Source organism: Colius striatus, chromosome 5 (genome assembly GCF_028858725.1).
Source record: "Colius striatus isolate bColStr4 chromosome 5, bColStr4.1.hap1, whole genome shotgun sequence".
Taxonomy (NCBI): Eukaryota; Metazoa; Chordata; class Aves; order Coliiformes; family Coliidae; genus Colius; species Colius striatus.
Window position 1 is genome coordinate 8,143,780 of NC_084763.1, and position 474,467 is coordinate 8,618,246.

At 42.0% G+C, this 474,467-nt stretch overlaps 3 protein-coding genes across 8 annotated transcripts; 2 read left to right on the forward strand and 1 right to left on the reverse strand.

The window, feature by feature from the left end:
• The first annotated feature begins 15,669 nt into the window (after positions 1–15,669).
• Positions 15,670–325,046, forward strand: ELMO1 (engulfment and cell motility 1). Of its 5 annotated transcripts, XM_061996716.1 has the most exons (25): positions 15,853–16,079; positions 17,089–17,168; positions 40,588–40,682; positions 41,160–42,612; positions 64,643–64,792; positions 78,565–78,605; positions 79,694–79,766; positions 92,549–92,599; positions 101,604–101,773; positions 113,443–113,478; positions 120,888–120,987; positions 127,256–127,407; positions 128,224–128,302; positions 132,743–132,793; positions 134,342–134,464; positions 135,772–135,903; positions 155,401–155,505; positions 170,774–170,882; positions 214,884–215,020; positions 294,751–294,914; positions 300,480–300,592; positions 308,437–308,544; positions 312,881–312,963; positions 319,062–319,139; positions 323,657–325,046. In XM_061996716.1, the coding sequence occupies exons 5-25, from the start codon at positions 64,715–64,717 to the stop codon at positions 323,855–323,857; spliced, it is 2,184 nt and encodes a 727-aa protein (XP_061852700.1). In that variant the 5' UTR covers positions 15,853–16,079; positions 17,089–17,168; positions 40,588–40,682; positions 41,160–42,612; positions 64,643–64,714; the 3' UTR covers positions 323,858–325,046. The 5 variants fall into 5 exon arrangements, with proteins under 5 accessions (XP_061852701.1, XP_061852700.1, XP_061852698.1 ...); XM_061996714.1 differs by lacking the exon at positions 41,160–42,612; XM_061996717.1 differs by lacking the exons at positions 15,853–16,079; positions 40,588–40,682; positions 41,160–42,612 and adding an exon at positions 15,670–15,771.
• A 21,124-nt stretch (positions 325,047–346,170) lies between these two features.
• Positions 346,171–430,832, forward strand: AOAH (acyloxyacyl hydrolase). Of its 2 annotated transcripts, XM_061996578.1 has the most exons (21): positions 346,171–346,228; positions 346,671–346,825; positions 361,657–361,752; positions 366,085–366,145; positions 367,248–367,347; positions 375,289–375,348; positions 380,822–380,892; positions 383,681–383,741; positions 384,250–384,320; positions 385,529–385,577; positions 386,000–386,048; positions 387,761–387,855; positions 395,474–395,565; positions 398,106–398,188; positions 404,658–404,694; positions 405,596–405,670; positions 412,403–412,575; positions 416,443–416,501; positions 418,277–418,373; positions 422,379–422,455; positions 429,916–430,832. In XM_061996578.1, the coding sequence occupies exons 2-21, from the start codon at positions 346,672–346,674 to the stop codon at positions 430,042–430,044; spliced, it is 1,689 nt and encodes a 562-aa protein (XP_061852562.1). In that variant the 5' UTR covers positions 346,171–346,228; position 346,671; the 3' UTR covers positions 430,045–430,832. The 2 variants fall into 2 exon arrangements, with proteins under 2 accessions (XP_061852562.1, XP_061852563.1); XM_061996579.1 differs by lacking the exons at positions 416,443–416,501; positions 418,277–418,373.
• A 3,974-nt stretch (positions 430,833–434,806) lies between these two features.
• Positions 434,807–463,993, reverse strand: ANLN (anillin, actin binding protein). The gene is made up of 25 exons (XM_061996731.1): positions 463,910–463,993; positions 458,775–458,928; positions 458,133–458,411; positions 457,415–457,761; positions 456,514–456,733; positions 455,386–455,579; positions 455,141–455,248; positions 454,548–454,668; positions 454,282–454,398; positions 453,531–453,757; positions 452,860–453,011; positions 451,913–452,060; positions 451,094–451,229; positions 450,607–450,789; positions 448,627–448,753; positions 447,801–447,849; positions 447,667–447,723; positions 445,448–445,486; positions 445,066–445,087; positions 443,985–444,094; positions 442,316–442,369; positions 438,967–439,053; positions 437,494–437,601; positions 435,317–435,489; positions 434,807–434,930 (listed from the first exon to the last, which is right to left on the reverse strand). Exons 1-25 carry the CDS (start codon positions 463,925–463,927, stop codon positions 434,807–434,809), a joined length of 3,354 nt encoding a protein of 1,117 aa, XP_061852715.1. The 5' UTR covers positions 463,928–463,993.
• Between the last annotated feature and the right edge of the window lie 10,474 nt (positions 463,994–474,467).

A 474,467-nucleotide genomic window follows, 5' to 3' on the forward strand; every position in this document is an offset into this window, starting at 1 on the left:
ATTCCAGTGTTGAATAGTTGTTACTATTTCAGCTGCCCTGCAATAGGAACACCAAGTTCTCAGATAAACAGAAGGAAAGTTGTCTAATTTCACTCAATCACTGCTACTCACCACTACATATTTCTTGCTCCTCTTACTACAGTCAAATAACTCTAAGTATGCTCCATACCCCTATGACAGACAAGGGATGCTGCTGAGCTGAATGTACAGTGCTGCAGTGATGAAAAATTCCAGGAATGAATTAATGTGACCAAAAATGGACTTTTAGAGGTACAGGATCAGTAGCAGGTGTAACAAACTTTACTGTGGTAAAGTACTACTTCTTGCTACTCCAATGTGTTATGTAGTTTTCCTAAACTTTTTCTTCTAAAGCATCTTTCCTGGTCAGTGGTAATGGGAAAATGCTGGATACAGGGATGGTATAATCTCTTATGTAGTATTTGCTGAAATATCAAAATCAAAGTGTCTCTCCTGTGCTCCAGCTCCCCTATGCTATTTTTTGTAATGGGACCCCAAATTGACAAACAGTACACATTCAGAATTGCAGTGAGGCTGGAGGACACTGCCTTAGCTGTTTTATTGATGTGCTGCTGATTTGCAGTTGTTTCTCCCCATGAAGAAAGTAAACAAAATACAGTCTGCTTTGTTTTCTTCCTTTTGCAGACAGCTGCATTTTTCCAGGGTTAGGGTTTCTTCCCAAAACCATCCTGGAGATTGTAACTGGCATAATATGAGACTTGGGCAAGCTGCTGCTATAATCATTAATAACAGCACTCCTTAAACTGGGACACAGACAAATAACCTTTGTTATTTGTTGACTATTAGTGCTTAGATATAAAGGAAGCTCTGAAAACACTGTAGATCAAAAGATACAGATGATCTTTTAGGAAGAAATAGGGATTAGTCTCTCCCAGTCTATCAGCTCTGTGTAATATGAAACCTGCTATTTCTCTGTGGATTTTTTTTGTTTAGGGAAGAGATATCATGCTAATCCTTTCAGGATCAAATAAGCAAGGAAAATTTCATACAATTTCCCCAAGCAAGACCTGAAAATAGATGTTAGGAAAGTGCATTTCTTTCTGTTCCACCCAGCAAGGTGATGGATGAGTAATGCCAGTTTGTGCTTTGCTAGTGCATGTACCTGTGTTAGTTCATTAAAAAAAACCCCAAACGATCCAAACTTAGCATTTTATTGTAAAATAAGTTATAGGGGGCTGAATGGAAAAGCAGATAACCCTCTGGCTTCATGCCCAGTACAAACTTCTCCTAACTCATGTTGAGGACAAACCTCTCCCGTTCAGCAGACAGAAAGTTATTATTCTAACAGGTTTATTATTGCTCTGGATCTACAGTGAAAAATGGTATGACAACAAGAGTTGCCCAGGGACTTTGTGTTGTGCTGGAACAAAACAAAAGATTTCTCAGGGAGAGCTTCTCACTGTGCAATCCAGCACATGGGTTATGCACTGTGCACTCATCCAAGCATGAACAAAAGGAACAATTCCAGTAATCAGAAAGCTGCCACAGCTCATGTGAAAAGTGTAATGACATCAGACCAAAATCTGCTCCTGCCTGAAGATGACAGAAATCCAGATAAATACCTTTCTCTCCCAGTGGTGTGACTCTGGATTCACATGAAAGCAAACCAAATTCAGCCCCCTTGTGTTCTGGTTTGTCCTTGTTCGTTAGACACAGAAGATAATTGCATGAAGTTCGGTCTGAGCAGCAGCCCCCAACTGAGCTATTGTCAAGGGCTGCCCCACTCTCAGGACCAGTGACTGGCACTTGGAGTTTTCTCCAGACATCAAAAATGACAAGCAGCTTTTACAAAAGGCAGGCCTCCAACAGATATTACCGAAGTCTTGTTGAGATTGTTAAATGACGTGACATCTTCATTAAGATGGAAATTCTGGTCCTGCTGAAATCAACAGCAAGATTTCTGCTGGCTTGGTTGGAGCCTGGGGTCCCTCATCCGTATTTTAACAGTATCACTGATCATTCTCCAAGGGGGTAAAAAGAAAGGAAACTGCATGGTAAGATGAAATTTGCCTTTCCAAGTGATTCTTGTCCCCTCTAGCTAACAAAAAAAAAAAAGAGTGGAAATTCCATTTGCAGGTTATGCTCTTACCTAAGGAAATACACGGGGAAAAGAAGGACAGGGCAGAACTGCTTAATAAGCAGTTATGCTTTCAGAGCCAGCAAAGCCAGTCATCTTAATTGAATGAATAATGTTTTTCCACTATTCTTGATCTCCCATAAATGAATTACTAATTGTTTTCAGTAGCACCCATCTGTGACAAGCATGATTAGGAGACTGAGTCAATTATGAGATCATTTTAAATTTACACCAAATGCAACAAAAGTGGGAACAGCTGCCTCAAATGTGAGGTGAAGAGGTTTTGAAGCTACTTCACGTCCCCAGGTAAGCAGACATACAGTGTGAATCCTTCTCCTATGAATAGCATTGTGCTTTTCAATTAGGGTGGGTTTTTTTGTGATTTGCTTTGCAGAATAAATGGAGCTTGCTTAGGCTCTTTTATCTCCAGTAACCTTGCTAAAACTATGCACTTCTGGCTTTCAGGTCCCTTGCTTTCAGATCCTGATTTTTGTTTCCTCCCCCCACCACCACCTTTTCCAGAACTCTCCTCAAGGGTATTCTTTCATTTAAGGTCTCCTTTCTGTCTCACACAAAGAGGTGACTAAATGCAACACCTCAAAAGGAACTAGTTCTGAACTGCTCATCACCTAAGGAAAGCATACTAATAGGCTCTTGAGAACAAACTGTAGAGAGAATTTGGTAACTATAGAACCAACAGAATTGTGCAGGTACTTTGAGAATCCTGCTTTGGGGAAAACACACCACTTTCAGAAATTCCAGAAATGAGTTGCTGCAAACAATGTTATACTTTTGATTACATATTGTATGGTTTAAGTCAATAATGTGCTCTGTAATTCTTTTGTCCTAAGACTCTAGAGATCGTTCAGTCAATAGGCTTGGTTGGGAGCAATACAGCTTCTCTGATCCTGGGGAAGTGTACTGGTGTTGTGTTTTTCTTGCAAGCATATCCAACATCCCACATCAGACAGGTCTGTTTAAAGACCATGGTTGCAGCAGGCATTCAAAGACCAGACCCCCAGCTGGAGAAAACCACTTGAGGCATCTTGATTTTAATGGGTGGCTGCTGAACCACACCACTCCAGCATCTGGCCCCCTCATCTTGGGATGCAATTAACTACAGCTAATAATTAGGTTTCCTCATCCTTAAAAGATCCATTCTGTAAGCTATTTTTAGTACTCCTTTAACAGTAGGTTGTCTGCACCCTCAAAAACTATCCAGAAGCCCCTTCCCCATAATGTTCCTATCAAGCAATGGTAATTCCTAATTTCAGTTTCACCATCTGGTTAAAAAAAAAAGCAGGAAAAAATACCCTCCTCGTGGTCTTATTTGTAAATTATTTAAAGAGGGAGAAAATAGATCTTTCAACACCTTCATATTTCACAAAAAGCCTTCAGGGTCCCTCTTTTTATTTATGAAGGTCCACCTTGCATGGAGTGGAAAACCTGGAACAAAGCCTGCTACTAATGGTACTTGACAAAAGAACAAAAGCTCACTAACTGTTTGCTTAGTCCATCTCTAGGGGGCAAAAAAAACCCCATCCCCAATGATTTCCAAGAGCAAGTGACCGTGTTAATTACAGTACAGCTGGCACCGTTGGGCTTCACAAGCGCTCTGCAGCACACAGGACATCAAATTGTGGCATAAAAATCCAGCTTCTATGCTTTTCTTCCCGCCTCTCTCGAGAGACTTGTGTTTTTTAACATACCTCAGGAGCTCTTAGTTTTTATGTTGTGATTATAGAAGGCAAGAAGAGTCTGAAAGCTGTTCCACAGGAAAACATTTTCTTAAGTGCCTCAGCAACTTGTTTCCAAGCTACAACTCGTAATGGGCTTTAGTGACAGCTTTAAAAAAGACCATTTTGAGAGCACTGGACTCAGGGCTGGGCTTCAGACTTGTCTGCTGGTGCTGGGAAGCATAGACATGGTCTTTTTTTTTGGTGTGTTTAAGCTTAAAAGACACGCTGGGGAGAGAGGGGTTGCAATATAAAGCCTCTTCTGTTCTGCAAATGTATTTCTGGTTTCTTCAGCTCATGTGTCTGGGACCTTATTCTGAACTCTATGTGGGGTGGATGCCCCTGAGGGGATTGTTAGGGTTTTCTGGAAACAAAGCAGCAGATTTTTGTTTATTCCCAGTTGAGAATAGTGGGGAATGTGGGGGTGAAGCTGTGTGTCTGTATAGATGACAGATATGCTCCAGTGTGAGTGGCTTCTCTGTTTTGGTTAGAGCAGCTGATTCTCCCAGAGCTGACATAGGCAGGATGTCAAGGTAAGGTGGTGGGAGGAGATGGTGCAAGCAGGCAGGGAGCAAAGTGAGCAAGCACTTACAGAAGCTGACATAACTGCCTGTGCTTCCCTCTGCCTGGAGCCCTGCTCCCTCCCTGGGCCTCTGGGCACAGCAAGGAATTGATGCTCAAGGGAGCTGCATCCCCAGAAAGCTCCAGATAGCAGAGCTGCAGTGACACAGTGCGGGCTTTGGGCTGCCAGGGCAATTCCCTCCACCACAGGCAGCTCACATTCTTTTTTGACACTGGTTGTGGGAATAGCTCAAGAATAGATACAAGGTGGCCTAGGATCTGATCAATTCTGACCCAGTGTGTGTCACAGGAGTTGACCTTGGGTAGGAAAGTCCTATGTGCAAACAACGAAACGCAGGTTGTTCCACAACTGCCAGGAAGCAATGTTTGCAGCGCTAGATGGTACAGAGAAGCTCTCCAAAGGGTATAATCTACTATTCTAGGTAGACACAGCAGTCCTCTGTGTCTAGGTCAGAAGGGCAAACAAGCCATGATTTTTCATACAGCACCAAGTGCCAGGAAGCATCGCTGACTGGGGCAACTGGTTTGATCTCTGATGGAAAAACCGTCCAGAGCACTGAAAAACCAAGCAGCTGCCAGTCAGGATGGCTGAATTCCCATATAAGAAACACTTTGCAGTGCAATATCCAAATGGCAGCGTGGAGATCTCATAGTCACAGGGCGCAGAGCTCCTACTGATGCAAAAGACAAGCACAAAGATGCATTTCCTCAGCTGTGTTAAAGGACTTTGTTGGATTTTGTGTTGTGATGTCTGCATCTTGCCGTTTTCTTGATGAGTGTCAACGTTGGAATCCATGAGCTGATGTAATGGGATGTTAGCAAGTCATGGGAAGGAAGAGTCTGGGAGGAAAACAAAGAAAGAAAATGGCCTGGCTCTTGTGAAAACAACTCTTTGATGATGAGATAGGGGGGAAAAAAATCTCAGATAAAATAAGTCCCCTCACTATCATTCTAAGAATATAAAGTCTTGAACAAACATGGGTCCCAAGGAAGAGAGTGAGATGACCTGATGGCTGTGAAAGCAGTGAGATACACAGTTCAGACAAACATGGAGAACAAAACAGTGAGAGGAACAGTATTCAGGGATGTATGCAAGAGCAAAGGGAAAACTGCCACTGGCACAACTGGGAATAACATCCCCAAGGCAGTGGGTGTTTGAATCATCTCAGTGATTAAGCAGATCTTTACAATACCGACAACCAGTTACGGGACAGTTAAGCCATAACTAGTGAACACCAAATATTGTTGCACTAGGCCAAATTTAAACAGGCTGACTTCACTCTGTCCATCTCTCCCATCTGAGGAGGTTTCCAAGGGTAAACAATGGAAGAAGAAGAGGGAATGGCATTGAGGCATTCACTGGAGGAGAGATTAAGTGTATGAAAAGTAGGACACATCAGAGAAGTAGTGATAGAAAAGCCCAAGCAACACAGTATCCAGCTGCCTGGTGAAGTAAAGCATGGAGTCTCTGCAGCTGCACTGAGACCAACCACCTCTCCAAATAAGTGACACAGCACCTTAGGGTTGCTTGCTTCATGTTTCTCACAGAAAGCTCCTCATCCTTTCTCTGTTAAAATCCTCACTAGCTCTTTAGGCCCAGTTTCCCCATATATGAAAAAGGAGTCAAGGTCAGCTGCCACCCTTCAAATGCTGGGGAGTGCATCTAACCCAACAGCACAGTATAATAGTAATGACTGAGAGCTGTTCTCAACATGCATGTACCTAATGTGCATGTATAAACACTAAAACTGTGAGGAGAAAAAGGAAGAAAACCAAACCCTAAATCATGCATAGCACGATTAGCCTCTTTGTAAGTTAGCCAACTTGTAAGTCTGGGAGAGAGGAAATTTCCCAGAAAACAGCACCATCAAGAACATGTTTGAGGGAGGAGGGTGAGTTATCTTATTTATGAGCTTTAATGTAAAATAAAAACAACAACAACAAAAAGATATTCATCTCTGTGGGTAGAAAACATCTTCATTGCTTCCTTTAGGAGGTTTATCTTACTCTTTGTCAATGAGTACTGCTGTCTGTAGGAAGAATCTGGACTCTACAATATTTCCCCTTTTCAAGTGCTGTTGTTCTGAGCAGTTCTGGTGGGCAAGGCTCGATACAGTTAGCAACATCAGCCTGCAAAATCTTGCTGCTATTTGTTGTATTCTCTCCCTCCGGGTTCTTCCATAAATCACACACAGTGTATAAGCATGAGACTCTTGTTTCCTGAGGAATAGATCAGAACTGATAAGCCAATTAACAAAAGCCTGAGAGCTGCCTTCTTGCTCTTTTTACACCCCACCAATTTTTGCAGCAGAGGGTTGCAGTGCTGATTTTATCATAAATCATTAGTCATTATTTCTTTCAGCAGAGCCTTTGACAGCTTGATTTTTGTAGTGTGGTGGAATATTCCACAGGATGACAAAGCAAACATATGTCTGACGGTCCGTGCAAGATGCTAAGTGCAACAGGCCATGAGGACAGGTGTGGGAACACGGTGTAGATACACCACTTTCAGTGCCACGTAGACCATTCAATTCCCCACAGGTCTTACACTTCATTTATCTTTGGGAAGATATTCTGTAATACTATCATAGACAGGAAGGAGAATAGAAAGCAGAATTGGCAGCAGTTGATGATATTCTGCACTACTACAAGACAGTGGGGGACTCTGATTCATAAAGTTAATCAATATTAAAGTTTATTCTCTTTGAATGCTCACAGCCGGAGCAGAGGTTTTGCCATCTTGTTCCTCCATCTGTACACCGGTTCAAAAGGAGTCATCTGCACTAGAGGACAGTGAAGAGAGCTAAGTGCTTTCTTTAAAGAAAACCTTTAAAATTAAACCATAGCCATCTGTCATGGTAAAGCACAGAGACACTTTTCACCTTCAGAGAGCTTTACAGCCATTGACTAATTGGTCCGTGGGACTTAAGAGGACCGATGTTTTTCACCAATTTAGATTAGGAAGTCAGCAGGGGCACCTTGTATCCTGGGGCAGGAATTTAGGCTCCCTGTGAGGCAGGAGAATCACAATCTTATTGCAGCAGTCAACGTTTTTCAAGTGGGAGGGTGTAAAGTTGAGCACTTCTACCCCTACTTCTGCACTTGTGAGAAATTAAAGGCTTGCTTTTTGTTTTCCTTTTTCACAACTGCTGAACATCCAGATGCTCCTATCGACTTATAACTACTAAGTGTCCAATTTGAATAGGAGCTGCAGGTGCTCAATCCTTTGACTATGAAGCCATTAGAAAGGGTGTGAATTAGACCTACACAAATAAAATGTCAATTGATTTGTTACCTGAACTGGAAAATATTTCCTGTGCTCTGAGTGTTTTTTGAGCTGATCTCAAGAAGTGTTTTCTTTTTAACCAAAATGACTGTCTGCTGCCACAATTTGTTTTTTCATTTCATTGTCTGGGTTTTTCTAAATTTGTGCTGAATAAAATGGTTTATTTAATTTTCTGCATTTGTTTAAAGAATAATAACTTTCAGTAGCCTAAGCCTTGAAAGGTTGTGAGCTTTGCTCTGTTCTGTCAGTTAGAAATGCCAAATTAACAACATTTGTTTTTTTGACCTGAAGTGTTCATCAAGTTGGATATGAACACATGAACAGTTTTTGTTGACTCAGAACTTCACATTTCATCAAATAAATCATTCTCCTATCTCTAACTTCAGGCTTGGGAGCTGAACTTAATGACATTTACATGGTAGCTCTCTAAACAAAAAAATTGGCTTTGAATTCTGCTGGTTCAGACTAAAGCATTTGAGGGGCCACCGCCTCCAGCCATCTGCCTTGCCCATTTGCCAGAAGTTACAAGCACCACAGCAAAGACTAGAAGCAAAGCTGTGCCAGCCTACAAGTTACTGTGAGTACTAGTTTGCAGTTTACCTTTAAATGCCAGGCTGTGGGATGAGGTTGCTTCTTCATGGTCTGTACCAGTCTGACCAACCAAGCTCTACCCAACCCTTGTATTCCTCCTTTATGACTGTCATAGAATCACAGAATGGTGGAGGTTAGAGGATCCTCTAGAGATCATCCAGTCCAACTCCCTGCTGAAGCAGGTTCACCTAGATCAGGTCACACAGGAACATATCCAAGTGGGTTTGGAAACCTCCAGAGAAAGAGATTCCTCAGCCTCTCTGTGCAGCCTGTGCCAGGGCTCCCTCACCCTCACAGGAAAGAAGTTTGTCCTTGTGTTTAAGTGGAACATTTTGTGTTCCAGCTTGTGTCCATTCCCCCTTGTCCTGTTGCTGGACACTACAGAAAAAAGTGTTGCCCCATCCTCCTGACACCCACCCTTTAGGTACTTATAAGCATTGGTGAGTTCCCCCCTTAATCTTCTTATCTCCAAGCTAACCAGCCCAAGGTCTCATAGCCTTTTCTCGTAAAAGAGATATTCCAGTTCCCTGATCATCTTGGTAGCCTTCTGGATTCTCTCCAGATGTTCCCTGTCCCTCTTGAGCTGGGGAGCCCAGAACTGGACACAGGACTCCAGATGAGGCTTTACCAGGGTAGCATGGGGGGGGAGCAGAACCTCCCTTGACCTGCTGCCCACACTCTTCTTGATGCATCCCAGGCTACCTTCTTGGCCACGAGGGCACATTGCTGGCTCATGCTCAGTTTATTATCAATCAGGACTCCCAGGTCTCTCTGCAGAGCTGCTCTTCAGCAGTTCGACCCCCAGCCTGTGCTGGTGCATGGGGTTGTTCCTTCCTAGATGTAGGATTCTGCACTTGTACTTGTTGAACCTCATGAGGTTCCTCTCTGCCCAACTCTCAAGCTGGCTGAGATCCTGCTGAATGGCAGCTCAGCCTCTGGGGAATCAGCCAGTGCTCCCAGTTTGGTGCCATCAGGGAACTTGCTGAGGGTACACTCTGTCCCTTCATCCAGGTCATTGATGAAGATATTGAATAAGACTGTCATCTAAGAAGGAAAGCTGCCCCAAAGCCTTGCCAAAGGATGGCCCAACTTAGAGTAGGAAAAGCAAGGGGAAAAGTATGGTTGAAAACAGGTGAGAGGTATTATAAATGATAAGTAGGAGAAATGTGATGCAGTGATCACAACATGTTAGCAATGAAAAACATATACAAAGGCTATAACTTCAAGGCCTTGACATAAAGAACCAGAGACTACTTTGAGCTATTTTAATAAAGGGAGATGGCAAAAGGGAAAAATCAAAAGGAGGCATGAAAAAAAGGATGATGTAAGTTGGTAAGAGAAACACATTCAAACACAGGGGTGTGAGAATGGTGAACCACCTCCATTGTGTTATAATAGGACAGAATGTTACCTACAAGACCTTTGCCTCAGCTTTTTGGGGTTCCCATAAACTAATACATATTCCAGCAATGATGGGACTAAAACACAGTATTTAAGGCCTTTCAGCTCCTCAGAAGAGTTACATATACTGAAGTGGGTAATTTTGAAGATGTTTGTGCATGTTTCCTCTAAATTAAAATGATGTAGGTTACCATGCTATCTGAGGAATGTGTGTGCAAAGGTTAGGATGTTTTGAAAACTTCTTTATAACCAGCTCTGAAGCCTCATGAATTTTTTCATCATGCACAGTCGTTTTCAGCCATGAGCATTACAGTCCTCCAAAAATGTGCAAAATAAAATGTGACAGCAGGGCAAAATAGTTTATAGGCAAAGTGACTTTCCATGAGAATGGAATAATAAATGCAGAAGGGGGAAAGGCCAAGTACAAACGCATTTGTGCTGCTTCTGCAGCTGCTGGAGTGCCACTTGCTCGCGTGGATTCATTCAGTGAAGCATTTGAAGCTAATTACCTCATTAGGAAAGTGGGCATTCAGTACACCTCTGAGCAGCAAGCTTCTACTCTTTATTGTTACTTTACTGCCAGCAGTTACTGTTGATCGATTAATATTATGAAAGGATTAAAATGGATGATAGACAGAACAGTCTGTTATTTCTAGCAAGAAAGCCACAAATCTGTCAAAAGGCTTGTAAGTCCTAGGGAGGGTTTGCTAGTGCAGCAATATGTGTCATGCTGTGATTTGGGACAGGAGGATTTGGCCTTGATTGGTAGCAAATTGTGCTGTGACATTGCTGGAGACAGATGTTGCGCTCCTTCTGTGACTGTCTCTGTACCTGCTTGTTTTCCCCACATGTTAAACTCTGAGTTTTGCAAAAAGGATGGCATTTAGCATGAGTTTGGGAAGTTTTTACCTGTTTTTGCTAGTTGAAGTCTCCGTAGCCTATTGCAATATAAATATTATTGCTGTTGCCCAGAAAGGATGGAAAGGAATCACTCTTGAATATCAAAAAGATGTAGTGGTACCTGACATGGCTTAGCCCCCTCAAACCTCATCCACACATACAACACAACTGCTAAAAACAAGCTTTTTTTATAAAATATTAATCTGTATAGTACACAGGGTGACTAGAAAACAGTGGAATGTTAAAGGTTTGCAGTCTGTTGAAGGATCAAGCAGCCCCTAGGTTTTGGGGCTCTTCTTGTTTAAGTTCTCTGTGGTTTATGCACTGGCCAATAGTGCTACTACCTACAAATCAAATGGGAGAGCAGATTGAGTAAAGATATAGAAGTCTCAATCAAAATGCAGTTTCTTTACAAGGCTAGGATTATTAATAATAACTGTGCCATGGTTGTATCAGGAGAGCCCAAACAAAACTGTAGCTGGAATATAATGGTTATTCACAAATAGAGAGTGGAAAAAGTCTGTCTTGAGGACTTACAGATTATAATGGCATGGTTAAAACCAAACAGACAAATAAACAAGCAAACAAACAAGGAAACATATTAAAAAAAAACCCAAACAAAAAGCAACAGGAGGAGAGGAGAGGAGAGGAGGAGGAGAGGAGAGGAGAGGAGAGGAGAGGAGAGGAGAGGAGAGGAGAGGAGAGGAGAGGAGAGGAGAGGAGAGGAGAGGAGAGGAGAAAATTAATTCTCCAAAGTGATACGATTTCCCCACAGTCATATGGGGGATTAAGGACTCACAGATAAATCAAAACTCTGAAGTCCCAATTCCCTGACTGCCTGTCTCTATCCTTTCAAGAGAAGGGAAACAAAACAAAGGTTAAAATGAGTAGAAAAGATATTGATCCTTAAATGTGGTTAAAACAAGTAAAAGGTTTTATCATAAAATGTTACTCTGACAACAGATACAAGGATATATCCCCTCTACTGTACCTGTATACAGATACATCCCCTCTACTCTGCCCTGGTGAGGGCTCATCTGGAGTCCTGTGTCCAGTTCTGGGCTCCTCAGCTCAAGAGGGACAGGGAAGTGCTGGAGAGAGTCCAGTGCAGGGCCACCAAGATGATCAGGGGACTGGAACATCTTTCATACGAGGAAAGGCTGTGGGAACTGGGGCTGTTTAGTCTGGAGAAGAGGAGATTGAGGGGAGATCTTATTAACATTTATAGATATCTAGAGGGTGGATATCAGGAGGTTGGGACATTCCTTTTTTCTATAGTAGCTAGCAACAGGACAAAGGGTAATGGGATGAAGCTGGAACACAAAAAGTTCCACTTAAACATAAGAAAAAACTATTTCCCTGTTGAGGTGAGGGAGCCCTGGCACAGGCTGCCCAGAGGGGGTGTGGAGGCTCCTTCCTTGGAGGTCTTCAAGACCTGCCTGGACGTGTCCCTGTGTGACCTGGTGTCGGTGAATCTGCTTCTGCAGGGGGGTTGGACTAGATGATCTCTAAAGGTCCCTTCCAACCCCTACCATTCTATGATTCTACGATTCTATGAATGTCACTGTGTGGTGGAGAAGAAAGCATGACATGCAGCAACCATCTCTATTATGTCTTGTAAAGGTGATTAAGATTCCTTTAGTGTCTTCTCCAAGGATTTTTTTTAGTGTCTCTTTTTTCAACTGGGCATCTGAACTTAGGGCTGTGAAGAAACAAAGTTCTCTTCTTGACTCTGCTAAACTCTATTCATAGTTGTCATTGATAAACTGCTGATGTTAACATCGAGTGAGGAGAAAAAACCCTGCCAGCAATCACACAGCCAGCTGCCAGCTGGGGCTGGGAGCCTGCCCTTTTTCATGTTAGAGTTGGCCATCTCTTGCCAAGGTGCACAGTTGCACACCACAATCTGTAACATGAGATCATTGACAATCAACGTCCCATTCCCTAGGTTGAGCACCAACCACTTCATTATTTAAGGGTGATTCAATGTTGTTTCTACCAAAATAGCAATTTCTTCTTATTTCCATGAGGGGCGAATTAAGCCCTGGGACCAGAGACTGAAAACCACACTTACTGAGCCATTCCTTCTATTGGTGGCAATGCCTTCCTCTCTGGTGAATCCTGCCACAGATTCAAGAGTCAACATGGTGAGAGCTGCCCAAGTTCCTTCTTATTTAAATAGATGTGCAGAACTTCCTATTCAAGTCAGTGAGAGTTACTAGGGTTTACATGAAAGCTAGGAAATAGCATTGCATTTGCTACATATTGAAGGTCATAGGACTCCCTTGAATTCCTGCTGGAAGTTATAAATATGAGATTTAGCTTGCACCAATGTCTCAGCAAAATGCCTGATTTGCTTTAAACCTTTCTGGTCATGACCAGCCTATGGATAAATGGGCAGCTCCAGGGGTTAATTGTTTTCACTGCAACAGAAGCGAGAGAGAAGGAGAGACCTCCTCCAGAGCTTGCTGAACTCCAGCATCAAATCAGAGGGGTTTTTGGGGGCTGTTTGGGGGTTTTTAAAAGACTTTTCTAGCTCTTCACAAGTTTTTCTCTATCAAATAGCAGCAAACTGTGATGAAATCTCTTCCAGATCTTATTGTTCCCAAACTGCTGAAGAGGTTCTTCATCGCAATCTAAAATATGGAAGAGTCAAGTAAGTGGCAGTAAAAACGTTTTGTAGAGGTTTGTTTTTCTTTGTAGAAACACAATAGGTTAATGGCATGAAAACTTTGAGAGGCATCCCTGACATCTTCATTTTCCTGCTTGTTCATGCTTGGATTTTATAACCAGTGTGATGATCCTAAGTACTATAATTTCACAACCTTAAATTTAACAATTTATTTCACTGTAAAACTACATCCAGGCAAAGTGGAAATGAGTCCATAAACAGATCAAACCTACCTCTTAGAATGAGGTTGTTGGTAGGTTAATTCAAACATGTCTTAGGTGAGATTGATTTAATTCTTCGTTATGCTGGCTATTCTGCAAAGGTCATCATCTTCTCGACATGTTATTTACAGATGAATACACAGCAGCAGATTTACAGTCTGAATAGGTATACTAAAACTGAGCCATAGCAACCTCTGCATCACACTGACCTTGTTTAATCATCCAGCACCAAATGTTCATATATATGTATGTATGAATATAAAATTCATACATATATAAAGCTAGAAAAAGCAAACTGTCAGCTGTAATTTAGGGACCGAGTACAGAGATCCACAAGCAATACTGCAACTTAGAAAAATGAGCTTGAAGTTTCTGATACAGTTCATTTCTTATCGATGTCATTGTTAGTGAATTTAGGTCAGATCTTCAGGACCTGTTTAAAAATATCTAAGAGACTGTATGTGCACAAGCATATATATACACAGACTATATGTTTCCATTCAAGCATGATACCCAGCATTGTCAAAATAGACATTTACCTGCTACTTTGAAAATGTGAAAAAGCGGTAATAATCCTGTGTTTTCTTTCTACAGGCCAGACAGCACCCCTGTATGCTTTAATGGATATGAACAAGATTCTGTAGGTGATTACTTATGATTAAAATAGTGATATTCTCAAAGGTCATTCATAAAGTCCATCAGCACCATAAGGTCCAGCTACTTTTTTTTTTGCTATTGGGCATCACAGAGGCTACCCTGGATAATTTGTGTTTCAGGAAGGTTTTGGCCACAATTACTACGACAAAACTCAACCTCTTAAAAAATTGGCAGGACTTTCTTCACCTCAGAATTTAAGGTTTTCACTATCAAATGTGATGAATGCCTTTGATGCTTTCTACACTTTCTGGACAGCCAAGTTTTCTCCAGGCCAGGTTTCAACAGGTGGGCTACCCTGAAACATCCTTGTTAGCAGAGCCAGGCAGTGCTCCCTCCTTGCTCTATGTGGTTATTTATTTTTTAGGGTTGGAACTAAAATAACTACACAAATTAAAATCCTTAATTCTTGGTGTTTTCCGTTCCTGTGCTCCCTCTTCTGGCTTTCTGGAATTATTTAGCAAACACTTTATGCCCACATGGTAAGAACAACTCCGGTATCCTTTGTACAGGTATCAGTTGTAATGATAACACGAGCCCGGGTGGCTACGGTTTTGAGGTGCACTCTGAGCCTGTGTCATTCGGTAGAACCCATGCTGCAGTCCAGTAAATAGCTAGGTGTGATTCAGGTGAGTCATGCCATTTATTGCCTCACACCAGAGTATTTGCTCCGATCTAGCAGATCGCTGACACGGTGCATTGCAGCCTAAGGGGAGAATCAAATCTCTCTTCCTCTTCTGGAAAGCCCCCAGCAATTCTGCTGGGTATAAAACCCTTAGCAAGTGTATGTGGTGCTCTCAGGGCAACGAGCCTTATAAATATCAGCTGATGCATATCAGTGTTATTGTGGCCTGAGGGAGTGGGTGTTGCAGGAGGGTGGTTTTATAGGAAATCCCTGGGATTGTTAGGCTTCATAAAGACACTCTTATACCTAATTCTTTGTAAGATTAGAGACAGTAATTTTGTGAGTTTTGGTCTTTATGGTAGTTTATAGAGAGTGAATTTTGTTATACCAGCCAATAAAAACTGCTGTAGCACATCAAGGCTTTATGGCTATGCGATCAGTTTTTAATCACAGTGAGATATACAGGACTTTGAAGGGGGGAAAAAAAAACTTCACTATCTGTGGTATTAGAGATGTAATTGCATGGCTTTTAGTGCCACATGTTGCATGCAGTCCGCATGGTAGCTGTGACTGCTTTTCTTTTAGGGAGGCTGAGCGCAAAGAGCAGAGATCCGTTATATTTACTTTCCGAGCGAGCGAAAGCCACGAGTTGGACGCACATCACAGCGGCTTTAACGGGCCTCGGGGGTGCTCGAAAGGCTCGGGAGTGGGGAGCCGGTGCCCGCCAGTCGGGGGCGGCGGCGGTGCTGCAGGGCCGGTGCGGAGCGCGGGCGCTGCCGCCCCCTCCCGGCCGGGCGCCGGGGCGCGCACCGTCCCGCGCCGCGCTGGGCTGCCCCGGGGACCGAACGCCGCAGCGCGCCGCCGGGGAGGCTGCTCAGCGCCCGCGGCGCTCTGGGGAGAAGAACAAGAAGAAATAGTTATTTCGAAGGCGCTGAGGAAGCCCCAAATCCCCGCAGGAGGAGGGACATCAGAGGCGGCGCAGGAGCAGGTAGAGGCGGAGCGGCCGCCCCCCCACCCCCTTCTCCGCCCTCAGGTGCTGCTGAGCCCGGGACCCCTTCGGCGGTGGCCGGCGCGGGGCTGCACGTCGCGGCCCCGGCCAGCAGGAGGAAGGAAGAGGAAGTGAGAGCGGCGGCGGAGAGCCGCCGAGTGCCTTTGCCCGCCCCAGGATGGGATAGCACCGGGGCAGCGCAGCGAGGCGGCAGCGGTGGCAGCGCGGAGCCTGGCTCCCGCGGTGGTGGGCGGCCAGGCGGCTCCGCCGGCCCCGCGGGGCGGACACGGCTCTGCCCTCTCCGGGAGGTACGCGAGCCTCGGGGCTGGAAGGGGGAAGCGGCGGCGGGGCGGGATGCGGGAGCGTGGGGAGACGCGGAGGAGGGACGGGACGGGTGCAGGAGGCTGGCGAGCCCCGCACCTGCCCGCGGCGGGTGCCAGTGCAGCGGGAGGTGCGGAGCGGGGAGCGGCCGGAGCGAGCGGCCGCTGGGGCAGTGGGGAAGAGGAAACACAGCCTCGTGCTAGTCGGTGCGGCCTCGGCCGGCGGCTGCCGGCAGCGGGGAGGGGGGGAGGCAGCCCGGCCCGCCTCGCGTAGCGGCTCCTCCCGTCGCCCTGCCCGCTCCGCCGGCCCGCGGCCGCTCTTTCCGCAGCCACCCGGCTCTCCCTTGGCGCGACTTCGCCGGCGTCTCCTCCTCCGCGGGCGCCTCCTTCCCCTTCCATCCCCTGCCGTGCCCCGGGCGGCCCTGCCCGCCCCCCCGCCGCGCCCGGTGGTCGGAGGCCGCTGGTGAGCGGCGGCGGAGCCTCGCCTGACCCGGCGGGACCGGCGCGGCGGGGGCGGGAGGCCGGGCGGGCAGCTTTCGGGACGTCGCTCTCGGCAGGTCCCGCGGGGGTTAAGGCGGCGGGTCAGGCCGGGGCGGAGGCTCCGACCGCAGCAAGTGTCTGTACGGCCGCGGGCGCCGCTCGGGAGGAGACACCGCGACTTGCCTCCCCGCAGGCGGGCGGGCTCAGGGCTCGGCGCGGGTACCCAGCCGCCTCCCCCGAGAGCATCCTCCCCTCCCGGCCTGGGCCTTCAAGAGTTTTTTTTGAGGGGGTGGATATGTGTGTGCGCCTTTTCCAAAGTTTGTGCTCGTACAAGTGATCAAGCCGCTGATGGGTTTCAGCCAAAAATGACTGTTCTGAAATGCGGGTGGTGATGATGCAAAGCCCCGGTGTGAAGCCTGGTAAAGCGAGCGGGTATTGGGTCTAATAACGTTCACTTTTTAAAGTTTCTTGACTCGAAGACTTCGCAAAGTTAATTTTGAATATATTTTCCTTGCAGAACTAATACAGCTGTCCAGCTGTCCCCTGAGAATGGTGTAAAGTAAACATAAGAGTTCCTGAAAAAAAACCCCCAACACAGTGAGTACATTTCAATCAGCAACGTTTTGTTGTTAACTTCGTAAGAATACCTCTTAACTTGCCAAGGCTCAAGATGTGCAACAAACACATTGAGAGTGCCAATGATAATAATAGGGCAGGAAATGTACCGTGTGTTAATTGCTTTATTATAAACATGGTTGCCTCTGAGCTCTATTTCATGATACAGCACTTAGGGTGCAATCTCAGCAAGGATTGTTTTGAAGTATATTCATGAGCAAATGGGTTTTCTTTTGCTTTTGTCGCTCAGCTGCCTAATTGCCTCCGGTTCAAATATTTATACTTTGCAAAGAGGGGGAAATTGAGTAAGAACTGTGCAGAGTCCTCTTGTCTGAGACTGAGAACGTTGTTTCCTCCTCTTCCCCTGAGCTCTTTCTCTTCCTTCCCCCCAAATGCATGCACACGCACACACACACACACACATGCTGTCTCATCCTCGGTTATGTAATCTTGTAGACATTTATGGATCATTCATTGTTCACGTTAGTCCCATTCTTTGCATGTCATTCCTGCTTGATTGACTTATGCAGAATATTACACAGTAAAGAAAAAATATAGTTGAATTTTCATAAAGTTCTTCCAGCTTGAGTTTCAGATTTGCTTTCTTTGAAGATTTTCCTTTCCCTGATTTCCACCCCCCCCCCTTTTTTTTTTTCTCTTGGAGCTAAGTAGGTGGTAGAGATCTAATCTGATGGCCAGTAACTAGATAAGAAAGAGGAAGAATAGTGGTAACAGTTTGCTGGTAGAAGTCTCTCTTGTATACTGTTATGAAGACATCCATTAACACACATGCCATTAAAAGTACTGCAGTAACTTTTAAAAACTCACCAGTCAGGGAAAATAAAGATGAATGTGACTTAAACATCAGCATGGTGTTAAATGGGTGTTATTGAACAATTACAGCCAGTGTAGTCTGTGGATTTGAGTGTGCGATTTGACCAGTCTAGAGGTCTACCTGATGCTCAGTTTATTGATGCTGGGAAGGTTGTGTTAGGGGTAGTTGTCTTTCTTTTGTCTCTGTTTGTAAACTGTTTGAAACTCTGCTGTGCAGTACAACACACTTGTCCTCCCTGTAGTTGGCAGCTCTGCCAGGACTGTCATTGTCTGAGAATCTTTTTATTTTAATAAAGAATAGGGAGAAGAGGGCTGAGAACCTGTTTCTATACTTACCATTTTGATATTTTTCCTTATGTTCCATACCCGGGATAAACTTAAGAAGTGGACAATTCGGATGGATTTTGATGAGGGGATATGAAAATTTCTTACCTGCTTACTCTTTAGCAGTCTTACATGGTCACTGAAAGTATCTGCAGTTCACTAGTCATTATTATATAACCTGACTATGTGTGTTCTTAAGAGCAAGTACATCTGTTTCCTTACCTTCTTCAGGTGTAACATACTACACGTTGTCCTAACAAGTGGGATTTTTTTTTATGCCTCTTCACCCTTGTATTTGCAAAAAAACCCAACCCTTATTATGCTACATAAAGGTGTAACTGTTGCTGAAACACTGCTTTGTGCATTGTGCTTCCTGACAGCAATGCTTTCTGCAGCTTACTGCAGGTCAAGAGTAACGTGGTGTTCCACCCTTCCTTCCGTTCTTTGTTTTTTCTACCTAGTAGAAGTCTCTTTGATTTTAAGGTTTGGGCTCACAGGCGTGTTTTTTTCACAATGTCCAGCCTACAAAGTGGTGTTGGTCTATGATCTCATGTTTTCCATGTTGATACAAAGGGAGCAGAGCTCCTGTGTTAACACATAAGATGCGTGGCTTTCTGCTTTTGATACTCGCAAAGGGTTCAGTATGTGATAGAGGGAGAGGCTAATGTCTGTAGATTTAACTGTAACTAGGAAAAGGTTTTCATAGATCTCTGCCAGTGCACAGGCACACTAACATTCAATGTCTTCCTATTCCAAAGAGAGTAATCTTTTTCAGATGTATTGCCAATCACAATGTTTCTAATTCTGTAATTCTCAGATAAAGATTTGCTTGGGACTTAAATAAGGCCATCAAGTACAATTTGCCTCTCGAGCTCTGACTCTTTTATCACTTGATTTTCAGTTTCCAGGAAGTAAATGATCTCTCTAAGAGCTCTCTTTGTCGAGCTAGGATGTGAATGTGGAGTATATCCTTCTATTAAAAAAAAAAAAAAGAGTATTTGTAGAAGGTGATGGGATTTTGGGACCCCTAGAGACTAGAAAACATTGTACACCCTTGGAGCAAATAAAAGTGCTGTTTTCTCTTCTGGTTTATTACTCTGCACAGTTATGCCTGGGTCTAGTAGACTTTCTCCTCTGCTGTATCTCTGCACTGTCCTGAATTTTGAGGAATGATGAGTTGGTCAGGTTTGCACCCCTATTCAGTCATTATCCTCTTAAAAAGGAGGTTTCCAAAAGAGGTTTTATGCTGATTAAGTCTTTGTGATTTGAGCACTAGTGACTCGAAAGGGCTTTGTAACATGCCACCATTCAGTAAGGTCTGTGCTGTATCTTTAAAAGATTTCCTTGCTTTGAATGAGGGTTTTTTTTCCTTGTATTCGTGGCAAGAGGAAAGTGCCAAGTACACGTTGTTAAACTTGTGTCAGTTTAACAGAGCAACTGTTTAAAGAATTTCAGATAATTTTCCTTTTACTTGTCACCTTTTTTTTCCCCCTTTTCTTCCCCCCCCCCCCCCCAAATATAACACTGGAAAAAGAGAGAAAGAGAAACTAAAAGCAATTTGGCAAAAGACAGTATGTTGGCAGGCATTTGTTAGTAAGGATCTTAAGAGGTGATAATATCTGTGTGACACTTAACATAAAATAAACTGCATGCATATGGTGTTAGAGAGATGAATGGGAGAATAATCACCAAATTGTGAAGCTGTCTTTCAGTCAGCGTTTTTGCATCAAGCTATTTGCAAGGATCTGGTTTGGTGGTGTGATCTTTCATTATTGCCAGTGTTGTGAGACAGGAAAGAGATTGAAGGATAATGTCACAACCTTTCTGCTAGTTTCCTCAGTTTTCTGATCACTGTTAACGTTTAAGAGGAATATTAATGAGAAGTCTGTGCCACAGGGGATAGCTAATGTTTCCTCTTCTCTCCCTTTCAGATCTGATAGAGGTAAACTTCTGTGTTAGGGGCAGACACTTGAGTGCCACATAGGTGGTACCCATCAGCAAGCTACTCATTTCTCATGCTGCTGAGCAGATCGGTTTGTAAAGAGCATCCTTGCACTTAAGAGCAAGGTCAGCAGCGAATCACTTGGTGCCTGTGAAAATGCTTCTCCTCTTGCAAACACCTGAAAATGTTTCCATACATTTCTGGTCTTGTTTGTAAACACCTGAAAATGCTTTGATACGTTTCCCCTCTTGTTTGTAAACACCTGAAAATTCTTTGATACATTTCCTCTCTTGTTTGTAAACACCTGAAAATTCTTTGATACATTTCACCTCTTGTTTGTAAACACCTGAAAATTCTTTGATACATTTCCTCTCTTGTTTGTAAACACCTGAAAATTCTTTGATACATTTCCTCTCTTGTTTGTAAGCACCTGAAAATGCTTTTATACATTCTCCTGATGGCAGATTCTCGTTGTAAATATTTGATTTGACTGTAGTAGGCTTGGTTTCGATGGCTGCTAGAAGGGTGAAGTTGAGAGAGTGCAAGTGATGGCCAAGGCATTTTTCTATTCAGCGGTGAATTGCACTGTGAAGAGAACTTGAAGCTGATGCTGGTAGGGATGCCTTAGAAAAGTAGTTTATGTACCAATGAGCTCACTTTGGTACATTTCTAGTGAGTGTTTCTAGTTCTTTAGAAAGCTGAACATACTACCTGGAGATCTTATGCAAATATGATAAGCAACCTATTCTTACTGCTTTTGAGGATATAACTGTACTTACAGATTCTTCTGCTGTGTTCCATTTACAGTCAAGTAACACTTCAAAACTCCCCAGGAGCTAACAGTAGTGCAAGGCAGGGAGTGGGAACTACCAGTCAATGCTAGGGGAAAAGATTTCCTCTTTCAGATGGAAGTTGGTTGCTTTAAAGTGTTTGTGAAACATCATCTTCAGTAAAGAGGCTGGGAAAGGGGGGTGGGGGTGGGTGGGATAAGAAAACAAATTGTTCCCAAACAGATCTGTTACAAAATAATTGCTGTGTCCTAGCTGTATGTGTTTGCTTGTCTTTTGCTTCTGCTTTCCTTCTGTTTTTTATTTCTCAAAGTTAAACTGGCTTCATCATTTCTTCTTGCCTTGGTACCTCTACCTTGGTACCTTATTCTTGGTCTTTGACATATTTATTTGGCCTGACTCTCATCATTTCATCAACTTTGTCCAGTCCTTAAATAATTTCCTGAGCATCCCTTAGATTGTCACTCAAATGGATTTATTTAACATTTGAAAGAAAAGCTGTGGACTGAAATATGGCCTGAAATGTGTGTCATCTCCTGTATTCTTTCAAAGTCTCTAATTAACAGTGTTTATTGTACAATCCTAATTTATTTGGGGCACATGAAGTGTAAAATGGCATTGCTGCATCATCAGGGACTGAATTACTCTTTTTATTAGCTACATAAATATGTATATGATAATGTAGCTTTTTTTCTTGTTGGGTTTGCTTCAGCTGAAAGGGACCACGGGTCACTGTTTCTAAGACAACCTCAGATTCTGGAGATGAGATACCTTTAAACTCACATTCTTTAATACAGCAGAGGACGCTTGCTTGAAGATGATCTGATTTCACAGAGCTTTTTGCAAATCAGAGTGTATATGGGAACATGGGCAAAAGGTTCCACGTGGACTTTTTTGCTCCGTGATGTATGAAGCTGACAACCTGTAGATCACACAGAACCAGCATTCTACTGTTAGGCAAAAGCAAGGATATACAGAGTATGATCAGCCTCTTTCAGTTGAAATCCTATGTATGGTTCCTGGGATGAGATGACAGGTGCTATTCAGAGATTTTTTTATTCTAGTTCACTCTGTTTGATAGTAGCAACAGTAAGAGTCAGGGCTCCCGATTTAGTCTGTCAGAACCTTCCATAAAATTAAACATATAGTTGTCTTTTCCTATGACCTTTCAAATACTTTAAGTACAGAATATACTTTGTGTTTTTGTTGGCTGACTGGAAACCTGTGTCTGTGTTTTCTGATGCTCACTTGATCTTTTATGAAGTAACAGGAGCTGCATAAATGTTGTGAAAAGAGGGAGAATAATTTTTAATTTTATAAGAAAAGTAGTTGAAATATTTTTTAGTGTTTTGGAGTGATGGAAAGAGTTTAGCAAAAGCAGCATTTCCATAAACTTCTACAAAATGCAGTTGTTTTAACTTTTTTTTTTCCATAGATCTAGAACTGTTGTAGTTATTCATATATTCTTAGTACATGGATGAATTCTGCTGCTTGAGCATGTAGCTGAAGTGACAATATTACTTGCCTCTGTCTTTTTCTCTTCATCCGATGCACATGTATTTTATGGTCCAGAACTTTAGAGGATATGAGAGTCTTGGCAAAGACACCTAAGGTGAGCAGTCCAGGTGTGCATCTGGCTAGAATGGCAGTCTGCTGTATACTTTGTGGAATCTTGATGGAGTGACCATAGTGGGAGTGACTCTTTAAATTGCTGCCTTATATTTGAAGAGAGATTTTATTGTGGTAGGGCAATGAGGAATTCATAAATATTCACAGAATACCTTCAGACCAGACAATAAAGTTGATTTACATGTTTCTTCTCTAATAAGAAGAGAAAAATATCTATGGCAAGTTGGCATAATACAGTTTTTACTCTTGGTGCCAATACATGTATTTGTTCCATTCCAATACAGTATTTTCCCTTGATTTCCTCTCTGGAATACAATTGTACATTAGTTATCATAGTAATGGTTGTGGCTTCAGCTGGAAAATTGAAACCTGATAAGTGTTGGCTCAGCACGGGGACTTTTGGACAAACTTTTTTAATAGCACCGAGCCAAACCAACTTAAAAAAAAGTGATTCTTCCATTCTGGAAAGGATATCTGGTTATGCCCTTTGGTCACTAGGCTTTTAAAAAGCTGGAGTATTGGTGTTTGTATTTTTCTTCCTTTTTTTCATGGTTTTTGCTCACAAGTTTTTCTTTTTTCCCCCCTCCCTTCAAACCAGGGCACTCATCTGTCCAAACTCTACCCCCTGTGGTTCAAGTACATTCCTCCTATCAACCTTTTCACCCTACCTCCTGCTGTCCCTCCTCACACATACTCTGACATCTCTTCTGCTTACCACACTCACAAAATTCAGGTCTAGATGTAGGATCTAATTCTGAGCTATATTTTGTGGAAGTCTACAGTCTCTTCTCCTTATAGATACACTTGCAAGGTTCCTGTTGTGCTTAATCTTCATTTCTTACAAGAAAGCAGAAAATTTGAACATCCATTGGAGAGCAAAAGACAGAACATTTGGTGTGGTGGTGGTGAACTACCCAGGAGAAGATTGTAAAGGGGGGAAAAAAGATGCAACCAACCAAAAAAGCCTACAAAGCTGAAAGAAAATATATAAGGCATTTTCTACTTTGTACCACTTAATGCAGTCTTAACAATATCTTTAGCAAATAAGTAAAGATTTGACAGCTAATGTCAATTCCAAAAAAAGGAAGAAAGGGACATGAAAAATAGCTCACATCTTGAACAAAATAATATCAGATTGGGGGTTTTTATTGAAATTGTAACTAATGTTGGAAATAGATGAGTTTGTGCTGTCGTTTTGTTACTAATTTCCATATATTGTAGCCAAAAGTGAAGCTGCAGAAGTGCAATTGTGGAAAGCAATGTATAACATTTCAAAGGGGAAAATCATCTCTTCTGCCCCATGCTGCTCTGGGGCTTTCTCTGCCCTGGCTTTCTCCTCTTGACAGATTTGGACTTGACCTGTTGAAACTTCTGTGTACATTCTTCACCCTGTATAAAATGCAGGTGATTTCACTCTGTATTTCTTGGGTTAATCTTAGGATGTATCATGTGCAGTACTTTCCATAAACTCTTCTAATGGGAAACTAGCTTGTTGGAAGATGATATGTGAGTGTGTGTAACAAGAAGAGTCAGTAGCAATTGTGCTCTATGGGTTTCTGGAAGGTAGAGGTTTCAAAAACTTCATCCACTGGAGCTGCTAATGAGTCAGAAGACATCTTAAGATAAAGGAGAGATGTGTGCAGAGGGAGAAGGGAAGAAAGCAATCTCCATAATTTAAAATCCAAGTTGGAAGTCGAGTTCTAGTTTAAAGCAAACACATAAATAAAATGGTCTTGGGCTATTTGCACAGAAATTTTAAGTAGTTTTCTAGACTCATAAGCCAGAGGGTTCAGAACATCCACAATTTGGTGATGGGGGTTTGTTAATTCTAATTAAAACAGTTACATTTTAAGATTTTTTGTTTATGTTCCAAATTTATTAAGTTTTATAAAATTATTCACATCATGCTAGAGATGGTTTTCAGCTTTGAATTCATTTTGTATAATTGAAATTGTGGTTGACTGTATAATTGTGTTTGAAAAAGCAACTGTGTGCTGGCCTGTGGGCTACATTTTTGTAATTAAAGGAATGACAGCAGTCAGACTTACCCTAAATTGGTAAATAGAGAACCACCAAACTAGACTAGAAAATCAAACCTAAGTCAACCTGCAGATCCTTTGTTTCCAACTAATTGTTCTTGCTGTGTTCACTGGTCCCCATAAGCTTGACTAAGGGGATAAACCTTGCCTTCCTGTCTTGAGGCTTTTCTCTCTTGATCTATTGAAATTCAGAGTGGAGGGCCCCCTTTAGAAAACGACCTGTGGGTAACTGTCTTCTCTCTAACAAAGAGGCTCCAGCTGTGGCTATGGATCGAAGTGAGAGGTAGCCTCTCAGGCAAGCAAGTTGGAGTTGTAGTAATTCAGTAGTTTTAATTTAATTTGGCAATGGTAAACCTGAGTCAAGGCAGTTTCCTGACCTCTGATATCCTATGCTTCAATTCAGACAGTACCTGGGCTGGCCCAGTGTGTTTCTGAGATAGGTATTTGTAGTGGAATTACATTGTGCAGCTATGTAGTTTTAATGTGATGGGAGAGGTGTTCTAACTAAGTGGTTTGACATGGGAAGGATGTAGTTTCAGTCTTTGCATGAGGAAAAGACTGGTGTCTTTAACTGAGTGTGTCCTCAGGACAGCTGCTCTCCAGCACTTCAACGCTCTCCATGTTCCCACAGATAGGAGAGGAGAATTCAGGTGTGCCACATAGTGGTAAGAAGGACCAGGCATAGCCCTGGTTAGAAGGGCTCATAAAATGTGATCTACATCTTCCAGCTTCTTCATCCCAGTCTTTTTTTTCCAGCAGCCCCATCTGTGTTCACATACATGTGTAACTAATGCCTGGATGTAATGACAACTATCCTGTAATTAACTGCAGTATCAGTATTAGCCAAAGGGAGAGAGAGTTGTGTATTTCAAGTATGGTAGTCCATGTGTGTTGCCCTTTGGTGTGCATACTAAATGAGACAAGAGTCACTACTTAAAGAGAAGCTTTGGAATAAAAGTATCTTTTCAATTAAATAATCTGGATCTATTGTTTTGACAAAAATAGTACCAGTTACTGGTACAACTGGATACTTGGTCTTCACCTATTCTATGGAGAAGTTACAAGTGACAGCAAGGTGTGGGTATGTTAGGCATTGATAAGGATAAGCTGAAGCACTTAAACTTCAAGGTTGTTCCGAGCATCTTCTCAGTGTTAGCTTAAAAATACAAGGGTGGATAGTAAACCAAATGTGAACATAAAGGAATATATTTGCAAGCTATTTTCTGAATGAAAGGTGGAGAATTGCCTTCCTAGGGAGAGCATAGACATGCAGTGGGAACTCTTGTCTTTTACAGTTTTGCAGATTGGAATATGAAGTTTCTGCTGTAGGTGTAGTGCCTTGGTGAGCTGGTTTAGCTTAACTGGTCAGAGAAGATGCATGATCGATTCTTTTCAGATACAGGCAGAATTAAACTGCTCCATCTACTGAGTAAGGCTAGAGGATCTCCCACCAAACCCTGGGAGGAGCTCAGGACAACTGCATTTAAGTCTAACTGTTCAGCATTTGTAGTGAATAAATCTACACATCAGCTGTAGGTGGAAATTCTGGAACTCTTTTGGGGTATACTGAAGACAAAAAGAGTATTTGATGGTTGGATTCAGTTTTAGATATCTGCTATTGTTTGCTTTAATTTCTTAATCTGATGATGGGACAAAACCTCATGAATGCAAAGTCAAAGAGAAGGGAGCAAGTGGCTCTCTGGGTCTCATACAATGAAAGCTGGTAATTTGCCATAGTATTTCCAATAAAGATGTTAACTAATTAATCCTGCACTGCTGGCATAACTCAGCTCTGCCTGCTAACATAATGCTATTCAGTGCAGCAGTGTTAAACCACTAGAGAGTTTGGCCTTTTGAAGAGGAGGAAAGAGAATAATCTTGGATACACAGTGCTGTAGATGTTGACTCTGCTTGTGACCACTGTGTAACCTCTTTATGCAGGGAATCAGTCCATGGGTTCACAGTTCAGCACTTCACAGTGCTGAGTGAAAAATGAGTTCAAAGAAAGGAAGGTACCTTCCTTGAATTGTGTGAGAAGTTGATGCAGACTGCTAAAATATTCAGAGTTACTTTTTCCTTTCTAAGGTCTAACACTGATCTTCAGCTACTTCTGGTTGCATTGAGGAATTTGGGAAATTGGTGAAAGCACAGTGATACATGTGATAATTGCAAAGGCTTTTGCTGTTAGCAGAACAATTTGGATGCCATAAGGGAAGAAATTGTCTGCTGCTTTCTCACAGGTATGCTACTAAAGCAGAAGAGAAGGACCTGCTCTGATTTTGTGTTAGTAGAGCAGCTGTATCTTGGGAGCAGCAATTCTCCCATTGTTACCCTTGTACCCAGTGAGATTGGATTGCTGAAACATTTGCATAAATTAATATGTGTTTCTGCAGTAATTATTTAAAACTATTCCTGACAGAAAATAGTGTCTTCCTGCTGTTATCAGTGCCTTGCCTTGTACCATTGTCAAAAGAAGAGCAAGACTGTATTGGGAAGAACCAGCAGAAATTTATGATGACATTAGCCTCACTATTTGCTTCTGCAGAAATAGGGGAGAATTACTGGACAGTTATTTAAGTCTGTGGTATATAAGATCCACGATGAAATGTCTTTTCCTTCTTTTCTACAGAGCATTTTTATGTAGGTAGGAGGAGCAGGTGCTCATTGCTGATGAAAGCCATTGTATGCTACCTGCCCCTATAGAAGGGAAAATTTGTGTGTGTGTTTACTTTAAAACTGCCAATGCCAGTGGCATTTTTGTGGTGGGTTTTTTTTTCATTCTGCTTTTAAAAACCATGTCTTGGACTTCCTTATCTCCTCTCACAAAAGAGATTGTTCAGTTTTGAGCTCTTTGTTGGAACTGTACTGCCAGAAGCCTTCCTGGCCTCTGGCGCTATCAACAGAAAATGCTGTTCTTTAAAGAATGGAGTATAGTTTAGGAAGGAGAGTAGTGGGGAAATACCAAGACTGGTAGCAAAAAGACAGAACTTGGTGTTGCAAAGAAATGTCTGCAAAAATGTTCATGTTCCTGAAAACTTTAGTCAGTGGTAGAATGAGGTTAAGTGAAGGAGGAAAAGAGAGAAATAAAGCAAGAAGAGGAGGAAAGCAGACCTAAAAATGGAGAGGTCAGGGAATTAAGTTTGTTTAGGCATTATCTTTTTTTACAAGGTAAGACTGGAACAGGGAATCAGTGATCCTTAGCATTTTAGTTTATCCATTTAAATGTGTGAGACATAATTATGTACTTTGGAGGTTTACCCCTGTGCCACACAAGCTAAGTCTGTCAAAGATATGAAAATTGACTTTGAATATTGTTGGGCTGTTGTGTAACTGGTAACTGACTCTCAAGATGGGAAATTGATATATATAATGGCATATTCATTGGGTAAATGTTCCTAAGGAACACTTCACCCCCTCCCCCCCACCCCTAGCTTTAATACAAGCTTATTTTTGTACAGTATGTTGCTCAACTGGGCACAGATTCTCTAGCTGATGTCAAAGTAGGACCATAATGTGTTGGTAAAAAACCTTTGTATCCTCTGGTGTGACAGAGGCGTGTTGCCACTTGGATTGTCCTGAAAGTTAGGAGCCATACAAACTGGCTGCTCTTTCAGAACCCTCACTCTGGGCTTCCTCTATTTTCTTTTTTCCTCTCCATTCTTTCTGTTTGCTGTCACAGGGCCTTTTTGAGTCTTCAGTAGACAGCATTATGGGTTGTCTACCATAAGGCTGCAGTGGGAGTAAGGAAGCTCTTGAGCTTTTAAGGCCAATCCTAGATTATTCTGGGTCTTTTAAGGTGATATATGTGTGTGTGTGTGACGGAAGGATGGATTCTTATTCTCATTAAATTACAATGAAATATGCACTTAAGTTTTGTGGGTTTGCAAGTTATCCTGTTGATTCTTCACAAACTAAGGCAGATATGGGACATACTCTTTTATTTATTCAGTAGGGGCATGAATAATGATGGATAAAATAAATACATGGGTCAGGTCAGCTAAGTGGGAAGCACCTGTCTTATGCAGCTACGCTTCTGCCATTAGCTACTTTCTAAACAGCTTGGAAAGTCTTCCTATGAAGATTTTTACTGTTTAGGAGACAGGGGAATATAATTTCATTCAGGAAGCATTTTTTAAAATCAAAATACTTTGCTTTTTTTATCCAGGCACGTGTGCATGAGTGCAAACACACAGTGTGACAGCGCAGTAGGGTTTTTGCTTGTTATTTTTAATGGTCATGAATCTTAAGAAACTAGCCATTAAACTGTAGATGGAAACTGAGTAGCTGCAAACCTAATGGGAACTGTGATTGGATGAAGAACACAGGCACATGGCTGTGTTTCTTATCAAGAGAGTCTGAAGTCTGCTGGATTAATGGTTTTCATCTCATTTCACCGACCTGTGACCCTGAGAATTTGGTATAGCTAATAAGTTAAGCCACTAGTGGATTCTTTGCTGTTGGTTTCAGAGATCCACTGTGCCACAAAAATTGTAATATCTGTCTTGTAAGGATGGGTGTCCTGCTACTCAGGTGTGTAGTGAGGCCAGACTGCTCCACGGAGCTGTGAGCACACCAGTGGCTTGCAGTTATTGGAGCATAATTGTTTGGATTGTGTTGTTGCTCTTAAAGAGTGTTTGGTTTCGTTTCTGAAGTATCTGTTGGAGATTCCCCTTTGAAGGACTGAACATCATTTGTAGCTAAATACTTCATAGCTGTTTTTTTTCTTTCTTGAAAGCTGAAAATGAGTGAAACTGAACAGTCCTTCACGCTGTTCTGACTTCTGTATTAGGAAGGAATGATGGGTATCAGTGTAACAGGCAACACATTTGAAAGAATTCTCAAAATGTTTTTGCAAGACCTGTGGAAATGAGTGGATCTCCAGAGTGTTAAAAGGGAATAAAGTTTTATTGCTCACTGTAAAGCTACTAGTAGCAGGAGTAGTTATACTAAAGCAAGACAAAGTAAAGTTTAAATTTAAACCAGCCTGTCTGTGCTGGTCCATGTAGATAGATCCATATAGATAGACTTCTGAAATAAGCACCTTTTTAGAAGGTCTTGGAAAGGAAAGGCAGTGAGTTACTGTTCAGATTAGTTTAGAGGCTTTTGGTTTGAAGAGAAGCTACATTGAGTTAAGCATCTAGCATTTTGCTTTAACTACAAATTTTACCACGAAGACAGACAAAACAAGGAGAGAGAAAGGTTTGCAGATATAATTTGTTGTCTTGACTGTTTTGGCATTTCTAAATATCAGCAGTGAGTGGAGAGTTACTGGCAGGCCTGTTATGTAGTGTACAGCTTTAGCAGCGTGGCTGCCAGTGAAGCCAGGAGCTTACTAATAACTGACTAATTGTTTCTGTCACACCTGCACAGGCCTCTCTATCTCTGCGGAACACGTTAGGATTCACGAGAAGATATTGAACCACGATGAATCACAAACACATTTTAAGTAATTCTTTTGTCATTCTGCTTGGACCAAGTACACTTTTCCTCAACAATACTTTACTTTTCTACCCCATCAGATCTTTTTTGGTTTTTAGTAAGAGAAGTGAAAATCAGAGTAATTAAACCCTCTCTGGTTATTCAAGCTTACCTTTTACTGGGCACTTTGTATCCCAACGTCTCACTTTTTACCTCTGAGCTCCATTGTGTGATTAGATGAAAAAGCCACAGTCTGTGCTGGATTCATTAATGCAGTAATATGGCTAAATCTTAATGTGACACATTAGTTGTGAAGCTCTGACTGCCAATTCTGTCACCTCCCTGGGTGTTCACCCAGCTAACAGCTGGTTTCCAACGGAAGACTGTGTCCCTCTAAGTATTGCTCATTGGGTCAGATGATGGTTACTGAAACTGCACGGGAACTCCACGAGCCTTTTCCATATGAGAGGGCCTGTGCTATTCCAGGATTTTGCTGTGATCTCACCAATACATGCCTGCCAAGTTCTTAGTTTGATTTACTGTTCTCATTTGCTGTGTAGACTTAGGCAATCATGAAAGGAAGGACTAAATCAGAGTGGGAATGACTATGCAAGTAACTGATGTAAATATAAGAATGAACAGCAACAGCTATAGAGTTATTTAACTTCAGATATTTATTTGAAAAGCTCAGTAATGAGATTGATCAAAAATGCTGTATTTTGCTGGGACTGGAAGGAGATCTCACACAATGTTTAACTGAAATCATGTACAGAAGAGAACCTCAGATGTCATTGTCTTTTATTTGATGTTTCCAGCATTTCTAAGCTAAAACTTCAAGCTGGATTTCTGCTGGAAAACTATTGTATTAGGTGTGGAGAGCAAGAAGGGCTCCTATCTCAAAAGTTGGATCATCCCCACCACTATCTCAATCTTTTAGCTTGGTACCCTTAGAAACAGCAACAGATTGTGTTGCTTGTATGTATGGGATCTGTGTCGGTTTTCTCTTTTCCCCTCTACAGTAACATTTAAAGTGTCAAGTGACTCAAGCCAAGTCAGCAGATCAATGAGAGATCCAAAAGATGCAAAGCTCAGACAGGTTTTGTGAAAGTAGGAAACTGAATGGAGCAGAAACTGTAAGGTAAAGATTCTGGTGTGTGAGCCTTATTACGCAGCTGGAAACCTGCACCAGGAATTCAAGATGGGTTTGGCCTCCTGCTCACAGAGAATCTCTTTGCTTTCCTTTGATAGACAAGTGGATGAGAAAAGGAACCTCACTGTCCTTAGTAAAGAAAACATAAGGAAAGGCCTGAAAGCCAACTTTTTCTAAAACCAGATTGCCATCTCATACCTTACCTGACTTCTACTCTGAAATGTGTAGTGTGATGTCAGATGTGTGATGCCTCCCTGTCAGATTAGTTATAAAGGGCCTTCAAGGTAACAGATTGAGGCTGCTCAAAGTTCTTTGAAATGTTTAAGTAAAAAATATTTGGAAGCATTTGCTTTAAATGTTAAAAAACTTCAATGAAACACTGTCTTTTATACACTTTGAGGCAGTCCTGTGCTGATCATACAATGAAAGAGCAGAACTGAAGGGGTAATGCTGCTGGTGAATGAGACAACAAACATGTAAAATAAATGTACTGTGTGTCCATATGGGATAGTGCTGTGCAGATGGTGGGGAAATGCAGATGAAGATTTATAGAATTTCATTTTACTAGGAGCTCAAATCAAAGAAACTTTTTATTGGCCAGTAAAGGTAGATTACAAATTAATTTTGTGTTTGATAAGGGAGTCTTTTGGAGCTCAAAGCATGAACACACGCTGAATAGTTTTGCTGTAACTGGAAAATCCACAGTCTTATTTTTTGTCTCTTTATAAATTTTTACAATCCACTGCTGCCTTGCTTCACAGGTAGAATTTAGTGCTCATCTCCAATTGGAGGAGCCATAAAATGCAGATGGCTGGTGTCTAATGAGGCACCAGGTCTAGTGAAGTTATCTCAGAGCTGACCTGATAGTAGCTTCTACGATGGCTTTCTTCAGACCTCAGTTGGTAGCTTAGTTCTTCCTTTTGACCTGCAGTTAGTCCCAAGGGCCTGACCAGGCTGTTTTTTTTCCATCTGAAACTGAGAGAATGAACTTAAGGGTTTTGTTACTCCTCATTCCCAGCAGTACCATTGCTTACTTCTGGTACCTGTTCATAGATTAAATGAATAGGTGCTGTAACTCAGCATCTTTCTTTCTTTCTTTTAATAATAATTGTTTCCCCTCCTCAAGCTTAGCACAAATTCTCTCTTCACTTTGAGGAAAGCATGCTCCTTGAGTTTGTCATACCCTTCTCCATTCTAACAGTTAAATTTATCAAGTAGTACCTTTTTTTTGATGACACTGTTCTTTTCTAAGCCCTTGTGACTTGAGGACTGTTGTAAAGTACATCTGCTGACTGAATTACAGCTGTCACTGCTGTGTTTTGGTCCACTCCAGTTCCACTTGCCTTTTTTTTTCTCTACTCTCTAAGGTTTTAGTCTTTTTTTTTTACTTAAGTGTTTAAATTTGTACATGTCTATTTCATTTACAGTTCTTAAAATCAGATTTATTTTCAAAGTCCTTTTTGAGAAGGAATGTGTGGGAATGTGTGTATAAACCATAAAAAGTGTTAGTCCATTGGGAACCACATCATTTTACAGTTTGTTTTCCTACCTACTGGTATTTTTAACTAGGCCATGCTTTCCTTTCTTCCCCCCACACCCCTCTTTGGGGAACACTATTTGAGGTGAACGTTTTTCCTTTAGGATTATGCATCCCAGTCAGACCAGGATTACACATCTTTTACACACCTTAATTCTGAGTTAATGCTTCTGTAGCAGTCCTGAATATTATATGCTGCTTCTGGGTTTGTGGGTTAATGTGAATTTAATGCAATTATTTTCAGCAGCTGTCTTTTCCCTTTAAATCCTGTAACTCTGCTACGCTAAGCTAATGAAACACAGCTATTGTGGCATACTCGGCTGCTCTGCTCTGCTTACTAAAGCCACTCATAAAGTAGAAGAGGTTTTCCTGTCTGAAGCACATGACAGTTCATGAGGGGCAGCAAGATTTTTTTTTTCTCTTTTAAATAGGTGGAGGTATTTTGTTTAGTATAACATATTTTGGTATTTTGCAACTTCTTTCCATTTGGAATCTCTTCCTTCCTTATATGCTGTGTTTTGTTAAAGAGAATAAAAGAAATATATGATATAAAATATAAAGTCAGTTGTTGAGGGTACAGAAGGAAGGATGGTAAAAGCCTCTAGTCTGCTGCTTCACCTTTCATACTAAAGCAGATGCATCCCAAGTATCTCTTACACGTTTTTAAGTACGACATGCCCAGGGTGGTGGAAGTTATGCTGGTTCTTGAACAACTAGCACCTGGATGGTATGTTTCAGGATATTTGTGGTGGTGAAGCTCCTGGTAGCTTACTGCAACAAGAATCACTGTGGTTGCAAGGCTGGACTGCTTTCCAGATGAACTAAAAGTGCCCACCTACTTGAGAGGGTGCAGGATTCGGCTTGAAGTCAGCAAGATGACTTCACTGCTGTATCATGTAGGAGGAGAGGATTCACTGCAAGGGAGGCAACATATGTTTAAACTTAAATATCATATAATTAGCCAAACTGGCAAAGGAAACTGTGAACAACATAAGGAATATGTATTAAGTCCATTTTATGATGTTTAAAGAGTTCCCCAGTGTGAGAACCCCTACTCCAATATTAATCTTTTAAAAGCATTCCTAGCCTACTAATGGATGCATCTGTCTCTGTCAGCAATAGTTGCAGCTTGATTTGCTCTGGTTCTTCCTCAGGTGTGTTGATACACCTGTTGTGGTGGAAGGATAAGCTCAGTCAGGGAACCCATCCAGGTTAAAAATAAATGGATTGTTTTTCTTTGGATTATTTCTCTGCTCACTTGAGGTTTGGATCAGTTTCCCGTGTCAGACCACAAATAGTCTGTGACATGTGACTGAGGGGCTCTGCTAGAGGAGGGGGTAAAGCAGGAGAGAGAGGGAAGGAAAGGACACAAACAGAAAACTTGGACTCTGGGAGAAGTGTCTCTGTAAATAGACCCTTAGGGGAGATGGTAGGCGTCAGTAAGGATACAGCAAACTTGTGAATGAGAGCAACATGCCACTCTTCCAGCTGTATATATTTTTGAAGAATATTAACAGGTTTAACTGTGTGGGTATTCTTCATTATTTAAGTGAGAAGATGGTTTTATTTTTGGTATAGCAGATCCTAGTAAAATCAGCCCCCTTTTTTACTAAGGTGTTATTCAAGCCTATGGGCTGTTCTGTTTCTCACCAAAATTAGTGAGAGACAGTCACTGCCTTAAAGATACTGGCCTAATTGCATAAGATCATACAATCTCTGGTAGAGGAGCAGCGGCACCAAGAAGCAGTTTGACCGAGTTAATAAAGTGAGTTGGGACCTGAGGTATTCGCTGAAGGCAACTCTCCCATGTATGGCCCTGTCACACTGCCAACTTCTTCATCTTTCTGCAGTAATCCCCTTCATCCCCTAGGGCTGGACCTGGAGATGCTGACATGGAGGGGAGAAGGGTGAAGAAAGAAGAGGTTTTACTTATAAATACTGCTCCACGTAGCATATGGTGTCTTGAAACTCATTCTGGACGTGTGACATCCGTTTGTCATAAAATTACAGGCATGTGTTGTTTCTGGCTGATGATGCAAGCAACAGCTACTTGCTTTGAGTGCATGTCTGTGAGGTCTTGGGATGAAAACCCTTTAGCAGGTTGATCCTTTACCTTCACTGACTGAGTGCAGTTCTGTTGCCTAGCTTAAACCCTTTGCTATACTAGTGTTTGAACCAGGCCAGCCATCAAATCCTTCTGTCCTTAGTGCAAACTATACCACGTGTGTGCATGTTATCAACATTTTGTACTGTAGCCAGACTTAGGCAGTAACTGTGATTTGTACATCTTAGAGTGAAAGTGTTGCTACCATAAGAGATTTTTATCCTTGTTTGCATCTTCTGTTTTTCTAAATGCAAACAAGCCAATTAGTTATCTGAAACTTTTCAAACGTTCTGCTTTCATAGTATTTCAGTGAGGCCATCTGGGATTGTTTAGCCTGGAGAAGAGGAGGCTCTCGGGTCCAGTACCTAATGAGGGCCTACAAGAAAGTCAGAGAGGGACTTTGTACAAGGGCATGTAGTGACAGGTCAAGGAGTAGTGGCTCCAAACCGTAAGAGGAAGAGGATAGACTTAGATAAGATATTAGGAAGAAGCTCTTCACTGTGAGGGGGTTGAGGCACTGGCACAGGTTGCGCAGACAGATGGGGATGCCCCATCTCTGTAAGTGTTTAAAGAAAGGTTGGATGAAGTTTTGAACAGACTCTGTGGAAGGTGTCCAGGGCAGGAGGATTGGAGCTAGAGGATCTTTAAGGTCCCTTCCAACCCAAACCATGCTGTTATTCTGTACCTCATTGTGTGTGAGGTGCTGTGAGCAGAAAGCTCTGTTTGACTAGCTTCATGCTGGACTCTTCCAGCAGAAAAGGAATTCTTCTGTTGCTAGAAGCTGCACAGGAACTGTTAAGTGCTGAAGAGATGGAAAAAGAGCTTTGAAAAAGTCTGGAAAAGGATTTTCATTTGAAAGCTTATGTATAGAGATGGCCTTTTTGGTAGCCACGTACCACCTTGTTCTTTGGAATAACAACGTTGCATATGAATCACATTTTCATATGGGACTAATTTGTTTATTAACTACACTCTGCTGTCATCTGTCAGGAAAAAAAAAAAGTATATTATTTCTGAGGTTACTCAGAAAGCTGGCACAGTATAGTGTTTTATGGAAAAACAAGAAACCACCCTGTACAGTTGCCAAGAGCATATCTGCTGTCCTTTTTACTTGGAGTACCACCAAACTGGAGGAAAACTAGTCTCCTATCAAGTAAAGAAAACAAACAAACAATGTCTTATTCTGTTATGTTTCTAAGTGATGAGAAAGGGGAAGAGAAATTTGAAGGCTGGTATAGGTTGAGGGTTTTGTGGGCTTTTCTGGGAAAAAAGAAAAAAAAGGATATATGAATAAACCAAACCCTCATTAGTATGAAGCCCATCTGTGACAGCAGTGTTTTCACACTGCTAAAGGAACTCTTGGCTAGTTCACTCACAAATTTCATAAAGAAATGTGACATGTTGGACCTATAGTAATGAATGTGCTCTAAAGGCTGAGAGGTTGGCCATAAAAATTACTCATCTTTTTTCCCCTAACTGCATAACTGTTTGTATCAGACTAAACAGATGAGACTGAATTCCTTCATTACCTGCCTTCATCAGATCAGTCATCTGAATAGCCACTTTGGTTTTCCTAACAGTTCTGTAAAGCAGGGTTGCTCTCCTCTCTCTCTCTCTCACCAATTGCATCAGCTTCAGCTGTGATTTCTTAAAGCAGCTCTGCCTTAAGTTCATGTTTTTTAAGTACCAGGCTCCTGCAGATTTCTTTCCTCAAGCTCTTCTTAAAGCATCCTTCATGCTTCTCCTCCCTGTGCTAATAACGATTCCAAACTTGTCTTTTTTTTGTCTCATCTTTGACTTCCTCAGTGCTACTTCTATGCCTGAAATGCCTTAGCAATACTCTGCTCTGCCACACTTGCCTATGTGTCAGCAAATTTGTAGCAAGAACTCTAGCTCAGAGGTGCTGACAGGAAGCAATCGAGTTCAAAACACAATCAAAATATTCCTCATTCATCACTGGCTTCTTGCTGCACCTTGTCTATTCCCTTTTGTCGCTTAGATTGTCAGTTTCTTAAAGCAGAAGACAGTTTTCTTTGCAATTTGGATAACACTGAGCACTTTATAGGTACTTCATAAATAGCAAACCAAATATTTTGTATCTATGTAATAGCCTGTTTTTACACAAATCACATCCACTTGTCTTTTATATTTCCTATCTCTATGTTTTATCCATCTTGCAAAGCAGCATTTATACAGTATAGTCTAGCACTGGAAAACTGTGCTTTGTGTCAGACTTACAGGTAGATTTTCTTGTAGTACTATGTTTTGGTGCATTTTTTGTCATACTTGTTTTTTTGGACTGGTTATTCCATTGAAGTTGAAGATATGTTGTCATTCCAGTGCTGCTTGGATGACACCTTGCATTATATAGCTCGTTAAAGCTGTGAAGCCATCTGGTCAGTGTGGATAAATTTGGCCCTTTCAGGATAGTTGCTGTTGGGGAACTAACTGATCTCCCTGCCCTTATCTTCCATACTGTTCTGAATCCAGGCAGTGCTAAGCATTTCTGCTGCTGTCCAATTGATTGGCTATTGCTGTCTACTCGTCTTCTTCTGCTGGGGCCTGGGTCAGCAGCATTCATTGTAAAAAGCCTGTGGGGAGGAAGGTCAATGCACAGTGAACTGGGAACTTATTAAGATTCTACAGCTACATCCCAGTTGTGTGACAAGTGTATATCATGGTCATGTTGTGCTTGGCCTGTGGAGGGATGGCCTCATCTGGCCTCCACATGGGAGTTTTCTTCTAGTAGTTTAGTGTGGTGTCTGTTTCTCACATACTGAAGGTGAAATCACAATGTGACAAAGACCGTATTTATCGCTAGGCAAAGATCTAGCCAAAAGTTTTAAGAGGCGTCTGTGGCTTGTCAGGCCAGCAGTGTTAATGGCTGTTCCATCCATGTGAACTTTCTGAGATTCCCCACCACATAGACCATTTGTACTCTGGAGGACTGGTTCGAGTGCTGTCTCACTTGGTCAGAAAGTGAATGTGCTCCAAGTTTAATCTCAAAGCATTGGGTCAAGAAAGAGGAGCTGGTCCATTATTGCAGTGGGATTGTATTTCATCGGGCTCAGAAGCTGTTCTTGCACCTCTCCATGTGTGAAGTGTTTGCATTTTGTGTTCTATGCAGTGAACAGTTGTGGTTACATCTGTTACACATTGTATTGTATACACCCCCTTAGCTGAGTGAGTTGCTCATCTCCATTTCACTGCAGTTTAAGTAGCTGAGTAGTAGGCCCATGATGGGGGGGGGAAGTCAGTAATCAGTTTCTCTGTGTTATCACCTTTCATGTGTTCGGTAAAGTTTCATATGTTTGTCTTCATTTCACCCCAGATTTTGTTCCTGGTTATCTTTCAATGGCACGGGGAGAATGTGCTTCATGTCACATTTATATTTCTTGCATGTTTTATGGGGAATTGTATCTTTCTGACCTTTCCAACACAAAGTTATCCTCACAAGAACAATTGAGGCTCAGCCTCGTGTGCCACAGATCCAGAGTTTTGTTTGTTGTTCCTAAAGTTGAGTAAATTTATATCACGGTTCTAATCAAAAGCTGCTTTTGCCCCCTATGTTATCTGCTTTTTGTGTGCTTCTGGGTTACATGGTTACCTAGTCATTTTTTATTGATTTAGTGGCTAATGCTGTCTGCTAAGGCTGTCTGAGAGGGGCACTGTGAGAATAAACGCATGAAGAGTTACGAGGCATTTAGTTCTGTAATAATGACCCACTTAAGAACTTGGAAGGGAAAAAGATTATTTGCATGCACACAATTAAAATATTCAGGAATTCTGTGACTTGTGATCAGTGGAGAATACTTGGCTAATGAGCTGTAGCAAAAAAGCAGCAACATAGCTACAGAACATTATAGTGGTATTCAGAATAAATTTACAATTTCTAAGTCATTGTTTGACTGAATACCGTAGATCTACGATTAGACTTTTCTGTCTGTGGAAGATGCATCCCAGTGTTTATGAGATCTAGTGTGAAGTATCAAATACATAACAAAGCAGTGGTGATGTGTTTTAAAATGCCTTTAAGATTGTGAGAGAGATTTATTTAAATTAGGTGATACTTCACAGAATACTGCTCTTTGTTCTAGATTACAAATCTCTGCTATTTAAATATTTTTCTGTGGGGGTTGGTGATAGGAGTGGGAAGGAGTGCATTTCTAGTTTCATCTGTATCCTTGAATTAACTATGAAAAAGGGTGGGTTCTTAATTTAACTAACTTAAGCAAAAATCTTACTGAAAACACAGTTTCCAGTCTTCTACACAAGCTTCCACAACTTGTTTTAGTTTTTTAAGTATTTCACTTTCATTAGTGGACCATACTGGGAGTGCAGGGTTTTTACAGCAAGATCAAGACTTGAAATACAAAGCTGCTGTACATTAGTTCCTGCCACTTTAATAGCTGAACCTCAGTACCTTCCCCTCCAAGTTGGGCTGCTGACGCACTTTTCCCCCTTGGCTAAGGCAGGGCGGCTCTTTCTTCCCCTGTTTAGGGGAGTAGCAATGAAGCCTGGCAGAACTCCTTGGTTTCAGGTCTTGTCTCACCTGTGGCTAGTGATGCTGGCTTCTTCTGAGGCCCACCTCACTGTAAGGTGGTGGATAGGTTAGGTGAGGTGCTTGTCTGTGGACTGTGTGCAAGACCTGACCTAAGGAACAGTTTTTATGACTTTAGTCGCAGTTCCTGTGGGAAGACGAGTTTAGGAAGAAATACATCTCCAGCTGTTCAGAACCACAAGTCAGTCTCCTGTGTTTTGCAAATCCAGTTTGTTAGCCAGTGTCTACCTCTTATACAGAGGGAACTGAGTCATCTTGATCAAGGGTTTTATGTGTATGACTTTTATATACATGAGGAAGCTTTGCACACAGAAGAGTCAGCCTACTCATCATGCCCTCCATGTCTTGAGAACGTCTGGAAAACTCTGATCGTGAAGGAAGCACGTTTCATTTGAATGAAGTTAAGGCATCTACATGAAATTAAGTGAAACAACCTGTATCAGAACATCTGTAGGCAACCATCAATCTTGACAATGGTAGATAAAAGATTAGATGTCACATGTGAAGTCTTCCTTTTGGATTTAAGGGATAATAAAACTGAAAGGTATCGTTTAGGCTGTATTTGAAACTGGTTTTTGCTATAAGCTCAAAACTAAAGGTTTAATTTCCAGTAGATAGGAAACATCAAACCTGAGATTAAGGATATCTGGATTCTGTTACTTAGGGGTATGTAAGTGGGATATTGGCACGTCATAAGGGGAATTTATAGGTCACCAGCAACTCATCAGTAATCTCAGTCTGTTATGCTAAGTATAAGGTGATTTATCTTCTTTGAGAAAGCTGCCTATGCATTTAACATGTGCTGAGGGTTTGCCTACATAGGACACTTGGAAAAATTAATCTGAGCTAAGATATGTGTTGGAAGTGGATTAAATTACATAGTAGTCCTATGCAAGGAGTTCTAAGCAGAATTTAAGTGGCTTTAGTTTTGGTTTCTTTACTTCCTCAGTTAAGTACATTAAATCAAATTAAAGGCATTTAAGTTTTACTCAAATGCCTGTAGACGTTTAATGTAATCTTATTAACCTGCTTTTAGTAAAGTTTATCTGCATGTACTTTCATTATTTTCTTGTAGGCAAATTGGAGTCGTGTTCAAATGAGCAGTTGACAAGATCAGCCAGTTCAGTGTAAATTCCTGGGTTTTCTCTTCTTGTGTATTAACATCCTCAGGTGAGACAACTGTCTCTTCACTTTCTGATACTACTCAACTTATTCTTCTGGTTCTCACATCCCTCCTTTGCAAATTGTCACTAATGTTATTGATATCCTCAAAAGGACTAATTGCTCTTCATATGAGAAATGCTAAGTAACAGCTGTGTGGTGGTATTTGATTAGCATCCAAATGGAAATGTGAAGTTTGGTTTTGACTTGATTCATTAGTGTAAAGGTAAGGATGGAGATGGGGAAAATTATCTACAGGAACTGTAGCTATGCATATAGTTATTTTTCTGTAAAATGATGACAGACACAAACAAACGATGGTTTTAATGTAGCATAGAGGTCAGTCATCTAGATCTGCTTTGGTGCAACTGGCTTAGTATATTTGTGTAAGATAAAATGTGCTCTGTCTTTTGCAGATTCTTAGATGAGGGAGGTATATGCACACTAACCAAAAAATGGTAAATAAGTTTTTCTTATCCCTTACAGAAGTGCAGACAAAATGTGACAAAAAGCTTGCTCTGCCTGACCAGAACTTCACACAGTAGAAGGCTGGTTTGCAAAATGTCAGCAGCAACTTTGGACCTTTCAAAAGACACTGCTTTTTCTTCATTGTTCAAGGCTTGATATAAATCCAGTGACGTGGGGTACTTGAGAATAGTAAATATTGTTATGCACAAATAAGAATGAATGGCTTGAAAATTTCATGACAAATTACTCATGTTGGCATTGCAGCGTGAGGACTGTATAATGCTGCTATATGATAGGAGACAGACAGTGATTGTAAGTGCACCCTCGAATATGCAGGATGGTCATCTCTGGCATTTACTTTTCCTGTAGTGGCAGCATCTAGCAGTGGGCAGTTGTAACATCTGATGATTTGAATTGTCAAGTGATGCCTTTACACTCAAATCCATAAGAAACCAACCTTTTCCTCTCCCACCCACAGCCTCATTGACAAGTGAAACATACTGACTTGCAAAAAGTATGTCAAATATGCATTTAAATGCCTTGCTTCTCTGACGTTTCAGTTGAGATGTGCTACATGTGACTTTGAAGCATAATAGCACATTGTCCTAAGCTGATGGGGTTAGACAGTGTTTGATCTCTTCAGCTGAACAAATGTATTGTTTCAATGCTAAGGAAAAAGACCTTTTAAATAGGAGAATTGGTTTTATACATTTTTAAAGAGAAACTAGGATATAGCTCCAACACAGGGCCACCAAGATGATCAGGGTGTCTGGAACATCTTTCATACGAGGAAAGGCTGCACGAACTGGGGCTGCTTAGTCTCGAGAAGAGGAGACTGAGGGGGGGTTCTCATTAATATTTACAAATATCTAAATGGTGGGTGTCAATGGAATGAAGCTGGAACAGAAAAGGTTCCATTTAAACATAAGGAGAAACTATTTCCCTGTTGAGGTGAGGGAGCCCTGGCACAGGCTGCCCAGGGAGGATGTGGAGGCTCCTTCCTTGGAGGTCTTCAAGACCCCCCTGGATGTGTTCCTATGTGACCTGATCTAGGTGACCCTGCTTCTGCAGGGGGGGGTGGACTAGGTAATCTCTAAAGGTCCCTTCCAACCTTACCATTCTATGATCTCTAGAGGTCCCTTCCAACCCTTACCATTCTATGATTGTATGATAGCTGTGGTTTCTTTTTCCCTTCAGATTCACAGCAGTATGATGTTGAGTAGTGTTTCCTCAGGCTGAGGTTTGAATGCATCAGGGAGGGTAGATTCTGTGGTATTGTTAAGCCCCTTAAAAGCCAGTTATTTTAACTAAACAGGGTGTGTATAAGTTTACTTTTAAGTTTGGGGTTTTTGTTTGTTTAATATCTGAGAATTAAGATCCTTAAAGTACGTGTGTTCTAATGACAGTTTTGGAAACATTGTGTCTGTTGACCTGTTGATGTTCATGAAAAGTCAAGGTGGTGTACCTGAAAGTAAGTAGCTTATGGCTTAACTTACTAAAATTGTGTTCCTATGAATGTAGCACAGGTGAGAGAGGAGAAAGGAGTTCTAAAAAGCATACTTAGAAAATACTGATTTCTGCTAATGGCCTTTCTTGTCATCTTCTGGTAGCACTTTTGAGACATCAGGTTTTAAACCATGAGGCATCAGCTTGTGGGTACAAGTAAGTCAGTGATAACTAGTTTGAATGCAAATGTAGATCCAACATGCTCTGCACTTAGCCAGCATTTTTTGAAATACTGCTAAAATTACCACTATGCAGATCTGCAGCTGATGTAAACTAGAGGTTTGATCCATTGGGTAGCTGTGGAGTAGAACTTTGCCTTAAGAAGATTGTTTTTAAAAAGGAACCTTGCTTTCTTCTCTTCCACATTCCCTTTTGGAAATAATTGCACATTTTGAGATAAATTGGCTAGTATCCCTTGTGTATGGTTCCTAGCTATACACAGTTAGGTAAGAGCATGAGCAAAATGTAAATTCTTTGGTAACTCGGCAGAAGATACTATTTCATCACAATTGCTATTTAATTTTTGCAAAAGAACCTCCCACGCTGAATGTTCTTTGAGTTATTTGGGGTTGATTTTTCATGAATAAAGTTCTTAGTCATCATCAGAATCTATGCAATATCTTAAAGAAATAAAGACTTGGAACGTTTCAGTAGTTAGTTGGTCTCCTTTTGTGTTTCTTTTGATTCCTGCACTGCTTGCTGCCTATGTAAAAAGTTGCTCTTACGGTTGTAGCACTAGCCTTGAATTTAGGAGTTAAGTGGTGAAATCCTCCCCTTGTGGAAACCAACAGCAAAGAAATTTACTTTTATTTTCTACTTTAAGCTCTGACAGTGAGTCTCTGACCTTGGCGTGCAGATCTTATGATCAACAGCATTTATGCGGATAATGTTCACTCAGATGCACAGGGCAGGAATGCATTGTGGGCTGCCACGTTGCAAAAGTGCATACAAGTAAATGATATGTGGAATCTCCTTCCTTGGAGGTCTTCAACACCCACCTGGACATGTTCCTATGCGACCTGATCTAGGTTGACCTGCTTCTGCAGGGGGGTTGGACTAGATGATCTCTAAAGGTCCCTTCCAACCCCTACCATTCTATGATATATTGGGCAATTGATATGTTCCTCCTCCCATGTGGTTGTACTCTTGAGGATGCATGAAATCCTTCATGTTTCATTGAAGTGTAGATAGGCTACCAAACCAAGAGATATTATTACCTCAGCTATAGTCTGGGCCCCGATGCTCTGCTCCTCATCTGCACAACTTACATCATACACCAGTTTATACCATGAACGGTCTTGGATTAGTAATTTTGGGGAGGGGGAGTACTGAGATGTTGTGCATATTAGGCCTTTAATTGCTGCAGTGAACACAAAGAAGTCACAGAACTTGCGCCTGAGCAATGATATATATTTGCATACCTTATAGTAAATGCCAATAATATGTAAACTGGGAAGTTCAAGAACGTACTTATGAAGGACTTTGAGATCACTAAGTTAACAGTAAAAGCGGCTCCCGTGGTTTTATTGCAAATATCAACTCCCGATGCTTTTCTGAAAGCCTGAGCTGGTGAAGCTAAATTGCTGCATTAAAAAAAGGTTTGTTCGTGGGGATAACAACTCTCATTAGTCTAATTGGTGTAGCTGGGAAGGTAAACAATCTAAGTTGCAAAAACCTGTTTTCTGTCATGAAGTACAAGCAGCAGACTTCAAAGCTAAATTCAAGTTAAAGAACACATGTTTTGAACTTGCCTTAGGTCTGTATCAGTCTGACAGATAGTTGGTACCTGCAGAGTAAAGGCCATGATGATAAAGCAAAAGAAGAAAGAAGGCTGTCATCTATGGGAAGGAGTAAGTCAAGTAACATACGGTCTGTAAAACATGGAGACGTGTTATATAATGTGCAATAAAACTATTGTCTCTGAATCTCATCTTTTATTGTGTATTACAGCTGTGATCAGGCTTGTTTTAAAAGACTGATGGTGGTTGATTTGGGAGGGGTTGGGTTTTGGTTTTTTTTGTGTGTGGTGTTTTTAAATTTATTTTTAAGGGTTTTTTACATCTCCAGTGATAAATGGTTGTTTTCCTTAGGTTTTATTTGTTTTAATTGGTTACCCATGTGAGTTTGCTGTGGTGCATAGCGGTGTGTAGTTAGCAATAGCTCACTTAAAATTACCATGTAAAACTATTTAATGTAACTATCTATCTCTTTTTGAGCAGCAAGATTCAATAGTCACCTTAGTTGTAAAAATAATGAGTGCCAGCTGTGAGAAAGGTAGTTCTTGATTCATGCTTTGGTACTGGAGGTAGCAATCGTCAGGAACATGTGCCTTTAAAATATACCTGTCAGAGCAGAAAGGGAAGGGAGTGATAAAAGGCTGAAAAGCCCTCTCTGTCTTACACAGTTAATTTGAAAAAGGCCTCAAGGGCCTCTAGGAAAACTTACAAGAACTATTTTTAAGATTGCAGTGGCTACATCAAGTTAAGCCTCAGGAAAACTCGTGGAAGACCAGCAAACTTGGAGGGTGTGCTTTAATATTGTATATTATTATTATGAAGGGGAGTGTACCATATTTAGGCTCTCTCCTATTGTGGGGTTTGTATTCTGAGGTCACTCTTAAATCACTGAGCTTCTTGAGTGGTATGGCTGTGACACACACGGGCTGTTTACTTAATGTAATGAGTTTTGTTCTGGAAGCTGTATTTTCCTCCTTAGACTCTGGACTGATCTGCTAATCTATTGAGAAGGAGAATATCAAAGCAGTTTTGTCTTGTGCTCCATATGGAATATAAGTGACCTACTATGAACTGTACTTGCTTCCAAGAGGAGAGAATGGAGCTGAGTAAGCTTAGTGAATAAAAGTTCAAATAAAATCACAGTGGCTTTCAAGTGAATCTCCTTTTTGATTAAAAACTTACTCATTTCAAGTCTAAAATACTCTTTACTTTGAAGTGAGGTTTCTTTTCATGATGTAACGAAGAAGTGTTATTCCATCTGATTAGTGTTATTTTACTGTTGGGTAAAGTTGTAAAAGTCACTGACTCTCCTTTGCAAGTGAAAGGAAGAAAACCTTTTTTTCTTTCTTGCTATGAAAAGCCAATTAACCAACTTATTAAGAAAAAGCTTTGATGGCCCTAGCTCACCTAATGAGGGCATTATCAAATGAACCCCCTGGTCAGTGGTTTATAGGATACCATTTCTTAGACTAAATTGTCTTCAAAACTGCCATTTAGACTTGAATTATTTGCAGTGCAACAGTTGTGGGCTTGTTTTTTTCTTGTGTTTTGTGGGTTTTTATTCTAGGTCAATATGAAAACACTTTAGAAAGTTTTACTGTTGTTTTTACCATAGGAGAATTTATTTCCTCAAAGTCCCTGTAAAAAGTTTAGCTAAGGGCGTAATTTAGGTGCTAATGTGAAGTTATTGCTTCAGATTTACCAGTAACATTTAAAAGTAAGCATATGAATAAAAATAATTCCTGATAACGGTCTCAGTTCTAAAGTGCTGAAGTTGCAGGGGTTTTCTTTAAATTACGAAGAGGCTGGGTCGGGCTGGGACTGAATTTGGTTTATTTTCAGATTGTGGTGTGTTACAGTTTTATTTTAATGGCATAGGCTGTAAGAGGCAAATTAATTGCTGTTGTGGTGTAGAGGCATGTCTGAGTTTGAAGAATTATGGAGTTTTTGTTGTGCTGAATTGGAGCGATGAAGTACAGATAACAGGCCACAGCTGTGGCCACAAATTAGGCCTCTCAATTTGATGCAGAAAGTATTACATTAGAGACAATCTTCTAGGATTGCCATGTGGAAAGTCTGATGAGTAAAACCAGGTCTGAAATAGGGAAGATAGAAATGCATGCTGCTGCAAATGCTTGTTGGGGCTTTATTGCTGTAGAAAGCAGATGACTGCTTTTCTAAGTGAGAACAGTGCTCAAGAGATCACTGTTGTTCAAGTACTTCCACCATTTTTTACATCTTAACGTTTCTTTAAGGAATTGAGGTTCTTAGTGGTTCCTTCCCCTTAACAGCCAGCATGGCTTAGGAGAGGATCAGAGTTGTGGTTCCTCCTGTGGTCCCAGAGCACGTGTCCTTACAGGCAGTCCATCAAGAGCTGGGAGCGTGGGGTTTACCGGGAGGTGGTTCGGGAAAGTGTATAAGCTTTGACTCAACTGAAGTGCTGTGCAAAGGCTTTCCTATAAAGGAAGGATCCAGTGAGGAGGTAAGTACCACCTTATGAACTGTGGTGGATATGGGAAACTTCAACATATGAATATTGCTTTTATTTTCTGTGCAGCTACCCTATCGCTGTGGGGATATTCATGCTGCCAGTGTTTCCAGATACAGGACACTAGTAACGTAGTAATGGATCAAATCTAACTTACAGGGATAATTCTGAGCAGTGATTGTTTTATTTGCAGAAATGTTCAAAAAACCCAAAGCCTGTTGTGCTGTGCTTGGGTTGACTGGCAGACATTCCAATGCTAGGTGCACAGACAGTCTGAGAGCAAGAGAATGGATGGGGGTGGACTGGCTGAAGCCATTACTGCTGTCTTGTGGTTGCCAGGGTCTTATTATGTTGTCTGTGGCATTGAAGTCTTGTAAAACCAAGGGACAACTTCAGCCCAGCAAGGGCTACGTGCAAACTTTGCTCATCCCACAAATGCAAACTGTGTAAAGTATAGAGGCTGGAACCAAGAAGATGCTAAGTAATAAAAGTGTGCAAGGTCTATGTCATCGTCATGTCCTCCCCCCATCCTTCCTCTAATGTTTGCATTCAGCAAGTGTAGCTCCATCCTGACCTCCAACATCCCGTTCATTGTTTCTGTGCTACTAGTTTCCTGAATGCCCCGTGGAAAATGTGACACGCTTTGTAATGTAGAACAAATATCTTCTGGAACGGGACTCAACCGAATGGATAAAACCTTGTTCTGCATTGTGACTTTAATCCAGATTTGCATTCCAGTTGAGGACTCTGGTGAGGAAGGTGTCTGGAACATAAGACATTGCGAGATAAAGCACATGGTCATTCTTTGGGTTTGAGGATTTATTTACTCACAGCTCAAGCCCAGTAAATCTCTGACCTTTTCAAAGGAGATTTCATTTTTTTCTTGTCAAAACTCTCATATATTTCAAATGCATTTGGCATTTTAGTGGATTGATGCATGATCAACTGTGTACAGTAGCACAGGCTATATTACATCTGTGATGTATTTTATTGCTTACATCAGGCTACTTTTGTGGCGTTTTTTCAAACTGGAATACCCATCTAGACTTTCAAAACTATAAACACATGATTTTTTGAGTGAGGAAGAGAGATTGATGGCTATTCTAATGTTTGGTTTATGTTTTCATGATGAATTATTTTCTTCCAGCTCCTCTGTTCATACATACTTCCATAATCCTGAAAAGTAAAAGCATTAATAAATCAAAGTGGGTTAAAGATCAGGCACGTGGTTTTATTTTAATAAGGGATAAAGCTGAAATCTCACTGAGTGTACATTGTTCAGCACTTGTTCTCTGGGGCATATGAATCAGTCCCTTCATTACCGATCTGAAGCATTTCCTTTTGTGGTTAGTGTATTTTCATTAGGCAAACCAACACAAGATGATATTCTTTTGCTGTTACTTCTGGTGCTTATGTTCATGTGCAAAGTTAAAGTTTTTGGGTTTGTTTTTTTTAAAAAAAGGCAAGTCTTTTGTGGCCATGCGAAGTTTTAACTTAACAGAGGAAGTTTGCTTGTTTGATTTATATCTGTCAGCAAGAAGGGGATTTTGAGAAAAGCCATAGTAAGCCTGCATGCTTGAGAGAGAGGTATAATTTTCATGGTTATGCCTTGTGTGTGTGTGGGACACGTTTTCCCCAAGGATTCAAGGTAAAATGTGCTTTGAGGACTGTGTGTGTGTGTGGAAGAAGACAGCAGGAAACATGTTTCTCTTAGCTATTTGTCATTGCTGGTAGTTAATATTTGGGACAGTGCCCTCCTGAAGAGAATAAGATCAGAACCTGGTGGAAGAAAGGGAATCATAAATAAGAGAACTAAAAACTGAGACCTATCCCCTCGTTCCCCTTGCTGTCATACCTACACATCTGCTCATTCTTTGGCATCTTTTTATCAGATTTGTTGAAAGAGGCTGCCAAATGAAGAAACCACTTTTCCTTTTAAACTTTTAACCCTCATGAAAGCTTCAGTAATTGGCTTCTGCAGAGCAGAGATTGTTTGAATCTGCCATTAAAAAAAAAAACCAATACAGGAAGAATGAAGTATCAATGTGCACTTTTCAAATTCCCAAGTTGCCAGTCAAGGTCTTGTATCTTTATGCTTTAAAAACCTCAAATGTGCAGACAGAGATTGGGGAGAGGTGAAGTGTTCTGGGATGTGCTTCAGCTGAGATGATAATGCAGCAGTTGGTACAAAACCTCTGCCTGGGGAGAAATGGTTGGCACGTGAGTGAATGTAGTCTCTTTGAGAGAGGGGAAGAAGGCTTTGGAGAATGGTTCATGTAAAGGGAAAGAAAAGTCAGAAAACAAAAGGGGGAAAAAAGTCGCCAAAGGTGAGAGAGATAAATTGTATTGCCTAGGCTAAAGGTAAGTATTATGTTTGGATTTCTTTTATGAATGAATGTTCTGTTAAAAAAGAAATAAATAAATCTCTCCCCACCTCATCCTTGTTAAAAAGAACACAGTAAAACTTCTGACTGTTGCTATTCTTTCGGAGAGTTGATCCTGTGAAACTTTTCTGTGCTAAATGCAAGGAAAACACATTAAAATCTTATCCCTACTTACTCTAGTGGGTCTTAAAGCTGTAATACAAAAGGGAAAATAATATCTTAAATACAAATGATTTTTTTTAACGTCCAATGACTTTTTAGTGCACCTTTTGTAAGTCAATAATTAAATAATCCAAAAGTAGATCCAGGTCAAGTCACGCCTTAGATGACACTCTAAAATTCTTGAAAGCAGCTTTCCTGGGTATCATTGCTAGCTTTGTCATCTATATAAAATAGAATGTATTTTTGCAAACTCAGAAATGAAAATTTACAGGGACAGAGCCTGAGAACAGAGACCTGTAGTCCCTCCTTCTCACACACAAGCTAATAGCCGTGCTGCATGCATCATCACATGGGTAGCTGCTGAAAAGGAAAACGTGCTCAACAAGGCATTTTACTACTCAGCTGTTAGAAGAAACTACCAACCTTTGGTATAGTTGTTTGGTTTTTTTTTTTTAACAGAAAATGACAACAGATACTGTAGTAACTTGGCTGGTGGCATGCAAAACCACCTTGCTGCCTTCTTCCTTTTAAGATATGATTCTTCTTTCTTTATGAAAGTTGGTTAATGAACCAGGAGAAAAAAAGACAGATTTGGGAAAAGAGTTATTAAAAACAGGCAGCTCCCTAGTTCACCAGATCAGTTCGATCTTGTTAGAGATGAAACTGTTCCATGCAAGACCCTTTCAGCATTTTACCCTGAGAATACTGGGATCCTTCGTAGCTGTGGGATTCATCTTGCTGTCGCATTATGTGTTTTAAAAGCAAGAGACAAGTGTTTCCTGGCATATACCTGTCCCTTTTAACATCTGTATTTCCACTTCAGCAATTAAATGCCTAAAAGCAAAGGCAAGAGAGCAGAGTAGCCAGCAGCCATGCATTAATTTCACTGACTAAAACTACAGAGATGATTTGGGACCAGAACAAGGTAAGTGTCTCAGGACAGCAGTCTCTTCCTGTCATGTGTGTGCTGAAAATAAGGCAGTTGCCAGAAATGACTGAACCAAAGAGCCAGATGACAGGTTGTTTTTGAGTTGAGCTTAAAATTTCAGGGCTCTAAAACTAAAGCAGACAGTGTTTGGCAAAGTCACCTGTATTAAATGAAAGCCTGACTAGAAGGAGGAACGGGGTAAAGAGCATTTTGATTGGCTTCTCAGATGTTTGTATGTGCCTTGGGGACTCTTAATGTAAGGAAAAACAGCTTTGTATATAAAGAAAAGTGGCAATGAGACTTCACACTTGCTCCCTACAGTGTGTACTATGTGCTTTTTTAGCCTTGGCTTGAATGAATGTAATGGTGATGCTTTTATTTAGCCTGGGAAATTAGTTTCCCTTGCTGATTTAATTTAAAATATATATTCCACCTAGAAAAGTGTTTGTCATTTTGTGTTAGTAATGAATCTTTTATTTAGGCAGAGAATTAGAAGCAATTGGCCAATAAATAGCAGCTGCAAAACAGTTTACCCCTTTCTGTCCCATCTGAAAGCACATACCTGAGACTCTTGTGAGAAGCCCTGTGATCGATAACTGCAGCAACGTGCTCTGAAATGCTAAAAGAGCACAGACTGCTTTCAGCAGACTCTAAAGCTGCATCCTTTGCTTCTGCCTCTGTTCTTTTTCTTTAGTGGCAGGTGTTGTATCGAAACAAAGGATGTTAGCAAGAAATAGGTACGGTACGCCAGTCTCTCAGGACCCTGAGGACTTAGAAGGGTAAAATGCAGGAAGCACTGGATGAGTAGTCTGTCTGAACACATGAATAAATAAGGTATCTGCCCATTCTGGGTAATCTGTCAGCTTGATTTAGATACAACCCCCTGTAGCCTCTAAATGCCTCTCAACTTCTCGGAGGAAGTGTGGTGCCCCATTTTATAGTTGGCGGTTGGAGGCACAGAGGACCAAAGGGCAAGTGCATGGCCACACACAAAGCCTTTGAATAAAAGAAAATTGAGAACAAGTGTGCTGAGTTCCAAAGTTTAATATCCTCATGTTAGAAACAGGCCTTCTGTTCATTTAAACAGTGTAATTACTACATGTAGTAGGGAGTTCTTCTCTTTAATCAGTGCCGTGGGGAAAAAGCATGGTAGGTATCAGGTCTTATTTGCAGGTGGTTTTTTTCAGTTGATTTTTGTCTGCTGTATCTTACACTTAGCTGCTAATGATTACATTCTCTCAGTGACACTGAGGTCAAATAAGAATCTGAGGCTTTTGTGTCTCAAGAGGTTTGTTTTTGCAAATGCAAGAATGCATTTTTGTGTCTTGTTTAAATGGGAGCATTAGACTTTGCCCTGTGCACTAGTGCTTCAGGACTTCTTTCAAATGCCTTAAGTGAAGTTCTTGCCATCATTTTTTTTTCTCAGCCCTATTCAAAGTTGTTGGCATTAGTGGGTGTGAGACCAAGTTAAGAGATATGGCTTAAATCCATCTAATTCTTTTAACACCCCAAGAAGAAACCATGTGAAGGTGGCCTGGCTAGTAGGAGTAGCTCCAGAGTTTGGAGAAAGGCATGCCAAAAATAAATCTTCAAAAACATGTTTCTTTCATTCCTGGTGTACTCTGGCTGCTGAAATTTTGCATGCCCAGCTGAAGAAGCAACAATTGGGAACTGTTGTGGAGAACATGTCTTTGTGAGCCCTGTGTCCTTGGTGTAATCTTCCAAGCAAGATAGAAGGAAGTCACATCCAGCTCTGAGAGAACAGCCAAATTCTCTCATGGGAGTAAGGGACCATAATTGAAATGGAACTCAAGTCTTGGTCTGTAACATTACTTGTTACACAACAGTTACCTGGCAGCTTTGGAAAAAGGATTTTTCTTTCCTGATGGTAATTCCTTACTCCAAAGGAAGCTCTTCTGATGGGCCATGGCTACAGTTCTGTGCATGCTGCATGAAAACTACATCGGGGTGCTGTGGGATCGGAGGTGGGCAGGACAGAAAGAAAATGGACAATGCTGTTAGTAGAGATGTGGACTGCAGCTTCTTGGAAATGCTTATACTTTCCATGTACAACCTGTGAGTAATGCTTAATATAGCGTAAAACAAGAGTGGGTAAGGCTGGATTTACTGTTGTCACCATGCTGCTAAACCTGTAAAGATATGTTTTAGTCTTCACAACAGAGTGCAGGTGCTTTACTGAAGGGTAGAAAGATGACCCCATTTTGTTTTAAAGAGATTATCAGCTAAAGTGCACTTACTACTTGAACATTGGAGATCTACTGGCTGAAAACCGGCCATCTACTACTGAAAGCAGATGAAAAGTTACACGGGGTGATGTGCTTTGTTTTAGTGTTGCCATTTTCACACAAAGGGCTTTTCAGCCAGGTGTTAGCCCTCTAGGAAGTTCAGAATGGTTGACTTCAGTTGACAGCTTTATTCGGAAGCACTTCTATGTCAAACTGAACTAGACAGTTAACTGAAGAGTGGATTTGCCAACCCTCACCCTCAAGTGCAACGGGAAAATTTAATTCAGGAACGCTGAAGTCTGAAAGCAAGAAGGGATGAACTGTGGTTACTCTCACAGGGCATTTGGTGAAGGGATGTTACTGGGTGTTTCTGAAGATAAGAACTCTGGCAATCGTCAGAGCACTAAAAAGGTACTTGGATTTTATCCAAGTACTTTAATCTTTTAATGTCTGTTGCAATTATAAAAGAGCTCATTGAGTTAATGAAACATACTGTAATGAACTTAGTAATTGCATACTTTACATCATTCTCCTCTGTGGAATTGAATCTCATCTGTCTATGGTGAACTTTGCACAGGTGAAATAAATCTTGCTTGTCATGTTTACATGTTGGTTTAAGGTGAGCAGGTTATATTTCTGCTTTCTTCTTTGCCTCTGCTGTCCTGATGCTCAGGTGAATGAGTGGCGAATGTGTTCAAGGGGCTAATCTGGCTGAAAATTTGCCTGACTTTGATTTGTATGGTTAGTTTTTGGACAGTCCATCTCTCTGAACTGGCCTGCTGGACAAATGCTAGTCCTGGCACTGGGAAGGAAGAGGCCAGGCCATGACATTAGAGAAGCAGAGCCGTGAGAACTGCTGTGGAACTGGACTTCCAATGACAGAAGCCTGAGGATTTTGGAGTAGATTTAGTTTTAGCAGAGGAGTTAAGGATGGTGACTGAAGATGATGTATGTGTTAGAATATTTTTAACATAAAACAGTTATGAGGATCTATTTTTTTGCTATATAGTAAGAAGCATGCATGCCATTATGCAGCAAAGACATAGTGCCCTCCCTGTTGCTGCCAGCCTCTCCCTGCTCTGTAGTTGACATTTGTACATTCTTAGCAGGTAAAATAACTCCTGGGTGGAATCAAGAGGATATTAAATGTTTGAGGCACTCTATTTGTTTTTAGGATAATTGACAGAAGCATCAGACAGCAAGTGCTGGTGAGTTTTGAATGAGTGTTGCGATAGGAGTTGAGTTGCAGCAGCAATGGAGACAATTGCTTTGGCTTCTGAGAAGGGAATTGCCACGAGTCGTCCTGCAGATGAACATGGCTGGAGCAGTTCAGCCCTCAGCATGCAGGCAGTGCTGGATGCATGTATTGTGGGAAGGTGAAGCACTCAATTCACTGATTACCTGATTTGGAAACAGCAAGTGTTTCACTCATTGTTGGCATAACTCCGCATGTTCCCAGAGAGACCGGAGCAGGAGCTTCGGCCGGACTGTGGAGATGGGGAAACACAACTGGGCTGCCATCTGCTTTTGACAGTGCACATGTTAGCTGTAGACATTTGGGGAGTCTCAGAGAACCCCTGTAATTGCTTACAAGATAGAAGATGCTTGGAGAAGCAGATCATACACACTACAGAGGTGACTTTTGAGTTGATAATGACTTTTTACCTGAGCAATGAAGGAAACATTTGCTAAATTAGCTAGTATTTTTCATAAATCAGATTTTTCTTTTACTAAAGTGTTTTCACTTTTTTTTTTCTGATAGTAAAACAGGAGATGATTGTAAAACCTCTCTTTAATTACAGTGCCTGAATTGGATAGGCCATCATAATAGCCTGCATTAGATTCAATGAGATTAAGTTCACACATCGCCTGTGCTACTGTCCATGCTAAAAGGGAGAGATAGTAAGCTTCTTCATGTCCACTGCTTAAACAACGTGACTTTCTAGAGCTTATGGCTCAAACCAGTAGAAAGATGATGTTTTTGCATCACTCTTTCTCTAGGCCATGCGAATTTTAACATTGCACTAAAATTACGGGGCATCCACAAATTGTACTGAGTGCTTGGCTGTGATGTATTAGATGGTAACATAAAAGCAACCTAGAGTTGTTTTCCTGTCAGAGTGAAATTTCAATTTGATCTTTAAAATGTTAGTTCAAGTTATGGAAGATTGCAATTTTTTTTTAATTAATGGTCTTGGATGCCAGCTGGGAAGAGACACAGAGACTGTCGTTCCTAAGTTGTAACCAATGGCTCATTTTAGTGGATGTAGAGAATCTTGTTATGGCATAGAAGGCAGTTTAGTAGAGAAGAGGCACAATATTTGAATGCAGATGGGCAGACTAGGACTTCAAGATTGCTTAGAGTCACTACTCAGGTGTACTCAAAGAATGACAAAATGGTTGAGTCTGGGAGAACTGAAAATCAACTTGTCCAACCTCTTTGCTCAAGCAGGATTATCTGCTACTCATGGTTTTGCAATACAGAGATGAGGACTGGGTAGTGTCATGTTAAAATACCCAAATATCCTGGTACCAAGTGTGATGTTTACTGCCATTTAAACAGTACATATCTCTGGAAATGGACTGTATGAGAAGAGCATTGGCACTGCTGTTATCTTGTCAAGTTTCTTCTGAAAGATTTCTAGCATCCCTCCAACATTCCCTCTCCGTACTGGTTCTATGAGCCCAGAGCCTGCGCTCTTCTTGGACTCCTTAGTGTCTTTTAGCTTATATTAAGGTGACCTTATTGTTAGCTTGTCTGGGTAACTGAGAAGATTGCTCAGGTATGCAAGCTCTTCCTGATCTAGAATTACAAACAGTGCCTCCGATATATATGTCAGCATTGAAAGGAAGAGTGATGTCTGGTAGGGATGTCCCAAGAACCGTGGCTCCAGGCCTGCAGGTACACAGATTGAGCAATACTTAGCAAAGCAGGGTGGGATAAGTGTAGAGAATGGGCATCTATGCACAGCAGTTTTTCTGGGATGTGTTGGTGTCCACATTTGTTTCCTTAGTATCTCTGTATTCCTATTCCCAAACTGGATTTAATAATCTCCATTAAAATGACAGATTAGTCTCAACAACTGGGGATAGTCTCTTTAAGGCAGCATAGCTCATGTTACTCCACAAGTTTCAGCTATAAACAAGGTTTCTGATATTAACTGTGCCATGCTTTTTTTTTTCCTGAATGGCCACCACTATGTTTCCTACTTAGAGTCTTATTACTCTGCTGAATGTCCCTCAGAGAGCTGGCACTGAGAATTCCTGAGTGCCAAGGGCAAATTGTTCTTTGTGAAGTGAGAGCGGGAACTAGAAGAAAGCTGGGAGTCTACAGCAGTGGATTCAGAAACTGTATAGTGCTGGGAAGTCAGGAAAACCTGAGGTATTTTGTCTGTTAGCTATTTTGGTGCAGTGATCTCAGTAAGTGTAAAAGAAAGTGCTGGTAGGAACATCTCTTGTAGATGGAGGTGCTTTCTACTGCAAAATTATGGTCAAGGTGAGTCTTTTTCTTCTCCTGGTTTCTATCATCTTTGAAGAGTGCTGTCAGTGCCCAAAGCAAAAGACTAGTCTCTTCAAAACTTTGGAGTCACCTTTAGATTTGTAAATTGTATCCAGAAATTTTGCTTCTGATGACCATGATGAGCATCAGGCTCTGCTTATTCACTGTGGGATACCAATGTGTGTGTCTCCCACAGTACTTTTCTTTGTAGAATGGTTTCTTTAGAAAATAACTCTGTTTCACCCTTTGACATCCTGTCTGTGCTTGGTTAGCTTGGTTATTTCCTTTAGCATTCACACATCACTGTTGCCCTCTCTCCATTTGACTGCTGACTTCCTGACTGTACCCTGTTAGTTTCTCTGTATGTGTCATAAGCATTGATAGGGTAAAAAATTCTTTATGTTGTTTTTTTTTTTACTGCTGCTTCCTCTTGCTTCTAGCAGAAAGATTAGGGTTCCTCCCAATCTTGAGCTTATCTTCTTGTGTTTGTTATCTCCTTTGGGATATAGCCAGTCATCATTGTCTTGATTCAGCCTGTGCTGGTGCGAAGCAATAAAGTGTTATCATCTTGAGTCAAGATGCTCTTCCTAGCCCCCTGATTTATCCAAATGCCAGGAAAGTCCTAAGTACCATAGACAGATCGTGCTAGTGCTAGAAAAAGAGGACTGTGACCTTTTGTTATTTCTCTACTTTTAGCTGAATTCTATTCAAAATTGCTTTCCTGGGAGACAGCACTTTTCGTGAACTTTCTCTGTTCTTAGCATATGTTCAACCGTCTTCTAATAAACTTACTCTGTTTCCAGTTACACTGCTCTCCTTTGAAGTGTGCTTAGCTTAAGCATTAAAAAGCACCCCCCCTTCAAAAAAATGGCATCCATTCGAGTTGTTGCTTTATTTTAGTTATTATTTCACAGTACCAGTTTCCACTTTCCTTTCTTCTCCCTTTCAACTTTCTTTTTGCTGAAAACTTTAATTCCATCCTTACAACTCTTTAAGAACAGCGTCACCACTGACTGAAATATGGAGGCTGCTTCTTTTTCCCATTACTTCCCCCCTACCTCTCAGGCAATGTGGGACTACCCTGAGACATAGCAAAAGAGAATTTTATTCAACTAGGTTTTAAGGAATGTTTCTTGCTGCTTGCTTTAGTTTAGAAACATCTGGGGTAAAGCCCAATGATGAGAAACAATCCCCAAATGAAGCGACAAGCACTGACAAACTGTGAAAAGTTGAAGTGGATTCTAGTGTTTTATCCAAGTTAGTGTTTGGGTTTTGTTTCTGTACTTGGTACCTGACATGGTCTTTAAATTCCACATGCTAGGCAGATACTCAGCACCTTTGAGAAACCGTGCTTTTTTTCTGAAGCCTTGCCTCTGACTGCTGGAGCATTGCTGGTGTGGTGGTGGTTGTGGTAGGTTGTTTGATTTGGTTTTAGTTGTTAGTCTACTTTTGTTTATTTGTTTTGACTTCTTTAGTCTTCTGAATACCCAAGTGCTTCAAAGAGCTCGGATGTTAACATCTTTATTAAACAGTACCTTTATCTGACTGGTAATTAAATTGCCACAAAGGTTCAGGTACATTCAATAACCAAAACCAAGTTTTTAGACCTCTTTCCTCTGAATCACAGACATGTATCTAAAAGTTCCTTAGTACAAGGAGCATAATCTTCCAAGAAGCGAGGGTGACGGAGCAGTGGAACAGGCTGTCCAGAGGGAGTCTGCTTCCTTGGAAGTCTTCAAGACCTGCCTGGACATGTTCCTATGCAACCTGATTTAAGTGAACCTGCTTCTGCAGGGGGGGTTGGACTAAATGATCTCTAAAGGTCCCTTCCAACCCCTACCATTCTGTGATTCTATGAATTCAAGTTAGGTAAGTACCTGAAATTTTCTGGTACATATCAGTCTGTGCTTTACAGACAATACCAGACAACCTGCTTGCTTGTATTCTGACTACATCCACTCTGTTGTGTTTTCTTCCACCTTTTCTTTTCAAGCACTCTTTAAAGATGTCTGTTTCTCTCAAGTTTTGAGGAGTACTTTTACTTTTTTTTGCAAGTGGACCTGTCAATGATAGTGAAAGCTCAACCACATAAAATACTTCCTAAGTAGAGGAACAAGAAGACGACTGTGGCAAAGGTAAAATACTTGGAATGAGATGTTCTGGGTATGTGAGAATGAGATCGATGATAGAATCACAGAATGGTAGGGATTGGCATGGACCTTTAGAGATCATCCAGTCCAACCCCCCACCAAAGCAGGACCATCTAGATCAGGTCCCACAGGAACATGTCCAGGCAGGGCTTGAAGACCTCCAAGGAAGGAGCCTCCACACCCTCCTTGGGCAGCCTGTGCCAGGACTCCCTCACCCTCACAGTAAAATAGTGTTTTCTTATATTTAAATGTAATTTTTTGTGTTCCAGCTTCTTCCCTTCACCCCTTGTCCCGTTGCTAGATACAAGAGAAAAAAGCGATATCCCAACATAACCATGTGAATATTCACCATTCCTAAAATCCCTTCCAATACAGGGTGTTTTGTAGAGGAAAACTGATATATTAAGCATGAAAGGTCCAAAGCTTATTGTATTATAATATTAAACATTGTGTTCCTGGGCTAATGATGCATTACTGATCAGCAGATTGTGGATTCAGCATCAAAGAAACGTTCCTGTTGGGATGCTGACGGACTGTTCTACACTGTAAAAGTCAGTCAAGTTGGGTCAGGTCTTCCTGGGTTGTTTAGTGGCTGCTGCAGAGAGGGTAGCAGCCCCCTGGGTGGTCTGCTCTCTAACATGGCCCCTTCTTTTCCATCACTTGTTAGACTATAGCTCATAGCTCCTGTAGAGGTCTTTCATTTGTGGCAAAGCATCTGTGGATTCTGTTGATGTAGATCTACTGGGCCTTTGACTCCTGTATAGTTCAGGGGTGAATAGCACTGAATGCATAACAAAAAGGAAGGCGGCAGCATGAAAGCCTTTTTGTATCCACAAAGTGTGCATCCATCCCCTTGGCTTCTGTGCCCTGTTTTTGTTTCTTGCAGAGATGGCAGAGCATGTTTACAGCTCCTTGGACTCGGCTGTTCAGTACTGCAGTTTAACTCCAAAAATAACTCACTTGGGGGATATTAATCCAGCGTTGGATTATCTTTCTAAAATCGTTAATCAGACTTGGTCCCCAGGGGACCTTTCAGCTGAACTTGCCACTTAGTTTCTGTTAGCTGGGGCGGCGGGAGCCGAGCGGAGGAAGCTGATGAGGTTTGACAAGGAGCGGTTACTTACGTAAGGTCCTGAGCGGAGGGACCCTTGTGCCTCTCCTCCCGCCACGGGTCCCTGCGTGGCTGCCCAGGGCTCAGCTCCCTGCCAGCGCCTGCCTCGTCCTGCCTTGAGTTACTGCCCTACCTTCTGCTCGCCTTGAAGCAATGCCATGGGAGGACCTGCCTGTGAGAGGGGAGCACAGGCATCCGTGCCAGCTCCAGGGGATTCCTGCATACGCTGCCTTTTGTCCAGGGATGAGAAACACATGCTTTGTTTTATTAAACTCTCAAAACGCACGTGGCATTCCTTCGGTTGCTTTTTAATCACGAGCTTGCTTACTCAAGCTGTTCATGAAATGACCTGGCCTGCTGTTTGAATATTACCTCTCTTCTGTAAGAGGTGAAATGAGCTGTTGCAGGCTGCTGTTTCCATATACAACTAGAGCTGCGAGTCACAGAACTCCTATTAGCCTGTGGTTTTTTTCTCCTGTCTATAGAGCAAAAACAGAGTTTATTTCTTGAGAGATGTGCTCTGATAGCTATAGATTATTTCAAGTACTTTGAGATCCTTGTATGGCAAGTGCCAGGGAAATTGCAAAACAAGCTTTAAAAAAAAACCAAACAGCTCTACTGACAGCTGATTTCATACGTGAATAAAATCCTGTTTTCCACATGCAATGCATAGGTAGAAGGGGAAAATTCAATATGTTCTGTTGACATATGTGCTCCCTCGTGGCCAGGCAGGTAAGTTGAGAGCTTACATGTCTGTGCTGATACATTTTTGCATTAAATTTAACATAATGTGGTTTCCATCTTGAGTGTTTATTACTCTGACTTCATAGACCACTGAAAGCACTGCATAGCACGATTGAAATGCAGATATGTACTGTATGTGGTAATAGCAGTAACTCACAGAATTTGCAATGTAATGGGCTAATCTGTCATAGTTCTGAAAAACTCTTGATGTAAGAAAGTGTACTCAAGTGGTGGGGATGCTTTGGGTGGGGGATTTTTTGCCTCAAAGTGTAAAATAATGTACTACTGAGCATGGAAGCTGCTTAAACCTCCTCCAGGTTGCAGCTACATGCATGCTTTAGTGAAAATAATGGCAAGTTGCCTTCCTCAGATCCCCTCACCACTCATGCCCTCACATGCATCCTATTGCCTTCAGATTGTGCCTTGAAAATAAGGGTTGTAAAAATGAGCTGCAAAGTTGCTCTTACATGCCAGCACTTCTCAGATCTCGCGGGGAGAGAAAAAGGAAGTGCACTTGAGAAAACTCAGTAACTAGACCTTTTAGCGACATCTGTATCCCTTTCACTGCTTGACTGCTACCGGCAATAACAAAAAGCGATTCAAATCCGTTCTAGTTCTTCATTCACATAACGAAAATCGCTTACTAAATTGGAAGCGTTTCACACCAGGGATCATGCCTGCCTTGTTTTACTGGGCAATGTCAAACACAATACTTACCACTGGAATAAATAGTAGGTAATTTGTAGTTGTCAGCGCTGGAGATTGCAGAATGTTCTTTATGATCATAATTTTATGATGACGGCTAAGCATCTATTTTGGCCTGAAATATGAAAAACAGTGTTTGTTTCTGGCATGGCCTCATAGGTAAATTATCTGTTGGATTATAAAATAGGGGGGGAAAAAAGTCAGCATATTTGACCAGGATGTCTACTGAGAAAGAAATTGGTAGTGATGATTTTATATATGCTTTTCAGCATTCAGATTGCAGCGATGTCTCTGAGTTGGTCTTCTCCTGGTGGGAGAAGTGAAACTACATCCATTTGTATTAGTTAAAGATCTGTCACTTTGCTTTGTGTTTTATGACTGTATAAGCATATATATATATATTAATAATTATAATTATGTAGGAGATCTGTGCTAGCCTGCATTAACAAGTAGTCACATTGAAATTGTCTGCTGAATGCCGTGGCAGACTTGTCTTGTGCCTTGCTTTGGAATGCAAATGCTTATTTCCCATAGCTGAATTTGATTAACTTACTGTCAACTTTCCTTGTCTCTTCTTTCTTAAACCATTTGCATTCTTCCTATGTGGCTTGTGAAGATGGACTGCAACCCACTAAAGTAAAATGAGGGTTAATGCACACATTTGTATGGGAGAGTGGAAGTTTTCTGCAAATTTATTGCTGCATAATATCATTTTGTTATTGTAGTTGAGGCCAGCGGTCATGAATTTTTTCCTCTAGTTTTCTCTCCAGCATTCATTGTGAGCTTTGGAGTTAGCTAACCTTTTAGGGGAGGTGTTGGTCCGCTACCTTCCCTTTGCCTCTCTCAGTGGGAGGTAGCAGTGCTCCGACTTTCTTCCCTCCTGGTCTTCCCAGTTAAAGGAGAGTTAGCCCATGCATTGTGTGGATTCTATCATTTTTTGTATGTGTCTCTTCTCATTCTAGAGATATGAGCCTAGAGAAGACTTTTTATTTTTTTCATGAAAACTGTGGAAGAAACAGGGGAGGGAAAGAAAACTGTTGAAAGTAAAGATTTCCTCATCTGAAGCTATCCTCAATCAAACTTGTCTGATGGGAGTTGCTGCTGCTTCTTTTGTGTTGTGGCCAGTAAACCCAGGCTCTGACTGAGGCTTCCAGCATCCCTTCTGCCAGGGGTGCCATGCCAGGGAAGGCAGAGAGAAGCCTGTCAGTCAGGCACTGGGTCAGCCAGCTCCACTTAAGTGCTGCAGGTGGTTTAATACCAAAATATCACTAGGCTGAGACTACCAAGGGCTGTTCTGCCGAGGAGGTGGGAAACACCATCACTGTGTGGGAGCGAAAAGGCACTACGGTTCATTTGACTGTCGAGGTGGATTAACAGATCATTGCTGCCAACAAATCTCGCTTCTCCTCCCTCCTGCCACATTGTGCCACCTCTGGAAAGCTGTTTCACTTGAACATCGTAAAAAACAGATGACTGAAAATCCTTTTTTTGCTGGTTAGTTTGAGTCAGTGTGCAGCACAGCAATGGGAACACTTGTGGGAGATACAAATGGCAGGAGCACAAGGTGTCAGGGGAGAAGTGGTAGGGACTTTGCACCTGCTCAGGCTCTACAGGGGGAAAAGACACACAAAAGTGAATGTCTGACTATTCTTCATGAGCAGCAAGCCACTTGCATACTTTTTCATTGTGTTTATTCCATCCTCTGTAACATCTACCAAATGTAGGCAGTATCACTGTGTTTCTTAATCACATTGTTTAGTCTTTCGAGGCACTTCCTGCAATCCAGTCTTATTTATAGACCATCCATTGTCTTATTTACGGCCTTGCGCTTTGCTTTGTGGTGATGTGTGATGCTGTCAGCATCAGAACTGCCACTGTTGGAAATAAATTGCTGGAGTGTTAAACTTCACAAATTGCTTTTGTGGTGTCTTTTGAGAACCCTATGTAGAATGTAGCAGGGCTTGCAAACATGGAGGACTCAGCCTTTTCAGAGTAGACCAAAGGATGCACAAGACAAAAGGAGAGGTCAGGCCATATCCATGAAGGCTGGATGAACTCTCACTTCTATGTAGTATGAGAAAGTCTACAAAATTTCTTCTTAAAAGGGTGATTTCACTTTTTTCATGGAATGGTAGGGTTGGAAGGGACCTTTAGAGATCATCCAGTCCAACCCCCCACCAAAGCAGGTTCCCCTAGATCAGGTCGCATAGGAACATGTCCAGGCGGGTCTTGAAGACCTCCAAGGAAGGAGCCTCCACAACCCCTCTGGGCAGGCTGTGCCAGGGCTCCCTCACCTCACAGTGAAAGAGTTTTTTCTTAAATGGAAAAGTTCCAGCTTCATCCCATTTACCCCTTGTCCTGTTGCTAGATACAATAGAAAAAAAGGATGCCCCAACCTCCTGACAACCCACCCTTTAGATATTTGTAAATATTGAGATCCCCTTATAGATAAGAACTATTTTCTTCAGGTTTATCTGAGTTTCACTGCAACTGGAAAAGGATTATTAGACTGGACCAGTTAAATCAGCAACTGATGATGGTTAGAGGCTGGTTTTTTTCCTGTACCTGTTTGTGGCTTTTGGATGTTTGGTGTATTCTGTCAGCTCATCTCTTCCCTTAACTCTTTGAAGGGGTGTATGTACAAGCATGTGTCCATGCTTTCACCACTTCCTTCTCTTTTCTGCTAAGAAGAAGTAGGGCTGCGCTTCTGGGGATTTCTACAGCTTCTCTCATCTTGCCATACGTTTTGCTGGGTCTCGGCAGAGCTCACGGGGAAACACCACGGTCAGCACAAAGGACTTGGCAAGGCAAGCAGGAACCTGACAGCCTGCAGGAGGGTGCACGGGTGGCCATGTCTGAGAATTGCAGAGCTGTGCTACTTCAGTGGCAGTCCTGCTACTGCTGAGCTGGGAGAAGGGGGGCAGGTTTGTTTGTAAGCTAAGCAAGGTGCTACATTGGAAAATGTTTGTTGCTATTGCGAGGTTACAAACTTTGATGAGCTGAAAGAGACAGAACTTGCACTCTGCCAAACGTGAGGATTCGGTTCTTCCGCTTTCCTTTCCCGAAATTCACAGCCTGTGCGATTTGACATGAGATCCTATTGATATTCATATTCTTGCAGAGCTGTGACGTTTTATGTGGCTGATCATATCACTGTTAATGTGTACTGTATGCTTGTGTATTCACGTGGCTGAGATTTACCATAAAGAAGTATTTATAAATGGGTATCTCTGGATTCGTTAGGTGAGGATGTGTGTGTGTGTGTGTGTATGTATATGTGGAAACTGCTATGTGTTCTGCCTTCTTCCTGACATCCTGGTTGCTATAGTGCAGTGATCTATTTGTGAACACCCAGAAGATCATTGCTATAGTTAAAAGAAACAGTGTTTCCTGGCCATAACTTCCTGGGCAATCTCTTCTTGCAGAGCGCCAGCTTTAACCGCTCCGGTCGCGTTCCCTGGGACTCCGGGAGCGACACTGTAACAGGAGCTTCCTCTACTTTGTGGCTTTTCCCCCACCAGCATATTTAATACCATTTAAAAACAGTTTCTCTATTTCAGTCTAATGCATGCCTGTTATTCACCGTACGTTTCGGTGCTTCAGCCATCTTTCTAACAGACTGTCGAGCTGTGCAGCGTGTCGTGGCGTTTGTGTCCTGTCTTTGCTTCTCTAATATGCGCCGTCCTTCTGCTCTCCCGTATACCATACACACATACATTTTCATCCCCCTACCCAGCCAGGCAAAATGTAGGTGACAAGCTGCAGCACCGGAGTTCTGTCTCAACTGCTGTAGTATTATTTGATTAATTCCTTTTCTTTTTTTTTCCCCCTTCTCCCTGCAGGTGTGAATGAGAGAGACTCTCTGCAGTATTTAGTGTCCAGTTGTACTGGCTCCGAAGAACAGCAGCGTCGCAATGCCCCCTCCTGCTGATATAGTGAAGGTGGCGATCGAATGGCCAGGTGCCTTCCCCAAATTAATGGAAATAGATCAAGTAAGTGCCTGGGAAGCTGTCCGTGTGCTCAGCTCTGCACGTAAATAAGTTCTGCTCTGTGCGCTTGGATGTCTGCATTTATGTTTACTACATCTGTTTCTGTGAGTGCATGTGTGCTAGACAGTTGTGTTTTTTTATGAGGGATGTAACCTTCTTCCTCTTTCCCCACTTAATGTTTTTTATGTATTTACCTGTTTGTGTTGTTTGCTTTTACTTTCTGCACAGCTGCTTAAGTAATACATTTGCTGCTTGTGTGACCCACTTAACGCTTTTGTGCCTTTAGTTTTTTTCAACTGTAAAATTGTGGTAACGTTGTTACCTCTGGGTGGAAAGTGTTCAAATTTGTAGTCAGTGCTGTGCATTTGAAGTAGGATCATACTGAGTGGCTGCAGCAAGTGCAGATTTTGAAACTTAGGTAGTGGTGAACTGTGATCTTTGCTGGTCCATCCAGGAATCTGAGAGGTTGTATTGTTTAGCTGGTTATTTGTAACAGTGGCCCAATGGACTGATTGGAAGCAGTATACAGAAGCCAACAAATTAAAACTGGTGACTTAAAGTCTCTTTGTAGGAAATCCAGGGGGAGGTGTGTCTGTGTAAACAAACCAAGTTATACAAATGCAATATTTCAAGTTCTGGACTTCAGAGATTGCTTTTAATATTAATACATGTGCCACAGAAACCAACCCCTTTAATATTTAACAGCTTACCCATAATGTTCTGAAATTGTACAGTGTGTTACCTGTTTAGCATAGTTATTATTTCTGTAAATAGTGTTCAGAGTGAATGAAATCATCTCATAGTGTGCTTTTAGACCCCAGTGCATCTGGGGACCAACTACATTGTAAAGTTCACTTGGAGAGGAGAAAAATTGAATTCATGCTGGAAGTGTTTTACTGAAATGGGATCATAATTTCTTCATGCGGTGCAATCAGTTTCACTTCTAGTTAACCCTTTTGTGGCATAAGCCTGGGAAATTCCTGTGAACTTTGGAGAAAAATGGTACTTGAGGGCAGCTGAAATAACAGCAGTATGATTTTTAGGCACTCTCAAAGCCCCTTTAGAAAGAAAAGAAAGTTCAGAAGCATTTAGCACTTTGTAGTTTGATTTCCAGATCTGCCAAGTTTTTCCATTTTTATTTGCTGATTTTTTGGTAAGCATATACCTACAGATACAAATCTTTTGCCTACTAGAGTGAAGAATGTTTTAGTTTTTCCTTCTTATATAACAAATGGTAGACACTGTGCACACCGTGTTCAAGGAAAGATACATGTTAGTCGTGATGAACAACAGCTTACTGCTACCAAGTACAGTGGGGACTACAATGAACAAATATAATGCATTTTCTTTCCAGGCAGCAGGAAAATAATACCAAAATGATTGTTGTTAATTTATAAAATGGCTTAAAGTAACTCTCCAAAAAAACCTCATGCCTTAACTGAAATATTAGCTTACTATACTGGAACCTTGGTGTTACCTTTATTATGTAAGATTTAGAGGGAACAAAAAAGATCAATGCTGACTTATGTTAGGTAGAACTCTTCCAACCCAGGCTGCCAAGTTGTCTGCAAGCTTTCTCATGCCACTTTATGGGAAGGAGAGGGAAAATAAGGCTGAAAGTGTGAAGACTAACAGTGGCCTGTTCCTGATGGAGGGGAAATGAAGTTTAATGGTCTTGTGCCTCACCTTTCTCACATGGAAAATGCAGGTGTGGTGATAAGAAATGGAGATGGCAAAGAAACCTAATACCTGTGCACACAAAAGCCCGCACATTTGCCTTTTTCAGGGATAGAAGCAATGTGGGAATGAGCCCTGAAAACATACAGGATGATACATACTTCTAAACACACGGCTCTGCCTTTGGTTCACTTGATGCGAACTTTTCCACAATCTGTTCCCTTTAAAACATCTATTTAGTTGAAGAGCTGTAGTGAAGGAGATGATTCATACCTCAGATGGCTAATTGTCAGAGATGATAAAGGAGAGGAGGGAAAAGGAAGGCAGAAGAGAGAAATGACTTGCCTATTGACCAGACGTTGCAGCCACTGCCTTTATCCCAGGTGAGATCTGCTCATGGAAGCACCGTCTCATGTATATTCAGAAAATTCTAAAGACTTTGCCTTTCCAGTTTCCTTTCTCTCTGATCCCTTACCAGTAAGAAAAACAGTATTTAAAAGGATAGCACCATATTACTGCTTGAACAAGTACAACCAAAAAACCTCCCTGTAGCATGGCAGCAAGTTCTTTGTCTTTTGAGGTGCTGAGGCTATTTGAAATATTAAAGTACAAATACCATATAAGAGATCAGAGGAAAATCTGGAACTTTTTTTTTAGGTGCTTGTTATATACTCTGAGTAGCACTTATTTCTGTTCAATTGCACAGTATCCCAGTTCACCTGCTGTGTGTATCTGCATATTTTGCTTAGCAGTGAAGAGAATAAAATATTTTCCAAATGAGGAAACGTCATTGTGAAACCACAGCAAATTCTCAGTGGTGTACTGGAAGGTGCTTGACCTGAAAAGTGCTTGTTGAGTATTTTTTCTACCAACTGCTATTAAATTTCATGTTAAAAACCTCTTCTTTAGGTGGTTCTGACTTCTGACAACCTGGACTTCATGAGGCACTGAACTCTTTCTAGTTGATGCTCCCCGCAACATTTCTATAGGTTTGTCAGCTTAGGTTCATCAGTTATGATTTTAACTTCAATCATACAAAATTAGTCTCCTCATGTTAAAGAGGCTCTTTGCTTGTACAGTTAATATATAATTAAGTGCTTTTCAGAACCAGCCTCTGTGCCTAACCTTTTATTCTCATTCATGGAAATGTGCTATTTGATGTCAGGTTTTCGCAACTGCTTTTTTTCCTGGAAAGTTGCTTTAAACAAGGAGGGCAGAACTGCATATTATTTACTGCTCTCTCTCCTACTGAATGGGGACTAATTAAGTTGCAATAAATCTAGCAACTGGCTGTTGCCTTTATGCATTAAAGCTGATTTTAAAGCGTCTGTGAACTAATATACTTTCTCCTTGAGAGAACACTTGGGGTTTTGTCATTTGGGTTTTCTCCTGCTTCCATCACTTCCCTCAATTATAATTTTGAAAAATGCCATCTAGAGTCTTTCTCCCCTGCATAAATCCCTACTGGCAGTATTAGCACTTGTACTGGGTTTGCGTGGCAAGGCTTTGGTAGTGGGGAGGCTCCAGGGGTGCCTTCTAAGAGAGACTGCTGGCGGCTTCTGCCATGTCCAATAGAGCCGATGCCAGCTGGCTCCGGGAAGGACCTGCTGCCGGGCAAGGCCAAGCCCATCAGTGATGGTGAGAGGTGGTGCTGCTGTGATAATATGTTTAAGAAGAGAGGAGGGCAGGGAAGGCAACTTTAACCAGAGAGAGGAGTTGAGAATATGTGAGAGAAACAACTCTATAGACACTAAAGTCAGTGAAGGAGGGGTATAAGTGCTCGAGGCCCCAGCAGCCCATGATGAGGCCCTGCCCCTGCAGCCATGGAAGCCACAGGAGAGCAGGCAGGGAGGACCCCATGCTGGAGCAGATGGATGCCCAAAGGAGGAGGCTGTGACCCTGAGGGGAAAGCCCATGCAGGAGCAGGCACCTGGCAAGACCTATGAAGCCATCAGGAACCTACATTTGGAGGTTTGCTGGTGGGACTTGTGACCCTGTGGGTGATTCATGTTGCAACAGTTCATCAAGAACTGGGAAGGACTCAGATTGGAGTTTGTTGAGAACTGTGTCCCATGGGAGGGACCCCATGCTGGAGCAGGGTAAAAAGGTGAGGAGTCCTCCCCTTGAGAAGGAAGGAGCAGCAGAGACAATACGTGACGAACTGATTGTCTCCTGCACTGTTGAGGAGAAGAAAGTAGAGAAAATCAGGATTAAAGCTAAGCCCAGAAATATAGGATGAGTGGGGGAAAGGTGTTTTTAAGTTAGATTTTATTTCTCATTACCCAAGTGATCCAATTAGTAAGAAAATACCCCAAATCAGGTCCATTTTGTATGTGACAGTAACTTCTGGCTGATCTCTTTTTCTCCTTACCTCAACCCACATGCTTTAAGTTACGTTTTCTGTCCCATGTGCTAATGGGGAGGGGGATGATAGAGCAGCTCTGGTGAGCACCTGTTGTCCAGCCAAAGTCAACCCACCCACCACAGTACTATGGTCAACATTAATTTGTAATGAAAAACAATTTGCTTATGACTTTGAGCTGGGATGATTTTTCTACTTCCAAGTCTTCCCGTCCTGTAAGGGGAAGAATGGAAATGAGTAGGTGTCTGAATTTGCATTGCAATCTTTCTGTGGACTTGTTAGGGGTGAAGTCTGGAGAAGAAATGAGTGGTAGACATTGCCTGCCTGTCATCTTCTCCTACTTTTCTGGCTGATTATCCTGGAAGATCCGGGCTCTCTAGTGGTGAACCACGTTGCTGGTTTCTCTTTATTTGTCCCAGAAACGGACATTTCATAAGAAGATGTTATTTCTTGTGTTCAGATGGAAATCTGCATGCTTTTAATTTGTGCCTATTATGCATAAGTCATTCTAAACTGTTGGGGTTTTTTAGAGCATAAATTATTTTTGGTAAGACAGTGCTGATTTTAGGTTACCTAGATACTTTGTTCTGTGGATTTACAGCTTCACTGTTCCTGCTGCAGGGGAAGCAGCTCCCAGGAAAGGCAAAAGATGGATAATTGGGGGCAATGACCATTTCAGGTTATCCTATTCAAATCTACTGTTTTGTGTTAATACAAACTGTACCAAAACCAGATTTCTCTAAACTCAGAAATGAACTTCCTTGCTATTAGAGGTAATCACCATTCCTACAGAAGGGAATGGTTTTAAACTTGGCCGCATAGTCTCTTACTTTTATGTATCAGATCATTAAATATAGGTGAAGTTAGCAGATGTAAATCTTTAGGTTAGCAAAACAAGAAAAAAAAGTGGGAAACTGTGCTTTCTTTGCAAAGCACAAATCTGGTACAGTGGGCAAAACTTACTGGAGCACTGTCAAGATGACAATGTCATGTTAATAACAGTGCAGTGCAGCACATGGGAGGAGGAACCACGAGCTGCTTTACATTAACGGTTTCTCTAAGGTTTAGATTTAGTCAGCAAGTTTCTCTTCTAAGCATGTCTTTCAAGTTGTTTCTTCTGCTAATGTGTGGTGTCAGTGTCCTTTTAATTGTTTTTGGGGGGAGTTCTCTTTGTCTTCAGAGAAGTCATTGTACTTCACAACATATTAAAAGGAAAACAGTAAGACTTGGTTTTAAGAGAAATTTCAAATCATTTTGAGCTTCAGACTTAAATCAGGACCCACGGGGATTGTTAATTGATTTAGTGCAGTGTTTCTCAGACTGTGAGGAGAAATGTAGTTCAAAAGGGATTGTGAAATACTTAATTAGAGAAAACAAAGTGGCACATTGACTCTGCCATGTGTGTGGACTAAGAATAGCTGTAGTTTCTGCAAGTGCTGTCACTAGTAATAGCAGTATACCGATACAATCCTAGCATCACAAGTCTAAATGTATGCAATATTAGTGAGCACCAGCATCACTCAGGTGGTAAAGAAGAAAGAAATACTGAATGTCTCTCTGTACAAGAGACTGTACAGAAAGTGTTGTTCCCAATGCATACTTCTGGCTTCAGATTCTGACTCCCTCAAAATCAGGGGACTTATTGCTGAGAGGATGAAGGAAGAGAAGAGGCTCTTACCTCCTTCCCACAAACCTGCCAAATTAAATGAACTGTTATCCAAAAAGTGTAATAGTATTGCAATAGCTGAAGCCACTGATGCTTTTTGGTATAAATACTGTGAAGATTTCCAACATTGTTGCACATTATGTGTTTAAAGTAGTTAAAGGAAATGTCAGTGCCTTAAACAGCTGACAAGATCTCAGTTTCTTGAGGACAGAGGACTAAGAAGCAGCTCATGGCAGGGAGATCAGAAGTAGATCTTATACTGACTTATGGAAGTGTTGCCTGCCTACATTTGCTAGCAGCAGCCCCTTTCTGTCCAGTGAGAGAGGGGAGTTAGTGCTTGAGGCTTCATCTCAGCCATGCTGAAGGAGGACCTTGGGTTGCTGCTGATGGGAAACTCACTCTCAGATAAATGATTCAAAAGGTGGTTGCCTCTTCAAAAAGACTGAAAAACACTCAGCTAGCTTAAGCCAGTTTGCTAAAGAGCTTGCTTAAAATCAACTTTTAGGTGTTAAACATCTGCTAACGGTAATTTAATGAGTTTTATTGTACTTGTCAGCGTTTCAGCTTGGCAAAACTGGAGATTAAACTGCTCATAAAGCAGCTACTAACCAGCATATAAACAATAGCAAAGATATTTAATATTTTAATAATACTTTGAGTTTTCTTACCATCAGGGGTTATTAACTGGGAAGGAAATCATTCACCAACTCTAATGTGTTGACTACAATTCAGTGCACTAACACACACGCATATACATAGACAGTGCTTTGTTTGCATAATGAACCAATCATTGTTAATTACAATGGGTGCTGAAAAATGCAATTTCTTTTCTTACAGGACATGTGGGCTTGGAGTAGTCATCATTAAAGTTCTGGTTCTTTGCTGTTGTGGCAGCTAGCCATCCTGGATGAAAGGGCAATCTTATCATATGTTATATCTTTCAGGGCTGCAGACTGACATCCCATGGTGCATGGCTGGGACCTCATCATGGAAAAATACTTAAAAGCTTTGTTTTATACTGTTGAATACTGAGATGGAAGCAAAGCTTGATAGATTGAAGAGGCAATAGCTGTGGAGAAGGGCTAGAAATTGTAAAAGAAATGGGAGGAAAAAAAGTAGAGGAAATATTTAGTGAGTTACAGTCCAATGGATGCTATATATCCTTGCTACTTGGTGCTGTCTTCTATGTTAGGAAACATTAGTTAAATGCAGCAGACAGTTAAATATAATTTTTTATAGAAGTGGAAACAGAACCAGGAGGTACTTGAGGTCCTGCAGAAACAGTATCTCAGCATTCCTGGTCTCCAACATAAAGAATGTTGAGGCAATAACGTTTTAGGAAACAGATGAAACACTTTGTTAATTGTCTCCTTGGTTTTGGGAGGTTTTTTGTGTGTCTTTTATTGGGTGGTTTGGTTTTTTTCTTCCTTCTGGCTCTGATTCTGTTAGCCCCGTAGTGCTGGCCAGAACCTCCGCATTGCAGCCTGAATTTTGCTGCCTACAGCTGATGGCATTTTTCAAGATGAAGCCTGAATGTGACTGTAACATTGTTTCATCTGCAGAATTTTTCAAGGAAATGACAGGAATTTCATCTTAAAAGGTGAATTCTGCCAAATTTAAAGGAAATGTGCAATGATGAGGTTCCTGAAGTTACACACCAATGACTTAATTACAAGGTACTTCATTCACATCATGGCTAGCTGTAGTATCCAGATACGTTTTATGATTCAATTACATTCTCCTATAGAACTCCCAAGACTGTAGTACAAAAGAGAGTAATACTAAAAATCCCAAGGTATAATTTTTTTCTTCTTTTTTACCTCACATAGAGACTTTTCCTACTCTGGTAGGTCAACAGTGTGTTGGTCATGAGCTGTGGGCTTGGGGATTCTTCGTTCATTTTTCAAGTATCTGCTCACCTCATAAAGTGGCCGTGTGAAGAGCCACATCTTAAAGCTCTGCTTTGTATTCTAAGCTGTATTTTAACTTGTATGTTTAGCTGTATTATAAACTGTATTTAAAGCCTGGTGTATGCTGTGTGCAAACATGCTGTGGTCTCCAGCTGTAGGTCCCCAGGTGTTTTATAACTCATCAGTACTCTTGACTGGAGGTTCTTGGCATCCCTGTCTTCAAAGCACTTGAGGAGAAAGGGAGTGTTATGGCTTCTTAGAATGCTGAATGCAGAGTAACAAGTTGATGTGAAATTCTGTTGGCTTGTTTTGTAATTTCTTTTTTTGAAGTTATGTTTCACAGCTTCCTTGTACAGTCACTTTAACATCCTGAACATCCTTTAACGTCCTGGTCCGTGAGGCGAAAGGCAGGTTCGTGAGTGAGGATGAATTTGGGGGAGGGAAGGGAGGAACCAAGGAAGCTGCAGCTGTCAGTAAAGGGGAAGAGGACATAAACACTCGGGTTTCCCCAAGTCTCTTGTGCTTTGCAGAACCTCTACTGCTATATTTGTACCAAAGTGTTTGTACTGACACGTTAAAACTGCCGCCTTAAGGGCTGTGAACAGAGCCAATAAAAGCTCTCTGCCATCAGCAGGCTGCGCTTGTTGAGGGTTTTGACTGTCAGCTCTGGGTTGCAAATGTTTCCTGCCTTGGCTTCTGTTACTGTAGTGACAGAACCACTTGGTGTTGACCTGGCCTTGGCTGGATTTTATGGTCTCTGTTACTGTAGTGATGGGGTTTCCCTGTTTTTCAGGCATTCACTGTCTCTGCTGCTCACCTGAGTTAGGGAAGTTCTCTTCTTCATCTTTAACAGGTGCCTGAAGCTTAATTAACATGTCTGGTCTCCCTCATACTCCATTGCAGTAAAGGAAAGTAGTTGATTCCCAGAGTAGTTCAGAGCAAGTTGAGGAGGCTGAAGGCCAAAGCTCTCCAGTATCTCCCCCTTACAGGAGAAGACTTTGCCATCATGAGGAACCAGTGATGAAGTAGTGAGTCAAGGACCCAGGTATCCTGACATCTGGTTTGCCACCAGATAGACCTGCTTCTGTCTCTGTAGCCCCAAGTGTATGACAGCAACACATGGAGCCTCCACTGATTGTGAAAAGAGGTGGTTTTCTAGTTTTTAATAGCCAGGAAAATGACTTTTGCACTAAAAGATTTGTTAGTAGAATGGTAGCATTAATTATAGACAGAATGGTGTGTTTACTGGTTTGACATTCTGCTTTTTGACAGATGCACAGATTGGCAACAGAGCTTTTTTTTTTGTAATGCTGAGTGTTTTCTATTAACAGATGTGCTACATCTGCTGTTTTTCTGTGAGAGGCTTAGTGATAGCAAGGGTTAAGGCTTTTCTTGTTGCTTCTGTGATTAAAAGATGTCAGCCAGGGAAAGTGGTATACCAATCCTTGCCAAAAAAAAAAGCCCGAAAACAAACCAACAACTCTCAAACAGCGAAACCTGGAAAAAGAAAAAGCAAGAAATGTCTGCTAGTTACTTGAAAAGGAAAAATATTCAACCTTGGCCAAAAAGAAACCTATCTAAAACTTGTTGGTATAGCACAATCAAAGTATATCTGAACTGTATGTATAACAGTTTTCTGCACAGATTAGGCATCTGTTCTCTTTACAGTTCACACACAGACTTGCTATCTTGATTGGAAGTGCTTTAAACCCAGGTTACTGTACTGGTAGCTGGTCCTGGACCCTAGGGGCTTAGTCAGCATTGAATGTTCTTAGCTTTCTTTTGCTCTTCCCTCAATTTCCCTTGAACAAAACAGTATCTTCGACTTACCCAGCTTATACTCTTGCATGCAGAACCTTGGTGCTTGCTGGTGACTGTTCACATCTATAGGGAGCCAAAGATGTAGACATGAAAGGATGAAACTGGTGAGGAAATCAGAATGTGAAATCTCTGTGTTCTGCAAGTTGCTTCAGGAGTGCTACAAAATACTACTCAAGAAGCAAGGATGGGTGCTCAGGAAGATTAAGTTAGGGATCTGTGTCCATCTTAGCACACGCAACTTGGAGATGTGAACTGAGACATATGCAGGAGAGTACAAACGTAGTGCAGGTATTACTGCATGGTGGGTATTATTAAGGCTACACTTAGCCAGCATCTCAGACATCTGTACTAACCAGTCATGCAGGTACAGCTTTACAAGGTATATACATTCAGGTCAACTCTGGTGCTGCTGCCTGTGTGTGGTGTCAATGGCAGGATTCTCCCCATGTGTGCAGATCAGTAAATCACAAGGCTGTAATGTCCCATTATCATTTCCCACTGGATTTCAGATATCAATTTTTTACCAACCCTAGGAAAAACTTTCATACTAACCAACGTGTTCAGCACAGATGGGTGTGATATGTTAGCTGAAAGGGTTATCTCCTATAGGAAGTGTAAGATTTACTTTAATCTCTCTTATTTCATGCCTTAAAGCTTCAGCTTGATCTTCTTAGAGCTCTAAAGGAGCATCTCAGCATGTGTATAACTCACACTTCAATTTTACTAGTGTAGGGAAGGATGTAGAGGCAAAACTCCCAAATTAAAATACACTATCACAAAATAGTGGTTTTGATGAACTTTGAAATATCTTTGAGCCGTCTGATTGTAAGGAATTCTTTGAAGTACATCAACTAATAGGTGAATTTGGCTTTTCAGAACTAAATGCAGCAAAGTGTAGATTTCCATACACATAATGAAGATGGAAATAACAAAAAACCATCAAGCCCATCCTCTTTGACAGCAGGCAGATCTTTACAGCTAAACAAAAGCATCAACAACTAAAAAAAGCATCTTTGGGTCTGGGTTTGCTCTGGGGAGGATGGAAAAAGGCTATCATGGTTGAAGAAGGAAAAAATGTGACAACTCACTTTTGTTTGTCTTCTAGTATTGCTGCATTCATAGAATCACAGAATGGTAGGGATTGGAAGGGATCTTTAGAGATCATCCAGTCCAACCCCCCTGCAGAAGCAGGTTCACCTAGATCAGGTCACACAGGAATATGTCCAGGCAGGTTTTGAAGACCTCCAAGGAAGGAGCCTCCACACCCTCCCTGGGCAGCCTGTGCCAGGGCTCCCTCACTGAAACAGGGAAATAGTTTTTTCTTATGTTTAAGTAGAACTTTTTGTGTTCCAGCTTCATCCCATTACCCCTTGTCCTGTTACTATCTACTATAGAAAAGAGGCATGTCCCAATCTCCTGACACTAACCTTTTTCCTATACATACAGTAAACAGTCGTGTCCTCTCACTGTTACCTAAGCACTGATACAACTCTGAGAGAGCATCATGCAGAGTCATGCAACCCTTGCTTGTTTTCAGCAACATCCCACTTACTGCTATGTCTGCCTGTGCTGCTGGCAATTCATCTCCTTGGTAGGGAAGGGGAAGGAATTCTGTCTGGAGATCTGTACGTAGGGGGAGCTCAGCCCAAGGGATGATTAGGAGCAGCAGCTTAATAGGATTGCAGTGGTATTTATTTTACATTTGTTAATTTGTAAAGTGCTATCAGATTACTAATTGCAAACTCTGTATCCCAGAAGTGTTCCACTTCCTCACATCCTGTCGCTGCTAACTGAGTTGTGCTTAGTCACATCAGTGCTTTAGCAGTAGTGCCACAGGAGGACAAATCAGTACCATGAAGGGCTGGCTGCTTTAATCATTTTTATTGCTGAAGATCCTTTGTACTTTTCTGTAACTGTTCCTTACAGGTTCCTAGTGCTGTGTTTCTATGTTGTTTTATCCAAGTTTTTAGTTTCAAATAATGTCATATAATAATGCAAAGGTGGTATTGAATAGGAAAAGGGTGAGGGAGATGAGCAGGATTGAGAGAGGACATAAAAGCTGTTGGTGTAGAGGACTTCAGTGAAATAATGATTTGGAAAGTAATTGTGTCCAGCCTTGCCATTATTTATATTATTGCCAGGTTGGGTTGTTAAAGTCTCTTTTTTGTCATAGTTTCTGATGGGAAACTATGGTTCCTATGGGAAATAGTGTGGAGGAGAGGCAGCTACTCTTTGTCCTCTATTTGTCCTCTGATCAGGCTAAAAAAATGTAGGGAAGAAAACCATCTTTTTTTTTCTTTCTCACATGATCTGCCTGTTCTGTTTGGCTGCAGCCTGGCTATGGCTATGCAAACAGCTGAGCCAGTGCAACAGGGAGAAGCTGCCGTGGAGAAAAGGATGTTGGCTGTGGCAGCAGGGAACAGTTTCACACTTCTTGCCTTTTCTGCTGTGTACCAGTATTTGCTGGTCATTTAGGCACACAGTGAGTCAAGTGAGGCAATCCAGATGAAATCTATTTCATTCCTTTTTACTGGGCCAATTTTCAGTTTGATCAAGTTCCCTAGTGTGGCTCATCTGGATGGTCATGTGAAAATAGCAGTGGGCAGTGAAAGAGGAAGGATGGAAACCAGGGACTGAGATAGTATGACAAGGGGGGACAGGCTCCTTTCAGCAAATGCTTTTATTCGTGTTTGATTTAAATGATCTTGTGTTATGGTTTGGGGCTCTCCAGCTTGGAGGAGACTGGGGGGTGAGCTCATTAATGTTTACAAATACCTAAAGGGTGGGTGTCAGGAGGATGCAGCCAGGCTGTCCTTAGTGATGGCCAATGAAAGGGGAAAGGGCAACGAGTACAAGCTGGAACATAAGAAGTTCCAAAGAAACACAAGGAGAAACTTCTTCCCTGTTCAGGTGATGGAGCACTGGAAGGGGCTGCCCAGATGAATTGTGGAGTCTCCTTCTCTGGAGACATTCAAACCTACCTGGATGAGTTCCTGTGTGACCTACTCTAGCTGGTCCTGCTCTGGCAGGGAAGTTGGACCAGATGATCTTTTGAGGCCCCTTCCAGCCCTTGAGATTCTGTGATTCTATGACTGTTCAAATAACAAATCCTTTCCTGACCTGACCATGGAGCTCCATCTCTGGCTTTCTGTCTATGCAGTGATGCAGTTCAGAAAACAAATTCAAGGGAAAAATAATTCTTCCTCCAAACAATACACCCTGCTACTGAGTTAAATATTAACCAAGTCACTTTTCTGTAAACATTAAAGAGAAGCAGCTTGTTTTAACAAAAGTGTTGGTTTATGGACAGTTGCATGATGAGTTTTTTGTATTTCATTCCTTGTGTTTGCCTTTTAAGAATTCAGTGAACTGTAATTCTTGGAAGTAAGTAGAAAGATGATCCATTGCTGTTTAGGTGGCTCCTGTGCTGTTTAGGTGATTGGGGAATTTTCACAGAGCAGCATGTGTGAATCACAGAATGGTAGGGGTTGGAAGGGACCTTTAGAGATCATCTAGTCCAACCCCCATCATGACATCATGTAGTCACCCAGTATTGGAGGGGAAAAAGGTTCGGTAGTCACCTAACTGGTGAAATTCGGTCTTTTTCTTTTTGCTATGCAATTTTGTCTATGTTTGGGGTTACAAAATGCATTTTCTTTTAGCCAGCAGTCTTGTGTGAGTGCACCCTGTGTTTATAACAATGTTCAGAGTGTTGCAACATCACCAAACTAGGCTGTTCCTTCTATTCTGGGACCCAGAGCAACTGAGCGGTTTTCAGTCAGTCCAAACGCTCGTGCTCACAGATGTAAAGGATAAAGCAGAAGTGATACCTCTGGGATCTTAACACCTTCCAGCTGGTGTTTACTCAGAGAGGAACCTGCATATGTGTATGTAAGAGAGAGGATTACTGTCATCATGTGACCATATCTGAAAGGGACAAAAGAAGGTTTAAAAATATTGGATGTCTTTCTTGCTTCAGCTGTCGTTCCTGGAAAATGCTCAGGTTGATAGCTAAATTTTCTACTTCTGTTGGGTAATGAGATTCAGTGTACACAAAAGGCCCTTTGATTTCTCACTTGAGAAGCTGAGTTGATGCTGTCTGGGCTAACGCTGACAAAAAGGACAGATAATGTCATCACACATGTGTGTAGAATTGCTTTCTTTATAGATTCTCAGAACAAAACAGCCAAAAATGTGGGAGTTCTATCAAGCTTGATATTGAAAAATGAAATACTACCAACTTGTTTTGTTCTTTGAAGTCAATCATTTTGGAATCTTAATTGAAGAGCTCAGGGCTGTTCCAGTTCAGTGATATTTTGTTTTGTTTCTCTTTAACCAGAAAAAGCCACTGTCCTCAATAATAAAAGAAGTCTGCGATGGGTAAGTTCTGCCCTTTAGTATGTGCTAGATACTGTACTTTTTGCCTTATTAAACCAACCAAGAGGGATTTTTTTTTTTTCTGAAGCAAATCTAGAGATCAGTATGACTTGTCATTAGTTTCTTAAATCTTGTGGTGGTTTTACCTTCAGATTTTGAATTTGCAGCATATTTTGGATTAATTACTTGGCAGATGAGGTTCCTAACAAAGCAGCTCCATCATGGGGGGTGTCTCTCCTTCAGACTATTGCCTTTCTGCACAGAAATGCATTTTATCTGCTCACTTTATGCTTGTGGTGCCGGCAACTCATGGATTAAGGAACTAAAGTCCTGACCTTGGCTTTGGTTTTTGAGCACTGAGTCTAGTGGCTACTGTAAGCTGATCCATTTGATGTGGCTGCTCATGTGAAACTCAAATGTTCACCACAGGTCCTCCAGTATGGACTAATAATTGGCTGAGAGAAATACCTTGCTTCAGTTTAAAATGTTAATATTTGAGGACAAAAATACTGTTTTAAGCAAGTGCTTCCACACAGGAGAAAGTAGTTTGTCTTAATCCAGTTGCTGCCAAGTATTTAATGCTTAATGAAATATATAAACTTAATACTTTATGTTCAATAGGTATTGTATAAGCTAGAATAAAACCTTGGCACAGTAAATTTTTTAGGTCTGTTTTAATGATTTAGTGATCTTGCTTAGTACAGGCAAAAATGATGCTTGCTATCTTTTGTAAATATAGAATAAATATCAGATTATCAGCTTATTTTTGGAGCAGTTAAATGTCACTGTAGCAACAAAAGTCATTTATCTTCTCTGTCCCCATGCCTTTCTTGACCATGGTCAAGTTGAGGGCTTTGTTTCACATAGGCAAAGTGAAAGTGTCATTTATAGGATGCACTTGTATTGAAGTTTCCTCTTTGTAAGCATGCTTTTATCTTAAACTTTGGAACTCATCATTGAAAGCCACAGAACAGTGTGAGAACAACATGGGAATGCCAGGCATTTGTTTGAACATAGTAAAGTTAGGTAAAAGGTACTTACTGAGTTTTTAAGATTTCCTTCTGTGATTACTTTATTTTCCTGTTTCTAAGGTGGTCTCTTGCAAATCACGATCAATTTGCACTGCAGCATGCTGATAGTTCTAATTTCTACATCACAGAGAAGGTAGGTAAATCATCTGCCATGATTCCTGCATTGCCAATCAACATGTTATTTTAAGTTAATGTATAAAAATACAGAGTATTTTCTGAAATGCTGACGAGAGGGTAGATTTTGGGAGACCTGACTTAATGAATTTGCACAGATTTCTTCAGTTTGAAAAGGCAAATACAAGTTTGAACATGCCAAGGCCTTGACATCTGTTGAATCTGAGACTTCAGCATGAGCCCTTGAGCTTTGGTATTTGTGTGTGTTTAGTATTCTGCTGACAAGTGGTGTACAGGAAATTGAAATATGCAAAACACAAAGGACTCTTTGAAGTCTGAGGAGGCCTTTGGTGTGTGTCACTTCCCTTTTTGGCTAATCAGGTAGAAATAAGTTTCAGGGGCTGTGTAATACTTGCTACTCCTCCCTGCTTGATGTCTCGTGTGTTTTCCAGTTCTGTATGCTATGCTGGCTTATTTTTTTGGTCCCCAGAGAGCATGGCAATAGGTGATTCATGAAGTGATGCAGTGATTTGCTTTAGTAGGGGATTTGGACTAGACAATCTCTAGGTGTCCCTTCTAACGCTGACTATTAGGCACAAAGTAACAAAATGGCTGTAGCTGTAATAAAGATGGAATGTCTTGTCTAAATAACTGGGACATGCTCATCTGAACAAGACCAAGCAGTACATTCAGTCCTGGCATTACTGAGAGAATTGCTGGAATTACAGAAGAAAAGATGTGTTTGGAAGTACACATCAGTGCTGCAGAGGTACCACTTCTTGGCAACAGGAACAGAGCACCGTGCAAAACCTGCTGAAATCCGCATGCAGGTTCCCTGACCTCAGTGAATTTTGAGTTAAATAGACCTGAGTTTAGCTGCATAGACGTAGATACCTCTTGCTGGCCTTGTTATCAGTTTAGTTTGGCTTACTCTTAAGTCTTTTGGGTTTATTTTACATTTCACAGTTGTTTAGGACCTCCTAAATACAGCTAAGTAATGAACTAGCTGCTGTAATTCCAGGAAGTAAAGGGGGCTTAGACCCAGTTAAGCATTTAGAAAGACTAAATTTAGCAGGACAGCTAGTGTAGTTGCTCATAAGATAACGATGCAGACCAGTTTCAGCTTTATTTTAACTATTTGTCACCTCAGTCAACCTTCTCAGTGTCACAGTTGCTTTTGGGATCTCCCCCTTCTCCCCTTGTGTGTCTGAGGGTTTTTTCCTCCTTTCTTTTCACATTTCAGTTGACAGACACTCCAAAGGCCACCACAAGGAAAACTGCTGAAGTAATTCTTGGCTGCTGTGTTTTACCTCCTGTGTTGTGCCTCCACCCAAATTTAATAAGCAAGACTGTTTTGCTAATTGCCCTGAATTGTGACACAACATTTTCCAATAAGCCAGACACAATTGAACTTGCCTGTTGGCATTTAAGTCCTGATTGTACAGTGACTATTTCCCAGAAGCCAGACACAATTGAACTTGCATGTTGGCATTTAAACTCGGATTGTACAGTGAGTATTTCCAAGAAGCCAAGATTGAGCGAGCACTAGGGCTTCTTAAAGGGATTTGTCTCGATGTAGTTGGAGGAATCTTCCAGGCTTTACCTCTGCTTTTGATGAGTGAGATCCCGCAGCTTTGGAGAAGAGAAACGTTTTCAGTTCTGCACAAAAGGAAGTCTGATGGCTTTTGGCTGCCTCTAACTTGCAGTAAGAGTGGAAAATGATGGTCTTCTGGAACATTTGGGATTGTACTGCAGAAAGGACTTTGAGTTTGTTTATTCCCTACTGAAAATATGCAGAGTGTCTGACTCTGAGTCACATAAATAAGAGAGAAGAACTCTAAATGCCACCAGTATTACTCAGATGTCTGTGACTTTTATTAGATATTGTTCACTGTTTATCACTGCTTATTGGATAGTGGCTATAAAGAGAGGCTTATATAGGCCATCACCCCTTCTACATACTTTCTCTCATCTCTAGGCAGTTGGATATTGTTGCTGTCTGAATTAAAACATGAAAAACACCAGGCATGAGGACAAACACATGCACTTCAATGAAGCCATAGTGCTGTTAAAGCCCACGTTACTCCAGTCTGCCTTTTACTAGGACACGAGCAGAGCTTGCTTTGTGCTGCTGACAGCTTCTAACAAGGAAATATTTTTCAGTGCTCTCGAAGCTGAATTTTATGTCTGTACATATGCAGAAAACGTTATGTGTAGGTCGTGTTTCTGCAGAGCCCGGATGACTGACCTGATCTAGGTGGACCTGCTTCTGCAGGGGGGTTGGACTGGATGATCTCTAAAGGTCCCTTCCAAGCCCTACCATTCTATGACTACTGAGTGATGACCTTTCAGGTAGAGGTGCTTTGTTTTTAAGGTCTCACCATGTTTAAAGTTACCAGACAGAAAAGCAATTAATGAATCCTTGTACGAAGTCACAAGAAACTTTGAAGTGCAAACGTTACAAATGTGGGACTGTCAACACATGGCTTACAATTACAATTTTGTTTTTGGGTGGCAAACAGCGCATCTGTGTTTTGGTTGTCATATGCGGAACTCTGTCTTTTGTAGCTGACCTATATTTCCCGATTATACCGTACATAAATACAAACAACGCCCAAACAGTTGTATCGGGTTTTGGGGTGGGGTTTTTTGCCTGTATCATTTGGAGAAATGCTTCTTTAGGAGTAGCAATAATTCTTTCAGGCTTACAAGAGCAGTTTCTTAACAGCTCTTGACTCAACCAGGTTTCCTGCTAGAGGATAGGGCTTATCACAGCAGATGCAGTTTAGGGTGCTGCCTCTGGAGTTCTGGCTTGGCTCTGTCTGTGCCCATGAAAGTGCAAGTGGAAATTGCTGATTATGGATTTTAGAGGAGAGAAATAAAATATGAGGTTATGTGAACAAGAAAGCCAAGCAGGCATAGTGCCTAAGCTCAAGCCTAGCTGGTGTTTTGACTGCAATGTATTCCCTTTTTAATTACATTACTAGATGTATCTTTATATTTAAAGGCCTTATTTATCCTGAATGAGCATTTCTTTGGTAGGTCAAACATCTAGAAGCCTGGCTTCTGAACCAGGATGTCTGGAACACTGTAGCCCAGACAAGCACAAGTTTAGAACAGAAAATGCTATATGAAGAGTAGAAAGTGGCTCTATAATTTTGAGTGCTACGTATGTTCCTGGGCTGAAAACCACAGCTTGGATGTCTGTCTGCTGTGTTCTTCTGCTGGCAGTGCTAGGAGTGTAAGGACAGGCATCCAAAGGGCTCATGCAGCATGGTGGTGGGTATGCCTGCTCTCTTGTCACTGCTCATCCTTAGCCTTACAGACAAGGTCTGGCTCTAGATGCGTTGTGTTTAGATGACAGCACTGCCTCAAAGGGGTTTTGTGGTTAGTCACACCTGCAGATGTCACAAAGTTTAACAACAAGGGGGGCTTGCAGGAGTGTGGGACTGAGAAAGAACAGTCTTCAACCTGACTTCACTGCTAGAGGCAGAATGCAGTGGCTCTTAACCCTGCATCTGAGCAACTATCAGGAATAAAAGGCTGACTAAGTCTTGCTGTGAAGGGCTTTGTGAGCCAACTCTGACCTGTGTTCAGCACACGGTGATGATACTGGTGCCTTTTTTTTACTATTACCTTTTAAATTTAAGGGCACTACATTTTCTGTGTATTGACTGCAGCTCTTTTTATTCAGACACAATTTCGTTGTGTTATCTGGAGTCTCCCTGTGAGATTTTTTTTCTCCCTCTTTCCTGACTCCCACATTTCCCTTTCATTCATCTGTTCCTACTGCATAAAAGGGACGAGAGCAGACACTGAATTCTATCCATCAGTTTTGATACTTTTAGTGCTGCTTTGCAAATGGAGCTGCCCTCACTTTACTTTCATCGTCATTACTCAGCTCTTTGCTGCGTTTGCAGACAGACGTCCTTCTACCCCCTGCCTTCCCCAAGCTGAGAACCTGGGTAGAGCCCCCCGTGCTTGTTCTCTCTCAAAGGTGCTTTTGCTTGTGACCTATTTTTTGCTGAATACAACCTGTAATTGTATATTCATGTGAAATTGCACCATGCCATTACAGGCTCCCTGCGTGGGAGTGTATGCAAATGACAGGACAAGAAATGAGCCACTTGTAGGATTGGGGTTTTCTGAAGGTTTTGTTTTTTGTCTTCCACATTTTTAGTATTTGTCTGTTTTCACTCATTAATTGTACTTCAATGAGTTGAAAGTAAATGTTCTCAATAATGAATGTCCCTGATGCACTGACAGACGTGGTACTTTGTAAGCAGCTGAAATGAGAAGTAGCGTGGAGGCTGGGAACTGGAGAAATTCATGAAGTGATCTGTTCCTTTCATTTGCCATTTTCTGTTATTCTTGATAAGATGTTTCTTACTATTTTGGGGCATCTGCACAGCCCTGCAGAAATTCCTAATAAGGGCAGCACATGGAGGCAGAGCGGCCGTGCTCCTGCCTGCATGATGGATGCTGGTAACGCTGCCCGGCGGACTCCAGTAAAAACCAGGGGACACGAGTATATTTCTCTGATGAACAGAAGTAAAGCTTGAGTATTTGTACTCTAATTCACTTAGAATCCTTCCTCATGCAGGCTGATTTCAAGAACAGTGGTCATCCTTCTCTGGGCGAATTAGTCCTAGCTTTTAAGACTCATTTTAGAGAACTTTCAGGTTTATGTTTAATTTTTCAAATAAAATTATTTTGTCATGTCAACCAGTTATACTTCCTGGCCTCACCATGAATAGCTTAATTCTTCTGTTTAATTCTTCCCTTTAAAATATTTGGTACAACAATATGTCAGCAACATGCCCTCATGGCCAAGAAGGTCAATGGCATCCTGGGGCAGTAGGTTGAGAGAGGTTCTCCTCCCCCTCTATTCTGCCCTCATGCAACCACATCTGGAATATTGTGTCTAGTTCTGGGCCCCTCAGTTCAAGAAGGACAGGGAGCTGCTGGAGAGAGTTCAGCACAGGGCCACAAAGGTGATGGAGTTGAGCATCTCCCTTCTGATGAAAGGCTGAGGGTGCTGGGGCTCTTTAGTTCCCTGGAGGAGACGAGACGTAGGGGTGACCTCATTAATGTTTACAAATACATAAAGGGTGGGTGTCAGGAGGATGAAGCCAGGCTGTTCTCAGTGATGGCCAATGATAGGACAAGGGCCAATGGGTATAAACTGGAACACAAGAGATTCCAAAGAAGTACGAGGAAGAATTTCTTCCCTGTTGAGGTGAGGGAGCACTGGCAGGGGCTGCCCAGATGGGTTGTGGAGTCTCCTTCTCTGGAGACATTGAAAACCCATCTGGACAAGTTCCTGTGTGACCTACTCTAGGTGGTCTTGCTCTGGCAGGGGGGTTGGACTGGATGATCTTTCGAGGTCCCTTCCAACCCTTAAGATTCTGTGATTCTCTATAATATCTTCTGTTTAATTCCTTCATTCCACATCAAGGCTGATGAGATAGATCAGCTCATCTTTGTTGGGTTTTGTTTGTTTAGGTTCGTTTTTTAAAGCTGCATAGACATTTATTGTCTTGAATTTAGTTTGTTATTTAGGTATGCAAGTAGTCACAAGTTTTCTCTCACAGCACTTGAAGAACAGGTATGGTATACCAAAGGCACAGAGTGACTGGATTTGGCTAATAGCAGTTGTGTGTAAGATCTGGCTGGCAGAAAAATGCTCTGTCAGCTGTCTTCATACTTAAGGTAGTTTTACAAGGTGTGGTGAACGGACATCACAGCTCACTGCTGAAAGGAGATGGTTCTGACTTCTCCTCTTTCACAAGAGATCCTGCTGCTTCATTTCAACTGGCTACAGCATTTCTGACAGTTTTTGGAGGTGGTGGCAAGGGCAGAGAGGGATAATTTTGTGCCACTTAATTAAATTTGCCTAATAAAAAATCTCCCTGAGGTAAGGATGAGACAGGCACGATGAATCATGTCCAGGAACGGGCTGCAGAGAAGGAAGAAGTTAGTGGTAGGAAGAGAAATGAAACTTTGCTCCTTTCAACAGCTGTAAGCTGATACATCCCTCAGTTGCTTATGTAACGTCTTAGGCTGATGGTGAATGAATTTGTTGGTAAATTCTGAGTATAGTCACAAATGGAGAAGGGATGTTTTACCTGCAGTCTCTCTCTGTCTGTGAGAAAGGGCTCAGGCAACGAGTGGGAGTACAATGTACATGTTAGGGAAGCACAAGCACCTGCAGGCTTTGCCTTAAACAGGTTCTCTGTGTGATTCCAAATCTAGTGTTTGCAAAAGGAACTGGCTTGCTTTCCTGCAGTGCTTATTCCTGTCTTTTACCTTCCAAACTGGACAAACCCCAAAATGACAAAATTTTCAGCTAGTTTAGTTCCCTGTTGACTCATCAACTAGTTAAACAGCTGCTTATGTCACATAAAAACAGTAACAGAAACGAGCAAGAGACTGAAAAGCAATGCTGTGTAGCAAGCTGTACTTTGATTTAGTAAAAATGACTGTGAGCCACAGTCTTGGCTTGAGTCTTCAGCTATTTCTCTTAGCAGCAGCGTCTGCTTCAGGAGCTGCTACTCCTGCACTGAGTCCTCAGCGGTGCACTGGGTGAATGCATTGAAGAACTGGCTTCAACTTGATAATCCTTATTTGTCTTGGACTTTCTTGTTGTGTCCATACCAGTTCCCTGTTCCAATTGCCCTGCATGATCTCACCAATGACAACGTGAGCCCAGCAAACGGTGTCATTTCCTGATGTTTATTTTTGCAGAGTTCAGCTCTTATGTTCCAACTTATCAGAGGATGATGGGGTTGCTTGTAATCTGCCCACCCTTTCCTTGGTACTGGTACATCTGAATGTGTGGTTGCTCGAATTGGGGAACTGATCCAGGTTAAAAATAACTTCTGTGTAACTTGTTCTAATGTGTCAGAGGGATGTCTGCCCACAGTGTAATACTACTGGTGCTCTGCAGAGCAAGTGGTATCTGATAACATCGTCCCTGTAGATCACAGCGCCTGAAGATGAGTAAATCATGCAAAGCACGGACTTTCTTTTGTTTTAGGATGTGGTGTCAGTGGCATTCAAGATGGCATTACTGTGGGGTGCTGGAGAAGAAGATAGCTGAGCTTTCTTTTTCCCCTGCATTGCCTCATTCCCTTCACTTCATTAGCATCCTAGTGACTGCTGCTGGAGAGCGAGTTGGTTCAAGTTATGGTTCTGACTAAAGAAAACTCTGGAATTTCAGGGTGTTTTATTTTTTTTCCTTCTTTTTGTGAATGGACAAAGGAGAGGAAGAGGTAACTTTAACCTTTTTTAAGTTTAGGTGGTTGGCTGTGCTGCTGCAGTCTGGTAGATCCAAGGTACAGAAAGTGGGAGCCCACATACTAGAAGGATATATTCAGAATTGTACTTCTTGTGGGCTGCAGAGTTGCTCTGGATTAGTTATCCCCTGAAACTACAGCACTGGTTTATTTACTAGTTTCTGTAATCCTGGAATAAGAGTAGATAAACAGCATGCAAAAAAACTTCATCCTTTGAGAAATCTCAGCCAAACCACCAACATTTAATTTTTAAAGGAAAATGTTACCATCAAATTCTAACATGAAAAACTAGAAGACATTCTCCCTGTTTCCATCAGCTTTCCAGAAAAGGAATTGTATCACCAGATTATTTGCCCCAGTATTTCTTCTTCTAAAGCAGTTCAGTCCTGTCGTGCCAAGGGTGTTGATAATTACCTTTATCTCTCGGCTCTCATCGAAGTTTTTGGTGACTAAAAATGAACTTAAGATTTCCTATCAAGTCAGCCAAATGTTATATCTAAGCTCATAGTCTATTTACAGCTACAGTAGAAGCAGCAAGTGCCATTCAGTGTTGTGATCTGATGGTGGCTTTCACTCCCTTCATGTTTCTTCAGCATTCACTTTTGTTGTAATGCAGGTCCTGGAGGCTATATCTACACTTGGTCCATTTAATGTCCCTTATGAAGGCCATGAAATTCTTTCATCTCTTCTTGAACCTGCTGATACTGCTTACTTTCACAGACTGTTGTGACAGGAAGCTCAAGTAGTTCACTATCTGCTAAAGAGGGGTGTTTTTCCTCTGCTTTAAACTGTTCCCATATTGCTTTCATCAAGTACCCCATAGTTCTCATACTGCACGGTTTGTTAACAGTTTCTCCACTACTTGCCCTCCTGTGGCCTTTATCTCCCTCCAAACTGAGGAGCCCTTGCCTTATGAGACTGCTGCTCAATCCCATTGAGCATTTTGCTTGCCTTTTCTCTGCATTTTCCTTGATGCTACTGTGTCCTTATGATGTCAAGAGCAGACTTGCCCACAGTGCGCTGGCATATGGACTCATGAAGTTCTTGTGTTGTGGCAAAGTGATATCTTCTGCTTTAAGGGAGATCTGTCAAGAAGAACTTGCTACTCTTTCCTGCAACTTAAAAGAGTATTTCTTAGCTCTATTTTTTTTGTTGTTTTGTCAATTTGGGGGAAGTTGTAATAAAATACGAGTAGTATGGAAATAGAAAAGAATCTATTACTTAGCAATATAAACATGTGAAGAATTTTAGAGTTCTTGCTGTTATTCTTGAGCCTAGTTAAAGAATTCTGAAGGAAGCTGTTTGGTCAAAGTAAAAGAACAGTGCTGAGCGAGCTATAACCATGGGAACCAACGCTTCTATGCCTTCCTCAAATATGTTAAGAAAACATTCCATTCCAACCAGTTGCGGTGAGATGTATCTTGAAGCGTTTTGCTGGGTATAACAGATTATTACATTGAGAAGACAAATGCGTGGCAAAATAAACTTCTAGTTTTTCTTGGTAAGTTTTTGATAACTCCTCCCAGCAAAGCTCTGAATGAATGGATTGACTGTTTTGATAGGAAGGTGAATTCTTGTATCTTCATCCCTCTGCATGGTTTGGTGGACTCTTTTAAGTCCTGGGCTTGCCTTTTTATAACTGCAAGTCTATGCAAGGCTCCTGCTTGTGTTTTGGGTACAGCAGCCTATGGCATAGTAAAGGCAGAGCTTTGAGAAGGAATGGAATCCAGTGGCAGATAATGTAGGGTCATGTTTCTTCAGCTGGTAGAGCTGGAAGTCAGAAAGCCCTGAGACATGAACACAAGGCAAACCATCCAGGTATCTTCTACTTCCTGACATGTTTTGTTGTTTGTGTTTTCATGATAGCACTTGTCTGTCTGATTGAAAACTCATCTTGAAGTGTCGTGCTGCAGTATGAGGCTTGGAAATACTACCCACTCAATTAGAATAAAATCATCTTCTGAGTGTAAACTCTTACTAGATAAGAGTACTGCAAATGGGGCTTATTTGTATCCATAGTATAACTGCTGTCATAGCCCTTTGTAACATTCAGGTGAGAGGCTTTTAGGGGCATTTCAAATAGTACCATTTCACTGCTTCCATCGTGACCCTTTCCTGATACAGCTCAACAGCATGGACAGTATCTGCAAACCTGATGTATGTTTGAGAAGCTGATCAGAAGTGTCTTGGAAGAGTATTTTTTGTTTGGTTTTTTTTTTGTCTTGTTCTTCTGTCCCTCCCACATTAGGTGGTTGTGAACCCTGTCCTGAATAACACTGGTGCTTATGAGTACTATTGCCAAAGCCAGGCTGCTGTAATGACATTGTCATCCCAGAAAAGAAATCCACAGGATGCTGTCCCTAATACTAAGCAGATTAACTGTGTGTAAATGGTGCGGTTGGAATTAACTAGCACACTGACTGCTGCATCACACAGTTAATATAGGAAATCCTTGTGGCTTAATTATTTCTTGGTAGGTAAGTCGTTATTTAGAGTGGAAAAGCAACACTGGCTTTATTTTTTTATTGGGGAACAGCTAACCCTTTTCAGGTTCTGTTAAGACTGCTGTGTTAGGGGCTTGATGCTTTGAATACTTTCAGAGAGAAGGCATTGGCAGTTTTCCTTAAGCCTTTGTCTAAATCAGGAGCTGAAGACAGGTTTGCTATCTCTTTAGATAGCAGTGACTGAGTTTACAGTATAGGGCAGACTTGTGCACTTCACTTTGAGCCCAGCACGATGAAAGGTCCTTGGGCTTCGCGTGCCGTGAGCTCTGACAGGTGTTGCAACTTTGAGTCTGAAAGCTTTGGTGTTTCAGACTTGGCATGATAAAGAAGAAAAAAAAAAAGACCCCAAAGAAAACTTCCAGTGATGTTTTTATGTACTCTCTGTGTTTTTTCCTCTCTTTTATTTGTCACCTGCTGCCATACGGTCACTCTGGTACTTCTCTGGTTTATCCATATGGGGTGTTTGAACTTCAACCAGGTTATCAGCTTCCCTTTTCCTGCCTAAGATTTCTCTGACTACAGAGAAATAATGTATTTTTTGTCAAGGTGTTTTAAACTTGCTAGATTGGTTGTAGATTCAATCTGTGCAATCTATAAATGTCCTTATTTAATTAGAGGTTTATTTCTTTAGCCTACGTGCACGACACTATAGAGAGTACGTCAAGTTAAGCCCATCTTTTTGTAGATTAGGGTTTCACCTTGTGGCAAAACTGCTGCAGTTGAACATACTGTGGAGCATGATTTCAGCCTGGAGCAACTGTGAAATAATGGAATTCAGACAGTGGTTGACAGCTTGCTGCTCCCAAAATGGGAAGGTGTAATTCCTCGTCATGCTTCATCTCTCCTCTTTCCCTCCATTGTTTTCCTGCTCCCAAAGATGTAGTTCCACCATCTTTCTTGGGATTGCACCAGAGCTGAACCCTTGCAGATCTCATTTGTTTATTAACCCAACAGAAAACTCCTTTCTTTCCTGATGGGGCTAGTTTCTGCCAGGTTGGTGAGGTGGTGAGATGAACACACCAAGAAGTCTGTCCAGTGCCAGAGCTGATCTGAAGTGGAAAAGGGAGCCCTCTGTGTGTGTTATTTACTTTTAAGAGCAGCCTATGTACTCATCTCCAATATTTTCATAAGGATATCAGTGAACTGTCACTTCTGAATGTAATTAGGACAATTTATAAGTGTTTTCTGAGTCCTTTAATGTTGCATGCTGGGATTTGGTACCCTCCAGGTAAAGCTCATGGAACCTTGTGTGTATGTGTACATGCACATACCTGTGGCCTGATACAACTGGGGTCCAGGGACTCAGTCAAAGCTGTTGATGGAACTAGATTTAGCTATGCTGACCATCCTGAAGCAATTGCTTTTATTCAGTTCCACAAGCCCAGGAGATGGTAGCAACTAACCCACCACAACTGTTTGCAAAGTGAGTTTGTTTCAACACTGCTTTGGATTAAACCACACAAATGCACTCTTGCCACTTCATACAGATTCCTTAGACATGATGAAATGTAGTTGGGTCTGGTGCTGATTTACTACAAGAGGAGAAAATCTGGCACTTTGTTAGTGTGGTGGGATAGTTGCTCACCCTTTTTTGCCCCTCTCTTGAGTAAAGCCTGGCTGGCCTCCCTATAGCTGTTGTGGTAGGAGGAGGCTGTTGAGGGCTGAGATGAGCTGGTTGCATATGTAAGCAAAGGCACCGTAAAATAATTTCTCCCTTGTACCCCCTGTGTTGTCTGGCAGTTCAATTATTTCAGTTAGAGTGAAGAAGTCTTTGTGGGCGGTGAGGGATCTTGTAGGTAGCTAGAACCAATCTCACAGATGACTTGGATACCAAGAAAGAGACAACGTACTGAAGTTTTATTTTGGGACTGCTTGACCTGGTTTCAGGCAAGATTTGTCCTGTTTTTAGCATTTTGGATTGGAGATGTACCAGAACAGGAACAAGAAAGATGAAATGATTTGGGGAAAAATTGGCTAAACACCAGTCTGCAGAAAGCATACAGTGTGGTCTTCAGAACAAAATTAGCTCTCTTCTCTCAAACTGTTAAGGATCCCACCAGTTCCTTTGACAAATAGAGTACTGGCCCCTGAATGAGCTGTTGAACCATGAACAGAATTGTGACTATGCCTTGTGCTGTGTAAAGTCGGTACCTGTTGGTATGTTCATTGTGCTAGGCACTGTATTCTCCCAACCTGGGGTGAACAGGAGGTGGCTTGCTGAAGGAGAGGCAGGCTCCCCTGCACTTACCACAGGGGAAGACCATGCATAGGGGCACCGACCACAAAGTTGTGGACATCTGGTGAGCGTACACCATAGCTTATGCCATAGCAGCTTTTTCATCTACCCCAGCTTGAGTTTAATTGAACACATGACGTGAGCTTAACCAAAAGAAAATGTTTTAATGCTGCATCTTTCTGCCAGCTGGGTAAGGAGAATGATTTATGGCATGTTTGAACTTTACTCACTGCTAACAGCGATGCCTTCTTTTTTTTGTACTTTGAGGGAGAATGCAGAGTCGTGGTGGCAAAGCTCAGTGGGTTGGTTCCAGTGGTTTTAAGTCAGTATGTTCTTATTTATAGAAAGTGGAGAGCCAGTGGGATAAATTTTAAATCCTGCAGATGTTTAATGACAGGTTTCAGCAAACTTAGAAACTCCTCAACTATGTAGCACAATACCAGAGCCAGACACCGTGGACAGTAGAGTTAAAAGAAATATTGAGAAGTGGACAGTGGAAGTTAAACTTGGGAAGACTTGAAGTCATTCTTCAAAGGGTTCAGATTTGTTAAATATCTCATCAACAGCCACTTGTTTCTTGAAAATAATGTTAGTATGCCTCAGTGGGGAAGATTGAGTATGGATGTTAACTTACAAGTGAAAGAGGGAAGCTTTTGCATGCAACCAGGGGAATGTGCTATTACTGACTGGTTTAGTGTGGCATTCTGCTCGATGCATGTTTCATCCTTGTTTTCATAAAACCTTTTGGATTTTTGTCTTTCAGAATCGTAATGAAATAAAAAATGGAGCGATCCTTCGATTAACAATATCTCCAGTGAGTTACTGTTTGTTCTTCTCTCCCTTCAAAGTAAAGATTTGATTAGTAAATAATTGATAAGTAATTCAACTGATGTATGTATTTTTAAGCTTTAGCCTCACTATATCCCACAGTTTTCCTGCAAAGGAGGATGGTGTTGTGGTTGCAAGATGACTGTATGTGGTGTTCTCTTTTTTTTGAGTTACAGGGGTAGGGATGATACCTCTGAGTGACATTTGATGATTGGTTTGGCAGAACTGAGTGGTATTTGTCTCTCACTGGAAACAGCTTTCATGTCCAATGTACTTCTGCTTCATTGCTGGCACGAACATCTCAAGTTGCTCCATTTCTGCCCTAGAGCTCAAAGCCAAGAGAAAGTGCTGGGAGTTGAGTCAAATGTTGAGATTTTACTGGTTTTGGTTGTTTTGGTGTGTTTTTTTACCACCACCTCCTTGCCAGATCCTCAAAAAGCACGTCAGAGTTGCTGGTTGCCTTGTTTTCCTGCTGAGTTGAGCAGTGCTGTTGCCACATGCTGAAAGACACTTATTAGACCCAGAAGATGTATGTCTAAGGCAAAAGCAGTACCATTTCCTTGCTGCCCAAAGAAGTCTGCCATTAAAATGGTTTACTTCTTCATGGTGATGTTCTAACTCCTACAGATTCAAGGTGTTCTCGTGGCCAAACTCTGCCACTTTCTACTGCAGCTCATTGGAACAGACAAGACAGAGCTGTCGTGGTTTAACTTTTGGCTTCTTTTGAACCTGTTAAGAGGAGGGTTAATTACTGCCATAAAATGTGAAAATTTCTAGAAAGAAGCCACACAGAGATTATTGATACTTTTTTGGGCAAATCAATTTTCAGTTAGTAAGGTCTAGGCTCAAAGTAAAGAGACAGAAGTGTATGTTGTTTCTAACTTCTCTGGTTCCTCAGGCATCATGTGCATTCCCACTCTACCTCAGCCCACTTGATCTGCTGATGGCTCACATGGGATTTAGGAGGAAACCACCCGCTGGTGGAGCAAACTCCATTTGGTAGAACTTCCTCCCAAACAGAGAGCTCCTCCTAACTTTTAGGACTTCTTAAGAACAAATATCCACTACATTGAAAAAAGGCTTTCTACTGCCCAGACTTGGGATCTCATGAAATCAAAACAACATCTGTGGTTCATCAAGAACCAATGTGGTCCAAACACACTGCATCATTCTTTGGTGTAACCACACCATGGAGTGATGGCATCAGATGACTCATGCAATCCTTCACTGTCTCAAAATCCACAACCAGTTGCACCATACAAAACTGAAGAGAGGCTGTACTGCGACTGACCTGTGGAAATGGCTTTTTGTCATCACGATCACTTGTGCAATTGGAAAAATGACTTAGAAACGCCAAAGACAAATGTCGGATTTATAACACTGTTAATATTGATGGGCAGAGAGGTGGAGCTTTGCGTAAGACTTGATCTGCTTGTTCTGTTTCTTAGGTGTTTTCCCTTAGGGATCAGTCAACACAGACAGGAGTCCTCAGGATACTGAGGTATTACCTGCTGCCTACAAAGTTACAGACTACTCTGACACTGGGCTGCAGTTTAAAGTGATTCAGCCATCCTGTTATAAAATGGAAGACCAGTCTCTTTCGAGTCTTCAGAATGAATACTAATCCCTAAACCAGTGTTTATTTTCCATTTTTTCTGACATTTTGAAGGAATGTGGTTTTTTCCAGAGTAGGAGAAGTAGCTTGGAAGGAGGTTCCAGAGAACCTCATTGTGTTTTGCCAGATTAGAGAGTATTTGTATTCTGTACATAAAAGCAAGTTCTGCATATTCCCAGCCTACAAATAGTATCTTTGCTTTTAAGGTACTGTTGAAGTAGTGGTCATCATAGAGGTACCTAAAATAGATAACAGCTTTCAAGCTATGGGTTTTGTACTGGTGACCTACACAATGATTGTCATTTACCTTGAAAAGCTAACAGGCCATCTGTTTCCATTATTCCTCTGAAATTCTTTATGAGAGCAACAGTAGCTGGAGGAGATAATGTGAAGAACAGGCTGCGTGATGTTCTCCTGCAAAATGGGAAAGATGCTTTCCTAGCTGCTAGACCTGGGTGGGAAATGGTTTTCTCATCCTGTGAAAATATTAAGATTCTGAATACTTTCTCCTCACTTTTTACTTCTATCCCAGTTCAGTATAAACTACCTCCCCTTTTCACCATTTCATACCAAAAATGCTTTTTGAAGTGGTGGAAGGATTAGAAAAGGAGAAGATTGAGAGAAATTAAGAGGAGACATATGCACATTATGTAGTGTCTGGGATGTGTGTGTGTAGTTCCAGAGAGACCTGAGCTGCCTAATTCCTGCCTATTGTGGGGGTGAAAAACCCCCAAACCTGTCTTGAACTTCACAAGCCTTTTGAAGAAACTTTTTTCCCTTGAGGAGATGAGAAAGATCACTTTGACCAGTTCTGAAGGCTGCATAAACTTAAAATGCTTTCCCAGTTCTTAATTTTCATGCAATTTATTACTGTGACAGCTAGTACTCCCGGCTATACCCATTCACAGTTGCATGCCATGAGTCATTGGAAATTGGGTGAGAAGGATGAGATGCACTCTTTGAGTTCTATTGTTGTTAGCCTCAAATTGTGTATTGCTCATGTACACAGAGCAGTTATTATTAAAGATTCAAAGGGGTGGGGGGGGAGGTAATTTTATCTGGAAGTGATAAACCAGCATTTTTGCCTTTAAAAATACCCCTAGAATTTAAAATCTCAGCTCTCCAAATGTAAATGTGAAATACTTTCTCCTTTTTAATCTCAAATTGAGATTATTTTCTGTGCATACCTCAGGACCTTTTTGTGAAAATCGTTGTCAATATTTCAAGGGCGAAACTGCAGTTACACTGTGCTGCTAAAGCCATTATAAATGCTTCCCTTCAGAGATTTACAATGTGTCTGTTTTAAACTTCTTTGAGTTAAAACTTTGCAAACGCCAGTCGTTAGGCCTGGTGGGAATTTGAACTGCCTCTTTGTTTCTGTAGGTCTGTTTGCTAAGTTTGTGCAATTCTCTAAAAGGCTGTTTTTTCTAAACAATGCTATTTTTTTCCTCTATAAGCCACTCGCCACACAGACACTCTGTTTCCTAGGTAACTCGAGTACAGATTGCATTTCTCTCATATTATCTTTGTTCCTATATCATCTTTCTTATTTATTTTTAACCTCTCCTATCATCTTTCTTAACAACTCTTTGTGCTATTGTGTGTTTTTGCAGTTTTCTGTGACCTGTTTTCCCCTTTTGTCCATTTGCATTTCTGAAGGGACTCATAAAGAATTCCTTATGCGATATTTCCTTGTATTTGAACACATCAGACAGTTGAAATGCCAGATTGTTATTGTCTGGGTTTTTTTTTGATGCCCATATTGCAGTGGATGGTGGGTAGGTGTGTAAATAAATAAGCTGTAATTGCTCCTGAGTGTGAAACTGTTCTGAGAGGACAGTTGTGTCCTGCAATGCAGCAAGCAGAGTCCAACCTTTTAGCGTGTGCAACTGCAGAATTCCTCCCCATCAGATCCTGCAAATCCGGGTTCAAATGACTCATCATTATAAGGATGCTAAAATCCTGGGAAAACAAAACTGAAGGAACTTTTTAAGGTTTAGTGATTTTCAAATAGAACTGATGATTTGAGCACTTGCTTTTTATTTGAAAGCAGCTTCTTGGGCACTTAATATGACTTGCTCATGAACTATTTACCTTAAAAGCCGAGTCAATGGACAGCCTTTTATAATGTGGTATTTCTGGTGCCTCATGATCATTTACTTTTGTTGCATGTTTTTCTTTGGTCCCCTGGTTGGAGATTGGTTGAGATCTCAAACCTCTAAATTGTAGGCAGCTGTACTAGCATTTCTAGCATGAGCAATCGTGTAAATAGAGATGTTCATTAATGATTATCACAGTGTTTTTCCCCAAATGATTTTACAGGTGTGAGCAGCATGAGTTGTTTTATTTGTGTGATCTACACAGACAAGGAAGTGTAGAGGGTTTTGGTTTTTTTAACCTATTTCTATTTCTGAAAACCTCTACCTTTGAGTAAAAGTTGGGAATTTGACCTATAATCTCTAATTTAATCAGTCTCTAATGAGACTGAGGGGAGATCTTATTACTATTTACAAATATCTAAATGGTAGATGTCAGGAGATTGGGATATCCCTTTGTTCTATGGTATCTAGCAACAGGACAAGGGGTAACGGGGTCAAGCTGGAACACAAAAAGTTCCATTTAAACATAAGAAAAAACTATTTCTCTGTTGAGGTGAGGGAGCCCTGGCACAGGCTGCCCAGGGAGGGTGTGGAGGCTCCTTCCTTGGAGGTCAAGACCTGCCTGGACACATTCCTGCATGACCTGATCTAGGTGAACCTGCTTCTGCAGGGGGATTGGACTAGGTGATCTCTAAAGGTCCCTTCTGACCTCAACCATTCTATGATTCTGATCTACAGTTCCTTTAACACATTCTCACTGTCTTGATGTTCTTGAAGTTCAGTAAATACATAAATATTTGCAATTAAGCTTATGATTGTGATTATGTTTATCATGTAATGATGAATTAGTTATTATTGAATCTTACACCAGGAGCACATAGAAGTCAATGAACCGCTTCAATATTTATCTGCTTGTGGTATAAGAGGAAGATTTGGGAAGTGAAGTTGATTTCTGGTTGATATACAGTTGTAGGTGAAGTGACAGTAACAAGCCAGGCAAAGGCAGCAGTTTAAACCAGCACAGTGCTTAAACTCTGAGTGATTTAAATTAAGCCACAGAAATGTACCTGGTTGGTTAGTACAAAACTGTGTTTGGTAGATTCTGATGGCTTTATGTATGCCCTTTTTCTAGCAGAACGTTGAATAATGTGAGTAACTTATTTACAGGGAAGAGCAAAATACTCTTATTCTATTTGCTCTTTGTAAAAGGTAAAGAAGAAAACTGATTACACAATGACAAACCAGTAATTTAATTTAACAGTCCAAATTTCTTCTGTAGCACATTAATACTTGATGGTGGTTGCATCTGGAATTTGTGTGTTCCCTCCTGTCCTTGCTCGCTGTATTTTGTATTCGGTACAGAAACCCTGCGGACGTCTGGGTAATAAGTTGCTTTCAAAGTTTGCACAACGTATTTAGTGGCAAAGAATGACAATTTGATCAGCAGAATCCCTTGTTAGGATGATGTTTGGATTCCTAACCTTCAAATGGTTATATGAATCTCAAAGCAAGTCACATCTTGGATTTAGGTCATTAGTTTTCTTTTTAAGCTGACAATCTCATCAAGCTGCTCCTTTTAAGCGCCGCTAGTCCCTAAGGGCAACCTTTCTGGCTGTCCTTGGAGCAAGTCATTTAAGACTAGACTTGCAGCTTATGCCTCGTGGCAGCCTTTCGAAATGCTGGTTCTTCAACAGCACGCAAGTTTTACAAGCTTCCTGTCTTCCTTCCTCTCTGAACAGGAGAGCAGTTAACGCTGTCTTTCATTTACTTGAACAGCCAGGTTTCTGTTAATTCCCTCATAATGGTTCTCAGTTGGGCAGGTTTTATATATTTATTTATTCTTACCTGAATGATATTTCAATAGGAGCAGAGACCTGGCAGCTAGCTCTGCTGTTGCATTAATGAGCTCTACTCTCTGTCCATCCACCGATGGACTGTAAATCATTAAAACAGCTCCCTGGTAAGCACTCAGAGCGTATTTCATCTGAGTTTCATTTTTTAATACAGTCATAAGTGAGCAGTACTTTCCATAAGCACGTATGAGTGCTATGGCAACAGCAACTAGGAAGCTTGTGAGAACTGCATCGTATTCACTGAAGCAGCTCTTTCACCCGTCAGGCACTAGTGAAGACAACAGCCAGTGTTGCTTTTGGCCACACTTTCCAATGAGATGTGTGCTGGCACTCTTGCTGGGACAAATATTTGTTTATTCCTTTAACCAAGATCTGCTCTGCCATTATCAGTTCTTTCCCAGTACTGAAAGTAGCAAGGTTTATTGGATACAATGTCTTGCAGAACTTGCTTGATGTAGGAAAAGTACAGCTGTGTAGAAACTTTGCTGATGGGGTCACTGGCACTGGCATAGTCAGAGCCTAGGATGTTATAAGCTCTCTTTTATATGTTTAAAACAGGGCTGAACCACTTTTGTTATCAGAGAGGCATTGCTTTATAGATTTCTGTGCACTGTAGAGGAGACCAAGCTCTCTCTGATCTAAGATGGTATTTTGGATTTAGTTTGGTGAATTTCAAGCTCTCACTGACTTCAGAGGAAAGGGGATTAAGGTATCTCTGTTGAACCATTGGTCCTGCTCATGCTGCAGTTCTGCAGTGTAGGTGAGCTGTTAGTGCACATCCCTCTACTGATGTTCTGAGTTTTGGTGAACTCTGTCCGTGCCTGGTACGGATTCATGTATGTTGTCAGTCTAACTGGGATAGCAGCAGCACTTCACCAGCCCCAGGTGCTTATGCTGGGGGCAATTAAGGGTTAATTTGACCTTCAATAATCTGTTGTTCATGTGTGCAAAGGTGAGGCATTGTGTACACAGCTGCTGTAGGCATGATGTGAAGGGGTTTGGAGGAGGATGTTTTTCTGACTCTACTTGCATGTCTTTTTTTACCTGCCACTGTGCTACACAGGTGACTACATTCCCTGTTTGGCTACAGCTGTGCTCAGATCACTCAGACAAACTAGTTGGGCAGCTCAGAGCTGCTCAATCACACTGAACCAGGGGTTTTGTTCATCTTTCCTATTTGTTTAACTTTCATCGCAGTCCAGGAGCTTTCAGAGGATCCACTTCCTGTGGAAACCTTGAGGAACCATATCCTTCAGTAGGCAGATGGTGGAGGTGGTGGCTTCCCAGAACGGTGATGCCTTCCCAGAACCATGGCAGATGGAAGCAGACATGTGCACAGAACTTAGTGAGCTTCAGGTTAATTTTGAACAACCATTTCCAAAGTCAGGGAATGCAACTACCATGGCGGTATTGAAGGTTTTCCAAGGTGCTTCTTTTCTGAGGTGAGCACAATTCAGACATTGCATATATTTTGAGAAAGAGTAAAGTTTTGAGATGAGTCTTCCTGAGTTATTATAGTAGGGAATCTAGACTAGAAACAGCTCAACTAAGGAGGTCGTTTGGTGAGGTGCAAGTTGACTGTTGAATTTCTGGTTCAAGTAGTAACAATAGTTGCTCTGAAATTTTGTAGCTGATTATGGAAGAGCGCTTTAGCAAAACGTCCTTCAGCCACTCTGACGAAAGGGAAGGGTTGGAGGAAGTATGCTGTGGTTATTCTGGAAGTTGAAAGTTTCTGGGAGCTATTTTTGTTTCTTTCATAGGCTTTTTCAAATGATTTAGCTTACCAGGTGCTTAAGTTTGAGAGAATAATCTTGTAGTACCATTTGGACTGACATTTCCATCACAGAGAGACCATATAGCTCTTGGAGTGGTAGGAAAACTGTTGTGTATGAGGTGATTCTGGGTTTTTATAGATAATGTACCTGCTATGGCTGCACCACCCAATACTTAAGGCATGGAAGAGCTCAGGACTACTAAAGATATTCTGTTTCTTTTCAACCCTGTCTTGACTAAAGACATTAACTACAGCCATACTAACTAGAAGGTGTTTCCTCCCCAAACGCACTCCTCATCACACATGTTCTGGCCAAAAGCTGACTGGAGAATACACATTATTTTTTCTTTGTAAAAACAGGAAGTTACAGACATTTCAGATCTTGGAGGTTATTGGGATATTTACTTTATTAATCCCTGTGCAGCAATCAAAGCTATACAGATAGGGAACTGTCTGTAACAACACTGTTTTTTGTTCCCTGTTTAAATGTTCACTTGCACTAAAAGCATCTGTTATCTCAGAATCTTGATCTGCAGAGATGACCATCTCCGTGACAAATGTATTTACTGCTTCAACAGAAAAGAAATCATCTGTCAGCATGGCCTTTTCTTCTATTTATCTTCTCCATCTGAGAAGGAATAGCATAATCTTAGAGAAAATAACCCTCAGCAGAATTTACCATTATTTGATTTCCTAATGACACACAGCTTCTCATTCACCTTTCATTCGGTGCGGGTAAGAAGTGAATTTTAGGAAATTAAATCTTGCAAGTATAGTGAGGAGGATTATATTTTTTCTAAGACAAGTATTGGCTAGCTGGATATTACCTGAGGCTTTTGGGTATTGTGTTCAGGTAAGTGAAAGCGTCAAATTCAAGATATGAGATAGATTTTAAAGTAATTGTATGGCTAAAGAGAGAGACGATTGGACATACATATTTAAATATCCCTTTAGCTTTTTGTCATCAAAATTTGGCTTAGATTTCATTGTTTCACCCTGTATTTGAAGCAGTAATGGGCAGAATAGACTAATATGTGTGGATATTGAACTTGCATAAAGTTTCAGTGATAATACCATACTATCATGTGAGAATATCCTGTGCTTCTTGTGAGGGAGTATGTGAGATTTTTTTAATTGCTTGTGAAAAAAAGCAGCAGCGGAACGCCTGCACTTGGTCTCTACTGATATAACCTGATTAGGAAGGTATATGGTCTTCGTTGTTAAAGGTCATGAGAGGTGTGTAAACTGAGCAAGCATTGACAGGAAAAAACGTGTTGCTATTATTATATTGAGACTGTCTGATGCAATTTGTTTTATTTTCATTGCTGCTTTTATTGATGTGACACATAATCTCTTCAAGCCAAAGGCTGTCTTTTGTAATGATGACATTTTGCCTGAGACAATAGGATATCCATCCATTGCTCAGCTAATTATTCTGCAACAATCCAAATAATTATGGGTAATAACGGAGCAATACATGAGTAATATAATTTTACAAAAGTAATTACCTGAGCTACTGAAATTGTTTCTGAGCAAGCGTTAAGTGTCATTAATATTAAGCATGGCCATTGTTGCTGCTTGTGCATTTGATTCATTATTGTCATTGTAACAAGAGCTTTTTTGTTTTGTGTGTTTTGCTTCTCTCTCAGACTCAAAACGCACAGCAGCTCCATGAGAGGATCCAGTCTTCTAGTATGGATGCAAAGTTAGAAGCACTGAAAGACTTAGCCAACTACTCACGGGATGTTACGTTTGCCCAAGAATTTATAAACCTAGATGGCATTTCCCTCCTAACACAAATGGTTGAAAGTGGCACAGAGTAAGTATGCTACTTAAACTCGATTCTTCCTCCCCTATGGGATGCTTTTGTGCTCATTCTCTGAGTGCCTGGAGTGTTTCTGTGTATAGCTTCTAAGATTATGTAAAATGAAACATCTGAAGACTTCTGTCTTCAGATATCTGCTATCAATGAGAAGAGTTTTTTAACTTCCCCTAACAATGGGCTGATGGGAATTGGGAGTGAGCAAAGAGGAGAGTCACAAGTACCTTCTGTGCCAAAAAGTTCTGGGGAGACACTGTGGTCCTAGTTTCTTCTCTACCTGTTGGAATCTAGAGAAATCATTTGAGAGTATATTTAAAGGCTGACATTTAAGTGAAGTCACCTGAAAACTGTGTTTTAAATTTCATATGAGAATATGTGGAGCAAAACCCAGTGCTTGCTTTATTTCCATAGCTATTGTTTAATTATGTTTTAATAATTTCTTTTCATTAATTATTAGTTTAATTTTTTAAGGGGCAGTGATGTGGTCTGTGGCACGTATTATGGCACTTTCTACTTACTGAATGTGTCACTTTGGTTTATAGCCTTATAATATTTGCTACTCAGGGACTAAATTAAGTTTAAAACCAGAGACAAATTTAAGTTGATGTTAAACACAAGCCCACAATTACTGTAGTAATGATAAAAATTTACTGAATGGGCAGACTCACATGTGCCTACGAAGTTCATGGCATAACCAAATTAAAAGTCACTGCCTCTCTAGTTTATTTTGTCATGAACTTACTTAAAGTAAATGTCTTAACTTACTCCACTAAGGAAAGTATTTGAACTAAAGCACTTTATTTTCTATTGAAGAACAGGGAACATTCACATTTTTGTGAGCATTTCTTTTAGCTGCATCAAGGCAAGTGCCCTCCTCACCCCTCAGATGTGTTTGTACTACTGTTTTGTAGCTGTGGGGTGGGCCAAGCTGTAGCAGACTGCTCTGGATTAAAAATAACTATTTGAGAAGGAAACTACTTAAGCCAGCACCCCTGTTGAAAGAACTGCTCAGCAAATTATACCCTAGTAGTAATTGCTGGCTGAGGGTGTAAGTTTTCGAACCACACAGCAAGCTTGTAAACTGGACATATGAGCAGAGTCTCCTGCCTTTTTTTCTCTTTTCTAATAAAAAAGGGGGTTTGCATTGGAAGGATTTCAGATTTTCCTTTTTAGTTGGTGCAATGTATTACCAAAGATGCATTGATCAATCTGCTTGGGGAGAAACACTGTCTAGTTTGGGCATTGAACTCAGACTGTGAAAGTTTCCAGCAGCTTCATGTGTTGATGAACTCTTGAGGACTGGCTGCAGTCTCTTTCATGTTCAGCAGCCTAGACGTTGTGCAGCTTCTGAGGGGTCTGCAGGGCCAAATCTGGGAATCATAAAGCAAAGATATCTGTGCTATGCTGTACATTCCCTTCTGTTTTGATCCTGTGCATCACCAGTTTATAGTGCATATTTAACAGAACTTGAGATTTAATGAAAGGAACAGATCCTAATATGCACAGACTCAGCAGCTTAAGCCTGCCACGGTGCTGCTGCTTTCCATTCTTGTCCAACTTGAAGCTATTGATCCTGTCCTCCCACTTCAGGGTCTATCACTCATTGCTGTTTCAGCACACTAAGCCAATAAACTGCTGCCTCAGAAGGAGCTTTTCTTTTTTGTTTGGGTTTGTTTTTTGACTTTACTATTACAACAAAACAGCTTCCTAAAATGGCCTGTGAGCAAGCAAGGTGTGTGTGGGAAGATAATATATGGAGATGTGGGACGAGGACAGCTAGCCATTTGAGTGCCTCAGGTTGTCAAAAGCAGCTGGAGTCAGTCAGTTGTCCTCTTATATTCTTTATTCCTAATTTTTCTTGGACTCTCTGCAGCACAGTTAATGAGGTCCCACAAGAGGCTCACACTTTGCCTGTTCAGGCAAAGCAAGCTGAAGGCTTCCTTGCCATTAGCTCCTGCCCTGGGTTTTATGGCCTTGTGGGCTGTGCTGCTGACCAGGTCACCAAAAGGCTTCAAAACAAAATGTTTTTCTCCCTCCTTTTCCCTGCCCAGTACCTGCCACTGCCTTTTCCTAAATAGTATTTTAAACTCTGATAATTTCAGTGTCCATAGGTGGGACCTACGCAAGAAATGATATTCACATTGCAAAGTGATGGAGCAGTATTAGAGAAGAAATGAGCAGTCAGAAGTTTCAGGGAAGGGCAGAAACTTCCTTAGCCCAGTTTTAGGAGGTAATGTAACTTAAAGGTATCTTGAAAAAATATATCTCCACTGTGGAGTTAGTTATCTTACCCACCTTTAAGTTACTGTTGTGGAGCCAGCCTTGCTTGAAAGGGGCTATGGCTTGACCATAAAGCCAAGGGAACCCTAATGGCTTGATGCTGGAAGTGATTCCAGTATCTGGATGCTTTATAAAACCAACCCAGCTTGTTAACTTAGTTTCAAAGTACCCATTTCTGTGTTGTGGTTAGTTTTTCTGCTCAGTTTGGGCCTTGAACAATCCAGAGAGGAAGTGGGCATGAGTAGATGCAGAAAAGGCTCTTCTTTTTTTGTGGCAACAGACCATTATGTTGGCATAGGTGCATCATTGAGCCACAACCTGAGAGCAGTGGTGTTGTGAAATAGCATGAGTGTGACTGTCGCTGCTCTGGTATTGCAACCCAGACACTGGCCCTAGGACTCGGAGGGGATCAGAAGGGATGGGACTTACCCCATTGGGTGGCTGCTGCTGTTGTGCAAGGAGCCCCTCTGTGTGCTTTCCCAGCTGCCTGTGGGTTAATGCAGCTGAGGACAGCCCTGCATCAGTAAGGCCAGGCTGAGTGGTGCCTCTGTTCATGGTGTGGTGCAGCTGTGCTAGAAATCGATGAATTTTGTTAATTCAAGCTTTATTCTCTATTTTCCCCAAAGGGGCAGACAGTGCTCATTAAAAGTACCGTCATGCTTAGTGTGAGGATGCTCTGAGGTTTTCTTTGCACGTGGAACTTGTGTTAGGAGCAGCTCTTAAGTTATAATTTGAGAAAGTAATTAAGTTTTACTGAGCAGCCTCTGGAAAGCAAGACTCCAGCCTTTTATATCACTTGCACTGAGGAAGATGCCTATGCTTTATTTATTGTTGGCTTTATTTATTATGCTACTTATTGTTTCAGTGAAGCTGACAACTATAGAAGCACAGTGGCCAGTGTAAAAGAATGTAAATCCCTGGGTTTCTAGTTACCTCTGCTTCATTTTGCTGTTGATAAAAAAAAGGGGGGGGGGAAATTAGTTATACAAAAAATTGACAAGAACTGACAGTGTTTCCTCCTTAATTTTCCATATGTTATATTTCTGAATATTGAAGAAAATTAGAATGCATTAGAACAGCTTTTCCAGTTTCTTGTTGTTAATACAGCTTGAAAAATAAATTGAGAGAGGTGAGTTGTAAGGTTCACATGTGGTTTTAATACCATGTGTAGTTACCATAAGATGAGCCAGATCTCCTGGAGTTGCCTGCTGCTTAGAGCAAATGGACTGTAGACATGGTGTGTGCTGGGACAAAGGCATAGGGGCTGGTGGTGGGGAGATTGTAGGGTGGTGTAATGCCCCAAGATTCATGGGGCATTAGTGAAGCTGAGAGTGCATCTTGTCAATGTGAATATATTTATGTCAGCATAAAAGTAGTATGTCTTAGAAACTGTCTATATGTATCTTGATTCTGTTGAGATGGCTCAACTTTGGTTTTCCTTCAGGCTCATTCTTGCTGCCAGAGTATCCTAAAAGTCTTGTGTTAACCGAAGAAAAAAACCAGGAAGAGCCAGCTGGTTTAATGTTTGTTTTTATGGTTCATGTGACCTATAAATTCTAGAAGATACTATAAGACAAGTTGAAGTAATGAAGAACAAGTAAATGCTGATTTCATTTTGTAATTATGTATGATGTCCAATCAATTCTCTGATACTTCTAACACAAATTTAGTCTAGTTCATGCCTACTTAAAGAGAGTTGAGTATGCAGTTTATCTGTTTGGATGTACAGACGGTGTAAAAGGGTAGTGTCAATCTGCTCCCCTCCCTGAGTACAGTGCCCTGGAGTTGAGGCAGGAGGACAGCAATGCTAGAAAGTTCTAGTTAACCATGATGTCTGGTAAAAAATGTGTTTAGGAACCAAACTGGAAGAAATTGTTTCTGCTTGCTACCCCACTGTAGCTCTCTCATTCAGAGTTGGATTCCATAGTCTAGCCCAGAATTAATATTTCAGAAAATCATGACTGTTCAGATAGTCTTTCTGATGTAGCAGAAGTCTGGTAAAGATGTGGTGGTTTTTTTTCCTCAGAAGAGGAAAATGTGATTGGGACAGACTCTCAGCCTTCCTTAATAGGAAGAAAAACCCTCTTACAGTCCCTTATAAAGTAAGAAAAAGAAAATGTAAGTCACAGGCCAAAAATACTGAAAGATCAAAGAGTTAATAAAAGGAATCTAAGTGTATTTTTTTGTCGTTACCAGTAATAATAATCTCACGACTGGGAGGAAAAGGAGGAAGGCTAATGCAGAGTTTTCAGTGGTTTTTTTTCAGTTGGCATTATCACAGGCTGTGTCACTTGTCATTTGGCCAAAGCAACACACTGTTTTTTGCCAAAAAACCTGAGACTGTGCTAAGCCTAACTGTCTTGACAGTACCTAGAATTATTTCACAGAATCGCAGAATGGTTGGGATTGGAAGGGACCTCTAGAGATCATCTAGTCCAAACTCCTGCTAAAGCAGGTTCGTCTAGATCAGGTCACACAGGAATGTGTCCAGCTGGGTTTAAAAACCTCCAGAGCAGGAGCCTCCACACCCTCCCTGGGCAGCCTGTGCCAGGGCTCCCTCACCTCAACAGGGATTTAGTTTTTCCTTATGGAACTTTTTGTGTTCCAGCTTCATCCCTTTACCCCTTGTCCTGTCGCTGGACACTAGAGAAAAAAAGTGTTGCCCCATCCCCTTAACATCCACCTTTCAAATACTTATAAGTATTAATAAGGTCTCACTTCAGTTTCCTCCAGGCTGAACAGCCCCAGTTCCCACAGCCTTTCCTCATAAGGAAGATGTTCCATTCCCCTGATCATCTTGGTGGCCCAGCGCTGGACTCTCTCCAGCAGTTCTCTCTCCCTCTTGAGCTGAGGAGCCCAGAGCTGGACACAGGACTTAGAGGAGGCTTCACCAGGGCAGAGTAGAGGGGGAGGAGAACCTCCCTTGACCTGCTGGCCACACTCTTCTTGATGCATCCCAGGATGTCATTGGCCTTCTTGGCATTCCACGAGGGCACATTGCTGGCTCATGTTCAGTTTATTATCAACCAGGACTCCCAGGTCTCTCTCTGCAGAGCTGCTCTCCAGCAAGTCAATCCCCAGCCTGTTCTGGTGCATGAGGTTGTTCCTTCCCAGATGCAGGACTCTGCACTTGTCCTTGTTGAACCTCATGTGTTTCCTCTCTGCCCAACTCTCAAGCTGACTGAGATCCTGCTGAATGGCAGCACATTTTTGTCACTATTGACAAGGTTTTTAGTTAGAGGTCTTGCTTCATCGACATGGCTGTGCTGCGCAGTTTTATTGTAGTTTAGCTATGACACAGAAGCATAGGGGTCAAGGCTGCTTAGACATGGTTTGAAGATAGCCTACTTTTCATTTTAAAGGAGTTGTAATTGCTTAGTGCACAGACTGGAGAGAAAAAACTTGCTTTAAATTGCAATGGCTGTTTAATTTTTTCATCTTCCCACTGGAAATGATAAATGCAACTATATCAGGTTCATGTAAACTTCTAAATAAATGTATTTTCATATGTTTTTTCTCTTGACTAAGAGGAGCCTTCTATTGAACACGTGCAGTTGGGGAGTTGGCTGCTTTACAGCTGGAAGCCTCTCAGATGGCAATTGTGCATGCTTTAAGGACAAACTGTATTGTTCAGTGAAATCCTAGCTTTTGGCTTGTCTTACAGAGATAATGCTGTATACCAGTCCAGTGGAAAACTGGAAACAGATTAGTTTGGAGTTATTCCGACACACTTTAACACACTTTTTGGGACAGTTGCTGACATACCTGCTAATGGTTTTTTCCATCTCAGTCTGATGAGTATTTCAGTGGTGCTGTCAAAACACTTAAGCAGACCTTGCTCACAGCCACTTGTTCCTGTCCTATTTCATCTGAAGTTATGCCATTACTGTTTGTAGCAAGCTGGACTGGAAAACTGATGTAGATTATTAAAAGTGACAATAAAAGCTACTTTTAATCCAACATTCCTTAACCTCAGTTTCCTGATTGAGCTCACAGTGTTGCCTCAGAAAACAGTTGTGCAAATACAACTCACTGGGTAGATGGAAAATGAATTTTCAGAAGATGTGAACAATCCTAAGCTAGTAGGTCTCTGCTACTAAATAAAGTAGTCCTTTTCCACCCTTCCTGGCTACTGGCTGAGTGCTACCTGCTCTCTATCTTGGTCAGCTCCAATGCTCATCTGACTCGTCAGTGATCCAGTTCGGTTTGTTAATCCATCAGAAAATAAGACAGCCAATGGAGGGAGGAAAATAATTTGTGTTTTTGACAGCACTGGGCTGCTAGACAGGCTCAGCCATTCCTGTGAAGCTTTACCTGGAAGCATAGCTTGCTTAATCTGACATTGCTGCCAAAACCAATTCTCATCCAACAGGGGCTTTACACAATCTTCATTTCTTAGTGCTTCCATAATGTCGGGAGAGGGTCACTATTGTCTATAAGGCAAAAATCCAAAAGAGTATATAAAGTTATCCCACTGTGGTGATGGAAATGGCAGGAGAATGAGAAAGGGCTGCAGCCTAGTCTTTCACTACAGTTTCCATAAAGGAAAAAAGTGGGGTAGGTTTTCATAGTAGGTGGGTTTTGTTGTTGGTTTATCTTTCTTCTGCTTGCTCTGTTTTGGATTTGTTTCCTCATCAATCTTCAGGCTTAGATTCCAGCCTTCCTCTCAACACATGAGCACAATTTCTTGTATATCCTTCTGATGAATGTCACACACATAGCCCACACTACATTTTAACTAAAAACTTCTTCTGAAGATTGAACCATCAAATATCACTTGTTTGGAGAGAAGGGAGAGTTGCTGCTCCTTGAACTCCCCCCATCCTGAATGCCTTTGCTCCAGGGTTGTTTTTCTTTGCCTGTGCTTAAGAGTATTAACATTTAAATGACCCCTGCTAAGTGGTTGTATCAACACCTTGTTGAGAGGACCTGGAAAGAGTGGAGGAGACAGTTTTACTGGGTTTTGTTTGGCGACCACTTTTGATAAAGCAGCAGTAGGTACCTATTTCCAAGCTGGGCTATACTGGATAAGTTTTCATTTTGGGTTGTTTTGGTTTTTTTAACTGCAGTCAGAATTGTAGTATTTGAGGAACCATCAAAAATAAGGAGAAGAGCTAAAAATCTCTACTTCTGCATCATTTCAGGATGTCTTTGTCTCTTGGACTGTGGTGGCTGCTGTGGAACTTAAGTCATTTTTCAGATGTTGTCCAAATAATTTGATACAACCTCCTGGCCAAAGTGTTTCCCAGACTTCATTTATATGGGATTGCCACACCTGATACAGACAGAGGCTAGAAATGTGTACTTGTCATGTTTCCAAACACGGGATGTTATCCAGAATGTGGGCCCTCTTTGTGTTTGCTTGAAAATCAGTAGCCAAATGTGGATTCAAAGTGGGTAGCAGATCATTCATCCATCATCCATCCATCATCCCATTAGTTTTTCTGTAGAGAAGGAATTTTCTGTAAACATCTTTCACCTTTGCTGAAAACTACCCTCCCTGGGGCTATAGTGCATGGAAAGCTTTTGTCTTCATTGATGTTTTTATCCTACTCTGCCTATGTTTAAACAGTGCAGGTTCAGAAATGGAGTTGTGGTGATGTGACAGCTTTAGCTCTTGGCATCCTTAACTGCAGTGGGCCCTGACCTCCATGGTGGGACATTTCAATTGTTCTCTCCAGTGCAGATAAGCCCTTAACTTGCACCGTGTGTTACTCCAAATCTAAACCCCAGCTGAGATATCTTTGGTCCTTGTACAGGACTTTTTGCACGTGATCAGACAGGAGTTCATCCTGTTGTGTCCTTGCTAAGCTGGTCACTGCTGGAAGCTGCTCGTGACATAACCTGCAGTATTTGATCAAGTAGTAAGTCTGTATGTCTTGAGGAAGCCCAGAGGGAGCTGCTGGTCCTTGAGATTCAGCTGGAAATGGGTCACCAAGTTCCTTTGAGGCCAAGCAGGGAATGTGTTACGGTAGCAAAATGTCTAAAGCGGTAACTTGTTGTTAATGTTTATTTTGCATTTGTTTTGAGATTCCCTCCCTGTATAAAAATTGCTGTCTGTCTTTGTCATTTGCCACTATAGAATCTGAACCTTTCACAAGCACTATTTCATTTCCCCTCAGAATGTTTGTGTTTTGGCCGTGGTTTTGTTCCCATCTGTGCATGTGGAATTGAGAGATGGTTTCTAAAAAAAAGAGATAAATATAAGTATTGAGCTAATTACAGTGTTTAGATCAGTAAGGCCTTCAGCATTTTTTACCATACCTGTGGTAACTCACCCAGGAAGCGTTTTACAGAACTTTCTGGTTGCTACAACAGAGACAACCCTCTAGAAGAAACAACAGATGTGTATGTATAGAAAGAGGAAGGGTGATGGAGGGGGTTGGCTGTACTTGTTCTTTTCCAGGCTGACTTGCTGGAAGAGTTAGCATGGCTGCTCCTTCAGTGGTAACTTTAGTGTGGTCTGTGAGTGGATGAGGGGAACTCCTGCTCATGCCAGGGCCTTCTGTGTTAGCTTTTTGGTTTGATGATGGGGTGAAAATTGCATGTACTCCTTTAGATAATAATCACCACCTCTTCAGTGGTAAAAGCCTATCTATAATAATCCTGTACCATTTTGTTGCAGCATTTGATGTCCTAGATTGCTTCCTGCTCTTATCAGGTGTTCCAAAACAACAGAGATTAGTAGAAATTATTTGATCTAATATGATGGTCATATTTCCTCTCCAGTAAAAATTTGCTGTCCTAGTCTTACCCCATCAAGAAAATCCTATATGATCTGATTATTTCTCAATATTACTCTAAATTTATCTATTCTTTTACATTGTACATCTTGTGACCTCAAGTTAGCTGATAGACAGTTAATCCAAGACGAATTACACTTCTGTAAATGCTAAAAGAGTTGCTGTCTAAATGTTTTGTTCTAGAACTCAGAGGTTTGTTCTTCAGTTCCTGGGTTTAATCATGGACAAAATGTACCTGATTATGTACCTGTTGTGAAAATGTACCTGTTGTGAAAAACCTATGGCAAAGCTGACACTACTCTTTCAAGTGCTACCAGTTTGCAAACACACTTGTTTCTCTTTGTCAAACAGACACAACACCAATTTCAAGTTTACTTACTGCTTAGCCAAAGCCAGGAGCTGGATGAAAAGCAGCTGTTTCAAGAACTGAGCTCAGAAGGGTGCTATGAAGTTTTACTGGCGTGTGCTGCATAAAGATGCCTAGATCCACACGCATTTGAGAGATGTTTCCCCTCAAATGGGTTTGGTCAAAACCATTTGTGGTGGTTGTTAGGGTTTAGTAGAGTCTGCTGTGGCAAGGAAACACTGCAGAAGCACAGGAATGACATTCTGCTCAAATTGGGATCTCCTACTGTGGGAAATGCTTTGATTTTTTTCTGCTTCTAAAAGCATGTTGAGGGTAATTTTTTCCCCCTTTAAAACTGTCTGGTCATCAGGGTGCTTTTTGTTTGCGCATTACTACTGGCCACACAGATAGCTGTTGTATCATAAAAGAACCAAAGCCATGAAATCCAAGAACAAAATCTTGTCACTTTTCTGCTTGGAGCTAGGCTGCAGCCCAATCTGTGCTTGGATACATGATAAACTGTGCCATTGTTATCTTCAAGCATTGGGTATTGCAGCTCACACCTAGCAAAGTAGGATTTCAAACCACTGTTCTGGTGATGTTTTCTCCCCTGGTTACACAAGCCAGCCCAAAAGCTATCCTCTCTGAGACTGGTCCTTCTTACAAGAAGTCTGTATATAGGCTCTGGTAGGCTCTGTAGAAAGTATATTACTTATGCATAAACACATTGGAAATGCAAGGTGGGAGGAGTTACTGCTATACTAAGAGGGGAAAACAAAATCTAGCCAAGTTCTGGGAAGAGAGTTGAATCGTTATTTGGAGAAGTTGGTGTCCTAGAGGTGTTGTGGATGAGTGGCATGGCAGCAAGTGCAAAAGGGAAGACTTGAGGAGAAGGAGACAGGGAAGGAGGAGGGACCTTTTTCTTCTTTTAAACAGTAGCCTGCTAACTCTCTGAATTAAAACTGTGAAATAGATGTAGGTGCCACAAGAAGGGCTGAAGTAGGAGATAGTAAGAGATGGATATTTTTTCTTTCCTTTACTCCCTTTTCCTCTTTCCCCCCTTTTTTGATTTAAGTGATGCTTTAATAAGAGGTTATTTATCTTGGGTGCCATTTTATCATTGATAGTATCTTTCTACAGTATCAGTAGTGCTGAAGCTGGGAGGATGACTTGCAAATTCTCATGACTGTGCTAGAGCTTTCAAATGCACTTATCGTTATTTGCTACCCCTCCTTAATATGTGTCTTCCAGTTTTCTAATAGTGATGTGATACCATAGCTTCTGGTTCTCTGGTGAGATACAACAATGTATATCTTGGGGGGAAAAATAGGAAATGCCTAAATAAGAGACTCATGGAATATGTAAAACCTCTTGCTGCAACTAGGACCCACAAGTTTTGGAAAGTACTAGGAAAGCAAGAGCATTACACTGAAGGCTGAGTGTGTAGCTTGGCCCCTTAGAATCTAAGTCAATATGTGACATTCTGAAGCAAGTCATTGTCCTTCTCAAGTGGGTTAGTTCAGCACATTGGGTCTAGGCAGGTCTGTCAGTGTGTGAATTTTAAGAGCTAAAGAGCTACAGATGAGCTTATGTATTCTGTTGGGATAAGACTGCTGCATTTTATTTATGTATCATGGAGCTGGTGCAAGGTGGTTCCGAGTTGTTGAGTAAATGCAATCCTGGAGTTAAAAATCCCAGGCAAATTCTTTAAACTCAACAGAAAACTTGCCCTTGACTTCAGAAAGTCGGGGTTTTGGTTTGTGATGGTCCTGGCTACACAACAACTTTCAGCTATGCTGACAACTCTGCCATCAGTATTAGTGATGGACACTGGAGGTGAATAAATAGAGTTTTTCAGGCAAAGGACTACATGTTATAGCAATGAGACAGAAAATGAATCATATGTAAACCTTTGTTGTTTTGTACCAAAGATGGCTTTTACACAAATACTTAAGTAATTTTAAATGCACAGGCATGCTTTAATGGTCAACATAAACAGCTTTTAGAGAAATTGGGTATATTTCCCCTACTAACTGCCTTTTCTATTGTTTTCTTAAGAGACGTTGACACAAGTATTCCGAACAAGTGTTTGAAATTAATCGTGAACGTTCTTTACAGGTTACTAAACTGTTTCTGTTCACAGCAAATTGTTAGTAATTTACTGCATCTTACTGTGTGTCTGCCTTTGAATTTTCTGAATCAAGCATGGGTGTGTGGGAGTGTGTCTGTATGCATAGGTAAATAGAGTACAGATGTTTTAAAGTGTGTCTCCTCACGTGCAAGTTTTAATTTTGCAGACGATATCAGAAATTGCAGAAGATAATGAAGCCCTGGTAAGAATCTGGTTAGCTCATCACCTTGCACACTACCTCTTCTTTTGCATGACTGAGTTCAGGCCCTTGTGCTAATCTTTATATGTCATACAACTGTGCCTATTCATTCAGCAAGTCTTCAGCCTTCTCTGTTTTCTTGCTCTTTGCCTGTTAAAGTTTTCTGATGAAGCCTTTTTTTCGCTTTGCTTGTGGAATGAGTGCTTCCTTTCTGTAACTTCTGGGGGGGCTTCTACTATATCTGAAGTAAGGCTTTTGTTCTATTCTCTTTTTTAATTTGAGCAAACAAATAACTTCACTGCCTTTGCCAGTTCCCCTCTTAAATTTGTCTGGGTTACTTGATTGATAGTAGGCAATATTAGTTACAGATGTTAGTGTGACGAAAGCAAGAGTCACTGTGCCAGTCTGAATTCTTACTGTTTGCTGGTCCCAGGTAATGCTAATTGTTGTGGATTCCTACAGTTTTCCTTATGCAGTTAAGGGTCTCATGGTAGAAAGTTCAAAAGCATGCTTATTTGCCTGATTTTAAATGGAACACTTCTATGGGCTTCAAGTTAAGCACAGGCTTCACAGGCTTTGATAAGTTGGGACTCCAAGAGATACTTTAATATCTTGTTTGGCTGGCAAATTTGACACCTCAGGTATAGCTAAAACCCAAACAAGCAAAGAGTAATTAATCAGTTAACTGTTCATCTGTCACTCCAAAAGCCTGATGTAGTTTATCACACAGGAAAGGCAGCCCCACTTCTTAATCTCTGCTAAATCATACTTCCACAAATCTGCTGTAAACCAGGTTCTGAACCATTTTAAAATCATTGCCTAATAAATGAGTTAGTAAGAATAAATTTGGCAGGAAACTTAAATCCTTCCTCTACGTTTGCTTTCTGAACTTAACACAAAGCAACTTGTTTCATAATAGAAAAGTTTAGGTTCTGAGGAAAATGATTAAAATGCCATGAGGCTTTCAGAGTTCTTGGCAGCATCACCCCTGCTGAGACAAGGTACCTCCTGTGCATTTAGATGGTGGGTTTTTCCTTACTGCTGGGAAAATAGTTCTTTGTGGAAAAATACTCCTTCAGCATCTTTCTGCTTCCAAATTCTGTCATCCTGTAGGCTTCTCTAAATATGTGATTGTTCTCATGGCAGTACTAGAATAATGACATATGGTTACATTGCACCCTGGTTTCAGGACTTGATCCTGCTGATGAAGTGAATTAGTATTTTTTTTTTTTACACAGTTGAGTTTTGTTACTCAAGGGAACAAAGCTTTAGCCCCTTTAAGAGAATTCTTATTGATCAGTGTGGATACAGTAGATAAGAAAGTGTATGTGACTAAGGTTTATTCGAACTTGGGAAGCTAAATCCTGCCACTAGAAGTTTCGATTTATAACAAAGCAGCTGAATATTTTGATTTCCTTCAGTAATATGTGAAATGATACAATTAAAATAACACAAAACATTGGGTTTGAGACTTGTACTAAAGAAGGTAGCAGAGCCAGGATATGAAGCCAATAGTTCTGGAGATTGGCCTGTTCACGCATTTTGAAGGCAAAGTGTATACACTAGTGCTCTATGAGTGTATTTATTGAACATGCTGACTGTTTTTCACCCATGTATCAATGGGAAAAGGTCCAATAAAACAAGAACTGCAAGAAAACCCACCAATTCCTCAGCGCCTGATAAAATAAACTAAAACTTTGCAACCTCCACCTGCTGTCTTTCTGGCTAAAGAAATATCAAGAAACTAAATGCTAATTAAATAAAATAAGTTAGGTTTGATTTACAGGATGACAGATTTCATAAAGTGCCAGTATTTATCTCTTGTAACTTGCATATGCTAGCCTGACTTAATTAAAAGCCAATTTTCACAGACAGGCCTTGTTTAATAGCTTTCTGCAACGAAGTTCCTGGGAAACATGAGTTTCTTTTTCTCTGTCTTATCAGTTTTAGGGGTTCTCATTTTGTGTTGGGATTATATTTATCCCATATTGACTAATACTTGGATTAAAACCAAAACAACCAAACTAGAAACCCCTCAAAATTCCCATGAAAACAGGTCTATTAGTTGATGTTTTCATTGCAGTACTGTAGTCACACCACACTGATTGAAGACTGATGTTTTTCCTGGGTAGATATTCCTGATCTTTTAAGAAAAGTTGGTCCATTTAAGGAAATTACCATGTAATGAGCAAAAGCCAGAATTCGAAAGATGAGGAATTAGAGGAAAGATTATTCTAATCATATCTTCATGAAGAACCAACTTGTATTAGTTCCCCTGGGCTGTTTTCCCAAGCAGACAAATGCTTAATGTATGTCAAAGTGGGTTTAGTCATACTCTGTAATAAGAGTATGTACACCTGGATTTATCCAAGAATAGCTACAGTCCTGTTGAAGAATCATAGCTTGTGTTCTTCAATCAGAGTTAATTTTCAAGCTTAGGGATGCCCTGATACCAGAGGGATACAAAGCTGATTCAGGTTTCGGGAGTGCGAGTGGTTTAAAATCAGTAGGATTGATCCCTTGGAATGAACTGTACCACAAAGAAATGTTTCAGTGGTGCTTGGCATGATAAATTAAAAAAAAATCAAAACCCTGCTACACTGCCATTGACACAGATAAGTGCATTTTCTGCAATCACCTAGAAAAACAGGGGCAGCCACCCTGCAGATTGTTCAGTCATTTTAAGCTGCCCTGAGTAAGAAACAAGTAGGTGTGAATTGCTCCTAGTTTGATTTGATGGTGGCTTAGCTTCACCCTTGGAAAGGTTACTTGAAGAAAGGAGGCAGTATGGAAGCAGTGAAGAGGAGCCATAGCAATAAAAAAGGGTACTTGTTCACACTGTACTTGCAAAGCATCCTGCTGCACCATCAGTCTTCATTTTAGAACTAGTTAGGTTCTTGCCCCCATGGCTTTTTCAGAGCTCTTACCCACTGATGATTAGATATATTCTACTCCCCTGTTTAAATTTATTCGTGGCCACTTATCCTTGACAAGTATAACTTAAAAAGCTGTTCTTACCCTTTGACATTGACCTCAATGATGTCAGGCCTTTCAGCTGTCCAATATTAGACTGTGAGCACAGTTGCTGAATGATAAGGGACCTAAAGTTAACCACTTCCTTAACTCCTGTATTTGGTAGTAGGCTGCTACTCTCTTCTTGCCTCCTGCCCAGTTAAAACTGTTTATTTGCTCCCTCCCCTCTGCACGATTAGAGGTCAGCTTTGGTTCTGTTTCACTCATTAAGAATGGGTATAAAGATGTAATGGGCTGGTGGCTGTATCCTGGTTGTGACAAGCACCAGTTAATTTCCAGGTTCCTCTGTGTAATTTTTAGAATGTAGAGCATGAGACAGGCCATCTAGCTTTATAAAAGCTTATATTGATTTTTTTTTTGTTACATGATAGCACCTGAGCCTAATTATCTTGATTTAAAGAATCATTTGAAGAGCCGAATATTTTCCCCTAGTAGTAGCAAAATGTTCACTTTCATATGTGTGTTAAATGTGGATTGAGACTTCTTTTTTTTAAAGACATCTAGGGAATTTTGGTGCTCAAGACCCATTTATTTTGATGAGAAATTCAAATTGCTTTAGGCACCATTCAGAAAATCAGACATAGTTCTGGATATATATATCTGTCTCTGAGGATTACTTGGCACACATGATAAAAGGTGGTTTAGCATGTAGAAATGATACTAGGAAAGCAAATGAGAGACAGGTGTGATGGTCAGAGTCACATGCACATTCCTGTCTTTAGTCTGAGGAGGGAAAAGCTAATGTCCAAATGCATTAAGTGTTTTTTCTTCACAATTTCTGCAGGTAACAGTGCAGAAAATTCTCAGAAACGTAAATTAACCAGCTTTGACCTAATATTTCTCTAAAACTTGGAGCTGTGAAACACAGTTGTTGAGGTGCACAGGCTGTGGATCAGAGCCTGGTCGCTCATCCCCACTGGAATGACTCATGCTGGGACAGCTGATGACATTGCAGACCACAGCTTTTGCCAAGAGTTGCTGTGAGTGAAGAGGTGCTTCATAATCAGCTCACCTGTCCTCACAACTGTGGTTAGAGGAGGGGAGTCAGACAGCAGAGAATGAGGAAACTTCATCACTTGTCCCGATGTGACGTGTCCCCATGTTAAGAGCCAGAGCCCTGAACAGCATTCAGGAAGGACTGTACAAGTAGCTGGCCCGAGAGCATAGATCATTAAAATGTCAGTGTTAGTGAGTTATGAAATTGCAATTACACAGTGCATTTTTCTGATTATTTCTTTCCTCTCGCTGTGATGGCACACATTAAAAAGCACCTTCATCAGGAATTGCCTTCCAACTATGAAGCCCTTTTGCCAGAGCAGCAATATTTACAGAAGTGTCATGCCTTGTGCTGTGCATTAGTCTAAAAAGATTTTATGAAGAGGCCCTGTTATAGTTTGGATTTTTATATGACTAAAACACTTACTGAGATTTCGAGGTTTAACTCTAGTTTTAAGCTCCTACCATGTATTTTCTAAGATTACTTCTTTTGTGAACAAGCTTTTATTCCCTTGAAGTTTCTAGCATCTATTCTGTCTGCTGCTTTTAATAGTATGAGTGCATCTGTGCGTGCGTGTCTTGAATTGCTTGGAAGTCTATTTCTACCTATCTGTTTGTGTTTAAACACCTAACAATGAATCAATACTACTCCCTTCCCCCTCCAGATACTTTAATCCTTGTCTTGCTCTAGTTACCCTGGAGATTGCTTTGATCTCTAGCCTTGCTATTCCTAATGCTTATCCTTTAAGCCTGGCTTTTGACTTTTGCAGTGACACTTAGTGTATATACAGAAGTGCAGATGCATATATATATATAAGAAATACATGCTGTATATGTGTGGTGCTGCATAATATCTCAAGTTGGAGTATTTCTTGCAGCTTGATTAGTCCCAGTGTTGCACCCATTCAGCCCTTAATTATTTGAAGGAGTGTCACTGGAGTGACACCTGGTGGGTTATCTGCTCATTTTACACTCAAAAGTACTTTCACCTTCTGGATCCCAAACTTACTTTATCATTGTCACATCTACTACAACCAGGTTTAAATATTAATACCAGTATTTGCAGCTCCATTAACCCAGTTTCACCTCCAAAGCTGTTGGAGAAGGCGGGATTAATTGGCAGGATTAATCAGTGGTTTTGGAGAGAGGAATAAGAAAGTCTGTTGAATTTCAGGTTAGTTTAATTCCTTTACATTTCAGCTACTGCTGTTCTGAAGGTTAATATCCATATGCTGGTTTAATGCAGTTTGAGCAGCCCCTCTAAAGTAATGTTAAAGGGGTTTATCTTTCTTTTAGGTTACAGAAGAGTATTTATCAAACACAAGTTGAGTAAATTTTTAAACAATATATGAGAAAAATTAGGGGAAATAATTTATCTGCTTAGTTTAATGCTGGCAGAAAGCTTTTTAATTGCTTTTCAATGGATGTGGCCACTCGTTTTGTATTTAATTTCCTTTTGATTTGAATCTAATTTAATGTAGCTTCTTGTGATACCCAAATTCTATATATTTGTGGAAATTATTCTGTTGTGATGTTGCATGAGAATGTCATACAAGTTTTTAGAAGGAAGTCTTTCCTAGGGATGCTACTTTATTTGTGGCTTCATAAATAACTATTTAATGCAAAAGGAATATATTGATGAAAACGACAAGACCAGAGCTGATCACATTTCCTCCAGAGTCTTATTGTTGTCTTGTTGTGAAATCCATGTTTTTTTTTGTAATGCTAATGATGACATTTTAAATCTAATTGTTAAAAGATTTGCAATGTCAAAAAAAACAAGCAAACAAAACCACCTTCCAAATCATGTATTTGCTGAACAAAACAATGACATGGCATTTTACTTGTTTGCTCTTGGGTGTGATTTTATCATTTTGTCATAAATAATCAAAGCCACTGTGGAAAAGAAAGGTGTGTTTTGGTGGTTGGTTGCTTTACTCCCAAAATGTCAAGAATGGCAAATTTAGTGGAGGGCATCTTGTGGAGTTTTGATGAACAAGAGCTGCTTTCTTAAATGAAGGGGCAACTAAAGGCTGCAGCTGACTGTCAGAAATCCCTCAGTGGCAGATTATATCAAATCCACTAAACTGGCTTTTGGAGTTGCTATGATGAAACCCATTTTCTGCCTTATTCCTCTGTACTGCTGTAAATGTCTTCTGCCTGAGCCAGACATTGACTTGTTTGTCTTGGCTTGGTGCAGAAGAGCAAATCACAGCATAAGGATTACCAATTACATTGTTTAACTATGCCTATAGTCTTTGACTCACGTTTTCAACATACTCGAGCATTGCAGTTCCAATCTGACTGAGGTTTGGGGCTTTTTTTGAGTTTTATCTTTTTATTAGGTAAGCTGTTGCATTAAAATCACTGGGACTATTCATGCTGTTTAGATTGACTGTATGCTTATGCTTGTTAATGGCTTAGTGGTAGAGTACCTTGCAGGCAGTTTGGCATGCCCTTAAAGGTAAAATGCTGCTGCTTCATCTCAGGCTCTGTGCAACTGCTGCTTGTATTGAGTAGTTACCTCATTGAACAGCTTCTTCATTGAAATCATTACAACTGCTCTGACTATTTATAGAACTGAAGTTAATCTTTAAAAGCTGATTTTTAACATGGAAAATTCCTCTGCAGCCAGACAGGTTAGAGCATATTGTTTGTGGTGAGTTTAAACCCATTTTGAATTTAGTGGAGTTCATATAAACATGCACTGAATCTCAAATTTAGTGGCCTGAAGAACCTAAACAATTTCAGCTGCATGATTAGATAAGCTGTGCTTTGCAAGTCACTGGCCCATAGATTGCCCATAGATAAACAAAAGGAGATGCACCTTCAGGTTCAAAGAAAGAAATGGAGGCATTAATTGTTGGAAAGTTGCTGCTCAATAGAAAAACACTTCTGATGCCTTTTAAAATGGATTTGCTTCCTTGTAAGAGAAGGAACAATCAATGCACTAGCTTTCTGCCAATCTGCTTGATACAGAGGTACCAAAACGTGACACTTCTGTATGATATTCAATTAGGAGCTTTTCCATAAGTGGCTAAGAAAGAGCTCGCTTCTTTTATTTTGTTAGATCTGAAACTCTGAATTTATAAGAGATATTTAATTTGGACTATCTGATTTCCTTGAGCATTGCCTATGGTGTTCTCCTGGGCATTAATTCTTCTCTTACAAAATTGCTTTCTTCCAGGTGACTGTTCTTGATCTCCATGCTAAATTGTTTTACAGACTCTCTGTTGCACGGCCTCTCTTGCTCTTCTGCTACCTCTTAGTCCATAATTGGCTTCATTTTCCTGCCTTTCTCAAAGCTTCCTGCTGCTTTATTCCCTTGGTCGTTGCCCTGCTGCATTACTGGAAAATGTTGTCATGACTCCTGTCTCTTGCAGCTTTGGAGATATGTTGTCCTTTACACTGACTGCATTTGTTGAGCTGATGGATCATGGGATTGTATCGTGGGATACATTCTCTGTGGCATTCATTAAAAAGGTAAATTTGTAATCAATGCTATCTATTCTATATCAGTTTAAATTTTGGAGGTGAGTCATGTTTGGTGGTTTTGTTTGGGTTTTTTCTTCCCTCCCCCAGGTACATTATTTAGGTCATTCGTCAAAAAGGTACATGAAAATAGGATTAAAGGGCCATTTCAAACTATAAATATTTGTAGTTGTAAGATCTGGCACAACTTCTGTGGAAATCAGTGGGAGTGAAATGGGATCAACACTGTATTAGGCTTATTATGCAAGAACTTGCTCAAGTGCAATGTGACCTCCCTGTGCAGATACCATGCAGTTAAAGCAAAAATGAGTATTTTGATTTAATGGAAATTAAAATGAGTAATACCTTATTTCTTGAAACAAAACCAGCGCTGAAATGTTTCCTCAGGGAGTATAGGAGGAAGGGAAATGAGTTAGTTTACAAATTGAAATGAAGCTGATATCTGCTGAGTTTATCAAGTTGAAATCTGGCCTCCCTGTGTCTCGCAGCTGAGATCTATGGTTTTGAAACAGATCTTGCCACAGTTTGCAACAGTTTTGTTCTGTTCTTACATGTAGGAGATGCACAGAAGCAGCAGAAACATGGGAGTGTTCTTGAAGTAGAAGACCTCAGGAAAAAACAAAGCTTCTCTTCCTGATTTAACCCTTTTAATTTACTGTGGGGGAAAAAACCCCCACCCTCCACCTGTTTACAAATAATTTCCCAGTGAAACTGAACACAAAAGTTAAGTTGAAATGTGTTTGTACAGGTTCAAAAGATACAAGAATATTTAACAGAGTGTGTCAGTGCAAAGGCTTTGTAATTTCAGTTTGGTTAGAAAATTGACACCACAAAAGTACAAAATGACTTTTGTTGCCAAAAGTTGAAAGAAGAATCAATTATGACAAGAGCATTAGATATTAAAGTTCGGTTTTGGTAATTAAAAATGATGGATGTTATTTGTAGGAAAAATTAGTAAAGTTGATCTGGTTTTTAGACTTTTTTTTGCCTTATCTTGCAGTCAGTACAGATGATGATGATTATTATCTTTTCATGGCAAAAGAAAATGGTACAACTGTTTTATAACTGACCTCATAGAATACAAAGTCAAGCCTAGAGTGTCTCATTTTCTGGCTGAACCTGCTAAGAAGAGAGTGAAGAAAGTTGCTAACGTGAACGTCACTGAATCGTGGAATTGTTTGGTTGAAAAGACCTTTCAGATCAAGTTGAATCACTGCCCTCACTGCCAAGCCCAGCACTAACCTAGGTCCCACAGCCCTTCAGCTACATGGCTTTTTGATATCTTCAGGGATGGGGACTCTACCACTTCCCTGGGCAGCTTGAATCATAGAATGGTAGGGGTTAGAAGGGACCTTTAGAGTTCATCTAGTCCAACCCCCCTGCAGAAGCAGCTCCAGCTAGATCAGGTCACACAGGAAAGTGTCAACCCTCTCAGGGAAAAAGTTCCTCCTAATCTCCAATCTAAACCTCGCCTGACACAACCTGAGGCCATTTCTTCTTGTCCTGTCACTTGTTACTTGGGAAAAGAGAGCAACTTCTTTCACGTAGTTGCAGAGATGGCTTATGTCTCCCGTCAGCCTCCTCTTCTCCAGGCTAAACAACCCCAGTTCCCTCAGCTGCTCCCCATCAGACTTGTGCTCCAGACCCTTCCCCAGCTCCATTGCCCATCTCTGGACACACTCCAGGTCCTCTTGTAGTGAACTGGACACAGTATTCGAAGTGTGGCCTCACCAGTGCCGAGTACAAGGGGACAACTGCTGCCCTGCTCCTGCTGGTCTCATTATTCGTGATACAGGCCAAGATACCCTTGGCCTTCTTGGCCACCTGGGCACACTGCTGGCTCATGTTCAGCTACTGTCCATTAACACTCCCAGGTCCTTTTTGGCAGGACAGTTTTCCAGCCACTCTGCCCCAAACCTGTAGCATTGCCTGGGGTTGTTGTGGCCCAAGCACAGAGCCCAGCCTTATTAAACCTCATACAATCAGCCTTGGCCCATCACTCCAGCCTGTCCAGGTCCCTCTCAAGGGCCATCCTCCCCTCAAGCAGATCTGTGCTTCTGCCCTGCTTCATAAATTCTAAATTTAAAAAATTCTAAATATAAATTTGTTTAAATCTGTCAACTTTGTGACTCAAAATTGTCATCTTCACCTAACTTTAGCAAGATCTTTTGCCCTGTGGTAACTACAGAAGACAGTGTATTGGGCATCCCCATTAGTGACTCATCTCTTCTGTCTGGCACTTCCATAGGTTTCCCTGGGCAGAGACTCAGTTTCAAAAATGAAACAAAAGAGGCAAATAAAAGCATTCTCACAAAATACCCATGAAAACAAAACTGGCAAGTAAAAAACAAAAGTGAAACTGGTGGACATGAGACTGAGGAGAAGAACAGGATGGTTAGAAAGAGACGGACAAGGAATGACAGAAACGAAGGAGAGAGGCATAGGTGTGTCCTGACCTGCCACATAGTTGGGAATCAGAAGAGAAGAGCCTGGGCTTTGAGGGCAAGGGGCAGACCTAAAGGAGCACCTTTGGACCATGTCTCTGGCAGTATTCTTGACTTAATTATCACTTGATTCTCTGATCTTGGCTTTTGGCAGGCCCACTTGAGGTTGCTGATGGGCTTGCTCAAGTGGTGGATAGGAAGGATAAGGGAACTAACTGATAAGTTTCTGAGGGGGAACTTTGCCATCAAGTGCTTCTGCCCTTTGAAACCGTCTTTCATGTTAAATGGAAGCCAAGCTGAAACTGGAGAGGAATTCATCTGAACTTTGTTTTATTGAATAGATTTATAACTTAAAACATAGAAGCTGGAGGAGACCTCAAGGGGAATCTCTAACTCCATCTTAATCACTAACTGCTTGGTGTTGGATGTAGTCTCCCTCCCATCCTTTGGGTACATGAAGATTGCTATTCCAGGTCTTGCAAATAAGAATTGATGCTTTCAAACAGAGCTTTGTTATTTATCTTAAGGGGAAAATACAGCATTTGAAAGAACTTCTTTATCACATACAGCATTCTCAAGACCTTTTTTCTTGCTTCCATATTAGCCTAAAGGACTTGGATGCCCTGTTCTTAGAAAATGTCATGATGACTGGGTATCAAAATACATTATACAGATTTGGTGCTCTCTTCTTTGGCTCCTTCAAGAGGAGACATGAAGTTTGTAATACAGGTTGAGATACATGAATAATTTAAAAGAGATTTTTAATGAATATCATAACTATATCATAGCTATGATTCAGAGTCTTAACCTTGATGAATTGTTTACTCTGCCTTCAAAAATGTACTGTGCAGGAAATAAGGCAGCAGGGAAAGTATCTCTGTGTCTCACAGCTGTCAGTTGTTTTTTCTGCAGTCAAATGCAACCATAGTTCCTTAATTGAAAGTGGGATGGACACTTTAACATTTTAGTGTGCATTAGAACTTAATAGAAAACAAATATTTGGCAGATTTTTCTGTACATTTGGCATCAAAATGCTCCAGGCAAATAAGTAATGAAAATACCAGTGCTCAGAAAATGAGATCTGTTTCCTTCATTGTTCTTTCTCTTGATGGCTTTTGTTAGTGGCATGGCTTTGTTTGTTTTCTTTTGTTTTTTAAGTTCAGACTTCTCTCCTGTGTTTTAAGTGATGCTGAAACGGGAAGCCAAATGATTGTAGCTCAGTTGCTATAGTTTTCTCACTTTATATGTTTAGCTCCTGTTTCAGCAGAGGACTGGAACTGAATGTGTAAAGGCATTCTGATTCCTAATTTCCCTTGAAATTGACAGGAAATTAAGCACCCACACACTTCTTTTCTATGTGGCTATATATGTCCCAATAGAACTGAAACTGGAGAGATATTAAGGTCACAGGTATTTTACTGAACAAATAGTTTTATCCTTAATGAGGCACACCCATGTGACAAGTCTTCACGTGAAAGTGCAAAGCAATGAAGTTGCTTGTTTCTGGAAGAGGTGTGGTATTTCTGAGAGCTTGCCTTATTTGATCACCAGAGTTTTTGATGAATGAGAGAAGGGTTACTTTGAAGATTGAAAGCCCCCCATGTATGTGGTGGCCAATAATCAGAGCTGCAAGTAACACAAATTTGAACATCTATTGATTCTTGTCTCTTTTCAAAAAGGGCTTCTTTTTTGTTTCTTTTTTCCACATCCAGAACTTCAAGTATGGCAATAGAATTTCTTCTTAATCTAATTTTGCTCCCTCTGGATCTGACATGCCTTATTTATTGGGGTAGACAAGCCTGTTACTTCTGGCCAGACTTCATGCATCAGCAGGGTGGTTATGAATATACATAGCTTGACGTGCAACTTACCTAGGAGATGCTTTGCATGTATGTTCAGTGTGATATGTCATAGCTTTTTAATCACACAGACCAGCTTCATACCTTGGGTTTGTGTTTATGATTCAAAAGCATTATGATCCAGGGTTAGAAGAATAAATATGTCTAAGGCAGCCTTTGCCAGACTGAGGTTTCACTCAGTTATCTACAGTGTTACACTTCTGCAGGCTCCTGGTAGGAATATGCTGTATCTCAGTGAAGCATTTACACTGACACTTGAAATATAGGAAGGAGCTGCTGCACTAAGAATAATTCATACATGTCAGGGCTTCTAAACAGCTTGGTGACAACAGCCTAACAAGTTGGGACGCAGTCTGGACATACTGTATTTCTGCTGCACAATTGATCAGTGGGTTCCTGATGACTGAGGCATCCAGGGTGCATTTGGGTTATGGTGTGAGCAGCGCAGAGTTGGTCTGTGCATACACTATCTGTATTGTGGGCCTTCTGGATATCTGGCAGCTCTGGCTGCAGAAAATGCATAAAAAACAACTGGATTACCATTAAGGTAGTATTCTAAGATAAGGCTTGTTGCTCTAAACAGTACAATGTGCATCATATATTAATGTAAATATTTCTTGGGATCCAGACTTGCCACAGATATTGAAAGTCCAGAGTAGGAAAAGGCTAATTAAGTTGCTTCTCTCCTCCTATTCTTTATGCATGCATGGGTTGGTTCTTCATTTTCTGTAAAGTCAATGTGTATTCCCTGAATTGAGTTGAATTCAGCATAGCTTGTTCCTGTTGTGATAATGCAAACCAAGTAGCAGAGCAAACAGCAGTGCTGCAAGAGGTTAAAAGGATAATCAGTCCCTCTTTCCTTGTCACCTCTGAAGAAAGTTGCAGAAAAGGCTGTTTTGTTCAGTACTACTTAATGTCACAAATGCAAAGCCATGTCTTTGTCCACATGTCAATATTTAACTAGGCAGCTTTTCCAAGTATAGGGCATGCCTTTCTTCCTCCAAAAGGAGAACAATGCCAAGGTCTAAGCAAGCATCCAGAGTCAACAACAGGATAATGATATTAGTGGCTTGTAGCATGAGTGCTGAAGAAGCACACAGACTTGAACTTTTCTGGAAATAACACATCAAACTTGAGACAAGGCCACTGTAGTCTGTTACTGAGCTCTAAAGAGCAGATAACTGTTGTCACAGGACATTTCTTCTGTCTGCCTGTGCTTAGTTGGGCACCTTTCAGCTTGATTGTGCCTGGTATCAGTGAGTTCAAGGAAAACCTAGGCAGGTCTCATTGTGTGTGCAGAAACCAAACAGCTTCCTGGGAAGCCAGGTCCATGGACTGTGGGCAGCATATGTAAGTGAGCACACTGCCACGTCTCACTGCACAGCTGTGTTGGCTCTGCACATGAGTCTGCAGCATGTCATTGCCACACAGTAAAAATGCAGAGGTCAGATCTGGTGTTAATTAATGTGCCAGTTCTCATTTGTAACCTTGAGAGATTTTTCAGGGTTGTTGTTTAAACAGCAAGGTGAGGGGGGGAGTGGCAGGGGGAGGAAAGCAGGATAGTTTGCTAGAGTGTGTTTTGCCTTCAGCCTAGGTATTTGTCTAGAGAAAACTGGCTGCACAGATTCCTACTAGAGAGAATAAGAAGTAGTCTCATTGTCCTTTCCCAGAGTTCTGGGATGTTGATTTACCATGTTCACCATGTAACGTTGAAGCATATCTTTTGATGGTATTAATATTGATGTAAATCTCTGGTGCCAACTGAAGAATCTGTGCCACCGTGTCCTTTGAAGGTATCTGCAGAGCCTGGTTGATTGCTTTCAGGTATTCACTAACACCTGGTTATGTAGACAAGGCTGCTTGTATTCTAATCTCCTTTTGAGATGTGTCCACCATTTACTTTCTTCCCTTTCCTTGTTTGCCTGATGCAAATTCTCTAAACGTTTGAATTTGTAGATAGCGAGCTATGTGAACAAATTTGCCTCGGACATCTCAATCTTGCAACGGTCACTGGCAATCCTGGAATCAATGGTGCTCAATAGCCACGACCTGTACCAGAAGGTGGCACAGGAGATCACAATTGGGCAGCTAATCCCACATCTGCAGGGGTGAGTGTTTTCAACTGCCACCTGATACAGCGGAATTTTAACATTCTTTTTCCCCTAAATGAGGACAGCATTTAGAAAAAAGAGTGGTGTAAAGACAGGCAACTCCCTGGTAACCAGCTTTTGGGTACTGCTTGATCACTTATTTATTATCTGGGTTATTTCCCCCCTACACTAAGCTACCTGTATAGTTGGAAGTGGGAAATGAAGGGAAGAATACCTCATACTGGTAAAATGCTTAATCTTTAGCATAGAGATGGAGTTGTTTTGCTTGCCAGCCTCTGGGAAGTAAGACAAAAAGGAGTCAACTTTTGCTGAGTGTATTTCGAAAGGGAAAGGCCTTTTCTTGAACAGTAATGTGAGGTGGTTAAACTGATGGAAAATGCCTCTTGTAGTATAGGGCAATGTTTGGTGTATGGTAATGCTTGGCTCCCAGATGGGATGTTTTCCAATCACCTGAAAAGCTTTTAATGTCTCATTCCCCTTTAGGGAAGATCACTCTTCCTACCTCGAGCTGTTGGGCATCTGGCAGAAGCTGATTGTCTGGGCTCCTGCTATGATCTTTGGAGGATCAATGGCCTATCAAGGGTGTGATTTGTTCCACCTTTGTTCCAGTCTACCCCTGGAACATCTTGTCTTTCTCAGCAACAGAGTCAACCTGGTCATGATCAGTGTTGATTACCTAATTTTGCACATGGTTAACATTAAGTGTAAACAGTCCCTCCACTTCTACCTGCAGCAGTGCAACTGAAAGATCAGTCTCTACAGCTTGTGTATATTCATATTCATCTCTCATGTTTATCATTTTATTCCAAACAGGACAGACCAAGAAATCCAAACATACACCATTGCAGTAATAAATGCACTTTTCCTTAAAGCACCAGATGACAAGAGGCAGGTAAGTTGAGTCTTCTATATGTAGGTATCTGTAGGAAAAGGGTATCATCTTCATACCTGCAGTTGTCCCAGTCACACTTTTCCTGCAGTTAGTTCAAACTGAAACTTCTGTTGTTTCACGTTGATGTACCATTTTAATGGAGCTACCTCCCATCTTGCATCAATATTAGCAGGGATTAAGGACTCTTCTGTGTTTTTGTAGTTCTCTGTAACCTCACATGAACCATATTGACTGTGGCTGGCTGCAGTATTTATTGTACTGAGCTCTTTGCCAGCACAGCTTGTTAAACCAGGCTACTTTTTGGTAACATTCCCCCCTCCCCCAAAATATGTTTTAATAAAATGTTCATTCCTTCTGAAAACAGAAATATCTTGCCATGTAAGCCTTTCATGACTTTTACAGTGTACTATTTATAGTTCACTTCAGTGCCAGAGATCAGAAGTCTCAAAAGGAAATAGTTCAAGATTGCTGGTTGCTGTCAAGTGAGGGTTGGAATGCGTTGTGTTACAGAATAGGGAAGTTTTACCCATGTTTATGAAATCATTAGCCTGTGTCAAAACAGATTTAGTAATTTATTTATTTAACATTTCTGTCACTAGCAGCAGTGATGATATTTCTGGTGGTGACACACTGTTAGCATCCAGAACAAGTTCACTGGGAGCTGCTGATCAGTTCTGACAATGACTTCCCTTAGATTTATTTACATTTTTAAATGCTGGAGATGATTTAAACAAATATCAAAGCCCTAATGGGTAACTTTTCTCTTCAAAAATATTTTAAAGATTACAAACAAGGGATGGCTCCATTTAAAAAAAACAAAACTAAACCCCTTTTTTCCTCATTCTTTTTTTCCTTCTTCTTCCAGTACAGCCTTAAGTTAAGGAAGAACACATCTAACAAACAAAAATTGGAATGAAACCTTTGTTTTACTTTTGGCATAGATCTATGACAAGTCCTTGTAAGAAAAACAAAGGTTTTGCTTTTTACAGTTGCAAGTAGTGCACATACTGCTTATGGTTCTGTGAAAAGTACACTTTGGTCATATTTGATGTTGAGAGACAATGTCAGTTGTAGATAAGGCTTTGGTCTTAATCAGCAGGCATGTGTTTCTGAGGATGACAGTACCACAGGGTATTCCCAGCAAGTAAAGCTGTATTTCACCAACCATGAAACCATCTAATGAGGCTGGCAGTAAACCATGCAGACTTCACCTATAGAACCCGCTGTTGTGACATGAAATTATTAGTTGTAGAGTTTATGACCATCGGATTCTAACGATCTGATTTGGCTTGAAAGCCAATAGCTCTGACAGTTGCAGAAAATTGCCTTCAGCAATTAATAACCTAGAATAAGTAGTCATAATCTGTTAGATTTCTCTTGATGTCTGTCCTGTGGTTAATTAGTAAACTACACATTGGAGAAGATAGGTGTCCATGAGTTTCAAGATGAGGATAATCAGTATTGTTTACTGAATTCTGTCTTTCTAAGATCATGAACTGAGGTGATGTATTCTGCTGTCATTACCTGAAAGTAACTACTCAAAAGTTAAGGTTCAGCACACACCACCAGTTTGAAACTGCCCTAAAACCCCTTATGACTGCAGGAGTTTGGCAGCCTGTCTGCTGCTGCCTTACAGGGACCAGCATGATGTGGATCACTGCAGTGCAGTTAAGGACAGGATTTAAAATGGTGCTGGTATTTGAATTCCTTCCCCTCTTTTTTTTCTTCTTTTCTATTTCTGTAATGCAAAACCCCAAGAGGTTCAAGGCCTTTCTGGTTTTCTTTTTAATCAGGGCTCCCTGGTTGCTTTGCTTCATCTGCCACTGTCAAGGACCAAATCTAGAGAAACCTAGATTATTAAAATAAAGAGATAAAAGCTTTTGTCAGAAAAGAGCTGAGAATTTGAGCTTTGAAATGATACTGTGGATGTTTGAAACACTTTTCTTGGCAATTGTCGGCATTTTTTGCAGAGACGTTGCCATGGGAAATGAGATCGCCAATTTTGTCAAATAATTCTTGCTGTCATCTCTTACTACAATATTTATATTAGAAGAGGCAGCTGATCAGCTGCTAATAGCCATGTAACCTTCTTGGAGACAATGGTGATTTTGATGCAGTAATGAGGTTTGGAATGCTTGTTATTCTTCTCAGTTTTTGATGCACTGACCAAAAAAACCCAATAATGTTTTTCTAATTTATAGTTATAAGAATCTTATATAATCTTCTCCAAAAAGTAAAATAAAGGAATCCTCTTTTTTTTTATCTTGCCTTGAATGCAGAAACGACCACCTCATTTTCTTTACCTGCTAATCTTTTGGCAGTGTGATAAACTTCAACAAAACTAACCCGTCTGTTCCTCATAACGTGAAGTATATCACGGGCCTGGCACTCCCCCTGCAGCTCAGTTGTGCACTTCCAAAAGTGCTGAAAGCATCGATATCATTCATTCCTTTGCAGTTACATGCAGCTGAAACCTGCTCAGACAGAAAAAGCTTAAAAACTAAAGCTGAGTTTCTCATGTCTTTGGTACCATCTTCATTCCCTGTCATTCCTGTGCTCTGTCGCAACATCCTTTATACAATACAGAGGAAACAGTCAACATCCTTCACTGCCTCCTGCCTCAAAATTAGAATTATTTTCTTTTTGCAACCAAGTTCTCACCCTAACACTTACTTTATTTGCATAGTTTCTGCAGCCACGTTTCAGCAATCCCATTCTTTGTGTGTTTTGTATAGCAGTCTCAATCTTTCCGCTTTCTAGTTTCTTGTTTGTTACATGAGAAAAAAACTGTATGTACTCCATATTACTATTCCAACTCTCACAAAGATGGAGCAATCTTTGAAAAAATCTTTGAAAGGCAGCAATTTTTCAAAATTTATTTGCCCTGAACAGGCACAACATTTCTCACACTTTACAAACTGTGCAGAGGCACAGTGCATCCTAAGAATGTCCTTGAGTATGTGTCAGTGTTGATGTGATATACTGTATTATGTAAGGCTCTCATACCTGAGCTCTTTTTTTTCAACCAGTCATCTACAAATTCCAAACATTGCCTCTTTGTGTACATATAAATAGTGTCTAAAGAGCAGTGTGCAGCATGTTATCCATAAATAGTACACTTTAAAAACAAGAATTTAGAAAGCACAGAATCATAGGGTGGTAGGTGTTGGAAGGGACCTCTAGACATCATCTAGTCCAACCCCCCTGCAGAGGCAGGTCCACCTAGATCAGATCACACAGGAACACGTCCAGATGGGTTTGGAAACTTTCAGAGAAGCAGCCTTCACAGCCTCCCTGGGCATACTGTGCCAGGGCTCCCTCACCTCAACGGGGAAATAGTTTTTCCTTATGATTAAATGGAACTTTTTGTGTTCCAGTTTATTTCGATTACCCCATGTCCTGTCACTAGATACAACAGAAAAAAGTGATGCCCCAACCTCCTGATACCCACCATTGAGATATTTGTGAAGATAAATGCATGTTGATAATGACTCTAAGCTATATGTATGACCTATGCTGACATATGTCTACTCACACATGTTCCTATATTGATGGAAAAGATCATGGAACTTAAAAATGGGGTATGCAATGTAGGTATGGTTAAGATTAGACTTTCATGCTTGGTAGGTATAAAACATTCTGTGCTTAGGCATTGTAAGACAGTTTGCAGCATTGGCAGCCAGAATCAGCTGCTTCTGGATGGCAGTAAAAGCATATTCTCCTTGGTATTGACTTCAGACATATCATAGAATCAGAGAATGGTAGGGGTTGGAAGGGACCTTTAGAGATCATCTAGTCCAACCCCTCTGTAGAAGCAGGTTCACCTAGAGCAGGTCGCATAGGAACATGTCCAGGTGGGTCTTGAAGACCTCCAAGCAAGCAGACTCCACAACCCCTCTGGGCAGCCTGTGCCAGGGCTCCCTCACCTGAACAGTGAAATATCGAGAAAGAGAAATTAATTTAAGATGAAATAATGGACCAATGTCAATATTGCTACCAAAACCCAGAGGAGAAGTATTATTTGCTATGATGAAACAGGACCAAGTTTTAAACTGATTTATTGAGTGAAAGTTAAAGCACTTGACTTTCCAACCACCAAAATGCGAATGTAAATAAGCATGTTGTTTGACATTTAGTTTGAATGTCCTGGCTGGCTTCCATTCTGTGCTTCCTTCAGTGTTGTTTGTGGGTGGGAAAGTTGTGCTTGAACAAGTGTGTGTGAATACTCTGTTTAACCCATGGAGGACTCCTCTGAGGCTTTCCATTGCTGATTCTAAGTCACCAAAGTCCTCAGTTTTTGTGATACTTCTTGCTTTCTTTCTTTCTCCCTTTTTCTCATGATAATCTAAGTTTGTGACCTCCAAAAGTCAGTGTTGTTCTAGATATGGCACTAAAGTACCCACTTCTGGCTAATTATTCATTTTTTTTCAATTATATCAGGAAATGGCAAACATTTTGGCACAAAAGCAGCTTCGCTCCATCATCTTAAGTGTAAGTATATAATTTTCAAAGTTATTTTTCACTAGCAGACAAAAAAAGTGATTCCAATTGGATTTTCGTTATATTTGAATTGCACTTGTATTTTGATAGGTTTTGAAGCCCATAATAGACAAGTTAAGGGTTTGGTTGTTGAATGAGTTCAAAAGTGATTCTCAGAAGACTGTTTTCCCAGTCAAATAAATTGTAGTTTCTTCATGAAAATGTAATACTGAGTAAAATAATAGTGTCTCAAGGATTTTCTTCCCATGGAGAATGGGAACTTTATTGTGCAGATGAAGGGTCATCTGAGGAATTGATAGTTAGTCTTCTAAGTTTCAGAGCTGATGGCAGCTGGGGAGGCCACACAGGGCTTTCCATCTTGCAAAATGAGCCTCTGTGTTTTTCCATTCTGCAGATTATTCTGTCTTGATATAAAGTTGCACAGGGTTCATCACCACTTGCACAGAAGCAGCATGATGTGTAGCTCAGAGTCAAGTTAATGAATGTAGTCTTAAAGACTTGGATCTGTGGAAAATCAGAGGGATTTTGCCTGTACCTTACAGTAGGTTACATCCTCAAGGGAAAATGCTCTTTCTCTATTATGAGATATTAAGCAGTGTGAAAACAAACCAAACAACAACCAAACAACCCCTCACTCTTTCTCATTCACTATCATAATTTCAGTGATCCACACAAAAATCTAGACTTTGTTTCAGGAAGGCATATTTTCACACTGCTTGTCTTCATAGGGAATTTGGTACAAGCACATGGATGATATTCTTAGGTGTTCCTTTACTATCGTTCAATCCTCCAGTGCCTTTTAGCAGATAATTTTATGCTGTGCAACAGTACAACAACAGTTGCTGTATCCATCTCCTACTTGATGACTCTTTCCTTATGTATGCTCTGCTGTGTTCAGTGACCTGAGTCTGTTTCCTCTATGAAACCACTTGGTAGCTTTTGGCATGCCAGGGATTTTTAAGTTGTCCATCAGTTTGGTATGTAGTTTCTGAATAGGCTAGTTCTGCATGTGTGAGGCATCATAGGCATCATAGTTGTCTGGCTGAGGTGGGACTGTGTGATGTTGACTCTTGTAGCAGTCACCTTGTTACATCACTATTTACTGGTTGTGTTTACAGCCTGAATACTTTTCTGCTCAGGCAGCAACTCTCTTAAATATTTTCTTAAGCTAGTCTCTTTTAATTTATATACAGAGCTCTAATGCTCTTCATAAGGAGTTAATTTTTCTTCAGAGTGACTTCTCAGTACTGATTTCTTTTTCTATGCCACTTCTCAACACATGCACAGGCTCTATCTAGTGGCTAGAAGGGGAAAGTTTCCATGCACTGTAATTGTAAAGTTCTGTCCCTTAAAGTTACTTCTGTAGTACCTAAGTCAGTAGCATTAGTCTTGGTTTGAGTTTCTTCTTTTTTTTTTCATGAAGTATACATACATTACTGCTTAGCAAATTTGTTCCTACAGAAATGGAAACACTTGAGTGCACCTAATGTAGTTTTCTGCTATCAGACTGAATTCACTGGAGTCTCTCTTTCTTTGCAGCATGTTATCAGGGCACAGAGAGCCATAAATAATGAAATGGCACACCAGCTTTATGTTCTGCAAGTACTTACCTTTAACCTTCTGGAAGACAGAATGATGACCAAAATGGATCCACAGGATCAGGTAAGTGTCTGACATGATCTGCTTGGAACAGGACGAGGACGACTGCTCTTTGGAGGAAAAGACACTGCTAGGAATGCTTGCACATTTCATTCCTTCTCTTTGTGAAGTCAAGTTATGCTTTCTTCTTATTGGAAGATTTACTGGCTGTTGCATTCCTTGTGTGGCCAGCCATTTCTCCTTAGCACTGTAGTTCCATGGACTGAATTTGTTGTTATCCTGAGCTATAACAAGCAGCAGACCAACATTTGTTCTTTTGTGTGTTCCTCATAAGCAACAGAGATGTACAGTCCTTCCTACAAGTACTTCTGTAGAGCTAAAATGCATGTTTGTTTAAATGAAAGCTATCATCTGGCATGCTAGAGATGAAGTTAATTTGTTTTACAGTAAAGCCCATTTTTGCTGCCAGGAACCTATATAAGTAACTGTTCATTTATTTATTTCTTGCTGTATCCAACCATTAGCTTTCATACTGTTCATTGTGCAAAAAGAGACACTCCTCTAAGGGACCAAGTTTAAATATGGAGCCAATGAGCCATAGAAAAGATGTTTCATGTCTTTATTTGTAGCTTTGGTTTAGATCCTGTACAAGGAGGAGCCTGATTTGATTTTTAAGAGGGAGTTGTATTAAGGCCTGCTCATAATTTGGAGGAGGAGGGAGAGCGAGATGGTTTTGAACATCAATAACATCATGCAGTAGGATTTCACCCTTCCTGTTTCTTGACTTTGACTCAGGAATGTACATGGGAGTTAACAGTGCTTATCTCCACAGAGAGTGACTAATACACTGTTGTGTTAGTATTGTAGTGCTAGTGTTGATGGTAGCGTGGTAATCACTGTCTTGAGACATTTCTAGTGATGTGTATCTGCAGTAATTCATCTCTTGCCCATTCCTGTGCTAGCAAAAAAATGGACAGTTACCAAAAGGAATGCAAAGTGCCGAGCTGTTTTGATTTCAGCCATCAAAGTGCTAAATTACCAACTAAATTTGAAATGTGTGTGATCTCTTGGCTTCTGTGGTTTCATGCCTGTGGTTACAATTAAACGTGTAGTTAGTGGCCTTGCTAACACAGGCCCAGCTTCTGGAAGATCAACACTTATGCATTTGAATGTGAACCCCACAAATGTGAGGACTCTGAAAAATGGGAACCACAAAGTCATTCTCACTGAGTATGAAACAGGAAATTTAGACAAAGAAGGTTGGGCAGTGGAGGGAATACAGTGTTTTTGAAACAGCTTTTGTGGTGTTAGTTATTAATCTGAAAGCTGAGTTACTGTAAGCATTTTTTTTACCCTTGTTTTTGACATAGGCTCAACGGGATATCATATTTGAACTCCGGAGGATTGCATTTGATGCAGAATCTGAACCTAACAACAGTAGCGGCAGCATTGAGAAACGCAAATCAATGTATACGCGAGACTATAAAAAACTTGGATTTATTGTGAGTATTTTTGTGTGGTTGCATGCTGAAAGTGGGTGAGTGCATCTGTTGTAGTGCATCTTAACAATCAGTCTCTTCTTTTACTTGGTCTTTATGGGAAATAGCCACAAGGTCTTGATTTTGTTTTCTAAATCCTGTTAACCCCAAGTGACTGTTTCAGCAACAAATAGGGTTAATTGGAAGAAATAACTACCTGGGATTGAAGCATGACACACCTTAATTAAAATCTAACTTTTAATGATGTATTGGATGAACAGACATGGTGTAATGGGTCTGTGGTAGACCTGTGAAGTCATTGTACTCTATTGGTGATAATGTGGACTGTGAGCACGATAAATCCGGGATAGGGTTCTGTGGAATTTACTGGTAGCATCTTGTATTTTGGTTGCTTGAATTCCTTTCATCTATGAGTAAGGGATGTAGAATCTCTTACCCTGACTTAATCAGAGCAATTGGAGCTCTGGTCTTGCCTGAAACTATGTGGGAAACAGAGATGATCTGGCTAAACTGTTGCATACATTTATGTTAATGAATGATGTCTATTTTTTCCCTTCTGGAAACAGAGCATGCACACATACACTGCAATCTGCATTTATTGTTTACTCCAGGTTAGTAGGCAGTTTCCTTTCTCCTTTAGGTCAAATTGTATGCTTCATATCTCAAGTGATTCACTCTACCGTTGGCCTGGCAAATATACACTGAATGTAATACAGTAGTCACAGTGATAGACAAGGAGGTTTTAAATGCTGTTGATGCAAACATGTAGCTGGCACCCTCAGCTCTGTGGTGTAGGGCTCAACATTACCCAGCTCTCTTGTGGTTTTGAGAGGGGGCTTTCTGGGTTCTGGTAGTTGTTTTTATTACTGATGAGTGAGGAAAAATTACTGTTGTGTTAGTGCTGTTCTATATGTAAGGAGTCTATAGACAGGAAGGGAGGAACTTGGCATTTGGGGATTATAAGCATGATGGTAAAACTAGTACTTTGAAGAAGATTTTGAGGCTCAATGTGGGGTTTTTTTTGCTGTCTATGAATCTGTTTTCAGTATCCTATGTGATAACTGTCCCAGCTTCTGAGTTTGATTATTCCTATGGTGAGATGACCAGAACTGGAATCAAAGCAATGAAGAACATTTGGGGAAGGCATAATGGGAGATAAGGAGAAATCTAGGAAAGGGAGCTGTGGAAGGAGCACCATATTGAGTCAGATTATCCTGCCTAACAGTATGAGGAGGCAATGTACAAATAATAAAGTTGTCAGTAGTGAACTGAGAGGAGGGTTACTTGCATGGATATTTTACTGTGAGCTAATGGTACAGGTGACACTGCACATACAACTTCTCTCACAGATGAAAATGAATTTGACCTTTTTCACAGAGCTGAGGAAAGAAGCAGGACCTGTTGTTATATCTGACTGGTGATCTCCAGCCTCACACATAGACTGTGCTCTGACTGAACTTCGATTAGTCCATCTGCCTTCACTGTATCTGCTTCCTTTCACTCCATCATCAAAGAGTTTTCAGTGCTTTTGTAAACTGTGGGTAGAGACATGTGTTAGCAAACTGCTCTATGCTCTGAATAATGGGCTGTTTCTTTTCACTCTGTTTTGGCTGTGTGGCAGAAGAAGAAACCCAGCCAAACAGGAGCCTTCCTTCAAATGTTGTCTCCATTCCACTGGTGTGTAGTGGTCAGGATGCTAATTTTTTGCACTGGTTAAATGTTCTTTCCGAGGGGAAGTGTAAAACCATGTCTAGCCATCAAGTTCTTCCTGGACTGTTTGTGCTATTTAAGTATGGGAAATGCAAGAATCCTGTTCGTTTTTCTCAGCCACATCAAAAAGCTTTGTCCCACTACAAATGTAGTGTCAACAGGAGACAAAGCCCAGACATAGTTTCAGAAGTTTAAAATATCATTTGTAAAACTACATAGTTAGAAACCTACATTCAGTTAAAAAAACCCACAAGACCTCTCCAGATGGCTGTGATGACCCATGTGATGTTTATTATGGGCAAAGCAATTTTCAGATGACACAGTCTTGAGAAGATTTGTTAAAATGCTGATGAATACAACAAAAGACGACCCAGTTAGGAGATCTAGATATGTTCCACCCTATTGAATTGTTTTCCAAGTCAATTACAAATGAAATAGCCTGAATTCCTTTTTTTCCCTCCCTTTCAAAATCTCTTTCTCCCAACCAATGCTTATCCCTGACAATTCTTGTAGTGGAAGTAGAGTTCTGTGAACTTTCAAACAGTGATAAAGCTCAGTGTAAGAGATATTTAAAAGATAAAGCCACATATGTTATTAATGATAAAATCAGTCCTAAAGTCCCTGATCTGTCCAAATTGGTTAGTTCTGTAAAGCTCATTTTATGTGAAGCTTCTGAAGTTTTCTTGCATTAGAATTAACTTAATTTGAATAAACATAACCCACCTGGACACGTTCCTGTGTGACCTGATCTAGGTGGAGCTGCTTCTACAGGGGGGTTGGACTAGATGATCTCTAAAGGTCCCTTTGAACCCCTACCATTCTATGATTCTGTGGTAACCGAGGCAGGCAATAGATAAAACTCAAGAAACTGCTGTCCTGTATGTTGTCATCATTAATTCTTTAAACATCACTAACTGTTGCTGAGGAGTTGTAGTAAATGTGTTTGTTTAGAGGCAGATCTGACCAAATTCTAAGAAACTGAAGTGGGTTAAACATTTGGAAAAACAAACAAACAATTTCATGCTAGAACAGGTTTTCTGAAGTTTCCAGCCTATAGAGCTTCTGGGTTTTTTTATTTGAATTCAAAGAATTATAAATGATTTTTAAGAGTGCAAAAAGTCACTGTGGAAAGGGATTTCACAATTCTGCCAAAAAGCACTGGAATATTCTAGTGTAGGCAAATAAAATGTGGGTTAGTACAAGAGATACCAAGTCAGTAATGAACTGTGTGATAAAAGGAGACAATTAAAAGGGAAATTGAGAGTGGTGGGATGTCCTTCAAAAGGCAGGCATGGGCTTGGTTTCCAAAATATTACTGGTGGTGTGACATAAGAGAGTGAACATATGCCAATAAAGTCTTCTGATGAAACAAATTCATGGTGCAGCAATTAAAAAACCACCGTGTTAATCACAAATTAGATGAGCTTTTGGATCAGAGAAGTAGAAACGGAATTTTATTCAGTGATACAAAGTGCAATGGTGTCCATTTAGGATCACTGCCAAGAATTTCTTCTGTAGGCAAAGATCTCATCTATGGGAAAAGAATAAAAGCAACTGTGCAATGTAGCCACAAAGAAAAAAAGTCAAATGTTAATCTAGGATATAACTGGAAAGATGTTTTCAGGGCAGTTAAACTCTTTGGGCCATTTTCTGTGTTTCAGAGATATAGTAGAATCATAGAATAGTGGGAGTTAGAAGGAACCTTTAGAGATCATCTGGCCTAACCCCTCTTCAGAAGCAGGTCCACCTATGTCAGGTCACATAGGAATGTGTCCAGGTGGGTCTTGGAAGACCTCCAAGGAAGGAGCCTCCACACTCTCCCTGGGCAGCCTGTGCCAGGGCTCCCTCACCTCAACAGGGAAAGAGGTTTTTCTTAAGTTTAAATGGAACTTTTTGTGTTACAGCTTCATCCCATCACCCCTTGTCCTCTTGCTAGATACCATTTGAAAAAGTGCTGCCCCAACCTCCTGACACCCACCATTTAGATATTTGTATTAATGAGATTCCCTCCTCAGTCTTCTCCAGACTAAACAGCCCCAGTTCCCACAGCCTTTCCTCATACGAAACACTAGATAATTTTAGTTACTTATGCAGTGATTTGTGTGTTGACTGAACGCAGGATGAGTGCAGAATGTGAGGCTTACCCAGTGATGAGGGAAATGTCTTACAAGAGTTGACTTAAAAAGACCAGGCTGAAGGTTGTAGAAATATCAATGTACAACTGCTGAGAAGGAGGAAGCCATATATAAGGTGATAACAATTTATGGAAAACATTTTTAGTTGGAACAAGAGGGACAAAAAATTGTTGTTAGTTTAAAACTGGAGCTTGATCATTTATGAGAACTTTTATATCCTGTGTTTGACACTGATGGGTCCAGGAAGCAAAACATGTGAGGCCTATGGAAAAGCAAAAACCAAACAAGATTGCTTAAAGGAGTCTTAAGGGAGACATAAGTAATTAGATGGATAATGACTTAGATGTCAGCACAGCTGATTTGTTAGACATTGCAGAAACTAATGTGAGAAGGAGCAGCACTAGAATGGATAGTTTGCAGGATGTGTCTTGTAGAAATCTCTGGAAAGAAATTTCACTAATAGTTGAGAGTAACTAAAGCATACCTTAGGCAAAATGTAGACCCTAGAAAGCTTCTGAGATTTCTCTGATTTGGTTTTTTCTCCTCTTCATGCCACAGATGAGTAGCTGTTTTGTCTTTTGATACTATTCTTTAAAACTCGCTTGCTAAACACTACAATATACATGTAGTGCTCTAAAGACAAAAACTATTCTGTTTTCTCCTGAGTTCTTCAGTGGTTCTTCTCCCTGTCTCTTTGAGCAGTTCATTAGCTGAAGCACAGGGATAGCGCTGCACATTTAGAGATGAAGGGAGGGTTTTTCCTCGTGTTACTGTCTGCAGAGCTGAGTGTATCAAATAAAGCATTTGGAAAATGGAGAACATATAGTTAGTGACTGTGTTGTACCTTACCTATCTTTCAGTCTTTCTTAAAGTCTCCTTGTCTCTAGACATACCTTTCTCACGAGGCCAAATCTGTGACTGACTTAAATGAGAGGTTTGGCCTGAAGTTTAGGTTCCTCCAGCAAATGGCAAGTACTTGTTCAGGGTATGTGTGTCAGAGTGACTTTAGTAAGTAATTTCTTTTTAACCCCAGAGCATGTGAAACTTAATCATTTCCTATATGAAAGGGAGAGCCCTCAGGTTACTGTGGACGGAAGATGAAGTCAGTAGCTGCCTGGATGACTTATTTCCCCATTTTTCTTCTTCCTATGTGTGTTTATTCCTGCAGCCATCTCAAACAGAAACCCTTCTCAGGCTATCTTCTGTATGACTTTTATCTGCTTTGACAAATAAAGATCGCACACAGGAACTTCATTCATGTTGTGATAACATTCCCCAGAGGAAGCTCCTTCTCCGCCCTGAAAGGAGGAGGTTATCAAGGAAATAATTTGTAATAATATAATTAGTATGTTGTAATGATTATCTGCAAGAAGGGCAAACTTGGATGACTACAGCAAGTGCTGACATACTGCGAACTTTAATTGCTGTCCTCTTCAGTCTATCTAGCAGAGCTCTGCTGTGTGTCATTTCCTTCTCCTCACTTGGAAGCTGCTTGTTCCCCCCACCACATTTTCGTGTCATGCCCCATCCATGACCCCACCCCTGGCCTAGGATTTGGAAGTGACAGACTAAAGTTAAGCTTTGGAAAAGGTGTTGTAGGAGTTGTTGGTGTTTTAGTGGGGTTTTTTCACTACCGAAATCTCTATTAATTGTCAATTAATTAAATTGGCTTCACCTCAGTGAAGTCTGTTTTGCCAATGATGGTAATGAGTAAGCAGTCTCCCTGTCCCTATCTTGACCCATGAGCTTTTTCATCCTTCTCCTCCCCTTGCTGTGTTGTGGGTGAGAAGCTGAGTGGGTGTGTGGCCCTTCTATCTGTGTTTTGATAACTCTATCTTTAGGCTGCTTCTGAGCTCATGCCCTGAGCCATGGTAGCTCAGAGACTCTCTTCTGTATTCTATTTCAGTCTCCTTGCTGTGCTATCTTTTTGACTCTGTCTTCTGTGCTCCTTCTTTCTCCAATTCTTTCCCTCATCTTCAGTTTTGATTTGATTTTGGAGAAACTTCAACTGTAATAGAGGTAATGCTTTTCTACCTTCAGATTCTCTTGTTGGCTTTGGCAGTGGCAGAGGAACTTTTTAGAGTGATTTCATGTGTGCCAGTCTTAGACCTGATCCTTTCTAAAATTTCTAATTGATAAGATTAAATTGTTGGCTTAATGATAGAACAGCACAGGTGACAGATTGCCTGTACTTCTGAAAACCTGTTGTAGTTTTTCATCCTCCTCCACTCTCTCTCCTCCCACAACACTCTCTTTCCGTCTCTACTGTTTCAAAACTGTACTCTCCATTCTGTTGTGGAATTTGGAAGCTCCCATTTTTTAGCAGGTGTTTTAGAAATAAGTCATGGTGGATTTATTCCTTGGGGTAAGTTTTGGAAGCTGAAGGCTGATCATGTGTATGTATTTCTAGGTGTTAAAAGAGTGTAGTTGTAGAGGGACTGTTGCTTGAGGCAAAACAGAACTTGAGGACCAATGCTGTCTCTCCTGTTTTCAGAGTAACATCTCTGTAATCCTGTTGTTGTGTACAAGAGCATCACAACAATAAGATCTAGTCACTGGGGGCCTCAAGTAATATTGGTCTTAAACCAGTTTTGCTTACAGTTTAAACATCTTTCTCAAGTTTATATTTGCTTTTGGCATCTCATTTCCCTAAACGTTGCTACTTGATGGATCTCTGGCAGAGCAAACACAGGTACAGATACTGAAAGGTGAACAAAATACATGAAGCCTCAGAAGAATGGAGAGGAAGGAGATATAAATGATCTGATGATGTTACTAAAGATGTAACAAGGGTTTTACTAGTCCACACTGGCACTTGGTGGAGCTGCAATCAGTAAGCCCAGTTCTTAATGTTATGGTTCAGTTTCCTGAATCTAGATGGAGCTAATTCCATCTGAGAAGGGATCAATGTATTTTATTTCCTATTAAGAAACCCCCAAATGTCCATTTCACTTGTTGAAAAACAAAGGGCTGTTTTAATTTTGTCAATTTAATATTTTAGATTATTTCACAGTGTGCAGCTCCACATGGCAGTCCCACAAAATGTTTTCTAAGTGAATACTTAGATCTTCTCTTCACAGTAATACTGAAAGTCTGGCAGGGTTGTTGTTTCTTTAGCATTCACCTGAAATCCCAGGTTTGCTGTATTTAGATGGCTTGATATGATTTGCAGTGCAGCTATTTTAAAAGCATATTAGTGTTTTGTAAGGTTGCACAGCAGAGGGCAGTAGCATCATACCAGATGTAGGTTGATCTCTTGCATGGGTACAGAATCATTTCAGCCTTACAAATGATAACAATAATTGTCCTGGGCTGTAAATTCCCAGTTCTTAGTTGAACGTCAGCAGATGGTTGACGCTTAGGCTAAATGATACCTCTGGTGACAATCAAAAGTTACTTAGTTTGGCTTGCATGCTCCAGTTTGTTACACAGTACACCATAAGTAGAGTTTCATTTCTGTCTAGCCCTTACTGGTGAGATTTTGGGATTTTTTTTTTCTCCTGTGCAATAATAATTTGTTCAGTGTCTTGAATGTTTTGTTCAGCCTTCTGTAGCCTCTGGCTGGGACACTTTGAGATCTGGATTTTTTTAGGTAGATTGGTTGTTTGTTTTTTCCTGCAGATCTGTAAAATACGAGATTTGGTAAATGCAGTTAAAGATCTAATAATAAAAACTAAGGTTTGATTGCCAGTTCAGGTCATGTTCTGCAAATGTGAGCAATAGCAGCAAAGCTCTGAGGCAGAGATGTGTAAATCATTGAGGTGTCACACACGCTTGCTCTCATAGCCATCCTGTGCTTGGTGTTGTTAAGCTTATAGGTGTCTGACCAACTACGTTTTCCCCCATAGAATAATAGAATGGTAGGGATTGGAAGGGACCTTTAGAGATCATCCATTCCAACCCCCCTGCAGAAGCAGGTCCTACCTAGATCAGGTCACATAGGAACATGTCCAGGCGGGTCTTGAAGACCTCCAAGGAAGGAGCCTCCACAACCCCTCTGGGCCATCTGTGAATTGCATAAGCATAGTTTCATACTTCTAAGTAACTGTTTGCCTGAAGGAAGAGTTCCATGGTTTCATGTTGTGCTATGTATTTGGTGCTAGGTTCTGGAAACATGAGACTGCTGCACATAAAATGAAGCACCATGTACTAAAGTTTGCAAGTTAGCAGAATCCATGCCAAAACTTCAATCCTCACACCACTAGATTTGCTGAGACACTCAGGCCAATGTGTGGCTGTGGGAGATAATCTCCTTGGGTATAACTTAGAGGAGAGTCCCCCCAGGATTAGCGTTTGATCTGCAAATCTCTTCTGTTGAGTCCCTGAAATACTTTGATCAGAGTGAGGATGTGTAGATAGATGCTGGCTCAGGACAAGCAGGGGAATGGCTCAGACGGGCTACCGACTTTATATACATTTGGTACTGCTGATCTGAGCCAATGATTGTGCAGAATGAGGCACCTGACTCAGATGCATCATTATGGTCAACAGTAAATCCACATGATAAAGCTGCTGTTCTTGTTTACCATGCAACTACATGAGATTTACCAGGATAGTTTCTCAGAAGCTGTGGGCATCTAACAATTTTCACAGAATCATAGAATGGTAGGGATTGGAAGGGACTTTTTAGAGATCATCTATTTCAACCCCTCTGCAGAAGCAGGTCCACCTATATCAGGTCACACAGGAACGTGTCCAGGTGGGTTTTGAAGACCACCAAGGAAGACGCCTGCACACCCTCCCTGGGCAGCCATAATCTTCACAGTTAAAATGAACAAACCATCCTTTTACTGTATACTGCTGTATTCTTCTTAGCTGTAGTCCTTACAGAGGAGATTTAAAACAAAGGAAGAAAGTTTAAAAAATCCATTCTGATGGGCTACCAGCCTTCTTTGATGTTTCAGTATCACTTTAAGTTAAAACTAATGAGGATGAAATATTTGTGGTTGTGTGTCTGTGGTTATGAACAGGCTCTGTGTAATCTCAGTCCTTTTGTGGTTTGATTTTTTTTTTTATGCCTTATTTGATCATTTAGTGCTTATTATTAATTTCAGGTGGAGAAATCATTAAATTAGTTTCTTAATGACAGGATAAATTTGTTATTTCAGCAATAGAGGACAAAAGGTCTTTTATATTTTTATACTGTTCCAATATATTTTGGCTATAAAACTGTAAAATAATTATAAAACTGTAAAATAAAAATCTTCAAGTCTTTCACTTGGAAAAAAAAAAGAATATACCTCTTCTGAAGAAAATCCACTAACAAATATAAAGAGACTAATTTAAAATAAGGGGCAATGCAACATTGCATTTCTGGCATATATTCTATACATGCTATCTATGATTTCACTGTTTGCTGCTCATTTACTATGTGCATACCAGTTATAAACTCGTGGGGGCAGGCAAGCTCCGTGGATTTGAATGTGGTAGGACTAGTGGTTTGTTTCAGGTGTATCATGACAGAAGAGTTCTTTTACTGCTGATTGTTTTCTGACCCCCTTCTCCCAGAAATGGATCTTGGACATATCATTCTTGACATTATGTACTGCATTGTGCCTCAGAATTTGTGTAGGAAAAAAAATGAGATGAGGAATCAACCCCCTCATAATAACATCTGTTTTGCTTTTGTAGTGTGGGCTTCATCTGTTTCACAAGACTTCCACACAAACTCTGGCTTGATGTTGAAGTGATGTTAGTTTTATGGAACTGTAAATTTGGTTTAGTGTTAATTACTACAAATAGAATTTTCAAAGCCTATGCCATTTTCCAGTGTGTGCATCATGCAAACAGCTACATGTGTTACTTAAATATACATATTGCTCTATTCTCCCTCCTTGCATTCCTCATGGGTTGATTTTCCCTTTTGTAAGATTTAAAGGACAGTAAATAGCATAGCACATAATTTATTTAGATTTTCTTCTGGTACAAAGAATTACAGACATATTCTTTGAATATGTGATTTCATTAACTTAGGCCTGTGAATGACTTGACAAGAAGAAAAGTGGCTCATTTGTGAATAACTGAGTTATTCCCTCAAATTAAAAACACCTTCCAGTCTGAATTCTGAATGTTTTGATTGTTCAGTGTAGCCAGCTTGTTGCACAGTCCTTACATGAGTGGCAGTGGTATATGTTCTTTTAAAGATTCCTTTATTTTTCTTAAATCTTTCTTCATTTTGCTGCAGCTCTGTCTTCTTTTTGATGTCTGTCTGATGGAAACTGGAGGCAGAGCAGAATAATGGCCAGACATAAAAAAAAAAGATGTCTGTGTTTTGCAGAGTGTGGCTCTAGTCACAAGAGCTTCACATTCCTGTAGAGGGAGGCAAACAAAACTGGAATTGGAGTGAACTGAATTTCCTCAATAAATAGACTCAGTGGTTTTGGGAGGGTTTTTTGGTTGGTTTATTTTGTTGGGGTTTTTTTATTACCCTCACTACTGAGGGCAGATGAGGATATACTATAGGATGGGCATAGACTATTGTTGGCTCAAGACAGAAGTATGGACTCAGAGGTTGTTCTTTCCAAAGCCATCTCTGACATGTACAAAGCTTGGCCATTTGTACTCAAGCAGAGGGAAGATCTGATTGTAGACACTAGTCATTTTTTTATGTGGGGAGATATAGTAGCTAAAATGTCTTGGATGTTGACAGTTCTTTTGCTGTAGAATAGTTTTCAGCTTGCATTCTGTGGTTACTGTAAGCCTGACCTAATCACAGGTAATAAGTGGTAGTGTATGAACCTCAGAGGTGGCAGCAGGCTTTTTTACCCTGGACTGTGAGTCCATGTGCCTAGCTGCAGATGACATTTCAGCTCAATTACCCCATTTCAAGTTTTGACAGTATCTGACTGACAGGCAGCTGCTAGGTACATGTGGCTAATCCGTTTTGAAGTGGAGTTTTCTCAGACGCAAGGACTGACTTCTCTCTACTCTATATTTGAACTGAACACAACTTGGCCCTTTCTTTTGTCACATGACAACCATCTTAGCTAGACTACTTGAAAAAGAAAAATGTGAGAACTTTCTACAAAAAGGAGAGCAAGATCTATTGCAACTTACCTTTGTCACGCATGACTCTGGCTTTAGGTTCCTTGCAAAGCTCACTGTTCTCAGAGAAACATCATTTATAGGGGCGCAGGGATGTCCCCAGCCACCACAGTCATTATTAATCAAGTGCAAAGGGAAGCAGAAGTCACTGCATAAATGGAGTTTCCAGTCTTGTTCGGTGGTTGTGCCAGGCCTACCATATCATGGAAGCATCATATCCTCATCAGAGCTGACAGTGGTATGGCAGAAAGGATTCCATTCAGAGTTTCACTCAAGTCTTTTGGAGTGATGCTGTATGCAAGAGGCAACTGCAGCAGTTAAGAGGGTTGCTTCATGTGTGGGTTCCTTGTAGATACACATCATCAGGAAAATTCTAGTGATTATTTTTGCTATGATTTTATTCTGCTGCTTAAAATTTAAGTCATTATTCTTTAGAAGAAGCCACAACTGAAAGTTTTTTAGTGCACCTTAATTATGGAGGCAAATGTTATGTCAAAAAGGTGAAGTTTAGATAAAATTGCCTGAAACGTAACTAATGCAATCAGGAAGATGCTGTCTTAGAAGGCTGATTCAAGCAGCCCAAGATTTGACAGAACTTGGGCTTGAACCTTGCATTTTCCTTAATAAAAAGGCCTAGAGGTTCTTTTTTATAGGCTATGCAACTGCATGTTTTGGCCACGTGCAAAAATAGGTATTTATGTACACTTGTTAATGATTTTGTCTAGTTTCCTTAACTTGTATAGAAATTACCTGTTGAAGGGCTCTGAACTTCTCCTTAAGAAGTAATCTTTGAAGTGTCAGTTAGGACCATTAATGCTTGTACAGCAATACACCAGCAGTGCCAGCCATTATGCATAAAATAAGAGGAGGACACAGTGTACCTTATTCAACAGACATTAAGCTTACCTGAACTCAGAAAAAGGCTTTTCATGTCAAAATTCGACATGGGAACACTTAAGTCTAACTAATTTACAGATTAGTGACTAATTCACTAACTAATTCACAACTAGGACTCACGGATACAAAACTACTCAGGCAGATTTTGGGTTTGCCATGTGTGACTTCTGTGTAGTTGCAAACATTTAGCCTGTGTTTATGATATTCAAGTTTAAATGGATTAATTTTTTTGGCTTACTGTTCCTGCTAGCACCGTTCACACTGTTTTCTCACATGACTGTCTTCTTGCTAACTTGATAATGATCCTACTGAACAGGATGAGAATTTATGCCTTGGTTCCTGCCTGTGTAGAAAAGGCAAGCTACCTGTTTTTAATGACACTGGTAAAATTAAAGCAGATGATCTCCTGACATGTTTCAAGGCCAGAAAAGGCAAATTGCTTTAATGACACTGGTAAAATTAAACTAATCTCCTGACACGTTTCAAGGTCTTAGAAAGGCCTACATTTATAGTGCTGTTTCTTTCTAGGTTGGGGATACTCCATGCTAGCTTATCCTGGTGTGCTTCTTGGTTACTATAGCTTAAGTAACACAAACATCGCTTACTGGCCAGGGCATGGGTAATATACTTCCATCATAATTATGGAAGAGCTGGAGCTATGTAAAAAGCTGTAGCCCTTGGTTGCTCTCCAGCTGCCCTGCCTGGGAGGATACCTGCCTCTCACCCTTTCAGTTGGGCTTCTAGAAAGTCTCTTGGGAACAGTCCTTCTCTGTAGTGAAAGTTGTCTGAATTACCTCACACCTTGTCCAGCAGCAGTTTAATCTAAATCAGACTGACCTTGTCCAAAAGAGTGGGTCAGGAAAATCTGTTAGGGTCTGCTAACATGGCTGTTGAATGAACTAGTAATCTCAAGTGAGACTAATTAACTAATATGAATTTTTGTTTCTCGACCCAGTCGAACTAGTTCTGTGTGTGGCTATTTTATTGCTTGTTCAGTTATTCTGTAAACTTAGTACATACTGGGAGATATCTGGTAGTAATTTCCCATGAAATATCTAATTGAAATGACCATGTCCTGTTGATTTAAATATCCCTAAGAGAATACATGACCTGTTACCACTTGATAAGTTAATTTGCCCAGGAGACATTACCTCCATAATAAGTTAACAGTCCTTGAAATGCTAAACATGTATCCAAATTTAAAGTCTGTCCTCATTAACTAAAATAAAACCTGTAAGGTGGTTCATAGTTGTTGTGCATTGGACAAGATGTGATCACTTAAGGTGTATAGCATTCATTTTAGATTCTTTTAGGCTTTCCAACTATTTGCAGTCCTATAAGGCTTAATATCTTGCAGTCCAAAACTGTAGCTCCTTGTAACTGTAAAGCTGTGATATAGGTATGTATAAAATACAAATAATTACGCAAGAGCTTTTTGTCTTGCTTTACGTGTAACTTATTCATGGCTGAAAGTACACAGTGCTTATCTTTTGACTTGTCCTGTTATTTTTGATTTTAGCTGATTTAGCTGTGCCACTGTAATGCCCAGATTTTTGCAGTTCTGATCACCATAGCATCCATTCACAGTTGAGATGGATTTCTGGTGGTGATGTGTGTAGAACTCTGTGGTGCTTTACATTATATTGCATATTATCTCGGTGAATTAAGGGAATACAGTAATCAAGTAATGATTTGTTTAAAAAAAATCTTTTATAGGGTAGATTATGTGCAGGTTGTGTTTACAATTTCTGTGTTATTGAGAAGGTCAGCTCTATATTAGTGAGGTCAAACTTGATCCAGAAAGGCTGTCGATCAGCATGTTACATAGATTGGAGTGGGTTGTATTATTCAAGGGTAACATTTGCAATCTCTCTATATATGTTGCAAGGCTGTCATTAAAAAAAAACAGTTAAGCTGGTAGGAATGGCCAAATATTTGCTAAAACACAGAGCTAGAAATATGTTAGTTTAAGGAAAAACTACTGTCACTATAAGCAAACATAATTTATAAGTCTTTATGAAAACGATATGCAGTAGAAATATGCTGGAGCTGTTTATATCTGGAGTCCTGTGTCCAGTTCTGGGCTCCTCAGCTCAAGAGGGACAGGGAAGTGCTGGAGAGAGTCCAGCACAGGGCCACCAAGATGATGGAGACTGGAGCATCTTTCATACGAGGAAAGGCTGTGGGAACTGGGGCTGTTCAGTCTGGAGAAGAGGAGACTGAGGGGAGATCTTATTAACATTTATAAATATCTAAAGGGTGGGTGTCAGGAGGTTGGGACATCCCTTTTTTCTGTAGTAGCCAGCAACAGGACAAGGGGTAATAGGATGAAGCTGGAACACAAAAAGTTCCATTTAAATATAAGAAAAAAACTCTTTCACTATGAGGTGAGGGAGCCCTGGCACAGGCTGCCCAGAGGGGTTGTGGAGGCTCCTTCCTTGGAGATTTTCAAGACCTGCCTGGACATGTTTCTATGTGACCTGGTCTAGGTGACCCTGCTTCTTCAGGGGGGTTTGGACTAGATGATCTCTAGAGGTCTCTTCCAACCCCTACCATTCTATGATACGTAATGGGGTTGTCATTTAAACAACATGCACTGAAAGCATCTTAAAAGATATTTTGTGTATTCTTTCAAAGACAGAGCAGTTGCTTAGCTTTGGATGCTTCTGAATTGAGAGTAGACAGTGGTTTTATTCTCTATCTTTTAAAAAAATGAATATTCTCCAGGTACATTTTCATTCTATCCTTGAGTTCTGTTGGAAAATGTAAAAAAATTGCCTGTGGAAGGGGAAAAAAATGTGCACATTTTCATATTTAAATACTTACCAAGAGAAAAATAAATCTGTTTGTTAGTTCTTGCTTTCGTTGAATACATAGAGGGTGAAAATTCCCAAGTCACTATTCTGCCTCATTAAATCAGATGGTGGAAGTTGTGTGCATCATCATCTCTTTCAATATAGTGCTGTTAAATAAAAAGAGAAAATTACTTCCCCCTTAAGAATTTTAGCTGACTACCTCTTCACATCTTTTTTTAATGTAACATCTTTCAATATTTGTAATTCTTGTGTAAATGAACAGATGGGAACATTTTGCCTGTAAAACTTCAGGATTATTTGGGGAAGGGGTAATTGGTGAGGTTGTGTGCTTGTTAATGCTTCCATGTTTATCAATTCATAATTCACTGTGAATATCACTTAAAAAGTCCCACCCTCCTGGTCCTGAGTCCTTAGGAACAAGCATCCATGTAAAATACTACTGTGATTTCCTCATTTGATTCAGGGAAGGTTTTTGCGTAGGTGCTGCAGAGCTGGGTGATTGCTTTCCTTCCTAGCCCACAGAACTGTGGCTCAGATTTAAAAGAAAGAAGAAAATGAGTAAGTGCAAGTAATTGAAGATGGGAGAAAGTGATTACTGTCCTTGGCACTATCTTCATAGACAGATTGTTCCTTTTTCTGTAGAAAAGATATGACCAGTTTTGAGAGGGTTCATTTCAAATAGACACCATTTAAATTGGATTCTTCTTTTTCAGATTTTCTGAAGTTCTCCTGTCATCAGTTCTTTTACAGTCCTGATTCCTTCCTGGGAACTTCTGTTGTGTTTTTGTCATACAAACCTGCAGAAGAGAGGTGTACAGAGTAGTGTTTCACCTGAGCTGCTTTGGGTTTGAGAAAACAGAAGTCTGCTGTTCTGCCTGGAACAGCTATTACTGGGTCTGGCACCTACTGGAAGCAGCTTTCAGGACAAACTAACATGACTTGACAACTGATTTACATAGCTGCACATGACACGGGTGCAAAAATCTGTGACAAACTATCTGTCAAGACAGAAATTTAAAGCTTGTACCTTAACAGGCTAGGAATCACGGAATCCCAGAATGGTGGGTGTGGACCTCTAGAGATCATCCAGCCCAACCCCCTGCTAAAGCAGGTGGTTCTACATCAGAGAGCACAGGAACACATCCAGGCAGGTTTGAAGACCTCCAGAGAAGGAGCCTCCACAGCCTCCCTGGGCAGCCTGTGCTGGGGCTCCTTCACCTCAACAGGAAAGAAGATTTCCTTCTGTTGCAGTGGAATTTTTTGTGTTCCAGCTTGTGCCCATTACCCCTTGTCCTGTCACTTGAGACGACAGAAAAAATAGCTGCCCCATCTACTTGACAAAAACCTTTTAAATACTTGTAAGTGTAATGAAATGCAGGGAAATAAATGGTTGCTGTGCTTCAGTGTGTTCATGTGGAAGATAATGTTGTTAAGGAATAATACAAGGAATGAGCAGTGCTTATTCCATTAGCAGTTATCTACAGACAGTGCACCATTACTGTGATGAAGCATCTCAGTTTGAGGACACATTCTTACTACTGAAATCTATACATTCCTCTGAGATTGCTGTAGAAGCCAGAAGTGTGACAGCAGAGCCATTCAGGACAGGGAGGAGAGCTTTACATAGGTAGGACTGCATGAGAATGGTAGGTTGTCTGAATAGAATTACAGGGCTGGAATTTATTCAGAATAACTGTAATCTTGTGAAACATAGAATCATAGAATGTGGAAGGGACCTTTAGAGATCATCTAGTCCAACCACCCTGCAGAAGCAGGTTCACCTAGATCAGGTCACATAGGAACATGCCACATGATTTTTTTTTAAATGATATAAGCAGACATGATTTTGCATTTGCATCTTATCTAAAAGGATGAATTTTCATTTCCATAGCACTCCACTAAGCTAGGTAACAAGTTCTTGGTGCTTTTAGTATGTTAACACATGTTGTGTAAAAGTTTAAGTTGTTAAATACCATTCAGATGCTGATAGTGCACATATATTGCTCAGTCTTCTTACTCTTGGCTATTTATAAAGAAGATGCAAAAGACTTCATACTAGCCAGGTGCAACTAAATGCCTAAAGCATTGTGTTCCATATATCTAATAAGTTATGTCATAGGTGGAGGTGTTTGCATACTTCTGAATTATGCACTACAGCATTTTAGATAACTTTGGTTTGTATCTCATTTCTAAGTCAATATTTAAATCACAAACATTCAACGTGTTAAGAAAAGGATGATTTTTATGGGGAGAGGGGAAGAAGGGAGGGAACAAAGCATCTGGCATTCCTTTTGAACTTGATGAATAATTGAAGATAATGTGTTGTCTCACACATGCCAGAAGTGTCTTGTGGATCCTCAGCTATTATTGACAGGCGTATCTTCAGTTACGTGACTTAACAGAGCTGAAGATCAAGCCCTAGATATCCCAGAATCCAAAGTGATGGAAACTTTTGAAACAAACTGGAAATTGTTGGGTTTATAAGCTTAACTTGAGAAAAAAGCAGTAAGTGATGGAGAGATGGCTTTTGTGATTGAACATAGAACTAGTAGGGATTGATGGTATGAGACAAAGGAAGTCATCCTTAATAAATGTGGTGATATTTCTCATGTCCTCACTGGGTTTTTGTTAACTTTTCTATATGATTTGTGATGTAGAATGGGATGAAGGAGAGAACTGTTCAATCAACAGTAGATCAACTTTTTCATTTCAGTGATCTGCTTTTGTTTTAACGCTGTTTGTAAATACCAGTGAAATGAGTGCTAGTATTTCAATACCTGGCTTGATACTCTCTCTTCTTGCTGGGTGTTTATCCAAGTATTCTCTGTCTGTGCTGTAGCATGGAAGTGAAGAGAGTATGTGCAGCCTTATGATGAAGTCCTATTTGCAAGAAGTGTTGTAAAACTGGTGCAATATAGTTGACAACTTCTCAACAGCTTTCCCAGAGAAGTGTACCTCATGGCAAGGCTAAGTATCAAGTGGTGTTCCCCAGGACTTGTACTCTATGCCCAAAAGGAAGGTGATTTCAAGTGCATAGAAGGTCCCACTAAGATACTCATGCTGGGTTTGGGGCCAGGGAGGAGGCATTTGTGTGTCTGTCAGAATCAGCCTCTCTTAAAATACACTTTCTTGAATGGGTGAAAATTGTAGGAAAGGAAGTTTTCTTCTCAGAAGCTGAAGTCTGTTGGGTTTGTGATGTGTGTAAAGCAGCCTTGTACTGGTTTTAAATGCTCTGAGAAATAGATCATAGTGTGGAAGATGGAAGGGTGAGTTGGGGAAATAGCCATGAAGAGCTTCTGTTCCTCATTCACATGAACAGATGAAAGTTTGAAAAACAAAACAAAGTTTAAAAAGGTGACTTTTGGAAAACACAACTCAAGCCTTTTACTTTCCAACACTAGACTAACACAATCCTGGAATATCTACTGCATAAGTATTTACATGTAAAATCTAGGATTTCAGACATCCACTTAATTCCCTATTGCAAAATGATGAACTTACAGTTGTTTTGCTTGTACACTAGTTCTCCTAAGCTGGAGATGTAAAATGAACATGTGCATGCCATCTTCAGGCCAAAATCTTTGTCTACTTTGAAAGCTGCAGCAACCATCTTAATGTATAATATTTGCCTTCTACTACTTGTAATATCTCATGTGACTATAAATTATTGACTGGCTAAACCCAACCTGTCATACATCTAAAGGTAAGATGAACAAGAGAGTGGAATCTCACATTTCTACAACTTTATGGCCTGACAGACTCAACAGGAGGAAAAGTAGTAAAACCTGTGTGTTTGCTGGTGAGGTGGGTGGATCAGACCCTGAGCACACAGCAGAAACAGACTGATGGAAGAAGGAATCTGTGTTGATCTTTGCCAGTCAGGTTTCTGCCAGTAAATGCACTTTTACAGTCTCTGTCAACTGGGTCTTACAGAATAGAAATGCCATCACAAAGCAACTGGGGAAATCCTTCTGTGTCAGAATGATGAGTGGAGTTGGAGAAATTGCAAAGGTGATACTGATAAAAGAGCATAGCAGACTGTTGGCTTTTTTTTGGCCTGGGGATAGACTTCTGGATCTTTGTTTTTCTGAGCAGCTTCTTTGAGCCTGGATTTGAGCCTGTCTGTAGCCAGGCAAATATTCATATCTAAACCATGAACTGTGTGAAACTTACTCCACTGTGCATTTAATTCCATCCATCAAAGGATGGACTGGGTTAATTCATGTCTTGAGCAAATGTGGTTTTTCATTTAGTGTGTGAAATTCAACAGTGGAAATTTGTAGGTGCCTGTGGAAGCTGACAAGTTGTTGTTAAATTTGGTATGTCCATTCTTCAGTTAATTCTTCAGTTAAAATTCACACAGAATCCAACTTCTACAAGGTCAATCTGTTTAATTTCATACACTTTTCTCTGAGGCCCTTTGTATTCAGGAGACCACAAGAGCCAGTAGACTTAATACAGCTTTTAAATCTAGCAGGTTTCTTTCCTCTTTTCATGATTTATTTGAGAAATCATTCCACGGCTGTTGTATAAGTAGATGTTTTGGTGGCTGCTTTCATATCTATCTGCATTTTCATGTGTAACCAGTTCTTTTAGTTTGTAGTACCACCCAGGAGTCTTATTTGCCATGAAAGACTTGGAGATCTGTGCTTCTAAAGCACTCAACCTTTGGGAAACTTCATACCATAGCTACAGAAGTGAATGACAACCTAATAGTGCATTTGACGTTTGAGTCCTTTGAGACTTGGACCATTTCTTTGTTGCGAGTTTTCTGCTCAGCAAAAAGACCTCTGCTGCTGGACTTTTTTGGCCCAGTGTGGTGGGAGAGTGCACATTGCTGGGGAGCTGGTAGCTTTTCTAAAGATGATAATTGAGTGTTCTTGTTTGTCTTTTTACAGAACCATGTCAACCCAGCAATGGATTTTACACAGACCCCTCCAGGAATGCTCGCCCTAGACAACATGCTGTACTTTGCTAAACATCACCAGGATGCTTATATACGGGTAAGGCTTCTTGTCTTTGAGGTCCATGCAGTTGCCTGTTCATAGTGATTGTGTCCTGTTTGCAGTTGACTTTGAAGAAGAGGTTCAGAATCCTGATATCATCAACAACACACTCTAGGAAAGCAAACCGCATTATCACTGAAACATGACATAAGACTGTAAAAGCTTTGGGAGAAATCTGTACAACTGTCTAGTCTGTCATTGCTGAGTCAAACATTAGGAACTACAACCTTTTGCTGAGGCCTGCAAAGAGAAAAGAGATGTGCCTCTGTCTTTTTCAGATGCATGATGGATGTCCATAAGCCCAGAAATGAGTAATTGTGAAGAATTCTGTCTGTTCTGCTCTAAGGCTACCAAAAACTGTCAGGGTTTTCTGTGGAAAGGAGGTTTTAGTGAGTAAATGCCTGATAAGTGACTGAATTGGCAGTCCCCTGAGAGTTAAGATGCTCACACTAGAACTGCTGCAGTAGGTGAGATAGTGCTTGGAGAAAAATAGGTAAAATGCTGGATTGGTGATTGGACTCAAAGGTCTTTTTCAACCTAAATAATTCTATGATTTGATGAAAAAGCATCCTGATTCACTTGTACAACCCATTCCTGCCCTCTGCCCGCTCCACTTCCTACATTTGTTATTTCAAGGGTAGTTAAAGCAAGTTGTGTTGCATCCTTTCAAAAAGAGGCATACAACTGAAAAATACCTGCCTCTGAATAGAACAGCTTCTCCTGACCTTTATCCAAATCAGATATTTACCAAGTGTAAATCTAGTGACCACAAATGGGAGTAGAGGACTAAGTTAGAAAGTCAGTGTATGGAGATAATAGGGATGGTTTAACTCCCCAAGAAAAAACACGCAGACCTGCTTAAAGAAGGTTGTGTATAGGAAGGAGTCAGTACACACACCAAGCATTTCTACTAGAAAGTGAAGGATGAACTTCTAATATGTATTATCACCTAGTTTATGCTCAAAGCAGTTAAGTGTCAGAGCTCTAATAGGTTTGTAAAGGGCTTCTTGATACCCAGGCCAGGGTGATCAATGGACATAAGAGGAGACCCCAAGACTGTAAGATCTGCTCTTTAAATACATCCTTCAGCTGAATCTAGCAGTATCTGTTAAAAGAAACTGTGGTAGTGTGCAATACAGCAATATTTATCAACCTCTATAAACCCCTGAATTTAAAGGCTTTTTCACATAACAGACTGTGTTCTCTGGATTAGCCATGCTGAATTGTGCTTTTATTTGTAGATAGAGAATTGGTTACTGTTTCTCATTAAAATTTGGTAGGATTTGGACTGTGCTACTTCACAGGCTTCTCTTGAAAATTCTAAGTTTAGAGAAAGTACTTAGGAGAGGTAGCCAGTGCTCCCAAATGAGACAGTTGTGTTCATAAAGAAGTCTGAAGGAATTTAAAGAGGTCAAATGCTGTTGAAATAGAGCTTTCATTGACGTCTCTTTTTTTTTTTCCTGTTTTTCATTTTCATGTTGCAAATATCCAAAAAATTGGGTTCAGTGTAGCATGTAATTAGCCACTCTTTAGAAATAAAGACTTTGTTGCTGGCTCAGCTTTGTTTCTGTATGCCAGTGTTTTTGCCGTTATGTTGAGATTCCTGGTTTTATTCTTGTGTGGCTCATCTTAAAAGAGTATCTGGATGCCTTGTGTATTCCCTGCCTGAGAAAGAATCCATGTACATGAGAAAGGCCCTACTGAGCCATGCTCCAATTAAATTGCTTGCATAAAGCTGCTTTGGGAACTATTAAGGCACCTTGAGAATATGTCAGCCTACCCATCTTGCCTGGGTAAAACTCTTAGTGCTTACATTGGCATTGCTGGCATGGTAGATCACTCATTTGCAGTGGTCTACCTTGTCATGTTAACAGCATGCAGAACACCTCTGAGAGGATCAGTGTTGTGCAGCTTGCTGCAGCATTGTTAGTCTTTGATCACAAAAGGCACCTGCTTTCTACCTTTTCACCTCCTTGACTTACTAGCTGGTGTACAGTAGTTTCCTGTGGGTGCTGACGTACTTGGTTCCTTCTCATTTTTTAGTTCCTTACTTCACATCTACCTTTACCTTTTTCTTTGTGGCCTTTGGCTCCCAAAGCTCCCACACCACCAGTCTGATTTACTTGTACAGCTTCTTGACCTTGCTTATTTTTCAGATATATTTCTACTCCTTTAGCAAAATAAAAATCCTCTCTGTGGTCAAGGTTAAGTTTCCACATGAAATTGTTAGCTGTACAAGTAATACTTGCATACTGAACAACTTGTCTGACAGGAACTCTTCTTCTTTTTTTCATTGTTAATACTCAGGAAATATTTTGGTTCCTAGGAGAAGACATTATTTTCAACTTGACCCTTTGCAATAGTTGATTGCTGTACCATGGGTTAATTCCTAAGCCCCTAAGTGGGATAGTATCTGTGCTGTGCAGTGATTAAAAATCAAGACTGGAAGCCAGAGTTGGTTTGAAATTGCTTTGGAAAATCTGAAATTTCTCCTGACAGGATGTGGTGGTGTGTTAAGCAAACACACTATCAGAAAGTTAAGATGGTTTCACTGACTGTATTGGCGGTGCTGCACTTTAGTGGGCTGCAGAAATCACTGTACTCTGACTGGCTACTCACTTAGGATGCCTTAGCTGCACAGTCCTTAGTAAGATATCTTCTTGAATTGCTGAAGAAAATGGATAAGGAGAAATTAGAAGACAGACAGTAAGCAATCTCTTCCCTTTTCATTCTTTTTTTCCCAACTCCTCTTGTAAGTGATTCTGCTGAGAAATAATTTGCCTGATAAATGGATTAGTGAGGTGAGAAGGGTGTTGAAAACTGAAGTGCCCTTTTGGGAGACGGCTGTGAGGCTTCAAAGAGCAGCAGCAGACAAAAGTACTTAGAGGAAGAGTGAATACAATGCAGTGTGTTGAGTAACACCGATATGAAAGCAGTGGGACCAGTTGGGTAACTGCATCTTGCAAGTAGAAGGCATTTCAAGGTGACAACATTAGTGTCACATGGTGAAGGAGGAAACAAAATGACCCAAGCTTTTTTTCCCTGTTTGATTCTTGCTTGCCTACTTGCCCACGCTCCATTTGGGTCATTAACCTTTTTCCTGTTGGATAGCATAGAATGGTAGGGTTGGAAGGGACCTTTAGAGATCATCCAATCTAACCATCCTGCAGAAGCAGGTTCACCTAGATCAGGTCACATAGGAACATGTCCAGGCAGGTCTTGAAGACCTCCAAGGAAGGAGACTCCACAGCCCCTCTGGGCAGCCTGTGCCAGGGCTCCCTCATTGAAACACTGAAATAGTTTTTTCTTATGTTTAAGTGGAACTTTTTGTATTCCAGCTTCATCCCATCACCCTTTGTCCTGTTACTGTCTACTACAGAAAGAAGGGATGTCCCAACCTCCCGACACCCACTCTTTAGATATTTATAAATGTTAATAAGATCTTCCCTCAGTCTCCTCTTCTCCAGACTAAACAGCCCCAGTTCCCGCAGCCTTTCCTCATATGAAAGATGCTCCAGTCCCCTGATCATCTTGGTGGCCCTGCACTGGACTCTGTCCAGTTCTCTGTCCCTCTTGAGCTGATATGTTTTCCTGAAATTACAGTAATATGTTTTCTTTTACTGTCTTCCTTCATAGAAACACAATGCTGTTTTTCTATATTTGGACATTGAGTTAATTGTTTTTGGATCTCAGTATTTTGTTTACTATAGAACACAACTGGAGCTTCTAGAAGAAAGTTTGTTTAGTTGGGGGGGAGAGGGGAAACCCTCAACCTGATTACTTTGATTGTATGGTGTACTTAGCCATCATTTGGATTTTTTAAAAGATTTCCTATTGAATTAGTTTCCTGGTGAGTTCACTTTTCTTCTTCTCTTTAATTAATTGCCTGGTGCTATCAGTGACTAATATACGCTGCATCTTTTTCAAGTTCCACTTAAATAATCAATTGCTGTCGTCAGAGGCTTTGCTTTTAAAAAGTGGTGACATAGTATATGGAATGCATTGATGGAAGTAATGTTGAATCTCTGCAAGAAAATTTAAAATTTTCCACAGGAAATAATTGGCAGCTTCCCAAGCTACATAATTATAGGACAGTCAGAGTGTATAATTAAAGTTAACAGCAAAGAAAATGATTGGGATAAAGCTTTGTGACAGATAATATTCTTTTTTTGTTCTTTTGGAGCAGACAAGTGTGTGTGTGTGTGTCCCTGATTCCAATTTGCTCCTTTCCCAAACGACTTCAGCTTCATGTTCTACAATTTTTAACAGTAAAATTACAAGTTACCTTTTAGAACAGAACTTACTCAGTGCAGATGTCTTGAGATTTTTCTTACTAGTAACATGTAGCACTGTGCCTTTGAAACTTTGCTGACTATAAAAAGGGTCTGAGGAAAAGCCTTTCCATGGAAATACTATTGTGCTACTATTAGTGTCTCTATGTATTGTTGCTTTATCGTTCATTTGTTTGGGAATTTGTGGTGCAAGACTATTCAGTTCCACTTTGTTTTCAAGACATAATGCTCTCGAGGCTAGGAAGGCCAGTGGCATCCTGGGATTCATCAAGAAGAGTGTGTAGCCAGCAGGTCAAGGGAGGTTCTTCTTCCCCTCTACTCTGCCCTGGTGAGGCCTCATCTGGAGTCCTGTGTCCAGTTCTGGGCTCCTCAGCTCAAGAGGGACAGGGAACTGCTGGAGAGAGTCCAGCACAGGGCCACCAAGATGATCAGGGGACTGCAACATCTTTCGTACGAGGAAAGGCTGTGGGAACTGGGGCTGTTTAGTCTGGAGAAGAGGAGAATGAGGAGGGAATCTCATTAATATTTACAAATATCTAAATGATGGGTGTCAGGAGGTTGGGACATCCCTTTTTTTCTGTTGTATCTAGTAACAGGACAAGGGGTAATGGGATGAAGCTGGAACACAAAAAGTTCCACTTAAACATAAGAAAAAACTATTTCCCTGTTTCAGTGAGGGAGCCCTGGCACAGGCTGCCCAGAGGGGTTGTGGAGGCTCCTTCCTTGGAGGTCTTCAAGACCTGCCTGGACATGTTCCTGTGTGACCTGATCTAGGTGAACCTGCTTCTGCAGGGGGGTTGGACTAGATGATCTCTAAAGGTCTCTTTCAACTCTACCATTCTATGATTCTATGATAATGAGGAGAAGAGGTATAAATCTATAAAGCTGAAACATTTTGTATACGTGTTTGTTTGGAGGTAGGGATTAATTTGCCTGATACTGATTTTTGAACTCATGCACCTCAGTGACTGCTAATATTAATGTACCATTTATAATACATTCACTTAATTTAGTGTAACACAAAACCTAAAGGAGCTAATACGAAGCATTCCTTTTACTTGTAACTCAAAAAGAGAAATCTGATAGTTATTGTTCCGTGTTTAAATGTGCCATATTTGTTCCTGGGATGCTTCTATAGAAACACTAGCTTTGCAGTTTTGCTAAGTTGACCCCTGGATGTGCAGTCAGTGTTCATTCGGGTGCTCTTGATTGCAGGCAGCAAAATCAAAGCTACTGTTCCAGTTGTGAGTGCACTGCCATTCATCTGGGATCTTGGCTAATTTAACAGTGTTTCCAGGCAGAAAGAGCAGATGCCTTTGGGTAAACTGAATGTACAGTAAATACACCTTAGCTTCTAATGCACTGCCATTGAAATAGTCTCTAATTTTACATTTTCCTCACAGGCATCTAACTAGAATGAAAACCTTTGTCTGGGAGGGAGTGTAGGGTTTTACTTTGAGGTTATTGTATTTCCCAGCAAGTCAGCTGAGTCACAAAGAAGTTCTTATATGACATTGTCTCTGGTGGGGTTCACATTTCTCATTCTTATGTCTAATATTTTTCTTTTGTGCTTTCGACCAGCCATATTCTAGCAGATACCACTGCTTTTTGGGGTTGAGATTCTGCCTTGAGAAGACATATCTTGCATCTCTTCATTTTCTTTAAGCACAAGAGATTTGGGCTTCAGGCACAAACTTTAATTAAACCTAGAGGTTCTGAGACTGAGCATTGGCTACCTGCTTATTTGGATTCTGCCCTACTGGCTACCCAAGCTTGTGCCCAGTTCTTTGCAGTTTATTAGATTAGTAGGTGGTTCATATGTGTAGGGAAAAATATGTTCCTTGGAAAGAAATAATTTCACTAGTCTGACATTCAAGTTTCCCATCCATAGAGGGACTTTTCCTACTGATTTTAACTATTTTATGCAAATATTTGTTAGATACTGAATGTAAAGTTTTCAGTATAAAGTATTGGCACTAGGGTGGGAAACTAATGTTGAAGCCATGCTGAAGAGTTTGGCTTATCCCTTGCTATGTTCTATAATGGATCTGTTTGTGAATACTGTGTAAGAGATTTAGTGACATGCTCCTAAACTTTCCATTCTGGTGTGAAAACTAATTTAGAAAGTTATTCTGTTCCCAACCAAAATTACGTTTGACTTTGACTGCCTGAAAGTTAAAAGTTGAACTGATTTAGGGTCAGCAGTAGAAAATCCCACTTTCCACTACATCTGCTGAGCTGGAAAATTGCTTATTTGCACAGCTGAGGTGCTGAGACACTTCTTCCCCAGCAGCTACTTGAATCACTGCTTTTAGGGAGACTGAGGAGATAGTTCTTCTCCTTTTCATAGAATGGTAGGGGTTGGAAGGGACCTTTAGAGATCATCTAGTCCAACCTCCCTTTTGATGCTTGTAGAAGTCACAGTGGAAAAGCGGGTGCTGTTTGTGAGTGCCAGTGATGCAGGCAGGAAGATTGCTGGCATCCTGCAGAGACCTTTCAGAACTTTAATGGATTGACTCACAGTCAGACTGTCTGCTGTACACTTTCTAACCCATGCAGTTGTTGTATAGGAGGCTGCCTACACATCCTTCCGCCAATTCACAAAGCCTGCTTGTGCCTACTCATTCTAGTCTGATCAGATGCGAGTAGTCCAACGTATAATTTCAGCATTTTCTGAAGTAAAACTGAGCTTGATTTCTGCCATGCCATTTATTTTTCCAAATGGAAATGACAGGAAAAGGAATGTAATTTATTTTGTCTCTGCTAAACGTAGAAAGAGGAGTGAGCTTTGTTACATGAGCCTTCCTGGCATATATAGGAATGCAGCTTTCTATGAGAGACCTAACAGCCTAGCGGTTCCCAGCCTCAAGTCAAATGTTCTCATCTTCTCTTTACCCTGCCAGTCTTTTCATTCTCTGTTCTTACCTTCCACTCGGATATCAAACTGTTTTTCTGCCTGCCTTTTGTAGTTTCTCAAGCATCACTCCATGTCTCTTGCTTTCCCTAACAACCCCTCAGGACGTTGTGTGGTTTTGCTCCCAGGGCCTTGGTCACTGATGGCAGAATTGAGGTGTGCCTACTGTAAAATGACAAAAGCCTGGTGTAGCTGATTGCAGCATAAATACTGCAAGTATTTATTAAGTTAGTAGTGAGGGAGGAAGAGAATTGTAAGGGAGCCATGGTACTCTCTGCACAGCTATGGGGTACAGAGGACAGTGCTACAGTCCTGGATATGTTCAGATCATTTGTCACCATCCATAGCACACCGAACTTCCCTGTATATATAGAAGCTGTTGACTAAACAAGGTCCTGATCCAAAGGGCCCAAAAGTTATTGCAAGTCTAGCTGTGGCCTTCTGAAGAAGGTTTTGAATCATACCATGAGTTGCAGCAGAAAGTTTTGGCTGGTTTTTGTGGGGAGAGAAGACTAGCTATGGAGTCTCTGTGCCAGGAGCTTTTATGATGCTACTCTAGCAGCAAGGCTCATTGATGTGTAACAAAGGTTGATGCTTTTCTAATGTATATATACCACAATAATGTTAGGACACAAGTAGGGCCTGTTTCACATGATTAAAAAAAAAGAAGATTGAAAAACTTGCTATATTCTGCACTGCAGTTTCCTGCCCTCTACCTCAGCCACAGGTAAGCAAGGAGAGGATTGCAGAGAAAGCACTGCTGCCTTAACATTTGGGTGAGGCATGGAGGGAAAAGAAATACCTGTCTTGAAGTTTTCAGACTGAACCAGGTCAACATCAAATCTCTCCTACCTGCCTATGCCTTATGGGAAGGGAAGAGCACATCCTGGTCCTGCTTCTGAAAATAATGTGGCAGCTAGGCCTTCCCATCTTGGGTCTTACCACCATGGGATTTGGTTGGTTCTCCACAGAATGGCAAAGGAAGGAGGAAGATGCATCATATTTCAAGACAAACCACTCTATATTTAGCTTTTAATGGGAAATAAAATGACAATGCAATCATGTATCATGCCTAAGGTGTTTGCATGACAAATAGTGAGAAACTGCAGAGTGATCCAAAAATTCAGCTAGTGATAGTTTGGCACTAGATATGTTTTAGAAGAGGCAGGAGAAGAAAACACACAATTTTCCAGAAGAAAAACAACTATTGGCGATTTTAAGATATCTTTGTTGGAAGTGGTTTATGGCTGCAGAGTCAAATGCTGGCTGTAATGTTATCATGTCAGTTTGAACTCACCCTCTTACCTAACTGATGTTAAATAATTATGTAGTCACAATGCTTTTCTTTTCCTTCCTGCCCTGTCTGACTGTGCCACTGTCTCCTGGCTACTTTGCTACAGTGGGCTCCTTGCCTTCTGTTAGGCTTTCCCAAGTGAAGCAGGTTACTGTGCACTTCCTCACCAGGGGCTGGTTAGCCCCTGGGTGCTTATCCATGGTTGTGCACAACAGAGCACATGACAGACTCTTAGTGTCTGATCCTTGACATGATCCTGGATCTACATGTCCCTCAAGACACAGCTTTGCATCTGTGTTTCTCATATCCTTCTTCTTTTTCAGTATCTATAGTAGGTCTCAGCTCTTTACCAGGGGAGGTGTAGATTGCACATTAGGAAAAAAGCCTTCACTGAAAGGGTTATTAAACACTGGATTGGGCTGGCCAGGGAGGTGATGGAGCCCCCACCCCTGAAGATATTAAAAGATGTGTAGATGAGATACTGAGGGACATGATTCAGTGGTGAGCCTGGCTGTGTGAGGTTAGTGGTTGAACTTGATGATCTTAAAGTCTTTTCCAAGCAAAATGATTCTGTGATTCTAACTGTTGCCTTATTTTAGTTTTGCCATGGGAAATCTCTGTAGTGCCTCAGGAATCTGAAGAAAGACTGAAATAAGAAAGAGAGGCATGGGAAATTGAAAATAAAATAATGAAGATTAAAAGACTGGTTAGTGGGGACAGTGCTGAGTGATGGATTATGGAAGATAACTGATGCTGAAGTTGTGAAAAATTGCAAGGTGGTTTAGGAAGAAAGACAAACTGCTGAAGAGGATGAATAGAAACTGAGTCTGTCTACAGTGAGTGCCTTATCCTTCTCAGGAAGGATATCCTCAGGACTTACTTCCTAGAGTTAGTTAAAGCATCTAAATGAAAATGGAATGGTGAAGCCTACTCTGTATGATAAGGGGGAAAAGAAAAAGCAGTGTCAAGAGAAGGAAGGGCATCCCTGCAACTTTTTGATATTAATATGCTGCTTGACAAACCTCTTGATGTTACTCTATAGCAGTCTGTGTTCTCTATTAATGCAGTATCATTTTAGATACTGCAAAATAGGTCTGGGGAAATGCTCCTTTTTAATGGCACAGCAGTGCTTGTTGAATTGCCTGCTGTGGGATTTATTATAAGTATTGATGCAGCTATAGTGAGTCTTGGCTTTCACTTGTGTATTTACTTCCTAATCATAATGAATCTCTATTCCATTGCCAAGCTCAGAGGTTGGTTCAGGAATCTGAGAATTACATCTGCAGTTGCTGTGGGCAGTATACTTTGAGTCAATTTCGTCTTTAATATGAGGGATTAGGGGATTGGCTAAGTAGATCTTCCTTCCCAGTGAAGGAGGAATATTTCTGTCTGGTGGTTTCACCCTCCTGGATTTTTGATGAGGAAGCTTTTGAATATATGTCTTCAAAACTTTTGCCTTTTATCAGTCCTTAACTCTTAGTTGCAGGTATAGGCTTTGTACTGAAGCTGCTGCAGGTTTTTAAGCCCATGGTAGTCAAATGTGGAAAATTCATTCAGTCCTCTGCTTCCCTGAGGGTCTCTTTTATGCTTCTGAGGTAGTGATGGACTGGATGAATAATTCAATGGAAGATTGTAATGGAACAGTGCCATAAAGTTAGGAAACATTTTAATTTTGTGTTGAGTTGGGGGTTTTTTTTGCTACTGGAGATTTTGCATTATTCTTGTATGATCCTGCCACGACATTTGAATGTAGTTTGTTATTATCTGTGCCATGGATAGATAAGTTTTAAAGGCAGGTGAGTCTTCTTTGGGTGATGCTGAACACCATTGATTGTAGCACAAGGGAAAGTACAAAATATCTTTTAGTCAAAAAAAAAGCAACCTAATACATCCTCTAAGGAGGAATATTCTTTCCTCTATCTAAATATTTTGTGGGAGAATTGGATGTTGGAAGGCTGCCTTCTTCTTGACAAGATCTATGGGTTGAGAGGAAACAGAGTACTTCTGGGATTTAGCCATATGAGTTGCCTGAAGAGATTCAGCTCTCACCAGTTGCTGACCAACATTGCCTGAAACATCTACCTTGGGAAACATGATCAAGCCTTCATTTGTCTTCCTGATCACTCTTTGATTTTGTTTGGTAATTGAGAAATTGTTCTTTTTATAGCAGAAATTTGTAAAGGAGAGAGAAGAAATATACATAATAGAGTAAATGAAAATTAGTAAAAGCTGTAGAGGCTGTAGACACATGTATTCTGCTACAAATGCTGTCAAATTCCTGTTCTTTCGTGGGCTACAGAGCTTCATCCATAGAAATGTCAAGAAAATGGATAACACCGATTCCCTGAAAATTTCACCTCCTTGAATTTTTAAAAACATTTTAAAACAACTTCTTTTTTCCTCTTCTGCTAGTCAGTTCATCTCATTCTTCTTGTGATATCATTTAGTTCTGACTCAAAGCTTCTCTCCTGTTTTTTCCTCCCTTTTTCTGAGATGCAAGTATTTTGGGTTGTTTTGTTGTTTTGGATTATTTTAAGAACAATCTATTGTTAAAAATGGACTCTCTCCTGTCTTTTTTGTAACTATCTTTTCATCACTCAAATTTTTCCTATATGCCTTCTCTTACTAACTTTTTCCCATGTGTTTTCTTTTTCTTGAGATTTTTGTTTGAATTTTCTTAGTTTTCCCTAAAGAAGAGAAAACAAAAACCCCAAAATGTGTCATAGTGGTTTTCTGCTATGCTTCATGATAATGGCCAATGTTGATAAAAGGAAGAGAGGACGAGAAGAAGATATGCAGCATTTAGAACTCCTGTACTCTGAGCTGGTTTTGGTTTTTGTCTATATAACATCCTACGTATTACAAGAGACGTTTCTGTGCTAGCCCTTCTCAATTCTGTAGCTCTACAAGGACCAAAGAAAGAAAAAACTGGGAGAAGTAGACTCCTCATACCAAAAGGAAGTGTCCAAGGAGACCAGAATTGAGCTAGAACTGAAGGAAAATGGAATATGAGCCAGCAGTGTGCCCAGGTGACCAAGAAGGCCAATAGTATCCTGGCTTGTGTCAGAAATAGCGTGGCCAGAAGGAACGGGAAAGTAGTTGTCTCCTACTCGGCACTGGTGAGGCCACATCTCAAATACTGTGCTCAGTTCTGGGCCCCTCACTAGCAGAAGGACACTGAGGGGCTGGACTGTGTCCAGAGCCAGGCAATGGAGCTGGTGAGGGGTTTACAGAACAAGTCTAATGAGGAGTAGCTGAAGGAGCTGGGGGTGTTTATCCTGGTGAAGAGGAGGCTGAGGGGACACTTGAGCCCTCTCTACAGCTACCTGAAAGGAGATTGTAGTGAGGTGGGGGTCAGTCTCTTCTCTCCAGTAATGAATGATAGCACAAGAGGAAATGGGCTCCAGTTGTGCCAGGGCAGGTGTAGATTGGAGGTTAGGAAAAATTTCGTCACTGTTGTTGAGCGTTAAACAGACTGCCCAGGGAAATGATTGACTTCCCATTCCCAGAGGCGTTGAAAAGCCATGTAAGATGAGGTACTGAGGGACATAGTTTAGAGGTGAATATGACGTGCTAGGTTAATGGTTGGACTCAATGATCTTAAAAGTCTTTTCCAACCTAAATGATTGTATGATTCTGTGGTGTGCCACAAGTTCTCCTGCAATATCCATGATTTCTGCCTTAGAATATTTGCTTCCCACAAGCAATATTCAGCCACTGTACCTGATGACTGTGAAATGTCTGATGCATCTGCAGCTCACTGTAGATTTGTGAGGGGGAGGAGGAAGAAGATAATAGGGTGCAGCCACTTCCTGAGCATTAATGATAGATCTCCTTTTGAATGAAGCTTGTGTGGGCTCTGTGACTTCCTCACTACTTTCCTTTCCTTCGTAAAATAACTGTTTTGATAGAAAGTTGAATCAAGCCAACAGTATGCAGCGTAGACTTAGAAAAGTTTTTTCAGTCTAGAGCTGTGCGTGATGTTTCTTTCCCTGCTATTGTTTGTACCAGTTTATGAAGTAAACATGTCCATTCCCTGCTTATTTCTCCTCCATAAGCAGCGTGATAAAGGAAATAGAATTAAAATCAAGCCCTTGTCATCTGTATTTATAGCATTTCACTTTGGAACAGGATATGAGTCGCGACGTCATGAAGAGAGTATTATAGATATAATAATGAATGCTGTAAATCTGTTGCCAAGTCTAGGAATGATTTCTCTTTGGGTATTTATGAGAACCTTGGGTTTTTTTTTTCCTTTCCCTTTTTACCATTGCTGTTTCTTCTAGAAGATCCATATCTGTCAAATTTGCCTATCGGTATTTAGATGTAGAAAAGGGCCTTCCATCTTTCTTACAGAGATGTATTATGTCAGCTCTGCCTTATTTTGCACAGCAAATGCTAAAAGATGCTGCTTGCCGAGAGTGTGTCTGAGGATCATTTCAAGGCTACTTTACATATTGATTACTCAAATTGCCATTTAATTTGCTGTATAGCAATACACAGCGCCTTAACTATTTCTCTGGCATCCTTATTGATTGCTGTAATTCTCTCTTACATTATATGCATATATGGTGTCACCATTAAATATTTATGTGCTCATGAAATGTTAATATGTTGGGTTAATGTGAAACTCAACAAAATGTATTTGCCAGAAGCGAGCCGGAATGCTGATGTGAGTGCTTCCCTTCCCCCCACCCCTTTTTCTTTCATTTTGCCTCTCCATTGATTTTTATTACCAGCTTCTCTGCTGTATCTAAATCTCTGTCAAAGCAGCCCCCCTGCTCCAGCATGCAGATTTTACATTTTATTGTGTGAGAGATAAAACACAATAATAAAGCAAGAGAAGTGATCTCAGGAAGGTGTTGACACACAGCTTTTACATTGTGCTTGTGCTACTCTGTCATCGCTCCTGTGTTTGGGCATGGAAATGTAGCACTATCCTCCATGAAAGAGACTGAAGCAGAATGACTCATCCAGAATGCAAAATCATATTCACATGTTCCTTGAACAGTGACTGCAGCAACATAAAACAAAAAATGCAGGAATGTTTCTTTGATTTGGTACAGCCATTTCCCAGAGGTGCCGTGGAAGGAAAATTAACTTCTCTTGGCAGACTAGTGAACATGATTCTGACACTGCCCCGTTGGAAGAGCCCAGGAAAAATTCATAGGGGTCAAATATTGATCATATCCCTGATGGCTTTCTAGGCTTCTGTGGGAAGTCTTAGGCAATTAAAAACAAAACAAAACACCACCACCACCAGAAAACAAAAGCAACCATCCTCTTACAGCCCTGGGTGATGGGCTGGGAGCCGAAGATCAGCTAGAGGCTTCCCTTTGTACAGTAGGACTAAAATAGATGCTTAGTGTAGAGGCTTTGGCATGCTATGTGAAGCATGTAACTTTCCTACTTGCTTTTTGATTTTCACAGTTTCCCCACTTTTACCTTTAACTGCTTCACAGAGAAGGCTTCTGCACGTGAGAGAGCGTGAGACAGTCACAACTAAGATCTGGGGAGGGAGGGAAAGGTTTTGCTGGCATCTAGTATGGCATCAGTACTCTCCTCCACCTCTTGTCCTGGTTTTGGGTGAAGTTTCAGCCTTGGAGCCTTTTGAAAAGATAAAATCGAGATATTTAAAACAAACAAAACCCAAAACAACCCCACAGCCAACAAAAGGGCCCAACAAACAAAAAGCACAATGAAGATGTGAGCTAAGGAAATGGGAGGAATGCAAACCAGAAGGCCAAGTCTAGACACCTGTTTGTGAAGAAAATTTGTGGAGCTTCTGAGGTTCTCTGGTGCTTGGCAAAATGTCTTACCTTTGAAAGTCATTTTCCCCCTCTATCCCACATCCTCAGGCTATGCAGCAGCTGTTTCAGATGCGTTTTGTTTCTTTTTTTGACGCTGCAAGGTCCGTTATTGCAAAGACAACTATTACTGCAAATGGTTTTGACTATTTCTTTCTTTTCCTTCAACCCTTATTTTGCTCTTTTTTCAGGCTCACAGCTTCAGTGAAATCTATAATATTGTTATAGCTCATTTTCTCATCTGCAGTGATATCTCTTGTTTAGTTGTAGTGCCGGGGAAAACTTTATCCCACCTGTATCTGATATGCCAGAATGTAACGAGTGTAAAAATGTGCATTGAATTATTTTCTCCCATTTATTTTTGCAGTGTAACTCAGCAGAGAATAGAAAAGCTCTCCTTGAATCATTTTTGCAGCATTCATAGGCTTGCTGCAAAAGTGATAATTCCCTGAAATGTTTTGCATGCAAGCACAGGTTTCTTCCATAATAGAGAAAATGCACCTTTTTTCTTCCTTGGTGGACTTCAGTTTGAATTTTGACACCTTTTCTTTGCAGTCTGAATCCAACTCTGGAGTTTCTGTCCCACTTTTTTTTCTTCACATCTATAAATCATTATATTTAATCTCCTTTAACCAACAAACCTGAAACAATATTCTTTCTTTCTCTTTGACTTCTACTGCAATTTCTCCCAGCCCAAGGGTGATGCAGAACAGCAACATTGCATAGGAGTAGCAAAGCTTCACAGTTGGTCATGGAGCAGCACCGCTTCTGTGTTGCTGACTGCCTCACACATAGGTCACTTAGCTGGAGGGAAGGCTAAAGTTTAAGGACACAAAGCCTCCACACAACATTTCCTAAATTCAGCCTGGTATGTGTTGTAAATGTTGGATATGGAGGACAGTACTTAAACTCATGGGTTCTTCAAACTGATTATTTACCGTTTTGATTCCTCCTTCAGATTGTTCTGGAGAACAGCAGTCGAGAAGACAAGCATGAGTGCCCATTTGGCCGAAGTAGCATTGAGCTGACAAAGATGCTGTGTGAGATACTGAAAGTAGGAGAGCTGCGTAAGTTGGCTTGTTTGTTTGACTTCTAAGAACCATAGCGTGATTTCAGTGATACCTAAAGTTTATTTCATTGCAAGATATTTTTTTCCATGAATTGTTTCTCAGTACGGGTACGTATTGAACACTCGAAATGACTATGTCTACTTTGTCTTACTATTTCATGGGCATACCAGGGATAAGAGTGGGATAGGGGAAATGAGTACCTTGTCCTTTAATTTCTTTTATGTGAAGCAGGGCATTCTAGAGGGATGAGTCCATTTCCTATCAGGTGGTTTGGTACAGGGGACTTCGTGGTCTCACCATTCCACAGGCTTGTCCATAGGTTGGTTTTATATGAGTAGCATAGTCATTCTTTCTGGGATTGCTCATCTGAACTGACACATCCTGTTTTCTCTTAGATATCTAAAGCTCCATATAAATACCAGATGAGGTAGATAGATATAAATCATTTTCCCTAACAGTATGATATGAAATACTGTGTTTTAATACAGAGTAAACCAACTATCTTTGGCTTCATTTACAGTCCCTTGATAAAATGCTAGATACCATCAAACAGAAGAGCATGTCTATATCTTCATTAGTCTAGAGTGTTGGTGTTTAACTCTATTGATATATATATATAAACTTCATTTACCCATCAATAATGTTTTGGATCCAGCTGCAGTTTGTTTTGGCAAGCACTACCATGAGCTTCATTTTCATGTTGCACAACCAGGGGGCACAAGTGAGATGCTTTGTTTCCTTCAGAAACATTTTCTTCCTTTTGATTTTTTTTTTCCCTACTAAAGATTTTCCTTTTACCTTTACACCCAAGTCCATTAATGGTAATGAGAGAAGAGCAATGCAGAAGGCAGCAAGAAAGCCTATAGCTATCATTGATTCTTGTTCCAACTAGCTCTGCAGCAGACATCAAAAGCTCTGTTTTAAAAGTATGATTTGGCTGTTAATACATCTGAAGCTTTTAAATGCAGTGTCTTGAGAGAATTTACTGACCAAAGGAGAAATCTGTCTCTGTGCAACGGGCCAGGATAAAACCTGAGCATTGCTTGAAGCTTCCAGATTGACAATCCACACTTGACAGACCCAGATAAATGCTGTGATATTTACTTTTGAATACCATCCTAAGTAAACCAGAGTTGTTAAGGAGTACATTCAGTATGTCTGGAAACAAACAATTTAGCAACTGTTTTAGCTTTATGGCCATGTAAATGTGTGTGCTGTGTAAGGTTTCAGGCTGTAGCAGACACATCTCCCTTAAAATAACCTTGCAGCTGCAGTTGAGGTGTCTAATCATGCTCAATAGGTCTGTCTGAATTTTTCTGCCAGTAAGTGTAGGAGGCACATATCACCTCAACAAAGCTGTAAACCTATTTAAGTGCAAAAGATCAATTTAATTTTGGAAAATGCAGAGAAAAATATCTGAAATCCAAAGTGCAGCCTAGTACCTGTGTTTCTGTGTATGTGCTTTGCTGCTGAAAACACGATTGATTTAGGAGTCTTACCACGTGTCTCAGACTTCTTCCTTGCTGTGTCATAAGAAGTCATTCAAGAAATAAACATGTTGTTATTTTTCCAAAGTCATGTTTGTAGTGCATGTGCAGAGGGCTGTTAGTCTGCACGTCATTTAACGTGTGTGGGACTGTTTGTTCCAGGTGCTTGTAATTTCTGCAGATAGCTTCGTTCACGTTCTAAATTTTTCATTATCTGATCTTCTGAAGTGGGAACTGTGAATAAAATAAAAGGTTTTGAATTGACTCGGTTGCTGTGCGAAGATAATACAAGAGGAAAGCTCTTTTTGCTAACTTAATTTTAGAAGGAAAATTAATCGCCATATTATTTGGTTTCGTTTAGTTTGGGCTGAGGTGTTCTGGGGTCTTTTTACAGTAGCTTTATGATTTGGAAGAGTGGAGTTGGAAAGAAAACTGAAAAATTCCCCAAGGATAGCTCTGTCTTAAGGGACATTACGTGGGAATGTTTTGAAGCTACCTGTTTTGGTGTTACTGAAGCTGCAAGTCATTGGGATGCTAGGTGTGCTGATGTGCAGTAGATGCTCATGGCTTTCTTACATGACTGTGTGACAATATATAGAGAAAAATTGATGCTGAGAAGTGTATTGGTGTTTCTGTTGGTAGAAACCGGATGAGCCAGCGGTGTGCCCAGGTGGTCGAGAAGGCCAATGGCATTCTAGCTTGTATCAGAAATAGTATGGCCAGCAGGACCAGGGCAGTGATTATTCCCCTGATGAGGCCACACCTTGAATACTGTGTTCAGTTCTGGGCCCCTCACTACAAGAGGAACAAAGAGGTGCTGAAGCCTGTCCAGAGACGCACAACAAAGCTGATGAAGGGTCTGGAGATCAAGTCTGATGAGGAATATCTGAGGGAACTGGGGTTGTTTAGCCTGGAGAAGAGGAGATTGAGAGGAGACATAATGACTCTCTGCGACTACCAGAAAGGAGGTTGTAGTGAGGTGGGGGTTGATTTCTTCTCCCAAGAAACAAGTGATGAGACAAGAAGAAATGGCCTCCAGTTACACCAGGGAAGGTTTAGATTGGACACCAGGAAGAACTTTTTCGCTGAGAGGGTTGTTACACTGGCACAGGATACCCAGGAAGGTATGTGGTCACCACCTGGAGATAAATATTCCTGGAGACACTTAAAAGCTATGTAGTTGAGGAGCTAAGGGACATGATTCAGCTCAGTAACGTGAGGTTAGTTATTGGACTCCATCTTAAAGGCCTTTTCCAACCAAAATGCTGCTATGATTCTATAATTTCTGTAAAGTCACGTTAATTCACACCCACAGAGCATCTGTCTCTGGATGCAGCAATAAGATTGTGTCGTAGCCCTCTATTCACAGGGGAGAGAGCTAAGGTTGTCTCTAACTCATCTTGACAATTCACCTGTTCACCAGTATGTTTCCTTAATGGTTTTGTTTATGTGGAATTCTAATTGTCATTTATAAAGAACATAATAAAATCCATCTTCAAAATACTGTACAGAAAACAGATTTCTTGTCCATGGCTGTTGCAGATGCATTTCTTAAATGACCTACGATCAGCAGTATATTTCGTTGAGAAGTGCAAACTAGAACTGACATCTTAGGAAAACATAGGTTCAGGTTTATTCTTCACTTGAAAATAAAAACTGTCTTACTGAATAGGAATGGACATCTTAAAAATCAGTAGTTGCAGTTTAGGGCAAAGGTGTCCGTGGTAGTTTGGATGTGATAGATTTCCAAATATGCGTTTAGGCTTCCAGTGTTCCTTTAGAAATTCAAAACTCATCATTATGGCATTAGAACATACAGCGTTTTTTCTAACAGTTTCTGAATTGTATAATTTAAAAGCCACAATATGTGACCTTTTGCTCATGAAATATTCAGCAGTAGAAACTTTCTTAAAGTGCCGAGTAGATAAAAGCTGTTAGACTGTCCATTATTTATGAAGAGCGCTGTAATGCTGATTATATTCCCCTTGCTTCACTGTCTTAAATACCTTCAGCCAACAAGAAGGCCTTTTACTATTTCTTCTTGGTCCTCTCAAACAGACATTCCTCCTAGCAAGGACTCTCAAGAAAGTGTTAAAAGCTTGCCACCTCTTCTGCTTTTGTATTTTCCCAAATCTAAGTACTGGACTTTGTAGTTCTTTGGTTCAAAAATGTTCATGACTTGGAAATAACATCTCTTGCTCAGCAAAATCATTTTGGCATATGATTAAAACCTGTGGAAGTAAAGAAAGCTCAAGCACAAGCTGTGGGTTGAGCATATGGTAACTGCTTTACAGAGGTGGACTTGCAGAGTAGAGGAGCTAAACCTTAAGAGACAGGTTGGTGTAGTGTTTAAGTAACATGGAAGTTAGAATGAAACATGTCCATAAGCCTCTTCAATGAAATCTCTGAATCAGGAAAGAGTGGGATATTGGACTATAAATCTTTTAATCTTGTGCTACTGATGCTGTTAAAAAGACATTGAAGAGAATGGCTTTACTGAGTAATTTCCAAGGCGCTTATCTTGGCAAACACCATGGTAATCGTGATTTCTCCAGTAACAGATTCCTTTGTATATCTTGGCTAACAAGATGTTTTTTTTCTTGTCTTCTGTGTCTTGGAACTGACATCAGGCAGTAATATTGTCACCCAGTGGTCAGCCCTCCTCCTTCTGTAGGGTAAGGCACTTTAACACTCACTCCACATCCCTGGTACACTAACAAGTTTGTAAAGAGCAGAAAAGATCAGGGTACTCATATTTCTTCCTTAGTAGCCCGTGAAAGCAAAGGTAACCTCCATCTTCCCCCTTCTTCCTTCAAGTTTCAGTACATGACATATGCTCAGGGCAGAAGAAACACCCATGTAACAGACTCCTGGCTTAGCTGGGAGGCAGTAACGTTGCAGGTTAATATAAATATTGAAAACAATATCCAAAAGACCTTCAAGAACTGGAACTATTCAATGTAAAAAGAGATTTAGAGTTCATTAAAACCTAAGATATTGAGCTCAGAAATTTGCATAGGTAGCCCTAATCCTCTCTGATGTGTGCCTACTGTGTCCAGCTGTCTGAACCTCTGCTCAGCATCTGACACTTCCTACCCTCAAAAACCTCTTCAAACCCTCAGTCCTGGTGGATAGTGGTACTTGACTGTGTTACCTGATTGATGCAGAAAGGGTACAGCTTCCCAGGCACGTTGCCTTATTTCCATACAGTTTCAACTGCAGTCTAGTGTTGAAGCTGGTGAAGAGGCTTCTAGCTGATAAATTAATGCTGTGTGCACTGAGGAAAGATAGCGCTGCCAATAGAGAAGTAGTCTTAAGATGTCATAAGCCAATATCATTTCATGTCTGAAGTTCTTCTGTAGTTAAGTCATGTCAGACTTCAAGCATTTCTCAGTATATTTTTGATCAGGACACAGATGTTTAACTGCCAGTGTTCATATCTGATTGTTTTGATGGGTGGTGTTTAGGGGCTTTTGCAAAAATCTGCACTCGAGCTTTATGACAGACCACAGGGGTATGTGCCACATGTCAGATATATGGATTGTCCTGAAGCTTCTGTCAGATAAACAGCTTCACAGTGTTTTCTTGTTTTCCTGTCATGGGGGATTTTAATTGTCATGGGGTTTTGCTAGACATGATTAATTTAAAGGATTTTTTTTTTCCTTGAAAGAGAAAATCTAAATACCAATGTATTATAATGCCCTTGATGTTGTTTGTACATGTTCTTGCTATAGGTTTCTCATTGCAATTATTACCAAGGTTGCAGAATCAAAGTGGTTTAGAAATTCTTACATTATTGTCCCTTTATCAAACAGAACGTGCTGGGCATTAGAAAGGTGTACAATGATCTTCATGGTTGTGCTTGCTGAGATGAAGGTAATCAAATCTCACGCTTCAAGGAGTAAGCTGATTGCTGCAAGGGTCAGGAAGCACTTCTTCATCTTTGCACAATTTTTTCCTTTGCATTGCACAATCCATAGCACGTGGTGCAGTTCGTTTCTGTTGGTCTTTCCCTGGAAGCATATTGGTCACTGCAGCATCAGCATTCCAGACCTGAGGGCTTGTGTGGTTTGATTTTCCTTTTGCTACAGCAAATACAGTATTTTTATAACTGAATGTCATATTTTACAATGTTTTCCCGTTGCTTGAAAGCTAATTGCTTTTCACCCTCCTCTTCCTCGCCCTTCTCTTACACTTAAATAGAATAAAGCCCCAGAAATAGTAAATAGAATTAGATAGGGAATTTGTTACAGTTCTCACATTTCTTGAAATTTCCTTTCCTGAAGACTGAAGCATTACATGAGTCAGAAAATGTTTGTTGTGCAGTTGTAAAACTTTTCTGGACATAAAGATATGTAATTAAAAAGGAGCAATTTTCTGCTTCATCCTGGTTTTAGAATATAATAAAATAATGCAATCATTTATCTCTTTTTTTATTGCATTCACTCTTACATATCCACCATTTTGTCCTCCTGCCTAAACCATCACCACATCAGATAACTCCCAGTCACAGCAAAAATAAAGCAGACCTTGGGTGAAGGCTAGAAGATAAGCAACCTTTGAAAACAATTTCAGTAGCAGTGAAGGGAGGAAAAAGGTATCTAAAATAATCCATATTGAACTTCAGCTTTAAGAGTTCTTCTTTGAACAGTACTAGTAAATTAGCTGTTCTTGACTTATAGGGGCATTAAATATATTTGTCCTTCTTGATGCAAAGCTAGTTACTTACTGGGGTAGATTGTACTTTTCCTTGCTAGCACAATCTTACTTTATCAAACAGTCTTATCTTTCTGCTTGCTGGTGCAGTCAGGTCAGGCAGGAGAGACAATGATACTTTTCTCAGGGAAATAGTAATTTCTTTGCAATTAACCTTTTCTTGCTCTAAAAAGTCTCAGTCTCTTCATGCTTATGTGAAGTCTCTACAAAATATGTATGAGAATACGAGCAACAGAGCTGCAGACATCTTTTGAGCAAGATGTTTTGTTATTACCACCAAGAGAGAGAGACAGATTTTTGTAATACTACTTTCTACACATGGTACTGTTGGCTTCACAGTTGTTACAGTGTTGGCGTGTGGGTCAAGTAGCTACATACCTTGATCTCTCTAGTATCCTCTTGTGATTCTTTTTCCTGTCTACAGCCATTTATTTCCTCTTTGATCTCTTGGATAAAATAAAATCTTTAAAATATCTCCCATTTTGTAAACTCTGCAGCTCTTCTGGGCGTGGAGAACTTTGTTAGCAGTTCATTCTCTGTATTCCATGGCACTTCTTGGTTTCCCAAGAAGATGGAAAACAGTGAAAACTACAACAAGCTTCTTTCTTGCACTGTCAGACATTGGAAGGAGCTGTCCAGGGAAGCGACTGAGTTACCAACCCTGGAATTATTTAAATGATGTGTAGATGAGGTGCTGAGGGACATGGTTTAGTGGTGGACTTGACAGTGTGAGGTTTATGTCTGGACTGGGTGATCTTTAGGGTTTTTTCCAAGCTAAGTAAGTGATTATGTGATTCTAATGGTATTTGTCTTGGAGAAGGAAGCAGTAGGCAAAATATTAAAACAAAATTCAGGCTTCTAAAGTTCACTTGCAAACCTACATAAAGGAGGAACTTCTGACAGTTGATACGTAGCCAAATGTTTGTTGCTTATCTGGAACAATATCTGTACATTTTAAAGGTTGATCATTGTTTAGAGTCAGTTTTTAGTGCTGAGGAGATTGGTATTATGAGAAAAACCATCTTGGAATCCATTCTGGATCTCCTTGATTTCATTTTGGTTTAATATTTCAGAGAAATAGATTTATTAAAAGTAGCTGAAGTCTCTTCTGTTTGTCATCAAGCTGTGCTGCAAATCTGCAAGGAAGCCCTTATGGTTTCACAGCACTGCTGTGCAGCAAACTGGAAATTTTGCAGCTGCTCCTTTTCAGAGAGGCATGTATTTACTTAATGAATTGTACACAGAACTGAACAATGTATAAAAGCCCAATGTTGTTTTAATGACAACTTTCAGTGCATTTTAATGTTGCTTTATGTACTCCAGAAATATTTATCTTGTCAAAGCTAAAGGATTGTCAGGGTGGAAGTCCTTGCAAAGGCTAGGAAATGTGCAGTATTCTGGGAAACATGCAAGGCCTTGCAAAGAATGCGTCCTTCCTTGAGCCACTGAATATCCTTGTAACACCTCCCTGCTGAATTGACTCCGAGGCAGTGAACATACCACTGTTTGTCCCAGGTTGTCCCTGCACATGCAACTTCATGGATGCTTCCAAGACACTGGAGGCACTGCTGGATTGCTATTGACTCGTGTTGTCAGGTCCTCTGTTAGAAGCTTTACTCTCAGGGTTTTTAACTTCTAAGTAAAATAGCTACATTTAAAAAACAGGGATCTGTGAGAGGAGCTTCTGAGCTTTAAAAGTATTTAAAATTCAAATTGCCAGGCTTTTGAGAAGGAAGACTGGGCAGAACTTAACCCAGGGGCAAGGCAGGCACTGAGTACAGCTTAGCTGCATTTAGCTGAAGCTCTTTTTTAGTTGACACATGCTGTTTTTCCAGCCACGCACCGTGTATTGTAAACATGCTGTTTGTGTTTATTCAGGAAGCCACGAGGGTTCCTTCTGTTGCTTGGTGGGCCAAGCAGATGAATTACAGAATCACAGAATAACAGGCACTGGAAGGGACCTTTAAAGATTATCTAGTCCAGCCCTCCTATAAAGCAAGTCCACCAAGATCAGGTCACGCAGGAACACACCCAAACGGCTCTTGAAAGTCTTCAGAGAAGGAGTCTCCACACCCTCCCTGTGCAGCCTGTGCCAGGCTCCTTCACCTCAACAGGGGCATAGTCTCCCTATGCAGGTGTTCTCACAGGGAAAAAAAAACCACAAGCACCAAAGTAGAGAACAGTTAACTTTTGCTGCATAATTGTACTTAAATTTTGACACTACCTAATACATTGGAAAGCTGCTTTAATACTGACTGATCATATACCCATTTGAAACTGGTGGAAGAACTGTTTTCATGGCCACTGATTATTCCTGATCAATTAAGAATGGCATATCATCAATTTATTTTTTTGCAAGTGTAGTTTCTCAAAGATTTGATTAGAACAACAATTAAAACAGAGTAATGAAAGCCTGACATCCTAATATATTATCTTCAAATTACTTGTCATTCACTAGCGGTATTTAATTGTAAAACATGATCAAGCTGCCCTTAATGTCCTTTGTTATAAGTTTTTACCAGTCCAATTCTGTCTTTGCAAGTAAAACTAATTAATGGTGTATAAGCTGAAGGTCTGGAGCAGTGCTTTGGAGGTGACAGATTTTTTTAACGTGGGGTTACTGAGGTTATGTGTGTGTTGAAATGCCATCAGTCACATTTCTGTTGAAATGCTTGCTAACAAAAAAGCTTAAGAAAATTAATTTAGAACAGCTTTTCTCAATTTTGAGACAAAAGCAACAGGTTTTGCAATCTGCTTTGCTGTGTAGATCGTAGAATACTTACAATTGGAAAAGACCTTGAGGATCATCAAGTCCAACCACTCACTTCACTGCCAAGCCCAGCACTAAACTAAACCATGTCGCTCAGCACCTCATAGAATCATTTTTGAATATCTCTAGGAATGGGAATTCCACCACCTCCCTGGGCAGTCCAATGCTTAATAACCCTCTTGAAGTTGCTTCTAACAATTAAACTTCACTTGCAGACTTCTTGAAGGAAGCGTTGATTAGCTGGAACTGTGACAGGAGAAAGCTATAGACTCTTGGGCCTTTTATAGATTTTAGAGGTGTTCACATTCATTGAGAGCTTTTAGTGGTGCTGACTAAGCAAAATAAAACCAGGAGTCAATGGGGTTATATTTTACTCTGTTCCACGAGGAAGGATTCAAAAAGTAAGTACAGCCATTCTCAAAACTGCCCTTTCAGCTTCACTTCTTTACTCTGCATGTGGTGTTCGCTCTTTCTGGATTAGCAGAGACTTGGCATACATTTTTAAATGTAGAGAATGTATTTACATAGCATACTTCTTTCCATGTGACAAGAAATTTATCTTCCTGTTTTGTAACATTTCTGGTCTCTTTTTACTGAAGTTTTGCTTGTTTAGCCCAGAGAAGAGGAGACAGAGGAGACGTGATCACTCTCTACGACTACCTGAAAGGGAATTGTAGTGAAGGTGAGGATTGATCTGTTCTCTCCACTAATGGATGATAAGACAGAAGAAACGGGCTCAAGTTGCACCAGGGGAGGTTTAGATTGGACATTAGGAGGAACTTTTTCACCAAGAGGGTTATTAAGCATTGCCACAGGCTACCCAGGGAGGTGATGGGAGTCCCCATCCCTGGAGGTATTTAAAACCCGTATAGCTGAGGTGTTGAGGGACATGGGTTAGTTTAGTGATGGACTTGTCAGTGTCAGGAGAGTGGTTGGACTCAGTGATCTTAAAGGTCTTTTCCAACCATAATGATTCTGTGATTTTGTGAGTTGAAAAATAACTGCAGTTATTTTAGTACAGCTAGACTTTGCATTTTGAGAACTTTGAAAGAAGATAGCCCCAGTTCTTCTCAAGGGCATACAAATTCCTCTCATGTTTTTTTCATCAGTGTATCAGGATGTTCATATGTGCTCTTAGGACACCTCTCAGAAACAATAGCGTCTTCTGTAATTCCTGCTTGCCAGGTTTTGGACAAATCAGAGCTGTACTCTTTGTATATGCTGGTTGTCTGCTTATATATGTGAATAAGCCCTTAGAGGAATATAATGATATGCTGCCTGCTCCAGGAGCCCGTCACAGTAGGCAGTTTATGAATAGGAAGACACGCATGTGTGCACCCATACAGACACTTGGTCTTTGTCTTTGAAGCTGGATTGTTGTATGAATTTAGACTCACATAATTTCTTTGTGTGTTTTGGGGATATAAGAACAAAATGGAGCTCTCCATGAAGAATTACGAGATGTAAATGCATTCTGACTGAAAAGTTATTAGATGCTCCTAAACACTTTAATGGTGTATGCCCCATTGGCACTGAGTGCCATGACTGCTCTGGATATCTCCAAGCTGTTTTCAAAGGAAAAATCATGCCTCAAGTTAGAGAGCTTTTTTCCCCCCTTCAGTCTTGTTTGTTACTGAAATTTGTACGCAGACTTTATTATTTTTCTTGCAGTTTCAAATGCTGTATTAACAGACCTCTGGCTTCCAGCAGTTCTTGGTTCCCCCTCTTTCAGGGGTTTATATGGTTTGTATGTGCACAGCTTGCTAGTTTACTCACTAATAATCCTGCAAACTGGCTGGTGGCTCTCCCCTGATTACCACTACAGAGCATCAATTTAGTTATTCTGTCAAGCCTCTAAGAAAGGACTTTAAACATCCATCAGCTCTATGCAGATTTGTTGTCTCTTCACATCAAAGACCCACTTGATGGCAGACACTTAAAAAAAAATAGCATAATAATATTAGCTATAGGCATGTATGAAGAGACTGATAAGGAGCAAAGGAAAAGCATTGGGCTCTGTTCATCTCAGGTTATCAAGACAGAGAAAAGCATTGGTTGTTTGCATCCATATGAGTATGAAAAGAGGTGCTTGGTGTGACACTGTTAAGCTCTCTGCTGTAATTTTTTTTCTGGTGGTTAGTAAGTCATTTGTTAGGTCTTTGGCTGTAATTTATGTTTTAAGATTATAGCCTCTGTGTACAAAATGTAGTTGATGTTGGCATAGTAAATATCTAAGGCAGGATCTCTGATACTTTGGGCGTCTCAGAGAGCATTTAGTGAGAATTAAGCACCGAACTTAATGAAACAGAAGGCAAAGAAAGTGACCTTGTAACCATACATTTCACTTGCATTTGTCTCAACATTGAGAATGTATTTTCTCCTCCCTGTGTTCAAGTGTCCATAGTTTTTGGTGACTGTCACAGAGTGGTGAAAGGACATTGTTTAGCTGTGCCAAACAGGACTCAACAGAATTCAGCACAGGTTTGTCACAGGGGGAAGCAGAGCTTGCAGGACCAGAGGCTCTCATTTTCCCTGTTGTAGGCTGCATAGTATCTCAGTGAGTAGCTCAATTGCTCTTCATCTAAGGTTTCTAGAGTAGATGACAAACCTCCCCTGAGACATTAAAAATATTTCAGTGTGTCTACCTAAGCAGGAAAAGTTACATTCAGTCTTAAATAGGGGCAAAAATTGGCTGAGCCAGAACATAGGAGTGTCACTGCTTGTTTTGCTAAAGGCAGAGGCTGTTACCAAAATTGATTAAACCATTTTGGAAGAGGAAAAAAAATTACCAGAGCCAGGGCCATTGAAAATAAATTGTAAGGAAGTGAATGGTTTTCCACAGAGAATAGATTGAAGCATGTCTGTCTAGACTTCAAATTTACTAGTTAATCAGGCTCCAGTTACTTTTATTTTAGGCTTTTGATTTTTATGCTTTGCGATAGCAAAATAGGATTCTGGGCTTGGAAAAATCCAAACAAACCCAGCACCTCCAAAACGACCAACACCACCTTTTGGACCCTTCTTAAAAATTTTTGGCCCAACCTAATAAGTAAAAATGGAAAATGTCCAATCTCCCTCTCCCCTTCTTTTTCATTCTTCAGCATAAAAGCCTGGTGTTTCAGAGGTGACAGTTTGGCAGGTATCACAGACTTGCTTTTTTTGGAGCCACGGCACAAGCTGACTATTACTGGGAAAAGTAGTGAAACTTTTATTCTAAAAAGACTTGAAACTTTAAGGAGAGTTTAGCCCTCTGTTTTTTAATGTTACTGCTTCCTTTTCCCTATATCGCTGATTTTCAGATCTGTTTCGCAAGAGGCTTGTGATTGGACTGGAGCAATTCCTGCAGTGACCTGCTGCAGGTGCTGATAAAGCTCGTATCTCTGATACCAGCTAAGGGCTTAAATGGTGGTAGTCTTTGCCTAAATTAGGATCCTAGAGTCCAATGTACTTCCAGTCTGGAAAATTCACTGTCTTTTCATATATTAATCCATGATCGGGATTATCATAAGCCTGTCATCCGGGAGGACTGAGAGGATCACTCATCTACAATAGTATTTTGTGATGTGCTATATTTAAAGGCATTTAATGTCTTGAGGATTATTTATGAGATATTCTTGAGCTTTACAGTCAGATGTTTAAACTGTGTCCTAGAATTCTTCTCTTCAGCTTTCAACAATGGAGCGAGCCAGGCTGTTCTCAATGACGTCCAATGGTAGGATAAGGGGCAAGAGGTGTAAGCTGGAACATAAGAGATTCCAAAGAAACACAAGGAAGGATTTCTTCACTGTTCAGGTGATGGAGCAATGGAACAGACTGCCCAGATGGAATATGGAGTAAGGGGCAAGAGGTGTAAGCTGGAACATAAGAGATTCCAAAGAAACACAAGGAAGGATTTCTTCACTGTTCAGGTGATGGAGCAATGGAACAGACTGCCCAGATGGAATATGGAGTCTCCTTCTCTGGAGACATTCAAACCTACCTGGATGAGTTCCTGTGTGACCTACTCTAGGTGGTCCTGCTCTAGCAGGGAGGTTGGACTAGATGGTCTTTTGAGGTCCCTTCCAACCGTTGAGATTCTGTGATTCCATTTCCTTCCTTTGCTGTATAGCAAAAGGTAATTCTAATAAATATTTTCTTGAGTTCAAAAATGATACATTTTTTGGATTTGTGAATACCTAGCACATCTGTGGGATTTGCAGTGCAGCTGGTCCAGAGCTCAACCTGTTGTGTTCTCTGGCTGCACTTTATTTGTGTGATGATGAGTTTCCATTTCATGGTTATCCTTTTTTTGGCCTCCTGTTTTTAAATAGCATGTCATTGTGTTTTAGGAACAATTTGAGGTGCATTTTCAGTCTTTTCCCTAATATTAGCATGTTAATAAGTCATTGAAAAACATTATGTAAATTTTATATCATGGTGAATATATTATCAAATCAAATGGCCTGAAAGGGTAATTGTGGAAAGGTACTATCAGCTAGGGAGGTGAAATGTGACTATATTTAACTTTTCTCTTTTTCTCATACTGTTCAGTACCAAAGACTTGGAATTGATGTAGACATTTCAGAAATGCCACTACAATGTTGGAGAGGAGGCTTACTGTGTTTGGTTTGGTGGTGGTTGGGTTTTTTTGTTCTGTTTTGGGTTGGTTTGGGGTTGTTTTTTGCAAGAAAATTCTTTTCTGTGAAGTCACAGTTGGATTCATAGAAATATTTTGCCTTCAAGGCCTGTTCCGTTTGCTCAAGTTGAGGATATGAAAGGTGTTCTAATATCCACAACTTTGGTTTTTATGGTAAATATTCTCTATACCAGATAATTTAAGAACAAGAGGAAAAGGTAATTTCTTTCCACTTTTAAATTAGGAACATACATCCCAAGACTGATTTAAAAGAAGAAAAATCACAAGATCTCTCTTGTTTTACTCTTTTTACCATCTGTTTTTTGAGATTATTTGATCTCAATAGATGGCTTGAAGATATATGACGTGACATAAGAATCATAGAATGGTAGGGGTTGAAAGTGACCTTTAGAGATCATCTAGTCCAACCCCCCTGCAGAAGCAGGTTCACCTAGATCAAGTCACACTGGAACATGTCCAGGTGAGTCTTGGAAGACCTCCAAGGAAGGAGACTCCACACCGTCCCTGGGCAGCCTGTGCCACTGCTCCGTCACCTTCACAGTAAAATAGTTTTTCTTAAGTTCTTATGGAACTTTTTGTGTTCCAGCTTCATCCCATTACCCCTTGTCCTGTCACTAGATACAATTGCTGCCCCAACCTCCTGACACCCACCCTTTAGATACATGTAAATATTAATAAGATTCCCCCTTCAGGCTCCTCTTCTCCAGACTAAAAGAAAAACTCCATTTGTTGGAACTCCTGGGTTAGATAGATGGAGCATTAGGTAATGATGGATGTGTGAAGCTGAAATTTTCAGGGACCTTTGTGAGAGTTAGGATTTAAAGTCTCATTGAATTTCTATCCTTTAAACTTCCCAGTTGGTTGCAGTAGCAGCAGCATCTTGCGTTATTTGGCTGTGAAAAAGCTGAGCTGACCCTCAAACGGACAAATTTATGCATCATCTCAGCACACTGGAAGAGCTATTTCTGTCCCTGCTCACTGACAATGAACAAATAACCAAGCATTTCCATCATCGGCAGTTCCTTTCCTCCTCTTTTCCACCCCCAGATTCCAGGGGTGGGTGGTGACAGCTTGAAGTGATTAAATATATTTTCAGATACCTATTCATTTTGAATTTAAGAGGAAAAAAAAGTGTTTTTTCCTTGTCATCACTAAATTATGAATTTTTAAATGTTTTTGTAGATGCTTTGGCAAAGCTGCCACAGTTATTTTCTTCTGTTATTCACTCCAATTTAAAACTTCCTCTGTGGTGTGTGAGTCTGATTTTGTTTTTTCATTAAATGAACTTCTGCAAAATCCAATATTACTGTACAAGTATTAATGGAAAACAAATCTTACCCTACGTGGACAGTCACACCACAAGTGGTGTGTTTTATTGGGAATTGGATTTCACTTAGTAGGGCAGGGGACAATGTCCCCAAAATGCCTTTCCCGGAGCATTGACATAGAGGAGATTTGTAAAGGCTGGATAAAGGGCTTGGTGTCACCCTCCACAGCAGGTTATGCACAGCACACATACATACACAGATGTCCCATCCTATAACAGCTATTCAGCTATCCTATTCACTATTTCTCACTTCTCCATGAAATTCAGAGATGTACTAAACTTCCCAACTTATAAAACTCATGTTTTTCCTTTCACAAAAGAGATGTGGCGTCATATATTTTGCATAAGGAATTGAATCGTAGTGTACATGGCTTGAAGTATTTATGATCCCAACCTGGTTAAACAAGACCTCGGTTTTATTTCTGATGAATAAGATAAAGAAAAATCTATAGACAAAAGTAAAGTGCATCTTGTTCCTCATGGTAAGCTAGAAAAAAATTACTATGCTGTCTCATTCTCACTAGGCCTCCGTGGAGGAAACCTTTATGTTTGGTATGATGAGTTCACATGCCCTGGTTGTACCAGGTTATAAGATGATGTGGATCAGCATCTGTTTCCACCCTCCTTATGTCCAAATGCTGTTGACCTTCTCTCTCAGAAGAGACAGCTTTTTTTACAGATGTGGCTGTAATATTATCATTTTTTCATAACTAAATGAAATCTTAGTGCCTTAACTCTTACCAGCTTCCACAACTTGCTGCAGATCATGAAAAGCTGTGTCAAGATTTGCTGCCCTACGTGTTCTTCCAGAAAAGACCATAGGTTAGCTAATGGGTTAACAACTAGGTAATTATATGACTTTTCTTCCATCTGAACTAAAGTTTAAGCCAAACTGATTTATGCAGTGAGCTTTAAAGCACAGATGCTACCTGAGAAAAGGTACATTCCCAATAAATTTTTGAGATCCATGCACTGAGCTGAGGCACAATCCCAGCTCCTTTCCAAGCTGTCTGTATGAGTCTGGTTGTCCAATATCAATATCTGTTGGTTTGATTCACAGAATGCTGCCTCTCTGTAGCAATCAGTGGTTATATACCTGTCAGGAGCCCCAAAACACATCAGAAGGCAGAAGAGGAGTCCAGAACTTCATCCCACTGACAGTCTCAGGGAACCTTCTAACTTACCATATCTCATATGACTATTCTTTTAAGAAATACAAATTCCTTCTGGTATAGTTGTATTGGGGGGGGTGGAAAATAGCAAGTAGAGCAAGCCTACTTTATTTCCTTTTGGTCAAACATTCATTTTGAAGGATAGGCTTCAGTAAGTCATCTCATTAGTGGGAGTTCATCTGCTTACACTTCTTCCAAGGTAGTCTAATGTATATACATGCATGCATAAAGGTTTCCAGTTCTAGTCAGTGTTCATTCCCATTAGGCTTCCAGGCAGAAGAGGAAAGATTAATGATTTGGGAAGAGGAGAGAAGGTTGCATGCACTTGAAAGCTTACCTGGAACAGTCAAACCCCTCTTCTTCCAACAACAGCCATGTATGAATGTGAAATTTTCTCATTTAAGCTACAGTAATGATGGTTCTTATTGATCATACCTGGACCCTTATGTGAAGCAAAGCAGTATTTGTCACGTGCTTATGTCATGGGGTTTTTGATCTTATTTTCAAGTTGTGTCCTACTTCATAGGGACTTGAAACCCTCCATAAGGGATGTTTCAAAGAAATATTTGCTCTGGTTACTTGAGTCTTGCACTGTTTCCATCCAGACAAGCCATATTACAGGACCTGCTGTGCCAGTGTCTGTTTTATTGTAATGGAAAGATCAGTCCGAGATCTGAGGGAGGAAGTGTTTGTCTCCCACTCTTGTCTGAGAAATGAAAAGAATCATACAGCAACAGGGCTTTGTTTTCTGACTTCTCTTTTATTACTTAGACATTTCAGAGCTGATGTGAGCTATGATTTGAGAATTCCCAGGAGCGAGACTGCAGCTTTTTCCCCTTTACCACCTGCGTTTCTCAAGTGTCACAGGCTTTTATTACAGCCCGATCAGAAATCTCAGGAGTGCCATTCACTGAGAACAGATTGATGGTATTTTGAATCTCATGGTCTTGAGAATGTATATCCAGTCTTATTTTGGTTCATGTATAAAAAGCTGATCATGTTTTTAGGATGTAGAAGAATCAGTTTAATGACAACCCTTTGATGCTGATACTTGCATTTCTCACAGGTGTGTTATGCTCGTAATAAAACTTCTTTGATCTGTCATTTGTGAAACCTTGAATTTCAAAGGTCGGATCAAGGATGCATTCATGGATGCTGCTGTATTCTGAAGAGGAAAAAAAAGATAACTGTGGCACATATGAGACATACTTCTACATAAAAATGTAGATCTCATCTCTGTCTTGTTTGTGTCAGAAATGAGAATGATGTCTGTCAGTCCCGTTTTAGCTGATAGATGTTCCTGTTGTCTAACGGTGTTTCCAGCAGCTCTGCAGCGAGTTGCACTGGGCTTTCTTAAGAAGACTTCATCTGCAGTTACATGTGCTGGAAGCTATTTACTTTTTTAAATGGAAGCTTAAAAGTTGCATACACTAGGGGATGCCTTTTAAGTGTGCTAGACATGGATACATCACAGCAAAGATAGCTAGGAATTAGGCAGTAGCTGAGGATTTGTCCAGCAGTGACTAGTAACCTTGAAAGCTTCAGTTCTAGAGCGCTTTGAACCCAGAGTCCACGGGGCTCAATTTTCACAGTGCTGAATCTCCTTGCCAGAAAGCAAGGCCTCTTTACCTCCCAGGTAGAAGCCCCAGAACTTAACTTTTGAAAGCCAAGATCAATACACCGCTGGGTAGAGATTTTTCGGCTCTTGAGAAATTGACGATGTCTTTGAAATCCATTAGGTTGGAGTGCAATTTTTTTCCTCCAGGAAAAAAATGTAACACTGGCAGTATTAAAGATGATGAAGTCATTACTTCTTGAGTTGAAATATCACTGTTGTACCAAATTGAAATCTTTGTGCTGAGACATTACTTCCAAGGAAAATGCACGAGCTTGTCATTATCTCATTTCATCTTGACTAAGGGGGAATGCAGCCCCCTGAAACAAATGTGAATATCCCAAGTAACTGTATGAGTGTCGTGTTACAAGGAAGGAGGATCATGGGGAGAACAGAAAGAGGAAGAGGGTGTTAGGGTAAACCAATGCTGATTGCATGTAACAATACAAAGTAGCCAGTTTTCCATTAAAGTTTTTCTGTCAGTCCTTCCTGCCTCCTACTTTTACAGTCATCCTGTTTCACCATGTGGCTTGATCACCTGGCTTTGAGAAAGTTGATTTCTGGCAAGACAGCTTAGCTTTTGTGTTGAATGAAAACGGATTTGAGTAGATATATGTGTGTGGCTAGATAAGGAAAGAATGAATGGATTTTGTGAGTGTTGGAGCAGAAAGCAGATCGACCAGCGTCACTCAGAAGAACAGAGATGAGCAGGTGTGACAGTGGCACAGCTGGATCGGTAATTAATGCAAATGTAGTTCAGATGGTAAAGAACAAGCTATTTGGTGTGAAAATGGGTTGAGTCTTCCCGATGTTGAATGCTCATAGGCTCATGCTGATTTATTAAATGATGTAGATTTGCCAGCTTGAGCTCACAAATTCCATTCCACTAATGAAATTTCATTTTTCGGTGCGTGACTTCTAATTAGCAGGTTTATAGCCTGCTTGGACTTGGCACTGGGTGGCAGGAGCCAGATGTTGCAGAGGCAGGTGTCACGAAAGATTCTTTAAATTAAATCTTGGTGGTCAGGGGCCTGCTTCTAGTCCAGCTTTCACTGATTTGAGACACATTTATGAGCAGTGCAATATGGAATCCTGCAAGTTATTAATCTGTGGAGTTGTTGTCCTTTGAGTTTTAGTAAGACATACCTTAATGCTATCTAACCCAGGACAGGGCAATAGCTCTCCCAGTGTCCTGTGAATTATTAGTGCCAAAGATGAGGCCAGGTGTGGGTACAAAGCTGGCTACGGTGATTTAAACAAAGCTTAGCAGCCTCTGAAGAATATCGATGTTGTTGTCATAAATGGGTGAGACTCAAGTTGTGCGTGTTACAGAATAGTGTCAGCATGTGCCAGCTGCTTCCTGGGCTACAGAAAGCTCTACTTCATGTTAGATATGGACAGAATCACCATCCCAAACAACTGGAGCCCACATCATCCTTCCAGCTCCCATATCAGTGGCTCTTGGAAGTCACCAATGTTTCTTCACAGTTGGTGCTTTTGTGTGATTATCTATATTGATTGAATATGTTCAAGGTTTTCATTTACTTCCCAGTTAAAATCTGAATTGGTTTTTTTTGTGTGAAATTTTCTTCTCACATCTAATTATTTTTCTTGGAAGGGATAAATCAAGTTACCATAAGCAAGACTGTGTTGAGGTAAATTAGGATAAGAATGGTCTTTGTTACTGCTATCATTGTGTATAGCATTTTATATCATTACATTTCAAAGCTTTGGGAAGAGATTAGTGTTGTTACTGTGATCTTGTAGGTCCTAGTTGACCATAATAAGTCTAATAACAACATCTAGGCAATAATCTCTGAACACAGACAATGCATTACTTTGTGCTTAGTCTTTATGGTGCTGAACAGTGTAAAGAGGTCACAGGTGCTTTTCTCTGCTCTTTGTTCTGTTGTGGTATTGACACAGAGGCATTGGTACTAGAACAAAAAGATATTGTAGACTTTCCTCTGTTTTACTCGTAAAAGACAGTCAAGGCACAGGCATTGCACAGGGCTCTACCAGCAAAGAGTTTGTGGAAGTGCCTTGACTCTGCACCAAGCAACTTTTAGTGGGCTTTGCTATGCTTGGACTAGATCTCAAAGGCATAACTGAGCCAGGGATGTACAAGAAAACTGTTCTAGAGACCAGGTGTGATTGTTGCTCTGAGGAAATATGTCCTTAGTAACTAGAGTTAGAAGCAGTTTTCGGCACACAGAATCTCTTGGCTCCCCAGCAAGTGTCTGAGAACAGAGGCTCTGTGCAAAAGATGTGTTGGGGATCTTACGTTAGATTTTTGCTTTGAATAAATGAGGTTTTTGTCTTTTCCCTCCATCTCCCTTAAAGAACAAAATACAAAAAGATAAAACATACAAATAAACGATTTTGGGGAAATATTTCAGGAAGCAAAAGCCTACAGGTTGAAGTCAAATAAATAATTTTTTAAAGATGGAGTCATTTGATGAGAGTAAGCAACTATCTTCTAGTTGCCTGAATAAGTTATGGCATAGGTTATTGGAAGACCACAAGAATCTCAGACTAGATTGGGGAGTTTGGTTTCTGTTAAGACCCAGCAAGATTTGCAGGTGTGAGGAAAAATAAAAGCATGAAACGACATATTCTACTTGCTTTTATTTTCCCTTTTCCATGGGTTAATTGAGCTCAGTGGTGAGATAAGAGGAGAAATTGGAAATAAAACTATGACTTGTTATGAAATCTCTTTCTTTGGTTACACTTTGTAAGTATGTTTGGAATACCATTTCTTTGGAAGCATCTTGCAAGGAAAAGAACTGAGTAATTACTCACTCACTCTATTTGGTGCTACTACCCTGAGTAATTTGCTTGAGTCTGCAACTGGAATGAGATGAAACAATAGCAAACACGTTGCATTTTTAAAGGCAGGAGAAGAGGGAAGTTTTTTTCTTACATGTTAAAATAATTTAGCTGATTTGTGCTTAAATTTCATCTCCTTTCATTAGAAGTGCTTTTTTGTGATCTAAGAGCTATCCTAACTAGTTAAGGAAGGCAAATTCCCTGAAGGTGCTGTGTTTGCTTTCTGTTATGAATGTGAGAAGTGTCTCTCTCAATCTGCCCTGCGAAAAGGAACTTGAGAGTGCTGATTCAGCAAAAGCAGCTAACCTCATTGTCCAACCAAGCTCAGGAAGAATGTTTCTTAAGCAAAAGCAGAATTAGAGCCTATTTTCCTAATTCAATACTATCCTACATTTTCTAAAGTTGTGGGGGTTGTAAAACTGTTAACTATACAGTATGATAAATTTAGACACTTATCTGACACCTAAACCTTATGCAACTCCCAGTTGCATCATTAACCTGTATTTACTATTGTAACCTTAACAGAGCACACAGGTTCTTAGGTTCTTTGAAAGGATTCCAGAGAGTATTTCCAACTCTTTACCTCAGGCTCTAAACTGAGGCAGACACACTTGCCCCTTTGGGAAACAAAATCATTGAGTTCACCTTTTCATTTAAACATAGTGGAAGCACACACAACCATTTGAGGAGGACCACCTCGGTAAGCACTGAAGTTGTAGCTACAGATCTAATGCTGAAGTTACATACTTGAATCCACAGGTATTTTTGAAGTTTGTTTTGCTTTTGTCTCTCTCTATTCTTCTCTGTCATGACTGTTTCTATCTTCACTAAGATTCCAGGAAAATGCTGCTCTTAAGGTGTTAAAGTTGTGCCTGCAGTATGCCTTCTGCTTTACATGAAGACATGCTCTTTGTGGACATGAGAAACTATAACTGAACCAGCCAGGGCAGAGATGTTTACTCAGTCATTGGGCAGAGTAAGCTCAGGTGGAGATGCCTTCAAAACTGCATCTCCCATTAACATCTAATGATCAAAATCTTATCTAGGGAATCTGATTCAATTGTTGTTAAGGTGAACTGTGCTGACAGTCAGGGACATGCAAAATTGTCCATGACTCCATAATTAGGGGAAAAATGATTACAGATCTCTAGAAGGTTTGTAAAATGTAGAGGAAAAAGGTGACTAATGTAACCTTCAGTTCTTGAGATTACAGTCCACTTGAGTTTTCTCTAACGGCTTTTTATGAGAAGAGCTTTCAATGATAATTGCTTGTCATTGTTGAGAAAATGCTACACTGCAGCAGAGGCCATGAACTCATGGGTATTCTGTAGTCAGGATGTTTGTAAGATAGTCCCATGGGCTGCATCGTTCTGTTCAACTTCAATTATTTAACTTCATCTTAGGTTTTGTAGGAGAGAGCTTGACAGAGCATAATGTGTTATTACTGTTATTATATTGCATGGCTATTACTCTTCAATGTATCTTCTATTATGTTCACATGTTGCACACAGAGTTTAGTCACCTGTTTTTCTAATATTAATTCAGTACAAAGATGAAGATAACTGAAGAGAAACTGGTTTGGTCTTCAGAGCTCACTACTGGCACAAACAAGTGCCCTTTCAAGTTATGTTAGATGTTGTGTTTCAAAGGAACAAAAAGAAGTGAACAAAATAAAATCTCTCTTAAATCAAAAGCCAATATAAGCCACTACAGGCAAGGTTGTGCCTCTTGTTAGTATGACTGATGCACAGCAGATTCATTGAGTGCTGTCTTCATAGTGGCCTAAAATGCAGACAATGATGCAGACAGAAAAGGATGCTGAGAGGGCAATCTCTTCACGGCAAAGGAATCAACACAGTTTGTGTATCATGCAGGAAAGGTGAAAGGAAAGCGCTTTTGCTGTCCTATGTAACCTCTTCTTAACTGTGAAGTCCAAGCACTGCTCTCTGGCCACAGTAGAAGAATGATGTGTTGAGTCTGGAATACTCTGTAAGGCAGAAACAGATGGACTTCAGGAGTCAGAGCCTCTCGCTTGGACTCCAGCACAGTCAGAATGGCATTGTTGTGTCCCAAATGCAGACTTAGGACAAAGTAGAGGCTCAAAGGAAGATACTTGTTTAAGCATGTGGACATTGGAGCATAATTCTCTGTTACTCCCCCTTATACCTGGGAGCTACCAAGATTTGTCATCTTTTCCATATAAAAACCCTGTTCACTCTGTAAAATGCATGATGCTGTGTGTCAGAGGCTGTCACCATTTGCACACAAACAGAAGTGAGGAGAGAACTGGGCAAATGCAGATGCAGTGTAGAATGTAAAGACCTAGCATCAAGAAGAGTGTGGCCAGCAGGTTGAGAGAGGTTCTGGTTCCCCTCTAGTCTACCCTGATGAGGCCTCATCTGGAGTCCCGTGTCCAGTTCTGGGCTCCCCAGCTCAACAGGGACACGGAACTGCTGGAGAGAGGCTAGTGCAGGGTCACCATGATCAGGGGCTTGAGCAACTTCTTTATTAATATTTACAAATATTAATAAGGAAGATTAATAAGAGACTTATTAATATTTACAAATATCTAAATGGTGGGTATCAGGAGGTTGGGACATCCCTTTTTTCTATGGTGTCTAGCCACAGGACAGGTAATGGCATGAAGCTGGAACACAAAAAGTTCCATTTAAACATAAGAAAAAACTATTTCACTGTTTCAGTGAGGGAGCCCTGGCACAGGCTGCCCAGGGAGGGTGTGGAGGCTCCTTCCTTGGAGGTCTTCAAGACCCGCCTGGACATGTTCCTATGTGATCTGATCTAGGTGAACCTGCTTCTGCAGGGGGTTGGCCTGGATGATCTCTAAAAGTCCCTTCCAACCCTACCATTCTCTGATTCTGTGAACCCATGTTTCCTGCAAATGCTGGGGTTCTTGTATTGGGTGAGTAGCACAGAAACCTCAATGCCTAGCTCTGAAGTCTTAACTTTAAGCAAGACGTGAAGTAGCAATAGAGTGATGAACATAATCAGTGTACTACACAAGCATATCAGTTCATTGAACTTCTATCTTCCTTAAATTTGCAGTTGGTTGCTTATACTTGTGACAGGGAAGCATGGCTGTGTGTAGCACACTTTTCATGTGGTTTTGTACATTAACTTTTATCAAATAACTTATTACTAAAATATCTAGTAAAGGAGCAGTTCGTGTCTTCTTCAGGCTTGTTCAAATGAGTCAGCTCAGACATTTTAGAGCTGCTCCAGAGTTATGTTGTGGTTTTGTCTGCTGATGAGAAATGAAAATGAGCCCAGCAACCGAGTTGTTGAAATTCGTAGGTAGTGGGAATACAAATATGGAAGCCCAAGTAGGGTGTTATACATTTATTTTGTATTCTGTGCAACTTCTATGCATTTTAATGGATTGATCTTTCTCTCTTTTAGTATGAGGGTCTGAGTAAATCAAAGACCAAATGTTCATCTAATGATTTTAAGCTCACAGCAATAAAATGAGCTTCAGGCTACATCCCAAGGTTCTAGAGAGGCTCAAACTGGAATTCTGGAAAACTACAGTGATTACTTTAAAAGTAACTTGGCTGAACATTACAGCGTATGAGCCATCTTTTAAAACAGTGGTATATGAAATGTTCCTTGAGGTCTGTTTTGTTTTGTCCCATCTATTACAAAAGGAAAACAAATGTCAAAAACTGCAAGGTTTTATTTTACAGGCTTGGGAAAAGGGGTGTCATACAGACTTACTGTTGTTGCAGCCCTGGTAAACTAAACGACTACTTGTTTGGTTTAGGATTTGACTTAGTGTTTGTCTCTGAGGTGCCTGGTATAGGATATCTGAATTATGCAGGAGACATTTGTATTTAATGCTGCAATATACAGTTTCCCTATTTGAATTTTCATGTAAAGCTCTTTCTTTGTCTCAATGGAGATTGCAGTCTGCTTACTCGTATTCTTCTGCATATGTCTTAGTCTGAAGGAAAAATGGGTTTACTCTTCTTTCCTGTTTATCTATAAAAAGAATGGCCTGCTGATAGTAAATCAGGGAGGAACCTGTAATACAAGAGTTGCTCTTTTCCATTAGACTATTAAAGAATTTTATTTTCAATTAACCAATGCAAGGTTTAAAACAGTTTTATGTCATGTTATAATACCTTGAGTTTACTGTCTTTAAGTAGCTGATGAATTTTTTACAGTAATTTGGACAGACTGAGGATTCTCAGCTATGCAGAATGTGTTTTAATAGCTGAGTGAGCACACATATCAAATAATCTCTGGTTTTACCCGTTAGATTAGTAGCTTTCTCGGCCATCTCCAGCTTAAAAATAACCTTTTCTTTTCAAACTAAAGTGTCACTGCCTTACTAAAGGTGTAGGATAAGAGGTGGCATGAACTGTGAGGGTATCTGTGCAGAAAAGTAAGGTTCTTATAGTTGAAGAAAGCAAACAGAATAGGAGGCAGTTGTTTTCCGCAGTGTAAGTATGCTGCTCTTGTTTTTCATTGTGGATATTTATTGGTGGGGTTACATTTACCAGCTTCTCTTTGACAACCTGTAGAAACAATTCCAAGATGGATGGTTTTCATCAACTAGATCTGCTTCTTTGGCATATTGTAATCAACTTCACTCCATGTGCTGATATTTTAGATATTCAATGCAAACTCCTATCTCGTGCTGCTTGTTTTGTATGTTTTGAGATCTGAATCTACTTTAACTCCAAGGGTTTTATATATAATTCTTTATGTTGCCATTAAGTTCTATTTTTTCTTCAGATTTTTTTTAGTCTTTTTCTATTTCAGCCTTTTGAGTTCCTGCTTTTTTATCTTGTTCCATACTTAGAAATACAAAAGGTATTTTTGTTCTTTTCAGTCTATTTTCTTTTAAAAAGTGAGCCAAATGTGATCAGATCATCTATGTGTGCCTGTCCTTCCAAATAATTTAGGTACTTAAGTCGATTTCAACCAAATTTAATGAAAGGAGATATGAAGTTCTGAAAAATGCAGAGAAAATAGCTTTCTGAATACTGCAGGTTTCTTCCTTCAGCATGATAAACATATTTGCAGTGATCTCAGACTTCAGTAGATATCAACAGATCCCTGTGGAACCTTGGCAGTTTAAATGGAGCCCCAAATCCACGAGAAGACAATTCTCATTCATCCTGCTGTTCACTGGTAATCTCAATAATATCTTCCACATGCTTATTTCTCTTATGTTATTGATTTTTTTAAATATATTTTTTACTTCAGGTGAAAGCTTAATGTCACTGCCATCAGAGACCAAAATGCACTGCTGACATTTATTAGGTAAACATTGACAGTAGGAGACGTTAATTACTCCCTTGTAGTTACAAAGTGCACAGGAAGGCAGGAAATTTGATGTCCCAGTGGAATTCCTGGTATTTACCACACACCCTGTCTTTGAGCTCGATTTCATGAGCTGCCAGGTCCGATGGACATAGTTTTCAGCAAAAAAGGTGAATAGTAAAGTGCATGATACAGAAATATGCCAACAAGTCTTTTATGTGGGAAGTGATGGAACTGAGAGAGGTCGTGAAATGGAGGCTGATGAGAGAGGGTAGGGTCAGCACAGTTAGGGTTAATGGGGAGTACCAGAGTTGTTCAATGCTGTCGTATGATAATGGTCTTCCAATGGCATATCAATGTGGAGACATTTGTGGGCAATTAATGTCAAAGCCAGGCAGACATATTTGTGTTTGGAGGAGATACTGATCCTCTGGTACTGTGCCAGGATATGACTTGACTTTCCTTATGTCAATTGATTGAGGTGCCATCAATTACTTTATTTGATGGATGTTGCGGCAAGAGAGTAACAGTTGGTTGCCATAAGATTGAGTTGCTTAATGTAATATCGATCACTTCACTTGGTTTATACCTGTCCTGTATTTAGAACTGACCACAGAGTGCCACTTATAAAATGTACAGTTTTTATTATGAGAAAGTAATTATTGCAGTCTCACAAGAGGTGGTTTGACCTTTAGGAGATGGGAAGTGCTTCCTGTGAGAAGCACACCTTCTGGAAATGAGATCTAGAAAGCAGGTCTCACACATGTTTATGATAGATCCTGAATGTAAGCAGCTTGTGCAGGGGTTACTTTGGGATTTTGCTTTATTTTCAGATATGGCAGATACAGTTTTAGAAGGCGTCTAGGCCAAGTCAACCCTGTAATAAATAAAGTCTTCACACAGTTCAAGCTTATGGCAAGTCACAACCGCTGAAGATATTTACAAGCTGTGTAGATGAGGTGCTGAGAGGCATGGTTTAGTACTGGGTTTGGCAGTGTTAGGTTAGTGGTTGAACTTGATGATCTTGAAGGTCTTTTCCAACCAAAACATTTCTACAATTATATAACAAGTTGCCTTCATCAGCTTTGGCGGTGGTCTTATCTTCTTATCTTCCTCTCAGATACAGACTAGGTCAGTTACAGAGTGGGCAGAGACCTCTCACATCGTTTCTTCCATTACTAACTGGTACTGAGCTCCTTGTGACACTTCCTTATATAAATCAACTTGCTATGTCCAGAAGGAAATCCATTTTATGTCCATTTTCAAGCAACATAAAATACCAAAACCAGAGAAAAAAAAAAGTCCAACCAAAAAAACAACCCAATGTTGGGCTTGACAGTGTGAGGTTAGTGGTTGGACTCAATGATCTTAAAGATCTTCTCCAACTGAAATGTTTCCATGATTTCACAACAGAAGTTTAGCCTGATACCTGTTTTGTGTCAACCAATAAAAAGGGCTAGGTGATGTTCGCTCAGGGAAGTCTTCCTTGTCTGTGTCCACACCCTCAGCTCTGGCCACCCATTCTTCCCTGAAAAGATCCTGACCAGTTCTACTCAGATCATTACCTAGGCAGTTCTCAGAAGTTACTCTTTAACCTTATTTCATGTGTTAACTAAGTCTCTCTCTGCAAACTTCTCTCTGAGAAGTTCCTCCCACAGAACTTCCCTTACATCAATTTCAGTGAAACTTTTTTCCTTCATGAACAAGTGAGTCTAAAATCTAAGCCTGTGTAGTTTGACTTGGATTGCTGCAATTAATCCCACACATTTAAGAAAGACCTCTAAAACTGCCATAATAAATGCAGGGCACACAATATCTGACTGCGCTCAGTGCAAGAGTGCTTCATTGTCTTCAGCCTTTACAAGATAGTCAAATTGAGTATGCAGAGGGGAAAAAAGCCAGTACATAAAGCAATGTTTTAATGCTGTTCTTCAAACTGTGTTGCCAAAAACTTCTTGACACTTGTCTATTTGAATATATGTACAAGAACAAAGTGTTTATGTGAATAGTCTCTTTGGCTTTAGATACTAGCTCTTCAAATTAATTAGGAGAAATTTCCTCTTGAAATGTTTGCAAGATCTACTCTGTCTTGAGATATGTTAATGGTACTAGAACTAGAGAAGTCATTTCTCATCTCCTTGCCTTGCCTGGTTTTATTATTAAAATGGTTTGTTTTGATGTTTTGGGTCCCTGACCACAAATGCCCACACATGCCGCGTGCTCTTTTCTTTCTGTTAACTGTGTCAAACAATACTCTTTTTTGTGTGTGTGTGAATAATTCTGTTGTGCCTGCTAGAAGAGCAGTGTAATTATTATTATTTTTTTTTTAATTTGTGAAGCAGGAGAGTCTGAGTCATAAGAATGGCTTGGATCCAGTCACTATGCAAATAACTGTTTTCTAAAGTGGAGGAAGAAAGTTTGAAAAGAAAACAGCAAAACGCACTGACACCACCTCCTTCTAACTGCTTCCCCTACCCACCTCCATTGAATTCATTTCACAAAATATAGGCTCTGGACTCTCTGGGTTTCTTTTTTTCTCATATTGAATCATGTAGAAGCTAAGTCCTAATTCTCTCTTATGATTTGTGAAGTATTGGGCTGCTTTAATAAAAAACACCCCTCACTCGTGCCAGTGTTGCACTTTTCAACCAGACCAACCAGGTAGTGCTTGGCTTTAGGTGATGTTCATGCTAAAACGCAGTTGATATAGTCTCTCAGGAGAGGAGGAGGCTCCAGTCCAAGCACAGAGGCTTGGTATGAGTGTCAGGAGCCCTGTCAATGGGTTTCTTCTGTGGAAATGGGCCCAGTGCACTGGAGATGGAGCATCTCAAGAGATACTGTGTTATCACGAATCACTGCAGATTCCTGTGCTTTTACCCATGCTTTCCAGCATTATGAACAGATTAATACTGCTATTCTTAAGGAGTAGAGGTTATTATTACTTTTTGCATCCCTGCTTCAGTTTAATTTCATGGAAAGGGAGCTGTTGTGGTCTGTCAGGAAGTTTGTGCTCTTGAGGGCCTTTACAGCTCGTGTGACGTGTGTGTCATTTGTGGGGAAAGAGCTCTTGCCACCTTTGGACTTTGTAAGTCTTTTGAGAGCTTAACTATCCTTTTCTAGGCATCCTAATAGGACTAATACAATTAAGTGAAATGGACTGGTAAATATTTAGCTTTTGAACAATATTTGGTCATGTGCATCTATTTGGAAGTAGAAAAAACTGAAGAAAGGTCAGGCACAGCCAGCTTTCCATCTCTCTCTGAAGGGAACTCAAGCTCTCTTCTCAGTCAAGCCCTGGAAGCGCTCATTGGCAGCTATTGGGTTTTATAGCATTTCTTACTGCTAAGATGCTACTTCTTGGATGTTATTCTAAAAGAGCCATAGTTTACTGTAAATTTTAAAGTAAATTTGAAGCAAATTTTTTACGCTAAGGGATACAGTGAAGGGAAAAAAAGTTTTCACAAAGTAATAAGACAAGCTTTTAGCAAAAAGCTTGCCAGATTCTTCTGATTGTATCAGAAACAAAGGAAATTTCTCAAGTGTGCAAGCTCTTCCTTCAGTGTGGAAGATGGGTTTTAATCTTTGAAAAATACTAGTTGGTCTAATACAGTTGCCTCATAGCTCTTGCTCTGCTTGCACACTAGACCTCTGACAACTCTATTAGTGCAGGTTGGAAGATACCACTTGGAAAAGTCAATAACGAGACACACATGCACATGTACACATAATGTGTCATAATGGAGAAGCTTGAGTCATTAATGCCTGGCTCATTATTATCAACAAAGTGTACCAAATTGCAGGCATACTAATAGATCATCTTTGCCGTGACTCATGCAAAATGGAGATCAGAACCATTCATAATCCAAAGTGTCCCAGAGGATATTTCAAACATAAATGAACTTCTCTTGTGTTATAAACAGCATTTTTTTTCTCATCAATAAACCTATCATACCTAAAATTCTTCTCATGGACATACAGGTGTATCATCAAATGGATTTATCACATAGGCATCCATTGGACTACTCTTAGTTTTACCTTTGTATCAAAGTTAGTTTGCTCAACTTACAGCTCTTCTGGAAATGTTCAGATTAAGCAGGTGTTCTTTTATGGTCTGTTAAAAACCAAGATTCCTGTTTCTGGCTTTATTAAGGTTACTTTCCATGAAGTGAAATTTCACTAACTCCCAGCTTAGATTGACAAGAGTTTTGGGGCAATTGGAGACCCCTAATGACCCTCAGCAGCAACGTTGTTCAGCAGGGGGGAAGGTGAAGGTTTTGGGAATTCAGCAATATATTCACAGCATGGTTAAAGAATCTTATTTCTGGTAGTTTGAGCACTAGGTATGGCAGTGTCCATCACTATGGACATTGCTACAGTTCACATATCTCTGCATTTATATCATTAAGAGATTTACTTGGGGAAAAAAAACCAGCACCAACTTTCAAAATCCATTGTTTAGATGAGAGGTGACTATTAAGACTGTGCTGATTTATCAGAGAGGTAATCCCTTTAATAGGAAAATCTCAGTCATCTATTTAGTAATACTAAAAACCATTGTGCATCATTCCTAAAGCCTGTTCTTTTTCTGTCAGTGGGATGCTAAGATGGGCTGGACTTGCTGGAGTGATGGAGAGCCTATTTGTTATAATAGCTGAGTATTCCTCCTCCTGTCAAGGCTGAATTGAATTATGGGTGCCCAGGGCAAAGTTGTTTCTAACATACTGGTAGATTTATCATTAAAAGTGATACATATTAGAGCATCTAAACAATCAGACTCTCAGAGCAAGAAAGGAAACATTAACCCTACTGTATACCTGAGGAAACAGAATCATGTGGTATGATTCTTATGCTAGCAAAAAGAGCTTGAAACAGTTCAGTCCCAGCTGATACATCTTGTTCCATTGCAGATTAGCAAAACATAACTGAAGATGATGCTATTTTTGGTTCATCTCTTCAGTAGTAGCATCGCAGAAGAGATGTGGGCTTTGTTGCAAAAGGCTAAAGGATATTGTAATGTTTACCTGAAATTCCAACCACTTCAGCTGAGAGCACAATAAAGACTTTAAAAGCAGGAAATCTTTACATATTGGCAGTTTCAAAGATGAGCAAGCAAGGAAAGTAGTTGAAACTGGGAAAGGAGAAAAAGTAAGTGTCACTTCCAATACCATTCTCTATTTTAGGAGCCCTTCCTTCTGTGCACTTTGTTCTTATTTAAATCTCTATGTCTTTCATATGAGTGACCAGAATTCCAGATTCTATTCTGGTTTGTGTACTACCAGTGGCTTGTGTCATGTTTTCGATACTTTAGTACCTGTGCTAGAAATTCTTTGCCGATTGTGTTTCAGGATTGCATTTCTTGGGGCTTTTGTCAGTCATGACTCAAGGTGTATTTTTCTCTGCTGTTGATTACTGGTGAGTCTCAGATTAGAGCAGAAATCCTTTTTATTACTTTAAATCTTTCACACTATTCGGTGTCATACCAGTCTGATTTCTTCAGGTCTCAAAAATCCTTCCTTTATGGCACTCTGATCTCTCTTGGGATACCATCAGCAGTCTCACCAGCTTTGGGCTCCAGTATATTTTGTGGAGGTACTCCGAGATTTTGTACCAACAACTGTCAATGAAAATCCAATGTCCAAGACTGATGTCTGAGAAATTCCAGTAATGCTACTCTTAACTTGATAGCTTCCCTTTCCTCTTTGTCATTTCCATATGTGGCCAGCATCTCATACACCTCACTGATTCTTGTATCAAATCCCATTTTCTCCAGATGAATTACTGATTTTCTGTTGGGCACACAATGTTATATTGAAGTACTTAAGTCAGATGCAGGTGAATTAATCTGTTGGCTGTGCATATAAAGTCCACCACATTTCACCCATGAGAAGCAGTAGTTATTCTGTCAAAGAAGATTAGGTGAATCAAACTTGATCTCCTTTCGGTAAGCCTGTGCAATATTTATTCACCTGTTCACCTCAGTATGTTTTTACTTACTTTCCTTCAAAATTAGTTTTGAAGCTTTGCCAGCTATTGAGAGCAGCCCTGACAATAACCAATTTCATCTTTCCCTCTTCCCTTTTTTTAAGGATAAGGCTTGTGTTTGCTTTTGTATTCTTTTCACATGACAAATTCATTAAAAATCTTCCTTGCTCTTAAGGCTTTGTGTAGGACAGAGGGGAAGGACTTCATCAGATGGAGAAAAAAGTGCTCTTTATGGTGAAGGGAAGGGGCATGAAGGAGGTGTTTAATATAAACCAGATTCTCTTGCAAATTTTAAAACTGTAAGGCTGGCACACAGTAGAGGTGTCTTCACATGGGTAGCTGTGAAAACTTAAGCTTCATTCAGATTTAAAGCCTCTATGAAAGCACAAAGGAACGTTGGCTGTTTACGTGTTTAAATACCAAAACCATTGACTGGGGACCAAACTGTCAGCATGCCAAGAGTGAGGTCCATTGCTGCCCCATCTCTGGGTGCAAGGGGTTGCCAGGCCAGGTGCCATGGCAGAGGTACAGTGCAGAGAACTTCTGGAGAGAGTCCAGCACAGGGCTAACAAGGTGATCAGGGGAAAGGAGCATCTTCCTTATGAGGAAAGACTGCGGGATCTAGGGCTGTTTAGTCTGGAGGAGACTGAAGAAGGGATCTTATTAGTATTTGCAAATCTGGAACAAGCTGCCTAGTCAGGATATGGAGTCTCCTTCTGTGGAGGTCCTCAAAACCCTCCTGGACATGTTCCCGTGTGACCTGATCTAGGTGAACCTGCTTTAACAGGGAAGTTGCACTTAGATGATCTCTAAAAGTCTCTTCCTACCCCTACCATTCTATCATTGTCAGGATAGAATTGAAAAATGCTTTCTGAGAGTGTGATGGTATTTTTTTCACATGAATGTATATTGTTTCTCTTGTGTTGTGAATCAGTTTAACAAAAACAAGGCTAGTGCACTTGGCTCTTTGCAGTGTCTCTCGAGACACGACTGGGATAATGCTTTGTAAAAAAACAGCCAAACAATAATCCTAAATTTTGCAAGCTAATTTTAACCTAAAATGCAGAAGCAAAGATAGGCCTTGTCTGAGATAATTTCAAATGGGGAAAAAAATGAAGTGTCAAAAATTCCCTCCTATTACCCCCATTGCAAAACACGTTATCTTAGCTGCTTTTTCAAATACAACTCCAACAGAGACATTTCAGCAGAAGGTTTTTGCTTGCTGTTTTTCTTTGTTGGTTCTGAGAAATCATTATTTTCATCTTTGTACGTCGGTATTCTGTGATCTTCATGCATGCAGACACATTTCTAGAGTGAGTGATAATACACTGGGGAAAATAAGACCCTGAAGGAAAAATTAAGACAATTACTCATGGTTAGGGTGGAAGAAGGTGATAGAAAAGATAGAACTGTTTTCAGAAAGCTCAAGGCATGATGTGAAAATTACTTTATTCAATACTTGTAGTCAACAAGGACAAAACAAACAATGGATTTACAATACAAAAGAGGAAATATATATCCAAGAACAATGACAACAACAAAGCTAGAGACTAGATAAGTAATGGAACAAGCTACAAGGGAATACTGTGCAGTTATTAACACTGGAGACATGACAGCTTAGACCAAATTTCCTCCTTATTGTCCTGATTCTGGTAGTTTACAAAGATGTGACCCTCAACAAGTCTTAATGTGTTTTCTGGGCCTCTTTCCCAGTCTCTCACACGTTCATTTGTACTCAAGGATTTTTTACACTAAGCATCATGAGGAGAGAACCTGCACTACTTCACTTAACCCTGAACTGGGTGATTGTCTAAGCTTCTCGTGAACTAAAGGGTTTGGGGGTTATAATGAATTCTATCAGTTAATACACAATGCAGATGTCCTAGGATATAGAGCAATAATTCACTTTAAAATGCTTTCCCTCTCTAACATACATTTAAGCAAGAGACCTGTTTCCCAGACTAAAATACAATGGTTTTTTTTTTTTTTTACAGTGCTATGACTGAAATGCTGGTTTAATGTTTCAGCCTATAAAGAAAAGCAATAACATGAAGCAGGGCAATATTACAGCCTGATTAAACATTTCTAAAGCATCATTTTTGATGACAGTAGCTTTGCCTATCAAAAACTACTCTCCAGAAGCTGTAATATCAAACAGCTCAGCGTATGAAGTGAACAACTCCAGCGGAGTGGCTGATGAGCTGAATTTGCTGCTTGGAAATGTGTTGTTTAAGTAGCTTCTCTTGTTAAGCCTGTGGTCTAATTAACTTGATTTTCTGCTTGCCTTTCAAGAGGTTAAGTTTGACATCTGAAGAATTAATGTTAACTAATGTCCTTCTAGTGATTGATTAACGTTCACGAAGCCATTTGAAGATGCTTGGCACTTAGGCAGAGCATTCTGGTAATGATCTCAGATAAATACACTAACAAGCCCTGAGGTTCAATGTTTCCTGAGCAGCTTGCACCCTACCACATCACTGTTTTCCCTTTTTTCTTGTGAGTAGCAATTACTCAGTTTGGTTTATGTTAAAAGAGTATGCTTCAGCAGTTTTATTTTTGTTCTGCCAGTCTGACTTTGGGACTCTAGCCCAGATAGTTAAAAGCATAATTTACAGATTAAGACAATTTGGAAGGGGAGAAAACAATTTAGACTGTCGTGGTTAGACAGCAAAGTTTCACAGTGAGTTAATGACCTTCACCTTAGCAAGTCCAGCTGAGATCCAATAGCGATCAAGTTCAGGAGGAGAGGGCAGATTTGCATTTCCCTGCACATCATTAGGATGTCACTGCCCACGGCACAGACCAAGAAGGGAATTGTAGGTGGGCTGTAGACGTGTTAGGGTGTTCCCATCCTGGGGTATATTGCACAGGATTTTGTGTCTGCACACTTGTGTCCAGTGGCCAGTTTCTTCCTTCTCACATTTCACTTTCACAAAGAAGGGAGGAAAAAAAATGTTATCTGGAAATTTGGTGCATATACACATAAATAAGCATCTTTTAGAGGAGATACACAGTTTGTTGGGATGCAGAAGGGAAGGAGCTGTTATTGCTAAGGTGAGTTGTCCTAAATGGAGCTGTAGTAGTGGCAGTACTGCCCATATTTTCAGTGAAGTCAAGGAGAGATGGTAGGTGTGTATCTCCTGGTTCTTGAGAAAGCAGTGCAGTTTCAGCACAGTTCAGAATCACATGTGACAGGAAAGATGAGCTGACATTGTTCTAAGGTGTCTGATGCAGTGAATTCTCTCACCTTAATCACAGGCAATCATTTTTTATATTGCTATTGATGTCCTCTTTCCCAATGTCTCAGTCTGTTACCTTCTCAGGCGTTCTGAGTATATCCAGGATTGATTTGAAACAGACGGTTGAATTTAGAGAGCTTTTGTTCCGTCGCCTTTGCTGTGATTGCAGAGGAGCTAGTGTAAGTTTAGCTGTGTCATTCACTTTCTACATAACTGGCAGTTTGTCCTTCCAGCTTTTGCACTTTGAGAGCTAGCCTGACTGATTAGGCAGAGGTATCAGGCAGCCAGCCCATGGGGGACATTGAAAGTAGCCAGAGGCCTGTCACAAAAGGCATTTAACGTACAGATGCCTCTAACTGTGAGTACAGAGGTTTTGTGGCTGGTCTGTTCCAGGTCTGTGTGGGTAATTCAGTTGTAACTGGAGTTTTTTTCTAGTAGGAGAATGGCCTGGTACTAGGAAAAAGATACTTTTCCTTTCTGGCTTGACTGCTGGTTTGTCAGCTTCCCCATCTGCTCAGTTGTTTTTCTTCTGTGCACTTCTCCTGCTATTGTTCACTTGTAACATCAAATATCCCCCCCAAAAAAGTGGGATTTTTCCACTAATTGTCTTGCACAACATCCACATAATTTTTTTTACTATAATTTTATAGATTGAGTTTTAATAAGGAGATCTGTATGAGGGAAGGGGGAATGAGAGCAAGATGGGACCTAAAAAACCCTGTAGACTTCCCAAGTTACTATTGTAGTGTTTTTCCTGCAGGTTTTCACAGGCTTGCTTAAGTTTTGCTTACAGATGGAGCCCTAGCCAGCCTATTTAAAGCAGAATTAATTTTCAGTGACAACTCCTCTCTTGTGAATTGCAACAGCATGGCCTGTATTTCAAATGGTAACCCGAGTATATTCTTGATGCAGTGTCTCACAGAAGGTCTTTGGAGAGGCACGAGCTGTAACCTGTAAGGCAATCTATGGAACTTCCTAATAAAGAAAATAGGTAATTAGGGGTAGGAGTGTGCTCTTTAGCAAGAATCCCTTTAGGAGGAGAAGCAATAAGCTGGTGCTCTCTCGAGCAGTCAGCAATCCTGCGGTGAAAGGCAGTTTCTCAGTGTACAGCTTGTGGGAGGGGACATCAAGGAGATGTGAAAAGCAAAGACAGAACGAGTGCCCACTTGTTCTGCACCCAGAAAACTTAACTTCAGCCCTCAGTGTTCTAGATCTGTGGTGCTGCAACAGTGAATAGAAAATCTGCCAGAGGCTGGCATTTAGCAATAAACTGTGCCAATGGGTGTCGTGGGGCTAAAAAGAGTGGTTATGCAGTGCAAGTGACTGCCTTTATGCTGCTCTTTCTAAATGCTGAGAATATCTACCTCCCCCATTGCTACTGTCATGCTTCCTGATTTGTCTGGAGATACGGGTGAGGCTAGTTTCTCTTGAGGGCTTGGGAGAGAAGAGATGTAACAGGGAAGGGACTAGGGTATCAACATGTAACAGATGTGATAAGGTGTTTCCTGTGATGGATCCGAGCTTAGCTGGCTTTCTGTCAGTGCCTTAGTCTGTGTCAGTCGGACTTCAAGTAGACAGACAGTCTGTGGGCTTAGAAGTTGTCAGAAATGCTTTATTTTTATATAGATATCTCATTTTTTTTTAAGCTTTTCATGTAGCCATCATTGCCTTGTCTGCTTTGGAAGGTATCAGGAGCCTGACAAAGCAGCAGCATTCTCTTTTGTAAGGAGGTTTTGTGTGCTTGTTAAAAAAGCTGCTGTAGATTCTGCTTTATGTGTCATTCCTTTTTTATTGTATATGTTTACTACAAGTGACCATAAGGACTTCATAGTCCCTAAGCAGATTTATCACCTTAACCAATTAACATTCTGATGATCTTAAAGGTCTTTTCCTACCTAAATCAGCCTCTGATTCTATATTGTTATTCAAGGGTACTGTCAATGTGCCAGAGCATAGCTGCAGGTCTGTGCTTGCAGATCTAAGTCTTTTTCCCTTTTCCACAAAAGACATCCATCCCTTTTTGCTATGACAAATACAAACCCTTGGTTTTTCATACCATTTCCACTCTGTAGGAGTTTTCTCCTAGAAGCACATGACCGAGTGAAATGCTCCCTCACCTCTGAAAATTCATATACAATTAAACACTCGCATTTATCCATCAGATGTTTTAGAACTGCATTTTCTTATGGTTATTGATCACTGCTTTTTAAAATAACCTGGGAGTAATGAAGGAGTGAAGAGGGAAGCAGGTTACTCCCCGTTTGGCCCAGCAGTGTGCTGTGACATGTTGTGGAGGCAGTTCAGAGTTACTCATATCTGACACTTGTTTTATCATAAATAAAAACAGGCTGCTTTTGGAAAAGATGGGGAACCCTTATTGGCATGATACTGGCTCTGTGTAATCTTTTTCGTTTCCTTGTTGCCTTTTTGTACCTCTCCTCTTTCTACATTTTGGCTTTCTGTTTGCATTTCCAAAACTCAATCCTCAGGTCCATTCCAAGTATGAGAGGTAAAGTCAAGTGTCTATGTTTACTGAGTTGCAAAAGGTATTGGCTTTATACAGTGATACTGCTTATGTGGACTCTACTGGCCTCACTAGTTTCTTTCCTTTCACCATCAGCTCTGGATGTGGCAGGATGAGTCTGCCTAGATGTTGTTGCTCTTCAGCCACTCTTTATGGACGTAGCATAGATGCCACCTCTGAACTGCTGCATCTGTTAGTCATGAGTGTGAGGCTTTATGGACTTGTGCTGCAATAGTCAGGGTTGTCCTTTCAACACTTTCATGTGGGACAATGAGAGAGGTAGATTTTTAAAGAATGGCTCCTTCATTTAATGATATCTTGGAGAAGGGAGATGCTTTTGACACAGCAGCAGTCACCTTCAAAGCAAATCTGGATAAGTTAGTGAAGAGCTTGGGGCTGTGTGTGCTGTAAACATCCCAGTCCTGTCTGTCTCTTCAGACTTGAGGCTTCCTGGAATCCTTGTTTTTCATTGCACAGTGAAATTTGTTCTCAGTCCTGAAAAGGGAAGCCTTACAGACTGTAGGAAGCCTTTTATATGTACTTTTCTTCCAGCTTCCCTAACGAGAAACCCCATTGGTTCAGAGAAATGCTGTTGCCTTATGCCTTTATGAAGAGTTTGAGGTGATAGTTTTGCTGCATGTTTGGCAATTTCATGTTGTTTCTAGTCCAACTAAATATGTGACCAGGTAAGGTAAGTTGTTGGTCTCTTGCAGCCATGTGTTGCTGGGTAATTTTGGTGCTCTGGAAATGCTACATACCATGTTAAGGTGGGGAGGAGGGGGCATTTTTGCCCTATTCTATGTGATCAGCTCATTGCTTTCCTGAGTAGGTGTTGTGTATGCTGCTTTGGTAATGAAATTTTGGATTTGGATCCACTCCCAATAGCCTTGTCTGGGATGACATTTTCTGACACACACATGTGCCCCCATCCTTGGGGAATCCAGTGGCACATCCTGCTTCCTTATACCCTTTTTGTTTCAAAGCAGGCAAAACAAAACCCTCACATAATTCACCATAACAAATGCAGCTTAGCTTTTTGCATTATTTGACTGTGTCTTGAAGTTTAGTTGCTTGTGTCATATTCCCTCAAAGAAAAAAGGATGAGTGGCTTTTGTTCTAATACCAGGTGAGCCTTCTAAACAGCACTGTTCCTTAGGAAAGAAAACCACAGCATTGGCAGCAATATTACTGCTTCATTACTGCACTGCCATTGCTAGTCACCTTCCTTGCCTTAAATTACACTTTTTTCCTGTCACGTGCCAGAAAAGTAGCCAAAGGTTTTCTCTCAAATTATTGCCAGCAGACTACAGGGATCAGTGGTGCAGATAACTTGGCAATCACTGTATTTCTGCAGTATTAGGTGTGTTTTTTCTGATGTGCTTTGTGTTACTGAGAGAGTTTTTGATTGTGTATAAAAAAAATGATCATGGCTGTAGTTATTTTTACTGTATTCATCTTCCACAAGAAGCAGAAATTACAGTGCTGCTTCTCCTGAGAGCTAGTGAGAGTTAGTTGCTCTTTGGTTGTCTTCTGTTATTGGCGAAGAATAATCCCAGAGGAGGCTGTGCCAAGTGGAGATGATATTTCCAAGGTCCATATTGCACCCTTCATTTGTGGATCTTGCTGCACTTCAGAAAGTGCAAGGGATCTTTCCACCCACCTCCTCTCTGATCAAATATTATCATCTCCATTCTGTGAAACTGGGGAAAACAGCAGAGGGGATAAATGACTCACCCAGAATTAAGCAGCAGCTCAGTAACAGAAAACACACTTCTCTCTGAAGATTGGATCACAGGGGACTCCAGGTACCTTTCAGACTGGGGGGATGTTTTCAAACCCCTATCTGTCCCTTGCTGGGACATTGCGAACCAGTTTCTCAAGGCTCTGCATCACTGCTTCCCTCCTCTCAAAATTGTGCTGATGCAGTTTCAGGATGATTTTCTCAATGAGTTTCAGGGTGCACAGGATCTGTTAATACCATCCCCAGCAGAGAGGCTTACTCCTCACCACAGGTGTCTGTCTATCTGTTCCTGAGCGACAGCATCAGTGCCAGGTGACCGTATTTGTATGACTGGCTGAATAATATGATTGATTTAAGCTGTCTGCCTGCTTTGGAAACATTTGAGAATGCACAGCAACGCTATCACTTTTGTTTATTATCTGCTTAATCAAATCTATTCTAGTTGTATTTTGTAGACCAATTTGACATGGCTGACATCCATGAAGGAGGTGACGCATTTGTGATTAGCAAATTGTCTTTCACATGCATTCCCAATGCAAAGGGTCCAAGCTTCAAATTTGCAGAAAAATGACTGTGTAAGTCACCTCAATTTATCCCCCTATAGTGTCGTGAATGGAGTTTGAAAATAACTTGTTGGACAGTTGCTAATTTCAAGCTTTTATATTCATGGTAGATACGACTATTATTTTGCTTTCACACCAGGACAAACTTTTCCATTTCAAGAAGTTCATAAGGGAGAGATCAGAAGGACAATGTGCCATTTTAAAGACATGATGGGGGATGAGGGTCTAGTATTAAGAGAGCAGCTTAGCAGAAAGAAAGCAAAGGTTTCTCAAGATCAAGGGCAGTACCTTGCCTAGCAAAGTTATTACTGTGTCTGATGTTGTAGCTTTGGGGGGACAGAAAGCTAATCTGTGTTACTTCAAGTATTGCACAGAATAAATTCTAAGATTAAAAAAATCTGATTTTTTCCCCCTCTTTTTACAAATGGAAACTAGTTACAGGTTTCTACACATAACCTACTTTTTAAGGTGGAGGAAAGACGTAATCAGCATTCCCAGCTATCAAACAGCTTCATTGGAACTAGTGGCCTTTTGGTCATATGTGTTTGGACAGCAAGGTGACACACCAGCCAGTCCAGTGTGTGGTCTGGTGCATTTGTCCTTTCTTGGAGTCTGTCTTGTATGCAAAAATCCCTACTGTGGTATTCAGTTCACCACAGCAACTTTGAAATTTAAATCTCTGATGTACTTCAAGTCATTTATTGAAATGCCATCATGTGATTTATGCCCTTCCAAGACAGGCTTATGCAAATATGCAAATACCTAACTGTTCTTGACACAGCTAAAAGAAATTCAGCCCCAATAATTTTGTCCCTTATGGGAAAAGGCCTTTAGAGATGGGATAAATAAAATAAAATGTAACTCTTTTCTTCTTTCTCAATTTGATCCCTTTTTTTCCCTGTTGTTTTCTACTAATCCACAGAGGAACAGCATAATATATAAAATCTGTTTACCATTCAGTCTGGGATGCTTGAATGTCTCTGTTGTAATTGAGGAAATGAGCTGACAGACAAGATTGTGTTGTGTAGACACTAAAAATATACACCAAAGGAACCACATAAACTTCCAGGTAGAAATTAGCTCTTTTTTTTTTGCCAGTGCAATTTATGATGAGAAATGAACTAAGCTTCTTCCTCAAAGTCACAGCTATAGATCAGCCAGAAGCTTGAAGGACTATTTGAATCCTGAGAGGTGCCACATTGATCTACAGCTCCGAGCATTGTGCCAAGAAAGGAAAATCAACAAGATCTTCACCTGATTTATGTAGGGCAGACATCTGTGACTTGCCTTTCAAAGGTGATCTCACAGAGGCGTAATTAAATCTTGATGATGTTATTAAATAATCATGATGATTTGTGTCCCTGTGTTGCAGCCCTGTATGTGTTTTTGTGTGGGTATAAATGTGGTTAGTCCCTGCTCGTGAAAATGAAGGTTAGGGAGTGCTGGGCTTAAATTAAGGGCAGGAATTTTGCTTGCAGCTCATATGTAGAAAGTCTCCAAATTATTTCAATGCTGGACCTCTGTTTCCATTCAGGACTAATGAAATTGCAGGCTAGTGCCAAAATAAATCCAAGAAGTTTTTCATTAGTAAAACTGAGCAGCCTCTAAATCTGCCCATTCCATGGAGACAAGCAGGGCTCTGATATTGGAGATGCTGACTTGGGGCTGGAGAGAGTGGGGTAAGACCACAGGTTGTGACTTAGTTTTACCCTGGTCTGGATAGCAATAGTAACGTAGTATTGCCTTTTCCTTCATCCTCATCTTACCTGCCAAAAGGAGAAGTATTAGCACATGGGTTGTCTTTCATGAGTTGCTTTGGTTTTGATAGACTTTTTGAGACATACAAAGAGCTACCTTTGAAGCTGAGCGTGGGTTGGGTTTTTTTTACTCTCTGGGCTGGTGGGTATTTTGAGGAAGCTGTTTGTCATTTGGGTATGACTTTTTCTTAGGATTTGTTTTGCTTTAAGATGCTGATCTCGCATTCAAAGAGGCCTAACTTTCTCCATTTATATCAATAACAGTGATTTCTTTTTTGACTCTTTCATTTTCAAGCTGAAAAGATATGAAACATAGTATGTTGCCCACTTTAAAAAAAGGCAGGGAGGAGATGGTACATGATTCTGCATGCAGAACAGTCAACATAGTAGCTATGGTTTGGGGCTGATTATCATCAGGAGCATGAGTTTGAATCGATGACCAAGTTTCCAAGAATCCCTGGCCTTTCCATTAATTTTGATTTATTGATTTTTATGAGCAGAAGCAGTGCTAAGCTCAGGCTCTGAGGAGGATCAGAAAGGCCAGTGCATGTCGAGGGTTATTGCCTTGTTTCATGCTATGATTTATACAGCGAAGGTACTGGCTGCATTCTTCTGCTTGGTGTTATTTTATTTCTTCTCATCATTATAGTATTTCATGACTTAAAGACAAGTGCCCTCTGAGAATCTGTTCTGTTCTGTCTCTGACATTATTACAGGCTGAAGGTCTGATTATTGGAAGTGCTGAGCCCTTGCAGCTCCAGTGGAATGAATGGAAGCTGAAGGTGCTCTGAGAATCATGCCTGGGGCATTTTATTCTTTTAAAGGGATTGAGTCATGCCTCATAAATATAGGTCTCTGCTTTGACTAATGCTCCCTTGACTGCACATCCTTTGAAGTAAATGGAGTTTACTTAATTAGAATGAAACCTGTGCTCTGGAATTAACATTCATATTTGCTATTTAGCTGAGGAATTGATTAGATCTTCGTAAATCTGATGTTAAAATTAAGCTTCACATTTACAATTAAGCTTCAGAGTATTGCTTTATAATCAGAACACTGCATGTGGGGAGAGATCAGAAACCTTTTTGCTTTGAGGGTTCAGGTGGCTCTAAGCACAGCTCGTGTGCCAGTGGCAGAGCTACTGGTGCAGGAGAGGTACATAAACATGCTGAAAGGGTGGGTTTGTGTCTGGAAGAGGTACCAGGACCAAGTGTGTGCAGCTGATGCAGGGACTCAGCTTGCCTGAGCCATTCACATTCTCTTGCATTTTAATTTCTTCAGTTCTACTGAGAGAAAGCAGAGGTCAGACAGTGATGAAGCCTCAAGAAAAGGGTACCAGTGCTTGATAATTCTCCTCTTCTTGCAGAAAAGGAAGTTTGCCTGAGCAGTGTCTGTTTTTTTAGGAATATATATATGCAACCTATTGAGGTGACCCAGCAGGTCATGGTAGGGTTTAAGCATCCTTTTCAGTCCCTGGCTAAAGCCCCTTCTGTCCTAGATTGCTCGTATGTGTCCAGAGGTCAGCACCACTTTAGCCCTTAGTTTTTGAAAATCCATTCTTCACTCAAGGAGATGTAGAGCAGTCTTGCCAAATGGTGCTTTTCCTTTTTTGGAGGATCATCATTATAGTATTCTTCTATTTTTTTCCTTCTTTAAAGCCAGTATTTGATGTTAAAAAAAAAAAAACACACCCAAGTTTGTAGCTGGGTGGTTTTTTTCCTTCCATCAGAGGTAAGAGATGGATGACAGAAGATCCATTTCTTTTGTTTCCAGTTATTTTCAGTGTAATCAAGTTACATTCTCATCTGCACATCTATCTAGATTTCTCTGGTTACCTCTGTGGTATATCCATGTACAATATGGTAGATCATCTGCTGTGTCAGCAGAGCTTCACATTTCAGTGTGTACACTGATCTAATACTGTTTTGTGACTGATGAGGTTTGGTGTTTGGTTCTCAGCAGGCAATATGGTACATGCTGTTAGCAGTGGGGAAGGCTGTTGCTTTGATGAGGAGACTTGTGCTGCTTCCCTCTGTCTCTCTGTCCTGGCCTGAACAACAAAACTTGGCACAAACAAAACACCCATTGAGAGAAAATTCAGGCAAACAGATAGTTTCTTCCTCTCATTCTTGCTGCTGGTCTCCTGTAGACAGGCTCTGTATGGTATTTTGTTGACTTAAGAACTGCAGACCAAGACTGACTTTTTGGGATAATGTTTTGACATCTTTTGCCACTAAAATGAGGATTTCTCTCAGTTACAGAATTTGTGGTGAATTGTATTATATGTTATATTTTTTTAAGCTTCTGCTTTTCAGCTCTTTTATTCCACCCTCCTTGTTTTTTTTCTATTTTAGCCAGTGAGACCTGCAACGATTTCCATCCCATGTTCTTCACCCATGACAGATCGTTTGAGGAGTTCTTCTGTATCTGCATTCAGCTCTTGAACAAGACGTGGAAGGAAATGAGGGCGACTTCAGAGGACTTTAACAAGGCAAGAAAAAGAGTGGGATGGGAGCAGCTGGGTAGAAGTGGTGGAACAAGGCCATGGGTTCTTCCCTAGAGGAAGGGAAGGATCTGTTCAGATTCTTTGCACATCAGAGTGACAGCATTTACAAAGTGGGGGTAGGGGATGGGGGTTGTAAGGGAAGTCCATAGACCTTTTTCAATCATGTTACATTGCAGACTGTGAAACTAAAAACCTGGCTTGAGGGCAAGTTCTGCCTTTTTATGTTAGCAATATTATGCTGAAGTGCTGCAGCCTCCAAGGTTGTAAATAATGCAAAGAGAGTACTGCAGTGATAATTCTGTGCATCCCTTTCATTTCATGTGAGCACTAAAGTGATAAAATATTCAAGAGTGGACACAATCCTGACAAAGTGCTGTGCAGTTTAGCCAGCTAAAACAAACAAGCAAAAAAACCCCAAAAGCAAACAAAAATCCATCCAAAAAACTCCTTGGTATTGCAACCCTTATTGTTGTAAGACAAAAATCTGGGCATTTCAATCTCTGACCCTCAGTAAAGCTATGGTCTGTCTGTTTTAATGGTGTCTAGATATCCTATTTTAACTGTCTCATTTACCATGAGGCCGAACAGTATTTCTGGCACTTGCCAAACAAAGACAAACTCACGCTTTTGTGGCCAGCAGGCATCCTTCTCTTTGTTGAGATCTTCTTACTGGATCTTGAACCTTTCCCTAAGAGTTGTTGGTTGAGAATGAAAAGTGTGACTGCTGGAGTGTGTCATCATGTGCCATACAAGTGCTTTGAAGTCATCAGACCCAAATGTTATGTGAGAGATAGCAAGAATGATCATGCCTAACTTCTAGTTGAAACTATCTATTATTGAGGAGGTCTCAGTGTTTGTTTTTTGCTACAGAGCGAAGCTGAATCCTTAGGATGCAGTGTGGAATAACCTGTGTTGAGTTCTTCTACATAAGAGAGTTGGCAGTAGTACCAGAACCCTAGCAAAAGAGAGAAGGGATTTCCAAAATGCCTGCTGCTGTAGGCTAGATGACCTAGAGGTTCATTCCTGCACAAATTTTCTGACATACTTCCCTTAGCTAATGTCATAGAATCACAGAATGGTAGGATTGGAAGGGACCTTTAGAGATCATCCAGTCCAACCTCCCTGCAGAAGCAGGTCAACCTAGATAAGGTCCAGGAGCACAGAAGGAGAAATAGCAATATAGTTCACTGAATAGTGTAGAAACCTAAGATCAAGAGCTTAAAAAAGCAACAGCCTTTTGAAGACTACTTCCTAGTATGTGGTTGTTTTAAATAAATGCATTACCAACTGCCTATTACTTCTATTTGAGTGGAGGAAGGATTTGTATACATGATTTCCCACAACTTCAGTTGGAATATTATTAGTAATTCTAGGGGATTCAGGGAACAAATGGTCCTGTTTCTGACAACAGCCCAGATCTTCCTAAAAAGAAAATAAAGACATTCACTTTTCTTTGTTAAGACATTGCAGTGAAGCTTCGTAGAAGATCAGGTAGTTTTTTCTGTCATCTGACTAGTCTGCTGTTTGTGTTTTCTGTATCCTGGGCTTCACCCAGCAGCTCTTTCAGGTTCAGCAAGGTGGGCAGCACGTGTCATTGAAGGCATAGGCAATTCTGAACTCTCTGGGGCAAGTCAAAAACGTTTGCCATCGTGCTACCAGGATTTGTCTGGTGGTGACACTATGGTGCATGAGAGATGAACCCAGGATCTCTGCCTGCAGAAATCACTCTTGATTTATAACAGGGAAGGAATAGTAGACTATTGTGACTCTAATTTCTAACAGTTCTGTAACTATGTTGTGCTTATCTAAATCCTTTCTTTTAGTCATAAGGAGATTTCTGTGCCCTTATCCGCTGCAAATGACACGTGGTGGTGATGTGCATTACTCAGCTGATAAACCTCTGCAGCGAGGCAAACTGGGTTAGTTGTGTGGGCTCGTGAAGCACTTCTGGATTTGTGGGGGATGATAGGTCGTATCTTGGTACCTAAGTTTTATCCAGCTGGTTGGTGGGTGACAGCTGCCAATGGCAATGGCTTTACCAAACTAAACCCCACTGTTTATTATCCTTACCTGGCAAGAAGCTTTGGTGATCACAGCATGTTGGTATTCTTTCTGCATCAATCCTGTATGCTAAAGGTACCTGTTTCTATGTAGCTCTTTTTGAAAACTTGGCTGATGAAGACCCTGTGGACCCAGGGAGCTTTCAGCCCCTATTTTCAGGAGCGTATGGGAAGAAAGCAGATCTCACAAGATGCAGTAGCTTAGTTACTGTGGAAAAAATTCTCTTTTATCCTCTCTTTGTGTTACTGCTTTTCAGTTTCAGTAACTCGATTGTCATGGTAATGTATGAAACACCACTTTGCTATGGTTTATTACCCACCTGGCTGATGGGATCATTCATTTTCTTCCTTCTTCTATGGGATCACTCATCTTTTCCTTCTTCTCTTCCTCCCCTAAAATCTCCAAAACAAAATTGGACACTCTCAGTGTATTGGATGATAAGTCTAGAGACCTAGAGATTCTTCTAAAAAGATAACCCACTTACTTTAACCTTTAGTCATGATTGAAGAAAAGGAGCTTTTTTTTTGGTTTCATTTTAAACTTTTGATTAATCACAATAGCTTGCACATTGAGTGACTGTAGGAGGTCTGTGTGCTCATAGAGAGATTTATTTCTTCCTCTCTCGCACTGGAGAATGATGGGCGCCGAAACAAGTGAGGTGATTGAATACTTCCCCTCAGGTTTCACTACTGGTTCTCAAGGGTTTCTTAAGCATCAGATTAAGATTTCCTTTTGACGACGTAGTGGCATACCACACCATCGTGGTTCTTCAATCCATGATGTGCAGATTTCATGTAAATTTACTCATTTTTAAACCTTAATAAAATAATTCAACCAGCACCTTGTTCGTACTTGGAAGAATTTTAGGTGTTTTAGTGAAACATCTATGATCTCATGCTTTGTCTCTCTGGTTCTCATTTATTAAAACAGACACCTTTTCTCAAGTCTTGAATTAGAAAACCTCCTTGGATCTCTGCAGTGATAGTATGATACTGTCAGACCCAAAACCTTTTTTAGTCTCTCAATATACTGGTAGGTGTCTCAACAGAGTAATTCAGTCAGGCAGCTAAGCTTATATTATGCCTTAATAACATTTTAAGATGTCCATAATTCATGTCTGGTGAGTTTTCTAGAGAAATGAAGATGCAGTCAGATAGACAGACATGCAAGTGGCAACAATTCCGTCTGAAACCTTTTTGTCTTCCTTTGAGCCCGCAGGTGATCAAAGGACATTTTACAAGCTCTGTCCTCCACAGTCATTTATGAGAAGACAGCATGGTTTATGACTTTGAAAATATAATCTTCTCTCCAAGCTTTACATAATTCTACATGTTTTATTGCAGCAGAAGAAAGCACTGTGTATTGATTTTTAGAGTTGATGCTGATTGTAAGAAGGCTGGGCTGAGTTATCTCACACACCAGCATCTAGAAGCCTTACCCACCTGCTGATTTCAAGAGGTGCCCATCAGTCAGTTTTCCCTCACACAGGGACCATCTACCCTCTGCTCAGGGTAACCAGGCCTTGTTGCCACACAGACTACGATGTACTCAAATCAATTGGGGTGGGTTGGTTTGTTTTTAACATGATGGTAGGTTTGAATGCAAGGTAACTGGTCCACTGTAAAATTCTTTCCATGGAGCCAAATGAAAGCATACTGCCAATGGAAAATTTTGTGTTGCTCCCCATAGTTGTCCTTAAACACACCTGTCTTGCCCTAATGAGGATTTACATTGAGATCACTGTCTTGTTTTAGTGGTCTTTTTATAAGATACATGTATTATTTCTCATGAGACAAGAAGACCACAGAGAGGGCACGATATAGAGGACAAGATTATCCTCTTACCTCTCTTTTCCAGAGATTTTGATCTCCTGCTTTTTGTAGGTGTGAAGTTCATGTGCTAATTGGAAGAAGGGTGAGCAAGTGGATTGTTTTAATTGCAGGGCCAGTCATAGCTTGTCTTATTAGACAATATGAACTATATGCTAATTCTTTGCCTAGTGTAGTGCCATCTTAAAAAAAAAAAAGAACAAAAATTACTGCTTCCAATATGGAAGGAAAAGATGAAATTATTTGATTCACCTACCAAGGTTTTGAAGCTGCTTTGTAGAGAATGAGCAGAACGATAGCTGAATTTAGGTCTTTCAGTCGTAACAACACACAGTTTATCATTTCAGTACAGGTAAAGTTGACTAGGAGATACCAAAACTGAAAAACATGTGGAGTGTGATGCTTGGAATCAAAATGTACTGCATTCACTGAAACTACAGGTTTAAGAAATACGAAAGTGGGACACAGTTGGCTAATGATGTTAGAGATGCATTTTTCTCATTACTGAGAACTCTAGTTAATTTAGTTTGCCTGCTGGCCATGTGTTTGAGATCATCCTGGTATAAAACACCAGCTTTTAAATGTTCCTTGAAAAATTATTTTGCAATATGAAAAACATTCTTAAAACCTCCCCAAAAAACCCTCTGTTTTCAGCGTTCTGGCAAAGCTAACCTTCATTTCAAAGTGGCAGATCTAAGTACCCTGAGCAACTGCACTTGTGGTATTTTGTTGTTTCGGTGGCACAGCAAGCACTGCATCCCTGTACAGGAACAGGGTCTGCTCAGCAAGATGATAATATATGTCACTGACAGGTATACACATAACAAACTGTCTTGTGTGGTAATCAGCAGAGTAGACATTGTTCACAGTGGCAGCAGATGCAAACAATAAATGCCCTACGTGAGTCCTGTAATTAAATGCTGGAGCAAACACTGAGGCATTTGATAGCCACGAAAGATGTTTATTGCTCATGCTCAGACCCTGTGAACATTTTTCTTTGCTCTGTGACAAGATAACAGAAAAGGTAACCAAGCATAACATAAAAATGAAAAATACCATTTCCTTGCTTGCTGACAGTTTGGAAGTGCTGTGCCACAGGTTTCTCAGTTCCTCTAGTGCTGTCACGCTTTCAGCAGCTGTAGGATAAATAATTGTGTAAGGCTAGGTTCAAAATATGACTTTAATGTTTAAGGACAGGCTTTTAAGGAGCATGCTTGTGTGAGTAGTGTCTTGTGTGGAAACATATTGTGGTCCAACACCACCATGGGATAATGCGAGTTACTCATAAAGAAGCAAAAGTATAGAGGATCATTCGGAAAGGATCAGGGCAGCAATGTGGCAGAGGAGCTGTCACCACCTTTGCCAGGTCCTCTGCAAATCAGGGAGACTCCAGGAGCAGACTGTGTGCAGATCCTGTCTGAAATGCACTCTCCCCATTTGGTGGCTGCAGTCTCGTAGTCCTAGTGCTAGGGCATGCCATGGCAGCTCCATGCGTGACCTGGAAGCAGCTGAGCTTTGCCCCTCACCTGGAGGAGAAGCAAGTCACCCTGTGTGTTTAAGTGATCCCCTCTAGTGGCACAAGCAATATTCTGCACTTGTCTGCTTGTTGCAGCATCTCCATTTTACAGGAAGGGGGCAAAGACACTCACATCTTAAGTGCCTTGGGGCTGATGTAGCAGCAGGGCCAAAAACACAACCAGGATGCCTGGCTGTTTGCTCCAGCTGCCTCCATCACCTCATCACAGCTCCAGGCTTGCAGGAGCAGCTCCAGCCCCAAAGGTACTGCTTTCCTCTGTGCTTGTGGCCTTTTTTCCTAACCCTCTCACAGGGTTGCTTGGAGAAAGATGGCAAAAGATAGCTTCAGGAGAATGAAAGAACCACTATCTCAAACAAGAGAAAAAATGAATTCAAACAGACTTGAAAGTGAAATCCTTTGGTCAGTCTGTAAATCTTTATGTCCCCTGCTTTTCCTTTCAATGAGAGAGAGGGAAAGGGATGATAAATAGCTCTTCACAGATGCTCTCCAAAGTGTTTATTATCATCTTATGGGTGTTTTTTTCACCAGCCTGAAGCAGGTGAATTTAACTTCTTTTGAGAGCTTTGGAAGACTGTTCTGTTTGCATTTTACCTGTGGGAAACGCTGGGCTACCGGAATGATTGCACCTCTGTTAGCTTTATTGCACCTTCCCTTAGCAATGCTTTGTTTATATCAGTCAGGGATACTGCAAATAAATTACTCTCACATGGAGTGAATTCAGTATTCCCCAAGCTTAGGCAGATTAGCACAAATTAAATTCCACGTTTTCACACCTGAGGCCATTAGCACTTTATTAACTTTTATTGGAAATGGATAATTGCTATAAATACATTGTGCCATTAATTGTGCAATGCGTGAATTTGTATTAAAAAATGAGTAGCAATTAATGCTTTGCAAGTCTGCTGCATAGCTTACACAGAACATATGACTTTAATTGAAGAAAAAAACCCATCCTCCAAATACAGTGGAAATCTCCTAGAAGAGCTTGGGTGCAGGAAGGCTGTCAGGTCTTACTCCATTAGCAACCATTTTCTTAAGGAGAGTCTGTTTTAAGGACTGCAGTTTAATGTGATGTGGGGAGAGCCTGGTTAAGACCTTTCCCTAGCATTTGGTCTGTGTTCCCTCATGACTTTTTTGTGGCCTGGGTACTGCACTTGCATTCCTTGGTTGGCTGCTCATTTGAGGATGGCTCTGGTTAGTCTTCTCCATCTCTGTGCAGTTATCTACACCTGTCAGATACCCAAATGCATCCCAGTATGTTTGTCAAAGCCAGTTTATTACTTGTCTGCTGCTTCTGGCTGCAGAAACCTTAGAAGGGGTTGTTAAGACGCTGAAGATGCACTCTTCCACTTTCTGAGGCATCAGTGTAAAAATCAGATCTAGATGTAAATATTCATACCCCAAAGATTGTGACTGTCAAGCTCAAAGGAACTGAGCGAGAGTATTGAATTTTTAGATCTAGTTGGTTGCTTCATTTAGAAAATGTTTCAGTCTTAACTGGCATTGTCAGGGATGCAGACAGGTTTTTAAAAAACAATTGTGAGATATACATACTTAGATTGGATAATGAAGCAGAAGGGCCCTTTCTCTGCACTTTGTAGCTTATGAACTGTTTTCTGGTTCAAAGATTTTTTTTCCATTAAAAGTACTATCTTTACTGTTTTCTGTCTTTGCCAGAAGACTTCAAGAAAAGTCTTTAGTAGCAGGGTCACATCTCGTTGTTATCCTGGCTGAGTTCTCCTTCTCTGGTGATCACATATGCAATGATTTCATGGAGAGCATAGACTTAGAGAGAAGCATTTTTAAAGCTGAAGTTCTACTCATTTATATGACAGATGGGTACTCTAAGAGAGAAGTGTATTCTTCAAGCAAAAAGCAAGGAAAGGAAGGGACATCTCAACAGAAGATCTGTTATTAAAGAAGACAAAAGGAAAAGAGTATTTCTAATACAATCTATTCCTTGATCAGAAACTTGTCGTATCCTTTCCCCAGTGATGAAAGTTGCTGTTGATTTCAACAGTGAAATCCTTTATTTGTGAAAAACCTAGCTCTCATTGGCAGAGTAGACTTTATCCCCCAGCTTTCTAATGAAGTCTGTGTGTGACTGTGGAACGCATACAGGTCTGCTTAACACCCTGGAGATGGCAATTTCACAAACTGTTGGTACTTCATCTTTTTCAAAGCACTCTTCATTTTCATCTCTGTGGGTGCTGATCAAACCAATAAACATTTCAGCCTTCAGAAAGATGATTGAGTGGAAAGCCTTGATAACCTACACTCAGTGTTTCTCCTCTGGTTATCTGTGCTAACCACTCTTTTTGTACTCTGTAGAAACCTTTTGCGCTGGGAAAGAATTCCTCTCTTGTATCTAGAGTGTGTTAGTCACTCAGGGAAATGGTATAACCTAACTGGAACTGTCACCAAAACAGCATATATTGTGATGCTGCCCCTGTCATGCCTGTCTTTAAAGTGTGGATAATAATCAGGTCGCAGGAACCATTCTCATCTTTGTGTATTTATTTCTTCTTTCTAGGATATGTTTTTTGTAGTACAGTTAAATCAGAGGAGCGTGGCATATGGCTTTTTCCTGCATGAATTGCTGCTGATGTGAATGTCACTGGGCATATAATACCAAATTTTCATTTTGTGAATCACAATGCATAGAATTCAGCCCAAGAGCTCCCCAGACTATAGACCTTATTATAGGCAAATAAAAAAGGGAGAAAGAGAACAGGGTTGGGTGGGGGGGGAGGTGATGTCTCAGAGGTTTTGTTTCGGTTGAAATGAGGTTATCTTGATGAATGATGCAGCTGACAAGGAGATTTTTATAGCCTCTCTTAGAGTAGCAGGAGAGGTCGTAGGATTGTTTGTTCGCTTTAAGTAATTATAATCTAAATAGCAGCGTGGTTGAAAAGAGCAGCAGAAATCTTCCCTACGTGTCTGGTAAGCAAAGCCAGGGCGCTTTGTTGGTTTTCTCTCATCTGTCCTTATACAAGTGTCTTTCATTGTTTGCAATTTACATCTCCCGTATTGTCTTGATTGAATACGTCAGTCACCATTAACCAGGCGTTTGCCAGTCGGTCGCTGCTGCCGCCTGTCTCTATTTTTAGCACGTGAGGTAACTGGCCAGCATCTGACAAAATGATCCTGCTACCCGATGTACCAGTGTAAATTGAGACTGACTGTGACAGAGCCATGTGGGAGGGGAGGGCTGCTGGGATCCAGAGGGAGAGGGGAGAGATGGTGTGTGAGTGCCTGTGGGCTCTCCTCTCCCTCTCTTCTCTTCCCACGGCTGCACCGTGCGCACAGGGCCCATGGAGGTGCCTGCCCCTGCTGCTTTCCATAGGTTACCCTGGGCACCCATAGCAGAGTTAGTCCTTCATGGGCTCCACAAAGCTTTCCTAAGTGGTTACAGGTTGAACTGGACCTTGGCATGCTAATGTGAACTGCCCTGAAGTTCCCAGAGACTGGTGAAATAGGAAGATGGGGTGTGAGTGATTTAGCTTGCGCTTTCTGAAGGAAGTGTTAGGTTTTGCCCCACAGAATATCTGGACTTGAGACTACAGCAGGGGCAGTCATCACTTAGGAATGGTGATGAAGGTGCGATGTGGACTTGAGTTCTGTCACTTTTCAGTTGAGAGCAGAATAGCTTACTGGAGGATGGAAAGTGTTGTGTGTGCCTCTGAAGGTGGCAAGGCCCTTTTTTCTTTGCCTTTTCACTTCTACACTGTCAATTCGAATAGAGAGGAAATGTGGTGGATTTCTTGTTGACCAAATCATAAAATCATGGAGTGGTAGGAGTTGGAAGGGACTTTCAGAGATGATCAATGATAATTTATTGATAGGCTCACTCCCAAGTTACCTTTGTATGTTGGTCATGGCAAGCAGAGAGGCAACGCCTCTGTTAATACACATGGAAGCTGAGATTTAACACCATGTAAGTATATTAACCCAAGTACCACAGACACATGAAGGGGGAAAAAAAAGCAAGTTCTGTGTCAGAATGCTTGGAAAAAACATCAGTGCAGCTGCTTAAATATCTTGCCATGGCAATTGAAGATATTCATGCCAAGACCATGAAACTAGAATGCTCTAGAAACATCCTTGCCTCATGAATGTCTGGTCTACATCTAGAGGAGTGGAAGCATCTGGAGAAAGAGTTTCCACACATGCTTTGAATTTTATGGTAATTTTTCTCTCTGGAGATTTATCTTCAAGCATCAGCTTTCTCAGGGAAACTGGCAGATCTTTGTTGTGTTGCAGATAAGTTGCACTTGTATCCAGTTTGCTTGAATAACTGAAGACTGCCTAGAACTTTTTGTTGTACTCAAGAGTCCAAAGGAAACTACAGATCTCACTATATCATTGTTACCCCATTCACCTCTTCAGAAGCAATTGACCACACCTTCATAGTGAAAATAACATCTCTGAAGTCTCCAAGTGGGAAAATGGAACATCCTTATTTTGTGTGAGATGAAGGATGTAATCTCATAGCTGTCATGATTTTCAGATTCCTTCCAAGAACTCTTTTCTGTATAAGCTATGTGTTTGGAGGTTGTTAAAGGTCCTTCCTAGTGATTTTTGTTTAGTTCTGGATTGATCTGATTGTCATATAACTGATACTTATTCTGCATTTTGAGGCCTGTATGTTATTTTAAAAGCACATACATAAACTAGTGGCTGGATGTAGAAATCTTACTGGATTTCTCTCTCTGTTTTCAGTGAAACTTCCTTTAGCCTCTCTCCCTGTTCGATACTCTGACCACCAACAGAATTTACTCTGCCAGTCTTTCCTTCTGCCTGTCCCCTTTCCTTGGAGCAACAGTATGGCTCATCCAGCCCTTCCACCTGTCTTAAGCAGTGTGTTAATGACTTTTCTCACTTTATGTAGCTGGGGTACCTGCTGACTGCTTTGCACAGCCACATCTCCTGTCAAGAGATCAGAAAAGACATTTTGAGGTTGTAGAATGTTGGAAGCCAGTTTGTGGAGCCAGGATGGGTGTTACTGGCAGCTGTGTGTTTTCAACAGTGGTAGAAATCTGACGGGCACTGTTAAAGTTGTAAAGTCAAAATTACACGTGCAGGCATGTTTCTTAGTCCTAAAAATCTAGCTATATGGACAAAAAGAGTCTCCCTCTTGACTTAACTGAATAAATACATCATTTTAGTCATGATGGCAAAGAACTACCTATTCTTTTGTCTAGCCTAATTACACAAACAGTAGGCTGCAAAGTTTAATCTACTTAGAGAAAAGAACTATCTCCATCAACCTGGTAAATAAACCTCAGGAAGAAGGTATTCTACTTGTGCATCTTGCAAATAGTTTCAGTTATGTACTTGGCCTTAAATGGCCCTTCTCTGTGTAAAATCTTTAAGGTACCAGCTAAAACAAACTCCTTAAACCGGTGCTTCTACCTCGGGAGAAAAGAAAGAAAATCTCTCCATAACACTTATTTATCTTTGCATGGGTTAGGGGTGCTTTATTGTCTTGTTGCTTTTAAGCTTTAGAGAACAAGGTGTTTTATAGCTGCTCAATTTGCTTTAGTTATTATCATTTGGAAGAATCTGATGATTCTAATTTCCTTCTCTATGCTTCCTGATTTTAGTGCTAGAGTAACACTCCAGTATCTAGTATTGATTTGCATGGTGACCAAGGCTTTTATATTAATTTCTGCACCACAGCAAGCTGAGGATGGGTGATTGCCAATGCAAACGGAGGACTCAGACTAATTTCATGTTTCACAAATATAATTGTAGGTGTTTATTTGTAGGATGGTCTCTGTGTTGATGAGTACCATGAATCAGCAGTGCACCCTTGTGTGATGTGGCCTAACTGCATGCTGGATTGCATTTCTGAAGTATAGCTAGCAGGTCCAATAAAGGGATTATTTCCCCCCCTCAACACTTAGAAGGCAGAAACTGAGAGATTGTGTCGAGATTTGTGTCCTGGTATGGGAAGAGATTGATCAAATGGAGTTAATCCAGCAAAAGGTCATCAAGATCATTAAGGGAGATAGAGCATGTGATGTTCAAGGAGAATGTGAGGGAACTGGATTTATTTAGCCTGGAAAAGGCTGGGGGGGAGGTGGGTGGATCCAGTTGTGTCTTCTTCCACTGTCTGAACAAGAAGTTACAGAGAAGACTCACACTCTTCTCAGAAGTATACAGTGAAAGAAGACAAGTTGCAGTGAGGTAAACTGATAGGACATGAGGATAAAATATTCCCACCTATTGATAGTGGTGAAGCACTAGAACAGGTTGCATGGAAAGACTGTAGAATCTTCATCCTAAAACTCACCAAGACACACCCCTGAGCAGGCTGACTTAAGCTTGAGGTTAGCTTGGCTGCATCTGCAGGACTTGGTGACACCTACAGCTTTGTAGCAACCTGAATTATTCTGGAGTTTTATGTGTAAAAAACTACTGTCTTATCCAGTGTGAACTGGAGAAATTGCAATTCAAATCCGTAAATGTCATTGAAACAAACACAGATGCAGCATCAACCAGTCTCGTAAAGAAAGTGCAGAAGATCCTTGTGATGGATGCAGTAGCTACTCTGAAGAAGTCAGGCTTTCCTCATTAGCCACAATGTGATCCCCTTAAAGCAGTTTTAACTTGTCTTAGCTCTGATAGCTGACCTGTTATTACTCAGAGGTATACAAGCTCCTTCAGGAATGTGAGGTCAAAAGCATTTCCTCAGAATTTTCTTGCTAACATTTAGGTAAGTATGTTTTACTAAATATTTGCCACTGCCTACTACTGCAGCTCAGCTGGTGCAGCAGCTCAGTAGGGTATTTGCACCCTGATGCTTAAAGCAGACAATGTGTGCAGCCATGGCAGAGCAATGTTTGGCTACCAGTGGATTTAGTTTGGGGTGTGTTTGTTGTTTTGGGAATGGCTTTTTTTTGCCTGTTTTCTTTCTTAAAGTGCTTGTCTTGTACACAAACTTGAGCTTTAGCTAAGCTCTGTTGCTTAGAGGTTCTAGCTTCCAGTGCAAGCTGTCACTCCACTATCCTGGGAAGTTTCAGGTTGGTTGTTTTTTTAAGCACCAGTTTCTGACCAAAGAAGACAAAGGGTAAAAAAGGAGAAGGGAAAGGTGATGTTGTGTAATTTTTCCTTGGATAACAAGAAAATATAGATGATATTTTGCTGTATATTACCTGGAAAATTAGTGGTAGAGGCAGGAACTTTATCCACACTTTACTTGTCAGTGTTTTCATACAGGACAGTCTTATCTTGATTTCTTTTCTCATGTCTCAATACACATTTCTGTTAGCAAGGAGACATCTGGTTTTGTTTCCTGTGGCCATATAAGTAAAATATTTTCCCTTTGTTTACATCCTTTAAAGGTTAAAGTGGTTAGATGCAGTGTTTGCTGCACTTTTGATGTAAATGGCTGAAATGAAAATGCCTTGAAATTTAGGACAGTAATGAGAAAAGGATGAGGAAAAAAACCAAAGCCATGGCATTCACATTGCCTTTCTGTGCACAGTCTCTCAGCAAAAAATTTGAAAGCAGTGACAAGAGGACCAGACTTGTTAGAAATGTATTTTTTCCTCGCTCTTCATATGACCAGGAAAACTACAGACATAAATGGCAAATTTAACAATCAACTGGTACTTACTGGCCTGTGATTACCAAGACAAACTAGGACAAGCTGTGCTTGCAGCAAGCCCAGCTTGCAGCTGGCTTTGGGTGAGTGGGCTTCTGTGGCTGCCACAGCTGTTACAAATGCTCTGTGTTGGGCAGAAGATACACAGGTGAGACTGGGGCTTTGAATGTGGAAGCCTGTATGTCCATGTTGTGTGGCTTCAGTACAAGCAGCGTTGCTGGTGTTGACAGGGAGAGACTATGCCTCAGCCTCTCTGACAGAAACTTCCCTGCTTCCCAGATATGAAAATTAGCCTCAAGCTAACAGAAATATTGAGCACCACTAAACAGGACAAGAGCTCAGGTGTGGAAAGGCAGACAGACCTCACTGCAGGCTGTGGTTCTGATAGAAAGGTTGGCTACGGTGACCATATCAAAAAAGAGTGGTACTGGAAGCTTTCCACGCTGCACAGCAAAGCTGTACTCATTAAATTGTTAATTTTAAAATAAAAGGGCTGCAGAGGAACCAAGATAACCAGCAAATCACTTTATTCCATTTTTTTTCCAAATAGTACAAAGTGTTATTAAACTTTGAAAAAAAAAAGTCTATTAAAAATATAGTCAGGAATCAAAGGCAGAAAAAGCAGGCAGAAAAATTGTGCAAGCACCAATAAGCTGCAGGAATTTTCCTTGGACACATTACAGTACCTTTTCAAAGCAGCATATGGGGTTTATTCTGGTGACTCTAATTTTAACATGAATGGGAGTCACGTGGAATACTCCTGGCATACTGCTTTGAAAATATAGCCCTGCATGATTAAGGAAGACTGAAATCTTTTTAAGCCTCTATCTTCTTTTTTTTTAAACCAATTCTGAAGTGTTTTTAAAAGAAAGCATTAATGGAATGAAAATGGTCCAGCCCTGAGTTAAAGCAGTAATAGGGCAGGTAGAAATACTGCTGGCTTAGCACTGTCAGTGTGTTTGTGCTTCAGAGGCTGGGGAATGGAGAAGACAACTTGGAGTTCGTACCCACTGTTGCAAGGACCTCTGCATCGCTTGACCTGTACATACTTGTCTCTTCACCTGGAAGATGAAGTTAGTCATTCCACCTACCGTGTGCAATGAAGAGAGTGAGTACAAGGCAGGATTTGCTTCTTGAGATGTCAAGCAGGGCCACACTGCAGTATTGACAGCATCTTTAGCTTATGGATGATTGAGACTGAAGAAATATGTACTCTGAAGATCGATTAGAGAGAGGCTCATTAGTGGGAAAGAAGTTTTGAGCAGATGCAAGAAATAAGCCAGAACACTGATAGAGCTGGGCCTGGTGTGTGGGTTGAATGTGAAGTAGGGTTGCTGGAGGGAGGTTCAGAGAGTCCTTTCTGACAGCCGGTCCTTCCTACCCATCTGCAGAGAAAACAATCTTAACAGATTCTTGAAATGTTTTGAAGAGGATAAGACAGAAAGTGTCCATAAAACCATATTGATGAACACAGACATAAGCATAGTGAGAAGTACGGACAGTTGTCTGGTGGCCTTCCACAGATGCAGAGAAAGAAGGGAAAGTTGCTTTTCCTTTTCTAATAGTTTCTTTTCCTTTTTCCCCAACTGAGAATATAAGGATTATTTGTATAACTCTACAGTTCTGTGAAGGCTGTTGCTGTAGTGCTTGAGGATCTGCTGTTTGCAATTTCTGCTTTCCTGTCGTAGTGACGTTTCTCTGTCTTTCTCTCACAGAAACACACACACACAAAAAAGTTGCCTGCATTTCACCTTTGCACACAACCTTCACCAGTGATATTCTACATCAGGATGCTGAGCTCACCTGTCCTTCATGTATCTGTTGGCTTTCAGAATGGGGCGTTAATATGCTTTCCTGGGATTTCTCCAGTTGTTCCAACACGATTACCACTTTCCAGACTTAAATAGGAGATGCAGCAGGCAGCATAAAAGAAAGAGTAGTTATGCCAGCTTTATTTAAGCAAGAAACTTCATTTAAGCAAACCTATTTATAGAGCAAGGTTATTTATGCTGCATTTGGCTGTGAATGGGCGTGTGTGAGCATGCTTCTGTTGTGCATGCGACACGTGTCTGAGGTATGTATATTTGGCTGCACATTTCCATGTACAGGGATTGAAAAAGTGGCTGTTAATGTCTTTGAGAAGGGGATGTTTGCAAAGCCTAGCTTAACCTAGGGAGGTTCTGAAGCCCATGGGAGCAGACACTGGTTGCCAGAGACTAACACAGCGTAAGAGTAGTGCCAGTAGTTCATTTTGTGTGCTCCAAAGTGCCTTACAAGTGTATGGAGGGTATAGCCCTTTCTAGCTAAAGCTGAGTGTGTACTCAGTAAATTGCTCCTGTTAGAGTATACTTGCAAAAATAAGAACCATGCAGTAAACAGCCCTACCTGCTCATTCAGCTTCAGTGAGCATTAACTTGGCTTTCATGCCCATGTGAGGTGTGAGCAGACAGAGCTTGTTCTTCTCAAGGAGGTTTGTTGTACACTTGCTGGACCTGGAAACTAGACTCACGTTTTCTCTTCTTGTCATTAACTGCAGTCTTAGTAATCCCTGTCTGCACCTCAAGAGACTTCTGACACTTCACCTTCCTTCCCTGCAAGCTTGTGATGCCAAAGTAGTGTGAAATGAATGTGATAAATGGTGGATAGGCCCTCATCAACAGCTATTAAAATAATGGTCTGGGGGTCCTTCAACAGCAGCTGGGAAGGTGAACCAAGGGAAAGATAACTCTGTAATTGAGCTGTTTTCAGTACACTCTTTCTAAACATCATCAACAAGCATTGTCATTCTGTTCCTGAAGGTGCATAATCAACACTAATACAGTTCCTCTAAGGGCTGCTGGGTGTCTCATTGTTACTCTTAAATAACACAGAGCAGAAGCTTTTGAAATTGAAACACATGCCTAGAAAACTCTCCTGAATAACAATCCCATCTCTTTTTCCAGAATGCCTAGGCAAGTATATACATGGTTTTTAGAAATGCAGAGATGCTTCTTAATGTCATCCATTGTGCCAGTCTTAAGGGCCTGCTGGATAAAACCCAACACCCCTGCTTCAGGTCTCACACTACTAACTTCTTCCCCATTAGCAAGGGAGAGCATGAGTTTTCTGTGAACAGATTTAATCTTCCTGTGCAGCAGATGTGCTGACACATGGGCTTCTACAGTCAATGGGGTAAATAATCTCCTGTTTAAGTAGTTCCTAAGTACCTATTTATATAATTAACATATTAGAAAAAAATCATGCATCATTATTTAAATAGTGAACCATGACAACATGAGAGTTAAATTCAGATACCTTAGACAGCTGATTTTTATCTTTGTTTTGTCCCTTCTGTTGTTCATTGGTTTTGTTAGAAGCAGAAAAGTGAAATAAATCATTCTGTTGCCGTTTCACATAGTCAAGTAGAGATTTAATCTGCACCTTCCAGAAGAAGAAAACCACAATGCACTAATGAAAAAGGTGGAGGGGAGCAGGCATGAATGTAAGAGAGGCAAGACCAAATGCATTCAGGGCATCGTCTGTTTCCAGTGATAGTAGTACAATGTATGTTCCTCAGTTCCTGTCCTGCAGACATCAAGTGTTGAAGTGGAAGTCTTGGACTATTTGGATTGTAAATAAATCCAGCTTGTATTGCTGCTTTGACAATCTGCAAAGCATGAGCTGGAGAAGTAGCTAAAGGTAGAAGACTGTTGTGGGTAAGATATTGCAGTGGTGTGAAGTTGCTCTGTGCTGGCCATATGTGTTCCAAACCAGAGGAGTGAAAGAGAGAACCAAGACTTACATGACATGACTGAAAAGTCTCTCAGCAAGCTGCAAAGGAGTTTTGATACAAAGTGATGATGTGCATTTGAACCAAATGCACCAAATGCATTTGAACCAAAGTGGCCAAAGGAAGCAGCAGGGAAACTGTAACCCAAACTGCAGATGATGAATATGTGATGGATTTGGCTGAATGTGCTGGAATTTGTAGAACTCACAAGGTGATTTCTGTGGCCCCTGCAGTTTGTGTACTAGAGTACTACGTGAAGAATCTTGAAGCTGGTGATGTGTACTGTGAAACCTTTTTCTAGCTACTATCTGGATTTATTGTAATTGATTTGAAATTCTTGAGTGCCTTCTCACGCTATATTACTGCTGTGTATGTTTGAAATGACAAGACTTAAAGGTTGCAGACAGCTGTGGGGGCTTGTGTATTTTAAGAGAGGTTTTTTTTATATATGATAGCTATACAAAAACAAAGTAACTATGATTGTATATGACACTGCTTCCAAACCTAAACATCACTGGAGGCTGTTTGTCAGATCGTGCTCTGCTGTTCCCAGTGTCAAGGTTAGAAGTAATTTCCTCTTTTTGTTTGTGTGTGTATCAAAATGTATCTAACTTCAAATCTATTCCCTGTGACAGAATAGTCTTCCTCTAAGCAACCCAGTTTATCTTTCTTCTTTGTTTTTTTTTTTAACACCAGGTTTCTGATGTGTGATTATGGTGGCTTTCTTCTCTTTGTTTTGGGGGAGTTTTTTTAAGATGGGGATATTCTGGTTCTGCATTAAACATGAGGCATTTTAGATCTCCTTGGGAGTTAACATTGGAGGTGGAAATGGAGCCTACAGTCGTGCTGTCTAGACTAGGAAGTCTCCTTTCACCACTCAGACTGCCTGTAATCGTTTAGCAATAGGAAAACTGAGAAATATTCATGTCAGTTCCTGTAGCCAATTTCAGGATTGTTTGTAGGCTGTCTTTTGCTTAGCTAAAGAACTTCAGTTGTCAGAGAAGATGAAGTATTGCAAATTCAACACCCCTAGACAGTCATCATCCAGACTGCTGTTGTCTATGTCCAAGATTGTTGTATGAAACTCCATAAGGCTTTAATTTCATTTGTGTAAGAGGAGTGGAAATTTTCTTGATGGTACCTCCCAGCATCTCAAAGGCTTTTAACATATGAATGCATCCACAGAAGGGCAAAACTTGTCCCATGGTGCAGGATGAGACTTCAATGCTCCCTGTGCTCGAAGTACAAGAGAAGGCAGTGAATACTGAATGTGCACACCAGTGCTTGGATGGTGGGGGGATCAAATCCAACCATGCTTTGTAGAACCAAAGGTTCTGTGGTTTTGTCATTCATATAGACCTCCTTGGATGCCATAGTGGCAAATCACCTCTGAAGGTCATGTCTAATCTGATTTGCAAAGCTGTGTTCCTCACAGTGTTTTCAGCAGCTTATATGTCACTTGGTGTTCCTAGTCTGATAAGCTTTGTGGTTTGTATTAAGGCTGTCTTAAGTGGCAGAAGGGATAGATATCTCTTTATGCTGAGCCCAGCATTTTCATTTTAATTTGTACTTCCATGTTACTGTCCCAAAACTTCTTTCAGATGCAGTACTGTTAGGAAAAAAAACCAAACAAAACCCTCCAAAATTTTATTGACACAAAGTGCAGAGGGCTCCTGATAAAAGAGGCACAAGGTTTTCTGTTATTAGGACTTGGGGAAAACCAAACTACGTGAGAAATGTGGCCTTGAAAGTCTCTGAAGTACTTGTTTGCATTACCTACACCCTCAGTCCTAATTGCTGCTTCAAGAATACAGATGTGGAAGGGAAATCTGGAAATATTCCTGGAATAAATGAGTAGGACTACTCCTGATGCAAATCTGCTGCTTCTGGCAATAGACTTGTGAAAGAGCTGGAAAGTTTACTGAGAACTGACAGGCCATCTGTGGCATTGGTAAGAGGAGTCATTGGGAGCCAACCAGCGAGTCTGTGACTTGGGAAGCCTTAGTAGGTTAACCATCTTCCCCATGTAGGTATCTAGGCTGAAAAAAAAAGTAAAACCTGTGGTTTAGGAGGATGAGTAAGCACCATATCACTGTTGATTATTGTTCCTCAGCTCCTACACACACAGAGGTCTTAGTCCGTGACAGCACACTGCTGGGAGCTGTGGTCTGATTGGCAAGGAGCGTGTCTACCTTGGAATCTTTGATCCCTTTGTTTGAACAACATCATTTTATCTCGCTGTCTTAGAAGCTTTTTCACAAATCTCATTTATTACGTTCCTTTGAAATTGCCTGGATTATTCCAGACCTGAATTTTTGATCTCTCTTAAAAGCTTTCTTGGGTATTTGGTGTCCTGTCCTGCTTTAGAGCGCAGCAAAGTTCTTAGTCTGATTATTCTCACACCACAACCTTGAGAGGAAAAAAACACAATTTACAGAGGAGATTACTAAGAAAAGAAGTGACAAAGAGTGAGGTTTCTTAAATCCACTAGCTTGCTGCTGTCAGAAGCACAGATCTCTGTCACTTTTGTTCCTTTCCCATGGCAGGAAAAGACCTTAAAAATGAGTCTTTTGAGTTCTTGACTGGTTGCCCTTATCTGGGACGCAGTCTTCTCCCTGTCAGCAGGTGAAATGCAGATGAAGAGTGTTGGAAACTGGGCCAAGGAAAGTTTTCTCCAGGCACTTTGAGGTTGCACTGATAATCATTATGTTTGCTTGCAGCAGTGCTTTGTTTAACAAGGGACAGCCTAATGGAGAGTTTTGAACTCTATGTATCATACGACAGAAAAGAGCAATTCATTTGATTAGGAAGCTCTCCAATTTAATACTGGCTTAAAATCCAAAAATTCAGTATAGAAGCCCACTAGGAACTGGGCAGTTGCTTTTTGTTGTTGAGTAGCATTTAATATATTTTATTTGTGTGACTATTTTAAGCTCTACACATTGACAACCCTTCCAGTCTGTAAGACATGACAATAACCACTCACAAAATGAACGTTGAAAATGCTGGACTGCTTCATTATCGACACACAAATGATGGGGTGGGCTTCACACTCTCAGACCACCCTCTTCCCTGTGTGATTTAGATGGAAAGAAGGATGGGACAGGGCTGGAACTGGATAGATTCCTTTTTTTTTCCCCATCGAAATCTAGGCTTTTCAATTATCTCCCCTTCCTCTATAATGCACATTGAATGTCTTCCCACAGTCTAATGTTTCAGAACTGAACGAGTGACCCCAAAACCCAGCAAGCTCAGGGTAATGATTATAGCGATGATGCTGCAGGAAGTGATGCTGCTCTAAAGGAAAATGAAAAGTCAGACATAATACAGTGTTGCACAGAGTGAATCTGTATGGCACCCTGAGCCATTACAAATACAGTTCTCTTAAAAGCTCCTTTCCCTCTCAGAAATGGTAACTGAGTGACAGATGCCCTGAAAGCCATATTTCCTGGTGTAACTCTGTGTTCTTGCCCTTGCTCTTAAGCACTAGACCAATAGGCTTCAGAGACCTTCCTGGACTCTGGATTAGGCTTGAGTAGAAGCCATTTATTATATAAGGAGATCTGTGAACACATCTACAAGGCTCTGTAATGATGCATTTTAAAAAGCCACTATTTACAGTGGTAATGCAGCTAATTTTTGTTATTAGAGCAATACAGAGATGTGAGTGTGGGTTGTTTGGGTTTTTTTTTTTCAGAAGGGCAATCATTTTTCATTCTTCTGTTAAATAAATTAAAATATTCACAAAAAAGAAGGAACATATCCTCTCTTTTTCCATCTGAAATTCTTTTCTGACATCATTATAATATATGCCAGTGTCTCATAGTCTGACTGGGTTTATCTTTGTAATACAAATGGATCCATTTAGGTATTCTCCCCATTTTGCAAGTTCAGTAGAAAAAGCATGGAAAGAATGAAAGATATATTTTTTTTCACATGTCCCAGAGAAAGTCTGAGGAGCAGCCAGAAATTGTCCCTAACTGTCAAGTCCCTTTGCTGACTTCATTGGTGGCCTATGAATCTATGAATGCTTCCTTTCCTCTCCTGACCTAGTCATCTCTCCTTTCTTCTGTTGTCAGAGCATAGGACAGAAATATATACCCATGGGGAACAAGCCTTTTGTGAGTAAAGTTTTTCTGATTGCCTGTTTTTATCAGGCCCTGGGCAGAATAGGGAACATCCAGTGTAGCATTAGTTGCCTGAAGTCTAAGGTCAGCATCTGTGGGTGCCAGATCTAATTTTGGAAGCCCACTAGCAAAACAGCATATTGCTTAAAAAGTTTCATAACAGTTGTGTCAGATTTTGACCCCGTTTTGGGCAGATGCAATTTATGGAACTGGGAAGTGAAACAGTATTTTGATGGCTCATACAGCAGTCATCTTGAAATGCAAGTAATGGTCCATTACTCAAACTTGAAAGATGAGTAATGGGTGTTACTTGGGTACCCAGGGAGCCTACCTCCTTAGCAAATCACAGAATGGTGGGGGTTGGAAGGGACCTCTAGAAACCCCCTGCTAAAGCAGATTCCCCTCCACCAGGTCACACAGGGAAGCATCCAGGCAGGTTTGGAACCCTCTAGAGAAGGAGCCTTCACACTGTTCCTGGGCAGCCTGTGCCAGGGCTCCCTCAGCTGAACAGTAAAGAAGTTTTTTCTTAAGTTTAAGTGGAACTTTTTGTGTTCCTGCTTCTTTCCATTACCCCTAATCCTGTAACTGGACACTACAGAAAAAAAAGTATTGCCCTGTTACCCTATCCCCTTGACATCCACCTTTCAAGTACTAGTAAGTATTAATGTGGTGTCCCCCCTCAATCTCCTCCAGGCTGAACAGCCCCAGTTCCCGCAGCCTTTCCTCATAAGGAAGATGCTCCAGTCCCCTGATCATCTTGGTGGCCCTGTGCTGGACTCTTCCCAGCGGTTCCCTGTCCCTCTTGATCTGAGGAGCCCAGAACTGGACACAGGACTCCAGATGAAGCCTCACCAGGGCACAGTAGAGAGGGAGGAGACACAAGTGAATACTTTTCATGTAAATGTGTTCATATACGTTCGCTTAACACAGTGTGTTTGCTCAGGGACAAAGTCAGCGTGTGCACAGCTCTGTCTGCGTGTACTTTCCCAGCGTGCATGAAAAGAGAAAGCAAACTCACAATCAAATAAGCAGCGAGAGCAGGGCTGGGGGGGGGTGGGGGGAGGGACACATGGGAGAAAAAAAGATGAGATTGCAGTTGATTATGAGCCTGGCAGCAGATGTGCTGCACAAATCCAGCCCGCTGCATCCAGACTGTTTCCATGGCGATGGAGCGAGTAATTGTGGAGCTCCGGCGCGCTCCCCTGCGGCCCCCGCCAAGGTGGTCCCGGCTCGGGGTCCCCACCGTCACTCTGGGTGAGTGCCTGGCCCTAGGGAGAAGCCAGTAGGCGGGAGGTGGGGGGGGGACACCCAGAAGTGGGGAGCTGTGATGGATTGGTTTTTATTTCCCCCTCAACACCCATGCTCTGTCTGAGGGTAGGATGCTAGGGGAGCGGTGCTCTTCCTTGGAAAGATGGTCTCCCAAGATGCTAAATAGATGGGCAGGAGTTTCCCCGAAGCAGGAGCGGGCTGCCATTGGCTGCCGCCGCCCCGCCGTGCCAATGGGAGCCCGGCTGGCCCTCGGGTACCCGCAACATAAGCAAAGCTACACGCTCGTCTGGGCGGCGCGGGGAGCCGGGAGCAGGCGAAGGTGTGTGAAGGGAAGGGAAGGAAGGAGGGGGGGTCTGCTCCTCTCACATGGCTACGCCGAGGACGGGTCTCCTCAGAGAGTTTCATCGGAGACCATCTGCCGCTGGCGCGCATCGTGCCTGCCGCAAAAAGCAGCATTAAGTCATTCGCTCGCTGTCGTGTGGGAGGCGAAGCTGTCGCCGGGAACGATGGAGCTACGGGATCTCTGTAAGTAAATCCCTCTGCTTGATCCTGCTGTTTCAGCCCGGGCACAGATCAATAAACGGTGTCGAGGAATGGCAACAGCAAATTAGTGACAAGTGCCAGTAGCGTGAAGGGTTTCCCCGTTTTGTTTTTGCATGTAGCGAGATGTGTTCTTCCTAATGCTTTTGGGCATGGGGCAAACTAGTTAACTGTTTGCATTGCCTTGAGTGGCTGTTTAGCCTAATTAAGATTAGTCTGTGGAAGGAGGCTGTATTCTCCGAGGCGTTTCAGAATGCCTCTGAGTTTGAAAAGGGAAGCAAAGCACATGGAGCTGAATATCGCAAGCTGAAAAGTCCGAGGTGCCCATATGTAGTCACCAGCATTTGTGGTGTCGGTGTCACACTAACAGGCACGTTCCTACAATGGTGTGTCAAACGCTAGTTAAGTCCCTGAGCCGAGGAAACATGAGTTGCTCATCATTCATTGCTGTGTTCAGCACAGATAATCGTTGCTTTCTGTGCCCTTTATATTCTCTTCTTAAACGTATAAATGATTATCTTCCGTGGAGAAGGCTTTTCAGAAACACATTGAATTCGAAAGCTTTCCTGTTGGTTGATGAAACAGGTGAGTACATGAAAAGTGTGCAGAGTTTCCTTTTTCACCATTGCGGGGCATGAGTTAGAAGTTGCTTCCTTTGCCTGTCAGGACTCAGCTTTTGATTCTGTAAAAGAGAAACCGTGTATTTAGAAGGGAGAGGAGAGCTCTCTGTGTGTGTGTGTGCAAATCTGTCTCTCTGTAACCCTCCAGGGTTACTTGAGTTACACCAGGCATGAATTCAGCTGGGCATTGTTCGTGTTTTATCAGGTATTTGCCATTAGACCGAGAGCTTTGCTGCACGGAGCTCATGGATGACTCTCTGCTTAACCCTCTCAGAGGCTGTGGTCATCTTATCTGGTTTGTGAAAATGCAAAGGAAGAAGGGCAAAAACAAGAACAAAAACTTTCTGTGTGTTCACTCTGCCTGAGCCTAGTTGTGTGCATCAGGAATTTTAAAGTAGCCAAGCATCATGTGAAGCTGGCTGCTTTTTAGGGATCCATTTTTGGTATCTTATGTTCATTTTAGAACTCAACACACAACTTCCTTTTCCCAGTGTTGGGAGCGGCTGGGAAGTCACATTGCTGCTTGGGAATCTCAGACTGAGGGTGTGATTTTTTTTGGAGTGAGGTTGTTTGGGGGTTTTTTTAGGTATGGCTTAACTGGTCAGCTTTGCTTTTGCAAGTTTGTGGCAGGAAGGTGTGTCCCTGGAGCTTATCCCTTTGGTAAGGGAACCAGCGTCACCTCAGGGTTGATACCAAAAAGAATTGTCAGTGTTTTCAGGAAGTATTTGATCAAAATAAATCACAAAAACCCACAGAAAGTAGAATTCAGTGCATCATTACAGTGAGGGTGTCTGATGGTGAAGGCTATATTAAGCTCCTCTGTGTACTCTTGAGCATTTAACTCGATATATCACAAATGCAGGAGGATCCCTCGTTAAGCTTGAATTATTGCCTTTTCTGAGATGTAAGTCACTTTTCCTTGTGTTTCCCAGGGATCTCTGAGTCACCTTTTATTGAAATGGTGGCCCCGGGTATCCTATGGCACTGGGCTTAAAAATAATGTGATTTTCCTAATCTATGAATGATCTATGTTAGCTCTTATGGCAAGAATGACATTTTTGAAGTGAAGCAGATATTTAGCTGCCATGTTACCTTCCCTAGGGGCTTGTATCATTCATTTGTATTTACCTAGCACTGATGTAGCTGAAAATCCCATCACACACGGCAGCCTAGGCAAAGAGATGCACCCACTCCCCATCTTGGAGGTGGATGCTTTGAATCTAGGCTGAGATAGTCCATAAAAAGCTGAGGGAGAGCTTGGACTCCTGCACACCTGGGCATGGTTTGTTTCTGGCTCCAGGCTGATCATTTTGAACACTTTTGAGATGCATCAAAATGAAGCTTCATCACATCTTTGGGGGTTTTTCATTCTATACTTACTGTCCTCTGCTTCATCTTCTGATTGATAATGTTAAAGCATAGGAGAACGTTGTCTTTTAAGGTCAATGCAACTCTTAAGATGGTATTTTAGTTCTTGTTAGCACTCCAGGAATACAGTGCCAACAACATAAACCTCTCAAGTTTAGTCACTAGCATTAGGCAAATAGTGTGTGACTGATAGGGTTCCTATGTCTCCCGTAACCTTGTTTGAAGGGGATTTGTTTGCTTGTCTATCCCTATGCATTAGCAGATAAAAGGTGGGGGCAGACAGGGAGGGAGGGAGACAGCCTATAACTGCTGAGCTTTGGATAGTGCATTGGATCAGTCTGTCTGAGGGCTTCAAACCACAGTGGTGCCTGAGGTAGAAGAACGTGTTGCAATCAAAGCTGTGCCTGCATTAGATTATTTTTTTTTGACCTGATGGTGCAGAGAACAGTTGCTTGTCGTTTGTGCTTGGGGATGATGTATGTGGGAGAGGCATTTCAGATTCCCAGGCTATAAGAGTTCCAGCAACAGAGGAGTGAGTAGGCTTCAGTGAGAGCTGTGGCATGCTGGCAGCAGTTGGGAGGATGCAGAAGCTGAAAAGAAAATGCTATCTTGGGGTTGCTTTAATTGGTTGCGTTGGAAAACACTTGGTTCGGTGGGCTCATGTGTCTTCTAAAGTGCTTGGTGCCAGACCAAATTGGCACACCTCCATTGACTTACACGAGAAGCCACCAGACATTGATCCGAGCTTCAGTCTTATGTTGTTCTTGGAAGAGCAAGGCTTTTCCAAAGGCAGCAGGTTGTTTTTTGTTCTCTGTTTGCCTCAGCAACAGTAATGTTGAAAACTGGAGTGGAACGGGTGTTCCACAGGTTTTGACTTGTTTCTATAGGCTTTAAATTTAATGGGTTATCTTTTGTCTGCTTGCGGGGACACATTCCCATATGTTATGCTCTGTACTGGAAAGTGTAGAGCAGAACTGCAGAAGGGAAGCTCTATATCTGTCCAGAGACAGATTTGGATGTTTCATTCTTTCTCTGGATCTTAACCTTCCTTCAGTTTCAATAAAAACATTGTGATCATTTGCGTTCTAGGTAACCAGATGCTTCAGCCACCAGTCTTCAGTTTTGCCTCAGTTGTGTTCTTGTTTTCACCCCATTACTCAAGAGAGTAGGTACAACTTTCACATAAACCTCCAACCAAATATTCTTCTTTAGGTGGCTCAATGTGTTTATATCCAAATGAATTGCAGATAGTCGTAACTCTAAAGGAGACTAACTGCTCAAATGAGAAGTGTTCCATATATTTGTGTTGGGAAAAACAGACCCAAGCAACAAACATTTTTAGGGAAAGTTAATCCATCCTACAACCTGACTTGGAGCATCATGGCAAGTCACAGAAAGCTCTTACTCCCTGCTCAGTACGAGCACACTCACTTCTCAAATGGCAAGTGCACGCAACAAAGCAACACCAAGCACAGAACAAAAATGGAACAGCAGTAAAACAAAGACGAGTGAATCGTGAAAAGCCCATTGATTTGCTTGACACCCATTTTGTTCAACATTGTACAGCGCTAATCTGAAAACTCCTGTGCGTCACAAAAAGTTTTCTGAACAATAAGAACTGTCAGTTCCAGCAGATTTTACAGACCTGTCATTATTCTCCCATTGTCTTGAAGCACTAAGTGGCGTACAGAGGGATTTTTGGCAGGAGTTCAGGGGTGGGCTCGTGAAGAGGAATCGTGTGGCAGTACCTCATGTCTGCTGCCATTTGCAGTTAAGAGCTTAGCCCAGTGCTAACCCATGGAAGCATGTCTGCCCCCCAGCCGAGTGTGCTGCTCTTATGCTGCTCATTTGTTTTGTTTCTTAATAAAAGTGCAGCCACAAACTGCAGCTTTTTACTGTTCTTAATTGCCAAAATGTAAAAGCAAGAAGCTATAGATGTCTTTCTACATCATGACTTGATGTCTTCCAGAGAACAAGAATACTGTAATGAGCTAATATCCTGCCCCACCTGTGGCTCCTTCAGAAAGATGGGAACAGCAACAGCCAAGGCCACGAGCAGATGTTTTCAACAGCTCCCTTTCCCTTCTGCTGGTACTTCTCATGAAGCATCTGGCTCCTCCCCTTCTCTACTGGAGCAAAATTCCTTCTGCTCTGCCCTGTTTTCTTTCACTCCCAAAGTTCTTATTAGAGATCTTATTAACATTTATAAATATCTAAAGGGTGGGTGTCAGGAGGTTGGGACATCCCTGTTTTCTATAGTAGCTAGCAACAGGACAAGGGGTGATGGGATGAAGCTGGAACACAAAAAGTTCCACTTAAACATAAGAAAAAACTCTTTCCCTGTTTCAGTGAGGGAGCCCTGGCACAGGCTGCCCAGAGGGGTTGTGGAGGCTCCTTCCTTGGAGGTCTTCAAGACCCACCTGGACGTGTTCCTGTGCGACCTGATCTAGGTGAACCTGCTTCTGCAGGGGAGTTGGACTGGGTGATCTCTAAAGGTCCCTTCCAACCCCTACCATTCTATGATTCTTCCCCCTAGTGAGGAAAATGAAATGGATACACCCCACACCCCTCATCGTTAGGAACTACAGCTGCTCTTTGGGTCATGAACTTGTGAGGGAAAGCATGATAGGAAAATAGATTGGCTTTGTATCAGGGAGATTCAATTTTAAGCTCTTTACACAGAATCAGAGTCCATGTAACTGGACAGTGTTTTCAATACTTAGTCTTCTTAGTGTAGCATCATCTGCATACATACCCCACCCAAATGAAATAAAGTTCCAATTCAGTGAGAGTCATGACATTCACTCTGGAAATTAAAATATGAATTGAGTTATGCATCCGTGGTATCAGTAACTTGCAGAACCCATGTGTATTGCAATACCTCTGCAGCATTTTGAAAAGTCTTCTGAGCATATATCCCCTTTTCATGGACTTCACACCAATTCTGGCAGGTTTCTCTACTTAACAATTTAATGGTTTCAAAAAAAACATGTGAAAATCAGACCTCAGAGGACACTTCACATAAACCAGAACTTTGATTAGCTGTAGTTTGGACATTTTGAACTCCTCTGTAATGCACAAAATCAATCTTGTAATGGGGTGAAAAAGGAGATCTTTGTATTAATGCTAGCACACTGTCAAATTAATACATGAAATAACATACTCTTATCCTGAATTGGTGGACTGCTTTTATCAGTGCTTTTGATGTAGCAAAGAAAGTGCTTGTTCCATAGCTACAAACCCAACTCTTTTAGTCTTCCTTTTTCTTTGAACCTGAATTTTCTTAAGACTTGGAACATGGTGATACAGAGAGCAGCTTTCACAGCTAGATAGTTCAAGATTCATATCCAAAGGCATATTAGAAGCCACACAAAGGGATTTTCTTTTAAATGAGTTTTTCAAATAAATGTAACCTTCTGGCTTGACCTCTGGATCCACTCCCAGTCTGCATTTCAGGAAAAAGAATCTACCCACATATGGTTATCTTCAGCAAGATCAAAGCTGTCACTGTATTCTGACACCTGTGAGAATGAAATGGCTATTAAAAAAAAAAAAAAAAGAGTGGAAGGGAAATGGGGAAAAGATTTGAGTGAATTCACATTTATAGAAGACACACACCCATGGATCTTGGAAACGAAGGGAAGGCTTTTCAGGATTAGCTGCAGCTCTTCTGTTCAGCAGCACGTTTCTTTGTTTGGTAGCCTCACCAAGGTAATTAAACAGACTTGAAAACATAAAACAAAAATAGATTTTCTAGATCCCTACAAATACAGCTCTGCAAGAACTTTGGCTTGAAAGTTAATCAGATCCTAACTTTAGGCTGGGGTTTTTGCCTGGTGCCTAGCAAAAGCCACTACAAAAGATGGTGTTATTTTATACAGCCTTTGGAGCCCCTCATCAAGGTGTGGTGTCTTTCCCATTTTCCACCTTTGTCTGGCAAAGATGCAAGTTGTCATAGATTCATCTGAGCTCCAATGAATAGTCCTGAAGGGCTGCCATGACTGTCCCAGTCAGTATCTGCAAAGCAAACAACGCAGCTCTGTTGGTCTACCGGTGCCTGCTGCTGTCCCATGTGAGAGCGGCTTTGCAGAGCCTCTCTGCCCTCACTGTAGGCAGGCCATAGGTGTAAGGCACAGCTGAGTCAAGGTATGCACTTTGCTGCATTTCATCCTTGCCTCAGCACAAGCCACAGCAGAACTCTTGGCCTTCAGCTAGGTGAGATGTGCCAGCATGTGCTGGAGCTACTGCCCTGAACCCCCTCTGAAAGAAACGTCTCAGCTTTTGTCACTGCCATGAGGTTATCACCTCTGCATCTGACAATTCAGTGTGATGCTGAGGAATGTTGTGGCTGAAAGAACCTTGCTCTGCAAGAAAACTAATTCACCTTCCCTCTATTCAAACCAAGGGGTTAAAATGTACCTGTGGCACTAGCCATAGGGAAGGAAAAAACCAAAGATCAACCAGTCTCCTTTCCAGATTCTCCACTCATCTTTCCAAATTCTCTCTATACCTTCACAAAGGACCTTCTCTCCCCCACCCCACTCACCTTTTGTAGGGTGGAATTAAGCCAGCTGGCTGACAGGAGCTTTCAGAAAGGGAAGCCTCCCTGATGTGAGACTCTTTATTGTCTGTTCAAACACTCAGGGCCGTATTTTGAAACAGCTGAAGCTGTGAAGAGTTATGTGATGTCCATGAAACCTCTCACTTCTACACCACTAGCTGGTTTGGTGCATCGAGTAAATAGGCAAAGGCTTGAGTTAGAAACACTTCCTATGCTTTGTAACCACAATGAGAAGTTGCATTATATTTATATGTTAATAGTTGGTCTTGAATTTTTCTTCCTTTAGATGCTATTAGAACCTAGTTAAATATTTAAAAGAAGAGTGGAAAGCCTATTCACAGTTGTTTCACAAATTAATTCCTTTGGTTTTGCTTCCCAGCTTCCCTTGTAAAATCCCATGTTCCAATTATCACCCCATCTCAAACAGCAAGACAATGTTTCGAGGTTATGCTTAGAATGCCCCAAGTCCTGTTTTCAAGTGCAAGGGGAATCATGCTCATTTCTAATGGTACAGAAAACGTACGAGTGAATCTGCAAATGAGTTCTGCTTGTTCATGCGTGAAATTATCTATCAGCCCACCTTTGCATGCAGGATTTCTCTCCTTTGAAAATCAGGGGCCTCTACTCCAGACTGAACTTTGGATCAATCCCAGTAACAGTTTTCACTGCAAAAGGTTCTAGCCCAGCAAATTTCAAGGCTTTGAATCGTTATGATATATTTCAGGTATAAGCCAGAAACTTATAACCAAGAATTTCTTTGGTGGAGTTAAATATCATGTATTTCAGGCATACAGATCATTGATTTGGTGAGACAAACAATTGCTGGATGTATTTTTTTGGATTATAAAGCACTTTTTGTGTCAGATTTCAACCAAGAAGGAAATGGCCACCTTTTAAATTCTGTTAGCTGTTGCTGGGTATTGGTAATGGAATTAAACTTGAGGGTTTTTTCAGTCAGAGATATAAGGCAGGTTTGTAATGTGAAAAGTATAGGAAAGCCCCACAGCTAATGATATGATTTTAAACTTGAACACCAGAGCTCAGTTGCTGCTTGTCCCAGAAGTTTGCCTCAACTATGGTTTAAAGTTTTTATTGCACCAAAGTCCCAGAGGTTGTTGCAGTTTGCAATAGTGGGCTGCCAAAAGATCATCACAGCGTGTACTTCTTGCAACTGTAAAGAAATGTGCACATTTCATCACGATCTCCTGCACAGGCAGACACCTGGGCCTGAATCCAGATCCTTTCAGATCATGCCCTTGATCTGATGTCCTCATCATTGCCTCTACATCATTAGTGCTGCCAAACCATGTAACCTAACAAGGGTGTTGTGCATCTCTGGTGCCACAGCCCATTCAGAGCATCTCTCTGTGGCTGATGCCACAGAGCAGATATGAAAGGTGAATGCAGTAGGTTGTGAGAGTTTTGTGCAGAGCACAGCGGTCCTTGCTTTGCAATTCCAGACACTTCAGCAGTGTTCCTTGCTTAGATGAACATTGTGCTTAGGGTACAAACTTGGGAGCTGCTTAAAAGAAACACCAGTTCAAGAAGGTGAAACCTTGACTGCGTTGAAACAAGTGCTGAAACTCTCATCAGTTTCAGACTGATCCCCAGAATCAAGAGATTGTCTTTCTTCTGGAGTGAAGCATTCAAATTGTACCATGGAGTCAGTCAAAAGGCACTCCTCCTAAAGAAAATTAAAGATGTCAAAGAACTCTATGTGAATCAGGTGCAAAACAAGCTTGTTTGTTCCACCAGGGATAACAACTTGTTACTTGCTTTGCTCTCAGGGCACACGGGGAAAGGAAGAGAAAGTACTTGTAGCCAAGTTGGCTGCCACAGTCCAGCAGCACAGTCAATCAAATTATTTCATCATTCAAGTCCTCCTGTAATAGCACTGATTTGTCTCGCTGCTGTGCAGTTGTCCCCTGTTGATAATTCCAGTGTTGTCAAGAGATGGCAGAGATTTTGCTGAAAACCCACAGGCATCTCTTACCGGCAGTGAACAGTAGGAGAGCAGAGTAAGACTTCCTCCTTTTCATTGATGCCTATAAATAGTCCATGCTAACCCTAACAGCCTTAAAGACACGGGGAATCTTATTAAAGGAAAAAAAACACACTCTTTTTAAAGCCACATTGACTCAGCAGAAGTAGGTTTGCGTGCATTTTAGATCATAATTGGTTGATAATCGAGTTCTGTTCTGAATACTTAGCTCTTTAATTCTGGCTGTAACATTTTACAGTTATTAACTCTGCAGTGGACAGCCATAAGTCATAATGCCCAGAAAGGATGCTGCTACATTGTTGTATGTATTTTTGGAAAATAATGTCTTAGCTGCAGGTTTTCTACAGTTTAGTTTCCTGTTTCATCAGTGTTCTCTGTGTGAGAAAGAGAAGAGATAATTAACCAAAGCGTATTTCATTTGTATCTAGTAACGGGTTGTTTAATAACAAATGTCTGTAGTTCTCCATTGTGCTGCTCAGAACTAGTCACAGGAGCCATTGGGTGGATTTGAGTGGGATTACTCCAATATTCAGGTGTTGTCCAAATGTGGTTTCACCTACTCTGGAAAGTAGATAAGGTTCCTTAGAGTCCCTTGGTCTTGGGGACAAGGTTCCTTTTTTTAATATCACATTAATATGTATGCTACTGATCAGAATTTACAGGAAAATCCAGGTTTAGGTAAAAGGAGGAGATAAGTGGGATGCTTGGCATTGCAGATACAAGATATGGTTTGCTCTGTGTATATAGTTATTACAAAGAATCCTTTACCTTTTGGTTTGCCCTGTAGTCCTAGAAGACTTCTTCCTAGGACAGTTCACAGGCTCATCACTGGAAATGTAAATTTCTGCAGATCTCTGTATTGCCAGGGAATTGTTTGGGGGTTTTTTCCTGTGATTCTATGCAAGCTTAAAAGGCATCTTCAAAAAAGCACGACTAAATTAATATATATACCATACTGACACATACATAGTGAAACAAGGCTGTACAATGGCCTTTAAGATGTTACTTAACATTCAAGTTATTTTCCTGCTGTTCTCAGTCTTGAGGACAAGTTGGGTTCTAAAAATGTTTTACCTGTAAAAAGACATGAGTTGGAAAAGGAAGAAAAACGATCAGGTTTCTACTATTTTATGTCTATTTTTAGGTTTGATAGAAAGGAAGATTAAGCTGTGTGTGTTTGACAGCAGCGTTTGATCACTTGAGTGAGATTTGGTCTGCTCTTCTCTTAATCCTGTGGTAATTTGGGGGCCTTATCCACTGATTTCTAAACATGATAATCCAAGCCCCCTGGGGTCAGTTGCGTTGGTCTCATCAAGAGCCATGCTGGGCTTTCTGGACTTTAAACAGAAAGTGGCTTAACCTAGCCACCCAGTAAGTGTTGTTGGATTTGCTTTTAAATGAGTTTGGCCCATCTGGTAGTTAGTTTCAGTGTAACACTTAGATGTCTTTCTTTCCTTTGGGTCTTTTGAGGATGGCCTTCCTGCAGTAATGATGGAAATCATCCCTTCTTAGGAATCCCACCTCTGGCAAAACTTCAGTTAGCATCATGAAAAAGAAGCTTTCCTGTTCAGGCTGTTCACTTTGCTCACTGATCTGGCAGTCCACCTTTTGCTGGAGTGCTTTGCTTTAGTAAGGCTAATCTTGCCACAGGGTGCATGAGAGAGCACCTCATGGTAACCATCAAAGATTTCTTTCAAATAGCAGCATGAGCTGCCTACACCACCTGCAGTGCAGCTATCCTACCCTACGTGTTCCAGATTGCTATTGAGGAGAATTGAGAAGGGGAGACATTTCTTGGGCATACTGCTGTGCAACCCCTTCCACCTCCCTAAATTCTGTTAAGAAACCTTCAGAATTAGATGGTCTTTTTAAATACTAAATCATATCACCTTACATTCCTCTGAGTGCTATCTTAGAAATTAATTCCTAAGACAAGGCTGTAAATGGTTATAGTTGCCATCCAGTAGCTTCTCATTGACATCAGTGGGCACTCAGATTTGCCCCAGCTTACTAGTAGAAACATGAATTCCATATTGTCCAAACTGGTCCTCACTGAGAAGCTACTATCCAAGCATATTGCAGGAATAAGCTGAGGAGACACCCTGTTAGCTATTAGGTACATGCTAATTTAACATATGTAACTGCTACTCTCTTCTATCACATAGATGGGCAAGAAAGTCATGTCTTCTAGAGATCTTTAGTACGCTTGCTTCCAAACAGGGAAACTAGTAAAGAAACATGTCTCTATAGCTCTGGAAAGGTGAATCAAAGTGACCCTGAGTGTTATCCAGAGCAGAATGATGGCCAGAAACTACTCAGCAGAATCCAAGAGAGGAAATCGAGGCACAAGTCCTTGCAGCATTTGAGGGCAGAGAGGAGCGAACAGCAGGAGAAGCAGAACTGTAAGATGAGATTTGTTTAGTTAGCAGTCTGTGTCGTGAAGGGAAGAGAGAACATTCATGCCATATTCAGAATGGAAGTACAACCAACCTTGAACAAGGAGGTATTCATTACACTTGTCAGGCCTGCTGTCTCTGAGAAGCAGCAAAGGGGAAAGCATGGTGCTGTTGGTGACTGGAGTCAGACTGACACAATCTGCTTCGGTTCCTCCATCCACCACAGAGTTGTTGAGTCACTTTGATTGAGCAAAGCGAGAGACCTTCACTCTTGCTCCCTAGCTTTGTTTCTCTGAGACACGTGAGCAGTAACACTGTCCTGACCTAACAGGATGTTGCAGGTACAGAATACACTGAAGATTCAACGTTGTGGTTCAGAGCTAGCAAAAATAGACTTGACCCCGTGAGGTTAAGATTGTTTATTGCAAGGACCCTGCAATAAACTTTACAGATGTAAACCCATTTCATTAGCCAAGGATACTTTTGTAGTTAAAGCACTACAATTCAAGTTTCTTAAAGGAGATGTGGAGTCTCCTTTTACAAAGCGGTTTTGTAGAGAAGCAAGAGTAAACTAGTGGCATGTGCTAACCCTGAAATTGTTCCTAATATTCATTTAAACTGATTTCTGTCTTACTGTGTTCAAATGAGAGCTGTCTGACTTCAAAACTCAAATTTGTCACTGTTAGGGCCAAGTTTGGGGCTGAAAGAGCTAAAATGGGTCTAAGTATATTTTAGAATGTGAAAATATATGATAGGTCATATCTAGACACTGCTAGGGTTTAGATTACACCAATGATGCCAGTTTGCATGTTGTTTGAGCAATTTGGGTCAGGTAAAAGCCCAGGGACTTGACTGATACATGATTGAGGTGATCCCAAGTCATGACCAAAGCCAACGTGTCTTCCTCCTGTGTATGTATCCTTTCTCGGAACAAGGTGTAGGCCTGCCATGTCATGGGAAGGTTTGCAGGTTGTCTTCTTGGGAAGGGAGGAATGAGGGAACCCTCAAGAAAGGAGAGGGAGGGAAGGAGAGAGAGAACATAATGTATTGATTGTTTTGGACGCAGTAGATAAGTCACCATCAATAGGTGTCTACTACAGAGGTGTTTTCCACATTGTTTCTACAAGTGCTGGGATTGGGAAAAGTATTTGAGTAATTTCTGTACAGGCTGCTCGGGGGGGTTGTGGAGTCTCCTTCCTTGGGGGTCTTCAAGACCCACCTGGGCATGTTCCTATGCGACCTGATCTAGATTGACCTACTTCTGCAGGGGGGTTGGACTAGATGATCTCTAAAGGTCCCTTCCAACCCCTACCATTCTATGATTCTATGATTTACATTTTCCAGTGCTCCCAGTTAGGTTGGGGTGCTTTAGTTCATCAAAAGAAACTAAACACAACGTAGCATTTTCACTGTGTTGGCCAAATAAAAATAATCTTCAAGTAAGACTGCAAATATAAGAATAAGCTACCAAAAATGTGCCCTCATGCATAAAAAATTGCTGAGTCCTTGGATGTTTCTGCTGTTACTGCTTTGCTTCTCCACCCCCTTTTTTTCTTTTTCTAGCTTAATAGTGGCAGCTGAGACAATAACGGGCTCCTGCACAGTTTTACACCTAAGGTACACAGTCACATTTAGAACCTGACAGCATTCTCTTTCTGGAATAGGAACGCTGCTTGCAGCCCACAAATGAAACAATTAGCTAGAAACCAGAAAGCAGCTTTGTTAAAAATGAAAAAAAAAAAGAAAAAAACAAAAAAATGTTCTCTGCTTACAGATGAATTTTAAGAATTTGCTAAAAGAAAGCAAAAGGAAAAAAAAATGAAGTAGATGACCAATACTCAGAGTACTTCACCAGATCTTATGGGTTCTGAGACTATAAATCATTTAAATTAAGGGTAATTTGAGAATATATGATAAAAGAAAGGGCTCTGACAACAGCAGAGGGAGCAGAATAGAAATGGTAATGTTACTATATGTACCCACTTGCACTAAAAACAGCAACTGAAAGGAGGAATTTGAACTAAACCCTCTGTGAACATGTATCCTTCTAGCTCTTATTAATGGCTTGTTCTTTCCCTCTCCCAGTTTTTCTTGACTCTTTTCTGAGGGTTAAATTAATCCCTTGTCCATCTCAGTTGAGGATAATGAAGTTGCCCCAGGATGTGAATGTAGCCCTTGGGTTTGACCTACAGAAGCCTTGAGCTTCTGTTCTTTGCTGTGTTTTGAGGCAGTTTTGTGTATGTTGGATTAATTAAAAACACCCTCTCCATTCCCCAGGCTTGTACTCCCTCCTGAGCAGAATAGAGGAGGTTCCAGTGCCTGGCCTCTCTCAGCCTATCCATGCCACAGAGGGAAATGCAGCTAATGAGGGTAACTTAATGACCCTGATCACGTTTGTGAGCAAAAAGACTCGTGTTCTGATATAGCTAATGTGAGTAAACGGTATGAGGGACAGTCTGGATTCCCACAGGCTGTTTGTTGCTTGTGTTTCTGGAGCCACAGGGATTGCTTGCATTTGGCCAGTAAGGTAGGGTCTTGTTTGCTAGAGATGAAAGCAAGACGTTAAGCCATGTGGTCATCTGGAATTTGATCCAGGGTAGAGAGACTAAAGTGCTCATTCCAGCTTTTATGTACTAGATTTTTAAAAGGTTTCAAAACAGGTACTTTTCTCTTAACATTTAAATGCATCCAAAAATCAGCCTTTATCCAGTGTGAGAGACTGGAATGTGGTTCAAAGTCACCCCATTGTTCTGTGAATTTTGACTGCCATAACTTTCCTCTTTCTTCCTTTGACGCAGTTTTCAACCTTGTTTATTCCCACATTCTCCTTTCTCTCATGCCAGTGTGCAGGTTGCACATTGTGGCCAAGCAGAGGTTGGTGCCTTGGTATGAGGCATCAAAAGAGAGAGGGAGAAGTTGCCCTCATGAGCAGAGCAAGAAAGCATTTGGCTCCTTTATCTCTGCCGTGAAAGCTGGATGAAGACAGCCATATCTATGCTTCCCCTCCCCTTTTTCTTCTTTAACCCCCTAAATTATCTGTGAATTGGGGTTTAAGCTGGATTTAAAATAGCCTGTGTATATTCATTTATTCCTTCACAAATCAGGAGACTTGGCACATCTGTCTTAGCATTTCAGTGTGCAGCGACAGCAGAGACAGACAGGTTGTTTTGTCATAGACAACAATGGATGGATGGCTTCTGACTGCTTGGAACTCTCCAGAGGTACCCAGAGCACCATTGTACATAAATGTGAGAATGTTTCAGTTTCCCTAATGGTCAAAATCAACCTGTGAACACGAAAAGGGAATTTACAGGAGGTGTTTAACACATAATGGTGTTTCTGATGGCCAGGCTGTGTGCTGGTTTTTTTGCTGCTATAAATGTTTGATTACTTGGCTACCATGTGCCCAGAGGCTGTTTTCAGGCAAAGTAAAGAGCAGTGGGCTAAGGCTCTTTTTGAAGTCTGTAGTTGTGTTGGACTTGTTTGGCACAGATTCTAGAGAATGCTGATTAATATAAATCATCTTGTATTGCGACACTTGACCAAGGCCTATAATCATGGCACTACTTCAGCTGTGTCTGATTGAGAAGTCCCGAGATTAAGCAGAGTACTTACAGTGAGGAGTCCCCTCTTTGCCAGCTGGGAGGTTGAAACCAGCTGCATTCTCAAATTTGAAAGAATCTGTGAACTGCTTTTTAAAATGGTCTCTTCCTCATTACCCTAATCACATAAGTGTGCTGAAAGCTGCAATCAGCTTTTTTGCTACTTTTTTTCCCTTCTTTTAAATCAGGCACAAGAAAGGAAAAGACTAACGAATGTTGAACTGAAAAGGATCACTTGGGTCATCCAGGTCCCATCTCTGGAACCCAGTAATAGACGTTAGAGCAGAGGAGACCATTAAATTTCTGTTCCATCTGTCTCATTGCATGCTTTGGGACACAACATTTCCCAATGTCCTTTAAGCCATGTAGATCTACACAGAGAGCTAAGTGGCCTGTATAGATAGTACATAGTACAGATCAAGGGGACTGCTTCCCTCACGGTTTCATTTCTTAAATGAAATAGTCTCATGTCTGAAAATTACCTTTCTTAACTGAAGTTCCTGGGTAATGCAGAGAAAAGCGAAAGTACCCAACATTTTCAATTGCCTTACTGAATCTCGTTCTTCCAGCCCAAAGTGGCATTGCTCTAAACCTGGAATGTGTGAGCAAGGCTCATTGACCAGTACATGAGAGGTACTAATACCACCTGTAGCATTAGCTTCTCCATTCCACTTCACTAAATGTAGTAGTTGCTAGTCTTCAGTCTGGGTAGTAAGGTGAAAAGAAAATGAATGCATGGAAGGATTAAATGATGTGTCTGTGGTCATACAAAAGCACCTAAGTCAGCAGCATTTAGATCTGTGCAGTCTAAATATAAACACAGTGCATAAATTTAAAAGATGGCCTTTAGGTAGTATCCAGACTATGGTCCTTAGCAAGCTTTTAACTTGCCTTTATTCAAGTAGTGCAATTTGGTAACATTGTGCCACTTGTACTTGAGCAGAATTTCTGGGTATTCATGAACATGTCAAACCTCCCTCTAGTACTTAAGCTCAGCCCATATTTTCTCATTACTATTTTTCATGAGGATTCTCTGCTTTTTGTGGGGTGTTCTTATTGCTGAGACCTCAAAACTTGATGAATGAGGCACGGCTTCACCAGCAAAGGCTTGGGATAGGGATACTGCTTTCTGATAGAATAGGACAAGTATTTATCTGATCAGCATGGAGCCAATAGCACAGTGCTAGCCAGACCAGATCTGTCAAGGCAGGATAAAAGCATTGATATTGCAAATATGAAACTTGGTTAATAATGAAAAGGAATGAAAAGTACCATGTTCTGGCTGTGGACTGATGTGAATGCAGAACCTTGAGTCCAAGAGGCCCCATAGCATGCTCCAGGTGCATGTCTCCAGGAAAAGAATTATGCAGTTGTGGGTATAGTACATGTATGACAAGAGGTTTTACCAGCAGTAGATTGATCCTATAAAATCCTGAGCATTATCATCAATCAGCAGTTTTGCTAGTGGTTGGGAGTGACTGACACACCAGAAGGCTGTGCTGCCATTCAACGAGACAGTACAGGCTGGGGAATGACCCACTGGGGAGCAGTGTAGGGGAAAGGAACCTGGATGTCCTGGTGGACAGCAGGATGAGCATGAGCCAGCAATGTGCCCTCATGGCCAAGAAGGCCAATGGCATCCTGGAGTCTATTAGCAGAGGTGTGGGCAGTAGGTCGAGAGAGGTTCTACTCTGCCCTTGTGAGACCACATCTGGAATATTGTGTCCAGTTCTGGGCCCCTCAGTTCAAGAAGGACAGGGAGCTGCTGGAGAGAGTTCAGCACAGGGCCACAAAGGTGATGGAGTGGAGCATCTCCCTTCTGATGAAAGGCTGAGGGAGCTGGGGCTCTCTAGCTTGGAGGAGACTGAGGGGTGACCTCATTAATGTTTAGAAATACATAAAGTGTAGGAGTCAGGAGGATGGAGCCAGGCTGTTCTCAGTGATGGTCAATGATAAGACAAGGGGCAACAGGTACAAGCTGGAACACAAGAGGTTCCAAAGAAACACAAGGAAGAATTTCTTCCCTATTCAGGTGAGGGAGCACTGGAAGGTGCTGCCCAGATGGATTGTGGAGTCTCCTCTGCAGACATTTAAACCCACCTGGATGAGTTCCTGTGTGACCTACTCTAGGTGGTCCTGCTCTGGCAGGGGAGTTGGACTAGATGAGCTTTTGAGGTTCTTTCCAACCCTTAAGATTCTGTGACTCTGTGAACACAGACTCCTAGTGCAGAATACAAGATCAGAAAAATCTCTCACCAAAAAAATAAAGATAATTCTAGGAGCCTTTGGTTTAGATTTTTTTGAGGAATGCCTGTGTTAAAAATGTTACTTTTCATAATTGGGTGTCTCTGCCTTGCAAGTAACATCCCAGCTTGGTACACCAGATGAAAGTCACATCTGTGGCTTCATTTGCTTAACAAGCAGTTTTCCTGCAGGCTCTCTAATACTTACCCTGGGGGGAGTTTGTAGACCTTATCTAAGAGGAGGAATTACTTTGTTGTGGCTTTGACATGCTCTTTAAACAATATTCAAAAAAACATCTGAAACCACATTATATAAAGAGGATCCTTTTGTGAATCTCAGAGGAGAAAACAAGAGTGAGAAATTTCCCTGTTCCATTTTCTGGCTTTATTCTGTTTCCTAGCTAAGGGCTAGGAAGCTGTTTAAGTCATGGGGCTCTGTAATTAATATTAAAACAAACAGAACCAAATCTAAAAGACTTTCTGCTGCTCTTCAGTGTCCTTATTCACCTGTTCCCCTCACCATTTAGGTGGCTCCCAGACTGACGTGTATTTAAGCGATGTCCTACTTCCATTGGTATTTGCTGTACAGATCACAGAAAATACATTCCTCATCTGACAGAATCATTTAATCCTTGTTCTTTAAACCACTTAATGAAAACTGCTTCTGCTGTTCCTGCTTTAAGCTCTGCCCTGCTTTCTCCAGCCCTGTCCTGTGAGCTTGCAGGGTCTGCAGGTTGCCAGCCAGTGATGTGGCAGAGTGCTGACCCACGAGGAGCTGACGGTTCGCTTAGAGTTGAACCCACAGTGCTCTCAGGAGCTTTTGGGCCCTGAGCTTCTCGGTGATGTACAACAACAGTTACACTCTTTCATTACTTAAAATGGCAACTGATAGAGCTTTATGATGCTGGGTTTGATTGCCATTTTCAGTAGGACTTTATCTCTGATTATGGAAGAACTCATTCTTTTCAAGGAGTTGACCATTGAAAGCTGTGAGAATTGTCCTAGGGAGTGACAGCCTTTGAGTAGGCACCCAAAGGTGCTGGCAGGAGCCAGTCCCACTACCTTCCACTGTCCTAGCAGTGCTATCCAGCCTCTGCCCTTGTAGACACTGGGACAGAAATGAAAGGTTGGGTCCTCGTTTTTGTCTTCTTCAGGCATGCCTGTAGTTTGGTGATGTGAATGTCAGCCTGCAAGGAGCCAGTCTTGAGATCAGCCCTTCATTTCATTCCTGGGACTCAGTTGTAGAATTTGAGTGCCCTTGTAAAACCAAACACACTGAAATTTCGTGTTTGAACTTGTCCTGTGCTGGAAAAGGATGATTATAGTTACAACAGCAACAGCAGCAGACAGATTTTCAAAAAGGAAGTTTTTTCGTTGTTTGGGAGGGTTGAGGATGATTGGTTTTGTGTAACATTAAATCTCAGCTTGGCCTTGGCAGGGAAATGCCACGCTGCTGCTGCTGGAACAAGACAGAGAAATGGGCTCTTTAGGTTTGACATCCCTTTAGCTTTCCAGCATTCTGGAGGATCCCCAAGGCCTCGTGGAAACCAGATGCATTCCTGCTGCCACAATTAACGTAACTGAACCATACAGGAAGGAAACGTTTGGGGAGGGGGGAGGAAGAGGAAAACATTACAGTGTTTTGGAAAATTCCACTATTGACATGAAAAACAGCAGGGTAACAGCAAAGATGTATTGCAAATTTTGACAGCACCGACAGGTAAATATTGGCTTTGTGCAAACAAGTTTCTATAAATAACCTGTCTGCTCCAGAAACTCCACAGATGGCAGCAGGGCTGCCGGGGTATTGATTTACCCACTGTGCTCAGTGCAGAAAAGCACAGCTGTCAGCTTTGCTGTTCTCCTCGTTCTGAGTGTTGCTTCTGCTCCTGCTGAGAGCTGCGTGCCTTGTTCACCATTTTTCTTTGGCAAGTAGAGATGAAGATTAAGAGCCCAAAAGAAATAATTTGAAAGAGAAACCTGCCAAAACAACAAAGAGTAAACGAGCAAGTGCAGGGAGTAACTACAGAGAGGGCTGTATTTATGTACTCCACACACCAAAAGCCAGCAACAACCTGTCTCTCTCTTGCTCAGTCTCCATCAGGCAATTTAATATAGCTCACTGGAGTAGTTTATAGAGGTCCAAGAGACCACGGGGGGCTTGAAGGGCAAGGAAAGCTTATGAGGAAACAACAAAGAGTTTATACATCCTGGGCAGTAACAGGCAGAGGTTAGAGTTGGGGAGTAGAACCTGGTGCTGTCTTTTCAGAAGCCTTACATGCAAATGGAGGTTCTGCCAAAAATCCCCAGCAGCTGGAGGTGAGTTATTAAATAAATGCCAGCCAAATAGGCAAACACTTAAAACTGTCGTGATTAGGTTTTTGGCTTGTATGACCCATTTGAGGGTAGTCTAAAGCTCTGGATTATGATTTTTCAGACAGTAGAGTCAGCCAATGCAGCCACTGTCTCATTAACAAAAATGTTGATTTACAGGCGTAATATCTGGAATTGCTTTTTAAAGGAACATCTTAGATAGACTTCATCATCTCAGTTCCATGAAAATGTTTGCCTGTGGTGCAGGTTTGCTCCAAGGGCTCATCAGTAGCAGAACTGTGTATCTCCTGGGGCAGACACATTGTATGCCATTTGAAGGCATTTTTCTGCTGGTTTTCTGTGTAATTTCCGTGTTGTTACACAATCAGCCCTGACAATGAAAGTTCCTCTGTCGTTATAGCTACATCTGCATCAGGGATTTTGCCTAGAATTGCTGGGTACAGCTTCTGGTTGTCATTTTGTCTTGTGTGAGGGCTTTGGGCTTTTTTATTTGATCTGTTTTCATGTTTTGTTGTTTGGTTTGTTGGTTTTTTTACAGCTTGCATACCTAAAATGGCAAAAAATTAAAACCTAGAGACTTGGGCCTGTCAAAATAGCTGGTTACATTGATTTGAGTTTATTTATGTATTTACTTGTTCATTTGGTGGACTTGGAGCTTGAGTGTTGCAAGCTGGATTTCAGTTCTCCTGATCTTTCTGTGGAGCCTGCAGGACAGCAGAATTCTTCCTGAGGCTTGCAGTTAAGGACATCTTTGGATGCTTGCCTGGATCAGTTAATTTGTCCTATTTCTGCCTGAGTTTGAAATGATGACAAGAAAAGACAATTCAATTAACAAAAAGTATCAATTAAGTGTTATGTGCTTACATAAAATTCAAACTTGATGTGATTTTTGTCTCAGTTTGGGGGGGAAAAAAAGAGAGTTGCTAACTAAGAAAGGATTTTTACCTAGACCAATAATCTTTTCTGGGGAAAGAACAGGAAAAAAGCTGTGAAAAGGACCATGCAAGTACCTTAGGGTTTTTTGAGATAAATGGCATTGCTTTAACTCAAAGTAACTGTTATATGATGATTCTATAGATAATTCATAAGTAGTAGGGCATAAAGAAGGTGTCAAAAAAGAGGCTCCTGTCAGAGTTACAGAATGTTACTGGCCTGAAGGAAAGGCTTTTAAAGTGTTCTTAAGTTACATTGTTCCATCCAAAGCTGTTCTTTTCCCCTGCTAAAATTCTACTTTAATTTGCTGAAACAACTGACAGAGGGAATCTTGGTGTCTGAGTTGTAGGTCAAGAAGTTCACAAATGAAAGGCCAGATCAACAAGCTCCTATTTGTTGTGTGCATGTGTGAGTGTGGTGTTGCCCATTGCAATTGTAACTGAGCCCCACACAAGTGATACTGATGCTGAGGTAGCTGTGCCCTACTACCATCCCTGTCTGCTTCTCCAGAGCTTTGTGAGTTCAGGTGCTGCATTCTTCACCTTCCACAGCTCGATGCATGTGATGAGGTACACAAACTACAAGCTGATCTGAGTATGACATGCTAAAGGTTTCAATGATTAATACATTTCAAGCATTTTGATAGATTCTTCTCTCTCATGTTATATAAATAAGCTGGTTTAATATAAATGCTTAATCTCAAGATGTCCCTGAAGTCAGAGTCCACTCTGTGTTTTGAAGCCTCATTTCTCATGTCACAGATTCAACACAGGAGTAAAATACCAGTCTCTGTCTGCCCAGAGAAGGAGGGGGGGGGAAAAAAGGGCGTCCTGTAAGAGCTTAATACAATGTGATGTCAGTAGTCACTGCCTTGTACTAGTGGTCTTGTACTTCAGTGACCTGTGAACTACCATTCCCTTGCTTTCTCCTTTGAAGTACAGTTCACAACATTTTCATCGTGCTATTATTGTAGTCTTTTTTTTCTTAAACCTGACCTGGGGGAAGAGAGGGAAGAACTGTGTGTTCAAAGACAGCAACATCAAAGTATTCCCAGAGCCAGTCAAAACCTCAGCTGATATTAATTCTCCCAACTGTGATCAGTGACGTGGACTGTTTGTACATGGGCTAGCCACCTGCCTGTCTCAGGATATCCATGGGTCACTGCAGACTTTTCTGAGGTCTTTGGGGTTGTTTTTATGTTTGTTTGTTTTCTTAGGAGATGTATTTGGTTTCCAGTAGATGCTAGTCAACAGTACAGAGCCAGTAGTGTCGATGTAGTGTAATCACAACAGCGGCATCAGAAGTCATTGGGAATTAACAACAGTAAGGTTGATAGAAGCCCCAGAAGTGTTGAGCAAGAACATGAAATGAAATTAAATGATAGAAAGTGATCCTCTACACTGGATATAGTTACCTAAAGAATCTTCAAAGCCTGTCCACAATATATGTGTCTATGCTAATTAAATTAATGTCATTGTTTTTCAGCATTAGATTCCTTTTTTAAGTGACTGAAGTTACTCCTAATTTGCGAGATCAGAATAACTAAAAGAGAAAAAAGTGGCTAATTTGCATCATGATTAATTTTAAGTCAAACACTCATAATTAAAGGGAGAGTCTAATTTGCCAATTAAAGAAAAAACCCAAACAAATATTATCCATTGATGCTGCAAGCAAGCACATTGCATGATTGAATGTTTACATTGCAGTGTGTACTGACTCTGCATGTATGTGCAGTAGTGTGCATGTATGTACATCAGCAACAGGCCTGTACAGCCTCTGTAGTATTTTCATGGGACGATGAGTTTTCATCTCTCTGTCAAAACACGTTGTGCATTACAGTAAGCAAATGCTTTCCTAGGTTAATCACTGATCTGCCTGCGCATTGGTAAATATGTTGCCATGGGCACTGTAATGGCAGAACTAAAAGATGAGCTTTCTCCTGGTTGGAGCTGAAAAATGCCTATTTTTACTTTTGATACCAGTTGCTCAAATGAGGAAAAAGAGGATAAAGAAGGCTGTTTCACCACCTCTTGAAAATGTAATGGTAGAAACATTTTTCAGAGGTACATTTCAATGTGCAGATATTTACTATGTGTTCATTACTTGGAGTGTTTGGACAAAGCTCTTTTTTTGTTGTTGTTGGGCTTCACATTGCTTCACCAGATTGTTTTATAAAGTAGAGTCTCCTACATACAATCAGCAAGGAGAAATCACATCCTTTCTTCACTCCAGTGTGAACCATCCCTATTTTGGGCACAGCTGAGACCCATTATTTAACATTTCATTCCTTCCCAGAATTACACCACGCTTCCAGGATGCTGAATAATAAGTTACTTGGTTGTGCAGATTTAAATCCCAGCCTAACTCTTGTCACTGATGTGCTTTTTTGAAAGAAAGATGATTAAACTAGGTAAATGGAACATCATTATGGTTTGTTTTGTTAACATGTGCAGTGATGAGTCTTTGACCTACATTTCTAGTGCATAGTATGCTCTTGCCCTATATCTGGATAATGAATGACAGAAACATTAATGTGAGCTGACCTCTTTTTTTAACATAGCTTTCTGTCCTTTTTTTCATAAGTAAGGGAAATACCAAGACATGAATCTTCAGTTGAATCCTAATTAAATGAGAAAGAAACACTGAAGAAAAGATTCAGGCACAATGTCTGATACATGAAGTTATTTGGGAAGTATGTAAAGGGTAAATCTGGAGCCTGCTTTTAAGTCTTTTGGGGTTTTTATGTAATAGATGCTCATGGACAAGATTATGCAACTAGGAGTTGCATCCTACAGTCAGTGTCTGTTTTGAAAGGTGTTTTTGTCAAATTTGAGCTGAGTTGACAAATCAGCCTCGGTATCATACTTTCTCTGACTGCTCCAGAAAATCAAGCCTACATCTCTGTGCATGAGCCTTCAGCCTGTTGGTGTTCTGGAGGTACTGACCTCCAAGAATTACATGCAGCAATCCTTCATGAAGGCCTTTCCCTGGCAATGATGTTGTATTGACATGTTGAGGGAAGTCTATGTGTGTAGCCTCTATTAATGCTAATGGTCTTTACGGTTCAATGGGAGAATATAAGCCTGTAGGACTCAGTGGCATAGTTTGCCTCACTAGTAGTGCTGTCAAAACTATACATATTCCCCCTTGAAAATTACTGCCAAGCTAAACAGATTTTTGAGAAAACTGATCTCAACTGAAATAGATGATTTCTGGTTACTTTAAAGCAGCTTCTTATGTATGTATGTTTAGGCACTGTAAGCACAAGGAAGAAAAAAAACAGTAAAAAATAGTATTGAAACCAATATGGTACTTCAGTTCCATTATTTCTTTGAAAGTCTCATGTCAATAGTGTTAGATATAAAGATTTAAAGAGAGAGCCTTTCTAGAGAAGGAAATAGCAATGGCCTTTTGTCCTTCAGCAGTCTGTTTTCAAATGGCTGTCCCGACTGAGCTCTGAGGTTTTCATACATATAGAAACACCCAGTGTGTATAACTTTAATCTAAATTGCCACATAATTCTACAGTACGAAAAGAATATTCACACCTCTGGGAAGTTGAGCTAAAAGGTCACTTTTTCAACAAATTCATAAGCTGGCAGAACCAAACTTAGCTTTCCTTTGAATTTTTAATAGCATTCCTTTTTTTGTGTGTGAGGTCCAGAGGGCAATAGTGCTGTGTTGTAAAGGCACCATCTAAATGATGCAGTGAGCGTTTCACACAGGTTGGTGGGCATTTGTTCATCTGCTTTGGTTTGTTTGAATTTGCATGTCATGGATTTGATAGGTACGTTCAGCAGCTCTGCTTATTTTTAATCCTGGGGTCATTTGTATGGTATTTGAAGGCTTTCAGAGAGACTTTTATTCCACAAGAGGAAAGTGCCTTGAAGGGCTTCGGTTAAAGACTGAAAACATTAGGAAAGGCAGAAGGAAATACATATTTGGACAGCAGTATATGGCCTCAGGAAAGGTTACTCAATATATATTTCAGGTGAGAGGCAGCTAATAGGAGTTTTAGCACAACTGTGAAACCAGTGGAAGTTATCACCCAGGTGTCAGGAAACTTTTGTCCATTTGTTCACAAGGAAAACATGCAGCTCAGTCTTTTTCTTTCAATTCCAAGTATAGTGTTTGCAAAACTGCTTGAACAGTAAAATATGTAGTGATACATCACAAAGACTGCAACATGAACAGGCTAACAGGTGATCAGACATTTCTTCCAACTCTTCCTCTTTGTTTCTAGGGCAGCCTTTGCCAGGGCATTGAAGTGCTAATAGATGAGTTTTTAGGACATCCTGAAAAACTGCTGTATTCAATAACCCCTCTGGATGGATGACTGCAATCAGTGTTCTCTGGCCTCACTTTATCTCTTGATCATACTCTTTCTGAGGTGTGGTAGGGAGGTCTGTCAGAATAGTCTAGGTCCTAGCTTATAGAGGGCTTTAACTACCAGGAGCAGAATTTCAGGTGGATGAAGCTTTAAATCACAATTCAGCTGTTTCTGGTCTACCAGTTTCTTTGAAAAGCCAGATGAATGGTGCCCAGTTTTAATGTTCATTTCTTCCTGCTGCTGTCATCAGACCTCACATTGGTGGATAGCAGAGATGATCCTTCCCTTGCCTCCCCCCCTTTTCTTTTTTTGCTATTGCTGCTTTTTTAAGGACTAATTGGAGGTAGATAAATCAACATTCTATATTAATTTTCTTGATTGAACTTGGCATGATTGGAATCTCAAGCCAAAGAGGGGTGGGATTTTCAGAAGGACATACCTTATTTCTGTGTGGTCTGTAATTGCTTGAAGCCTAAGAGAGGCCTGGGTGGAGATAACTCTTCATTGTCAAAAGGAAAAAATGGGTTTGTGGGTTTATTCAGAGTTTAAATAACAGAGTTACAGATAAAGCCAGCAGGCAAGTTAAATTACTTCATTTTTAAATAATAATTTCAAGTAGTGCTTATAGTTTGGCTTCACTCCTTTAAATTACTTCTGCCCAAAATACTGATAGTACTCTAATGGAAACAGGTTTATAATGGAAACAGTTGAAAAAAAAATAGTTTTGGTTTAAATATACTTCTCAGTATGATATCTAATGTTCCTCTCTGGAATGTTTAACTTCTTATCTACCAGAATATGTGAGTTGGGGTTTTTTTTCTGGGGGATTAGTAAATACATTCAGGGTTCTCACAGCAGGGAATGTAAATAGTCTCTCATTTTGCACAAATAGCACACATGCAGAGATGCACATGTGCATTCTTTGCTTTCTCCCTTCTTATGAAATAACTGTAAAAGTATTTAATGATTAAAGGCTGTTATTCTCAGGAGGTTTTTAATCACATGTGAATAAAACCCTGATTTTTCAGCTATAATGTTGAATTAAAATTTCGTAAGATTTGAAACAAAGAATACTTAAGAGAAATTATGTCCTAAACCAGATAATCTCAAGTATCATGAGCTGATTGAATATTTATGGAAATACACTACTAATGGTTGATCACATTGCTTTGGAAAACAATTATGAAAAATGAAATGCTAAAGTGATAATAGAAACTCATCAGGCAGAAACCTGTCAGAAACTAAGTGGTACAAATGTAGATTTGGAGGGTAGTTTATAACTATAAAGCAAAGTTCATTGTTTCCTAGGTTTATACTAAAGGCAGGCTTTTAAATGGGAACTAAGTGGTATTTGAATTGATATGGTTTAAGGAACTAAAGTGACATAAAGGTGGCCATTGAGCTGCCTTGCATCTCTGGTAAACTGAGATATATATTCATTTATATATATATATATATATATTTTCCTAAAACAGACTGTGGATTGGGGTCTTGGACACTTCACATCTATTGCCTCTGACCTATTTTTATATGCTGTGTTACCATAATTCTCGTACATGGCAAGAAACAGATGAAAACAGAGTTCAGTTATCTAACAAAAGCACATTACAACTGGTGAAAACTGGTTTGGGATGGAGCCTGTACACATTTGTGTCAAATGAATTATTTAGTTGCTCTGATTTTTCTACTGAATCAATTAAATGCTTCCAGTTCCTACTCTGAACTTTTAAATGGGGTACAAATTCTTGTTCCACATGGGAAGATGTTCAGTTACAGCTACAAATCACCTTTAGATCTGTGTACCTTCTCCCTCACTTATTTAAACTACTCATTACACCTTCTGTTCTTTAGGAATATAGTATCCAACCATTCAGACTGTGGGTAATCAAAGCAGACAATGACATTTCAGTCACCTAAAACAGGTGCTAGTGGATAAGAATACCCAGAATAGATGACTCTTGGGATATGATCCCATGATTGTTTTGAAGATGTTTATATTTTTGCAGGATCTACAGAGGGTTTCTTTCTCTTTTTTTTTATGTTTAGGGTTCCTTCCAAGTAGAGATTTTGTGTTACACTGATGAGATGAGGAAACTTGTAGCCCTGTATCATGCTACCACACTCTGCTTTGGTTCTGGGTTTTCAAAGAGCTAGTAGGCTTCTGTAGGAATTGCTTTTATTGAAGAGGATATGTCTCTTTTCGAGGCTCCCTGACTGTAGTTGGAGTCATTGGTTTCCAGTGTCATGTCCAGTTCCACAGGAAATCCACAACATCTACATGAGCCTGGCAGATGTAACAGAGGTTGCTCTAAGTCCTCCTGTGGTGGCAATTGGAAGTCACAGGCTATAAGAGTCCAGTAAAGTCTTGAAAGATAATGCCTTTTAAATGGTATGTCATAGATTGTTCAGAAGAAAAGTTGAATGATGTATTTTGTGTATTTTTTCTGTAAACATGCACTCTTGGCAACTAAGTATTTCTTTATGCTGTCTGTAAGCACACCTAGTCTGCAGACTTAACTGGCATTATCATCAAGATCAACTCTGAAGCACTATTAGTACTGCTCCTATGATAACCCTGGAGGACAATTATAGGTTTATTCAATAGACAAATTCAATTGCTCAAGAGATATCTTAGATTCTTGTCCCTGTGGTCATTCGTAGAGTGACCTGCCAGCTGTCATATTCTTCAGTAGGTACAAAAATTAGACTAACAAAAAACATGTTGGTAACTAAAAGTTAGCTATATGGAGTCTGACACATAGAGCCTACAGATAATTAACTGTCCCCATCTAAGATTAGAAGAAGACTTTTCTATAATTACTTATACCATGATGAACTTTTCCATCAAGGATTGACATAGAAGATAGGTAACAGACTACACAGACTCCCTGGCTCATGGCTTGCTCTGTATGGTGACTTTGAGATGAGTAGTTATTTTGAATGAATGCATTTCTGTGCTATTTGTAAGTATGTTGTGATGACTACTGCCTGAGTCATTCTGTAGTAGACATGCTTCTGAGGGTTCTAGATCGTCTGTTCTTAACAGATTACTCTATATCCTCTAGCAAAGCCTGGACTGCTTCTTTTACCTCCAGAAAACAGTAGCATTTGTCCAGATCCCAGACTGACATTAATTCTTGGATGGCTCTTTCATCTTGTGAGAAGTAGGAAAATCTGGAAAATGTGATAAGGTAATTTTCTGTAATTTATTGAGGATTACTAGAAGCAATTATATCAGAATCTGGTTCTGTGAGATTGCTGAATTGCAGTAGCCATCCACCACCTTTTTTCCAGTCCAAGGTGATAACAAGGCATGGCTTTCCATATGGTAGTGGAACAGTACTTACAAGTACACAGAAAGTTGCTCATTGTGCTGGTTTTGTCTGGGATAGAATTAATTCTTTTCATAATGGCTAGTACAGGGCTACGTTGTGAATTTGTGCTGAAAACAGTGTTGATAACAAAGAGATGACTTTGTTGCTGCTTGGCAGTGTTTGCACAGAGTCCAGACGAGTGGGCTGGCGGTACACAAGAAGTTGGGAAGGGACACAGCCAAGGCAGCTGATCCCAACTGACCCAAGGTCTATCCTACACCGTATGGCATTATGGTCAGCATACACAGCTGGGGGAAGAGGAAGGAATGGGAGGATGTTCAGAGTGATGGCATTTGTATTCCCAAGTCACCATTGCACATGCTGTAGCTCTGTTTTCCTGGAAATAGCCGAGCTTCTGCCTGCCCATGTGAAGTGGGGAATGAATTCCTTGTTTTTCTTGGTTGCACACATGGCTTTTGCTTTACCTTGATCTCAACCCACGAGTTTTCTCACTTTCACCTTCCCAATTCTCTCCCTTGTCCCACCAGGAGAGAGCCGCTCGCTCAGCTTTGTGGGGCTTAGTTGCTGGTTGGGGTTAAACCACAATGCTCCTTCTGATAAGTACCCATACCAACTGAGTGAAGAGGCCATTAAAAACAAGATTTAAAAGGACCTCAAACAGCAACAGAATATGAAAGCAATGAAAAATGCACCACTGTGCTTAAAATCTTCCATTCTGATCATCAGGTGTTTCATATGTGCACTTTTGTTATCATCTCATTTAGTGATTATAAAACTTCAGGATTCTAGAATTTTGCTGTGATGTAGCACAATTACTTGATCTTAGCTAAATGTGTCCCTATTAAGTTGAATTTATGCTAATTCTGTCCCAGTTAAACAGCAGACAATGTTATTGGCTGCACTACTAAATTGCTTTCCTAGGAGACATCCCATTAAATAAGCGATGCACCCAAAGTGGAATATAATGAATTACATTTTTACTTAAGCTTAATGTGTTTTACATCTGTAACCAGGATAGAATTATGTGCACTGTGGATGACAAAAGACTTCTCGGGTTGTGTTGTCCAGCCCTCACTGAGCATGGAACAGATCACATGATTTGCCCAGCTAATTTCTGAATAGCGTAGGCTATTTCTTCCATTTGTGTTGGAAGGTGATTCCACAGCCTGACACTGTTTTTCTAATCTTGAGCTGAAATGGTGCTTTCCTCTGTTTTCATTTATATCCTCCCAATTATTATCCTCACATGCTGCTTACATGCCAAAAGCATTTGGGCACCAATCCATTAAAATAAACTCCTTTAATTATCTGGATAGTCTCACTAAAACCAGAATGACTGGGTGAATTTAACTGCAAAATTTGCCCTTCTGTATTGATTTATGGACTTCAGTTGCTTGTTCACGTTGCACGTTCCCTTCATTCTGTGACAGCTCTTTGTGCCAGCTGGATCTGGGAGGAGCATTGTCCTCTACTCTTATTACAGCTATTGGGAGGAGAAAAAAGAAGCAGAAAGTCTTTCACCGATGTGAAGGCTACTTTACAGCACAATGTATGAAGTCTACATTCAGTGATATTTGAAGCATTTCAACATCTCAAGTAACCTGGGTGTGAGAAGTACTCAATTTCCCAGCAGGCCAGTTTTGATTATAATTCACGTAGTAATACAATGGATTGTAATGGTGATGTTTTTAGGGACAAAGGTTTGATTCCTCTGAAGTTCTGTTGATCTGCTTTTGTAAGCTAACAGCTTATAAATGTGTTCTTAATTTTGAGTGCAGGCTATGCAGTCATGAGGAACTATAAAAAGCCAGTTAAGTGTGGCTTAGAGACCAGAGAGCTACAGGGCAGAGCTCCTCAAATTGGTGAGTAAGGACTGTTTGCTAATCTGCTTCATATGCCAGAAGAGATGGGCAACATGGAGCACTAGATTGGATATCAGGCCATGTAAAGGACTTTGAGTAGGAGATTGTCTGTGAAGAAAGGTAAAACTTTTCAAACCATTTGTATCCTAGTCACTTAGAAACATAACTTTCAGCTACAGAGCCAGCATGTGCTTTCCGTTCATGCTGTGTGAAGAGGAGTCAAACACCTATTCCCAGGAAGCAAAATAGAGAGCCATTGTATGCAATCCATGTTCATTGTAAGCTTGATCCACAAGATCTTTTCAAAAGTATCAAGAAGCAATGAACCTGAATTGGTTTCTGGGCTGTGACAGTAGGAGTCTTCCCTAGTGAAAGTAATACAGGTGTAGTAATCAAGAATTCTTCAGGAAGATAAATAAGAAAGTTGGTTTTGCACCTGATCTTCCCTCTGTATGGAATTTTAATCCTTCTTAGCAATTTGGGAAGTTGAACATTTGAAAGGCTAGTTGTTACCTTTGAGAGGTGATTGACTGGAAGTGAATCTGTACTCTATTGACTGATGGATGGCACTGTGTGCTATACTGTGTGCAGGCAAGAACAGTGATTCAAGGGCTCTCCTCACCTGTTTCCCCTAATACATAACGTTTTTGATAGCTGCTGTTCTGGAGTTTCCATATTGTCATAAACTGAAACCTGTTCTCTGTAATATTTTAAAGAGCTGATGGTCAGGACCATCAGGACTTCACAGAATTCAGTCTTCTGAGTGGCTGAACGTTTGCTGGGCTCCATTTACACTATGAGAAAAGAGCAGCTTCTGTAATATCCCAGTGTAGAAGGAGAGGTGTGATAGTCAAGAAGTCCAGGACCAAAGACTGTGCCATAGGGGCAGTCCAGTCCAACTTGCAAGGAGGTACTCTGCAGCCTTGTGTGTTCTGTCTCCTCATGAGCATGTTCCACTTCATTGCTTGCCTTATCCAAAATACAAGTCTTTGTGGCATGAAGCATCTTGCTTACATGGTGATCAGCACATGGCACAGACCATTGCATAAACAACATGATCACAGTATCGTAGAATGGTAGGGCTTGGAAGAGATCTTTAGAGATCGTCTAGTCCAACCCCCCTGCACAAGCAGGTCCACCTAGATCAGATGGACACTCTCATTCTCATGTTTTCAGTCTAGATGGTAAAAACAAGATGATGGAGTAGTGAGATGGGAAGAAAGGTTATGCACCCATCTTCCTGTGAAGCTTGTGGAATAGACAAATAGAATATTAGATGGTACGTGACTGTGAGGTACAAGGCGTGGATGAAAATGTCAAGGAATGAGTTACTTGGCAGCACAGAGTGGCATTCTGTCTTGGATACTATCAGCTCCAGAAACAGTCTTGTAAAGCTCAAATAAGGAAGAAGAGGTAGGATCACAGACAGTAGGTTTGATATCTAAAGAATGAAAATTGCATTGCAAACGTAATAATAGAAAAAAGTAAAACCCTGTCAGAATATGTATAACAAAGTTACAGGCAGGGATAGCATGTTTGAATGTGGCAGATTGGATGTCTACATTAGGGAGTACAAATATGTATGCACCTCTTTTGTTTCTGGGGTTTTTAAGCATTTGATAAATCATGGCTAGGAACTGACAAAAGCCCTCGTTGTTCTGTTGTCAGGGAAGGAAGTCAGCGTTCATTCAAGCTCTGCCTAACAGAGCACCACAGTTCATACACATCATTATGCCGTCAAGCTCAGGACCTATATTCTTCCATAGGCAATTTCAAATGTCCTCTACCAGTCGTGTTATTAACATTCTCTGACTTGGCTCACACCATCACTTAATGGATTTGCAGATGGGTAGAGAAAAATTGCTGCTAGCTCTGTTTTTGTATTTCAAACTTCATTTTACAATCCTCCAAAACCTCAGCAACTGGCTAACCTGAGAAAACATACCTTGCCACTTCTGTGGCAAAGACAAGGGAGAAGAACGTTGCAGGGCAGACTTGGAGCCAACATAAGCATGTGTGAGCCTGCATTACTCTTGTCTCAGCACCTTACATCCATGCAGATTGATCCAAATGTTGGCAAAGGAAGATTCGCGTAGGAAGAAAGGCTGCCTAAGGCAGCATCTGTATCTTGAGTGTGTTCCCACAGTAATACCATGCTTTCAGCATGAATGCACCCCCACCTATGGCTAAGACTTAAAAGCATGTGGGTCCTGGGTATTATATGTGCATATGTCTGGGTATGTGTTCCTTTCTGATGATCAATACTTTGATGTGTACTGTGGGCAAACTTCTTTATCCGGATTCATTTTCTACACTTAGAACAAAAATTAAAGAGTTTTCAGTAGCCAACTGTACAGCCTGGTGCTTAATTGTCTCTTCTTAAAAAAACCTCTGCTCAATAGTCAGTTTTAAGATGATTTCAGGTGAGTTATGCTATTGCACATATGGTAATGAAAGTGATATTGTATATAAGGCCTGTTGCACTTTTGTAGCCACGAAATGATGCTCCTTTGCTCATAGAAGGTGAGCACTGTTTGTCTTGCAGGCAGTTATGGCTAGGGAGGAGGAAATTCTTGGAGCCAGCTGTGAGATTCAGTACCTGCTGTCTTGACCTTTTCTAGTGGAGGATGATAGTCCATAGGTAAATATGTATGGATAAGAGATGGATCTTAAACAGAAAACAAGGGAATGGTGGCTAGAGGACTAGACCTCTTCCTCAGTCCTTTAGTGAGAATGTGAAGTTTGTTCTGTTATGTTGCCATTTCCCCAGTTTTCCTGCACTTTTGCCAATTTGCTGCTGTTGAATACAGTTGCTGAAAGCCCATTACAGGTTGTTAAGGGTTATTTGTAAAATGAAATTAATGTAGATATGAAAACTGATAAATTAGTCACTCTGAGAGATGGATTTGCTACCTCTCAGTGTCCACCAGTTTTAGCCAGATGCTAATCTGAGATAGTTTAGAGATCTTTAACTTAGTGAGAGTGATGTACGTGCCAACTCTACAGGATATAGAGAACTTCGCTGGAGAGGGGTTCAGACTAGCTGATCTAGTGGTCCCATCTGAGCTGAAAGGCTCTGAATCTTGCACGTCAAATTACCAAGACTCTGGAGAAAGTGAAATGAGGTTACAATACTTATACATATAATGAGCTGTTGTAATATCTTTTTTAAAAAGAAGAAAATGAAGTAAAAAAAAAGGTTTGGTAGGCATTGCCTCTATTTTTCTCAAGCTAGGGTGTTTGGATGCTGTCCTGTGATAAAGATGGGCAATTGTCCTTTGGCCACAGCACTCTGCAGTGTTGGCCATAGCTGGACAATAACAGTAGCTGCAAAAGGAGATGCTCACCCTCATTTATCTGTCAGGTACAATCTCAGTTCAGACCAGGACAATAAAAAAATAGTTCTTATGACAAACTATGTTTGATGCAGCATTCCTACTAAAAGCATAAAGATAAAACATAGTTCTGAGGCCTGTTCCCTAGAGTTTTCCCTCAGCGTGTTTGCTGATAATGTAACAAAAGCACTATGAAGTAGATTGTGTTATAAATTGTAGCTCATCCAGATACAAGCTGGCCAAAGCTTTGTTGGAATAAATTAATGTCATGAATTATACTCAGTTGGGCTAAGCTTATTTACCCCCAAATAGAGTTTTGCCAGGTGTATTACAGCAATTGCAGCTGAAAATGCAGACAGTCCTGCTCACAAATGTGCTTTAAGATTGCACCATCTTACACAGTGAGTGTCTGTGCTGTGGGTATTTGTTTGCTAATGTGGCTTTGCTTTACCTTTTATTCCTGTTTCCATTTTACTTCTTAAGGGTTTACGGGTTATGGGCTATGGATTTACTTAGAATCATAGAATGGTAGGGTAGGAAGGGACCTTTAGAGATCATCCAGTCCAATCCCCCTGCAGAAGCAGATCCACTTAGATCAGTTTGCACAGGAACATGTCCAGGTGAGTCTTGAAGACCTCCAAGGAAGGAGCCTCCACACCCTCCCTGGGCAGCCTGTGCCAGGGCTCCCTCACCTCACACTGAAATAGTTTTTTCTTTTGTTTAAATGGAACTTTTTGTGTTCCAGCTTCATCCCATTACCCCTTGTTCTGTCACAGGATACAATAGAAAAAAGTGCTGCCCCAATCTCCTGACACCCACCACTGAGATATTTGTAAATATTAATGAGATCTCCCCTCAGTCTCCTCCAGACTAAACAGCCCCAGTTCCCGCAGCCTTTTCTCGTATTGAAAGATGTTCCAGTCCTCTGATCACTTTGGTGGCCCTGCGCTGGACTCTCTCCAGCAGTTCTCTGTCCCTCCTGAGCTGAGGAGCCCAGAACTTAGGCACAACTCTGATTCATATACAATGTGTGTAAATGCTAGTAATCATCAGATTTTGGAGGCACTGGCTCTGCTCAGGAGAGATTTCAGTGCATGGAAGCAAGCGAAGCAACCAGAGAGAAGTGCCCCTACCAGTACCCACGGATGAGTTTGTTAATATGACCTTCACAATGATAAATGTACAGGTTTCCAAGCTCTCTGTCACATTTGCAAAGCCGTGTTCCCAAGTTCCAGATTAGCTCCTGTTTGAATAGATCTGTTTTGCCGTTGCAGATCTTTCTGGTGATGGCAATAAAATAAGCGTGTCTACCAAACACCTGAGATGACAAATACCACCATCCCTGGGCAGAAATCCATGTGTGCTGCTGGTTATAGGAAGTGTAGCAGAACCCTTTCACGGTGGTGGTTTGCCTTTCCTGTTTTACCAAATTGCTGGAAACTACCAAAAATAATTCAGCACGATATGCCTGAAATAGCATCATTTATTTCACTGCTCTGACACATTTGAGGTGGCACAGAAAGAACTGATCTGTGCATTCCTTTCCTTCCTGAGGAACTCTTTTAACAGCTTTCTCGCAGTAAAAAATGGCTGTAAAATCATTTTTTAATTAGAGTGCACTGGACCTGTCTGAAAAAAGTGCTTCATTTTCATTTAAATGATAGTTGTGTGAAGGATAATAGCAATGTGGTACTTCTTTTTTTGTTAAAAAACAAAAGAGCAAAGACAGAGGCACATCTAACTGACAGATGAACATTATAAAAGCCCACAGGATGTGTTCTGCATTGACAGAAACAAGCATCCCTGTTCCCATCATTGGCTATGAACAGCTATTTAGCAAACTGTGAATCCTGATCAATCTCATCTTCCTCACCCTAAAGAGTGAACAAACAGCAAAACCCTTTTCCTTTCTGAGCTGTGTTTGTACTGTGATCCTCTCTACTCAGACCTAGGATCTTTCTGCTATGGGGAGGATTGGGAAGTACACTTCTTTCTGCCAATGCTTTCTCAACATCCAGTGGAGAGCAAAGGACTGTTTCTCATTAACCAATAATTACTTATGTTTCAACTAGAATCAAGCAGAATTCATAGCCAATCCCACTGTGACAGTTTTGGGTGTCAGCAACTTGCAGAGAGTAGTTTGCAACCAAATTAGCTAGTTGTCATGCTCCTCAGAACTCCTGCCAAAGAGTATGAGGCAAAAACTTTTTAGCTCTTCTCTGGTGGGTCTTTCTTGATTAGTCTTACCTGAACATCATGTTTTAGAAAGAATAAATCTATTTAGAAGGGGTCAGGAGATACTCTAAAATTCATAACTGTCCTTTGTGTCCGAGTGGGAGTTCATTTCACAAGAGGCCAGTATGACGCAGTAACAACCACAGTGCAGAAGGTATGGTGGGAGTCTTTGTATTGATGAGGTTAATTTGTTATGTACTGTGAGACAAAAGGAGAAGAAAAATCATGCTGACCTAGCTGAGGCAGTACTTGTAGGTATGTGTATTTGTGTGGCGGGGAATGGGAGTGGGAGGAAAGCCGAGGAGGAAGCAGGACGGAGTAAACCAAGATTGATTTATCAGCTCTGAATTGTTCATCTGTATTCCATTCTTCACTGTGCTGCAGAGGAGGAGAGTGGCTCTGGCACCGTGGTTGGAGAAAGGAGCAAGAGAGGGGGAGGAAGGTGATATCTATCACAGGCACCAAAAGTGTTTAATTTTCCAGAGGCTCTGATTAAACAAATGTTGCTGCTGCCTGGCAGCCCCTGCAGACGTTTGTTGGGACAGAGTTAATCAGGAGGTAATTTGTCTGCTGCAATGACTGGGGTGGCTTAGCAGCACAGTTTTGGTGGAGATTTTGAGCTTCCTGGGAACAGCCATATTCCTCAAGCTTCCTTCTGTGCCCAGGGTTATGCCACCAGCTTTCCTAAGGATAGGGTTTTGCTTTTGATGGGCCTAGGTAGGGTAAATGACGGGCACTAATGATGATGTGTGACCATTGTTAAGCCTAATACAGAGCACTGATACTTACCATGGAAGAAGGTCCAAAGTGGCAACCCCTTGGGACTGATCTAAAGGGCTGTTCTTTTGCCGAATGAAATGGTGCTGAAAGGGGTTAGGCTCTGCCCCATGCATGAGCAGGGAAACAATTTCACTGCTGACGCTACCTCATGTAAATGAGAGCTAAAGGGACCAAGAGAGAAGTACCTTGCACACTGTGGTATCTGGGTGTGAGCAAGGTAGGAAGAGGGTAAGCAGCACAGACATACCAGTACTGCATGTAGACAAGGTTGTCTGTGTTTCACCTGTTTGCCTAATTGAGATTTATTCATACTTTTAGTGACCTTTAATTATCCCCTTCAGTGACCTTTGCAGTTCACCCTTGTGCAACCACAGGGGCCTCAGCCACAACGCAGCAGATTGCAAACTGCCCCAGCAGTTGGCTGAAGCTCCAGCACAGATGAGGATGGAAGCTGCTCCTCCACGTGGTGGCTTTTGAACTTTCTAAGCTCATGGAAAAGGAGTCATGTGAAATGACTGTGTCCTGCAAGGTGCAAAACTGTCTACATTTATTGTTTTCTTCTCATGACATATAGTGGCTGAATGGGCCCTATAGCAGTGTAGCAAATGAGCAAGCAGATCAGCACCTAAAAACGGGAGCTGACTCTCCCCTTTTCCTTTCCTCTCTTCTTTTCTTACATAGTCCACCCAATCCTGCCTCCCACTGTTTGTGTGTTGTGGATATAAAAGATAAGTGACAGTACAGCAAATAGGTGATCTGTGTAAGCTTTCAACAGCCCAACTGTCCAGGAAAGATGAAGGCACAGTTTAATTATGCAGGCCACTCATGGGAGTGATTATAAAATCTTAATACCACTCTGTGAAGGGCATGAGTATTATAAAAACCTTATTTCTGTGGTGAATTAGGAAGTTTAAAAATACATTCCTGTAACTAAAAGGCACTCTGCATGATTAACCTTTAGTCTGAATGTCCAGGGCTCATGGGGAAAGAAAGATTAATTCTACCTGATGTAAAACAGCTACAAGAATGGCTTAACGTTCCTCAGGGTGAAACTGTTGTCATTTTAACACCTTTTGATTCAGTGTGACTTGAGGGTAAGTACTGTCAGGTAGGAATCTTCATCTTGCAATGCCCTTGACCTCCTTGTTTCCAGGCCTGTGGAGCTGTGAGGTAAGAGGGGACCTTAAAGCTCTGATATTCTCTTGTCTGAGAAACCTGTTACAAGCCCAAGACTGAATCTTTGCCTCTCTCAGTATTAATTCAGCCTTGATGCCCATTTGTTTTTTTTTGCTTGGAGGCTTCACTCGTTACAGTGGAAAGGAAAGAAAACAACATTGTGCAGTGTTTTGGTAAAGATATTGGAAATATTGCTCATCAGCTGTCTTCATAAAACAAACCAGGGGTTGCTTGCTGCAGTACCTGTGGAATTAGGATGGATGGATGGATAAATTCATGGAGATTTATGATTAGGGGACAAGTGATATCATCAAAGTCGATTTTTCTTGTACCTCTCACATAGCTACTGTCTGGCTTCTGTAGGACACAGCTACAAATATGCACAGAACAGATTTGCCTCTCAGCTGTACTTAGATACATTTGCATTGTACTCAGAAGTCTAAACTAAGAAGTGGTCTCAGCTGGCCAAATCTTTAAACATCGCAGGAGTGGAAAAGCTGTCCCCACTTCTTGCTTTTGGTAGAATGGAAACTGGAAATTTAACATCTGCTCTTTCCAATGAGTGAGTTTAGGAAGTCTGAAAGAGATGTCTTTAGATGTGCAGGTTTATCACCCCTTTGAAATGGAAAGCTATCTGTCCTGTCTAGCATTTTGTTTTCTGTCCAGTGGAGCCTAAAACTTGTTTTATTCCACTAAGAAAATGTAAAATTAAGGGGAACAATCTGCAGCGTGCTCTGCTGAGCTCATTTAGTAGGGTAATATGTTTGCAGTCCTTGGGAATGAAATGTTCTCAAAATATCAGAGAGAACCTACTTTTCAGACATGGGTTTCCCAGCAGGGCATCCACATGTGCATCAGAGGTGTTAGTGCTGCAGCTACATTTGGTTTCTGCAACAACATGTGCACCAAAATGTTGGGATTTGCACTTGAAAAAGGTTTTCCTGATGGTTTAAGAGGAAAACAAAAAGGACACACCTTTGTGTAATGCACACCTACTTATGCTACACTCATTGAGAATAGCAACTTACCTTTTCTGATATTAAAGGAGAAAAGAACAACAGGAAGGAGAATTATAGGGACACCTTTATATGTCTGTGCCATTTTTCAATATGGCTTTTGCTTGAGGATAAGCAAATTATCTCTGGAAAAGCACAGTGCCAAAGGAGGACAAGGCAAGTGAAAGAGCTTCAAGAAGCACAGCTAGCTGTAGATAACAGGGGATGTTAGGCTAGCCTGCCTAAAAGGAGGGCTGCTTGTGGGAGGCTGTAGTTATAAGGCTTTGGTCCAGCTGACATCCATCCCTTTTACCCCTTAAGCCTTTCAGCATCATTGTGAACAGCAGAAAGTCATTCTCTGTTTTTTCCCACTTAGGGCAAGGTGTTAATGGAATGGAGTATTTATTAGACAGTTGCAGTAAAAACAGTAATGTAAGAAGAGTGGGGTTGACAGAGGTGCTGGTGCTTACTGTGATATCTTCAGTCCTTGTAGTGAGAGAAGGGAGGTGGGACTGTGGAAGAAGCAGGGAGCAGGAGCAGATTGATCAGGCAGGCTGACAGTCATGGCAGGAGGAGATTTACCCTAGATTTAATCTTTGATTAAGGGGGAGTGATTGCCAGGTGCACCCTCAGAAATGCTAGCAGGCACAGTGCTGGGCAGAAATGTATGGGGAACTGTTGGGGCACGGGGGGCTGCTACAGCCACGACACCCCAACCCCCACAGAGTCGCTTCCTGAAGAGGCACCATGCCCTAGTAATAATATTCCTTAGTGATAAAAACGTGCTTATGTACTCAGAGCCTGAGATTCGGCTGACCTAGTAATACCCTCCATCGGCAGGCTGCTTCAATCAGACACCAGGAGTGCAGAGGGAAAAGCATGTTAATTTACATCCTCTATATTCCCCACCATAGGCACATCACAATAGGGCTCCTGTTCCCTCTGTCGCCTTCCCTTCCCTGAGCAAAGCGAGGTTCCTCCCACCTGCCCGCAGCCCTTCAGCGAGCGCGAGCACAACTCCCACACGAGCCTCCTTGCCAGAGTTTCAGCTGCTGGTGTGTGCAGGCTGCTCTGCTTGCTGGGCTCAGAGGGTTGATTTTTAAGCTGTCATGTTGAGATTTCTTTTTTCTCTCTCCCTCTTGCTTAGCTGCATTTGGCTATTGGTTTGCTCTCCCTCCTTGGCACTCAAGTCTTAGTTTAGGGCAGCAAGTGATGCCTAAACACAGAGGGAAGAAGAATGCAGAAGGAGCTTCTAAGTGTGGTGAGGAGTTTGCATGACCAGTGGCCTCTGTCCCCAGTGGCAGGAGCCACATCCACGTTGCTGCCAGATTGTCCTTTGGTGGTCATCCTGTACTTATCTAGTCTGAACTGGCACTTGAGAGCTCCCCATTCCCTAAAGTGTAACAGGAGATGAGGGCATTTAAACTTCACAGGTTTGTATATCGTGGGTAGGTTTGATGGGTATCACTCACCCCTCTGGAGATGTTTCTTACCTTAGGAAGTCTCTAATCAGACACGGATATCCTATGTTCTGTTGCTAGTTTGTTACTGATTCTCTTAGTAGTTCTAGTCCTCAAATGAGGAAATATTCCTGACATCTTCTCTTACTGATGATTCCTTGTTTGTGGCTTCCTTTATTTTAAAAAGTGGGTTTGGAGGCACAAACAGGGAAAGAAAAAGAAATAAAATGACACATTGACCAAAAAGATTAAAATGACAATATGTGGGCTGCAGTCTTCCAAAAATCCAAGAATAAATAAGGCTTCTTTTAAAGCGCTTTGAGGAGGAGGCTGATGATAATTTTTAATCTGGGGTGGGTTTTTTTGCAGTGAGATATACAACTGCTTTAGATTAAGTGCCCTAGAAACTAGCCTGTGGTAACAAAAGCACCTCAAAGTAGATTTTAATGGACTATTTTTTATGAGCAAGAGTCTGAGCTAATGAAAAGAAATCATTCAAGTGAATTGGAGAATCTGTCTACCTGTGATGGTAACAATCCAGATTGAAGTCTCTTGTGTGTTCAGCCTATACATATACATAGAAAGGCTTGTAAGCAGTAGTACCTGCTGACTGATGGGTTTTCAGCCACTGTCTGCTGTCTCTTGGGATATATTGACTTTTGAACAGAGCAGTTACCAGGTTCTTAAGTAGATTCCAGTGTTCAGTGGTTTTCAGGTGTTTCTCTCTAGACATAAATACTTCCTTTCAGTCCTTTGATCTGTTTATCTTTCCTCAGGTTTTATCCTACTTCGTGCAGGTGGGCAGAAAGAGCTTAAATTTTGAGGATCCCGAATTGTTTCCCAGTCTCACCCAGCTTTGGTTACAGTAAAACAAAGGGTCAGTTTGGCCTCTTGTCTTCTCTCTTCAATATCTCAGTTTGATAAGCACCCTACAGCCAGGAGCTCTGGAGACAATACAGTATTGAGTAATTCCTTGGCTTGTTTTCCCAAAGTACAGCATCTCAGCTATTAATTGGTGGTAGCTTCAGCGACACCGGTTGTATTTGTAACATTTGAACTTGCTGCGTTGTTCCCTCTGTCAGCAATGCTGATGCACAGTTTGAAGAGACATTTAGTTGCCTCGTGGGTTTTTTTTCATGTGGTACCAGTGCCTTAGGATTTGAGTTTTAATGGGTAGTGTGCTGCAGAGCCATCAAGGGCAATGCTTCCTGGAGGGCAGGCAGTTGGGTATTTGGGAAGAGAAGGACGTTGGCATTGCACACAGCAACTGAAAGAGCCCCCACCAACTATGGTGGCTCGAATCTGTATCAAGAGAGGCTGTGTTTGCTGTGAACACCCAATAAGAAGACTAGAATTTTGTTTTCATTAGGAAATGTTTATCTGTCTTTGGATTCCATCCTGCTAATTGTCAAAGTGTCTGTGTCGAACAGCAACTCTGAGCACTTAGGTTTACGTAGATAGTAACAAGCCATTTCCTCTTCTTCAGACCTTTGCACTGTCACCTTAAATCTGTTTTCATTTTAAAAGGATGGTGCTTAGCCTAGGTTTTTATTGGAATAGTTTGCTGCCTTCCCAAGGAGCTCTAACAGGTAACATTTTCCCCCTATCTCCTCCTGACAGCTTTCAAAAATGGAACAAAGCTAATAATACTACTTTGCTCCTACATAAGTCTCTTTACCCCATGAACTCAGACGTGCATTACAAATGTTGGAAGGATCTTGGTAGTCTCACAGTGAGCTAAATACAAAAAACTCTACACATTCACGAGGCAGGTGTGTGCTGCTTTCCCAAGAGCAAGTGGTTGAGATGGTGCAAGAGAGCTTTGTGAGGTGTCAGAATTAATTTTTGCCTGAATTCAGTGATAACTTTAACTTAAATGTGGATGCAGGACTCAGGTACGGTGATGTTGATCAGTACTGGATAAGGATAGCAGCTTATCTTTACCTGTACAAGAAAAATAAGGGTAATTGACTGAAACCTGCTCTCTGTGGGCTGTGTGTCCAGCAACTATTGCTTTTGTCTGCTTGGTAGGTAACGGCTGTGACTTGCAACGCCAACTCTACTAAGGTCACACTTAGTTTAATGATTTGGATTAATGATGTGTGAAAGAAGTTTGCAGAGCTGAGAGTGCTAAAAGCCACAGGTCAGCCAGCTTTTGGGCTCACGTTGCTTTGCTGGAGCCATTTATTTATTTATTTAAAGCCCAACCCTGGCATTTTGTGTTCCTGTAAATCCCTGAAACCCACCAAACAAGGCACAGCACGATGTGTTCTGAGTCACGAGTCCTCCCCCACAGGAGAGACGGGCCCAAGGAAGCAGAAGCTGTAAGCAAATTTGAACCAAGCTCACCGAAGACGTGGGTGCTGATGGTAGGTGAAGTAACGGGAGGTAGTTCTCCTCCTCCTCCTCATGGCAGCAGCCAGCAGCAATGCCTCCTGTGAGCCATCCCCTCCTGCCTCCCTGGCTCACTCCTCCATGGAAACCAGCCGTCCGGCGCACGTCGCCCCTTGCCACTGGGCCCCTGGGCACTTCGCCCGATTCACAGCTGCCGTGGGGAGCTGCTATTTTCCTCTCTCCTACTATAATAGCATCCTTATGAGGCTTTCCCCAACCCATCTCTCCTCTGCAACAGCAAGTTACATGTTTCCACACATGGCTTATGCTGTGATAGTCGGGATCATTGAGTACGCTCCTGGGAGCGCATCTTAACGCTAGGTAGTAAACAAAAATAGGAAGAGAGGGTGGAAAAAGGGGAAGGTCGGGGAAATTTTTGTCTGTAGCAGGGGTTTAAAGAGGATAAAAAGCAAGAAGTGGTTTTGCATGGAAAGATTGCTGTTGCAGAACTGCCTGTGTGGTGGTGTGGGGCAGGGACAGCACAGGCATCTGCCTTCTGCTGGGCAGATTTGGGACTGCTCAGAAAGCACTAGGAAATCTCATTTTCTCAGTGGAAAGCCAGCGATGAGGGTAGTCTGTTCAGAGAAGATGCTGGAGATGGCTGGCTGTTCTCACTAGTTTTTGGATTTAATGCAAGAGAGGGTCGGTGGGTTTCCAGAAGAGCCTGGTGTTTAAATATTGGCTGTATTTTTTTTTACAGAACATACTTCATCCACATTGGTGCCAAGTTCATCCACGCTTACATCTTTAAAAATCAGGCAGAGTTTTATTCCAAATGTGCTTTTACACAGTTATTTCCAAGTTAGGTCATTGTCACCTTGGTCTCTCCGAACCTTTATTACCTTTCCCTAACTTTACAGCCCCAATACCAGTCCTCTCCTACCTGCTGTGCCTGGCCTCTACCCAGCAGTTTCCCCTTGAACTCTACTCCATTGTCTATGCAAGCACTTTATACACAGAAACACCAGTTGCATCACTTCCACCAATCTTTCCCTTAAAGGGATTTCCTTCTCCTCTGTGCCTGACATTCAGTGTGACAAAGCAGTAGAATTTTCTTACAGAAACTTTTGCTTTCATTGCCTCAGGTACCCTTGCTGCACACAATTACACAATACATCAGAACATTCACCTGGGAGTCCTGCTTAGCAATAAACTAACCATGAGACAGCAATGTGCCCTCGCGACCAAGAAGGCCAGGGGCATACTGAGGTACATCAAGAAGAGTGTGGCCAGAAGGTCAAGGGAGGTTCTGCTTCCCCTCTACTCTGCCCTGATGAGGCCTCATCTGGAGTCCTGTGTCCAGTTCTGGGCTCCCGAGCTCAAGAGGGCTAGGGAAGTGCTGGAGAGAGTCCAGCACAGGGCCACCAAGATGATCAGGGGAATGGAACATCTTTCATACGAGGAAAGGCTTCAGGAACTGGGGCTGTTTAGTCTGGAGGAGATTCGGGCGGGGGGGATGTCATCAATATTTACAAATATCTAAAGGATGGATGTCAGGAGGTTGGGGCAGCACTTTTTTCTGTTATATCCAGTGACAGGACAAGGGGTGATGGGATGAAGCTGGAACACAAAAAGTTCCACTTAAACAAAAGAAAAAACTCTTTCACTGTGAGGTGAGAGAGCCCTGGCACAGGCTGCCCAGAGGGGTTGTGGAGGCTTCTTACTTGGAGGTCTTCAAGACCTTCCTGGACACATTCCTGTGTGACCTGATCTAGGTGGACCTGCTTCTGCAGGGGGATTGGACTGGATGATCTCTAAAGGACCCTTCCTACCCTACCTTTCTATGATTCACAAGGGGGAATAGTGTCCTGTAATCATAGTCCTTATATCTTTACCCTCAATTCCAGACTCCTTATCACCAACATGTGAAACACACAATGTCTGGTCCCCCTGGACCGTGTTCTCTCGAGTGTGACGTCTCTCATTTGACTTCTTTCTGGACTTGAGCAAATTTACCAAAGCAAATCCTTTGTGTAATCATGTATGAGGCAGTAGGGAATTTCAGAATGAGCCTGATACTTTGTTATTGTTGTTAACTGTTGCAGTCTGGAGTGCAGAAGATTCAACTCTGAAGTCTTTCAAAGGAAAACAAATAGCTTGCATTTAATTCTAAATATACCTCCTGCCCAGAGCACAAGGTAAATAGTCATGGAATTGTAGGAAAGGAGGAGTCTACTGGCTGATTAGAAGTGTGGATTAATGACAGTTTGGAAAGAAGTGCAGTGATTTATGACAGTGTAGAAAGAAGTGCACTGATAGCATTCAAGTTAATAGAGAAAGGGTCTTTCGTCACCAGAAGATTGTAAGCCTTTCTCCATTCATAACTCACTAGTTGGTTACTGGAAGTAACAGTATTTTAAGACATTATTTACCCTCCTAGGCAGGATCGATGTGTTTCTAGAGATGTGTGTGTTTCTGTGTATGTCATTGGTAGTTTCAAATCAATAGTGGGAAAGTGAACCTGAAGCCGAAAGCTGGAGTCTTGTCTTAAGCCTTCTGTGAGAAATTTTCCTTTGGCTCTGATTTAATATGAGTAAAAAGATCAGAGGGGAAAAAAAACAAAACTGAGACTGTGATATTGACATAGTATTCACTGGAGGGGGGAAAAGTGTGATTTCTTTTTTTTCCAGGTGCTTCCTATACATGTTGTGAAGGTGGAATCATTCTGCTCAGGTCTGATGGTCACTGATATGTCTTTAGTTAAGATTTCAGATAGCTGTAGGTGACTTGCCCTATGCTTGCAGGAGTCTATCCTGTTCCTGAAGCAAAGGATTTGGTAACTTGATTGGTTCGTTCCATTCCTGATTTCTATGGCTAGTAGATTGGTTTTGTAATGAAAGTGAGGTCATTGAAGGCTTTTGGGTTGTTGATGGTAGCATTAGGTGTCAGATAAATCACATTTTATCCTGGGGAGTAGTTTATTTTCCTGTACTGTGTATAGATCCCAAAAAAAGCTTCTCTTTGATCTGAGGGAGAAAAGATTGCTCCTTTGCAGCAATCTAAAATGTAGGTCTCTCAAGCCATAAACCATTCCACTGCAGTTTTTTTAGAATGAGATATGGCAAAACCTGTCATCTGGGCTTTTTCTTCTTCTAAGAATAGCCTAGTTGAATTCCTTATATGCCAGGTTACGTGCCACAACTCAAGGAGAAAAATAATAGGCGTTGTTCTTATTTATATGAGCAGCACAGAGACGGTACACATACCTGAGGCACAGATCTCATTGGGGTAGACTGCACAGATTCAGAATTTTACAATAGTCTTATTCAGTAATTTCAGAACATTTTAAAGGGACAATGAAAACATTTTGTTTCCTATTTCTTTTCTTTGAATGTAGACATTTTGTGTATGTTTGGCAGTTCCAAGCAGATCTCGGTTTGTAATAGTCCTGACAGCACTTATAATGATCTGTCAAGTCAGTAATTTGTGAACTCTGGGTTTACAGAAGAGTTTTTATAGCTAGCATCTAACAAGTCACGATGGATTTGATCTTTTCATTGCTTCGTGGATTTTTGTGAATCATTCAGTTAATTCATGCAACTATTTTTACTCTTGTGGCACTGACTGATCTCTCTCTGATATCAATGCAACTATCAACGGTTGTTACTGTGAGACGTGCTTAAAAAAATTGGTGCTCTGTAGACATGTTTTTTCATCTCACTGCTTTCTTCAGTGACATGAACGTGGAAACAAGGGTTTACCTAAAAATTATCACGGCTTATTTATTATAAATGGTGATGCATAATAACATGTAGGTTCATTCAGCAGCAAAGCACACCTGCACAAACTGCCTTTTCACACGGTTCCTAGATGTGCAGCCCAGCAGTCCTTAGCTAAAAGGATCTGCAAATAATGGATCTGCAAATAAACCTGTGTCCAGTTCTGGGCTCCTCAGATCTAAAGGGACAGAGAACTGCTGGAGATAGTCCAGTGCAGGGCCACCAAGATGATCAGGGGACTGGAACACCTTCCTTGTGAGGAAAGGCTGCGGGAACTGGGGCTGTTTAGTCTGGAGGAGACTGAGGGGGGATCTCATTCATATTTACAAGTATCTACAAGTGTCAGGAGGTTGGGACATCCCTTTTTTCTATTGTAGCTAGCAACAGGACAAGGGGTAATAGGATGAAGCTGGAACACAAAAATTTCCATTTAAACATAAGAAAAAACTATTTCACTATTGAAGTGAGGGAGCCCTGGCACAGGCTGCCCAGGGGAGATGTGGAGGCTCCTTCCTTGGAGGTCTTCAAGACCCACCTGGACATGTTCCTGTGCAACCTGATCTAGGTGACCCTGCTTCTGCAGGGGGATTGGACTAGATGATCTCTAAAGGTCCCTTCCAACCCCTGCCATTCAATGATTCTGTGATTCTAATAGGATTGGACGAAATAGTCGAACACCTGTTCAGATAACTGAATTCACAAACACATTTTCAGTGTTTCTGAACATTTTTTCTATGATTCTATGGTTTTTATTAGGTAGAAACTTTGGAAGTTTTGGTTTTATAGTAAAATGGAATGTCAAAAAAAGAAAAGGTAACACTGAAGTGATGAATGCCATTTAAATAAAGTCCAGAAAAACAAAAGCTGAAGAAAAAAATGTGAGGTGGTACTTTAAGCAGCCAAATAAGGAATTTTAGTGTTTGAGCAGTGGTCCAGCTGCTGGGAAAACCCGTATGAATGAGCAAAGCTGGGCAAAATTACAGAGCTTTTGTATATACAGAGTTTAATAGAGATGAACATTTTTCACTGGCAAATCTTCTCTGTGAAAATGTACATGGGAAAAACTTCAATGTTTGTTCTCTATAGGGTACTATAAGAATGTTTAAATCAGCTAATTGGTGACTTATTTATTTTGTTCTATAAAAGCTTTCAATATTTCAACTTCTTGTAAGGAAATGGCCTGGTAGTTGATAGGACTGGGACAAAGGCTGGACTCGATGATCTTAAAGGTCTCTTCCAACTGAAACAGTTGTATGATTCAGTTCCATATCAGGGAAAAAGTAAACATCAAAACAGTTACCAATATGAAGCATCTGCTTCATCAGGAGAATGTCTTATTTATCAAAGTCACCTGTCATTGAGAATAGTGTGTGGTTCTGCAGCTCCCTAAACCCACTTTTACTGTCCATTTTTGCCTACAACCTCCATTGTGTCCCACCAGAGCAATATCTGACTGATAGCCCAAATCCTGCTAACCAACGTCTGCAAGGTATTCCCTACATCTCACCCTACATCTCTTTATTAATAAAGCCCTTCAGAATTAAGGCAAGAAGTAGGTGATAGAGCTGCAGAATTTGCTACTTAAAGGAAGTGGAGTTCATTGTAGACACAGTAGATGGACTTTCAAGGTCTGTGTGGTTTGGGAGAAGGTTAGCAAAGAGGAGAGACGTCAAGGGGAGAAGAGAAGCAGTCCCCATAGTGCTTGGTGCTAGCTGATGTGCTTGTTATTCAGCTGGGTAATTGGGAATCTCCATTTCCCTAGGTATTAAAAGGACATGAACCTGTTGCAATGGTTCCCTTTCCATCTAGAGGTGGAGCTGGAGAGTCCCTGGAGTTTGTGGGGGTAGACAAGGAGGGGGACAGTGGCAGCCTCGGAACACATGCAATTCCATGTAGCTGTTTCATACTTCAGGACAAGCCTCAACATAGTGATTTGTTCCGTAAAAGAGTCTGGAGATCTCTGCAGAAATGCAGCTGATCACACCTTCGTTTTGGTTTTATGGCAGGTAAAGGATACACTAAGATGTGAAGCTGTAAATGAAAGTGTTCTTCTTGCTTTTCTATCCATTTATCAGATGTAACGAGCAATGTTTCCATCAGTTTTTGTTCCCCTTTTAAAAAACATTTACTCCCCCACTTACCCTGTTTTTCTGCCCATTAAAAGTCTTTTTTATTCATTATTAATACCCAAAGAACTTGAGTTCTTTGATTTTTACATTTTCCTGTAGGAAAAACTCTTTATTAGAATCTTATCCTTGCTTTCCTTCTGTAGAACCAACTAATTTTCATTTAGAGTGTGCCATTTAATGTAATTGTGTGTTTTAAAGGAAGCAGCACCCAAATGTGCATTCCTAATCATGGGTAAATCTCTTATATTATTTTGCTTTAGAACTCACAGGCATGTTAGTTGGCATATTAATTATTACAATTGGTATATGACTAAGGATACAAATATCTCCTTATTTCTCCCCCTCCCCTCACTTAACATTTTTATTTGAGAAGATCGGTACATTTTGTCTGTGAGAAGCCCTGGATTAAATGCCACCCACAAGTGATTTTCTGCATGTTTTATTTTGCCAAAGGAGGTTGTCAGACATTGGGGGAAATAATGTATATATTGGCTGACCTAAGACTTCAATTAACTAACAAGGAAGTTTACAGAAACTGTCACATTAACTTTGCACATCATTTTACTGGGACAGAAATGCTTTGTCATACAGCACTTAGTCCTTGCTTGCTTAACTCAAGGCACAGAGCACAAACAAGCCAAAAATTAATTCCTTATTTCTGATGCAGATAGTATTCTGCAAATATGAGGTGTGAGGAAGAGTTTTACTGTCAGTCTTCCTTCAGCCCAAAGGAGTGGTATTTGACTCGTGTGTTTAGATTAGCATGGTTTTGAACGGAACCCTTGGCTTTGAGGGTAGCATCTGGTTTAACTCTGAAAGGAGCCAGTGGGCTGCTTTCACATTGTCTTTTACCAAAATGGTTGAAGATACTATGGATGGTGTTTGCATGTATCTTGGTGATGATTCTAAATGCACATGCATTTCGAGTCTGTAAGGGACTGCTGTTCACTTCCCTTTCTATTATCATCAATTTTACCCTCAGCTTCCTCCGGCCAGTCCTTAAGGAAAGTTCTCCATCAATCAGCTGCTTCCTGAGACATAATTCTATAAGTACAGAATGTCCCCCATAATCTCATGTCTTCTTTTCCTTCATACTTTATTTTCTATTGAAATACAACATCTATTGGTCTCTTCTTTTTTTTTCCCCTCCTTCAAACTTTTCCATTCATTCACTTATTTTTTTTGCAAGCTATCAGATGCCTTCCTTCATATGCTGGTAATCCTCTCTAGAACCTCTGGTTACTTTTCCATATTTACAATCCCTTTTCTGCTAGCTGCCTTCTTTTTTCCTTTGTCTACTCCAATCTGTTAACATTCATTGTTAAAATTATTTTCTTGCCATCCCTTCAGCCATATTACTCTCCAATGGAATTATTTGGTATTCTCCTTTTCTCAGTCAAGTTCATGCTGCTTTTTGCTGCCAGTCAAAGCCCCTGCCACTGTGCCTGGTTTTAATTGAGCAAATAAATAGTAATGTTAAAAAATGACTGGAAGCCTCCTTGGTTATCCAGTGGTTCTCCATCAGGATCATAGTGTGATCTATGTGTCCAAGGGAAAAATAACGAGTGCAGCTAACACAATTTGGGAGCTTCTTTGGAAAGTATCAAGCTGTGGACACAGTTTCTCTCTGCAGAGGTGAAGTAGCCCAGAGATGTAATATTATAGATTGCAGCAATTAGTGGTCCACTTCCACTGAACACAGTTTAGAGAGCAGGATGTGCCAGGAATCTTTTAGGGTGAAGTGAAATTACATCAGTTCCTTCAGATGCAGTCACTCCTCAGACCCCTTCCTTACTTTTTCTCAACCTCCCTTTCACACTCTGTTTTATGATGCTCACCAATCTTGCACCCATGGCCTTGGGCTTGTTATTCCTCTCTTCTTGCAAGAGTGTAATTAATCCTCTGTCTCCTCTCTCATGGTCTTGGATTAACAACAGTCTCATCCCATCAGTTCCCAGAACATAAAAAGCTGAAATTACCAAAACTTCTCTGAGATGTAAAACAGTTCTGTGCCTCACTTCATCTTCAGCCTTTTCTTTCTTCACCACTCAACCTTCTGGATTTAGGATGCTGTGCAAGCTCAGGCTCCTTCAGGTTCTCTTCCCTGTTTTCTTCACAAGAGGGCAGGCAATTTATTTGGGTCCTAGGACTCTGAACAAAGTTTCACATTGAAGAGATCTGTGGTCTATTACTACAGCACTAGGTTTTCAGCCACCTGCTGTAGACCTTTTAAAACACCTTGTGTGGAACTGCTTGTCCCATCTTCTGCCTTGATCAGCTTCAAGTGCTGGGTGAGCTCCTTTGTCCATGCCAGATATTCCTGCAAAATGATTTTGATAGTGATGCCACATGGAAACAGACTGCCTGGCTTGATCAAACAATTACATTGTGTCAAGTCTCTACTCTGCAGACTGAAAGATATCTTGGTTCATACTAGAAAAATAAAATCATGAGAAAAAAAGGGAAAAAAGAAGAAAGCCAAAACCCTGGCAATATAAACTTTTTTTTCCCCACAATGGGTTTTGAATTCTGCAGAAAATGAAGAGATAAAATGTATGGGAGCCTATACCTGCTAAATCCTCTGACAGCTGCTTTCTTATCCTGCTGCTTGAAAATGAATCAACTTAATTATTCCTGTGCCTATGTACATCGAGACAGCTTAGAGTTGCCTCTTTATCGCTGGCTGCAGTAACTGGCCTTGTGTTCTGGAGTAGTTAAGAAGATTGAGAACTGGGGTGGGGTGGGGGGTGTGTAATTCCAGAGTACACAGACTGTAATAGAAGAAATGTTCTGGAATTTTGGAGTCTCTTGACAATGGCTAATTCGTGCCAGCACTGGACTTAAATTTTCCTGTGTAGGATGGCATGTTTGGATTAATATTCCTAAAAGTACTGCAGAGTGGAAGCTTGGTACAAGCTGTGACCGAGAGGCTAGTGTAGTGAATTCACAGGCTGCAATATGTGGTGACAGGAGGGAACAAACAGCATTAAATTATCTTCCAAGGACCTTGAAGTCTCTCAGGATGACTCTTCTTAGTACTCTGAAAACATAAGCATTGATCTACTTTAAGACAATCTATCCTTTGGAACAGTCTAAAAAATTGCCTTGAATTACCTGGTGCACACGTTAAACATGTAAAGGTTTCATTAAAGGAGCTGACAGGTTGCTTGTAAACTGAAGTAATTTCCTTTCCCTTCAGAATTAGATTTTCTTTATGGCCTCCTTTGTCAGTAAGCGCTCTTCATTAAGAATGATTTGGCCATTTCATTCTACAACCTTATTTTTACCTGCACTGTGGATTTAACTGAAGGAAATCCCTTTGTGACTGAAATGATCAAGCTGAATCTCAATCATCTAACGACGTTTTCACCTTCATTTTTTACCCAGTGTAAACCAAGCTGCTGCTTTTTGGGAACACTTGGATAGGAAGGAAACTAGGTATGAGTTCTTGACAGCCAGTTTGCAAAGAGATGCCTTTCCTCCAGTTTGCTGTTTGTTTGCTTGTTGATTTTTTCAAATGGTCACGTGGAAAACCTACTGAATGAAGCCTTAAAGCTTCTCCCATCTTGGAAGCTTCAAATCTGATTGGGGAGGTGGTCTCTGTATATAGCACAGTGCAGTGGCTGCTCTTTTATCATATGCTGCAACAACATGCCTTGTAGATACTGGTTAATTTAGAGTGGAATTAGGAAAGCACATCACTGTAACTTGGGTCCAGGATTTATACTTGACACACACAACTCCATGAGATGGTAACCAAGCAGCTGTCAGTGTAACACGTGTCCCAAGATACTAGAGGTACATCTTAGTTGCTTCTAATGGTCTCTAGATGTGTTCTAGCTGCTGTAAGAGGGTCATTGCATGTGAAAAGGCATGCTGACTCAAAAGAAACACTGCTATCATGGAGAAATGATGAGACAGGTTCATCCTCTGTCTGGTGCTTGACAGATGGCTTGTTGTAGATGTGCAGCCCTTCCGGCTGCTCTAGGGGAAGTTTCTGAGGAGATTGATGCTGTGAGTTCATAGAAGGAGTATGTCTGGTGATTGGAAGGCTCAGACTTAGATTTCCAGCAGCTCAAAGGCAGTGGCAGGTGTCTGAGATGGCAGCCTTTCTTTTCCAGTCAGTACCAAGGACAAGCTGCCCATTGGTGCAGGATGAGTTGAGAGGTTTATGCTTTCAGTACTTATAAGAAAGTCACTGAAATGCAGTCAATGGGAGGGTTGATGTAAATTTTGGCCCTGATAAACCCCTTGTTCAGTTATTGACAACTTCTGCCTTTCTACTCTTTCCTCTTGTTGTAGAACCCAAGCGTTCAGGCCTCTGTTCTATCCTGAAAGGAGGAGACATTATTTGCATAGGTAAAAGTTGGTGTGGCAAGAGAGAGAGAAGGAAGAATAAAAGAAGGGGGTAAATATTGGAAAAGTAGTCAGAATGTGATATGACAGAGTTGAGGTCAAGTAAAGCTAAATGCAAAGCTAGACTAAAACAGCATGATGAAAAATACATGAATGTTATGGTGATACTGACTGTAGAAATATGAGACATTAGATGGGTACAAAATACAAGGGACAAGGTCCTCTGTGATTAAATGGGAAAAAAGTATTCTTTTTTTCCTGATGCTTTCTCTTCATGCCTTCAGTGAATTTACTGTCTTAGTCATAATGAGGAACTTGGGATTCTCTTTACTATACAAGAGGTCGTCAGATAAAAAGGACACGATTTAAAGCAAACGTGCCCTCTGAAACACTCATTTCTCAGTCAGATTAGCAAAGAGTAATGTAATTAAAACAACTGTCTTACAGCATTTATGTACAATCACACTGAGTAGAGAATACCTTTAATTTCATTGTAAGGTCAGACACATGGAGAGGAAGGGTTGATGCTGTCTCTGAGACAGCAGTAATCAAGGGCTGGCAACTCAGCTTTGGAAATTGAACAGATTAGAAGTTCTTGGCAGTGATTCCAAAATGCTCAGGAGACTCAATGCAATCAGCAGCTTTGACATTCTGGCCAGCTAGTTAAATAGTGTTGGCTATAAACATTACAAGGCAAGTGATCACCCCCTTATGTGCTGGGCCTGGGGCATTCACTTCCTGCCTTCTGTCTCGGGAGCAAGGGGAGGCTCTAAACCAAGGAGCTCTTTGATGATACCCTGTGAATAACTTTCCAGATCATAGCAAAGAGGAGGAATTTGCATTGTTTGCACATCAAACAAAACTGTGAGTAACAGAGAAGTGAGACAAGGTTTTATACAGGGGTTTTTAACTAAGCCCCTAAATGGCAGTGCCCAAAGTCTACTGGTCTTGATCCTCCTTTGCATTATTTAGCTAAGCATGAGCGTGGTGGTTCAGAGATGAGACTGAAAAGCTCATCTGCACACATGCAACTCCCTAAAGTACAGTGTTTATTTGAGTGCCCATTTATGGGAAAAGCTCCTCAGAGGGGCAGTTTCCCCAATGTGAGTGCCTGAGTTTAAGAGACTAAACCTCTATGTACACAACAAAGAAACCAGATCTGTACTGATAACTTGAGTGAACACGTGAGACTGGAACTGCACGCGTGCATAAGTGATTGCAGGGCTGTGTGTGCTTGCAAACGTGATCTAGTGCTGAAAACTCAAGGTGATATGGTAGTGATAGTTAATATAGCAACGCAGTGTGGTTGGTTTAGCAGTCACACTACCCATCTCCCTTTGAAATTGCAGTGATTTGTTGCTTTCTAGCAGCCATGGAATTTGATCCCCTGAGTGGTGGTGGAGCTTACACGTTTGAATTAAGCTGCCTGATTTTTCATACTGCTTTTGCATGATACTGCAGAAACGATGACTGGCTGCAAAACCATGTGTAACAGAGTAGTCTGGTACAACTTCTTAGCATACCTGAGAAAGCAGAAGTGAAGCCAGCAGCTGAATGTCAGGTTCTCTGTGAGGGTGGAGAGGTTTAAGCCCAGTTTGCTGAAAGCCCAGACAGTTGTGTTAAGAGATACCAGTAGCTGAATATGTTTTCAGTGGACAAAGTTACTTTCTAGTCCCTCCTGTCTTCTCCATTCCTGGTAGTTAATAATAATTTGTCCTAATTAATTATAGATAGATATATAAAACAGAAATTAAAATTAATTAGCAGCGATCCTTTCTGCCAAGAAGGTAGAAGGAGGAAGAGAGAAATATTTTTAAACATCCAACTTGACACTGGGGTTTTCTGCTTCATTTTGTCCCTACTATTGCTTTGAGGATGTCTCCTTTGTTACATTTCCTGAGCCTTAGGTCACCAAGACCTAGTGAAGTCCCCTCAGTTCCAGAAGGACAGGGAGCTGTTGGAGAGAGTTCAGCACAGGGCCACAAAGATGATGGAGTGGAGCATCTCCCGTATGATGAAAGGCTGAGGGAGCTGGGGCTCTTTAGCTTGGAGAAGAGGAGAGTGAGGGGTGACCTTATTAATGTTACAAATACATAAAGGGTGAGTGTCAGGAGGATGGAGCCAGGCTGTTCTCAGTGATGACCAATGATAGGACAAGGGGCAATGGGTACAAGCTGGAACATAAGAGGTTCCAAAGAAACATAAGGAAGAATTTCTTTGGTATGAGAGTGAGGGAGCACTGGAAGGGGCTGCCCAGATGGGTTGTTGAGTCTCCTTCTCTGGAGACAGTCAAACTCGATGAGTTCCTGTGTGACCTACTCTAGGTGGTCCTGCTCTGGCAGGGGGTTTGGACTGGATGAGCTTTCCAGGTCCCTTCCAACCCTTAAGATTCTGTGATTCTGTGAAATCAATAGGAGTATGCCACATCTCTTTGGGTATGATCCATTAACATTCAGGTTTGGCCTTCTGGTTTGTGATTTCCAAGGTGTGGCAACACGTTTCTTACTTGGACTGGTGTGGTCCAACCAACACACTCTGAATGCAGTCAAGGAGACATTAATCCCTCTAAGCAGTAGGATGGCAGTCAGGAGTTTGTCTTTTTAATGGAGAAGTAGCTGATCATGACTTGCAGACCAGCCAAGTAAATCTTCAGAGGGATTTATCTGCATATGGCTGCCACCTGAAAACCTGAAATACTCCAGTGTATGAAGAGTAAGCAGGTATGGAGTACAGACTCTAATCATGCCTTTTACCACCAGTTTTAGAATCATAGAATGGTAGGGGTTCGAAGGGACCTTTAGAGACTTCTTCAAATACATAGCAAAGTACCTGTTAGATTTGTAGGGTTGGAGGGAGCAGAGCTCAGCTTTGCTGGGCCAGATTTGCAAGATTTACCCAGTGGTAATCTTAACTTCAAGGATATGTTCAAAGCAAGGCCCAGGTGAGTGTAGGTAGGCCATCTCATCCAGGGGTTGGAAATGTGGCAAAGGCATTCGCTGTCCACCTGAGCCAGCGCCTTTGGGAGCGCATCTTGCCCCTCCCAAAGGAGATGGATGTGATCAGTCCCCACAGTAAGGAAGGAGTTTATCTTCAGTTCTTTAATTGCTTGATTTCACCTGCTGGACACAGCTAAAATGAGTGCTTAGATCACATCTGAGGAAGAAGTTACATCTCAGGAAGCAAAACCAGAAAACATAGTGCAGGCAATGAGTCAGAAGGCTGAGCCAACACATGTGAAGCAATGAAATATTCATGTGAAAAGAGGAATTTTCAGGATGGTTAGGGAACCTCTGAGGGGCTGAGCTTCTGTTTTAACATACATGATGAAGATATTAGAATAAAGGAAAATTAACAGTGCGGAAAAGGCTTTTGCCCTCTGTGTAGCTGTTAAGTTTTGTCACACCCACTCTGATACTGGAGAGGTGTTACCATTTCCTACTGACTTTTCAGCTGTTGGGTTTAGGTGAGATGGGCTTTTGTAAGTCTGAGAAATAGTTCTTTTATCCAACTTAAGCACAGAATCAGATATATTTTTCAAAGTGTGCGATTTGCACACACTTCTAGGATTTCAAGAGAGATAGACAATAATCTGTGCTACGTATGTATTTGATCTAGAGCCAAGCAATTGCCTTTAGTTAACTGCATCTCAGCAGTTTTCTCTTGATAAAATAATTAATATGCAGATAGGTGGCTTGTTGCCCAGGCACCCTTCATTCTCACTTTTTGGTTTGCATTGTTTATGGCATTGCTTCAAAAGCAATCCTCTAATATCTTTGGCAAATTGATCTCTTTCTCCCTCCCCCGACTAACAGTCTCTTTTAGCAAGTCCTCTTTCCTTTACTGCATATGGCCATAATGTAACTGCAGCATGAGGCTCTCACAGAATCACAGGGTGGTTGAGGTTGGAAGAGACCTCTGAAGGTCATCTGATCCCACTCCCCTGCTCAAGCAGGGCCACTCAATGTCAATTGCCCAGGACCATGTCCAGGCAGCTTTTGAGTATCTCCAAAGACGGAGACTCTACAGCCTCCCTGGGCAGCCTGTGACAGTGCTCGCTCGCCCTCAGGGTGAAAAACTGTTTCCTGATGTTCAGAGGGAACCTCTTGTGTTTCAGTGTGTGCACATGGCCTCTGGGCATAAGGATTAAGTGAAGCAACTAGCCACAGTTAGCAGCTTTGTGCTACTTTCTTCAAGTCAGGAGAGCATCTCCAAGACCCAGCAGGAGAGCTGTAAGGCCTGAAAAACTCTCTGCAGTCTGTCTTGTGGGCAGTTGGACCAGCCCCTGTGGCTTCTGCACTTGGCCTGGGTTGAGCTGGCAGAAGTCAGGGTGTGCATCTGCTGTCTCATTCAGCTCCTTAAGACTTTGCAGCCTTTTATTTCTGTTGTTATGAGTCTGATTGTGTATGTGTGCCTGTCCTTAACATGATGGGAACATCGTCTCAGCCCAGAATGCAGAAGAGCCACTCTGCTGCTGCCATGAGCACACAAACCACTGTCAGAGCAGAACTTAAAATCCCATGACCAGGGAATATAGTTTTCCTGTCTAGGGAGGCAGCCAAGCAATAAATGACACCCTCCCCACTGCTCCCCCAAGAAAACAAATACAGTTCTTGTTACAGAACAGATGAGCTGTTGCTGTAAGTTGTGCTGCCCTGTCAGAAGTTGGTTATGCTGCTGAAAATTAGTCTTGAGACCACATGGTATTAATCTATACCTACAAACTTTACTGTGACCCAGAATAAGATTTGAAAGGAAATCACAGAAAGCATTAACACAGATTTTCTTTCCCTCTCCTTTTCAACTGCAGGTAATGCAGGTAGTGAAAGAACAGATAATGAGAGCGCTCACTACCAAGCCTAGCTCTCTGGATCAGTTCAAGAGCAAACTTCAGAATCTGAGTTACACAGAAATACTGAAAATACGCCAGTCTGAAAGAATGAACCAGGAAGATTTCCAGTCTCGTCCGATTCTGTAAGTAATCCCTTCTCTCCCTGCTGGTTCTTTTTGCATGGAGGGATTAGCAAATGTGAATGACATTTGTGAGCTCTTCTGGAGGACCCCAAGGAGGAGAGCTGTCCAGGGAGCCGTGCTCAAAAGCAGCAGCGCAGCATCTGCTTGCAGTGCGTTGTGTTTTCTTCTGCTGGGAATTGTAACTTTGTCTTTGAGTTCAGTTAAACCAGATTTAGCAGTTCCCTACAGGGTCTCACGTGGCTTGTTTGTATAAAGCAATGCTTTGACATTTCCTTGCTTTGCATGATTGGGAGCCTGTTTTGGTACTGGTAGTGACTTTAAAAACAACCAACCAAACATACACAACTTTGTCTTCTATCCAAGGGCCTTTAAAAATTCCAAATGTCACTTGTCTAAGCAAGACAGGGAGAAGCTCAGAAGAGGAGCCAACACACACTGGCTCCCCAGAAGAGTGATATTGTGCATGACTGTCTTTGTTCATGGCTTTGTCTTTGGTGTTAATGACAAGCAGTTACTTGTTTATAATGATAACATTCTGACAGCTAGCCAATGGGGATTCTCAGTTCCTTGTTTACTGCAAAGTATCAAATGCTAATATCATCACCATAGCTCCTTCTTGTTTCTCAGAATACCTTTTGTTCTCTTATATGCAAAAAAATGGAGCCTGTACTTGGCTCTGGACCAAGTCTGGGCTTGTGGCTGAACTGATGGCACAGGACAGATGCAGACTCCATAGTGCACAAATGACATGCTGAGAATAGCAGCAACCTTTTGAGATGAGCAAAGAATTGGTGAGGACTCCAGAAGCATAAGCTGAAATGTCACGATATCCTGACCACATTTCAAGTGGAATGGCTCACGATTTTCCAAATCTTCTTTTCAAGGTATAGAGAGAGTTTGGACCAGAGCATTTCGGGGATCAGAAGCAGAATGTTCATTTTGATTTGTTTCTAAAGGATAAAGATATCTAAGTACAAGCTCTGGGGACACATTTCTCCAGGGGCAGCAGGGCAACAGCAGAAGCATAAGATAAGCAGAATTACACACTTAAATTTTAATCATACTAATATGGATCAAAGGAGGAATGTCCCTTTTATGTTTTCAGTGTATTAGAAGATAGGACCTAATGCCCAATTAGAACTCGTGTCACTCAAGTAATGCATCAATTAAAAAGCTACAAATGGTTCCAGTCAGTTTTGCATCATTACAGTGCTCAGAAATCCCCTGCCAATCCCCTGCAACGTTTAGTGATTCAAAGCTGCTCGGTACTGCTGAGCTTGTCACCGAAGCTTCTCGTTTTCTCTGCTTTCCCTGTGAGTCAATTGTTTAAGTATGATACAGGTCTACTATTTATATTCTCTTGCACCATTGCCTAGCCTTGTGAAACTTGCCAGTACCCTCTGCAACCTCCTTATTTCCATAATTACTTTGGCTGGTCACTGCCACAGCACAGAGTTTCCTTCCCCATCATAGAATGAACGAAATAGTCAACACAAATAGTTAAAAGCAAGTGAAGTGTGACCACAGACTCATTTCAGATTCAGGACAAAGTCTAAGCCTAAAGGCTATAAAGGCCAAATAAATCAATAAGATGTTTAAGCAATCACAACTGCATTTGCAGAGATTTAACTCTATGCATTTGCATTTTGATTACATCCGTGATCACTTGTTCTTGACTGTGAAAAGAAACAGTTCACTCATTTTCCCCTTTGATTTGATTCCCTGTACTGAACTCTCTCGAATTGCATAGATGGCACAATTGAGAGAAGTACAGAATCAGGGCCTCGTTGTGGGGAGAGAGTGAAGTGAGCAATCGTGGCTGTGCTGTATATTTTAAAGCCTTGCAGATACGTTCAAAGAGATTGTGCACAATGATGAATGTAAAGTCAGCAGGCCTTGTTTAATTCTGCATGAGAATGTGGCAATCAGATGATAGCTTTTCCTGCCGTGAGCATGACGGAAATCTTTCTCCTGCTGTTCATTGTATGAAGCACTGAAGTTTTAAGTTTTCAAGCTGCTGGATGAGTGAAGCTTCAGTTAAGTTGGATTTGAGTGTCAGCCTTAGATCCTCATAACTACAACCCCCTTGTTTTGCAAGGATTAATTGTTTCTTTTACGTGACCGTTGTTGCGTCTCACGGGATGGTTTTGGTTTTCAGTTTCTACTTTTGATTGGCGTAAATGGAAAGTCCTTCAGAACAGAATCGATTCAAGGTTCTGGGATCATTACTGATCATCTCTACTACCATTCCACAATGAAATGATAAAGTATCGGTGTTTCATTTGTAATGGCTGTGGAGGAGCACATTAAATGGCAGCAGAGATGGGTTTATACCGGGTAAAGATCAGGCATCCAAGGGGAGGCTTGCTGGTTAAAGGAGAGTTAATGTCAGCTAGGGAGCCATTGCAAAGTAACATCTGTGTGAGAACTAGCAGCACACATGGAAACAGAAGGGTTGTGGATGCTTTTCAGTTTTGTTATCTGCAGTGTTAGAAAGAGTCGCTAATGCCTGCTCTTAATGGGTGAAATGATTAAAAAAGGGCACAGCTACAAGCCAGAAAGATAAAAGGACAAAAAACATGAAAGCAGTTCTGCAATTACTCTTCGGTTGTGTTGTAATGATTTGAATGTCTGTAATATGCCCCATGCAGGAAGGAAAACGGCTAACAAGAAACAGTCTTAACTCTAAGATGGAAAGGTAAAAGCTAGGGACAGATATAACTGGTGCTGAAGAAGAACTACTATCTTTTGAATAATTTAAATATAATTACTAGTGATCGTCAGATTTGCTGACAGTTCGGGTCCGTTGTTTTAAAAGCAGGTAACTGATGTCAGTATTGCCCTTTCTGCCAAGACCACAGAGATCAGAAAACTAGCAGTCATACTGTGTGCTTCTCTCCAGCCTTCTGTCTTACCAGCCCACTAACTTTTGCCATTACGTGACAGGAACACAGTAGGAAACCAACAGCAATATTTTAAGCCACTGTCTCCTTTGACTTTCTGAGTTTGTTCTTTCTCTCTTCTCAAGGCACAAACTTTTAAGCTGATGTCATCTCAAGGGCAATAGTTGGTTGGGTTTTTTTTTCACAAAACATATTTACATTCATGATCTTCCCTTAGCTCATTGTTCTGTTTGATTTTGAAGTTAGGTAGGAGGTCCAATGTCTTGTACAGATCTCTCCTGTCTAGACACTGACCCTGAGGAACTAAACTCCCTTACTTTCAGGTGGCTTTCTGAAGGAAACATGAAGACTCAAAGAAGTCTTTTATTTAAGTGTGTGCTGTGGTCTGGTTGTTCTGCCCCACTTCTGAAACCTTGACAGTGAGGAGCTTTAAGTGTCAGGATTGCCTTGCAAAAATGTATCTGGAGTCATCATATCTGGAAAATAACTGAAAACCATACAAGTCAGAGCAACCATGTGTTGGTGTGAGCTGCTGAGGGCAGTAAATGCAGATGACTGTGGCAAGGGATAGATGGCATTGCAGAGTATCACTAAGGTCCAAAGTCACTAAAAACTGTTTAGTGGAGCATACTCTGTGTGCTTCAAGTGTGGGGGCTGTAAAACAGAAGACAGTACTACCTATGAGCTTCATGGTTGTGAAAGCAAATACATGCCGTGTGTAGGGGGACTGCAGTACATCAGCAAGGTGTCCTTTCTTTCCTACCTCCCTTCCTCCTATGGAAAGTTTGCCTTTAGATAGTGAAGTACTTCAGAAAGCATTTCCTGTTTATTTTCAGATTGGTTAAAAATCCCTCTCCTTCTCTGCTTTGTAAAGGCAGATAGGGCTTTAGAGAACAGAAAAGGGAATACTATGAGCAAACAGTCAGTGTGTTGGGTGAGCTGTTTATTTTTGGTTTTTTCAGGAGTGTCTTACAGCTATGATGTTATATTTAACACTTTTTTTAGCGATAACCATCCAATTTCTGAATTAAACTACCTAAATATCAAACTCTGATGTTTATACCGGCTTTGAATGTCTGAAATCACTTCTGCTGGAGATTTAGTCCTCAGCCTGGACCACTGAATAATCCACACTGTGTTTTAACGGTCTTCCTCAGCCCCTGCTCCCAGCTTTCACGTGAGGAATGGGGAAGCTCATCAGCTGAGTAATGGCAAGACGTTTATTCAAGCACAAAATTCTTTTAATCACAGTATTTAACCATTCAACACATTCATATCTTAGCTGCCAATGAGAAAACAACAGTGCTTGAAAATGATCCTAAAGGACTAATAATACATTTCCAAAAGCTGGCCTGTTTCTATAGTTACAATGCTTCCTTGATTTTTTGACCAGCTAGCTTTTCACAGCTTGTGAATGTGCAATGGGTTAGGCATCAGAAACTCCAACCATTTTGTTAAGACCTAGGGGAAAGAAGGTTTCTTTTTTTTTCTAAAGGCCTGATATTTCTAGCAGAGGGCTTGCAGTGGTTTCAGCAGGGGCCTGGCAAATCAAAGGGGTAGGATCCAAGTCAATGTGGGAATCAACAGAGCCTGGGCTCCCTTAAGTTTTCCAGGAGGGAGAAAATTCTGTTGTCTCTATGGGTTACCACAGCTTTGCTTCCTTTTTGATGATGATTGCTGGAACATACTGCCAGACAGAATGATTTTTGGTATTGCCTAATTTGCACAGCAATGCAAAATTGTGGTTCTGACACACTTCATAGCTGATAAATCCTCTACGCATTCCGTGGTTTTTTTAATCTTACTAGGCTTGCTTTCGAGTTGATGTTTAAACCTGTCTTTTATGTGTTCTTAATGAATCTGAGTGAGGACATGACTGATGAATTCAGACATCTGTGAATCCCTGTGATGGTGTATGAAATCAAATTTTAAGTGTTATGTGCCTATGTTTTCTGCCTAGCTCTTGACACGTTGAACTCTTCATCAAAGTAGGATGCAGAAAATGGATTTTCTGAAAAGTATATCATATTAATTTTAAATGCATTGTTGGCTTCTGCACCCTTGGCAAAGGGTAAAGTTTGATCCTTGAGCAGAACCTAGTCACAGGTTATCTTCCACAAAGTTCTGATGGTAAGGAGTTAATTGAGTGGTGTGGAACTAAGAAGGAGCATATAGTGCTGGTCATTATTTTAGCTCACTGCCATTGCCCACTGTTTTTTACCATGGTTTCAGAATGTGTTTTGGACTTCTTGTGTTGTTCTAAATAATAGTGCCAGTAAAGTATATCAGCAGAGGATTATGTACCAAAAGGTGACAGACCCTCAAATAAGCTTCACAGTACTGCTACGGTGAAAGAGAATTATTTGCCACAGAAAAACCTTGTTGATGCATTATAGCAAGTGTTATTTTTAGATAAGTAAAGTAAGAAACAAATAAGAGACTCTCATTGAGTCACACACTGATGTCTCTACAACAGAGACATCCTGACTCCCATTCTTTGTTACGAGAAAAAGGGATTCTTTTCTGGAGCAGACTAGATTCTGACCTGGGCCTGCCTGTGGCTGTTGTGGCCTTGCAGAAACATCCTGTGTGACTCTGTCTCAGAGGAAGGAGGATGGTCTTTGATTGAATTTGACAAGTGCCTACTTTCTCTCTTCCCAAGGGAACTAAAAGAGAAGATTCAGCCTGAGATCTTAGAACTGATCAAGCAGCAACGTCTCAATCGACTTGTGGAGGGCACCTGCTTTAGGAAACTGAACAGTCGGCGTCGGCAAGGTATGGCTCAGGCTGCCCAGTCTGCCTTTTTGTTGGCACTTCTGTCTAAAAGTTGAGATGAGGAATGCTACTTTTACTGGCAAGGTCCTTGGTTGTAATGGTGTCTTGACTGCTTTGACCAGGGGGCATCTGAAAGCATCTCCTAGTCACAGTTATTGTGGGATTTCCTGTGTCTCTCTGGAACTGGTTCTGGCTTCATCACACAGATCATCTGGAACAGGTCCAGCATTTGACAAAAATCTTAAGCAGCAGTCTTGCACTCTGAACTGAGTATTTTGATTTCTGCCTGGATGTCCAGGCTTGTTCATCGCTGAAGAAAATCTCTGCCTGTGCAGGAACAGCACATGAGAGCTGGCAGAGCCAGAATATGAATCTCTCAGACTTGGATATGTGATGAACTCATTGTGCACCCCTCCCTCTAGCACTACCTGTCCTTGGTTTTTGTCTTATATTACCATATACATGAAATATATTATGGTGTTTAAATGTACTTTTAAAAAGCACTTAGCTCAGTAATTTGTGTACCTTCAGATGAACACTTGATTGACATGAGAAGACTATTTTCCCGATCGTGTGAGTCATTGCTCAGTGCTAGATTTACAGCTCATTTTATACAGTCAAACTCTCTCTGGTGGTTCTTCCCTCAGAGAAGCACGCTTCTTTCTTCAGACAAAATAACAGGAGCAGGGTGTAAAATTCATCAGATAAATAGAAGTTGTTTCTAAGAATTTCCTTTTAAAATCCTCGTTTAATGAGGATCCAGATTGCCATTTGTTTTTTACTGCAAATCCAAAACAAATTAGACAGTATACAAAAGCTAAGAATAAGAACTGACAAAGATCGATATTAGAGACCTTCAGATCAATTGAGGAAACTGCTTTCCTCACAGAGAGAGCATCCCTGCTGCCTCCTTCCTCAGAAACAAGAAGGCAATTTTCCTTAATTGTGGGAAGGTTATTTTGGAAAATTGACAAGCTTTTATGAAAAGGTTAAGTTGCAGAAATGTGATGGAGATTTACATTCTCTCTGTCAAGCCTACAAACACCTGTGAAGCCCACTGCACAGAGTTTAGGGGAAGAGCATTAATATTCCACTCTGACTCCTTTACAGATTTCGTAGGGAAGCATGACGCATGTTTTTCCTTCAGCAACTTGTTTGTAGAGTCAAAGGAGGTAACGTGGTGCATAGTTTGGTTTGGCTCTCAGTAGTGAGAGTTATTTTATTCATCTCAGAGACTGAATCCGAATGACTGAAATTCCAGGGAAGGAGCAGGGTTGGTGGCAAACTCTTTTCTTTTGGCAGGTCTCCAAGGGGAAGATAGACTGTTTATTTACTCTTAAACTATTGTTAGTTCATGATTTATAGGCTCAAAAGCCTTAGGGGATAAAAAATGGCTTAAATTGTAAAAGTGGCATTGAAGTAAAAGAAGTACTGGAAAAATCAGAGTAATCTTCTGGTCCACAGTTGATAAGGCTGCAGTGCATCATGCTTTAGAGTGAATTATGGAGGCCACCAGATTAATTGCTTTGATGTTATATTTATACAGGGCCAAAAAAGTTCACAGTTCTTTGGAAACAAATAAAACCCATGACCATGCCTCAAAGAACCCGATCTTCTCTGAAATAGATTGGGTTTAGTCAGATACAAGCCCATTTAGAAGGGGCATGTTTCTGCACACTCCTAGGAGCTGTGTGTTCTTTGTGTGAGACTCCCTGTATTCCCTGAATCAGAAGTGTAAATTATCCCTCTGGGAGGGAGGGAGAAGACACAACCATTACAGAAGAAGAAGATGCATGAAGCTACTAGGACTAAACTCAATAAGATCTAACACTGTGCAATAATCTAAAGAAGCAGCAAAGTATGGTTTCTAAACACAAGCATGTCTGACATAGAGACATTCAGCTGGGATCCTTATTTAGGCATGTCCAGTGCCCAGTCCAGCAGCAAATAGTGGCAGCTGGCACAAAGCAAGAGAGACCTTCTTGAAATCAACCTTTATCCTTCAGGCTCTTTTGGACCCCAAGCAGGGCAAGCTGCAAGACCAAGACTGTCATGACTCTAAGCACTAGGAGATGAAGTGAATGGAGGACCAAAGGTTTAGCTAGTGAAACTAACCATCAGGACAGTCGAGCTTTCAGACAATTCCTCTGAATGTCCCGGTAAAAACAGCACAAGTCATAGAATTGTTTTGGTTGTTCCCAGGTTCCCGAGCATGCTTTCCACCTCCTCATTTCCTGGCCCTCCAACCCACCACTCTGCACGTGTGCCCTGTGCTGCCTGAGGCTTCAGGAGCCCCATCACCTCACCACTGCTCCAACTGAATTCACTTGCTATGGAGCATTACCAAGGCCCCCAAAGGGCTTGTTATGTGGCAACCTACTTGTAGAAGTAGTAAGATCGAGTAGTTGTTTTACTTTAGTATGTATACTGCTTCTTTTTCTTTTCCTATGATTCTTTTTCCCCTTTGAGACAATCCTGGAACAAATGTCACAAATTTCCACATTGTACAAGAGGAACCTGAACATGCCCTACACAGGAGAAGCTGAAAGCATTAAATTGCTTGTGTAAAAAGTAATTAGCAGGCTTTATGCCATGATAAAGACTCCAGAGCAAACTTCTGTTAAGACTGTTTGAACATGTGATAGGACACACGTGGTTAGTCACAGCAAGTTAAAAAAAAGTGACTTACCAAAAAAATGAGCAGGGAGTTTATAGGCTCTTAGAGCCTTTTGAGAAGAGGTGAAACACTTTCATATGTGGCATTGTAAAGACTCCAATCCAACAGGTGGTTCACTGGAGGGATGCTGAAGATTAAGCTGTGAGGTATGTGTAGTCAGATCTCTGCCTTTCGTGTTTCAGCACAGGATTATCATATCTGCAGGATCCATCTGTAGATGAAACTCAGAAATACCATTGTTTTCTCAGCAGGATCCTTAGGGCTTTCAAAGAATGTAAAGTTTTTGCCTTGCAAGGTTTCATAGGAGAACTGCAACACTAACTCCTGTTTTTATTAAGCACTCTTAATCAGCTGGAAATGAAACAGCAAATTGTAGCCTTCTCTTCTGGTCCTTGTTCAACAGCAGATCATGAAGCTCTGCAAATCCTCACTTTGTTCCTTGGCTGTGGACAGCAGCTGACAGAGAGACCTCTTCAACTTTCTCCTTCCTTAGTTAATTCCTACGAGAAAGAGGGGGTAACTAAAATGAAAGCCTGCAAAGCGCTTTACAACCTCAGAAGTTATTATTTCCAGTAGAGCTAAGTAGCAGATAAAGGCATTTTATTGAGGATAATAGATACTTCTGATGCTGTCATCCAGTAAATTTGTAGTTTATGTTACTGGGTGCGCTCTTGGAAATAAATTCCCCTTTTAGCTTTATAAAGGTTATAGAGAAATTGCATGTTATTGAAGTGTTTTTTTCACTCAAAGATGAGGTTTCTTGAACAGCAGCTCTTGATTGGGAGGGAAAGCCTGGTGATATGCACTGTTACACTGAAAACACAGGGCATCATGGAAGTAACTTGAGAAGAGAAAGCTTAAATGAAAACAAAAAGTCAAGTGAAGACAGGTTTTCCATCTCTTGCTAGGATAAGCAACTCTCACTTCTGAACAAGAACATGTGCTTTGTCTTTTTTCTGCCAAGCCTCTTTGCTTTTATTACTCCATCTCACCCTCCATAGTCCCATAAAAAATAGTACTCTGTGAGTGCAAGACTTGCTGGGAGGAACCAGGTAACCAAATATGCCTCCAGTTAACCAAATATGCCTCCAGCATTGCCACAGGCCAATTACTTGCTAGTTATTTGCAAGTGTGAGGGCTTTCATCTAAGCAGTTAAGACCGGTTGGAGTGAAAACATGTCATTACAGTTGTATCAGAGAAAGACCAGACAATGAAAGAAAAAGGGTGAGTCCACATAAAATCTACACCAGTACATGTGCTTTCACTGGTACATCTAAAACTGTTCCTGTTGCTGAATCCATGAGGAAGGTTTTCTTTGAACAAAACACTTCTTTAGTAATCTGGAACATATCTTTGGATAAAAGGTGTACTCTCGGACTTTTGTCCATGCATAGCTGAGCTCTTTTCTTCCCAGACTATAGCTATAGAGCACTTCTTTACCTGGGGTAGCACTGTTAAGGGCATATAAGTCATTGGTCATTCATGCACTTGGAAACACACTAAGTGAATGGCCAAGCACTCTGTAACCCACCAGCAAAATGTTCTGTGCCATACTATTTGGTCACAGTTTTGAATATTACTTTTCTAGTCAAACAATAGTTGATTTTATTGTTTGAGGTTTTTTAACCTCACCTATACTCTTTCACAACATACTGCAAATACATTTAACCCACTGGCTGCTCTAGCAATTCTAGAAACAGAACAGAAAATCAGAACAACTCGTTGGAAGCCTTTTCAGGTTAAAAAAAAATGAGTGATTAATTCTGTTTCCCATTGAAGAATCTCTTAGCACCTTCATTTGATTGCATCAGTGATCAGTGAGCTAAAAGACATAAGGACCCACTGGAAAGAGTAAATGATGTGGTGTTTGAAAACTGTGATGAAATCAGAAGTCTCCATCAGCTCTGAAGAGTCTGTGGTTAGTGACTGACCTCCCTACAACTGCTTGCTCTGAGGTGGAGTTCTACACAGGCAGGTGTAAGAACACTGGATGGAAAGTAAGAGTTGTAGCTTATAGAAGGAACTTTGGGGTAATTTCATAAGAGCAGGCCTAAACCCAAACCAAAATGCACCTTCCTGAAGAGGCAGAACCCCCTTTTCAGATGTGCTCATACACATGGATCTGCCAGATGTGGAGTACAGGGTCTATTGAGAAATGGCTGTCCCATCTTTAAAGCCTCCCGTGGCACTTGAACTCTGCAGGTTTGGGTTTAAGAGCAGAGGGTTGGGCAGTAGTTATTTGTTTTGTTAACACCAGTTTCTAATCATGGTAGAAAAGAGCCTTCTGCTTTTTTGTTGTTTTTCACTTCAGAACTGACAGTAAATGCTGGCCACTTCCCATGTGCTGTTGTGCAATTAAGATTTCTTCACCCTTTTAGACAGTGGAAGCAATTTCAAATGGTTTGTATTTTGACTGCAGCATTATTTTACACGCTACTTTTCCAATAAAATCATGTTCAGCACCTGCACTACATAAAAATGACATGCATCCTGTTGAAAACTGTTCCCCTTCCAGGCACTGACATCTTACCTAAGTGAGATATTGTCTGATACACTGTAACATCGTGTACAGCTGAAAAAAACCACCCCATCAAGTAAAGCTGAGGTGGCTGTAGAAGCAAAGGATACTTCCCATCACAAAGGTGCTGCTCTCCTGGCTGGTGCAGTCGTTTAGTGGCTGTGGCTACTTCATTAGTTCTATTTGGAGGTTTAATTTAAGGCTGTACCCCTTCACAGCAAAGCTGTGGCACAATGGCAGTTATTAGTGAGCTGGAAGGAGAATTGTGCCAGACATGCTTCAAGCTACAGTCTATGCCCATTAGTACTTTAATTAACCTTGGGTTATGGGGAATTGCCATAAAAGGCTCCACAAGCCTTCAGAGCTAGGGCTTCTTCCCGTAAAATCAGCCCTTCCTAAAAATGAAGCAAGATATTTCCACCAAGGGGTTTTTCCTTCTTTATTATGGGAACAGGGAGTCAAACCAGGACCGTGGTTACCAAAACAGTATATCTAGGAGGTTAGAGACACAGACTTTTTCAAACCCTTGTTAACAACATCAGCTCCGTTCATCCTAAATTGAAAGGAATTCATGGTGGGTTTTTTTCAGTTATACCATCTTTCTGGCCAGGCTGCTGAGAAGGTGGTGAGACCATATTGGCTTTTATTAGGAGAACAAAATTGTTCTAATCTGAAATTAGAAAGGTGTGTTGTTTTGTACAGCCTAATAAACAACGAGGTTGAAGTTAAAAGTGAAAGCCTCCTGCTAGAGGCTTTTCTTAGGTGAGCAAGAGGTGTGATGGTCTACCATCAGATTCAGTGGGGTATCTTTTTTAAGCATCCAGTGTTTCTGTGGTTCTGGTAGAGTTCCCTGTTAAAAGGTATGAAAAACTTTCACAGACATCCTTCTGAGACACACAAACTGTCCAAGAAGTTGACTCTGTGTGTGTCCTCTTCAAGTGAGTCTCTTGAAGGAGGTTTTCCGCTTGCTCTAGTTTCAAATCCCTACAAAAGCTTTGTTGGTAGGGTTTTCCTCATGACCCCATACTGTGCAACACTGTGTGTACTGCTTTACAGTCCAGGGATGCTTATAATTCAGCAGCTCTTTTTGTATACATCACCAAATCATAATCCCGGGCTCTCTACCACAAATCTTGCAGGAATGTGCATGCCTGTGAAGCAGATAACCATAATCTATCTCATTGCCATTTTCAGCCTTTGTTGCAAGATCTTTTGGAACCTTTCTGTAGGAGGGGCTACACACTCAGCAGTTTCAAGCTTGTGGGATTTCCCCCCTCTCCCACAACATTTGTATCGACCATGAGGAAGACATTTAAAAGGGCATGCTCACTTTTGCCTTTCAGAGCTGAATTGCCTTTCTCTGTGTGTTATATCACAATGCATTTTTAACTGGCTGGACAAGAGACTTAAGAGTGTCCTTTAGAAAGAAGCTGGGTCTGTGGAGCCAGGATTTTACTAACAGAGCTGTGAAGTCCTTCTTTTGCTAACACCCTACACAAGTTCACGTACGCTGGCTCTGGCGTTTCTACAGCTCCTCCAATGTTTGATCCAAAGTGTAGCTCCATCCACTCCCAGCAATCGCAGCACTGTGGGGCTGTGTCAATGCTAATGTTTCCCCTAAACTGTCCCTTAGGCTGCTGCTTGGCACAGCATCAGCCCTGCCAGCAACGAGAGTAGCACAGAGCCAGAGAAGCCCTCTGTACCCCCTACTGGTGTTTTAACATCTAGCCTTGCTCTGAGCTGTTGGAGATTCATAGCTTGGATGTAACAAGGTTGTCTTTTTTACAGCTAAACATTGTGTCATCTATTTATTAAATAGAAAGTGGCCTGACAAGGAAGGGTAACCACATTCTTGCCATTTCAGAAGGGAATTGCCAAGCACCACCCTTACGCAGTAGGCAGCGTGGTGGCCCAGCTCTGCAAAGGTGATGTTCTTCGTGGGCACAGATTTTAGTAAATACCATTAAGGGGAATTCTATCCTGGAAAGCAGGAATTGGCAGGAAATGCCCTAGGAAGGGCTAAAATGCAAACTGCATGGTCACGTGTAGGTTTGTGACAGTGCAAAGCACTGAGTTATCTGCAGGACAAGGAAGTTAACGTCTGCTTTTTAAGTCTTTGCTTGTTAGCTATGTCCAGTCCCTCTATAAATAAGGGGGTGTTCTCCCGTGTCTATAAAAAGCCGTGAGTCACAACGTTCATAAGGTATGGGATATTTCAAATGTATCGGGTTTTGGGTGTCCCACACAAGCCAGCTGGCAGGGCTTAATTTTCACATAGCGGGTGCTAAAAATGAAGCTTTTATGAGCACATTAAAGTTATCCACTCAAAGCACTGGTTACTTTGCCAGTCGTCTGTCCATGAGGGTATATAATATCATGGAAAACAAAGTCAATTGTTTATTGCTGGTATATATTTTTGGAGCCAGTGACTAAGTCAATACAAAAATGGCAGATTAACGCCAGCTTTGATCAAGTAAAATTACCGAACGAAGTCGCTGCCCTACTTTCCCTGCACCTCACACATCCCTTCTAAAAGAATAAAGACAGTCCTCTGTAGTGTCTGTACTTTGGATAAGCTTTCTCCTGTGCTACTGATACTGCTGTTGAAGATGTGGTAGTGACCTTGTTTCATGTGTTTCCTCTAACAGACAAATTTTGGTATTGTCGTCTTTCACCTAATCACAAGGTCTTGCACTACGGGGACTTGGAAGAAAGTCCCCAGGGAGAGGTCCCCCACGATTCCCTGCAAGATAAACGTAAGTGTTGCACACAAAGATTGTGCTACTTTTGCTTCTGTTTTGCTGGTTCATCTTTCTGACTTGTAGTAGGTTTCTCCTAACACAGGACGTAACCGCGATCTGCTTGCAGAGAGCAGAGGACATTTCCTCCTGCATTCAAACACAGCACTTGTGGTTTTGGCAAGTGTGTATGAGGACAGAGCTCAGCTTTTCAATGAGTTTATCATTTCATTCAGCTTGGAAATGCCATGCCTTTCATGGGGAGGAACACAGTTTATTTTCATTGCTTATCTAACTGCAGATGTCAAAAATACTTGGGCATATTCAGAAGCGCTTCCTGTCTGCAGAGACAGATGTTTCTTCTGTGGCAAACAGTCTAGTGCCTGGAGGAGAAATCCAGGGCAGGCAGAGCTCTTTTTCATTAGCGTGGGCTTAAAGCTGACACATTGCTGTGAACAGTACTGAGAGGACCTCACCATTGCTTTCTACCCATCTGGGAGAGGACATGCCTCTGTGATGATTCCTACCAGGGGGTTTATAGGGATTTCCTTATGGGCACAAGTAATTTTGTAGCCCTTCAGAAAAATCACACTCTCATGATAATAAGGAACTAACCCCTACACCAGTACAGGCTGGGGGTCAAACTGCTGAAGAGCAGCTCTGCAGAGAGAGACCTGGGAGTCCTGATTGATAATAAACTAACCATGAGCCAGCAATGTGCCCTCATGGCCAAGAAGGCCAATGGCAGCCTGGAATGCATCAAGAAGAGTGTGACCAGCAGGTCAAGGGAGGTTCTTCTCCCTCTCTACTCTGCCCTGGTGAGGCCTCATCTGGAGTCCTGTGTCCAGTTCTGGGATCCTCAGCTCAAGAGGGACAGGGAAGTGCTGGAGAGAGTCCAGCACAGGGCCACCAACATGATCAGGGCACTGGAACATCTTTCATAGGAGGAAAGGCTGCAGGAACTGGGGCTGTTTAGTCTGGAGAAGAGGAGATTGAGGAGTGATCTTATTAACATATATAAATATCTCAAGGGTGGGTGTCAGGAGGTTGGGACATCGCTTTTTTCTATAGTAGCTAGCAACAGGACAAGGGGTGATGGGATGAAGCTGGAACACAAAAAGTTCCACTTAAACATAAGAAAAAACTCTTTCACTGTTTCAGTGAGGGAGCCCTGGCACAGGCTGCCCAGAGGGGCTGTGGAGGCTCCTTCCTGGGAGATCTTCAAGACCCACCTGGACATGTTCCTATGCGACCTGATCTAGGTGAATCTGCTTCTGCAGGAGGGATGGACTAGATGATCTCTAAAGGTCCCTTCAAGCCCTACCATTCATGATTCTATGATTTCTCCTTTATCCTTCAACATGAGTTGTGGAGATGTGACCTTCAATCCTGGGAAAGCTTTTTATGATACTGGAAATAATGACCAATGAAGTTCTGTCACCAGACAGTGACTTAAAGAAATCAAGCGTTGAATATTGAATAATTTCTTTTTTGTTCTTCTCTGAACTTGTGTTAGTAACAAATGCTGTTCTGGCATTATCAAACTGGACGTGATTGTACAATTATTTCAGTTGGTAGCTCCACTTTTTTCATGGAATGGCAGAGAAATGAACTTTCCAGCATGAAAACTGAGAAAGGAGAAAATTGGTGATTTAAGTTTTCCTGTATATTGCTAAAACAAAGAATTGCTTCCCTTTTCTGCAACCCCAACCTGCCTCCAGGCAGCACCTTCTAAAATTTCTAAGTGCTCCCAGACACAGTCTTGGTTGGGAGGGAGAGAGGAAGAGCCTGTCTGATGCTGAAGCCCTGGCAGTTTGCAGTCACGTTCCCGTGATTTCACTGCCTTACAGACTGCCTCAAGGATGTTTCATGCTCTTACTGCAGTCTTGGCAGAATGTAGGACAGGGGCTCACATTGCTGCATTGGCATTGGAAGAGGCTGTTTTTCTGGATGAGGCTGAGAGAAATAGCCCTTGGATGTTACAGCAGCATCAGAATGACAGAAGTATGAAGGTCAGGCTTGAATTGCAGGCACAGTGATGAGACGAGCAGTTCCTGGATTTGTTTGCTTCAAGCACGCTTTGGCCCCTGACCCTGCGTGCAAGCTTCATCTTGCATTTGCATTTTCCATAGGCTTTTGAGCCTACTCAGGAACGTGTCAGGATCCCATGGGGACAGAAGGCTCCTACTTTAGAAACGACTGGGCCAGACCCACATGTTCCCTGCACGTGCCTGCTGGCAAAGCAGGGGCTGATGCAGCTGGAGAAAGATGCAGCCGTTTCACCAACAGTTCAGGTTTTCAGGCTATGAAGGATACAAGATTTACCACAGTGACACCCACATCAGAGTTCAGTTAAGCAGAGCTGAGAATATTGCAAGATACAAGGTTATAAAGTGTCACTGTCGTTGGGAATATGTCAGACCAAACTGGCTTGGGAATTTCACTGAATGTTTTTCAGAACCATTGTGGTGTTCTTGGGATAGACTGGTATTGAATTTTGAACTGTTGAGGTCTGAACGTGATGACCAGATTGTCAGCATTTGGGAGCAGGTCAACAGATGACAGAGAATGGGTGGGTAAGGAAGTGGAGGACCAAGAGAAGCAGCAGTAGATCATTTTGTGTACTCCTTGCCAAGCTTGAATACCTATGTCCATCTCCAAAAAGAAACGTGGGATGATTTAACCCTTTCACTTCAGTGGATGTCACCTCTCTCTTCAGGCTGGCAGAGGTAACAAGCTGTGCAGACTCCAGCTAGGACAAAAAAAAACCAACTGCCTTCTTTTTCAGGGCTTCACCTCTTGTGAGCACTTCACATCTGTGTTCACATCCTGCATCATCTTGTAGTCAGCTTCTGATATCATCTGAAGTCTTTGACTGTACTTTTCCAAAGCAAGAACAAGTTCCAAATAAAGATAGATCAGGGTGTCACATCAGTCTGTGATCTCCCATAGTAACTGCATCCCAGATCAGGAATGAGACCTAGAGAAAAGCCTTCCCGGTTGATGGATCTACCTTGAGAAAGCCTTACCTTTGGCAAACAGAGAAATCATTTTTTCTGAGCATCTTCAGCTAGTGTCAGGAACTCTTTCTTCTTAAGGTGACCTTTGTACCATAGCTATAGTCAGATATCTCCTTTACTTCCCAGTTTGTCCTACCTCACTCTTTCCTCTCAGAAATACCTCTTCTTGACCCAAAGGTCAGGTAGTGTCGGAAACAGTAAAGATCAGCAGGGCCACGGCGTGAAATGCAGGAGGGGCTGAGTAGTGAAAGGCCAAGTAACTTCCATTTCTTTTCTTTTTCTATGCAAAGAAAGTGATTTTTTTTAAATGTCTGTTATATCCCACACTCTCCCTTCTACCATAGTGCTGAGGTCGTCTGTAATAAAATTCTGTGTGTTGCAGTCCCCGGTAGAAGAGAAAATGCATTCCCCTGCTTCAGTATTGCCATTAGAATTCGTAAAGAACTGGGCAGTAACAGACTTTCACATTATTATGCTGTTCTGTAGCTACACAATGCTTTTCTGCAGCCATGGGACTAGTGGATGATGTATAGATTCTAGAAACTACCGTTAACACTGGCCATACTGTATTGTGGAGCATATAGATTTTCCATAATGTAATTAACGTTGGAAAATCGACTTCCACTTGAAACTCAGAGAAATTTATCTCTGTGTTTCAGTGACCCCACTTGTATGAGTGAGTCCGAGTGGCAGCAGCTTCCAGTATTTTTTCCTCAACTCATTTTGTTTCCTCCAGTGATTTGTGATCGTTTCACATTTTAAAGCAACTGGAATGGGTTGTTATGAGCCTTGGTTTTCCTTATTCCTGTTAGCAGCAGGAAACAACTGAACTGCTGGTGGGACTGACATTAAAAAAAATGATTTGAGAAAGTCCTGCAGACTTTAAGAGACAGACAACAGCATTGAGTGAGGTAGGATTCAACTAGCCCAGCAGAGGCTTTACGTGGATGCCCAGGGAAGAGCAACAGCGGGGCAGGCATATTACATTAGTCAGGCAGAAAACAGTGTGTGTTTCCTGGGTACATGAGTACATGTTAAGAACTGTACAGACACAGGTATACACCTGTATGAAACACTCTTGCCCAAAGTAGTCTCGACAGGCAAGAAGGAAGCACACTGTGATTTTTATCCAGGTGCCTGAAATTTTGTCAAGACTCACCAATTCCAATTTTAGTCGTTTTCTTCCACTTTTCTTTCTTACAACAGGCTGGAAATGGCAAAGGAGGTGGCAGTGTTACCAGTTTTAGGCTGGCCTCTTTTTAGACTCTGTAGCTTTTACACATCTTCGTTGTAACTAATTTTCTGGGTCTTACTTTTGTTTCTTTTTATCACAGTGCCAGTGGCAGATATAAAAGCTGTTGTGACTGGGAAAGACTGCCCTCACATGAAGGAGAAAGGAGCTCTTAAACAAAACAAGGTATGGTTCTCAAACTGTTACGAGCACGCACCCCTCAGAGTACAAAGCCTGTCAACTCAGCCTTCCCTGGAGTAGCACATGTAGTTTTCATTCCAGCCTGGCACCTTTCTGTGTATGCACACACACTTTGTTTTCTCCTCAGACCGTTTGAGTTAAATTGTTGAGACAACTTAGACACCTTTATCCTGCTTTCACGGTGGATGTGCCTTGTGATATACCAGAGCACGTGCCAATAGTCTTTAGTAGTGTTGTCTTCTACCTCTAAAGCAAAGCGATTTTGACTGCTCCTGCAGAGCAGACTAGCAGTGATACCTACTCCTGTGTTGTCTCTGATAAGTAACGAGTTTGTTCCAGCTGTATTCTCTGATAAGCTGCATTCTGTCATGTTCAGTGAACAATGGCATATGCCAAAATTGCCATTAATGTCCAGCTGATGATACCATCAGGTCCAGTCAGGTAGAAAAACAACGGCCAACAAAAGGACTTAAGGTAAATGGTGAGCAGTTAATGGTGTGTGTAAGGATGTGTTCGGTGGCACATTTGGGAAAAAATGTGTAGCAGACAATGGTCAGCTTCAATTAGATTTATGCTGTCTTTTAGAGTTTCAGATCAAGCGCTGCAAACTGACAGTAGGGCTCAACTTATACGGTAACTGAATCTTGCAGAGCTTTTGTTAGTAAGAATTGCCATCACAGCAAGACAAAGGTGGGTTATGAGAAAGGTCTGATGTGTTTAGTGGTGAGGGTCTTCATACTATATGGTGTGAGGTGTATTCATAAGGTCTGAGGTCTGGGTTACCAGATCAGAGCATTTGAATCAGTATTTCTAGTTACCTGAAAGCTGAGAAGTTTTGGGTCCAACAAGAAAGAAATTTTGATGGACAAAATAGCCAAGAGTTCTTGCTTCGATGCTTTAAAAATAAAATGCATGGGTTTTGAGTTCAGATAAATACTGGAGAAAATGAAGAGACACTGTCAAAACTGTATCACACAACTGTGTCCACTTCTGGGCTCCTCAGCTCAAGAGGGACAGAGAACTACTGGAGAGAGTCCAGTGCAGGGCCACCAAGATGATCAGGGGACTGGAGCATCTTTCATACGAGGAAAGGCTGCAGGAACTGGGGCTGTTTAGCCTAGAAAAGAGAAAGCTGAGGGGGGAACTTATTAATATTTACAAATATCTAAAGGCTGGGTGTCAGGAGGTTGGGACAGCACTTTTTTCTATAGTAGCCAGCAACAGGACAAGGGGTGATGGGGTGAAGCTGGAACAGAAAAAGTTCAATTTAAATATAAGGAAAAAAACTATTTCCCTGTTGAGGTGAGGGAGCCCTGGCACAGGCTCCCCAGAGGGGTTGTGGAGGCTCCTTCCTTGGAGGTCTTCAAGACCGGCCTGGACATGTTCCTATGCGACCTGATCTAGATGAACCTGCTTCTGCAGGGGGGTTGGACTAGATGATCTCTAAAGGTCCCTTCCAACCCCTACCATTCTGTGATGATTCTATGATGATAACTTGTCCTGCCTTACACAGAGTATCTCAAATATTCTTTGTATTTGTTTCTCCAACTTGCAAGTTGCTTTAAGTCTACCAGGATACCATCATCTTCTTTCAGCATTACTTTTACATAGGTGCAAATGAAAAAGTCAAGCTAAGTGAAGGGGGAAAAAAAACCAACCACAGGCATAATTTTCCTTGTCAGTTTTCTGAATCAGAGCACTAGCACACACATGCACACAATGGATTGCATACAACTCCTACCTCATGTTGCAGCTGAACCATCAGCAGCGTTTGGCTGGGGCATTTCTATGATGCACATAAAGTATATTTAGTGCTTCCTTGTCTTAATGCACATATGTCCACACAAAAAGGAAAGACGGGAAAATGGAAAGCAGTGGGTGGCAGTGATGGAAATGTGTCATCTTTACGGAACAGTAATGTCTAGATAGTATTTAATGCTAAAGAGCAGTGCTGCAGATCGGTCTGTCCTCAGTTGTCAGCATCGCCCCATTTCCTCAGGTAAAATTGCTTTGGACTGGCATAAAACTTCTGACTGGGAAGAACAGGAGTTGATATGCATGGCTGCATCCCATTTGTGACCCAGGCAGTAATAATTGTGATGGATTCAGTATTTCTGGTGTGGTGCAGGGGTTTTGATGGGTTTGAGGTTGTTTTTTCCCCCCTTAATTCCATGTATTATCTCCTAGAAAACATGGAATTTGTGAAATTAACTGTCATTCCAGTCAAACTGTCATGTGCAATACTTAGGGTAACATCCCATTGTTTGCAGGGTACCCAGCTAAGGTGGAGAATTACATGAAAACTGAAAAGAAAAAAGACAGACAGAATGCAATTTGCTTGAGTTTGGTGTATGAAATCTTTCACTTCCTGAAATTTCACAGACAGTGATATGTCTTTAAGAGACCTTTCCATTCTATACTTTCTTTGTACATCTATAACTACCACCTTGATGTTTATTAGTTGGCAGAAAAGGAAATTGAATGGCAGAATGCCACCGCTATGAACATAGCTGGAACTGGCAGAATGTCCATAACAAAGGCTTCAGCATCTCTTCATTTGCCTGCACATGGCCATTATTCTTCCAGCAGGACCATTTAGAAAGAAATAGGAGTCAAACTGAATGGGAATTTGCATGCATATGAAGCTGGAATGACCTGATAGGACCAGAGCTGAATCCATTGTTGTTCGTCTTGACTGCATTTTTAAATTAGGTTTAATTTTCAAGTCCTCATTTCTGACTGGCAAGTAATATTAATGAGTTTTGGGCAAAATAAATGTATTCGATTTTACAGCTTTAAAAAAACCTGAGAGAAGACTCTGGGAAAAAAACCCAACATTGCCGTGTGTTTCTAAGTGTTCTTCTCTCACCCTTTATTTGCTGATGTGGCAAGTCTTAATTCCTTCGTAGACAGCAGAAATGATTCTGCTCTCCTTCTGCAGCTTCTCTTCTGTTTCATGTTGGTTGAACAAGTTCCCTGCTGCTGCCTGTATAGATAGTTCTCAGGAAGGATCTTGTAGGAGACTCAACATAGCTGTAGTCTCAACCTTCATTAAAGACATGGGTTGGTTTTGGGTGTTGATGACAGAGTGGTCAGAGAATAGTGAGGTTGATCCAGCTGCTGGGGTCACTCAGCACCTAAAGTGCCTGTTCATCAAAACCAGCTTTTCTCTGGTCAACATGAGGAACCAATGGACACTGGGGGAGAGAGAACTTTTCCTCATGCCATCTGCTACGGCTACCCTCACAGAGATTTAACCAAGGGGTGGGAAGTTTCTGACTGGCAGTTGTAGAGTCTCCTGTTCCCTGTTCTCAGTGAAGCTCAAAAGCGAATCACGTTGTGGGTTCCAGTACTGTTGTTATCTTTGACAAGCACTTAGGGAAGGGCAGAGGTCTGAAATGTGCAAGGGGGGAAAGAGTTAGGAGCAACAAGGGAGTGAGTTCAACAGATTGAGGTGAGGGAGGAGGAAAGCAAAACAAAGAGGGAAAGAGCAGATTGAAAAGAATGAGAGAGAAAACCATTCTATGACTCTATGAAAACAGGCCAGAGAGAAGGAGAAGCTGATGGAAAAAGCTGGAATGGAAAATGACTTTGAGAAAAGTTGAGAAGTAGAACAGAAAAGGGGGGAGGAAACCATGTATGGCTGATAGAGACTGATTGGTTTTCCTTGAGGGGTTGGGTTGGGTGATCTCTAAAGGTCCCTTCTGACCCCTACCAGTCCCTCGGAATCACCTGGCATGGATGGGAAGGCGACATAACCAGGTGGGATATTGCCTGACAAATCCACCAGCAGAGCCACCGAGATCACCATCAGCAGGGAGGGCCAGTTGGCAACTCCAGCTCCTCAGGCTTCCATTTTCCTAGACAGTTTGCCGCGCCTGAGGTGGCAGAGATGCTGGCACCTGGGAGCTGTAATTCCCGAGCCTTTAGTCTCCGGAGCAACCAGTGAAGAAGCCAAACTGGAGCCAAAGCTGCCAAACTCCCACTTTCCCCCATAAAAGGAAGCTTACTGCTCTAAATTTAGCTCTGTCTCATTCTCTACTTTAACTGGGAATGACCAAACCTGTGTCTCCCTGGGATATTCCTCTTTCAGGCAGGCGTTTTCTCTCCTTTTCCTTTCTTTGAGATGAACAAAAACTTGGAATATCCCAAAGGACAAATTTTCAGAGGCCAGGCCTATGGGAGTGTGTTGACCTTCATGAAATTCAGGAACATCACAGCAGAGCAGTACAAGCTCTTTTTGCAACGATAGCTTTTATTTCACAACCTCAGGCGCATGACTTGGCATGTTCTGTCAGTAATTTGTTACACCGTGTGAGGAGATAACGCCAGGTTTGTGTGGGCAGAGGTGAATTGGTTTCTGTAATGAGAGGGTCATCACTCTTAATAAGGTGTGGCTGAGAGACATGGCTAAAACACAGAAAGGCGATGTGAGCCGTGAGCTGTTTGTTTGCTGAGTGCAGCAGCGCTGTTAGGATCTGCAGCTTCCTTGGGGATTTAACACAGGCTTGTCTCCTGTGGCCTGGCAGTACAGCAATTTGGATCTCATAGCTAAACCCAGGGAAACCAAGAGCGTTTCCCCACGAGAAGCCTCATCTCTGATGATCCAAGAGTATCTGTAAGGATCGCAAGTTTTACAAATCAGGCTCTGCTCTTAATCATACAAAGCGAAAAATGAAATAGCACTTACTGAAATCCAAAGATCTATGTCTCCTTCAGGCCAGGAGATCAGGGATAGAATCTACAGCAGTGTGTCTGCTGCAGTCCTGGCAGGCAGTTCATCCATTTTAAAACTCAGTGTAGCAAATCTAAACTGTGGTCAGCTGAGAGTCGGCAAAAGGCAATTGCTGTTATGGGGCTTGGGATGCCAAGAGGTGAAAAGAGCAGGACATGTCTAGAGAGAGTCCAGCACAGGACTACAAAGATGATGAGACTGGAGCATCTTGTGGAGAAAGGCTCTGAAACGTGGGGCTGTTTAGCTTGGAGAAGACTGAGGAGGGACCTCAGCATCAATAAGTACCTAAAAGGTGGATGTCAGGAGGATGAGGCGACACTTTTTTCTCTAGTGTCTGGTGACAGGGCTGAGGGTAATGGACATAAGCTGAAACATGAAAAGTTCCACTTAACAGGAGGGAGCCCTGGCCTAGACTGCCAAAGGAGGGTGTGGAGGCTCCTTCTCTGGAGATTTCCAAACCTGCCTGGACACATTCCTGTGCCCCTCTGATCAAGGTGAACCTCCTTTAGCAGGGGGTTGGGCTGGATGATCTGTAGAGGTCCCTTCTAACCCCAACCATTCTATGATTCTGTGAAGGAGTTAGAAGTCAGCACTCTTCTCTATAGCCAGGTCTTTTTTCCCACAGATATCAGTGGGTTTACAGGTTGTGAAATCCTCTTAACGGCACTTGTAGTGACACGTGCAGTAACCGTGATAACACAGCATCTTCCCGTGCTCACTGCTGGAGCTGCCAGTGCAACGCCACTATTTTTTCAGATTGGTTGGGTTTCCCCATAGGAACCCAGGTGCAGATGACTTTTAAAAAAGGTCAGTGCTCAATGGATTCACTTTGGCACCTTTTAAATTCCAGCTTCGATGCTGAGGAGAAGGTAAATTGTTTTCCTTTCCCTAGCTAGATTCATTTGGATCTATGTGGCTAAGTAACCCAGGTAGTTCAGTTTGATTGAGGCTGCTGCTTTTGGTTCAGGTAGAGATAAAATGACAGAAATCTCTTGAAAATGAATAATGTTCCAGCAATGAAAAGAGCATAAATACTTACACCAGGAGATTACCTATCCTGGCAAGATTTTAGTCCTCCCCGTTGCCTAGCTCAAATTCAAACTGAAATGCTGAAGGAATCTATGACCGAGGGAGTCACAGTCAGCACTCCAGGAGGTTTGTTTTGACCAAAGCATCTATGATGGGGTTCTTGCTGTGCCAGTCTGTTGCAGTGATGTGCTACTGCTGCAGCTTTTGCTAGGCAGGAGAGTACTTTTCCACTTGTTTTGGGGAATAAGTGGTAGGAAGGAATGACAGACCTGAATGGCTTATTGCCTCTCTCATAATATGTCTCTTTGTATTGTTCCAGGAGGTGCTCGAGCTTGCTTTCTCTATATTGTATGACTCCAGTGGCCAGTTGAATTTCATTGCTCCAGACAAGCATGAGGTAAGTCAAGTCCAGAGTACAGAAACTCCTTTGGAGCCCTCTTAATTGCTTTATGGCAGCAGTCAGTTTTATTAAAAGGTGACAATCATGTTTTATGCCATGTCATCCTGGTATGGAGTGCAGGTCCATCTAAACCTGCATCATGTCTCACGACAAACTGAAAGCAGAGGGATTTGTTGGGGGGCAAGACCTTCTGCAATTTCCATGCACACCCAGAGCCATGGAAGGAATGCATTTTGTATTTGAGCATCGTAGAACACCTGGGGGTTTAAGTTCTAGGTCAGTATTTCTAAGCCCTACTGAAATATAAACCATAGGTAAGAGAAAGAAGAGAGCTTGGGCAGACCTCTCAGTTTCCACAGACCTTGCTCACCACTTCTCAGTGTAGTAAAGATTTCACCTGGTATAGCCTGGAGGATTTTTGTTGTATGTTCACTTTTAATGATTTTTAATTCAACACCAAAGATTTGTACAGCAAAACTGTACAGTCCCTGCCATCCTCAGCTCATCTTGGTACTGCCAATGTAATCCAGGGAGATTACACTGTTGTTGGGTCTCAGTTTCAGCCAAAGACTTGTGTTCTCCAGAACAGCATATCCACTTATTCTTAGTTTCACATTGCTTAATGCCATTCATGACAGATACATCTCCACAGGGGGTGGTTGTGCAATGCATCCTGCTGGTATGAAGACAGTGTAAACACTAGTAGCGAGGCAGAATGACAACCTTCTCCCTGTTTTCTTGTCTTACTTGAAAACTCAAGGTAATAGCACCATTGCCTTTTGGAAGGTGATGGAACTAATGCATCTAGTTATGTGGAAGCATTGCTTGTCTTTCTCTCAAAGAATTTCCAAGTAAAGATTTAGCAGAACACACTATATTTAACAGTGAAGGAGGAATAAAGTTTTTTCCTTCTTAATTCTAAAGCCACAAGTGTTCCACTTGCACACTTATTTTGTGGTATCACATTTGGTCTGGGTTCAGGACACATTGTGAAGATGATGAAACACAGAAGATTGCATTAAGCTGCATTGCAGTGTAGTGTTATTGAAGTGCATGAAATTGCATTACAAGTGAAGTGTATTTAGTTAACACTGCTTCAGCATTTACAATTCTGGATTAAAACCTTCAAACACATGTGGATTTTAGGAGAGGAAATCAAGTTATGCTCATTGGGGTTTTCCCAGGGATTAATATTTGTCATTTCCAAGACTGTTCATTCCAGATAAATATTTTCTGGTTGGTTTTGACCTAAGAGAAAGTAGCAATAGGATCCCAGGCACAATGTACCATGAGAGATGTAGGTCTAAGCAAAGCATAATTGTCTTCATCCTCCGAGCTGAACATTTCCTAGATGCTTTCTAATATATAATTTCTCCAGAAACTGAATTCAAATCTGTTTCAGCTCTAAGAGCAAACAGTCATGGAAATCTACAAGTTTTCCAGACGCTTGTATCTCAAATATAGCCTATAGCTACAGATACTTTTTAATGGTCTAAATGTTGAAAAACCGCCACTACACCCCACTGATGGGCAGTAGCATTGTGAGATGCACCAACCCAATTGCTTGTGGTTGTGTTAATGCACCTATTATCCTTGTTTCTCTTCTTGATTTTGTGTAGCTTTGTTGACACAACATTAATATGTTCAAAAATATAGCCAGAGGCAGCAGTCTCTGCTGCTATTGACAGCTCCAAGCGAACGTTTTCAAAAGGGCCTCTCGCTTTCTCTGTACTTTTCCATGGCCTACAGAAGAGTGAGTTGTCATTAAAGCAGAAAAAAAACACAAGTGTTCAGAGGAAGCACTCACAAGGAAAGGAAAGTGGCATGTTATGAAGCCCATGACTCTCCATCAAAGTAACTGGAGGGCTTGTCAATAGAAGTGCTACTTTAGCAGCATTGTCAGCTTGGGAGATTTGTTGGGTGACATCTAAAGATTTGGAAAGCTTTGTGTGAAGCACCGGGAACGTTAGTCCATGACAATTTCAGGTCAGACTTACAGGGCTGGGTTTTTTTTCAAGTACTTCTACAGCCCTCTTGACTGTAGAGAGAGGTTTGAATGTGGGAATTGAGTGTGTCCTAAAAACATGAATTGAATCAGGATGATTCAGGTTCTAAGGGACCTTGGGATGTCCTTGGTTTGACATCCTGCACAAAGCAAGTGAGTGATGAGCTCAGACCAGATTGTTTGGGACTGCATACAGGTGGATGGAGCCTACACAACCTTTCTGGTTGTTGGATTCCACTGACTTGACTCTTAAGGTATTTCTTTGATAAAAATCTCATTACTAAACCAGTGTTATTGAGGTTCAGACCTCATTCTTGCACACTTAAGTTTGGCAACACCTTTAGCCAAGTGTTGGAGCTGAATCCAGAGGATTCAGCACCGTGAGATCACTCTGTCATATTTGTTTTTCATTTAAATACTAATAGCTGGTTTCAGCTACATAGCAAAAAGGTGGATTAATCTTATCCTTGATTTTTGACAGAGGAACTGATGAAGGAGGCTATAATTAGGTTTCATTGGACTTTTATGAAAATGAATCTGTAGTAAATTAATTTTCAGTGGCTCTTAGTCTGTTTTGCATATTAAAAAGGAAAAAGCTTCTGAATGAATGCCTCTGTTTTTCCACCATCTCATTAGGATTTCTCTCTGCTCAAAATGTACGGGAGTTTAATTAGATGCACTTGCCAACATGGAGATTAGTGAGGAAGCCCCTTTTCCAGGCCATTGCACTCATCTGAATTGTGGCCAGAATTTGGTTTCTGTGGGCCCTGAGTGAGTTATATCTGGAAGAGGAGTGAGGACTGCAGTTCTGCTTTCTGGCTCTCCGGGAGTCCTTCTCACAGAGAGTGCTGGCCGCTCTCACTGAGCAGGTGATGAACGATTTACATCAGAGGGCTGCATCCGTGGAAAGGATGCTCTGTAACCCAAGCAGAGCCTTTTGCCTTTCTGTTCCTTTTCTCATAACGAGTTCTGGGCAAGCTTTCCCAAAGAAAGATGTCAAAGTCAATCATAAAAAAAATTATACTCAAAAATAACGACATTTTTAGGATAGATTCTTCCTTTCCCTCATGTTCTACATCCGCTCTACAAAAATGGCACGCTTTAAAAGTCTTCAGTGACACGCTTTGACAGCCTGGAATAGGCAGACTAAGTTGTTTATTTAGTTCTTCCGAGTAGCTAATCTGGTATTAAAGCTGCACCCGGACTTTCCCACACATTGGATGAAGTCCCAGCTCTGCTACTGTGTTGATACTGACTTGAACGGGCCGGATTTCACTTTGGATGTTGAAATACATTAACCATCCTGTTTCTAAAATATGCCCTTTTTCTGCATGAAGGTGCACCCCAAGAGGGGATTTTCTCTCTCTCTCTGTCCCTTAAAAATAATCCTCATCTCTGCTGTAGGATGAAGTCAGCCATTGCTATCTTTAAACTCGGCAGTGTCTTGTAGCAAATGGTCAGCTAAATTTAAAATCCATTTTCTGGCATGAAATCTAGCAGAAGTATTTGTAAGACTTAAAAAAAAAAGAGATGCAGTTACAGTTGATTTCATTTTCTCCTGCAAACCAGGACACGAGTTCATGATTGAAATCTTTATTTTTAGATGATAGCATTTGAGTACTTCTGTTCATAGTTGAATAAGTGGCTCGTAGTAATAAATGGAAGTGACTTTTTCAATGGAAGTTGACTCCAGATCACTTATCTCCCTTGGGTTTGTTGCTTATTTGAAATGGTTAGTCAGCCCATGTTTCTCACAAGCTGTCAGCTGTTGGGAAAGATGGCATCTCCTGTTAGGAAAAAGCTAACAGTAAGGAAGGGCTTTTAGAGGCTAGGTCAGCATTTGCAGCATTTAGGCTTGCACCAGGTAGCTTGGCATTTAATTTTCATGGACACAGCATTGACTGTCTCTGTAGTTTTCACCATATGTTATTTCATGTTAAATAGTGGTGAAGTAGGCATAGATATGTGAGAGCCTGACGTTGTGTAGGTCAGTTGGTACCACTTAAACTGCGGGAAACAAACCATGATAAAACCAGATGGTTGGTCCAGGATTTCTTACATGAAGTGTCAAGAAGGATTTTGGGTGGGATTCAGCTCACCTGACCTAGCCACCTTGGAATTAAAGGTTTGGTGTAAGGTGATAATTAGGAATTTTTATGTTAAGTACTGGGGAAAGAGAAAGAGAGAGGAGGGAAGGAGATAACTCCAGAGGTTCTTCGTCCCAAGTTGTTCCTTCTCCCATAACTATTGAAGAATATTCAACAAGGAATTTGGAGGAGACAGTAAATTGTCAAACAACTCGATGCTGTCATTTCTTCCCATTTCTAGGGAGTCGCTTTTCCATTTTCTGAGCAGCTCAGTGAATCGTGCCTTCTTCATGATACCAACCTCATTTTAGATCTCAGCTTCTAAGTCCCTGTGGGAGCAGTAAGTGTGGAGGACCAGGCCAGACAAGAGGTTTTTGTACAGGAAGCCTGTTAATGATAGTTTTCCTCTTTTTCCCGTGTAGTATTGTGTATGGACCGACGGGCTGAACGCCCTCCTGGGGAAGGATATGTTGAGTGATCTAACACGGAACGACTTGGACACACTGCTGAGCATGGAGATCAAGCTACGCCTCCTTGACTTGGAAAACATACAGATCCCAGACGCTCCCCCACCTATCCCAAAGGAGCCCAGCAACTACGACTTTGTTTATGACTGTAACTGAGGCTGCCACTGAACCTTGCTTTGAAACTGGAAATATTATAACTGGAGAGATATTAAAAAAAAAAAAAGAGAGAGAAAAACAGAAACAAAACAGAAGGGTGTGAGGAAAAAAAAAAGAAACCCACTTGTGCACCTTGGATTTTGGCTTTGGGGAGGGATGTAAAAAACCTTGCATTCCTCCCTGTTCCCTGCATCCCTTCCTTCCCCATTCCCATCTTCCCCATTGCTCATCCAAATCCTCATTGCTTTAATTAACTTGTAATTGCAGGCCGTTGGCCTCGCTCTAGGCAAAGACTTGCCACTAAGAAGCACCCTCCCGAGGACTTTTTTTACATTTTTAATACTGGAATAGACATTCTTAACTAAAGGACCACACTATCAAACTGCATGCCTGTGAAAGCCACGTGGCAGGGCAGAGGCTTTAACTGGAAGGAGGAGGGGAGGGAGGGAGCAGAAGCAGCTACTGTAAGCAGAAGATTTCCCCAGACACTCCCAAGAGTCTGCTCACAACTGAATCCGATGCGATGACGAAAACCGTTAAACTGCTCCCCAGTGCTCGCGCCATCCATCACTGCCATTGCTCTTCCCACCGTCATCTCAGCTCTTGCCACCAGCCTTCACCCAGCTGATCGGCCCCCCGGAGGGAAAGTCTGCAGGTTTTTGCTGTACCATACGCTGCAACAGCTTCTTTATAACTTCTTTTCCTCCCAGCCCTTGAGTAGCCCCACGCTCCGCAGATCACTCGCACCAGCTCCGTGTGAAGCCACTAGTGTGTCCCGTCCCTGTAGCGTTCCCTAAGCCTCCGTTGCCTCTTAAAATTGGCTGTGTTGCTATTCAAAGTGGTTTTTATTTCCTTGGTCCAAAGTTCAACAGTAATTTCCACGAAGCGATTCCAGCTGCCAGCACCCGGGTTTCCGTTGTTGCCGTTGCTGCAGTGTTAGAAATCCACAAGGGATTCTTCCTTTTTTTTTGTACGGGTTCTAATTTCTTTTGTATTTTATTTTGCCAAACAAATATATTTAATGAAAGCTGATTTCATTGTGAGTACTTTTGGGGGGAACGATATTTTTACTTAATTTCCATTTGGAACGTTTGCCCTGAAGGGGAGGTGGGGGAAAAAAAAAATGAACTAGTATTTCCCTTCAACTTCACTGTTGAATAAAAATCTTGAGTTGTGATGATTCTTGGAACTTTGTTTTTCTTCCGAAGTTGTCTTTTATTCTTTATGACTCTTAGCAATTCTGAAGAGTTTGGGGCAAAAAAGAAAGGTGCAACCTTTCTCATCTTCATCTGATTTCGTTTGCTTGCTTGTTTGTTTGTGGTGACAAGGAAGAGATGCCTCCAGAGATTTCCGTTGCCATGGGTACGTGAGCCTTCCTGTGAGAAGGACCCTCTGAGAAATCTGAAATCCCAGCAGACTGATGTGATCACAGTCAGTTTAAGACTGGTGCCTTTGCTGTGTTTACTGGAGTAACTGTCTCCCAAAATGTCCATTTCTTCCATTGAGAGTATTTCTGGCTGCAGCAGAAAGGTACTGGGGAAGTCTGGGCTTTGCAGGATGGGTTCCTTCCCCTCTGATGTTCTTTCGTCTAGATGTTTCACTGAGTTCAATGTATTTTACTCCAAAAGTGGTGGGTCTAGATCTGGAGGTACCTGCCAGCCCTTTCCCTCCCACCACACAGGCTGAAGACAGACGTTTATTTGCGTTGAGTTCCTCTCCTACTCACACCCAGCTGAAAGTGACTATGAAGGGGTTTCATCAGAGCTTGTGCTAGGGAGACCTAGTGAGAGGTTCCAGTTTAGACAGACACAGAAGACTTCAACAGAGGTGACCTTTCCTCCATCCAGACAGCTCTGGGATAAACGTCCTGACTGGCCTCACCCCAGGTGAGAAGAGACACGATGTCCTGCAGGTACAACGAAAAGGGGGATGAAAAGAACATTGTACAGATTCAAGCATGAGGGTCCTAAGGAAGGTGGCTTCCTGAAGCTGTGCTTGCAGTATTTTATGAATGCCTTGATCTAACAGGAGACATAAGTTGTTTTACATGTGGAGACAGAGTTTAGTGGTGAGTGTGGCAGTGCTGAGTTAACTGTTGGACTCAATGATCATAAAGATCTTTTCCAACCTACAAATTTTAATGATTCTGTAATGGATGGCAATGTGAGGAAAAGAGACTCATGAGTTTAACCTGGAGAAGACTGAAAGGGGACCTTTTCAATGCTTATCAATACCTAAAGGGCAGGTGTTGAGAGGATGGGGCCAGTCTGTTTTCTGTGGTGCCCAGTGACAGGACAACGGAGGGTGTGGAGGCTCCTTCTCAGGAGGTTTCCAAACCCACCTGGATATGTTCCTGAGTGACCTGATGGAGGGGGAACCTGCTTTAGTGGGGGGTTGGGCTGAATGATCTCTAGAGGTCCCCTCCAAGCCTCACCATTCTGTGATTCGGTGATCTTTAAAGTCTTTTCCAACCTAAACAATTTTATGATTCTATACGAGGTAAAGGGGGAAAAAAAGAGACTCTGAGTTAAAACACTGGAGCAGAAATTTACAGTGAGCTGTGGCCTGAGAGAAGGTTCACATTGAATGAGAATAGGGTTGTGCAAAGTGAGATGTGGGAGTCTGAGATCTTTTATTCTCCAGAGCCTTGGCAGACTATAGCAAAGAGCAGTCATGGTCAGGAATGAGTGGAAGCAAAGGCACTGCCTGCCACAGGGGATTCTGAAGGGGTCCTGGGGGTGAGGGATGGAGGTAGGAGCATGTTTCTTTACCAATGTTGCCTCTTAGAGAAGACTCAGAGCAGAACAGATAATCTGTTTTGTTAATCTCCCTGACCCAGCTGGATGGCCTGGCTGTGCATGACCTTTGCTTTTTATTTACAGGCTGCAGAGCTGGTGCTTCAGATGAGCATTGCTCCTTGTCAAAAGAGATGCCTTTCGCTCCTGAGCAATGAGATCCATACGCCACCAGCTTAGTAACAACCTGATGACCTGATCTCAGCAGGTAGGTGTCTGCCTGAGAACCAGAAAGGAGCACACAAAAACCCTCCTCCTGGGGACAACATTAGCAGGTGAGCACCCCAAACTGCACATCAGGAGCCACAGGGAAGTGATGGGAGAAGAGCTGACAACACTGAGACACATCGACACCACTCAGAAAACCATGAGGCTCTTGAGCATGAATCAGTGCCCTATGGCTCTCTCCTTGCACCCCTCTGCCCCTCATGCAAGGAGGCAACAGCCCAGTGGCCTCTCTCCTGCCCTGGGCCTCAGCAGGGTGGCCACAGCCTGAGCAAGGATGCTGTGGCACTGGAGGATGCTTTGGCACTGCAGCGTGGCTCCCGCAGTCCCGCTGCAGCCCCATCTCCTCACCCAGCCCAGCAATTCAGATGGGTTATGCATCGTGTGGGCTGGTCACATGAGCAGGCACACTAAATTTGTCTCCTTTCCCCTCCACATGTCCCACCCTGCCATAAGAAGGAAGAGACTCGAGAGATGCGTTGGCGTAGGAGCCCACGCAGCTATTTTAAACGCAAAGGGCCACGGTGCAAACAAGAATCCTGCCTTCAGTTTCTGGAGGTGTCATGCAGACTCACTTCACCATTATGAAATTTAAAGAAGAAGGACAAAAAAAAAAAAAAGGGTAATGATGCACAAGTATCCCACTGCTTCCCATTCATTTAAAAAAAGAAAAAGGAGAGAATGGAAAAGGCAAATTCATTTGCTCATGCTGTTGTGTGTTCCCAAAAAGCTTTTAAGGCTCCACATTCAAGGAGCTGCAGCAGGAAAAAAAAATTGCTATTGAAGTTTCTTGTATAATTTCAAAACATTAAGTGGGTAATTGCTTGTAAAAGCCATAAAGGAGAGAGAGAAGGAAAAAAAGTAATCAGTCTAATTTTAGCTCCTGTTTTTGAAATGACTTTACTTTTCAAAGTGAATATATTCTTTTACCAGAAAACTTGAATCAAAAAAAATATGTATCATCTGAAGTCATCTGCTGGTCTGCTTGTAAGGACAAGGAGAAGAGCAGCAATGACATAGAACTATAGAATCATTACAGTTGGAAGAGACCTTTGAGATCATTGAGTCCAACCACTAACCTCATGCTGCCAAGTCCGTCACTAAACCATATGCCTCAGCACCTCATCTATACATCCCTTAAATATCTCAAGGGATGTGACTCCACCACCTCCCTGGGCAGCTTGTTCCAGTGCTTAACAGCCCTCTGAGTGAAGAAGTTCTTTCTAATGTCCAATTTAAACCTCCCCTGGTGCAACTTGAGCCTGTTTCCTCATGTCCTATCTCTTGTTACTGGAGGGAAGAGACTGACACCCACCTCACTACAATTCCCCTTCAGTTAGTTGTAGAGAGTGATCACGTGTCCCTTCAGCCTCTTCTTCTCAAGGCTAAACACCTTCAGTTCCTTGGCTGCTCCCTATCAGACTTGTCCTCCAGACCCTTCACCATCTCTGTTGCCTATCTCTGGACGTGCTCCAGCCCCTCAATGTCCTTCTTGTAGTGAGAGGCCCAGAACTGAACACAGTATTTGAGGTGCAGCCTCACCAGCGCTGAGTACAGGGCAACAATCACTGGCCCTGCTGGTCACACTGCTTCTGATACAAATGTTCCTACACAAAAGCAAACTATGAGTCAGAGAAAGAGCTTTCACTCTCTGGACTCTCTTTGCCACCTCTCAGATGCAATTCATTTTTCAGGATGGAGAACTCTTTTATTAAACCTTACAACTTGCAGGGAAAAATGGCATAGGTAGTGGATGGCTGTCTTCTGGGTTGCAAAATGACTGTGCAAAGCTCCTATGAAATCCTCTGATGTCTTAATGCCCTTCCCAGGATTGCATTTTGCTCAGCCAGGATACTTGTTACCAACATTCTCTTCTGTTAGTTGTCTCCAATATCACAGACATGTCCCAGGTACACAGCAATGTGAAGGATTGTATAGTCCTCTGGTGGGATCCATTGCCCAAAACAACTCCCTGCCTTCTCTGGCAGGTGTCTGAGCCACTCAGGATCCCACCAGCTCCAATCAGACAGGATCTGGCCACTGAACAACTCTTAAAAGAGGGAGGGATAAAACAGAAGAGAAACAAAATCCCCTCCTGGCAGGGGAAGATGGAGAGAGGAACAGGGGCATTTCATGCCCCTGAATGCCAGTCTGCTGTGTTTGTCGTTGCATCAGACTGCAGTGATCAGAGGTGTCTTGGATGCACCCAACTCTACAGCGGTGCAAGCTGTTAATCCTGAGCCAGAACTAGCAATGGAAGATGCCTGGAGTAGAAGGACTCTCTTATACGGCCCTGTCCTCCCCCTTTCTCTCTTTTGTTGCTGCTGCTGCACTAAGTGAATGCCATTAGCTTCAGTGTCATGTGAAAGTCATTCATCTGAGGAGCACGATAAGATCAATGTGAGATTTTGCTTCCTCCTTGTTCCATTCTTCTCTAGAGTTTAAAGAAAAATAGCAAATCTAGCCCTTGCTGACCTCTGGATACCTCAGCTGTCAGAAGCAAGCCTGGAATACTAAGCATCTGACATAAGAGCCCTTCTCCTTACAGCAGCATCAAGGAGCTGGAGGTGAAAAGGATTTTCCTTCCAAGACAGCTCCACAACTTCTGCGTGCTGCTGAGGGTAAAATCCTTGCACACTCTGGAAGGCGTTCGTAGGACAGAGTTCTTGTCACCACTGGCTGAGCTGTCACTGCTTTCCTTGGAGCTTGCTAAATCAGGATGAGACTCGCTCCGTGCTCCCTCCCTCCCCAGATGATAATAATTACATTTGAATATTAAACATCCACACGGCTCACACGAGTTCACTGATTAACAAAGCTCTTACCCTTGCAGAAAAAGAGGCTTGATTTCAGCTTGATAAACAGGGACCTAAATATAGGTGAGTGCTCGTGGACCTGCCTGGATCAGGGGCTGTGTGAGCAGAAAGGCAATTTTACCTGTTAGTGAGTGTTTGCTGTGTGCTTGGAGGCGAGGCAAGTAATGACTTTCCTGTCTGATGCGTAATTGGATTGGGTACCACTGATTACTTCAGGGGGCTGAACAAGATGCCATCTGATTATTCAATGTCACTCTGGCTGCTTCACGCATCTTGGGACCCACAGAGAGGTAAAAGGACTGAAAGGGAAACACTTTCTGTATGAAACCAGGCTGCAAATTGAGAGGGGAGAGGCATCAAAGCACACGTGGGTTAGAGCAGGGCTTAGGTGTAAAACGGACATTGAAAGAAGCCATGAGTTTTTGTAGCAGGGTGATTCCAAAGTGCTGATTCAGGGAGGGCAAGGTTAAAAAAAGCTGGAAACAGTTTCAAACTTGTTTGGGAACATATATTTACATTTTATTTTCACTTCTGGCTCAGAGGCCTTAAAGGTCCCTGAAGAGCAGAGGTGATCTGGTTGATGCTTAGCTTGCAGGGACATACCTAGGGCAAAGGAAACATTTAATTAGCCATCCTTCCCTGAGTGGAGAGGTTGCTGTTGGAAGTAGAAGAGGGTTTTTTGAACCAAAGTGTTTTTTCAACAGAGGAATTGTCAGCTTTACCGAAGCCACATCCCTGGAGATGCCATGCAGGCAGCAGTAGCTGTTGTGTTCTATACTGGCTTGTGAAAAGCCAAGCAAGCCTCCTCGTGCTGGGAGGCTCACCCATACCCTCTCTCATCTTCTTATTCATAGACCATTTCCTAAGAGATGTGATCTGTGGGACAGTCACAGAGCTCAGTGACCCAGTGCTGACTGTTCCAAATAGGATGCCCAAGGAGGATGCAGCCACAAAGCAGCAGTGCATGTAGAAGGTGAGAGGGAAAAAGAGACACACCTAATGTAATTTTGGCAGCCAAGGGCAGGCTTTCTTTCCTGTGGCACTTAAGGATGTGTCTTGAATGTCTTTGTTGGAATTGTCATTAGAAGATTTTGCAGCCTGATTGAGCACCGCAGATAAACTGTCCCTTGAGGAAACCTGATGAGCCTAATTTTAATCTTGTAGGCAACATGGTGTTCAGCCTAAACTGATTACATTTTGGAACTCCTCTGGGTTGTTGTGAGGGAGAGGGAGGCTGGTTGTATTTTCCTTACTGAGAGGCAGCATTTTTTTTTACAAGGTGTGTCTGTATCCTCTCAGTTTCTCTTGAAATGCCTCAGATTTAATGTTCCCTTCCCACCTGCTTCTCCCAAGTGGCTAAGGCACCCTGGAGATCTTTGCCAGCCCACCAGCAGGCAACATGCAGAGGAGGCTGAGCCTGGGGGACCTCATTCCCCATCAGTTAGGAGCTTGTTGTGTTGGGGTAGGTTTTGAGGAAGTCAGGAAAAGTGATGTAGGAACCTGCCAAGCTTCACAAAAGCAAGTGTTCCATAAATGCTTAAAAAAAGGGCACTGGGGCTGCGGGCACGGCACGTCATGCAAAGCTGCTGGCTGACTGCATCTTTGCCAGAGGAAAAGGGCTTCTCCACAGGGTTCTCCCAGAGCACAGTTCCCCCCCACCTCATTTGAAGAGCTTGGAGATGCGAGCAGGGAACCATGTGAAAGGTTTTTGTGCCAGGAATATGACATTTAAAGAGCGCCAGTAGGATTATTTTGGCTCGTTTTCACCCGCGCCAGTCCCTCTGCACATATCGGTTGACTCACGACACCCTCTGTCCGTCTCTGACCTTTCTCAGTGCCCTGGGTTCCCTCATTTTGTCCCTAGCCCAGGACGGGTGCAGTGATACCTTACACCTATTCACCATCTCAGCAACCAAAACTAGCACTAATTGGTCAAGTGACTGGCAAGTGTTCATTCAGATCACCCTGGCTGATCAAAAGAAAATGTTGTGGATTTAATAACATTGTTCATGCAGAGCAAAGAAATTAAACACTCACCTGAGCACTGATTTGTGCTCAATGGCCTTGTGAGGCATCCTGTCTACCCCAGGACAGGGATTGAGTGCCTGCCATGCCAGACGAGCCCTCACCATCATGGAATTTCTGCCTGCAGTTCTCTAGTGCTTTCCACAGTGTATTTTCCCAGAGGTTTGTGTGAGGAGCAAGCACACCAAACAGGCAGGAGGCATAGGGGGGAATTGCTTCCTTCTCATGTTTTGCTGAGGCTTGAGAGACCCTTGATACTGAGTTTTGCAGGGATTGTGCAGAGTACAGCAGCACTGATCCTTGAGCAGAGGCACTGACATGAGTTAGCACTGTTTCTTGGTGGAAGGAGGGGGTTTGAGTGGCTTTACACCACCTGTCCAACATGCTAATTCCTCCATGAGAGCTGAAAAAAGTGGCTTTGCTTTGTGGGAGCCATCTCCAGGTGCCTGCAGCTTCCTGCTCGTGCTGCTGAGTGGGGATACTGTCCAAGAAAGCCTTCTTGGGGGATGCAAGAGGTTCCTGCTGCCATCAGCATCCCCATGGTGTGTGTCTCACACACCCTCTTGCCAGGTCCAGGAGCCCAAAGGTGGCTCCTTTGTGCCTCAGGGTCCTGGATGAGGCTGAAGCTGTGTCACACGCTGTGGAGAGAAGGCAGGCATGTCTGTAACTGCCTGATTGGCCCAGTTCCTAATGGAAATTAGTACCTTAGTGCTGCAGAGATTGTCTTTTCTCTCTAATGGCGTATCAGGGCACCCAAGACACTGTAGGAACACAATTTTGTGCCGTGTATTTGGAAAGAAAAAAATGATGGTATGGTGAGACGAGAACTCATAGGTGCTCCCTGTTTGTTAATGGACTCGTAATTCTCTTGCTGACACATTAGCACATTAAAAAGACATTTTCCAGGCTTTTGAACGTGTCAGTGAAGGTCCATCTCCATCAGCCTTCTTTACACAGCTGATGCAGCCTCCTGCGGGCAGCCGTCCCTGCCTCCCAGGCAGTTTGCTAACGCGCCGTGTCTTCTTCCAGTGCACCCTGAGTGGTAAATGCAAAGGTAAGCCCCATCCCGTTTGCAGGAGGAGAAGCCTTAGCCCTATGGCAGCATTGTCTAACATGAGCCAGTTCAGCATTGCGTGTCATTGGGTGTAGGGGGTATTCGGGTGCCCACACCCCAGCTGAAGGCATTACAAGTTGTTTCCCTCACTGCTGCAGGGAGGATTTGAGCCAGGCTGTAATTTACTCCAGAAATACTCTGGAATAAGAAACAGAAGCTAATCTTTTTTAGGGAGATTGGTGTGCTTATCTTCAAGAAAGGAACTGCATTAGTGAAGTAACAGAGGATTTGATTCTACTGTTGCAATGAAGGTAATAAATATTCATCTCTGAAAGACAGAGGTGGATGTGAGGATGATAAAACAGGTGTGAAAGACTGGAGTGGCAGGTGCTGAATAACTCATGAGGAGGATCCTGGGACTGAGTGATGGCACTGGGAAATTTAATGTCTTGCATGAGCCGTTCCCTGCAAATAGAGAGAATAAAGTCTGTTCTGTCCCAGCGATTCCCCCTGGTATGAGCACAAAGAATAGCTCCCAGCAGCCCGTCACACTTGGGACAAACACAGGATTAATAGTGCTTCGTGTTGGCTTCTACCCTACCTTGCCTCATTGTGGTCTGAACCTCCAGGGGATGGGAAGGTCTTATTAATTAATTCTCTTAATTCAAGCACCTGTAACTGATTTATATGCAGTCCAGGGCCTGATCCTTCAGGGCAGGAGCTGACTTTGGTGAGGCACACAGCTTTCCAAACCTCTGGCAGAGGGAAATGACAGGATCTTATGCTGCAACAGAAGCAGCAAAGGTATTTGGGAAACCTCTGCTGTTTTTTTCCCCCAGTGCAGGTAATACACAGCGTTTGCTGCTCGTTGGTGCCTCAGATTCAGCTCAGACAGAATTCACCTTCAGGGGCCAGCTGCATGCTCAGTTTCACCCATGGCCAACAGCACAGTCTGGAAGAAGATGGGAGAAAGCTATGTCAGGACGAGCAGGGGATTTCACTGCTCGAGAATGCAGTGGATGGATCATCATTCTCACCAGGGGAGGCATGAGATGTGGCCTTTTGGCAAAGGCTTAAGCTGGTTCCTACCAACTGCTTCCAGCTCCCATTCCCAGGCCCACTGTGGTGAGCAGCTTCCCCTGAAGGTGGGACCAGTGGGTGTGATGGATAGGTCATTCAGTGGGTCACAGCACCTTTCCCTCTCATGGCTGAATCACCAAAGAAATAAACTACTCAAACAATCAGGCAATATTTTAAAATGAACAGCAACAATAAGTCCTTGTCCTGCTGAAATTGCAGCTCCCAGGCTTGTTCTGCTGCTTAACCTCTCAACTGCCAACGGGGATGAGCCCACGTCCACCTCTGCACTTACAATTTCCCTGCAGGGATAGCTGCATCCTGCCTCTTTTGCCCTGGGGCACAATCCTTATGCAAGCCCAGCAAACCCATTTGCCAAAGGAGCCAGTCCCACAGTGCCCTGTGCACTGAGCTGGAGCCACACATCTCTGCTGTGACCACGATGATCTGGGATAGACAGCAAAGTGCCCCTTGCATTCCATTTAGCCTGAACTATATAACTTTTATTTGCATTTGCCAGGCTAGTGTGGGAGATAAATGGAAGGACAAACAGCCACAAAAATGACATTTATTTATTAGCATCAAAATGAACTCTTAAAATTGAGGGATACCAATCCTGTCAAGCCCTTCAACTTGAAGGTTTGCTCCTTGAAGTGCTCAATAAAGCATTTCAGTATTCATTATCCTTTTGTGTATACATATATTGAATCTTTCCTTCCCCTTGTATTGCCAAGATGCCAAAAACACTCCATGAAAGCCCTTGAATTGATTACTGCAGATAGATAAACTGAGATAACAGAGAAAAAAGACACAATGTCTGTTTTCTTTAGTCAAGGGGAAAAAAAGAATTAGCTTCATTTTTCTCCTTCTCCTGTACATGTGACAGAAGAAATGTCTTTCCAGATAGGAGCCTTTTCTCCCAGGAGATACCTGGCGTGTGCTCAAGCATGTGTAACATAACAGACAGCAATTCTGCTTCTCTCACTGCCCATCTGCAAACATGCTGAAAGCATCTATTTGTGTTAGGGTGTGGAATGCCTCAAATGCCCCAAACAGAAGCTTTTGAGAAATGAGGAAAGCCCTGTCTATCTGTTTGCAAGGAAAATGAACCATTAGGTAAGTATGGTAAGTGGTTTCTGTCAGAGGGGTTATTCCCTCTCAGAAATGCCTTGGGAGAGCTCTACGATGTGAGGAGAAGCTCTGAACTTGGGTGCCCCATCCAGGTTTGGTATGGAGAGGCAGCCAACATCACCAAACAGGCTGAGGACCCACCAGTCCTGCTCTGAGGGGTGAGTGCTACCATCTAAGTGGCCACACTCTGCCAAGAGGAGCAAAGTCCAAAGTAGAGGTGAGAATGGAAAGAATGTGCAATGTATTTACTTTATAAGCAGTGGTAATTGACAGGTGAAATCTTAGCGATGGAGGTCTTGGGTTGGAGTGTCCCAGCAGTTCAGTATTTTCAAACCTGCCAGAGTTGGGTTTTTTTGATGGGGGATACGGCTGGAAATGTTTCTGACTTATCCTTCCTATTGTATATCCAAAACAGCACTTCAGACAGCTGGGCTTCACAGTGTGTTCTGCCTTATCTTGCTGAGAGAAAGAGAATGATTTCATTTTCACCTGGGTACCGTAATCTCCCACCATCAGGTAAGCTTTCCTGGCCTATCAGTACGCTTTGCTACAGCCTGCTTGCTCACCAGCTGGATGAAAACTCTGCTCAGAGAGCCTGAACAGGGACTCCACAGCAGTGTGTAGGAGACCTACCAAAAAGCCCGCACCTCTAGTGCTCTCCTGATCCTCTCCTGAGAGCTACAGCTGAAGATAGAGGAGCTGTTGTGGTTCAGGGCATCATCCCTCGTGCATCCTGGGTGGAAAAGATTAGCACCCTCTGCAGAAAACAAGCCCAGCCATGCTCAGGGAGCCCTTTGCTGAGGTGGATCCTCCTCAGGGAGGTAGGGAAGCACCAAGGATGCTGTCCTAGGTGCTTTGTACAGGCAAAGGAAGGTGTCAGGAGCCCATGGATCAGCTCATGGTGGTGTCAGCAGGAGCAGGACTGGGTCACTGCTTTGAAAACGCAAGCAGTTGCCTGATAAATATAGACAGAGGGTTTTAGACGTTAGAGCTTACCTTCATCTGAAGTGACTGTAGTTATTTTTGCTAGTCATCACAAAGAAATGGCTGGATGTGGGATTAAAGCAGAGGAATGATGTAGACACATGAATTATAAATTTTGCATCATGAATTGTTGCCTAAAATAGCACGATGCACCAAATATATCTGGGGCAAGTAGTCTCTTGTTTTGAAGGTCTGGAAATGATACCAGGGAAAAAAACCAGTTTCTTTGTATAGCCTACAAAAAAAATAGGGCAACTTTCCTTTGCTTGTTTGGCATCCAACGCTTCCTAATCTCTGCATACACAACTTGTGCTACAGCGGTGTTTCTGGTTGTTGGAGGCTCATCTTGAAAAGTTTCACTGAGGTTTGATTTTTAGAAGGTCTGTGTAAAACATTTGCCAAATCTCAGCTGTGAGGAGGGGATCAGAGAACCAAAACCCAGATGGTCACTTTTAGGCAAGAATATAACTCTGTATCTTTCCTGCCTCTTCTCACTTCCTCATCTCAAAGAGGCCAGAAACTTGAAACATGGGATCATTAAAATTTCTTCCATGGTTCCCACATCAGAGCTTTTGGGGGAGGAGACTTCTCAGGGCATAAGTTTGGCTCCAAAGGATGAAAAGGTGAAAGGCTTGGGTAGAAGAAAAGCACCACATTTCAGATAACTGGAGAGGTGCATAAGGAACTTTGTTCTTTGTGGATAGGGCTCCCAGGCTTACCCCTGTCATGCTGATGGGACACCTGCCTATGCACTGTGCTCCACTTCTGCTCCAGCCCAAAAAGAAACTTTAGTCTTCTGCTTTCATAGCTCCTAACACAAAATGAAAATCCCTATCTTGCATTTTATCTGTTATTTGGACTTTTACCAACACCACTATTGCTGTATTGCTCAGAGGTCAGAGGTCCCCCCTGGGGTTCTGCAGCATCTGCAGCATCATAGAGGGAAGCACATCCATAGACTGCAGACAGAGAAGTTTGCAACATGCATGGAATAGATTTGAGCTTTCCCAGCTATAAAATTATTATCAATTCTGCTTCCTGGAAAACATTTCTTGTTGTCTGATGGCTCCTAGAAGTGGCTGCTGGTTTGTGTGTAATTCAAGGCCCAGAGAGCTCCAAAATGTACCCAATTTCTTCCTTTGTGTGATGGGAATTTAGTGGAGAGTGACAGACATACTGCTGGGGTGTCTGTCTGCCTGCCACCTTTTGGTAAGACACAGAGAAACGCTTTGCTCGGTCCCCGGGTTGTGTTGCCACTTCCAGGAGATACAGAGAGTCTCCTTTTTCCTTCAGTGATGAAGTTTGGAGGGTGAAAGTCGCTCAGTCCCCACTTTGTATCTTCTGGGCATGGTGCCAGAACAAGGTGTTTACTCAAGTATTTTCACTTTGAGAAACGACTCTGATGAGGGGAAGCAGTTTTATGGGAGGTTATTTAACACCACCCGAGCTTGGTTGTTAATTTATGTCGGTTGCTTTAAATACACATAAATGATGAATCGGAATGATGAATGGTGGGAAACCAGAAACTGGGAGACAAAAATCCAAAAATACTGCAGTGCCAATTTGTTTTCTAAGCCAGGAAGAAGGGGAAAATGCTACTTCTGTGTCTTCATAGAATCACAGAATCATAGAAAAGTATGGGTTGGAAGGGACCTTTACAGATCATCTAGTCCACCCCCCTGCAGAAGCAGGTTCACCTAGATCAGGTCACATAGGAACATGTCCAGGCGGGTCTTGAAGACCTCCAAGGAAGGAGCCTCCACAACCCCTCTGGGCAGCCTGTGCCAGGGCACCCTCACCTCAACAGGGAAAAAGTTTTTTCGTGTGTTTAAGTGGAACTTTTTGTGTTCCAGCTTCATCCCATTACCCCTTGTCCTGTTGCTAGCTACTATAGAAAAAAGGGATGTCCCAACCTCCTGACACCCAACCTTTAGATATTTATAAATGTTAATAAGATCACCCCTCAATCTCCAGACTAAACAGCCCCAGTTCCCGCAGCCTTTCCTCATATGAAAGATGTTCCATTCTTCTGATCATCTTGGTGGCCCTGTGCTGGACTCTCTCCAGCACTTCCCTGTCCCTCTTGTGCTGACGAGCCCAGAACTGGACACAGGACTCCAGATGAGGCCTCACCAGGGCAGAGTAGAGAGGGAGAAGAACCTCCCTTGACCTGCTGGCCACACTCTTCTTGATTCATCCCAGGCTGCCATTGGCCTTCTTGGCCACGAGGGCACATTGCTGGCTCATATTTACCTTATTATCAATCAGGACTCCCAGGTCTCTCTCTGCAGAGCTGCTCTTCAGCAGTTGGACCCCCAGCCTGTCCTGGTGCATGGGGTTGTTCCTTCCCAGATGCAGGACTCTGCATTTGTTCTTGTTGAACCTCATGAGGTTCCTTCAGTAACACCCTGGGTAGCATTCCCAAGTTGTCCTCTCTCTACTTAGGGGCATTTACTGTACATTATTTAAGCCACGAAAAGAAATCCCAAACCATGCTTTTTGGGGGAGGCAGAAAAGGGACATGGGCCCAGCATCAGCAGGCTTGGAGCACTTCATTGTGGCAGACAGATTGATTTGCAAGGCAGAAGATTGCCTGCTCATTTTGTCTGAACGATTTAGTCAGATAGACTTCAGTAATGCCTATGCCCATACCTCTCATAGGTAATAAACCTCGTACTGAGCATATATCAGGGTTCAAAAAGGATTCAGTAGCTCAGTGAAAGATACATTACAGCTCGTTTTTGTGCATCCAGAGCGAGAGCTGAGCGGTGTTGGAAAGGTATTATAAGAGAGTGAATGTTTATCTGAAATGCTATTCGTATTTCATTGAATTGGCTGAAAAGGGCTGTGGAAGGCAAATAATGAGCAAGGGAGGAAGGCAGGCAGGCAGCCATCCCACCGTGCAGACAGGGTGCTGGCTAGATGGAGGATTTAATGACTTCAGTGTTTGTAGAGGGGCCACAGAGAGGGTGGGAATATTCTGCATTCGAGGCCACAGCTTGAGGAGAGGGAAAAAAAGGGTGATGTGATGCCCACGTTCTCCCTCGCTTACAGTCTGATTTCTCATGGGGCTGTTCCTCATTGTGAAGGCCCAACTCAAGCCTGCCTTCTCCAGCTTCAGGTCTCTTCTGGGATGAATTAACTCATCAGATTTGCATCCAGCCACTGACCTTACCATTTCCCTCGGAAGGAGCTTGATCGAACACCGCTGTGTTTAACCAAGTATTTTCCCTAATACCCTCATTTCTGGAATGGGGCAGAAAAAATAAAGAGAAAACGCAGCTCTGAGTCTGAAGCCGAGAAGGGATAAATCTGGGGAATGCCAAGCCAGGGTAAGGAAGCAGAAAGAAGGGAGAAAGGTTCAGTGAATGTAGAGCCATTTCAGAGAGGCAGGTTTCTGCTCTGTGGTGAGGTGACTGTGAACGGTGCTAATTAAAAGCAACTACCCGTGTCGTCTTCTCAGATGTATTCAAGACTAAGTCGTCAGCATAAAGTCTGCTGCAACTGAAAAGACAGGCAAGTGCAAATAAGCCCTCCGTGAATTTTCAGTGATAGATCTGAAAGATCAAGTGTTAGGGGCTGACCTCATGCCTGAGTTTGGCTTGTCTGTGCAAAACCAGATTATCAGTGGGGTCAGTGCAATCTTTACTGACTGAAACCTCCGCCTCAGCTTGTTTGAGTTAGCAGATATACAGTCCTTTAAGTGCTTTGAGTACTTTCATACACTCTGACCTCCCCACAGAGCATGGAAACTCTGTGCATGGCTGGCTGACCAGTGACTTGCTTAATTAATATTTGAAAGATCAGTTTGTGCTGACTTTGCATATTCATCTCTGGATGATGGATGCTCTCCCTGCAGGGACGTTTTGCTGATGGAAACTATCCAGCTCACCTGCAGGTCTTTTATTATCGAAGCAAATCAGTGAAATGCCTCTTTGAAAAGAGAGAAAGAAAAAGAAAACACCAACCCAAGCTAAACCCCCACCCTATCATTGAAGTGTGAAGTGCCATCAACGGCACATGTGTTGTACAGGTCCCATTTCTGAGCACAGCACACGCAGCACGAGCCTCAGACGATATGTTTAAATAATCTTGTGAACTTTGGTATGTGCTAAAAGTGCCTCTGATGACATGTGCTACTGTGCCCTAACCCAAACAAGGGGAATAATTATCTTTTATTGGCACGTGTTCTGTGCTGAGTTCAAGAGACTGTCGAGCTGCATTTCTTTTATTTGCATTACCGGAGGAAAGATCAAATGGAATAAAACCACAACCAAACATTTCTTTTTCTTCTCCTTTGATGTCGTGGTGCTGCCCTTGTAAACACTGACAGCCTGACAGCACCTGGGGTTGGCTTTTCCTCCTTCACCATGGCTTCTATCGGCATGAAACCAGGAGCCTAATAGGGGGTTACATTTCTGACAAAGCCCGGCGTGATGGTGAGAGCTCTGCAGAGATCGATGCAGCAGAGCGGATTTTTGGCTTGCCTATTATGGCAAGGCAATAATGGGAGAAAAATACCATCACACTGGGTTGGTAATGCTTGGCTATTACTTCTTTGGGATTTAAATTAGTACCCAAACTACAGGGCAACACAGAGCTGGTCCCAGGCTTCCTGACTTGTATTTACAGCTGGCTTTGAGTTATCTAAGGGCTCTTAGTAGTCCTTTCTCAGTAGCATTGACACCCTTTCTTGCTCCTTTAGTTGACAGAGTTGTTTCTTTTGTCTAAATAATAGTAAGAATTAGGTCATCTTTAGATATGAATCACAGAATCTTACAGGTTGGAAGGGACCTTGAAAGATCATCCAGTCCAATTCCCCTGCCAGAGCAGGACCACCTAGAGTAGGTCACACAGGAACTTGTCCAGATGAGTTTGAATGTGCTCAGAGAAGGATACTCCACAACCCATCTGGGCAGCCCCTTCCAGTGTTCCCTCACCTGAACAGGGAAGAAATTTTTCCTTGTATTTCTTTGTAACCTCTTATGTTCCAGCTTATACTCATTACCCCTTGTCCTGTCGTTGGACATCATTGAGAAGAGCCTGAATGAAGATGCCCACAATTATGCCCACACAACTCAGGCTGCAAAATCGATGTTGGTGAGGTTACTTCTGAATTTATAGTGTCATCTGCACATAGTAAGAACATGACAGGTTTGTTTTACTGCACTAAAACTAGTCAGCTGAGAAAATGTACCATGTCACCAGTATTGGAGCTGTATTTGTCCTGAGTTCCCTATTTGAAAGCTCCAAGAGTCATCATGTTCCCACAGTTTGTTAAACCCAAAACTGGAGTCAGTCTTATCAGTAGCTTATGTTTGCAAGAGCGCAGATATCAACAGCTCTTGCAAGACAGGATAGTTAATTTCATTACAAGTTGCAGAATAAAGGATAATCATCTATCTCAGTTACAGCTTGGCAATAGCTTGGAACAAGTTTTCAGATATGAGTGCAGGAAAATATTGGTTTAAATGCTTTCCCTGAAGCTTGGAGCGACAATGAGATGGAGAGAGAGTCTGAAATAGATGCGTTAACTTGAACCAAAAGCAGCAACTGATAAGGAAACTGGGGCAGAGGGAATGACTCAGTTGGCTGTGGTGCAGTAGCAAATCCACATGGGGCTCTGGAAATGTTCATCCGTGCCAGTGATAATGCACCAACCGCAGAGACAATTACGACAGCCGGAGACATTCGGAGAGCAGTAATGAAAAACAACCGGCGCGCTGAGCCAGTGGGAACTTCAGAGTCAAAGGGCACAAAGGACCACGCTTTGAAAATAAAAGGAAGAAAAGGGACTGAGAGGATCTTTGATCTAAAGGCTTCTTCCTGCAGGTTTTATCTCTCCAGACACAAAAATACGAGGCTTATGTCTATTCCCTTAAGGACTGAACAACACGTCAAAGAGGAGAGGGAGAGAAGGCCGTGCAAGATAACATTTAATCATCATAAAAATGCCTGCATGAATGTGACAAGGAGAAAAAAAATGCATATGTCTTTAAAAAAAAGTGCAGTAGTGTGTGCAGTGACTTGGACAGAACAGGACAGACAAATACACACTGCCAGCTGATCTCCTTTCATAAGGTGATTGTTTTGTATTTCAAGGAAGTCCCTTCCTTTTTCAACCAAGTGGTCCCTAACCCTGACAGATGACATACCGATGCTTACATGTCCTGTTTTGGGGCTTCAGGCAGGTATTTTCCATTTTCTTTTCTCTTTGAGGACTTTTCTCAATGTATTTGCTGTATACATAAACAGGCCTTCAGGGACCCATTAGAGAAAACAGAATATGGAGAGTAACACTATCCTCGCATCTCATCTTCTGCTGGCAATCACATGAAAGTGTCCCCTTTGGGGAAAGGGTGACTCTTAAATGGTGTTTAAGCCCTAATTCGGAAAAATCAGAAACCCTAAGTTGGTTTCATTGCATCTCTGTGATCTGCCTTCATGGAAATTTGGGTCAGGTTCTGCTCGCCTTCATCTGCTTTGCCTCAGGTTTTTGGCAGCCACAGATGTGTGCAAGTTTATCTCAGCTCTGCCTAAATTGAGAAAAGCTTTGAGGGTGCAGTTGCAGAGCTTGAGTTGGGAGTTACTGACTGAGGCACATTATGGCCCATTAATCCCTGCAGCCCCCTCTGGTGACCCCCAACCAAAGCTCCCTTTTACGTGGTGCATCACCCATGCATCACATCTGCTTTATCTGTGTGCTGAGTCTGGGGAGCTGCAGGCCTCTTCATTTGCTTGGTAGGAAGCAGCAGTGTGTGTGTGTGTGGAGGTGTATATGATGTATATGTGCACTTTTTTTAATTTATATGTTTATCATGAGTCCAAATTCAGCCTTGAAAAAAACTCAATTGCCCCTACGTCTGCTGTCTAGCAGCGTGCGAATGATCTGTGTGTCTGGTTCTTGCCAGAGCACTGAGGGTTTCCTGTCTGCAAGTCCTCACCTCTGTCTCTACGCAGTCCTCTCCCCTTCTTCAGGGACACATGGAAGCCCAAAGAGAGAAAACATGCTGGTTGCATTCTCATCTCTAGTTAGGTGTGTCATTCTGCAGGCAAATACTTAGTAGGGTTTCCAGGAGCATCTCTGCAGAGTTCACTGCTGCAGCCCACCTGGCTCTTGTGGTTCCCTAAGGCAAGTCTCAGGGCCCTAGGGCACCTGTGGGCCATAGCAGCCCTGAGTCAGCTCCACCTGGGACGCAGGAGCCCTGTTACAGCTCAGCCCTGAGCACCTGGTCCCCATCAGAGCTCCAGGCCTGCTGTGAGCCCAGATTGCAAACAGATCGGAGCTGGGGAAACAAAGATGCTCGCAAGCTGTAGGGTGATTCTAACAGAACTTTTTGAGCAGGGGACATCCCAGGCATCACCCCTGTGCCCTGGTACTTTGCAGAGAGAAGAGCTCAGGTCTCAGCTATGAGACCTGGGGCTGTTTAGTCTGGAAAAGACACGACTGAGAGGGGACCTTATCAATGCTTATATATAAGTAAGGGCAGATGTTGAGAGGATGAGGCCAGTCTGTTTTCTGTGGGGCCCAGTGACAGGACAAAGGGTACAGGCACAAGCTGGAACATGGAAAGTTCCACTGGAACACAAGGCGAAACTTCTTTGGTGTTGAGGTGAGGAAGCCCTGGCACAGGCTGCTCAGAGAGGGTGTGGAGTCTCCCTCTCTGGAGGTTTCCAAACCCACCTGGATGCATTCCTGTGCCCCCTGATCAAGGGGAAACTACTTTAGCAAGGCATTGAACTGGATGATCTCTAGAGGTCCCTTCCAACCTCCACCATTCTGTGATTCTGTCTCCTGTGGCAGCTGAACTCTGTTTCTAGATAGGCAGCACCTCTGCATCACCCTTGGCCCAGTTTTCTGTCCCTGGCTTAAGTGTTGTACTCAAGCCTAACGGAAGCTTTTATGGTCAAATCCCTTCCTTTGTGACAGATCTAATGTGGTTTTTTTTACCTCTCATTAACATCATTCATGCACTTACTTACTAAGATTAAGAGACAACATCATGTGTTCCTTCACTGCTATACCAAGATGGCTTTAAGTCTTACTGTTTCAGGGACTTGGAAGTAATTGAAAATCCACATGGCATAAGACAGGGCTTCCTATCTGATTCGAGTGGGAAGGAGAAAGATTTAGCACCCAGGGAGGGGGTGGGAGGTCACCTTCCCAGCTGGCCTCTAAATCTACACATGTAAATCCCTCATGTTCCTGACCAGACTGCATATTCCAAAAGCTGTGGGGGTTTTGTTTAATTGGTTTAAGGAGCTTGGCTGATACATAAGGTATAGCGAGAACCAGCTCTGTGTCACACCCGATTCCAGGTTATCTTCACAGCCTGAAAGGAAAGAAAATAACACAGCAGATTACAGGCTAGAGCTGTGGGCTTTGCAGGTTTACATGCCTGGGATCTATCTATACCCTTTATAAGTGCCGTTGTTTAGATTTGTGTTTTGCTATAGATATCAAGCGGAAGCCATTCCAAAAGGCCTCTCTCTCAAGGCTTTTTTTTTTTCCCCCCTTGCCTATTATTAGCACTCTGTTTTTGCAGCAAGAGCTCATGAGCCAATATGCAGAGTTTTAAAGGACTTCAAAGTGTCATTGGGAACCAAGTGATATGTGTGTTAAAAAGGGTTTAATGGAGCTGCAGTCGCTGTAGCACCGTGTCTTTTTATAGCAAGTTTTTACAGCGTTAAGAAAAACATCCTGCAGATTTCAGTAGGATTGGCATAAGGTACTTTGCGCTATGATTTTTGTTTATCTGCTATTTCAAAAAAGAAAGGAAAACAGCATTGCCAGCTATAGGGAGAATGATAAGCAGGAAGAGGTCTACAAAACTCAGGCAACAACCATTACCTCTATTTTGGGTTCCACTTTTGTTTCCTTTTTAGAAGGTAAACATACATTTGGAAGTCAAAGGCTTGGTTTAGAGAATGGAGATACGGAGTGATTTGTATTCACATTGAAGCTTTTAACAGTCTTTCTGGTTTTGTGTGGGTTTGGGTTTGTGGTTTGGGTTTTTTTTTTTCAGAGCTACAGGATTATATTATCACAAGGCAACTCCTGCTTCTCAAAGCTCAGGCAAACTTTCCGGGGCCGTCTTTAAAAATGCTGTAGGTTGGGCTCCCACAGAAAAGAAGTGGTTTGCAAAAATTAAGTACTAAATTAAATACTAAAGCTGACCTGATCCCTGTGTGTCCTCGTTGAGCTGCAGGAATGTCTGAAGATTCAGGAAGGAATCACCAAGTTTAATATATCCTCTATTTTTTCCTATTACAACACCATTTATGAGTCTCCTTTAATTATGCCCAGGAAGCACGTAGGGATGCCAAATGAGACAGGCTTCTCGTGGCCCCTCAGCATCCCATGTCAACAGCCCACCCACTTCTGAAAGGGCCAGGCAAGGAGTGGGAAGCAAAGACGAGTACCTGCAGCCTTCTGGGGAGATGTGCCACCTGCCCAGGGTTGTACAAAAAGGCAGAAGCACAGGTGGAATGTATCTTTGGCCCTCCGTTGGCTCAGTCCTACATTGTATCCTTATAGGATCCTTGCATCCGCAGCGTCTGGGATTTAGCTGTCTGGACTTGTTCCACCTCTGACGTGAAGTCATTTAAACATGTTTTACTCTCGGCTTTTGCTTCAGGCTGGGGATGAGACAGGTTTCTACCTGGTCTGGCCGAATAAAAGAGGCAGGGAAATCTTTAGTCGTCATGTCTGCCAAAGCAGGAGAAGATTTTTCAAGCCTCACAGGCAGCTGAAGGCTGCAAACAAGTGCACTCAAAGCTGATGAGAAAGAGGGGTTCATCTCCCTTATGCTGGTAGCTGCCTTACATCCCACTGTCTCATTGCAGCAAAACCAAAGCCCCGGTGAAACCTCAGCATGGGAGCCTCGTCCCCCCGCAGCTCTGTCCTGAGCTGCTTCTCTCTCTTATTTTTCTTGCCTGATCCCCCTGAACAGAAACCCTGGTCAAAAATCTTACAGAAGCAGAGGGGGGGGGTACAGGTTTTGGGTGGACTTTTTTTTGTCTGCAGAGGAGTGACTGGGGTGGGGGGGTGGCGGGGGGAGGGAAGGGTTTGTGAGTTGGGTTGGGTTTTTTTTCCTTCTTTTTGCAACACTAGTTCAGGGGAGTGTCTTGCGTTATGAACGCTGAGTGGCTCCGGCAAGTCCTGTGGTTTAAGGTCGTTAGTCATCTGCTGCTACCGCCGGAGATGCGGGAGCGCTGAGCCAGAGCTGTCCAGGCAACCCTCTCGGTCCTGCCAGGCCTGCAGGTTGGAAAGGGCCACGAATGGGGCAGAGGGGAGGTGTTGGGGTGCAGAGAGTGTCCTGGGGCTGTGGGGGCATCCCCTCACCAGCACCATCATGGAGTGCCCACGCATGTGGGACTCATCGGGCTGTGGTGGGTTGTGGCTGCACAGCCACCCCGAAGGGCCTGAGCAGGGCCCAGGGGTGCGTGAGGGGCAGGGGCCGGGACAACACCCACGATGGACGAGCACAGGGTCTGCCGTGCACCCCCTGAGGGGTCAGCCTGCTGTGTCCTGCCCCGAGCAGCAGTCCCTGCATCACATCCAGCTACACAGTCGTGCAGGTCCTCACTTTAAACTGCTAATGAGACGAAGATGCAGGCTGCACCCTTAGCATTAAGGGAATACAAGTCCACGTGTGCCCTACCCACCTGATTTCTTCCCTTTTGTTTTTTTTCCCCTTCTTTAGGATGAGGAGATTTAGGCAAAAGTCCCTTAATTCATGCTGCATCTTCTGGCTCGTGCTTCTGCTGAAAGCTACCTCTTCCTCCCCTCTGCCTCACGGAAACGACCCACCACCCCTTGCGCTCCCCTCCGGGCTGTATAAAGGACATACCTGTGTCGGTATGTATTCAGGTTTTGTTTGCCTGCTGGAATAGTTCATTTGTTATTCCTCTGGTGAGCTGAGAATTGCCATGCACATCATAAATCACTCCTTTATCTATTTCAACAGCTGTACTGCAAAATACTTGTAGTCTTTGGTGAAATAACCACCGAAGATTTTGCAAGGCCAGGATGGGGTCTGGAATTATTTTATGATTTTGTTTTTGAATGACTGCTTCCCAAAGTTCATGTTTTTGCTCTGTGGGGAACGGCACCTGAACAGCTGGTGTTAATGTATGCAGGCCTGGGACCTGGAAACAAGGTGTTAGAGGGTCCTAGTATTTGTTAGGGTTCACAATGTGTTTTATTTAACTGCAGGAAACCACAGTTTCCTTCAGACTCATCCAGAGTCTCATTGATTTCATTGCCTGGGAAACTATTCTTAAGAATGGTTGGTCCATATCTGGGCCAGAGAGCTTTGTGGTCTGGTCGAATGTGTCTTGATGGCCAAGTTGCGAGGGCTGTTTCCTCACGTTTCCTTTCACAAGCACATGTGGCTGCACGACCCGTACTAAGGTGTTTTGGCAAGCCCTCTCTTGTGTGACTGTGGTGATCTCCACAGTAGGTATAGCTGGGGGTATCCTATAGCCTCTGCTAACAAAGTGCTTCACAGAGCGACACCAGTAACACCAAAGGTGAAGCATCTGCACCAGAAATGCCCTTGGTGCGGGACTCTGTACCTAGAGAGATGTGGTAGCTTGTTTTCTTTATGTGAGCGTTAAATGATGGATATGTCTTGCCTTAAAAACAAACTTTTTACTTTCTCTTCTTTTAGCTTTTCAGAGCAATTTTGTGCTGTAAACATAAAATCCTCTCAAAGTTGTCTGACCTTCAGAAGGAAATATTTCCATTCAGCTCCGAATTTTTTTCACTGTGGCCCAAAGAACACAATTAGAAATAACCCTAAGCTTGATAAATGCTTTTTTTTTTTGCCTCGCTTCTGAGCCATCCAGAGTGCCCCTGCAGATTTTGGCACCGGTGAGGCAGGGTGAACTAAAAGCACAGCAAAATCGAGATGGTGAGGCTTGTGCAGCCCCTGCCAGGGCTAAACTACCCAATGGAAAATGAGGGCGAGTTGTGAAAAGCAGGGATGTCTATCAGGGACTGGCTTGTTTGGGCCAGCAGCCATGCAAGCAGTGACCAAGCAGCCGCCACAGCGAGGGAGAAGTGGTGATTTGTAATGGTGAGATGTTTAAGGAGCTTGGGTTCTGATGTCACGGCAAAGGCAGTGAGTGTGCTCACCTGCAGGATTGTTACACTAGTATTTTTTCAGAGAATCTCAGAATGGTGGGGGTTGGAATGGACCTCTAGTGATCATCCAGCCTAACCTCCCTGCTAAAGCAGGTTCACCTCAATCAGGTCACACAGGAACACGTCCAGGCAGGTTTGGAAGCCTTCAGAGAAGGAGCCTCCACACCCTCCCACGGCAGCCACTGCCAGGGCTCCCTCACCTGAACACCAAAAAAATTTCTCCTAGTGTTCCAGTGGAACTTCCCCAGTCCCTGCTTGTGCCTGTTACCCCTTGTCCTGACACTGGATGCTACAGAAAGCAGACTGGCCTCATCCTCTCAACACCTGCTCTTCAGGTATTTATGTGTTGATGAGGTCCTCCCTCAGTCTTCTCCAAGCTAAACAGCCCCTGGTTTTTTAAATGGTAGGTGTGAGCATTGTCTGCCCTTTCCATCCTATTGACCCAGGAAGGCTCCAAATTCCTAAAGTGACTGCACATTGCATCAAAGTTGCCTTGCACAAGATAAATGGTGTTTTCTTTCGTGCCAAAGGATCTGTGCCAGCCTCGTTGCTGGGACTACCGAGCATCTCCCTGGCATGTTTGTTCAGTGGGGAGACACCAAAAAACCTACCTCCCACACCATTTGTTCTCTCTGAGGTGTCCCTTTAGCTAAAAACACCCACATGAGCTCAACTCGGGACCAAAACAAACTGTCCACACCTCTGCAAACCACGAGCTAAAAATGAAGCATGCAGAGCAAGAAAACTGCCAGAGCTAGGGCTGGCAGGAAGGGCTGGTGAGTGCATGAAGGCAGGCTCTGCCTGCTAGCCCAGACGGCTGCCCCCCGGCTTTCACTGATTAGCTTCTCTCTTGACTGACTCTTGAGAACACTGACAAGCCATCTGTGTCTCTTCCTTTTCACAAGCAGGAAAGGGAAAGCCCAGCAGAGCCGATGATTGTGCTTGCCAAGGTGTGGGGTGGGGGTAACCCCAGTTCTTGGGGATGATTCAGTAACCAGCCTTCTTATTAATTAAGCTGAGGTCAGCTTCACCTGAGGAAGAGACTTCGGAGGAAAGTTGTGATTTTCTTCTACTGTCTTGATCCCAGACCCCGCTAGCTCCATCTGCCACCTGGGAAGGCATTGAGAGAGGATCATGAATATAGATTCAGTTTGATTGGAAAAGACCTTTAAGATCATAGAGTCTAACACTAACCTCACACTGCCAGGCCCATCACTAAACTAAACTAAACTAAACCATGTCCCTTTTAAATATTTCTAGAGATGGGGACTCCCCCACCTCCCTGGGCAGCCTGGGACAGTGTCTGACAACCCTCTCAGGGAAAATGTTCTTCCTCATCTCCAATCTAAATCTCCCCTGGCGCAACTTGAGGCCATTTCCTCTTGTCCTGTTATTCATTATTGGGGAGAAGAGACCAACCCCCACCTTGCTACCACCTCCTTTCTGAACTTCATTTATGTCATCTTAGCTTTATCGACTGAGGCAACATCTGTAAGGTGAGAAATGCCCACTGCCAAACGTGTAGGAGATCTTCTTGAAGAAATGGAGCTTTTCATGCAAGTTAAATGTGTGGTCAGGCATCTGATCTTTCAAAGTTATTTCCCTCTCTTTTCTGAAGGGAAATGGAGTGGCTGCACATTGAATAGTCATTCCTGATCGCTTCTGGTTTTGTGTTGCCTGCATAGCTGAGATTGCTGTGTTAGTAGCCAAAGTCAGTCAGAAAACAGATATTCTTTCGGTAAAAAAAGAAACCCACAGAAAATCATTAAGCCTTTCTACTGGAAGTATCACACTTCTTGAAGAAATATGTAGAAATTATATGGCAGGAGAGTGAAATGCAGCTCTGGTACTTCTGCTGAATGTGATGCAACTTGATTGCTTCCTTCTTCTGTTCCCCTTGCTAGGAGGGCCCTCTGGGTAGGCACTATCTGCCCTAGTATATTGTAGTCATACTGGGAAGGCATCTGGATGCTTCAAGGGACTCCCTTGCCCTTAGGACATCCTGGGATGTAGGTAGGCACCTACATGCTTATATGGAATACAGCTGGAGGAGAGGAGGGTATGTGTCCAGTGAGGTGCTGCAGCAGACCGAACAATTCAGATAACTCATAGTGAAAGGTTGGCCAAAACATTTCTGCTTTCAAATTGCTACTTGTCTAAACAAGAAGATAACTTTTTAGCATCAAGTTTGCATTGGCAAACATTTAGACAGAAGTTTTAATCAGCCTCAGTATCTCTAGGAAAAAGAGTCACGTCATTTTTGCTGCATTTTCTGGAAAAAATTGGCTGCCTCCCTCAGAGAAAGTCTGAATAATTGACCTGGTGTAAAAATAAAGCACCCAGAAAGCATTTCCACAGCAAAATGGATTTAATACTACTACCTTGGGAAAGGATCTGATGATAATCCTCCTGATCACAAGATTAGACATAGGATACCTAGGTAGTTCCTAACCACCTCCAACCTGCTCTTAAATAGATACACGGTCTTTCTTTGGCCCTGTCACTAAAAGAATTTTCCCAACATTTGACAATCTCTTTACCACTGCTTCTGGCCTCCCCTGGCTGGAAAAAATGCCCCACAGCCTCTTTTTGCATAGTTTGAAATCTACTCAGGCTCTTGCATGCTGGACATGTGATATATTCTTCTGCTTTTTCCTTATTTTAGATAAAAGGGCTTTGGTCATTTTTTCCTGTGTGTAAAAGCCCATGAGGCTGTTTTTCCTCATGTAAAGGCAGTGAGTTTTTGCTCCATGCGCTGGTTTGGGAGCTGGGTGCTAGGTCTGCTTTTGCTTCTGGGTTTATTACTGACCAACAGTATGGCTTAAGGGATTTATTCAGGACAAGACCTAGAAACTCTTTTGCTAGGTGCGGTGAGGCATCTGGTGAACAAGATGCTGTGTATTTTTCTCTCAAAAATTAAGGATGAAGGAGCCTTTCAGATACTCAGGTCTTTGCCTTCCCCCATTCTGCCCATTTCACAAGGCAAGCAAAGTTTTACTTAAGATATCCAAAGACAGTACAGCAACACTGGTAACTGTTGACACTGTGTTAAGTGTTTCATCGTACCTAACATCATGTGCTTTCTTTTTCTGCTCTTTCTGGTTAATTTTTAAAGATTTTGTTTCGTAGCTCCCACTATCCTGAATTCCAACCTTAAAAGGTCTTTGCAAATTGTCCTGTTCTCTAGCAAAGGTCACTTCGTCTAGAAGTACCTGAAGCAACCTCAGGGAAGGGAGAAGCTGCGCTGGAGAACACAGAAAGCTGGGGAGACACTGAAAGGCAGGAGAGAACTGCTGTATTCAACATGGTGAAGAAAAGAAATCTGTGGAATTGTAGCTCAGGCAATTAAACATCAAAAACTCCTGCAATACTTAATAAAACTTTATAAAAGCACCTTTTGGAAGTAAATATGAGCAAGGGCCTCACTGGATTTGTCAAGGAGAAACAGTCTCAGATCAATCCGATTTTCTTTGCTGATAGGATATAGGCATGTAGACACAGCAGAAGCAGTAGATTTTACAGCTGAACTTTAGCAGGGCTTTTGACACCACCTCAGCACTGATCTAATGGCTCTGAAATATGTGACATTGATTAAGCTTCTACAGGGCAGGAAAACAAATGAAGGGTGGCTTTATTCAGAGAGTAATTATGAGTGTCTCACTCCCTGAAAGGAACTGTGTACAAAATGTGGTCTTTCCTGGCTGTTTGTTTTGAACATAGTATCATTCTGTATTTTCATTAGCCAAAATAATGAAGTAGTGTACTATTCAATTAGCAAACAACCTGAAGAGCTTTGTGAGCCCAGTGGACAGCTGGATTAAATTCAAAACGATCTTGGAAATTTGGAGTACTTGCACCCCCCAAGATAATTTTGATATGGGTATGTTGAAGGCACTTCATCAGAAATAGTCAACAACACATGTCATGGGGGTGAGGAGCAACTGTCAGGGTAGCATCCCTGGAGAAGATCATATGGGCTTTTAGTGGTTTACTGTCCTGAAGACTGCACAGGTGTGAACAGAAGTTAGCTTGCAAGATGTTTCAAGTAACCCGTTCCCTCTCTCGGCACTGACAAAGCCTCAGAGGAATTTCTGCCTTCCCTTTGGAGGCTGTGCACCAAGAATCATGCAGAGTGACAGGAGGTTTCAGAGAAAAACAAACATAAGCTATAAAGAAAGACTGAATAAATTAATTAGTCCAGAGAAGAAAGACATGAGAAAGACGTATCTGTCCTCAAAAACATTAAAGACATGATCCATTCATGAGATTTCTAAGAGCTATGGCCTGAAGTTACAGAAATGGATATCAGTAGGGATGTTCAGATTGGGAAGAAGGTTTTCTAATGGTAGTGATAAGTAAGCACTGCCACCACTTCTTGAGAAGGCTGCAGAAGACCTCATTAGAGACCTTAACAGATCTGTGTCTACTCTGTAGATTCCACAGACTAGCTGCCAGGGCAGAGGCCTGTGTAAAATGGCCTCTCCCAGGCCTATGCCAGGGCGGAAGCCTGTGTAAGATGGCCTCTCTCAGGCCTATGCCAGGGCAGAGGCCTGTGTAAGATGGCCTCTGCCTGGCTGGCTTTACGGGGGTTCTGTGCTGTGACTGTGAGGACTATTTGCAAATAGCAGGGTTTATTTCTTTGACTCCCCAGCAGCAGGCTGCGCTGATCTTTCAACGATTAACTTTGGCTGCCCTTTTTGGCAGCAGGCGATTTGTCAGGGAGCGCTCGATAGAGCCGGGCAGCGGCACTTTCCATCTCCTTTGCGAGCAAGCGGAGGTCTTGAGGGTCAGCAGCTGGGGAAGCAAATTTCCCCATCTTTGTGCTGGATATAATGCCAGACTCAGCAACCTTTGTGGGTCACCTCTTCCATTCACCCGCCAGCAACGTAATTCCTAGCACGTGAAGAAGTGTGTTTGTGAGATGTATTTTCAGCTCTGGTTACATTACAGAATGGCCGTTTCTGAGCTTCCCAGCAGCGTAAACCGCTAGCCACTACCTGTGTTGATTTGTGTGGCAGTCAATGTCCTCAACACTTTGCCTCTTTCTAGCTGTGAGTGAATGTAGGGGTGAAACACACTCCACGCAGCAACAGCAGGACCAGTGGCCTTCGGAGTTCCCAATAACTTCACACGGTGCAACGTGCCAAATGGAGTTGGAGGCTTTTAATAACTGTGCTCAGACAAAGTGGCTGCACGCATATTGTCTGGGGAGGCACCATGACAGAACATATAATTTCCAGCTCAATGAGTTCGGTAAAAAGGACGTGCTCAATATCAGAGGAGCACCACAATGTATTTTACTCTGAAAGGCTGGGAATCAACTTGGATTATAGCTAAAGTAGGGCCAAGCCACAGCACCTCTGTTCACTTCAGTGTACTCAGTTTACTCAATAGCAAAATTTGGCTTGGCAATCGGTAAGAAATATCAAATTTGACCATAACATTTTTTCCTATGGTGATATTTTGGATAGAAAAACCACAGGCATGTGATTAGTACAGCGGAGATACTAAAGCAACTATTAAAATAGGAACTGTTTTCTTCAGGAATTCCTGGTTTTCAGCAGCTGAGGGCAAAAGTTTCATTTTCAAAATCCCCACAAGTGTCACTGAAAGTTTATGGCTTTAAAATGCAAATATATCTATTGATCACAATAAAACAGTGTGCTTAGCATACTGACAGATACACATGTACATGTGTGCAATTACACAGTCACAGATCTTTATATGTGCATTTGTAGACACGGATAGTCTTGTACATTTTACATTATTGATGCTTGCCTTTACTATAAGGGGTTTTCACATAACCTTATGTATTTAGTATTGATTGTCTACCTGGTTGCTGATTACCACAATGTGCATGCCTCCCACTCTTATTCATGTGGGAGCTCTATGCAGAGCTCCTGCTTGTATTTAAGGCAGTTTTAGGAACTGTATATCTGAAACAAGCCTTGTGCATTCAGAATCTTAAAATGGTCAAGCTTTTGCAAGAAGGATGAAGTTATCCAGTTACATTAACTCCCCCTGCTTCAGTAAATTCAGGCTTCAGTAGATTTTTAATACTCTTTAATGATTTGGAAAAGATAAATATGTTAATGGCACACATACATACACATCGGGGTTTTTTTTCTATTAATTAGTGCAGAAAGCATTTCCATTAAAAAAGCCTTGGGTTATAGATTCTGTTAAATAAGGCTCTTAAAAGTGTAATGTAGGAAACACTAGGGATACTTTTGGCTTGCAGGTATGGATACCAGAGTCTTCCACTAGATGAAAAGGGAATTTTCTGAACTGGCATAACTGTATCAAAGTCTTCACTGGATGTTTTAAAGAAACAATAGTGAAAAAATGGAGCTCTGAAGTTAAGGGTGTGCAGCCTCTCACTGCTGTTGCATGAGCAACTGGTACTCCAGGGTGTGCTGGTTTTAGTGCAGAGCTACAATGCACTCAAAATACTGCTATATTGATATTAATATTTCAAAAATGTCTTCAGCCACTATACTATATGTAATTTTATGCCCAGTGAGAGGCTTGGGAATAGTGTACCAGTTAGCATTTCCAAGATATTTTATGATAGTTTAGCAAATTCAGGGGGAAAAGGTCTTGTATATGCCAACATATTTGAATATGGATGCCTATAATTACATTCCATCACTTCAGTACCTCTATGTCTAAGTGAAATAGGAAGCAAAGTCTGAGTTAAAAGACTTCTACACTCAGATCCCTTTCTAAATTACCTTTCAAAGAAACAAATCCTCTGTCTGTGTATGTGAAAATAACTATCGTAGCTTTGCACACAGTTATGTCTTTTGAGCTGAGTATGTCCATGCTGGAATGAAATCTTGATGTTATAAAGAATGGTTCTTTAAAAGCATCAACTCAGTGCTGAGAAGCTTTAAAAGAAGGCAAAATGAATATTGGGAAGTATTAGGAAAGGAGTATATAGTGAAAAAGAAGACATTCCTGTATTGCAACTCTGCATATCCATGGTCTGCCTGCACCTAGAACACTTACATGCACGTCCCCATCTCAGAGAAGAAAACCTTATTTCTCATTCGCTCCCTGTGTGAATGGTCTTATTTCAAACAAGAATGTCATGTTCGAGGCTGAAGTGGAATCGGATGAGATGAATTTGGAAATAGGTGTTTTTACACCAGTCCAACAACACCTGCACGAGTAGCAGCAGTACTGCCTTTTGTAGGCAGGCTCTGGGGACTCCACACCTGCAGGCTTTAAGAGATGCTTTGCAGCCTATGATGATCTATAAATGGCAGAAGCAAAGACTGTTTTGGGAAAACCTTTGTCTTTGATACAAAACCAGGAATGTGATAGATGGGTTCGTTTACATGGGGGCTCGCACTGCTGCCAGATATTCGAGGAAGAGATTTGCTGCTTTGCCATGTGAGGCTTCAGCTCCTGCTCATCAGGGAATGAGCAGGGTGATTGCAACCTGGCCGATAGGGTTTGTGAGTGTGATTGCTGTCCAAAGCCACTTTTGGGGGCTTATTTCCTCCTTGTGCTCCAGGGTGTATGTTTAATTTGTGGCTGATGAACAGCGAAATGTCTGGAGGGGCAAGAAAGATCTCCAGCACCCAGGAACATGAGCAAAGGATGGCAAAGGAGGATGTGCCAGATGCCAGAAATCTCATTTAACAGAGTTTTACTCAGACAAGTCTATCTACAAATCTGAAACTTCAAGAGGCAGCTTTCAGTATCCAGACACTTCTTGACATCCCTAGGTGTAATTCTAATTATAGAGCCTTTCAAACGTGTGCGGCAGGAGTGGATTAAGTTAAACAGTCTGCTCAAACTGCCAGAGGCTTCACAGCTAAGAAATGAATTTCTCTAGCTCTGGTTTTATTATTGGGGTATGATTTTTTTTTTCCTGAGCTTATTGGAAATGTCATTTTATTATTACACACTATGTTCAAAGACATGGAGAGGAGCACTTCCTGACGTGTGAGTTTTCAGATTACTGATGCTGAGCAAAATGGTTATGGTTTTCTCTTATCTCCTCAGAAATTAATAGCAGATGGGACAAACTATCACTAAAAGAGACAGGCATTTTATTAATAGCAGAGTCTAGTTTCTAATGGCTGGTAAGCATTATAATACCAATGAATTTCTCCCAGAGAAAATATCCTTCAGCCTGTCAAGGCACTGAAATCTATTACTGAAGTGTGACAGAGGAGTCAGCTTCTTGAAACTCCTTTCTAAAGAAATTCGTGTGCAACTATAAAAAAGAAAGTCAGAGCTTTTTTTAACCTTTAATTATGAAGCATATCTATGTTGCCTTATATGTGCTCAGCTCATAATGAGAAAAAAACCTGCATCCAAGTATCTACTAAATTAAAAGTGAGCAATAGTTGCTAATGACTGTCCAGATATTAAACTGCTTTTCTACTGATGCCAGACTATTAAGAAGTTGATATTCTCGCACACATCGTAAGTAATTACAGCAATGAGATTTCTACAGTTGAAGACAGCTGATTGCTGCCTGTCCTTTTTATCTAAGTAATTATTTTCCATTTTTAGCTGGTCGAATTAAGACCCATTAAAAGCTAGGATAACTGGTTAGCATTTCTGATGGTATTTGTTGTGCAGGGAGATTTCTGTTGATTTCGTTAGAGGATACTGGCTTCTTAGGCTGTGGCCAATAGTGAATTCTACCTCTAAATCCAGAGGAAGATTATATCTATGATTAAAAAGAGAACAGCTTCATAGTAGGAATGAGGATAATCTGAGTTAGCTTTTACTCATAGACACTGACATCTTGAGGTTTTAGCTGCAGCCCAGCACAGGAGATAGATAGATTCTCTTTAGAGGATAAATATGAATTACTGGGGAGAGCAAAAGAGTGGGAGACCTAGGTGGGTTTGACTCCCTGGACTACAGTGAACCCCCTTAGACATTCCCCTTGTCTTCTTCCTGGATTCAACCCTTTTCCTGAGTAACTTACCATCTCCAGCCCAAAAGCTACTCCTGATGACATCAGTCTAAATGAAAGGCTTTGAGGGGAGCAGAGCCCAAACATAAGCAGACGTCCCCTGGCCCATGGCAGGGCAATAAGACATGGTAGCAGGTCATGGAGACTAAAGAGAGGTGGACCAGGGGCACCTGGTAAAATCCCAGGTAGATAGGGGAAACAGAGAGCAAATCAGGTGATGGCACATATTGGAAGGGCAGGAGAACTCCCGAAAGTCAGGTCCAGAGATTTCAGCTGTGAGACCTAAGGCTGAGGATGCCCCAACTGCAAATGCAGTTGAAAGTCAGTCAAGACTTTCTTTCTTGGCTTGTCTCAAGAAGTATAGTATTTAATCTAGATAAAGTGAATTTACAGGGGAGCATTTGAATAATTGAGATGTGATCTGCATGTGCCTGTGTACAGAGAGGGTGTAATAGTGACCAGAAGCATCCTGTCTGCGATAGTAAAGAACAGCTCGTGAGAGCAAACATTTTGCAGTTCAGCTCTGTGGGTTTTTCCCAAGTAGTCAGGCAATTATTATTGTTATTTATATTCATATAGCATCTAGTAGCCCAAGGTACTGCATTAAGTACTGTACACACTGAGCAGTGCCTCCGCTAATTCTCATGCGAAGCAAATCTCCCCTTGGGCCTGGTTCGATAGACACAGAAGTGTCTAACTGACTTAATCAACATGAAGAATTTCCATTTAATTGCTGGGAGACTGCTCCACGAGTAGGGTTACCTGCATGATTGTGTTTGTGATTAAGAATTCTGTTTCTATTTGGCACAGCTGAACCTAAAATAGTTTGGAGGTTTTTCCTCCCCTCTGTGGTACTTTGATAAACATGAGAGAGAAACTCAACATCTTCAGTGAAGACTCTATTCTTGTGTAACAGAGGAAATGGAAATACCATGGGTATTTTTATCCTTGGCCCAACTTTTTTGGTTTTGAGCACTTGAGCTGTTTGTCCATAAGCCACTTGCTCTGTGCTGGTTCCAATGGAGGCCAGAAGACCTCTCTGTGATAACAAAAATGAGAGTCCTGCAGAAACACCTGATTCGGAGAGAGAAGAACCTCTTTGCTCCCCCACCCTGAGATGAAGCAATAGGCAGGCTGCCAAGCCTGTGCTTGGGGTGGGCAAAACTTTCTTTTAGCATCAAAGCGTTGTGCTGAGGTGCAGCAGGGCCAAGTGTGAGGCTGGCTCTTCCCTTGTCTGCCAGTGAAGGTGTGGGAATGCAGCCTGAGCTGGTCTTTCCTGTCACCAGAGAGTTGAGTTGTGTATTGGCCCAGCTCTTACACTGAAATAAAATCTCTTCTTGCAGCACTGGTGCCAACATGTTGGTACCTGAGGGTGCTGTCACCGAAAGCAGAGGCATGGCAGAGGTTGATCTCTGCTGGCAGAGGGGGCAGAGCCACCATGTCTCAGGGAGCACGAGCTGCAGCACAGCTCTCGAGCTTCATTGCAGCAGTGCTTGGCACCTTCTGGTCCCAGAGAGGAGAGAGTACCAGAGGTGGAAGACAGGCTTTTAGAAAATCAGACTTATCTGAGGTCCTGTGTGGAGGAAGCAGGGGAGCTGTGAGCTGAAAGAGGACTCTGTCCTCTCTGCAAATGTGCTGGCAGGCCCCGGCTGAAGGTGTGCAGTAGTGCTGGGGTATAAGCACGGGTAACACGAGCATCATGTATCTTTGCTGCAGTCAGTGATACTGTCAGCTCCCTGGTGTGATGAGTTACTGAGCCTCAGAGACATGACATACCAGATCCCTCCAGTTTTCACCTGGCCTGTGTGTCCTTACTCACACCTGTGCTCACAACAGGGGCTTTCCCCTCACTTTGCATCCAGGCTTGCAATGTTACAATCTGGTCAGGCTGTCCTACCCCTAAAGCCACATTGATGTCTGCTCCATCGCTGTTCTGCTTCAGCCTGTGTTTAGGGGACTGTCAGCTCTTCCAGCTCCTCTGCCTACTGAAATATTGTCTTCTAAACATTGCTAGCCCCAACATCTCCTGAGTTTTCTTCTTTCCTCATCTTAACCCATTATGGACTTCTGGACCCATGTCTGCTAAGCGCTGGCACCTCCTCATTTGTGGCTTCCTCAGTCTCTTGGTGCAAAAGCATGAGAGGTAAAACAACAAAAGCTGTCTGCTTTAGAAAATGTCAAAGGATTAGCTTCTTTCTGTCATTCTACTTCGAGTCCTTTTCATCTTTATGACTTCTAGACAACAAGATAGTGAGAAGAATGCCTGACCTTGGTAAGAGAAGGAAGGAAGATGCAGAAAGGACATGTGGTTTTGTGGTTAAGGCATCGTTTTGGTCATTTATTTTTTCTAATCCTCCATCCCCGTGAATAAAAATGACATAGAAGGCTAGTTTTGGTTGTCTGTAGGTTGTTCTTGTAAGTTAATGATGTGGCCTTGTAAGAACCAAGTCATGCAATGCCTTTCACGTGTGTTTCCGATGTGTTCTGAGGACGTACTCTGCCATCTCAGCACTCGGTGATGCAGTCAGTCCAGTGTGCCTATGCCCATGCTACCCTTGCAAATAATCCAGGGTCTGTTTTCCGTCTCTAGGACCAGTGCAGGGCATGGCTTGCACACAGCTGAAATGTCTTGCACGCTGTCAACTACGCTCCCCACTTGACTGTATGTCCTTGTCCAAATGTGTATTGGGGACTGGTCCTTAGCACATTTCCTGGGGCATGGCACAGGATAAGGCTGTGCTGAGGCACCTACTCATGGTTAAACAAGGACCACATGGCCCTGAGCTGTTCTTCCAGCCCAAATCCTGAGCATACTTCAGCCTCCAGCTTGGATGTCACCTTTGACTTCACTTTGGGTCTTTATTATTCTACATGTTTTCCTTTCTTTCTATTTTAATGAACTGTTAATTATTTGGGCTAGCCTGTGTCTATTTTTAGGGGGGAGAAGGAAGATGGAATGAATGGCTTCAGCTTGGGGTTTTTTTTGTTGTATCTGTCTCCATTTATTTTCCTATTCTTTTAGGCTGGCTGGAGGTAATGGCTCTTAGCAAGCTTTATAAATCATTCTGCAGATGACTTTGAGTGAGCATTTTATTTAATAAGTGTGGAGAAGTGGGCTTTTATCCCTGCAAAAGAGATGGCAAGTTCACTGTCATTTTCACTGGATTACTGTGTTTGGGGTGGAAGGAGTAATAGAAGACTCGAAGTTATTGATCTTAAGGCAAGTTCCACTTGTCTTACCCTCTCTTTGACTTGCTACTTGATCCATAGGAGCATCAAAGTTATTGACACTGAACATCAGTGCTTTGATTTAATAGCACGTAGGCAGGGTACTTGGAAGGGATTTAAAAGCTTAGTTTGAAGACTTGTGCCAATCTGAAAACCCGATCATTAACGCTTTTGAATTTGGAAAAAGGTGGATCTGCAGTCACATCCAAGTGCTGCAGCTCACTTCTGCTCATCAGAGCAAGTCCGGAGAGCTGAGATTTCTTGCAGAGTGGAGGAAACAGGGCTCAGCTACAGAGCTTTCAAAGAGAAATCTTTATTCAACTTGCTAGGCCTGGACATCACTTTGGTGGCCAGGTCTGACTGTATTGGTCAGACTTAGTGTCACTAAATGTGGCCTTTTATTAACAAAATGGTGAAGCCACTGCAGAAAGAGGGAGAGAGAGCACAATGCTGGCCTACAGCAACTTCAAATCAACCCGAAACGAACCACTTTTTGAATGATTTTTGAATGATTGTTATGTGGGGGTCACATCAAACCTACTTAATCCCCAAAAGACCACAAAAAGCGCTGCACATGTCGAGAAAGGCTTCACCAGGGTGTGCAAGCTCTTGGGTTGCAGCCACAGCTAGTCTGAGGAGCAACAAGGCTTTAACCTCACTCATCCCCAGATCAGAGGTGAGAAATAACCATCTTTGTAGCTCACAGGAAAGTATTTTATTCCAACCACAGAGCGAGAACAGAATGAACTCTGAAGGCATGTTGGCTTTAGCAAACATGTAGCTGAGCCCAGCAAACCTGAGCATGCCAGGCACTGCTGGGCTTCGGGGGAAAGTCTGTGAGGAAGTGATGCCCTGGATGCTTTATGGTGGGCAGCATGTGGGTGTGCTTTGTGACCCCTCTTCTGCCGGCAGTCACACCTATTTGTTTTTCAGTTTCAGTAGCTCTCTGTGTGGCTTGTGTGGGGAGATACAGAAGTCTCATCAAGTACAGACCTGTGCCTTGTTTCCTGTGAAAAATAACAAGAGAGCAGGTGGCCAAACAGGCACAGTGACTGTCCCCCTGGCTCTTTAATTTTCATCCTTGAATAGGGTGGAAAATTGTTTTTCCAGGAGTAACAACCAGTGCTGTAAAAGCCAGGCTGTTCTGTGCACTCCTCTGGCATCAGCACCCTCTCTGAGATAACTTACAGGCTTTGAGTAAAGACAGAAATTCACATATATTTCTTTCCCCTTGAACACTCATCTGCCATGGAGCTTCTCGAGAAATTAAATGCCCAACAATACCTGAAAGACTTCTGTGGTGCAGGGTGCTTCGTCACACTTTGCAGATAACCCCTTTCCCTCTTTTTGTTTGTTTGTTTGTTTGAAGGGTGCGTGCTTGTGGTGTCTGTAATTGAACAGCTTGCACAATGGCACAACAGTACGGTGAAGGCAGCCGTGGAGAGGCTGTGCAACTACATACCTGGTAAGTACCAAATAATACACCATATGTTAGGTTGGTACTGCTGTATTTCTCTGTTAATTAAAAATCTACACGTGGAGTCTGAAAAAGCTTTATCCACTTCTTGTGCAGCATCTCAAATGAATGTAGCTGAAAGAGAACAAGGTGCTATCTGAAGGGAAGTCAATGATGTGGCTCACTTGGCTTCAGAGCTGCGTATTTGCCCCAAAGTTAGAGTGAATGGGGTTGTGTTAAGCTCACACCAACACATGCAGACGCTTTCCCTCTCTTTCTCTCCACTTTGTCTCTTTGTTAGCAGCTTAAGAATAGATTTGCTGTATGCCCAGCCACTCTTCTTTCTCGTTGATATGGGTCTTTATAGCGACTGTAAGATGAAAATGTTTTCAGCGGGTATAGGAAGCAGCTATTGTAAAATCTCAAAAATGAGCTGAGGCTGACAGGTGTCAGATGTGAGCATTTGGTCTGCACAGAAAAGCTATTGAAACATAACTGATGATACAAACTTCAACAGTGACAGCTATTTCATATGAATATATGTAGACTCCCCTTTTTCTGCCCCTTATTTCATCTGCCCAAAGGAGCTTATCTGTGTGAATGCACACTCATAAATAGGGAAGAGTTTGAATGCCAGAATAGCTCTGTGCCTCACAGACCAGCCCTATACCTATTTAAGTAACTAAATCTCTCATTCATGGTATCTTTGTAACATTATAAATGTAAAAAGATGGCTTAGGATTCTTCGTTAAAAAGTCGTCTCTATAAGACCTCACGAATTGTATCTCTGAGAAACCATCTTGCTCCATAGACCCTCGTTTCACAGAAGATGCATGTAGAATATTAATTCCCTCCTTTCCAAGAGAGGATTTCCCAGTGCAGGATGGGGCAGGGAAGTAATTGCTGGGATTCATTCATTGACAGAATGACGCTTTATCTGATTTCTATTCCATAAGCCATATCCTCAGTGCTTTAAATTACAGGCACATAACCATGAAGTTACAATTAGAAGTGCTGATCCAGCTATTAAAATACAATTTCCCTCTTTAAAATATGACATGCTAGGTCTGTGTTCATGATTCACTCAGTGGACCTTGTTCCCCCGACATGTCAAGATATTACTTTTCAGCTGCCATTCTTTACACACATAAAATCCTATTATCCCTTTAGTTAAATCTGTATAATCCAGTTACCTTCTATTAGATATATGGATACACTCAGTAGAAAAAAAAAATCCTGACCTTGAACTTGAAAGGAGTGAAAGTATCCTATTGGATTGTGTGAGAGCTACAGCACAACTTGATTTATCCTCTCCCAGGAGGTGAACGCTGCCAGCCCAGCTTGAGACAGCAGGAAAGCTTTGGATGCTCACAAGGAACAAACCTACTAGAGTTGACTGTGCCATTTCACCTGAAGGAACAATTTCATCATTATACACATGACTAGAATTGATTGCAAGACTATGAGCAACAAATGAATGGCAACAGAGCTTTTCCTAGGGCCAAAAAGGGAATAAGAATTCATGTCTAGTTTTTTTTAAGGGCCTCCTCTAATTTCAATTACAATCGAGTTGGGGTTGGATCCAGCCTTCAGCAAAGTGATATGAAGTTCAGGAACAAAAAGTGTTTAGAGAGCAAGAGGGAGAAAAATTCAATACCTGTCAATTCCACTCAATCCCATAGGCTGTGCAGAAAACACAGTCACATCCTGATTGATAGGGAAATATTTGCCATGTGTGTGGTTCAAGCGACATGGCCAATATATCCATGGAAATAAGAACAGTAACAGCATGAATAAAGGAGTCTGTTGAGCAGATAGAAAGGCCAGACCTGTGAGAATGGGCAGTATTTACAGTGTAAGCAAGAATGTATGTTTACCTGGATACTGGCTGGCTGCCTGATGAAACAGAAGTGTCTGGTACCCAAAATTCGCTTTCAGAGTGCCTGCCTGCAGCACTGTCTCTGAGTCATACTCTGCTTCTGCATTAGCCACTGCTGTGTAAACAGTAAACACCTTAGAGCTCAAGTGGAAATGGCAACATGATTAATACCATCTTTCTTGCTAATGTTTATCCTCTGGGATTCAGCCAGAATTTGTGTTTCTAGGATTATGAAGCTACAGAGGGAAAACTTTCCAGATTTTTATCACTTAAAGCCAAGGCAATTTAAGGGATCTCTTTTACCTGAAGCAGGGCAAAAAAACGAGTATACCCTAAATTTCCCAGGATTTGATTTGGTTTAAGGTCTCTTCTTGCCTCTGAACAATCATTTGTTCATCATTTTCTCTCTCTGTCTCTTCCCCTTCTTTCTGACTTCCACAGACTTCTTCCTAACAGAGCTTTCTCTCTGCAGCATCCTGTCCTTGTGCGTGTTAGCAGAGCTGGAGCTTTGTGACAGCATGAGTGCAGGCTGGCTCAGAGGGCGAGGCCTGCAAACACTGCCCATGGCTTGGGGCTGTTTTGCTGGAAGCCAAAGCCTGAGTGGCATCTGTGTCTTCCAAGAGAACTCTATGTGCTCAACGATAGTTTTCCATTTTTGCTGTTCTTTTTAGCACTCATCATGTGTTACACCATGGAGTAATTACATGTCAAGCTTCCTACATGCAAAAGGAAATGAGTGCCTAGAAATCAGTGTGGCCAGTAGAGCTCCGACATCAGCTCCCCAGAGCTGACGGCCAGCCAAACCCTCCCTGCCTCACAGCCACCAGCACGGGTTACAGTAGCCATCTGGCTTCTTCAGGGCCAGAAACATTATGGAAACCAGCTGGTTTGGGAAACTCATAAGGAGATCATCTCCTGACATGCACCAGGGAGGTTTTGGGGAAGCCAGCCACTTCCTCCTGTGGGCTAATACAGGGAGCCAGGTAGCCTGCAGGCAAGCCTCATCAGAGGGTGTTTTAATCAGCAGTGATACCAAACACAGGGTTATTGATGTCTGTGGTGTCTTTCCTTTTAGGTGAACAAAAATAAAATCTAATTCTAGCCAGGAGACCAATTTTTAACTTGCAATTTGCTTCTGACGAGACAAGAGAGAGGAGTTATGTGGCAAAGGAGGCGAAGAAATGAAGCTAATAACTTGATTGAAATAAAACACCTGGCATGGGATAAGAAAAAGTCAGCTATCTTAGTTACAGAATCTGCCTGCATCACTGTATGAGCAGGGGGATGTTGGGGAAGTGATCTTTTCCTTCCTTGCTATTCCCTTCTGGTCCCAATCCTCCTTTCTTGGGTGCAGGTTGCCAGTGGGGTGTCTGCAGTCCTGGCAGGAGATCAGCTGTGGGAGTGAGTGCACATCTGTGCCCACTCATGGAGTTGGGTCTGAGAGGTTTTGTACCCTCCCCAGAGCAAAACTACTTGCCTTGTATGCAGCAGACCCCCAGCCCCAGACATGTCCAGCCTGACACTGGTTAGAATGGAATATTCAGCCCAGAGCTGGAGAAAAGTGTCTGCTTTGGGGGTTTCCAAGGCTTTTTCTTTGAGAAAGACAAGGATGCTCTATGTTTTCTTCCCCAAGTGCAGCTAGTTGTCTGTCAGGGAAATGGAGGTGCAAGAGAAAATAACATCTCTCAGGAGCTTCAGGAGCTGCAAGTTTGTCATCACTGTGCCTGTATGAACCTGCCTCTTCATGACTTTTCATATGAGCACCTCTGCCAAAACAGTGTGGGGACCTCTTTTTTCTTTTTTTTTATACAGTACCTTAAAGAAATCTCTGATAAGCTGCCTTCTGCAGCGCATGGAGGACACACTTCACCTAAATTAAAGCAAGCCACCTGAGGCAGCATCCCAAAAAGGCACACGGCTGCAGACTGTGAAAGGAAGCCAAATGAAAACTGTCAAATATTTGTTCCAATGCAATTACTCCTGCACAACTCCTGCTCTGCATGAAACATGTTCACTTGCACAAGCTCCCAAAAGCTCTGGGGCAGCTCTAGCAGTAGCATCAAGACCTACATCACTTTCTGCATGTTGATTTACCTGTTTGTTTTCTTTCTGGCAAACCTACCGAGCTGGTTATTTGCACTCCTTAGAAGACACTGTGACGTGTATGATTTCTTTCAACTTTTCCATGGTGCCATACTCCTCTGATTTAACACCTGCTAGTTATCTGTTTCAGTCTTTATCATGTGGCTTGTCTAAAGCCAGAGAAGGGCTTTAGGCAAGGTTTGAAATCCAGGTTTTCCTGTTCTTCTGGTGCTATACTGAAGTCCTAGATTTACACGCCTTCCCCTGAGATAAATCAGCATTCACCTTAATGAACCAACTCCTGCTATATTTCATCTGTTATCAAACCAATTTCATCATGCTCAATCACTGAAAAAAACCCAAATCCTTATTTTTTCTAGAAAAAGTGCAAGGTTTCTGTTATGTACTTGCTGAACTTTACGGACCACACATAGCTGATCTGTAAGTATTACCCTGTCCTCTCTGATTTTCGCTTAGTTTGCTCTTGACACGTACAGATGTGCTGTCAGATTGAAGTGCAGGGGTTTGGTTCTTAAATTCACATTCTTATTAAAGCATAGATGCTCGAGAGTGATCCTGGTTTGGCATTTGGCACAGCTCTTCCTGAGTGAATAAACACAGCCTGCTGTGGGTTACCATTTTCATACCCCATTAGAATCTCAGCTCAGGCCCACCTGATGTAATTACCTTTTGAAATTCAGCTCGTTTGGCTGAGGGAGGAATTTGAATAACCTGTGTGTGCAACACAGGTTCTACAGTCAAACTACTGTAACTACTTGACTCTTTGCTTTCCCTTCTACTTTAATCAAGCTTTCTAATTGTCAGCCCCTACATGCTCTCAGCCTCAACCTTGGTACACGCTCTTGGGGAAGCCTGCTAAGTAATGCAAGTGATTAAAAACATAAAATGTAGGTAATTTTATTCCTCTTTGGAAGTTCTTCGTTTAATTAACAACGCTTTTGTTGGACCTTCTTCCTCCCTAGGGTTTTTATTTTTATTTTTAAAACTAGCCAAGGGGCTGCAAAGTGCTTCCAGGACTAAGAAGCCCTATAATCAAAGCTTTTAATTAAATTGTTGATTAGCCCAGAGGTGTGTCCCAAAAAAGAAAGAAACAATCCTAGCACTCGTGCTTGGTGATTAAAGGTTAAGGATCTTTGAAGGATTTCTGGTTGTTTCCTTGAGTTAATGATTGAACATTCATATGTGCCAAATTGCATATGCATTAACTTTAACCTTTAAATCTTTGTCAGACTTACGATTGATTAAAAACCAGAACAGACAGGAATGTATTTGATTGGGGTGCTGCACATAAAGCACAGTGCTTTCTCATCATCCTGGGACTCCATTTGAAATGCTGAGGAGGATGCCAGGGCAGAAAATCATTAGGAGCCAACACTGTATCGAGCATCGATTACGGGCCACAGTGAAGCGTGCTGAGGTTATTGTTTGGCATTGGGGAGATTTAGCTTCCCATGGACATAGCTTCTACTTTCAAGCACCTAAAAGAACATAATAGTCTTTGTTTATGCACCATTTCCTTCAGGATAGACAAGGAAATGAATGCCGATGTGGTCTGCCATTCCTTGAAGCTGTGTGAACAGGATCCAGGACAACCGCTTTGTCATCTCTACCCTCCTCCAAAGGTGAGTTGCTCTTCCACTTTTTTTTTTTCAAAGCTACTGACTGTGGAAAGTCTTTTAAACTTGGAGTGAACAGAACAGAGACTTCCAGTGCATGTGCATTGTCTGGGAAATCAACATTCTGAGCGTGGAAACTTTTCGAAAGGGTTTGAGTGAAAGGGAGGTAACACGCGTTAGCTGTGTAGACTGTCAGCAACACAGTCGTTGGAGAGTGGGGATTACAGGGCCAATGTACCAGTCTGGGTGAGAGAATAAGAGCAAAGAAAGTCTTACTTTCTCCAGACTTTGTTGTGAAGCAGTAAAACAACCCCAAACCAGATACTCAGCTGAGGTTCGCCTATACCACCGTGTCACCACGACAGCACGACTGTCCCCATGTTGCTTGATCTGTTGTGGCAGCCCATGTAAACACTACTTACCCCCTGCAAATGCAGGGCTATTTGGCTTGGATTAGTCTGCAGTGCAAGAGGTTTAAGCTGACGTGCATAATCCTCTGCCTCGGGCTGGAAACCTATTTACTTACTACCGCTTTTGTGTTTAACAGTTCCATGCTGTGCCACAGTATCTTGGTTGCAAGTTCTAGACCTTGGCTACTCAGACATGTAAATATATATATCTGCATAGGTGTCTAAACAGAGACAGTTTGTTTAGGGATTGGTTTTTTGGTTGTGGTTTGGGATGCTTTTTTTCCCCTGTCATCATGCAGCCCCTGTCGCACTAAAACCTGTGAGCGACGGTGGTTGGTTGGCAGTGTTGAAAGGCATGTGATTCACTTAGGCATCTATTTTTGGAAACCCCTTGCATCTGGATGGATAAAGACATGTTTGATTTCTAAAGGTTTGCATAAAATGCTTTACATATGGCCTCATCCAAGAGCCATTCTATGGGCTCCAGTGAGCTGCGATTCATCTCCAAGATGGATTTAGTTCTGCCAGCATTAAGACCTGGATTAACGCTTGCTTTCCAAGAATGGCAGTGATGTTTGTTTTATAGCAGGTATGTGTCCTGTATGACTACTATGCTCTCTGCTATGCCAACAGAGAAATATATGGGTGTGCAACCAAGCAGGGGTGAAAGAAGATGAGTGCAGACAGCAGAGAAGGCCCACACTAACATGACTGAATCAGGATGTTGCCCAAACTTCATTAAACAGCTTCCTTCAGAAATTCTGTGTCTAGACTCCCAAAACAGCTCATGGAGCCTTTCAGCCTTCCCCAAGGTACATTAAAGACACCCACTCCACTGCAAGCTCTCCCTTAGAATTGTCAGGTCTTTACTTACCCCACAAACATTTGTGAGTCTCCAGCACTTTCTTCCTTGGTAATTGCATGGGGTTTTTTTCCCTTCCCTGCACTTGTAACAGTAGCAGAGACTCTGTCAGTGACTGTGGGGCCTTTTATTTATTTATTTATTTTAAATTAGGAGCCCTGAAGGAGAGGGTGAGAGTAGCAGGTCACCCAGGAGCTCTACAGCAGGAGCTGTAGCGATGGCAGCTGCAAGTGCACTGTGCTGCCAGCTGAGAGTTACATTTTCCTACGGAGTTGCTTGTGTGGGAGAATAAAGAGAAGGAGAAGCCACCTTCTCTTTTCTGAGTGGATGGTAGTTAAATCTCTTTCTGTCAAGGTGCATTTATTTCTCACCAGGAATAAGGTAACTCTTACAACAAACTGATTTTGCTACCCTGACTATACTCTCCTTTTTTAGCTGAGACAGCATGAGGGGGCTGGAGGAGATGGGAGGAGAAGAGCAGGGCTTAGAGTTCATGCTCAAGTGGTTGATAAATTGCCCCCAGTAACTCTGTGACAAGTCAGACTGAGTAAAGATGAATTATGGGTGAAAAAAAAAAGAATATACAGTCAGAGACACATGCGTAAAATGCAGTTTACCTCACATTTGCTTCTTTGGTTTGTAATTTGATTGATCACTTCAGTTATATGGGCCTGCAAGTGTTGGCTCAGTCCCTTGCCAAGTGTTTGAACAAGACTTTAATACTAATCGCTGTTTTGTTCACCTCTATTGATTTTCAGGTACTTTGTTTATTCATTTAGGCTTTTGGATGCCCATTTGCCCAGAATTAGTACCATGTTTGTACTGGCAGAGGGAGTAAAATAAATACAGAGTTACTTGGCATGATAAGGCAGTATCATGTTTTGGTTTTAACTGGTTTTGAGGTGGCAAATATCAACATGTAGTAGCTTTTTTGGGTCAGCAGTTTGTTTTGCTTTGTTTCTATGACGTTGCCCTGGTGAGATCTTGTGTGCTGAGGGAGGAAGAGCCCCTGCTTCTGAGGCCTTGCAGACTATCTACGTAATGGAGAGACTGTGAGACCACTGAGTGATACCTGCGTCATGTTACACGCTCCCCTGCTCTCTGACAAATTAGCCCAAATTAATTCTCTTTGCCAATGTGCCTGGAGCCATTACTACTCTCTGATTATCCTAGGAGACTTGGCTCTAATTATGAGTTAAAACTACTGCTCTGTTTGTGCAGAGGGTGATGCTTTCAGCGCAGAGCTGGAGGAGGAGAGCATCCAACCTGGGTGAGCCCTGCTACCTGGGTGCTCCCTGGAGGCTTGGGCAAAGCTGGACTGCCTCACAGGTGGGAAGTTTCAGGAGCAGCCCCCTGATGTTGATGAGTGGAAGGGGCATTTGCAGCTCCTGGATCACCAGCAAGGCTGTGTGAGCAGATGTGACTCGTAATGGGGTTCTGTGGGCCCCTGATTGCTGCCAGTGGCCTGTAAAGCAGAGCTTGGGCCAGGGATGGAAGTGCAGGTGGACATGCATGGATAGGCTCTTCCACTGCATGTTTATTGCCTCAGAAGTTCTCTTCTACCCTTAATATGAGGGTAACAATGCTGGAGAGTCCTTCAAGTCAGGAGGCAAAAGCGTTTGATGCTTCAGAAGGGTTACCATAGGTAGCTGAAAAATGAGCAATACCTAAAGCTGCTGTAATATGCCTTGTGGTTTAAGCTATGTCAATGACAGATACTCTAACATTGGCTGCAGCATCTCTCCAAAGCAGACAGTGGATACAGCTATCCAAGCTGGCTGGTTTAGGATAATTGGTTATATTTTTAGTCCAGAAAGTTATCAGCTCACGTGGTGAAGGAGTTTCTGCACCAAGTCCTGTGATGCAGGAACATTCTAGCAAGCAAAAAGGGCTGACATAGGCTAAGGGGCTGTAGGTACTGCCTACTAAGCTCCCCTTCTGGCTCCAGGAGTAAGAAGGTTTTGCAGAAGATTATTCTCAGCTCGTCTCTAGATCATTTCAATCCAGATGGCCTGTCCAGTTACATGAAAATACTTTAATTGATTTTGTTGGGGCCAAAATAATGGTTTGACTTCATCACTGGAATCCTGCTGCTGGCAATCTCTTGAACAGTCTGTGTTGGAAGGAGCTTGAACTCTTGTTTCTGCCTTTCAGACCGCCTCTTCTGCTCCCCATCCCTTTTTGCTCCGGATTCTTAGAGACTTTGTGGCTGCAGAGTTTAACGTTATTATCCAGTAGAAGGATTTTGCTGGGAGTCATCATACATCATCAAAAATATACATATTTATGCTGATGTCATTTTATCTTACCAAAATAAGCTTCATTGCCACGAGCACTCGTGCTAGTTCGTGTCCTCCCCTGTCAGCTCTTTAACTGGCCTTGTAAAAAGCAAACCCCACATCCCTCATGGACATGACTGTGGCCACCCTCCTCTTGGAGCCAACCAGTTCTGGAAAAAAAAGAAGTGAAAATGTGAACTGCTTCCCAGGAAGAGAGGCAGAAACAAGCTGGGATGGGAGAGCTTCTACATTCCTGGTAAAAGCAGACTGCCAACCAAAGGCACACACGATGGCTGGAACTCATTTCCTTCTTTTGAGACCACAGGCTGTAAAGCAAGGATCTGGGAAGCAGTCCTAGGGAGCAGTGTGCCCTCCTTTTAGTCTTTCTTTTTGGAAATAAAACACACCCAAACAACCCCCCAAAAATCAAACCACACAACCCCAACCTTCCATCAGATAAACCCAAAGAAAACAACGTGGCATGGGGTTTGCAGGGTGCTGAGTGTAGCTGTGTCATACAGATGCAGAAGCTGCCCCAGGCAGGAGCCCTGTAAAACAAGTTTTGGGCACAAGGGGCATTTGGGGTGGGAAGCTGGCAGACAAAACTCTGAGGGTGAGGAAACATTGCTCAAAGATGCTGACTGTGTTTTGCAGAGGCAAACTAGAAAAAGTAAATCAAAATGTTTCATCCAGAACACACAAGAGTCCAGGCTGAAAATAAACAAGTGGTGTAAAATGAGCAGAAGTCAGAGCAATTGCCCTGGGAGGAGAAAGGACTGTCAAGCTTCGTGTGTTTCAGATCTAGGCTTGCAGAGAAGGTCCCTGTTTTGTCCTGAGTGCACATTGTTTGGTTTGTCTTTCCTGTGCAATTGTAAAGGTTCCCCTTACAGCCTCTGCAGGATGAAAGGTGGGAGCTGTAGGACAAATCCCAGTTGTGACAGGGCTGTTTAATAAGCTTTGCAGTGTTCTGGTATCTCGGTGCGTGTACTTCTGGTAAAAGCATGATGAGAATGAGTTAGAGGGGAAGCTCAATGTGTTTTGTAAATATCTACTTCCCTGAAAAATTGCTGACTAACAAGGGTGATAAATGAGAGACAATTAGAGTTGGTTTGTGAGAAATAGATCTGTTTACAAAATATTCATTACTGGAAATAGATGAGCTCTGGGGAAACCATTGAAAGAAGGCAGCAGATGACATCCCAGCGACCTCCTGCCTTCAGCCTCATCCATGGTGTGGATATCTTGTAGATATCTTTGGGCAGATGGGGCTGGCTGCTCCCCGGGCGCTCTGCACACCCTCCAGACACAACCCATGAGTCCATTCATCCCAGACTGCAGCCTAAGGAGCCCCTTCCTCAGTGGTGTTCTCATGGCACAAGAAAGAGGAGAGTGTTTGCTACCCAAACTGCAGTGAGAGAGGTTGTATGGCCTTGGGTGCCAGGCTTGACATGTTGGTGTCATCCAGGAAATACAGGGGACCAGTGAAAACAAGGGTGTCCTCCACAGTCCACCCTGGAGTCCTGGCTGAAATAGCTTCTGCAACAGAAGACCTCATCCTTAGCATTTCAGAGAGTTTTTTCTACACTCAGAGGCAGTTCAGCCTTTCCTCCCTTGTTTTCTGCTTTCAGTGGGCAGCATTGCTGTAGCTGTCCAAAACGTGCAGAAAGGTCTCTCCTCCCCTGCCTAGCAGAAAGGGATTGATAAATCCTGCCTCCCTGGAAATTTATCATCTATCATACTCAAATTAAAGCCATTTTCCTCGTCTGTCTCTCAAGTTACTTAATTGCAGAAATGATAGCAGCTGGTAATGTGCAACATTAACTGTGGCAAACACAAGATGCGTGTTTGATTTGGGGACAGAAGTTGCCCAGGGGGAAGAAACTAGGAAGCAGCATTTTAACTCATTCCTAACATCTCTCACCTATTTGTGACATACCCAAATTCTTATAAGACTGCAGACACAGTGAATTAAACATATATTAAGCACATATATTAATGTGACACATGTATTAAAACCCAATAACGTTGAGGTCTGTCTCCGTTGCTGCTTGTTCTTGTTCTTCCTCATCCCTTTGTATAGCTCACTATAAACTTTTGACCCTTGAATATAGCAGTTAATTCATTTGCTTTGATCACTGCCTAAGTCAATGATAACAACATGCTAAGTTTTATCCCCAGTAACAATAAAACATTGGCAATACTTGCTTTAAATTCAAATATATACTCCTTTAATACTCCAAGCTGGTGTCCCCATTGTTCAGTGAGGTGCCATCACTTGAGGGATACTTTCTCTTTTTTCCCCAAATGCTTTAATACTATGGCAAAGCAATTTTTCCCCCACTCCCATATTGAGTTTCTGTACAAACTTGTGCTGAACTTCACTGCTAGCTTAACACCGACTGGGTCTGAGGGCTCTGAGGTAAGGTCTTTAAGCTGAGCTGCAGGAGGGGACCGATGGCAGGTCATTGTCACACAGAACAGTTTGTCCTCACTTAACAGCTTCGATCAGAAGCTAAGTGCTAATATGTTGGATTTCTGTTTCCATTTGAAACATTTTCAAAAGTAATTGATTTTTAGCCTCTATTTTGTTTTTTCCACTGGTCCTCAAAGCCTACCAAACAAAAGCAGTTGTTCCTCTGAACGAGGACAAATAGGCAGTACTTTCAGGATTCTTCCTGCTTAATGCTCTGGGGAAGGACAGAAGCCATCACATGGCTATGACTGTTTGCAAAGGTGGCCTAATAAATACAGAGCAACATATGGAAATTATCATCAGTGAGGTGGAAGAATATTATCCAAAAGTGAAAATGGAGCAGCAGGGGGGAGCATGCAGGTGATACATTGCCAAAAACAAATGTTTTTACCTGAGGTTTGCACCCAAAAATGCCAGGTGAGCTCATCAATTCATTCAGTAACTGGCTGGCTTATGAGCAGGACACCCATAGCATAAACTTATGATCCTTACAGACCTCTGTGACTGGTTTTTTAATTTGTGAGGGATTTTTTTCCCTTAAATTGAAGTTGTGAGATATTCTTTTCCTAGGGAAAGGTATGGCTGAATTTAGAAAGTGTTGTTCATCAGGGCTCCTAAAGAGTCCTTACATATGTTGGATGGCATGAGCATATTTGGGGCATCTCCTCAGCTCTGTGGCTGGGAAGAGTCCTTGTGGCAGAAAACCCACTGTGGTTTTCTGGGCTGTGGTGCAGGACAAAATTCTGAAGGCCACGGGTGAGTGCTTAACAGCATGATGCAGAAACAGTCCCTGCTTATTCCTCACACCTCAGCATTTAGCCAGGCAAGACTTAGGGCTGTGGACCAGGCAGGCTGCAAAATGTATTGTTTGAGAGTTTTGAAATGTTAAAGCCTTGAGGAAAGCTGGAGAGCAGGACCTTGGCAGAACTTGTCAATTCCTGGCTGCGGTGGCTGTCAGTATGTGTTTGACCACAGCCCTGTTTGCACCACACATAGCACATCCATCCTCCTGTTGCCAGCAGTTCTGGGCTCTGGCTGTCACTCACTTTCACAAATGGTGCCCCTTGCACAAAATTCCCTCTCTTTCTTTGAGAAGCATGTGTGTAAAGGGATTTGAGGAATTACTAGAGTATCACCAGTAGCTGACTTCTCTGTAACCTTACAGGATCAACTTGTTTTCCTTTGATAAAGATGCCTTTCCAAGGTATTTTCTTGCAGTTGTTCTTCCAGTCTCCCTTTCTATTTAGATCTAAGTATCCTCATTATGGAGGAATCCCAAAATGCTTCTCTAGTACTAGTTTTCATGGACTCAAAAACAGTCTTGCCACTGTCAGCAAGAAATTACCCTAAGGGGCAGGTATTTCCAGAACAAAGAGCCAACCTCTCTAGATCCTGAGCAGGAGATTTCCCTTTCAAAAGCTATTTTCTGTTTTTACCTTCCCACCTGCCAGCTCTTCTTCTGCTGGGATGAGCCTCAGCCCATATAATCTTTACCAATGTTTCCTTTGTACCCTTCCAGAGCAAGTCAGACCAACCTTGCACACGTAACCCAATCTTTTGGCTGTGGAATGGATGAGCTGTTCTTCAGCAGAAGTTGCTGGAGAAGTCTGTCCTCTGTGGCTCACAGAGTGCAGACAGGACATGAATCTTAGCTCTTCAGCTGATCTGGACTTTTCCTTAGGAAATAAATGATCCCCTGGAGCAAAATAAATGAACTCTTGCAACTGGAGTTTCATGGGGATAATTGATTGCTGGTCCAATAAAAAGTAACTGATGAAGACTTTGTGGACTCATACATCATTTTCATGCTGTGACTGATATATAGGGTTTTTTTAAAGCTAGGAAATGGGCATTAAAAAAAAATGGTAGGATAGTGTGAGGCTGATCTGGGTTTCTTTTACTATTTTGTTCTTGTTCTCCTAGGTGGGCCTGAGCACTGCAATAAGAAAAGCAAAAAGGATGGTGAAGACTTCCAAGGACCTGGTAAGAAATCAATGGTGTTAGTGTGTTTTACACTCTACTTGCATTTTATTGGGAGCCAGTCGTTGTTTGTTTTGCCTGATTGTGAATCCACCTGATCAGCATTGAATTGAATCCTGCCTGGCATAGGATCTTCTCTATCAGGTGATGCTGGGAAGGAGAGGAAGATGATAGAAAGTAAATATGATAATAGATAAATATGGTAATTGAAAGTAAATATGAAAGTATGAGGAGAGCTGAAAAAAAAACCCTCATGAAAAATGCAGACTGCTTGTAGAGTAGGGATAACTGTCAGTATCTAAGACAGAAACTTGTGTCTGAAATTCAGCAGCAGCTGAAGACATCATCTATGAGCTCCATAGTTCATGTCCACACTGAGACACTCCTTTGTACTAGCCAACTCACTTTGGTGGAGCAGCCAGCCCTAAAAACAAATAGAAGAAGGTATAGATTTTGCTTAGATTTTTTTACAAAAGCAGGAATTTCCCTCTCAGCTTTTCCCCTGTATTTTTCCATCTAGAGAACCAACTTTCCTTCCTCCCTCTTCTAGAAGCATTTATTATTGTTCCTCCTTGTTTCATGCCTTGTCCCTTATGGTCCCTGCTTTGCCCTTCTAGCCACATGTTAAGAGGGAGCCTACAAACTGAGTCACTGCCTCAGAGCACAGTGACTGCACTTTAGGGTTGTCTGAAACTCAAGCAATGGCCTCAGTGTAAACCCTGCATATTCTCCCTTTATTTGTGAGAGGCTACCTTTGTCCCTTAAACTTAAAAAATGGGATTTGGAATCTTTCTGCCTCAACTAGTTTTCCTAGAGGATCTTTAAAGGGTAGCAGAGAAGGAAAGGGCAGATTTTATTCACTGAGTTCACTTATGAGTCAGCTCTGCCATAGCATTTGCTTCCAGTTGTCTTTAGGCACTTAATGCAGAGCAAATGTTTCAGCTGTCTGTGAAGAAATTATTGATATTGTATCTTCCTGAATCCGTACTGTGATGCTACCCACAAAAGTGAAAACTGAGGTACCTAATTAGCCTTTGGGCAATTGCCAAATTGCCAAGCCAGGGAAATAAACAATGCACTGGTGAGACCGGCCTCAGCTCCTACAGAACAGCAGCCAGACAGATCTTATTCATTTCCCTTCACTGTTCAGTGCTGTGCTCCTGGTGGCCTGAGATTTCTGCTCAGATTACATGGAATCTCTAATCCTCTGCTCTGAGCCAAGGAGGTCCTCTCTGTTAGCCAGAGCCTGGGCAGATGTGTGGGGGTGAGGAGGGATGGGTGTGCAGGTGCTGCCTCCAGGACACAGGACTACTTTACTCACACATGCTCCTACTCTTGCCATATTGGGCTGTGTGCCTTGCATGTACAGCCCCATCTGCCCTCCATGGGCCATGCATGCCATGTCCTTTCGGGCTTTCCTAGGTAGGCCAGCATAGTTGACATCAATCTTTGAGTGCATAGGGGTCTCCTTCCATCTTATCTCTATTATCCTCTTATCCTCAAAGCTGCTCAATGCCCCAACACCTCTCCCAATCTCCATCGCAATCCCCTTGGTCCCTCCTTGCTCCTAGTTACCCATTTACCACTAGGAGGGACAAGCAGGTTGTGCCTTGGCTAGAAGCAGCAAGGTCATAGTTGGCTTTATCCAGTCAATGTATTTCTAAACCTACATCACTGCACAATACAAGGTCAGCTCAAATGAGGTACCATGTAGTTGGCTGAGCTTCCCCTGCAGTTATTCCTAGCATGTGCCCTGCAATGACCCTTGCTGAAACTTATTTTAAAGCTTGAAATTAAAAATAACACCATTTCTAGAGGCATTTCTGTCTCTTGCTACTTCCCCTTCACCTGGATTGCAGTGAATTTTTGTTTCACATCCAGAAAAACAACGCAGTAGGAAACACAGAGGAAGATCTCCAGGAGAGAGCATGCTTGCATAAGCCTCATATCCCAGAGTGACAATGTGTGACAGAATAGTAAGAAAATCACCTGCATGAACTGAATGCTGCCAAATCATGGCCTGCTCACCTGCCCAGGCAAAAGGTGAAAGCAGCTGAAGTGCTCTCACTGCTTGGGGAGAGGGTTGCCTGGCAGAATGTGGGACTGAGGCTCAAGCCCTACGTGTGGTTGGACATCTCTGCATCCACACCAGTGCAGAGAGAAAAACATTCACTTGGCCTCTTTTACCCTCTTGCTCATGCTGGACAGAAATGTCAAACTGTATCTGCTCATTCTTCCCATATCTGCTGTTTTGGTTGATTTTGCCCCATTGTGTGTTTGAACACGAACCTTCTGAACATGTTCTTGCAAGTTAGCTGTCCCCATCTTTGCTTGGCAGCTGTGTGTGACTGTGCATAAAGCACAGAGCTATAATTATGGCTGTTGGTAATGAGCCTGGGATGTCTGGCTGGCTCCCAGGGGTTCATATTTACTGGGCATTTTTTAAGATCATCATGGGTTTGGGAAAAAAAAAAAGCAGGTATTTTCCAGATGTAGAAATGCAGTGAAAGTGCCTAAAACCCCACCAAAAATCTCATCAATGTCTCCGTTCATTAAAAGCAGTGAGCCATCTGTGAGCAACTGGCTTAAACAAAACACCAACAAGCAGTAGGGGCTCATTATTACTCTTTTTTGTAAACCCAATTAAAACAATTACAAAATGTCATTAGGGAATGTTAACAAGCAATGAATAAAATATTGGTGCTATCAATCACCATGAACACCTCTAGTACCAACTTTTCTTATGGCCGAGGAAGATGCTAAGAGGCACCTTTGAGCAATAACAATGAAAGAATGACAAATAGAGTTGTGGCTGTAGCATTTAATGAGAGCAAACTCCATCCATAATCCTGTGCCTGCGACTCACAGCCCAGGAGCCCAAGTGGGAAGTCAAGGAAGGAACCAAAAGGGAGTTGCAAGGCAGAAGCTCTCCTTGCTGCATTTTGAGAGTAATTCAAGACACAGATGAGCTGCTCTCCTGCACATCCCCAAGCAAAGCTGAAGCATTATGTGGGGACATGTAGGCTGGGGAGCCAGAGGCTGGTGTGCCTTGGGATGCTGCTGCAACTGATCCTCAAGCCCAACATTGTTCATATCACTTCCAGGGCACCCTCATGTCTGACATTTCCAGCAGAGTCAGGCAGTCTCTGAGGCTGCAGGACAGTCTTCCTCTGAAACTAAGGGAGATCCAGTTGGCAACAGTTTTCAAAGGAAAGCTTTTACTCCACTTACAGCAAAGAGCAGACTTTAAACACAGCCTGAGAGCAGAATGAAAGGGAGTTTTATTTATGTATTTATTTCTTGCAAGCCCTGTACTTTGTCACTCTGGTGCAGTTTCAGCTCCAGGTACCTCAACTTCAAAGGCTTTGTGACTTAGGCTGAAGTGAAAAGCCGACAGCTCAGATGAAGACACTGCAAATCTTAGACTGATGGAAAGCTTTAAGAGCCTCTAGTGCTTTTCTAGGCAGCACTGGGATTAGCCCTACATGGAGGAGGTGGGGAAATTGGTTTCTTTCCTCTTTCCAGGAAGTTGTACATAGGTTTGCAAAGCTCTTTGAGAGAAGCTGGAATCCTGCCTGCATGCCTCTCACACTCTCTACCTACCTGACCCTACATGTATATGCAGACACAGGGAAACAACAGGAGGTCTACATCCCTGCCATGCTGCAGGACATAGCATTGAGGCAGCCAGGCATGCAGGAACCTTAAATACAGGGGTGCAGAGGGATGGGGAAGAGTGTAGGGCAGATGGAGCTGCAGCAGTGAGACCAGATTGGTCTTTCAGGTCCCACTCCCTGGCTGCTATTGACCATTTCTATCCATCTCTGTCGTTGTGTTCTGGCTTCTCCTTTGACTCTACCAACACCCCATCCACCTCTTGTCCCCCTCCAAGCTGGGGCGACTCCAGCTTTGTCAGTTGAGTGTGTTGGACAGAGCTGAAGAGAGTTATTTGGTGTGGAGTTTTTGCAGATTTCTTGTCTCTTTTCTCCTCTGATTTTTCTGTCACATCCTTCAGAAACTGCACTATCACAGCTCCTCCTCTGCTGCAGATTTCCCCCACAAGGAATCACTCTTTTTCATGATCACTTTGCTGCTTGAACACTTCAGCCAGTAGTGCAAATGTTGGCTACCATCTTTGTACCAGAGGCTCTATCCCCTCCTCACTGCCCCAGCACTCCTCCACACATAGAGATCCTGGTCATGACATGTTGCTGTGACTGGCCTGCTCTGGTCAGCATAAGACACTCATCTCCATCACCCCTTGTTATCCATCCAAACAAACAGGGCAATGCCTTATGCACCACAACATCACTGCCTTTCTGCCCTGCAGCTCTCTTTTGTCACTCAGAGCTTTATACACTGGGGTTACTGCTTCTCACAGTGAACAATAGTCTTTCATTGTCCTTTCCTGAGCTGTACCCAACCTTTGTCTCCTGTTTATGTTAGATTTGGATTGTAATCTCATTAGGGCAAGGACCATCTTACTTCTTTTCTGTGTGTATAAAGTGTGCAACACAAGGGAGTTGGTCCAAGGACAGAGCTCTTAAGTGCTATGGCCAAATAAATAATTACCCTTCTTTGCATAAAGTTATGAGTATAAACCATCTGCTCCCTATTTACATGCTGCACGCAGCCTTAATGAGTACAGTTAATTAGACTGTGCATTGACTAACCCTCTGTATTTATAGACCACTTGAATTCCTTCAGTGTTTAAAGGACCACCTGAACTTACAGGGAAGTCACACGAGGAGCACGATTGTGGGATGCAGCACAATGTTTCTCTAACTTGAGCATTCACTAGGAAGGTCTCTTTCAGCATGTGAAGCCTCCTGGCTACCTGGAACCTCAACTGGATTAGCCCATGACTATGGTCTACTAATGTTGAGTTTTTCCTGCAGTAATTGTCTTTTACAGCTTGTAGGTTTGGCCAAGACAAACACTAGTTATGAGACTTGCAGGCAAAAATCTCATTAAAAACAAATAAAAAATGCCTATTCTGGACCCTCCCATTTCTCCCCTCTCTTTAGGGTTGATCCTGACTTTCAGTTTACCTCCCATGGCCACCTTGTGCATGCAGAAACCAGCCTCATCACCCAAAATGTGTTGCTTTCACTAGTTTTGCACTAAACATTAAAAGTCAGATACCATGATGCAATTTTTACAAAGAAGAAAAAAAATAAGTTGGGCACATGAGAGGAGATAATTTCACAGGAGCATCTTCCTTCCTTTTTATCTTTACAGCTCTTTGAAAGCAAGAGTAGTTGTTCTATAAAATGATAAGCCCAAATCCTTGATTACTGTGTCAAGTCAAAATCCTCTGGCATGTAACATCCTTAATGGCATCATTAATGTATTCAGATGTTCTTAGGCAGAAAATGCATGATTTAGCTCTGAACTTTCCTGATGCTGAATATCCCAAGACACACCATCTCTGTGAACTAATTTATCCATCTTCTTTTATTTTCTTCCCCTCCAGAAAAGCTTCATGGGTTTCTCCAGTGTATGTGCATTTCCTCCTCTGGCTAACCTGTGTGAGAAGATGAAATAGTATGTATCAAGTTTTCAGTCCTTAGAATCAGAATATGATACTTGTCTTTCTTTCAAAACTCATTCTCAGTTAAGAAAGCTTTCTAGAATTTACTCTTTCTTTTGTTATCCTTCACAAAACCACTGTCCAGGTAGCATAAAGGGAGGTTGCACAATGTTCAGGTAAGATTCCTCAGAGGGACCCACGTGCTTTTTCACTACCTAAAATATTTGCATAATTTTAGCAGGTCCCAGAGGTCGTATCTACAACACACACAAAGATGTGACACCTCCAAGAGGGAGGCAAGTTTCTGAGATTTCCTGAGCCCAAAAAACTTCCCCATTTCATTTGTTCACCCAGGTGTAGTTCAACCATGGCTCAATGCGGGAAGGCCACCAGCACCTGTATAGCTCAGTGAGGAACATAAATTGGCAGCTGCAAATTTTGGAGAATCTTAATAGCTGGGTTATTTCTCCTAAAACATATCTGTTAATGTACTTCAATCAGTTGGAGCAGGAGTCAAGCAAACCTAAGAATAAATCAGTATTATCAGCAGTAAATTTGGACTGATATGACTGCCAAGACTAACTTACCCATTTCTGCTTGTGTAATGGAAATAGAAAATATCAGAAGTTTATTGAGAGTGGATTGATTAACATGAAACATAACCTGATGGAGGTGAACCTGCTTTATCAGGGGGTTAGACTGGATGATCTCTGGAGGTCTCTTCCAACCCCTACCATTCTGGGATTCTGTCTGATTTTATTACTGCCTTTGAAATGTAAGTCAGGACAACTAATCTGAGTTTGAGCCCATTGTGTTCAGACAGTGGAAGAAGGAGTCAAATTGTGTACCATGTGTGGGATGAAATGTGTCCAACTCTTCCGATCTCTCTCTCACTCTCTTCTTTCTTTAGCTAGAAAAATCACATTTGACAGTTGAACTTTTTTAGCTGGTATGGATCTGTGCCAGTTCCTTGCAACTGAACCTTACTGCAGAGGAGAAGTAGCCCAAAGCAGCATGTGGTTATTGGTCACAGACAGAATACAAGTTACAAGCCTCACCAGAAGTGCACGTCACCTGCCTCCTCTGTATTTTTTTCTCATGCAGTCTGAGGAATACACCCTCATTGCACGTATTTACTCTCTGAGATAGGTTCAGCTTCTCTTATGAGTTCAAGAGGTCGTTAAAACTTGGAAAGAAAACTTTCCAAGGAAAGGCTGTCCACTATATCATTCAAAGAGTGCAGCCAAATATGAAAGGTTGCTCAGCAAAAATGAACTAATCTGTGTCCCATAGCCAAAGAGAGGTACCATGCTTGAGCAGCACCATGTGAGAGTCAACATGTGTGCAAGCTAAAAAGGAACAGAGACAGAGCTGGTCCCATCATTTTAACACGCTTCCAGTACTACTAAAACCTATAGGTTGCTAGAAACAGAAGTGACACTGGAAAAAGATGTAGTTTTCAAGGTTAATTTAATTAAGCACTGTGGGAAATTACTGAGGTCTCAGGTCTGCATTGCTAACATCCAGGTAAAATGCTTTTCTCCATTATGTTTGAGCATGGCCAGAAGTTTGTGAGACTAGAATCAGAAATTGCAAGATGAGACTCAATTAAAGCATAAGGCTGCCTGTGAAGTCAGCACGTCTGGTCCTTCTTGCTGTTAAATCCACTTTCGCCCTATAAAATAAGCATATTGTTGCATGTATGCAGCTGCAGCCTGGCATGCAAACTGCAGGGCTTTTAGACTGAAAACCACAGAAGAGAGACTGTGTGAAGATTTGAAGGATGAACATGAGAAAGGGTATTTGCCATTTGTTTTTAACAAAAGGAGGACATTATCCTCCATCAGAATGAGGCCCCATTCTGCAGCTCTTTCCCAGGTTGAGAGTCTTCCATTAATATTTCTTATCTGGCAGACTTACAAGATCTGCCAGGCCCAGTGTAGTAGTTATTTTCAAAAAAGATACAGCTGCTTTTAGCACAGATTTGATGTCCTGGTGTCCTGCTTTCTGGGATAGAGTTAATTTTCTTCCCAGTAGCTGGTACAGTGCTGCCCTAAATCCTTTGGATGCGAATAACGTGTATAACATGGTCAAGGATTCCTCATCTTCTGTGATTCTCATGCTACCCTGCTGGCAAGGAGACTAAAGAATATGAGAGACAACACAGCCAAGAGAGCTGACCCAAACTGAGAAAAGGGCTATTTCATATCATATGATATCATGCCCAGTATATAAATTAGGGGGGAAGCTGGCAGGGGCTGCTGCTCAGGATCAGACTGGTCATTGGTTGGTGGGTGGTGAGCAATGGTATTGTGCATCATTTGTTTTGTACATTTTAATTCTTCAATTATTATTACCCCTTCCTCCTCTGTCCCATTAAACTGTCTCTCTCACAGCTCACAAGTTTTACTCCTTTTTCCCTGATTCTCTCCCCTGTCCCACTGAGCAGGGGGCAGAGGGGAAGCAAGAGAGTGGCTCTGTAGTGTTTAGCTGCCTGTCAGACTAAAAACACAACACTCAGTTTGCTCTAGACACTGAAGGTTAGACATTGCAGCCATGCAGGACTCCATCATCCTCACCTCCAGAGCTCAGTCAGCAGGTATTGAAAGAAATCAGAATTTGCTCCTTTGGACAGAGTCACTTTGCTGAAGTACAAGCACAGAGCTAAAACTGAATATGGAGCCGTGAACGACACGGCAGCTGTTATCTCTTCTGTATGCTTTTACTGTGCTTCTTTTGCTTTCTGAATAGCTTCCCTCCCATATGTTAAGACTGTGTTTGTTGGTTTTGTGTTTTTTACAGTGTTATAAGAAATAAACTGCCTTTTGAAGATACTGATGGAGATAAATTTAGTACTTTCCCGGTAAGCAAAGCTTTTCCTTTTGATATAGTAATCCCTTGATAATGAGTCTATGGGATTCCTTCTACTTTCTGCAGAGCCTGATTCATTCATGTGAAAATGGGTATAGGAATGAATGGAAGAGTTTTTTTGTCATAAAAGTAGGGGGAATGTGGTTCTGGATGAAGAAACAATCATTCATTTATGGCACCAAGGGAGATGCAGACATAAAGTTGTGCTCCCTGCAGAAGCCAATTGCTCTGCTGCCGAGTGGTCTATTTACCAAATTAATGGGAGGCAAAGTCAAGTCATATTAAAAAACCCCAAATTAAATTGCCAGCTTGTCTTATTTCTTCACCAAAGTGTGCAAGGTGTCATTTATTAAGGTTTAGCAAAAGGGACTCTGGAATACAACCCATTTACTGGCTTTTATTCCTACAACTTGAGTTAGATTCTCATTTTAGATATTTTAAATTAAAAGTGCAAAGAGTAACAATGACCATCCTATCTGTGTGCTGCTTCTGGCTTTTAGACTTTGAGGGGCTATCACTGGCGAGGCAGAGACTGCAACGACAAAAACAGCACTGTGTACCCTGGCAGACGGTAAAGCTTTGAATTCTTGTAAAAGCTTCCTAAGAATTGTGGCTTCTTGGAGAAAAAGCTCTGTGTTTGGTTTTGGCCTGACTCCAAGAGAACTCGTTGTTTGACTTCACTGTGATGGAGACAAGAGGAGGTGATGGAGACCAGGGACGGGGCTCATTAGCAGGGGTGGTGCACAGGTTTCTTTTCTCTGAAGCACCTGCAGCCAGAATTGGGCAGACCAAAGGTGGGGAGGGGAACCAAGACTTTACAAGCCTTATGCCATTTGAGCTAAAGAAGGCTGTGCCTACTTCAGGGAGCAGCAGGGCAAGAAGGGCAAAACAACAGTGCTCGTGGCTGAGCTCTGGCATCCAATCTTCATGTTACATTGGTGGAAACATCGAGCTTGCCTTCTAGGGTGATTATCTTCTTGGTGATTATCTTCTAGGTGAATACCTCCCACCTGCCCAAGCACAGACTTCCATATACACCAGAAACAGAGAGCACAGCCCTAAGTCATAACAGCATGGCCTCAGTCCCTCACTCTTGATATTTTGCCCAGTGCTCCAAATATTGTTTCAAAAAAAGAGCCCTCCTCTATACCGTTGATTTGTTAAGAAGCTGTTAAGCAGGACTGGTTTTAAAGCCAAGGCATTAACCAGATTGCAACTTGATAAACTGAGTTTAGGGGTGTGGACTTGGAAGAATTATATGCCATCAGCCTGGGCAAGACACCTGCATTAGCAGAAGTGGGCCTACAGAGTGCATGTGTAGTGCCTGGACTGAATAGATGAGAGTCTCTCTGTAAAAGAGACCTGAGCTAATTATATTGTTGTAATTATGGGCCAGAGCAAATCCTTGTCATCCCACGTTGGATTTGGTAGTGAGGGGCTTGGTGGATTTCAGTGAACCCTTAAAAGCAAGGAAAAGGGTGGGGGAAAAGGGTCTATCTTCCCCCAAAATCATCCCTATTCACTTCACTTAAATGACTATGCAGACTAAAAGAGTAAGTTACTTCCAGTATTACCTTTAAATTGATATTGCATTTTGCTAGGAGAATATTGCCTCTCCTGGATTCAAAGGGAAGAAAAAACCCACCCTTCTGTGCAGAAAGGCATTTCCAATTAGTTTCTATTCTGGGGGAAAAATAGCACAAACGATCTGATTTCCTCAAAAGCACCTTTTGCCTTGTTTTCTGTAACACTGTATATCCTTTTGGAACTCTCTTTTAGTCCTGATAACTGGGATGCAAAAATTGACTCCAACTGCAATGGCATATGGGTAAGTAAATGAAGTTGCACCTTACACTTCCTTCCTGATTGCTGCTTCTCTTTTCCCCTCCTTTGAATTAGCCTGCAAGTGTTTCTCTTTTATTTATTCAGGTTTATTACTTGTTATTTATTTACTGTCATTGATATGCCAAGTAGTAAAACTGTAATTATTAAAGACTAAAGAAATATAAGGGAAGCAGTTATGAGGGAAGTTTGTTTATTGATGCTTATGATTATTTAAATTATAGCTATTATAATTAACTTAAATGTACACATAATTATTAAAATACTGTCATGGAAAGCATCATTATTATGATGCAGTGCTTCCCATGGGCAAACATTCCAGAAGAGCTAAATGCCCAGCCTGTCTTGCACTGCCATTTTTCAGGCACTAGATAGATACTATCATCTACCCATTCTCTCCTCCAACAGGGAGTGGATCCAAAAGATGGAATTCCCTACGAGGAGAAGTTCTGCAAAGGTAAATCCTCACGGTCAATGCAAGAAACAATGTGACATTTGTGTTAATTTCACAAATGTTGTCATGTTCTCAGGGTCTTTGCAGTGCAGGGGACAGATAACGGGTTTGACAGCTTCATGAGAAATGCAAAATGGCAAAATCTTTTCTCGTCTTGAGGATGGGCAAAAATGAAACATGAAAAGCACAGGCTGCTGGTAAACTTTCTGTTAAAAGCCAGCTCATTTATTAAGCTGAAATACATAGATCAGAGACAGCAGCAAACAGAGAGGTCACCTCTGCGTCGTCTGTGGTGCCTGAGGCCTATCCCAGAGGGATGGCTTTGGGATTCAGGAGAGCAGCTTAATCTGTTTGTGCAGTTTGACCCATTACCATAAATATTATCAATCATGGTGATACTTTTCCAGGGAATCATAGAATCACAGAGTGGTAGGGGTTGAGAGGGACCTTTAGAGATCATCTAGTCCAACCCCTCTGCCAAAGCAGGTCCTACCTAGATCAGGTCACACAGAAACAAGTCCAAGTGGGTTTTGAAGACCTCCAGAGAAAGAAGGGATGGCATCAGCTGATCTCCCTCACAGCAATGTCAGGGAGAGGAGAGTCAAGCAGAGGCTTACCAAGATGATGGGGGAATTGAGAAAGGCTGCAGTGTTTAGCCTGGAGAGACTGAGAGGTGACCTTATCAACACTTATAAAATACCTACAGGATGGGTGTCGAGAGGATGGGGCCAATCTGTTTTCTGTAGGACCCAGTGACAGGACAAGGGGTAATGGGCACAAGCTGGACCAGTTCCACTTGAACATGAGGAGAAACTTCTTTGGTGTTAAGGTGAGGGACCCTGGCACAGGCTGCCCAGGGAGGCTGTGGAATCTTCTTCTCTGGAGGTTTTCAAACCTGCCTGACCTGATCTAGGTGAACCTGCTTTATCAGGGGGTTGGGCTGGATGATCTCTAGAGGTCCCTTCCAACTCCAACCATTCTGTGAATCTGTGAATGTGGGTGTCTGTGTACACACATATGTACAAATAACACCGTTACAGTTGCTGCTCACCTTGTTTTACATGTAAATCAGCATCCTGGGGATGAACCATTGCCTGGCAAGACTGTTCAATGTTTTAGATCAAAGCCAATCTACAAATACTAAATAACACTCATTATAAACCAACCAGATTGTTCCAGCAGAAATTCTCCCATCCACCACTCAGTTCTGTTATAAGGAGCTTTGAGCAATTTCCTGAGTAATCTGATTTCCCTGCATGTTTAAGTACTTTTTAACACATATTCTATGAGAAAAAAAAAGTTGGCTACACAGCAGAGCTTCTGCTGAAATACATTCACAGAATCACAGAATCTTAAGAGTTGGAAGGTACCTCTAAAGATCATCCAGTCCAACCCCCCTGCCAGAGCAGGACCACCTAGCCTTGAATACAACCAGGATTCTTTTTTATTATCAAGACCTCTCCCTGCTTTTCATGCCCAGTCCGCATTTGTTTCTCTGGGTTTGCTGGCATATGCCTGTTAGCTGGTTTTTGCTGCAAATGGAGTGAAAATCCCAGTGTGGGCTCTGACCATTTCAGCCACACGAAGAGCAATGTAGTCAGTCACCCCATGACTCCATCAGCTGCCATTGCTGTTGCTCTTTCAGCCTTCCCCTCCCCTCACTCTCTATTTTGGTTCACTTTCTGCTCACCCAGCTAACGAGATGCATTAATTAGGTGCGGACTCACAAGGAGTGGTGCTGTTGGGAGACTCGGCGGGCGCCCACTTCCACATCCCTCCCGAGTGGATGACGGTCACGCAGATGACAGCGGTGAGGAACCACTACACCAACTATGCCAGTTTGCTTTTCTCCCCCCTGCCTCAGGTTGCCAAGGGGAAATGAGTGCATTGCACTGGAAGTTATATTTATGGTTTCACATGTATCAGTCTTCTCCCACGGGTGCTTTTTTGAAGGTAAAAAAAGGCATGGCCTGTGCTACCACTGCTCCTCTGGCATCTGTGCAACTGGGTCGGGAAAGAGTTTGGCTTTGGTGGCCTGGTGTTGTGCCAGAGACACACACCAGGACATCTGGCTTTCCACACACGTGCCTGTCACCCAAGGAGCTCTGCGCTGTCTGTGGGATCAGTCCTGCCGTCAGCAGGCCTGGTGGCACGGCTCCTAAGCTGTATGAGTGCTGCACAAGTGACCCTGCTGACAGCCAGGGAGCTTCTGTTTGAGGCAGCTGGCTTTGAAATGGTGCGTCCTGGATTGTTTTCCCCTCATTGGTGAAATAGGTCTGGTAACTCCAGTGTTCAGTGTTCACTGGGGCTTGTTGAACAAATACATCTGCAGGTGTTGGAGGGTCGTCCAAGGTTTTATCACAGACTTGTCCTACAGGGAAGAGTTTCTGTAAAATATCACTACCACACTGATGTCTGGGTTTGGGCAGTGTCCCAGCATTCCCCTTTTTCAAACAACAACAAAATGTGCCTGACTCTCAATTACGCTGAGCCTCAGCTGTTGCAGTCCGCTGGCGTGGAATGAAATAATTGAGGGGAAAAGATCATTCCAGCAAAGTGCAGTTAGGGGTGGAGATAAAGGCCCAGGTATGGTCATGTCCTTCACTGTTGTGTCCTATTCTGAGCCAGTGCCACTCCTTAGCCATCAAGGACTGTGTGTTATCCTTCTCTGTTGCATGGGGGGGGGTGACTGGATGGCTGTTGCCCACTTTTACTGGTGCAAACCTGCTACTCCTCCACTGGCCTCTGTGGAAGAAGGATATAGACATTTTTCTGGGGCACAATGCTAATTCCAAAATGTCAGTATTTACAGTGCTGTTGGATGTCTGAGAATTTCATGTATTTGCCCACTTTTGTTCCCAGAGATGAGCTGATTTAAATGTTGCAGATGAGCAGTTGTTTTCCTTTGTTAAATGTTTATGAGCAACGATTAGACAAATCACACTGATGACAGAGCTGATGATGAGCATAATAAATTAGCACTAATGATAATTGAGATTATCTTGTCTAATAAAGATGGTAATAATACTGATGGCAATGATGATTCTGCCAGTATCACTGGTAGCAGAGCCACGTAGGCAAGAATAGCTTTAGACTATGTCAGCATTTTAATTATCACTGTAATGAAGGTTTAGAAGGAGTTTGTGTTGCTTGAAGCTCACTGGTCCACTAGTTGTGTGGATTGAGGGCTGGTAATGGCTTGCAGAGGCAGGATCATCCAAGTTAGGAGCCGAAGTGGAATTTATAGAGTGAGTTTTGATGGCACCTTGTTACTGTCTGATGGGTGTAGAGCAACTTGCACAGGAAGGGAATCGGTGGTCTGTGTGTAAGGCCCAACCAATATATACTTTCAATGCTCAACTCCATCTGGACAATGTGTGAGGAAGATCAAAGACTGGTTAGAAAGGGAGAAGTGGGCTGCTTTCTTTTGCAGGAAGAGTGATTCCAGGTTAGAGCTAGTGCCATGCACTGGGGCAAAGAGGGCAAAGAGAGGTGTGTTCAGTTTCATAGTCACCCATCTCATAATGTATAAAATAAAAGGAGTGAAGGCATCACTGGAATGGAGAAGCTAAATATGAGTAAGTAAAAAAGAAGCCTGAACTTCACACTCAGAGCCATCTAAAGCCAGTCCCAGGAGAGATGTCTGTCATGCCAAAGTACAAGGCACCAGGCTTGGTGCCTGGTCTGAGCCCAGTAAGAAAGGGATGCATTAAGATATTGCTTAAAATATCTCTTATTGAAGCTAGCAGAAGAAAGTGAAAGAGAATCATATCAATAACCTTAAGTCCCTTCAGACACTAGGCACCCCAGACAGGCCTCTGATGGGGTACAGCACAGTATGTTTCTATTGTAAAGGAACTTGGAAGTGTTGGTTATAGCTATTCAGAGCAGAGCAGGGCTGTCTCAGACTTTGTCATTGCCTCTGTGTCCTGCTTATCCTCTGAGTCTTGCTTTTGGTGTGTAGAATGGCAATCGCAGCAATTTAGCTGCCTCAGAGTTGGGAGGGTGTAAGGTTGTTGTCTCTAGTTTTGTAGTATTAAATACAGCTGGCAAATATCCTCCATCTATAGGTTTAATTAACAACCTTTTTTCAATCCGAGGTCTTCGTCAAGGAGAATTTTCAAGCACATCCAGGAACGGTTTTGTAATCAGAGAGTTCAGAGACCCTGTGTCATAATCTCACAGACAACATCCTTAATTTGGGAACCACAGCAAGAATTTGAAGTTAGGGCTCTGAAAGGGGAGGATAAGACATTAGCCTCGCCTACTTGCTGCTCCCCCATGCTGTCAAACTCAAGACACTTCACTTTGATTCGGCCAAAGTTTCTTTGATAAGACACATAGAAAAATTAGTTTATCAAATGGTTTTCTCTACAGTCAATACTAGAGTCAGTTCAAAGCTTTAATTTCCATTTCAATGGAATTTCAACCCTCTAGGTGGAATTCCAAAGCAGGACATCCCCCCCCTCCCACCCTGTCCACGGTTTTTATCGTGTGCAGAAGGAAAACGTTGCATGCCTGTCAGTTCACATTTTTTAAGTGTATTATTTTATTGCTTTAATGTTTTTTCTATATTTTTATGAGTCTATTTTATACATTTTCTATATTTCCTATGTTTCCTATTCATATTTGACCTTACACATGTTCACATATACAAATGTGCAGTAAAATGTACCGCTTGGTAATGGTGCTGTGTGTCCTCCTGTTAATCAGCAGCACATCAGTGGCAGCTGTTAATTCCTGGTTTAAAGCTAATTGGGTGGGGAAATATTTTTTATCAGGAGAGGTGCTCAGAATTTACTGAAGAGGCTCTGCAGAATGCTTGCTTTCCCTCATTATGCTACCGTAGTGCACCACGCAAAGGAGCAGTAACGATGAGTGAGGGAAGAAAGAACATCAGTAAGAAATTTCCTAACTGAAGCAGAGGCCTTTTGGGTAGCTGCATGGTTATCTTGGGGGTGACCAGATGGGTGTCTGGGCAGAACAGCTTTGAAATTCAGATGCCTATGCTGTCAGCTCAAAACATCCTTGTTGGGAAAATGTTCTGTATTGGTTTTTAGATTTCCCAGTCTAATCAGGAACTTACTGCCCTCTTAGCATTGGCCTCTCATAGGGTGATATCCTCCCGTGTAATCCCAGGCAGGGGAACACGCTTGTGTCATACGTCCTGTGTCAAGGACTGCATCAAGTTGCATCATCCACTTGTCCCATGTCAAGTCCCCTCGTGCCTTCCTGGTCTTCCTGTTTTCTTAAACCCAAGTGACCAGGTGCAGAGATCTGAACCACATTCCTGCATTCATGGAGGAGGTTGTTTTGAGGGGAGGGGGGAGCTTGCAAGCGCCTGAGTGCCAGCTTGCCCAACACAGATGCAGGTGCAGGCACTCTGAGCCCATTTTATCTGTCACTGAGCTCGAGATGTGCACTATATGAGTGGGGATTCATGTTTTCCAGTGCTATTTCCAAAATGCTTACCTAGGATCTGGTCACAAGTACAGTTATTATCTCTCTTAGAGTATGCTCTTCCAAAAAAAAGAGCATATGGAGGCATTTCTTGGAATGGAAATTGTCCATTTACAAGGTGGACACATCTTTGAAAGCTACAACTCAGGCACTAGGGGAAGCCACAGGCATCTTGATTTTGAAGAGTTTTTGACCAGTTTGGTATTGTTAAGTCCCAACGTCTGTCCTAGAGCAATCTAGCTGAGTTACAGAGAAAAGGCAGTTGGGATCGTCACTGAGGAGAACTTGCTGCACGTTTCCACAGAGGCAGCTAAGGACATGGCTCAGTCCTTAGCCTGCCATCACTCCAGAAGGTCCCCAAACACCCACAGGACGATTGCAGCAAGAGAATGATACAGCTGTTAGAGGGGGATGAGTCAACTTTACGTAGGCTTCCTGCTTGTCAATAGGTTTTGGGTTTTCTGGGCTTTTCTTCTATTAAAAGGTTGAGCAAGAATTGAGTGGAATGTTCACTCCATTGACCTGAAAATTCAGACACCAAAATGAAGTGTAATGCAGTAGAAATACCCTTTATGAGGTCTAGCAAAGCAGAACAAATACTTTGGGGGGGGGGGGTTGAAGTGGATGTTTTTTGCAGAAAGCTAATGTTGAACGGATATTGTGCTCCTGCTGCTCTGTCCATCTGCTTACAATTGACTTCCAAATAGCTACTAAATGCAGCACTTTTTTTTTCTCTAGGATAGAGGCTTACTTTTAAATCTCCTTTCAGAGACAATTTTATCTGGAGATAAAAGCACTGTATTTACAAATGTGCTGGGAATCACACCCTTTCCTAGGAAGAGGCCTTTTAAAACTCCCAGATCTCTATTTCATGCTGAATAAAGAGAAAAATACATCCCGTGTCTATCTGTAATCCAGTAACTACCTATTTGCCAACAAACTCAGGGGGCTCTCAGGTCTTCTCAAAGAAACTGTTTCATGCCATATATCTCCTATTACAAGAATTAATCCCTTTTTAAACAGTCAGGATGTCCTGACCACTTACCTCACTGACTTCTTTATTTGCACCACCAGAAAAGAAAGAGGAGTTTGAACTGTAGCTTCCTTCTAAATCCAGTGAATTGCATGCAAGTTTCTCCCAGCTAGTGTAGTGATGACTAATATGCTGCATTTTGGGGGGAGATAAGGTAATAATTTTGCTAATATCTAATATATGTCCATTGCAGCTTTATGAAGCAGAAATGGTCATACATGCCTTTTTAAAAGGGTGGCTGTGCTTTCCCCTAAGGCTTGCTGATTTGTATACTCAGAATAAGAAATTTGGCTGTGGTACTTCAAGCTGTCAGAAGGATTTGAAGAGCATTAAAGGCAGGATAAAACCCAATACCCAATTCCCCTTCAAATTAAAGGATACTTTGGTGCTTTCAGGATTTCTGGGGCTGGCATTTCTAAATGCTTGTTATGAGCATTAGGTTTCCAGTGCCCTTTTGCATTCTTATCTCAAAAATCTCTTGCCATGGCAACCCTGAACCTTCTTCCATTTAAGCTCAACGTTTAGCATCAGCCATGGCTTTTGCTGCCCCATATTTCAAGGTAGGACACTCACCTGGGAGGTGAGGACGTTCCTGCCACCTGAGAGCATTTGAGGCCAAAATATGGCATTTAAAGCTGGGCTGGAATAAGCTTCTAATCATTCTCTGCTAAAATCTGGCACGTAGGCTGAAGCATGGTTTCTCAGCCAGAATAGTCTGGAGAATGGTATTTAAACGAGGCTGTGCTCAGAAGAGTTTTAAGCTAAAAGTCAGTGTAGATCCACCTCTAGAGTGGGACACATTTGCATCTGAGACTAAGCCAAATGCAGTCTGTTAGAGCTCGCTTTCCCCACTGCATTGCTGCAGAGTTCAAGGTCTAGCATAGCTCTGAAATTTCCATTAGCTACTCATCTTCACTCCTCAGTTCTGAAATATCTTCCACAGCCTGGCTTTAAGTGCTTTGCTGGAACAGTGTCAATGCCTAAACATATATACAGTCTTCAAATGCAACTATAATTCTGGGCCTAGATGTTCCTTTCCAAATCAATTTGTGACTCAATTAGGTTCTGGCTAATTCATATTTAAGTTCAGTTTGCAGAGGGGAAAAAAAAACCCAACAGTTAAAAATGATCAGGACTTGTCCAATAAAAACATGATTTTGGAGTGCTAATGGAAAATAAGAGAATTGGTCATAGACAGGTTTGCTTTAAGAATGTTTAATCACTTTGGAGCTCTTTTTATACTCTTATATGCCGTGATTTATAAGAGAATTATAGATATGATCTCTCTCTGTAATTTGTTCTGTGCTAAGTGACTGTTTCAATATTTCTGTCACTTTTAATGCCAAGCTACTAGGAGGCAAATATTGCAAGCGGCCAAGCCATAGCGTACCCCTCCACTTCTGCTCGTAGCTTTGCCCTTGGAACAAGTGTGTGTTTGCACACAAAAGGATCAGATTTGAAGCAGGCACATTTGCAAGATCCCTCCAGTCTTAAAAATAAAATGAATTTTTATATATAGACCTATAAAGATACACACAAGGGCACATAAATATACGAGGGAGAGAACCAGCTGAAAGATAATTAAGCCAGACCCATCTTCACCTTGGTAACTACTGCAGATCTAGGGTAAGTAGGTCAAATATACTGTTACATGCTTTAAACTGACATCTGCTTCAGGATTTCATCCCCCCTCACCACCTCTCTTTTATTGCCTCTGCTCCCCTCTCCCTGCATCTCCCCCCACCTTGTTGCAGTCCAAAACCTGTAGGCATATTCTCAGGCACAGCTACCATTCACCCAAAGGATTGAGGGAGTTGGTGCACACAAAGGATCATTTTCTGGGAATGAGGACTTGGTGGGAACCACAAGATTTAGCTCTTTTGTGGCTCCTCAGTTACCTTCTGACCCTCCTGGAGAAGGAACTACTCACCTGCTTGCTGTGTATAGCAGTGAGAGTTTAAGGAAACCCCACAACTGCTTGAAAAGAAAATGAAGCTAGTAAATTACACAGATTAGACCGGCCTGTAAGCTACCTAAGATTTTATGTTTTGACCTTCTTTTTGGTTATTACCTTTATCATCAGCAGTTTTTCAGTACAAGCATGCTGGATTTATGCATTTGCCTTTGTGAGTGTTCCCTGGACGAGGAGAAGCTGAGAATTTACTCCGTGTTCTTGGCCTTCTGAGGCGCTTGCAATTTCTCGAGACCATTTTTCTCGCCTTTCCTGATTTGTGACACGTTCAGGAATCAAAAGTGGAAGTGAACTGGGCACTGTGATTTGAATGTGCAACAAGGCTTGCATCTGCATAGGGGCTTTCACAGAGATAGCCACTTAAAAAAAAAAAAAGCATTAGGGATTAGTAAGAGCAAAGGGAAAGAGTAAAGGTTGCATCTATTTGTGGGGGAAGGTTAGGACAGCCTGTGTGTTTTTCTCCCTGGTCTCTGCCATGCCCAGGGGCCTTCAGACTGTTACTCAGAATTTGGAGTGAGGACCAAGCAGAGGTTTTTAGGGAGTCAGAAGCTCTCAATTCATCCTGCTGGAGGGGATAAGAGAGTTTTGAGTGAATTTGATGTTATCCCTCTGTCATATATACTGGGGACATCCTACTGTCCTCTCTCCCCCAAAGAGACCCACATTTGGACAGCACGGATGATGGAGCAAACATACCTGTTGACCTCCTTCAGAATTACAGGGCACCAAGAGATGTGTTTTAGATACCTCTTCTACTTTTCCTTCACCCATCTCTTGATATGCCTGTCTTACAAGTGTCAGCTTTTAAAGTATATGCATGAATAATCATCGTTACAGCTACAGTTACAATTGCTGCTGTCTAGCTAATGTTCCAGCTAAGAACTACTTGAGTTTGCTGAAAGGATTCTTCCTGGTTTTGTCTGTGAGGGTAAAACCACGTTGATTTACAATTTTCTCTTTCAGAAATCGTTTGCTAATCTCCCAATGGCTTTCACTGATGAGCTTGACTGGCCTCAGTTCTCAGAGATCACTGGATTCCTGAACTCCACCATCGGGTAAGCCAACAGCCAGGGTCCCCAGCAAGAGAATAAAACAGTCCTTCAAAGGAAAGAGAAAGATTCTTGATTTCTAAAATCAAGAGCAACACTGGATCTAGGCATTTTAAACAATATGTTAAGTATATAGACAACACATAGTGCTCTAAGCCCAGTCTGCCTGGGTTTCAGGGTAGAATTCCTGAAATTCAGGTGTTAGAGCTGGTCAAATTATAATTTGTAAGGAGAAAAAAAAGCTGAAGAAATAAAAACTCAATTATTTTTTCCTTTCTTTCAAGATTCTGGGGCAGGGAGAATGGAAGGCTGAGGGAGCTGGGGCATTATGGGTCATTAATGTTTACAGATACATAAAGGGTGGGTGTCAGGAGGATGGAGCCAGTGATGGCCAGTGAGAGGACAAGGGGCAACGGGTACAAGCTGGAACAGAAGAGGTTCCGAGGAAAAACTTCTTCACTGTTCAGGTGATGGAGCACTGGAAGGGGCTGCCCAGATGGGTTGTGAGGCCTCCTACTCGGGAGACATTCAAACCCACCTGGACGAGTTCCTGTGTGACCTACTCTAGGTGGTCTTGCTCTGGCAGGGGAGTTGGACTAGATGAGCCTTCCAGGTCCCTTCCAGCCCTTGAGATTCTGTGATTCTGTGAAGTGTTGCAGAAACTAACCAAAACCAGTATTTTCCTCTTCTTAGGGTTCTTTTCTCTTCCTCCTGTTTCCTTTTTGCTGCTCAAATGGTGTAACTGATGATAACACCATGGTTATTTCACGGTGTTCCATTTGTTGTGGCAATCTTTCTTCTCCTTTCTTTTTATTCCCCCACATTTACTTGAATGTAGCAAAAGTAGAGTTTGGAAGCACCTGTGACCTAATTTGCTATGTTACATTGGCTCATGTGGATGAGAGAGGATAGATGGAATAAAAGAAGACTCTGCCAGACACAAAGAAAACACCTTAAATGCCTTCAGTTTTAACTGTGAGGTTTCATACATTTGTTAATCACCTTTCTGACCAACATTAAGAGGTCCTTGACTTCTACCAAGAACTGAAAGATACAATCATCATTAACAGTGCCTGGTCTTCACAGAATCACAGAATCTTAAGGGTTGGAGTTTCAAATAGTTTTATATGTCTAAGATAGGTCATGAATGCAGTGAAATGCCAAACCAAGCATGAGTCAAGCCTGAAGAGGCTCCCTACCAACAGAACGAAAAAGTTGGCAGAATATATTCTTTTCTAGGAAAAAGATCTGTTCCACCATACACTTGTACAATTTGCTTCCTTTTCTTTTCTCCTTGAGCTCCCAGCCCCAGCTACAATCACATCATATTTGCTTTAAGGTACTATACTACTTGACAAGCCAACAGAGAAGATCTATGAAGCCTCCTTTTTCAGAGTCAGCAGCAAAACTGACCTTTAAAACTCTCTCACAGTGCCCAGCTACTCAGTACACAGTATTTTAACTGAGCTCCATAGAACCTGAATTTCACAAGTGATCAGAGCTTAGTATTGACCCTGAAGTTGTCACAGGTTGGCCTTGGTTTACTGTCCAGTTTTCAGTCTCTGTTTTGATATTTCCTACATCTGTAATCAAACAAAAGGTCTGTTTGTTTGGGAGTTCAAGACATTTTTAAGAGAAGTAGCTCAAAAATCCCACACCACAATGACTAAGGGTGGTGGAGACTGGTTGCCAACAGGCAGTAGGAGGCTCACATTTACTCTGATGCTGCAGACATATATCCTCTAATCAAGAAGGTCTGTTTGCTTCTGATCATCCACCTGCCTGCTATGCTGAAAACCAAGGAGCTCAGGTGTTGCTTGAGTAGCCTTTTGCATGGTGACTGGTTGATGCTATCATGCATTTCTATGTAGGTAGTTCCTTTATGTTGCTAGCTTCAAAACTTAGCATTGTCTTCTGTTTCTCTGCATTCATCCAAGTTTGCTGTTCTTAAGCCATGGTATTTAAGCTGATTCCTTTGGTGTTGAAGTTCAAACACAAAAATCAGCAGCCCCAGCAAAGATGACCCTGTAGTCATGGCTGGGAGCATGATTTTTCTCATCAGCTTCCCTTTGGGCTGTTCCATTTTCAGATCAATCTGTCCAAGCTTTATGGCATTGGGAAATGAATCCCTAGCCAGAATTTCTCCTCTTTTATTTACTGTTCCATAACAACCAACTGAAAAGTCGATTAATGAGCAATCAACGGGATTGTTTTGATAAATCATATGTAACAAAAGGGTTTTAAGCACTTTATCTGAAAGACCAAGATAGAAGCATCTTGGATGGAAATGATTTCAAAGAACCTTGATCTTGTGAGAGGATAGTTTCTGAGAGGACACCTTGGCTTCCATTTTAGGCCACCCTATTCAAGATGAAAAGGATTTACGAGCACAAGTTAAAAAAGAGAGATGGGGAAATATAAGTATATACAGAACTGGAGCACAGAGTTGTTCAGAGATGAGAATGTATTTCATTTTTAATATCACAGCTGTGTTTTCTTCAGTACTGTATGAGTTTAGCAGCTTGCACTTTCTCTCTTTATTTCAGTGGCTGGACAGACTCTCTGTATCTGCGTTTACGCAGGAGAAATCGCTGTAATCACAGGGACTTACAGAACATCTCCCAAAATGGTATGTTAAGTTTTTTTCCCTTTCTTTTTTTTCCTTAACCTCACTAGCCTGACACTTGATGCTGCATTAATCAACATCGTTCAGAGACAGAGAGAAACCCCTTCCTAATTGCGTGCATTTCTTATGGGAAAAGAGAGAGAAGCACTTATGTTGCTCAGTGTTTCTTCTGGCACTCAGGAGAGAGATGTTCAGCTTGATCATCTTTATCCACACATTAACTAAGAAATTCTCCTGGCCTCAAAACCAGTGTACCCCACTGGAACTCTATGGGTGGTACTTCCTTCTTCTGGCCATGGCCACAAAGAGGAATTTAAAGGGAGTGATGGAGTAGTGATGGAGCTGAAAAGTCTTCCCTGATCTTCAGAGGCTGTGGGATAGTCTCCTGCTCTGCACTTTTGTGGGAGATGCCACCTGCACCCCATAGTAGCACAGGGAACACACAGGCCTGCCACACAGGCAGGCAGAGTGGGAACAAAACACTCACCAGTCTCATAGCAAAGATGTCCATGCCATCCTCTGACATCTTTTGAAGCTGGAAACCAGCAAATAGAAGTCCTCTTGCAAAACTGGGGAGGTCAATGACGCAGGGATCCTAATGTGCTCTTAGAACAGATTTTAAAGGAGTAATCAAGAACAGAGAGGTAAACCAAAATTGGGACAAAATTTGGCATTGTTAAGTCTTCACTTATTAATTTTGTGGGGCTGACTCAACATCTTTGTCTGAAATAACATGGTCTGTTGCCAAGGGTGTATGCAGCAGCAGACCTAATCTGTCTAGAATTAAGGAAAGCATCCTACATGGTACCTCACAGGAAATGTTTATGTTCAGTGAAGAACAGGAAGATTCATACAAGAAATAAGATATGAGTAGTGAAGCAGCTAAGCAGGGAAGAGCAGTGGGTTTGAGAGAGGAGCCATGTCCCTCATGCATCTCTCTTGAGGCTAACGCTGATTAACATTTGGAATGATCACCTTAGAGCAAAGACCAAGGTGCAGGCTTGATGGCACCTGTGAGTGATGCAAAATGGCAAAGTCAACCATCCTGAAGTGGGCCACATCCTTACACAGGAATAATTTAGGTGAGGTTGGGAACAGCAGGGAAAGCAATTGCAGCAAATAGAGCTGTACAAGACCTAAACATCAGAGCTAATGACAAGATTCCCCTGTAAACTAGCAGCTCATCAGCCAGAGGTGATGGAGGGAGAGAAACTTTGGGGTGCAAAGGGGAGTTTCAAGGAACAACCAGAGTGCAGGATAAAGCTGGAAGGAGGCTAAGGAGGTTGCAAGATTGCACCATGCACAGCATTTTATCTAGAGACAGGAAAACAGCCCTTCCTCACATAAGCCATTCATAAGACCTCAGGATTTGGTCCCCTTTCTCTAGGGAGGACTGACTTTGGTGGGAATAGATACAGAGAGGGCTTTGGGGAAGAATAGGGCAATGAGGACTTCTGAAGGGTTGATAGGACACTTTGGCAATTGAGCAAAGCAAAAATTAAAGGGATTATGGTTTTGAATGTTTTAGAGACAGAAGCACTGCAGAATGAGAAGAGTGTTTTAAACTGAAGGATAACTCTGGTACAAGAACATGGGTTTTCATTAATCCTACCTCTGCTTGGAAGGGACATTTTCTTAAAGAAAAAGGAGAGGAAAACCTAGAATAGCCCTCAAAATGGAGGAATGGAGGCAAAAAAGAAGCCCCAGTTGCTTCAAGATGGAGTTTGATTCAATTTGCCAAAGGGCTCATATGAAGGGCTGATGGTAATGTCCCATAGAAATTAAGGTTTATGATGTTAGGTCTTGTGTGTTGGAATAGGTGGTGTCCCCAAGAGCAGGTTTAAAAGATACTTAACTATTCTGTGATTATCACATCATGTTTCTATTGTATTTCATTTTCATGCTTCAGAAAACTGGCTGCAGAAGCTTGGGAAAATTTCTTCTCCTTGGGTAGATAATTTGGCTTTATGGGCTGCTCTTCCTCTCCAACAGATGGGTTGTGTCAGCTGCAAGTGAGGAGCAGTGCTGCCCCTAGTGCTACTTAGAATCTTGTTAAATGCTTGGGATTTCCTGCAATATTTAGGATCAGAAAGGATCTTCCCAATCCCTCACCTCTGACAGAGATCTTACCAGGCAGAAGAGCTGGGTAGCATGATGCAAGGATCACTTCCAGGCTAGCTGGGCATCTTTACCTAAAAAATTGCATTCTGGTGCCAGCACCAATACCACTGGTGATGCCTCTCATCTACTTCCCTAATTCTTGTGGCACACATGGTGCTCCTGAGGCTTCAGGTCTTCTGCACAAGCTTTTTACAGCATGCTTAGTGTCCTGGGTTGAGCACTTTTGACTTTCTCTATAAGTCACAGGGCACTAGAGATGGTGGCTCCCATTATTGCAGCTCCCCAGACATGCTTTCTGGTGAGAGAGTAATGGCCAAACCAGATGGTCAATGGATGACCAGACGTCAATGGTTCTTCTCATTTATATTCAGTAATATACCCGATACCATTTTACCTTGCTCTGCTCTCTTTACTTTAATGAGGGTTGGACTTTCTGCTTTTCCTTTTTCCCAGTTCTCTCACAGGCTTTTCTTTCTTTTTCTTCAATCTCTTGCTGTGTGCATTGTTCCCTTTTCTCTCTCCTCCTGTTTCCTTTCCACTTACACCGCAGTCACCTGCAGGATATAAAAGGAGGTGAGGCTGTGTCAGGGCAAAAGACTCTGAAGGAAATTGAGAAGGGAATTTTAAAAAGGAGGAAAAATTACAAGAGACAGCAAAATCCCAGGATATCTTCCCTCAGTATCTTCTCTTAATCATCTCATTGACACCACATTGTAAAGGTTCCCTTTCATTGCTTCATTTGGTGTAATAGTTTCCCCAAAAGGAAGGATTCAAATGGCTGCACTGAGCATTAGTAAAGCAAAAAGCTGGCCACCAACCTGACCTAGCACCACCTGGGACAACTTAACCTTCCCCTGAAAATGAGGCTTCAGAGCCCCACATTTATGCAATGAAAGGATGAGACACTAGAGATGTGATTCCAATGGGGAAAGCATGCAGCTGAGTGCCAGAGCCCAGGGATGGCAAGCCAAACCAGGGCCTGATAGCAAATGCTCATCTCCACCCATGCTACAGAAGCACCGGTGCCGTGTCAGAACTCAGCATAGAGAGACTTTCCCCCATTGCTATTCAGGATGTGCATCTTCACCCTGAAGGAAAGCATCTCCAGCCTCCATGCTAGCAGGATTTCTGCCTTCTCTTTCTTAAAAACCCCTATTATCCCATGGAGATTGAGGACCCTTCCCTCCTCTGTAGCTGGCTCTGGGGAAGGATGCTCATCCAGTGACAGGGAGGGTGCCCCCAGGTCTCCACGTATGTTGCCCATGAATATATTCACCTCAGCATTGCTGCCCTTCATTTTGACTCACCAGTCACCCCACAAGATGCTTGGGATATGATATATAGGTTAACTTGTAACTAACCTGTTTTGTGCTTTCAGCTTGTGATTGGACAACAGGCAGCTCACAGGTTTTGTGTTTTCCATCAAAGTGGCTTGCTGAACAGTTGTCATTGTTTTCAATATGGTGTTGGAGTGCTGCCTTCCAGCAGCATCACATAGGTTTGTAGGTCATGTGCTATTTCAGGTTTTTGACTGTGTGAGTGAGATCCTCAGGTGTCAGGGCTGGCCAAGAATGCTCAGGTGTGGAGTTAGAAAGCTCTAAACATCCTGCAGCACTTGCTGAAGATGGTCTTGTGTGACCTACTCTAGGTGGTCCTGCTCTGGCAGGGGAGTTGAGCTAGATCATCTTTCAATGTCCCTCCCAACCTACTTGGAGAAAAGCAGAGACTTTTTACTTTGCATTGTAACATTTGCAATTGCTTTTATGGCATCAGGGAGCAAAAGACTAATAAGCCATTCTTGCCTATGTAGAACTTCTGGTCCTGTGTGAACCCAGGCTCTTTCAGTGCATTTTAGTGTAGCCACACAGGGACTAAGAGCAAGAAAAGCAAGAAGTGCAGCTCAAGTATTCCAAGGCTTTTGAAATTTGGTATTGATCACAAGTGGAAACTAACCCAACCCTGACTGCTCAACCAAAACTAAAAGATCCCACTGGTCTGAAAACATTTGGAAAGCAACAGAGAGGGGAGCAGGGGAGATCCAGGAGTAACTGCCAGGGCACTCAACAGTATAAGAGCAACTAATCTGCCTCATCCTTTTCTCGTGAATGTTTTGATCACAGATTGCATCCTGTATCACAACAACCATAAACCTCCTTGAAGATTCAATTTGCCCACGAAAACAGCTCTCTAAAAGCCCCCCTTCATTTTCTCAATGCTTTAATTTGATTTGTAACTGTGCTAATGCTTCCCATGGAGCTGCTTAGAGCTACCTACTCCTGCTGAAGTATTATGTACCCAAGAACAGCTTCTTCTTTATAAATACATTTTGAATTTCTAGAGATCCCAATCGTTTATTTGTGCTGGAACTGCAGCCCCCAGTCCAGGGAGCCATGCAGCAGAATGGCTTAACAGAGGGGTGTTGAACTCTAGCTGAAAGAAAGGCTGTTAAACAAAACCTAGTTATGTTCCAAGCCATATATTATAAGGATTCTGTGGGGCTCTTATTCTGCTCAAAAGAGCTTCTCAACAGAAGGGCTGGATTTTGAATAGCCCAGCAACCCTGAGGAGAGAAGCAGCAGATAGATGTATTAATTTTTAGCTTGGAAGAACTGGATTATTTAAAACATAAAGGATTCCTTGATATATGCAGTTGGCATCACTGTGAGCAATGGTAACAAAGGCACCACTATTAAAATGCAAAGTGTATTATTGCTACCTTAGGGGTTTGTCTCTTAGATCTTTCCCCTATGCCGATCCAGCAGGGATTTAATGATGTTCTGTCCACAAGTTTCCTCCCAAGAGCTGCGGGGAGGATGGGATTTGCTCCTCAAAGTAAGTTCAGAGGCACAATGGAAAAAAAGAGAAGAGAGAGAGCAGGGAAGAGCTGAGCAAAGAACAGATGGAGCATAACACAAGAGGAGAAGGAGCTAGAAAGAGGAGAGAGTGAAAATACTGCAAAATCTAAGCAAGTACAACCTGTAGGGCATACTTCTCTGAACTTGTTTGTTGCTCTGAGGTGAGTTTCTTGCAGTCACAGTCCTAGTCTCAGCTTGAACAAAGCATTTGGGGATTTGTTTGCTATCATTCTCACACCACAGGTGATGGAGTTTGAGTGTTGTGGATAGCTAGGATACAGCCTTTAAAGACCTGATAGGTCTTATGAGGAGCAGCTGAGGGAGCTGGAGATGTTTAGCCTGGAGAAGAGGAGGCTGAAGGGAGACATGATCACTCTCTGCAACTACGTGAAAGGAGGCTGTAGTGAGGTAGGAGTCAGCCATTTCTCCCAAGTAATGAGTCATAGGACAAGAAGAAACAGCGTGTTCCAGGCTGCCCAGGGAGGTGGTGGAGTCCCCATCCCTGAAGATATTTAAAAGCCATGTGGATGAGTTGCTGAGGGCCATGGGTTAGTGGTGGGCTTGGCAGGGGGAGGGCAGTGGTTGGACTTGGTGATCTTAAGGGTGTTTTCCAACCAAAATGATTCGATGATTCTATAACCAGTTCTATGCATAAAAGCTTTCCGAATTAGACATGTTTTTCTCATTCAAGACATAAATGGAAGTTTATAGATGCTCACAAATGCTTAGGTGTAGCTATCTCTTTTCCTAGAGAAGGAGAGGTTTGCATCCAGCCATTTGGGTGAATTGCCATTGAAAGGCAGAACTTCTCAGGCTGGGTATAGCTGGCCTAATGCTCTTTTTCAGAAGTCTGCCTCTCACGGGGGAGAGCAAAGCAGATACCAAAATGTTGGTATCTACTGCTATTTAAGATGCTTTACACTATCTTTCCTACCTCCAGCTGCCTCTCCAGAGTGCACAAACTCTCAGGCATCCTGTGTTGTATCTGCCAGCCCTGCTGCAGGTGTCTTGGATACTCTGGGATGTCAAAAATGGCACTTGGTGCCTATGTTTAGGACCTGAATCAGTCCCAACGTGGTATAGCTGTGAGACACTTACTCTCTCAGAAGAGTGAGAACAGTCCCCTTTGCAATTTATAGGGAAAGTTAAAAGTAGATCAACTGTTGACAAGTCAGGTTGGCTGGTTTACAAGAGACTACTATGTTCAACAGATGGGAAAAAGCTGCTAGATCTGGATTAAAAGCCAGATCCAAACAACCCAGTGCTTTTAAAAGTGATTTTCTACAGTCTGAAGCCAGGTGAGAGGCAGCAAGTCCCTGGATATGGCTTTATATCCAAATGCCAGCACCCAAAAAGTAGAGATGACTCATTCCAGTTTTGTTGTTATTGCTTCTCCGTTCTTGGAAATAAGCAATGAAGTTGGGCTGTGCATTTCATTATGTGTGCCACTATAATGATGTTGTACCATTTCTCTTATTCCCACTGTGTCGGATCAGGTGGCTCTTCGGGAAACCTCCTCTCTTTAATAAAAAGGTGAGTGTTTAATGGGATCCAAATGCTGAGTGGGGTTACAAAGGTGGTGCTGGGGTGCTACTTTTTTTAAGAGAACAAAGCATTTTTGAGGAATGTCTTTTCCACAAGTGCCCTAGAAAGCATAGCTTGCCTTGGCCACCCTTCCCCTAAGTGCTGCCTGTTTCTTTTCAAACGTTCATCTAGAGAAGAAATACTGGTTTAAAATGTGGATGGCACCACGTCCAGGGCCTTGATTGTGGTGCAGTTAAGCCAACAGAGCATTTCCTGTGATTTCAAGGAAGTGACTAAGCCTACAGTGGCTATATCTGTGCTTTGTTTTCCCCTAACAACTGCCTTAGTCCTGGTTTGCAGCAATGTAGACAGACAAGGGCAGGTCCACTGTGTTGTCCACATGATTGAGTATGACTGAGTAGCTACTGGATACTGAGAGGCAGCAACTCTCCCTTTCAGCTGAATTTGAAGGGTCTGTGGGGCAGTGGGGTTTGATTTAGCTTGCTTGATGCTGATTTTGTTCACATTCTATAGCATTTATTGCTTTCCCTCTCTCCTCTGGAAAAAAAAGTCATAATGAATCCATGTCCTCTCGCACTGAACTTCAAACCACGTCCTGATTTGGTCTTGAGCCCAGTCCTACACATAAACTTAGTTGTTAGCCAAACATAGTCTTCTTCTTCCATCTCTGATTAAAAACTTCCCATCTTGATTTATGTCTTTGCCCTGAAATGAAATTACTTTCTTTGGGGAATCCCAATAAAAACCCCTCTCCCATATATAGCAGCACCTGAGCACTGGCCAAATCTAAACAGGCTACTTCCAAATGTGATCTGATCCAAGTGTGGGGTGTGATTCAGAGCCTGAGAACACATTTCCCCATTAATATAGCTGCATCTTTATCTTTTAGCTTGGCCAGAAACCAGCTGTTGGACAATCCAGCCATAGTTATCTACGCTACAATTGGGAATGATGTCTGCAATGGGTAAGGTGTAAACTGGATTAACATATATTACCAGCAATTTGACTTCTCTAGAGTGTTGCTGACTGCTTGGACATCTATGTCTCGTTGCTTTGCACTTCCTGGGGATGGCATTTTTTCTTTGCTATTGCTTCATCTTTATTTTCCTGCTGGAAATACAGGCTGTTGCCTTACGTGTGTTTGTCATAGCCACCTACTAGTCCTTGTTGGGAGCTTGTCTGTCTGTCTTTTGCAAGGCAGTGATAAAGTAACCAGTGGCATGTCTGAAGTAGAATATTTCTAACTTAGCAGATGAAGTATAACAACAAAAGGTGGGGGGGAAACAGTTTAAAAGCACGTGCATCCATCTTCCCCAGTGTGTCATCTCCTGTCAGGAGGGAGAGCGTGACTGGTTTACCTTTGTGAAGGATGACAACACAGGCCCCTGTCAAGGTCTGTTTTCACCCTGTCTCTGCTGCATTCTGCCTGCAGTCTTTGCCATGCTCTCCTGAAGAGGTATTTTGTCTTTCCAGCTTTACTCACATCATAAGCTCGGCAGGAGAACAAACTGAAGCTTTCAAAACTAACAGTTCTGGCATTATCCATTAGCAATGTTCAAGGATGCCCAGAGGTCACCAGCTGGGTGCTTCCCTCCCTTCCAGTAGTGGGAAGGCAGAAAACACCTTGCAAGCAGGCCAATGCACAGCACATCCATACAGGAGCTTGGGCTTTGCAAGTGGTCCAAGTGCTGTCGTTGCTGTGACGTTATTTTCACCATGATGAATGTTCAGGTTTTCTTTGAAGCAGAAGAAATAAATCTGCCCTACGCTGAGACTTTCCAAGCTCTCATGTTAACAAATGACACACAGCTTAAGTTGCCTTCCAAAGCTCTTGAAAAGTCTCACCTGCAGGCTGGGTAATGAAGTTGGAGCTGTTATGGAGGCTGCCAGGCTTGGCCTCTAAAATATCTTGGGTTTGGTATCCTAAAGCTTTGCTTAACACCCAGTGCTTGGGTTGAAGCTTTGCATATTGAAGCTCTGGATGGGGATGACCAAAGGCCAATGCAGGGCTTTCAGTGCCATTGCAGCATCTGGGAGCCCTCCTGGGACCACAGGGCCACCTTTGAGATCTTTCCCTGGCACCACCATCTCCCTGACTGCTTGTGGGGAAAAAAACCTCCCATGAAACCTTCACCCTTGGCATCACCCTGCTCTGCTCCCTCTGTGCCCCTGCCCAGAACTGCCAAATCTGCCCTCAGCACCACCCTCCTGTTATGGGAAGGACCCATATATCCTCCAAAGGAGCACCTTTGCCTGAGTGGGAATAGCAGACACAGACCTCCTGCCATTTGTTGACTCTCCTGGGCATCTGTTTAGTGAGAAACTTATGGAGGTACCATTACCACCACCCCCAGGTGAGCTTCCCCCTCCCAAAATAGCTCCTACTGCAGGGACTTTCAGGGTGTCTTCTCCCAGGCTCAGCCCAGGCTCTGGTGTGTACATGTTTTGATTCTGCTGTTCCACTGGCTTTACTAAAAGCACTTCCCTTTTCTCTGCTTTTATTCCTCATTCTGCAGGTTAGCCCTTTCTCTAACACTGCTTCCCATTCTTGCCTGAAGTGAAAAGACATTCTCCACAAATTTAAACCGTTTTGGCCTTTCCTCACCCATTTGTTTGTTCCAAACCAGTATTTATTACTTGAAACTCTGCTGTCTTGTTCTCCCAGCATCTATTACCTGGCAGGGACACTTTTGTCTGCTAAGATTCTCTCTGCTGTCTGTTTTCTTCCAAAACATTTGCAGAGTCAAAAGAGGTGACTGGGCTGTAGTGATCTCTCTGACTCCAGCAAGGCAAGATGCTGCAGTTTCTGTAGCAACATGCTGTTTCCATCGAGTGGGATGTACAGTGGAGAGATTTTTTTGTCACTGTTCGGTCACTTCATGTAGTTGCCCTGGCTCTGATGTACCCACAGAGGTTACAGAGGGTGAGAAGCATCTGGTAGACTTCAAACCTAGGGGTGACAAAAAACCCCTCTTCAAGGACAGCTTTAAACTGCAGTAATAGAGCCTTTCTGGCCTTATCTCTCATACTTTACCTTCAAAAGAGAGCAGTGTGCTGAGCACACTGGAGACACAGCTCTTAGCCAAAGCGTTGTTGAAATGCCAGTGTTTCACCCCATGCAAAGAGAGGGGCAATGACTCATATGGATGCTTGTAGAGGAGAAAGATAATGAAATTGGCAGCCTGTGTTACACGTTCCCAGTAGTCTCCACACTACGGTGTCCAAACAGGGGGGTTAGAAAAATAAAGACAGATGGCAATGGTATCTCTCAGCCCACTGAGGTGTAAATGTGGGACACACAGACCTAGAGCAACAACAAAAAAATCAAACAGGAAAATAATGAGCACCAGCAGCTTCAAATGCTGTACAATTATTGCTGCATTTGGGGCAAGGCATCATGTCTCCAGGCTCTGTTTCCCAGCTTTGCAGTTTGGGTGACAGCAGCAAAGCACGGTGAGCAGGCAGCCATGGGGAACTTCATCAATGCAACACCGGTGCCAGTGAGAGCATAACACTCCCTCACTGTAAGGCTACTGTCAACAAAGCACTGCTGCACCCCTATGGCCCTAAAAACAGCGTGTGAGCCTGCAACACCTCTGTGCCCCACACATACCACCCATCTGCAGCCAGCTGGAGCTGAGCTGAGCTCCTGCAGCGTGGGCCCAGCACATTTGTGCATGTGGCACGTGCAAGCGTGTGCCTGCTCACCAGCTGGCACCATATGCCAGTGGCCCAAACCCTGGGCAAGTAGCAGCCTGTGGCTGGAAAGCTGATGTGTGGTGGAAATGTTGGCTGGGGGGATAGTTATTTGGTTTTGGGTCATGGGGAGGGAGGAATCGCTGCCCTGTGGGTTGTGTGGTAGGCCAGGCGCACGGACCCCATGCAGAAGGACGGAGGAGAGGTGTGTTTGGACTATGGCAGACCCTGTCTCTGGCAGAGGAGAGATGGAAAAGCTCCTTGCAGATTGCATGAGGCTGTCTGGCCCCTCTGCATTAGATGTGTGCACTGCTAGGATACCTGTGGTGGTAGGACATCCAGGAGCTGTAATATCCATACAATACTCAATACAAGTAACGTCCAAGGATATTAATGTGTTTTGTAGGGGGGCAGAGAGTGCTCCCTAAAACACCTAGGTCCAATGCAGCAAGAATCCTAACCTTAGGGTCTGCTTGCTATGCTCTGACAGCACAAACCATGGCCAACATCAGCTTTCAGTGGTCCCAGAGGCTGTTAATGCCTCTTAGGGGGACAGAGTGAGGGTATCACAACAGCCCCTGGTACTCACTCAGGCACCTTGAAATCCTTATGGCAGAGCCTAAAATGAACATGCCTACAAAATAGGTTGCTGCTTGGTCTGTTTTCATTTCATAGCCTGGTACAGAAAGGAAATGTGAAGAAATGCCCTGAAATATCTGCGTGACTTCAGCAGAGAATGACAAGAGAAAGGGGAGTTATGAATATCATATTAATTTGGGCTCACACTGACGTGTTTACTTGCAGTAGAAGCCTTACATCAGAGCTGTATTTTGCAATCAAGTGCTGCAACACCTGTAGGTGAAATGAAGTAATTTAAGGGCAAAACCCACAGTCTTATCTCCAAAGTACCTTGCTTGGGTGGCGGTCACAAGGATCATACTGAATCTTAACGCTGTTTTTCAGCCCTCCCTAAGCAGAAAGCCTCAGTTGCTTCAGCAGCACATACTGCATTAAGATAAATTCCTGGGCCCAGGGAACTCATCTAGTTATTATTTTGTGTGCAAAATGCAACCCACTGAAGAATCCCAAACCCTTGCTAGCAAATGTATTTCTCCCACGCAGGACTCAGCAAATCCCCCCAGCCTGAGCACAAACATTGCTAATGCCTCCAGACAGAACAACAATGCTTTTGAAAGCTCCTGCTTCTATGGTGTTTACTGGCAAGAAATCCTACCTGCTTCCCCAGCAGCTCACTCGACAGTGCAAGCATCAAATTTGCCCTTCTCTTACCTCTGGGAAGCCGTGAAGGAGATTAAAGGCCTTTCTCAGGGAAAGGACCTGGATGGAGCCTCCTGGGCTGCTAAGCTGATAGGCCCTGCAAGCCTATGAAGAGAAAACATGGGAACTGTTAAAACAATCAGGATGGATGTTAGTGCAACCTTACGCACTACTTGGAAGGACATCCCCTGTCTGTCTGCTTGAGCAGAGAGATCAGCTCCTCAGTGGGTGTTGAGGCTTTCTCTCTGAAAGCCTTGGCTCAGCTGAAATGAACAACCAAGGCAGGACCAACGCTGTCCTGAGAGCCTGCTTCCCAAGGTGCGTGGTCCACCTGGTCCATGCACAGCTGCACACGTTGGTGTGCTCCACATCCCAGCTCTGGTGCACTTGCTGTTCTTTTAAGAGCTTATGTTACAAGTGCATGTCTTTATTGTCCTTCCCCATTCATAAAAGGACATACTCTGCTCCACATGCCCCAAGGAATCCCAGGACACCCCAGAGCTGCCTGGGGTTTGTGGCATCCTTTTTTCCATCCCACTGGGAGGGAAACAGGACATCTCTGAGGAATGGGAGGGTTTTCCCCAGAGCTGGCCCTGCTGTCTCCCAGAGATGTTGCAGGAACAGAGCCCCACATTGCTGTGGGTGTCCCCCATGCCAGAGACCCATGAATTCCCTGTTGCCAGGCTGGGACATCCTCCTCAGGGCAACATTCACCCACTTGCTCATAGCCCACGTGTGCCTCGAGAGCATGGCAATTGCTGTGAGGAGGAGAGCAGGAGAATGCTGCTTCTGTAATAAAGTGGTTGTTTCAATAATATAACTAGAGCAGCATTCTCTAGGCAGCCTGGAGTGGTTTTGTTTGTTTGTTTTTCTTTTATGAGTTGAAATTTGTTTCAACTTCAGGATTTTCTTTTTCTCCCTCCCCCTCTCGGCATTTACAGCTCAATGCAAGAGGGGAAGGATAAACCTGAGCCTGGGACTCTGGCTTGAAGGACTCTGGGCCTGCCAGTGAGCCACAAAACGTGGGTGTTCAGTCCATGTGGGACACTGACACAGCTCCTGTACCTTAGTGAACATTCCTGAGGACTATTTTATCTTAAACACCTCCAGCCTTCTCCTCCTTCTTCCAGTCTCCTACATTTGCCAGACCCCTCGCTACTCTTCCTTCCTCCTGCAGAGCTGTAGCAAGGGGCACATAGCATGTGAGAAACAAAGCTACCTTAGCTATTTCTATACCTGGCACAAAGACAGTGTTGCATGTAAGCTACACACAGCAACCCACAGGAAAAGAAACTCTCCTTTCACCCATCTGCAGGGCATCCCACACCCTGAAGCCTTAGGGTGGAGCGACAGCAGCACCATTTCCCCCTGTTCAGAGCCAAACCACGGAGCTTTGCAGCAGCACCCTCCATCCCCTCAGAGCAAATGGATCTCTTTTCCTGCTGAAACTGAGGTAGACATTAGAGCAGTGGAATGTCAGGCTGGAGTTTGATGAGTACAGCAAGGGCAGTGGCTTTGCAGCCATCAAAAGCAGCGTGGGCTTTTAAGGACAACAGTTAGGGAAGTTCTTGGGTTTACATCAAGAGGCTTAAGATGCTGTGCAGCAGCTATAAGAGCAAGGTGCCAGGGTTACTGCAGTAGTTTTATGTGGATTTTTCAAACACCACAGGAAATCAGTGTGGTCATAGTCTGCGTCATGGCTCTGATTCACCTCTCTGCACTGTAATTAACAGACTAATTTGCAAGCTATGGAATAAAACCAGCATGAGAGCTAAAGCTTTTATTTTTTCCTCATGGAGGTGGTGCTGGTCCTGGCTAGGACAGGGTTAATTTTCTTTATAGCAGCTCCTGTAGTGCCTTGTGTTAGGTCTTTTCGACCAAAGCAATGCCAATAACACGCTTTTTCAGCTGCTGCTGAGCAGTGTTTGCAAAATGGGAGTTTGTCACTCTGCCCACCCCCCCATGAATAGATTAGGGGTGCACAAGAGGTTGGGAAGAACCTGGACTGATCATGTACTGTCATGCTCAGCAACAAAAAGGGAGAAGAAGGGATCTGGAGGGGGAACTTATCCATCTTTTGCTCAGGAACTGGCTGGGCATCAGTCTGCCCATGGAGGGTGATGAGTGAGTGCCTTTGCATCACTTATAGAATTACAGAATTGGTTTGGATGGAAAAGACCTTTAAGATCATCAAGACCAACCACTCAGCTCACCTGCCAAGCCCAGCACTAAATCAAGTCCCTCAGCACCTCAGCTATACAGCTTGTAAATATCTCCAGGGATATTTATCTCCAGGTGGTGACCACATCACCTCCCTGGGCATCCTGTGCCAGTGTAACAACACTCTTGGTGAAAGACTCTTGATCTCCAATCTAAACCTCTCCTGGCACAACAGAGGCCATTTCCTCTTGTCCTATCATTTGTTACCTGGGAGAAGAGACCAACCTTTACCTCATTACAATCTCCTTCTGATTCTGGTGATAACAATGAGACTAAATCACATAGCATCATCTTTATAAGGATAACAGTGAGACTAAACCACATAGCATCATCTTTATAAGGATAACAGTGAGACTAAACCACATAGCATCATCTTTATAAGGTCTTGCTTAGCTCACTTAACATGGAAGAACAGCAAAGAAGAAAATTCCAGTTTCAGATGCTTTCTAGAGGCACAATATTACCTGACACAATGTCCTGTTGGCATCTTCCTCTTCTGCAGGAACCATGACACACTGGCCCACATGACTACACCCAAGGAAATGCACTCCAACGTGGTGCAAGCTCTGCAGTACCTGGACACCCGCCTTCCCAACGGCAGCCACGTGATTTTAACGGGCTTGGTAGATGGCCGCTTCCTCTGGGACAACCTGCACGACAGATACCATCCTCTAGGTAAGTGTGAGATGTTGTGGGGTTCCTCTTGTTTGTTTGCCTTCTTGTGTCACCTTCTCTCCCTCAATAATTTACAAATCTGTTGGCAATTTCAAGCAAATATGATAGAGTGGAAGAGATCTGAGAAATTACATGGAATCATTATGGTTGAAAAAGACCTTCAAAATCATTGAGTCCAACACTCATCTCACACTGCCAAGCTCATCACTACACTAAATCATGCCCCTCAGCACCTCAGCTACCTGTCTTTTGAATATCTCCAGGGATGGTGACTCCATCACCTCCCTGGGCAGCCCATTCCAATGCTTAACAACCCTCCCAGTGAAAAAGCTCTTCCTAATGTCCAACCTAAACCTCTCCTGGTGCAGCTTGAGCCCATTTCCTCATGTCTCATCATTAATTACCAGAGAGAAGAGACTGACCCCCACCTCACTACAACCTTCTTTCAGGTAGTTGTAGAGAATGCTCATGTCTCCCTTCAGCCTCCTCCAGACTAAACACTCTCAACTCCCTCAGCTACTCCCCTTCAGACTTGTTCTCCAGAACCTTCACCAGCTCTGTTGCCCATCTCTGGACACTCTCCAGCACCTCAATGTCCTTCTTGTAGTGAGGAGCCCAGAACTGAACACAGTAGTCAAGGCGCAGCCTCACTAGCACCAAGTACAAGGCAACAATCCCTTCTCTGGTCCTGTTGTATGAGGCAGAGATCAGCTGTGTAGCAGAAGGAGTGCCAGCTTACCATCCCCAGTGAAGGACAGGCCAGCTAGAAGGAAGATCCCTATTCTTCCTGATTCCCTCGCCAGTCAGACACACTCACCTCCAAACCAGGCTCAACACATTCTGTGGATGAGGAAACAAGTTGCTTTGCCTCAGCCTTGGCCCAAAATTGCAGCTGGCCTGCCTGTACTTCATCTGGTTGTTGTTACAAGTGGAGCTGGACGTTTGGTGAACACCTCCATTCACAGACTGGTAGATGTCTTGATAAAACTGAATGTGGACCAGGACAGATGATTAAGTATGTCAAGGGGTTGCAAAAGACTGATTAGATACTAGAGAAATGAGTTTTTGGCCAGCACTGGGTTCCTGCCATCTCCTCACTACCCACAGGGTGATGACTGAAACCTCACATCATGTAGAGGCAGTTTTGGGGCATTCCCTAAGGTGTTTTAGGGCAGATCTGGGAGCCTGTCATTCCAGAGCTTGCATGAGATCGGATGTCTGACCAATAATGGGGCATTTGCTCCTTGGCTTCACCCTGTGCCAAGCAGTGAGGAGGAACAGCATCACAGCAGGCTGCAGTCCTCTGCAACGATGTGTGACATCCATCCTTGGTTAGTCTGACAGCTGTGCCTCTGGGGTCAGCGTGGAAATGTTTCCCTGGGGATGGGGGAGATGGGGAAGCTTGGAAGCTGGCTGCAGAACCCTTTCTCTACAAGTTGATGCCACCCAGCAGCGGATAAAGAATGTGAATTGCTTTGTACAGACAGCAGAGGAAGCTTTTTTTTGTGCAAACAGCTAAAGTGCCTTGTTCTCCAGGCAAGATTTGTGCACAAGGAATCACAGTGGCCATTCTGCTGCCAGTTTGTAGACCAGGAGCACGTTCTTGTTTGCATTTGGGTTAAGGAATCTCTTTTGCATCTGAGAAAGTGGAAAGTTGTTGTCATCTTAGCTCTCAAGCAAAGAGAGAGAGAAGCTAAATGGTACATTTTATCTTCAGATGGCTTTGGCAACCACTGGGTACCTGAGCCTGCAGCAGACTCTGTGCTGTGGTTTCCCCAAAGGTCCCCAATCATTGCCAGTGGCCTCACAGCTTCTGAGTTACCTGCTGGGGGTTATCTTACCCCTCAAAAGTACTTGTCTGAGGTCTCCATTTCTGCTCCTGATACCTTGTACATGTTTTTGTCTGCTAAGCACTGTGCTACTCCCAATGAAAGCAGAAAAACACCCCCAAACTCAAACAAAAATCCTGTCCCCATCAGGGCAGAGGGAGTCTGTGATGATTATTTTTTAGGCATATAAACACCCTTCTTTCCTTGAGTGCATATTGATCACAGGGACAGTTCCTCTACTGGAATTCTAATTATCCAGGACAACACAGTATTTCTTTGGCACAAGTCAAATCGGGAGTGATTAGCTCTAGGACCAGTTGGAAACTGTTCAGAGGGGCTGGTTTGCATCAGAGGGACCCAATTAACCCTAAGAACCACATTTTGCAGCCAGAGATGACTTCTGGCAGATCCTCTGATGAGTTGTGAGCAGGTTTCCCCACTTGGCTGCCACTCAGGCACAACCAGACATTTGTCTGGCTTTCTGCCCAATCCTTGTTCCCCTGACAGCTCATCCCAGGGCCCGATGCTTTCAGCCTACATGGGTCTGGGATGTCCCCAATATCCAGGAGTGATATTAGATCTTTGAGCTCCCCATCTTTTGCTCCCCAGCCAGCTCATACTGCTGCCAGGTGATGGACAGCACTGAGAGAGGCAGGAGTCACATCTAAATGAGGGAGCTGCTGTAAGGCAATTCAGGGACCCCATTTCACTTGGGAGAGATCAGAATCACAGAATCTTAAGGGTTGGAAGGAACCTTGAAAGATCGTCTAGTCCAACCCCCCTGCCAGAGCAGGACCAGCTAGAGTAGGTCACACAGGAACTCATCCAGGTGGGGTTTGAATGCAGTTTCCAAAAAAAACCCCAACCCAACAAAATTTGCATATTTAGTCACTGCAAAAAGTAATGAAGCCCGGGGGGATGATCAGTGTGCCATAAATGCAGAGAGCTGAGTGGCCATTTAATTCCCATCTTGGTTGTGACTACCAACAAAGCAAAAAGGACAAGAAAATGGGTCATTTTCTCAGCAAGCCAAGCTATTGCATAGCATGGTGAATTTCAGGGAATGTCAGCTGGGTGTTTGACTCAGTGCTTGAATCTGCTCCCCCACACGAGCACATGCACTTCCCTCCCTGACAGCAAAATCGTTCCTCCCTTTTAAGGCTCAACCTCTCTGAGGTAAACGTAAAGCTGGGAGTAAATACAGTCGCCTCTCATCTTCCCTTCAGCTTTGCAACCCCTGCAATTGTTTGGAGGGTGAAAGACACATTAATGGATAAAGTATCAGTCACTCACCTGGGAGACTGGCACAGGCCATGGTGACTAACCCCATGTGCAAGGCGAATCATCCGTGGCAGGCTGGAGAGGGATCACAGAATCCCAGAACGGTGGGGGTTGGAAGGAACCTCTAGAGATCATCCAATCCAACTTCCCCTGCTAAAGCAGGTCCACCTAGATCAGGAACGTGTTCAGGTAGGTTTGGAAACCTCCAGAGAAGGAGACTGCACACCCTCCCTGCGCAGAGAGATTAGAGGTGAGCTGGGACTTGTTCTCTTCTCGCAAGTAACAAGTGACTGGATATGAGGAAATGGCCTCAAGCTGCACCTGGGCAGGTTTAGGTTGGACACTAGGAAGAACTCGTTCCCCAAGAGGGTTGTCAGCCCCTGTCCCAGGCTGCCCAGGCAGGTGGGGGAGTCCCCATCCCTGGAGATATTGTGAAGCCATGTAGCTGAGGTGCTGAGGGACATGGGTGTGTGGTGAGTGGTTGGACTTGATGATCTTAAAGGTCTTTTCCAACCAAAACAATTCTATGAAAGGGACTCTGCACCCTGTGGGGACAGGGGTGTCTTAGAGGGAAGGATACATTTGTGCCACCGCTGTTGCATCCCAGCCCTGGTGGGGAGGGTAACCTGGGGGTGTTGGGGCTCCCAGGGTACCTGTCCCCACCAAGGAGTCTCAGGCACAGGAACACATGGACCTGCAAAATGAGGTCACACTTGTCCATCAGGCAGATGAAGTTTCCCCTCTCTGTGCTTTGCAGGCCAGCTGAACAGGGATGTCACGTACAGGCAAATTTATTCTTTCCTCGACTGCCTCCAGGTAAGGTCTCTGGCTGCACCCTAAGAGCCCCCTTCCCCTCCCTTCTCAGCCTGCTGCTGAAGCCCCTCTCCCCATCCCTGCCCAGGTGAGCCCCTGCAGTGGCTGGCTGACCCCCAACGAGACCCTGAGGAACCTGACCTCAGAGGTAAGTCTCGACGAGGCTGCAACAGGACAACCTTCTTGCACATAGGCACTTGCAGCTTACCCCTGTGCCTGAGAACAGAAGCCCTGGGATCTCAAAAACAAGGCATCAGCACTCTTTATCTTTCCAAAGGTGGGGAGAAGATGAGGAAACATCCATACCTGTTGTTTCAAACAGCTCTCAGGTTCTGGAAGGCAGCATGGTTAAGGGATTTGTAAATGTATTCGCTTTCCAAGCCCTCTGCTGCCCAAATTTATGCCCAAGGAACGCAATCTTCTGAGACAAAACCGTTTGGGTTCAGTGTTCTTTCAGGAGAAAAAGCATCTGATAAGAAAGAAAAGGCTTGTGAATCAAGTAGCTGTGAGAATGAAATGCCAACTGCATAGATTCCACTGGCAGCAGGAGCAGGGCACAAGAGTAAGAGCCTTACCCTGTCTTCATTTGGGATTTGTGCTAATCTTCCTCAGACACATTTCTGTGGACTTAATCACCAGATGGTGTGACCACAGAGCACCCAGGCACCAGGCAGGAACTGGAACAGACAGAACAGAGATGCTTTAAAGCTCACCCTAAAAATCTGGCTGCAGAAGCGAATGTCACATAATATCAGCCACTTATTCCCTTATGGTACAAGCTGATTTTTAATCTCAGCAGCCCCCTGCAGCCATGTAAAAGAGCCAGTAACCAACTAGCACCAAAGACATCCTATCTGTGCACAGCTGTGTTAATGTTTGCATTCACTAAAGGAAAAAATACAGCCTTAAACTCACCAAGGCTTACTTATGTGTTTTGGTTTGTGTCCTGGCCCTCTTGACTTCAGAGAAGGCAATTGGGCACATTCCTAAACTTTAGCAGCTAATATATTTGCACCAACAACACAAAACACACCGTGCACATAGCTTCTGTCCATGAACAATTCATGTGTCTGCAGGGTAGGAATTAATCTTCTTTCTGAGTCTCTGTCTGAAGCTAATTGTCTATGTTATTATCCAAACTGCACAGTTTAAATATTTAGGAGATCCTGATCTCTGTTAGGGCTGTGGAAACCACACTGGATAGATCAGTTAGGTGGATGCTCAGCAGAGGTAATTGACAAAAGTAAGAGCAAGGTTTGGTCTGCTTAGGTAAGTGTTAGCATCCCCAACACACACAGTAGCAGGAAGGATAATGGGAAAGGAGAACATTTTTCCTGTACAAAAAGTTTCAGTTTTCTTTAAGAGGAATAGAAATGGCTGGGCTGGCACTCATCAAAAGGCCTTCAAACAGCAGCCTGTGATTGCACCATGAGCCCAAAGGCTGCTGCTGCCCCTGCAAGGCTCTGTTATGAGGGTGAGGGAGCACTGGAAGGGGCTACCCAGACTGGAATCTACTCTGGGGACATTCCAAACCCACCTGGATGAGTTCCCATGTGACCTACTCTAGGTGGTCCTGCTCTGGCAGGGGGTTGGACTGGATGATCTCTCGAGGTCCCTTCCAGCCCTTGAGATTCTGTGATGATGAACAATCAAACCCATTTCCCCTCCTTTCCACAAGCCCTAAGTGCAACACTATCTTTGCAGTTCCTGAGTGCTCACAGGTGCCAAAAGCTGCATAAGTAGCAATGAATCATCCTTACATCACTTGATTTTTGCAGAGAGCTTTGCAACTTTCCAATGTCCTGAAAGAAATAGCGAGATCTGAGAAATTTGCCCACTTTGATGTTTTCTACATGGATTTCCCACTGAGACAAAGTAAGTTGGTTTGGTTTTTTTTCCCTGTCTTTCTCACAAAGCCTTTAGTCAAGTGCTGGGCTGCTAATATACTTCCTCATGTTTTAGCTGTGTACTGGGAGAAGGACAGCATAGCCAGCCAGGCTAGGTGACCTTCCTGGCAGAGCTAGGGCCAAGGGAGAGCCCTTAATGCCATCTTCTATTTTCTTTAGTTTGGGTAACCATGGACCTCAGGAGATAAGACCCCACCACCAGCCTGGAGACCACAAACTCCCCACTGCCTTTGGCATGCACAATCCAGTGTGAGCACACTGACCATTTGCACTTGGGTGACAGGGACAGCAGATGAGCCTCTGCTAAAAACGCCTCCTGCTTCTCCTCTGCAGCTTCTCAGGCTGAGGAACTAAAAAACAAATCCCAAACCTATCTTGGTTCATGACATTTGGCTTTATTTTCGGTCGTTGCTTATATAGCTGGTCATCCAGGCTGCAGGTGGGATGATCTCTGCAGTGGTGAAGGTGTTCTTTATGAATTGCAGTGTATTACATCACTACCTGATATTACTTCCTCTGGGGTGAGCAGAGCCTCGGGAGAACTTTTGTGACTCAGTTTTTCTGCCTGAATAACACAGCCACCTTCTCTTTACTCACTGTTTGCAAAAGTAGAAGCACCCCTTCCAGGAAGGGCTGATTTCTTTCCTATGCTTCCTTAAGCACCTGCATCCTACTGCTACTTTTGACTCATCCTGTGATCTTAAGTGACATTAGCTAAGCACGTTACCTAAATCACTTTTTTTCCTGCAACTGACATTTAAAAAAAGAGGGATAAAAGAAGCAGAACATTTTCTTCATTACCATGAGCATGAGTGGATAGTGTCCTCATGGGGCTGGATTCCTGTGCCTGGGTCCCTCTCAGTTCCTCTTCCCTCACGAGACGTTCGTGGGTCCAGCTTGAGGCATCAGCCCAGCTCTGTCACAAGGAGAAACACACTCGCTCTTTCTTTTGAGAAGAGAATCAACGTGGGGTGAGGAGCTGAGGTGGGCAACATATCCAAGTAGTTAGTGATGGGAAAGTAGGAAAACAGCCTGAACCTCCCATGTTTCAATTTAAGGCACGCACCTCCCCACCTCTCACTGTGCACTGCTGAGAAGAGACTGGCCCCCATCCTCATCAACCCTCCAGGGTGGATCATCCCCATCCCTCAACCTCCTTTCACAAGGCAGGAGCTCCTGTGACCCCTCCCCAACAGCAGAAGTCTTTGCATTCCCAAAACAGTACATAATAATTAGAAACCCTGATCTGCATTTTATGTCCACATAGATAAGTAGTTCCATGCTGATCCTTCTTGAAAAATGTTGCCTGGGGACTATATCTGAAATCCCAGCATGCAGACAGCTAGAACCAGAGCCACAAAGGGACAGAAGCACCCTGGCAATACCTGGAAGTGCACATCTCTAACACTTCTCCCCATGGGTTCCCAGCTGTCCTTGGAAGCACAAAGCTGCTGAGGCACCAGAGGTTATTGTAAAAATATCTCCTTTTGCAGCCCAATCTAACCAAAAGTCACAAACTTCTTTTATCCTGTGTGACCCAGTTCAGGATGCTCATCCTGGGTCTCATGCAGATCATACAGAAGAGGAGGTAAAGAAGTGAGGATGGGAAAAGAAGTCTTTCTGTTCAAAACTTTATCTCAGAGAGGTGGGCTCCACTCTCACGTTCAATATTGTTTAGCACAGTTTCAGGATGTCCAAGTCTCTTTTTTGGCTTTTGCCTCAACTACTTAATATTTAACAAGTCATTAAGATTTGGAACAAACTACCTGCTGAGTAGGAAATTGCTTTAATAAGTTAAATGACTAACTTCAGGTAATTTATTTGCTTTCACGAAAAGAAACATCTTAATATAATTTGCTGTTCTTGATTACATCGTGTTAAATAAATGAGGTAAACAAAATCACACATGCAAATACAAACATCAGCTCTGAAAGACACTTTGCAAAGTTTCCTGCAGCCCTGAAGCCAACGATTCGACCTTGCCATCAGGATGAAAAAAAGCTGTCAGTCTGTGAGCGTGCTCAAGAGCCAGCTAAGGCTGCTGACCTACTTTCCTGGTCTCCTTCTGAAGCAAGTGAAAATCCTCCCCTAAACTCTCCAAACATCAAATATTTAGCAGTGGTTGCATAGTGGGGCAAGTACATTGATTTCAGGCTGGCCAGGGCACATCTATCTATCTATCTCTATATATATATATATGTATACACACACACACACACACACACATTTACACACATAGCAGCTCCCAGCTTTTTTTGAGTAAATTTTGAGTACACTAGCATTTATTCTAGAATTAGATGTGTATTCAAGCTGAGATGTTGCCTTTGGCTGAAGAACTTAGTGGTTCTTTTAAGAAGCAGTGTCATAAATAGGGGGAGAGAGGTTGCTTGTTTTGGTTTTTTTTCTTGGTGTGGATGGGAGCAAGCTCTAGATTAGTCTGGCCAAGGCATAGGCACTTTTAAGATCTGGACATACTCAGTTGGTGGGTATTTTCTCTGCCCTGGTGAGGCCTCATCTGGAGTCCTGTGTCCAGTTCTGGGATCCTCAGCTCAAGAGGGACAGGGAACTGCTGGAGAGAGGCCAGTGCAGGGCCACAAAGATGATCAGGGGACTGGGGCATCTTTCATATGAGGAAAGGCTGAGGGAACCGGGGCTGTTTAGTTTGGAGAAGATTGAGGTCACTGTTCAGGTGAGGGAGCCCTGGCACAGGCTGCCCAGAGGGGTTGTGGAGGCTCCTTCCTTGGAGGTCTTCAAGACCCACCTGGACATGTTCTTATACAACCTGACCTAGGTGACCCTGCTTCTGCAGGGGGGTTGGACTAGATGATCTCTAAAGGTCCCTTCCAACCCCTACCATTCTATGATTTGTTCAATAGGTCTGGGAATTTTTGGAGGTTGATTATTAATGGTCTAAATTCACTTGTCTTGATATAAACTTTAGCTATCTTACTCCTTTGCTATTTCTGGCACTGGAAGAGTAGTCCCTCCACAAAGTAAAACACAACACACGGCCTCATACTCAACATATAACATGATACATGAGGAGTTAGGCAAGATCACACCTGTGCACATCCCATAGTGTGATCGAAGGGGAACGTGTCGTGCCCATCACACCGCGGACCTGAAACAAAGCTCCAAGCCCTGTTATCTTCAAACAGGTTACTTTGGGTGTTGACTTGGTGAGTCTAGGCCAAAAAACCTGCGGTGCTTGAATGCAGAACATTTTGCTCCCAACAGGATTCCTGCATAATGCTGTTAAGAATTCTTAATCTGTCATTATAAAAGAAATTATTGAGTTTACAGTCTGTTATGTGCCACAGCCGCTCGTCCCATGTTTGATCCCTCCGCAGCCCTTTTGAAGGGAGAAAGCTTTTTACTTCTCTAATGGCTCTGGGGCTTACAGCACAGCATCACTTGCATTGAATGTCATGCTTATGTAATTCAAAAGGTTATTTTGTTGGAGTTGAAAAAGCCTTGTTCAGAAGGGAAGTAACTGAAAGTGACAGCCTATTGCTGCAGACAGCAGCCCCTGTGAATACCGTGTTTCCATCTCCTTCTCCAAGAGCACTGGCTTCTCTATTTAATATTTTTGCACTGAAGATGTGACTAAAAATGGGAAATGCAAAAGAATGAAATCAGTATTAAATCAATCACAGCTTTACTCGCCACAGCGTCCGCTGTAGTTGGGAGGGGAAGTGGGTTGTGTGACGGCCGTTGGTGTTCAGAGCGCTTCCCGGCATTGGTGTCGCGGAGGAAAAACCCCGAATTAACGATGAAGACTTAACTAGTGCCCCGAGGAGAGGGGATTGGACACAGTATTGGTTCTGACAGCTTCCTATGAGTTGTCAGACCCTTCACACAGAGCTGCTGTGTGCTGAAAAATGCCATCAGTGCTTTGAGGCAGGGAGGGGGTACGTCTTACCTCAGCCTACGCGCTCACGGGTCATAACCCCTCTGCTTATGTTGTTCACAGCGACCGAGGAGTGGCAGAAGATGGGAGGTGAGCCCTGGCAGCTGATTGAACCAGTTGATGGCTTTCATCCCAGCCAGGTAAAAACCCGGCCCCGGGAACCTTGCAGCAGCTGGGGGGATGCAGCTTTGGGCAATTTCACTTTCACAGAATGGTAGGGGTTGGAAGGGACTTTTAGAGATCATCCAGTCCAACCCCCCTGCAGAAGCAGGGTCACCTAGATCAGGTCACACAGGAACATGTCCAGGTGGGTCTTGAAGACTTCCCAGGAAGGAGCCTCCACAACCCCTCTGGGCAGCCTGTGCCAGGGCTCCCTCACCTCAACAGGGAAATAGTTTTTCATTATATTTAAGTGGAACTTTTTGTGTTCCAGCTTCATCCCGTTACCCCTTGTCCTGTTGCTAGCTACTATAGAAAAAAGGGATGTCCCAACCTCCTGAAACCCACCCTTTAGATATTTATAAATGTTAATGAGATCCCCCCTCAGTCTCCTCCAGACTAAACAGCCCCAGTTCCCACAGCCTTTCCTCATAAGGAAGATGCTCCAGTCCCCTGATCATCTTGGTGGCCCTGCGCTGGACTCTCTCCAGCACTTCCCTGTCCCTCTTGAGCTGAGGATCCCAGAACTGGACACAGGACTCCAGATGAGGCCTCACCAGGGGAGAGTAGTGGGGGAGAAGAACCTCCCTTGACCTGCTGGCCACACTCTTCTTGATGCAACCCAGGATGCCATTGGCCTTCTTGGCCACAAGAGCACATTACTGGCTCATGGTCAGTGTATTATCAATCAATCTTTGAAAAGAGGTGATGGCTTTAGCCCTGAAGCAGATGTGCAACTCTGTGGCTGCTTTCATAGAATCACAGAAGGGTAGGGGTTGGAAGGGACCTCTGGAGCTTATCCAGTCCAACCCTCTGCTAAAGCAGGTTCCCCTCCATCAGATCACACAGTAACATGTCCAGGTGGGTTTGGAAACTTCCAGAGAAGGAGCCTCCACACCCTCCCTGGGCAGCCTGTGCCAGAGCTCCCTCACCTCAACACCCAACAAGTTTCTTCTCCTGTTCAAGTGGAACTTTTTGTGTTCCAGCTTGTGTCTATTATCCCTTGTCCTGTCACTGTGCCCTACAGAAAAAAGTGTCACCTCATTCTCCTGACATCCACTCTTTAGGTACTTACAAGTGTTAATGGTCTCCCCTCAGCCTCCTTTTCTCCAGGTTAAATAGCCCCAGGACCCACAGCTTTTCCTCGTAAGATGCTCCAGTCTCCTCCTCACCTTGGTGGCCCTGCACTGGACTCTCCCCAGCATTTCCCTGCCTCTCTTGAGCTGAGGAGCCCAGAACTGGATACAGTACTCCAGATGAGGCCAAACAGGTCTTAAGCCCCAAAAGCAGACCCTTGCCACGTAGGCTGTCTGCCTGCCTGCTCAAACAGCCACAGGAGTTTTGCAGGATCAGGGCAGCGATGCAGAACTGCAGCAACCCGAGAGGCCCCATTCAGCCCTACAGCCTTCAAGGCTGTGAGTTTCCCCATCTCAGCCTGGAACAAAGCTTTCTTTTTGAAGCTATACATTTAACTTGCTTTATGCTCTGCAGCTACACATTAGAAAATCCTTTCTGGCTTCCTTGGCCTACAAGGATGGGTGGCAGGGGAAGGTTTGCAGCCAGAAATAAGTGAAAAGGAAGGAAAAGCAGCTATTGAGTTGGAAATCCTTGCTTGGGTTCAATAACCTAGCGTGAGGTTGCCTGGTTCCCACCATACTCCCTTCAAGGTAGCTTATTCCCACCCTGTGAAACACACGGAGAGAGCACATTGCGCAATCAGCCACCAACAACGCCAATTGGTTTTCTAGACACCAGCTTAAGGTTTCAAACACATGTGCAAAGCAAAGCAGCAGCCAGTCTGCCCCACTCCACCCTGAGACAGTCTGAGTGTGAGCCCAAACCTCCTGGGCAGCCTGTGTCAGCCAGAGCTCTGACTGGCGGGCACAGCCCAGCCAAGTCTGTCCTGCCAACCACAACGCGGTCACCCCCAGCTGCTCCAACAACACGGGGCAGTGCACAGGGCACAGCACAAAGACCATGCGTTTCAATCTTGACCCTTTGGAGCAAGAATGAGGCTGGGCTAAATTAGATAGAACATTTCAGTTGGAAAAGACCTTTATAAGATCCACTCCAACCACTGCCCTCACACTGCCAAGCCCAGCACTAACCCATGTCCCTCAGCACCTCAGCTCCACGGCTTTGCAACAGCTCCGGGGATGGGGCTCCACCACCTCCCTGGGCAGCCTGGGACAGGGGCTGCCAACCCTCTCAGGGAAAAAAGTTCTTCCTCAGCTCCAATCTAAACCTCCCCTGGCACAACTGGAGCCCATTTCCCCTTGTCACTCATCACTGTGGAGAAGAGACCGACCCTCACCTCACTACAACCTCCTGTCAGGTAGTTATAGAAAGTGATTGTGTTTCCTTTCAGCCTCCTCCTCTTCTTATGAGGGGACACGTTGCAGAAGGTGGGTGAGATGGAGAGGGATGGCAATGGCAGAGCTGATTTTCCCCTCTGCCATAAGGCTCTGCCCACCAGCTGCTGTCCATTCCATAGCCTTAGGAGTGAGTCTAGAAGTTTCTTGCTGACAAATAACCTGATGCAGTGCTGTCCGGAATGCTGGGAAAGAGCAGCCCTTGGAGAAGCACTTCAGTGGGTGTGCCTTCCAAGCACTGATGGATTCCAACCTTTCTGCAGTTTCCCCATTGACAGTGCTGTCAGTTCAGACAGGGAGACCTACAAGGCAAGTCCAAAGGCAAAATACATCTATCAGTTGCTCTCTTTTACACCTGTACTGGTCAGCTAGAGCAATGCAGTGGTTTGCTTAGCCTTGCCAAGTCAAAAGAGCCTCCTGTTAGAAAAGAGAGTCCTTCACAGCAGAGATTCCTGCCTGGCTACCACACAGTACCAGGAGAGAGCTGGGGATGAGGAGAAAGTGTGCCTGGATTTTTTTACTGCAGGCCTTTTGCAAGGAAGCAATTAGAGAAAACTTGGCAAATGACATGAAAGTGATAACAGCAATGAGAGGATCCCCATTCCCAACCCTGCCATCTGGGGAAACTGCAATATGAAGAGTCTGGAGGGAAGAAGAGGAGGTTTTTGTGTTATTTATCTGACTTACCCTGAAGCCAGCACAAGGCTCCTTATAACCCCAGGCAACAGGCCACCGTGAGAGCCAAGCTCAATGGATCACAGCTTTTCATCCAGGCTCTTGCCCACATCCCGTATCCCACCAGCATCTGGAAGGCAGCACAGAGTTAAAGGCACCAAGTATTTATGTTAAAGGGATCCTGCCAAAGCCAAAAGATCACAAAAGAGCATTGAAGGGCAGATGCAAACCTACATGTAGCCCCCAGAGTGCTGAGCTGAAGGATCCAGCCAAGCGCTGCCACATTTCCCTCCCTCCGGACCTGGCATCCTGCAGTGGTTATGATCTCCCCTTCCTGCTCTTAGGATGACATTAATGCTTTTATAGGTACATTTTCCCTTCCAGTCAAGGTGCCAGCTGTAGATATGCCTCACTTCAAGTGAGTTATTGCCCTTCTAGGATTTGTTAATTAGCCTTATCCAAACATCCACCACTTCAAATCCATTTCTCTTTCCCTGCTAGTATAGAGAAATGTGTTATCAACATACCACTATTTGCACTGAGACGTAGCACTCTGCCCTGGAAGAGTGTCTCTCAATAAAAAAAGGAGGAGAAGTGTGAGCAAGAGAGTGATATTTAAGAGCACACTTGAGAGAGATGATAAACAGCTCCCTCAGTCCTCATGCTGGTTGTATTTAAAGTTTTACTTCCTACCAATGTGACTGCTTCTGGCCAGGTGTGGCTTTCATCCCATGGAGAGGATCATAGAGAGCTGCCTCTGGGGAGAGATCGATGCCCCACGGCTCGTAAATACAACAGATAAGACCCAGCCTGGGCCTTTCTACTGAATTTTCTCTCTGAAGATCAAAAAAACACTTGACAAATATTCACTTTTTTGTGTTTTTTTTAATGGAGCAGCACTCCAAGGAAAGCATAAACCTAATTCTAGGTCTTGCCTTCAAGACAGGGAAGAAACTTGGGATACAAGTTCATCACCAACATGATCAGGGCACTGGAGCATCTTCCTTATGAGGAAAGGCTGTGGGAACTGGGGCTGTTTAGTCTGGAGAAGAGGAGACTGAGGGGGGATCTCATTCATATTCACAAATATCTCAATGGTGGGTGTCAGGAGGCTGGGGCAGCACTTTTTTCTGTTGTATACAGTGACAGGACAAGGGGTGATGGAAAGAAGCTGGAAGGAAAAGGGAAAACTATTTCCCTGTTGAGGTGAGGGAGCCCTGGCACAGGCTGCCCAGAGGGGTTGTGGAGGCTCCTTCTCTGGAGGTTTCCAAAACCCACCTGGACACGTTCCTGTGTGACCTGATCTAGGTGGGACCTGCTTCTGCAGGGGGGTTGGACTGGATGATCTCTAAAGGTCCTTTCCAACCCTACCATTCTATGAGTCTTTGATACAAGAACCACAGTGCCCTTCTTTGCCAAGGGTGAGCTGGAAGTGCAGTATCAGCATTTCCCCTGACATTGATCTGCTGTCCCTTTCATTTAAAAAGGAAATTAAAATGTGCTGGCTGTGACACAGCAGAAGCAAGTGTCAGTGTGTATATGCAGTGGTCCTGCTATGCAGTAGGGAGGTAGGAGGAAACTGAACTCTCCTAACTGAGGCTTGCTTACTTATCAGTGCAAGAAGAAAAGAAGAAAGACAATGCTCCCCCTGTCCCATTAACAGCTATTCTGGTTTTTCCATACACTGGAAAAAGGCAGGAAAAACAAGCCCCCATAGTCCCCACTCCAGGCAGGATTTCATATCTTAAAAACCTTAAAAAAAGGTAAACACTAAGTGTTCATGTGGCTAGCCGGGCCCAGAACCACGTTCCCCTAGTTTCCTGGGGAGGGGAAGAGGGTTTCGTGCATGTTTCTATTATGTTACAAACAAAACAATCTTGGTACGACTGCATTCCTCTCAAGTTTCAAAGCTAAATTGGGGCTACATGGGGGTATTTTTTATCCAGCTCAGGCCCTAGATGGAGGAACTTCACACCACTTACTTTTGACATCTGAAAGAAAACTGCATGCCTCAATCCTCCTATGTTTCCTCTAGATTGTCTTTCAGACACCGTTCCCCAAAGTCCAGCTCTGTTCTCCTTGAAGGACATCTGGCTTTCTCTTCCCATTGGCTGTAGTGCAAGCCCAGGGATTCTCCTCAGCATCTCTTCCTTGCCACACAATTTCACTGCAAATCCTCATGAATGCCAGATGGCCTCAAGGACATCCCTCCTCTCTAGAACAGCTGATTGCTTTGTTTGGATGACAGGGTAATGCATTTCAACAGGATCCTGCATAAACAGCTTCGTTTCTTGCTTTTATGAAGTTACCAGGGAGAAGGAGAAAGCCCTGAGCATCACAAGCCGGAACCTGAAGTGCTTGGAAGATTCTTAATCATTACGTACAGGCAGGAAAGCACAGCTTGAGAGCCATCAGCTTCTCCCTGGGTTTGGGTGGTTTTTTTTGTCCTTAAGTCATAGCAAAGCACATTGCAGCTAGAAAAAAAAGAGGAAAAGCTGAAATGGTGCGTGTCAGATGAGTTGGGTATTTACACTTTGCTGAGAAGCATCCCCACAGCTGGTTTGGTGCAGGAGGAGAAAACAGATAGCCAGAAGCTACTGAAATAATCACAGAATCACAGAATGGTAGGGGCTCGAAGGGACCCTTAGAGATCTAGTTCAATCCCCTTGCAGAAGCAGGTCAACCTAGATCACTTCACACAGGAACGTGTCCAGGCGGGTTTTGAAGACCTCCAAGGAAGGAGCCTGCACACCTTCCCTGGGCAGCCTGTGCCAGGGCTCCCTCACCTCAACAGGGAAATAGTTTTTCCTATGTTTCAATGGAACTTTTTGTGTTCCAGCTTCATCCCATTACCCCTTGTCCAGTCACTGGATACAGCAGAAAAAAGGGATGTCCCAGCCTCCTGACATCCACCATTTAGGTATTTGTAAATACTGAGGACATCCCCCCTCAGCCTCCTCTTCTCCAGACCAACCCTACAAAAAAAACCATATGGAAGGCTTAGGGACTTGTGAAGGATTTGTGGAGACTCACATATCAGAATGGATCACCCTGGAAGAGACAGGTCTCGGCCCTCTAACAGTCATTGGATCATTATAGAATGGTAGGGGCTGGAAGGGACCTTTAGAAATCATCTAGTCCAACCCCCATGCCAAAGCAGGTCCACCTAGATCAGGTGACACAGGAACATGTCCAGGCAGGCTTTGAAGACCTCCAGAGAAGGAGCCTCCACATGTCCCAAAATAACCACGTATGGTCATCTTAGAAATTGTGACCAAGGGGTAACATTCTATTGCACAGGCTCCTCTATCCCCTCCCCTGCCCCAACTCCTCCAGTAGCTTAACAAGACCAGCTCTGAATAAAAGCTCTGAATAAAAGGAAGTTTTTCTCTCCCAGCCCATCATTACAGCTTGTTTCATAAAAAGAAGCACATAAAAATTCCCCAGAGGTTCCAGTCTGCTCCCAAACTCCAACAATATTCAAGTAGTTTGATTCCTTAAACTCATCTTGATCCTTAAAAAGGAGGATTCGTTAGCCCTGCTTAAACCTCATAATTGCAATCAATGTCAGAGTTTTAGGGGTGAAAGTAAAGTTACCACATAAGCAAAACACAATTACAGGTCAAAAGTTGAAACAAAAATGCATTAGCAGGGTGTGACAGCTCAGTCAAAGGAGAATCAGGCTGTTCTCTCTTCCCCTTTCTGCTTCCCGTGATGTTTTTCACCCTGGCAATACAGCAGATATGGTTTCTCTTTGGTGCCTAACTTCCAGGGCAAAAAAACCCCTCTATAAAAGCTGAATGGTTCTGGCATCAAGGAGAAAAGCTAATTTACCACTTCTGCAGGTGGAAAAAGAGCTCTGAGGATACCCAGCAGCAGGTGCAGATTCAGAGCACCGGAGCTGGGTAGTTTTGAACCAACATATAATTGGGCCACTTGCTCCTCAACCCCTGTGGTTTCCTTACAGGACAGCAGAGAGAATATTTACTAGAAGTATCAGAGGCATTTAGGAGCACAAATTCCACTGGGCTCCCAAGAGCTTTGTGTGTTATATCCAAACAGTGCTTTTGAAATACATACAAAAGGCTTGAGGGGGGAAAAAGTCAGACTCTGGGGCTTTTAAATAGAAGCCTATGGACCAGGCACTGTAGTGGTTGGAGACCACTGAGCTTGACTGTCTGGGAGGCAGATCAATGATCCTCACCTTATTTTGAGTGTTCAGAAGGATTTTCCCCTGTTCAAGCTGTAGGAATGGCATATTTGCTTTGATTAGAGGTTACAGTCCATCCCATCTATATAAGGGAGTCTTCATTATGCTCACCCTCTTAAACACTGGCATGAAAAACCTGCATTACAGAGGTACAAGGAACTGATAGCATTTGTGTTGTCTGCAGATTGCTGCAGCCCTTGGAACGAGCATTACCTGGCAGAAGGCTCTACATGAATGGCCTCAAGTGCTTGGAAAGGAGAATCCCTTCAACGACCAGATCGAAGCTGTGTTCAAAGATCAAGGCGGGCACTGACTCCCGGGGAGCCCTGATGGTGCTGCTTCCCAGCACACGCCAGCAAACAACAGGATTAAAGACACACACAAAACGGGGGGGGGCAAGTTATCAGAGCCAGCAGCAGTGGACATAACACAAGAGCATTCTCTGCAGCCTGTATCTCACCTGCCCAAGTAGGCTGTGCTTTTTCCATGGAGCTACAAAATAAGAATCAAAGGCTACCTGCCAGCTAGACCACTGATTGTATGGGTTTGCAAAGCCACCTGATCCATTTTTTCCACGTCCAGCAAACTCCAAGCCCTGCCTATTGTTTTTTATTGTTTCTGGGCTTTCCATTTGTAGTTTCAACAGTTAATCTCATACCACGAGGCAGGGGGTGGTACCCAAACTCATTACGTTGCTATCAATCGTATGTATGTAATTGCCCTGACTGTCAATACATTATTTAGCTGCTCTTTGCTTATTAAAATGTGCCAGGAATAACAAGGTGCTAGAGTCTTGATTGACCTGGCAGCATCAATGCAGGCTAACAGAGCACAGGTTCTCTTCCCCTCCCTGTTAACAAGACAACCCTTCCTGTATTTAAATCAGGTTGCTGCTTCAACCTGTAACACATCTTTGCCCTTCTGCTTCCTAACAAACACGACATACCCAGTCCTGTGAGTTTGACAGGCATGACCCAGGGAATCACTGAAGATACTGGGCAGCCCTTACCTGCTGTTCTTCACACACAGACTTCAAGGTTGAGAATTACAAGCGGTTTTCTCACCAAATCTTAGCACAATAAAAATAAAACATTAAGAAATTAGAGATTACTCACAATCTTAGTGGTGATGAAGGGATCAGACAGCATAAAATAGCAGTAACTACAGCTGGAAAGACTCTGGAAAATAGAAAGTGTTTACAAATCAGCCCAAGCTCTGCTCTTGCTTCTGATCTCACTCACTGCACAAGGCTGCATCACTCACCACTCAGCTCCTGGGCTGCTGTCCAGACTCAAGATAGCCTGGCTATGTGTGGACCACAGGGCTAGAGATGCATCTGCTCAGGATTTTGGCCAGGCAGAGGATGAGCTGGCTGATGCTTTTTTGGTTGACTCATAGAATGGTAGGGGTTGGATGGGACCTTTAGAGATCCTCCAGTCCAACCCCCCTGCAGAAGCAGGTTCACCTAGATCAGGTCACATAGACCCATATTATTGCTCTCCTGAAGTAGTCAATGCTGCATCTCCTAAGACAGAAGCTCCTTTGGGACAAATGCTAACATTTCAGTAAATATCCAAGTCACCTACTTGAGAAAACCAAAAGGGAATACATCTCTTCATTAATAAGGCTCCAATTCATTCAAGGCATTCAGATGTTACCAAAATACCCAGTTTCCCAAGAAACACTTTCAAGCCCACAGAGGCACACTTGAGGAAGGCTATTTAGCGTCAGGAGGATATCTACCTGCTTCCCGGACAAACTCTGTCCACCCCACAGCGTCACATTTGATGCATGCTGGCCAGGTAAAACATCTGCTCCTTTTGCTTACCTCTTTGGCCTTCTTATCTTTCATTAAAAAGCAACACCAGGACAGAAACAAGTGCAGCCATGTGGTTTTACTCCAGACCAAGTAGAGCACAGACAATAATTACAGAATATCAGATAATTTACTCTACACCAAAATATGGAAATGCAGCAATTAAAAGGGGGAAGGGAACAGTATGTGTTTAGAAGCCACATTCTCAGTCAATCTCATTGCAAATTATTGTATTGCATTTGAGGTTGGGATTTAATAACATCAATTAAGAGTTTTACAAGCTAGTAAAACTGAAATTTCCTCAGCTAAAATAAGCTCCATTGCCCAGAGCAAAGCATTTGCCATTTATAGACTTTCTTTATTAGTGAACATCTTGAATTTCTGAACAACAGGGGGGGAAAAAAAAAAGCTTTCTTTTAAAATTAGAACAGCCTGTTCCCAAAGCCAACCCCAAACTGCCATTACTGAAACCCAAAGCAGAGCTCTGGGGTTTAGCCCAGGATAATTGCCCCGTGCATGGTCTGGGCTCTGCAAGGGACCTCAGGAAGCAGGCTGGCCACTGCCTGCAGGAGCACTAACCAAACCCCCTGTCTTCAACACCTGGGAGGCCAGCTCTGCAAGCCAGCATTAGGCTGTGCACAGAAAATTGGATTTGTAACTGCTGCAGTAAGTATTTGCAAATAAAGATGAATTTTGGGCCTATTAAGGCATCAGATTTTACAACCGCTGCATCTCTCCCTTATGCCCAAGGACACAAAAAGCAGCTGAAGAGCTGCACTCCCAACCATCACTCACCACTCTAAAAATAAATGCCCTATTTTTAAAGAAGTGATTCTGGAAAAAGCTTACTTATTCTAAAGTAATAAGGAACTATGACTTGGAGTCTACTGTCAGTTTTACTGTCTCGTGGTGCTTAGCTTGGTTGAAGGTGACAAAAGGAAACAAACAAGAAAAAGGTTTCTCTTGGAAAGTTGAGTATGGAGTGTCCATGAAATTCAAACGCTCTGGTGGCACAGATTTCTAGAAGGAATGACCTATCAAGGTCTTTTCTGGGGTACAGTTAGAACACATGAATAGGGGAGGTTATGTCACTGGTTAGTTCCAAAGGAGCAGGATTTCTGATGCCGTTCTGTTCATAACCTGTTCTTACAAAACCGCAAGCTTTGTTTGAAACGGGAACTCTTTCTGAGAGCATCCACAGCTCAATGAAGCTGTTTGAATTCACACAGTCTGGCCTCTTTGAAAAGGATCTGATACAAAACATGAAAAAAAACCACTACATCTGGGAATGTTTTTGAACAATTTTCCACAGCTCTAACAGGGGTCAGGAAGGCAGGAGGCACATCATCATCATCAATAACCAAGGCCTAGACCTTCCCCTCCAGGTCAGCTTTTCCAGCTCCTAGCACCTGTTACACTTCATCCCTTTCCTTGATCAGGAGAATTTTTCATCTTGGGCAAGGAACAAACACAGAGTAGTTGCTACAGTGGATAATGACCCAGCTAGCCTAGATAAAACCATGTCATTCCCTCAAGTATATCCAGTTCTCCTCTTAATACCCTTCTATGGACTTGTTTCATTCTTTTGCATTTAATGATTTTCACTACCATCCACTCAGAAGTTTAGGTAGAGTCTACCACATAGCCACTGATGAAATTTGCTCTTCCATGGTGCATTGCTACTCTGCTGCCATGTCTCTAGCACAAGGAAATGAGAATCAACCTCTCCTCTTCATACTTGAGCTGCTGGTCTCTAGCAGCTTCTACAACTGTATTTATGTTCCAAGAAGTTAGGGACTGCCCAAAGACAATCTAGCTTCCTCCACAACAAAATTGGGTTCCCTTTATCTTCCAAACCAAGTAGCACTTTGGATTAAAATCCTCTGTGGAGTCCAGCTTTTCTTCAGCCTACAAACCAGTAGCTCGAGTGCATTTTCTTTATGGAAAGAAAAAAAAAATCAAGCAGCATTTTGTTCTTTATTTTAAATGAATAAAATAAATCTCAATACATAGTTTGGAAATCTTTAAAGACATCAGAGAAAGAAAACTAGATTTAAAAGCAAGTACAAAAGTGGCAGGATGAAACAGTAGAAGATAATGGAATTTAGTGTTTCGAGTGTGAATATATAACAGCGATAGCAAGTTGAAGTTTTCCACTACTGCCTTTGCAATAGTCAAGTAATGAGATAATATTTCACTAAGCCCAGTGAAAAGCTGTGAAAATTGCAAGTCTTAACTGAGAAGTTTTGCCAGTTTATGATGGGTCTGAAGTGCTGCTTTTATCTGTGTTTATGGACATGTCTACGAAGGGAAGGAAGACCCATGCTTTCAGCCAGCAGAGTATTAGTTGGTACATAGCAGCTTTGTAGTGTATTATAATAAAAATAAAAAGCACTTTTACAACCTGGTTCTCAAATGGAAGAGAATCCTAACTTGTACAAACCATGAGTCCCAGGAAATATTGATTCACACAACCATAAAACTTTTTTACCCCTTTTCTTTATCCATCTAGTAGTCCTGACAAAAATACTCAAGGCCTTTCATTTCTATCAAAGTGCAATATACTGCATACATAATTCCACGCCTAGAAACCATATCATATACACAACATGCACCTACCCATACCAGTTTGCATGAGAACTTGCAAAAGTGGTATGAATATAATGTGCATGTCTTTTGTTCTGACCACAAGGACACTGTGCAAGCAAGAAATAGCTGTATTGCATGTTGTAGAATAAAAATTGCTAGTAACTTCTATGCCTGATCATTATAAAAAGAACTTGACAAACCCTCCAATATTACATCTTGTGCTTCAGCACCATCCTTGTTAGAGAACTCTGAGCTATTGTTTCTTTTGGGAAGGCAAGTTTAGTAAGTTTGGTTTTCTTCACTAGCTTGCCACCCCCTCCCTGCTCCGAAGTGTGATTTCCTGCAATCTTTTGTTTGTTTAAAGAAGAGAATGTACTTAGCTAAAAAAAACCCAAAAGGCTTCCAATAGAAAGAGTTACATAAATATTTAGCACATTTAGAAACCTAATTAATTGCCTCCTACCATATTCAAAAGCTAGGAAGTAAAGTTTTAAAACTCTTAAAAGTGAAATAAAAATACTGCATAACATAGTCCTGGATAACATTAAATACTCTCTCAAATTTAAAGCATAAGTGACCCAAAGGGCTTCCCACACTTTCATTTAATTTTTTTGTGTAGTTCATGCAGGGTTTTGCATACATATTTTCTTCATAGCCCCCCTTCCAGAGTTTAAAGCTTTCCAATAGGTTTGTAGCAGGCATCAGGCTGCCACATGCGAAGGTCAACAAGGACTTGGTTGAGCTTTTGCATCCAAAGGTTCCGTTCTTCTTTTGTATCAGCAGACAGCCAGTTCCTAAAAGGAAAACAACCCAAAGGATCAGGCACATTTTGCTGCACCTCTGCTCAGTTAATCTGAAAATCAAGCTGATCATCTATGGAAGGCAAAAGAGAGGGGAACAAAAAATGAAGCCAAGGGTTCCATCACACTGATACCGAGCTATTTGTCATTTCCACTTCTGAAAAGGTGAGTTTTGTCCTCAGTCTGAAATTGATAGCACAACATAGGACTAAAAGAGAGCTGAACAGTTCAAGTGTCACCCCAAAACCTTTAAGTGAGCTTTGTATTGACATGTCAATGTTGTAAGGCCCCTATGTTACTGAAACTACCACTTGAGGCCAAACACCCCTCCCACACACATCCCATAACCTCCCGCAGCCCTCACAACTTCACCCACTCACTTTGTAACACAGAGCGTGTCTCTGCATCGGCTGACAAGTGTCTCTCTGTCATCTTCCCTCTGAGGTCGGACAGTTATTAGTTCAAAAGTGTTGGGACGAGCACAGAACTCCCTGTTGGCAGGTTCAATCTGATGATTGGTGCAGTTGGCCAAGTTTATCCGGCCCAAAGGATGCTGAAAGTGAAGTCAGTTCATCAGTCAAGGACGCTGCAATCAAGAGCGATGCTGAATAACACATACTTTGACAATTTCTGCCATACAAAAGTGAATCCTTTCCCAAATCAACCACTGCCTACAAAATAAAGAGGGAATTCCACTGTTTTTGTTTAAGAGCAATTGCAGAAGCAAGATAACACAGGTAATGGAACGTGTCCTGCCCAGCCACATACAACACAGCTAACAAATCCACCCCTTAACCGAAGGCTTAAGCTCTAGAAAAACATATTCCCCCTTTATTCCTTAAATACAAACAGCTTCAACTGTCAAATTCAAGAGAAATTCATAATAAAATCCTAACTGATAGAATAACCCCTGTCAAAGCCTGCAGAAAACAAGCACTTCAGGGGTGCTTGCATCATTCTTGTCAAAGCCTATAAGCATATGGCTCCACCTTCAAACATTCAGCTAAAGCACCAACATGCTGAGCCCAGCTGCTTTAGCTCCCTCTGTAGTTCAAACTCTTCAAAGATGATTTCAGATTTCAAGGCAGTTCTCTTTCTGCTGACTATAGACAGAGGCTCAGCTGTGTGCCTAAAGTTAGTTACAGACCTCGGCTCTGATTCTTCACACCTACAGAATATCTCATCAGGGAAACATCACAAGCTGCTCTGAGCATGGAGAAGTTTGTTGTTCATTGGGCATGTTCACTATATTATTCTATAGATAGTTAAAACAACAACCAAAGTTACAGAAACAAGGAGGAGAGCTCCATTCCAAGGAAAACTAAGAAAAACAGGTTGCAAGCTGGTGATATATCTGCAGCCATGGAAATGTAGAGAAAACATTCCATGATTTAAAGCAATCATTGCCCAATACTGGTATTTCTGAGCTCCATCTATCTCAGCACAACAGAACAGATATAATAGGGGGAAGGGAAGCATTTAGTAAGGGCAGAGTTTCATATTGCTGCAGATGATAGCATGTCAAATGGATATAGTTGACCCTTTCTTGGAAGGGCAGTGAAACAAGTCTAGAATGTTTCAGGAACAGAATATGGAAAGCAAAACAAAGCTTCTCTGTTGCAGACAAAAGCAGAATAGAAAGCTTTTTCTTGGTTAACTCTATTTTTCTGCCTACCTTCTATTACAGTAGGCAGAGATTTTTCCTTCTGGCAGGGGAATAAAGTACACTGATATATTTTGGCAATGTCAACTATCAGCATATGGTCTTCCTCCGTTAGCAGGGAAGAAATTAAACTCAGGCATCTGGATTGGCATAGAAGACCCAAAAGGACCAGAGTTTGCCACAGAGTTTGGGAAAGAAAGTGTTCTGGCAACAAACAAGCAAGTGTTTAATGGTAAATTGCTTAAGTGACTCAGAAAAACCTCTCAAAAGCAGCCTTAAAAGGACCTGGAAATATCTGAGTACACACCACAAGAACAGGCTAGAAGAGACAAAAAGATTCACCTCAGTGACAGATGAATCTGATTTGTCTCATTAGCCAGACAATAACTGAGGTTTCTGAGAGAACCATTTAAAAAGCAACAGTTTCAGCTATAATGTGGAGCTGCAAGAAAACAATGGCTGCAAATAAGATAGCCCATAATTACAGCTATGCTTCCGCAATACAGAAGGATCACCCACTCTAATTCTTTACCCTGTTGGAGTCTAAAACTTCAGGCAACTAGATATAGTCAGCTTATTGATCAATAGAAATTAAATAATGAAGCCATTCATCAAGCACAATGGAAAACCTTAAGACTAAGAAGGGGGAAACTATATATACATATATATACACACACACATATATATATACACACACACATATATATATATACACACACACATATATATATATACACACACACATATATATATATACACACACACATATATATATATACACACACCCCCCTAGTTTAAGCCTAAATGTTACTGTCATTAAGAACGAACAGGAAGTTTTGGAGGCTACAATCTGAAGTCAGAACTTCAGACTTAATCGTGATAAAACAGCATTACCTTTCGTTTCTCATCATCTGGGTACGTCCAGTAAGAGATACAGTTCCCAGCCAGCACACACCAGCGCCTATGCCATGCTCCAAATCCACTGACATCTTCAAACATAGTCTTAAAAAAAATATGGAAGAGAGAACATCAAAATGGAGCAACGTCATACCTCGAACTTGGCACCTACTCAACTGTTTTTCTACCAGAATGGTTTTACAAGTACAACCCTTCACAGGAGTAAACACAAGAGAAGTGAAAAGAGATATACTGAGAGAAGCTTCTTCTAGTGCAGTACACTTATTTTCCAGATGGCATAGAACATGGGCTTCCATTCTCAATTTTTCAGCCTTTTGCTCTAACTGCACCTCTCACTGCTGTTTCACACTACCATTTTCATGTCCACAGTAAACATTCCCATTATTTTAAGGTAACTTAAACAGTTACTTAGAGCAGACACAGGATAAATGGTACACAAAATGTGTTAATATAATGTAATAAATCATGATCTGATCTAGGTGAACCTGCTTCTGCAGGGGGGTTGGACTAGATGATCTCTAAAGGTCCCTTCCAACCCCTACCATTCTATGATTCGGTACTTAAGCCATCTTCAACTTTCCCTTCAGGATTACAAAAGCTTTGGTTATTTTACAGGCCACTCTCATGAGTCTGGTCAGTTTAGGTTCCCAAACCTTTACTCTGAAAGAATTTAATGTGTACATACAATGCTGCTTAGGTTTCACATACTACATAGCAGAAAGTAAACAAGAACTTTCTGAAATCAATACACAAAAACATGGGATAGCAGATACCATAAGCACATGAAATGTTTGCATGTAATGAAATCTGTTTCACTTCAGTTAAAGGAAAGGAGACAGAAAGAGCTGCTTGAAAAGAGTCTAAGGAAGTGCTGATTTCCTAAACACCAAAGTAACAAGCATTGTTAATGCCTTGCTGCAGCATTTTCACAGCACATTTACTGCCATCTCCTGGACACAATCTCGACAGCCTCATCTATGAGACCCAGGCATGCAGTTCTAGAGAGGGAAGTGCTTGAGGTTTCTCAAAAAATATTGTTGCTTCCTTGTAAGTCAAAGTCTGTGAATATAGTGGGAAAATATAAAGTGTGTTATTAGGGAAAATTGGGTTTTATGAGACAAAAAACCAAGATGTCCTGGTAAAAGTTTCTAGTAGAAATAGAATCTCCCCTCCCATCACAGATTGTAGCCAGAGAAGGTATTAAATACTAAAGCTCAGAATAATAAATACCAGTATTTAGAAGGTATACAAAATCCTGAAAGGCAGTTTTCTTTCGAACATGTCTAGATGACAAACTAAGAAAGTTCTGAGGTCTTGTTCAGAGAGAATAAAAATCAAGTCAGTCTTAAGCTTCACAATCCCTATAAATACATGCATGAAGTTAAACAAGCAACTACATTTAGTAAGACCTGTAATTTCCAAGGAAGGAATTTGAAACAAATCCCTTACCAAGAACCCTTTTTCTTCCATGGAGGAGTCCACTTGGCATTTTAATTTCAGATATATATGACCTTCCAGAGGAGACAAAAAGGGAACCTGCAAAAAGTAAAACAACAAGTCATTTAACTTTGACATCTCTCTACCAGCTGGAGCAAGTCACCAACACCAGGATGTTAGCACTGCCTTTTCTTAGGATCTTCAGCCAGAAAGAAGCAATCAGCCTCAAGCAAGAGAGCAATAATCACTTTTGGTTTCAAGTTCATTTAGAAGCTTTTCAAGACTTCTTTGCTTATTAGTTTGCTCAGGACATATGCACAAACATGCTTGATTCTAGAAAAGCAGACATTCCAAGCATGGTTAAAAACATCACAAGGCATCAGGTCACATCCTGCAAGATTCTGTCTCAGTTTGACATTGACTTGTTTGGAAAATACCAGAGTGGGCTTAAAGAGGACTGGTACATGGATGCTATAAGCATTTTTGACAGATATGGTTGTAGAAGTGCCTACTCATAAATATTTGTGTTAAAAAAAACCTAGAAGGGGAAAAAGTAATGAAAGGAGTTCTTTTCAGCTGGCCCTCAAGCTGTTGAAGACTCAGGTTATTTCTAACAAAAGAGGTTCTAAGATCTATCTTCTACCACTGAAAAAAACCAGCTTAATTGCTGTACCAGAGCACCTGGTACATTATCTGGTTATTTGATACTCAAGCATTTTGAGGAAGAGTATGCAACAAGGACTGCTTTCAGATTTCCCACAATCCCTCCTCATGTAGCAACCAATTACATTGAGTATTCAAACCACTACTGCCACATGTATGCTAAGGGAAAAATTGCTAATTCACCAAGAAAACTGCCCCAGTAAATCCTGCACAACATTGAAATAGAAGCTACTGTTAGAAGTGGATCACCTTTGAGTTGCAGGCGTACTTCAGCTTCCTCCAAGACATGATACACATGAGCACGAGAAGCTGATGAAATCATTTTCGCATGTTATATTTACCCAACTAAGACTGTGTGCATGGCATGCTCATGTACATTGCCCTACAGCATAGCACAGCAAAATTTTGTGCACCAGGTATGAGTCTGTAAGACCACTCCAGAAGAAAAACAGCAAAATGTTTCCACACAACAGAAATAAGTAGCATTAGCCCTGGATTTTTATTAATGGCACAGAATTGAGTTGGAGGCCTGTGGCCAGTGGAGTTCCACAGGGATTGGTTCTGGGGTCAGTCTTGTTCAATATCATCATCAACAACCTGGGTGAGGGGACAGAGTGTACCCTCAGCAAGTTTGCTGATGGCACCAAACTGGGAGCACTGGCTGATTCCCCAGAGGCCGTGCTGCCATTCAGCGGGATCTCGACCGGGTGGAGAGCTGGGCAGAGAGGAATCTCAGGAGGTTCAACAAGGACAAGTGCAGAGTCCTGCACCTCAGGAGGAACAACCCCATGCACCAGTACAAGCTGGGGATTGATCTGCTCTGCAGAGAGAGATCCGAGAATGCTGGTTGACAATAAATTAACCATGAGCCAGCAATGTGTCCTTGTGACCAAGAAGGCCAATGGCATCCTGGGATGCATCAAGAAGAGTGTGGGCAGCAGGTTGAGGGAGGTTCTGTTCCCCCTCTACTCTGCCCTGGTGAGGCCTCATCTGGATGCCAGAGTCCAGCACAGGGTCACCAAGATCATCAGGGGACTGGAGTATCTTCCTTATAAGAAAAGGCTGCAGGAACTGGGGCTGCTCAGTCTGAAGAAGAGGCTGAGGGGGGAATCTCATTAATATTTAAAAATATCTAAAGGGTGGGTGTCAGGAGGTTAGGGCAGCACTTTTTTCTGTTGTATCTAATGTCAGGACAAGGGGCAATGGGATGAAGCTGGAACACAAAAAGTTCCATTTAAACATAAGAAAAAAACTCTTTCCCTGTTGAGGTGAGGGAGCCCTGGCACAGGCTGCCCAGGCAGGGTGTGGAGGCTCCTTCTCTGGAGGTCCTCAAAACCCACCTGGATGTGTTGCTGTTTCCAATTCCCCACTTCAAGTTTGTGAGTTTTGCATTCCTTTCTAATTTGTGTTAGGCCAGAATAATTGGTATTGTGGATTATCAAATTTACCAGTGAAGAGCTGTGACAGTAAAGCAAAAAGGCGTATAACAAACAGAACATAGTGGTTACACAGAATCTACTTGACCTGCTTCTGCAGGGGGGCTGGACTAGATCTCTCAAGGTCCCTTCCAACCCCTACCATTCTATGATTACTAATTAAATACTAAAGCACATCTCAACACAGTCCCTTGTACACTTAATGAGAAAGAAAATACTACATGCTAGTCAACATATCCCTTTAAAAGGCAAGCTGGGTGGAGGGGGTGGAAAGCAAGCAATTTGTTGAATATTCAGCTGGATGAAAACTCAAGCCCATGACTGGACTAGCTGGCATTCTGGTGTGTGGACATTCAGATTGCTACCATAAGATGTTGGCTTTTTGTCATAGAAGATAATCTGCAAAGCTAGTCAAGATAAAACTAATTTTTTTGCCAATTCTTGAGATAGTTCTTAGGAGACATTTGATTACAAATGAGAGGTACTAAATCACTTAATTTTGAAACGTAACTTATGTAAAGTTATCCAAAACATTTTCTTCTGAGGGCTGTTAATGACCAAGTATTTCTTTGGAGTATATCAATTTCTATCATTCCTAAAGTCAAAAATGTACATAGCAAGAAAAATAGTTCAATTACACATTTGTGTGCAGATAAGAACCTCCCATTTTGATATGTTTTGCACTTGAAAACTTTAGGTCATGATTGATTTCTGCTTTAAAAGAAAGGTATTGATCAGTCTTGACAAAACAAGGTCTCAATAAATCAGAAACAAGATTCAGTTCCTGGGTGATTTTGATTTTCTTCAGTGGCAGCAAGTTAATTTAAGTGCCAGTCATTCTCCCTGGTCTTCTCTCAGCAAGGTTCTACACTCTGTGTAGTTCATCAAGAAGTTGGCTCAAATTTCCTGACTAGCTGTCTTAAAGTGACTCATCCATTTGTTCTGAAGGAAACTCCTCCTCCTACTGATGTAGGAAGACAAGAGGCAGCTAGTCTTCCTTGTAACAGCTAGTTAAGGAAAAGCTCTAGATGGTCTAAGTAACTGAGTTCTAGCAGCATGCTTATTATTTTAAGAGACAAAGAGTAGAACTCTGCAAGTTTTTAAGGCTCCTAACAGCTTATGTTTAGTTAGTAAATCTTTGTAAGCATTTTCTCAGAGGAATTAAACACAATAAGTACTGTAAAAAGGCCAGACAGATATGAGCAACATGCACTAGGAAGCAGTTTGCCATCTTAAATTAGGAACTAAAGAATCACAGCAACCTTGTCCTGGAACATATAGCCCAAAAGTTCTTTTTCCTCCCCTTCAAAATTTATCTAGGGAAAAAAGAAACATGCTCAATGCAATTAGTGCAAAGTTAAGGTTGATAAAAATAAGGAAGGTTACACGTGAGTACATTTTGTTCCTTTCTACTGTGAATTTTAACTGTGCATATAAAAGGGAGGAATGAAAGTCAAAATCCACTGTGGCAGTAGTTTATTCTGTATTAGAAACACTTAGAGCAAGTTAAAAAGCAGCTGTTTGTACAGCTACAGGCCAGGTCAAAACTGAAGCTTCACACAGGTGATAGTTTAACAAGCAGCACAAGTTATCTTATAAAAAAAGGGAAATTCTAGCTGTTGAAGTCTGCCCCTGGAAAAAAGCTAACCAAGAGATAGTTTCCCCGGAACTCTACTTGTACCTTGTGCTATATATAGTTTGCTAGCCCAGTCTTGTGTATTGTCCTAGACTAAACTAAACAGATCAAATCCTAATTCCTGAATAGAATGTAAAAGCTGATTCCCATAACTTCAAGGACATAGGGTTTCCAACAAGCAAGCTGTGCACAAGATCTCTACACATAGTTCTGGTTAAGAGGAACATTTTGTGGTTGAAAACCAAAGCTGGTACTTACGAACTTCACACAGTCAGTAACAGCAGTGCAATTAAACCAACTTAGGTTACCAGTTAACTGCTTCAGTAAAGGACTCTGCCTTCCAAAACTTCCAAAAAGCAAGTTGAGATTACTATGTATTTTGCCCTTAATTTTACACACAAACATAGCCAATCCTTCAGTCACCAGAAGCTGTAATTGCAATACAACTCTCATTACAATAAGGCTTAATTGGTCAAGAAGTAAATTCATTCTTATGCTGCCATTTGGATAGGTAAAGCTGTAATTTAATACTGCCATAAGCTGTGGCAACTTCTGAATTCATTTATCTGAGGAGAGCTGCTGGTATAAACATCTATGAAAACAGTATTTTGGTGTAAGATACATTCATTGTACTCTCTAACCTTGAGTAAGAATGTATTTTTTTAACTTCTAATGGCAGGAGCCAATAAACTTATCCTGTTTAGACAAGGAACTAATGGCATAAAACTCAATGTTAGCTCTCTTTCAAAAAAATGTTAAATTTCTAGACATAAATGTTCTTAATTGGGATAGGAAAGGAAACTCAGTCCTAAAAATTGCTGTTTGGATATAGTTAAGTCAATTATACACAGATAATTTCAAATACTTCATCATCATTACACCACATTTAATGTCTTATTTAGTGATAGTTGCAAGACTGTAAGAGCAACAAACAATATGAAGACCACCTACAGAGATACCAAGTGCATACATCCATTTTTTGTCAGTGAAGGCAAATTACTAACCAAATGCCTTCATTATGATTATCTTTGCATAACCATACCTTACACTGAGCTACAGAAAAGAAAGAACATCTGGCACAATAACATAAGTCTTTCTGTTGTATCTTAAAATTACATTTCAGTCCTATGAAACTAAATACTACCAACACACATTTTAGATAGAGATAAGTAACATATATAGAAACCTACGTGTTTCATTTCTAGGAGAGTAATTTTGCCTGAAAACAGTAAACTCATTCATTTTTCAAAGGGTATGCAATTACTTTTGGGTTATTAACCAACTACTTCCATTACCTTGTCCAATGCAAATTTGCTATTTCCTACTGAAGACAGTGATAGCTTGTGGGATCCAACAAGGATGAAGTTAGTAGAGCGTACATTGGGGACACCTGGACTGGTCATGGCTGCAGGGAAAAAAAGTTGAAGTCAAGCCATAACACAAACACACCATCTGAATGCTGCAAGGCTTAAAAAGGCTTTATTTGTACTACTGTATACATGCCCTACTCAGTGTTTCAGGATGCAGCACAGCCCAACAGCACATTCAAACAGCATCTTGATGCACACCATTTCTCCTTGGTAGAGTTTTTTTCTTTCAGAAAAGTTTTGAAATGTTCACAAAGGAGAAGATAAAACATTTTAAGAAGTCTCAAGGGGGCAGAGAGCATTGTAGAGCACACTACAAAGCACACATGCCCTCCAGTAGAAGCTTGACGTTCAAATCTCTTAACCCCTTCAAGTGACACGCTGCAGCCTTCCAGAATTTGTGTACCTATACTTCTTTCCACTTCTATCGATAGATACAAGCACTATAGCTCAGACACAGGATTCTGACTAGATGCAGCAGCACAGTAGACACTCCAGAGTTAGTTCCTGAACTCTTTATTTGTGCAACTTGTACTAACACAAGCTCAAGTATCTCATGTAATCAGACAAGTATGTATCACATTTTGATGTAGTTAGGAAAGCACTTAGAGATGCTGTTCTCCCCCAAGAGTCAAAAATATATGAATGTGTTAAAAACACTACACACAAGCAATGCTTCAGAATGTTTGTATTTTCAAGTTTCCTCTTGATTACTCTTCTATTAGACTCATTGAAAATCTTAAAATTGATTTCAGTTTACCTTTTCAGGAAAAGAATGTAAACCACAGGTATCTGACACCAGGTATTATGTTTAAAGGAAGGTATCTTCTCAAAAGAACCAAAATCAGTAACTCAGATAAACACAGGGACAGTTTCTAGGCTGTCAAATTGACAGAGTTTGGGAGTAGTAAGCACAGAATTGTTACACGTACAAGCATTATTGATATACTACTTTAGAAAGCAAGTGTAGATCATTCATCTTGGCATAAGAGGTTTAGATTTTACTTACCTGGAGTAAGAAGGTTGCTTTTCTAGAAAGAGAGAAAAAGAAAAACTTAGTGGAAAAGTAATTTCTGACAATTTCTGCAGAAGACTAAGCTAGGTTAGAAAGAAACTCCATCTGAAGTACATTTAAAAATCAAGCAAACAAAAGTAACTTCAAAAGGAACTCCAAATAAGTTTGTAATAACTGCATCTTTCCAACATTACATTTATAGAACTGGTATCTGTTTCTTGGTCTGATGGCTGAAGAGTCTGGCAGAAAACTGGAGAGCCTAGTTTCACTTAAGGGACACAAAGAGCCTGCACACACACAGTCTCATTCAGGGAGAGAATATGGCCTTTGGAAGTGATCTTAAGCAGATTTATGGCAATATCACATTCATACTTACAGAGGTAATAGATGTTAATAATCTCTTTGGAGTGATAACCTGCAACAGAACACAAACAAGATAAATGTATCTGCTGCTGAATTTGTCCATCACATTAGCATGAAAGTTCAACAGTGAGACCATTGAAAGCTTATCTAAATAAATTTTGAATGGATACAAGTGGTTGGAATGAGGCCTTGTTCATTGACTCCATGGAACAACTTCAGTGGAAGGAATGTTACATTCTCAGAAATATTTACTGCAGAAAAGTTTAAACATGCATTAGCTTGGAATGTTCAGCACCCATTTGAAAAAACAATCCTAGCAGACCTCTCTCCTTCACATAATAGGGTTCCAAAGTTACGTTCACTTATTCAAATCACACCTATAGTCCTACATCAACAACTCACCTACAGTGCCAGAAAAGCATTCAGATTTAAGGAAAAACTCCTCTGAACTACAGCACAGGAGAAAAAGAAACCATGGACTTCAAATAGTTTTTATTAGAGGACAGGAGGAAGCCTGTTTTCACTGTGCCAAATAAGTGAAAGTAAAGACTGAAGACAGTTCCTGTTTCTATTTGCCGAGACATGATTTAAGTACTCACTCCAACTGAAAGACACTCAAGTTTCTTGTTTTTATTAAGTGACAGATATCTTTGACATGAAGCAATCAAACCTAAAACTATTAATACACTGTGTGCCCAACTATTGGAATCAGAAGAAGAAAAAAACCCAAACCCCACAGCACCACAACTACATCCAGAGAGTCACTGGCTTGTTAAGGAGATCCAAAGCCTCAATAAAGCACAAACACTTGGAGCCCCTATCCAAGCTGAAATGGTTATGGCCAAGGAGTTAAAGCAACATTTGCTTTTAAAAAATCAGCTTCTAGTGCTTTTACTTAACACTGGGAAGACAGAAAATTGTTATAGTTGATCAATAGAATGTGTACAACAAATCAAACTGCAGGGTAAGTCATATTGACCGTTTTAGTTTAAGCAGAGAATAAGGGCATTAAATCACTATCAAAGACACCACACATTACGAATGAAAGTTTACAAAGCATAGCATTTTAAAGAACTAGGAAGACATCTGCCTTCCCCTCCAATATATTTCAGAATTAACATCTTCATCAGTGACCTGGATGAGGGGACAGAGTGTACCCTCAGCAAGTTCCCTGATGGCACCAAACTGGGAGCACTGGCTGATTCCCCAGAGGCTGTGCTGCCATTCAGCGGGATCTCGACCGGCTGGAGAGTTGGGCAGAGAGGACCCTCATGAGGTTCAACAAGGACAAGTGCAGAGTCCTGCACCTCAGGAGGAACAACCTCATGCACAGGACAGGCTGGGGATTGACCTGCTGGAGAACAGCTCTGCAGAGAGACATCTGAGAGTGCTGATTGACAATAAACTAACCATGAGCCAGTAATGTGCCTACATGGCCAAGAAGGCCAATGGCATCCTGGGATGCATCAAGAGGAGTGTGGCCAGCAGGTCAAGGGAGGTTCTTCTCCCCCTCTGCTCTGCCCTGGTGAGACCTCATCTGTAGTCCTGTGTCCAGTTCTGGGCTCCCCAGCTCAAGAGGGACAGGGAACTGCTGGACAGAGTCCAGTGAAGGGTCACCACGTCGATCAGGGGACTGGAGCATCTTCTTGTGAAGAAAGGCTGTGGAAACTGGAGATGTTTAGTCTGGAGAAGAGGAGGGTGAGGGGGGAGGATCTCATCAATATTTACAAGTATATAAATGGTGGAAGTCAGGAAGTTGGGGCATCACTTTTTTCTGTTGTATCTAGTGACAGGACAAGGGGTAATGGGATGAAGCTGGAACACAAAAAGTTCCATTTAAACATAAGAAAAAACCTCTTTCCCTGTTGAGGTGAGGGAGCCCTGGCACAGGCTGCCCAGTGAGGGTGTGGAACCTCCTTCTCTAGAGGTTTCCAAATGCACCTGGATATGTTGCTGTGTGACCTGATCTATGTGAACCTGCTTCAGCAGGGGAGTTGGACTAGATCTCTAAAGGTCCCTTCCAACCCCTAACATTATATGATTCTATGATTCTACGTGCTATAGGTCCCATCTACTGAATTGCTATAGGATTCCATAACATGTCATTGCAGATGTTCCAAGAAAGAAGCAGCAGCGACAAACTGTCTATTAGTCAATTCTCCCAGAATACTGCAGGCTTTCCAGTGTACCTTCTGGTGCAGTATGACATGCTGATTTTCAAGTTTCATTTACCTTAGATTTGTTTGCCTTTTTCCTTTTATCAGTGCTCGCAACTTCTTTTCTCTGCACCTGTAAAGCAAGAATCCATTAAGAAAGTACAAAACATCACTCTCTTACATGTCTTCTTGACAGGAACGAATACATACCAAACTGTAAACTTCTATATTTATTTCAAAGTCATTTGAGACATCATGCCTAAAAGGGAGAAAGAGGGAAAAAAATAAGTTAAACATGGAGGGGAGGGTTGTTTGGTTGTGAGGTTTAAGTTGCTTTCTACTTTTTCCCTCTAAAGTCTCCAGGGAGCAGCTAGGTTCTGCACAAGAGAAGCTCAGTTAAAGTGCTGACTAATAGCTAACCTCTTATTAGTAAGTCATAGTTTGTTCCCACTGGCCAATAGGACTGTTTGAGATCTTTTCAGTGTGCATTAATATTTCAAGGTACTTCCTAGAACTCAAAGAACAGAAGGGAAGGGAAAACAAGAGGCAGATAGAGTACATCTACCCATCCTCAGATTACATCCTTCAGTCCATTAAGTTTAAGTACAAAGATTGAAGTGAAAATTACAGTTGGGTTGGACTCGAAAAAGGAAGTTTGCTGTTTATTTTGGAAGACTTTTGCTAACAAACAGCCATTTAAACTCACAATGCCTTTTTAGCTAACATATGAGATGAAGTTTTAGCTTTAAGAGGCTGCAAAAGACAAAAACCACCTCATCTCAGTCAGAGCAATCCATCTGTCACTGCAGGTGTTCCAGGAGAGAACAGAAGTAGAAAAAGCAAGAGGTAAATTAGCATAAGTCTAGATTGCTTTTTGAGAGAGGTGGATTCCAGCTATTTCACAAGGCAGAAAATACCCACACCTCAAGATCTCACTATATTTTTTTGCAGAATAACATCCTTATATGATGATATTGTTTGTATGCATGCTCCATCAGAGCTGAAACTGGTTCCAAAACAGCTTCTTTATACTTACATAGTAAACGATGTAGTAAAGGTAAGAGCATCTCCTTTCAGGGAGCTGGCAGTACTTGCTAATGGAGTTGCAACCATGTTTTCTGCTCCAGATCTCAGGATTATTACATAGTAGTAATTTGCTGCTTCTGAAAATATATATCAGATGGTTTTGTTAGCCAAAGGTGGCCAAGTATTTATAAAGACACTCAAGTACTGCATTGCTGTTAAACACTTTGACTACATCAAGAGTTGCTTAGAAACTTACTCTTAAAACACTTTTTTCCTTACTGTGTCTCCCAGTAAGACTATCTCCATGTGATTCAATGTATTACTGCTTGGGGCATCTCAGGCCAGTCCTACACTACTCACTGTATGAAAGGGAAGGGGAGGAACTTCCAGTTAGATTCAGGAGTTAATCTTAGTTCTTTATATACTTGTTCTGTAGGCCTGTCAGCATAACAATGTATCAGCTTTCACTCTTGCCTGTTCTCATACTTTTTTCAGTGCTGTGAAGGGACTGGTTATCCAGGCAACTCATTTCACTAACTCCTCATATACGGGGTGGGGAACGACCACAAGCACACATCAATAGCGTCAGGAGATAATCTGGAGTTTGTGCAGCAAATTGCTGCACAGTAAAGCAAGAGCATTGCATAATATCATACCACATTGAAAAAACACCTCAAAACCAAAACAGTTTAAGTGCTCTGTTATATAGGACAAGTCTCAGCTCTTAGAAAAAAAAAAAAAAGACTTCAGCAAGCATTGATTTGTACTCTACATTTCATGTTCTCTTCAGAGGTGAAAGTCATTAATAGAGCTTCTGGTGCACAATGTATAGCAAATGCTGCACTTCCAGAATAACACTTTGACAACAAATAGTTTACAGTTGGTTGTTTACACAATTTGGTTTTTAGAATTACTGATTGAAACTAAACATAATTTTGTAACCGTTAGAGAGCCTTTCCTACAATAGAGATGATTTATGTCTCTCAACAAAGACTGTAACACATCAGGAGCAGAGTGGGGGTTGTAAATTAGGTCAGATATGTCCATTTATATTCGTGGCTGTGGTTTTAATTTGAAGATATAAAAACATAATTTAGATTTCAGGAGACAGTTAAACAAGAAAAGCTATGTATGAATTCTTTAGAAGTTTGGCAGCCAACATTAAACACAACTTTGCCTAATGACTTTTGCCCTTAAGTTTTAGTGAGGCAAGAAGTCAGAACCTGTCCAGCTACAATCATATTCTAGGGCATTATATCTACAGGAGGATTGAACTAGATAATCTCTAAAGGTCCCTTACAATCCCTATCATCCTATGATTCTAGGATTATATAAACAGCACTGGTTATCATGGGCTTGCAGAGTCTTCAACCAACCACATGACAAAAGTTTACTGTGTTCCAGAGTAGGCCTCTAGACATAGAGAAAGCCAGATGTTATTTTGGAACAAGAGAAGAAATGAATCCATATTAACCCTTTAATGATTTAAATATGACAATAAATATGATAATGATTTAAATATTTAATCTTTGCAAATTAAGTATTTGAGGATGTTAACAGGAGGACTAGAAAACTAGAGCCTTAATGAGCCTTTCACATTACCACAGAGGTCAGAATTTATATAACGATGTTTAGTACTAGACTTGCACCCATAAAAAAAAAATCCAAGGTATCAAGAGCAAAGACAACCTGAGATTTTAATTCCTTCCCAATCAGTTACACGGAACCACAGAGACCAGCTGGGAAAGTGTTGATAAGTTTCTTGAACTCCACAAGACACAAAAGGATGCAACTGAAACAACCATGGAAAGTATAAAAAATTTAGCCAAAAAACAGATCAATTAAATGTAACTGCTAAATTTTCACTGTCCCCAGTGTTCTGAGATGCAGAAGACAAAAAAACTCCAAGGAGAATGAACCAGAAATATATGTAGGGAGGATGGAGGAAAGGGGAGGGAAGGCGTAAAGCTCTCGCAGTTGCTAGTTTTACCTGGCTTTTGAACTGTACCGCACACAAAGTCAGCTTTTAGAGGTAGACGCATTTCTGAAATGGAAACAGATCCCCTGGATGGAGCAAATTCAGTGGATGTAGAAGCAGCTTTATTTCTTTTATTCTGAGGTCCTTCACTCTTCAGTTTGTTCAGTTCTTCCACTAAAGCAGTTCTCTTCTCAGCTACACAGAGAAATTAATTAATTGCAGTTGTAACAGAAGAAAAAGTAGTACTGAACAATTGAGGTTCTGCTGTAAGTAAAAGGCAACAGAGATGTTAGTCATCTTCCAGAAGAGCAGGACTATTAGGGACAAGAAAGATACCAAAAATGTCCTTTTGCCTATATAAGAGGCCAAAGCAGAACAAATATCCTTCCCTTTTTTCCAAGTGAAGAACTAGAACCAGCTATAAGGTGCTATAATAAATGCATTGCCAGAGCTCATCAATTCTTCCCAAAGCATTCATGACAAAGAATTCAAAACCTACTTGCAAGGAGAAGAAGTCTCTCTGCTTCAGCTTCTTCTTGTGATCCTTTTCCATGTTCCTCATCAAAACAGCAGTTCAGAGCTCGACTGGCTTGATGAATCACATTCTGTTGCGTGTTGATCTCGTTATTCAGCTCCTAATAAAAAGAATTAGCAAGAACAGGAAGACTTAGTCTAACAGTCAAACAAGGAAATGTCTTAAGATTAGTACTTTGGGGGCTATGCTTCAGAAAAAAAAACCAAATCAGACCATTTAGATAGTAAACTACAAAAATGCTGCAGTTTACAGTTACTTCAGCAAAAGAACATTGCAGCACAGCTGTTTGACAGAGGCAGTTTAAATACAGTGAGGAGTGAATGACTTGAGTGTTTGTACACTCCATATCCAGTGTTCTCTTCACCAAAAGAAAGGGCAGTTAACCTCAAACTCAGCCATGCAGGTGAACAAGGCACCAGCAGAGATCACAATCTTGCCTACTGAAGGTGTGTAGTTATGAATGCTGCCTAACTCAAAGGCAGTAATAAGATAGATTCCCCATCTCCTGGCTTGTTCGCCGCAGACTTACTCTATAGCATAATCCTTCTAAGAGACACATTAGCTGTTCCAATTATGTAGTATCATTCCCTACTGTTAAGATATTTATGCTAAACAACCTAATTTTGCAGTTCTCATTCCCTACTGTTAAGATATTTATGCTAAACAACCTAATTTTGCAGTTGTAAGCAGTATGTTAACGTCTTGGACGTTCACAGGGGAAATTAACCAAAGAAAAAGTAAATTAGAAAAAAAAAAAAGGATTTTAAGTAGTATATTGGATACCTGCATTTTCTTTTTGATGTTGGCTTGATCAGATGGGCCGTTCTTTCTCATTTCTAGTTTGGAAGACACGTCTTCTTTGCGAACAATGATTTGCTTTATTGAAGGACGATCGGTTTCTTTGAATCTTTGAGATCTATATGCATCAACACTTTGAAAAGAGGAAACCTCATGAAATGTTTCACAGGTGTGCCAAGCTTTGTTAAAAAATATATATACATATATATCAGGTATTGTTGTTTTTTGACTTGTCTAAATGGCTTTAAAAAGCATGCCCTCAGCTCAGTTGAAGTTTAAGCAGTGTACAGACTACACAGAGAATCTTTGATGAAGGCGAAAGTATTGGACATAAGTTTCATTTCTACTCTGCTCTTGAGACCACATCAGCAATTTTGTGTCCAGTTCTGGGCCCCTCAGTTCAAGAAGAACAGGGAGCTGCTGGAGAGAGTTCAGTGCAGGGCCACAAAGATGATAGAGTGAAGCATCTTCCTCATGAGGCTGAGGCAGCTGGGGCTCTTCAGCTTGGAAGAGACTGAGGGGTGACCTCATTAATGTTTACAAATACATAAAGGGTGGGTGTCAGGAGGATGGAGCCAGGCTCTTCTCAGTGATGGCCAATGACAGGACAAGGGGCAATGGGTACAAGCTGGAACATAAGAGGTTCCAAGGAAAAACTTCCTCAGTGTGAAGGTGAGGGAGCACTGGAACAGGCTGCCCAGATGGGTGTGGGGACATTTAAACCCACCTGGAGGAGCTCCTGTATGACCTACTCTAGGTAGTTCTGCTCTGGCGGGGGGCTGGACTGGATGATCTTTCGAGGCCCCTTCCAACCCTTAACATTCTGTGATTCATTTGTAGTTTAAGCAATATGCTTCATTAGGAGAGTTAAAAAAGCCAGTGTCTCCGTTTGCACACTTACAGAACCAGGGCTGGGGACTTGTGTTAGTTACCTATACGGAAGGTTGCGATCTTCTGACATAGAGCCAATACTGTCTCCAGATTCTGCCCTGGGGACTTTAGTCCTTTGGAACTTTTCAGACGTCAGGCTTACATCACTGATACTGCTACCTTCACCAGTTGACTTACAAGGAGAAATAAAGGCCTGGGAAGAAGAAAAGGTTCTATTGCAGAAATCAGTCTATTATCATTACTTGGTTTCTCTCATCCTGTTTAGCATATCAACAGTCAATTTGGAGGCTGCTGAATGCTAGTTAAGAGACATTTTACAAATGTTTTCTGGGACGTGGAGCAAGCTAATTTAACAGACCAGCAAACTGAAGGAGACTTCGCCTTTAGTTGTCAAACTGGTACAGTTTCACAATTACTTCTCTCGAGATTTTCATCAGTAACCACCTAACTGAACACACAGATACGACCGTAAGTCTGGCATGTGTCAGATGTATGTACTCAAGCTTGATTTAGCACAAGTTGACTAGCACAGCATACAATATTTATGCTGTTTTCAGAGGAGAACTTTACCTCATTACAAATTACATTTTGCTAATGAAAACATAACTTCTCTATTTGCCCAGGTGTCACAATACAATAAAATATCACTGTTCACAAGCAAATTGTATATCTCTGATAAATAAACCCTTCCCCACCTCCTAAGAAGTCTCACCTCTGGACCAACAGATTCCACTAGAGGGGTTAACAGAGACATTGATGAAATATTCAGAGACTCTTCTTGCTCATCCTCATCACTTTCACCTTCCAGGCTCATGCTCATTTCTTTCTTCAGCTTTTCTATGTCTGGACCATCCTCTTGAAGAACTTCAAAAATTTCATTTATCACTTTCGAGCTATTCATCTCGTCATCCACACTCATTTCGATTTCGTGTACTTCATCTGAAGGGTGATGTTTTCAAAGTGTTAGTAGCATCAAGATTAAAGTCTTCATTCTCATTAAATGAACTGAAATATGGCATCAGATGAGCCAACTATTTTTGCTTTTCATGTAAGCTTGATCAAAAAACACTTACAGTCAGACATACAGAACACTAAAGAGCATTTCCATCCTTAATATACCATCATCACATACATTGCATAATTGATACAGAAAGGGAATTAAAAGGTCCACTTGTTAGACAAGTTTCAATGTTTTAGTTCAAACAGGTCTGGAATCTCACTGCAAGTCCCATAGCAGAGCAGTCATTCTGTCCTTTCCCAGTAAACTCTTAATATCAGTGTTTAATATTCCTGGAGAGAAAAAGTTACAGTATAAGAAGTTTCCTGATTTGTTTTATATAAGCCTCACTGCAAAGCACACAAGTGTCAGCAGATGGTGAATTCATTGTTCAGACTTGAAGGATCATAACACTCTACTGGACAAGACAGCAAAGTGTGTTAATACACATCTACTCAATACAAACCTTTCGGTTTCTCAGAAAGACGTTCAAGTGTTGAGACAGACATCGCTTTTACAGGGCTCTTTGGGTCAGTGATCTTCAGAGGACTAGGTTTATCAGTCTCTTCACCTTTAGGAGCATCTGAGTAGTTTACAAAAAAAGAAGCCACTGAAGATTTTATGTCTAGCTGTTGAATTTTAGTTATTTTTTTTTTAGTTATTGAATTTTCGAAGTCAAGGGCAACGCTTCAAGTCCAGAATTAGCCATAGGCAAATAGTAAGAGTTCTTACCTGAAGACTCCACAGTGGGAGACTTTACTGGCTTGTCACCTGCTGGTGTGTCTTCTGCTGATCCAAAAGCTGTAGCATCTGAACTAGGATGATGTTTTGGACTAGCCTGAGATTGGCTTTCCTGGCAAAACCAAAAATATAGAACATTCAGGAGGTAATGTTCAAAATGACTAACTGCCCAAAAGATACAGAATGTAACATCTGCTAGGAAAAAAGGCTGACTATCCAGTATCAAGAAGGATCCTATTTATGTCAGAAATTCAGCTGAAGTACTAAATACTAACTTGAGTGTTTCTGTGAGGAGCTTTTATTTTGTTTTTAACAAATAAAACCCACAATTAACATCACCAAAACCACCCCCAATTGACTCAAAGCATTATTACTTGTCTGCTTAACTGATTCTGCAGGAGGAAAAAAGAACTAATAATTTGTTATTAATCAAACCATCTGATAAGCAGTTTTTCCTCAGCCTGGCCATTCACAAAGCATGGGTTTTCATCTTTTGTTTACATTTGCACATCTATCCCCATGTTCAGAACACATTAAAGCAATCCACAGGTCATGAATTTTGTTACACAGAGGTACCACATTACCATTTTAGCTTCTGGAAGTTTTCTTTTTGAGCTTTCACCTTTCTCTGCGCTCCACAGATTGCCCCTATCAAAGCGGCCACGAAGGCATGCGAGTTCTCGTTCACGTTCCTGAGCAAATAAAGGGGAAGAAGGGAAAAGCTGACAGCTTTAAGATGTCAAAACACTTCAAATTCCTCAGGTAGGTGGCAGAACAGTAAGAATCTTCGCTAAGCTTGTAAGCTAGCTATGAATGTGGCAAGTCATACCTGTTTAAGCTGAAGTGCTAAACTGGCAGTAGAGGAATTTTCATTTTGTTTGAGTAGCCTCTCCTGGATTGTCCTTGTATTTGGGGTAACAATGGGTGTTTTGCACCCTGGAGTACTCGTAGCAGGGCTCCGTGCGCTACGTTCTTGACAGCGTTCCCCAAAGCGTTCCAGGAAGGGCTTAATTCCTGATCCCCCTACAAGAACAATTGTTTGCTTTAAAAGAAACTCTCAAAGATACAGAAAGAAATCACTGCCATTCTGAAGTTTCTCCATGAAGTAATTAAGCAGTCTCCTTTACAGCTCTTATTCTGTTATACTTGACACAAACTAAATCTGAACAGCAAATCACCACAGTAACAGAACACTGAAGTTAACAAAGCAGCAAATTCACGCAAATAGATATCCTCCTCTTAATAAATCCATGTGATCCACCAAGTACTTGATTTTTCATCTTTTCTACAACTAGCCTGACTTGCATAATTTATGTAAGAGAGCACTCTAGTACATAAGGTGAATACACTGTTTGACATCCACTCCACTTTACTGAGCTTGTCTTATTGCCAGCATATCTAGAGACACACACTGGCTCTACTGGTTTTCATTTCAAAGAGTTCAAGCTGTTAGTTCAGGTTCCTGACTCAATAAGCAGTTGAATTTAAAACTGCAGTTCATCATTTGTTTTAGCATCAATGCTAGCACTGAAAAGAAAAACAGTAGGAAAGATAGGGCATCTATGTGACATTGAGCTTTAATTTCTTCTAACATATGCAGAATCTTTACCTTACATCAGAGGAATACACATAGCATTTCAATATTTTGAAAGGAGCTTTAACTAGTCTCAATTAAATTAGGTTAGCAATGATGTTTTTCCACTTGGAGAAAACAATTAAATTGATTTTTGCTCTCAAGAGTTTCAAAACCATGTCCAAGGATGTGCCCTTGCAAAATATGGAAGGTGTATAATTTATGATAATTATCACAAAACTCTTAGGACTCTACTCAAGTTACACCAGGAGACAGGCATTATCTGATATGTTACCATAAATTCTTAACTAACACGCAGTTTTCAGCACAGGGCACACAAGCCTGATTTGAATGACCATTTATTAAAGATGAAAAACATCTTACCTGGTGTTGCGGGTTTACCCTTAGGTTCAAGTTGTACATGTGTTCCTTTGACTGGCTCTTCTTTGGACTGAACTGGTGGAGGTAAAGTTGATTTTGCTTTTTGTGTGCACTTCTCAGTTTTCTGAGGGCTGCAGGGATTCTCTTTTAGGGTTTGTCTCACTTCAGATTCTTTAGAAGAGGGAACAGTGACTCCTGAGGACCGTGTTAAATTGTTTGGATCCTTAACAAGGGAAAAAAAAGGAGTAACGTTAAGATGACTCTGTACATTCTTATTCTCTCAAGAGGAAAAAGAATGAAAGCATTCTGCATCAACAACAGAAAAAGCTGAGAACAAGTGTTTTGTAGATTATGAGGTTTTTATCCAGTATTTCGAACTGTTTCAGCATTTGATTCCAGATGCTTTTGCAGCTACTTTGGATCTTTTCCCCATGCTTCCCTAAACACTCCACAGAGCAGATATTGACATTTTACAAATGATATTAATTGCTGAAATTAGTAGTAACAGATACCTATTGTTCTGTACCTATTGTGTATCCTGACTGAACTGTCATACAGCAATAACATTTACAATTTCAGTCAACTAGATAAGTTAGAGTGAAACCCAAAATCTCTGTAAGAAGCCTCCTTCTGATGGTTTAAAGAGCATCACTCAATTACTTGGACATTACTTTTACAGGACTTAAATACACTCACCTTTAAGTCTCCATAAAAGGGAGACTTAAAGCTGTTTCAGGTCTGCTAATGAAAAAGAGCACGTGGGATTGCAATAAAGCAAAAGCTGTAAATAGACTAAGATTGCTCACACTAAATCTTTAAATTCAAATAAAACAGTTCTGAGTTAATATTTGTTTCCTCTGATACTCAAATCAATTTTTAGCCAGCAACTAAGTCAGACACTCACCGCTATCTTTGAGTCCACTGGTTTATTAATAGAATCCTCAACGAGCCTTTGAGAACAGGATGCAGCTTCCTGCTTTACACTGCTACTATTGATTCTAGCAGATGCTCCACTTGTAGTGGACAATTTGGATAAACAAGTAGTGCCAGGCTGTTCTTGTGCATTGTTTTGCTTTGCAGATGGATGACTTAGGTCATCTTCCCAGGAACCAATGGTAGCAGCAAGGTTAGCTAAACGGCCTCTTCTCCCAATAGGGGTATCGCTTGCCAGGGCATTAGATGTCTGCTTAGGTGGAGAAACAGGACGATCTTTTGACAGGAGGGGAGACAGAGGAACACATTCAGAGGGATCTGGAAAAGAGAAAACGCGTTTAGTTGGCTGATAAAATACACTGAGATATATTTGCAACTTTTGCATTTTGCTATCAGTTGAGTTTATCAACATTTAGATGTTCTTGTCATCAGTGGAACCAAGCCACTAGCTTTGAAAGCATTGAGACTCATCAAGTTAAATTAAAGCCCATCGTGAATTCATCACATTTTTAACCATGCAGATGACTAGTTTTAGGTTACTGTTGCAATGAGAAAGGCATCACACTAGTATAAAACTAAGCTGTAATTGACAGTTTCATTATTTTAGGCCTTCTCCGGTGCTGAACTCTTTACAAAAGTAAAAATTGCAAACACTGGGAAACACCAACACTACTCAGCACGAGACACACCTTCGCTATCCCAGCAGCGGCGCTGCTCTGCCAATTTCTGCATACGGGTTTTGACTGAAAGGGCTGCAGGAGTTTCTGACTCTGTTTTTCCTTTCTCAAGAGGCTGAACCAAGGAAGCCTTGTTCGAAGCTGCTACGTGCAGCTCTGAAGTTGTCTCAGGAGGATGAGGGCTGGTGGAACTTGAAGGAACCGGCTGTACATTCTCTGAACTGGTAGACTGGGTCTCAATATTGTCAGGGCAGAGCCTCTTTGACGGTGATGGCTTTGTACCAGTTTTCACTGCACAGATCAAGCAAATTAGTGTTCAAACATTTTCAGACAGTACAAAACTGTAATGCAAATAAAGTTACAATTTACAAATGTCCTGATATGCCTCCCAAAAATATGTCCTTCCCAAATTCTACCAAGCACAAGGCATTATCTTTAGTGTTACACACATTTTAAACAGCTTACTAGTTACTTAAAGCATCTGCTCTCTGTTCAAGCTAAACATTAGCATATTCAATCCTAGCAGTCAGGTAACTGCATCCATCTCTGTTTAACATTAACAGTAAAGGTTTTCACTTGTCATTAGAAAAACAAACAACAAAAAGATGGGACTCCCATCAAAAGAGAATCTTTATTAAACTGCTTGCAAAATACCTTCATCACCAGGAAGAGGTGCCTGGTTACCAGTTTCTAGTAAAGGCTCCCTGACCCTCTTGTTCTGCATTGTGGGTCTTGCCCCCATCTTGGGCCGCTCAGCCATTTTCTTCTGCAGGTTCTCTCGCCTGGCACGGGTCCTTTCAAGGAGTTTCTGAGTAGTCAAGAAATCATGTGTTACTACACAGTGCAGTAAGTGTGGTAACTAGCAGTAGCACAAAGTTAAAATGTTTCAAGTTTATCTAGCATCTACTAAGATCCCCAACACCAGAAATAGATAGTTGAAGGCTACATTAAGACAAACACAGCTCTCAGATGTTGCTCACTGACCTACTAGGGTGATAGAAATATTCAAAGCCTGGTTTTGTGACTGACTCTCCTCAAAAGTAAAACAAACAAACCACGTTTTCTACATTGCCAATCACATGGGTTTTCTGTCTTTTTTCCACCTTCCTCATTGTGATAAACCCCAATCTCCATACTTTGATTTCACCATTGCAATACCCACAGCTTCCCCTACTTCCACAGCAAGTAACAGGTACTTCAACCATAGCACGTTCCAATCTACCTTCTTGCTCTCTGGCCTGTTAGTACGTGTTTGCAGGTTATCTTTGGTCTACCAGACAGAAAACAGGCTGCAACACCTTCAGAGGCAATGAGGTGACTCTTTTGACCTAGCCACAAAGTTTCATGAAAAACATAGAAGCAGTTAAGTTTGAGACACTTATTCTTTTCATTAAGAAGAGACAAAGCTAGCCAGTACTTTCCAAAGTTCTAGTTAAATCAACTAATCTGGTTGATTTAAAATCAACTAGATTTTAAATCTAGTTAAATCAACTCTCTCCCACATTATCTTGGCTCTCAAAGGAAGTCAGGCTAAAGAGATACAAGCAATGGCAAAATCTATAGGGAAAAAACCCCACAAACAGAAAGACTTCCATAGAAGAGTCTGAAGTAGTCACAAATGTTTGAAAGTAATCATTAATAGGCTGCTCAGAGAGGCTGTGGAGTCTCCTTCTCTGGAGGTTTCCAAAACCTGCCTGGACAAGTTGCTGTGTGACCTGATCTAGGTGAACCTGCTTCTGCAGGGGGGTTGGACTAGATGATCTCTAAAGGTCCCTTCCAACCCCTACCATCGTATGATTCTATCTTTTTTTTAACTGAATCACCACATTGGTCTTGATGTGTCAAGTCTTGATAGTAGGTTTTTGTGTGTGTGTGTGCGACATATTGCTAAAGCATCTGATAAGTCACCTGACTGGCACTAACCCTCCCAAAAAAATAAGTAACATTGAGCTGATTGCCAAGCAGTGATAAAAAAAACAACCTCAAATTAAATGCATGGCTGTTCATGTTTTTAAAGTAGTTATTACACCTTCTAAATTGAAAGTTGAGTGTCTCTTCCTCAAGATTAAATGATGTTATTATAACCAGTTGTCTCAAATAGGGTATTGATCACAATATCTTTGTATACAGAAGAACATATAAAGAGACACCAATTCAGACATCTAACAGCATTATCTCATCCTCTCTCTACTGGAAACTTGAGTACTATGAACATATTCCATCCAAAATAACCATTTTGCTAAATGTGCCACACTACTAGGACGTGACTCCTTATTGAATCCATGGGCTTATTTCCTTTCTTTTTTTAAAACACTGCATTTAGAAATCATCATCACTCAGTTTGATCACATCTAAAGGATACTTAATTACTCTTTTGATCTAGGTTTTAAGACACTTTGAGACAAGAAACGGCGTGATTGAACTAACGGCCTTTAAAGGGAGGCATATAAACTGCACTTGTTTGGTGGCACATAAATTATTGTGAGAACTGTGCCAGCCATTATCTGTCCTGTTGCACAGCAATTAAATAGACATTTCACATTTTTAACTGTCTAAGGCTGAAGTCTTAAACAATGTTTCATTGTAGGGCAACAAAGGACAAATGGAATGTCCATCTCAACAGTTTTTTTTTTGTGGAAGAGAAAAACTGCTTCTCTAACTTTAATAGAAGATGAAGATCATTTTTTTTGGGAGGGGAAGCGAAGGAAGGGACATGGGAGGGACAGACACAGGGGACACCTGAAATGCCAGAAGTGCCTCCAATGCAAGCTCCATGCTAGTTGTGTCCAAAAGGCAAATTTCCTTATTTCCATCTCCAAAACACAGAGCTACAAAGTGCAGGGAATGCCCACATAAATAAAACTTTAAAGGCTATGTAAACTCAACTGTGTGTAAGCACAGTTCATCTGTCTTCCAGTATTCCTGCAGTTCTAGTCAAATGTGGACACATTCCTTTCTGTTTTGTTAGCTCAGTAAAATGGAGTGGATGTCAGTTGTTACAAATAGGGTGTCACTTCCCAAGAATGCAGGCCTCTGTTGTTGAACTCCATCTCCTATTGGCTTTCTGCATCTCAACTTTCCATGCAACTGCCGTGATTCACATTCTGCTATTACACATTATGAGTAAGCCAGTCGCCAGAACTTGAGACTTACTTTTCATCAACAGGGTGTTTGCTACAAGTACATTCTTCAAGTGTTCTAGCAATAACTGAAGTTCAGAGTAGGAGATACCTATTTCATTACATTTAATGATCTGATCACTACAGAGTCACAGGCTACAGGTTCACAGATCACATTGCAAAAACATCTTCTAGAAATCAGAAAAGGCTTTCCCCCTTCACATGTTGAATGACAATCTTGGTTTTAAAAGAGTATATTTTAAGGTACATATTTAGCAGCATGAGAGACAATTATCAGGTTCTTATGTGATTGCAAGAATTTGTTCTAACTACCCTGCTTAAGAAGAATGCAGCAAAGGGAACAAATTCAATCTTCACATATGCAAACTTTCCTTACTTTGCTCAATGAATGAGTACTTCAAAGTATAAAATCACCTAGACTAACACTCCATAGCACCAAACACAGCTTTTGGGCAAGAAACTGTCATCAGCTATAAACTGGAAGTCACAAATAGTCTTCTCATTGTGATCCTAAAAGAGCATCCACTGCATCATCTGCTCACTGTGCTCTGTACTAATAATTTGGTTGAGATACAAGCAAAAGCTAATAACTTTCTGAAAGATTAATCAAAAGAAAAGCCATTATTTCAAAACTGTCTGATTCAAAAGCATTCCACTGAATCTTACAGCAAGATTTATTGGAGCTTAAGTTCAGTGAGAGCAGGACAAAATTTGTTACTGTAAAGCAAATCAGCAAACACTGAACTAACAGTATGCTTTGGCCAATTAAGGCTCGCTCTGCTTTACACAATCAGCCCTTAACAATGCCTCACCAGTTCCCTGCAAGTAACAGAGCACAGTAATTTCTAGGCAGAGATTATCTGAAACTATTTAAGTTAAGGAAAGGTTATATGAAATAAGAAACCAAACAGAACATAAATACTTCATAGCAGGTGGTAAAAAGCTTCCTTTTCAGAAAATGTTCTTGAGGAAAGTTATTAAACTTCAATACTAATATATAAATATTAGTCAGATTTCTACATAACACCGGAGTGCCCTTCACAGCGTAAACATTCTTGAGAAGGCAACATTTCAGGCACCTGCACTGCCAACATTTGAATGAAGTCTACCATGAGGAGTGGCCTCAGAGCTGGTCACAGCTTTCCAAAGTCAGCTAATCTACAAGAAGGGCGTGTGAAGGTTGGAACATCTCCCAGCATGCAAAACCATTTTAAACTTGATTCAGTAGTCTGGACTTGAAGTTTATTTAAGTCTAGTCAGATCATGTCACTCACTACCAACTAAGGAAGGAGGTTTTAGATGTTTACACTTAGCAAGCCTTTACAGGGGGGTAGGGTAAATCTGCCTTGGCATAACACATTTGGTAAACAGTCAGATCAAATCCTTCTGTTCAGTTTTTAAAGCAGATCTGCGCAGTCACCTTTTTTAGGCACTGAATTAATTTGAAAGATGTCAGTTTGCTATAGATTTTAAAGAGGAACAGACAGAGTATTCCACCAACGTATTTGATTTGGATTTTGTTTAGCATAGGGTTTTGTTTAGGCAGGCTGTGGGTTGAAGGCCATTGTTACTACAACATTTCTCAAAGCAGTCACAAGGCAGTTCCATAGCTGTCACACAGTACAACAACTTTAAGAAACTTTCAACCTTCATACAGACTCAAGCCAGTCAATTTCACTCATTTTGTTACACTTGTGTAAAACTCAAGTATGCACAAGCAAATCCACCCTAATAACCAACTTCCCTTATTTTTTTTCTTTAAAAAAGAGGAACTGAACTTGCCAATGAAAGTCAATAATGTCAAATAAAAAACATTTTTTAATCTAAGGACTGTTGCTTTGGACAAACTTTACACTCTACCTTTAGATATGGCAAGCACAATGTGTGTCAATACCACTCCCATTCGTTTCCAGGGCCCCTTCTGTTTCAGCTGAAAATCTTATCTGCCAGACATACATGAAAGGCAGATACTAAAGGGCTAGGAAATGCATTTAAGTATCACAGAATCATAGAAGGGTGGGGGTTGGAAGGTACCTCTAGAGATCATCCAGTCTAACCCCCTGCTAAAGCAGGTTCACCTCCATCAAGTCACTCAGGAATGCATTCCAGGTTTGGAAATCTCCAGAGGAGACTCCACACCCTCCCTGGGCAGCCTGTGCCAGGACTCCCTCACAGGAAAGAAGTTTTCGTGTTTCAGCTTATGACCATTACCCCGAGTCCAGTCACTGGACACTACAGAAAAAAAGTGTCACCTCATCCTTCTGACATCTACCCTTTAGGTACCTAAAGCCCGGTTTAGAAAAGATCCTCTCTTTCACAAACCCTTGCATGAATAACTCCTCTGTCTTCTCTTGCAAGAAATCTGACACTCCACAAACCAGGATGATTACACTACTGGAGATAAGAGCACGAGCAAGGCAAGGGGGCAGAGAGTATCCCTGTTGCAGAGGAAGAGGCTCACTACCAGCCCAGAAACCCCAGAGCAATGCAAACGGGAATGAGGGACGCTGACAGGAAACCACTGAGTCTCAAGAGCACGGCCACCACCAGCAGCGGCGGCGGCGGCGGCGGCGGCGGCTCCCCTGCGGCCCCACCACCGACAACTCGCCTCCTCCGCAGCCCACCACCCGCGGGCCGCCGTGCCCTCACCTCAGTGAACGGGTCCATCGCTGCCGCTGTTGGCGCTGCCCGCGCTGCGTCCGCTGCCTGAAGCCGCCCGACAGTGGCAAGAAACCACCACCCCAACCGCTCCGAGGATTTGAATTTCAGCGCCCGCCTCAGCCGCGCATGCGCCCGGCAGCGCCCGCCCCCGCCGCGCCCTCACGTGACCTGCCGCGGCCGAGGGACTCTGATTGACAGGAGTGGCAGCCAATCCGGTGGCAGCGCGCCCCGCTCCGCCCGCCGTCCCGCTCGCGCTGACTGCACCCTGAGGGAGCTGGCGGCAAGGGGATGGGGAGCCCGTCCCGGTGCCCCTCGCCGCCCCGTCAGGGAGCTGGCGGCAAGGGGATGGGGAGCCGGTCCCGGTGCCCCTCGCCGCCCCGTCAGGGAGCTGGCGGCAAGGGGATGGGGAGCCGGTCCCGGTGCCCCTCGCCGCCCCGTCAGGGAGCTGGCGGCAAGGGGATGGGGAGCCGGTCCCGGTGCCCCTCGCCGCCCCGTCAGGGAGCTGGCGGCAAGGGGATGGGGAGCCGGTCCCGGTGCCCCTCGCCGCCCCGTCAGGGAGCTGGCGGCAAGGGGATGGGGAGCCGGTCCCGGTGCCCCTCACCGCCCCGTCAGGGAGCTGGCGGCAAGGGGATGGGGAGCCCGTCCCGGTGCCCCTCACCGCCCCGTCAGGGAGCTGGCGGCAAGGGGCTGGGGAGCCGGTCCTGGTGTCCCTCACCGCCCCCTCAGGGAAGTGGCGGCAAGAGGTTGGAGGAGCCGAGCCCGCCATTCATCACTGCCCCGTGAGGGAGTTGGTGGCAAGGGGATGGGAGAGCCGGTCCGAGCCGCGTCTGTGGCGGTTCTGCAGCACCCCAGGTTCTCGGCCTGACCCCGGAGTGTGATGGTGTCGGTGCCTTGAACAAAGGCTGCAAGAGGAAGAAAATCCCACAGTACCTTTTATGGTAGTGGTGTTTTTGTGCTTGCTTCAACGACCACAGGTTGGCACAAATAGATTAGAGACTCAAGAAACCTCGAGCTCTGCAGTTATAACTAGCAAAATCCAATTACTTCGCAGTTATAACTAGCAACAACCAATTGACTAAAAAGAAGACAGGAGCCATATGGGTTGTCCCACATTGCACGTGGTTCAAAGGAAAGTTCAAATAGCAGATGACAAGAAAACAAATACCAGAGGGTCCTGAAGATCCTTGAAGACCAACAGAGACCCTCACAGAAGACCTTGCTTAATAGAGATGCAAATATTATAATTAGTTCCAGGAAATATCATGAATATGTACACATATTCCTGGACAAGCTATGTGTATGTATGTGACAATATAGGCTTGACCTGTGGAAACCTGTGGTGTGCATGTTAGGTGGAGCAATCCCCTGTGCATCCAGCGCTGCAATAAAAATGCCTGCTTTCTAAAACTAAGAGCCTCAGGGAGTTTTCCTAGAGCAGCTTTTACCATATCAGTCCGGCTCTGGGGTTCCATATGTTGCGTGTAGGTAGTGCATCCAGTCATGGCAGTCCTGTCACCTTCTGTCTGCCAATCAGGGCACAAACTAGGGTTTTTTAAAAGAAAACAGACTTCTACCCACAAGCAAGTAGATCAGTACTGCCAGTTCGCCTCTCTTCTTCAGGATCGTACTCCCTGGCCAACAAGTGTCCCATTCTCAGATAAATGTGGGTTGGAGCAGCCCGAGGGCCAGAAGCTGAAGTTACTCAAACACCAGGCTGAAAACTAGGACTTAACAGATGGGACTCATCACTCATTCATAACTTGTGAACCAGATTGTATAGTGTTAATAAAGGATAGGCTTTATTTCCTTCAAGGGAAACTAGGTATAGCTGAGAAAAAACAGACACATCCCTGTATCAGAGCAGCAGAGAATCAAAACAGGCAAATACCAGAGATCAAAATAGGTCAGGGTTATTTTTTTTCGTAATAATTTAATAACACTATCTGAAACTCAATGGGGAAAACTCAACTGATGTTTCACAGTCTGAAGGCATGAAGAAAAAGAAGGGGAAGGAAAGAAATGCCATGTTGAAACCAGCAGAACAATGACCTGGCTCTGCCCACCAAACAGCATTATATTTTCTAACCGCCTTTTGCATTCAAAAATTATGAATCACGCTCTTCACTCCCTCCTCACCCCACGTGACAGGGCTTAAGATTCCCTCTTGCCTGGAGTAAGCTAATGGAAAGCAATCTCTTATGTAACAATAAATAACACAATACTAAGCACTTGGGGAATGGTTTTTGCTGGCTTGCAGTTTTCATGGGAATTGAGAGTGTGGGCACGAAAGCCAGTCATTTGTCTTTTAACATGGCATAAAAACCATTTTGACTTTCCCAGGTTTTCCTTCAACATTTTTTAAAGCATATCAACTCTCTTCAGGGGTATATTTTCCTTTTCAGAAGGTTATGGGACTTTGCATTAGCACATTAATAAAGAATGGAACACTTTTTAAACAATAATGAGAGCACTAGCCAAAGTTTTTGTAGCTCTGGCTTCCTTACAACACTGATACAATCATAAATGTAAGATACTGAAGGGGAAAATGCTGATCTCAGTGTAGGCCACTGTATAGCTCCATGCCGTAATCCTCAGAGAATATGTCCTAAAACGTCCTGTCTGCTGAGCAATTGGGTTCCCATTTCTGATTCCAAAAGAAAGATGAGCAAAATGCTTTGATTTACAGAAAGATCTCAGTAAACCTGTCATGTAGAGAAAAAGACCATTTTCCAACTGTAACTTCCTTTTATTTACAGTTAAATAACGCAAAGTCAATGCTCACCTATCTTGCCCTTGCAAGGAGAGTCAATCTATTGCATGGTAATACATGCATTATAATACAGTACATGGTAGTATTACTTGTAGTTTACATTTACCTTCAAAAGGCATTTTTTTTACCAACAAATTCACTCTACTGCTAATCAGTTGGAGAGCTGTCAGGACTCTGGTACTCATTTCACACCAATAATGTGATTGCATCAGATGCCCTAGAGAGGAGAAGCAAAGCAAATGTGTCATCTAGTACACAGTGTTGTGCATCATTATTTCTGGACCATAGTCCCATCAGAATTAATTCTTCCCAGGGAGTTCAGACAAAGGGTTTAACCTTGGGGAAGAGGCAAGGAGACAGTCCTTGCAGAGCTTCTTGAGGACTGTGCCACCAGCATCGACATCCCTTTGCCCCAGCCCCACTATCTTTGTGCCTTCAGTGGATCCTGGAGGATGTATGGTGCAAGTCTGACTCCCCATATCTCAGTGCCCAAGATGAAGCCAAGCTGTAAGAAGTTCCACTTTTCACAAGACACACACCAGGACCCCTGTATAAGGGAATCCTGCACTACAGAAGACCAGTGAGAATGTCATATCCATCCTTTGTGATTCTGAAATGAAGACCAGTGCCCTCAGATCCTCTTGAATATCCTGGTATGTCAGAGGCTTGTCCTGGGAAAAGGCAAACTTCACCCCCAAGCAATGAACAGAAAGGCTGGTCCACAGCATGCCAAAACACAGCAGTTTGGATTAATCAGTATTTTCTGTTGTAAATACTACACAATCAGAAGCACTTTAATGGGCAGCATTTAGGACCTGATTCTCTGTGCCAAGCCAAAGGTGATTATGCTGCTTTTGTCAGCTCCTGTGATAATCACAGAGGCAATTTAGGGTGACATTTTCCAGTAAAGGAATACATTTATGTCAAGAAAAAGACAGGTTTTGTGAGTAACTCAGTGCATGACATGGATTTAAATTAGCAATGCCCAGAGCACAAGGCTCTCTTCTAGTAACCTCAGTAGGAAATTGATGACCAGCTCAACCAGAATGTGAGACCCCACAGACATTACAGTTTAACTTTCAGTGGTGCTGATTGTGCTTTATTGTACCAAAAAGCTTAATTTTAAGCTTCCTTGGTAAGTGGTGGTGGGGCGGGGGGGGGGGGGGGGGGAATCTTTTAAAGTGGACATTTGCTGTGGGAAAATGTGCTACATTTTCAAAACACACAGAATGAATTTCCAAGAGTGTGAATTGTATTTGTTCCCTCACTTGCCAAATGCAAAAGTTGGGGGGCTCTCAAGGACAGGCTGGCTCACTGAAGACACCATTTATATTAAAGGCTGGAAAAGCACACTGTAATTTTTTCAATGGTATCTAGCAACAGGACAAGGGGTAATGGGATGAAGCTGGAACACAAAATTCCATTTAAACGTAAGACAAAACTATTTCACTGTTCAGGTGAGGGAGCCCTGGCACAGGCTGCCCAGGGAGGGTGTGGAGGCTCCTTCCTTGGAGGTCTTCAAAACCCACCTGGACATGTTTCTATGCAACCTGATCTAGGTGACCCTGCTTCTGCAGAGGGGTTGGACTAGATGATCTCTAAAGGTCCTTTCCAACCCCCACCATTCTATGATTCTATGATTTATGTTCTGTGATGGCATGGGTGGATTCGTGGTAACTGTCGTCAGAGCTGAAATGCAGTAATGCAGTATGTCACATGAAGAGCAACTGAGGCAAAATCCCACAGAAGTTAGGACTAGAGGGAAAACAAAACCAGAAAATAGAAGGGAAGGACAGAAGCGAAAATATGTTAAAATGGGAAAAGAGTGAAACAAGGAACGAGACAAACCCCATGTTTCACTAACAACAAAAGACAGTTGGCAAATAGACCTGGTTTCAGAAAACAATTTCTGGGAGGTTGAACTCGTCATTTTTATGAGGCTGTGGGAGTTAAGAAATATTTGCCTGTCATACACTCAAAAGATGTATTGTGCTCACAGTCTTCTTCATAGTATAATATTGCATTTGTATCACTAAGTCATGGAAAGTTTCTCAGGACCTTTCATTTTCCTGATTAACACAAGAGAATGGAGATTAGACTTCCTTCTTTTGTGTCTCAGTTAGAAAATGCCCATTTCTCTTTCTGTATCGTTTGCTGACGAAAAATTCTGAAATGAAGAAAACATCCTGAGAATACTTAAGAGCCATTATGTTAATTTAGACTGTGATCTTAATTTACAGGGCCTGAGACTTGCTTGCAACTCTGCAGCAAAGTGCAAAGGGAGTAATTGCTTAATCACACCAGCAATTTCACCAGCCAAATTGTATTGCATTTTGTATTCTTGAAATAATTTTCTGAAAGGTAGAAAAATTAGGATATTCTTTTTGAATAACTGTTTTTCACTGAAAAAAATAGTGTTCTGTCAGCTCTAGCTCCTTTTTTTGAAGACTCAGTATGCTGTAGGCTCAGCAGGTGATAATTTTCTGGCCTCATTCTTGCCATTTTATACTCATATTTAAAATAAATAAGTGAAACTATAGGCCACACGTAAAATGAGTTATAAATGATGCATAAACAGGCCAAGAATGTTACCTACAAAACTCCCTTCAAGTCTTTAAAGGAGGTTCTCCAAGTTAAGCATAGCCTACATGCTAAACAAGGGAAAACCAAAGGATATGGAATTGATTTTACATGAGTTCATGATATTTTTTTCTCTTTAACTTTCCGTGTCATTCATCTGAAAAAAAAAATCCTTTCAGCAACAGTACCGCGTTTACACTAGAGGGTGCTGCTGAGACAGGATTTCAGGCTGCTTGGTGTTTTGCTTTGGAAATCTGCTTTTGGATATTTGGGAGAGAAATGCACGCCTGAAATATAAAGAAGCTGTTTTTAGAGGGAGAAATTGTGCTGCAGTTAGAACAGACACAATTAAAATGTAACGGTGATGATGTTTTCCATGCACATACCCATGAGGGATGCTAGTAATAACAGGCAGCTTTAGTAGAAGTATATATAATCACACTGAGGCTATGTTAGAGATGAGTAAATGTCCCTAAAAAATAAATACTTCATTCTGCTTTTGGTTAAAAAACCTATTATGGCATGGAAAATAGATTAACTAAAGGAGTATGAAAATAAGGTCATGACTCCTTGTTAATGAGCAGGACAGAAACATCTAATGGGGTAAACCAAAGCAGCAGTCCATAGTGCAAATCCATTGTTACTGAAGATCTGGGTGTGGTATGATGAAGGGCTACTTCAGCTTGCAAGAAAATAGGAGAAAAGGTAAAAGGAATGGAAATAGCCAAAAGGTTCATTTAAATACTTTTCTCCTCATGCTTCCAGTGGTGGTGGGGATTGTCAGACCCCTGAACGTATCTCTCCGTGTCTCCAGGGGCTTTGGCTGCCTGGAGGCAAAGCCCACATGGAGGTGGTGGTGGTCTTGGGCAATGGAGAGAGTCGCTGCTCCCTGACAGCATTTTGTAAGTGGTATAGTATGGGCAGCTTGTCTTCTTATGTGTCTAACCCAAAAATCTCTTTGAATTCAGCAGATCTGTAAGAAAGCAAGATGGTACATGCCCTGCACTGTCTCTGACTCAGAGCTCCAACTCTGGGACTCTACTAATTCCATGATAATGTGGTATCCAGGGAATCTCCAAAACCAGATATAAGATCTCTTCCTTGGCTTATGCTTCTCCCCAGCTTGAACACTATTTCTGTCAGATGAACTTGTCACTGGTACCACTTCAAAGGGGTTATTCATCATGGAGTAAATAAAATAGCCCCAGCTGCTTTATAGTCCCATCTAACTCCAAAAACCATGCAGGGAGCTGCAAGGTAAAGCTAGGCAGCAGTGCCAGGCAGGTGCTCGGAAACTGGAAGAAGAGGGGTTTTTTATCTTGGGTTCTGCTTCTCCTCAAAAGTGGGACTTACCAGGAGACCACCTTCCTCAGGCAAGACAAAGCCCCTTCTGCTCTACAGATCCTGTCTGAAGTAGGAGCATCTGGATGTCTCCTGAAATGAAAGGCCTCGGTGAAATAGGTCATCGATCTTCCCCCAGCTGAAGTGGACTGTGAAGAGTCCCCTGCTCCCAGTACTAGGTCTCCAGCTCTAGGACAGCACTGGCACCAGCACATAGGTGAGGCCTCTTGTTCCAAAGCACCATGTAGTCATACCTGTTACTGCAGAAGCTGCATCTTGTAAAAAGGTGCCAAGATGGTGTTTTGTGTTTCTGGGATATCCTCTTTTCATTTTCTAAGTCTGTTGTATAGCCTGGACCAGCAAAAAAAAAACCCTGGTGGGAGGTGTGGAAGAGGAAGGGATAAGGAAGCAAACAAATACCAATAGGGAGAGGATCATTGTGCTTTTCTCAGGTTGGTTAAGAAACAAGTGAAGTCCTCACCTGATGGGCCAAAAAGGCCAATGCATTGCTATGAAAACATTTGCTTTTTCCCCTGAAATGATCCCAGCACCAGAGGCAAGTTGGCAGACTTCACAAGGCCCAAAGACACAGTACAAACATTTAAAATATTCTCACTATTTGGGAGCAGATTGTCGTTAGCCCTGTGCTGCCTGGCCTGGTATTTGTGTTGCCACAGCAAAGTATCAGTGAGTCAGTCACCTGCAGGTGTTTGTGGTTTGTCAGGCAGCCTGTGCTGGGGCTGCCTGCCAGCCCTGCCTGCCAGCCCTGCCGAAGGAAACGTCCTGCTTGTCTCAGAAGGACCCCTGTAGTGGCAAGGCATTGCTGCAGAAGTGGGCAGATGGTTGGAGGAGGAAAGTTCATGAGGGGTGTATTGATCCATTAGTCCATGCTGTAAGCATGTGGCTGCTTGGCTGTCACTAATGTACTTATATGACCCAGTTCTCTGCCATATGAAAGCAGTCTTTTTCTTCTTAGTAGGTAAAAGCTCATTTGTGAGTGTAGAATAGACATCTCTGATTCTTTTTCCCCATCTGGTGATGAATGACAGTCAGCTATGTTTGCAGGTTCACATCACGAGGATATTGCTCTGCTTTAACTTCTCTGAACTTCACTACAAAGTTTGCCTCCAATTGTTTCCCCTCCTTGGGCTGGGTTTACAGTATTGAGCCTCCTTAGCATAAAGTGGGAACAAATTCCATGGATAAATCAATCTGAATGCTGGAGCTGTATCAAGTTGTGCTCTTCAAGTTATCTTAAAATAGCAATGTCATTGAATAAGACTCTGAGTAAGCAGCTCCCACAAGCATGTGCTGCCTTTGCTGTGTACTAGAAACGTAGGACCCAGCTGGAATCAGACAACAATGTTAGACATTTCAGAAGGAGTTTCTAGAAAGAGTATGTCTGAAAGGATGGTCAGTTGGCATCCATGGTCAATTAAACTGTTTAATCAGAAGATACTCAGCCAGCTAAGAGTCATGGAGTCTAGGAGGGGAGGCTAACCTTGCCATTCCAGTGGCTCTGACATTGTGCCAAATTATGTGGAGTTAGTTAAGAACTCTCTTTCTCAGCTTTCCTAGTTCCTCAGGAATTCTTTCATGTCAGCACAGAGAAGCGGAAGAAAGTTGTTGGTGTGAACATGGGGGAGGAACCAAATAAAACCGACATAAAAACAAGTGTATGTGTGTGTATATATATATATGTATGTGCACATTTAAAATCCAAATGCAGGCATACACACGTTTGTATATGCATGTCTGTGTTTGAATTGTGCAGAGTTAGCTGGTGACAGATGTAGAGACCAATAAAATGTATCACTGCTGTGCCAGATTGTACAGAGCTGATTGACGCTCGTATTCCTAAAAAGGTACTCTTCTGCATGCTAGACATGGCAGTATTTTTGACTAGGTGAATATGGAATTATCTCTGCAGGCATGACCAGGTAAATCTGAAATCACCTCTAGAAGCATTGTTATGTTGAAGCTGAAATGCAAGATGTCTCCTAACAATAGATATATTATACCAAGATTAGATCTATTGGTATTGTGGAACTCTCTTAGTTAAGCTGTATTCCATACTGTGGCTCATCTAAACCTTACCATTTGTCCCCATGTCCCCTCACCTCACTGCAACGTGATCCGTGCCAGCTGCACTGGTAGCAGCCAAGATTTTTGTTTTTCATAGCAGAGTAGCTCATCTTTTTCCCACTATCTGTCCAGACAGACTTGCAAGCTAAGATGCCTTTGAGGTCAGAACTGATTGAGGTACATTAAATGTATATATAGCATTCTTGGCATATTGAGGTACTTAGTAATGTTTTTCTTGTCTGAGCTTTCCACGTTATACTTTTAATCAATAAAGGTGACAAAGCTTGCTCAGAGCCAAAGCAAAAAAACAAGGGCAGGTGGCCTTTTAGCATCCCCTCTCCGTGCCTTCTGTTACTGCCTTTGGCATCCTCCTGCTAGAGCCAGGAGCTGGCATGACCTAACAAACCCTTCAAGCCCTGCTGCAAAGGAAAAAAGCTAGTGAGAGGGGGAAAAAAAGGAGGCACGTGGCAGCAGGAGATTGACGGGTGACTGCCCAAGCGTTCAGTGGAAAAGAGCACACAGGCATCAGGGAGAAGTAGGCAGGAGATGAGACACATGGAAAGGGGGAGTCCACCAGAGGGAGCAAGGGAGGCCATAGATGTGGAAACGGCACGGCAAAACCCGGAGTTACAGATTTCATTGCTGTGGCTTCCAAGCATGTATAAAGTATTAAAAGGAGAATTTAGGGTCTACACAGCAAAACCATTGGAGAGCCACAGTAAAATGGTACACTGACTTCAGATTGTAGCAGCCATCACAGATCTTAATCACAGAATCTTAAGGGTTGGAAGGGACCTCGAAAGATCATCCAGTCCAACCCCCGCCCAGCCATGTATCATTTCTTCATCTGCTGCACAGATTATTTGCAGTGCTTGAACTGATTTCACTGTTTTGGGTTTTCTCTCTTCTTGAATTGCCATGTGTCACAAGCAAACCCTAACTCTGCTGATAGCTTTGTCTCTCTAAATTTCAAAGTGTTTATTCAGCTCTTGCAGTTTGAGATTTGGCAACAAGCCTGCGGGTTCCAGATACTACACTGTTATAAAAGTCCTTTAGAGGGTATTTGAGGTTAAACTCAGACATCTTTTCTCTGTTCCTCCAAGAATTACAGTTGAAAGGGATGTCAGATTTGTCAGCTAGGTAGTTGTTGGTTTCAGCATTCGTTCTTCATCAGCAGACAGAAAAAGGGCACCTCAGTCTTTTCATAGCTGGTGTTCAGGGCACCTGTCTTTGTGTGAGGCAGTAGTAAATGAAACAAAAATATGTGCAAGAAGTGCAAGAACTTTTCCAAGTAGGACTCAGAAAAGAGTTCTCAGAAGTATCAGCAAGCTGTGATCTGTGGAATTCCCATCACTGCTACGTGATGATACAGCCAGATCTTATACCTTACAGGACGATGTTAGAGACAGTATGTGTACCTGTGCATCGCACCTGTGAATTTATTGATAGGAGGCAAGGTGGCAGACATTTAAGCTGTTCAGCCAAAGCAGTGAACAACTTCCCAGCTCTCCCATCCCTGTCAGATCATTGCATTCATGTAATGTACATTGAGCCCTATTGCTCTGTTAAGTCACTTTCAATTAAAGTGCTTTTTCCGTTAAGCATTGACCATTTAAAGAAGTAAATAGGTTATCACACTAAAATGTGTATGTGTAACTTGACTTCAGTCTGCTTGATGAGTACAAAACCTTCCTACACCATGCCACCATCAACTGTAATTGCTAAGGTGGAATAACTTGTTCCTATTTGATGTTCAATCGGCATTTTAAA

Excerpts from the sequence above, each read along its gene's own strand:
- ELMO1 (XM_061996717.1), top strand. The coding sequence starts at position 64,715 with ATGCCCCCTCCTGCTGATATAGTGAAGGTGGCGATCGAATGGCCAGGT. Across the intron at positions 132,794-134,341 it reads TTCGCTCCATCATCTTAAGT|CATGTTATCAGGGCACAGAG; the intron begins GTAAGTATATAA and ends CTTTCTTTGCAG. Across the intron at positions 215,021-294,750 it reads CTTCAGAGGACTTTAACAAG|GTAATGCAGGTAGTGAAAGA; the intron begins GCAAGAAAAAGA and ends TTTCAACTGCAG.
- ANLN (XM_061996731.1), bottom strand. Across the intron at positions 450,790-451,093 it reads GAGACTTCTTCTCCTTGCAA|CTGAGAAGAGAACTGCTTTA; the intron begins GTAGGTTTTGAA and ends TTCTCTGTGTAG. Across the intron at positions 439,054-442,315 it reads GCTATATGTTCCAGGACAAG|GTTCCCTTTTTGTCTCCTCT; the intron begins GTTGCTGTGATT and ends TACTTTTTGCAG.
- AOAH (XM_061996578.1), top strand. The coding sequence starts at position 346,672 with ATGAGGAGATTTAGGCAAAAGTCCCTTAATTCATGCTGCATCTTCTGG. Across the intron at positions 361,753-366,084 it reads GCTGTGCAACTACATACCTG|AAAAAGTGCAAGGTTTCTGT; the intron begins GTAAGTACCAAA and ends TATTTTTTCTAG. Across the intron at positions 405,671-412,402 it reads GGGAATGATGTCTGCAATGG|GAACCATGACACACTGGCCC; the intron begins GTAAGGTGTAAA and ends CCTCTTCTGCAG.